The sequence below is a fragment of the Pseudorca crassidens genome, chromosome 20 (genome assembly GCF_039906515.1).
Source record: "Pseudorca crassidens isolate mPseCra1 chromosome 20, mPseCra1.hap1, whole genome shotgun sequence".
Lineage (NCBI taxonomy): Eukaryota > Metazoa > Chordata > Mammalia > Artiodactyla > Delphinidae > Pseudorca > Pseudorca crassidens.
The window spans coordinates 38,763,262-39,339,977 of record NC_090315.1 but is presented as its reverse complement, the minus strand read 5'-3'; the positions used below and the strand labels follow the sequence as shown (position 1 = coordinate 39,339,977).

The following is a 576,716-nucleotide window of genomic DNA, read 5'->3' as shown; positions in this document are numbered from 1 at the left end:
ACATATGTTTTAGCTCTAATTTTCATCGCTACACTATTAAATCAGGTCTCACTATTCCCAATTTTCAGAAAGTTTAAGATCCAAGGTCACACAGTTTTTAAATACTGGAGCAACGATTTGAACCCAGGTCTTTCAAACTCTAAAGTTTTTTCCACAACTGCACAATCAACAATTGCTTTATGAGCACCTATTTTGTACTATAGCCTAGGGCTAAAGAAATGAATAATGTTTTTCCCTTCTCTTCAGGAACAAAAAAATTTAGCAGGTTCCCCTTTACCCAATCAGTTAGTAATTGAATAATTCCTGATACTTACTATGTGCTCTTTTTAAGGGCTTTTCATATATTAATTCGTTTAATCCTCAAAATAACCTTATGAAATAAATGCTGTTGTAATCCCCAAGGTCATACCACTTGTACCTGGCAAAGTTCAAATTCCATCACGGGCACTTGGGTGCCGGAGATCATGCTTTTAACCACAGCATATACTGCCCTTGAACCATCCATACTGAAGTTCTCTATTTAGGTGACAGAGAATACAAACAGATGTTCCACACACCATACTCTGTTGGCCATTCAAAACTCCATTTTATGTTATATTTCAATGTAAAAGTTCCTTATTCTCAATGTGGACTTAGATTTGAGAATCTCCTGAAATATCTGAAGCTCTGATGACACTGAGCTCATGTTCATTCATAGCAACAATCCACTGAAGCCAAATACACCTGCCCTTAGATAGAAATCCTAATTTGCCCCATTCTCTACTTCCTATTGTCTCCTATGTACTAAAAGAGACAGTCTGTAACCATTAAGTACCCCACTAACACTGTTGTGTTTTCTTATGGTAGAGAATTTTTTTCCTGCACTTATCAGTAGTGGGAAATCAGAGAGCAAATTAGAAACTGTAGACAGCAAGCATTAAGTCCTCCTCCTTCATTTTGTCAGTTTCCTGATAGTCTTAGACATTTACCTTGATTGGCAACTTTTTGCTTTACCTAAAGTCCATTCTTTAATTGGATTTAAGAACTCTGTACCATCTTTAAGTCATAGAAAATATTGGAATGAGTTCTGTAATTGTGGGATTTGAGTGAGAAAAAGGAGATATTTAGTTTTATATCCAACCACTAGGAGGAGGAAACACGCCCTCCAAATGTAACTGTGTGTCATTATATGTAATTTTAAACTTAACTTTACATGTTAAATGTTAAATTTAAATTGATGAGTACTTACCTCATCTGAGTTTGTGATATTTATCATGTGTCTCTGTGCTATTTTTTTGTGAATTAGTCAATTGCCCTACATAGTTCCTTTAATTTCTAACACTTATGTTTGATAATGTTTGCATTGCATTCCAGAAAGCATTTTGCCCATGAAATTTGAGTCACATTCAGGGTAAGCAGAGCTAGTAACCCTGTGGCAAAATCAATAGGCTTTATGCCTGAGAAGCCCACGCATTTGTGTTAGATAAATGTCTCCCCATCTGGTTTTTGTTCAGCCCATCCACCAATATAAAACCTCACAGCAGCCACATCTGTATTCAGCCACAACTCTTTGTGAAAGGGACAGCTTGAGAACCTATTAAATATACATTGTTACTATGAGTGTTTTGTTCCTCTTTGCTATATAATAAGCTGAAAACTACAGTAGCTGAACATTCTTTGGGGAAGACTGCTGTTCCTTTTATTAACTTTATAGCCACACAGACTAATAGAAAATGCCTTTTATATCACACAGGTGAACTCAATCACGCTGAACTCAACAGGATGGAATAAATATCCCTGCATTTAAGTTGTAAATGGCAGGTTGCTTTACAATAAATATCTGGGACAATAAAATGTCACTTCTTTATAGAGTTGTATTATGAAAAATGCCTATGTTGTAAATAATTTTTAGAATTTTGACTATGAAGCTAATGCTTATTTAGAAGACTTGAGAATTCCTAAGTAGTTGATATATAGAAAATGTGAATTTATTTTTTCATATTAACTTTGCAGAGGAAGAGATATTTATGTCATTACTATTTTTAATAATTTTCACTCCTTATAAAATTAAGATTTAATGATTTACTAACGTAAATTTATTCAATAATTTTCCTATTTAAGACATTTAAAATTATTGCTAATTATCTCAATATATGCCCTTTCTTCTCTCTGTCTCCCATTCTCTCTCCTTTCCTTTCATTTCTCATTTTATTCCTTTTAGAAAACATTCACTGTAATTCACATTCAGAAAATTCTTAGTGTGCTACTTGATTTTATTCCTTCAGTTGAAAATCTAGGTACAGAGTTATTTGTCATAGGCTGTTATTATTTTGTTGTTGTATTTTATTAGCAATAGCAGTAGTGCCATTTGTAAATTGATCATTTAAAATCATTCCAAAGGAAAAATGATCATTCCAAAGACACGTTATAATGAAGAAAATAACTATAAACTGAAAATTCCTTATGAATTAGACTTCTATATATGTCTTCATATAATTAGTACTCTTATTTGGGGCTTTAATATTTACCTAAATGTTCATGTACATAGCTTTTGCATCATAGTTTTAGAGTCTATATCAAAATACCCTGAAAAATTATTAAGATAGTTTTGCTAGGGTGACTGCATAATTTATAGTCCAGAAATTTGGGACTGAAAATGGACACTATCATTAATTACCCTAGGAAAATATACATAAATCAGAAGTATTCCAGGCAAGCTATGAAGAATGATCACTTTAAAGCTTGCCTACAAATCCATATCATGGCCTTTGCTTTCTTATATTTCTACCATTCAATATGAGAAAGCAAATAATCGAAAAGCCAGAAAGTACCATTTTGGCTACCCATTTCACCCATTTCATTTTAAATAATGCATATTTTTTCCTGAAAAGGATGACTTTGAAGAAGGGGGTGATTTACAAAGGTTTTAATTTGAGTACAACAGCGGTTCTCAACTTCATTATTATCTAACATTTCAAGATGAGTTGGAGAGGAAAAGGGAGGAATTACAGATAGAAAACAAAGTGTGGATAACCAAATATCTATTATAATATTTATCCCATTCAAAAAATATCATTATGTGTTCATAGAAGTGGGTCAAACATGGGACATTAAACAGCAGGTGTGTTTGCAGGGTGGAAGTGGGAGATACCGTTAGGAACATTGGCATAGAGTTAATAAAAATCCAAATTTAGGGACTTGTATCTAAAGTCCCCAAAACTCCAGCCCCATCTATCTTTCCAAATTCATCTCTCATTTCTTCAAACGTGAAACCCAAATTATGTATGCATTTGCCTGCTTCTCTTTTATGCCTATTTCCCTTTTTATGTTTTTGTCAAATCCAAGTTTTGGGTGAAGATCACCTTCTCAGTGGAACTTACCCAATTTCTTCAATTTCTTTCTACTGCACCCCTCGCCTCCCCTCCTCCACACACACACAAACCACATTAGAGACCCAAAGTCCATTGTTCAGACCCTACTGTGATTTACAGGAGAGATAAGTAATGACACATGCACACAATAAAATTCTATTAAAAAATTATCCTACTGTTAAAATTTAGGTTAGTTATATTTTGTTTCTATTATAAAATATTTCTTAATAAATAAAATGAAAATAGGCAATAATAGTGGGAAAACTTTAAAATGACTCATAAAAAACTGATACGCACATTACTATATATAAAATAGATAATAAGAACCTACTGCATAGCACAGGGAACTCTACTCAGTACTCTGTAATTACCTATATGGGAATAGAATCTAAAAAAGAGTGGATATATTGTATATGTATAACTGATTCACTTTGCTATACAGCAGAAACTAACACAACATTGTAAATCAACTATACCCCATAAAAATTAACTTTAAAAAACTTGAGAGCTTATCTGTAGCTTAGATAGAATTGCTTGAATGTCCTGGCATTGACTTACATTCACATCTTCCATTGATTTAAAGTGACCCTTTATGTCTTTATTTTTTTTTTGCTCTTAGCAATAAACGTAGTCGGATAGGGTCCTAGAACCAGATACACAATTCCTAACATGTTAGAGCCAAAATTAACATCTTGATGTCAAAGAAGCTAAGTTTCTTGAAACAGTGTTTAGAGGCTGCTGTTTCACATTGATGTAATTAAGAAGCTATGACCCCAGAAACGATGAACTACAAAAGCTTTTCACACACCAACTCCACCTCCATAGATTTGTCATAATTTTTTTCTTCCAGTTTTATTGAGATATAACTGACCTACAGGACTGTATAAGTTTAAGGTGTGCAGCATAATGATTTGACTTGCATACATCATGAAATGGTTACAACAATAAGTTTAGTGAACTGCCATCATCTCATATAGATACAAAAGAAAAGAAAAAGTTAAAAAAAAGTTTTTCCTTGTGATGAGAACTCCCAAGATCCACTCTTCTGACAACTTCATATATATAGCACAGCAGTGTTAATTATATTTATCATGTTGTACATTATATCCCTAGTACTTGTTTATATCATAACGGAAGTTTGTACCTTTTGACTACCTTCATCCAATTCTACCGTCCCCTTAAACTCCCCTCTGGTAGTCACAAATCTGATCTCTTTTCTTAGGAACTTGTTTGTTTGTTTGTTTTTGAAGAATAATTCAATTATATTGTTAGGTCAATTATACTCTGTTAGCTCCTGGTGGACAACATAGTGATTTGATATTTCCATATATTACAAATCCATAGATTTGTCTTAATTGGTAACTATTATTATTATTGTGGATTGTTATTATATAAACATCATGTATTTTTTCAAAAGTTATATTGTAATCTTTTTTAATAATAATATTCAATGATATAATTAAATCATCATTATTACTCTTAGCTTCATTCTGGATTGTTACTTTTTCATACATAAGTTCCCTACCTTATTTTTGGGGTCATGAATTTGATTCATTCATCAATTAGCTGGATTAAATATGTTACTGTTAGTTTATTTTTTCTAGAAAATATACATTAAATCAAGTGGTTCAGAAGTATCTTTGTATTGCCCTTCTATATGAATGAAAAATTTGACTGTGAAGGGAATTTGAGGTCCGTAACTTTTGCATCACAATAATCAAAATTATATTTTGGCAGATGAATATAATGCAGATGAAAAGTCTGAGGCAAGATTTATTTTCTTCTTTGACATATAGTATTTTCTGAAATAAGTTGATTTCAGAGTATTTCTTCTACTGTGAATTGGAAATTTTCACTATGAGGTATACACGTGGTAGTCTTGTTTCAGCCGTGTTGCTGGATATCCTGTGTGATCTTTCAGTCTGCAGATTTAAGTTTTTCTGTAGCAAAGGAACAATATTCTGTGTAAATATTGACTGGCCATTAACTATCCTTCCAGTCAGTCAGTTTTACTGAATAAATGAACTAAACTTATAATTTTCTTTCATTTCTGATTATTTTCACTTTCCCTGAGATATTTCCTCAAGCCTTTTCTCCATATTCCTAAATCAATTATGTGCATAATTTGTGCTACCTATAAACATTTATATATACAGTGCACATAATTCCTCTATGCCTTTTTAATTCTGTATATGTCCCATCCAGTTTTTTTCATCTCTAAGATCATATCATACTGTATATTGTCTCTTAATTCAATTAACCTATGTTTCCTTTATATCTTATGGAGTAAACAAAACAGATGTGGCTGAAATACACTTCTGTTCCCTGCAGACTTTATTATGTTTATATTCTCCTTTCACGTCTTGAGCGCCACACTCGTTTTAATGCTAAAAATAGTTTTTCCCTTCTTTACCAGCAAGTAACTCTTAGATCTTAGTAATGTAGCTATTAATGATTTAGAAGGGTTAAAAATAAAGAAATATGATCTGTTTTTAATCATTATATTTCCCTTGTATGCTGCTGGAATGTGTTGAAGAATACTTTTAATTCTCAGAATAGAGATCTTATAGAAGGAAGATGCCACAGCTCTGGGAAACCCAGCATGGCTTATTTGTTTTTTTCTTTGTTTGCTTTTTGTTTGTCTGTTTATCATCATTAATATTATTATTATATTGTCTGAATGGTTGAATGACAACCACGAACTATCTAGCTTGCAACTAGAATGAATTGTAGTCATTGCTATTCCATCAAAGAAATAACTTTTGTATCTTTGCTCTTGCTGGTCCCCCTCGAACCTGGTGTTTTGATGCTGTGTTGGTGACAACTAATGTGACCAGTCATCTTTCCTAGTATCGGGATAGGACTGCTCTTTCAAGTAATTTTTACAACAGTTAAATTTTAAAAATAGTTCTATATTTTCACCATGTTTCTTCTAAAATCACTGCTACCATGGTAACCATTTCAGCCTTAGTGGCAACCATTATCTGTTTCAGAAACCACTTTTCGGGAGCCTTTGTCACCAGTGGCCTCCTGTTTTAAGTGGAAACGCTCACCCTGGCATTTCCTAGCATGGTTCATTCAGGCAGCAACTGCTCAGGTGAACGACGTGGTCTCACAAGCCATCAGAGCAGGTGATGCAGTGTCCTAGCTCACGGTCATCTGAGATTCCAAAGATCCACAGTGACCAAAGGAAATTCAAATAAACTTTTTTAATATTAAATCCTCTCCCAACCTCTAGTCCTCACTTAGCCATGGCTGGGTGCTCGCAGGTTGCAGAAAAGTCCGTTCACCTCTAACTTGTCCAGTACTCTGTTTGAAGAGGGCAATTTCCAAATTGGTCTTTATTGGACTTGTTCGATATGAATTCAGCTGAACTGTATATAGTTAGATGAATAAACCTTATGAGTTAGAATTGATAACCAGGAAAAAAGAGCAAATTAAACGTTTAGTGAGTTAGAGAAATTTTGTAATTAGGTTGTGTGTGTGTGTGAATATTTGTGTGTCACTTCTGCTAGTTTGAAAATTTCTCAAGCTGCTATATTTTTGTGGAAGTATTCTATGCTGATTGCATTTTCTTTGTTGTTCTGGCTTCCAAGAAATTAAAAATCAAATTTGAATCTTAGTATAATATACTCTGACATGTATTCTTGAAATATGATATCCCTGGAGGTTTGCTTTTTATTATAATTTTTATATTCCCTATGTATGACTTTAAAAAAATTATTTATTTATTTTTGGCTGTGTTGGGTCTTCATTGCTGCACGGGAGCTTTCTCTAGTTGCGGCGAGCGGGGGCTACTCTTCTTCGCGGTGTGTGGGTTTCTCATTGCAGAGGCTTCTCTTGTTGAGGAGCACGGACTCTAGGCGTGCAGGGTTCAGTAGTTGTGGCGCACAGGCTTAGTTGCTCTGTGGCATGTGGGATCTTCCCGGACCAGGGCTCGGACCCATGTCGCCTGCATTGGCAGGCGGATTCTTAACCAATGCACAACGAGGGAAGCACTATTTATGACTTTTTTAATTTACCATATATATATTTGACAGACGGTGTATATCCTTAGATATCTTCACATCTCCTACGGAAAAAAGAGCCAAAATTAAATAAATAAATATTACAAATAATTTGAAACCTAGCTTTATTAAAAGAATAATCTGTTCCTTAGATTTATAGATTGCTCCAAAAGTAGGGTCCTTAATTTATTTCTTCAATTTCAACATAGATACCTATTAAACAAATCAGAAACCTAAAGCCCAAAGAAGATAAATACCTCCTCCGTGTCTCTTAACTTACAAATTGAAATACACTGTTTTCCACTGATTTATTATTTATTTTTATACCTGACATTAAAATGACCATAAGAATGACAACAGCTGAATAAACTGTAGTATATGTTACTGAAATGTATATGGTCAATAATAAGGGATCAATCAGCTCTTATACAGAAATACAGTGGGATGCTATGCGGATAAACATAGACGCTATAGTTAGTTACTACCTGATAATTTAAGTACAATCTATATTTTGGATCATACATGTAAGGTGTAAAATAGTACATTAGTAGGATCACACTTATGAGAATAATATATGTTTCACACGCACACACAGATACATTTTGAGAGATTTTTATCATTAACATTGGTTATTATTTAGGGTGGCATTAAAGAGAAAATAATTTACTATGTGTTTTATTATTTAATTGTTCTTATGGTTTTCTTCCTTTCTAGAACATGCCAGAGATTGTCTTTCTTTGTTACCTCTGAATCACCAGTATTTGCATATGGTGGTATTTCAGTAATTTTTTGCCTTGAATTGATGTATATCAATTGAAAATTAAGTGTATATTTGAGGATTCTGAACGCATGTGCACCAGATTATCCTACTTTGCAATTGCAAGTTAGAGCTTATAATGAACCTCATTTTGAAAAGGAACATTAAGTTTTGAATAAAAAAGCCATCCATAATGTTTGCAGAGGGAGATTATTTATAGGGGAGTTGTGCACATCTCCATATTTTTGCAGTTTTTAAGAAAAGAAAAAAGTAGAAGCAGGTGGGCTTAGTTATTTAAAGTGTTATGTCATAAACCATGCATTGGATTTACCCTGGAGATTAGCACTTGCCAGTAGCCATCAGTTTAAGTTAATGAGTCCATTGAACTACTGGTGAAGTGGGTTATATAAGAACCAACCAAACCCCACTGACAGTTGAAGATGATGGAAAGTACCAACTCAGCTTTCTCAGGAAGCATGTGTGTATATGCATTCATTTTATTCTTATATTGTCTGTCCTGATAGCTGAACTGAGACCATAAAAATAGAAAATGAAAGAAAAAAAAATCTCAACTATAACACTGGAACCAAATCTCTAGTTTCTTTTTGTCTCAAACTCCATTTAAAGTGGTTGTAAAATACAGTAATAAATTGCACTGTCTTGATATTCCACATGATCTTTTTTTGTTGTTATTCTATCAGTCTTTTCTGTAATTTCCATTGCTGTGCATGTTTCCCTCATATTCTACACCAGTTTTTATCTGTTGGATGTCACAGACCTTATCATCAGAAAACATTGACAGTTACACAGAACATTTACTGAAATATCAGATTATATTATTTCTTATTTTTTAGGTTGTGTTATATTTTTATTGATCTTTGTACTAAAATGTATCTTTCAATATAATACATTCTATTTTTTATAGAGTTTTACAGACTATAAAGCATTTCCTTGTATGGCATCAAGTTTAATCCTCAAAAGCTTTGTGTGCTTAATAAATCAGTACTACTGTTAAATGAATGAGGTTATAAGAGCTCAGAGTATGACTTTATGAAAATCATTCAACCTATACACGGCAAAACCAGGGCCAGAGTCCATGTTTTTCAGCAATTAATAACAACCAGTGTTTATGCAGTACTTAACACCTTACAAAGTTCTTGGCAAAGATAATTTCATTTAGTTCAAAAACTTCCCTATGAGGAAGGAATTATTAGTATTCTAATTTTACTGTAACTGAGGCACAAGTACTTGGCTTATGGTCTCAGATATAATAATTGAAAGTGCCGGGAGAAAATATTTGCAAATGAAGCAACTGAGAAAGGATTAATCTCCAAAATTTACAAGCAGCTCATGCAGCTCAATATCAAAAAACAAACAACCCAATCCAAAAATGGGCAGAAGACCTAAATAAATAGACATTTCTCCAAAGAAGATATATGGATTGCCAACAAACACATGAAAGGATGCTCAACATCAATAATCATTAGAGAAATGCAAATCAAAACTACGAGGTATCACCTCACACCAGTCAGAATGGCCAGCATCAAAAAATCTACAAACAGTAAACGCTGGAGAGGGTGTGGAGAAAAGGGAACCCTCTTGCACTGTTGGTGGGAATGTAAATTGATACAGCCACTATGGAGAACGGTATGGAGATTCCTTAAAAAACTAAAAATAAAACTACCATATGACCCAGCAGTCCCACTCCTGGGCATATATCCTGAGAAAACCATAATTCAAAAAGAGTCAGGTACCACAATGTTCATTGCAGCTCTATTTACAATAGCCAGGACATGGAAGCAACCTAAGTGTCCATCAACAGATGAATGGATAAAGAAGATGTGGCACATATATACAATGGAACATTACTCAGCCATAAAAAGAAACGAAATTGAGTTATTTATAGTGAGGTGGATGGACCTAGAGTCTGTCAAACAGAGTGAAGTAAGGCAGAAAGAGAAAAACAAATACTGTATGCTAACACATATATACGGAATCTAAAAAAAAAAAAAAAGGTTCTGAAGAGCCTAAGTGCAGGACAGGAATAAAGACACAGATGTAGAGAATGGACTTGAGGAAATGGGGAGGGGGAAGGGTAAGCTGGGATGAAGTGAGAGAGTGGCATGGACATATATACACTACCAAATGTAAAACAGATAGCTAGTGGGAAGCAGCGGCATAGCACAGGGATATCAGCTCGGTGCTTTGTGACCACCTAGAGGGGTGGGATAAGGAGGGTGGGAGGGAGATGCAAGAGGGAGAGGATATGGGGATATATGTATATGTACAGCTGATTCACTTTGTTATAAAGCAGAAACTAACATACCATTGTAAAGCAATTATACTCCAATAAAGATGTTATATATATACATATAATTGAAGGTGCCAGTGTTCAAATCCAAGCAACCTACATTCAGAACTCATTTTGCATAAGCACTAAATTGTAAGCGTAATCTTTTGCACATTTCACTACTCAACAGTGACTATTAGTTTAAAAAAATAAATAAAACGTGTTATGGGACACTACTCTGACTATACCATCATTTAAAAAGTAAACCAGGGCTTCCCTGGTGGCGCAGTGGTTGAGAGTCCGCCTGCCGATGCAGGGGACACGGGTTCGTGCCCCGGTCCGGGAAGATCCCACATGCCGCAGAGCGGCTGGGCGCGTGAGCCGTGGCTGCTGGGCCTGCGCGTCCAGAGCCTGTGCTCCACAACGGAGAGGCCACAGCGGTGAGAGTCCCGCGTACCGCAAAAATAAAAACAAACAAACAAACAAACAAAAAGTAAACCAGCTGCTAAACTGAAGCATAAATGTAGAAAAGTTCAAAAATCTTAAGTGTGTAACTTGGGGAAATTTCATAAAGGGAGAATACTTGTAAAAATATCACCCTGATAAAAAATTAGAATATTATCATGCTCTGCATCTCTCCCTGCCCCTAGTCATTACCTGCTCTCTTTAAAGATAACTACCTTTCTGACTCAACATCATAGATTATTTTGGCTTGATGTTGAACTTGATATCCATGGACTTGTACAATATATAATCTTGTAGCTTTGGCTTCGTCCTTTCAGTTTTGTAGTAGAGATTCATCCATACTATTGCAGAAAGCAGTACTCTGTTCATTCTCCTTCTTGTATAGTATACCAGTATGTGAGTGTTCCACGATTTATATATCTATTCTTTTGCTGATGAGCATTCAAGAAGTTTTCAACTTGGGGCTATTATGAATGGCGTTGCTATATAAGTTTTCTAATAACATTTTTGTTGCACATATGTACACATTTGTGCTGGTTATATTCCTAGGAGTGGAACACCTGGGTCATAGAGGATGTATATGTTCAAGCTCAGTAAATATTTCAAAGCATTTTCTAAAGTAGTTGTACCAATTTATACCGCCACCTGTATTGTATGAGTTTTCTACCTTTTCACATTGTCACCAACACTTGATATCTTCTGGGTTTCTGAAAAATTTATTATTTTAGCCGTTCTTGTTGGCATGTTGTATCATTGATGTTAATGTTGAATTTTTTTCAAATATTTATAGTTATTGGATATTCTTTTTGAGAAGTTGTCCACTGAAGTCATTCGCCAAGTTTCTTTTCTTTAATTGTCTCTTTTCTTTTATTGAAATGCAGTTCTTTATTATGGGTATAAGAAGAATATATGATGCGTGAGTGTGTATGTGTGTCTTACTCTTTGGGTTGTCGTTTTACTTTCTTAATTGTATCTTTCTATGAAATGGTGCTCTTAATGTAAATGTTGTACAGTTTACTAGTCCTTACATTTTTACATTTGAGGCAGCTCTTTTCATGTCTTATTTAAGAACTATTAGTCTGCCTTAAGGTCATAAACACTATATTCTATATTTTTTTCAAAAAGTTGTATCGTTTCATTATATAGTGTTACATCCATTGGAATTAGTTTTGGGAGTGGTGAAGTAAGAGTTTAATGTTTTAACATGACTATCCAATTGACCAGCACCATTTATTATGAAGTCCATTTTTCCCCCACTGAATGGCAATGGTACCCATAATATAGATCTGGTAATCAAATAAGATTGGATCTCCTTCTTCACTCTGTTGTGTTACACTGATCCAATTGTCTATTCTTGTGTTAATACCACAGTGAATTAATTACTTCCAATTTATAGTAAGTATGGCGATTTGGTCATGTGAGGTCCAAGGCTTTGTTCTTAGATATTATTTTGGTTATTCTAGGGACTTTTCATTTCTGCATAAGTTTTAGAAACAACTTGTAATACACCTGATGTGTTTTCAGTAGGACTGACTTGAAGCTACAGATCCTTTGGGGCAATCTCACAATTTTGAGATTTTCAGTCTAGGAGTGTGGTATGTCTTTCTATTAGTGGGATCTTCTTTAATTCATCTCAGTAATGTTCTGTAGTGTTCTGTGAAAAGTTTTTGCACATTTAGGTTGCATTTGGTCCATATATATTTTTATGCTGTTTTCAATGCTAAATTTTATATTTTATTTTATGCTTTGTTACTTTCATAGAGGAGTAAAATTAATTTTCATATCAAACTTTGTATTCATTAACTTCTAAATTCTGACAGTTGGTGTATAGATTCTTTTGAGTTTTCTGTATACACAATCATGTCTATGTGAATAATATATTTCTTCTTTTCTAATTCTTATATCTTTTTATTTTTAATTTTTGTTTGTTCACTTATTAATTCTTCCACTTCTGCCTTATTGCACTGGCTATAACTTGGAGAAAAAATAGTAAAAACATATTGTGGTAGCATCCTTTTCTAGTTAGAAAATTCGAAGCAGAGTGATACTTGTAACATATTACTGTTTAAATATGAAAAATGCGGTTGATTTTTAAATATTCTTTATAGATAAAAATATTGATTCTATTTCTACGTTGCTAAAATTTCTCTTTGTATAAGTGGTTGTAGAATTATATCAGACATTTTTTCTGCATTTACTTGGATGATCATGTAATTTTTATCTTCTGTCTTTTACTGTGATAAATTGCATTGCTTGGTTTTCAAATATCATACCACCCTTGTATTCCTGCAATAAATCCCATTTGGTTATGATACACTATAATTTTATATGTCATTGGGTTTAGTCTGCTAATATTTTGTTTAAATAATTAAGATTACTTCACCTATGTTCGTAAGAAATATTGGCCTGTGCTTGCCATTTCTTGTAATGTTCTTCCTTTGGTAGCAAACATACATTGATCTTGTGTATCATGGTGAGAAGTGTTACCTGAATTATTGTTCACTGGAAGAGTTTTATAAGTTTGTTGCCATTTTTTTCCCCCAAATGTTTGGATTAATCAATAAAATTATTTAGAGAGTAGTTTTATTTTTTGGAAAATATTTAACTTCTATAGGATATTTTTATATCCCTAATATAATATATAATTTTTAAAATTTAATAGATCTTTATTTCTTCTCTTAGATTTGGTAAGTTGTGTTTTTTAAAGGAATTTTATCAATTTCATCTAATTTATAATAAACCGTTAAATGTATTGTCAAATTTATTACAAGTTTGCGTAAAATGTCCTTTTATCTTTTCAATATATGCATAATCTCTATTGATGTCTTTTGTTCCTGAAATTGATAATTGTAACTGCTCTCTACTATATAAGTATTTTCCATTCCATTGATTTCTGCAATTTCTTTGATTCCCATTTTTTTGTGTTTTGTTTTTGTTTTTCTTTTCCTGGCATCTTGATATGGAAGCTAAAATCACCAATATCCAGTCCATCTTTTTTTTTTTTTTTTTTTTTGTATAGGCATCCAAACTTTATATTTTCCTCTAAGCTCTAGTTGTATCACATAACTTTTGATATGTCATACTATATCATTAAATTCAATGTATTTTCTAATTTCCTTTCTAAATTCTCCTTTGACCCAGGAGTTGCTTCACATGCTCTTTGTTCTTTTGTTCTCTCCTTTCTTGCCCCCTGTTTGATTAATCAGTTATATATTTTTTTAACATCTTGATTGGAGTATAATTGCATTACAATGGTGTGTTAGTTTCTGCTTTATAACAAAGTGAATCAGCTATACGTATACATATATCCCCATATCTCCTCCCTCCTTCCTCTCCTTCCCATCCTCCCTATCCCACCTCTCTAGGTGGTCACAAAGCACCAAGATGATCACCCTGTGCTCTGCAGCTGCTTCCCACTATCTGTTTTACATTTGGTACTGTATATATGTCCATGCTACTCTCTCACTTCGTCCCAGCTTCCCCTTCCCCCTCCCTGTGTCCTCAAGTCCATTCTCTACGTCTGCATCTTTATTCCTGTCCTGCCCTTAGGTTCTTCAGAACCACTTTTTTTTTTTTTTTTTTAGATTCCATATATATGTGTTAGCTTACAGTATTTGTTTTTCTCTTTCTGACTTACTTCACTCTGTATGACAGACTCTAGGTCCATCCATCTCACTACAAATAACTCAATTTCGTTTCTTTTTATGGCTGAGTAATATTCCATTGTATACATGCGCCACATCTTCCTTATCCATTCATCTGTTGATGGACATTTAGGTTGTTTCCATGACCTGGATATTGTAAATAGAGCTGCAGTGAACATTTTGGTACATGACTCATTTTGAATTATGGTTTTCTCAGGGTATATGCCCAGTAGTGGGATTGCTGGATCGTATGGTAGTTCTATTTTTATTTTTTTAAGGAACCTCCATAGTGTTCTCCATAGTGGCTGTATCAATTTACATTCCCACCAACAGTGCAAGAGGGGTCCCCTTTTCTCCACACCCTCTCCAGCATTTATTGTTTGTAGATTTTTTGATGATGGCCATTCTGACCTGTGTGAGGTGATACCTCATTGTAGTTTATAATCGATTATCTTTTAATGAAGCCATTTCCTTTTATTAGCTCTTTAGTTATAGCATTTTACAATTTTTTTATTGGTTTCATTCTGTGCACCTTGACCTATTAGAGTATAATAAATATTAATGCTTCTGTCATTTCCAGTATAATGCTATGGCTTTCTATCATTGTAATTCCTTAGAAACTTTTCTAGCTTTTTATGTTATCGGTGTCATGCAACTAAACCCTAAACTACATAAAATTACTCTTATAATAATAACTTTTATTATTATATTTGTAATCAATATTCATGTAGATTTCACTGCATATTTATTTGTTCTGTCTCTCTCTACTCTTCCTGCCTTTCCACATGTATACCACTTTTGATGGGAAGCCTCCCCTTACTATTACTTTCAGTTTGTTTTCTGGCAACAAATTCAATGCTTTTATATGTTGAGAAAATTTTTTTTAGTGTTTGAAAGACATTTTTTCTGTGTATACAATTCTGTTTGCCAGTTGTTTTCCTTCAGCCCTTAAAATATGACATCCCATTGAATTGTAACTTTCGTCTTTTCTCTTTAGAAGTCAGGAGTCAATCTTACTGCTGTATAGATTTCTCTTGCCCCCCTTCCTGGACTGCTTTTAAGATTTCTTCTTTGTCTTTGGCATTGAGCAATATGACTGTGGTATAACAAGGAGTTGTTCTCATGTTTATCCTGATTAGAGTCTCTGAGGTTTTTTGAATGTGTAAGCTAATCTCTTTAATCTGTCTTAGAAAATATCTTGGCCTTTACTTCTTTGACTAAAGTTCTTATCCCATTTTTTTTTATCCTCCGCATATGGGCCTCCAATATGAAACTATACATAAGAACTTTTCACCATGTACCGCAGCTATCTTATACATTTCTGGATTTTTTTGTTTCTACTCACCCCTTTTTTTTCCTCTTTGTGAGCTTTAGTCTGTATATATTCTACTGCTTTTCTTCGAGCTCATTAATTCTCTCTTCACTTAGAACCTCTATGCTGTTTAATTGATTTTGTGATGGTGGTGGTGGTGGTTCTTAATATCAATTACCATTTGTTTTAGTTCTAGAAATTCAATTTGAGTCTTTGTTTTTTCAAGGTTCTAGTTCTTTGATAAATTTCTTCATCCTAACTTTTCCTTTTCTTTAATATATTAAATAATCTTATTTTAAAATTCTTATGAAAAATTCATTATCTGAATCATGCAGCAGTCCATATATGTTTATATCTGTTTTTATCTTGATCCTGTTCTATTAAGCCTCATAACGTTTTGATTTAATGACAGACATTATGTATAAAATGTTGTAGAGGCTTTGAATGGTGTTGTCTTACTACAAGAGGATTTTATTTTCCTCTGGGAAGTAGTTAAGGAGCAAATTAATACAGTCTAAAGAGGGACTTAGCTGACTTAGGCAGAATTTCAGACCTGAAAACAAAGCATGTCCATCAACCATGGTTTGCTCCCATCCCTAGTGTATTTATCTGGGTCCCTCTTCATTGACAGATGCTAAATGCCAATGATTGTCCCAGCACTCTGAGACCACAGAAGTTCCACTGTGTATTTCAGCTGCTCTTGGCTTGGTGACTTTTGCTCAGTGCAGATGAAGAAAAAGCAAACATCTTTGAGTGAAACCTGGGGCAGAATGAATGATGAAATGTGTCTATCACCTTCTGTGAGCCTCCCTTCTCTCTTAAATCTTCACCCCTCAAATCTTGGGTGTTGCCAGTGTCATCAGTTTTTTTTTTTTTTTTTTTTTTTTAATCTGGTCTCTCATTTTTCCCTAGTAAAAGTGTTGATGTGCCACCAAGTACTCCAGCATAACCAAATAAAAGACATCTATGATATAGGTTTAATTGCAAATGTTGTGTAGTTATTGTATTTCATATAATATCTCTTACAAAGAGATATCTCTTACAAATGCAGCAGTGACTGTTGCATTACCTACCAGTTTGTGTTTATATTATTTTCAATACAAAAGTAAATCTGATAGAAATGTAGGTGTTTTTCTTTATAAGAGACTATGATCAGTGAAATATTGTTTGGGGGAAAAAAAGACCTATTAAATTCTAAAAGAGGGCTGAATTGGGGATTTCAGAAAGCTACTGCTAACTTTAGTTAAGCTCTAAAACACTGCCACTCTGTGGTAACTTGGAGACATAACAGCATCCTCTATATTTCTAGAGATAAAGATGCCCTAGCAAGTTACTTCTAAATTCCACTTTGCTGTTATTCAGGAAGCTGAAATTTCCCCATTCAGTGAAACAGCTACTCCATACCTATCCCATGCACCTCTCTCCCAATCCAGGTTTCCAAGTCTGAGGTCCAGCCATTGGATTCTTCTCTTTGAGGGAACTTGAGCCAATGGCAAAGTGCTAAGGTTCCTGAGTCCCATGAGTTCCCATTTAGGCTCTGTCACTTGTGAGTGGAGTGGTCTTAGGCTCATTACTTAGCCTCTTACTTACCCTCTTTCAGTTTTATCATCTAAAAAATAAGAATTTTAGCAGGAATATTCACTTTGTGAAAATTCATTGAGCTGTATGCTTTTTCTGTGTCTCTGCTATATATTACTAGAATTAATTTTTAAAAGATGTTAATATATCTAAATGCATATTTTAAAGAATTGGTCTGAACGTTTAAATGTATAATGCCCCCATTACAATGATGCCTACACTGACCTTTCTATTCGAAAGTCTAATCTTCCCTCCCCATCTCCATCCATACATATTCACATATCCATCTCCTTTACTCTGTTCTGATTTCTGTTTTTTTTCTACAGCACTTCGATCTTATAAAATGTTGTGCAATTTGCATGTTGCATATTTTCTCACTTCGCTTTGTGGAATGTAGCGTCCCAAAGGCAGGGGTGTTTATTTGGTTGGTCTACAAGTGCCTAGAACAGTGTCTTGCACATAACAGGTGCTCAAAATTATTTGTTGAATGCATGAACAGGAAGTAAGCATAGTTATTGTCACATAGTAATAGTTCACATTTAAAGAACTTTTTTATGATCAGGATTTCTGCTTGAGACTTTTGTTCCAAATCTTTAATACAGCTTGTGGATGAGAAAGGTGCTGATAAGTAGGTGTCATCTCTTCAGATATTGCTTGGAAGGCACAGTTAAAATTACTGAGTTGTACACTTTAAAAGGGTAAATTTTATGGTTTGTAAATTATATCTCAGTAAATCTCTTTTTTTTTTTTAAGTAGATGGTTAGCTCTTCAGAGGGAAAAATAAGTTTAGCTCCTGGTTCTGACACTAACTCACTTTTTGATCTTATATAGGATGTTTCTCCCTAGTTCTTAGCCTTTCATATACAAATTGAGTGTGTCCGTTAAGCTGAAATTCTAAAATCCCCTCCAGTTCTCATACCCCACCTTTTTAAAAAATAGACTTCTGCAGAGACAGAGAGAAAAGAAGGTGAGATGGTCTTGTGCCATCACATTGCTCTGCAACAAGGAGTACACTCATTAGAAAGCATTGGGTTTAGAGCCTGAGCTCCTCCTTTTCGTATATTTAAATGTCCTATAGACACCCAACTATATGTGTTTCCACACGTGCATACACATATCTAATTATCTAATTTTGTTGGATGGGAAACAAGACAATGAATATCACTTCTTGGTGTCCAAAAGACTCTCACAGAAACTGTTTTTCCAGCCCAGAAATGTAGATCATAGATTCCCAAAGGCACTGATTCCTCTGCCTGCATACCAGAGTGTACCTTAGGGGCTATCTGGTATCTCAATGCTTAATGAAATTAGCTCAGTTTAATTGGAGTGAGTTAGAAAACTCTGTTGTCACAATGAGAGAATGTTCCTATTACCTAATTAACAGGACTTATTAGGAGAGTGGTGACTGCTGAAGTCTGTTGAATACCCGGCCATATGGGCATATGAAGCATGGATCAAACAGGTCTCTTTGTAATTAGGTTAATAGTTACTCTTTCTGTTTTCGCTCATCTTCATCTAAGCCCAATGCAAAACACATTTCCTGGATTTTTAGCAGAGTGTCAAGTAATAAACACTGTAGATGGATTTCAGGTATCAAGGCCACCAGTTACTGGACACATGTCTGCTGCCCAGTGACACCCCTTTTGCCACTTCCCTGAATGCCCTTCTGTATGCCTCATCTGAGAGACCTCAGATCATCTGCTCTATGGCTGTGGCCTTTTCTTTGCCATATGGCTATGCTGCACCCACCTCCTCCTGGTAATATGCCCCTTTGATATACCTTCAGTGCAAAAACCTTTGCTAAATAGGAAAGTACAGCATGTATAATTTCCTCATTAAATCAATAGACAAGGTCATTCTGTGTTAAATGGAATAAGAAGTGCATTCCCACATGTTACATAGATGTGCTTGCATTTCAAAACCATCCAAAAGTCACTTCCTTAGCCTTTCTGACCAAAGGAGTAAATGGATGAATTTTAAATTTTACTCTCATATATATTAAGGACTCTAGATTCATTCAGGATCCCTTAATCTGAGGACAAAGTGGTATCAAAAGAGGCACAGACGCTTAATTTTGAGCACAAAGAGATAACCCTTCCTAATTCCAAGTCTCACAGTGCTAATTACAAATAGAAAGCATTTAATAAACACAATTATGTTTTTACCTCTTGCTAGGTAGTGTTCAAAGTGGTAGAGACTTCCCTGGTGGTCCAGTGGTTAAGTGCTCCCAATGCAGGGGTCGTGGGTTCGATCCCTGATCGGGGAACTAATATCCCACATGCTGTGTGATGTAGCCAAAAAAGAAAAAAACAAAAAACAAAGTGTTATGCACTTTGGGGGGACAATACGCTCCTTTTTCTATTTTAAAAGTGAGAAAACTGAGTCTTAGGGCAAGCAGGGCATTGATCTCAAGTCAGACTCACTATTTAGGCCTCTCAGCAGCTTGCAATCTACCATTTAACTTTGTTCCTGGCATGCAGTAGAGATTCAGGGAATTTTTTTTTTTTTTCCAATGAATGTCTGTGTAACACTTTTACATAGGTTAATCATTTATTCAGAGTGTTGACTTAAATATCAGATGGAGTCTAAGGAAGGGAAACCCTAAGAGCTGAAAGGAAGATGAGCTTATAATGTAAGTTTGTAATTAGAAAACAAATCTCCCTGCCCAACGAGTATATGAATGAGCTGTCAGAAAACTGAAAGGAGGCACAGAAAACAAGTATCACACAGTCCCTTGGAGCTATTGCTACATACAGTGAAGAGAGAGCGGGAGAGAAAAAAATAGAGAGGGATTGACTGATTCGTAGCTGTTTAATTCAGATCCAAATTCACTCTCTCCGGAAGTATCCAAAAATGGGGGAAAGGAAGGAAAGAAGTTCTGACTTTACTTGCAATATATAAAATACATTTTCACATCTCCAGAAAATAGGATCCAAAAGAAGATAAAATAAAGTTGGTATTTTCAATTTGAAAATCACGACGTTAAATGCCAAATCTATATGTATGAGTCTGTCTTGATCTAGGGAATCCTCTCTCACACCTTCCTCCATCCTGATGCCCAACTGGGGCCAACAGACATCCTGAAGCTGCCTTAATACTGAAGCTGCTTAAGTTTGAGCAGCTGTCGTGAGACTGTTTTTATGATTACTTCAATATTAGCCATCAGTCCTATCTTGAATCAAGCTATGTAACTCAAGTCTTCTTTTTCATTTGTTGTCAGCACGTATTCCACTTATAGGAGGCGTTTGCTGTAAGATATTTAGGACCACACTTTAAGTCATTAAGTGTCATGTATTTGGAGAATAGCATCACTTAGCATGCTTCTCGAGAAGAGGAAATCTACACTTTTGAAAATTAAATCGCCTGACTTATCTATTAGTACTTTTGTCTTTTTTAAAAAAAATATGTATAAGAATATTGGAAATGAAAGTTGAGAAATCAGGATGGATCCTGCAGGGCAAATGTTACTGCCTTTTACAACCAGGATTGCCATGTGTGCACTTCACTAACCTAGGGGTCATTGTTCCCTTTGTAATCCATAGAATTTTATATTTATTACAACTGTCTTGCAACGGATGATTGTAAATAATCTTGGGGAAGAGTCTTTCTTTGTTTGTTTTCTACAAATTTTCATAAAGGAGAAGTTTCGATTACCACCAGAATTATTCTAAGCCATAATTATTCTGCTGAAATGGTGCTCCTGGATTATTCTTTTACAGTCCCACATCTTTCCTCTTACAGAATTTTTCACACTTTGCTCTAAATATTTGTTTAAGGATGTATCTCTTGGGGATCTGCTTAACATCAAAGACTACATGAGATTCATCTTTGAATCTCCAGTCCCTACCTCTGATTGATATTGATAAATGTTGAATGACTGGATGGGTGGTAACAAAACAACTCACCTTGAAATTTACTTGAAATAAGTAGAGTATCACCTTAACAGTTGCTTTAGAAAAAAGTAGAGTATCACCTTAACAGTTGCTTTAGGAAAAGAAATGAGTTATAAGAAAATATAAATAAAATAACAAAGTAAGCCTTTATTTGTTCATAACCTCTAACTCAGCAAAACTCCTAGCCTCTGATTGGACAGTAATCAAGTATTTCTCTCCTCAAAATTCTGTCATTTAAGAATATGCTGGCTTCTTGCACACCAATTTGATATGACCCGTACCCTTCAAAATATAGGAAGGAAGGGCAGTGCTATTTTATGTATTTTACATTATTTATACTTATTTTGGGAACAGGTAAATGTAGATGTTTCAAAATATGAAAGGTACAAAAAGATAGACTCTAAAAGTCACCTATCCACTTTTGTCTCCCGCCACTCAATACTTGTTCCATAGAAAGCAGTGTTACCAATTGGGAGATTGGAATTGACATATACAAACTAATATGTATAAAATAGATAACTAAGAAGAACCTGCTGTATAAGAAAATAAATAAAACAAAATTCAAACAAAAAAAGAAAGCAATGTTACCAATGTATTTTGCACATTTATATAGGCAGTCAATGCAAATAAAAGCAACAGTATACATACATATATTTACACAACTTGTCATTTTCTATTGCTGCTGTAACAAATAACAACAAAGTTAATACAACACATCTTTATTACCTTATGGTTCTATAGGTCAAATGTCTGACTAGGGGCTGCATTCTTTTCCAGAGGATCTTATCACATCTGAAAGTTCATTTTGCTGTATAAGGTAATATATGCTTAGGTTTCAAGGAGAATTAGACTGTGGATAACTTTGGAAGCTATTATTCTGCTTACCACAGTGTTTCATACCCATTTCAGATCCAGGCACATGCACACACACACACACACACACAGTTTTATTTTTGTAATGAAACGGCACACTATAACGTTCTTCACTTTGCTTTTTTCCCATGGTATTGGATATTTTCCCATCTCATTACATAAAGAAATTTCTCATTCTTTTTCATAGCTGCATAGGTTTTTGTTGTTTATTTTTTTATATTTTTTTAACATCTTTATTGGAGTATAATTGCTTTACAATGGTGTGCTTCTGCTTTATAATAAAGTGAATCAGCTGCACGTATATATATATATCCCCATGTCCCCTCCCTCTTTCGTCTCCCTCCAACCCTCCTTATCCCACCTCTCTAGGTGGTCACAAAGCACCGAGCTGATTTCCCTGTGCTATGTGGCTGCTTCCCACTAGCTAGCTGTTTTACATTTGGTAGTGTATATATGTCCATTACACTCTCTCACTTTGTCCCAGCTTACCGTTCCCCCTCCCCGTGTCTTCAAGTCCATTCTCTAGTAGGTCTGCGTCTTTATTCCCGTCCTGCCCCTAGGTTCTTCATGACCTTTTTTTTTTTTTTTTAAGATTTCATATATATGTGTTAGCATACGGTATTTGTTTTTCTTCTTCTGACTTACTTCACTCTGTATGACAGACTCTAGGTCCATCCACCTCACTACAAATAACTCAATTTCGTTTCTTTTTATGGCTGAGTAATGTTCCATTGTATATATGTGCCACATCTTCTTTATCCATTCATCTGTCGATGGACACTTAGGTTGCTTCCATTTTTCTGGCTATTGTAAATAGTGCTGCAATGAACATTGTGGTACGTGACTCTCTTTGAATTATGGTTTTCTCAGGGTATATGCCCAGTAGTGGGATTACTGGGGTGTATGGTAGTTCTATTTTTAGTTTCTAAGGGACATCCATACTGTTCTCCATAGTGGCTGTATCAATTTACATTCCCACCAACAGTGCAAGAGGGTTCCCTTTTCTCCACACCCTTTCCAGCATTTATTGTTCGTAGATTTTTTGATGATGGCCATTCTGACTGGTGTGAGATGATATCTCATTGTAGTTTTGATTTGCATTTCTCTAATTATTAATGATGTTGAGCATTCTTTCATGTGTTTGTTGGCAACCTGTATATCTTCTTTGAAGAAATGTCTGTTTAGGTCTTCTGCCCATTTTTGGATTGGGTTGTTTGGTTTTTTGATATTGAGCTGCATGAGCTGCTTGTAAATTTTGGAGATTAATCCTTTGTCAGTTGCTTCATTTTCAAATATTTTCTCCCATTCTGAGGGTCGTCTTTTCATATTGTTTATGGTTTCCTTTGCTGTGCAAAAGCTTTTAAGTTTCATTAGGTCCCATTTGTTTGTTTTTATTTCCATTTCTCTAGGAGGTGGATCAAAAAGGATCTTGCTGTTCTTTATGTCAAAGAGTGTTTGCCTGTTTTCCTCTAAGAGTTTTATAGTGTCTGGCCTTACATTTAGGTCTTTAATCCATTTTGAGTTTATTTTTGTGTATGGTGTGAGGGAGTATTCTAATTTCATTCTTTTACATGTAGCTCTCCAGTTTTCCCAGCGCCACTTAATGAAAAGGCTGTCTTTTCTCCATTGTATATTCTTGCCTACTTTATCAAAGATAACGTGACCATATGTGCATGGGTTTATCTCTGGGCTTTCTATCCTGTTCCATTGATCTATATTTCTGTTTTTGTGCCAATACCATACTGTCTTGATTAATGCAGCTTTGTAGTACAGTCTGAAGTCAGGGAGCCTGATTCTTCCAGCTCCGTTTTTCTTTCTCAAGATTGCTTTGGGTATTCGGGGTCTTTTGTGTTTCCATACAAATTGTGAAATTTTTTGTTCCAGTTCTGTGAAAAATGCCAGTGGTAGTTTGATAGGGATTACATTGAATCTGTAGATTGCTTTGGGATGTATAGTCATTTTCACAATGTTGATTCTTCCAATCCAAGAACATGGTATATCTCTCCATCTGTTTGTACCATCTTTAATTTCTTTCATCAGTGTCTTATAGTTTTCTGCATACAGGTCTTTTGTCTCCTTAGGAAGGTTTTTTTCCTAGGTATTTTTTTCTTTTAGTTGCAGTTGTAAATGGGATTGTTTCCTTAATTTCACTTTCAGATTTTTCATCATTAGTGTATAGGAATGCAAGAGATTTCTGTTCATTCCTTTTGTATCCTGCTACTTTATTTACCAAATTCATTGATTATCTCTAGTAGTTTTCTGGTAGCATGTTTAGGATTCTCTATGTATAGTACCATGTCATCTGCAAACAGTGACAGCTTTACTTCTTCTTATCCGATTTGGATTTCTTTTATTTCTTTTTCTTCTCTGATTGCTGTGGCTAAAACTTCCAAAACAATGTTGAATGATAGTGGTGAGAGTGGGCAACCTTCTGTTGTTCCTGATCTTAGTGGAAATGGTTTCAATTTTTCACCATTGAGGACGATGTTGGTTGTGGGTTTGTCATGTATGGCCTTTATTATGTTGAGGTAAGTTCCCTCTATGCCTACTTTCTGCAGGGTTTTTATCATAAATGGGTGTTGAATTTTGTCAAAAGCTTTTTCTGCATCTATTGAGATAATCATATGGTTTTTCTCCTTCAATTTGTTAATATGGTGTATCACATTGATTGATTTGCGTATATTGAAGAATCCTTGCATTCCTGGTATAAACCCCACTTGATCGTGGTGTATGATCCTTTTAATGTGCTGTTGGATTCTGTTTGCTAGTATTTTGTTGAGGATTTTCGCATCTATATTCATCCGTGATATTGGCCTGTAGTTTTCTTTCTTTGTGGCATCTATGTCTGGTATTGGTATCAGGGTGATGGTGGCCTCGTAGAATGAGTTTGGGAGTGTTCCTCCCTCTGCTATATTTTGGAAAAGTTTGAGAAGGATAGGTGTTAGCTCTTCTCTAAGTGTTTGATAGAATTCCCCTGGGAAGCCATCTGGTCCTGGGCCTTTGTTTGTTGGAAGATTTTTAAAAACACTTTCAATTACAGTGCTTGTGATTGGGCTGTTTATATTTCCTATTTCTTCCTGGTTCAGTCTCAGAAGGTTGTGCTTTTCTAAGAATTTGTCCATTTCTTCCAGGTTGTCCATTTTTTTGGCATATAGTTGCTTATAGTAATCTCTCATGATCCTTTGTTTTTCTGCAGTATCAGTTGTTACTTCTCCTTTTTCATTTCTAATTCTGTTGACTTGAGTCTTTCCCTTTTTTTCTTGATGAGTCTGGCTAATGGTTTATCAATTTTGTTTACCTTCTCAAAGGACCAGCTTTTAGTTTTATTCATCTTTGCTGTCATTTCCTTTTCATTTACTTTTGATCTGATCTTTATGATTTCTTTCCTTCTGCTAACTTTGGGGGCTTTTTTGTTCTTCTTTCTCTAATTGCTTTAGGTGTAAGGTTAGGTTGTTTATTTGAGATGTTTCTTGTTTCTTGAAGTAGGATTGTATTGCTATAAACTTCTCTCTTAGAACTGCTTTTGATGCATCCCATAGGTTTTGAGTAGTTGTGTTTTCATTGTCATTTGTTTCTAGGTATTTTTTGATTTCCTCTTTGTTATCTTCAGGGATCTCTTGGTTTTTAAGTAGTGTATTGTTTAGCCTCCATGTGTTTGTATTTTTGACAGATTTTTTTCCTGTAATTGATATCTAGTCTCATAGCATTGTGGTTGGAAAAGATATTTGATATGATTTCAATTTTCTTAAATTTACCAAGGCTTGATTTGTGACCCAAGATATGATCTATCCTGGAGAATGTTCCATGAGCACTTGAGAAGAAAACGTATTCTGTTGTTTTTGGATGGAATGTCCTATAAATACCAATTAAGTCCATCTTGTTTAATGTATCATTTAAAGCTTGTGTTTCCGTATTTATTTTCATTTTGGATGATCTGTCCGTTGGTGAAAGTGGGGTGTTAAGTCCCCTACTATTTTTGTGTTACTGTCGATTTCCCCTTTTATGGCTGTTAGCATTTGCCTTATGTATTGAGGTGCTCCTATGTTGGGTGCATAAATATTTAGAATTGTTATATCTTCTTCTTGGATTGATCCCTTGATCATTATGTAGTGTCCTTCTTTGTCTCTTGTAACAGTCTTTGTTTTAAAATCTATTTCATCTGATATGAGAATTGCTACTCCAGCTTTCTTTTGGTTTCCATTTACATGGAATATCTTTTTCCATCCCCTCACTTTCAGTCTGTATGTGTCCCTAGGTCTGAAGTGGGTCTCTTCTAGACAGCATATATACGTGTCTTGTTTTTGTATCCATTCAACCAGTCTGTGTCTTTTGGGTGGAGCATTTAATCCATTTACATTTAAGGTAATTATCAAAATGTATGTTCCTATTACCATTTTCTTAATTGTTTTCGGTTTGTTTTTGTGGGTCTTTCCTTCTCTTATGTTTCCTGCCTAGAGAAGTTTCTTTAGCATTTGTTGTAAAGCTGGTTTGGTGGTGCTGAATTCTTTTAGCTTTTGCTTGTCTGTAAAGGATTTCTCCATCAAATCTGAATTTGATTCTTGCTGGGTAGAGTAATCTTGGTTGTAGGTTTTTCCCTTTTATCACTGTAAATATGTCCTGCCACGCCCTGGTGGCTTACAGAGCTTCTGCTGAAAGATCAGCTGTTAACCTTATGGGGATTCCCTTGTATGTTATTTGTTGTTTTTCCCTTCCTGCTATTAATATTTTTTCTTTGTATTTAATTTTTGATAGTTTGATTAATATGTGTCTTGGCGTGTTTCTCCTTGGATGTATCCTGTACGGGACTCTGTGCGCTTCAATGACGTGATTAACTATTTCTTTTCCCATGTTAGGGAAGTTTTCAATTATAATCTCTTCAAATATTTTCTCAGTCCCTTTCTTTTTCTCTTCTTTTTCTGGGACCCCTGTCATTCGAATGTTGGTGCATTTAATGTTGTCCCAGAGGTCTCTGAGACTGTCCTCAGTTCTTTTTATATTCTGCTCTGCAGTAGTTATTTCCACTGTTTTATCTTCCAGGTCACTTGTCCATTTTTCTACCTCAGTTATTCTGCTATTGATTCCTTCTAGAGAATTTTAAATTTCATTTATTGTGTTGTTCATCATTATATGTTTGCTCTTTAGTTCTTCTATGTCCTTGTTAAACGTTTCTTGTATTTTCTCCATTCTGTTTCCAAGATTTTGTATCATCTTTACTATCATTAATCTGAAATCTTTGTCAGGTAGACTGCCTATTTCCTCTTCATTTGTTAGGTCTGGTGAGTTTTTATTTTGCTCCTTCATCTGCTGTGTGTTCGTCTGTCTTCTCATTTTGCTTAACTTACTGTGTTTGGGGTCTCCTTTTTGCAAGCTGCAGGTTCATAGTTCCCATTGTTCTTGGTGTCTGTCCCCAGTGGCTAAGGTTGGTTCAGTGGGTTGTGGAGGGGACTAGTGCCTGTGTTCTGCTGGATGAGGCTGGATCTTGTTTTTCTGGTTGGCAGGTCCATATCAGGTCTTGTGTTTTGGGGTGTCTGTGACCTTATTTTGATTTTAGGCAGCCTCTCTGCTAATGGGTGTGGTTGTGTTCCTGGTTTGCTAGTTGTTTGGCATAGGGTTTGCAGCACTGTAGCTTGCTGGTCGGTGAGCGGAGCTGGGTCTTGGTGTTGAGATGGAGATCTCTGGGAGATTTTCACCATTTGACATTACATGGAGCTGGGAGGTCTCTTGTGGACCAATGTCCTGAACTTGGCTCTCCCACCTCAGAGGCACAGCCGTGGCACTTGGCCAGAGCACCAAGACCCTATCATCCACACAGCTCAGAATAAAAGGGAGAAAGAAAGAGGGAGAGAGGGAGGGAGGAAGGAAAGGAGGAAGGAAGGGAGGAAGGAAGGAAAAGAAAATATTATTAAAATAAAAAATAATTATTAAAAATAAAAAAAATTTTGGGGCTTCCCTGGTGGTGCAGTTGTTGAGAGTCCACCTGCCGATGCAGGGGACACGGGTTCGTGCCCCAGTCCAGGAAGATCCCACATGCCACAGAGCGGCTGGGCCCGTGAGCCATGGCCACTGAGCCTGTGCGTCTGGAGCCTGTGCTCTACAACGGGAGAGGCCACAACAGTGAGAGGCCCATATACCACAAAAAATATATATATATAAATAAATAATTTAAAAAAATTTTAAGTAATTAAAAAGAGAAAGAAAGAAAGAAGAGAGCAAGCAAACCAAAAAACAAATCCACCAATGATAACACGTGCTAAAAACTATACTAAAAAAAAAAAAAAAAAAAGACCCCTAGGACAAATGGTAAAAGCAAAGCTATACAGACAAAATCACACACGGAAGCATACACATACACACTCACAAAAAGAGAAAAAGGGAAAAATATATATATTTCATTGCTCCCAAAGTCCACCACCTCAATTTGGGATGATTTGTTGTCTATTCTGGTATTCCAGAGATGCAGGGTACATCAAGTTGACTGTGGAGATTTAATCCGCTGCTTCTGAGGCTGTTAGGAGAGATTTCCCTTTCTCTTCTTTGTTCTCATAGCTCCCGGGGCTCAGCTTTGGATTTGGCCCCGCCTCTGCGTGTAGGTCGCCGGAGGACGTCTGTTCCTTCTGGGAGGTCTGAGGTCTTCTGCCAGCGTTCAGTAGGTGTTCTGTAGGGGTTGTTCCACGTGTAGATGCATTTCTGATGTATTTGTGGAGAGGAAGGTTATCTCCACATCTTACTCTTTGGCCATCTTGAAGCTCCTCCCCTGTTTGTTTTATTGAAGGAATACATCATAGTTTATTTAACTAGTCACATATTGAAACTTTTTTATTTGAAAGCTCATATTTCTTTAAGGAGGCCTTTCTAGCTAGTCACATTTGAGCAATGAATGTGCTGCTTACTACCATTTCAGTTATTAGAAATGTCATCTTGATAAATGCTTAAATGATTTTATTAGTTATCAATATCTTTTCTTAAACTTATATTGCCCTGTGATTTAGCTCCTTGAAAGGATACCACCCATCTTTTCCTACTTCTTTCAGATCTTTACTGTTTTTCATTATTAGTTCCCTTCAGCGCACAAATAATCTTCTTGGGTTTGAGGAAGTGTGGTGGACATACCATTATCGTCCTTTTTCCTTTCTCTTTGTGTCATTCCAGTCGCACTGGCCCCATTACACCCACAGGGTCATTTACTTTATCATTTTCCTCCTTCCTTACAGGCTGTCATGGAAACCTGGTTTATTCAGTATCACTTTCTTCCTAAAATAGCGGGCACTGCTTAGCTATATAATTTTCATTCTGTCTAGTGCGTTGGGATCAAGGCTACTGATCAGTACCCACCATTAATATGATTGATTTCCTATGAATTAACTTTATATGATTTTTCTTTGTTAAAACATTAAACTGTATTTGAGCACAAAGCAAATTCATCCTATTATTGTATAAGAGAGCTTGGACATTATTTGCTAAGTTCAGTTGCCTAATAAAATATTATCATCTGGAATTTTCAGACATTTCCAAAAATATTATTTTTAAAAGCTCCTTGATCTTTGCTAGATTTAACCTTTGATTATTATTTATGAGACTTATCTTTCTACTGCTGCTTTTTCTTCTCTGTTATTTGTTCTTTTCATAAGAGTATTTAAAAAGAAGTTATAAGTTGTTTGGTTTTTTGGGGTTTTTTTTTGTGTGTGTGTGGTACGTGGGCCTCTCACTACTGTGGCCTCTCCCGTTGCGGAGCACAGGCTCCGGATGCGCAGGCTCAGCGGCCATGGCTCACGGGCCCAGCCGTTCTGTGGCATGTGGGATCCTCCCAGACTGGGGAACGAACCCATGCCCCCCGCATCAGCAGGCGGACCCCCAGCCACTGCACCACCAGGGAAGCCCTGTTTGGTTTTTTTTAGATGATACAATAAAAATTACACCTTCTCAGAGCAAAAACTGTAAGAGGAGCAGTAGAGAGAGAGACAGAGACAGAGAAATGGAGAGAAAAGAGACCCGCTGACAAATTTCAGAAGAAAAGAGCATATTTAGTTATTTCAAAAGTCCTTCTTAAATCACCTGTTTGATAAGGGTAGGGTAAAGGGATACCAAAAAATGTTTCTATTCATTTTCATACATGATTATACACTTATGTCCAAATCATATCCAAAGTCCATTTTCTTTTATTTGAAATTACATTTTAGAAGCATGTTGTATATTAAGCAAATACTATGAATTTAAAAAGACACACGTTTGCTCTGAAAAAAAAAAATAACATTCAATTCCAACATTAGCTTCTCCTTAGGACACTGAGGTACAATTGGAATAAAGGAATTTGTTTAAAACCCAACAACTGAACAAATAGCTAGAGTACCTCTTTGCCATTGATAAAGGGCTCATATTGTTTTCTTTTAGCTCTGTTTGTTTTTGAACTGCATGAGGTCTGAATAGACGCAATCTTCAAATCCAGTACACATATTTCTATAAACATTGCTTCAGGTTGATCATATTTTGTTACCAGCAGGAAGAAATCTTCCATTCCCATGTGCAATAAAATTGTACCACAGGGGCTGGCAGAATACATTTAAGGAAGCTAGTGTCAGTTAAAACCAAAAGCTGTGATGTCTGCATCACCAGATAGCTGGATGGGGATTTATATAATACACAGGAAAATGCAGGATCTATGCTTAGATGATATCCCTATTTACAATTCTGTGTCCATGTCACCTCGCACCTGCATATAGACCTGCACCACAACGTTGAAATAATCAGCCCAGCTTGCAAATATTTTTGGAGTCTGGTTCAACTAAGTATGAAACAGCCCAAATTAAGGTGATGGACTGTGGGTTGTGTGCATTTGCTTCCTTCAGCATTTGAAAGCCGTTTTTCTGCTAAAATCTGACTACTCAGAATTCAAGCCCTATGCAACTAAGAAACTCCAAAAGAGGTAATGAACCACAAATTATTGCCGTTAGATATTTAATACTCAATCAGTATGTGCTCTCTCAAGCATATCCCACCGGCATTGCATTCATTCTGATAGTGTGGTACTGGTTCAATTACTTTGCTCATTTACAATAAAAGATTAATGAAAAGAAGTATATTTTAGTTCACGGGGATTAACTGCATCCCTTACTTTCCCTGCACTAGAAATATTCAACCCATAATACTGATGGCTTTTGCATCAACAAGTACATGGAAAATTAATAGACTTTCTTAGGCTGGGAATCTCAGAGGGTATTCTGATTGAAATATCCAGGGAAAACAAGATTGAAAGTTGTCTTTGGGCTGGAAATGAATTAATTTATCTGCTTCTTTAAATTTACTCATATGACATTTCGAATTAGCCAGTATAAAAACGTGTGTACTGTAAGTATTTTATATCTGCACATTTTCTGTCAAGTATTTGCAAAGCCAATTCCCCTTTGAGATCTAATTCTACCAAATAGAGCCAGGTATATCTATGCTTGGTAGATGTTCCAACATTTGGAGAGATGTTGACTGTTAACATTTCACAGGTTTTTTTTTTTTTTTCTTCAGAGAAAATAGATGCCAAGTGTACTAGTACATTTATTTTGAGTCCTTTTTTAAAAAACAAAACAAAACAAACATAAAGTTATTTACCGCTGGGAAATCTAGGTTTAAAATTTCAAAGTGACTTTCTGGTAAATAATTCTTAAGTTTCCACAAACTTTGTAAGTGTGATATTATATTTTCCAGTGCACTGAATATAACAAACAAACATCTCTATGTGATGCATAGCTGCAGAAAAAAAAAAAACTGTCAAGCCGTATCTATTTTATACTATGCTGATTGTTTTCAGACCTTGTTTTACATAATCCTTACACCAGTTTATTTATATTATTGGCTTCATTTCTCAGGAAGAATCTGAGGCTAAAAGAGGTAAAGTGACTTGTCTGTAGTCACACAATTAGCAAATAGCTAAACCTGGAATCAGGCCATTGTCTTTCTGTCTCCAAAGCGCATTATATGTTGTACCAAACCAGATTAAAAGTAAGGAAACCTCTGTAGCCAGGAGCCAACTCTTCTCTAAGCCTACTTTTGTTTGTCTGTCCAGTGGTGACCATAACATTTACCTGACACAAAATGTTTTGATGATGGAATACGACAACCAATACGAATGAAAACTAGGAAGGCAGCACTACTCTATGTGCAGATGGAAATAAAATATGGATGGATTGGGATTTAACTGTGCAAACGTGATCCTCCAATTCTGGTGAAATTAGTCCCCTTGGTATTGCCAGATGGAATGTGTCTGATATGCTTTACCCAGTCTGAATAGACAATTTAAGGGCTCCTCTCTTCTCCTTTGCAGTATGGTTTATTAATCCTTTTCTCAATCAGAACTATTCAGGAAACTTTCAGTTGCAGAAATACCTGGTCTGTGTCTTTTGCAGATTGTTATCCTGTTGTTAGGAGAAAGATGTGTTCCTTTCTATATACCCTTAAGTTGCTTAAGAGAGAGGAGTCAGCCAAATTTCTGTTCCCATGTCTCATGTACTTTCTAGGAGCCTTATTCCCAAGCTTAGTGATGTCAGTCCCTGAAAACTGTAAGCTGTTTAGTAGACATTCCAATTTTTCAGTGGTTTCTAAGGAAGAAACCAGCTGATCAGAGACAGATCCACTACTTCTGAAAATATATATCCACCGTAAATATCAAAGATGAGCAAGGCTGAATCAACTTAGAACAGAATCCAACCTCTTTGTCATAAAGGAAATACTGCTTTTGTAGCACCAATCAACCCATTTTTGTGATTTATTTCACTAAATTTATTGTATTTCTTGGCAGCAGTTATACTGTGTCAGAAAAGAACAGAGCTCATCATTGTATTTTGATGAAGTAGCATATTTTGTAGCAATTTGAAACTGGATTTATTTTTCGATTTCCTAGTGAGCTCATTGGGAAAGATACATTTCATTTTAAGAAGGCAGTCTAAGTAAAATACCTAGGAATAAACCTTCCGAAGGAGACAAAAGACCTGTATGCAGAAAACTATAAGACACTGATGAAAGAAATTAAAGATGATACAAACAGGTGGAGAGATATATCATGTTCTTGGATTGGAAGAATCAACATTGTGAAAATGACTATACTACCCAAAGCAATCTGCAGATTTCATGCAATCCCTATCAAACTACCAATGGCATTTTTCACAGAACTAGAACAAAAATTTCACGATTTGTATGGAAACACAAAAGACCCCAAATAGCCAAAGCAGTCTTGAGAAACAAAAACGGAGCTGGAGGAATCAGGTTCCCTGACTTCAAACGATATTACAAAGCTACAGTAATCAAGAGAGTATGGTACTGGCACAAAAACAGAAATATAAATCAATGGAACAGGATAGAAAGCCCAGAGATAAACGCACGCACATGTGGTCACCTTATCTTTGATAAAGTAGACAAGAATATACAATGGAGAAAAGACAGCCTCTTCGATAAGTGGTGCTGGGAAAACTGGAGAGCTACATGTAAAAGAATGAAATTAGAACACTCCCTCACACCATACACAAAAATAAACTCAAAATGGATTAAAGACCTAAATGTAAGGCCAGACACTATCAAACTCTTAGAGGAAAACATAGGCAGAACACTCTGTGACATAAATCACAGCAAGATCCTTTCTGACCCACCTCCTAGAGTAATGGAAATAAAAACAAAAATAAGCAAATGGGACCTAATGAAACTTAAAAGCTTTTGCACAGCAAAGGAAACCATAAACAAGACCAAAAGACAACCCTCAGAATGGGAGAAAATATTTGCCAAAAAAGCAGCTAACAAAGGATTAATCTCCAAAATTTATAAGCAGCTCATGCGGCTCAATATCAAAAAAACAAACAACCCAATCCAAAAATAGGCAGAAGACCTAAGCAGACATATCTCCAAAGAAGATATACAGATTGTCAACAAACACATGAAAGGATGCTCAACGTCATTAATAATTAGAGAAATGCAAATCAAAACTACAGTGAGGTACCACCTCACACCAGTCAGAATGGCCCTCATCAAAAAATCTACAAACAGTGAATGCTTGAGAGGGTGTGGAGAAAAGGGAACCTCTTGCACTGTTGCTGGGAATGTAAATTGATACAGCCACTATGGAGAACAGTATGGATGTCCCTTAAAAAACTAAAAGTAGAGCTACCATATGACCCAGCAATCCCACTACTGGGCATATACCCAGAGAAAACCATAATTCAAAAAGACACATGCACCCCAATGTTCATTGCAGCACTGTTTACAGTAGCCAAGCCATGGAAGAAACCTAAATGCCCATTGACAGATGAATGTATAAAGAAGATGTGGTACATATATATAGTGGAATATTACTCAGCCATAAAAAGAAATGAAATTGAGTTATTTGTAGTGAGGTCGATGGATCTAGAGTCTGTCTTACAGAGTGAAATAAGTCAGAAAGAGTAAAACAAATACCATATGCTAACACATATATATGGAATCTAAAAAAAAAAAAAATGGTTCTGAAGAACCTAGGAGCAGAACAGGAATAAAGATGCAGACATAGAGAATGGATTTGAGGACACAGGGAGTGGGAAGGGTAAGCTGGGACAAAGTGAGAGAGTAGCACTGACATATATACACTACCAAATGTAAAATAGACAGCTAGTGGGAAGCAGCCACATAGCACAGGGAGATGAGCTCCATGTTTTGTGACCGCCTAGAGGGGTGGGATAAGGAGGGTGGGAGGGAGATGAAAGAGGGAGGGGATATGAGGATATATGTATATATATAGCTGATTCACTTTGTTATACAGCAGAAACTAACACAACATTGTAAAGCAATTATACTCCAATAAAGATGTTTAAAAAATAATAATTAAATAAAAACTAAAAAAAAAGAAGGCAGTCTAGAAGCAGTGACCACAGAACAGGTGTTTTTTGTTTGTTTGTTTTCATACTTATGGGAGTTTTAGATGAGAAAGAACTGGTTGCTTCCCAATGATTTTGTTGCTTGTTTTACAAATGATCATTATACTTCTATTCCACATAGAAGCCACTGCTGTTTGAAATTCCTTGCATGTTTTGCACCTGTGCAAATAATTTATCATATAGTACAGACCTTGTATGTTGTCTTCTAGAAGTTTCTGTTTAACAGCTATTAGGTATAATAACCCACCTGTGTAATCTGGGCAAGTTTTTTAATCTTCTTAGTTCTTAATTTCTTTAGTTATGATATAATGCACTTTGGCCAGAACGTGAACCAATGAACACTATACATCTATTAAAATGTAGTCCCAAGGGCCTGGACCTTAGCACTTAGTAAAATACAGACTGTGCCTTCAATAAGCTCACCACATAGTGGGAAACAGAGGCAAGCAAAGAAGCAGACACAAGAGAGAGGTATCAGTACCACACCAGAGAGATGCATGGAGTCCTATCAGAACAGGAAGGACATGGCCAACATTGGGGGTATGACAGGAGTGAAAAGTCAGGAAATATGTCACAAAAAGGGAATAATTGACCTGTTTTTAAGAGTGAGTAGTAGTTTGTGGGCAGATGGAAGGAGACAACAACTGTAAAGAACAACTGTAAAGACAACAACTGTAAAGAAATTAGTTATCTTTTAAAAAATTGTAGAGGGAAGCATAATGCTATTAGGGAGTAGCATAGAGACAGGAGGCTGTGTAGGAGAAGTTAGAGATTCCAGCACCGCCCAAATCCTGTGCTGCCTCGTAAGCCTATTGGGACTCCTGAACTTTACTGCAAAAGTAACGGGAAAACACTGAGGAATATTAAGCAGCATTAGATAATATCACAGTTAGTCCAAACATGTTAATTCTAGGGATTTTTATGATCTCATGTTTATAAACTACTGAATAAAAGTGAAAGACAATTAAAAGCAGGAGGAAAGTATGGTAAACACCCTTCATATTTAGGGTTGTACTCCGACTGTCTCAAATTTCACTTTTATGTGTGGTGACCATAAACTGTTTGAAATTTTCATGCTGTATCTTTATAGGTTTGACTTGTAACAAGTGTCTTAGTTGATGTTTGATGAAAACATTATAAATTATGTATATTTGGTGTGAAATCTTCTAAATCTTTGTGATACAGTACACAAAGGATTATTTATGTAATTTTTGTCTCCCCATGAAAATCACTAGAGACTAAATTTGGCTTAAGATAAGCCGGGTCATCTCATATCTCCAAACCCTTGAGCTCTTTTTCAGTTTTCTTTTTACCTTCCGAGGTACATGACTTACCTTCTCTGTTCTCAAAAAGGTACTTGGCTTCAGGATCTGATTGGCTCCTTGTCCAGCAGAGAGCTAAAAGATTTTCTAGTTACAGTAAGAATATTTCAGAGTATATGTATTATCTTAGGGCCACGAATTTACTGTGCCAATCATTCTTTTGGAATTTCAGCCCACTTTTTAAAAATTTCTTATTTCGTATTGGATTATAGTTGATTTTCAATGTTGTGTTAGTTTCAGGTATACAGCTAAGTGATTTAGTTATACATATACATCTATTCTTTTTTGGATTCTTTTCCCATATAGGTTATTACAGGGTATTGAGTATAGTTCTCTGTGCTATACAGTAGTTCCTTGTTGATTATCTATTTTATATATAGTAGTGTATATATGTTAATCCCAACCTCCTAATTTATGCCCCCAGTTTTTCCCCTTTGTTAACCATAAGTTTGTTTTCTAAGTCTGTGAGTCTGTTTCTGTTTTGTAAATAAGTTCATTTGTATTATTTTTTTAGATTCCACATTTAAGTGATATCGTATGGTATTTGTCTTTCTCTGTCTGACTTACTTCACTTAGTATGATAATCTCTATATCCATCCATGTTGCTTCAAATGGTATTATTTTGTTCTTTTTTATGGCTGAGTATTCTATTGTATATATGTACCACATCTTCTTTACCCATTCCTCTGTCGATGGACATTTAGATTGCTTCCATGTCTTGGCTGTTGTAAATAGTGCTGCAGTGAACATTGGGGTGCATGTGTCTTTTTGATGTATGGTTTTCTCCAGATATATGCCCACTTTTGAATCCTCAAAATGTTCCCATTCTGATATTCAACATGTCTTTCCTATAATGAACATCGTTGCCTTATCTCTCTGATTCTCAGGAGGCTTGTCGTTGTTTTTATTTACCTAATCTGGTACTTAGTAGATACTAATAAATACACACACCTGCACGTGGTGGACATTGCTTTATTTTCCCTTTAATTTCCAAGAGGAGTTTAAAATGAGATTTTCCTCTCCAGCCTTCGTTTGGGGCACTCGTTACAGTTTACACAGTTACTTTCACTTAAAAGGAAATGCAGTCCCCTTTGCTTGTTGGAAATACATTGGGAAAATTGATTTTTAAATATATACAGTTTCTGGGCTTCCCTGGTGGCGCAGTGGTTGAGAGTCCGCCTGCCGATGCAGGGGACACGGGTTCGTGACCCAGTCTGGGAAGATCCCACATGCCGTGGAGCGGCTGGGCCCGTGAGCCATGGCCGCTGAGCCTGTGCATCCAGAGCCTGTGCTCCGCAACGGGAGAGGTCACAGCAGTGAGAGAGGCCCGCGTACCGCAAAGAAAAAAAAAAAAAAAAAAATATATATACACACACACACACATACAGTTTCTGTGGTAAACTAAATGGAGAACCAGAGGATATTGACTATTAAGTACTGACATCAAAAAATGCCAGTTTTCTTAGGGGACATTTGTAAGATCATGGAAAGAGAGAACAATCAATTGGGAGATCAATCCCAATTCTTCATTTCTAATGATTCTGTGACCTTGGGAAATTAAAATAATCTTCCAACACAAGTATCATTATTTTGTAGACAAGTAAATGAAGGTTTTGAGAGAATATTTTAAAAAGGTTGAAATAATTTACAAAGCACCTAGTACCAAGTGCACGACACATGTTAGAGGCTTGATAATTGGAAGTTGTTATCATTCGTTATGTCTTCACTCATCAGTACCGATAGACATTCTTACCTCTATAAAAAGAACAAGAATATTTTTACCTGATCACACCCTGAAATTGAAAAGTAAAAATCAGGTAGAAAATTGAGGATTAGAATCGGAGAAATACTCTTTAAAGTGTTTAATGGTTCTCTGGTTCATAAAAGGAAAAGAATAGTTCATATAGACTTCAATTTGCAAAGCTCTTTTTGTACTCTTTTTTTTTTTTTTTTTTTTTTTTGCGGTACGCGGACCTCTCACTGTTGCGGCCTCTCCCGTTGCGGAGCACAGGCTCTGGACGCGCAGGCTCAGCGGCCATGGCTCACGGGCCCAGCCGCTCCGTGGTATGTGGGATCTTCCCGGACCGGGGCATGAACCCGTGTTCCCTGCATCGGCAGGCGGACTCTCAACCACTGCGCCACCAGGGAAGCCCCCAAAGCTCTTTTTTTAAACTCTCTGGAATCTTGCTATAAATAAGGGGGGAAAAGAAAACTCAAAAGTTTGATAACTTGAAAAGATTGCCCACCCCAATGTTGCTCCCATGACAAGTTTAAATACCCTACTCGGTGCTCCTTAAGCTCAGCTCTGACATTTGTCTTTTAATACTCCTCTATCGTTCATATGTAATGTAACAGTGAATCCAAGTCTGAGTTATGGTTAATAACAATATTTTAATGTCACCCAACATTTTAGTATGCCATAGTCTCTAGAAGAAATGAACCTTCATTATAATATAAATGTCTTTTATATATAGCCTCAACCAGATTCTTGACTACTATTTCAATACATTTATTTTAAGCATAATCAAATTCTGAGAAAAATGGTTGGTGTAGTAAGCAATGGCTGAATTATCCATCCTGTTGAATTTTCATTTACTGTCCTAAGTAAACCTGAAATTGACAGTATGATTAGAGTGCAGAGTCAACCACTGAAATGAACATGTATAATTTGGAATTATTTCTATCACAGTATGTCCCTAAGCACATTGGACCAAGCAGTTACCAAAGGATTTTACTTTTAGAAGCTTAGAGTGTTCAGAGAACTGTTGTCTGCAGTTAATATGTGTTTCCATATCAGGACATTGATCTGGTTAGTCATTTTTATTGTATAAGAAAATCAGTAAATATTTTTAAATAAATATAATTAATAATTATATTTTATTAATATAATATTTTATTAATATTAATATTTTAATATTAATATTAAATATAATAATATAATATTATTATTAAATATTATTAAATAATAATATTTAATAAAATATTATTATTTATTATTTAATAAAATATTATTAAATAATATTAATTAATATTAATATTAATTAATATTTTATTAAATAATAAAATATTATTATTAACATAATATTATTATTAAATATAATAATAATATTTAATATTATTAATAAAATATTAATATTTTATTAATAATAATTATAATTACGGGTCAATCAGTGTCTTGGTATTAGAAAGTTAGGTTAAATGATTCAGTTCGGGTCAGTGAGAATCAGAGCTTTTTTACTTTCCATGCTGGTAGAGAAGGACAAAAAGGCAAAGCTACTTTATATATTGCAAGGATATGAAAGGAAGGAGAGAGTGTGTGGTGCGATCAGAAGATTGAATCAAGTGACTGAAAATGTTTTCTTCTGGGACACAAGAAATATGAGATTTTAACAGGCTGTATGTTTTCACGGTCTTTACTTTTCATTTATTTTAGAACAGTAAAGAAATTTTTTAAAAACTTTATGAAAAAGTCTGAAACTACAGAAAATTATAACGAGGAAAAGAGAAATCCCCTCTAACTATTATAATGCATTGCTCCTCTGGCTGTCTCTAAGTGGGAAGGGGAAGAGCATTGAACTTGGAGTCAGGATGCCTAGTTAGAGTGGAAGCTCGGTCTCTTGCAAATTTATTAACCTTCGGTAACTTTACCAAACCCCACTGTATCAGAATTGTCTTATCTGTAAACTGGGGTAATAATTGTACCTACCTTATAGGACTGTTATGAAGGCTGAGTAAGTGAATATTTGAGAGTACACTGAATAGTCCCAATCACATTCTAAGAGCAAGAAAAATGTTAGATATAATCACAATGATAACAAGTAATAGTAAATATGGTAGATTACAGTATTGTTTCCAGCTATTCTATTCATTCTTGATTTCTATAAGAGCATTATTCATCCTTTCTCATTACAATGCTCCTGAGTATCTCCTATGAAAGGACAATGCTGCCCCACCCATCTAAACTTGTTTTGGCCAATGAAATGTGAGCAGGCATGACAGACACTATATTTGAACAGGACCTTAAAGTCCATTGTGTGTTTATTCAATGCTTTGTTCTTTTCCCTCTGCTATGATAACAGCAGGTTTAAAACAGGGACAGCTTCTTAGGCCCATGTCCATTTCAGACAAAAAATATATATTTATATCTCAGAATGAAATAAATAGTTCTTGTTTTAAGTCACTAAGATGTTTTAAGACCTCCACTACTCCAGCAAGATTGACTAATACAATAACTAAACAGATGAATATATGAATGAATGAATGAATAAATAAATAAATAAAAACTCTATTAGCATTTAGGTTATTTTAAAAACATAACCCTTGATTATTTAGATATTCAATCTCTGTAATAATCTTAGGTTACATACACATATATAATTTTGTAATTTGCTTTTTTTTTCACTTGGCTTATGAATGTACTTTCCCCATAGCATTAAATAGCCTTTGCAAATATTAGAGCTTATAAGTAAATTGAAATAGCCACTAGAAGCCTATAAGTGGTAATAATAATAATTGTAGTGATAAGGTTGTTCTCTGATACTGAAACCATGAATATGCACATAGTATATTTTAAACAGGGTCTTGTAAAGCCATATCATGATGTTTGGGAAAGTGGTGACTCTAAGGTCAAGACAAGTTGACTGTAATAAAATCAAATGTATTAACATATCTAAATAAAGTAGGACAAAGAATGACACAGAGGTTGAAATTATCAGTGCCCTTTCAGAAAGTGTTCAGTGATTATACAATAGATTTGAGCATAGCAGTTCCTTTGGCAGTTCATCCAGAGGATGAATTGTGTGCCTCTAAGACTGGTTTACCTAATACAAAGACTAGCCACATATTCATGGTATCAGTTAACATGGGTACAGAAAAGAAATAACTTGTTAATATTAAAAACTTAATGATTCATCATGGAATATTTATAAATTCACTGGACTTTCTTATTCTTTTTTTACCTGTGTGAAGGTAGAACATATCATTATCATGCAGTGTATTCATCTCCTAAATGTCTTAAAGCTGACTGTAAGCATGGCTTTGAGGAGACCTGTTGCTGTTAAACTGATATTTTTTGAAGCACATTTCATGAAACACTTGTTCCACACCATGCCAATAAAAATGACAACAACAACAAAACAAGCAAGAGATTCCATAGTCAAAAACTTTCTAAAACTTTTGGTTAAACAATGGTCAATCAATGTCTTTACTCTAGACATGTACGGACCATTCAAAAGTGAATATACTAGTTGGTAAGAAGAGATATTCTACAATGAAATTTTTAAATTGACCACAGGGCCCTTTTTAAGTGTATTATGCTTTTCATTAATATAAATAGGAGCTTGTCTGTTGTATATTTAATATGTCAACTAATCCTTGTTATGAATTAATGTTCATCAAACATCATTGATATCACTGAGTTGCAGTTTCCCAGTCTTTAAAATGGGGATAATAGAACTGCCTTAAAAAGTAGTTATGAAGATTACATGATACCATTCAAACATTTCTTAGCATAGAATCTGACAGATAATAACAAATGTTTCAAGTGCTTTACATGGCCTAACTCATTTAATACTCTGAAGTTCCTTAAACGAGAAAACTAACATGAAAAACCCCATATTTAACCATTACCACACTGCCATTTATTATTTAAACAACACTGGCCAAGTTACTTAACCAGTTTGTGCCTTCCTCATCTCATTTATAAAATGTAGATAATAATAGTATTCACCTCTGAAGTGAAGTACTGCTTGTGAAGCATTTAGAAGCCTGCCTAGAAAATGTGAGCACTCAATATATTTTATCTATTATTTCTATTAACTATTAACAATGTTAAAAAGAATCCATTTCACACAAAAAAATTTACCTTTCCTCAATGCTGTTTATTTGTCACTTTCTGATCATAATAATAATTATATATGCATCTATATAATAGAGAATGTTATCCAAAAAATGGAAAAACATGACCACGTATTGAGTTCCTACTATATAATAGGCACTGAACCTATATTAACTTAGGTGATCTTCTGCCACAATTTTTGAAGTCAGTATTATCATATCTACCAAAAAATATATCAACTGGATGTGAGAGAGGTTGAACATCTTGACCAAAATGCATCAAATAAGTGTAGTCCCATCAAGGCTTGAACTTACTATGTCAGGATATCCATACCTTTTCCACTACACCTATAAAAATGAGATTTATCCATAATGGCAACTTGAAAGACATGTCTATTCAAATCATCAAATTTGGTACATTAGTGTTAAACCACTTTCTAATAGGAATGAGCGTGAAGTGCTGTGATCAGAAAGTATGCGGCCATTACAGTCTGTCACCTGCTTCTCCTGGTGAAAAAATAATTCTAAGTATGTCTATCCCCATCATTGGAGGTAGGCAAAGAAATAACAAACTGTGATGACCCAGGAAGAGATTAGAAACAAAAATACACTGATAGAAAGATGGGGAACATGTGTCCATTCTTCTATTTTTAATATATCCGTTTGGTTTAAAAAAATGTTCCAACCAATAATTTTCATGAAAACGTATGCATTTTCCCCATGCTGAAGATATACTTGTGGATATGTTTCATTTACAATACATCTTTATTAAAAGGAAGTATTCTAGTTTCTCTTCTGAGATATAATTTAAGTACCATAAAATTAATTAATTGTAAGTGTATAATTTGTTGAATTGTAGTAGATTTTTAGAGCTGTGAAACCCTATCAACACTCCAGTTTTAGAATATTTCTACCACCTCGCAAGTTTCCCATGCCTCTTTTCGGTCTATATCCATTCCCTCACCCAACCTCAGATAAACACTGATATACTTTCTGGACATTCTTAGACGTTGAATAATACAATATGTATTTTTTGTCTAGCTTTTTCTCAGTATGCTATTGAAGTTCTTCCATGTTGTAGAATGTATCAGTAGTTTATTCACTTGCATTGCCAAACAGTATGGGTTGTTCCCACTTTTTGGCTCTTATGAATAATGCTGCTCTGAATACTTGCATCACGTCTTTGTGTGGACATATTTTTTATTTCTCTTGGTTATATCCTAAGAGCTAAATTGTTGAGTCATATGATAACTTCATGTTTAACTTTCGGAGAAACTACCAAACTGTTTTTCAGAGTGGCTGCACCATTTTACATTCTCAGCAGCAGTGCATGAAGGTTCTTGTGTCTCCACATCCTCACTGACACTTGTTTGCATATATCTGTTAAAAATTTTTACTTCTATGTCAATATAAATATTATAGTTTAGTTGTCATGAATTTGTCTGAATTTGGTATCAGCATAATACTGGCCTCACAGAGTAAGTAGGGAAATGTTGTCTCCTGAAAGATGTAGTGAAGGGTTATTAGTATTTCTTCTTTAAATGTTTGGAAGAACTCACCACTGAAGCCATCTGACCTAGGCTTTGCTTTGTGAGGAGATATTTCATTACTAATTCAGTTTCTTTACTTGTTATAGGTCTATTCATAAGTTATAGAGAAGTTTTTGAGTGGGGAGGCATGAACAGTGAGTTTTCAAAATCAGGGTGAAAGCATGTACACATGTATAGAGGCAAGAAAGTGCTTTACCTGGATTTAGTACTCCAAGTGTTTGGGGAGCCCAGAAAAGGAAGAAAATATTCAAGAGCTATGAATATAGCACAGTCAGAATAGAGTAAATCTTTTTTTTTTTCATTTTATGTAAATTAAAGACATCAACAAAATGTATTCAGTTATCTTTAATTAGCTAAATATATCACTTGTAAGAAATTTATAAGCAGACAATACTATCTGAAAATCCAAACAAGGATTTAGATGATAAATGAATGAATAACCATCTGTTTGATGATTTGTTTCGTAATGAGAATATTTACAGGTGAAACTATGAATGACACTAAACACTAATATTTTAGAAAGTGTAGTAGGCAAAATAATGGCCCACGAAAGATGTCCATGACCTAATCCCCAAAACCTGTACAAATGTTACCTTATATGGCAACAGGGACTTTACAGATGTGATTAAAGTTAAAGACCTTGAGGTGGGAAGAATATTATGGATTATCCAAATGGGCACAATGTAATCAGTGAAGTCTTAAAATCAGAAAAACCTTTCACGGCTTTGGTCAGAGGGAGATGTAATACAGAAGAATAGTCAGAGAGATGCAATTTCTCTGGCTTTGAAGATGGACAAAGGGGGCCAGGAGCCAAGGAAAGTGGGAAGCCTCTAGGATGTTAAAAAACAAACAGACAAACAAAAAACCAAGGAAACAGATTCTTCCCTAGAACATCCAGAAAGGAATACCGCCCCCTGCAAGACACCTTAAGTTTATTCCACTGAGACCTGTGTCAATTTTTTGACCTTCCAAACTGTAGGATAATAAATTTGTATTGTTTTAAGCAACTAAGTTTGTGGTAACTTGTTATAGTAGCAATGGAAAACTAATACAGTAACTATTCTAGAATGTCTAAAACGTAGTCCAGATGCTTTTAGGCTTATTGCTGGACGTGGTATTAAATACAATTAAAACCTGTGGTTACTCAAAATATCAAACAATCAGGACAATGTGTATGACTCAGTCACATAAAGTGAGGTTCTTACTTGCCAGCTTCTGCCAAGAAGACCCAGCAGTAAAATTATGAGGACATACATTTCCATGTACATATCCAGTCTCTTCTACTTTGAGCAACATTTTAGGTCACTCATTTCAGAGACTTTCCTTCTTAATACTTTGTTTTTCAAAAAAGATCCATTTTTTCCCTCTCCATCCCTAGCTTGGGTCCCACAGTGGATTGTTAATCTGTGGTCTGACTCTGGAAATGTCATTTAAGGTAAGGCATGGGATGTACCTCCTCTTACTCCAGTATTTCTTAATTTCAATTTTAAGAGAAAGCTTATTTTGGCAAATTCTGAGATACTTTCTTTCAGTTCTCTTCCTATCTCTAAATCCCTCTACCCATTTATCAGACCCCCTTCTAGTCTTGTTTTAAAATGCAAAAAATTTTCTTCTGTTACCTCTTTCTTATTTTTCTCTTGCTCCATCTTGACCCTACTATAGCCAGCCTTAGCCTTTAGTCATTTACCTCTGCATCCTGTCTAGTGATATCACCCAAGATCACTTTTTAAAAAATTTTGCAATATGTTTATCTGTTTTTAGATGAGAGATGGGGTTATACCATTCAAGTAGTACAACCAATTTATTGCTTATGACTCACGTGCCAAATGAGAATCCCCAAACTGCCAGATATTTACTTTCTGAACTCCTATCAAGTACCAAATGCTTGGCATCAGTTTTGCCCCCACTTCCCTATCCATAGGCCCATGTCAGAGATTGTTATCAGATCAGTAATACCCGGGTTCGGTCTCCTCAGACTGTAGTAAAAATCGCCATAAACTGTGTAGTGGCAAACAACAGAAATTTATTCTATTGTTGTTCTGGAGACTAGAAGTCTGAAATCAAGGTGTCAGCAGGGCATACTTCTCCTGAAGGCTTTAGCTTTTGGTTTGCCAACAGTTCTTCGTGTTCTTTTGCTTGCAGCTGCAACACTCCAATCTCTGTCATCATATGGCCTTCTTCCCTGTGTCTCCTGTATCTTCAGGTCTCTCTCTTCTTATAAGGACACCTGTCATTGGATTTATGGGCCACACTAATCCAGTATGACCTCATTTTAACTTAATCACATCTGCAAAGACGCTAGTTCCTAATAAGATCATATTCATAGATACTGGGGATTAGGCTTTCAATATATCTTTTGTGGAGACACAGTTCAACCCACAGCATCCCTAGAGAGAGCTTTAGAATACTCAACAAGCTATTCTAAACAGCCACTTACAATCAGTCAGTAAGGGATGGAATATAGAATCAAATGTAATTTGGAAGGCAATATTGAGGAGTGTTTAAAGCATGAATTCTGCAATGAGACAGCCTTGATTTGAAGGCTGGCTGGACTTAACAGCTGTGTGACTTTGTAAAGTTACTTGACCTTTCTGTTCCTCAGATATCATATACGCAAAGTGAAGATCATAATACGACCTATTTCATAGGGTTGTGGAGATCAAATGAAATAATATATGCAAAAGCACAATGTCTGGCACTTTAAATGATCAAGATATGTTGGCTTTTAAAATTGTTAATTTTTCTGAAAATATTTTAATTGGTTTATTATTATGAACACTGAGGTGTTATATGTGATCAGTATTGTGCAAAACATCTGATTAATGAAAACAGCTTTGACTTTATCTTTTAAAAAAATATGTAGTTCATATTATATACAATTTTAAAATTTACAAAAATTGAATTTTAGTGATTTTTATTATTAAAGTACTAATTGCTCTATAATGTCAAGCATAAAAAACGATTTTAAAAAATTTTGCAGCTTTGTCTATTTCTCTTTCTCTGAGTCTCTTTCTCCTTTCCTTTCTCTCGTATTATCTATTTATATATTACATATATATTTTATACACATATATTGATATAATTACATTATTTTATTATATTGAAATCTGTAGTATATATAATTATATGCATATGCATTTTTTCAAGTTTTTTACTAGCATATGCATTTTTTCATATGCATATGCATTTTTTCAAGTTTTTTACTAGCCTATGGAAACAATTGTTAGAATTTTGTGGTAGTCTAGTAAGTGCACTTATTGAAACTTATATAATTTTATAATGTTTTTAGCACTGTATTTGGTCCGGATTTAAATATGATCTTAATGTTAAAATATCTGACACCTTAAGGAAAAGAAAGCTGGGATATTTTTAAATTTAAATAAAAAGTATGACATAAAACTGAATGAATGCTTAGGGACAAGGTAGTACTTAAATACAGTTGAAGTAACAGAAGTAAAGGCTAATTCTAGAAGCTTTGCCCAGCAGTTTAAGATCACACTTCACATATAATAAACAGTTAAGTTAAAGTTAAGCTCTTATAAGATTTCTTTATATATAGGTTTTTTAAATCATGAATCCATACATTTATTTCTGTGTAGCCCTGGCTATGGTATATTAGTAGATGAACAACGCTGATTTTTTTTGCTGTTATGTTAAATCAACTTGCATTTATGCTTCCAGATCATTTTACTAGGTCCTGGCTTTATAGAGGCATAGTATTCTGTTGGGTACCACTAGAACAGACAAGAGACAGAAGAATCTCCAAATTACTATTTTTCCCAAAATTTAAATTAAACAGTTTTTTTCAAAAATGAAAGAGAAAGCCTTTGATATTCATTTATTACTACTAAATTGTGATGACACACACGAGGAACTTGATGCATAGCAGGCATCCTTCCTCCTAAGCTTTCTTGCTTTGGTTTATATATAGTCCCCCTGTATCACACAGCCAGCTTTGGACCTTAAAGGACATCAACATAAGGAATAGATGTATTATATTAGATACAAATTATTAATCATTCAAGGGAAAAGCTCAAACTGTTCTATTATGACAGACAGATGCCATGAGTTATATGACTAACTTGATAGTTCATGTGTCAATGTCACCTGACTTACTAAAATATACACTTATCTCTCCTGCACCAAAAAACATTGTTCAAGATTATTTTCCCTAAAATAATGTTGCATGGACTCTTGTTTTTGTGTATTCTTAAAATACCTCATGTGTAATTTTTCCAAGCATAATGAGAATGAGTAAGAAGGTAATGCCCTAACCTGTTGACTTAAACTTTTGAGATGGACCTGTGTTTTTTAAAGACCCAATGACACTTTTCCCCTGGGGTGGACATGGGGAGTTATTTTCACGTTTCTCCTTAGCAGAAGCATAGTATCTGAAAGCAGCTGAATAACTCTTGCCACCTGTTCCAGGTATTTAAATTTATGTTGCTCATTCTTTTCCGTGCATAACATATATTTATCCATCTCAGGTGAAAACAACATCAGAAGGAAAACCCACCAAACCAAATTAAACCAGCAGGATTTAAGCCAAAATTTAGTTGCAAGCAGCTTGATCAGTGATGTTTTATTCATCAGTCACCTGCACTTATATCAAATTGTTTACGCACAGATTTCAAGCATAAAGAGCGAGCACACCATTCCATTTTACTTGTATAATATCATGGATTAATGTGGTGCCCATTAGTCTGTTAGATCCCCCATAGATCTTCAGGTGCTGCATCAAATGACTTCCTATTAGTTGTATTCAACTTATTTTTCAAATGGAATGAACATCATTTTCAGGTGTTTTAAGACATAATGAGGCAGATTATTTAAGTACTTAAGCCACTTTATGAAAGTAAGTTAAGCATGAGTGGAAGAAGCATTAATGCATTTATGCTACAAAACAACTTACTGAGGTAATTTATATACTTTTTTCAAAGCTCATGTCTTTTATAACCTAAATATTTTCCAGTGTTTCTTTAATTTTTATTAGAGAGGCAATGGAATGTTACAGGGTAAGCTGAAATTATGTGAGAGGCCTACTCTAGAAAGTTTGGCGTGGAAAGACCTCCATGGAAAGGGAATATTTAAGTAGAAATCTTCAAAGGAGGCAAGACTGCAAGAGTCATGGGGGAAACATTTCAAATAGAGCCACTATCAGGCACAAAGAACCTGAGTTGGGGAGAAGCTTGTCATGTTCCTGGAAGAGGAAGAATGCTTGAGTATCCTTTAGTATACTTGGTTCTGCCATATTCCAAAACCATGCTCTTTACACTACACTACACTGCCTAAAAACAACCCCCCCCCCAAAAAAGAAATAAATAAAACAAACACGGAGAAAGTATAAGAGTGTTCTTTATCCTGAACCATTCTTTACTCTTTTCTTAAGGTCACTACATCTCCATTGACTACAGACAGTCCTTGACTTAAGATGGTTAGACTTAACAATTTTTTGACTTTACAATGGTAGGAAATTGATATGCATTCAGTAGAAACCCTACTTCAGATTTTGAATTTTGATCTCTTCCTGGTCGAGCTATGTGCAGTATGATACTCTCTCGTGATGCTGGACAGTGGCAGCGAGGCACAGCTTCCGGTCAGCCAGGCAATCCCGTGGGTAAACAACCAATACACTTACAACCGTCCTGTACCATTCTGCTTTTCACTTCAAGCACAGTATTCAATAAATTGCGTGACATATTCAGCACTTTATTATAAAACAGGTTCTGTGTTAAGTGATCTTGCCAAATGTAGGCTAATGTAAGTGTTCTGAACACATTTAAGGTAGGTTAGGCTAAGCTATGATATTTGGTAGGTTGGGTGTATTAAAAGCCTTTTTGACTTAAGATGTTTCAACTTATGATGGGTTTATTGGAATGTAACCCCATCATAAGTCAAGGAAGATCTGTATGCTTCCTTTTTTTCCTGAGGCCCTCACCTATCAAATGATACTCTCTTTTCCAATCTAACATACATGTTGCTAAAATATTTAAAGAAGTGCCACACCCAATTTATATGTTTTATGGGAAATTTCATTTGCCGGAAAGATGGATAGATATATGAAAGATAGAGAGTTAGAAAGAAAGGTAGATGATAGATAGATAGATAGATAGATGGATAGTTTTCCTACCCTTTTTAGAAAATCCATGTCCAGGAATTTTACACATATTCTTGATCACTGCTAAGCCACTTAAATTCACTGAAACTTCATATTATACATTATTATGCAATATTCATTTCTTTATTCATAACTAATAATATCCATCATTAGTTCTGATAAATTGAGTCTATGAAACCTTTTTTTTCTTATTAACACTATTTTTAACACATTCAGTTATTTGATTCAAGAAAGGTACTATTCTTACTTACCATTGTGGGTTTTACAAAAATATCTGAAATGCTGTGAAATATACAAATAATATCATAAGTCAACTTTGTTGCAAAAAAAATAAGATTTTAGAAAAGAAATGATTGGAAGTCGCTTGATTATGAGATAGTTTGACATATACAGTGGATAGCGTACTTTAAAAAAAATCTAAAGGCATTATAAAAGGCATTAAGGGGGGACAAAGTACAACATTCAGAAGAATGATTTTACAAAAGTTCTTTGATTTTCCTTTTACACTGTGTTCTTTATCACTCTAGATAATTTAAGCTATCTTTATAAGATGTACAGATGTCTCTTTTTAAGGTATCAACTATGTTTGCTTGTTTTCTTCAGGAGAATTAAATAAAATAACTTAGAATTGTACTATACTTTGAATCAACAATATTAAGATTGTAGGTAAATTCTAGTACAAAAAGAAGTCACAAATGGAACAAATGCTTTTTATGTTGAAAGTACACTAAACTAATGAGAGAGAAGGAACTCTTGGATCAAAAATCCGTACCTTATTCACAAACAAGTAGCCATTTTTGCTCATCATATACATTTCATTTTTGCTCACCAGACGTGATAGTTTGAAGTTTTTGTTCCTATTCAAGTAATTCTGAGATGGAAAAAGAGAATTCCTGTTGCTTTTTAGTGCTTTTCCCCATCTAGACATCAGTTTCTAATTTAGGAAATTGAGTGATATAAACAGGTGATCTCTAAGGTCCTTTCAGTGTTGACATCCCTGGATTCTATATCAAGCCAGATTCTCAAACTGACCCAAAAAATGATGATGTGGATTTGTTTCTGAGCTACTAATAGTTCTTCATTCTTAAAATATGACCTTTAGGAGTGTGGCATAGTGCAAAGCGTCTTGTAATAGGTGTTGGGACACAAGAGTTCTCATCCTAGCTCTGCCACTGACAAGCCTCATGATATTAGATATCTCATTTAATTCTGTCAATCCTTATTTAAAAACTTAAATGACTTCAAATTGTTTTTCTCACTATAAATTTCAGTGCGAGATAAGCAAGTTGCTCTTAAAATGAATCTTGACAGTAATTATAGCCAACACACAGTGAAGACATTCTCAGAAAACAAAAGGCTCTGTAAAGTCTTCAGATCTTGATTTGTTTATTCCTTTTGAAATATGGAGTTAGTTATGGTGGCCATTTGGCATACTTGAAGCCCTTCAAATTGTCAATTCTTTGCTCTTCCCAAAGCTCTGTAGATCTCTCTGAAATGTTTGTTTCTCTCAATTTGTAGCACTCTGTAGGGTCCCACACTCAGAGCATAAAATAAAAAATACAAAGAAAAGGGAATAATCTTACCCCAAATTTATTACAAATGGCAATTTGGGAGACTCATTATCACAGTATGAAACATAAAAAAGAAGGATCATAATCAAAGAATGTGAGAAAAATGTAGAAAATATGTGGGTACATATCTATGCAGCTATTTCAACAACATCCAAATGTGTGATGTTGTGCTGTTCATGCATGAATCAATAAATACATTGCCGTACTCATTTAACAGTGTGTTATTGAAATTAGACTATAGTTATAAATACTAATTAGAATTAAATCATTAGAAATGAAGTATGCTCAGCATCTTCTACCAGTCTACTGAAAATGAAGATGCTCAAATTGGTTGAAATTCATGAATTTTTGTTTCATGCTTTTATCAGGATTTTATAAAACAGAAGTATGAGGGGGGGAGTCCCCAGGCTTCAAGAGACTATAAAATCTCAGTGAAGTTGGTTTCCTGCTTGTCAAACGAAAAGGGATAAAAGCCCCTTGGTACACATGCACTGCTGAGTTGGTCGAATTGAGCCAATCTAATTTTTCAGGGTTGTTGAACACATCAGGGAAGACCTGAGCAGACAGATGAAGTACAGACTGTACTCTATGCCTCAGCTTCAGCAAAATCCAAGTGATCTCTCAGCCTGTACTTCTGAATTCCTGTATCCTGGGTCTGAGTGCTCTTTAATACTTGTTAGTTAGTACCTGTGGTGCCTCACTCAGGCAGCCCTGCTTCCTTGATAATATAATGTGAGACTCCAGCCCTCTCCAGCTCTGAGCTACAGAATCTTGGGCCAGAGCAAGGCTGACCTTTGATTGCAGCTTCTCTAAAGACGATGGAAAGCTGTGGAGTTCAGTAACTCCATGGAAGACTTTAGTCTATTCCAGGGTGGAAGAAGCCACACAGGAAAAACTAGAGAGAGCTGGGAGAAGCAGGGAGGAGAGACTGAGGAGAGATACATGTTGAAGACTCAGGAGATAGAATATTGCTGAGGAGTACATACTTAGAAAAAAACATAATTCAAAAAGACACATGTACCCCAATGTTCACTGCAGCACTATTTACAATAGCCAGGACATGGAAGCAACCTAAATGTCCATCGACAGATGAATGGATAAAGAAGATATGGTACATATATGCAGTGGAATATTACTCAGCCATAAAAAGGAATGAAATTGGGTCATTTGTAGAGACGTGGATGGGCCTAGAGACTGTCATGCAGAGTGAAGTAAGTCAGAAAGAGAAAAACAAATATTGTATATTAACGCATATATGTGGAGTCTAGAAAAATGGTACAGATGAACCAGTTTGCAAGGCAGAAATAGAGACACAGATGTAGAGAACAAATGTATGGACACCAAGGGGAGAAAGAGGGGAGAGGGGTGAATTGGGAGATTGGGATTGACACATATTCACTAATTTGTATAAAATAGATAACTAATAAGAACCTGCTGTATAAAAGAAAATAAAATTCAAATCAGCTATAAAATAACATAACATTAAAAAATATATATTGCTGAGGAAAGTTCACCGAATTATGCTAGGGTTTCACAACCTTGTCACTATTGACATTTGGGGGCAAGTAAGCTTCTTCTCTAGGTATGTAGTGTTGTTGTGGGTGTGTGTTTGTATTGTAGGACATTTAGCAGCATCCCTGGCCTCTACCCACTAGATGCCAGTAGCACTCCTCCCAAGTTACACAAATCAAAAGTACCCAAGCATTGCCAAATGTTCCATGCTGTGGGGTGGGGGTAGGAGGGAAGGGTGGCAAAACCTCTCCTCATTTAGAAATCTCCTGTGGTTCATCACCTGCCTCCGTGGCTTGGATTAACTGCTTTCTTCTTTACCTTTTAATAATCATACTTCTTCTTCAGAAGGCTTCCCTTACTCTCTGTGAGACTTAGATGCCCCCCTGCATGCTTTGTTAATACCCTATTCTTACTTCACTCAACAAAAATGCATTGAACACCTACTATGTACTATGTATGTCCTAAAGATATGATAGTAAATAAAGTTGACAAGGTTCCTATCCTAATGATGCTTTCATGTTTGAAGAGGAAACAGGCAGTAAAGTGTATAGTCACAAATAAGCAAAAATTTTGTGGTTGCTAGGAAGGAATTAAAGAGAGTGAGGTGATGGGACCACTACTTAGTAATTAAGGAGATAATTTAACTTGAGTGGGCATGGAAGCTGACAACTGAGCAGAGACATATGAAAAAAGAAGGAGTTATAACAACCAGGTTGAGGAAGCAGCAAGGGCAGGAGCCCTGACATGGGAACAAGCTGGAATTATTTAAAGAACTGCAGGAAGGCCAGGGGCTATAGTGTTGTGAACTAGGGGAAAGGCAGATCTGAGATGATCTAGAAGAGATAGTCCTGGGCCAGGTGATACAGGGCCTAGTAAACCATGGTAAAGCCTTAGATTTTATTTCAGTGCTGTATCATAGCTCTTAATATACTATCTCTGCCTGTCAAGAGACATGGTCTGTTATTCATGTGACCTTAAGCAATTCATGCCATTTAAAAAAAAATCTGTAACCATATATATGGGTAACCATATATGCCTCAAATAGCGTTGTGAGGGTCAAATAAAATGTTGTGTTGCTAATAAGTATTAGTTAATGAAACCATAGGCACAGCATTACATGCATTATATCTCTTAGTCCACAAACAATAGGCTCTATTCCCACTGTGAGGATGGAGAAAAGACACTTGAACTCATTGTTGACGGCAGAGTAAGAGACTGTTGGAGCAAAACGCATGATGGAGAGGACAAGATACTCCAGAAAATGGGAGCAATGTGTACAAAGTGCAGTTATCAGAAGTTCTGGAGTAGAGGGTGACAATAAACAATTAGATATGTATGGCTGGAGTGTAAGGTGCAGGAGAAGAAAAACCTGGAGAAATAGATTCTTATTTGGGTTATTCGGTCTTGCTAAAAGTAACTTTACTTCTTTGAGCCTCAATTTCCTTTTGTATGAAAAGGGGCAATAACACGTCTTTAATAGCATTATTGTAAAGGAAACATAAAATAATCTTTTTAAACAGAGCCTAACACAAACTAAGTTTTAAAAATGTTAGGTATATAGTCAAATATCCAAAGAATGCTTATTAGTGCACCAATACCCTTCTAAGCTCATTTCCAGTGATAAGCTAATATACTCTGTTCCAAATCTTTCCCATACTACATTTTGATGAATGACTTGAAGGAGAACACAGATCAGATTTTTTAGATAACCGAAGTTGGAATGGATAGTTAATATACCAAGTGACAAAAATCATGTCTTGATAAGCTGAAGTGATTAAATTTAACATAGGTAAATGTGTAGTCCTAAACTCACAGTCAGAAAAAAAAGTATCTGAGATGAGACAGATGTGGGTAAACAGCCATTCATATGAAATATCAAAGGGCATTTTTGTGTGAATGCACACTCCATATGCGAAGAGAATGCTATATATTTTCCAAAAGTGCAGATGCAGTGCTATTTTAGTGGCATTCATAGAGGTATGTGTCTGATATAAGAAAGTAATTATCTCACTTCAGTAAAACCAAAGAATCTTACTGCAGTGACAGAAAATGGTTGATATGTATAGATTGTTTGAATGATTACATCTTTGAAACTAATGACTAAAGTGATCAGTATATTAATACTGCAAATCTATCTCTAGTTAGTGTCCATTTAGAATGAAAGGTGTGACAGAGCCCCTGAAAGATGTGAAAAGCAGTGCCTGAAAGGAAACGGAGCTCACAATATTGACCTTCATCTTCTCTTTTGATTCCTATAATTCCACTAGTGTTAAGGAGGCCAGTATACCAGTTGGCAGATCTTTTCAAGGAAGTTGACCCTGAGTAGCTTGCTTTTGACATATGGCCAATGGAAAAGTCAAACTGTAATTCATCTGGGGAGTCTGGTTGAAATGTGTAATGATGGGCACGACATGTACTCAGCAAGAGTGGCACGAACCTATACAAGGGAATTGGAATGAGTACAAAGAGGACGCTCCAAAAAAAGGGTGCAGAGAAAAGCACAGCCTTCATTTGAAATATACTCTTCTTGAATTTCAAGAGACTGGAACATGTTTTAAGGAAATCTGGGCTTGCTTTCAAAAACAGGATCCATTTATAGTCTGAGGGGAAAGCCACAGGAGGGTAAGGGATGCTGGCTGAGATATGCTTTGAATTCCTTGATTTTCCAAATCTGAAGCTCAAAGTCAAATTCAGACCCTGCCAACTACTTGAACCATGACGAAAGTTAAAAGGTTTTCATAAGTCCTTGGAAAATGTAACTACAGCTTTACTTTAATTCTCCAACATCAGTAATGGTGGCTGGGTTGGGTAATCCTTGTGATACTACTCACTTTCACTCCCTGGTACAAACTCTGAATTTATGCCTTGTTTTGGAAAGGTATTACTCATAGAGGACAAATGGTAAAGTGATTTATATAAGATGATTCTCTTGAAGCCATGACAGTCATGACTTGCTTTGCATTCTTGGGGTGGATTTGAGCCTCTGCAGCCATGAAATTTTGTAAGAGAACATGAAAACTCTTTTAAGAAGCGGGTGAACACAGGATTATGGACAGAGAATTCTACAGGAAAATGGTGAGCACAGATTAAGGACAGGTGCACCACTGGCAATATCATATCTAGATTCGAGAGAGAGAGAGAGATGATAGATAGATAGATAGAGTCATTCAGTCTTTTAAGTCTTATAGTGATTTTATCTAGCAGACCCTCTTTACTGTAGAATCCCCTCTTACGTCACTTATCACTCATTCTCAGCTAATTGACTCTTGCTCTCAATTTCAGAAAGACTGCTTCCAACTAAACTGGCTTTTAAAAATATTGCTTTCCTAGCTTTTTTCCACATGTTAATGCCCCTTTACCCTTTTTATAACATTCCTTGTAATAAACTGTATATAGCCTAAGTTATGCTCTAAAAACCTCCAAATCTTATTTGCACAACAGAATAAAATGTATTTCTCACTCACTCTAAATATTCCATAAATGCCAGCATGGGGCTGCACTTAACACTGTCATCAAGGGACCCTGACTCACGGAGGCTATGCCTTGTTATAGTTGTACCATCTGTGGCTCTAGGCCCTTTCCAGTAACTAAGGCAGGGGAAGAAAAAGAGTAGAGACTTTTGCTGATCAAACCCTCTCTCTAGAAGTGATATCAATCAATTATATTCACATCTCATGGCTTGGAATCTACCCACTATCATGCTGTAGTGGAGCCATTGTTAAAACTCTCACCTGTGATGAACTGAGATGTGATCCCAGTGGAAGGGAAGTACGAGCAAGAACCGTTACCCAGGCAGTTGAAAAGTTTGAGGAAAGTAATAACGATAAGGACAGTAGGACTCTATGGCTATTGTAGGAAAGGGATGTCCTGAATAAGACAATGATAGGCTTGGGGTGAGTAATCAGCAATTAAAGGCTAAATGTGAAAACCAGGAAGAAAACCAGTATTTTCCTCCTTTGTCTTTTACTCTTTTTTTTTAATTTATTTATTTTTTTTAATTTTTGGCTGTGTTGGTTCTATCACATATGCACGATACAATCTGTCAGACTGATAGAGCAATGAAAATGATTACTGAAGAACAGACTGGCAATGGCCCCTGAGTATATGGGAAAGCATCCATCAGGACACAGTATACACCCTAAATCAATGACCATTATATTTTCCAGTGTACCCAATAAATATAATATATGAGTCTGAGAAACATGGCTGAAATTGTGAGTAACTACATATATCATCACTCCTAGTGATTCATTTGGGGAGTTTGTGCTTCCAATACTGCAACTCTTTTCTAATTTTTTTTTTTTTGTGGGGGGTGGTACGCGGGCCTCTCACTGTTGTGGCCTCTCCCGTTGCGGAGCACAGGCTCCGGACACCCAGGCTCAGCAGCCATGGCTCACAGGCCCAGCCACTCCGCGGCATGTGGGATCTTCCCGGACTTGGGCACGAACCCATGTCCCCTGCATCGGCAGGCGGACTCTCAACCTCTGCGCCACCAGGGAAGCCCCAATACTGCAACTCTTGAGTCTAAAGGTTTAGACGTCCTGATCCTTTGCCAGAGGACACAGACATAATCTCATTCAACTTTCAACTATAGCTGCCATCTGGTTACTTCAGGATATGTGTGCCAAGAAATCAGCAGTCAAAAAAAAAAAAAAAAGATGGGCTTCTCTGGTGGCGCAGTGGTTGAGAGTCCGCCTGCCGATGCAGGGGACACGGGTTCGTGCCCCGGTCTGGGAAGATCCCACATGCCGCGGAGCGGCTGGGCCCGTGAGCCATGGCCGCTGAGCCTGCGCGTCCGGAGCCTGTGCTCTGCAACGGGAGAGGCCACAACAGTGAGAGGCCCGCATACCGCAAAAAAAAAAAAAAAAAAAAAAAAAGAATCACCAACCTGGATAGGGTAATGGATTTTGATTATCAGGAGGAGATAGGGCTGTCAAAGAATATGTTTAGGTACCAAAGAATATGTTTGATATCCAGGAGATCCAAAGTCACATCTCTTGGTACCCCCTTGCCCAAGTTTAATAGGAAATTGACAAGCAAAACAACTGTGGCCTGAGAAGGGCATGATGACTATCAGTAATACCCCCTTGATACAAGGATTTGGGTCACTTGACTATGTAAGCTACCTAAAACCAGCCGAGTTGCTGAACAAGGCAGGGTGGAATCTCAAATGTGTAGTAGAGGAAGGAGATCATGAATATCCATTGTGGCCTCAGGATTAGCCACAGCAGGACAATAAACCAACCAGAATCCTGGAGGAGCTGTTTTCAGAATTTATCATATGACGAAAGTAGATCTAACAGTGCAAGGTGTGCCACCCAGGTGTGTCTCCTAGGTGAATCATTCTCCCGGAATTTCCCTCAAAAAAAGAGAGCTAGCTTATCCAAACACGTAACCTATTTCTAAGACATGCCACTAAGAGTCACTGGTCAAAGAGGAGGTATACATGTCTCAAAAGAGGACACTTACGAAGCCTCATCCTACCTCCAGTGCTACCCTTGCATTGTATGTTTATAATTCAGTGTTTCCCATTGTTCACACTTACCTATTTCATTCACCCACAGGTTTTGACCCAAAGCATCTTCCCCCCAAAACTTTTATATACCAGTGTCTATCTCAGAGTCTATTGGGGGAAAAACCTGATAAGACATATACATCTACAATAAGAACCATGAAGAAGAAACGCAGGTTTCTATGAAAGTGTAGAATCTAAGATTAGGTGTAAGTAGGAGGCCAAAAAAAAAAAAGCAAAACCCATATGCAAGAGATGATTAGGCTATAATCTGGAGGATGTAAATAAATGTGTTATCTGTTGATTAGGCTGTGATGAAGGGCAGGGGAAAGAAGAAGAGTATTCTATCTAGAAAGATAAGCATGTGTAACAGCGTGAAAGCACAGTGACAGGGGTAGCATGATATGAGGGCCTAAAAGGAGGCTAGAGTGGCTGAACCACAGAAGGGAAGCAAGCACTGGAGAGGTAGAGTCTCATATAGATCACATTAAATACAGTGATCTTCGTTCTAAGATCAGTGAGGTAGCTACTGATTTTTTGTTAATGCAGTTGTATAGATTGAGGCAAGAGGTGAGAGATGATCAGATTCCCATTGTGAATAGCCCTTTCTGTCTTCCTCATAGAAGAAAGAGAAGGAGCATACTGAAAATGGAGAGACTGGAGACACAAGTATGCAGGTACAGGTGGGAGGCTATGGGACCACAAGGAGGGATATCGAACCCCAAATTAGTAGACGACACAAGTAAACAGAGTGGGAAAATATGTCAACTGGAGACTATCAGGCAGAGGAGAGAGGAAGGGGTTTTCTAACAGAGATAAAATATGTGCAAGCTTCTGACCCAGAGAGAGCCATCCTTAAAAGTCTTAAGCAGGCACTTCACAAAAGAAGATATTCAGATGGTCAATAAACATGTCATTTCTATAAGGCACAAAAGAAGACATAACTAATTTATACTGCCAGAAGTCAGAGTAGTGTCACCCATGGGACAGTATCATAAAGGTCATAGAGGGGGCTCTGGAGTGTTGGTAGTGTTGTTCTGTTGCGTGACCTGGATGCTGGTTATAAGGGTGTGTCATTTCTGTGAAAATTCATCAAGCTGTACACTCACAATATATTATACTTTCTTATACGTATATTTTACTCCAATAAAAACTTTAAAATGATAAAAAAATAAATAAATAAAAGAACACAGCCCACAGCACGGGGATGGTAGATTTGTACGTATATAATAATGATCTCAAGGCAGATAACAGCGCCTTTTTCTAAACAAAAGCACTTTATAATAAACATAATAAAATTTCTCTAAATATCATATGAGTCTTGTCAGAGACACCTGTTTTAACTTCATATAAAGACATTTTATAAGCCACTGGGCCTTTTCCTCCTTTCCTGGTCATCTCAGGGACCAGGAGAATTTCTCTAGTTAATTAGGACAATAGAGGAAAAGAGACTAGACTTGGAGTGGCTTTCAGTTCTAATTGGCAAGTCAACCAGCTGCGTAGCTTTGAGCACATGCCATAACCATTTTGAGCTTCAGCTTCCTCATCAGTAAAATGAGGATTGTCTCCATACCTCCTGGAGCTATTAAGATCAAATCAGGTAATTCTAGGGGAAAAAAGAGAGAGCCAGTCTTACCACCAGCGCTATAACTTGATAGTTACGTATAGTTGGGAGCAGAAATGTATGAGCTGGAGAGCTGAGGGTCATTTCCTGAACGGACATCTAGAGTTGGGGTTTAGACTCTACACTAACAATAAAGTGGAACTGCACAGTAGAAGGCATCATATCTACTGCGCAGTAGAAGGCATCAGAGTGACATGACCATAATTCCACTTTAGAAAGATCTCACTGAAAGAAACTTAGAGGACAAAGTGGGAGAACTGAAGAACCATGGCAAGGTTCTAGAGTAGATAGGAGGAGTCCGTTACCTTACTAGAGTTTAAAATCAAGGAAGGTGATTCTGTCAGTTGTATATAAGGAGGTTTTCCAGTGGAACACGATGTGGAGACTGGTCACCAGAGGCAGGGAAAAATAACACAAAGATATTTGCATAGATCATTGAAAGATAAAGGCTTCAATGTACATGGTGGTAGAATGTCCATGAAATCCTTGCCCCGCCTTTGGCTGGAGTTCAGAGACTGAAACAAGTATATCATTAAGTGAACGACAAGCCTGGTTGGCCTGGAACTATTTCTATTTAGCCACTGAATGCCCCACATCTAGTGAAAACCCTCAGTCCCAGGCAAAGGATTACTCTAAGAGGTGAGTTTCAATATGGATAAAGTTTCTTAGGTTGAGTTGCAGAGGAAACAAACTTCGAGGAGATTTACATGCAGTGAATTTATTGGCAGGTTGGTTTGGGGATGAACAGCAGTAAAGGGGTGAAGGCAACAGGAAGAGGGAAAGCAGGGACGTGAACTATGATGGAATCACAACACAGCCCTCAGTTGGTCCTAAAAAGAGCTCTGGAGCTGGGCTGGCCCTCAAGAGTTGTCTCACATTGAGGCATGGGGGCTGGGGATTTGTACTCCTACACAGATCACTCTTTGCATTTCAAGTTGTCCCCTGAGAGGAAGCATGGTCAAGGTTGATTTCTGGTGAAGGACTGAGCTGTAAGCCATCAGCAGCCCACACTCCGATTCTTAGCATCTGGGAGAATGAGCGCTTTGGCTCTTCACAGGGGAACTAGACCAAGCACCACAGCATCTATTAAGAAAGCAATTCCACAAATAAAACCTGGGAAACTCCCTTCATTTCTGCATGGGTTCTTGTTGCTAGTTGGCTTTCTGTGAGTGCTTACAAAATGTTCAGCAAGTGAGCTTCCTCTCCTATGTTCCTTCTAGTTTATTTTGATGGCTGTAACTCAGCAGCATGTGCCTTCTTTAATAAACACACGTCCAGCTCCTAGGAAGAGACACCCTTATTAGGTATTGGATGGATATGCTGTTCCCTTCTTTATTTAGACCTGGAAATTGAAGTCACCCCTTTATTCCCCTGTCCTTTTCCCTCTGCTTCTCCCACTTGGGAAACAGTTACCAACATCAAAGAGCAGCGGAACAGTAGAGAGCTGACTTAGCCATAAAGATTTCTCATTGCTCTGATACATGTGACCTTTTTTCCTTTTGCTGTTACTTAATTCTGCCCTCTGGACTTGCCTCTAAGGTGCAGAGAGAGAACCAACTCTCTGCACTTCAGGAATGCCTTTCTTCTCAAATTATCACAGGAACAGGCAAAATGATCCTGCACAGACCGCTTTAAGTTACCCAGTGGGCTTGCAAATATGAGAGAAGCACAAGATATGCCTTTCCAGGTTTCTGGGAACTCTATGACTAGAAAGAAAATGCAAATAATCATTGTTCATTAAAGGCATCTGGGACCTGAGTCGAGGTGAATTATCACTGATATTAGTATAGGTTCATAAACATTTTCTCTTTAAAGCCATTTTATTGAATATTGATTAAAAGCCTCAATTTTGGAATCAGATTTTGTGACCTCCAATTTGACCTTCTCCAGCTCCCACCTGTGTTATTTTGAGCAGATTAGTTAAATACATTGAAGCTTAAATGCACCATTTGTATATGTGCAAGGAGGGTTATAATAGGTAGTATGTGGTACATGTTCTATCCAGTCCCCTCGTCCCTGACAGTGAACCTGTCCCCCTGCTATAGGTGTTGATTGCTCCTAGCACTTACCTGCACTTTTCTTCAAAGGTTTTCCCTTGGTTGAGGGCCACTTGAAGAGGCTGGGCAACTACTCACCCCCAACTCAGGCCGGTAATTGATTCTACAGTGGGCATATGTCCCAGTTCTGACCAAAGAATTATGAAAAGTGTTCTACTGGGAAGTTTTTCCTCATTAGGAAGAGGCAACCTTTTTCATCTTCTGAATGTTGCTGTGTTTCTATGTTCTTCATGAAACATTTGTAGTTATCAACAAACTGTACTGAATATGAAACAAATTGAAGTTGTTGGGGCAGACAGGAAAAAAAAAACTAAGATTTTTGATAACATAGGTGACTCCCTAAATCAAACATTCTGGAGAATTTTGTTTTCCACTGGAAAGACTGGACTTCCTGTTACGGTGGTAACACATGTCATTATTGTTTAGTGAGTTGATTCAAGGGCCCTCTTCCTTGCAAGCAAAAGCAGGCTAACAGATACACAGGGTGTGTGTGTGTGTGTGTGTGTGTGTGTGTGTGAGACAGAGAGACAGGGACACAGAGAGACTAGAGAGAGAAGAAAGAAGAGAGAAGGGAGAAGAGAGAATATGTGTCCTGGCATCCACTTTGATTCCCTAGTCTTGGTCCCTGAGGAAGCCCTACCTACTTCTCAAAACACTTACCAGCTTTCTTTTTCCTGAACTGAATTGAATTGGGTTTCACTAAAGGGGACCTGAAAACCTGATATTGATTAATTCCTATTTCAAAGTGCTTAGCACAGCTAGAGTACAATAAACACTCAATGACTATTAGCTATTTATAGCATTCTTAATTATCAAGATAATCATTATGTTCTTTCATCTCATCACCCCTTATGAAACCAAAGTGGTGGTTCTTAAAACTAGTTTCACATTAGTATCACCTATAAAGCTTTGAAACATTAATACAACCCAAATCTTCCACTTCCACTGTAATGGAGTAACTGATTCAGGTCTTCAATGTAAATAACTAGGAAACTAGACAAAACATATAAAACAACTCGTGTCACTATGATATACAGTTGGTCTTTGTCCTTGGTTCCTGGCACACAGCTCCTCAAACCTTTGGAATCTCTGGAGTGATAGAAGCATCATTTGTTCTAATGAGGCCATGTTTTGGGTTTTTTTTTCCCCCAGTGGAACACAGTTTACTTACATATACAAAAACACATATACAAGCATATACATATATATAACTAAAATTAAAACTTCATAAGGCAAAATTTACCCCCAATGCAAGTCATGTATTCTTTTTTTAAAAAAAATTTTATTGGAGTATAGTTGATTTACAATGTTGTATTAGTTTCAGGTGTACAGCAAAGTGAATCGGTTATACATATACATTTATCCACTCTTTTTTTAGATTCTTTTCCCATATAGGCCATTACGAAGTATTGAGTAGAATTCTCTGTGCTATACAGTAGGTCCTTATTAGTTATCTATTTTAAGCACAGTAGGGTATATATGTCAATTCCTATCCCCCACCCCCTGGTAAACATGAGTTTGTTTTCTACATCTGTGACTCTATTTCTGTTTTGTAAATAAGTTCATTTGTACCATTTTTTAGAATCCACATATGAGAAATATCATATGGTATTTGTTTTTCTCTGACTTATTTCACTTAGTATGACGATCTCTAGGTCTATTCATGTTGCTGCAAATGGCATTATTTCGTTCTTTTTTATGGCTGAGTAATATTCCATTGTATATATGTACTACATCTTTATCCACTCCTCTGTTGATGGACATTTAGGTTGCTTCCATGTCCTGGCCTTTGTAAATAGTGCTTCAGTGAACATTAGGGTGCATGTGTCTTTTTGAATTATGGTTTTCTCAGGGTATATGCCCAGTAGTGGGGTTGCTGGGTCATATGGTAGTTCTATTTTTAGTTTTTTAAGGAACCTCCATACTGTTCTCCACAGTGGCTGTATCAATTTACGTTCCCACAAACAGTGCAAGAGGGTTCCCTTTTCTCCACACCCTCTCCAGCATTTATTGTTTGTAGATTTTTTGATGATGGCCATTCTGCCCTATGTGAGGTGATACCTCATTGTAGTTTTGATTTGCATTTCTCTAATAATTAGTGATGTTGAGTGTCTTTTCATGTGCTTTTTGGCCATCTGTATTTCTTCTTTGGAGAAATGTCTGTTTAGATCTTCCTATTAGGTCACTCTTGATAGGCCCCTAGATTGCCTCAGCAGGGGGTGCTGGTTGCCACAAAAACCAAGTCAGGATTAGAGGGTTGGAACTTTCAGCCCTATCCCCTGGAGGTAGGGCTAGAGATTGAGTTAATCACCAATTACCAAAGATTTAGTCAATCATGATTGCTTAATGAAACTTCCATAAAACCCACTGAATAACAAGGTTTAGAGAGCTTCTGTGTTACTGAACACATGAAAGTGCTGGAAGGATGGCATACCCGGAAAGGACCTGGAGGTTCCATGTGCCTCCTCCCATATCTTGCCCTGTTCACTTCCATTTGTCTGCTCCTGATTGTATCCTTTACAATAAACTGGTAATAGTAAGTAAAGGACTTTCTGGAGTTCTATGAGCCACTTAAGCAAATTTTCATACCTGAGGAGAGAGTCATGGTATCTCTGGATTTATAGCTGGTTGGTCAAAAGTACAGGTGGCAACTTGAGACTTGCAAGTGATGTCTGAAGTGGGGGCAGTCTTGTGCGACCGAGCCCTTAACCTTAGGGAACTGTGCTAAATACCAGTTAGTGTCACAACTGAACTGAATTGTATAGCATCCAGTTGTTGTCCAGAGACTTGGAGAATTGGTTGGTGTTGGAGGGCGGGGTGGGAAACAAAAACGTACATTTGTGTCAGAAGTGTTGTGAGTAAACAACTCAGTTAGACATTGTATAGCAGGCTGCATAGGGATTATGATACCTGAGAGAAAGGAAATAAATGAGGTGAACCTTATAATTACCCTAGCTTTCAGCCTGGAGGAAATTTCAAAACCCAGTACAGGAGAAGGAACCCCAGAAAGGCAGTATTCTTTTTTTTTTTTAATAGATCTTTATTGGAGTATAATTGCTTCACAATACTCTGTTAGTTTCTGTTGTACACCAAAGTGAATCAGACATATATGCATACATATGTCTGCATATCCCCTCCTTCTTGAGCCTCCCTCCCATCCTCCCTATCCCACCCCTCTAGGTCATCACAAAAGCACTGAGCTTATCTCCCTGTGCAATGCGGCTGCTTCCCACTAGCTGTCTGTTTTACATTTGGTACTGTATATGTGTCGATGCTACTCTCACTTTGCCCCACCTTCCCCCTCCCACACCGTGTCCTCAAGTCCATTCTCTATGTCTACATCTTTATTCCTACCCTGCAACTAGGTTCATCAGTACTATTTTTTTTTTTTTTAGATTCCATATATATGCGTTAGAATACAGTATTTGTTTTTCTCTTTCTGACTTACTTCACTCTCTATGACAGACTCTAGGTCCATCCACCTCACTACAAATAACTCAGTTTCGTTTCTTTTTATGGCTGAGTAATATTCCATTGTATACATGTGCCACATCTTCCTTATCCATTCATCTGTTGATGGACATTTAGGCTGGTTCCATTTCTGGGCTGTTGTAAATAGTGCTGCAATGAACATTGGGGTGAATGTGTCTTTTTGAATTATGGTTTTCTCAGGGTATATGCCCAGTAGTGGGATTGCTGGGTCATATGGTAGTTCTATTTTTAGTTTTTTAAGGAACCTCCATACTGTTCTCCATAGTGGCTGTATCAATTTACATTCCCACCAGCAGTGCAGGAGGCTTCCCTTTTCACCACACTCTTTCTAGCGTTTATTGTTTCTTGATTTTTTGATAAAGACATTCTGACTGGTGTGATGTGATACCTCATTGCAGTTTTGATTTGCATTTATCTAATAATTAGTGATTCTGAGCATCTTTTCACATGCCTCTTGGCCATCTGTATGTCTTCCTTGGTGAAATGTCTATTTAGGTCTTCTGCCCATTTTTTAACTGGATTGTTTGCTTTTGTGATATGGAGCTCCATGAGCTGTTTGTATATTTTGGAGATTAATCCTTTGTCTGTTGTTTCATTTGCAAATATTTTCTCCCATTCTGAGGGTTGTCTTTTCATCTTGTTTATGGTTTCCATTGCTGTGCAAAGGCTTTTAAGTTTAAGTCCCATTTGTTTATTTTTGTTTTTATTTCCGTTACTCTAGGAGGTGGATCAAAAAAGATCTTGCTGTGGTTTATGTCAAAGAGTGTTTTTCCTGTGTTTTCCTCTAAGAGCTTTATAGTATCTGGTCTTACATTTGGGTCTTTAATCCATCTGGAGTTTATTTTTGTGTATGGTGTTAGGGAGTGTTCTAATTTCATACTTTTACATGTAGCTGTCCAGTTTTCCCAGCACCATTTATTGAAGAGGCTGTCTTTTCTCCATTTTATGTTCTTGCCTCCTTTGTCATAAATTTGTCCACTTTTTCATGGTTGTACATTTTATTGGCATATAGTTGTTTGTAGTAGTCTCTTATAATCCTTTGTATTTCTGCGGTGTCAGTTGTGATTTCTCCTTTTTCATTTCTAATTTTATTGATTTGTGTCCTCTCCCTTTTTATCTTGATGTGTCTGGCTAAGGGTTTTTCAAATTTGTTTTCTTCTCAAAGAACCAGCTTTTAGTTTTATTGATCTTTGCTATTGTTTTCTTCATTTCTATTTCATTTATTTCTGGTCTGATTTTTATGATTTCTTTCCTTCTATTGACTTTGGGTTTTCTTTGTTCTTCTTTCTCTAGTTGTTTTAAACATATGGTTAGGTTGTTTATTTGATATTTTTGTTTCTTGAGGTGAGATTGAATTGCTGCTTTTGCTGCATACCATAGGTTTTGGGTCATCGTGTTTACATTGTCATTTGTTTCTATGTATTTTTTTTAATACAAATTAATTTTATTTATTTATTTTTTGGCTGTTTTAGGTCTTTGTTGCTGCACATGGGCTTTCTCTAGTTGCGGAGAGCAGGGTCTACTCTTCGTTGTGGTAGGCTTCTCATTGTGGTGGCTTCTCTTGTTGCAGAACACAGACCCTAGGCACGCAGCCTTCAGTAGTTGTGGCTCGCGGGCTCTAGAGCACAGGCTCAGTAGTTGTAGCACATGGGCTTAGTTGCTCCATGGCATGTTGGATCTTCCTGGACCAGTGCTTGAAGCCGTGTCCCCTGCATTGGCAGGTGGATTCTTAACTATTGTGCCACCAGGGGAGCCCCTCTGTGTATTTTTGTATTTCTTGTTTGATTTCTTCAGTGATCTCTTGGTTATTTAGTAGCACACTGTTTATCCTCCATGTATTTGTTTTTTACAGTTTTTTTCCTGTAATTGATTTCCAATCTCATAATGTTGTGGTCAGAAAAGATGCTTGGTATGATTTCAATTTCCTTAAATTTTCCAAGGCTTGACTTGTGGCCAAGATGTGATCTGTCCTGGAGAATGTTCCCTGTGCACTTGAGAAGAAAGTGTATTCTGCCACTTTTGGGTGGAATGTTCTAGAAATATCAATTAAATCTCTCTGGTCTATTGTGTCATTTAAAGCTTGTGTTTCCTTATTTACTTTTCTATTTGGATCACCTGTCCATTGGTGTAAGTGTTGTGTTAAAGTCCCCCAATATTATTGTGCTACTGTTGATTTCTCCTTTCATAGTTGTCAGCATTTGCATTATGTATTGAGGTGCTCCTCTGTTGGGTGCATAAACATTTATAATTGTTATATCTTCTTCTTGGATTGATCCTTTTATCATTATGTAGTGTCCCTCCTTATCTCTTATAACAGTCTTTATTTTAAAGTCTATTTTATCTGCTACGAGTATTCCTACTGCAGCTTTCTTTTGATTTCCATATGCATGGAATATCTTTTTCCATCCCTTCACCTTCAGTCTGTATGTGTCCCTAGGTCTGAAGTGGGTCTCTTGTAAACAGCATATATATGGGTCTTGTTTTTGAATCCAGCCAGTCTGTGTTTTGATTGGGGCATTTAATTAATTTGCATTCAAGGTTATTATCGATATGTATGTTCCTGTTAACATTTTCTTAATTGTTTTGGCTTTGTTTTTGTGGGTCTTTTTCTTCTCTTGTGTTTCCCACCTAGAGAAGTTTCTTTAGCATTTGTTGTAAAGCTGGTTTGGTGGTGCTGAATTCTCTTAGCTTTTGCTTATCTGAAAAGCTTTTGATTTCTCAATCAAATCTGAATGAGATCCTTACTGGCTAGAGTAATCTTGTTTGTAAGTTTTTCTCTTTCATCACTTTAAGTATATCCTGCCATCCCTTCTGGTTTGCAGAGTTTCTGCTGAAAAATCAGCTGATAACCTTACGGGGATTCCTTTGTATGTTATTTTTTGTTTTTCCCTTGCTACTTTTAGTATTTTTTCTTTGAATTTAATTTTTGTTAGTTTGATTAATATGTGTCTTGGTGTGTTTTTCCTAGGGTTTATCCTGTATGGGACTTTCTGTGCTTCCTGGATTTGGGTGACTATTTCCTTTCCCATGTTAGGGAAGTTTTCAGCTATAATCTCTTCAAACATTTTCTCAGACCCATTCTTTTTCTCTTCTTCTTCTGAGACGCCTATAATTCGAATGTTGGTGCATTTAATGTTGTCCCCGAGGTCTCTGAGACTGTCCTCAATTCCTTTCATTCTTTTTTCTTTATTCTGCTCCTCGGCAGTTATTTCCACCATTCTGTGTTCCAGCTCACTCATTCCTTCTTCTGCCTCTGTTATTCTGTTATTGATTCCTTCTGGTGTATTTTTCATTTCAGTTATTATGTTGTTCATCTCTGTTTCTTTGTTCTTTAGTTCTTCTAGATCTTTGTTAACCATTTCTTGTATTTTCTCAATCTGTGTCTCCATTCTATTTCCGAGATCCTGGATCATCTTTACTATCATTACTCTGAATTCTTTTTCAGGTAGATTGCCTGTTACCTCTTTATTTATTTCGTCTTGTAGGTTTTTACCTTGCTCCTTCATTTGTGACATATTTTTTTGCCAGCTCTTTTTTTTTTTTTTTTTTAATTAGTGGGATTTTGTTCCTGTCTTACTGGTTGTTTGTCCTGACAACACTGGAGTTTGTAGGCTGTTGGGTAGAGCTGGGTCTTGGTGCTGATATGAGTACCTCTGTTAGACCTCACTCCAGTGAATATTTCCTGGGGTCTGAGGTTAATGCAGTGGTTCCGACACAGATCTTCCACCACAGGAGCTTCAGCCTGACCCCCAGCTCGTGAACCAAGATCCCACAAGCCATGTGGGGTGGCAAAAAATAAATAAATAAATAAATAAATAAAGAAGAACAGTAACAAAGTAAAAAATAAAATTAGACTAGGAAACTAACAGATATGTTAGAAAGAATATAAAAATAAAAATATAGATGAATCAACAACTGGAAGGTACAACAATACCACAATAGTAAAAAAAGAGGAGAAGGGAAAAGAGAAAAAAAACGGGGGCGGGGGAAGCCTTGGCTGTGGAGGGCAGGGCCTAAGCAAGGGCAAGGTTTGGGCTGTGGGCAGGGTGTACGCTTAGGACCCACAGGGCTGGAAAAGGCCCTGTGGGCTATGGGGGGTGGGGCTTAGGCTCAAGGAACAGAAGGGGCCCAGGCGTGCCCCCCACCCCTGGTCTCCGAGGGTGGGGTACCTCACCTGGGAGCCCAGCAGGCTTCCTGGGCTCAAGTGGGCCGGGCAAATGCCCTCCTCTCCTCTCCTGCTCCTCTGCTCTGGAAGGGCCCCTCCTGCCTGCCTCTCCTGATCTCCCCAGCCTCCCTCCTATGGCCCCAAGGACCCACACGGCCTGGGGGGGGCCTGGGATCTCAGGAGGCTCCCAGGGCATGAGTGGGCGGGGCAGTCACCCTCTGTTCCTCTCCCACTCCTCCCAGATGGCTCCTCCCATGTACCTCTCCTGATCTCCCCAGCCTCCCGCCTATGCCCCCAGGACCCATGCATCCTGCAGGGGGCTTTGGAGGGGGTTACTGGCCTGGGAGCTCAGCAGGCTCCCCAGGCCGAGTGGGCCTGGTGATCGCCCTCCACTCCCACTCCTCCCGGAGGACCCCTCCCCCCTACCTCTCCTGATCTCCCCAGCCTCAGGGACGCCGATCCTGTCTGACCTCCACTTCTCCCGCCTCTGTCCTCCCACGTCCTACTGGTTCACTTGGGGGTTCCTCCCATCTCCTTAGGCGTCAGGGTCCCCCACTAGTGGCTGGCAGGCACCCTAGTCGTGGGGAGACGCTAACTCGGTGTCTTCCCACACTGCCATTTTGAGTCAAGGAAATATTCTTGAGATTACGAAGCAGATATTACAGGGTTAAAGGAGTCCAAGGTACTGGAAGTGATGGAGCTACACAGAGAAAAAGCTCCAAAAATCTGCAAGAGGTCCCATGGGTCTGTTATTGAGTACAGAGCTGCATGTGTATAATTCCATAAACCCAAGCAAAGGTACCCTACCAGGAAGCTGTAAGATAAACAATTATCAGAGTTTACTTGCAGCAGTCTTAGTTCTGACCAAATAGAGTGGAGATTGCTCCACTGAACACCCAGAACATCCTGGAGGCAACAGATGGATCACACCTTAGTAGTAACGAAAAACTGTCTCTAGAATAATAACTACTGTTGACCAACAGTAACAAAGTTTAAAAAGAAGCAAGCCTGGGAAGTCTCAGACTGATCCACAAGTAATTTAATTGCCAAACAAGACAAAATTTGACATTTGTAAAAGAAGACAACAAATCCCAGATTCTCACCAATGTGATGTTCACAGTGCCCAATACCCACTAAAAATTATTAGGCAGATAATTTTGGGTAGTTCAGGCTGTGTCAGGTATGTAAATTTGATACCCCCAACTTCTCCAACAAAATGAACAACAGGGATCAACAAAAATAAATAAAATGACAGAAACTCAAACTGCCAGCATAACATGAAGATTATGAACAACTAAAACTAAGTTGCCTATAAGTTGAAAAAGAAACACCAAATTCCAGCCAGCTTTCCCTGTGCTTTCTGCCACAAGAATTTGGAAACGCAAGTACAGTTTGGAGAAAACTCTATTGAACAGAAATTAGAGGATTTATCCTTAGGTTTTTTCAGTTTTTCTAAAACCATGTCAGAAAGAGATAGACTACCCTCTGTTTGAAAATGCTTAAAACATGCAGGTAAATCAAAGCAAGGAAAAGGTTAAACATCTTTGTAGGGGGAAAGTGGTGAAAAGAAAAGGAGAGACACGTTTGAAAGTACATAGTAAGGGGGGGGGGTAGTGGGGAAAGCAAGGATTCTGGAAGATAAAATAAAGTAGAAGGTATCAAAGATCACTCAACTATCCCAGCCCCTAAAACAAACAAACAAATAAAAAATAAAATTAAAAAAAAGGAAAAGAAACATAATTTTCTACTCTGACAGAAGAGGGCACTCTTGAACTAGGAATCTTATAAGGCATTACAAACTAACAGATCTAACCACAGAATATCCGAGGAATGAACATTCTTCAACTGCTGTGTGTGTATTTGCGTGTGTGTGTGTGTGTGTGTGTGTGTGTATGTGTGTCTCAAGCAACAAAAACCTATATAACACAACATTCAAAACTGAAGTATGTGCAAGCATTTAGGGGTATGAGAAAACAAATTGAATCAGAAATTTTAAAAGTAAAAATAGAAATGGGAAAGAAAAGGAGGAAATGAAATAAGAATTGATGATCTCTGGAAAGAAATAGAAGAAAAAGAAAAGTCATATTAGAAATTATGACTAAATTCCAAAGTGCTCATGGAAAAATATATTTAAATGAGAATATTAAAAAGGCATTGAAGAAAACAAGGAAACAACCACACAATGAAAATTAGTTAAATAAGTAAAAATGTGCAAGAAAAAATGGTTGAAATTGAAGATAGTCAAAGAAAAAATAACATCTGTACAATTGGAGTCCCTGTGGAAGCTAAGATGATGGAACAAAATTCATATTAAAACTGTTGTACAAGAACAATTTCCAGAAATAGAAGAAAGCTTGTATCAACATATTTAAAGGGCCCACCATGTACCTGGAAAAATGACCTGCAATGATCAGCTCCATGATATACACTAATAAAAATTTTTAATTTGTAAAGATTTAAGAACTATCCTTAGGATTTCCAGCAAAAAGATAAACTATCTCACAGGGGCAAAAAAAATTAGACTTCTTATCAAGCACACATGGAACATTTATAAAGGTTTAACATATTTAAAAATAAAACTCAATCAGTAACTTCCATAACTACTACAAATATCACTCTGATCATAGTTTAATAAAACTGAAAATTATTTGAAAAAAGAACCCTAGAAATCAAATACATTTTGGGTTTTCCACAAATCTCTATCAAGTATTTGACATGATATTTGCATGTACCCTGGCTCAAGTTCAACCTGAAGGTTTGGTCAGGTGCTGTGTTAAGAGAAAGCCGCAGCTCTACCAACTGTCCTTCACAATTCCTCCAATTGGTTCTTTTATATTCCTAGCACATATAGCAAGCAGTGGCCTGATCATCAATTTTTCCAACCCTACACTGAGATTCAAACTTCTAATGCTAAAAATGCAGAATGAGTGAAATCTCAGAATATATCATTTTTGAAACATCAGTAAGTTACAAGTTATTAAGTAAGAAGGATTTTCAGCTTACTCCATTATGTTTGGGGGAAAAAAAGGGAGATTTCTTCTAGAATTTAACTAAGAGGATACTATAACAGATGCTTTCAAATAATGATAAGAAACTGACACTACTACTTTTTTTTTTTTTTTTGTGGTACACGGGCCTCTCACTGTTGTGGCCTCTCCCGCTGCGGAGCACAGGCTCCGGACGCGCAGGCCCAGCGGCCATGGCTCACGGGCCCACCCGCTCCGCAGCATGTGGGATCCTCCCGGACCGGGACACGAACCCGTGTCCCCTGCATCGGCAGGCAGACTCCCAAACACTGCGCCACCAGGGAAGCCCAACACTACTACTTTTTTTGAGAAGGTTTGATATTCTCATTTTCCTTCTAACCGAGAATTTTGACAGAGCAATATATAGCATGTTGAATACCCAGATGGAAAAATTACATCAAATGAATGGAAAATACATTGAGCTATCTATTCATTCCATCATTCAGAAAAGTACATTTACTACCAGCTACAGGTGAAGCACTCTGATAGATAATAGCCCCCCAAAATTTATTAAGACACAATTCTTGCCTTCCAGTAGCTTATCATCTACTGAGAGAGACAAATTCACAGGCAGGACATTTCAGTAAAATGAAATTAATATTATTGTGGACATATGGGTAAACTAAAAATAAAAAAAAAAGAAAAGAAAATGTGCTTGAGGTGAAGAAGAAGTAAAGAAGTAAATAAAGAGATCAGTGCCTCACAAAGAAAGCAGGTGGAAATTTAGATGCAATTTTGGAGGTTAAGAGACAGTTTACTCAAATATACAAATGGGAAAGTATATCTGTTAGCTATTTCTGCAACTCTGCTGCATAACACACAACCCATGGCATACAACAGTAAGCATTTATTACTTCATGTGTATGTGGTTAAGCTGGGTCAGTTCTGATGACCTCAGCTGAACATACCTATATATCTTCAGGTTGGCTTTGGGTGCTCTGATCCTGGCTGGACCTGTCTGGGTGACTTGGCTTCAAGCTGCGGAACTGGTTAGACTTGGCTCTTCACTGTGCGTTCTTCAGATCTCATCCAAGTATGCATTCTGAGACCCATGCTGAGGGGCAGCAGCTACATAGGGGAAGCACTTCTAACGTGGGCAGAAGGGCAAAAGAACGAGCAGAAGACTAGTGTCTCTTGGGTTTGAAGTGGGAGCTGGGAAATGGCACAGGGTCAGTTCCTCCCACATTTCATCCTCCATAGTAAGTTATATGGACGATCTATTATCAGTAGGATGGTAAAGTAAATTCATCCCACTCTGATGGATGATACTGAAAATTCTGTGACAAAGAAAGAGAACGTGTAATTCTGATATAAGGAGGGAAGAAGGAAGAATGGGTAATAGATCATTCATTCGATAAGTATATTCCCAGCTGATATAATAGATGAGCCAGAATTATTTTTAAAACATATTATACATATATATTAAATACATAACTTATTAAAATATACTAAAAAGACTGCATTTATCTATGTTATTTTAGGGAACCTATAGTAGTTCCTTTAGGTTGGATGGGCACAGGGGACATTGCCAAAAAGTAAGAATAAAATCTGAGCTCTTTTTCCCCCCAAATAAACATTTAATTTGCTTTTGAATTAATGTTCGTTTAATGATCAAATATGTTTTCTTTTAATTTATTGACTGTCATCTCTTACCCACAATTACAAATAGGTCTTATTGTCTTATTCATCAGATTGGCATGCAGGAAACAGAGAATGTATTTTAACTTTTTAGTAGGTGGTGAATCCTTGCCCCATCCAGTTAGCATTAAAATTCTTATTAACAAAAAAAAAATGCTGCATATAGATTCTTATCTTAAGATATGCTGTGGGGAAGACATGGGCATAGATTAGAAATGGAATGAAACAGAGTGTTTAGAATTTAGACAACTAACAATTTCTAGTATAGCAAACACTGCATGCTTTTTGTGAAATAAAAAATTCTGACATCTTTACCCTTCATGAGTTGGTTCAAAATGACACATGATGAACGATGAAATATTTTAAACCAGCATAAATATCCTGTTTCATTCCATTTCCAATTTGCACCAATATCTCTCCCTTTGTATCTCTCAAAATGAAAATTCATGTGTACCAACCTGTGGAGAAAATTTTATTAACTATAAAGAAAATATTAACTATTTGTGTCTGTGATTTAGGGAGTAAACATGACCCTGCAAAAATTTTCTTTTAATTGTTTTTTTACATCAAAATATTTGTATTCAGATGGAATTAATGTTCAAAATAGAATCTTGCATTGCCATTGTTACAGAAACTCTTCATTTATAATAATAACTTAAAACTTTTATGTTTGGAAATCTTAAAATATGTTATATTTGGAAGCTGCTAACACGTTTTTTAAATCAGATGATTTATATAAGAAATCTTCAAAATAGTTAGCTAGGAGGGCAGTTCACTGTAGTGATGAAGAGTTTGGTTTCTGCTCTCCTTCATCTTCAAGGCCAGTAAGAAGTCAAACCCTTCTCACACCTGGAATCTCATTTCCTTTTTTGTTGCATTCCTCCTGCCTTCCTCTTCTGCTTTTAAGGATTTATGTGGTTACATTGGCCTCACCCACATAATCAAAAAGATAATCTCCCTGTTTTAAAGTCAGCTGACTAGTGATCTTAATTCTATTTACAATTAGTAACCTTAATTCTACTAACAAAGTCTCTCAACAGCAGTAGCAAGATTAGTGTTTAAGAATGTGTTTTTTCAGGGTGAAGAATAGGGTCTCTTTAGGTTCTGTCTACCACACTGCCTCACAGGATTCTTTTGGAAATCAAATGAAATACTACATATAAAATGTTTCATGCAGTGCCTGACCCATAGTAAAATCTCCATAAATAATAGCAGATAGCATTGCTGATTCATCAATAGCAAGTCGGATGTTTGGGTACATTTGCCTCATTCAGTCATCCTGTAAAGACTGGACAAAGGGACTTCAAATTTTGAGGGCATGTGTGTAGATTTAGATTATTGCGATGATGAGAGTTGTTAATTCATATCACAATTTTGAGTGAAGCTCTTATTTTAGACGTCCGAGTTCAGGTATGTCGTTTTTTAAAAAGTGTGTCAATAAATAAGGAAGGCTGCAGATCTAGGCTACACATTTTATTTGCCGTGTGACCCTGGAAAATTTACCTTAGTCATCTCGGCCCTCAGAGTTTTCAGCTATGAAATGGGGATGATAATACTTAGCGACGTTATTTTTAAAAGATAAGAAAAGTACCATGATATCTTCTAAATCATAAGTTTCAGTAAATGTGAGTAACCTCTCCCGTATGCCCATTTCAAACACAGGTTTTTTGGGTTTTTTTTTTTAAGATTTATGTATTATTTATTTATTTATTTTGGCTGCATTGGGTCTTGGTTGCGACATGCGGGATCTTCCGTTGCAGCCTGCGGGCTTTTCGCTGCAATGCGTGGGCTTCTCTCTAGTTGTGGCGTGCAGGGTTTTTTCTTTTCTCTCTCTCTAGTTGTGGTGCACGGGCTCCAGAGCACATGGGCTCTGTAGTTTGTGGCGTACAGGCTCTCTAGTTGAGGCGCACAAGCTCAGTAGTTGTGGTACGCGGGCTTATTTGACCCGTCGTATGTGGGATCTTAGTTCCCCGACCAGGGATCGAACCCACGTCCCCTGCATTGGAAGGCAGATTCTTTACCACTGGACCACCAGGGAATTCCCCAAACACAGATTTTGAATTCAAGACAAAGGGAGTGTTTTTTTGGTTTAGTCCATGATGTGCTTTCATTTTCTTAGTCTACAAAAGGGGATAATGATTCTTATCTTATAGGGACATTGGTGAATTAAATTAGAAAGCTCCATGATTCAGTGCTTAGCAGCTTTCCCCTTTAAAAAAGTGAAGAATTTTAAAACATTTCAAAATCTTTTGATTGACACATTTCCATCTCTCAGTTCACTCATTAAGTAACACTAGTGTTCCAATTACTGTAATAAGAATGATTGTAAAATGCAATTCTGTTTGGAAAATGTGCAACTAGCTAAATTCCCAATAGCTGAGTCTTTACCACTGGGGATTCACCTCCAGTGCTTTTGTGGGTAGCCTTTAGTAAGCCTTTAGTTGGCAACATCTGAAAAGGCAGTGTCTTGCCCCTGCTATTTATTAAAATGTGTTATCTATATTTTAAAAGGAATGTTCTCTATCTGTGTACTTTGTTACTGGTAACAATGTGGTAGGCAAGGTCATGAAAGATTAGCTGGGATTTAAAATAATTTAATGTTTGACAATGATAATGAAATGTGTACTGTGTTGGATCTTTGCTTGTTAAACAGGGATAGTTTTTAATAGGGAAAGATTCATTCAAAAAATAATTACAACACTGAACCCTAAAACAAGCACATTGAAAGAGAAAAAAAAACGTGATTACTTTATCTGTTGAAACATTTTACAGCTTTGGAGAATATATATATTCTCTCAATGGGCTTAACTGCCAGTGTGTGTGTATAATGTTATATGTAAATTATTAGTAAAGGTGTGTAAATTGTATACCTATAAGGAATACTATATATACATATATGTATATGATTAGTAATTATATATATACACGATGTATATGTAAGTTATATGAAGTAAATGATATATAAGATATAAATATAACTAGTTATGATATGTGTAAATTATATATATGTTATATATATACATAACTTATGTATGTGTGCTTAATAAATGGTTACTATTATAAGATAATGACTTTTTAACATGTTATTTCTAAGACTGAAAGTTCTTTGAGGGAAGGAACTATAGGAAAGATGTGTGTGTGTGGGTGGTGGTAATATATAATCATATATATTTAATATGTAATAATATATAATATACAATTATATATATTATGTAATCATATGTATTATATAATCATATATTTATAATCATATACATTGTATAATCATATATATATATAATTATTTCAATTCAGGGGAAATATTGAGCATCTATAGATGGCCAATAAATTGATCTCAGATAGACAATAAGCTGCTCTTTAGGGAGGGAATACAAAAGAAAACATGGAAACACACTTAGACTCTAACTAAACATGTGCCAGATAGTGCAGTAGGCGCTTTCAAATGAAATGACTTGTATCTTCTCACTTAATAATCCCACCAAAGCTATGAGATAAATACCACCCTAGTTTGATTATACTAATAATTTCTATATGAGCTTACTGGGTCAAAATGTATGAATATTTCTATGGTTCTTGCATGCAGTAATCTAATTTTTGTAAGTCTCATAAAGAAAACACCAAAGAGGTATTTGTAATATGAATTAGGTTATCCAGTGCTGTTCATTTCAAAGTTTTATTTCCTCTGAAACCCTGTTGGGTTATATTGATTCACTCTTAGATAGCAAGGGGTCTTTTCCCAAAGCTTTTGATTTAAAAAAAAAAAAACACTTTAGTTACTAGTCATTCTCCTTTTACTAGTTGATATTGTCAAGGTAATTGGGTTTTATTCTATTTGAAGATACCTATGGGTAATGGTCAGGATAGTATACTTTACAGAGATTAGCAGGCAATAAACTGGCTTCTGTCTGGGCCTTCAAACCAAGGGCGTCCCTGTTTAATCTAACAACCTGCTGTGTAGAAACTGTTTCCTGATGTATTCTCACTTAAACGTGGCATCCAGGAAATGTCTTTTTGAAGTACAGCACAGTTGTATCTTTCTAAAATACCACTGCCTAAAATCCCTTCTCACAAGGGATGTGAATGTCAATAAATGAGACTATCATAAGAAAAAAAAAGGTCTTATTTTAGAAAAAAAATTATTCATATATTCAAAAAGCATGTCCTATACCAGTGCTGAGACCAGAGGTACAGGAATGAAGAAGTGAAGAAACTGTGGTTCTTTCCCTCAAGGAACTTGAAGTCTTATAAAAGAAATAGCATGTAAACAAGTCCTCCTGTTTTAACCACTAATCACAGTGATCTATGGTGTTTGGTAATCATAATAAAAAAAGAGCAATCATTTATTAAGCACATCATCTCTGCCACACACTGAATTAAATATTTACAAATATAATCTCATTGGATGCTCACAATAGCCTAATGTGGTAGGCGTACTATCATCATTCTCATCTTCCTGAGGGTTACCTGGGATGAGAGAGTTTGACTTGTCTGCCTGAAATAATGTGGAGGGGTGGAGACTCCGTTAGGAACTGAACTGTCCGACTGCAGAGTCAGGGGACCTCATCCCTATGCTGTACGGCTCAAAGAAGGATGGGATTATCTTTTATTTGGGTGGACGGTGGGGGTTAGTGGTGTTTGGCAGGGGATGATATTCAGGGATTCACAAAAGAGTAATGTGTTAAACAAGCTGATTTAAAACAAAAAAAAATATATGTTTTCCAAGCAGACTTGAACATGGGGAATTCCAGGACAAGAATACAGCACGTGCACAGATAGAGGGACCATAGAGGGGCCTGAGAAATCACGGCTGGAAGAAGACAGACTGTTCCGCATGGCTGGAAATAAGCTGCAAAATGAGTAAGTGGCCTTATATGATTCTGCAAAGATAGTCATGTGACATAGCTAAAGCTTTTAGAGTGTAAATTGTCATTGGACTCCATGGAAGACGTTCAAGCCAAAGAGTTGTATGGCTGATTTAAGTTTCAGAAAGATGGCTCTTCAGAGGGATGGAGGGACTAGAGGGAGAGAACCTGAAAATGGCCATTCTGAGACAAAGGCTATTGAAAATGTCCAGGCGAGAAATTACGGACTAGGGCAGTAGTAATTGGATGGAAATGTCAGGTGAGATGAAGGACAACTTGATTGGAAGTGGGTGGATGAGGAAGAGAAGGGATTGAGGAGACTTCACATTTCTAGTTCAGGTGACTGGGTGAAAGGAGGCTCCACTGTAGGTGCAGCATCATTGGAAGGCAGGGAGAAGAAGAATAATGAGGACATTTTGCTTATGTCTGACACTTAGTTACGTCATATTATGGGGTTACTTCCCCAGAATGAAAACTGAAAGCTTTTAACCCATTTTATTTCCAAATTAACAGTGACTGAAGCCTCAGCATAGTAGTTTAGCAACCCACGTATTTCTGGAGCTAACTAATAAAGCACTTTTTATCCAAGTCCTGTCTTCTACTTAGTAGGTTGAAGAGCTACATCGAAATCTATAAGTTTGTTTACCATATTGGTTGCTCAGGGGAATCGGCTACCAAAGAAACAACAGCAACAACGAATATCCAGGGAACACATTTTTGCCTTCTTTTAGCACCCGGACCTTACTGGTGAATGACTTTCCCTTCTCACCATGACCTCTCTTATTGAGAAAATTACCGGTCTACTCCTCATATCCTTCTGTTCACTACTGTAGTTCTGTTCCTTGTTCCTATCCATGTTAATTCACTTGATACTATTCTTCCTGCCACCAAGAACTTCTTACACAACAATTTTCTAAAGTTTATTAGGCATTAGTCTGTACACTGGCATTATATTCACCGTATATTGGCATTATATTACTGGTTTACACATTAGCTATTTAAAATATATATTACTTTTTTTTTTCATCTAAAAAACTTTTGCTGAAGCTTTGAGAGTAGAAAACACAAACTTCATTAGGATTTGAAGATAAAGGTAAAGGATATGAGCTATTGAGGACCCACTCTATGCCAGATACAGTGCTTCTATAACCCTTTATTCTCCTAACTCGCGCTGTGAGATTGGTTTAGTATCCACATTTTTAAGAAGAGGGCTATAATGTTTAATGAGGTTAAATGCCTGTTAAACCTGCCACAAGTGGCTGGGATTCATCTTAGTCTTGTGAGGAGATAAAATACTGCTGCCTTCAGTTGCTTTTCCCTGGGTAGATGTTTTAAAAATCACTGTGTTTTCTAACCCCTGCATTCAGTTAGTTTCAGTGTCTTTTAGGTGTTAGATCTCAACAGTCTAAAGAACTGCCCTAGTTAGGACAAACATTCATTGCCCTGATTGTTTTACTAATATATTCTAAAGTGATCATTTCTCGCTATGGAAAATACCATAAGGGTATTCACATTGTCCATGTTCATGGCTCCGCAGTGAAATCACAAGTATTTGCAGAACAGTTTTAAAGAAGACTTGTAAGTGCCTTATATTTCCCTCTCTCGTGTCGAAGGAAAAATTATCCTTCCATCATATATCAACTACCTTGTCCTTTTTGACTGTGTGGGATTTGAATATTGATGTACATGGAAGCAAGAGAGTTGAAATAAACATAGCAGCTCAAGTCATCCACATAGTAAAATGCTGAACCAGAAAGTGAAGGAAGAGAGACAAGGACTCTGTGAGTTGGATTTAATCACATTATGGATGTTCTGCAAAAGAGAAAGGAAAGGTTTCAGTGTGAGGGAAATATTGTGGGGAGATGGGTAAAGCAAATTTTCTCTAACTTTTTAGAATCAGAGATTACTGTATGTCATTTAATTGTCTTATAACTATTTTTCATGCCAGATTAATATGTCTTTGATTGGCATCTTATGGAAAGGTGTCCACATATTTAGTGGGTTATACTGACTATATTCATATAAGATAGAATAAAGAAATGAGAAGCAGCCCTTAGATCTAAAGGCAAAACGTGAATTTTAATTCAGGTGCTACCCTGTTTTCTTTATGTGATATTAGAGGAGAAACCTTAACCTCAGGTCCTTCATTTTCATTCGCACAAAAAAGAGAGAAGAGTAATATTTTTCTTCTATATCCCAAAGACTAGCAATGTGAGAAATCCTGGCAAGGAGGAGCCATGGTCATGTTCATCAATCCAGCTAAGTAATGCAGGAATTTGCCAACCTCATAAATAATACTTTTCTAAAAATGCAGCCAAAATTCAAAACTGCAAATTGTAAATATTAGAATTACAAATTATTATGGTAATTCTATTTTCAGAGAACTAAAACGTGATATTATATCACTGATTTTACCTTTTATTTCAGATGCAATTTTCAACAACATAATATGAGCTTTTCTTATAGTTTCCTTAATTTTGCTCTTTTGTTTCAAAATCAAACATATGGATAACTGGCTTATGAGTGTCCAGCTAACTATCGACATGTATTGCTTTTGATGTGCATTTTAATATTGTCTGTCTTGCTTTTAATTTCATTACACTTTTTGACACTCTACTTTATCACTACTATAGGTACTTTTCCCTGTTGCCCACTGTTTTATAAATCAGGCAAATTCAAGAAATTTTCAAGTAGTTGCACAAACTGGCATGCTACTGATGTGGATGGTGACAGCAGGTAGACACACTGTGTGGGAAAATGAAATAGTTCATCAGCTGATGAGCAAAAGCCAAAATCTGGTGTAAGAAGGGGAGTTCAGGGTTCCAACACACACCAATGGCAAGTGTTCTGAAAATTAAAGCTCTACAAATGAAAGATTAGACTATATATGTGTATGCAGAGAAAATAAAGATTAGAAGAAGAAATAAAGCCTCTTCATGACAAGCTTTCCAAGAGGGGATGCAGTAGGGTCAGGAGAACTTTCCAGAACAAAGAGAATATACAAAAGAATTGCAGAGTTTCAGAAGCTCGGAGTAGGAGCAATTTCTACGTGAGGGAAATTATTAAGAGGGCGATGTAGGAGAAAGTTTTGATATACATTTCAAGAAGTTTCAATATACATCTGGATAAAATTTCATTTAAGAGAAATAAGGATATCTATGGGAATAGTAGATTCCGAGGTGTGTCTTATAGATAATTAAGAGAGAAAAATATCTTGGGGCCAGACAAGGAGGATTTCTGTGCCCCTTAGGATAGTCTTCTTCCCTTTTCATTCAATTCTTTATAATCCGTAAGTTTCTTAGAAGCAGAAACTTTGAATTACTTTTCAGTACATGAATATTCCAGTATCTCCGGAATCAAAAAGCAATATGAATTGATTCTAAGAAAAAACCAAAAAGGAAAAATAAAGGCACTCTTTATTCAAGCAGATTTTGGATAGTACCCCTCATAATACCTGTCATCTCTTACCTTCAAACTTCAAACTCTCTCCCTCCCAATACGCCACCCTGGTCAGTTCTGGCTAAAGTTTTGATGATTGGCTCAGTCGTTACAGAGGCTCATTTTTCCTCTTTCCCAAACTAGTAATATGATAAAGAAATTTTAAGTCTCATGTTGTCTGTAAGAAAAAGTGATATAGCCCATTCCAACCGTTTTTTAAAAACCTGAGAATATCAGTGTCTTATTGTTACAGAGGGAATAGAAAAAGAGTCACAAAAATGAAAATTCTTTCTGTGTTCAATTTTGAGACAACTGAACATGGACACAATGGGAAATGTAATAAAAAATTATATAAACTCTTTGGAGCCTCAAAAGATTAAATTTTTCAATAGACCATCTACTGAACATGTTTAGATTATTGTCTGTGAACTCCCTGTTATATTTTTTTCCAAATTGTAAGTTTGTTGTTTCTCTGTTTGCATTTTCTTTTTAATTTTTGGGTGATGTGCCAAAGGGAAAAGCACTGGGAAGAAAAATCCGTAAAACATAGTTACAGTTTTGAACCATCCAAATGAATCCTGGGAGTTTAAACAAGCCACGCAAATTCTTTGATCTTCAGTTTTTTAATTTATAATTTAAAAAGCTGAACAAAATAGTTGTATATCATTGTAAGGTGGAAAGTAATCTATCTACCTTTATTTAGTTAAATATAGAAAATTTTTTAAAATTTATTTATTCCTCTACTAGTTATATCCACATGTAGTGAAATTCCAACATACACATCTCTTCAATGTACTGAGGAATCTCAACCTCCCCAGACCAGAATTTTAGATTATTCTGTACGTGCATGGAATTTTCTATATCAGTGCACTGACAGTTAGTGTGTCCAGTCAGGCTATGTCCACGAATCTGGCATAGGGAGCCAATTCGATATAGTGGGTCCAGTGTATCCTGCCCTGGCCTTTCTCTTTGGTGAACAGTAAAGGTGCCTTTTCTCTTTTCTCTACCTCAGCCCGGGAGCCGAAGGCCTCTCTTCAATTATCGAGTCAACAGTGCTGATATGCATCTGTTAACTGTACTCATTTCCATCAGTACTTCCCTGTGACTCCTTTCAACTCAAGGACAGCTACACTGTCCCCTCCTCCCAGGAATGGGCCTCTTGAGCAAGCTCACTAGTCATCATCAACAGAATAGACAAGATTGGATAAAACTTTGGTTACCAAGTAAACACTTGGTGGAGGAAATAGTCATTCATCAAAGATGGTTAGCAGTGGGTGAAGAGACTGGAGAGGAGGGAATTCTGTCTCCAGAAGTCCAGAGACTTTGGCAGTTATTTTTGTCTGTTTAACCAAGCTTTGCCAAGTGACACACATACAAGCAAATCTTCTAGCTGTTTAAGGTTTGAAATAGTGTGGCAGCAGCTATATCTTCCATTGTTTATGCCTGCTATGGACTAGCTTTCACTGATAAGTTGACTAATATTTGGTATAAACAGCTCCATTTTTCTCACTTAGACTGGCTATTAAAGCTACTTTTGTAGAATATTTTGAAATTGCAGGATTGACTCAATGAGCATAAGTTCCCAGAAAATCTATACAACTTTATTGTTCCCCAGAATGTTGTAATAGTCTGTGATCTTCAGAATAGAAAACCAAGATCTCTGGAGCATAAACGTATCATCAGAGACAATGATCTCATTTGCTCTTCTGGAAAATTAACACGTGTCTCAGATTCTGAGATCTAGCTCCCTCTTTTCACCAAAATTTCTTGAAATCTAATAAACTGAGACAGCTTGTAAAAAAATATTTTGGGGGGTGGAGGGCTGACTTCACTCATTCTGCTTTGAAATGGTCAGCAATGTATTATATCTACTGTAGAAGTAATCCTAAGATGCCCTAAAGATCACATGATATTCTTTGACTACATTAGTCATAGCTATTAGGACCAAGGAGACTAATACATAGGCAGGGCTAAGATAAAACATATATATCTCTTAATAATTTTTTTTCTGACAAAGTGAGTTCTATTTCCGGAATAGAACAATGATCCTTAGGAAACATGTTACTATGTTAATATATGTCACCATTTTTTCTGCTGAAAACTACACAATGTTGTAGAAAGAAATCAAAGAAAATCTAAATAAGTGAAGAGACATACTGTGTTCAATGAAGGGAAAACACACACAGCGAAGATGTCAGTTCTTCCTAAACTGATATACAGGTTTAACACAGTTCATATCAAAATCCCAGCAATTTTTTGTGGATATGGACAAGATTATTCTAAAACTTATATAGAAAGTGAAAGGATTTAGAATAGCTAAAACAATTTTGAAAAGGAAGAATAAACTAGGAGGAAATCAGTCTACCCAATTCCAAGGATAGTTGTACAGCTACATTAGTAGACTATGGAATTGGTGGAGGAATTGGTGGAAGGATAGACAAAGATATCAGTGGAATAGAATTTTGAAACCCAGAAATAGATACATACTCTTAATAATTTGAATTAAAAGAGAAATGCTCCTGAATCAATCAGATGATGGTGGTCTTTTGAAGGAGTGAAGTCTGGAATGGAGCAGCCAGGTTCTTCTTATTCAAGCAGAGGGAGCCAGAGTCGTAGAAAGCAGAAAAGAGGAGAGATCAGAAACTTTGGAGGTTAGGAGCAACAGAGAGGAAGGGAGAGAAAAACAGAGAAGAAAGAGAATTATTGACTTCTTGTTTCTGTAAGTTTCAGCTGCTTCTGGAGACTCCTTTTTCTTTCCAATTAACCCATTTTATCTTTGCGCTAATTAGAAAAAACATCTTATTGTTGTGGTTCTTGTCCCAGGCTACCCGCAGCCACTTACAAAGACAGATAAACAGTTTAGAACAATTCAGCAAACTAAACAGTTCAAGGATAATAATGCACTGAGGTTTGCTGAGAGTTTCAGGCTTGCAAGACAAGCCTTCATGCTTCTGTGCAGAAAATGATAGAACAGCGATCTCCAAGGCAATAACCAGAGGCAAAGGTACATGACTTTCAGATTTAGGATAAAATTTAGAATTCTGAGACGGCATATTTGAGGCAATAAACACTAATGCTTTATGGACACCAGCAAGGGGTGTCCATGTGCCTAAGAGTCTTAGGTGTTCATGTGCCTAAGAGTCTCACTGACTAGGACTGGATACCAGGTCTAAGGCTAAATCATCCAGGGCAAGTCACTTAACCTCTTCAACATTTAGTTAGTTAAATGGAAATAATAACAACAGCTATTCCACAGGAGAGCTGTAATGATCAACATACAGCATAACACTCTAAATGATATGCTGAATATCCGAAAGTGGTTTAGTGGTGTTAACATTGGTTGTGTTTTAGTTTTTATTATCTGTCACTTGGACAGGTTTTAGAGAAGGTCTATAGATGAAGACACTAAAATGCCATTTGTTAAAATTTTACAAATGTATAAGATGTTCTTTGTCACTTGACACCCTTGAAGTCTCATGAACTTGGGGGGGTAAAAGGGCCAAGTTCAGAAACCCACATGTTCACGTTTGAACTGTTTCAGTTATTTGCTTAATGCCAACTTTTCAGAATATGAAGTTATTAATATGTAAAAGGAAAGTAATGATATGGCCCTCAGAAATAAATCATTGGGATGAACAGATAAAATGCACATTAAATGATTTACAAAGTTTTAAATACTATAATAAATATGTATGATTATTATTCAGAATTTTTGGCTCCCTAAGGTAGTGAAACAGCTTTGAAATTCCATTCTGACAATTTAATACCTTTCCTCTACATTTCTTTGTAAAATCTGACTTCTCAGCAATTGTTTGGTTTATGACGTACCATCTGCATTAGCAGAAGTAAGCACACACATTAGTTATACTTATTGAATAGCTGTTTGCTAACTGGCCTAAGGAAACTTACGGAGTTTAAAAGGTTGAGGTAAGGTATCACTGGCTCGCTTTAAAGTATAGAATTCTGTTTTTTTTCATTTATTTATTTACTTACTTACTTATTTATTTATTTTGGCTGCATTGGGTCTTTGTCGCTCCACACGGGCTTTCTCTGGTTGCGGTGAGTGGTGGCTTCTCTTGTTGTGGAGCACAGGCTCTAGGCGCGCGGGCTTCAGTAGTTGTGGCACGCGGGCTCAGTAGCTGTGGCTCACGGGCTCTAGAGCACAGGCTCAGTAGTTGTGGCACACGACCTTAGTTGCTCCACGGCATGTGGGATCTTTCTGGACCAGGGCTCGAACCCATGTCCCCTGCATTGGCAGGCAGATTCTTAACCACTGCGCCACCAAGGAAGCCCCTAGAATTCTTTTAAAGATACAATATAGTAATTGGTAGGTATTCTGTTAAATGTTAGCCACATAAATGCAATTGATTATAAAATAGTTAATTAAATTAAGCATAGCCATTTAACTCACCTACCATGAGTCCCAAGATTGTGATGTAATTAAAATCAAGGTTCCATTTGTTACAGTTCACTGCTGTGAGCTTTCTTGCAATCTCTGCCAAACAAAATGAAACGAATAGAGGTTACATATTCAAGGCCCCTGTCTTTTATTCCTTAAAGTTCATCAATATGTAAACCCCCGGGGAGTTAGCTTTCTCAGTTTGTACACCAGGCCTTCACTCATGTGAGGATCACAGTTCGGTGAGTTATGTAAAAGATACCTGCCATCACTCTCTACCCTATCCTCCCAAAAAAGAGGATAACCTGAAAAATGCTTAGGATATAAATGGGGGGAGAATAGTAAGAGCAATAAGCAGTGCAGAAAGCTTAAGGTGTGTGTGGCAAGAGGTAGAGATATAAGCAAATATATCTTTTATATATAACTCTATATATATCTTTTCTATAACTTGGGAAACATAACATTCTGAACTAAAACTGACTTTGGGGGATAGAACTTCAAAAAGATTTTATATAAAATTCTAATTTGCAATAACTTTCCAGTCACTTCTCACTGATTCAAGCCACCTCACAAACATTTACTAAAATTGTTACTGAATCGAATTTGGGTCCACTTGCTCATGTGGAGTAAAGTCAATGTACCTATACTGGGTTGTAGTGAAGGAAAGTGCAGCATTTATTGTAGGCACCAAACCAAACTCCTCAGTGGGTTTTAGGGAGGCATTTTTTTAAGGCAATTGAGAGAGGGAAGTCTCAGGCTATGTGATCAGCTTGTGCACAGTTCTCTGACTGGTTGACTGTGAGGTAACAAGGTGGTGTCATAGGAGTTCACATTTTCAATCCTGAGGCTCCAGCTGGTGTGAGGGCTATGTGCTCATGATCATCAAATAATTAACTTCTTCCATGTAATGGGGGTTTTAACATCTGTAAAACAACTCAGGAAATGAGCATCAGATACTGTTATCTATGTAATTCAGGGAGGAACTAAAGATTCTGTGACTGCATATGACTGATTTATTCTTTAAGTTGTTATCAGTTCTCCTGGCCCAACTTCTGTTTCTGTCATTACATGTTCACATTCTTTCAGTCATTAATTCTTGAGCCAGACTTTTGTGTCTCAGGGGAGGCCTGAAAAACTATAGTTTTTCTACAAACAAGAGGCAGATAGAGGACATGGTGGTAGCGGGGGTGGGGGGGGGTGGGAAGGGTCTGTCCCAGGAAGGCCCCGTAGGGTCCTGTTCTTTTACATAATGAATCATCAGATCCACTTCTTGGATCATATGCCAACTCCTCCAGTACCTCCACCCCATTCTGAAGTTCTTTACATCAGTAGCCATTGCTAGTCTAGTTTGCTTTGTGTTTATAACCTGTAGAGAGGGTAGCATCCTCAGACATTAACTTATTCACGTGCCAATATCAAGTATTCATTAAAGGTTTGGAATTTTATAGATGCTCAATAAAGATTGTGAAATAAATGACTGAATAAACAAATTAATGGATAATAGATAAATGGATGGGTGGATAAATGGACAGATGGATGGATGAATAGATGGATAGATGGATGGATGAATAAGCAGATGGTTGTCTGAGTCTTGATCAAACTGAACTATTCTGTTGTCATAAAAATCAAAACATAAAGCATTAAGAATATATACCCAGCACTCTAATTTTATTAAAGGGCTTCTTTATAATCTACTTTATTTTTCTTCAAATTCAGGATATTAGGGCTTTCTTTGTTTACTTTGTTTACTTCTTTCTCTTTCAAATTATCAAAGAAGGAATTTGGGGGAAAACACTTTTTTTTAATCCAAGAAATATTGAACAGTCTACAAAGCCCCTACACAAAGAGAGAAGAGATCAATTAATGTTATCATCAGTGCACTTAAATGTAGCTTCTAAAAATGAGACGCTGATGAAAAAGCATTTAAAAACTGTTCCCTTTGCGCCATTCTAAATTAGTTGATGTTATTTCATTTTTTTTCTCCTCTGAGCTTTCAAAATACTCATGCTGAGATACTGAGATTGTATTCAGTTTGTGAAATTAGTGACATAAAGCTTCTCCAGCCACCCCCATTATCTAGCACAAAGACGCTAAAGCAGAATTGAAATCCTGTTTTATATATATATATATTGCATTAAATTGGTTCCCAGCGGGGTATCTTAATTAAGATGTGCTTATTACCTGGGTCCAGATTAAGTGGCATAGACTGTATCACAGTCTTTATAATCAGACAGAAAGCAGGGTTAGCCCAGGCCCTGATTTGCTTACAAAGGCTAATCGCCCATCACCTTCATGGTACAATTGTCGTGGGGGACTTTTTAATACCACACCAGACACTGCTTTAATTTAATGTTAAGAATGCACATACCCTATTGCCCTTTCTTAAGTAAATAGTTGTAGGTTTTAAAGTATTACTCTCCTAAAGAGAGATTTTCATCAGGCCCCCACTTTATGCTATGTGGTATTAATATGGTTCTTCTACAGAACCTGGGAAAATTGGAATTTTTTTTACTATTTTAGCTCCTCCTCTCTCCTTTCTATTGTACCCCAACTCAAACGCCCATGACATCATACGCTCCCTACCCCACATATACCCTCTTCTGATTAGTCTTCACCTCCCCTCTCAATCTTTCCAGAATCCCCAGAGCATCAAATCTATGATAGACCAAGAAGCTCTTTATGATGTAAAAGCACAAGTCAGCGTTCAATCTCCAAGGTCCAAGATGGCCAAGAGATTGAGCTCCAGAGTCCCAAGTGGGTTTTTGTATGTCCTTTGTGACAGAGATCAGAGAAAGAAAGAGACTTCTGTCGGGACCATCCATACAGCCATGTAGTTTTGCAATGTCTCCTTTATATCTTTCACTTTCCAAATTTCTATTTTTTAATTTTGATATGTACCTGGATGCAAAGCAAGGGAGGAGCTATTCCACTTGACTTTAGAAAGCAGGAAAATTAGCTGATCAAAGGAGCAGGAAGCTTTCTCATCCAGGTAAACACCCCCTGGTTCATCCTCATCGACCTGTGAGCAAAATCGTATTGAGTGCCCTAGTTTTCCTTACTCTTGAGTGCCTTGGAAGCTCACATATGAATTAAATATTCAGATGAATAGCAAAGATTCTATGAAACAGTCCATCAAACACCTTTAAAATCCAAATTGCTGAAAGAGCCAGCATAGTTACATAAATATTTGATGAAGGGGACTCAGTTATTGGTGCTGCAATAATTATACAAATTGTAATGGTAATCCTCACTATCAATAATACCTTTAGAGGAAATGGCATTATAGACTTCACTTAGAATAATAACGATATTAACATGGTACTGACACTTGGCAAGCCAGTATCTCCCAAGCTAGGCTCACTTGGCAATCAGGACAGCAAGGAAGCTTAGCAAACACATATTTTTTTGGCTGTCGTTCAGTTACTGGAGTGTCAGAGAATATTTGGTATTTAATGCTATGCAAAGTGTTGTTCCCGTTTGATTGTTGTATACTATATAAGCCTTGGAGCATGACGTGAAGTAATTTAACAACTGGAATAACAGGCATTTGGGACAAAACTAATTTCATAGGAAGGCTGATCACAGACACTCAACTTGTTCATAAAAATGTACCTTGTCATATAATACAAAGTTGAAGATCAAGCTACAGAGGGGAAAAAAAGCCAATTATGTCCCTTGATGCTTATGACACAAAGTCTATTTTTCACGATGATATTATCTTAGCTCTAAATGTCACGATGTGCCTTGGTCTTTCTTGCCATGTCTCTCTCCAGTTTGCAAGAAATGGGCAATTGAGTCAGTAAGTTTGTCAGGGTTCTAATGAGCTCTTTAAAAAAAAAAAATAATTAATTTATTTTTGGCTGCATTGGGTCTTCGCTGCTGCGCGTGGGCTTTCTCTAGTCGCGGCGAGTGGGGGCTACTCTTTGTTGCGGTGCGCGGGCTTCTCATGGCAGTGGCTTCTCTTGTTGCTTGTTGTGGAGCACGGGCTCTAGGCACGTGGGCTTCAGTAGTTGTGGCACATGCGCTCAGTAGTTGTGGCTCGCAGGCTTAGTTGCTCCGTGGCATGTGGGATCTTCCCAGACCAGGGATCAAATCTGCATCCCCTGCACTGGCAGGCAGATTCTTAACCACTGCGCCACCAGGGAACTCCCCTAAGGAGCTCTTATACGGGCTCTTGTATCGTAGGAGAGCTCTTCATTTCTACCTGGTGCTGAAATATTCTCATCAGTGTTATCAGACATGATACAAAGACATAAGAGAACACAAGTGAACAAGGTAGAGTATGAGCCACTGCTGATGTCTGGAGTCTGTTTTGTTTTCCTGGACAGCTTACACAGCTATACTCTTAGGAGTCAGTCTCCATATCACTCCCACATTTTTAAAGTCACCTCACTTTAGTATCTGTTAAGGAAGAGGAGGCTTCATCTTATGATCTCCCAGATTCACCCACTCTGCAGCTGCTCTTCAGCATTGTGTTTTCTCTCCATCAACTGTGGTGCTTGTCACTGTCAGTGACTCTTCAGCATTGATAGAACTGTAACATTGATAGAATCCTGCATCTCCTGCCAAGAATTGAGCGGAGAATTGAGTGTGAGAAAAAGCTACACTTCGCTTTACTCTCTCTCTTTTATCTTCTTCTTCTTTGGGATCCTACCCACTATTTTAGAATTCAGTGAATTATTGAATGTAAGACCTACAAGTTCCAATTTCCAAAAGTAGTCTCTACACACCCACTGCTTACTGTACTCATTCACAGCAACCTAATTCATGCCACCATCATCTTTCACCTGGACTGTTGTGCTCAACTTTCTCTTGGTCTTCCTGCTTCTCCTGTTGCATCCCTACTCTCATTGATCCATCCAACACACCAAACCAATACTTCCCCTACTCTAAATCAACACAGGGCCAGGTACCAGGCAACTAGGGACAGCCCCTATGCCCTAAAGCCCACTGGAATTATTCAGACTAGCCAATACTAAGCTGTTTACCCTGCCCTGCCCTGCCTTGCCTTTCCTACAAAAACCCCAATAAAGCTTTCAGACTTGGCTTTCCCCTTGCTCCTGCTTCTGCCTGATCAAAGCTGGTCAGTTTTAATTTTTCCTTTCAATGGCATTGACCTCTCTGTGTTGAGTAGTCACGTCCATATGTTAAAATCCCATGGGTATAATTTTAATACAGGGGTCAGTATGGATTATAGTGCCCAGTTCAGAGCACATTTGAAGGGGTTCTTTAATGAATTAGATCATATACACATAAGACTTGTCCATGACTTGAACAGGAGGTTAAAACAGAGCCGCTCTAGTTGAACGGGAGGTCCTTCTGCTGTGACCATTGAGGAAAACCACTTTTCAGGAGAGGAAATAGGCATATGATATTCATGTGTAATTAATGATATTGGCTTGCAGAAGTCTGTTTTTTCACATGCATCTAGGTCAGTTTAGCCAATATACCTTTACCAGGTGTATCAAGAGCAAATCCCTGGTCTCTGGATCATGAACTTCATTTCCTATATCTGCTTTTTTCTTTTAATAGCATCTTTCTGTGGCCCATTAATTCCACTTTTGACACTTTAAAATAAGATAGGAAAAAAAAATCAAGAACTTAGTTCTCCTGCCTAGTCATCGAGTCTTTTAGATGATTGATGGAAGGACAGAACTATTCGTATATGCCTGGCAGAAATCAGGTTTGTCCTCCAAGAATCAGAAGATCGAAAGGCAGGAGGGATCCTGTGATTCATGACAGAGGGTGGTAGGTGCTTGGATGAGTGATTAAAAAGAAGTGGGAAAAGGTGGAGGCAGGATCTGGGGGATGGGGCACTGTAAAAACTTTAAGGACTAACCACTTATAAAAATATTAAATACATTTTTAACGAGTCATTGTGAATAAAACCTACTTACTGCTAATATTACAGGACTTCTGTCAACCAGAATACTATTCCTTGTTCATTTGTAACTTGGGAAAAGAAGTGGAATTTAATTAGACGGGAGGAGCCACGTCTGGATAGCACTAAGCATTTTTTTATATTGCTGATGCTTCCTATTACCTTTTAAAAAACTGCATGGCAATCTAGCTTGACAGATGTGCTAACAGAGATGGATGTGACATTACATTCCAGGTTGTGTTGTGGTTGCTGTTTTGGATGAATACAAACGCAATTCTTTGTGACTGATAACCCTAAACTTTTAGTATTCAGTGATGTAGAGAATTTCATAGTAAGACAGACCCAATTTTATTAACGACTTTCAGGCAGTTTGTCTTACTCTTTTTATCATGAATACATGATACAAAGATTTCAGCTGAAACATAGTTTTCTTGACAATGGACAAGACAGACAAAGTGAGGACTCAGCCAGAAAGACCTGAGAAATGGTAGATTCATAAGCCTGGGTTTGGCCACCTGAGCAACTTAGTAGAATCTGTCCCCTGGAAAGAGGCTCTGTGATGGAGAGAAGGTTTGTTGGGGAATGGTCTCAGGAGATAACACCTGTAAGAAAGTGAGGGAGGCAGAATTGAGCAGAGAGAGAAGCTGGCTGACAACCAAGTTGCATCTGTGACCTTAGAAGATCCCACAGGGAGCTCTGAAACTGGACTGGCCCTTTAGAGTTGTCCCACATTGAGTAAAGGTGGCTGGGCCTTTGCACCTGTAAATCAGCCAGACATTACCTGTGGCTGAGACAGTGCCCGGTGAGAAACAGCTGTGAGCTCTTTGAAGCCAGTATTGCTTCAACCCTGAAGAGGGATCTGGGCAAAGCACCATAGTATCTATCATACTCAGCCTGGATCTGGACATTCAGAGCCACAGAAGTGAGTGAAATCAGAATGCATGTAGAAAAATTAGTTTCAAATGTGGGGATGTAAACTTCTAAATGAGTGATGAGGCCCAGGTAGACCTCCGGCGGGGAAAGTGAAAAGCCAAGTTTTTGGAATAAGGGAGATATAGTACTAAAGAAATCTTTATCAGAGTGAAAGGAGGTGATTTACAGAGGGCAATAGCCTGATTGTAATACGTCTAAGTAGCAATTTCCTGAAGTTGTTTTATTGGGCAAATAGGGGCTGCTGGTTTAGTGGAACAAAAGCTGCACTGAAAAACACGTTTCATTCCTAAAACAATGAAGACTAATTTCACTTATGGTGATACCAAAAAGTTAAAGATTTTTTTTTTTCTTTACAAACATGTATCCCCATCTTGTTTTGGGTTTTTTTTTTTTTTGCGGTACGCGGGCCTCTCACTGCTGTGGCCTCTCCCGTCGCGGAGCACAGGCTCCAGACACGCAGGCTCAGCGGCCATGGCTCACGGGCCATGGCTCACGTGGGATCCTCCTGGACCGGGGCACGAACCCACGTCCCCTGCATCGGCAGGCGGACTCCCAACCACTGCGCCACCAGGGAAGCCCTGTATCCCTATCTTGAAACAAAAATGTTTAAAAGAGAAAAAATGGATGGAGATCAACTTTGATCAAGGAAGCACAAAACCTTCTAGGGCATGAAAGAAGTGTTTTAAGGGTTTACACCAAGGTTTCTCAAGAGAGACGCTATTGCCATTTTGGACCAGACAGTTTGTCAGGGTGCCTGTGCTGTGCGTTGCAGGATGTTTAGCGGAATTCCTGGCTTCTGCCTCATAGATGCCAGCAGCAACTACTCGTCCCCCAAAGTCATGGCAACGAAAAAAGTCTAGACATGGTTGAATCACTGGGGGAGTGTGTGTGTGTACTGGGGGAGGTGGGAATGAGGCAAAACTGCTCCAGCTGAGAATCACTGGTCTAAGTAATTCTGTTTCATTCCGGTTAGGGTTACCGACTCTCCCAGTTCGCCCAGGACTGAGGGGTTTCTCTGGATGTGAGAATTCCAGTGCTAAACCTGGGCAAGTCCCAGGCAAACAATTCAAGTTGGTCACACTCAGCAAGCTCTGTTTTGGAGTGCTGTGTGTTAGACCAGAAGAAATACAGTGTTACACCAATGTAAATAATATGCAGCAGAATTGCCTAGCAAAAATTGTCCTTTGCACCTAAAATGAGCTTCTAATTTCTTCAGGACAATGTTGGGGTGACAAGCTCCAATTAACAAAAGTGAATTCCATGTAATTTTAGCTCATCTGGTAAAAGATAGTTCACTGAAACTTGATCATATGTAAAAATGAATAATCTTGTTTTTATTTATAATGAAACTGTGAGTTCTAAGTAAAATGTCATTATGTTTAACAGGCCTTAAGAGAGAATGGTTTTCACAAATAAGTTTTAACATTCAAAATCCAATTATTTAAATAAAAATAAAGCCCAGTGATTTATTTATTTATTGCCCAGATTATTCCACATTTAATCAAGGCCATCCCTCTCAATACTTTGCTTCCTAATATAGTTCAGTTACATAAGTACCTGACTTTGATCTCACTCCTGGGTGGTTTTATTTTTTCCTTGATGAAGGTGGTCAGGAAAAAAAAGGAAAAGAACTGTGCATATGTTGGTGTACTAGTTTCCTAGCACGGCCATAAACAAGTTACCACAAATTTGGTGGCTTTAAACAAGAGAAACTTATTCTCTCACATTCTGAAGGCTATCAGTGTGAAATCAAGGTGTCGTCAGGGCTGTGCTCACTGCGAAGACTCTAGGGGAGAATCCTCCCTGAAGCCCAGTGATTTATAATTTACTTTTCAGCAGAGGTTTCTCAAATAAATCACATTATTTATACACTCCATTCATTTACCCCAGTAAATTGAGGAAGCTGAAGAGAAAATGATTTACTCATGGTGCAGTGTACTAGCATTATGCTCTCAATATGTAAGCATTCTGAATATAGTAATGCAAACTAATTGAAAATTTACTAGGGAGAGTGAAACTAGGTTAAATATTGTTCCCGTTGTTGAAAATGCATTGTTTAATTATTAAACAAATCCTTATTAAAATCCTATGGTTTGGTAAGGACACTGTTAAGTGTTGAGGAGAGAAAAAAATCAGTAATACTTTCCCCACAAGATAGCAAACTTGATGGGCAAGAATTGCTATATATTGGGATATGAGCAAAGATTAATAATACTGAATAACAGTAACTGTTATTGATTACTGTGTGTCAGGCATTATGTTCAATACATTTTTATATTTTTATTAATAACCACAAGCTCACAAAGTAGGTATGAGTAATATTCAGATTTTAAATTTTAAATTATATATATGTATATAGGGAAGCATAGTTAAAAAAGATTTTTTTAACTAATTAATTTATTTATCTCTATTGAAGTATAGTTGATTTACAATGTTGTGTTATTTCAGGTATACAGCAAAGTGATTCAGTTATACATATTCATATGTATACATATAAATATATACACACATATATATTCTTTTGCAGATATTTTTCCCATATAGGTTATTACAAAATATTGAATAGAGCTCCCTGTGCTATACAGTACATCCTTGTTGATTATCTATTTTATGTAGAACAATGTGTACACGTTAATCCCAAACTCCTAATTTATCCCTCCTCCCACCTTTCCCCTTTGGTAACCATAAGTTTGTTTTCTATGTTTGTGCGTCTGTTTATGTTTTGTGAATAAGTTCATTTGTATCATTCTAAAAAAAGAGATTTGAGCTCATTTGCGTGCAGCTCTTCTGTGGTTTTACTAAAGGCTAAGGATCTTTCTCATACAGTCAGTGGAAATGGTTTTGGGCAGCAAGGAAAGAAGATCTTCCATGGGCACTAAAATCTCTCTGCCTTTTTGTTCCTTACTAATCAGGGAAAGACATGTCCAAGGTCTAAAAGTATAATAGTCTTTCCATGAGCTCCCTTCCTTCCTTCCTATTCTCACTACTGAATATCAAGACCCTATATTTAGAACCCTATTTGTTGCTTGGGTTTTATTTTATATTTGAATACAGATATTGTCTTGAACATCTTTGAAGGTGAGCAGAATTCTCTTTTGCTTCTCTCAACTCCTCAACCAGGTCTTCATAAGAGAGGGAGGGAAATGAATCCTCCTTCATGGTTTATGAGTTTGTGGTTCATAAAACCTCTCTTCAGAATAGATTATTGGATGTAGAGGTGAACGAGACACTGTTTATCTTGTCTGACCACCTTTTGACCCAGCAGTTCACTACCATATAGAGAGCAGAAATCCTGTTATGGAACATTTGCTGGTTTTTCAAAATTTTATTTTTGTTGTGGTACATTTTAAAACCAACTGATGGGGACTTCCCTCATGGTCTAGTGGTTAAGACTCTGCACTCCCAGTGCAGGGGCCTGGGTTCGATCCCTGGTCAGGGAACTAGATCCTGCCTGCCGCAACTGAGAGCCCACATGCCGCAACTAAAGATCCCACATTGCTGCAACTAAAGATCCCACATGCTGCAACTAAGACCTGGAGCAGCCAAATAAATAAATAAATAAAAATTAAAAAAAAAACTGATGGTAACGTTTAAGGTTCTAGAAGGTGTAATTATAAGGCAAGAACACATATTGCTTAGAGAAGGAACTCCAGTGAGAGCAGGAGTTTGACTTAATCACTGTGTCCTGAAGCCCAGCAAAGTGATTGCCGCATGGTGAGAGCTTGGCAAACTTCAGCTGTATTGAATTGAAATAGATTTCCTGTATCACAAGAGAATCAAATGAATTATATATAGCTTAAACTACTGTAGTCATAACTACTGTATAACTACTTGTAGTCACGGCTGCTATATTTGTAACTACTAGCAGTTATATAGCAGTTAACAATAGTGGTTTAAACTGCATACAAATTGTTAAACTTTGTATAAGTATATAATTTATATATATATATATATATATAGGTATATACATATATAGTGCAATATTTATAATACTATAATATATATAGCTCAGACACCAATCAGAGGAACTTTGCATCTCTATGGGCAGGGAAGGTGTTCCCTTTTAATGAGTGGCAGTGATGTGGAAGAGAACAGATAGGGATTTGAGTTTCATTCCAAGTCTGACAATTACTAGGTTAGTGAAGATGGTAAACCTTTCTGCCCATCTGTGCTCCTGATTCCATGCTCGTAAAATTTACCAGCAGAAATTCTTTCCAGCTCTAAGGGCCTAGTATTTCCCGGTCACAAGCTAATCCACACTCATTTAGGTTTATGATGAGAAACCAATAAGAAATTTTTTGACTTTGGAGCTTTTAAGAAAAAATTTTTAGCTCTTTGTTTTGAGCGTGTTGTCAATATAAAAAATACAGTCCCCTTCCCATTTTTCCCAAATTCTCAGTACTCTTCTGTAGGTGGCACCCTATGTTCCACTTTATAAACTCTGTTTTAGTTAAGGTGTTTTTGTTTAAATGCAAAGTAGTCATTACTATTTGAGATCTTAAAAGATAAATATAAAGGCAGGTTTTTTGTATTTAAAAACTTTAGAAAAGGGAATGTATTGACATCTGTATCTAAAAAAGTAGAAAGGAAAAAATGGGAACAAAACAATCTCTCATTATGCCTATTTCCCGCTGGATGTTTTCCCCCTGTTTTTAAGGCATCCCAGTCCTTCTGTCAACTTCTGTCGAAGTGGCTGTCCCTGTCACTTGTCTGTCACTGCTTAATGTCATTCTTAAAAAGACTAGCAGACTTTCTGAGTGACATTGTAACTTCAATCAACTTGCATTTCTGCCACAGTATGAATTATTCTTGAAAACTTATGCATCCTTCCTAGGCTCTTTGAGGCCTTAATTGCCTAGAATGTCACTTGATCTAGAAACTTTCTCCAAGTGGTTCTGTCTGAAAGGAAGTCTGTCTGAGCTTAAGGAGCATCTTCTTTCATAAAACATTTTAAAACAAGTTCTAAAATCGTGCCTGGTACACATTATTATGAGATATTGAGATGACCTGTCGCCGCGTTTGTTGAATTATTTAATATTCCAGACTTTGCAGAGGTAGCACAGAACCCTGTGGTAGTCACTACCCAGACTTTGAAGCCAAATTGGTTTCAGTCTGGATTTGCCTTCTACCAAGCCTTTGACCCCAGGCATTTCATATTAACTCTATCCACCTTGGGTTCACTTGGTAAGAGTGGAGATTGAAAGCATCAAACTCATAAGGTTACTGTGTTGATTAAGTACAATTAAGTATTTCATGCTTGGAACATTGTATGGCCACTTTCCTTCCTTTGATGCCTGTCTCTGGGAAAACTTTAAGGGACATCTCCTAGGGAGCGCAAAACATGAAACTCTGAGTATAAGTCAGGGTGTGGTGATGAAAAATCCTGGCTATTGCTACCAAGTCCTGATTTGAAAGATTCTGTTTGTTGTCTCTATCGAATATGCATCCTTTTCAGACTATATATGCCATTTTCTATCTTTGCCTCTTCCTCTCCCTCTCCCACTCCCTTCCTTCCTTCTCCTGTTTCTTCCATCCTTTCTTTTATGTGCATGCTTCAGAAAATTGGTACCTGGAACTGCCATAACGCAACGTACAGATGGATGTTTACATTTTGCAGATGAAGTAACTGAGATACAGAGAGATTTAGGAACTTATCCAAGTTCACCCAGCTAAGAAATGCCAGATCTGGGCATTTCTCCTTCACCAAGCAGCTCTGTAGAAGCATTTCATGGCCATCCTATTAGTTTCTCTGATTGAATGACACTAAACCTGCACTTTTGTTTCTCTCTTAGGGAAGGGCTGATTCCAGGCCTCATAGCAGCTATTCACATTCTCATACAAGGTCCTTTTAAAATGTGGGAATAGCCTTGAGATTAATTTCTTTTAAAGCAAACTTAAACTAGCTTTTCTATTGATGCTGTGAAAAGGAAAATAGCCTTGTCCAAAGTTGATAAGGAATTGAAAAGTGAGGTTAATAATAAAAGCAGAATTAGAAGCAGTTTCAGTGGTGATATGTCACATGCAAGCCTATAAAATAAATAGCAATTATCACATTAGAAGAATGAGTCTCTTGGAGTTGGAGCTATTTCTGACAACTCTGTCTGTGTACCATTCCCCTCTGCCTTGCTCACATTGTGCCTCTCATTGACTAAATCAGTGCATGACACTCCCCATCCCTGTGCTTAAGACAAAAGCTATTTTGTTCCATAAGAACTCAATAACTAAAGACAAAACCATGTCATTCCAGAAGTACCCCTTTAGCAAACACTGTCTGTATTATACTTCTCTTGTGTATGGAACAAACATTAACTAGCTAATGCATATTGTACCCACAAAGTATAATAATAAATCCTTAATAACTGGTATAAGATATTATGTACAGCATAATACATGCTAAAAATGCTTGTTTTATATTATCGTTCTGATTCCTTACAACAGCAGAGTTATTAATCATTACTGCCATTTTAGAGATCAGAAAATAGGAGTTTGGTGAGGTGTAATGGCATGTTGAGTTTTATGGTGCTGTAGAGTGGCAGAGAGAGAAGTTAAACCCAGTTTTGTAGGGATATCTGGCCTTAATCTTAAGTGTATATCACCCCTCTAAATTTATTGTGTAGAATATCCGCATATACATGATATGCTTGTCACTACCAGCAACGGAAAGTCATGATTAGTTTTTCCAAAGCTTGGAGACATTACTTCTGAAATTTTGGTTAAGTCAGATAAATAAAAATATCTCAGTATAACTTAATTATCTTCATTTCTAAGTGTTTCCATCAAGCACAAAAAGTTTCTCATGAGCCCTTTATGATGGACCTGCTTATTTATTCCAGAGAGTACATGCAGAATAAACTTCATATCTGCAGGAGGACTCTAGTCCCCCAGGGCAGGCTGCAAATTGTGGAACGCCATCTACCTGAGCTCTTTCTCTACTGGATGTCTTAGTGTCATAATGGCCACCATAGACCCACCTCTGTGAGTATCGTCCGTAATACAAACACAATCACCGTTGTGAATCATGTGACTGCAACAATACAAAATGGTCTTCCAGTGCTCAGAGATAAGTTAGCCCAAAATGTATTTGCTTAATTGAATTCTTTCTACAAAACACCTTTTTTGGCAGCTGGATAAGATGAGAAACAGTGAAAGGAAAGGTTGGCCACTTGACACTGTTGTGAAGCTTGTAGGTTCATCTTCAGTTGTGATTATCATAGGCTCTGTGGCTCCCTAGGACTCTCTGGGAACCGCTGGAGCCATCTCACCTTGGACATGATGGTATGGTGGGCCGGGAAGCATTTCTGGTGATTGTGCTGCTCACTGAATTGTAAGAACTAAGCTAAGTGCAATGCTTCTTGAATATGGCTGCAGTTTTAAATCACTTAGGAAGATTTAAAAGTAATGACAAAATTAAATGAAAATATCTGGAGATAGAGCCCAAGCATGTATTTGTTTTGTTGTTGTTGTTGTTTATCTGAGACTTTTTGAACCTCTCTCAGCCAACCCCTCTCTGTTAAATAGCTAATATGTGTCAGACATGGAATAATTGTTCTGCATGCCTGTCACACCTTTATGACATAGGTATTCACCCTGCTTTGCAGATGAGGAAACTGAGGCACCAACGTATTAAGTAACATTCTCAAAGTCACTCATTGAGTAAGTAACCAAGATCTGAAGCCTGGCTTTTCAGTCTCAGAGCCTGCTCTCTGACCCACTAGTTGGCATCAATCTAGACACACAGCAGGTACCCAACACAAACTGGTTCTTTTCTTCCCTGCCAATATGTCGAAGTACACTTCCCTTCCTACTTTCTTCCACGTTCTTTAGTGGAAAAACATTGAGCTGATGGATTTTCTTTGAAACTCTGCTTTGTAGGAGCTAAGTACTTTTCTTTTTTCCAAAAACAGAGAGGTGAGAATTTCTTTTAAGAGGGGAAAAAATGGAGCAGAAGGGAGAATATTATTTCATGAAAGACCTTAGGGTCCCTGGATTTCAAATGTAAGTGAAATTTTTAAAAAACTCTGATAGTATTCTGTTCATTATATACTGCCCTATAATCTTTTCCAGGTTTTTTTTTTCCCTTTCTCCACTAAACTGTTTTTTTTTTTTTTCTTTTAATGGGGGTATAACCATCATAATTTGCAGCTAAGAAATAACTTTACTGTGAGCAGAAAAATATTACTCTGTTTGAAAATGACATCTTTATTTGGTAACTTTTTGTGTGTGTGTGTGTGGTACGCGGGCCTCTCACTGCTGTGGCCTCTCCTGTTACGGAGCACAGGCTCTGGATGCGCAGGCTCAGCGGCCATGACTCACGGACCCAGCCGCTCCGCGGCATGTGGGATCTTCCTGGACCGGGGCACGAATCCGTGCCCCCTGCATCGGCAGGTGGACTCTCAACCACTGCGCCACCAGGGAAGCCTTTTTTTTTGGTAACATTTTTAACTAAGCAGTTGGCAGCAGTGATAGCATCACAGGAAACAGGGTGGCATTTCTATCCTTGTCCTGGTGCAAACATATTTTACCTGTAGCTTACAGATGGCTGTTGGTACTCTGTCACTGAAGGTTTAGGACTGGGCTTAGTAGAATTAGTCTGTGAGTCTGGAATAAGAGAACAGTATAAGAAAGAGGCAGAAAAATCCTAGAGAAAGCTGAAATTTATTGAGTGGCTATCATGTGTCGTATACTCTTCTAGGCATCTAATTTGATCCCCCTGAAACACGATGAGGAGTAACTATTATTATTCCCATTCTAAAGAAAGTTAAATAATTTCCCCAAGGTCATTCAGTAAGTGACAGAGGTGGAAGATAAACCCAAGGAGTTTGCTTTCAGAAACTGGACTCATTCTCTATATTATATAGGCTTCTGAAATATTGTTTTCTAGAAAACTCTGTGTTACTCTTAATCTTCTCCTTCATTTAATTAACAACAGTTTTTGCACGTGTATCTTGTGCTAGAGACTACTGAAGTTGCTGGGAATGCAGGGGGAATTTATGGGAATACATAGCTTGAAGGAATTCATAACACTTTGTTTGATATACTAAAATTCGTCATCCTCTACCACACTGCAAATAAACTGTAAGTTATAGTTGATGCTGCATACACATTTTTTTCAATGAATAAATGTACAAATGAATACATGGAGCCAACTTGCTAGTGATGGGCACACAAACATATGCTAATACATATGTCAGTGTTTTCAGCCCGGACTATTATTTGTTCCCACAAATTTATTTCTCTCCTCTTTCTTAGTAAAGCAACCCCTGATATGTACCTAGTCTAGTGGAAACCATTACCTAATCACATTACCTACTCCTCTGTGTAATGAGGTATGATCATGTAACAACTTCTGGTTAAATTAACAATAAATGTAGTTTTATGTGCAATTTCCAAGAATTGTCCTTGTGGAAAGGTAGCCTACTTTTCTATATCTTTCTCTCTGTACTGATTCCTGGAAGGCAGATATGATGGCTGGTGCTCAAGGGGCCATCTTGGATTATGAGGTAACACATTAAGAACTGCAAAGCAGCAAACTGTAAGGATGCAGATCCTGATGCTCATGAAGCTCTCTAATCTCCTTTACGTGAGATTATGTGAGAGAAGTAAGAGTCCCATTTTGTTCACGTCATGGTTATTTGTTTTTTCCTGTCATAAGCAGTTGGTCCTAAACTGAGTGATTCAGTGTGAAGATACAAATATGCATAGCATTGTAGGAAGACAGATTAGGGAGCATCTAACGTAAAAGATGGCTGGGGATTAGGAAGGATTCCCAGGAAGTTAAGGGTAGAAACTTGAAGAATGAGTAAGAGTTTACTAGCATCCAAAGGGATGAAATTCTTTCAGGAACCAAAATCATATTTCTGTGATTCAGTGGTTATATCTCTCCAGGACACTTCCCAGTGGTGATTTCAGATGCATAATAACCATTAAAAATTCATCCATTAAATATTTATTGAGCACCCAATGAAGCAGACACAGATTCTGTGCTTAATAGAAGCTCACATTCCTTCACAAACTGGGACCAGTTTACCTCTCTAGTCTCAGGACCTGCTAGTAAGCCGACTTGCACTTTACACGTGGTTAATGTGTTAGGAGAGTGACTTTTAATTTATTTATTTAATTTATTGATTTTTGGCTGCGTTGGGTCTTCGGTGCTGCACGCAGGCTTTCTGTAGTTGTGGTGAGCAGAGCTACTCTTCGTTGCAGTGAGTGGGCTTAGGCGTACGGGCTTCAGTAGTTGTGGCACATGGGCTTAGTTGTTCCGCGGCACGTGGGATCTTCCCGGACCAGGGATCGAACCCGTGTCCCCTGCATTGGCAGGTGGATTCTTAACCACTGTGCCACCAGGGAAGCCCCAGGAGAGTGACTTTTAATATATCATGCTTGTTTTGCCTCTTTGCTCTAATAGTTATCCAGAAGTCTCTTTTCAAGTTGCAAGTTCTATCAAAGCTTTTTGCATACGCCTCTTCCTCTTCTTCTTTCCTTCTCTTCTCTTCCCAGACAAGTCAGGTCAGACTGGGAAAGGTAGGTGTCTGTGGCATATCAAAGGTTGCTGTGTGGTCCAGAGCACCTTGTCAGAGTCCAGGCAGGTGGAGATGGGCAAACAAAATAAGCCAGGAGCATCTGGTTGTATGAGAAATTGAGGAGGTAGTAATGGTGATGGTGATTTCAAAAGAGCACAGAAGCCTCTTTGAAGGGAAAACTTGAGAATCAAAATAGGTAGTAACAGTAACAAATTACAACCTATTGAATGAAATATGAAATAGCATCTATACTTGTATAAAAATGAATGAATATATTGAAAGTTGTGTAAGAATTGGATTATGTACAGAGTTTCCAAACAGTTCCCCATAAGATATGTATTGAATATTCATTGTAATGGGAAAACAGAACACTTTTCAATGGAGAAGGCTGCTAGAAACTGTCTATACCAAGTGATCCAAGTGAACATCAACCAGCAATAGGACAAAGAGAATCTGGGCATCACGTGATGAGATATAGTGAGAAGGAGACAGCACCACTTACAGCGCACTCGCCACAGATGCGGAGCCTGAACCTAATCATAAGAAATTATCAGATAAACTCAAATTGAGGGACATTCTCCAAAGTAACTGGATTGCAGTATTCAAAAGTAATAAGGCCATCAAAGGACAAGGTAAAACAGAAGAATGGATTTAGGGTAAAGGAGAAAAAAAGACGTGAGAACTAAATTCTAGCCTGATTCGTTTTGCTGTAAAGGTTACCTTTGACTCTACTGGCAAAACTTGAATGGAGTCTGAGGAGTCAGTGGCACTGATGGGTCAGTGTTAATTTTCTGATGTAGACGACTGTGCTGTGCTCATGCAGAAGAATGTGCTTATTGTAGGAAATGCACACGAAGATGTTTGCAGGTGATGGGATGTCATTTCAACAACTTTTCGTTGGGATGGGATGTCATTTCAACAACTTTTCGTAGTTTTAAGGAAAAGAAAAACAAATCCACAAAGTTCACGTACAACTTTTCTGCAAGTTCAATACTGTTTTAAAATAAACTAAATGAATAAAAGGAAAAATAAAGTGGTCACAGGTCTCTCCCTGCTTCTTTTTTCACCCACCCTGATGCTGACCCTCTTCCTGTCTCAGTTCTCTGAACCGGAGAACAGCACTGTGGTTAAGAGCCCAAGCTCTACATTCAGGCTGATAGGAGTTTTAATCTAAGATCCACTGTTTATTTTCTTTTCTATGTGACTCTTAGCAAAGTATTTACCTCCTTGTGCACAGTAGCCTCCTCTGTGAAAGAGAAAACATAGTAGTGTTTGCCTTTTAGGGTTGTTGTGAGAATTAAATCAGCTACAGTGTGACAAGACACTCACACAGGGTCGGCACATAGCAAGCACCGAATACAGGTAACTCCCTTCGTTGACCTGTTAGGTCTTCATACGTACATCAGTAACTCCAGCCACCTCACCGCTGTCTCACCATCCATGACCAGGAAGGCCCCCCTCAAAATTGCAACATCACTTAGCCTCCTCTCATGTGATTCCTTTTGTCTACCTCCAGCTTTGAAATTTCAGAGTCCCTGGTAGAAGCAGTGCAGGCCAGCCAGTTACCAGAGTGTCTTTTTTATCTCTGAATTCATTTGATCCTAACAACTGCCTAGGATGTACCATGATGTCCAGTTTACAGGAGAGAAAGCAGGTTCCAAGAAGTGGGAGACCTTGTCCAATTCACCCGGCAAACAAATGGCACTGCCTTCATGCAACACTCCTGGTTCAAGCCGTATATTCTTTCCACCATATCATGCAACCCTGTTTACCTGTGATTTCTAAACACTGTACGTGTAGCATTGTTGTTATTGCAGTATTCAACAGTGAGAGTGAGAGAGGAGTGGCTGGAAGAGAAATAGACGGGGAGGTGAAAGTAGGCAAGGTTCTCTGAGGACACACTTCTCTATATTCCTGTTGACAACAAGGGATCAGAATTTAAACACTGCAGTTAATGGGAGATCCAGCTACCTCCGAGAACAGAATATGAAACATGAGATTGACACCCAATCTCTCTCTCTCTTAGAAATCTGTGCATGATGGTGAAGACATAGGGACTTGGCATCTTTATGGAAGGAGAGGTCCAGCGAGTCATCAGACGTGGTCCTCTGGAGACACAGAACACTAGTGCCTGAGGTGCCTGAGCAATTACTTTTGCAGAACTATCTAATTAGAGGCACAACTAGCTGAATCTTCCTCGTAGACTACATTTTAAGCAAATGGCTGGTGTCTGTAAAAGGAATTATGGCTTTGAAGTCATTGTGATCAACACCTGCGCATAATTTTCAAATAGCATTCTTTATGCTATGTAAATCAGACCCATGTTTTCAGGAAGTGTGAGACAACTTTTGAAAATATACAAATATTTCTTAATCTAAGATAATAATAGAACACTTTTAACATTGTTTGAAAAGAATACTAAATTTACACTATTGTTTTCAAAATATACAAGTAAATATGCACATTACTCATTGCACACATGTCTTAATTGCATCTGTGGACATCTTAAAAATGGTATTGTATAGGGGGAATATTTATTTTAACTCAGACAATCTTTTGGTGCATGTTAATTAACAAGTCAAAAGATGTTTCCATCCTTTTGATGGGCGTGAAGAAAATAAATATTTTACAAATCTTTCCTGTAATTCCCTGGCTCTCTTGGGTGTTTGAAATCCACACGTTGCAAAGCCCTGCGACATGAGACATACGAGCCTAGAGATTAGGAACTCTATCAGTTTTTCATCATCATGTTCACAACCAGTGTAACAGGATGCTGACAGGAATTTCCCTGTTGGCTCTGAATATCAAGTGAAGCTTTAACCTGAAAGCACTGAATGACAAGTACCCCAAATTATAAAAAGGATCATTAAACCATCAATGCAGGAAATTCCCTAAGAAATGAATTAACCTGGTTCTTTGCTACCAGCTCAATGCCAGACTCCAGGTTATAGGTAAGAAGAGCCCAGAGAACTACTGGCATGCATGAGAAACACCTTCGTATGTGTACTGTGTTCTGTGTTTCTAGATTCGTATATCCAATTGAGGCAAGAGAGGTGAGCTTAAAGAGAACAATTTCTGTTGGAGAGTGGAGTGGACGCCTGGACTGGGAACTTGAAACTCACCTGGAATATTGTGATTTATAGTAAGAAATATATATATTTAGTCTGTCCTGTTTCTGACACTGAGCTCCTAAAACCCTTGGAATTTCCTAATAGATGAGACCAATAAATACGTCTTTTATTATGTTAATGAGGTGACTTCTGGGAACCCACCTAAGGATGGGAGCTCCTTGTCAAGAGAACCAACCAGGTGATTCGAAGGTTGGAACTTTATTCCTACCCCTGACCTCTGTGGAGGAAAGAGGGCTAGTGGTTGAGTCAATTGCCTATGACCAGTGATTTAATAGATCACATCTATGTGATGAGGCCTCCATAAAAACCCGAAAGGACGGGGTTCAGAGAGTTTCTGGGTTGGTGAGTACATGCAGATGTGGGGAGAGTGGTGTACCTAGAGAGGGCATGGATGCTCTGAGTCCTTTCCCTGTACCTTACCCTATGCATCTCTTCCATCTGGCTGTTCCTGAATTATAGCCTTTTATAATAAACCTGTAACTAGTGGGTAAAATGTTTCTTTGAGTTCTGTAAACCAGCAAAGTAATTTAACCCAAGGAGGGAGTGGTTAGAACCTTTGATTTATAGCCAGGTGTAAACCAGGTATAAACCTTTGATTTATAGCCTGGGTCAAAAGTACAGGTAACAGCTTTGACTTGCTACTGGTATATCGAAGGATGGAGTCATGGGAACCTCCAATTTATAGCTGGTCAGTCAGAAGCACAGGTGATAACCTGGGCTTGTGATTGGCATCTGAAATGGGGAGGAGGCAGTCTTGTGGGTCTGAGTCCTCAAACTGTGTAACCTGATGCTGTTTCTGGGTAGATAGTGTTGGAGTTGAGTTGAATTGTAGGGCACCCAATTGTTGTCCAGAAAATTGTCAGTTGTGTGGGGAGAACCCCTCTCCCATGTTGGAATTGGATCTCAGAATACTCTTATATCACTCATAAAAAATGAGAGCTGAGCTTCAAGAACTCGTGGGACCATCCTGCACAGCTGTTGAAGGAGAGGGAGTTGTGTGCACTTCCAGTGATTTGCAACCGAAGAATGAGGCAAGAAAGCACCACAGAAGGGCCCCTAGCTGGAGTTGTCATGAAAAGATTCTACCAAGAGGCAGTTGCAAGAAGCCAACAGGAGAGAGCAGTACCAAGCTCAGGTGGTGATAAGAGCCTTAGAGGGAGGAGAGACTAACTTTGGGGCTTCTACCAGTACATTCAACAACCAAAAGGATGGCAGCCACTAAGTAAAATCATCTCCCTGCCTTTTTCCCTCCCACCCATCCACTCTGTCCTGACCCAGGAGGAGCAAGAGAAGTAAATTAAGCAGGAGAAGAGCAGAAAGAGAGAAGAAAAGGAAGACTGGAAGAACATTTCAGATTTGACCTACGCAAAGTTAACCTAAAGAATTGTGGAAGAATGGCCATCATCAAAAAGTCTACAAATAATGAATGCTGGAGAAGGTGTGGGTCTACACTGTTGGGAGGAATGTAAATTGGTGCAACCACTATGGAGAACAGTATAGAGGCTCCTTAGAAAACTAAAAATAGAGTTACCGTATGATCCAGCAATCCCACTTCTGGGCATATATCCAGAAAAGACAAAAACTCTCATTCAAAAAGATACATGAACCTCAAGGTTCATAGCAGTACTATGTACAATAGCCAAGGCATGGAAGCAACCTTAGTGTCCATCAACAGATGAATAGATAAAGAAGATGTGAGATTTTATGTGTGTGTATATATATATATCACACAATGAATATTACTCAGCCATAAAAAATAATGAAATAATGCCATTTGCAACATGGACGGACCTAGAGATTATCATATGGAGTGAAGTAAGTCAGACAAAGACAAATATTATACCTATGTGGACTCTAAAAATAATACAAATGAATTTATTTAAAAAACAGACATGGACTCACAGACGTAAAATACAAACTGTGGTTACTGAAGCAGAGGGAGGGAAGGGATAAATTAAGGAAACAAAAAAAAAGGAATTATAGACACGGAGATGGGTTGGGGAAGCAAAAATATTTTCAACTGGTGAAAAATTGAAGTGTTTATATTTTACTGAATTATACGTTTAAATATCTATGAATGAGACTGTGTTAATACCAACAAGTGACAGGAAAAACGAGGGAACCTGCTTGATTCAGTATCCATGACTGAGTCATGAAGGTAGAGGAACATGCTAGAAAAACTGAAGTAAAGAATAGAATTGTTTAATTCCTGTACCCAGGCTCTATCATTTATTCCTTTAATTTAGTTATCTTGTACATTAGTTTGCTAGGACTGCCATAGCAAAATACCACAGATTGGGTGGCTTAAACAACAGGAATTTATTTGCTCACAGTTGTGGAGGCCGGAACTCCAAAATCAGGATTTGGTTTCTTCTGATGACTCTCTCTTTGATTTGCAGATGGCAAGTCCTCACATGGTCTTTCCGCTGTGCACATACATTCCTGGTGTCTCTTTCTATGTCCAAGTATTCTCTTCTTATAAGGACACCAGTGATGCTGGGTTACGGTCCACACTAAGGGCCTCATTTTGACTTAATTACCTCTTTAAAGGCCCTATATCCAAATACAGTCACAGTCTGAAATACTGAGAGTTAGGACTTCAATGTATAAATTTTGCGTGGACCCAGTTTGGTCCTTAACATCCTATCATTAAGTGCTTTCTCTATACCATAGAGTTGGCTAAGTGCTTTCCTAATAATAGCAGTGTGCCCGGCACCTATGATGTTTTCACTAAAATTTAGTCAAGTACTTTACATGCATTATGTCATTTAAATCCTACATGTTTAGGTAAGTTAATCATCACCCCTGCCTATAGCGTAGAAAACAGACTCAGAGAAATGAATTAAATTTTCCTAGAACTCACAGTTAACAAATGCTTCAGCTGGAATTCTAAAAAAGATAGTCATGTATAAGCCCAGCTCTCCTACATTTATGATCTCAGTCACCACTGCATATGTATATAACTGAATGATAATTATCTCTGTACCTGGCTTTACAAATACCTCATTGATGAGAAATTTCTAGTTAATTTCATATATTTATAACTCTTCTCTTCTTGTATTTGATAAGAAGATGTGTAAAAGTACTCGAGACTAAATTACAGATAGTCATATGTACATAAAATTACAAATGCATATAACTTTAAACATATGGTGATATACATATATGCATATATTTATACATAAGAGTTAGCTGTTTGGTAAAATGACTATAAATTCTTTTCTCAGTGTGGAACTTGTTCTTTTTGGTGAATCTTACTGTTGCTTTTTCATTAAAGGAACTTGAGCACAACTGCAGTTATTACAAAAGAAGACTGTTTCTAACATTTATTGAGGGTTCTCAGTGTGTCAGGATCTTTGAACATTTATTTGGTTGCATACTCCCTGAAAGTCTTAGAGGATCAGCACCTTACAAATGAGAAAACTGAGTCCTGGAGAAGTTAAGTCACAAGTATCTGCATCAGGAAACTTTGATATTTGCAGAATCTTGCAGTAGGGAGAAGTAGGGAGGTTAAGGAAGCTGGTTCCTAACCAATGTTGACTGAAAGAAATGCACAACCGAGGAGATTGGTTCAAGATGGCAGAGTAGAAGGATGTGCACTCACTGCCTCTCACTCTGAGAGAACCGGTATCCCAACTAACTGCTGAACAGTCATGGACAGGAAGACACTGGAACTCACCAAAAAAGAGACCCCACATCCGAAAGACAAAGGAGAAGCCACAGTGAGACGCGTTTGCCACAGCCTCACCCCACCATGGTCAATTCGTGAAGGAAACATCTCAACAATGTCATCGTCATTATTTATTATTCTATTTTTTAAAAAGAAATCTCAAGGGGATTTGGGAGGTAAAAGTGTCTAGATAAGTATTAAAAATTTCCATTCCAAAAAAATAATAAAATAAAAAAAAAAAAAAGAAATGCACAACCTAAAAGTTGAAAATTATGTCTTATTCAATGATCTAACTGAGGACTAGAGCCCGGGAATCAACCTCTCAGATCTGAGGAATTGTTCCAAAGAGGTAAGGGAGGAGCCAGGATATATAGGAGTTTTTGCTGGGGGAAAAAGAAAAACAAAACATGTAGTCAAACATCAAAAGATTACTGCTAATCACAAAAAACAGACATCTCGAGTTAATGATTTTGATGCTTTTACCAAACTTTGTGGTACATATGCATCAGCCAAGATGGTTTTTAAAAACTATTCGTCCCTGAGCCCCTGTCTCAGAAATTCTGATTCAGTTGTGTTTTGCTGGTGTCCAGGAATTAATATACTTTATGAATTTCCCCAGGTAATCACTGGAGTAGTTAGCCCCATTCTAGTTCATACTGCCAATATACTACATTGTGAGATCTTCACCCTTGCTTCCTGTTAGAATCAACAGAGGAGTTTTGTTTTTAATTATCTTTGTTGTAACCCACACCCAGAGATTCTCAATTAATTGGTCTGGGGTGGGGCTTAGGAATCAGTCTATTTTAAAATTCCCCAAATGTTTCTAATGGGTATCAGAGGTGGAGGAGCTGAGAATGGTCTTCCAGATATAACATAATGGAGCCAGGAAGGTCTCAAATATCAAACTAATTCTCCCAAAGAAGGCATCCCAGTTAAAATGCTGCCCCTGGAGATTATTTCTTCCAGGGGAAATATTGTTTTCTTCACTAATGATATTTTACCTCCAAAACATATTACTGTTATACTTTAAAATATCAATTTAAAATTCTTATGATGCAAAAAATGGCAGAGATAGACAGTTTTCACTGAAAGGGAACTTGGAGGAAAGAAACTTTAAAAAAAGTAAAATTGTCCACAGGAGATTAGAACAATCAAAGAAAAAGAGACAAGTGTAGGGGAGACCATAGTTGTGACATTTGGAGGGTGCCAGTGGTGTGCCTGGTACTGTGCTAAACTGTTAACATGCATCATATTATTTCATATTTGCAGTAATACTGTGATATGCACAACATTATCGAATACATTTTACTGCTTAGAAAACTCCACATTCACAGGGGACCTAACATAGGGACTAGAACTCAAGGCTAATGACACCAGGTCAATGACCTTCCTATTGGAAGACACTATTTTTGCACACCGTTCCCAGATGTATGTGTGGGACTTGTCCATAGAAGGGAGAGAGTTGGCCTCTGAGATTCCATGTGTGACGAAGAAGTTCTTAGGGATCAAAGTGACAGAAAAGAGCTGATCATGGAGATTTGAAGACCATGAAACAAGCCCAGATGGGAAGCCACATTCCCCCCGACACACACACACACCTCCTGGAAGAACCAGTCCCATTGGAATCCAGATTCCAGGAGGGCATATCAGAGATATGGTGTTGACTGGAAAAATAAAAAAATAAACACAACATGAGAGTTGTGAGTTAAATTTTATTGGGGGCAAAATGAGAACTATGGCCTGGGACACAGCCTCTCAGATAGCTCTGAGGAACTTCTCCAAAGAGGTAGCGGGGGAGATCAGTATGTATGTGATTTTAGAGAAGGGGGTACACGCTCTCAAGCACATGTTTTGGCAGAAGGTTGCTGCTAGTCACAAGGAGCAGACGTCTCTGTTAATGATTCTAGTGTTTTTCTGGATTTGAGAAGATGCAAGAAATTGGGCTCATAAAGTCTTCTCCTGAAAATATCTAACGATCTGAAGGCCTGTTCTGACAGTTTTTCCCAGAACACAAACACATCTCGACCCTGAACTCCTTTCAGGGCATGTTGAAGGTCAGCGACTGCAGTGGCTAGTGACTTAATCCTTGTAGAGGCAGATGGCAAGTAACAGTTTTTAGTTAGCATGTGGATTTCCTGATTCTTGCTTTATCTTTGATCTAGATTCACCTGCTTACAAGTTGTTTTGTTACAGCATAACATTGTGGCAAGCACTATACTCAGTACTGAGAACATATAGTACAATCACTACCCTTATAGTCTCCTACATAACCAAGAGAAATTGACAAATACATTAAACAATGGAGTATTTATGTTAAGGGCTATGAGTAAAATTATTTTTGTGTGGGAGGGATGCCAAAAGGGAAGGCGGAAGGAAAGAAGGAAGGAAAACACAAATGAAGGAAAAAAAGAAAGAAGTTGATTTTCAGAAACATGAACGAGCTGGGGGCAAGGGAACCTGAAAACAGAAAATAGTTTCCTGAAACACTGCACTCCCCACAGAGAATCCACTCTCCCCCATTTCCTCTTGACTTTTTGTCCTGAAAAGATAGAGAACCAATAGCTTGTTAAGCCTTATTGATGATGATATAGCGAACTTTCACTTCTCCACACATCCACTCAATCCTTCAAATATTTCCAATGGATAAGAAGTGCTTTCTAAACCACCTGTTTTCCTCTGAGTGCTATCATTATGGGCCAATTTCTTTGAAAGTGTTTCCTAAAAAAATTACCTCCTGGGCTTCCCTGGTGGCGCGGTGGTTGAGAGTCCACCTGCCGATGCAGGGGACACGAGTTCGTGCCCTGGTCCGGGAGGATCCCACGTGCCGCGGAGCGGCTGGGCCCGTGAGCCATGGCCGCTGAGCCTGCGCGTCCGGAGCCTGTGCTCTGCAACGGGAGAGGCCACAACAATGAGAGGCCCGCGTACCGCAAAAAAAAAAAAAAAAAAAAAATTACCTCCTGACTAATAGGGAGCTGTCCATCAATAGCAGAAATCCTATGGCAACTGTTTACCGTATGTACTTGTTTTTCTCTTCTGGTCTGAATGTTATTTTTCGGAAAATAACAAAATGTTATTTTGTAACATTGTATCAATTTTATTAATCGATACAATCTTTTTATTTTTCAGATCAGTTGAGTAGCTCTATTCTTTTATTTCAGGAAAAATGTGTACTGGTTATTCCCATTGGGTGGGGTTATTGAATGAGATAGAAATTGTAGAAATTCTATCCTCTAATTCATCCCAAAGCTTCTGCCACGGGGCAGAAAACCCTAAGGTGTTTGCTATTCAGCTGTACATGGTTCAGAGGATCTCTACTCAGAAGTCATACACTTGTTTATACATCTTCTATTTCACTATAATTTCATTTTGATTGGTTTTTAATTTTTCCTAACTTCGTAACTTGGAGATAAAACATGCTTGGCACTGACCACTTGATATTAAAAAAAAAAATGTACTGAACACTTGCTCTTAAGAGAAAATTGGATCCGTGATGTGACTATTTCTATTAAATGTCAGGTAGTCACAACTTGCTAAGACCTGCTTTTCTTAAGGCTCTGAAACTGCACTTATAATGAAAATTCATTTTCAGTGTTTGGTATATGCTTATAACATTCTTCATGTGTAAATTACCTGCAATTTTAGTTTACTAGGCTGGCTCCTAATATAAAATCTTAATACTGTAATATGGCTTATTTGAATTTACATCAGTATAAATTAATTAAAAATGAGTAGTAACTGAATGATGTGTGTAGTTCAGTTAACAGTATCACACCAATGTCAACTTTCTGGCTTTGATATTAATAACTTGGGGAAGGTAAGAGAAGGGCACATGGGACTCTATGTACTATTTATACAAATTTTTGTGAATCTATCATTATTTCAAAATAAAAATAAAAAACAATGAGCAGTGAAAGGAAGAAACAGAGAACACTGCAGAGTAACAAACATAGACTTTAGAACAATACAATTTGGGTTCCTGACTCCATCACTTAGGAGCTGACTTTGGGAGAATTACTTGGTCTCTCAAAGCCTCATGTTACTCTTCTCTAAAATAGTAGTAGTAGAAACGGTGCATTGTTTAAGAAAAATTTTCCAATGAACCTTGTCTGGAGAAGCTGCAAAAAAATGTGATGAACCGTAAGTGACACAGATAAAACCACCAACAACAAATGCAAAATCTGTGTTGAATTTCCTATGTTTAAGTGTTTATCTATACTACACACTCTGTCTTAGGCAGGTGTATTTTAAGGTAACCTGACCACTAAGTCCTTCTACACCTCTGAATTCCCTACCCATTTATGCTTCTGTCTGTTGGCTTTGAGGTGATTGGAGGATAAATAACTAATAACACAAGGAGGAATTTAATCTTTCTTGGCTCCCTCTTCCCCATCATGATACTTCCCTACTGATCACAGGCTCCAGACCCAGATGTGCTGGCAAAACAGACTACCACTACAAGGCCCTTTAATATTGTAAAAGACAGTCATTCAAATGCTCTGTTTTACAATTAAAGCATCTAATCCATTGTCATTGTATAAGCAATCCACTGGATATCATCTTTTGAAATGAAAGCAAGTGCTGTAACTTCTTAATCCTGAAGAAGCAAGAAGCCAGAATTTCTTTCCCTGTAATGGTAGAACATAGCACCATAAAACACCATTTGGAAAAGGACATTGAACCTTCCCAATTTTTTTTTCATTTGTTTCTTATCTAATATTGAGTATGCCAGTGCATTCCTAATAAGTAACATCATTATAGACAGATTTCTCTGAAAAGCACTTCTGAAGCTGTATTGCATGCTAACAAGGAATACCAGCTACAATAAATTGTCTGACATCTACCCTGTAAATTACATTTTTTAAAAGTTCATGTAGGAATGAAAACATGCATAGCATATTTAAAATCCTGATTAAAGAAGTCATCTCTCTCAGAAGAATGAATCCCTGATCACCATAGTCATAGTGGAATTTCATTCCTCTGTGTGGAATTTCCATGTCATTGTTTTCATCTTATCAAATCTTCAGTGAAGTGTTCACAATCAACTATGGACCAGTAGTTGAAAGTTGAAATTGATGTGGCCCCAAGATGCATACATTCTTGTCAGTTATATGGAGATCAATTCTAAATGCATATTTTTGGCCTTGATTTCCATAAGTGTTCTACAGAATTTGACAACCGTCTTCCAAAGTTTTAACTGCAAGGAATGTTGATGAATAAAATGATAGCTCCCACATGAACAAAAGAATGCTGATGACACATAATGTACAACCTGATGAACATTTATGATCATATCAGAGAACTAGTGGAAAGGCTGAGACTTCTGGAAATAAGACTATCAGGCACCAGAGGCTTTTGCAACAGTCTTATGCAGTGATAAAGGAAAAATAAATCTTTTCTGATAAGTAACACCTTTGACAATATAACAAAATCACATTTTCAAAATTATGCATTACTTTCGCTGATTTTGAATGACACAGACCAAGTCACAAAGATGTTAAAACCTATGCAAAATCTAAATCTACCCTTTCCTACCTTTTTCCTGGGTGATCTCAAATAAGTTACTTAGCACCTAAATCCATAATTTCATCTATAAAATGAGGAAAATTTAAAAAAAAAACTTCAACAATTTTGTGTGGCTGAAATGATGTTATGCTTCCACATCACTTATAACATGAGTTAAACTACCCTACTTTTTTTCCCTAAATTATATTAAAGCTGGCTACCAACCAAACTGTTAAGAATATTGTTTCAGTCTTACTTCTACCATTCCATCTTTGTCCTTAGAGTTTAAGAATCGTATGAGAAACCTAAGGGGCTTAAACATAAACCAGGCTCCTGTCTAAAGATGTGTGGGTGGCGAGAGGGAGGATTTGGGTCTATCAACAAGTTTCTACTGATGTCCTTGCTCCTCCAGGGCACAAGCTGTGCTCTTGTATATGGTCTTCCACTAATCAATCACTGTGGTTTGTCCAAGGTAGGATGAAGTTCTATAACCCAGATCTTGGGAAATTGTCTTGGAAGATGTGGGAATTTGTTCATCAGTGTTTTGTTTAAATTAGCATGCCCCTCCCTTTACACTGTTGTAACCTCCTTCAAGTCCTCCTCTCTCAGCCTAGTGGTTTTATGTCCAGGTTAGCAAGGATATCTGCCCTGGGTGACTACCTAATCAATATCCGTATTTCTAGAGTCAAAGAGTACTTCTCCAGGCATCAGCTTATATTTTCTTATATTTATCTCTAGAAGCAAAAAATATTTAAGCTTATTTTAGAGTCTGGAGTTCAAAAACCAAATTTGGATTTTAAAAATCACAGCTGTGACTTAATAAGAGAGCAAGTTTAAGCATCTTCCTGTAAAATGGTTTTGTGGTCTCTAAAGTGACCATATTTTCCGTTAAAAGGAAAGACGTTTAAAATACCAACCACCACGGTCCAACCTTCCTTTCTCATGGTAACTGATTGTAAATTCATGGGAAAAGATCAAGAAGTTGTGATGATTGATTTTATGTGTCAACTTGGCTGGGTCACAGTGCCCAGATTTGGTCAAACATTATTCTGGACGTTTCTGTGAGGGTATTTTTTGGATGAGATTAGCATTTAAATCAGTGGACTTTGAGTAAAGCAGATTGCCCTCCATAATGTGAGTGGGCCTCATCCAATCAATTGAAGGCCTTAGTAGAAAGACTGACCTCACCTGAACAAAAGAGAATTCTGCCAGCAGACTGCCTTTAGACACAAACCACGACTATTCCCTGAGTCTGCAGCTTGCCAGCTTACCCTGCAGATTTTGATTTACTAAGCCCTGACGATTATATGAGTTGGTTCCTGGGAATCAACCAATCTCTAGATAAATAGGTAAGTAGCTAGATAGATATGGTTATAGATAGATAGATACAGATATAGATCTGACTATATACTACTGAGAACCTATACAAACTGAACCACTGAAGTTCACAAGATTAGCCCATCTTCATAACTTTCTCCATTCTTTCACAAAGCCACTTTCCTATTCTCTCATGTCCCAATTTAACCTAATCTTTGAGTCTAAAGTAAAGTATTTGTTGAGTGAAAATTATGTCTCACATCCCATCAGGATTCAAGTGCATTAGCCTATTCTAATTTGCCCAGGTTCTATATTAATCAAAGAGGATTTTTCCTGACTAAACTGACCACAGAAATGTAGGGAAGTGTGCTTTAAATAGTATCAAATTTTTACATGAAAAATACAAAAAGCAGTGGGTTATAGCTGCTGATTTTATTTCATAGTAAATTTACTTTGCATACGTCAACTCCCTCTAGCCCTATTGATGCAGGTCATAAGGTTAGCAAAGCTTTCCTTCAGATAATAATTAGACTGCATAAGACTGAATGGGTAATACTGAGTTTATATGATTCTTGGATAATTCAATATTTCTCTTATTTTTTAAATTATTTTTAACACTAGAGTATTTAAGCATGCTATTTTTTTTTAATGTTGTGGGTAGGAGTTTATTTATTTATTTTTGCTGTGTTGGGTCTTCGTTTCTGTGCGAGGGCTTTCTCTAGTTGTGGCAAGTGGGGGCCACTCTTCATCGCGGTGCACGGGCCTCTCACTATCACAGCCTCTCTTGTTGCGGAGCACAGGCTCCAGACGCACAGGCTCAGTAGTTGTGGCTCACGGGCCTAGTTGCTCCGTGGCATGTGGGATCCTCCCAGACCAGGGCTCGAACCCGTGTCCCCTGCATTAGCAGGCAGATTCTCAACCACTGTACCACCAGGGAAGCCCTAAGCATGCTATTTTAAACCATAATTTAGGCAAACTATAGTATTAAATTCTTGATTGTTTCCAAAGCTCTCATTCCATTATGAATGTTCATTTCTTCACACTTGATTTTCACCTATTAGCTTTTGTTAGTACTAAAGTATTTGCTGAAACTTTCTGTAAGAAAATAAGAGTCTCACAAGTGCTTCACAAGGCCAATTCAGTACAACATTTGTTTTTTTTTTTTTTGCGGTACGCGGGCCTCTCACTGTTGGGGCCTCTCCCGTTGCGGAGCACAGGCTCTGGACGCGCAGGCTCAGCGGCCATGGCTCACTGGCCCAGCCGCTCCACAGCATGTGGGATCTTCCCGGACTGGGGCACGAACCCGTGTCCCCTGCATTGGCAGGCGGACTCTCAACCACTGCGCCACCAGACAAGCCCTGACATTTGTTTTTGAAAATGATTTTTGTGTATTGTGGAAGTAACCAGATATTTGTGTTTAGCCGTGTAACAATTTGTGTGCTGTTTTTCAAAGGAGGGCTGAAGGTAGGAGAGGCTAGTTTCTCAATGTCAAAATACGTAAAAGATCAGATTGTATATTTTTTTAATTGAAAATACAAGTCAATAGTTGCATTCATACAATTAGAAAATGTCCATGGCGGTGGGGGGCACCTTGAAGATGGTGGAGGAGTAAGACGTGGAGATCACCTTCCTCCCCACAAATAGATCAAAAATACTACATGTGGAACAACTCCTCCAGAATACCTCCTGAATGCTGGCAGAAGACCTCAGACCTCCCAAAAGGCAAGAAGCTCCCCACGTACCTGGGTAGGGCAAAAGAAAAAACAGAGACACAAGAATAGGGACGGGACATGCACCTCTGGGAGGGAGCTTTGAAGGAGGAAAAGTTTCCACACATTAGGAAGCCCCTTCACTGGCAGAGATAAGGGGTTGGCAGGCGGGGGAAGCTTCGTAGCCACAGGAGAGAGCGCAGCAACAGGGATGCAGAGTGCAAGGCAGAGAGATTCCCGCACAGAGGATTGGTGCCGACCAGCACTTACCAGCCTGAGAGGCTTGTCTGCTCACCCCACCAGGGTGGATGGGGGCTGAGAGCTGAGGCTTTGGAGGTCAGATCCCAGGGAGAGGACTGCGGTTGGCTGCGTGAACACAGCCTGAAGGGGGCTAATGCGCCACAGCTAGCCTGGAGGGAGTCCAGGAAAACGAACCTGCCTAAGAGGCAAGAGACCATTGTTTCAGGTGCAGGAGGAGAGGGGATTCAGAGCACTGCCTAAAGAAGCTCCAGAGACAAGCACGAGCTGCAGCTATCAGCACGGACACCAGAGACGGGCATGAAATGCTAAGGCTGCTGCTGCAGCCACCAAGAAGCCTGTGTGCAAGCACAGGTCACTATCAGTACCTGCCCTCCTGGGAGCCTGTGCAGCCCGCCACGGCCAGAATCCGATGATCCAGGGACAACTTCCCTGGGAGAACACGTGGTGCACCTCAGGCTGTTGCAACATCACACCAACCTCTGCCTCTGCAGGCTCGCCCCACATTCCAATTATAACTGCCGTACTCCTCCCTCCCCCTGGCCTGAATGAGCAAGAGCCCCCTAATCAACCGCTGCTTTAACACCCTCCTATCTGGGTGGGAACAGATGCCCAAGGGCAACCTACATTCAGAGATGGGACCAAATAAAAAGCTGAACCCCAGGAGCTGTGCGAACAAAGAAGAGAAAGGGAAATCTCTCCGAGCAGCCTGAGGAGCAACAGATTAAATCTCCACAATCAACTTGATGTACCCTGCATCTGTGGAATACCTGAATAGACAATGTATCATCTCAAGTGAGACGGTGGACATTGGGAGCAAGTGTAGACTTGAGGTTTGCTGTCTGCGACTGATTTCTTTCTGATTTTTATTTTTGTCTTAGTTTAGTTTTTAGTGCTTGGTATCATTGGTGGATTTGTTTATTGGTTTGGTTGCTCTCTTCTTTTTCTATTATTATTATTATATTTATTTTAATAATTAAAAAAATTTACTATTATTTTTTTAAATTTTTTTCTTTCTCTTTTTCTCCCTTTTCTTCTGAGCTGTGTGGCTAACTGGGTCTTGGTGCTTATCTCAATAGATGCAGAAAAAGCTTTTGACAAAATTCAACACTATTTATGATAAAAACTCTCCAGAAAGTAGGCATAGAGGGAACCTACCTCAACATAATAAAGTCCATATATGACAAACCCACAGTCAACATGGTTCTCAATGGTGAAAAACTGAAACCGTTTCCACTAAAGTCAGGAACAAGACAAGGATGCCCACTCTCACCACTATTATTCAACATAGTTTTTGTAAGTTTTAGCCATGGCAATCAGAGAAGAAAAAGAAATAAAAGAAATTCAGATCGGAAAAGAAGTAAAGCAGTCAGTGTTTGCAGATGACATTATACTATACATACAGAATACTAAAGATGCTACCAGAAAACTACTACAGATAATCAATGAATTTGGTAGAGTAACAGGATATAAAATGAATGCACAGAAATCTCTTGCATTCCTATATACTAACGATAAAAAATCTGAAAGAGAAATTAAGGAAACACTCCCATTTACCATTACAACAAAGGAATAAAATACCTAGGAATAAACCTACCTAAGGAGAAAAAAGACCAGTATGCAGAAAACTGTAAGACACTGATGAAGGAAATTAAAGTTGATACAGAGAGATGGAGAGATATACTATGTTCTTGGATTGGAAGAATCAACATTGTGAAAATGACTATATTACCCAAAGCAATCTACAGATTCAATGCAAGCCCTATCAGACTACCACTTGCATTTTTCACAGAAGTAGAACAAAAAGTATGGAAACACAAAAGACCCTGAATAGCCAAAGCAATATTGAGAAAGAAAAATGGAGCTAGAGGAATCAGGCTCCTTGACTTCAGACTATACTACAAAGCTACAGTAATCAAGACCGTTTGGTACTGGCACAAAAATAGAAATATAGATCAAAGGAACAAGATAGAAAGCCCAGAGATAAACCAACAGACATATGCTCACCTTATGTTTGATAAAGGAGGCAAGAATATAAAATGGAGAAAAGACAGCCTATTCAATAAGTGGTGCTGGAAAAACTGGGCAGCTACAAGTAAAAGAATGAAATTAGAACACTCCCTAACACCATACACAAAAATAAACTCAAACTGGATTAAAGACCTAAATGTAAGGCCAGACACTATAAAACTCTTAGAGGAAAATGCGGGCAGAACACTGTGACATAAATCATAGCAAGATCCTTTTTGACCCACCTCCTAGAGAAATGGAATAAAAACAAAAAGAAACAAATGGGACCTAATGAAACTTCAATGCTTTTGCACAGCAAAGGAAACCATAAACAAGACCAAAAGACAACCCTCAGAATGGGAAAAAGTATTTGTAAAGAAAGCAACTGACAAAGGATTAATCTCCAAAATATACAAGCAGCACATGCAGCTCAGTATCAAAAATCAAACAACCCAATCCAAAAATGAGCAGAAATGTCTATTTAAGACATTTCTCCAAAGAAAATATACAGATTGCCAACAAACACATGAAAGGACGCTCAGCATCACTAATCATTAGAGAAATGCAAATCAAAACTACAATGAGGTATCACCTCATACTGGTCAGAATTGCCATCATCAATAAATCTACGAAGAATAAATGCTGGAGAGGGTGTGGAGAAAAGGGAACCCTCTTGCACTCTTGGTGAGAGTGCAAATTGATACAGCCACTGTGGATGACAGTGTGGAGGTTCCTTAAAAAACTAAAAATAGAACTACCATATGACCCAGGAATCCCACTACTGGGCATATACCCTGAGAAAACCATAATTCAAAAAGAGTCATGTACCACAATGTTCATTGCAGCACTATTTACAATAGCCAGGACACGGAAACAACCTAAGTGTCCAGCAACAGATGCATGGATAAAGAAGATGTGGCACGTGTATACAATGGGATATTACTTAGCCATAAAAAGAAACGAAATTGAGTAATTTGTAGTGAGGTAGATGGACCTAGAGTCTGTCATACAGAGTGAAGTAAGTCGGAAAGAGAAAAACAAATACCATATGCTAACACAGAAATATGGAATCTAAAAAAAAAAAAAAGGTTCTGAAGAACTTAGGGGCAGGACAGAAATAAAGATGGAGACGTAAAGAATGGACTTGAGGTCACGGGGAAGGGGAAGGGTAAGCTGGGATGAAGTGAGAGAGTGGCATGGACATATATACACTACCAAATGTAAAACAGCTAGTGGGAAGCAGTGGCATAGCACAGGGAGATCAGCTGGGTGCTTTGTGACCACCTAGGGGGGTGGGATAGGGAGGGTGGGAGGGAGGGAGATGCAAGAGGGAGGGGATATGGGGATATATGTATACATGCAGCTGATTCTCTTTGTTGTACAGCGGAAACTTGCACAACACTGTAAAGCAATTACACTCTGATAAAGGTGTTAGAAAAAAAAAAAAGGAAAGAAAATGTCCGTGAGTTAAAATGCATCTGGTAATGTACAGTTGAAGTTGATAATAAAATCCTTTCTTGTACTCTGATATGATGTATAGATTCTGGAATGGGCAAGGATGGCATCTCTTATGTACAACCCCTGACAGGCAATGTGAAGGGGGACATTTTCTTTGAATGATTACTCCGTGTCAGAAAAATCAACACACAAATTGATTTATTTTCTTTCGTTGGATAAAAATAATAATAAACAGAAATATTGATATCATTGTCTTCATCATTTGGCTGAAGAGAAAAGTTAAAGGAGCCAAATTTGTTGAAACATACGTAACATTGTAATGTTTATTGAGTATTTATTGTGTATAATTGTGTGCTTTATAGGGTAGGTATTCAGTGATATTTGTTTATACTCTATCTGTACAATAAGTCTGCAAGAGACAACTTTCATACAAGTGTCATAATAGACATTCTTTGATGTATTGAAATGGACCTTCATTGAGTAACTGCTCTCTTTGTGGAAATACTTTGCTTTCTTTATTAAAAACCCAGCAGGTATAGAGCAATAAACTATTTGATAAATGAGTAAATCAAGGCTTAGAGAAGTTAAAAAAAACCTTAGACATTCACGTTTTCATTTAAAGATATTATTGAAATACTGTAATAACTCTTTATGGGGACTTATGGTTACTAGACTTACAATGGTGATCATTTCGTAATGTATGCAAATGTCAAATCACTATGTAGGGGCTTCCCTGGTGGCTCAGTGGTTGAGAGTCCACCTGCCGATGCAGGGGACGCGGGTTCGTGCCCCGGTCTGGGAAGATCCCACATGCCGCGGAGCGGCTGGGCCCGTGAGCCATGGCCGCTGACCCTGCGCGTCCGGAGCCTGTGCTCCGCAACGGGAGAGGCCACAGCAGAGAGAGGCCCGTGTACCGCAAAAAAAAAAATAAATAAAATCACTATGTAGTACACCCGAAACTAACATAACATTGTACGTCAACTATACTTCAATTTTTAAAAATTTAATATAAAAGTATTAGTGAGAAACCAAATTTTTTGTCTGATAGTGCCAGGCTTTGTTTCCAAAGATGAACAGAAAGACAAATGTGGAGTTTTTGTGACATTTAGGGTCAGTTGAGGGAAACAGGTATTGATCAAGTATCTCTACAGTAAGTGAAAAACTAAAAGTTGATAAGCTTGCTATAAAGGAAAGGATTACCATTCTATGAAAGCATATAATAGTGAAACTTGACCAAGCATCTTCTAAATATTATCACTAACACGGCGTGCAAAAAAATACAAATTCTAGGCTGACATCCGGGAAAATTTAGGTTAGAGCAATGCCAAAAGTTCGTTATGTGTTAGAGAATTATTTTATGATTTTAGAAAACAAAAGAAACAAATCAAAACAAACAAGAAATTTGCAGACCTTTACAGTCTACTTCCGTTCTAATAGAGAGTGCACGTTTTTAGATAGAGAAACTGAAATCCTACAGTTGCAAAGGTTAAAGACCCAGATTCCTGTCTCAACCTATGAAAGGTCCCCCCACCCCTCCTAGATTAGACCTATGGTCAGAGACATATCCCATCAATTTCACCCCTGTGCTTTTTTCATTTTTTTGTGTGTATTCTTTTTTGGCCACTGAGAATCTTATAGCCCATATCATTCTTGGTAAGTAAATATCTGGCAATCCATCCCCAAGTCTGGAACAAAAGAGATGCATGTTGACATTTTGATACCGGTCAATAGTTTTACAAAAGAAGTCAAGATACCTCCTCAAAATACCCTATGCCTTAAGCATCCCTTAGATGAAAATACCAGCTGAATTGTTTCATTCTTTCTAAGCAAAACTATTCAGAAGGTGCAGGGCATCAGAATGGACTACCTGGGACTAGCTGTGAAAAGACAGCAGGAAATCTAAGAGGTCAGAAAGAATAAAAGCAAGGTATTCACCATTGCCATAACCATCAGCATGCCCCCTGAGCTAACGTTTCCTGAGGTTCTGACCCCACTCTGCCTAGAGAAAGTTCCTGTGCAAATGAAGGATAGCTCTGATCCTGCTGTAGCAATAGAGATATGTCTTCGGGTAAGATCCAGGAGGTAGTGAAATAAGGAATTATAAATTCCACGGGTGCTTAGGCCTGCTAACAGAAAAATACAGGGACCTCTGAGTGTTGCAACTATTTCCATCTGTTCTCTTTATGTGTAACTGATGTAAGAAATTAGTGACTGCCAGAAGTCACTTGGTTTGCAATTACAGTGTTTAATGATATTAGTATAAGCTAGGAAAATGAGCTACTCTATTCTAGAATAGAAAGCACAAGTGAAGGTGAAATCAACTTTTGAGATACTGTATCACTTATGACATCCTTCGTCATTACCTAAAGCAAAGGAATATTCTTACTCTACTGCAGAGCAGGTGGAAAATCCCTAAGACCTGCTGATACAAGATGAAGAAAACTTTCACGAAAAAGCTCCTCAATTCTCATGGCCAGTTATAGGAGTGGCTTTATTTGTCTCCTGTGGGTCAAGTGGCTAAGTGTAATAGAGATTAAAAAATCACAAAGCCGGTCCTAGTACAAATTAAACTTTGACACCCTAATGCTTGTTTTGTGTCAAAATGAGGTGCTACAGTATTCATCCTCGTTTTTAGTCTGACTCTGGTAGGTCACGTATTTTGAGTTCTGGCTTTCACCAGTCGTCCCCAACCAGCGGTATAACATTCACGTTAAGCCGAGCAGCACTGGGTAAGCATTTCAGTAAAATGAGAGTCATAAAATCATTTGTGGAATGGGATTATTAATTTCTGGCCTGAATAATGCACAGACAGAATGGTGTGGTCAGAAGACATAGAGGCTGAGGATAGTGTTAATAAAACAAACCCTTGCAAATATAAATGGTCAAAAAACAAATAATGAGTCTCTTAAAGAACAAGTGCAATACAGAATTCTCTTTACAGAATATCTGTTAGTCAACAATGAAAGAAAAATAAAAATCCACAAGAAACCCATTTTAAATGATTATTTCTTCTGTGGGTGGCAGTAGATTTTAGCAGAAAATGGATGCATCATGGAGAAAGATGTGTATGAGTTGGACTGCCCAATCTGTCACATCCTAGCTGTATGACTTATATAAACTCCATAACTTCTCAAAGTCTAGCATTTTAAAAAATTAATTTATTTATTTTTGGCTGCGTTGGGTCTTCGTTGCTGCATGTGGGCTTTTTCTAGTTGTGGCTAGTGGGGGCTACTCTTCATTGCGGTGTGAGGGCTTCTCATTGCAGTGGCTCCTCTTGTTGCAGAGCACAGACTCTGGGCACGCGGGCTTCAGTAGTTGTGGCATGCGGACTCAGTAGTTACGGCTCGCGGGCTCTAGCGCTCAGGCTCAGTAGTTGTGGTGCACGGGCTTAGTTGCTCTGTGGCATGTGGCATCTTCCTGGACCAGGGCTCGAACCCGTGTCCCCTGCATTGGCAGACGGATTCTTAACCACTGCACCACCAGGGAAGTCCCCTGAAGTCTAACATTTTAAATTGTAAAACATAAGTAATTCCAACTACCTTATTATACCACAGTGAAAATATTATGAATTAATGAATGTGAAGAGCCTGGCCTGCAATAGGTGATTAATAAATACCAGTCTGTCTCTTTGAACCACTCAAATGTTAGATATACTTTTAGTAGGATTTACTGTTTGGAGGGTCAATAGAAATATAATTAAAGCTTTCGGCTAAAAACTGTAGACAGATACAACTTGCCATACATTTCTGAAGGTTCACAGATGACTTGTAATCTATCAGTAGATTCATATATTTTTCACAGATCCCTGGCTTACACACAATTGATAGGCACCAAGAAGGTGAAAAGCAGGGAGAGTGTTTAGGGTGTTCTAAAAATTCTTCAGGTAATTTGTGTGAAAATTCCTAAAATATCTTCTATTAAAACACTCAACAAGCATATTTCTTGGAGTCTAGTTGTACAGCAACTGTCACTTCCTTTCTGAGATGAAGTAGTGCAATGTAAGATCATAACAAAGAAACCAGGTGCACAGATTTGCAACAAAACATTTTCTTCCGCTGCACATAGGTGAGTGTTATCAAATAAATGATTATTGGCTTACATTCTCAAGTTTAACAACCCCCCTGCCTCCAAATGCACAGAGCATCTGGAAGTGGTAGAGAACTTTGGGACCAAAAATCAGACACTTGGGAAATTACTACTCTCGAACCCCCCCTTCTTGAACTAATATATGGTGTTTTTTCAGCTTCTTTAGACATATTCTCCTCTGAAGCCTCTAGATGTGAAAAACATTGTATTGCATATTTGTCCTTATCTGGGGCATGTAGTAATGTAAAAATCCCTTCAATCATTGTTTTCTTTTGAGTTATTATAAGATAAGTATTGGGGGAAAAATAAGTCCATCTTCATATACAACCTAGTTTGACATTTATTATAATGTATAGTCATATTATTAGTAGCCATAATTATGGTAGTTTTTCAGAAAGTACTAATGTGAGAATTTTCACAGGATTATGTAAACTATTCTTTTGAATAGAATGTTTCCAACCAGATATTTATCTGAAAGTATTAAAATTATTATTTCAGAGTTTCTGTTTCTAACAAAACCTTGATACTCCTGTAAATCTCATAAATTTTGACATATAGGCATGCCTCGTTTTATTGCACATTGTTTTATTGTGCTTTGCAGATAACTGTGTGTTTGTTTTTTTGTTTTTTTTACAAGTTGAAAGTTTGTGGCAAACCTGTGTAGAGCAAGTCTACTGGCGCCATTTTTCCAACAGCATTTGCTCACTTCGAGTCTGTGTCACATTTTGGTGATTCTTGCAATATTTCAGACTTTTCCATTATTATATTTGTTATGGTGATCTGTGATCAGTGATCTTTGATGTTACCACTACGACTTGCTGAAGGCTCAGATAGCTGATGGTTAGCATATTTTAGCAGTGAAGTATTTTTAAATTAAGGCATGTACATTTTTTTTAGACATAGTTTTTTGCACATTCAGTAGACTACAGGATAATGTAAACATACTTTTATGTGCACTGGGAAACCAAACAATTCGTGTAACATGCTTTATTGTAGTGGTCTGAAACTGAACTTGCAATATCTCCGAGGTATGCCTGTACATTTTTACATATGTCTTTAGTTAAATGCTGAAACAAAAACAACCACAATAAAAGTCCTTGGAAAATAAAGGCGTGAGTTACTTTTAGGTTAATTAAACTGGGAAGGCATATTAAAAGTAGAGAAGAAATATGTAATATAAATCAATGACATATAATAAAACACTCTGTGTTTACTCAGAAGCGAAATTTAAAAATTGAAATAATTTTGCTATCAAAGACCCATTTATTTGGTCAGCTGGGTTATGGGAGCTCAGGTGGACATGGCTCTGTTGCATCATTAAGAGTTGGTAGCATATAGAGGTTAGTTGCATGTAGAGTGGCACTGGGAGCCCACAGGCACTTTAGCAAAGAGGTCTTTTGAGCACAGTTGCTTCTTACAATGATGAAAGTACCGAGCTGCAGAGGATAACTAAATGAAGAAAGCCAGTCCTCACTGGAACACCCATTTTCCATTGAGAAATAAAACCTCTCACTACATCTTTCATCTATTGCTCATGTTGGATATGGCAGATTTTGTTCTGCATTGATCTTTTAAATTACAGATTTAATTTAAATTTGTGTGTGTGTGTGTGCAGAACCACTTATGGATGAATATCCCTTCTGAGAGCGTGCATATGCTTTCCAGCAGTCATGGTAGCAGACAGCAAGTGTTGAAAGCAATACAAAAATCCAACTGTGTGTGCCGCCCCCCACGCCTGCATTCTTGAAGAGAATTTGATGTCTCAGAATATTTCACATGTGGGGTTAGGAAGACAGAGGTTCCAACTGCTATGTGCAACACACTTTTTTTCTGCAGCTTCAACTTCCCTACATTCTTCGTCCATTCATTTTTTTTTTTCTGCCCATGGTATATATATTGAATATCTATTATATGTCAGGCCCTTTGCTAAGAACCACAGATTCAGAGATGGATAAGAGAAAACTGCTGCCCACGAAGAATTTACAGACTTGTACTGGAGGACTTGTAAATAGATTATAGACATCGGATGGTAACAGCTTTGGTGGAGGTGGGGAAATTGCAGTGTGAACTCAAGAAAGGGGCTGAATAACTCAGCAAGGGAGACAATAGGGTTTTGGAAGCCTTCTCAGTGGAATTTAATTTTTAAATGCCAGGCATTCGCTGGAGAGCTGGCTCCCCTGGAAGAACTAGCTAACCATTTCTACTCTGGAAAAATTATCTCCACTGCCTCTCCACCATCGCTCTATAAGCAACTATAATGGCAGTGGCACAATAAATACATTAAGTGCCAAGCTGATGGTAGCCTCCCTAATGACTAGAGCATCACAGATGATACCGAACTCCTTCCTAGGGGGATGGGAGGTTTGGGAGAGCATTCTGAAAGAGATTACATCTGAGTTAAACATTGAAGAACAGGAGTTGGCCAGACGAGGAGAAAGGGAAGTTCATTCCAGAAAGAGTCTTAAGAGAACTAAGCACTTTCATGTCTCTTTGGTTCCAGAAGTGTGGCCAGAGTTCTGTTTCTCTACAGAGAAGTGTTGATTCTGATTCAGCAGGACTTGCTAAGGATCTAGACTGGAAAATGTCTCAAAGAAAATAGCAATTGTTTCTTTGTTCTAAGAGATATAGCCGAAAAAAATGAATAGGTTGAAGATGATGCCTTCTTTGGAAAAGGGCAAATAAGATATGGTTCCTATGTCTACCACGAGGGCAACATGAGTTTCTATAACTCACAGGGTTTTCAAAGAAAATGAATAAGATAAACTTCTTGTTCCCATTCATGGTAACTATTTAGCATTTAACAGAAATACTTCATTGTCTCCACTCCTCTCCCAAGCATCCTTTTTCAGTGAATATGGTCTGAAGACCTCATTTATGTGTCTGTAAACATCCGGAAAAACATACAGAAACTTGGTCAGAAGAAAGATATTGAATAGAAAAGACAGATGTTGCTTGGCATAATATGTTAACGTTCATAATATGTTAACGTTCATGAACTTATCAAAGGCAAGAAAACAAATGGATGTCTTCATTCTTGCCTAACTTTCATGTGCATGATACATAAATAATGTAAAAAGGTGACTTCTGTGCTGGCTTGCTTCCTCTTTCACTCATTTCCCAGTGCCTTCTCAGAATTCTAAGAGCCCTGTCATAGCATTATGAAAAGAAAACCAAGTTAATTGCGTTTGCAAGATAGGTAAACGCTGATCTGTAATGCCAGCCAGAACCCACATAGTGCTTACTATAACTGGAAACTATTCTGATGTATGAAGTTGCTCTTCATTACAGGTTTATGAGCTAAGTTCTGTATTATTTCCATTTTAGAGGGGCTTCACAGCAAATAAGCTATATAGTTCACACATCAAATAAACAGTGCAGTCTGAACTTGAACCCAGGAAATAGTAATGAAGCGTCTGTGCTTCTAACCACTATTCAGAAGAAACACATGATAGAGGAATCAACAGAGTGAATTTTTTTTTTTTTTTTTTTTTTTTTGCAGTACCCGGGCCTCTCACTGTTGTGGCCTCTCCCTTTGCGGAGCACAGGCTCCGGACATGCAGGCTCAGCGACCGTGGCTCACGGGCCCAGCCGCTCCCGCTCCGCGGCGCTTGGGATATTCCCGGACTGGGGCACGAACCCGTGTCCCCTGCATCGGCAGGCGGGCTCCCAACCACTGCGCCACCAGGGAAGCCCAGCAGAGTGAATTTTTTAAATGCTTTTCTTCTTCCCTCCAAACTCAGATGATTAAGGTTGGGTTTGATAAAAAGCTGTTTAACACGCCCCAGGTATATCCTATGGCAGGACTCCTTAACCCCCAGGCTGTGGACCAGTAGCGTTCCGGGGCCTGTTAGGAACCAGGCCACGCAGCAGGAGGTGAGTGGCAGGTGGGTGAGAGAGCAAAGCTTCATCTGCCGCTCTGCATCGCTCCCCATCGCTTGCATTACCGACTGAACCATCCCCACCCCCTGCTGTGGAGAAGTTGTCTTCCAGTAAACTGGTCCCTGGTGCCAAAAAGGTTGGGGACCGCTGCCCTATGGAAAAGAGAGCAGTGTGTGTGTGTGCATATGCATGCACGTATGCATATGTATGTGTGAAAAGACCTCTGCCTCTGCACTGGAGAAGCAGGCCCAATGAAGGTAAAAACAAAGCACATCCAGCGTCATGTCTCTTATCTCCTTTGATTCCCAGGGCACATCTGCGATGTACACATCATCATTCCTACTCTGCCAGGAAAGAAACTGAACTCAAAGTGGCTAGGAGACTTCTCCCAGCTGACAGAATTGTGTGTGGCAGAGCCAGGATTTGAGTGCAAATGTCAACACAAAAGAAAAGTATTGGGCTTCCCTGGTGGCGCAGTGGTTGAGAGTCCGCCTGCCGATGCAGGGGACACGGGTTCATGCCCCGGTCCAGGAAGATCCCACATGCCGCGGAGCGGCTGGGCCCGTGAGCCATGGCTGCTGAGCCTGCGCGTCTGGAGCCTGTGCTCCGCAGCGGGAGAGGCCACAGCGGTGAGAGGCCCGCGTACCGCAAAAAAAAAAAAAAAAAAAAAAAGAATAGTATTATGAGAGCATTTCACAGAAAGCATTACATTTGCTGGAAATGGGAATAGAGTCAGGAAAGGCTTTCCTGAAAAAAAAAAGTATTTCAACTGAGATCTGAAGAATGAGAAAAATAAACTCAGAATGGAAGGAGCAGTGCTCCAGACAGAAGGATGTGAGCAAACAGAGCCTGGCTTGCATGGGCAGCAGAGAAAAGGCCAGTTTTCTCCAAAATAGAGAAGAAGCAGGAGGTTGGTGCAAGATGAGGAGAGGAAGGTAGGGGCTAGGCATTCGGAGTCTTGTGGGATATGACAAGGATACTAATCTGTATAGTGGAGGAAGGGGCAATGGCAGCAAGGTCCTAAAGAGTGCCTGAGTGGAGAGGGGGAAGGCTGGGAGGGACAGCTGTGCAATTCACATGAGCAGATTTGCATTTCTGAAAGTTAACTCTAGGTAGAATATCTGGCACATTGGATTCACGTAGACCAGTTAGGAAGCTCTCCTTACAATGCAGCCCAAAGATGATGGACAATTAGAATAGAACAGTGGCAGGTGTTGCAAATGGATATATTGAAAATGTTTAAAATTCAGCTGAACTTACTGAGAGATAAATGAGTGGTTAGAGAGACTGAGCAGTCCAGGCTAGACTTCCAGCTGGGTGGACCTCAGCATCACTCACTCAGAAGAGCATGGATTAGAACTACCCACATGGCAGGCAGTGTGGAATAGAGGAATCCTAAAGAGTTCTGAGCAATATGCATTTATTCATATCCAAACATTTTTCACAGACTCACCAATAGACATTGAAGAAAAGGAAAAGCATTATGAAAATCTGGTGACCTATGCCCACTGCAGTCATACAATGGATATAAAGAGAAATGTTCAGTTTCTAGATTCTCAGCAGCAGATTCACTAACTGCCCTGAAACTAAGGTTTAAGCAAACATGATTTCTCTAATTCCTCTGAGAAGTTAGGATTTTGTTTTTCCCTCTCCAATACTTTATTCATTCTTCTTGGGACAGAAGAACATGTTAGAGATGCCAGCAACTACCTTCCCCATACAAAAGCATTCCCTCATTTTAAAGGTGAGAAAACTGAGGCTCAGGGAGCAGATAACGCAGATCCAAGGCCACATAGCATCATTCTGCGTTACAATTCCACTGAATTGCTAGGGATCGTGCAACTCAGTGACAGGGTGTGTGAAGAATGATCCTTATATTTTCCTTACTATTCATTGCAGGGCCGAGGCACCCCTATGAATCAATTTTAGTACACTCCAACACCGACATGCACATGAGATACTTTCCTGAATGACTTTTTGCCTCCCTATTGGGTATGTAGATTCAGTAAGGCCGTGAATATGAGCCAATACCGAATCCAGTATCCCATAACATAACTTACTTAAAAACATTATATTCTGTTCTCCAAACTATGATTATCCTTTTTGTTTTGATTATAAATAATAACTATTGTATTTTACTTAAGGTCAAGACTCATGTCAGAAGAAAGATTTGTTCAGTTCATCTGCGTTTTGGTGTGTGTGTGTGTATCAATTTCACTTCAGGAAATTTAAGTATTTATGCATGATTAGGAATAGAACCTTGCACAGATCATGGATATTGGGTGATCTAGGAATAGACTCACACACAGAACTTAATATGATCGTCTTGCTTGCACGCTAATCTTGAAGAGCCTGTGAAATTAAAAAATAAAAACTGTGCATCAGGAAAATGGCACACATTACACCATACAACTTTTGGGTTTCCCTCAAAGAGTTGGAAGGACAAAACCTGGATGCTCAGATGACAAGACCTACTCTACATCTTTGCAGAGAGAGTTTGGTATAGAGCAGGGCATTGGTTCAGGCTTGGGATAGCAGTTAGACTTTCTGGATTCTAACCCTGGTTATTTATGCCCAAGCTGCATGGCTTAAGGTAAAATGCTTAAAGTCTCTGAACTTAAGTTTCCTCTTCATAAAAGGGGAATAATAATTGTATCTACTTTGTAGTGGTATTGTGAGAATTAAATTAATAAATGTAGTGAAGAGTTCAGTGTTGTTCCTGGCATAAATGTTAGCTATGCTGAGGTTGATGGTGAAAATATGCAATTAGAAGTTGGGAAGGTCTAGTAAATGCTCCACAGACAGGGATAATTTGTGACCATGCTATTGGAAAATAAGATTTCTTCATATGTCTTGGCCAAGGAAAACCAGGTTTGTTATGGTATTCTGCATAATACTTAGACTACATCTGCAAAGAATATATAATTTCTATTTACGCAGAAATTGTTCTGTATGCCTCTCCCTTTAGGTTCTGGTTTACTATTCAATTGATTAGCCTCAGAAGAAAAAATATAATGAAATATGCATAATGCATATATTACAAATATGCACATGTAATGTATTATGTATATATGTATTTAAACTTTTTTCTTAGGATCATGAACATGAGGGGATGTTCATTCACATTAGGAAAATTGGCATAAGAGAACTCATTTTATATTAGGTACTGCAAAACACTACTTGGAATATTTAGGTAGCAGAACAGTTTGTTGGAAATTATGTGGAGTTTCTAACCAAAAAAAAAAAAAAAAGCCAAGCCAAATTCCAGGATTTGTTCTGCTTTCTGGGGAAAGTTATTTAACCCCTGTAACCTTCTGTTACCTCATCTTAAAAACTAGGGTCCTATAACCTATCTTACAATTTTTGAAATAGATGACAAAATAGATGACATATATCAAATGCTAGGTATTCAAGAGGAGCTTAAACAGTGTCAGTATCTAACTCAGTGGAGTAAATACACAACATACGTGATGCGAAACTACTTGTCTTTGCTTTTCAATGAACTAATTAACAGTTCAATTTTAGAACATAGATAAAGTGAAAGATCTCCAAACTGGGAGTCAGGAGCCCTAGACTTTAATTTTGGCTCTGAGCTTTTGTGGTTCCAAGCAACTATCAACTTCATTGAATAGAAAGAATATGGCACAAAACAGAGCTATCCACCGTCAGGAGATCTGTTTATGGCTCACTGTCCCTTTTACATTTTCAGCATCATGCATTTTAATTAGGAGCACTTACAACCTGGCTGCCCTCTCTACCTGCCACATAGAAATGAATGTTAGTATATTGCAGAATACAGTTGTCCCTGTTGAAAAGAAACATACAGATCTCAGAAAATGGACTGATATTCACAGAATGAGTTAAAAGCCCAGGGGATTACACCTCCATGTCAGTGGCTCAGTTTCCCCATGCAATATTGATAAAAGCGATCAGTGTAACCATATAAGTCTTCCTTATGTACCAGTTATACTGTAGACATGTTATTTTACAGATGTAGACATTTATATTTAGAGAAGTAAAGATATTTTACCTAAGAAATGAGGATTAAAACCCAAGTACCCCTTGGGCTTCCCTGGTGGCGCAGTGGTTGAGAGTCCACCTGCCGATGCAGGGGACACGGGTTCATGCCCTGGTCCGGGAAGATCGCACATGCTGTGGAGCGGCTAGGCCCGTGAGCCATGGCCGCTGAGCCTGCGCGTCCAGAGCCTGTGCTCCACGGTGGGAGAGGCCACAACAGTGAGAGGCCCGTGTACCGTAAAAAACAAAAACAAAAAAACAAAAAACAAGTGCCCGTGTAACTTGATTTGATGAAGTTTCCTCTTCAACAAATTGTACTTGTTGTTTTGGTGGCCACATCATCTAAATGATAAGGAAAATCTCTCTGAACAAAAAAGGAAAAATAAAAGAATGGTGAAAAAAAGAACCCAAAGAAAACCACACCACGGAAGTGAAGGAGGGAGTGAAGGAAATAAAAAAGAAGAAAAGGAAGAAAGAAAGAAGGAAAGAAAGAATACAGAAGCCAAAAAAGAAAAAAAAGAAACTATTGCAGAAGAGCTGTGAGCCAAAAGGAAAGTAACAATGCAGAGAGACAAGGAAGCAAGGGGGTTTGCTTGTATGCATGTAAAAACCGTACCGTTTCCTTCAAGGAGTACGTATTAGTGTCTCTTTTGATCAGTAAGTCAATGTTTTAACTGTGTTACCACTGCCTTCCTTGTGGCTTTTAATAATTGTTGAAATACAAGTATTTTAGCAGACATGCTCCTCTCACTTGACTGATTATTTAATCCACCTGAAGCTGTCTGTCTCTCTGTAGGATGAGGTGTTCGTGCAGATTGAAAGCCAAGAAAGCTCAGAATGGTGCTGACATCTTAGAGCAAATTAACTTACATAATGGCCCTGCCAATCCACCCTCCCTTCAAATTCAATTTTGTTGGTTTATGCTAAACTTTATCAGTCTCTCATTGGGTTTGCTTTCTTTCCCATGCATCAGTCAGTTATTCCAGCTTTCCTGAACTCCTACTAAGTGCTACACATGGATGAGTGCCGTAATGAGTATAAGGAGCATTTCCACCGCCCACAAGACATATTCAGATCTTAAAGACTGGATGTTTGTGTCCCACCAATATTCCTGTGCTGAATCCCTGATTCCCAATGTGATGGTGTTTATAGATGGGGCCTTTGAGAGGCCATAGATGAGGTACGAAGGTAGTGCCCTCATGATGGGATTACTGTCTTTAAACAAAAAGGAAGAAACGTGTCTGCATCCATAAAAGGCCAGGTGAGTACACAGTGAAACAGGGACCATGTGCAAGCCAAGAAGAAAGCTCTCACCAAGAACTGAAACTTCCAGCACCTTGATCATGGGGTTCCCAGCCTCTAGAGCTGTGAGAAAATAAACATCTAGTGTTTAAGTCACCCGGCCTATGGTATTTTGTTAGAGTGGCTTGAACTAAGACAATAAGTGACTTAGGCAAAAAGGTAGGTGGGAATACATTAATCAGGGAAGCAGAATGCAAAAAATAAAGATTTTCTAGGTGCTGTAGACCTGTGCTGCTTTAGGACAGAGGCGGTGATTCCCCTTGAGTTGAGGAAATCAAGGAAGCTTCATAGAGGAAGTGAACTGGCAGGATTCCTCAAGGTGAGCCTGATGAAGCAGGCCATCTCAAGCCGAAGGAAGCATGTACGCTTATTTGGCAAAGGAGCTTAACCGAATTGTCCAATTCTGACTGCTTTTTCCTGTCTAGCTTAAGTGTCACCCTGAGATAAATCTTAAAAATGAGTCCATGCTCAGCCGTGATCAATGAGATGCGTCTGCCATGCTCACAGGATTGAAGAGGTATCCCTGTCAACGGCCATATTCAAGGAATTAGAAGAATCTACTGAGCCAAAGCACTAAGTTTGGAGTTGGGAGAAGGGGAAGTTTTACAGAGGAGGTAAAAGAGATTGGTTAGTAAAGGGAGATGAAAAGGGCTGTTGATGTCAGGGTGAGGAAATGTTACGCTGTAAGAAAATTATATACATATATTTAATACTCACTATAGTATGTGTGAAAATCTAGTGGGACAAACTTCATTTGATTTAAGCCCATAGCTATTCCATCCATACGTGACTGTCAGTCCTTTATCATTTCCCCAATATTAACAATTCTTCAATACATTTTATTTTCTTTACTACAAATTGCCTTGTGTGTAGCCCATACTTGGTTAAATAATGTGTCCCTGATTTCGCAGATTTTTTGGTAGATGTGATGGGAGAGACATGGTTGAGAGATTGCGGAGGGGCAGAGATAGCAAAGGCTTCTTATAAGAGCTGCCTTGTCATCTAGCTGTATCTTGGAGGTCAGGCAGGATTTCTGTATGTATAAACTGCAAAGCAGAGTGAAGAGGAGATTCTAGGCTAAAGAAGTGAGCAGTTGTTTGGAGAAAGGAAAGACGATGGTGCTGCTATGTGCCTGCCGGACAGTATGCGGTTGCATGTTACAGTTGAATTGTACCCTTGGAATTGTAGATAAATCCACGGATGCCTCTGATCCCATCACTGTGGTGCATTCGGTAACCCATTATAAGTACCTGCTATTTGCTAAGCGCTAAAGGAGGCCCCATTAAAACATAGTAAAAGTAATAATAATTTGTAAACTTCAGAGCACCTGTCCTGCAGCCTATAGCTCCAAAAAAGAAACTCATCATATAATCAGAGATAGCAAGTCCAAAATGTATAGTCAAATAAAAAGCATACTTGTTTACAATATTATAATTTTTAATGTGCTTTTAAAAAATATTTTTAATGGATCTTTATTGGAATATAGTGGTGTCACTATCCTGTGTTAGTTTCCGTTGCACAACAAAGAGAATCAGCCATATGCGTACATATGTGCCCATATCCCCTCCCTCTTGAGCCTCCCTCCCATCCTCCCTCCCATCCTCCCTATCCCACCCCTCTAGGTCATCACAAAGCATCGAGCCGCTCTCCCTGTGCTATGCTGCTGCTTCCCACCAGCCAACAGTTTTACATTTGGTAGTGTATGTATGTCGATGCTACTCTCACTTCGCCCCAGCTTCACCCTCCCACCCCATGTCCTCAAGTCCATTTTCTATGTCTACCTCTTTATTCCTGCCCTGCAACTAGGTTCATTAGTACCTTTTTTTTTAGATTCCATATCTAAAAAGCATATTTTCACAATGCTTTCACCCCGTTTTTCTTGCCTGGACCACTACGGTATAATATAATGGCTAAGGGTAGGCTCTCTGAAGCCATACTAGCTGTGTGATCATGAGCACGTTACTTCACATCTCTGTACCCTGCACTTCCGATCTGTGAAATCAAGAATAATAAGATTACCTATGTCTTAGGGATTTATGGGACGTTAATGAATTAAAAGCATTTAGAAGAGTGCTATTTTATGTTTGCTGTTGTTTTGCTAATATTGCAATTACTCTTAACTGGTATTCCGTTTTCCCATTGCCTGTTATCCAATCTACCCCTACACTACTTCCAGAGCTCTATTTATACAGGCTGTCATAGAGGTGATATATCCTATACCCACTGGATATTTTTCAACAGGAGGTAGGCTTGGTCGATTAATGCCCAAGTTTCTCAGTGTAACAGATAAGGCCCCATGAGCTGGTGGATTTATCTTTCTAGGCGCAAGACCATGACTCTCACCTTATACTCTCATGTAGTCTACACTCCAGCCATGCTTGACTGCTTGTCAGTGAGTTTAAGTGACTCCCAAGGTTAGAAGGTTGCAAGGATATTCAGAGAGGTTAAGTGACATTTCCAAGGATACTCCCTGACTCCTAAGCCTGCACTGTTTCCACCCATCCATTCTGCTGCAGCTCTCGAGAGCTGTCCTTGTACCAAGCGTGTGTATTCACATCGTCTCTGCCACTTGACTGAGCTTTTGAGGACATCTTGTCTCATTCATCTCCGAATTATCTGCACCTGGTACTAAGTAGGGGTAACAACATGAGAATTATTGCATGCTTGATGAAACTGGCTAGTCATGTACACATAGTCATACATGCACTTGTTTCTATATTAATAAGACACCGACTTCTAGTGGGTTAATCAAACAAACTAAATACTCTTCCTGCTAAGCACTCACGTAATGCCTTAGCCGTTAATGAGAAATACTCACGGCGGAATTCTAAAGGAAACGCAAGTCAGATGAGGATGTCTGCTGCTGAGGGGGTTTTAGCCCCCACACAGAGAGCGTGGACTCTCACCTCTCTATTTGTAAAATCATTATGGAAAGATGACAGGTAACGTGTTAGAGTCAAAATTGCAGCAAAATAGGAAGAGTTCTACTGCCTTGTTTCTTGCTTTTGATCTCACATGTTAACAAAAGATCATAACACTGTGTGTGTGTGCAGTCAACACAGTTTTGTGACGTGTATTTCATATTATTAGATTTTTACTACAACCCAATGAGAAAGATGAGAGAGTTTATTTCTCCCAAACTACTGATGAAGAGCCCGAGGTTCAGGGAGGTTAAACAAGGAGTAGTGGAGGTGGTTAGCGCAGAAGAAAAAAAAAAAAGAGGTGAAAGCTCTGTATAGATATCAAAGTGACACTGACAAAAGACCACCAGAATAAATTAGCACTCCCATCCTGACTGACTCATTCGGCAGGAACAAATTCACGGGGCAGGTAGAAAAGAGAGCAGGAGGGTCATGGTACAATTTATCAAGAAATGACTACCAGAACCTCTTTTTTAAAAGACAGACACATCAAACCAACAATAGAGCAATACAGGCATACCTCAGAGTTATTGCGAGTTCGGTTCCAGACCACCTCAGTAAATGTCACAATAAAACAAGTCACACAATTTTTTTTAATTCCCTGGTGTATATAAAGTTTATGTTTACACTATATATAGTCTATTACGTGTGCAATAGCATTATGTCTAATAAAAAACAATGTACATACCTTAATTTAAAAACACTTTATTGCCAAATAATGCCAAATCAGGGTTGATGCAAACCTTCAATTTTTAAAAAACTCAGTGTCTGTGAAGCACATAGAGCAAAGTGCAGTCACACAAGGTACGCCCGTAGCTCTTTTACTTTTAAAAGTCCCGTACCTCGTGAGTCATAAGGCCTAGAACGTGTCCCAGGTTTTCTGACTCCAAACTTGTGAAATCCTAAAATGATTTCTAGATTGTACGCTTCCCTTCTGGCCCTGAAAAGAGATGTGTGGTTTAAATATCCCCAAAGGTGTTCCCAAAACCCCAAGGACTTGGGCACACCATGCAAGTTCAAGGATCAAAGGGGACCAGACATGTGTAGTGTTTATTTTCTTCTGTATTTTTTTCCAATCTCTCTTTCTCTTTTTGTCTCGTGCTAGTCAGTAATTCAAACCAAAGAAAAACATAAATGGTACCTCAGTATGAAGTCCTGGGGGACTGAGGTGAGATATGTTCTCTTTCTTCAGCAATACTTGCTGTAAAGCTACTGAAGGTAATATTTAGAGGAAAAATGGATATTTTCCACAATTTCACCTCTTAATCCTTAGAGCATTTCCTAGATATCTATCAGCGGTTCATAGAGACTTTAACACTTTATGAGCAATATGTTCACTTCCCCTTACAATGGCAAGGGAAAAAAAATAAAAATAAACTCTCATTGAAGAAGTCTGCAGTGTCTCCCCAAATGAAATTGGGTGATAAACCAAATAAAATAGGCACCAAAAAATGGAAGTATGTTTTCATTTGTTTTCACTCGCTCTGCTCCAAATCTGTATGCTGGGAAGATTTATTTGATTTATTTAGTTGAGTCTTTCCTGAACAAAAGAAACTGCAGTGCAATTTTCATCAACCCATGTCAAGGATGTTAACTGAAGATGATGATTATTGTTTCCAAGTATTAGTGGGGGAAGCAGGGAGAGAGAGACAATAGTATAATACTGTTTGTACCTGAAGACTAGAAGGGTTTCTGCAAAGCCCACTGGAAGAGGTTATACTGTTTCAATTCTTTGTAACTCTCAGACTTGACATTTATATTTTTAAGAGTTGATTTTATAGGAAATCAAAATAGAGGAATTTGCAACTTTTGGTACCAAATAAAAACCTTAAGCTCAGGAATAATACTTTAAATGTGTATGCTTCCAAGTTTAAGGGGACTTGATAATGGTACTTTGAAAGGATGCTGATTTAATACAGATTTTTTTTCACCACAAACTGAAGTCATTTATATAGTTCTGTGTTGGTTCTTTTTTTTTTTTTAAATGTCTGCACACCGTCTGTGTGATATAATTTTTTAATCAACTCACTTCTTTAACAACATAAATATTTGTTTTAAAAGGGAATTTTATATCCATACCTAAAAATAAGAAAATTACTTTCACTCTCCATAAATACAAGGAAAACTTAGAAATAAAATGAATGGATGCAAAACAACGTTCTTACATTCTAACAAGGCACTTGGGGTCTGCTTAAGGCTCTGAGCCTGAGGCCAGCATTCTGCTGGTTAGAGAGATCACCACTGGCAGGGAACTGAAATGTTCTCTTTTAATGTACTCAGAGGATTAAAAGAGAATTGGAAAGCAAGTAACTCTCCCGCCATGTGATTCCATGGTGTTTATTTTTTCACGTTTGTGTCCCATCAGAGATCACCATGGCGGTGCACCACCTGCACTATGACAAATGCTGGGGTCTCCTAACAAGTTTAGGCTGGACAGTCAAAGGTGGAATTCCTTTCCGAGTCTCACATACTTTAACTGAGGAATGCATTTCTGCATCACCTGCGTCTCTGAACGGCTGTGAGGGCTAAATGGGATAACATTCTATAAAAACACCAGTACCTGCTGGTTGCTCAATTAATTCTAGTTACCACCAACCCTCACCAAATTTTGTCCTTTCATTCTATTCTACAAACATGAAGTCTCCATCTATTCCAAACACCTGTCCTCACTCTTTGCCTATCCTACCTTCTTACAGAAATCTTTAACCTGTGGCATTCACCCCTCATTTTTGCTCCAACACTGTGATGCTTTCTGAGGAAATCACATCCAACATTCTGACAGACTCCGCAAGTATATCTGCCTGCTCTGTTGAAAGCTATATTGGCAAAATAGGTAGACAGATAAATGAAAAAAAAAATACCAATAATAAAATACAGATTAACCACACCTGGGTAGGGGAAAGTGGAAAGATTTTGAGAGCAATAAGATTCTGTTCATAAATGAGACTTTGAAGTCATATCATTTGAGTGTAAGGTCTGGGGGAAAGATAAGTTCCTCTTCTTAAGGCAAAAACAACTTTAAAGTCCCATTAGGTTCTTTTAAAAAGCCTTCTTGAACATCAAATATCTCTTCCAAACACTTCATTGATTTAAGTGTAAATTAATCAGAAATGCATGGATTCCATCTCCTTTAGAATACACGTGGATTGGTACATCCAGATGCAAAATGCCTTTCCTGTTTTCTGTCACTTCACAATTTGAACAGGTGCTTTAGGCGCTCAAGACTGACAGAAAAGTGCTAAGCCTTGCCCTTGATGCTTGTGAAGCATGAGAAGTGGTGATGTTTCTTTGGTCCTCTCTGTGAATACTAGAGGAACATACTTTCTTAGAATTTCTGACAGAGGAGATGTAATTAATAAGCAGTGCGACCTTGGCAATCTTTATTGTAGCATGGCACAGCAGAAAAAGCCAAATGTGTTCAAAGATCTCCGATTGGTTTTCCGGATTCAACTCTGACTAGATGTTTCCGGTCTCCTCATCTGAAAAATGGGGGTTCTGGACAGGATCGATTTATCTTGCAGTTTGCTGTGGGGTAGATATGAGATGATAAATCAACAAAAATTTACGGAGCATCACTTCTGTGCTACTGGCGATTCAAAGATAAAGGAACAGAATACTTCCCTCTGGTCTTCAAGGAAACATCTAGCTCTGGAGGAAGAAAGCACTCTGGGAATCTGTTTTAGGGGTGACATGCATGAGAGTCTAAAGGCTGCAGAGAGACGGTGCACTCTGCCTGAGGGGTCCCTTTCTTCCTGAATGGAAACTCGCTTTGTAAACACTCAGGTATCATATTATGAAGCACTGAGGAGCAGATGGATCCATGTTAATACTCAGTGTCATTAGAATTATTATCACTGCTAGTATTAACTACTACTATTATGCAAATCACCATTTCGGGTCTGAATTGTTTCCTGATGGTCCCTCTTAATTGTGTCAGTTGGATGAATTTTTTTTTTTTCCCAGTTGTTCAGCCTTTTAGTCTATCTTCACTGTTTTATTTCTGCTCTAGGAGATTGAGTTTCCTGGTTTTGTTTCTTTTCACTTTGTTTTGTGGTCCTTTTTCTCCCTCTCTCTTTTCCAGTGAAATCTGTTATTCTCATCGAGCTCCCCACACCAATCTGCTGGGCCATCTGATTTTTCTAACTCCAAATCTGGGTCTATTTCTAGCCAACTGTTAACAATAATCCCATAGTTATCTTTGCAGTCATATTCACTTGTTTATTATCTTAAATAATACAATTCCTGAACATCAACTATGCATTAGGCTTTGGGCTAGGTTGAGGATACACAGATATGGATAATATAGTCTCTGATTTTCAAGGAGTTCAGAATCAATCTAGTGAGGGTGGCAGGCAAATAAGCATAAAATGACAGGCCAGTGTGTTCAGCCTCATACTGCGAATATATGCAAGGAGCAGCAGAGGTATGTAAGTGGGGACTTGAGGGAAGACTTAAGAGTATAAGTGATACCTGTGCTCCATCTGGGAAGATAAGATGGCCACTATCCACGGAGAGGTATCCTAAGAGAGGAAGAATGCCACTTCTCTATGCTCAGGGTCTGTTCAACAAGCAGATGCTGATTGCATCCCCAGAGTACAGAGCCAAGCCTAGTGACATTTCCAAGGAGTGTCTCCGGGGGCGTTGAGCTCCTCTACAATTACCAGCAGCACCATAACAATGCATTTCCAAAAAGACATACAATCTATCTAAAAAAACAATGTTCTTGCTGTGCAAATTCAGGTTCTAGGCAAGACCCTAGAGGAGTCAGACTCTCTTATTCAGCCCCAAGCAAGGCATTTCTGTCCAGATTTCTTCCCCTGAGACCTACTCATTTATAAGGCTGGTTAAGCTCTATTCTCCAAGATCCATGGCTTCAAGATACTTGGATAAATGAAAAATCTCCAGTGGAGTTCATCGGTAGGGAAATGAGTATGGGGCTGACCTACTGTTTGCAGGGTGCTTCTCCTCTGAAGCCCTCAGCTGGCCAAGGACTCACCTATCAAATGTTCTGAACATAAGTACAAAACCTAGTGGCCAGTCGTTTTCCCTGTCTGTAAATTCTAACACGCTCCTGATTGAAAACTGATACCAGTGCCCTTTTCACCGGAGAAGTAGGAGAGCTTATCTTCCATAAGGACCTTGACCCTTACCCTTTCCTTTCTCTCATTTATGCCTTGAGATCCCATTATTTCTTCTTTAGGTCATTAAACGCAAAATATTAATCCGTATTTTTTTACCAGATCATAAGACTGAAGCAGGCCTCCTTCTAACATTAGCTGCCTTTAGTGTCTTAGTAATCAAAGTGGAGTGGGGAGGAAGATACAATAAGAGAAAAAAAAAAAACAATTTCAATTCTCAGGAAGAAATGCAGTTGTGTGTGCAGGGTATAAATTGTTTAGAAGATGATGGTTTGGGGAAAACTGAAGGCTTGTTTGCTTGGAGCTCAGATGTGTGGAAAACAGTGGATGATACCATTTAAAGGGCTGATTGGGGTCTGACTGAATGCCCTATGTAGCCAGGACACAGAATTACACAATTAAGAGGAGCAGCCTAGCTATAGGGATCTCAGAAGAATCTGTGTTCTGGCCGTCTGCTTTTTGTAGATAGGTATCCATGGGCTCACTTGAGAGGAAACTAACATATATACTAAAAACTAGACATTTTTGTCTTTCATTGCATCCTTTAATCCAACAACCCTGTGAGTTAAACATTCCATAAAGCATACAATAGCTTATACACAAAGGCAAATGAGACTCGGAGAGGTTATCAAACTGGTTAACCAGTTAGCTGTCTAATTTACAGAACCAGTACTGTGACTATTGGCCGGATCTCACTCGATGACCCCAGAAACATCTATATATCTTGCTTTTTCTTTCAGGTGTTACACCTCCTGTGCCCCCAAATAATGGAGTTAACATTTTCAAAGGACCAAGAAATGTTTAGTGTGGCTGTTGCACACAGGACAGAGAGACTGTGTGTGCTATGAAATGATAGTAGAAAGGTGAGCAGAGATCTAGTTGGGACGGAGAGAAGAAAATACATTTCCCTTGATGATTTCTTCATCTGAAAAATTGGGAGGTTATTGTAGAGAATAAATGAGATAACATATGCCCATCAATCCCTATAGTGCCTAGCAAGATAATAAACATTCAGTAGTAAGAATTCCAACTACAAGCACTAATGCCATTTATTATTACTTTTTATTCCAGAAAAGTGACTATATGCCTTATGTAATTGGGGAGGGGGGGAGCGGGGGTGGCAGGGAACAACCTGATGAAAAATAAGGAGTTCTCTGCTCAGGCACAATGAGATCATTTGGAGGAAGAAAGCCAGAATATCCTTATGCAAAAAGGAAGAGTGAGAAAAAATTCAGCAGGCTCCCTGCATTTGTCTTTCTCTGCTTTCGGAGAATGCAGAAGTCAGGCCTTACATTATCTCCATCTGAAATGAGTTGTTTCTGTTTGGGTTTTCTACTGGAAGATACCAGAGAAAGTTTTAGGGTACATCAGAACATATGAGAGCACGATTTTTTTTTTTTCTTATGCTATTATCTTCCTCTGCTTCCAAAATAATTCTCACTCCAAAAATCCACAGCACACAAGATCTGCTTTGAAGGAGCCTCTGGGGCTACATTAATGAGACAAACTCCAGGGTACTGAAATAATTCAACCAAGACAAGACATATTATTAGACCGAGCAGATACTAGATGAAGAGAGTAAATGTAATCTCACCAGAAAATGTAAGTAGACCTTTTCTATACTGCATTAATTTGGGTCTAAACTATGTTTTTTGTTGTTGTGTTTGTTTGTTTTTTCCCCAGTCTTCTGACTTCATATCTGGAAGACTAATCAGGTTATTAGCTTAATGATTTTTCCCGGGGCCATATTTTCAGGGACAAGTGACAACCTGATATATATCCTTTAAAGACCAAGGACCTGGGATCTGGTCTTGGCTTTTTCCAAGAGCTTGGTTATGTAACTTTAGGCTCAGGAGTCAAAAGCATTCCCCATTTTTTTTTCCTAGAAAATGAAGAGGTTGAACTAGAAAAATCTCTAAGGGCCCTTTTGGCTCTAAAAGCTTGTAACTCTCTAAAATTGAGGAAATATTGTATCTTCTTCTCACCTCACAAGATTATTGCAAGGATCAGATAGGAGAGCTGATATGCTTGGAAATATACGAAGGGCTATGCAGATCTAAATAGTAATAGCAGAAGTGCGCCTTAGCCTCGGACTCCTGAGCTGAGGAGCTCAGCGGGACCTTGGATACCATTTGGCTTCATTATTCTCAAATGGTCTCCAAATTGATGTTTGTTATGCTGAATCAGAATCACCGTGTTTGCTTTTTGAAAATATACGTTCTCCTTGGAGACTTTGATTTAGTTGGTTAACCATGGAATCTGGGATCTATAGTTTCAAAACCACATGCAGTTAAGGATTCTGATTCTTCTCAGGAACACATAATATTTAGTCCATCTTGTATTGCAGTGTATGAGTCCCTTCTGTAGTGAGGTCATACATTGTTTTGAAAGTAGGTTATAATAGTTACTTACCAGTATTTCAATATTGAAAGGTAGTACTAGATTATATTTAATGTTAGAAATCCTCGGTTTGAATTGCACTCTTCGACTTAATAACTGCATAACCTTGAGAAAATCACTTAACTTCTCTGAGCCTCAGTTTTCTCACACTTTAAACGATATCAACAATATCCTGTCCATTTACAGTGCCTTAATAATTAAAGAGAGACTGTATGTAAAAGAGCTAATGGAGCGTGTTATAATGTTAGCTCACCTCCTTCTTTACCTACCCTGTAAAATATCATAGCTATAAGGGCAGTGGTAAAATACGGTGCTGCATAATAATCATATTATTAGTAAATAAAATCTCGAGTTGCACAACATGTGTTTAGACATCCTACCATCTGAACAGATGCCAATGCACAAGTTTGTTTACAGGTGTCTGCTTCTTTCTCAGAGACTAAGTGTTGAGTGCATGGTGTTTGGGTGAGTAAAACTACCTTCTGTTATTGTTAGCTTGTTTTAAAATTTAGGGAGATATGCCCAAATGTATGTCTTGTAGGAATTTTGCCTTAGTATTTATCTGTACTTATTCACACACAGTGTTTGCAAAAGCAAGTACATTTTTCTTCTCCAAATATTCTCCCCCGTTTCCTACCATTCTAAGTCTCTTGAGCAAAGCCACTATTTACAATAGAGTTGTTTTCACGACACATTTATGAAAATACAGATCCCAATCACAGTTTCCCTCTGGACTACCAAAGAGAATTTGAAACCCTGTTAGTGGATGCAAGGTGAAAGGTGGGTTCAACTGTATATCAAAAATTGTATCTGCGGAACTGAAATTGTTTTATAAACCTCAATTAGGCCTCATACCACCCCCCTGAGGCAAGAAAGAAGTATTATGCACTTGTATGGAGACACAAACTGAAAACCCATGGAGACGTTAATCAATTTGCAATCAAATGTCTTATAGCTGGGCTGCAGTGAGTTAGGAACAAAATGAATTTCTTCCTAGGGAGCAGCTTACCTTCTTTTATTTGCCTGATTATTAGAGTGTATGAAACTTCTGGAAAATTATGAATGTTCAAAAAAAACCCCTGAGAAAAGATTAGCATTTGTTTCCCAGTTTAGTAAATGAGTGATTTGTTTTTCATGCAAAAGCAAAGCACCTCTTTTGTTTTGCCATACACTTCGGTGGAAATGACCCCTTTGAGGAAGGAGGAAAAGAAAAGCAAAGGAATTCAGGAGTTAGGACAGCGATTGGTAGAACATTTCTTATCCTTTCTTCTCTCCATCTCCCTCTACACAGCAACCTATGCAGCTATTGCACGCTAGAGGGCGCTTGAGGTGGAAGAAAAAAGCCTCGACATCCCTTCAGCTAGGACAGTTGCCCGTGGAGGCGGGAGACGGCCACCTAAAAGCAGCGCTCTCTTTATCCGCAAGGCAGCATAAGTTCGGTAAACGAACAAACAAAAAATCTTTAGACAGTATTATGCAGCTTTGACAAATAAAGAAATTCTGTGCATATTCTCAGTAATGTAATTTCCTTTCAACTTCTTGGAACATTTGTCCAATGCATGTCTCTAGTAACCAAGTTGATGACAACTAATCAGAACTATAAACCCCGTTTTAGGCATAATAAGAGATGCTGGTGTGCCTCCCCCCCCCATATATTTGTATTCATGTGTAATGATGCATTAGTATAAGTGTGCAAATTTCAATGATCGTAATCTTCTAAGTCTGATTTAAGATCAGTTAAATTTAATTAATATGTTTTAATGTTGATGCAATCTAATATACCAAATTAGTAGTATTTGCGGGGGGGGGGGGGCCGGGTTTGGGAGAAAAAGCTCCCTTCCGTTGCTCTTTCTTCTTTTTAAAGCACAATGTGAACTATTTTTATTTTTTTCCTCTTCATGGCTCCCACGTTAAACAAGAGGGGTCTGGAATCTTAACCTAGCTGCTGTTCTCTTTCAGGAAAACCAAAAACCAAAACCTACAACCAAACAACAAATGAAAATGTGTGTAGTCCACCACACCTGGGCTGGCTTATTTGATAGCTTTGTACCAGTCCCCTTAAATCTATCTGCTGCCCCGCCCCCACCCACCCCCATTCAGTTTCTGTTTAGAAGCTGAATTGGAGCTTATCTCTTTTCTAGCACCTGGGAAGATGAGAGATAATGCCGTTTTGAAAAAACTTCTCCAAAATGCTCTCAGCACAGATGTGGTTTTCAGAAAGTGTTTACACCTCCATTTACTGAAAATATAATGGCAAGCTCAAGATTAGTAATTACAGTCAATATTAAGAGATCCAGGTCTAATTTCAGGGACAGCTGAAAGCAGCTGCCAGGAAATGTAGAGCATCACAACTCTAAACAGAGTCCAGTGATGATTGTACCCCAAGAACCATAACCATTTCTAAAGAAGTCAGTTTAATTTCTCAAATCCTGTAATAAATGCTGGTGAAGTAATAAGCACATGATAAATTTAGTGTGCATACACTTTTCTTTGTCTTTATTTTACTTTATTTATTTTGTTTAGGATAGTATTCAGTCTTAGAATATTCCAGGACAAAAACAATAGGTAGTCATATAATACCATACTTTACTTTTATTCTTCTCATCTTTTTATAGATCACCTGAGAAAAGAATAGCCTAAGGCAGTGGTTCTCAAACTTTAGCAAGTCACAGAATGTCCCAGAGTATTTGTTAAAAGGCAGATTTCTGAGCCCCACCCAGATGCAGGGCAGGAAACTTTGCGTTTCTAACAAGTTCCCTGAAGATCGGGAGGTAGTACTTGGTCCAGAGATCACAGTTTGAGAACCACTATAATTGCTCACATTCTCTTCACTTGAGCACCATCACGTCTTTTCATGATTTTGGTAAAGAAGCTGGTTTAAAACAAACCCTTAAACTTAAAAAAAATAAAACGCACACTTTTCTAAATTTATTTAAACATTTAAATTTCTAAAAACAGCTTTCCTAATCTTTCCATTCTTATGACTTAGGCTCCAATATTGAAAGTCAAACTGAAATTTCAAAGTTTTCTTTTTTTTGCCTAATGACACAGTTGTTACATACTTTTATATTAAATACATAAAAAGTGTGTTTCTCAGGAAATTACTGAGAATAAAATATGCACCCCCTCCAAAAAAAAAAAAAAGACATGGTCATTTTCAGATTTTTCATTGGAATTCCATAAGCTGAAATATGAGAAAAGGTTCCTGAATTCCTAGAAAATATCACATACTTACTGGTGTTATGTTTTTGCCTTCTTCATATTCACATTCTTCAAGTTTTCATTTTAAACCTTATTTTGAAATACCCTTGGCAGGTATCACATTGTAAAATCCCTTCATTCATGGAATCCACACTCCTCAACCTTACCTTTAAGATGTATTCCGTGAGTAAATGAATGAATTAATTAATCTAAATATTAATCTAAATTTAGAATCAGGAACTTCCCTGGCAGTCCAGCCTTAAGACTCTGCCCTTCCACTGCAGGGGACTTGAGTTCAATCCCTGGTCAGGGAACTAAAATCCCTCATGCTGCGTGGTGTGGCAAAAAAAACAAACAAAACAAAATTAAAAGCCATCCAATAAATCTGAAAGTTCTCAGTAACCATACCATGGTAAACACATTTTTTTAAGTTAGTTTATTTTAGTTTTTTATTGTGTGCTGAAGAAGGAAAAGATGAAAAGTTTGAATTTTATCACAGGGAGTAATAGATAAGTTCCATTCTGCCATTTCCTGCCCCAACTGTAGAAGTTGGAGTCTTCCTAGCTCTCCTTCCCACTTCCAGGGCTCTGATTCCTGTAAGCCATCTGATTCCTCACCCTTCAACTAACCAGTCACTTGGTTTACTCTCTTCCTTGCTGAAAATTAGAAGAAAAGTTCCACTCCTAGTGAAAAAGGAAAGTGTCTTTTACTACATGGAGTCACTCTCCATCTCATTCTACTGCAGAGACTCCTCTGCAAAATAGTCTGCCTGTCGTCAAAATGCAGGCTGGAGACATCCTGCCTCATCCCACTGTAGCATCAATCAGCCAAGGTTATGGTTATTCTGAATGCAATCTTCCCTCTCACCGACCCCTAACCCTCACTGCTTCTCTGATTATACTCCTGCCCTATCAGATAACTCCTCACCCTTCCTCCCCGGAAATACTCCACAACACATGCAATTTTAGTGGCCATCCTAAAAAGCCTGTGTAACAGTCTTCTTCCTACTGGAAGGCTATAACCCTGGAGAGGATGTTGAAAGAAAACTATCTTAAGGATTTAGGCTCTCACCATTGTGACATTACACTACATCCTATTAAGAGGGGGTAGAATTGTTAAAGAGGCAAATGCCTTGTCTTTCAGCATCCCTTATTATTTTAGAAATATCCTTATAGCTCTTTTTAACATTATCCTAATCCTCTTTCATACTACTTAATGATCCAGGCCTCTCCCAAGAATTAGGAGAAAATTAGCAGGAAATTCCTACTGCAGTGCTTTGAGCAGAGTTTAACAATGTAGAGAGAGAGGGCTACCTTGAATTCTAGATGGCCAAAATTCAGCTAGGACAGTGTATGCAACTGCTCAGAGAATAAATGTGGCTAAGGTGAGTCAAAACAAACTCATTCTAACCCAAGGTAACTCAAGCCATTGGATTCTGACTCTCTTCACTTTGTCATCAAAATAGTTTTATTTTTCCTTTAGGAAAATGAGATTTGAGGATAGTGTCTAGCTGTACCACTCTAGCTTTCTTTTGAGGTGAGTTTGTTACTTGTAACAATTCCCAGGCTTCAATAACACATAAACTTTTCTTTAGTTCTCATAGATGTAAGAAGGTACCCCAAGGAAAGGTTTAGCATTTGTTCAAAGTGAACATGAATGTCTGAAAATTAAGCACAGCCCAAGATGTGATCTATTTCACTTGGTTCACTTGGGACTGCCTGGTCCAACAGCAGTTACAATTTGATTGAGGCGTGACTGCTGTTCCTTTTTCCAAGACAGAATTAGCCAATTCCTGAATACCCTGTAAGCAGACAAAATCTGAGCTGAGAACAGTTACTTAGTGACTGCCTTGTGGGAAAATGCCTCCTGGTTCTCTTCACCCTCTCTCTCTGAAATAATTCACTAAGTTTCTTGCCCATATCAGCTAGAATGTGAAACTGACAGATATTAGACCTGTAGTCAATATTGTTTTCAGTATTTCACCAATGGATGGTAGATGCAGCAGACACAAAACAGTCAACTTTGCATAAATATTATAAGCATATTGTGTCTGTTTTCTCATTCTCTTCCCTCTGTCTCATTAATTTGAGTCCGACAGTACAAGCTCTACGGACCTTGTGTCTGGTTCTCCATACCCTTTCTTTTTCCGTTCCGGCTCTGTCTCCAGGTAGTAAAACCCTTCCTCAGAGTTCAGCTTTAGTGCACAGAGAATGGACTAAGTGTCCTGTGGCGGGAAGTTAAACAAACAAGCAAGCAAACAAAAGATTGGCTCATCGGTGTTTTTCACGAATTTTATTAAAAGATGATCATAGTGGCCGCATATTCCTACGTGTTTGCCCCATTGATGAGAAGAAAAGACATCTGGACCTCCTGATTCATGATTCCTCTTCTTGCACTGTCTCTACCGCAGGGTGGCCAATTCTCAAGGTTTGAGTGGAGTCTATTAAAGGACCTGAAAGGGCATCTCGTGGCGGAGGCAGAGGAGCTGCAAGCATGATGCCTGAGAGGAGATTTGGAAGCAAGGGCACATTGAGAAGACCTAGTAGTCCCTCCCTTTATTTCCCAAGCAAGTTCTGCCTTTTTCACACGGACTTACTACGCACCCCTCGTGGCTGCCCGTCTGCGCTCCCTCATCCCATCGCCCTAAAGCAGTAGAAGCCTGGGGATATGAGGAATGCGCACCACCCACAGGACCACGACGCACGGCCTCGAAAACCACAGCGTCTGAGTAGTAGACAGCGGCCTTACAAACACTCCACTCGGTCCCCTCGTGGTTCTTGGCATAAAGAGAAGGTAAGCTGCCCACGCGCACCCCTTTGCCCTGTCGCGTCCTCTTCCTCCCAAGAAAAACAGCCCTGGACCACTGGGATTCTTTTCAAGATCTCGCTAGCCTCAGAGCTCAGGGAAGACTCAGAAAGCTCGCGGGTACCTCCTCCGCATCCTTTTATCGTCTGCCAGCCCTCTTATCCTGGAGCCTGGCCCTCCGCGGGCTGCTCGCAGGACACGGAAGGGCGCATCTTTCCGGAGTGGCTCCGGGGCGGAGACGCGCAGGGCGTGCTCGAGAGCGAGGAGCGAAAAGTTGTGCGCCCACTTGGTAGCGGGGGAGAACGAAGGAGCGAGCGCGCCAGAGCGCCGGGGTAGGGTGGGGTGGGGTGGGGGGGGGGCGGGATGCCGGGCGCGGGCGGGGAGGGGGCCCGCTTACATGAATTTCCAAGTGGTAGACCTGCCTCTTCGCTCTGCCCAATGAGATCCGTCAGGGGAGGCACCAGACTCACTTTTCCACATCACTTCACAGTTACATTTGGCAGGCAGGCGGGCTCGCACGCCGGAGCGCTCAGCCCAGAATTCGTGAATCTATTTGGAATCTCCCTGCTTCCTCGAAGCTCATCCCTGTTGCCGGTTTGTGCACGGACAGTCGCGCCCACCCAGCGAAGCCGCACTTTGGGCTGCGGACACTCAGGGCCCGGCGCGCCCGCCCGGCGTCTCCGCACCAAGCCCCGAAGCTCCGAGAGGCATGAACGCGATCCGGAGGCGCCTGCCCAGCGCGCGGGGAACGCTCGGTGTTCACCGCCCTCGGGAGCCGACCTCGAGCCCCTCCAGCCATTTGTGAACCAAGAGGCTTGAAATTCGCCGGCGCGGAGCCCCGCAAGAGTAAGTGGTCCCCCCACGCCCCCTCGTTTTAATCCACGCCCCGAGGACCCAGAAGGGACCTTTTCTTTTAGGAATCCCATGCCCCTTCCGACACCTTGCGCGCCTCCTTTCTCTCGGTTGGTGGATGCGGGTTCGCCGCCCGGGTGCGGGGCTGAGCTGTGTCTTCTTTCCTGCTATGAATAGATGATGGGATCACCTCAGGGTTCTGCCAGACGATTTTTTGCAACCTGCTCTGACAGTAGATTCTGGGGAGTAGTAGCAAGCGGGCTGTGCCCCTCCAGTTTTCCTGAGGGCTCCCTCGCTGTCGCCTGGCGATTTCGCCGCCTCGCGACACAGGCAGGCGCTGCTGCAGCCGGGCGCCTTCACTGCGGGGTCCGTGCGGTGAATGGGAAGCACCCGCCGCCGGATGAGAGGCAGGTGCGAGCCCGAGCAGAAAGGAGGGGAAGGGGATCGGGGGTGCCCTCTGGCTGATTTGCTGCACCGCCCCACCCCTGAGGAGAGGGAGGGCGACCCCCGCGGTCGTGCGGGCCACGACTCAGCTGCGAGAGCCCCAGCGCGAGGCTTTCCCACAAGTGGCTCCTCCAGCCCGGGAGCGCGGTGCCCGCTGCAAACTTGCCGGGCTCCCCAGCCGCCCCGCGGCTCAGCGGACGCGGAGATGCTGCCCCGCATCCAGGCAGGACCCCCCCAAGCAGTGTGCTCCCCGAGCCCGCGAGACTGCGCTCACAGAGGCCTCCTGAGCTGAGCCAGGCACTCCCTCAGACTCCGGCAGAGCCCGGAGCTGCGCTTTCTGACATCTCACTCCTCCCCGTCCGCGAGCCCTTGCGGGGCGGGCTGCGCCCCTCGCAGGGCCCGAAGCAAAGCGGGCTCTTGCCTGGGTTCTGCCAGCGCGTAACAGGTTCATAAGGGACTTGCGCCCGTTCTCTCAGGCTCCAGTCAAGCCAGGGAGCGGGTGAAAACCTGCCGCCGCCAACGATGATGCCAACAGGTATCCCTAATTTCCTGCGTCTTTTCCCTCCCCGAGACCAAAGCCTTCCCCATCCAATCTGGCAGAAACCTCAAAGTTTCGTTATCGTGGACCCTTCCGCGCAGGCATAGAGCCGGCTGCACGTCCAGGACTAGCCGTTTGCCTTCCCGAGGCGAAATGGCAGCTGTTTGCTTGGGTTGCTAAATGTAAGATATCAAACAACATTAATTGTTTATTGTTGCAAAAGCACATTAGTCAGTGATGGAAAATCAAGCTGGCAGCTGCTCACTTCAGCTCCACTTAAAGGATAGAGCTTATACTCAAGCAAGGGAGAAACAGTCTTTTCAACTTTACTACCCTTTCCTGAAGATTCCACAAGAGTTTCCTCTTTAAGAGGCATGATCCGACCATCCCTTAGCGCGCCGGAGCTGCTAATCAGATCAGCCGGCTCCTTTCTCTCACCGGCCTCATAGAATTTGTGTGCCGGGAATGGGAACGGGGACGCTGGAGAAGGCATAGGAGCACTGCCCTCTCGAATCGATCCCACAGCGAAGCAGATCGGAGGGATTGGGGACGGTTGGGGCCCTTAGAAAGCGCCTGCCCTCTTTACAGCAATCCTGACAGCCATCTCAATGGTTAACAACCCTCCCTTGGCTGTCACCTCTGGCTTCATTATAGGAGCTTTTCAACTGGAAAACTGTGTGTGGGAAAGAGATATTTATGTAAGATTCGAGAGTGGGATTTTCCATCCATTGAACCTGGCCGCTGTACCTCACTGCATGCAAAATGAGCGCTGTCGTTCATGGCAAACACAACTGAGTGTTCTGCCTGGCTTTTGCTTTTCATCAGCTGTGTCCAGTTTTGCAGGGGTTTTATCTAGTGTGTGCGTGTGTATGTGTGTAAGAGAGAGAGAGAGATTCTTTTACCGACAGATCTGATACCTTTAGAGGATGTTCTCTGAGGGTTACATTTTTTTTTTTTTTAATCCCTCAAAGGAAGTTCTCCATAATCATCATGTCCTGACATGTTTTTCCACTTCCCTGAGCTCTGTGGCTGAAAGAAATTCTAGGGCTATCCCTCTTTTTAAATAAATAATACTAATAATAGTATTCTGTAATTCTGCTTTAGCAGATTTGAAGCTCCCCATCACATAGTCATTTCATGCTGGAGCAGTCGCAGGATTTTAAATCACCTTTGATATTTTTTTTTTTCCTGGACTCTGAAGAGGGCTTGGAGTTGAGAAAATCTGTTCTGAAAACAGAGAAGAGCCTTTCCAGCAACTCAGGGGATTGCTTCATTCAGGGCTGTTCCGCAGCAGTTCATCTTCCTCATTCTGTTCCCCAGCCACCCAAACGGGCGTTAAGGTATCCTGTGACCATCACAAATAAGCCAGATATTTCAGAGACACTGAAATTTGTGCTGCAATGTTGTCATGCAAACTTTTTAATCATTCTCCCCTTCAACCTAGATCTTATATTTCCAGTTATTATGACTACTTAAAAATCAATTCTTCTGCCTTATAATCTATATCTCTTAAAACTCTCAAGACCCCAAATGGGTAGATCTCTCTACCCAAGACTCTTAATATATTTTGGCTGCATTTTTGGTGTCCAGGATACATTTCTTGAGCTCTTGAAGGTGTTATGAATTTAGCTGAAGAACAATTTTATAGCAGCCCTGACTGGAATAGCATCTCCCTTTGCCTGCTCTACACATATCAACTTGAAAGGGAAGGAAGTCTTTAACCTGAAAACTAACTTTATTTGGGCATCATGCAGAACTCTGGTCAAGACAGTATTCATCTAAAGCAGCCCCTTAGTGTAGCACCGAACACAGTTTAAGTAGCCAATGGCAGTATGCTCTAAGTAAAAAAAAAAAAGGAATAAAAAAACAACTAAACAACCTGTAAAACACGCTCAGCAGAATGTAACAGACCACTTGAGAAGGCATTTTGAAAACACTGTTACATAAATATACTCATGGTACAACATTTCCTTGTAAACTCTGTATAGATTTAAAGTCTGATTGCTCCTGGTTAGCAGGGAGCACCTGATTGTTGGAACAAAGCGAGAAAACTCCAAAGGAGGAGGGTATAATGATTCTACTCAAGAAATTGTACCTCAGGGCTTTCCTTTCCAGGTTCCTTTCACTGTTTATTGGCGAGGAAAATGGAACAAGCACATACAGAAAAGTGAGAATCCACACTTCATCAACTGTTCAGAAGTAACCTTATCATTAGAAGTAAACTATTGCTTTAAAGAAAAAAATAATAATCCTCGTATTCTTCTACTCAAGGTGGCACACTTTATGACTTAATCAACATTCCAATCTGAGCAAGTTTTCCATGCACGGCTTTTCATGGGTAAAATGACATTCAGTTTGTATTGCCAACCATTCTTTCTTTCCCCATCAGCAAAGTTTTGTGTTTGACAAATCAAGGAACAAACATAATCAGAATAGCCTTTAAATTATAGATGAAATCTGAGGTCCCAAGACTTTCTTTTGAAAATATTTTGCTCAGTGGTGCTGTTGATAATTTTGTATTTCTTACAATGTTATTCAGAGAAGCAGGAAAAAATGCAGTTTTCTCTTTGTTTTCAGCACTGTTGGCATTCACAGCTGAAATGGACAAACTTTGCTTTTCAGTTTAGGAAAAGGCTTCTAACTGTGGTGTATTGTACACCACCTACAGAGTGTAGAATTAAACCAAAACTGATTCCTTTGCTCTATATTATGTGTTGTACACAGACACACATGCATGCACACACACACGCACACACACCTCTTACTTCTAGAAAACTTGAAAACGTCCCTAGATAACTAACTCATTTATTGGTTCAAGTAGGAGATTTGTATCATATTCCCTTTGCCATTTCATCAGCTTTAGATTATTTGATTTGCCCTCCTGGCTTCTTGGATTTGTATATTGACTAGTCTTTTAAAGCAAATGCATCTGTTTGTGGTGTGGGAAAATTTTTTCCAGAATCTTATAAATGTATATTTGTGAAATAGAATAATATTTTGATGGTTCAAGGCCATCAGCTGATGTAGTGGAGCTTAATTAACCAAAGAGCTATTAGTCTGCTCTCATTTCATTCCCATAGAAAGTTGTTGATGCTGTGATGTGTGCAATATATCTCTGCGGAACTGTTGGTTCTTGCCCCTGGAACCCGCTTCAGATGTAACCAGGAGGAGAAAATTAGTTGAACCTGGCAACTTCAGAAGGTCAGAAAAGAAATAAGTTCAAGGGATGCCATTTAGCTGCTTCTCCCACATGTTGCTGTGAACAAAATCTCCTTCACCTCTTCATGGCAAAGCACCGGGGCCAACACAGTTTCCTTTTTCTATCATGTCCTAAGCTTTTATTTCCTGAGTTTAAATGTCATGTGCTATTCCCTGTCACAAATATCATCCTCCTTCTTGCTTTTAGAAGTCTTGCTTTTTTGTATAGTTCTCTTAGTAGGTAGAAACATATAGCTGTGATTTTCTATATCTCTTTGGACAGCATCATAAAAGAATAACGCTTGTATTTAGAACCTTCAAACAGTTTCCTTCCCTGCCCTCCTTGCCAAGGACTACTGCAAATGCTAGAATGATGGTTGGTTGAGGGCAAAGCATAGTTAGTGCTCAGTATACATTGATTTAATGCATTAATGACTGGCAAACACTATGCCTTTTTTTTCCTTTTCTAGTATATTCTCAGTAAAGGGGAAGGAGGGATGCAATTATATCTAAAGTCCAATATTGTGACAATCTACCTCAATTTTCTCTACAGAAATTTCATAAATTGTCCCAAGTTTGTTCTTAAACACAGCTTTTCCATATGATATGGACATATAAAACTGACCTAATTCAGCTTTGTAAAATTGAGAATGCCTCCAAGACTAAACTTGCATCAAGAATGCTATTAAACTCTTTGTGATGCAAAGTTATATTTTATTGGGAAAAATGCTCTAATTATGGAAGTGTTGCATATATAGCTCAGTGTCTGTACCTTTCCCTTGCAGAGAATGTATAAATAAGTACCCGAGGAAGAGCTTACTTCTTCTTTCCTTCTTTTGCTCCCTCCCTCTCTCTCTCTTTTCTCTCTTTAATATATATTGTATTTGAACAGTTCATATCAACCTCATGTGAATTGCAAGTCCGAGTGTGTCAGAAGACTCTTCTATATAGATTTTAATCAGCAGGATACCTGGCCCTCACAAATACACACAGGAAAAAAAAATAGGTTCCATGATAAGGTGCTCGGGGATGTGTTTACTGATACTTTAAGCAAATGGAATGTGTTCCAAAGGAATATTAAACGGAATCTTCTTAATTCTTTCTATGTATATCATTAAGTGAAAATGTTATGCTATATTCATATTCTGTTAGCAGTAAGCACCATATTTTCCATGCATTGTTTCTTTCTAGATGAATTCATGCATAAAATATAATTATTTGATTCCTGATGTGACACACACAAGTAACATAAAATAAGTAGATGGGGGAATGATATAAATATCATAAGGGAATGTTTTTCTTTCTTACCTATACAACCTCATCTCCAAAATTTAATGTAAAAATTACAAGGGCACATTTCATTCTTTATTAGTCCACTGCTGTTTCAGCTTGACAAACAGAATTTAACTTTTCTGTGTCCAGGTATTCCCATCTTTAAAATGGGGATGCTCAGAAATATGAAAAAAATTAATTCATACCTATTTTGATTAGAGTAGTAAAATATACGTGTCTTTGAATTTCACTAAAATATAGTAGCTGAAGATAGTATACTTATTTTAGTATCTGTATAAGCAGTTTGATTTTCAGGAACTATGCATTCGGTGTGATATCTCAATATTATTTTTGTCAAATGATTGCTTGCTCTCTGTCTACCCATCCATCATCTGTGTCCATATGGAGTTCATGGTAACAGTGCCAGTGGGTGGTTTTTAAGCTATAAAGCCTTTGAAACATGAAAGAATGACAGTAAGGTGCACTTGTAAGGGTGGTTACTACAGAGTATAATCTAATTGGCAGAATCTTGACTTATTAGTCTGGGATACTTGGCTGCATTTCAGTTTCAGTATTACAGACTCTGTAGCCCTGGTTATGTGATATATCTGATTTTAACCATTTCCACATTTCTTAAGCAAGAAAGAAGCGCTGCTAATTTTTAACCATCATCAGTAGTGCTAAAATTTCTTGCAATACGTACAAAAATTTTGTTAAATATTTTTGGAAGAAGATACTCCCTGAACCCAACGTCTAATTAGGATTATCTTCTCTAAACTCCTGTCTGAGAAATGTTTAGATATCACTTTGTCCTCATCTTTGAATTAGTAGGGACTTCCCACATAGACCGTTCTCGTGAGAATGCACTAGATGTTTATGACATGAAATGGAATTTTTCTTGTAGAAGAAAAGACTTTTTCAATGAGTGGTTACAATTTGATTGAAAGTAAGTAGTTCCAGTGTAGACGTGTAATGCTTGCATTTTGCCCTTTCAGGAGAAATGGTGATGGACAATGCCATGTCTCCTGTGGAAAAGAGAGACATGGTTGACCCCGGGGTGGGGGTAGGTTAAAAATACCATCCTTTTGTCCTACTGTATAGCATTGGAACTATATTCAGTATCCTGTGATAAATCATAAAGGAAAAGAATATGAAAAAGAATATATATAGGTATAACTGAATCACTTTGCTATACAGCAGAAATTAACACAACATTATAAGTCAACTGTACTTCAATAAAATTTTAAAAAATACCGCCCCGTAGAGGCCTCATAAAACTATTTGAAGTCATTAAGCCTATGTTAGCTGTTGGTAGGGAAAGCTATTTGTAAAATGCCATTTTATTTATATCCCACTTAGTTCATGCCTTTAAAAAAAAAAAAAGAATTGGGAAAAGTTATTTTATTTATTACCTATTTACATAGATCACTAGAATTTTCCCCATCGATGTAATCCAGCAAGAAATTGACATAAAATAGTTTTAAAACAATCAGTCAAGATTCTCTGCTAAGCAGGTGAAACATTCAATAAATTGTAACTATCATAGCTCCATTGACAAAGAGTTTTACAAGGCTTCTCTCATTTAATTTTTTTCACCATCCTTCAAGTCAGTTTCCTCATCTGCCACAATTGAGATAAATGCGCCCGGGTCACTTATCTTAGGAACGGTAGGACTGCGATTCAGAGGACTTCTGTCTGACTCCAGAGTCAGTGTTGTCAACCGCTGTGTCCCCACAGTTCAACTGTATTACAGGATTCTCAAGACTAAGATTGATTCCTAGTGGTTACTCTGATTTAAAGGGGCATTGGTTTGAAATCTTGGACTTTCAGGCCAAAGCTGTACTTGCAGGACCAGGAAAGACTGAAAAAAGAGGCAGGCCACTCCAGATTGGCAGGTGGCAGTGTCAATAAGCAAGTTACACATGAGGCTTGTCTTGGGCAACCACAAGATCTCTGCACCTGCCCGTCAGAGTCTTAAAGTTATTGATATAGAGGCGTTCACTGGGTTCAGTCACATATACCGTCCAGATGGTCTCAATAACGCATGACTCTCTCAAAGCTACATCTTTGAAGTGGCTCCTAGGGCAGGAACAGTGGGCGGGACGTGCATTCCAAGGACCGGGAGGGCTAAGGAGCCTTTGATTGCCTGGGTCCAGCGCATGGGTGAACCAGTGGTCACTACTTTTCCATGACCTCTTCCAGCGAAGGGCCAGCACAAATTGTTTTCACTCATTAGGTCTTTGACTATTAAATTTTGAGCAGGTGATTTAAAGACAGCAAAGGATGTGTCTTTTAAATGGAGAAGGAAGGATTTAGACTACACTTGAGAAACGACTTCCTGGTACTACTATGTCTAATCGGCAAGGGAAGTGTGGAACTTAGATTCATCTTTGTGAGGTGATTTCAAGATAGTTCTGCCTGAAGAAGATCCAACAGGGTAGATTCAGCGTCAGTATCTTAACTAACCTTATAATTCTAAGAAAGTTTATTAAATAAAGTTCTGTGTTTATAGACACTACAAGAGGGAACTTGACCTTCCTGTCTTTGTTACCCCATTCTGAAATGTCTATAGCAGGAAAGCTTCTATGTGAAGGAGAAAGTTCTGACTCCATCTTGGGGAAGGATGAGGAGAGGGCATGTACCTAGCTATTTATCTATCTGTCTATCTATCTATTTTTGCCATGGTAACCAGTAATTATAGAACTAGAGGAAAACTAAAGCTTCCTGCAGAAAAACAATAGCGTGTCAATAACAGCAAAGACTGGATTTGGCAGGTATTATTCTGAGTGGCAAAACAAGCAAATGATATGCTTTTGGATAGAGAGACAGCTGGATAAGTGTATGATCTGATGCCAAAGAAAGACGTCCAGATGTGCTGTGGTTGAGGGGAGAGATAAATGTGTGTGTGTGTAAATAAGAAAAAAAAATCAAATTCTATCCTGCCAAGGGAATTTGGTCAGGGAATTCTGAAGGCTTTAGGAAAGGTGATTCTCTTGCATTATTTATATTTGGACACACGCAAGTATTGTTCCTCTCTAGTCCAGGGCTTGGCATGAATTGCACTGGGCCACAGGCTGAACCACTTACCCCGTGTTGCTGAAATACCACTTTGAATTCAGTGTGCATTTACCTGTTTTGAAGCAGCCTGCTAATGGCTGTAAATTCAAGGTCAGAAACGTTTTTAATAGAAACTCTCTGGTCTTTTGTGTCATTTTTGCTTCCATGAAATATTGTGGCCACTAAGCCCAGTGGATAATAAAAGCGTAATTTCCTGTCAACCAAAATAATCTGCAGGATTGAATTCTAAAGTGTTGGTTAAAGCCCATTTTTATTTTAGGCTTCATAGTTGGCTCATCATTGGGAACTTCAATCCATGTTGTTTGCCAAATCGATGGTGTAATAAATTTTTGCATAATGACTTAACATATCTGAAAGTTGACTGAGTTCACCTTAAAAAAAAGTTGGGGTCAGTGGGTTCAGACCAGGCTGTAATTAAAACTATCTCTGAAACGTAGGAGAATGAAAAGTTGGATTGTAAGTATCTTACGTAAGACAAGACACCTTCTGGGGGAATTCTGTTGCTTAGGGGACTTCCCTGGTGCCCAGTGGTGAAGACTCTGTGCTCCCAGGGCAGGGGAGCCGGGTTCGATCCCTGGTCAGGGAACTAGATCCCATGTGCCGCAACTAAGACCCAGCGCAGCCAAATAAATAAATAAATATTAAAAAAATAAATAAAGTAAAGAGTTACTTATTTGTAAGAATTCCAGAGAGATTGTAAAATCTCTTCATCTCACTCTCGGGGTGTAGGTCAATGCAGCAGCATTATAATCAAGTGGATTGCTTGGCCAGACGTACATACCGTGGTTAGAAAATCTAAAAAAAATTGATTTTTACCCAGGCTTTACAAACGACGCTCAATTTCTTCTTCCTTGCATAGAGTTAAGCAGTTTGTGTATACAGCTACTCTTACAATGTTTATTAATTCTGATAACAGTAACATAACATTCGGTTGCATCTCAAGAATTCCTATAAAGCTATTCTGTCCTCATCAAAGAGGATAAATTACCTCTGCCTGTGGCAGAGGTACCTGCATGTAAATAGTACAGTTCTAATTGTCACAGTAGAATCCCATTTCTCTCTGAGTGATAGACTTACGCTGAAGTGAAGGCCAAGTCTCAACACCCCCGATAGCATGCATGGGGACACTCCACTTATTGGAGCAGTCTTCCCAGTGTCCCATATGCAGTGGGTTAAGTATGTAAGTTATAACATCGTGCAAAATCCTGTGTATTCATACACTCCAGTGCTGGGTTTCTGGAAGTCTGATATATGTGTGTACCGTGCTAGTAAGTAGTTGGTGGGCATGGCATTAAATGACACTAAGGAGGAAGTGACTTTCTCACCACACCTTTGAATCTTTCAAGTCTTCATGAAGAAGGTCAGAGTTAGGAGGTGGTTTTATTCTCTGGAACTCCAAGCTTCTCAAACCTTGGTCCTCTTATCAGTGACATCTGCATCACAAATGAGGTTATTAGAAATGCAGAGTTGCAAACCCCACCCTAGATTTACTGAATCAGAACCTGCATTTCAGAAAGATTTCGAGGATTTGTATGCACGTTAAAGTTTGAGAAGCACCATCTAGGGCTATTCTGGAGGTGACTCTTGGCTTAACCAGAGCTGATTGTTAAATTTTCTCAAACTGCCAGACCTGGTTAGTGGTCACATTGAAAACTTGAAATTGGTCACGGTGGAAGTACTTCTATCATGGAAATCAAAACTCAGGGATTCTTTTTTCTTTTAGAGAGCCACGTGCTAAATATTTAACTGCACACCCTTGCCTCTAACTGTTGCTGGTCTTCCTTTTTAACAGAGAGATGACCTCAGGCTCTGACAGTATTTAGTTAAGTGAAAATTAAACATCATTTAAAATGCCGATCTCATTGTGCTTCAGTTTGCTGTCTCCCATACCCTCTCCACGGAATCGCACTTGTTTTTATTCCTCAAAGCTTTGGAAATCAAACATGCTCTTCTCTTCACAAAGAACTGGCAGAGAAGAGGGCACTGATTGGACTTGTACTCTGGAGACCATGATTAGGATGATTTGGTGGGTAGGGAGAAGATACCATGGCCATGGATTGGATGATGTGACAAGAAATGATTTACAACCACCCTAGGTACTGATTCATTCACAAATCCTGGATTAATGGTGGTTTCCTTCCTGTCCATTGATTGACTTAAATGTCCTTTTACACCTACTGCTCCCCCTGCCATTGGGTAATTCCTTCTCAACATTTAGATGACACTTCCTGCAGGAAGCCTTCTTTAAGGCAGTGAAGATGAGTGGCATACCTGTCACTCTGTACTACCCTAACCCTTCTCAGACTAAATAAAATATTCTAAATATCCATTTCTTAGTCTTTAACCATTAGACTCTTAGCTTCCTGAACATAAGAACTCTGATCTGCTTGCGTTCCTAGCCTTAGTGCCTGACCCACAGTATATGCTTATCAAATATTTATGTAATAAGAGAAGGGATTGTGGTGGGAAAGAATTTTGAAGTTAGATTACCTAGATTCAAACAATGGTTTGCTCTTTTCTGGAGGTGTTCTTTGGGCAAGTCATTTAATTATTCTGCACCTCGGTTTTGAGCAAAACAGTACAAGGCATAGTAAGCTTTATCTAACTGTAAGATATTGTGTTAATGGATACTGTTGGGGGCTATGCATACATTCCTTTATTAATACCTTCATTCTAACTAGTGAAGCTATACTATTGTATCAGATTGTTTCAGGGTCTATCATTACTTTTTACCTGATTCTGGCGAGTTCAGGTAGGGCAGCAGTTGTGTCACATTCCATCCTGAGTGGTTTGGTGGCATTCCATCCACTTGGTGGCTTCCGTCAAGGAAGTGTCTGTTAGGAGTTAAAATTGGGATTAAATTTCCTTATCCCCGAATCATTAACAACAGAGCAGATGCCAGAGAATACTTGCAGAGTATTTGGCACAATTTAAAAATAACTGTCCATTCTAGCTTTTCTTAATTACTTTACCAAGATTATACTTTTTGATCTTCAAAATAAACCAGCTAGGTAGATATAATTCTAATTGTTGTTGTTGTTAATTGGCCCCCAATTATTGCAACTGATAAAGGTAGTTCCTTGACTGGAATTCAATCCCCACGCTGGCTGGTGTTAGAGAAAACTCTCACAACCATCTCACGGTTCTGCCTCTATAGCACTCAGGCCATTAGAAGATGGTCTACATGGCCTTTGAACATTCAGATATGGCCCAGCATGGAGCAGGGTGTGTTTGGAGAGAATAAGTCTCTTTTCCCTGAGAAGTGTTTAGGCAGAGCCTCTGTGAATAGAATGAGTGTCACCTTCTATCCAGTATGGTCCAGCCCTTCTCTCACCAGCATCACCCTCATCCTCCCACATCCCACCTTCAGGAAGGTTTTTGACTAACTTTGTGTGACTCTCGTACCCTGACTACACTACCCTTTCTGAGGAGGTCACACAGCTTTAACTCTTTGCTCCTTCATTTGACTTTTTTAACCAAAGGGTTGGTGTCAGGACCATCCTCCCAGTCTGGCTCAGGAAAACCACAAACACCGCAGCTTACTGAGTGCTTCCCATGTTCTGGCTGCTTCATGTGAGTCTTGTTTGTGAATCACCCTACTGCCTGGAAAGTAGGAATTATTATTATTGCCATTTTTCAGAAGAGAAATGCAAATTCTCAGAGAACTTAAGTAGTTCGTGCATTATTACAGAGACAGCATGTAGGGTGAGCTGGGATTCAAGCCCAGGCTTTTCTGCCTGTAAAACAGAGTCTGCCAAATAGTGTGACAGTCCTGTATCATCGTCCCTGCTCCATGTCTAGGAGAGCATGGCATGTGATGGTTGTGCTATACATGCCGTTTAAGTGGATTGGCAATTCAGAGTGATATTAATATTTTGCGATTTCTTATCAAGACCTTTCAACTTTTGTTTTCAATTTGAAGCCTGCAAAGTTCTGCCCTCACACTGGGATGAGAGAAGGCCTTACTGTGAAATCTGCTTTTTATTTCCCTGCGTGTACTGCAATTCTAGGGAAAGTTGGGACGTTGTTCCGGACTCTTTTTGCTCTGAGTCGGTTCCCTATGGAAAGCTTGTCTTCCCTTTAGTTTCCAGAACAACTGCTGCTTGCAGTGACTCTCCTATGCACTTATCAGGGTGCGGCCTCTTTTGAGGTACAGAGAGAATCCAAGTGATTGAGCTGAGCCCAGGCAAAGAGTGACAAGCAGGGCGATTCCACTGACCATCTTGTTAGATCAGATCCTTCCTGTCTTTACAGCAGAATCTGGGTCTGCCCTTTTCAGCTAGCTTCACTAAGACCACTCACTAGCCCACCCAATGTAATGACATTCTTGCTTTCCCATTCTGAGCCAGAATGGAACCAGGGACCTACAGAGGAAAGGTTCCCTACCCCAATTATGAATTCCCTGAGCCAAAGTGTTCCCCATAGTGTCCTGAGGAATTATTTTCCCATTTAATCTAATTCAGCAAGGCTTCTCTCTGGGATACACAGTGGACATTATTTTTTTAAAAATAATTTTTTTGAGAGGGAAGAAACGTTTTGCCGTGCTGAAGGTAAGCAAAAAAATGTATTTGACACCTCAGGTAATGGGGATTTTTTTTTTTTTTTGTCCATCCCTTTCTGAGTGTCTACAATAGAAAATTGTATTTTTACCGTATTTCATTCCCAAAGGAGCTTTTCATAATTTAAATCTCCTGTTCAACTGTACATTTGGAATGGGAGCCTTGACACCGTCCTGATTATAACATACATGCTGGACATTACAGAATTTCTCTCCGGGAGCATTCTAATTTTATTCACTCTTTATTAGCATCCTGGCAGAGAGTTGCATTCTGCATCCTGAACTGGACAATCCCTTCTGATGGGTTGCGGCAGCTAAGACACTGAAAATTGGGGTCATTTCCCTTCCTGTTCTCATTTGTAATTTTTTAAAAAAATGTACCCATTACAGGCTAGTTTATTTACATAGTTCAGCCTAAAGTGAACTAGAACTTATTTTTAAACTGGGAGGGTGTAGAGGGGGCAGGGGAAGAGAAGGAAGAAAGGAAGGGAGAGATGGAGGGAGGAAGGAAAAGAAAGAGAGGAAGAAAGGAAGGAATGGGGAGGGAAGGAAGGAGGAAGGAGGCTTGCAATCTCTACAAGAGTACAAGAAAGTATTGGCAACACCCAAACTTGCATTACAACCAAAACGACTGTAAGAAAAGAGAGAGTGGGAGTAATGGAGAGAGAAAAGGAAGCGAGGCAAGAAAGAAGAAAGGAAGGAAGGAAGGGAGGAAGGAAGGAAAGAAGCAAGGAGGGAAAAGAGAACTTGAAGCGGTTTTTGATAAGTAACATAGATACAAATATAAATACGAAAATTTAAATAAAGCTCACAATATAAAAAGACCTGTTAGCTTACTTGTTCTAATTCCCCAGGTCCACTTTCTTGACTCAAGGGTTTGGGAAATGCCTACTATTGTTCATGTATATGCTTTTGAAAACCAGTGATTTTGTTTTAAAACCTGTTGCAGTGGACCTTTATCTTTCTTCCTCCTTGTTTTTGCAGGAAATTTCAATGAGAAGAAAAGCCAATGGATCGTGGTCTTAGAAAAGCTGCTTAGATGATGTCTGTTTCCCGTGCTGTAAACACGTGGCAGAGCTGTGAGTAAATGCTCGTCACTGCATGATGAATTGGATGGCTGCAGACCAGAGGCAAACAAAATAATTGTCTCATTTTCGTGGTGATTTGCTTAACTGGGGGGACCATGCCAGAACGGCTAGCGGAAATGCTGTTGGATCTCTGGACTCCATTAATAATATTATGGATTACTCTTCCCCCTTGCATTTACACGGCTCCGATGAATCAGTCTCCAGTTTTAATGAGTGGATCCCCTTTGGAACTAAACAGGCTGAGTGAAGAACAGCGGATTTTGAACCGTTCCAAGAGAGGCTGGGTTTGGAATCAAATGTTCGTCCTGGAAGAGTTTTCTGGACCTGAACCGATCCTTGTTGGCCGGGTAAGCTTCGTTTTTAAGGTCCCAGTTTCGGGATCTGTTACTGATCCCTAGACCTTTAACATTAGGCTTGTCACAGTTGTTGCCGCACTTAGCTGTAAGTACTTTAGGCCAGATGGTTAGTTAGTTTACCTCTTGGTTCTTTAGGAATATGAATAATCCTATGGTAACAGATGTAAATGTAAACGAACTGCTCTTCTCTGGAAAGCTCTTCCTCCCCATCTCTCCCATCCTCCCCACCTATTATATCATAGCTTTAATATAACACTTGTGTAATGCATACACAAATAAGCTTTTTCGTTCTCATTTCACACAAGAAATCTGCATGCCAAACCTTTCCTGTAACTTATAGCGCTTGGAAGAGGTATGCATTTTTGCTCAGTCTGAATTTCTACCACCTGGATTCCTAAGATGTTATTTTGTTCCATTTTAGTTTGAGGCCATGTATCTCCAATTGCAGGTAGGTTTTTCTCCTTTTTATGTTTCTTTTTGTTGTTTGTTGGTTCGTTCAATTATTAACCTAGGATGGGGAAAGGGAAATTCTCAGAGTGGGTGCTTAGCAGTGCTTTGTACTTACTGTAACTCGGTAAATTTTGCAGTAGGAAACTGTTGCATTCATTATCAGATGGAATCAAATGTATAGAATCAAAATTTTAGCTTAGTGGTGTGCGTGTGTGGTGTGCGTGTGTGCGCGCGCGTGCACGTGCATATATGTGTTAGACTGGATTTATATTTATTTTGTTGCTGTTGGCAGGTTAGACAAATGTTCCTTGTGTGGATAAGGGCTGCCTGCTTTTCAAAGTTTCACTGTGGGTTATTGAAGACTATACATGTTTATTCCTCAGAATCGCTCATAAGCTTCTGTTAATTTTAACACTCACCATCATCATAGGTAGAATTCCAATTACGAGCCTGCCAAGGACTGATTTTTCCTGATAAGTCAGATTCAGAAGTGAATCATGCCAATATGATGCGTTTCCCAGATGCAGTGATTTTAAAAAAGAATTAAATATTGATCTTCAAGACTTGAGTTAACACTTTGTGTCTCGCTAGGCACTTCTGATTCCATTCCCGCTTCTACCTCATTGTCTTGCAACGCGGATTGAGCCTCCCCAAGGATTCTGCTTCTTCATTTCATGTAGTTCTACTTGGACAAGGGAAATCTGGATGAGGTGGTGTCATGAATCATTCAAAGAATATTTATTGAGCCAAATACCTTTTTAGGCATATGGGGGTATATCAATGAACGAAACACTGATCCCTGCCTTCAAGCAATTCACATTCTGGTCGATACTGTTTTGTGTTGAGCACTCTCATAACGGCACTTTGTAGGCACAGTCCTGTTTGATTTTAGCAACAGCTCCCTCTGCCTCGCTCTTTATATGTATATGTGTATACGTGTGCATATGTACATATATACAAACAATACGTGTGTAAAACAGGTCTACATTCCTTTCTTTGTAAGTCCAAAATACAAAAAAAAATTTTTTTATATGCTTGATACACACTCAGGTAGCAGAACTGACTGGAGGCTATTTATAGTCGTAGTGCATCCCATTACTGTGACTGTACGTATATTTCCCAGCAGAAATGTTACTGTGTTTGATTACAGGGTGCTGCCCCAGACTCTGCTGAAGGTTTTGTTTACTATACAGTTTATCTACCTTAATACATTTCTAAATGTGAAAACTTCTCAGTTCCAAAACATCTGACCCAGCGTGTTTTGAATAGGGGCTTCTTGACCACATTATCTTTTTTTGTTGTTGTTAAGTGCAAAAATTGAGACTTAGGTGGGTTAATAAAGTAAACCGAGATCGTAGAGCTAGTAAATGATCTGAATCTGAATCAGGTTGGGGATTCCCAAGGCCATAATTTTATCCGCTGTATCCTATTACATCTTAGTGACTAGTTACCATGTATTTAAACTATAATTTGCACTTAAGAATTATTGAGTATAAAATGCAGAGTTCTTAAATTCCTACGTTCTGGAAATTCAAAACTTCTTTAGCCAGCCCTAAGGCAAGGCGTTTTCATACCGTATGAAATTCTGGGTATACGGTACATGCACACATATATAATTGATGGAAGTTTTCTCCCTGTTTCTATTAGTGAACTCTATGGAGGTCTGTCACACTGATGGTATCTTGTGTAATATAAACAAACTTGCTATCCCCAGAAGAACTTTCCATTTTTATCTGAATGTAAAAAGTAATTAAATTGGGGTTTGTTTTAGACTTAGGCTCTAATGAGTAATTTTGCCTCCGTCCTTTAAATGTAGCAACAGAGAGAGAGGCAAACAAGGCGGCATTTACTGCCCTTTTTTGACTTAGTAATCCTTGAGAAATCCATGCCTCTTTGAACGACAGAAATGTTGCTAGTGAACCCTAGGATTTTGAAACGGCCAGAGTGGTTCTCATCCTTGATGCTGCTCTTCACATGGCCAATCCCCAAACGATTGTTAAATCTGAGTTAAACTTATTTCTGAAGAACTTTTTCTGCAAACATTTCCAATCATATGTATTTCCCCTTAAAGAAAATTGCTCCTGAATTATTACAGCTTGGCCTTTGAGGATCTTGAGTTGTAGCAAAGCCCAAAATGCATTTCGGGTGACTGCTGCCGATTATGAGTCAGGCCGAGTGTGGGGAGGATCCGTATCAGGGTGCCCATGGGTGCTTTACAATGTTTTATCTCTGTGCACGCTCTTCCACGACTGACTCTAAAGCACTTCATCGCTGAGCTTCTCCCCGGGAACTGGCTGGGAAGCATTAGTTACTTGTGAGCACACCTGCTCTGTAAAAGGCCCTCCTGCGAGTCACCATGGTGGGAGCCTTGGGCCTGGCACACTGAGTTCAAGCTCAAGGGCAGAGCCAGCTTTTAAGTGATTGGCTCTTCAGAGCTTCACATATACCCTTACATCCTTTGTTGTCTGTTTTTACTATATTGGTAGGCAGCTAGATGCAGAGAAAGAACTAAGCCTTAGAGATGGACTCTGCAGAGGTTTGAATATTGGCTTTGCCACTTCCTTTTATATTTACCCTGGGAAAGTAACTAAAGCTCTTCAAGGGTTATCCAAATAAGATGAATACAAGTAGATAAGAATAATTTATGCGCAGTGCCTGCACGTAGCAATTGTAGTCATGATTGTAGTCTTAATTGTGTGTGTGTGCGTGTGTGTACTTGGAGAGATGGACATACTGACAACTACATCACTAGGTGAGCACAGGACTCTGGGAGCCTAAAGAGGGGCCCTTTCAATGAGCCCAGGTTGCTTAGGATGGAGGTGATGTTTGATATTTCCGTGTGTCTTGAAGGGTAACTGTCACTCAGCTTGATGGCGTGGGGTGGAGTGGGAAGTTAGGTTCCCCTGCTGGATAGATTTCGGCTTATGCAACGTCATGGGAATAGGGTGGGATGACTGACGGTCCCCTTGATCAGAAGTAGCGTAAGCCTCTATGTTTCTCAGTGAACTAAAATGAAGTTGAAATCTGTATTCTTACAGAGCCTTCTCTGCCCCATTCTGTCTAAAATATAAACGTCCCATCTCTGATATTTCATACCCTTTGACTGTGCTTTATTTTTTCTCCTTCCTGATGATCACTGTCTCACATACTCCATACTTTATCATGTTTATGATTTGTCTCCTACTAGGATGTAAGTTCTACAAAGAAAAGGATTTTGTCTCCTTTGTTCTTCACTGAATATCCCCAGAACCTAGAACACTGCCTCCATATAGGCAGAGCTCATAAATATTTTGCATGAATAAGTGAGTGAATAACTCACCTAAATAATGGAGGAATTTATAAAATAAGATAAACCCAATCAGCTTTAATACAAATAGCATTTTTCAGCCAAAAGGGCAGTACATTGCTGTCATGTTCTCCTTTTCAGTTGTTTATTTTAGAGACCTGCTGGGTAGTTTAAACATTGTTTCTATGTATTGATTTTAAAAGTCCTTCTTTGAGGTAGTAATAGTGATAAGTTAATTTGTTAAAACAAGTCTCCTTATGAAGGCTGCAGAGTCTTCTCTCTGGAGGCTGTCCCCCTTACTAGTGGCATGAAGCAATTCAGGCTGGGGATTCCATTATCTTCCAATTCTTCTGCAAACTTACATTTGTGCTTATGTCACAAACTAGACCAAAAATCTTTCTGAATTCTTGAAAAACAAATAGCAGCTAAACAGACTCCACTCCTGGCTCCAGCTCTCTGTGGTACAAGGTGGTCTGGAGCCTGTTTGTATACACACATAAATATTTAGATTTCTGCGTTGCCCAGGACCTCCTGTGTTGACTTTCTCTGGCAATTCTGGAAGCGAATAAGGTGGTACATGGGACCCTTCACCCTATATCCTTATTTGTCTGGTTTTGAAAAGGAAGAGAAGGAAAACCCATGGTGCTTTTCATAAGTCTTGTAACCAAGACAAAAATGTTGTCCTTGGGATGAAATGTACATGGGTTCTTTAAGGCTGGCATCTTGATGCCATCATGAGAGCCCTTGGCTGTGAGTCAGGAGGGTGACCGATCAAGTCATTACACAAATATTTATTGGGCACCTACTATCTCTTAAGTGTTGCTACCAGTGGATTCTCAGTTCTGAGCAAACACAGATCCATGCCCTCTGTCATAATGGGCTACTAGGGGTAGACAGATGTTAAGAAAATAATCATAATGTGACATATGCCATGTTAAAACTGAGATAAGTACTCTGAAGTGAAGGAACATGGATCTATGGAAGCTGGAAGCATATCGAGGAAGCTGGTCTATTTGGTGGGATGATGGAATCTTCCCTAAAGGAATCACCTGTGAGCTGAGATGCCAAAACCATGAACTAAGGTGCAGGGTTGAAAAAAGACAGCATTCCCACAGAGGACATAGCATATGCACAAGACAATTTAAGGAGCTGAGAGAGGGTCAGAGTAACTGGAAGACAGAGAACTAGGGTTGAGATCTTTTGAATTAGGTAAAAAGATGGGCAAGGATCTCTTGGAAATCTGGCTTCTGTCTTTTTTCCCCTCTGCTATAAAGGAACTGGAAGAGAAAGCCACACAACGTCTCTCGGGCGCAGTTTCCTCACTTGTAATTGTATAGTGGATTATGGAATTATATTTAAGATACAGATCCCTGTGGAACAGGAAAAGAAAGCAATATATTAAAAAAAAACGTGTGCAACCTATCTACCCAAGTTCCTTTAGCTCTTGTTCTGTGGTTCTGTGATCCTCTGTTCCTCAGACTGTTTTATTTTGGGAAAAAATGGTTTGCTTTCCAGGTGGTCAGAGTTCTATCCTAAATCCTCTTTCTTACATAAACTCCTCTGCTCTCTTTCCTCCCTTTTCCCCTCCTACCTGGATTTCTGAGCAGTTCCTTATTTGGATATAACTCTCACTGGTGATGCCACATCTATTTATAATTCTCTCCCTCCAAGGTACTGACTCATTTTCTGTCTTTAAATTTGACCTTCTAACCTCCCCTCTTCCCCGTAACTTGGAAATCATTTGGGTGGTGTTTAGTATGAAGGACACGGGGTGCCAAATAATTACACTATATTACAGTTTACGGTGTCAGCGGCTGGTGAGAAAATTGCACTTGACATGCCATTATTTTTGCTGGCTGTTTGCATGTTAAGAGCACTGGGCTACGCAGCCACAGCCAGATTGTATCTTTGGCCTTGCGAGAACAATTCACTGTCAGTTTCATGAAGCTTCTGCTTACTCAGACAGAGACTTGTGCACCAATAATTTGGCAGGAATGCAAGTCAGCCTCGCATGTCTCAATCTGACCAAACAACAAGGGTTGTCTGCCTTTTGCCCAGTGTCCCAGCTTAGAAATAACAGGCATCCCAGAGCTGTTGGAAGTCTTTTGATGCTGATATAAAAAAAATGGAATAGTATTAGTCATGTTTGTTAGCAGAAACCCTCAACACACACACACACACGAACGCACACGCACACAGTCTGTTAGCTGACTTTGTACATGAGTAAAATCCCAAGACATCTCCTGATTCTTTCTCTTGGTAGCCCCCAAACTCTCACTGTTTCTTTTCACCTCTGCTACAAAGGTAGATGGAGGGGAAGGTCACAGAGCCTCTCGGGCACAGCCAAATTGTATCTTTGTTCCTTACCAGGGGCCAAGTGAGAGTGTGTATAATCTGCTTATCTCTGTAGATGCCTTGAAAAGTAAATTCATGCAGACTTACAAGAAGAGCCTTGCACATTTTGTCCGTCCTCTTGAAGAGTCATCTCATTGAGGCAGTTACTTTTCCCACTTGAAGCAAAGTGCTAGTAGTTATATGTTTGTGGGTGAAAAAGCCAGATTATGTCACCCTATTTTATGAATAAGTAGCACCAAGGTATTCAATGTGGAAAAGAAAGAAAGCAGAGAATTGATTCCTATCACAAATACGAAGCCAAAGCTCAGAGGGAAGAATTGGGCAAACGTAAAGGCTGCACAACTGGGAAGGCTTTCCTTGCATCACATAGCAGAATAGTATGAGTCATCCAAAAATGGTTAAAATTTAGAACATGGAAACGTGATTGCAACTGAATAAATATCAGAAGCAAGATATAAAATGGGTGTAGAATATAATTTAAAAATGCATATGTGATATGAACAGAGTACCTGGCATGTATCTATTACGATATGTATGTGTACATAAAAAATATAATCAAACATTAACAAAAATAGTCAACTCCTTTGTACCTATCACTCTGATCATCCATATTCAACAATTTTCACAAACAAAGTCAATACTCTTGATTTTAAAAACTAACGTAAGGAGAATCCTAATCGTATCTATAACCACTATCCACTATTTCTGATATAAAGATTTCCCCAGTTGAAAACAACGTAAGATTATAAAAATCCCAAATGTATTATGATTCTATCTAATGAATAAATAATAATCATGTAGCCTTAATTGAAAACAAAATAAGGGGGGACTTCCCTGGTAGTCCAGTGGTTAAGAATCCATCTTGCAATGCAGAGGAACATCAATTCGACCCCTGGTCAGGGAACTAAGATCCCACATGCCGCAGGGCAACTAAGCCCGCACGCCACAACTAATGAGCCTGCGTGTCACAACTAGAGAGAAGCCCGTGCACTGCAACGAAGAGCCCATGTGCCACAACGAAAGATCCCGCGTGCCACAACTAAGACCTAATGCAGCCAAAAAATAAATAAATATGAAAAAACAAACAAACAAAATAAGGGGTTAATGCCTGACATTAATTCATATTAATAACTGTACCACAAATCAATAAAAGGAAATATACCAATATACTAAAACTTCTTTTCCAATATATATGGTTGGATTATCTTTTTTTATAATTTTCTGCATTTTATTTTCTAGGCTCTACTATTACTACGTTGTAAAATATAATAAAATGAGAGAAAAATAAATGACAATGTTATATTGTTCAATTTTTTAAAACCAATGCCATCTATTCATAGCAAATTCATGGGGACCATCATTTAATGTGAAATCAGTTGGTAAATATTAATAGAATTTTTTTACTTTTTAAACCACACCTGTGTTAAACCTTTGGAAGTTCAGTCTCATCAATTAATAAATTAAAGTGCCAGCAATATTTAATCATTTTTATGAACCGATGAAGAGAGAAGGAACAGCCACAGTCTTGCTGCGCTGTTGTGTGCATGTTAAATGACTTGCATTACCATGGAACAGACCACATATTAACCAAAAATGGAAGTTTTGTACTTGGCCTTGAAATGGGAAACTATCGTATGAAGATTTTGTATTTGGCCTTGAAATTGGGAACTATCTTTGGAGTCTTCAAGTAATGCAGTCAGCCTGCATGTTGCTTTTAACATTTCAGTAAGAATAGTGTAGAAACGTTATTTAAGGTACTGTGTTATTTAAGAAAAAGTGTTAACAGCTTTTACAGGATCTCATTTGGCCTGGCTAGACATGTTTTCTACATAGCAGTTTCTTTAATATTTCAGCATTTTTCATCTGTACATATTATTTCTATTATAGTTAACTTAAAATCACTCGCACGCGCGCGCGCCCCCCCCAACACTCACCCCTTGGCATAATTTGATTATATATATTCCTGTTCCTAACTAAGTCTTTGAATATTTTGAAATGTATTAAAGACAGTGTTGTCAATATTCAAACATCTGAATATTTCATTAAAATATAGGTATGTTTTCTCATTAGCACCAGCTATTACCTCACTCACATTTCAAAACATTTAAGAATCTTCTTAGATGTATCTAGGAGGAGAACTAAAATACACTACATTCTTATTAATCAAAGTGAGGGTCTGTAGATTAGCAGCAGCATTGTCACCTGACAGCTAGTTTGAAATGCAGAATTGCATTCTTATTGAATCAGAATCTGCATTTTCACAATAGCCCCTAGGTAATTCCTATGCACATTAAACCATAAAATACATATTTTTAAAGAAATCAGTCAATCATCAGTTAATCCAGGGATAGTGCAAGTCATGCTTTTTGCTCTCTGCAGACAGCCTGAGTAAATTTTGAATACCGCTCAGCTAAAGAAAAGAGTCATGGAGCTGGTGTTTGCAAGAGCCCCAGGCAAGGTTGTGGGCAGAAGCCGCTGCTTATCTCATTTGCACCCCTGTAGTAAGTGCTGGACACAGCAGGCTGTGGCACCAGTTTGCAAATGGGACTCCCCTGTTTTGCAGGTGACAGCAGAGGGAGGTTACTGTCTGTGGAACACCCCTCCCCAAACTTGATTAGTTAACAGGAGCTGTTTCCTGCTCATATCCATGGACTTCTTTTTCTGCTGCATGTATTTACCACAGCGCAGCAGATGTGCTCTGAAATCTGCAGAGCATCAAATGTCACTGGGCTTCTGTGGAAGACAATAGCGGAATCCAAATGAGCCTGATCAGAAGGGCTGAGGAATATTGGGGGAACAGTAGGGAATAAAACACTGGATGCATATTTCTCTTTCTCTCTAATCCTAAAAAAATAACCTAGCTGTATTGTATAGAATATTATTATTATTATTATTATTTTGGCTGTGACTATCTAGTGGAGACTGTGAACTTGATGACATTAGCCAGAGACATTAAAGTAGGGGAGAAAAGGAGGTTTAAATATCTATTAAATGTTTACTATATGGTAGACACTTTATAAAGTTTTCTCGTTCAGTCCCCCTGGCAACCCCCTGATGAAGGTACCATTATTCCCAGTGCCAGATCTGGAGAGAGACACTGAAGGGAAGAGTTGTTTGCATTAGAGTTTACAAGTGATAAGTGTTGAAGCCAGGAGTCAAACCTGGGTGTGGTGATCTTTGAACTTGTTCCTGTAATCTCGGCAGCACATTGTCACGTTTGAACCCCGTGCAGGAAGGGCTCAATGTGCTAGGCTGCCACCCCAATTTGTAGATGAGAAAAGTGAGACTCACTGAAGTTAACCGACTACATATCTGTATGGTCTCCAGACTAGATGTAAAAGGTTTATTAAGATGTAAATAGACATTGAGTGATATCTATCCAATTGCAAGCCACAACACCTTTTTCTTTGCATGCGTCTCTCTATGCTTTGGTAGTCAGAGACAGAGGTGGATACACACCCCTTGAGAGAAGAAAAAATGTCCTTAAGACTAATGCATGTGGTGGCTCTGTTTTATTTCCTTTATGGGGAGATGAAACTGCCACAGTCTGAGCCTGAGCAGGGCTGGTACCATGTACAAGGTGATTTGTGGGTTCTTCTCCAAATGTAGGGGCTAGCCCAGTGTCTTTCTTTTTGGCATTATCATTTACAGATACACATTTAAGATGATTATGATGATAAAGTAAGAGATAAATGATGAAGGAGTAGCAGGAGGAGAAGAATATTTTTCCTGAGCATTTATAAGGCATCTTGCTTTGTGCATTAAATATATTTATAGATGTTGTCTCCATTTTGCAGGTAAGACAATTGCGATGTTGGAACTGAAGTGAATTCTCATTGGTTAGGTGACTACAGTGAAATGATTCTGTTTTCTGAGTTGGGCAGAGTTCTTAACTACTCCAGAGCTGTAGCATTAAGTTAGCTCACTGGAAGCTTTGCCACAACTGGGCAATTTTGTGGGTTTGCTTTGAACTGAGAATCACCAGAACGGTGGAAAGAAGAGCAGAATAGTTGAATGGGATGAAAAAGAAAATCTTGCACACATAGACAGGTGCTAAAAGAAGACAAAAAGCTTGTACCCTCTAGTTGCTTGAACTAACTGTGTTAATGCTAAATAATTTAGTAACAATTCCCTGTGCACTTGGAAACTGAACTGGTAGACAATATTACAGAGGCTCCAGAGGTGGGATCTATAATTTACTTAGCTCTCTTCAGTGACTCACCCAGTGCCTTTTGCAACTCCAAGAATCTTTTTCCAAATGGATATGTGCTTCTCTGTTTCATCTCTTCCTTGCCAGCTCTTGTCATGGTGACCTTCCTCTGGACAGTTCTGGTCATGTCCTTTGTTACTGGTGCACTTTGACCACTGAGAATAACCCCCTCATGCCTTTAGCAGATTCTGTGAGGAAAAGTAATTTGGTGAAAAGCAAACATGGCTATTAAAAATGACCAAATCCTGTGACTCCTCGAAGAAAGCCAGACTCCCCAGTCACTCAGAGGCTTTATTTAGAATGTGGCAGATTTATTTATAGTGGAGTTTTCTTTGCTTTTATTTTTTATGTGCTTCTGGGAACCCAAAAGTATAAATGAATTTCTCACTGCGGTTTGCCTCTTGTCGTACTTGTGTGAGTGTGTGTGTGTGTGTGTGTGCGCGCGCATGTGTGCGTATGTCCTATTATTTTTCTCTTAGAGCAGCGTTGCTTTGGCACAGCTCATCGTCTGAATCTGACCCTGACTTTGCAGGGACATTTTTAATCAGCCTTGTGAGGTGCTTTCAGGAATCATTAGTCATTTGCAATGGTTGGTCCTATTGATTACAGCCACTGTTCCTCTCATCTTCTCCACTTTTCCTGCCATTACACTCATGCTGTAAAGGTCTAAGTTTTTTATAGCTGAAACCAAATTCCACATCCCAAGTAAACTATCGGGAATGCATTTAAATGTTTCCAGTTTTTCCTCCATCCACAAGTGGGAGGAAAGACACAAGTTGAAGCTAAAAGACCAAACAAGAAACATAGAGACACACCTGCCCCAACACATAAGTACACACACACAGAATGAGGTGATGAGAGAGGGTCAAAGAGATACAAAGGGACTTCCCTGGTGGTGCAGTGGTTGGGAGTCCTCCTGCCAATGCAGGGGACACGAGTTCAAGCCCTGGTCCGGGAAGATCCCACGTGCTGTGGAGCAGCTAAGCCCATGCGCCACAACTACTGAGCCTGCGCTCTAGAGCCAGTGAGCCACAACTACTGAGCCCATGTGACACAACTACTGAAGGCTGCGCACCTAGAGCCTGTGCTCTGCAACAAGAGAAGCCACCGCAGTGAGAAGCCCAGGCACCGCAATGAAGAGCAGCCCCCGCACGCTGCAACTAGAGAAAAGCCCTTGTGCAACAAAGACCAAACGCGGTCAAAAATAAATAAGTTTATAAAAAAAAATAATAAAGAACCCCCCCTTTAAAAAAAAAAAAAGAGGCACAAAAGATAGGGCCAAGCAGCAAATGGACAGTAAAACAGAAATCCTCCATTACAGAGAGGAAGTCACGTGAGTGTTACAACATAAGAGAGGAGCCCAGACACAAAACATAGAGAGTGAGTGACTTTCGCAGAAACACAGAATTTCAGAAACACAAAGAATCCAAAACAATGAGGAAAAAAGAAAGATTGGGTGAAGGTGAAGATGGAGAGAGAGAAGTAAGGCAGAGGAGACAGAGAGTGCATGCGCAGAAAAGCCATATGGAGAGGATTTGGGGTCCACTAAGTGGTTTTCACTAGGCCCAGACTAATTTCTTTCAGTCCCTGGACAGATGGGCTTATGCATACTTTTATGGCATTTCTGATCACACAGGTCTGGTTTTTTGAAAAGAAGTGCGTTTTGATTCTGACACATGGCTTTTGCTGAATAACTGTGGCTGGCAGGACTGGGCATGAAGTCAGAACAATTTGAATGAACCAACAAACAGGATGATCTTTCTTTTAAACTTTTCCAGAGAAACAATTTTGGCTTTTAAAGGTTTACACTTTCTAGTAATTGATGTTAGAGACTAAATCATGGGATTTTACCTCAAACTGGTTATGGAGCATAACAATTTAATAATGAGTCTTTAAGTGAAATCATCACATCATTCCTACTTAGGGAGCATGGCACTAGTTTACAAAAGAAGTGGGAAAGTGGGAAGGGATTATGAGTAAGCCTCTGGACAATTTATGTCTTCTGAAGCTCTCTAAAATTGTGGAATGGGCTTTTGAAACATTGGAAGAAAAGCCATTTTATTAGAATTTACATTTTACATTTACAATTTAATTTATACAACTGATTTAAAGTAATCTAAAATGGCCATAGAGAAGGCTGAGGTTGTTTTCTGTTTTTGCATTTCGCAAATATATTTGAATAAATATATATTTTAAGAAAGAGTAGGCAAGGTGGGAGTTGAAGGATATGTATAGGTAGGACCAAGGGAAATAACACTTCCTAAGTACCTAGTGCCTTCCAGATGTACAGAATCTTATTTAGCCTTCACTTGGACCCTGTGAGAGAGGGCTGTTAATATCACCCCTGTGCCCTCTTAACAGATAAAGAATTTTAGGTTTCGAGAGATTTAGTTACTGCCCTAGAATGGCCAAGAAAGTGGAGAATGGGGAATGGAATGCAGAACCAGCTGATTCCGCAATCTATGCTTCTTTCTGCCTACACTGCACTGCCCCCTCACTCACTTTATTTGGTTCTTCCATATGTTTCCTTGCACATGGATACGTTCTTATGGAATATAGAAAAAGTTCTTACTTTTATACAACACAATTTGTTCTTCCAAATACTTCCCTTGGTTATCTCAGTAGCCCAGGGAGCCAAGGAGGATAACTGGGATGGTATTCAACCCACATGGAAACTGGGCCTCTGACACCTTGTTCAGTGTTTGCTCTAATGATCACACTGCCTGCACACGGTCCTTTGAGAGGTACCCCCCTGTGGTAACTTCTCTCCATCAGGAAGTGTTGAGGTTCCTACTGCAGTTCCACGTTGCACCACAAAGTGGATTGCTTAAGACTCGGACTCCTAAATCCTGCTGCGCATCATTGCCAGGAGCTAGCAAAGGCCTGGATGGGATACCTTTTAAGTATACCATCCAGTCACCTGACTTATGTGGTCTCTTTTAAATCCAAGGACTACATTACTTCCCTACTTAATGCTGCCAAATGCAGGCTGAGAACTTGGATTAACAATAGTCGCCCTCCCCGGGGATGTTATTGAATGAGGCTTTCAGAAGCCTGCACTGCCTTGTGACCTCTTAGCTTCACATTGTCCAAGATTGTGTTCCTTTATACAGCCTGGTGCCCCAAGTTCCTCATGATGTATAGTCCAGGCCAGGAAACGATGAATGCAAGAATGTTAGAGAATTCTTTCGTTAACATTTGAGGAAGGTCATTGCAGTCAAATCTTTCTTTAGGAATATTCACCAGGCTGGATTTGGGTGGGAAAAGGAGGACCAGGTCTGTGTCACTTGGCATTTCAAGCCCTGGAATACAATTTCATCCCGTGACCTGACAGAGAAGCTTTGTTACATTTACAAGGACAGTTAGCATGCCTGGAAACTGCTCCCTGAGATGTGATAAGGAAGGAAAAGTCTGCATCTGAAGGCTCCTCTCTCCTGAGAGAACTTCTGAGCTAGGTGAAGAAAGGATTCCCAGTTTGGAAATGGAGTCTTAGAAGAGTCTTTACAAATGCAAAATCCTCGGATTCTGCTACTCTGTAAGCACCACAAGGTTCTGGCTTTTTCTTTTGAATTTTATAAAAGCGTCAGCACAAGGAAAACTTTTCTAACCCATTGGGTCAGGGGTTGAGTTTAGTTTCCATTCTCTCTCCCCTGAAAGCTAAGCATTCGTGTGACTGGATGCAGATTTTCATTTGAACCTCCTTCCTCTTAAAGAACTTGTATTTTCTATTTTACGATTTACTATTTAAAGTATATTGTTGGAGGCAGATCGACTTTTTAGGGGGCATAGATTTGGGGTTTGCAGCTCTAGGAGGGAAACTGCCTTATATGAACATAGAGACACAACACAAAATTAGGAAGAGATGTTTAGCACAAATATCTGAAACCATTAGCAAGTTTTCAGTCTGATTTCTATCTTGTTTTGTTGTTGTTATAACCACAGTGGCTAACCTATTATTCTCCCATATTTATCCCCTGAGATGAAGAGCTTATTCAGTTCACCATACCCTGCATCACCTCCACTGACCTCTATCAAAAGTACAGGGTCCTTTCTTTTTAAACGAGAACTGTAGTAGCCTGAAGTGTTGTGGTAAGGAGTTCCTCTTTGAAGTTAGACAAAGCTGGGTCTTACCTCTTGTCATAACAACCATACACTGCAGCTTGTGGCCTTGTGTGTCATTTAATCTTGTTGAGCTTCAGTTTCCTCATCTAGAAAATTAGCTCGCAGGATTTTTTCCCTCTAGGATTCCCCATGCAATGTGATTATCTTCATTCATTTAGAGGGGACTAAATATAATGGTAGTTGTTTCTGTTTTAAGCCATCCGCACCTTGGACTCTTCTTGTCATCAGTTAAAGCTTTTTTTCTGATTGTCATTCCCTAGGCATTATGAGGCCCCTACATTCCATGGCCATAGGTTACTCATTTGGAAAATGACATGGATGGCTTCAGCGCTCTCTAGGGCCCTCTGAAATCCAACATTCTGTGTCTCTACAATTCTGAATTATCTAAACAAATATAACACCAAGCTTGAGGAAGGAATACATCTCACGGAACAGAAGGAGCAGTGCTTCTTTAACATGAGTGCTTTATCTTCTGAAGGCGTGGATGAAAGTACATGCTTAACTGTGACTGTTTGATACTCAGGGAGAAGAAGGAAATTGAGAGTGAGATGATGGATGCCCACATTCCGTGCTGATAGGCACACATTTCCAATGCTTCAAAGTGTCACAGTACAAGCACAGTAAAAAAAACCTGAAGGTCAAGTGAGAGGGTGGGTTGAAGATGTTTACCAACTATCAACTTCCACCACTCAGGGAGTGATGTGGAACATAGTAGTGCTGCGTTCTACCATGATGCAGACCACCCTCAGATGAACACTGGTCAGAGAGACTATTTTCTTTTGAGCTGTATAGGAGTAAAAATGAATTGCTGAAAAAAAAAAATACAATCAGGCATTACAAAGTATTATTGGCATACAAATATAGAATCACCATCATCATAATAATATAAATTACAACGGAATATTTATAACACCTGGTAAGGAGATTGCATGAAAAGAACATTATTAAAACATACTTGAGGGCTTCCCTGGTGGTGCAGTGGTTAAAGAATCCGCCTGCCAATGCAGGGGACACGGGTTTGAGCCCTGGTCCGGGAAGATCCCACATACCACGGAGTAACTAAGCCCATGTGCCACAACTACTGAAGCCCACACGCCACAACTATTGAAGCCTGTGCGCCTAGAGCCCATGCTGTGCAACGAGAGAAGCCATCACAATGAGAAGCCTGTACACCACAACAAAGAGTAGCCCCTGCTCGCCACAACTAGAGAAAGCCTGTGCACAGCAACAAAGACCCAACGCAGCCAAAAATAAATAAATAAAATTAAAAATTTTTTTAAAATTTAAAGACTTACTTGATAAAAGCTATTACACTGCAGTAACAGTGCTACTAAATCGCTATTTTTTGTGTGTGCGGATTTTTGAAAGAGCTTGATTTTCAAAGTCTTGAACAGGCAAAAAACATTCCATTATTTTAGTATCTGGAATTCACTGAAATAGAATCTAACCTTCAATGGCACATTTTATAAATACCGAAGAGGAGGACCTTTAGATTCATAATTATGTAAGCATTTTACACCCCTTCCACACATGCATACCACCAAAATCCCATACCTCTCAGACAAACATTAACTTTCCTACTAATGGATAATTATTGTGCTAAACGTTTCTGATAATTTTGTTTTTAGGTACAGTGCTGGTTAAATCTATTATCTAAGATGAGTTGTATTATCTTATAAATTTGCCTCAGTTTTGTACTGACTTTATTTTTATGAAAATGAGATATTTTACAAGAAGTTCATCTCTAGACTATATTGTATCATGGGTATTACAATATCCATCCTATAGAACTCTCAAAGAAAATAAGGAATCTCGTTGCTGTTAGTCGTAACAGTGAATAACATTTTGAACACTTTTTGCCAGCACTAGAATAAACACTATGGCCTGTCTCATTTAATGGTCACAAAATCCATGTGAGGTACATACTGTAATACCTTTCAGTCTGTAGACCTAAACAGACTTAATGAGGTTGTATAATTTGTATAAGGTCAGCCAGCTGAAAGTTGTGGAATCAAATCTCAGACATAAGTATATTTGCCATCACATTTTGCCCTTGAACTTTCCTTATTTATAATCTCCCCTAACATAGTTGAAATTCTTGGGTAAACTATCCATATCCTATCATTTCTTCAAACACGCGCACACACACACACACACACACACACACAAACACACACACAGAATTTAGAAACTAATGTGATGTTTCACAGAATTATTTACTTTCTATTTTCAAAATCAATACAATTGATTAACATGTTATCCTGAAGTGCTGACAAATTATTGGGTAAAAGTAGGTTAATATATTTATTAAGCAATATTTATTGGGAACATCCTATGTGCCAGAGCCTTTGCTGAGATGATTAAGACGGAGGTAAGGACTGTGTATTGTTGTCCAACCCAAATTGGTGTGCCCGATGCACAGTGAGGCCAAACAAACTGAAAGGTCAGAGTTTGGAGCAGAGAAAGGTTTATTGCAATGGCCAAGCATGGAGAATGGGCAGCTTGTGCTCAAAAGACTCGAACTCCCCAATAACTTTCAGGCACAGGATTTTAAAGACAGTGTTAGGGGAGGGGTCTTAGGATGCATGATCTGCTCATGGACCTTCTGATTGGTTGGTGGTGAGGTAACAGGGTGATATTTCCTGAATCTCAACCTTCAGGTTCCAACCAGTTGGGGGTCTATGTGCTTGTGGTCAGAATGTAGTCACCATCCTCCGTCTGGGGGTGGTGGTCTTAGTTTCCATAGAATAATTCAAAGATATGCATCAGATTCTTATCTCTATCCCTTCAGGAGGAGCTAGGAGTCTTGTGACTCTTGTGTCCTAATCATTAACTGCTTGAGCCTGCTCTTTGGAGCTCAGGGAAAGCCTAGGAGACTGAAGGCTTTTTTTTTTCTAAAAACAAGGAACGGGGGACACAGAAAGTCCTTTGTACCTGGGAGGACCCTGCAGGGTCCTGCTCCTGTTTCAGGATGACATCAACATTCACTCTGAAGAAATAAGGTAGAAATATTCAATAGTGGGCTATTCACTCTTCAAAGCAACTTTACCTGTTTTTTTTTTCTATCATATCCACTCATCTTAGCAATAGCATTGCTACCAGTTCATGTATGTCATCCAGATTTCACATCAACCCTGGAAAGGAATTAACAATCAAACCAGCTTGAAATAGGAAGGATTTCTCTCCTCATGACTTAACGGAGCACATAGCTTGAAGTTAGTGCAACTTTCTAGTCAGGAAGAGAGATGATCACTATGTAAATCATTATCGGTGACAAGCCTCCAGTCAAAAGCAGAATGTATAGTTCATGTATTTACCTCAGGCTATTTGTCTCACTGGGTAACTTTTTGAAAAGAAATACAACATGTTGATACACACACACACACACACACACACACTCTGTCTCTCTCTCTCTCTCTCTCTCTCTCTCTCTCTCTCTCTCTGAATTAACCGAATTCCAAGACTTAAATTATCCCCTGGACTCTTGTTAACCCATCTCGCCATCCTAACCCAGAAATCCCAGGTAAACGAGATGAACTGAAAATTCCATCCAGAATGAGTTGTTATTTGATGAACTCTAACTGTGATGCCAAGCAGGGCCCTGTGGGCCCTTTTGTCCCGCACTTCTTGTAGGCAAGACTCCAACCTCCATGACCTTCCCTGAGTTCCAAAGGGCAGATTTGAACAGTTGCTAATCAAGGGAGGAGCAGCCAGGAAACCACCTGAGGCCAGATTAAAGGGACCAGAGGAGCTCATCAAGATTAGGCGACCACCAGAGAGCCTTCACACACCCTAATCAGCCCCACCCTTTTGAAATTTTGCATAAGAAGGAAGAATGTAAGACTGTTACTTCCTTGATCCTTATACCTCTGACCACTACCCCTGACTATATAACCTCTTCCTATTCCCCAGTGAGGGGGGGCACAGTTCTTGAGGCGCTAGCCTACTGTATTCCCTCTTTGCCTGACAAAGAAATAAAGCCACTCATTATTTCTCCTCCATAACTCTGTCTCTGTATTTCTGTTTGGCATTGGTGCACAGAGGCAAGATTTTGGCACCAACTGTACTTACTAAGCATAGGGTGGGAGGTGGGAAATTATCTAAATCAATCTTTTCCAAGCCTTTCTCCATAGGGTTGGAGGTGGTCAAATCTGTTATTCCATCTAACTTTCTGTGTTTCATTCAAATCGTTTTTCTAAATTTCAAAACTGGACAGGTTATTCCTCTGCATGTAAAATTTCTGTGTGTCTCCATTACCTATGTAGATGAGTCCTAAATCTCTCCTTAGCCTCAGTGAAAAGCAGTTACCATTATGTGACCTTAGGGGATTCATTCAATCATTAATATTAGAAACATTAAATGAGTTGATAGGAAATAGATAGCATTTAGCACAGTACATGGTAGTGCTATGTAATTGTTAACTGTAATATGATAATGAAAATAATAACTATTATTCACCTACAAATAACTCTTACTACTAGGGTTACCACTACTGCTGCTAAAAACACCACGAAATTTTTCTACAGATGAGAAAAAAAAATGTCAACTTTTCTCAGCAGTCATGTGAGAAACTGAGCTCAGAGAAATGAGAAAGGGGTTCAATTAAGATTTTAGTTAAAGGCTTTATCTCTTCTCTGTACAGTTATGTCTGCTGTGACCTCTTTCTATTCAATTTTTGGCAGATTGTGGGTACACAGTAAATGTTTGTTAATTGAGACATCTTTTTTTTTTTTTAAATAAGAATGTTCATAGCAGTTTTATTTATGATAGCCTCAAACTGGAAATAGCCCAAATTTTCATCAACAATTGAATGGCTAAAATAATTTGAATTTGTACAATAAAATACTACTTAGCAGTAACATGAAAGAACTACTGGTACATGTAAAAATATGGATTATTTTGAAAACCATTATGCTGAATGAAAAGTCAATTATAAAAGGGTTTATTCATACTTTTTAGTGTAATTTTAGAACAGGCAAAATTGACCTATGGCAAGAGATATCAGAACACTGGTTGCCTCTAGCAGGGACAGGTTTAGGGAGAATTGAGTAGGAAGGGGTATACAGGCACTTACTGGGATGATAGAAATATTTCTTATTATACTAGACTTGTGGGTTACAAAAGTGAGTGAATCCGTTTGTTAAACATTTAATGTCTATGTACTTTACTGTATGAAAATTATACCTGAATTTAAAATATAGGCACATTTTGGATCACTCAATTCCTTCTCCTCACTTTGTGATTTCAAATGAATTTTGCTGTTATCCATTTGTACCTGTGTGAAGTCTGTAAGCTAAATAGGATATTTTATTTATTTATTTACTAATTTCTTTTAACAATATTGCACTCTACAAAATGATTTACTGAAAGTCTTAGGCAAGTCTAATAGATACACAAACAAATTCTACTGACACACCTAATTATAAGACAGCAAACAGCTGACTTACAACACAAATTTATTTTTATTTATTTTTTGGAAATTTAGCTGGTTTTTTATTTTACTTTGTTTTATTTTATTTTTAACATGTTTATTGGAGTATAATTGCTTTACAATGTTGTGTTAGTTTCTGCTTTATAACAAAGTCAATCAGCTATACATATATCCCCGTATCTCCTCCCTCTTGCATCTCCCTCCCATCCTCCCTATCCCACCCCTCTAGGTGGTCACAAAGCACCGAGCTGATCTCCCTGTGCTATGCAGCTGCTTCCCACTAGCTATCTATTTTACATTTGGTAGTGTATATATGTCCTTGCCACTCTTTCACTTCGTCCCAGCTTACCCTTCCCCCTTCCCCGTGTCCTCAAGTTCTTTCTCTATGTCTTTATTCCTGTCCTGCCCGTAGGTTCTTCAGAACCTTTTTTTTTTCCTTAGATTCCATATATATGTGTTAGCATACGGTGTTTGTTTTTCTCTTTCTGACTTACTTCACTCTGTATGACAGACTCTAGGTCCATCCACCTCACTACAAATAACTCAATTTCGCTTCTTTTTATGGCTGAGTAATATTCCATTGTATATATGTGCCACATCTTCTTTATCCATTCATCTGTCGACGGACACTTAGGTTGCTTCCATGTCCTGGCTATTGAAAATAGTGCTGCAATGAACATTGTGGTACAACACAGATTTAGATGGCAATGCATTATAGCCCCAGCATAAGCTCGAAGAAAGTAGTTTTAGACTCTGGCAAATGATCAGAACCTAGTAGGTTGCAGTAGGAAATGTGCACTCACACATATAGTCACTCAACAAGGACTGCAAAATTGCCAAGGGTCACAGTTCTGGCATTTTTATTTCAGATCACTTTAGCAATTTTTACTTGTAGGTTCTGCTTCAACAAATGCCACCCTTTTCTTTGGTACAGCCTCAAAGGAACAGTCTCAAAGGAACCTTTCCAACACTGTTGGACACAGTTGATCAATGTCTTCTTCCTGAAACACATTTTCCTTTGGCTGCAATGACATGATACTACCCTAGTCTCCTCCTGCCTTCATGTTAAGTCCTTCTCAGTTTCTTGCCATTTGCTCCTCCACCTCTTCCATATTAGATTTTCTCAAAACCGTCTTCCCTTTTCATTTCTCTTCTCACCTACTGATGTCCTCTGAGAACACTTACCATTTCTCCCTGAGAACTTCATCCTCGCTGACTCCTCGCAGTTCCCCTTACAAGCTCTTTCCTAAGAGCTTGGGTCCTTTGTATCACTTTTGTTAGAACTTATAAAACCACCTAACACTAGTGGGTACTAAAGAAAGGCATATTCTCTTTTCTTCTAGCTTCCTCTCTCACAAAAGCAATCTATTCTGAAGAGGGATAGCATATGTTGTCTTAAGCCATGTGTTTCCAAGATAAGGAATTCATTATGACTTTCTTTTTTTCTGAAGGAACCTTTCACTCTTGTCCTTACAGTATCTCAGTGAACACAATAAGAACTTCAGAAACACATGCAGAGTTGTGTGTATGTATATAACCTTTCCAGCGTTCTTTAAAATCTGAATCACTACCTGGCACTTTACACACATGATCTCATTTAATTCTCATAATAAACCTAAAAGTTGGGTGTTATTATCTCAATTGCATAACAAGAAACCGATATACTCCAAGAGGAAAGGTAAATTTTCCAGTGTAGTGGAGACAGATCCAAGTCTACTGGCATTCACCTGTTTCTCCACTTATCACGCTGCCTTTTTAGAAGTAGCTTCTAACTTCCATGATTTCCACGATCCTTTTACTCTGAGAGTTTCCGCCTCCAGATCTCAATCCTCCACTTCAATAGCGCTGGTCTCCAAAAGATGGGATTACCTAGCAAAATTGTAGTGGAGCTGTGTTTCAGACCAGATTCATGTGACCATGAAAAAGGTAGTGCAACCTCTCTGAGCTCGGTTCTTTCAGCTGTAAAATGTTTGGTCTTTACACATTTTGTATTACATGAGAGAGCATATGAGAAGTACCTAACATAGCATCTTTCATGCAATAGGCACTCAGTAAATGATTGCTACTCATATTATTATTCATACTCTTCTGATAATTGTTAATAATCAGATCATGTAGGGGCACCACAAATTGTTAAGATTTTCATTCTTCTAAGGCTGTATATTGGTTCTGTTTGCTAATGAGACTCTTGTACTTAACTTACCTGCTTTGTCATGCTCCAGTGTCTTAGTTTTAGCTTCCATATAATATCCTCCTTATTTCTTAGAAAATCTTTTCCCCTTCTTTATTAATTTCATTAAATCTTTTAGCACAATGAGTCATTAGAATAAAAGATCTGGTCTTCAGAGAAAACAGTCTTTGGAAATAGAAATGTCGTGGGTTTTTTTGTTTTTACTGTGTGAATTTTTTTTTTAACATCTGTTATTGGAGTATAATTGCTTTACAGTGTTGTGTTAGTTTCTGCTGTATAACAGAGTGAATCAGCTATATACATATGTATATCCCCATATCCCCTCCCTCTTGAGCCTCCCTCCCACCCTCCCTATCCTACCGCTCTAGGTGGTCGCAAAATACCGAGCTCATCTCCCTGTGCTATGTGGCTGCTTCCCACTAGCTATCTGTTTTACATTTGGTAGTGTATATATGTCCATGCCACTCTCTCACTTCGTCCCAGCTTACCTTTCCCCCTCCCCGTGTCCCCAAGTCCATTCTCTGTGTCTGTTGATGGGCATGATTCATTTATTTACAAGGTGAAAACTTAGGCAGAGCTTAGAAGAAGAAGCAGGAAAGGGCTGCATTGAAGTTCATATCAGTTTCCTCTGTGTCTAGGTACAAAGGGTTCTGATTCAAGGCAGTATGGTAGGTTGGGAAATTTTTGATTTTCGACAGTCCTGGGTTAAAATTTTAATTTTGCCATTGTATTAGTCAGGGTTACATGGAAAAACAGAGCCAGTAGAATATACAGAGATATATAGAAAGAGATTTGTTATGAGGGGTTGGCTCATGCAATTATAGAGATTGAGAAGTCTCACGAGCTGCCATCTACAACGTGGAGGTGCAGGAAAGTCAGTGATGCAATTCCAGAACCAGGGGAGTCAATGGTGTAAGTCCCGGTCTGAATCCGAGGTCCAAGAACCAGGAATGCCAATGTCTGAGGGCAAAGGATGGATGTCCCAGTTTAAACAGAGAGTAAATTCACCCTTCCTCCACATTTTTGGTCTATTTTAGCCCTCAGTGGATTGGATGATGCCTGCCCATATTGGGGAGGGGGATCCTTTTTACTCAGTTAACTAATTCAAATGCTAATCTTTTCCAGAAACATCCTCACAGGCACACCCAGAAATGATATTTTACCATCTATCTGGACATCTCTTAGCCCAGTCAAATTAACGCATAAACTTAACTATTATAGCCACCCTGTGTTCTTACACAAATAGCCTGATCTCTTTTTGAACCTCAGTTTGTCTCTCAAGTGTAGAAAATGATACCTCCTAGAAATTTGAAAAACAGCTTTAGTTATTATTTGTCACAGAAAGCCACATTTTATTGTGATATAATTTCAACTTAATTGAAAAGTTAGAATAACAAGGATCTCCCCATATTCACCAGTTGTTTACATTTTAATCCATTTGTTTTATCATTTGCTATCTATCTACTTATGCATATTATATTTTCTTCTGAATCATTTGGGAGTAAGTTGGGAACATTTTGTCTATTATTTCAAAATACTTCAGTATATTTTCTAACCACAGGATAATTATCGTAATAAATGTAACATTGGCACAATGATAGTACCCTGTCTATAACCATATAAAATTTTGTCAGTTGTCTCAACAATGCTCTTTATAGATGTTTGTCTTTTTTGGTCCAGATCAAGATGGCATACTGCATTTAGTTGTCACATCCTTTCAGTTTCCTTTGATCTGAAGCAATTTCTCAGTTTTTCTTGAAATTTATACTTTAGAGGATTATAGGCCAGTTGTTTTGTAGAATGTTCTTCAATCTGTGTATCTGATAGTTCCTTGTGAGTATATACATGCATTTTTGGATAAAATACCTGTAGAAGTGATGTTGTGTTCCTCTCAGTGCATCGTATCATGAGGTGTGTGATGTTGACTTGACTCTATGTTAATGATGGCTAAATTTGCTCACCTCGTTAAGATGATGTCTGTCAAGTCTCTCCACTGTAAAGCTACTATTTTCTCCTTAGTAATTAATAAGTAATTAGTGGGGGGAAACTGTGTGAAAACTTTATTCTTCATCAGACTTTCATCCAGTAGTTTTAGCATCAGTGGAGGATTTTGTATCTCCATTATTCCTTCCATATTCATTAATTGGCATTCTACTCTAAGGAAGTGCATGGTCACTTGACAACTGTTCTGTGTTAGGAGGAAAGCACAGTAGAAGCAAGAGAAAATATTGTGGTGCCTAGATAAACAACCAGTATATGGGTACCTAACCAGTCATTGTGATGGTGTGTGGTACCTAACCAGTCATTTTGATGATGTGTGAAACATGACATATATACATTATGTTTTCATTCCAGTAGCGTGTCTTAATTTGTAGTTCAGACAGTATTGTATAAGGCAGAATGGTGGAATAATGGGGAAATCAGCAGGGTAGGCTCTAGGAGACTCTAGATTGGGAAGGATTGTATTTAACATAAGAATTATGAACTGTTTTTTAGGAAAATCTAGATCTTGAGAACAAGGAGACTACAAAATCAGGGAGGGATTGTCCTTAAAAAAACCCGCTATGGTCATGAACTGTTTTTTGAAGAGTGTTAACCTCATTTATGATAGAAAACAAAGTGGGGATTAAGCTATCTAACATTTCAGGATTGTTTAAATTGTAGACCACATTGGGGATCCAATAAACCACCCTTATTGCCATTATATAATTCAATTTGTCTTCTGAAAATTATTTCATAGATTAAATTACCACCATAGGTTTCAGTTAAAAGTTTCCCTACTTCTTGGTGAACATCTTAATCTAGATCTGTGTTTGTGGGAATCTTTTGAACTTTAGAATGAAAGCTGATATAGCTTTAGGCAATATTATGTGACTTCATATATTCCTAAGGAAAACTTATTGTAGTTGAGCATTCTTTTTTTTTTTTTTCCGGTACGCGGGCCTCTCACTGTTGTGGCCTCTCCTGTTGCGGAGCACAGGCTCCGGACGCGCAGGCCCAGCGGCCACAGCTCACAGGCCCAGCCAATCCGCGGCATGTGGGATCTTCCCGGACCGGGGCACGAACCCGTGTCCCCTGTATCAGCAGGCAGACTCTCAACCACTGCGCCACCAGGGAAACCCTAGTTGAGCGTTCTTAAACGTGCTTTTTTATGTCTCCCAGGAATGCACTAGTGCTCTTTTAAGAAAGGAAGATGCTAAAGCAAGCCTTTGCTCTACCTACAGATTGACAAGAATCTTTAAGTGCAGTCATCCTCTGATAGAGGCCAGCTTTGCCCCCATGTGCGGTGTTTGCCGCTCCCTATGATTGCAGTGAAAGAACAGTGTTGTTCAATTAGACGACATGACTCTTCCATCCCTAGCTCAACCTCAGTCTGGATGCTGTTATTTTTATCTCTGCTTCCAGGGATTGGGTTGGATGATCTGTCAGGTCCCTTATAGCTCAGATATTCTAAACTAAGAAATAGAGAGCACATTAGTAAACATTTCCACAGGCCTTGAGTTTTGATGAATTTATCTGCAAAGATGGCTTAGGTTTATTGTTCTTTGTCTCTAGGGTAAAGAGACATATGTCTTTAAAGCTGCTAGCTGGACTGTCTTTTCAGCATGATTTAAGAACACAGGAAACTTTCACATGGGATTAGAATCAGTTTGAGCCATCTGAAGATTCCATAAATTCTTTTGGGAGAGTAAGTAGATGAGACAACCAAGGGTGGATGGATTATATCTACTGAGCAATGCAGGTAAGATGAGAGCTTGTCAGGTTGAAAGCGTTTTTTCCTCCATCTTTTTTTTTTTTTAATACATCTGTTAATTTTGATTGGACAATAATGAGAAAACATATTATTAAGTACGGTTGTAGACACGCAGTCTGCCTAGTAGAAGCTGTTCTGGTCCAATTTATCTGAATGAACACTGAGACATGTAAAAGGTAAAAGGAAAATCAAGTGTGCCAGCTCCCAGCCCAAGCCCATCTTTGTCCATAGAATCTGAGAATTAGATGATCTTTGTGGGAAGACAGGAATTGCTTCCAATAACCTCTAAAATTGTTTGTTTTGTTTACTTTTCTTTTTCCTTTTTTATTATAGCTTTAGGTAGGTTCAATCCTGGGACATTTTCTCATTTATAATCATCTATCACAAGAAAGGCTTTCTATGTCTTACAGAGCAGAATGTTTTCTTTGTATGTATACTAGGCCTATTCCCTCTTTAATAAAACTTTACCCATGAGTGCTTTGGCTAGGAACAAGAGAGCTAGCATGATTTCACACAAGTAATCACCTTTTCTGAAACTTGGTTCATTTTTCTTAATCTCCCTGGGAGCTTGAGTTAACCTTCAGACAGATCTGTTTGCTGAAAGTAAGTATTGTGGGACACAATTAGAACTTCAATAAGATTGTAGAAGGAAATAGAAACAGGAGTGGTGAGATTCTGCTGCTTTTCCCAATAAGTGGTTCCAGTGTGGGGAGCAAAATTGATTGCAGGAGGATAGATGATGGGAAAAAAGGAATAGAGAAACATGTATACTATCCTTCTGAAGGTCCAGTGAACATCAGAATCACATAGAGGGCTTGTTAAAGCTGGGTGCTGGGCCCCACCTTGAAAGTTTCTGATTCAGTACCTCTGAGGTGGGGCATTTTTTGACAAGTGCCCATGTGATGTTGATGGTTTGGTCTGGGGACCACATTTTCAGTATCAGTACTCTTAATATATCCCTAAAATAGAATCATTTCTGTAGCTTTTGTCTGTATTGGAGAGAGTATTAGATTGGAGTCATAAAGCTTTTTAAATTCCGTTAGTCATTTGGTGAATTTTCCTTGGCCTATGACAGGTAAATTATGTGCTATGCCCTATTAGTATAGAGATTAATAAGTCACAGTCTTGGGCTTCCCTGGTGGCGCAGTGGTTGAGAGTCCGCCTGCCGATGCAGGGGACACGGGTTCGTGCCCCAGTCCGGGAGGATCCCACATGTGGCGGAGTGGCTGGGCCCGTGAGCCATGGCCGCTGAGCCTGCGTGTCTGGAGCCTGTGCTCCACAGTGGGGGAGGCCACAGAAGTGAGAGGCCTGCGTACCGCCAAAAAAAAAAATAATAATAATAATAAGTTACAGTCTTGTATTCCAGGAAATTGATAGTCAACTAGGGGAGACACTCAAGGAAATCCACAATCTTAATACAGTATAATAAACAATCTAATGGCAGTGAGTACTGGTTTGCTGTGGAGATGTATAGGAGCCCTAGCTGCCTGAATTTGCCTCTAGGGCCTAGAGTCAGGGCAAACTTCTTGGGAGCAGAAACCAAAAATGATTTTGGGGGGATGGGAAATATAGGGGTAAGGGAGTAAAGGGTACAGACTATTAGATATAAAATAAGTTACAAGGATATATTGTACAACATGGGGAATATAGCCAATATTTTATAATAACTATAAATGGAGTATAACCTTTAAAAATTGTGAATCACTGTATTGTACACCTGTAACTTATATATAATATTATACAGCAACTATACTTCAATTAAAAAAAAGAAAAAAGAAGTAAAAAATGAGTTTTGAACACGCTTGAGGATTTATTAGACTGAGGAACAATATTAAAAGCTAAAAGGATAAGGGTTAAAGGCAGAAAAGAGTGAAATGACAATGCAATTTTGAAATAGTAAAGAGTTCAGTAGAAGTTGAACATGAAATACTGTTGAGGAACTTGCTTCCTCCATAGCTTAATCACTATTCACCTCCCAGCCATGAGTTTTGTCTGGTATTCTTAGGGGTTTGCATTTTATTATGTATGTGATGGGAGTGGGAGGGTCAGACACTGAAGATTTTAAGCAAGGGAGTAATGAGATTAGATTTAAAATTATGAATGCCTAAATACTTTATGATACATCTATTCTGTGGAACATTATGCAGCTATGAAAAAGAATAAGGTAGCATCATGCTGTGGACTGGTCTCTAAAACAAAATACAGAATAGTATTCATCAAATGCTTTCATTTGTGTACAAAGAAGAATGAAAAGGGTATCTGCATTAGCAATATGCTTGTGTTTGATTAGAATATTTTTTGTGTGTAGGAATACCATACATGCACAAACATGCAAAATATAACTTGATAGCAGTAGTTGCCTCTGGATATATGTGTTGGAGGAGAGAGGTCTGTAATGGGAAGAATGCTGTATGCTTTGCATGCTTTTTTGTACTATTTGACATGATTTTAACATACACATATTTTATTTTTGCTATTATCACATATTTACTGCTACAACTATTAACAAATCATCTTAGAAAAAAAATCACTGTTATAAATATTTTAAAAAGAGATTTTAGGAGGAAAGGCTGAAGGAAGGAAGGGCAGTTGTCTCCACTTTTGGTTAACATGATGAGTAGTGTTTAAAGTTAGAAATACTGTGGTGACAGAATACATGGAAAGGAGGAAATTGATCTGAGAGAGTTATACAACTCATGTTTTCTGAAGTCACGGTATGCATTTATAAAACTTTATCTTTGGACCTTGTTTATGCACATTAAAAACAATGTCTGTCTTCCTCACCAGAAGGTAAGCTAACTGAGGGCAAGGGGTCTATTTTTCTTGTTCACATCCTCAGCGCTTCCTAGGTAAGGGCTCACTAAATATTATTAGATGAATGAATCCCAGGGCTTTAATTTTCTTTCCTCTGTTGAATTTTTATTCTCTGAACCACACATTAAAGCTATGTACACTCATTTGGGTGTAAAGTAGTGGTCCCCAACTCCTGCACAGGAACCGGGCTGCACATCAGGAGTTGAGCAGTGGGCGAGCTAGGGAAGCTTCATCTGCCGCTCCCCATCGCTCCCCATTGCTCCCCATCACTCGCATTACCACCTGAACCATCACCCTCCCCTGCCCCGTCTGTGGAAAAATTAACTTCCACGAAATCAGTCCCTGGTGCCAAAAAGGTTGGGGACCGCTGGTGTAGAGCCCAGAACGGAATATGTGCTTTTCTATTGCAGAACCCCAAAAGGGGTGTATATTCCCTTCTGTTCCCCCCTGCCCCCTGCACAGATGACCTCCACAAAAAAAAGGCTTAGCGTATACTTTGCTGGAAGCAGGTGGTTGCAGGGATACATTCAATATTTTGACTGGCCAACAAGTTAGAAAAGCAAAACATTAGACATCCCAGTGTCTACTAAGAGCAGCTTGTCTCTCCAAAGCAGCAGATAAGTTTTGGGATTGCCAGTTTTAGGAACTGGATTAGACAAGAGAGAGAGAGATAGAGAAATCTTGGCTAACTCCTAAATTTTCTGATTCAGCTAAATGGTTGAAAGGGCTTGAATGCCAACCTTAATCCTTAACTTGTGTTGTTTTGGGCAAAACTCTTATTCTCTCAGAAACTGTATCCCGCTCACCTGTAAACTAGATGACGATATAGCCTCCATCTGCCTCCACATGTTGTTTTAAGTGCCATGTAAAGTGAAATACATGAAAGCATTTTGTAAATGTCCCCGGTGCTCTAGAAACTGAAAGGTATGTTATTACCTGCCTGCACACACTCGTTTTTCATTTGCATTAGGTGTTAAGAGCAACTAGAAGGTTATGATCACTTACATTCCTGCTCTTTTGGGTTTCTGTGGGGAAATGAGAGCAGAAGTTTACAAAAAGGAAAATCAATAATACAGACGGAGTGCTTCAAAGTGCCTCGCACTCCACCTGGCAGATGGTTGTACCTTAATAGATGTGTTCCTTTTCTTCCGCCCCTGCTTACCTAAAATGACTTAGATATGCTAACTGTGGCAGTTTGTAGAAGATTGCCTTCCTGAACTTGCCAATTCGGTTTAGGGTATGTGTATATGATTTTTATCTGAGTATTGTTAGGAAAGACATATTGCTAGTGAAGTGACAGAGGCAAGGAGTCCAGTCCTCACTCTGGGATTATTCTGCCAATGTGCACATTTACTCCTGACTCTCTGTGTTTCTTATCTGTAAAATGGGAATACCTTCGACTTTATCAGAATGTTAAGAGGATTTGAACTAAACTATGTGCAATATTTGTTAAAGGATCTAGCTAATAATAGGTAAATTGATAAATGGAATACATGGTATTAACTAGTATAATCTGGTTTCAGGGCCCTTTTCCTGCTCTATCACACTATAACGAGCAATAACACCCCGACACCCGCTCTGTAAGAACTTAAAGATGGCATCTGCGTCAAATACTGTGCTGTTACATTTTTCCTTTATCTAGAAAATGGAAAAAACAATAGCACAGATCAGTTACTTTCTCAATAAAGAGATTATATACATGCTTATAGTCAAAGGCCTTGTAATTTTGAGGTGTAGGGATTGGACCTATTCTGGTCCATCTCCGGACACCTGGCTGGCTTCTAACTAGCATGTGATATTTGCTTTTCTAAGGGCATTAGAAGAAGAAAACAGACGCCTGCCTTCTGAGTTCTCCCAAAGACAGAATTCTTTGCCTTGGACAAATCATATAATATCATAGGCACCTAAATTTAACAAAGAGAGTAAAGAAAAGTATATCCTCAGCACAATCTCAACAGATGATGAGAAGGACTTAATTAATGTTTATGGAGTATTTATTTGTTTGAAAAGGAATACAAAAGAAAGAACAGAAACAAGTACGTGTTTTTCATTCCCTGGGCTCTAATGCAATTCAGTACAGTTAATTTATTTCATCACTTCCCTGATCTATCAGAGGAGGATGACGGTCTGAACATAGTATACTGATTTGTAACTGTGGTTAACTGGGGCTTTTGGCTACACAAGCACATCTCTGAAAAAGATGTTCCAGGAGATTTGAGATGGGGCCCTTGGCACTGTTTTGTTTTTTTTTTAAACTTAATTTTATTTATATTTTTATACAACAGGTTCTTATTAGTTATCTGTTTTATACATATTAGTATATATCTGTCAATCCCAATCTCCCAATTCATCCCACCAGCACACCCCCGCTGCACCAACACTTTCCCCCCTTGGTGTCCATACGTTTGTTCTCTACATCTGTGTCTCAATTTCTGCCCTGCAAACCTGTTCATCTGTACCATTTTTCTAGGTTCCACATATATGCGTTAATACACAATATTTGTTTTTCTCTTTCTGACTTACTTCACTGTGTCTGACAGTCTCTAGGTCCATCCACGTCTCTACAAATGACCCAATTTTGTTCCTTTTTATGGCTGAGTAACATTCCATTGTATATATGTGCCACATCTTCTTTATCTATTCGTCTGTCGATGGACACTTAGGTTGCTTCCATGTCCTGGCTATTGTAAATAGTGCTGCAATGAACATTGTAGTATATGACTCTTTTTGAATTATGGTTCTCTCTGGGTATATGCCCAGTAGTGGGATTGCTGGGTCATATGGTAATTCTATTTTTAGTTTTTTAAGGAACCTTCATAGTGTTCTCCATAGTGGCTGTATCAGTTTACATTCCCACCAAGAGTGCAAGAGGGTTCCCTTTTCTCCACACCCTCTCCAGCATTTGTTGTTTGTAGATTTTCTGATGATGCCCATTCTAACTGGTGTGAGGTGATACCTCATTGTAGTTTTGATTTGCATTTCTCTAATAATTAGGGATGTTGAGCAGCTTTTTATATGCTTCTTGGTCATCTGTATGTCTTCTTTGGAGAAATGACTTTTTTGTGTGTGTGTGTGTGGTACGCGGGCCTGTCACTGTTGTGGCCTCTCCCGTTGTGGAGCACAGGCTCCAGACGCGCAGACTCAGCGGCCATGGCTCACGGGTCCAGCCGCTCCACGGCACGTGGGATCTTCCCGGACCGGGGCACGAACCCGTGTCCCCTGCATTGGCAGGCGGACCCTCAACCACTGCGCCACCAGGGAAGCCCTGTGTTGTTTTTTTTTTTTTTTTCCTAATACTGAGCTGCATGAGCTGTTTATATATTTTAGAGATTAATCCTTTGTCCATTGATTCATTTGCAGATATTTTCTACCATTCTGAGGGTTGTCTTTTTGTCTTGTTTGTAGTTTCCTTTGCTTTGCAAAAGATTTTAAGCTTCATTAGGTCCCATTTGTTTATTTTTGTTTTTATTTCCATTACTCTAAGAGAGGGGTCAAAAAAGATCTTGCTTTGATTTAGGTCAAAGAGTGTTCTGCCTATGTTTTCCTCTAAGAGTTTTATAGTGTCCAGTCTTACATTTAGGTCTCTAATCCATTTCAAGTTATTTTTGTGTATGGTGTTAAGGAGTGTTCTAATTTCATTCTTTTACTTGTACCTGTCCAACTTTCCCAGCACCATTTATTGAAGAGACTGTCTTTTCTCCATTGTATATCCTTGCCTCCTTTGTCATACATTAGTTGGCCATAGGTGCGTGGGTTTATCTCTGGGCTTTCTATCCTGTTCCGTTGATCTATATTTCTGTTTTTGTGACAGTACCATATTGTCTTGATGACTGTAGCTTTGTAGTGTAGTCTGAAGTCAGCGAGTCTGATTCTTCCAGCTCCACTTTTTTCCCTCAAGACTTCTTTTGCTATTTGGGGTCTTCTGTGTCTCCATACAAAGTTTAAGATTTTTTGTTCTAATTCTGTAAAAAATGCCACTGCTAATTTGATAGGGATTGCATTGAATCAGTATATTGCTTTGGGTAGTATAGTCATTTTCACAATATTGATTTTACCAATCCAAGAACATGGTATATCTCTCCATCTGTTTGTGTCATCTTTGCTTTCTTTCATCAGTGTCTTATAGTTGTCTGAGTACCGGTCTTTTTTCCCCTTAGGTAGGTTTATTCCTAGGTATTTTATTCTTTTTGTTGCAATGGCAAATGTGATTGTTTCCTTAATTTCTCTTTCTGATCTTTCATTGTTAGTGTATAGGAATGCAAGAGATTTCTGTGCATTAATTTTGTATCCTGCAACTTTACCAGATTCATTGATTAGCTCTAGTAATTTTCTGGTGGCATCTTTAGGATTCTCTATGTATAGTATCATGTCATCTGCAAATAGTGACAGTGTTACTTCTTCTTTTCCAATTTATGTTCCATTTATTTCTTTTTCTTCTCCGATTGCCATGGCTAGGACTTCCAAAACTATGTTGAATAATAGTGGTGAGAGTGGACATCCTCACCTTGTTCCTGATCTTACAGGAAATGCTTTCAGTTTTTCACCATTGAGAATGATGTTTGCTGTGGGTTTGTCATATATGGCCTTTATTATGTTGAGGTAGGTTCCCTCTATGCCCACTTTCTGGAGAGTTTTTATCATAAATGGTGTTGAATTTTGTGAAAAGCTTTTTCTGCATCTATTGAGATGATCATATGGTTTTTATTCTTCAATTTGTTAATATGGTGTATCACATTGATTGATTTGCATATATTGAAGAATCCTTGCATCCCTGGGATAAATCCCACTTGATTATGTTGTATGATCCTTTTAATGTGTTGTTGGATTCTGTTGGCTTGTATTCTGTTGAGGATTTTTGCATCTATATTCACAGTGAAATTGGTCTGTAATTTTCCTTTTTGTAGTATCTTTGTCTGGTATTGGTATCAGGGTGATGGTGGCCTCATAGAATGAGTTTTGGAGTGTTCCTTTCTCTGCAATTTTTTGGAAGAGTTTGAGGAGGATGGGTGTTAGCTCTTCTCAAAATGTTTGATCACAGTTTCAATTTCATCGCTTGTGATTGGTCTGTTCATATTTTCTATTTCTTCCTGGTTCAGTCTTGGGAGGTTATACCTTTCTAAGAATTTGTCCATTTCTTCCAGGTTGTCCATTTTATTGGCATAGAGTTGCTTGTAGTAGTCTCTTAGGATGCTTTGTATTTCTGCGGTGTCTGTTGTAACTTCTCCTTTTTCATTTCTGATTGTATTGATTTGAGTCCTCTCTCTCTATTTCTTGATGAGTCTGGCTAAAGATTTAGCAGTTTTGTTTATCTTCTCAAAGTACCAGCTTTTACTTTTATTGATCTTTGTTATTGTTTTCTTTGTTTCTGTTTCATTTATTTCTGCTCTGATCTTTGTGATATCTTTCCTTCTACTAACTTTGTGTTTTGCTTAATCTTCTTTTTGTTGTTCCTTTATGTGTAAGGTTAGATTGTTTATTTGAGATTGTTCTTGTTTCTTGAGGTAGGCTTGTATTGCTATAAACTTCCCTCTTAGAACTGCTTTTGCTCCATCCCACAGGTTTTGGATCATCGTGTTTTCATTGTAATTTGTCTCTATGAATTATTTGATTTCCTCTTTGATTTCTTCAGTTATCTCTTGGTTACTTAGTAACATATTGTTTAGCCTCCGTCTGTTTGCATTTTTTACTTTTCTTTCCCCCTGTAATTGATTTCTAATCTCATAGTGTTGTGGTTGGAAAAGATACTTGATATGATTGCAGTTTTCTTAAATTTACCAAGGCTTGATATGTGACCCAAGATGTGATCTATCCTGGAAAATGTTGTGTGTGTACTTGAGAAGAAAGTGTAATCTGCTGTTTTTGGATGGAATGTCTTATAAATATCAATTGAATCTATCTGGTCTATTGTATCTTTTAAAGCTTGTGTTTCCTTATGAATTTTCTGTCTAGATGATCTGTCCATTGGTGTAAGTAAGATGTTAAAGTCCCCCACTATTGTTGTGTTACTGTCGATTTCCTCTTTTGTAGCTGTTAGCAGTTGCTTTATGTATTGAGGTGCTCCTATGTTCAGTGCATATATATTTGTAATTGTCATATCTTCTTCTTGGATTGATCTCTTGATCATTATATAGTATCCTTCCTTGTCTCTTGTAACATTGTTTATTTTAAAGTCTATTTTATCTGATATGAGTATTGGTACTCCAGATTTCTTTTGATTTCAGTTTGCATGGAATATCTTTTTCCATCCCTTCGCCTTCAGTCTGTATGTGTCCCTAGGTCTGAAGTGAGTCACTTGCAGACAGCATATATATGGGTCTTGTTTTTGTATCCATTCAGTGAGCCTGTGTCTTTTGGTTGGAGCATTTAATCCATTTACATTTAAGGTAATTATCCATATGTATGTTCCTATTACCATTTTCTTAATTGTTTTGGATTTGTTTTTATGGGTCCTTTTCTTCCCTTGTGTTTCCCACTTAGAGAAGATCCTTTAGCATTTGTTGTAGAGCCGGTTTGGTGGTGCTGAATTCTCTTAGCTTTTGCTCGTCTGTTAAGCTTTTGACTTCTCCGTCAAATCTGAGTGAGATCCTTGCCTGGTAGAGTAATCTCGGTGGTACTTTCTTCCCTTTCATCACATTAAATATATCATGCCACCCGCTTCTGACTTGTAGAGTTTCTGCTGAGAAATCAGCTGTTAACCTTATGGGAGTTCCCTTGTATGTTATTTGTCATTTTTCCCTTGTTGCTTTCAATAATTTTTCTTTGTCTCTAATTTTTGTCACTTTGATTACTATGTGTCTTGACATATTTCTCCTTGGGTTTATCCTGCCTGGGACTCTCTGTGCTTCCTGGACTTGGGTGGCTATTTTCTTTCCCATGTTAGGGAAGTTTTTGACTATAATCTCTTCAAATATTTTTTCCGGTCCTTTCTGTCTCTCTTCTCTTTCTGGGACCTCTATAATGTGAATGTTGTTGCCTTTAATGTTGTCCCAGAGGTCTCTTAGGCTGTCTTCATTTCTTTTCATTCTTTTTTCTTTATTCTGTTCTTTGGCAGTGAATTCCACCATTCTGTCTTCCAGGTCACTTATCTGTTCTTCTGCCTCAGTTATTCTGCTATTGATTCCTTCTAGTGTAGTTTTCATTTCAGTTATTGAATTGTTCATCTCTGTTTGTTCTTTAATTTTTCTAGGTCTTTGTTAACCATTTCTTGCATCTTCTCGCTCTTTGCGTCTATTTGTTTTCCGAGGTCCTGGATCATCTTTCACTATCATTATTCTGAATTCTTTTTCTGGAAGGTTGCCTATCTCCACTTCATTTAGTTGTTTTTCTGGGTTTTTATCTTGTTCCTTCATCTGGTACAAAGTCCTCTGCCTTTTCATTTTGTCTATCTTTGTTTGAATGTGGTTTTCCTTCCATAGGCTGCAGAATTGTAGTTCTTCTTGCTTCTGCTGTCTTCCCTCTGGTGGATGAGCCTATCTAAGAGGCTTGCGCAACCTTCCTGATGGGAGGGACTGGTGGTGGGTAGAGCTGGGTGTTGCTCTGTTGGGCAGAGCTGAGTAAAACTTTAATCTGCTTGTCTGCTGATGGTTGGGGCTGAGTTCCCTCCCTGTTGATTGTTTGGCCTGAGGCAACCCAGCACTGGATCCAGCAGGCCTTTGGTGGGGCTAATGGCAGACTCAGGGAGGGCTTATGCCAAGGAGTACTTCCCAGAACTAATGCTGTCAGTGTACTTGTCCCCATGGTGAGCCACAGCCACCCACTACCTCTTCAAGTAGTTCTGGTTCAGTCTCTTATGGGGTCACTGCTCCTTCCCCTGGGTCTCAGTGCGCACACTACTTTGTGTGTGCCCTGCACGAGTGAAGTCTCTGTTTCCCCCAGTCCTGTTGAAGTCCTGCAATCAAATCCCACTAGCCTTCAAAGTCTGATTCTATAGAAATTCCTCCTCCTGTTGCCGCACCCCCAGGTTGGGAACCCTGACGTGGAGCTCTGAACCTTCACTCCGGAGGGTGGACTCCTGTGGTATAAGTGTTCTCCAGTTTGTGAGTCACCCACCTAGCAGTTATGTGATTTGATTTTATTGTTATTGTGCCCGTCCTACTGTCTCATTGCAGCTTCTCCTTTGTCTTTGGATATGAGGCATTTTTTTTGGTGAGTTCCAGTGTGTTCCTGTTGATGATTGTTCAGCAGTTAGTTGTGATTCCAGTGCTCTCACAAGAGGGAGTCTTGACACTGGTTTTATCTCTGGATGTGTCTTGCTCTCCCAGAGCCCAGGTGTGCTGCCTTGTTTAGGGCATTGAGTTGAAGTTGCTATCAATCTCAACATTTGCCCACATCTTGGGAGTTTACCTTTCCATCAAAGATGGCTGCCCAAACCTTAACATTAGCATTGCCACTAACCAGTCTCCCTGTGTGGGGAAACTCATTTCAATCAATCATGGTATTGATTTATATGGAATATTTTGAACCACTATGTTTGTCTAAAAAATAGCAATGCGTCGATAGCATGTAGCCAACCTTGCCCAAAGAGTACAGATGTGTGAAATTATACTTTCAGCATCCCTTATAGTTTTCTTCTATCCATTTTATCTTTCTGCATCTGAGTTTAAGTGTTAGAACTCGTCTGTAAGCCAATTCACTTCCAGGGCTTTGCAGAAGTCTCCAGTTACTTGCAGGTCTGACAGGATCAAAGGAACTTTCTCTGTCTGTGAGCCCAAATACAGACCAAAGAAAAATTGCTAGAGTGTTTTTAGGAGCTCTATCCAAGTTTGATCTATACCCTGACCCTTTTATTCTTTTTCTTGCCAAAAAAGCCGACTCCTCTTGGAATGAAATTATATTGATTATATTTTCATGTGTGAATATTTGTGGCCTCAGCAGCTTTCTTTATGTTGCTACTCAGCCTAACGTTGGGATTTCCTGAATAACATTTCACATTTTAAAGGGGTCTGAGCCACAGAGTTCAACATTGCCAACAAATGTTTGGCTGGCAACCTTTCTTACTTAGTTGAGTTAATAACAAAACAGCATTTAAAAAACTTGCATCCAAAGTGAAAAGTTCCTATCCAACTGTGTTACAATAGATGCGGTAAATGTGTTTTCACCTGCGAGTCGATGTGCTTTGTGTTTATTTAGTAAAGGAGGCTCTATCATCTGAACATGCTGGATTTTTTTTTTTTTTTTTAATATTTGTAGCTTATGAAGACAGGCAGGTGGAAACAGCTGCATTGTCACTAAGTGCTGCATGCTATCAGGAGTGGTTTTATAATGTTATTACAAAAATATTTACAATTAAAATGCAGGGCTTGGTTTAGAGAACACCTGTTTAATCAAGGATAGAAAGTCATATTTTGTATATGTCACTAGGTGAATAGGTGTCTTGCATATCAATCTGTCCTGGACTACTGTCTGTTCTGTGGAGTTTACTGTCTTTGGAAGATAATTGTTTATAGAACCTCTAGTTAAAATTTTAGGACAGATATTTATCTTCTGAGGTTTGCCTGGGCACTGAGTTAGTTTTTTTTTGTTTTTTTAATGTAACTTTTTTATGTTTAAGTTTCCCTTTGCTTTTAAAAATAATTTCTTACAGGAAGTTGGGTGCAGGTCTTACCTAAAGGAACAGGAAGCAGATAACAGCAGTGTCCTGAATCTCCTCAGTGTTGTGATGATGGGATGTTTTTGTTAATTGAAGAGTCTTATTCTCTAAGAGTAAATGTAGAGTAGGTTAACCACAACCAGGGCTCTTAATGCCCTGAAGTTAGAGAGGTTTGGTCCATTTACTGGTAATGTAATTTCAGGAAATTTATCAATCTTAGTTAGGTTTTACCAACTTGGAGAGTTATGAAGATGGTATTTCATCTCTCAAAAGGTTATTGAGGAAATTAAATGATGGAGTTTATACAAAGTACCTGAAATGAAGCTAACACTTAGTAAATGCTAATTATTAGTATTAGTATTAATATCCAAACAAAATCTATATAGAGATGAACAGTTTTCAGAGATTGAGTATTTTTGCCGGTCTAAAACACCATAGTGGTTATAATTTGAGTAGTGAGAAGATTCCTATTTTTGACATCATATTGTAATGAAAGAAGTACGAGACCACAAAATCAGCCTGATACATATTTGAATCTCAGCTCCATTACTTTCTAGCTAAGCTTCCGTTTTCTCCCCTACCAAACGGAGGTAATAATCCTTATCTCTAAGGCTTATTGTTAGGATTAAGTGATGCTATCTCCAAACTGTATTGACCCATAGTGAAAACCCAATATATTTTCTACTCTTTATGCATTCTCCTTTAAACTCTTTATTATGAATTAGTAGCAGAGAGTGAGTTAATGCAGTGGAAACACCTTCTTCCTCCTATGTAGCATAGTTTTATTGAACTTCCTGGGAGTTAGAAACAGGAGATATTTGTTTGAAAGCCCAATCTCATTACTTTTCCTTCATTGTTGTGAATGATAGGCAGGCCAGCCTACCTGAGATTTGTTTCTAAAGAATCAGTCATAAAACAGGTGTTAGAAAAGTTACATTAAGATGCTGAGATAAATTCCCAGTATTCCATATCCTGATGCCTCTTCTGGATCCATTTAATTGTAAATGGCCTTCCTAGGCAAAAGCATGCAAACTGTGCTTGAAAGCTCTTTTGTAGCCAGTGGCCCATAGCGTCCATGCGTGAGTAAGAGGACCTTCTACTTTGTCTGTTCTGACTCTGATCTACCTCCACACAGTCCTGGACTCCCTGCCTCTAGCCCACCGAGATGCTTCACCTCTGCTCCATGTGGTCACCTCCAGACCCCGTTGTTATGATGACTTGCTTTGGACACAGGTCTCCAGTCCTTACTAGGATTCAGTTCTCATAATTTTGGGGATAGGTTAGACAACAATATTTTTTTTGAATTTTATTTTATTTATTTTTTTATACAGCAAGTTCTTATTAGTTATCCATTTTATACATATTAGTGTATATATGTCAATCCTAATCTCCCAGTTCATCACATCACCCCCCCACCCCGCCGGCCACTTCCCCCCTTGGTGTCCATACATTTTAGACAACAATTTTTTTAACCCCCTGTTAAAGAATAAAATTCAACGGAGTACACTTTAAAGATCCTATGGGCTCTATTCAGCAATCATGAATTGGGGAGCATACAATCTACCAGTTGTACAGTTCAAGAGGGCTTTATAGACCAAAGTGAGCAAGAACAAGGAGGTTGTACTGGGCATTAGCTGATGGCTTAAAGCAGGGTTACTCCCCTTATATGGAGGAAAGGGAAGCCTTGGAGCCAGGCAGGTAACCTGTGCTGATTGGTTGATGTAGGCCTTCCTTTTCTGGGAGAGCCAAGCATAGAAATTTAGGAAAGTGTTTGTTTGCTGACATGGGGTTTAGTGGGAGGGACTCCATCTCTGGTTACTTTAACACCCCAAATAGCATATGTTCTTTCTTTATGTTATTCCCAAAAGGCATATGGTAGAACTTGTTGATTTTAGAGATGTTTCAAGGCAAATAGAGCGCCTTAGAAGATAATGAATTTCTTATCACCAGGCATGTGTAAGCAGAGATCACTTATCCTGCAAATTACCCAGGGGATTCAAGTATCAAAAAGTGGAAAGGAGTGAGAACGTCCTGTAGAGGAACTCTGAGGTCCAACCTGCTCTTGAGACTATTAGGATATTTCTACTGAGTACACTTGTATTTTTCAGCTCTTCATCTGTTAGGATGAGGATTGTTATATCCAGCAAGAAAGACATTACATGTAGAGATTTTTTTTTTTAAATCCAAAAATCCAGATAAAAAGCATGGAAAATCAGAAGACCTTTTTGGGTGTATTGCTTCAATGTTTTCTTCAAAAGTGAACAAACCAACTTCTTTGATGGTTCTGTATTGAGGGTCTAAAACAGCACTGTCTGATAAAACTTTCTCTGATGATGGGAATGTTCTCCATCTGTGTTTTCCAATATGGTAGCACTAGTCACATGTGGTTATTGAACACTTGAAACATAGATAGTACAACTGAATAACCGAATAATTATTTTTAAAAAATTTTAATTAACGTAAGTTTAATTGGCCACATGTATCTAGTGGCTCTAGTATTGGTTAACGCACGTCTAAAATTTATCATGGCTTTGTCAGAAGGATACTTAACTCCCAACTGTATTTCAGACCACCCCTGCAAAGGGATTTTAGGTTTTTCATTGATAGGGGATAGAAGAGGGATCATTAAGAGTCTCCATGTTTGAAAAAGACAATCATTCTTGAAGAAAATCAAGGTGTGGGTGGTTGTACTAACATGTATGAAGACTCTTTATGTCCTTTTGGTAGGGAAGCATTTATTAAGCAACAAAAATTGTAAACCTTAAAAGGAAAAATTAACAATTTTTACTACATTAAAATTAAGAACTTTGGTTTAGGCATCATAAAGTTAGAAAAAAGTGAATGGAGAAAGAAAAGGTATTTACCACTTATAACTGGCAAAAAAAATTTTATAAGTAAAATTAATAAGTAAAAGACAAATAAAAATAAGTAATAGATGCAAAAAAAGAAACATGTATTACTGTTAAACATATTAAAAAATGTCAGCTCATTAATGATCATCCAAATTAAAAATTACAGTTAAGTAGCATTGTGTACCCAACACAATGCAAAAATTAAATGTTGAACAATATCAAATGATGAAGATGTAGAGCAAGGTAAGTTCTTATAACTGATAGGTAGTATGTGAGCTTATAAAATTGCTTCATAGAAGAATTTGATATTGTCATGGAAACTAGGAAAATTGAAACTATGGATATATCTATTACCTAGCAATTTTTCTCTTAGGTAAATACCCTAGAAACTCTCTTAGATATAGGCACTGGAGTTCAAGGAAAACTACAAATCAGCATTGTAATGTTAAAAAAAAAATAACCCAAATTTTCATCTAATGTAGAATGGATAGATTTGGTATTGTCTTAAGATAATTTGCTGGAAATGAATGAACTAAAACTGAAAGCAACAACATGGGTGAATTTGAAAAACAGACTTAAGCAAAAAGCAAGCCACAGAAGTATATATGAGGTTGAACTCTAGAGGAAAAAAAAAAAGTTATGTTAAATATGGAATTTAGAGAACTGGTTACCATTATTGGTGAGGGCGAGGGGATGCTGTCCTGTAGGGTCATATCCAAGGCTTCAAGTACATTAGGATTATTCTATTTTTATGTGATTGATCAATTCATGATTATTTTTTATCCTTACTTTTATATGTTGTATGTATATTTTGCATGTAGATAATTAATTCACAATAAAGGTGACTATTAAACAAAAACCGGAAACACTTTCATGGCAGCATATAAATTGCTTCATAAAAATATTCTTTACCAACTACAAAGAACCTATGGGGTCACTCATAAGCTAAGGGTTATGCTAGTTTAGTTCCCCCTGCTGCCCCCCATCCTCCTGACCCCAGGCTCAGACTCAGAGTTCCTGGGACTCCAATTTCTGTCTTAGTAAATTAATTAATTCCTATATGTTACACAACTTCAGTATCACCTACAGAGCTAAAATTGCTAGTGTTATGTCTAGAAATAAGAGTGGCTTCTGTCTGTTGAGTGGTCACTATGAACCTGGCACTTTTTAAATAGTTTAGCCCATATTAATTTATTGAGTCTTTACCACAACTCAGTGAAAGAGCATTCTTATTATCCATCCCCTTTCTGCTAATAAGGAAGCTGAAACTCAGAAAGTTTGAATGACTTGCCCAATTTCCCGCAGCTAGTGAGGAGAGAAGACTGTTTCTCACATAGGTAGTAGGAGTTCAGACAAATTGTTTCAGCTATTACATTGTAAGGATTTCCTGTCACTAATCTCACCTTTTGATTTTTATATAAGAAGTGAATTTGACAATTTATTTGATAAATATTATTTATCATGTACTGGTCATTATTCTACAAGATGAGGTCACAGTGACAAAAAATAAATAAAAATAAGATAATACGTCTCTTTTCTGAAAGTCAGCAGCATGCTCAGAGGAAAGGAAAGACAGAAAGAGAGTACCTTTCTCATTCCCCTTTTTGTTCCCAACACACCATCTCCACCACTACCACCACCACCACCACCGCCACCACCCCACCACCACCACCACCGCCACCACCACCACCGCCACCACCACCACCGCCACCACCACCACCACCACCACCACCACCACCACCACCATCACCACCCCACACATCTTTCTATTTATGTAGTTTTGAAGATTTTCCTGCCCCTCCCTTCATCTCTGAGAAGAGTAGATGAATTAGTCTGTGTTCCTATTGCACTTATAGATAGATAGATAGATAGATAGATAGACAGATACACAGACAAACTGACTCCATACGTTATTCTAGAGGCTCTTTCTCTGTATCCCCTAATTGATGTTGAGTTTAGAAGCCTCACGTCCAATACTTGATTCCTGTAGACCACCAAAAGAGAAGCCATGGTACTAAGAAATATGTCTTCTTGAGGAATTTAGGTTGAGGAGAGCAATAATGAATAAGTTTGTTACAGTTATAAGAAAATGATGACACAGCTTAATAAATAAAAGCAGTATCATTGGTAGTTATCACATCTTAAAATAGTGGATACGGTACTATTTGTTATCATTTGCATTCCTCAGACAATGTTTTTGTATTTCCTTGTTTAACTGGTTAAATCATTGTGAATCATTGTGACTCTATTGCCAAAAGGCATATATCGTAACAGCTAATACTTCCTTAGTACTTTCCGTGTGCCAGACACTCTACTAAATATTTTGGAAATACTCTCTTCTTTTATCTTTGGCACTGTAATGTTATTATCCCTCCTTGCTGTATAGATATGGAGCTGAGGCACAGGTAGATGAAGTGACTTGTTCAAGGTCATCCTGCTAATAAATTGCAGAACTTGGTTTCAAACCCAGATCTTCCCGTATCTAGCTGTTTTGTTCTTTTAGACATTTTTTTTTATCTAAGAAGAGAGTCCATCTGCAGTGTATAATAATTTTCTGGTATTGTGTTTTAACAAAAACGTGCATAATCTAGGCAGCGTTCTAAGCTAGGAGTTCAGGAGTTGGCAAACTTTTCTAGAAAGGGTTGGATAGTAAATATCATAGGTTCTGTGGGCCATTCAGGATCTGTTGCAACTATTCAACTCTGCCACTGGAGAGTGAAGGCCACCAAGGCAAATGAATGGATGTGTCTGTGTCCCAACAAATCTTTATTTACAAAAACAGGATTGACCGGCATTACCCTGAGGGCCGTAGATTGTGGACTCTGGTTATAAGAGCTTTATCTATACTACCATAATCCTTAAAACAAACAAACAAACAAAAAACCCCAAAATACAAACCCTAAAAAGAGGTATTACTATTGTAATGGGAACGGTATGGTAACAGCATAGAATATCAGGACATTGAGGTGAATAGAGTTAAAATAAATTGCCCAAACTTTTAGAGTTGGTAAACAATAGGAGAGTGTGAGGTCTCCAGGGCTGTGGTCCTCACCATTCGCATGATGTTCCTGCATTTGATGCAGAAGAAGTCCCATGTTCTAATTCCTGAATGTGTGAGACAGTAGCCCTTCCTCTTTGCCTCTTCAGTCTCAGGGCACATCCTTGGTTCTCTATAGGAAATCCCTGTGCCAAGGTACCTGCTGGGAGCCCTTCTAAATCTATATTCTTGCCCCAGTCCTTGTCTTCCTTGGGATTTTCCTGGAGATCCATGTGCTTTCTCTCGTTTCTATAAGGTTCTAATGCCTTATTATACAGTCCTGAGCACCTTCTGCTTACCTTCTTCGGCTCCTCTTTATCCTTCTGTTCTCTAGTTCCTATGTTTGGATTGTCTCTGGTTGGAATGCATCGAATTTTGCACATCCTCTTAAGTAAAATCCTTACGTAAGAGCTTAAAAGGAGAAGAGAAGCACATTTCGGCATGCTAGAATTTCAGTAAAAGGATTTACAGTGGGGTGAAACCAAACAAGGCTGATTCATCTTGATTTCTCCGGGAGGTGTTAAAGTATCTGGCATGAAATAGGTGCTTAATAACTGTTTGTGGAATAAATTAATAGCTGAATGACACCTCTTATTTGATAGTCTTAAAGCATTTCTGAAATTAGGGGAGTATAACTGATTAGAGCAGCGACTAACTGTGAGTACCTGTAATTAAACATTTGGATGCCCTTAAGAAAGTCCCTTCTTCTTTTTCCCCATTCTGTTTATCAGATGACTTCTCATCTACCTTTTTTTTTTTCATTTTTAACAGATTTATTGAGGTATAATTGATTACAAAAACTGCACATATTTAATAAGTTTGGACGTATGGACTTATGCATACACCCGTGAAATCATCACCACAATCAAGGAAATAAATGTATCCATTACCTCGAAAAAAAGAACAGTGCTGATATTATAGAAAAAACCTGAGGGTAAATTTAAAAGGAAGAGAAACAAACAAACAAAAAACAGTCATCCGTATTCTTTGTCTTCTGTGTTTGGGTTTGCACAAAGGTTTTTTCCTTTGTGTCTCTTGCAGTTGATTGATAGAGGCTGGTTGGAATGTTGTGTTCATAACAATGCTTAGGCTAATCCTAGTCCCCGGAGAACAAGTGCTTTGATCAATTAGTCATGTCTGCCATGGGTGCATGATGGTAAAGTGGAGGCACCCATGCAAAATATCTGTTGATCTTTATCTAGAATTTATGTTGCTCTATAAATAAAGGCTTTTATTTTACTAATCAATGAGAAAAACTTTAATGACAAACTCTATCCAGCCTCTATCTTGGCCTTACTAATTTTCTCAAGTTCACTTTTCACCCTGCTTATGTCCCTTTATCCACAGGGGATGAGCAAAGGCTTTTACCCCAATTCTAACAGTCCTGTATGATGTCTCATCTTTAATATCTGAAATGTGTATTGTCAGTAGCTAAGATTTATTTCAGTGCCTACCTTACTGAAGACACTTTTACTCCGGGCTCATCTTTTCTGGCTCTGGCTCTGGCTCTGGGCTGGGATTCTTTATTTTTCTCTGCTTTTTTTTCAGCCCAGAAGCAAATTGCTTTTCAAAAGTTTGAGAAGAAACTAGAGCAGTTTTGGATGAGTTAGAAATGGGGAAAATGGCTCTTTTCATGAATAAATATTTGCCTGTGGCTCTCTACTTTGCAGCCTCAAACAGGGATTAGAAGGTAAAGATTGGCAGGAGGGAGTTGAGGAGGCTTTTAGGCGAAAAGTAGCATGGGTGTTATAGCTCCACATACAGAGAATACAATTTCCCCTTTGTTATAAGTAAAATCAGCTCTAAGTAGCCCTTTGTCGCTGCCATTACACAGGGTCAGTCCAGTAGAAAAAGCACAGGCTTTGAGTCAAAAATATCTGCATTTGGATCACTTACAAGAGGTGTGAGCTTGGGAAGGTGGTGGCTTAAGGTCAAAGAATGTCAGTTTACTCATCTGCAAAATGAGGAACAGTACATGTAAAATATGTGCAAAACCTGACATGCAGTAGATGATCATCAGTAAATCGTTGTTCTCTTCAGTTCACCATGAGGAAAAATTAGAAATTGATAGTATATGACTAATTATAATCCAATGAGAATTATTCAGTTGCAGAAGACTAGTTTGAAGCAGCCATCTTAGAGCGTTTTATTTGTATAAATGTGTTTGCCATACAAAAACATTACACCACTGCCACCACCGACAGTAACAGCAGTAGCAGCAGCAGCAAAGCCATCAATGGGGAGCTTCCCACAGTATGTACAGTCAGGGAAACAGATCTTAGCCTTTTTACCAAATGGGTCAAGGAAAGCATGATTTGTGTAGAGAGAAGTTCACACACATACACAGACACACACACACACACACACACACACACACACAAATAATGAGAACCTTGTGTTTCATAACTACTAGGCTGATATGCTCACTAAAATGCTGGCATACCTTCTGAAGTTGTATAAAGATTTTCATAGAAGAGCAGAAGAAAATTTTGGAGCATCCAAAGATAGTAGGGCCTCCTTGCCAGAAGAGAAAGAAATTATAAATCTATAGATTCTGGGGCTTCCCTGGTGGCGCAGTTGTTAAGAATCCGCCTGCCAACGCAGGGGACATGCGTTCTAGCCCTTGTCCGGGAAGATCCCACACGCCGCGGAACAACTAAGTCCGTGCGCCACAACTACTGAGCCTGTGCTCTGGAGCCCGCGAGCCACAGCTACTGAGCCCGTGCGCCACAACTACTGAAGCCCGCACGCTATAGCCCGTGCTCCACAACAAGAGAAGCCACCACAACGAGAAGCCCGCGCACTGCAATGAAGAGTAGCCCCCACTTGCTGCAACTAGAGAAAGCCCGCACCCAGCAACGAAGACCCAACGCAGCCAAAAATAAATAAAAATTTTTTAAAAAAAAGCTTCATTATAAGTAGCACATTGACACTGATTTCAATTACCCTAAACTTCAAACTCACCTTGTTCATAGGAAAGAATTTATCATATCGAGAGATTAGCCATCATGTTTTTTAAGACACAAGTCTTAGAGGGGAGGCACTTTTCTTGAATGTGTTGGGAAGATGTCTTTGAAGTAAATTGTCTTCAAGAAACATAGAATACTGCCTCCTTATTGTGTTTTTTTTTTTTTTACCGATGATTTTTAAGATTTGTCCTCCCCAACTTCCTGCCTCTTGTTTTCTTTTATTATTTGCACAGACATTATTGAGCATTTACTGTCTGTTTTCTAGACACTGATTGGGGCTGGAGAATCAAAGACAAATAGTGTTCTCTCTGCCCTTAAAGAGCTGCCATCCCAGCACCTCTCTGAAGGTTAACTGCTGTATGAGTGGGAGAAGATAGTAGAATCTCTGAAAAGAATTTAAGTGACTTATCTTAACTCTACAGCAGTGAAAGTTTACCTTTTCTTTTTTTTTTTGAAACAAATGTTAACCCAAATTCCATGGCCGGGTGCTCTTTGTTACAATTCTGGCTTTTTCTATTATGCAGTTTAAGAACCCATTGGTTTCATGTACCACTAGATATTCTGGAAACTGATCTTTATACTGGATATCTGCATTCCAGAGTATTTTTTCTCAAGTGGACTAGTATGCATTTTTTAGATGTATTTGAATTGTTTGCTGAGTGAATCGCTCAATGATGAGAGCAAGTTACCACCAGCTTGGATAACAAGGGATTAAGCTTAAGAACCATTTAGCTGCTCGTACTCTTCTGAATTTGATTTGCAGTTAATGTCTCCACTAATGTCCATCATGCCATAGTTATATGTGTGCTGTTGTGTTCTTAGTGTAACTCTCACAAAATTACAAACTCTCATTCTCAATGCTGTTTCTATCCTGAAATTTTTGTTGATTCTGTTGGCTTATGCAGAAATAATGGCAGAGTATTGAGAGGTTCACAGAATCAGTGAGAGATCTATTGAACTTAGCTCAGAGAACGTATTCAGATCCTGAAATGGTGATAGCTTGCTAACAGCCCTGGTGCTGCCCCCTCCAACACTCACTCCTAGAAGTCCGGAATCCCCATTCATATCCACAAGTGATGATGGATTTCCAAGATATCACAAGAAGGATCTTGATATGATGTACAACCTGAGAGAGAGAGAGAGAGAGAGCAGATTCACTACAAAATCAATCTAGACTATTCTTAAAATGAACTCTGTAGTATTGAAATATAGCACTGAAGCACAGAGGGCCTATTATGTATATGTTACTGCAGAAATATTTGAAGATTGATTTTCATCCCTGTTTTGCACACTAAGAGTCAGAGAATTTGAGCAAACTCTCCAAGTTTGAATAGCTAATAAAAGACTGAACTAAGTTTTGAATATAGTATATTTCAGTATAACTTTCTCCCTGAGGAGGTTTCCATCAAATCTTAAGTGTAGGATTAACAGTGCAGCCTTAGGAAGCAACTTGGAAAACGGAGTGCTTTTGTCAGGCACTGCGGTAGACTGATTCTCCTGTCAGTCGATGACGTTTTTATTGGTTCTGATCTACACTCATTAAAAGGAACCTGCAGCCTTTTGAACCCACACTTCAAATCTTCTTTGGCCATTATAACCCAGATATTAACTAGAGCCCCTTCATGTTACCCTCATGCATTCAGTGGAGCTGGGTAGGCACATGGACTTTATAGGAGTTGATCTTATTCTTTCATTTACTAGCTTTGTGACCTTTAGGAAATCAGTCTTCTAGAGCTTTATCATTTCCCCTTAAAAGCAGAAATACTACCCTTAAAAGGAAAGCTTCGTAAGTGCAAGGCTAGATCTAACTTTTCTGTCAATGTTGAATACTGTATGAATGAAAAAATGAATGAATGAATGTTTAATTCACTCATTAATTCAGTTATTTATAATGCCACTATTTATGACATTAAAAGTGTTTTAAAATTTTTCAAGTATCAAACATATAACAAATATTATTTCCATGCTATTGTAGTTGTGCTATTTGATCATCTTCCTTATTTTTATCTCACTTATTATTTTCACCATTAGTGCATCTTACAAATGACCTATTACATGCCATACCCTATGCTTGGCCTATTGCATACACTGGACCTCCTGAGGGAGATGGTCATTACCATTATTTGACAGACAGAAACACAAAAGCAGAGAGTTCACTTACCTAGATATTAGATGGAGCTGTAATTTAAACCCCATCTCCGTGTTCATGGTCAGTTGTTTTTTCCTACTCCACCATTTCATGTTTGACAATAAATGCCACAACAGTATGGATTTTCTGCTTTGGATATCCATAGTCAAAATGCTGAGCAGCCTTTTTTATAGGTAGGAAGAGGTTCACATTTGTTTCTTTTCTTTCTTTCTTTAATGTCAACGTCACAGAACCTTGATAATCTAAAGGGAGACAAGGAGATTTATGGTTTCTTGAGGTTGTCTCCTACTTCTTTGAGAATAAAATGAAATTCTTTATACTGCACTTCAAGGTACTTGACGTCTTTTATTATTTTCAGGTGATACACATCTTTCTTCCTATAAGGAGAGTCATCCTACAAGCATTCATTCATTCCTCTTAAGGTCATGTCAGAAAGACTCATAGACTTATTGTCAACACACTCAGTATAAAAATATAAAACCATTTTTTGCCCAAAACCTTCCGTATGTTCTTATCAGGAAATCAATGTGCTGATGGGGCACTGAGAACGGGGAGACTTGGAGAAATTCAGTGTACTTTGCCATCTGCCCAAGCAGATGGAATTGGATTGAGCACACGCACTCTGATCTCAGATCCGCTGGGTATTATCATCTTGGATGTCATAACTTCTAGAATTACTGCCCATGAAAAAGGTACCACTTAAGACGTTGAAAAAAACTACAGAGCATAACTTTGCTGTGATATGGCTTCTGTATTTTCTATACTGTTTAATGTATTATGTGCTTTGGAAGTTTAAAAAGAATCCTGAGAATATCTACAATTCTCTTTCTTTTGAATCTGCTTTCAGACTTCTTAAAAGCTGTGATATCAACAATAACAGTGCCACATAATGTTCTAAGTCATTCAAAACTTTCAGAACTGGATGTCTTGGATTTCCTGGTACTTACTGCACCTTTTCTCACATTAGTTCTTGATTTATGTGAGCCAGCTGTACACTGTATTGCCAGGCTTAACAGAATGAAAAAGATGCTGTTATATATCCAGACCCCTCATCCTTGATACAGGTTGGTACCCACCCCCATTCTCATGCTAATACCAGCCTGGTTCAGAGATGGATGTCTGTATTCACTTAATAAAACACTCCATTATCTAATGGGTGGCTATTGTAAACTCAGTGTATGCCCTCATCCTTTTCCAAAACTCTTATTGAAAGCCAAATATATTTTCTCATTTCATGAATTAATTTTTTATATGGTTCTGCTGTTCACAGCCTCTTGAATTATTATGTAGAAGTGTCGGATAGGCCCATTACTAGCTGCATTGGTCAAGTTATTCACTCTCTCTAAACCAGATTGTTTAATGCAAAATGGGACTAATTATGCCTACACCATAAAATTCTTGTGATGGTTAATACATGCAAATTGCTTACTGTATTTTCAGCCTTGGGTTAGTGGTTCAAAACTGATGAGTCTGAGAATTAGGCAGACCTGACAGATAAGGCTAAAGAGGGGCATGGGAACTAATGTTTATTTCAAATATTTGAGATGGGGACGTTGGATATATGGGGTTTTCAATGCACCAACAACTTGTAAAATTGTTAAGTAAGTGTTGAATTGTTGGATATCAATGTACCAATTATAAATCTGAAGGCAATTTACTCTATAACTGGAAACAGAAGCTGTGAGTCTTTTCTTCAGATCATCATTCAGGAATTTATGCCTCTGAGTTTATTTAGTTTTCACGACGTCATTTTCATGGACTACACTCCAAGTTTCTTAGCAACCTTAGATTCCTCTGTGTTGCTATGCATGTGGCTTTATTGGACCGTGGGCTCTGTGGTATGAAGGAGAGGTGGGAAAAGCTCCAGGGAATCACATACGTATTATTCAGGACTCTGAATAGTTCTGTAGTCCCCTTTTTGGCTTAAGCTGGTGTAGGCAATTTCTGAATCCAGACCCATCTCTATTTGCAAAGGCTCATACGATCTCAACTGAACTGCATTATCTCTCTCCCCGTCTCATTTCTGCTTTCCTCTCTGAGTGGAAATCCTTTATGTAGACTGCTTCTGCTAGGCACCTGGGTAAGAGGTTTTTGACAGCTACAGGCTTGACTCTTCCTTCCAACTCAAAAGACAGTAGGAAAAGTGAGGTCCATTTTCACCTAGCACTCTTACGCTATTCCATGGACAGGTTCTGGTTAGTCTTGGTTGGGTGATGTTTCTGCTCACAGTTCAATCACATTATTATGGCGAGGGATAGTCTGAACATTGTAGGAGCCAGGCCCAATTAAAAAACAGAATCAAACACACACACACACACACACACACACACACACACACACACACACACACACACACACACACACACACACACACCCCAAGTGTTCTCAGAAAAAAAAGACATTTTTTCTTGCTAACGGAGTAGAGGAGGCACATACCAGTTCACCTTGGCCTTGCTCTTTTCTCACCAGCCCTCCCATTGCCTTCAGGAATAATGCATGTTGCTTATACTATCCCACCCCAAACCAAATCAACTACAAAACTAGAAGCTTCTTGCACGATGCTCCTTAGGGAGGTGAACAAGTTTTGTTCATTTTCTTCTTACTTTGAGGAACTCCATTCTTCTTGTTTCTTTCTTGGTTTTGGAGATTCTGCATTTATCCAATTGTAGTGTTTCTCATTTTCTGATGCCTTTGATAATCTCTTTTCGATTTCCATTTAGGAAAGGAGACATTCTCCGATATTTTCTGCTTGAATTTCTATTCTCATCCTTCCCTTGAGTTTGGATTTTTCTTAGATCAGTGTGACACATAAATATGCATCTCTAAACCGGGTCTCTTTTTTCAGTTCCTAAACCACATGGCTAATGGCTCCACCTAGACATCTACATCAGCACTTTAAGCTCAGATTATCATGGTGCAATTAAAAATACATGGACTATGGCATTTTATGTACTTGGGTAAAAGTCCAGTATTCTAGCTTTAGTAATGAGGTGACCTGGTAGAAAATTAGTGTATATTGTGTAGCATGTTTAGTATGCAGATGATACTACATGTCTTTAAGAAATGTTTTGAAGATCAGAGATACTGCGTGTAAAATCATGAGCAGATGCCTGAAACGTAGCATTGAAGAAAGTTACTGCTATCATTAGGACCTCAAACTAAAAGAATGGCTTTCTTATCCTTTCAGCACCCACGTATCAGTCCTAGGGAAGCACCTTAATTGGAAGCTTTGAATCACATAACTATCTCTGGGTCAAAACAGTGTTGTCTTAGAAAATAGACCCATGCCTGATTCATGTTCTTAGAGCTAGGAAGGTACTTCCACATACTAGATTTATATTTATGCCATTGCACTTGAAGAGGTTGGAACATATAGTAATGGGATCAGGAGTGACATTATATGCATTTTACCCCACCAGTAGTACATAGTGAATCTATTAGGTGCTTGGCAAATCTTTTGTTAATTAATGAATGCATTGGAAAACAATTACATATATATATATATATGTAATGTATAATATATGTAATCTATTGGACTATTGTCTGACACTCATAGAATTAGAGTCTGTTGGACCTGGGAGAAACATCAGATGTTATTCAGTACATTTTGCAGATAAATCCACATAGGACCTCTCTGCACACTGGATATTTTTTGATAGATTTCAAAATAAAATGTAGGCAATATTTAAGGGACCTGCTGCGTGCTAAGACAGACAATAACCCCATTACCAAAACCATTATATGATTACACGACTCATTTAGCAGTGACTCAGAGGGGTAGGTGACTTGAACAAAAGCATACAGCTAGCAAGTGTCAGAGTCTGGGTTCAAGCCTATGCTTCTGTGATTTTAATAAGGGAGCACCCTGTGCTATGAAATCTGTTCTCCTGAATCACAGTTTATGTTTTATCCTACCACATCACACAGACAGAAATACATTTTTAACATTCCAGGGCTTCGAGGGAAGATTCAATCTACCCGGAAGTCCATTCAATGACGGGTCGGCCACTGGAGTTCACTCTTTTTTTTTTTTTTTTTTTTTTTGGTATGCGGGCCTCTCACTGTTGTGGCCCCTCCCATTGCGGAGCACAGGCTCCGGACGCGCAGGCTCAGCGGCCATGGCTCACGGGCCCAGCCGCTCCGCGGCATGTGGGATCCTCCCGGACCGGGGCACGAACCCGTGTACCCCGCATCAGCAGGCGGACTCTCAACCACTGCGCCACCAGGGAAGCCCTGGAGTTCACTCTTTGTAGTGATTGTCTGTGTTTGTGCCTGCTTATATTCCCTAAGTTCTGAGAACTCTCATGTCAGATGCCAATCCTCACTTCATACCGTTCATTCTGCCAAGAGGAAGTCTATTTATTTTGAGTCATTTGTATCATTGTTGCAATTTAAGGGCAAGAAATATGCTCTTAACACATATCAACACAAACACCTTCATTTTTCTTTTTTCTTAAATACATAACTGCCTGAGAAGGTTCATTTTGCTCCTTTTTTGTGTGTAAATCCAAACCCTAGCTCGGTGTTTTTCAACAATCTTGGACTCTTTTTTTTTAATTTTTTATTTATTTATTTTTGGCTGCGTTGAGTCTTTGTTGCTGCATGTGGGCTTTCTCTAGTTGCGGTGAGTGAGGTCTACTCTTCGTTGTGGTGAGTGGGCTTCTCATTGCAGTGGCTTCTCTTGTTGCGGAGCACGGGCTCTAGGTGCACGGGCTTCAGTAGTTGTGGCATGCAGACTTCAGTAGTTGTGGCTCGCGGACTCTAGAGCACAGGCTTACTAGTTGTGGTGCACGGGCTTAGTTGCTCCTCGGCATGTGGGATCTTCCCGGACCAGGGTGTGAACCCATGTCCCCTGCATTGGCAGGCGGATTCTTAACCACTGAGCCACCAGGGAAGCCCAACAATCTTGGACCCTTAACATTCTGTCGTGGTCTTTTGCCAAGAACAAGAGGCAATTTGAGGTACAGGGCTACAGGGAGGTGTTCCCCAGCCTTTTTTGGAGCAGTGGAAAACTTGTTTGAGATGAGCAGCCTGCACCCTGTCAGATTTCCTGACGCTTTCTCAAGCAGCACTAAAGGAAATGAACTAATGGTAGCCGATGCTTGTGATGGGCAGACTCCCTCCTGCCTGCCGCTCGGAATTGGAATGTGAGTGAAACCTGTGGGGGCCAGGGCCAACCCTGAGAGAAACAGGTTTTTAACAGCATGAATTTATGAATCCAGTCAATGCAAATGAGAGCTTACTGTGCTTGGAGTCTAAAAATGATGCCTCATTTATTAAATTAAGCTGCAGAAATTCTACTCCAATAATGTTAAATGAGAGTTTTTAACTCTCAAAGCCAGGCTTTTCTTTTGGTTATTCTCCTTATTTGATAGTGTTATTTTACACTCTCCTTCACATGGAAGGGAGAGTAAAGATTTGCAGATGGAAAGGGCTGTGCTTACAGCCAGATAAAAGTGGGTCGGAGTCACAATTATGCCTTTTACCTGCCCTAGGTCTCACTGCTTTTAAGATAACCTTTATCATCTTTAAAATGGACCTAATTCCCTAAGCTATAAGAGTGTGGTGAATGAGAGTGTAGGAAGGAAGATCATGGCCTATGACTCAATAGTTCAGTAGAAATAAAAGGAGGAGAGAAAAACTTCAGACACATACGTCAAGATAAGTGTTTTCACAGAGTAGTTTCTGGGGCACATGCAAGAACTCCTATTCACTCTTCTTTTTTTTTCCTTGAGCTGATCACAGGAATCTACATAAAACTATCCTCGAAGGAACTCTTACTCTAGTGAAAGAGCCACTGGCCTTAAAGTCATGTCTCTACTTAAAGCCAGCTGTGATATAAGTGATATGAAAATTTTAACCCCAGCATGAGATTCTCACTAGGTTACTAATGATCAGTATTAACATGATGGGAGGGAATGTGGTGGTATTGGAAGGAGAAAATGAAAACCTATACACTATTTGAAGTCAACCATATGTGGGATCTTTGGGCATGTCTATCTTTTACTAAGTACATGACATGGACTAGTATTTTATCCTTTCTACTACTTGGTTTCCTCCTTTCTAAAGTGAAAATACCCTGTATTTGCATGATTGCTTTGATTGATAAACGAGATAATGCTTGTAATGATCCCAGCACAGAGCTTTGAATGCCGTGGTTGTTTTGGAGTGCCAGTCTTCTACCTACATCCTAAAAATTAATAATTGCTCATTGTTTGTTTCTGCGTTTTGGAACATAATTGACTTAATTTTAATGGTTTGATTCAGTGTATTCTTTAGTATTCTTATTTAGACACAGATTTTATGTTGATGATGTTATATAGTTGAATATGTAGGTACATATTACATGTGTGCGTGTATGTGTGTTTGTTATTTTTGTTTCTGAACGACCACACTTTCTTTCTTTTGTGGCCAAATTATATCAGTAGACAAGTTGGTTTGCTCTCAAATTACTCCCACCTCATGTCTGTATGAAAGAAGTATAAGAAGGATGTAAACTAGAGAACTGCTTTGTCCTCTTCTTTTCAAAGCTCCATTCTCAATGAAGAGGTTCAGCCTAATAAGGCCCTTTGTGTTAAAACCAATGAACATTCATTTTAATTGATAATTCTTCCTGAATTTTGAAATATGGTTTCTCATCTCAAGAAGCCAATTTTACTAACCCTTTGATAGTGTCACATTTGTAATCAAGACATAAGAACAATTAACTGTTAGGATTAGGGTGTAAACAGAAGGATAATTCACAAATATGCATTCTCCATAGCTGTTATGCTGAAGAGCCACTGCAAATGCAAAGAATTAGCATACGTTATGGGCCATTTTCATGAAAGTGCCTGCTTGCAAATGAGAACACCTGGGTGGAAATATGCAGTGGCGGTGCTCCCCAAAGGTACACTAGTGCCACCTCTGTCCTTGTTAGTATGTTTTATCAGGAAGGCAGTCAGCTGTAAGAGGACCATATGTGTGTGTGTGTGTGTGTGTGTGTGTGTAAAATTGTTCTTACTTTTGTTCTTTTGCTTTTCTTTTACTTAGAATTAAATTTATTTGGTAGCAGGAGACAAGAGTCTCTTTGTGAGGCATCCACTTTGTGTGAGCTCATTTTAGAATTTTTTGTTTAGGTTTTTAAGAGCCTGGGCGTATAGAAAATTGGGGAGCTAAATGTCGAACTTAGGGTACTTTGCTGTTATGAACTTTGGGACTTATAAGTGTGTCTTTTGTTGGAGACATTTAACAAACATATGTGAAACAACTGTTCTGTGCCAGGTCTCGTGCTGGTGCTGGGTATGACGTAATTACCATATTGCGGTGATTGTAGCCTTTAGGCAAAGATGATTTGTTTTGGATCTTACCTCCCCTGAGAATGTAAACACATTAATAAATTAAGCATCAGTATGGGAGGTTGGTTGACAATGAAACAAACAGGGTACAGATAGAAAATAGTAAACGGGTAGGGGTAGTCTAGTTTAGATGATGTGGTCTTAAAGGGACCACTTTTGACATTTAATTAGACCATGATGCCCATTTGAGGGAGTTTGAACATGCTGTTTCTTATATGTTGAACACTCTTGCCCCCAACCTCAATGCCAAAAGCCATAGAGAAGCAACTGATTGGGGGTGGGGGGTAGGATGTATTTTATACATAAAGAACAGCATGATCAAAGGCCTTGAGGCAGATAGAGGTGGGGAAGAGCTAGATGCATATGAGGAACTAAGATGCTTCTGTGTTAGAGGCCAGGTTACTCAGGGCATGTTGACCACTGTAGACCACTGTAAGAAATCTGGATTTTATTGCTTTGTTCACAGGAAAGCCATTGAAGGATTTTAAGCAAAAAAGGATGCAAAGTACTTTACATTAGAAAAAAAAAAATCAGTCCAGTGATTCTACTGAGCAGTGAGGTAGTATGGAAAGAGAAAGGTAACCAGTAAACCATCTGTAAGGCCTATAGTTAACCCAGGAGAGAGCATGGATGATAATTTATAGAGAAGGAGAGATGTAGGTGATAGATTCCCTGTATATTTTTGGGCAGACTGAGACCCATAAAGAGGCAGTGATTTGCTCAAGGCCACAGACCCACTCAAGGGTTGAGCTAGAAGTACAGGCAAGTATCTTTCCCCCCTAAGCCAGTGCTCATTGTAAATAAGTGAGCTTTGATGGACTTTCCAGGGAGAAATACCCAAGGCTTTAATTGTGTTGCCATTGGCTGCCTCTTGTTTGGTAGAGATAAGCAAGGCAGAAAGGCTTTAAACAAGCTTAAAAGCCGGTTTCTGAGTATTCATTTACATCTGATTTGTTAGAAAATTCACAATTAAAGAAAACAACAACAAAAAGATCAACATTACCGGTATATTTGCCTTCTTGAATTTCAGAAATTCTGGGATCTTGGGAAAGGCTTTAGAAAATGGGTAGTTTTTTAATTTCCCAAGTCATTCCCTTTTCCTTTGTCTTTCAGTCTTTTCCACAATGGAGAAGAAAGTCTTAGTTTATTGTTAGTCCTTAGCGAGTGTTAAAAAGAAAGATCAACACCTACTTGGGCCTGAGGCTCCCCTCCCTCGTTTCTTTTTTTAAAAACGTATTTATGTATTTTTGGCTGCATTGGGTCTTCGTTGCTGCAAAAGGGCTTCTCATTGTGGTGGCTTGTCTTTTTGCACAGCACGGGCTCGAGGCGTGTGGGCTTCAGTAGTTGTGTCATGGGCTCTAGAGTATAGGCTCAGTAGTTGTGGCGCACGGGCTTAGTTGCCCCATGGCATGTGGGGTCTTCCTGGACCAGGACTCGAACCCTCGTCCTCTGAATTGGCAGGCGGGCGGATTCTTAACCCCTACACCACCAGGGAAACCCCCTCCCTCCTTTCTTAGAGACTTTGACAAGCTACAGCATCTAGACAGAATTTATCATGTTGCTTCATTTCCATTGAATTTATTTTTACTATTACAGTTATTTATGGCATGTGATATAGGTTTTCTGTTATATTTCAAAAAGTTTTCTTTTGAAATAAATTTGAGTAAAAAGTCAACTTAAAGAGAAAAGTAAAAATGTTATAGGGGCTTCCCTGGTGGTGCAGTGGTTGAGAGTCTGCCTAACATTGCAGGGGACGCGGGTTCATGCCCCGGTCCGGGAAGATCCCACATGCTGCGGAGTGGCTGGGCCCCTGAGCCATGGCCGCCGAGTCTGCGCGTCCGGAGCCTCTGCTCTTCAACGGGAGAGGCCACAACAGTGAGAGGCCTGCGTACCGCAAAAAAAAAAAAGAAAAAATGTTATAGATAGTATGGGTATGTAACAAACGTAAAGCAGGATTTTGGATCCCTTGTACGGGTCACCTCACTGATGGTCCTGTTGGCGTAGTGGAGACGTGGAGAGGGGTTTGCTAGGAGCCAGTTTTCTGTGTCTGCTCCCCCACCCCACCCCTCCCACTCCCACTTTGTTTTTCACTCTGCGGGAAGAATCAGTTTCCCATATTCCCATAGTAAGGCAGTGAGTATGAGATACAAAACAGCCCTAATCTTCAGAAACCAACCTCATAATGAAGGTGGGGGTGGGGAGAGAAGAATGAATTTAAATGTTTATCAAAGGAAACACTTTTTAAGGTAAATTATGCTTTATGTGTACCATGGAATGGTGCAGGGTCACTAAACATACCAAATTGATCTAGGTACAATGTGGTAACTGATTTCTAAAACAGATTAAATGAAAAAAGGTCAAAAGATGCTACAAATTTGTGCTTTATTTCTCCCATTTTTATAAAGAAAATAAATGCTGCATGCATGCTAATGTAGATGAAGATAGTATGCACTTGGGGAAGTTATCACGTATTGCCTCAGGCAGGGTTGGGAGGTAGACTTGGGAAAAGGCTTACGTATATTTTATACAATTTTATACCAATGTTCCATTTTGTCGAGTTATGCCATACTTTTCTCACAAAAACAGAAGGGACAGCACACAGTTTTTGAAGGAAAGGAATGAATACCAATTTTAAGTCAGAGCCCATTCAGTTCAACAGTATTAGAAGCAAGGCTTTAGGCCAGCAGCCAAAGACTAACTGGGCTTAAGGCAGACATGCCCAGCACTTTCCTCAAACAGCAGATCCACGGGGTCACATGATGGTAACCAGAGATGCTGTGGGTGGCACAGTCATGGTGACATCCTCCTCGTGCCTGCTCCCTTCCCCACCTCACGCCTAGTGAGGACTCAGGACTAATCCCACTCTCATGGAGACACGTTTACTTAGCATTTGTACTTTTCCCACTTTTAACAACTTTCACAAAGATTTACTGAGTATCTGCTCTTTGCTAGGCATTGTTCTTGGTATAGAGATGCAGAAGTGCAGAAGGCAGTCTTACCTAACACGATTTTGGTGTGAAGTAGTCAATTTACCTTGGAAGGGAAGAGAACTATACTTACTTACGTAAGTGCTATGTATAAGGCAGGGATAAGAGATAAACAGTAATGCAGGTAGGGATTTCCTCTGTGCAGTGGTAACATCAGAGCAGAAGCTGGAAGGAAAGCACTGTGAAAACTCTTTCCCTGGAATGGGGAGGAGCTGGTCAGGTATAAGGAAAGAAAGAGAACATTGTGGCATGATCATCGTCGTCCTAAATGAGGCAGAGAAGAGAGACGGGCAGGGAGGGCTGTGGAGGTGGACAAGGATGCGACCGAGAAATACGTGATGGAGATTTGCGGCCACTGGAGACTTTGAGTGGGAGAGTAACATGATCTGATACGTGCTTTTTAAGAGGTTCTGTCTTCAAGCCCCTAGTAGAAGCAGGAACTCATTTGGGATGCTACTCTGATTTTCTTAGAACTTTCATCTTAGAACTTTAAGGAATGCAAATCCTCAGAGAATGTGGATGAGAGAAAGAAAGTAAAAGTGACGTGAACGCTCTTAAAGCTATCAGAGAGAGATCCGACAGTAGTTTTTAAAAGTATGAAGTATACTGCTCAGCTTGACCACAAGGATCCAGCCACTCAAAACAGCATCGGTGATGGATGATTAAGGAGGAAAGAAAGAAGGATGGGATGGAAACAGGCATGCGGACTGAATGAAGAAGGGGCAACAGCTCTGAAGTACCAGAAATTCACCCATTGTTTCTGTGGGCATGCTGCATTTCTTTCAACATCAGAATATTTGTGAGTGTTAGGCTGTGGATTCCATATGTCACGCTGCACTATTCAGAAACGTCTTCAGTAAACATGCATTGAGTGCTCCACTGTGATAGGCTCTGTGCTGAAGACAGAAAAAAATAGGCCATGTGGTGATCATGCCCTAAGGACTCAGCTTCTGGAGAGACAGGGCTGGTTTCTTGTGCATAAAATCTGTGGAGTCACACAGGCCTCTGCTGCTCAGAAAGGCCCCCATGCCTGGATTCATTCCCTGCTGTCACTCTTGTGAGTGAAGTCTGATGCGAGAAAGGAGCCTGCACATAAGCAGAAGAGCTATGTGGAAGAAAGGAGAGTATTTCATATTTTAGTACCTTTTTTCCCTGCGTTTTCATTTTGTACTGGGCATCATGAATCATGTATCTGGTTTGCAGCCAGACATGTGGATATTTAAACCAGTCATTACAGTAGACCCTGGCTTCTCCTAGGTGAGAAGTGCCCCGTGCACAGGTGTAGGGTTAGACAGAGGCACTGAAGTCAGACAGAGGTGGGAGATGCAGGGGGTCAAAGAAGGCTTTCAGGAACAAGCGAGAATGCAGTTGACTTTTAAAGGAAAATCAGGAGTTGGACAAATGAGAGAAAGGACTTCAGGCAGAGAGAGCAAACAGTATATGTGACTGTGAGATGGTATAAGGAGTTGTGTCTGGGGCTTTAACACTGTCCTTGAGGCTTTAGTTCAGGGAATGGCTTGGGGTCCTATTGACTGGAGATGGACCTGCAGAGAAATGGTCAGGCTCAGATCAGGGAGAGCCTTCTGTGTCACACTGTTGAGTAGAGAAGCAAATTGTCTCTGAAGTACTACTTTTAGTAAATAACCTCAGATGTGCAGGTAGTAAGGAAGGTGTTCAGGAGAGTGACGATTGTTTTTATTAAGTATTACATGACACTCCTTGTGCAAATCTTCTCATGTGCATCAGTTTGCTTCATAAGGCTGTTTTGAAGATTCCTATTCATCCCTACCCTGGAGCATGGATGAAGGAACTGTGGTTGAGGCTATGACCCTCCAAACAGGTGGCCTTAGAGAAAGTGGGAAACTGAGATTCATGTCAAGTATTTTGACTTCAGAGCCCATGCTCTTGACTTCCACTTTTTTTTGGGCATCCCTCCAGAATGGTAGGCCAACAGCCATGGTGGGAAAAGGCTTTGACACATTGATAAGGCTTGATCTAAATTATAAGGGTTGTAGAACTTTACTGTTATAGATGAATGTGACAATATTCTTACATTGATACAACTCTGCTTTGTTTAGCTATTTTCCCACATACCACCACACTCATATAGATTAATTCAACTTTCAAATAGATCAAAGAACTCTTATAACTTCAGGCCTGCATACATACTTTTTGTTTTGACTGGAGAGCAGTTCCAAGCACCCTTTTATTTTGCTCAGTCTCTAGAAACGCACCTAAGCTATCACTGACCTCTGGCATTTTCCTTGCCTCATGCAGACTGGCTTGGCTTCCCTTTTCCAAAGTTCCTTAATCCTCTGTGCTCTCTTATCTCTTGAGATAAGTGTACTTATCTCCTCTCTCACTGGACAGGAGGTTCTTGAGGACAGGCACATGTTTCATTTCTGCATTTCTGCACCGTTTTATTCTGCATATACTCAGTCTCTAAAACAATTGGGAATATAGTCAGTGTACAATTGTATTCCAGCGTGTGTAACCATCCATTGTCCTAGTAGAATCTGTTTAGTGGAGTGCCTGACATTAACAGAAAATTCTATTGAGTGCCTAGTGTAAGGCAGACACTGCTGGGTTCTGGGACTATAAAGATGAAGGAAAAGACATGTTAAGGGGGAAGAAACAATTTTAAATATGGTGCTCAGCAGAGGTGGGGTTATATTCGGGCTGTAACCTGAAGGGTGAGAAACCAGCTATGTAAAGATTCATGTGGAAAGTATTTCATCCATTGAGAAAATACCAGATTCAAAGGATCTGTGTTGCAAGAAAATTTGTCATGTTCAGATAGCCTGTGTGGCTGGACCAGAGCAAATGAATGTGTGTGCCTGAGTGTATATGTGTTTGTGTTCATACGTCTTTATGTGGTTGTTCATATATTTTTCAGTCCTTTTATTTCCATCCTTAAATCCTACACTCTACTTTTTTGTATCTGAGCTGAATGGCTGCTTAAATAGTTGGAGTCTCTTGAAGTCACATTAACTGGTATTCTGTTTCACAGAAACGGTGAACCTGGGAGATAGGGAGGGTTTCCAATGTGTTCGTTTTAAACTACACTTAGCTGCTGCTCCTGGCTCTTAAATTGACATTCTTTCTGGCTTCCTTGAAGGGAACAATCAGATAGACTGTAGGTGGTCTTGCTTAGACATTTGAAGCTTTATTCTTAGACAAATACTGCCAGGATATGCTTTGATTCCTGAGAGCAGCTAGAACCTTTCATGGTGTGTGTGTGTATGTGTGTGTGTGTGTGTGTGTGTGTATCTGTATGTCTAAGGGGAGGAGAAAGGACTAGTAACGTTGATCTCTTGAGTCTCTGATTGTGTAATTAAGAATTAATTGGCCAAAACCTAATTTTGAATATATAGCCACTTCCACTAACTTGCTTCTGCTGAAATGATTTGCCAAGCAATATTACATTAACCCCTGATCTACTCTGAATCCACTTGTTTCTATGAATGTCAGTATTCTGCGTGGAGGATAGCATGGTCTTCATTAGATGGAATTCCATTTCTTTTTTTTTTCGTTTTGTTTTGTTTTGTTTGTTTGTTTATTTTTTTTTTGGAATTCCATTTCTTAAACACTTACTGGGTCTATGGCCTTGGTTAAATTGTTTTCCCAACTCTCATTTACTTCCTCATCTGTGAAACAGAGCCAATACCTACTTTAGAAGATTACCTTTGAAATACAGTGTTAGTGGTAGTTCATTATGTGTTCACTTTTAAGATTGTTACTACCAAGCAGAGTTTATAATTACAGAATTATTATTTAGTTGTCTCACTTTTCCCATGAAAATTGGGAGTCAGTTTTCAAAAATCAAATAATTATGTGCACTTGAACTGATTCTCAAAAGAATTTTTGTTCTGCAAATATGTTTAGAGTATTTATCATGGTTCAAGTTTAGTCCCAGGTGCTAGGAATATAGAGATGTGTAAAGCCCGTTCCTAGTCATTCTAGAGAGCATCATATTAAAATCACTGTCGAGACTGGTACTGGACATGAAATCCTGAGTAGGGGAGAGGGTGTGAAAAACCAAGAGGGACAAACACCATATCTAGTTTTTTATATCTCCTTTCTCCATAACAGATAGATGAGAGGTGGTCAGTTGACTTAGAAATGTGTCCTCCTGAGATACAGGAAATCCTGCCATGAAAAGATTTCAACTGAGTGGAAGGCTCCACCCATCAGTCCCTAAACAGGGGAAACATATGTTCCAAACATACTATATGAATTGAGATGATTTTATAAAGTTGACCAATATAACTTGAAAGAAAATTGAATCTTTTGGTAGCAGTTATTCTTTGTTTAGTCCTCAGTCCTTTGATATTTGAAAGGGAATGTTTCCACATAGTCATAGCATGTCTTTCTCTCATAATACTTAACCAGTATCAGTTTTCTAAGTGAAACAGAATTGGTCTTGTGCTCAGAGATTTTGGGAGACAAGAGCTAGTATTTATAATACTAGTTTCCCACTAATAACAATATGATACATTATTTTTAAATACATTTTCACAAAGAACAACAAATAAAATTAATAGTATTCTGGTATAGACTAGTTTCCCACTAATAACAATATGATACATTATTTTTAAATACATTTTCACAAAGAACAACAAATAAAATTAATAGTATTCTGGTATAGAAAAAAAAATCAAGTAGATGGAAGGGAAAAAAGCAAAAATATGGAAGTAGTACTGCGCTTTTTGAAAATTTTACATTTTAAATATGTGGAGTCCTTCCACCTACCAGTCTTTCCTCTTCTACCCTTGAGGTCCAGATGATCAACTACTTTCATGATTTATTGAAAAGATATCCCAGGTGATTTCCTTGCATCCATTTACTCCCCTTCCCAATTTGCACTCTACACTTAATCATAGAGGTGATACAATTTGATGTGCATTTTGAAAAGATCATGTGAGATACTACACATTAATCGTTTTTCTTTACATATAGGAGATAAAATCTTGAGGATCTCTAATAGACATCACATGACTTGCCCCTGCCTTTCTAGTCAACCTTCTGCAGACCATGCATCCTCTTCAACATAATCTGTGCTCCCCCCATCCTGGCCTCCTTCCATTTCTTGATGTTTACATGGGTTTTTTTCCATACATGGGTTTTTTTCCTCTGGGTTTTTCCTTCCATTTCTTGATGTTTACATGGGTTTTTTTCCATACATGGGTTTTTTTCCTCTGGGTTTTTCCTCTTTCTTCTATCTTGAATTCACCTCCCATGCCATCCCAACTCCACATTAACTCCTAACCTTTCTGAAAAATCTCAGTTAAAGATTTATTTCATTTGAGAAGCCTTCCCTGATACCCCTTCATGGAGTCACATCTCTTCCTTCATTTTCACATGATACCCAATACTTATCTTCTATAACACTTAGCAACACAAATACCTAAAGTAAACACAAAACATAAAGAAAACTGTAAGTGTGTCCCCCAAGTCAAACTATACATTATTATTTTCTTTTTTTTTTTTTTTCTTTTTTTTTTGCGGTACGCGGGCCTCTCACTGTTGTGGCCTCTCCCGTTGCGGAGCACAGGCACCGGACGCACAGGCTCAGCGGCCATGGCTCATGGGCCCAGCCGCTCCACGGCATGTGGGATCTTCCCGGACCGGGGCACGAACCCGTGTCCCCAGCATCAGCAGGCAGACTCTCAACCACTGCGCCACCAGGGAAGCCCTATTATTTTCTTGGTGTTAACCATTATAGTCTCAGCACCTAACACAGTAAAGGAGCTCAAAATATATTTATGTTTGAATTAATTATTGAATGGAATTCCCTCATGGTATTCTTCAACTATGGTACTGGTATTTTGTTTCTATGTAATAAACTCATGCAGGAAATTAGAGTTTACTGGCTTATTTTAACTCATATGAATAATAAAAGTAATTTTCACAAATTTCAAAAAAGAATTTATTTCATCAGGCAATTATTAAACATGAGGTCTAAAGAACTCTACTTTGGAAGATACACTGATGAACAAGAAGACATGCCTTCAGGGTGCCTAATAATATTCAGTAACTGATTTAAGGTTTATTCTATTTTTTTCTACATCAAAGGTTTCTACTAACTTATGCCATGAATGAATTCCAGCAAAGTTGGCAAATTCCTGTGAACCAAATCCTATTTTCCCACCGACTTGCATTATGATATTGAAAATGCATTTCCTCTTGGTGAGGGAACCTGCAGTATTCCATTGCTTAGCATGGTGGATGCCTGGGAAATCATATCCCTTTAAATGAGTAAAGAGAAAAGAAGGAGGAGCCATAGGGGTTATAGGAATTGCTAATGTCCTATAAAGGTGCTGCAGTTAAAGGTTAGTGGTGGCCTAGAAATTATTTCTGGCTTTTACCTTCAGTAGAGTAAATATGAGACTCAGTAGTGAAGGCAAGCAGAGCCTTTTGGTTTTGAATCACAGTTTTTCCCCACTAGTGGAATGACCTAGGGCAATTTACTCAACTTCTTTGAGTTCCATATTTTTCAAATGTGAAAGTAAGATAATATGGGATTTTTCATAGGTTTATTGAGAGGACTAAACAAAGTATATATGTATTGTTTAGCATAATGTCTGATACAAAGGAAGCACTCATTTAAATATATCTATGTTTATTATTATTACTATTAGTAGTAGTATTACTCTTAACCAAAGACTGGAGTGTGGAGTGTTAGTGGCATAAAGACATAAAGAATTAGAAATAATAGTTGACTTGATGTTGGGGAGGAAAATAAGAAAATATCACATCTTGAGTTTTTTTTTTTTTTTAAATATTATCATTTTTGGCACTAAGCCATTTGATCAAAAGCAATGGGGGGATCAACACCCAGTTACATTCCCCATGGTACTCTGCACTCATGTCATTTAAACTTTTCAACATTGATTCACTCAACAAACAAGTATTGAAATCCTATGCACATTTGCTAAATAGAGTAAAATCTAGCACCTTCCTGCAATATTTCCCTAAAGGTGTCTGTCTTTAGAAGAGCTGCTTCTCAGCTAAAAATATCCTACTCTCTGTCTAATCTCTAGTACCTTCTCTCAACACATAAGTCAGAGAGGGGAAAAAAAATCTATTTGGGATCAAAGGGTCTTGCCTTCTGTATTACAACCTGTACCACTTACCAGAGAGTGTGCTGGACTCATCCTTTACAGACAGAAGGGCTTTATCAATAATTTTGCTGTACCACATCATTTACAGGTCCCTGGCTGTCTTGATTTCAGGCTTATTCAGGCTACACATGCTGTAAAAAATCAGGGCACAGGAAACACAAGTGTGATGCTGTGGTTCATGGAGCTTAAGATGTCTTAACTCTAACATTTACTCAAGTGCATCCTGTGAGGTATTAATAGATATCACATGAACTAACGTTTCCCAGTGTTCACCACAAAACCTGCAAGTTTGTCATATTAACATGTTTCTTTGCTGCAGGAGTAATCAGACTTTTTTTTTTTTAACATCTTTATTGGAGTATAATTGCTTTACAATGGTGTGATAGTTTCTGCGTTATAACAAAGTGAATCTGCTATACATATCCATATATCTCCATATCTCCTCCCTTTTGCGTCTCCCTCCCACCCTCCCTATCCACCCCCTCTAGGTGGACACAAAGCACTGAGCTGATCTCCCTCTGCTGTGTGGCTGCTTCCCACTAGCTATCTATTTTGGTAATCAGACTTTTAATTTGCCGACCTGTTTTGTGTGTCTCCACATCAGTGATATAGCATAAAGTCAACACAGCACATAAGTTCCCCAAAATATATTTGATCACTTTGGGTGCATAAGATAATTTTTAAAAATATTCACCCCCTCTGCTACTTCCATCATCAGAGGAGTATGTTTCCCTGCCCCAATTTTATCAAAAGTATTCAGAGAAGAAAGATAATTTTCTAATAAAAAGATACTGTACTGAACAATTAGCACATGCTCTTGTCTTTAGCATATTCTTGAGAGGGATTAAAAATATGCATTTAGCATCTGTTGTTGAACTGCTGCTTCTTTCAGTCAGCGCTGGACAGGTTCTATGCCCGTTGGGGCCCCAGTTGTATCCTGGTTACATATTGGTAATATTTGGTGAATAATGAATGAGTAGCGTGTCTGCTATTGGAGAGACACTGTGCTAGATGTTAAGAGTTGACTGTGTTCTAAGCCCCTTTTGGATGTTTCTTCCAATTTCATGAATTTTTTAAACCTAAACTTACGTAATCAGATTCAAATCAGAAAAGCAAGAGATCAGAAATATTCAGAAGCTAATTCTTACAGTCAGGCTTAAGTTAACCCTTTGATAGATATCTTAATGTCTTTCTGTTTTATTATGTTATTCTTTACAGTGTCAGCACCACTTAAACATCTTCTCAGGTCCTGTCTCAATTTGGTGTCGTTAAATGAAGTTCAGTTGGTAATTACCAACTAATTGATTTACATGTAGCTTTTCTCATTGTGTTGCCATTATCAATGTGGGATTCTTTTTAAAATTTATTTACTTATTTATTTATTTTTGGCTGCATTGGATCTTCATTGCTGCCCGCAGGCTTTCTCTAGTTGCAGCGAGCAGGGGCTATGCTTCGTTGCAGTGCGTGGGCTTCTCACTGCGGTGGCTTCTCTTGCTGCAGAGCACGGGCTCTAGGAGCACAGGCTTCAATAGTTGTGGCACATGGGCTTAGTTGCTCTGTGGGATCTTCCCGGACCAGGACTCGAACCCGTGTCCCCTGCATTGGCAGGTGAATTCTTAACCACTGTGCCACCTGGGAAGTCCCCAAAGTGGGATTCCTAATGGCTAGATAACTAGGACAGAAGTATGGACAGGGAAGATATGCTGGTCAACTATGCATGGTCAGGAGTCCCTGTGCTCTCAACCACATATTTTGCCTGACTGTCTCACTGTAATATGAACTCCATCGGAGTCCCTGTGCTCTCAGCCACATATTTTGCCTGACTGTCTCACTGTAATATGAACTCCATCAAATGCACATGTCTTTGGATTATTTTCATTTCCTTGTGGCATCTATTATTTGAGAACAGCCACAACAGCCTTGTAAGTTGGCCAATAGCAATTCCATGCCTAAATTTAAATACACTTTTAACCCTGTTTGACATTTATTTTAATCTTAGACATAATTTACAATACTCTAGAGTAATGAATGAAGCTTTTCTAAGAAAGAATTGAAACAAATATGTAGAACGAAGGGAAAAAAACATATTCATGTATTAAGTCTGAAAAGGAGTGTTACTTCATTTAGAGAAAAAAGTGTAGTATAATTTCTCTCAGATTTACACTACCCGAAACATGAACTCTATTCCATTTTTGTTTTCCATTGACTCATATATTCCAGGAGGAGGGAATTCAACCTAGAATGAGAATTTCTTGAAGGAAGGGGTCACGTTTTATTCATCATCTCTGTGTGTAACTCCTCTGGAAAATAATAGGGACTCAAGATATGTTTGTATGACTCTGTATGACTGAAAAGTAGGAAAGATTGAATGGTACAGTTACAAAAATACGTTTTTGGGGAATGATCAGCCCTTTCCTTGACACATTTAATACAATTTTTATGCAAACTGTTTAGATATTTAAAAAAAAACTCAGTACCTTACAGAAAAGTCATATTTGCCTTATTTCCTCCTAATCATTGTAATAATAATCATACCCAAACCTAAAGTGAAATATACTTCAATTTAGAAATAAGATCTACAATAGCATTCATGTGTGGGAAATAAATAATGGTTTGGAGTTGTTCTGATAATGTTTGTGATTGTTTTTGAGCAATCTTGAAATTCTTGGGTTTAATAAATAAAGACCTGTTTCAGACCCATCAACAAGAGAATACTTGGTAAATTAGTAGAGACACTGCTTCAGTCACTGTGGAATATTCCACTCAGTAAATAGGAGAATTGACCTTTTACCTGGAAACCAGATAACCAGATTTGGTCAACTTTAGTTACCTACAGTCTGATTCCAGATCCTCAATTACTAGATCCTCAATTACTTCTCTTCTCCTCTCTGAATTCTTTACATAACATTGTTTTTTGAGATTTCCCTGGTGGTCCAGTGGTTGAGAATCTGCCTTCCAATGCAGGAGACATGGGTTCGATCCCTCGTCGGGGAACTAAGATCCCACATGCCTCGTGGGGCAACTAAGCCCCGCAACTACTGAGCCCATGTGCCACAGCTATGACCCGACACAACCAAAAATAAAAATAAAGTAAATAAATATTATTTTACAAAAAGATTGTTTTCCACCAGTCAAGATAAGAAGAAAAACACTGTTGTTCAGCTTAGCAAATATTTATTAAGAGGCCAAAAGGTGGAGATCTAGAATCTGCAGGTATTTATTTATGAGCTGTGCCTCCTTGGACAAGTCATTCAGTGGCGTTGAACTTCAGAAAAATCTTTGTTCTTTCTAAATTCCATCTTGTTTTCAGGGTCAAGGGGGTTAACACGTACAAGGGGAAAAGGTGGAAGAAAACTATATGTCCTGCACAATTATTGTATACCAAATAGTGTACCTTTCAAATCTCAGCTTCCTAATTTACTAAATAAGTGTGTTCATACCTACCTACTTCAAAGGAGAAAATAGAAGTTTGAGCAGGCACCAGCTGTCGGAAATTGAACTCAAGTCCTAACATGCCTGATTCTAAAATTTAGTTGTTTTTTTTTTTTTTTTTCCCCTAACTATCCTCTCCAGAAACACTGTAAATAAAGGTATTAAAAGCAATGCTTTCTTTAGAATTTGCTAGGCACCATGCAGTACACGATCTTCAATTATTATGGTTTCCACAATTTCCTATAGAGATACTTTTTACTTAGAAATAAAAAAGAGGGGGATCTTCTCTAGCGGAGGAGTAAGACGTGGAGATCACCTTCCTCCCCACAGTTACATCAGAAATACATCTACATGTTGAACAACTCCTACAGAACACCTACTGAATGCTGGCAGAAGACCTCAGACTTCCCAAAAGGCAAGAAACTTGCCATATACCTGGGTAGGGCAAAAGAAAAAACAGACAAAAGAATAGGGAGGGTACCTGCACCTCTGGGAGGGAGCTGTGAAGGAAGAAAAGTTTCCACACACTAGGAAGCCCCTTCACTGGCGCCCAGCGGGTGCAGGGGGGAAGCTTCGGAGCCACGGAGGAGAGCGCAGCAACAGGGGTACAGAGGGCAAACCTGAGAGGCTTGTCTGCTCACCCACTGGGACGGGCGGGGGTGGGAGCTGAGGCTCGGGCTTCGGAGGTCAGACCCCAGGGAGAGGACTGGGGTTGGCTGCATGAACACAGCCTGAAGGGGGCTAGTGTGCCACAGCTAGCAGCGAGGGAGTTCAGGAAACAGTCTGGAGCTGCCTATGGGGCAAGAGACCATTGTTTCAGGGTGCAGGAGGAGAGGGGATTCAGAGCACTGCCTAAATGAGCTCCAGAGATGGGCGTGAGCCGCGGCTATCAGCTCAGACCCCAGATACAGACATGAAATGCTAACACTGCTGCTGCTGCCACCAAGAATCCTGTGTGCAAGCACAGGTCACTCTCCACACCCGGCCCCCCCCCCCCCCGCCGAGAGCCTGTGCAGCCTGCCACTGCCTGGGTCCCGGGATCCAGGGACAAGTTCCTTGGGAGAACACACAGCATGCCTCAGGCTGTTGCAGCGTCACATTGGCCTCTGCCGCCACAGGGTCGCCCAGCATTCCGTACCCCTCCCTCCCCCCGGCCTGAATGAGCAAGAGCCCTCTAATCAGCCGCTGCTTTAACCCCCTCCTGTCTGGGCAGGGAACAGTTGCCTGAGGGTGACCTACATCCAGAGGAGGGGCCAAAACCAAAGCTAAACCCCAGGAGCTGTGCGAACAAAGAAGAGAAAGGGAAATCTCTCCCAGCAACCTCAGCAGTGGATAAATCCCCACAATCAGCTTGATGTGCCCTGCATCTGTGGAATACCTGAATAGACAACGAATCATCCCAAAATTGAGGCGGTGGACTTTGGGAGCAACTGTAGACTTGGGGTTTGCTCTCTGCGACTGATTTGTTTCTATTTTTATTTTTAATCTTAGTTTATAGTGCTTGGTATCATTGGTGCATTTCTTTATTGGTTTGGTTGCTCTCTTCTTTTTTGTTTTTTTACTATTTTTTTTATTTTAATAATTAAATTTTTTTTTACTATTATTTAAAAACATTTTTTTTCTTTCTCTTTTTCTCCCTTTTCTTCTGAGCTGTGTGGCTGACAGGGTCTTGGTGCTCTGGCCTGGTGTCAGGCCTGAGCCTCTGAGGTGGGACAGCCGAGTTCACGACATTGGACCACCAGAGACCTCCTGGCCCCAAGTAATATCAATTGGCGGGAGCTCTCCCAGAGATCTATGTCTCAGCACTAAGACCCAGTTCCACCCAATGGCCGGCAAGTTTCAATGCTGGACTCTGCATGCCAAACAACTAGCAAGACAGGAACACAACCCCACCCATTAGCAGAGAGGCTACATACAGACTGAAAGTAAGGGGATGGAAAAAGATATTCCATGCAAATGGAATTCAAAAGAAATCTGGAGTAGCAATTCTCATATCGACAAAATAGAATTTAAAATAAAGACTAATACAAGAGACAAAGGAGGACACTACATAATGATCAAGAGATAAATCCAAGAAGATATAACAATTGTAAATATTTATGCACTAACATAGGAGCACCTCAATACATAAGGCAAATGCTAACAGGCATAAAAGGGGAAATCGACAGTAACACATTCAGAGTAGGGGACTTAAACACCCCACTTTCACCAATGGACGAATCATCCAAAATGAAAATAAATAAGGAAACATAAGCTTTAAGTGATACATTAAATAAGATGGACTTAGTTGGTATTTATAGGACATTCAATCCAAAAACAACAGAATACATTTCCTTCTCAAGTGCTCATGGAACAATCTCTAGGATAGATCATATCATGGGTCAAAAATCAAGCCTTGGTAAATTTAAGAAAATTGAAGTTGAATCAAGTATCTTTTCTAACCACAACGCTATGAGACTAGATATTAATTACAGGAAAAAATCTGTAAAAAATACAAACACATGGAGGCTAAATAATATGCTACTAAATAACCAAGAGATCACTGAAGAAATCAAAGAGGAAATCAAAAAATACCTAGAAGCAAATGGCAATGAAAACATGATGACGCAAAACCTATGGGGTGCAGCAAAGCAGTTCTAAGAGGGAAATTTATAGCAATACAATCCTACCTCAAGAAACAAGAAACATCTCAAATAAACAACACCACCTTACACCTAAAACAATTAGAGAAAGAACAAAAAACCCCCAAAGTTAGCAGAAGGAGAGAAATCATAAAGATCATATCAGAAATAAATGAAAAAGAAATGAAATGATAGCAAAGATCTGGTTCTTTGAGAACATAAACAAAATTCATAAACTATTAGCCAGACTCATAGAGAAAAAAAGGGAGAAGACTCAAATCAACGGAATTAGAAATGAAAAAGGAGTAACAACTGACACTGCAGAAATACAAAAGATCATGAGAGATTACTACAAGCAACTACATGCCAATAAAATGGACAACCTGGAAGAAATGGACAAATTCTTAGAAAAGCACAACCTTCCGAGACTGAACCAGGAAGAAATAGAAAATATAAACAGACCAATCACAAGCACTGAAATTGAAACTGTGATTAAAAATCTTCCAACAAAGAAAAGCCCAGGACCAGATGGCTTCACAGGCGAATTCTATCAAACATTTAGAGAAGAGCTAACACCTATCCTTCTCAAACTCTTCGAAAACATAGCAGAGGGAGGAACACTCCCAAACTCTTTCTACAAGGCCACCATCACCCTGATACCAAAGCCAGACAAGGATGTCACAAAAAAAGAAAACTACAGGCCAATATCACTGATGAACATAGATGCAAAAATCCTCAATAAAATAGTAGCAAACAGAATCTAACAGCACATTAAAAGGATCATACACCATGATCAAGTGGCGTTTATCCCAAGAATGCAAGGATTCTTCAAAATACGCAAATCAATCAACGTGATACACCATATTAACAAATTGAAGGAGAAAAACCATATGATCATCTCAATAGGTGCAGAAAAACCTTTCGACAAAAATTCAACACCTGTTTATGATAAAATCCCTCCAGAAAGTAGGCATAGAGGGAACTTACCTCAACATAATAAAGGCCATATATGACAAACTCACAGGCAATGTGTTTCTTAATGGTGAGAAACTGAAAGCATTTCCACTAAGATCAGGAACAAGACAAGGTTGCCCACTCTCACCTGTATTATTATTCAACATAGTTTTGGAAGTTTTAGCCACAGTAATCAGAGAAGAAAAATAAAAGGAATCCAAATCGGAAAAGAAAAAGTAAAACTGTCACTGTTTGCAGATGACATGATACTATTCATAGAGAATCCTAAAGATGCTACCAGAAAACTACGAGAGCCAATCAATGAATTCGGTGAAGTAGCAGGATACAAAATGAATACACAGAAATCTCTTGCATTTCTATACACTAATGATGAAAAATCTGGAAGAGAAATTAAGGAAACACTCCCACTTACCATTGCAACAAAAAGAATAAAATACCTAGGAATAAACCTACCTAAGGAAAAAAAAGACCTATATGCAGAAAACTGTAAGACACTGATGAGGGAAATTAAAGTTGATACAAAGAGATGGAGAGATATACTATGTTTTTGCATTGGAAGAATCAACATTGTGAAAATGACTATAGTACAAGCAATCTACAGATTCAGTGCAATCCCTATCAAACTACCACTTGCATTTTTCACAGAAGTAGAGCAAAAAATTTCACAATTTGTATGGAAATAGAAAAGACCCTGAATAGCCAAAGCAATGTTGAGAAAGAAAAATGGAGCTGGAGGAATCAGGCTCTCAGACTTCAGACTATACTACAAAGCTACAGTAATCAAGATAGTTTGGTACTGGCATAAAAACAGAAATCTAGTTCAATGGAACAGGATAGAAAGCCCAGAGATAAACCCACGCACATATGGCTACCTTATCTTTGATAAAGGAGGCAAGAATATACATTGGAGAAAAGACAGGCTCTTCAGTAAGTGGTGATGAGAAAACTGGACAGTTACATGTAAAAGAATGAAATTAGAGCACTCTCTAACACCATACAAAAAAATAAACTCAAAATGAATTAAAGACCTAAGTGTAAGGCCAGACACTATAAAACTCTTACAGAAAAACATAGGTAGAACACTCTATGTCATAAATCACAGCAAGATCCTTTTTGACCCAACTCCTAGAGAAATGGAAATAAAAACAAAAATAAACAAATGGGACCTAATGAAACTTAAAAGCTTTTGCACAGCAAAGGAAACCATAAATGAGATGAAAAGACAACCCTCAGAATGGGAGAAAATATTTGCAAACGAAGTAACTGACAAAGGATTAATCTCCAAAATATACAAGCAGCTCATGCAGTTAAATATCAAATAAACAAACAACCCAATCCAAAGATGGGGAGGAAACCTAAATAGCATTTCTCCAAAGAAGATTTACAGATTGCCAGCAAACACATGAAAGGATGCTCAGTATCACTAATCATTAGAGAAATGCAACTCAAAACCACAATGAAGTATCACCTCACACCGGTCAGAATGGCCATCATCAAAAAATCTACAAACAATAAATGCTGGAGAGGGTGTGGAGAAGAGGGAACCCTCTTTCACTGTTGGTGGATATGTAAATTGATACAGCCACTATGGAGAACTGTATGGAGGTTCCTTAAAAAACTAAAAATAGAATTACCATATGACCTAGCAATCCCACTACTGGGCATATACACTGAGAAATCCATAATTCAAAAAGAGTCATGTATCACAATGTTCATTGCAGCTCTATTTACATTATCCAGGACATGGAAGCAACGTAAATGTCCATCGACAGATGAATGGATAAAGAAGATGTGGCACGTATATACAATGGAATATTACTCAGCCATAAAAAGAAATGAAATCGAGTTATTTGTAGTGAGGTGGATGGACCTAGAGTTTGTCATACAGAATGAAGTAATTCAGAAAGAGAAAAATACCGTATGCTAACACATATATATGGAATCTAAAAACAACACAAAAGTTCTGAAGAACCTAGGGGCAGGACAGGAATAGGGATGCAGACCTAGAAAATGGACTTGAGGACCCAGGGAGGGGGAAGGGAAAGCTGGGACGAAGGGAGAGAGTGGCATGGACATGTATACACTATCAAATGTAAAATAAATAGCTGGTGGGAAGCAGCTGCATAGCACTGGGAGATTAGCTAGGTTCTTTGTGTCCACCTAGCTGGGTGGGATAAGGAGGGTAGGAGGGAGACACAAGAGGGAGGGGATATGGGGATATATGTATACGTATAGCTAATTCACTTTGTTAAAGAGCAGAAACTAAAACACCATTGTAAAGCAATTATACTGCAATAAAGATGTTAAAAAAAAAGAAAAAGAAGAGTTTCCAGTCTTGTTCAGACATTTTGTGCGGCTGTTCATTTTTTGGATAAATCTTAAGAAGCAAAAGTACCACTAGCTAGAAAGCCTTGTAATCACCACAACATTGGAGCAGGTCTTAGTGCACGAGGATGATTCAGATTCCGTGTGTGTGTGTGTGTGTGTGTGTGTGTGTGTGTGTGTGTTTGTGTGTGTGTACACGTGGGATCTTAGGGATTCACAGTGGGTGGTAGAAGCTTTAAAGTAGGGCCGTGGACTCAAATTCTTTCAGAGTCCTTTAACAGGTACTCTGATTTTGAAGATGTTAAAATCCATTCTGCCTGTGATTTATTAAAATGAAGGGAAATCACAAAACATCCTTTGATTCAGCCACGTTTCTTTTCACATTTTACAGCCATTCATTGTACAGTTTTCCAAAGGATTTAAAAAAAAATAGGAAATAATGAAACCCCCCACACACACACATACACACACACATAAAAAATCACCATGCCTGAGAAAGCTGTTAGAAAGTCTAGTTCTCTGTAAGCAGCTGGCTCCACCACCTTTTCGCAACATATTTCTCTTGATTCACACCAGCTGGTTGTTTCTAATTTCTCCTCAGTGTCTTGGAATAGCTATTTTCCTTGAAGCTAATCTCTCAGCCTTTGCCGATGACTCCCTGAGCTTGGAATTCCTACAGAAGGTATTATTCCTCTTCAAGTTTCTGCTCTTAACTCTTAAATAAACTTAGCCTTCACAGCTGACCTTTGAGTAAGGATGCTCCCAGAGATTCACATCACTTATGAGTTTAGGTAAGCTTTAGGGGTAAGGGTGGTGACATATCCGCATGGATAAACTTGAATCCCTGTTTTTTTATCATGCATCTAGGTTCAAAATGAAATTGACTTTTTGTCAGGACTGATTGAGGTGTGAGCATCATGCCACCTACCACCCCTCTCTGGGCAGTGATAGTAATTCTAATGGAGAAACAGACTTTGTGACCATCTAGATGCACATTCTGTTAAAAAGATAGAGCACATTTCTCATGTACTATTGTAGTTAATCTTCACAACCATCTTGAACAGTGGGTATTTTCATGTCTTCTTTAAAAAACATTTAAAGGAGGCTCGGAGAGCTTAAGCATGTGCTAATATCACATAGCTCATAGGAATAAAACCTCAGTTCAGACCCAGATTGTGAAACTCAAAAGCCAGATTTTCTTCCTAATGGATCACAGTATCTAGTCCTCCACTGCAGTAAATCTGATAAGCTTGCTTTTCTTTGAACCTATTTTCTTAGGTTTTGGACCATGTTTTCTTTTGTCTTTCTTTTAACATTGGTAGGACTTTAATTATGTGTGTGTGTGTATGTGTGTGTGTGTGTGTGTGTGTGTGTATATATATATATATATATATATATATATATAAACATTTTACTTTCATTTCTGTTTTTATATTATTGACAGACTCTTTAAATTGGAGAAGCCTTGTCTAGGATATGAGGAAATCAGAACCATACCTGGAACATTGCTTCTATTGATTGTGAATATGTGGATATCAATATCTTTTAAACTATACGTGCTTTACATACATCTGATTCATTAAGTCTTCAGAACAACTTAATAAATCAGACAGCAACGTTATTCCTGTTTTAAAAGGAGAAGGAGTGAAAGCTTAAATAATTTGGAAAAGGTGACACAGCCAATAAGGCAATATTCAAACTGCTATACTGAGCATCAAATGGACAGTGGCACCTCCTCCAGCAGTGTTTACGAAGAAACGACTGAGAACTCTTAGAGTAGAGGTTTATTTTTGTGTTACAAGTATCTTAGTCCAAAGCTAGCAAGAATTATAGATTCTATGCTAATCAACATTCAACTCATTTCTTGTCGCTCTATGCCTTTCAGCTGAGTGTTGCAAACACTTACCAGCCACTCAAGTGCTAGGGAATGTGGCATTACATGCTTTACACTTATCATTGTCTCATTCCAACCTCACAACACTCCTCTGAGGGAATGAGCAATGTTCTCAAAGCCTTCATTGTTCTCATCTATAGAAGGAGAAAATAAGTAACTTCCCCAAAGAGGCTCACGTGTATACATATATATGTATAGGGTAAACAGGAATGCAAATCCAGTTCCGCCTGATCTTCGAGCATCTACTCTTTACCATTATGCTATGCTGTGTAAGTCCTGTGTCTACCTCTCTCTATTTAGATTTTTCCTCCACAGGCTTTGGTAACTTACCTCTCTTCTTTGGTTGACACTAACCCTGATTCCATTTTTCTTGGTTCTCACTTAACCCTATGTTGCTTCGAGAACGAGATGAGGCATTCACTTATACAAAAGAAATCTTCTGTGGTCAGCCTCTGGGCTCCATAATATAATTTCACTTTCTATTTATTGTTTTACTACTCCCATTAAATTATGAGAGCTGAGAAGGGTTATGTCTCAAGTATATTTATACTTTTCAAACAAACAGTACATGGAAAATAGAATAAACAGTCATTCAACACACTTCTGTTGAGTGTCTTATATATCTGAATAAATCCAGTTCTCACCCAGAGGTAGTGAGGGATTATTTGGTCAATGTATGCAGCTAGGTTTTGACTAAGAGTAGAATGGCCACTCTGTCAAAAGCTCAGTACCATCTTGGCATGAAACTGAGCTGCAAACAGCTATTCTGAATCCCAAGCTAATCTAGAGGACAGTAGGCATCCTCCAAATTTTATCTCTCTCAAGTGTCTACAGTCTAGACGATGGAAATCCATTTTACTACCACTGTGTTTGTCTCCATTCATTTGTTCTTTTATTCAGCAGTCTATTACACAGCACTTTATATTGGTGAGACACTCTCCCAGCCACCAACGTACAAACTAGCTAGATAGGTAAATCGTCTACACTCATGAAGCTCACGTTCTACTATTTGAGATTGGAGAGTAAGAAAATAAGATGAAACAGAGTCACGTAATGTAGAATGACTAGGTAACTAGTTTGGTTTGTCTGGAAAATCTTTTCTGAATTAGCGATTTTTTTTAAAGCTAAGATGTGAATGACAAGAAGTATCCATCCATGGATAGAAAAGAGGAATTAGTGCAAGTGCCTTTAGCAGGGAACAAGATGAACTTGTAGGGTTCAGAAAGTAATGTAGGGTGGCTGAGGAGTGGTGAGCTAGGAGTACAGTATTATGAGATCAAGTTGGAGTGTAAGATCAAGGTCAGTTAATAGGTTCTCATGGATTGAGATAAGGTGTTTAGCTTATTTTCTAAATGTTCTAAATGTGTTGGGTGAGTATTGAAGAGTTTTAAACTAGGGACAACAACATGTTTTATATACATATTTTGAAATATATATATATTCAAAATAATCACTCAGGCAATGATATGTAGATAGGGTTTTAGGGAGATAAAAGTGGAAGAGGGGAGACCATTTAGGTGACCCTTATGTGGGCCAATCAAAGGATGATATTTCACTGGTCTGAGGATGTGGGTAACAGTGGAGATGAGGAAACAGGACAGTTTAGGGATATTGTTTAGAGGATGTGGCAACACTTCATTTGGATGTAGGACTTATGAGAAGAGAGGGCACCAGGAGGACTTCTAGGTTTTTGCTTTGAACAATTGGGTAGATGGTGTTGCTACTTCCTGAGGAGCGGATTGTGGGTAAAGGAGAGTTCAAGGGATTGAGGGTTCTGCCTGGGTCATGGTGACACTGAGATTGCTTGGGAGTATGTATGTGGGACTGTCAAGCACAATGTTGGGCATATGAGTCTGGGGTCTAGAGGCAGGTCTTTCACAGAACATGCACATTTTGAGGCTATTGCCATTGAAATAAATGCAGAAGATAGGATGAGCTCCCCTAAGTAGAGTGTGTAAATAGAGAGAGAAGATTGAGGACAGGACTTCAGGAGGGAACTCCAAGCCTTCTGAGTTCTGGAAAAGGAGGGTGCATCTGTGGAGGAGAGGAAGGTTATAAGCCTGGAAAGTGAAATGTTTTGGACATGAAGAAAAAGAAAGTGTTTCAAGGAGAATATGACTCTTGGTTTTACTTGCAGTTACCTTTATTTTAATGAAAATCATTTGGAGTCAAAGCAGGAGCTCTTTGAAGAGTGCTTTGAAGAAATCTTAACTTCCCGAAAAGGAAAAAGAAAATAATCAAAGGTATTGGCCGCATTTCTCTGGAAATTTCACCATACAACCAAGACTATCTCTTAAGGCTGCTCATGAATAAAATGAGAACCAAAGATAAGTGCAATCGGCCTCAATTGCTTATTTTTCTTATGGATTATGTTATAACTCTTGGAAAACAGTGTTGCATTACTGTAAAATTACTGTGTATTTTTCTTTGTCAAGTTTAACCTGATGGAGTTCTATGGGCCTTTCAAACGGTACAAGATGAATATGCTCGCTTGTGACTCCCTGATTGGCCAACATTTTCTCACTATTAGTTTATCATTATTACCATTTTTATTATCATTATTATGCATGTGTTTCTCTTCTCCTTAAGATCTGAGACTCCTAAAAACTTAAATTTGTAATTCTTGAAAGATATAAAAGACAGGGAAGAGGGCATCACTTGGGGTGTTCTACATGGCATCTTCTTGCCAAGAAGTTGCTGTTGAATCAGCCGTGGTTACATCAGACCCAGAGAGACATTAGGGATTCCAACAGCCTCTGTTCTGGGCCTTTTTTTTTTGGAAGATAAAACAACCCATTAGCATAGCTCTCCCCAACAAGGCTGGAAACTCTGGCCCTGGTGAAGAGCACACATATTCAGAAACCAATTCAGGCTAGTAATGAGATCTTTAATGTGCAAATAAATATTAGATGGGGCAAGGAGCACAGTAAGATCCGATCCTGTGGTGACTCATTTATGTTGATGTTCACCATTTGACATAAGAAAGATGGAAAAGGAGATAAAGGGTAGATTTATTATTTTTAATATGTTCTTCATTTATGTAACAGAAATCTATGAACTATCCAAGAAATATAACTCAAGGACTGACTTTTAGTATCTCTTTGATGTTTATTATTTGTGATGTGGTAAAATTGATAAATAAATAAAGAGCTATGCTAAGCAAGGGAATTCACCTCTTTTATGGGGGTTGCAAGAGAAGTGTTGGGAGGAGGAGGATGTTTTATGAGCCAGACATTTCAGGTCTGAATCCCTGTCCCATCATTTAAAGTCAGTGTTCTCTTGCACAAGTTTCTTAAAACTCTTAGAGTCTCAGCTTCTTATTTATGCAACGTGACACTTATGTTCCTGAAAATGACAGATATTCAGTTAGTTACAGTTACTTACAATGTTATTTCACATCTTTCTCCAAATTGCTAAACCTTTAGCCTTTTTCTCTGACTTTATAAGTAGCAGGAGAGGCAGATCTGTTTGCATAGCCCATCATTTTCGCATTATGGAAGGGCTTAGTATTTAGCTTTTTGGTATTAAAGTCAATTACCAATGATTTATTAGCTACTAGGAAGGTATAATATAAATAATAAACTTGAAGGTTATAGATAAATTATGTTTTTAACTGGAATGCTAATAAATTATGTCATGTTATGAAATAAGTAGCTGTATTCTTCAAACATCAGAGTAAAAGTTACCTGATGAAAATTTTCCCAATGATGGAACAAATTAACCTTAGCTGTCAGAATAAAATCTGCAAAGGAGGAAAAATAATGATTCCCCATCTCCAAATATAGTTTATTTGAATTTAGAATTGTTTCTACAAATCTATACCATAATAGATCACCTAATCAGAAAGATTAGGTGGTAATAAACTTTTCCCCGAAAACTTTTTCTCCTTTAAGTAGGAAAGCCATATTTTGTTTGCAGATATTCCCTGAATTGAAATCTGTGCCTTAATTCTTTATTTTATTTAATTTATTTATTTTTGGCTGCATTGGGTCTTTGTTGCTGCGTGTGGGCTTTCTCTCGTTGCGGCGAACGGGCTACTCTTCGATGCGGTGCGTGGGCTTCTCGTTGCAGTGGCTTCTCTTGTTGAGGAGCACAGGCTCTAGGCGTGTGGGCTTCAATAGTTGTGGCTCGCGGGCTCTAGAGTGCAGGCTCAGCAGCTGTGGTGCATGGGCTTAGTTGTTCCATGGCATGTGGGATCCTCCCGGACCAGGGCTCTAACCCGTGTCCCCTGCACTGGCAGGCGGATTCCCAACCACTGCACCACCAGGGAAGCCCTGTGCCTTAATTCTTATTGGGAACAAGTTGAATTGTTATGATAAGTGGAAGCATCTTTTCATACCTCTTCAATTTTCTGGCTTCAGTACCAACATCGTATTGAAGCACAGTTCTAAAGAGTGTTCAGTATTTGACAAATAGCATCACCTCTAGGGATTGAGAAACTCAGAATCTGAAGAAGGGATTAGTGCCTCATCCTACATGAGGTCTTTGTTGAGTTCTTCATCTTCTTGGCTTTCTTCTTTCTGAGTGACAGAAAGAAATGTTTATACAGTACAACTGCATGTAATAGTATAATGACTATTATTTATTAAATGCTTACTAAATAGCTGGCACAATGCTAAATATTTTACATGTATTATCTCATTCAGTCTTCACAAACAATGCCAGGAGATCTGAACTAGCCTCATCTCGGTTTCAGAGGAGCAAATTGCTGAAGGTCATGCAGTATACAGATTTTATTAGAGCTGAAAACACAAGCAGTCTACTGCATGTTAACCTCAATTCAGTACTGCCTCTTTTCTACAAAAACCCATTGGGAAGGAAAACCCCATGGAGATAATGATCTTTGGACATTTGAGTGATTTTGCTTACCTGTGATTTTCCAAGAGGTTACCAGATGGATGTGTGTCATGTTTCTGTTCCCAGCTTAACTGTTTGCTATTACCTTACATTTTAACATTATTCCTGGTACGAATGATTTACTAACACTAACATTTAGGAGGTATATTTGCATATTGCAGAGATGTGGCCAAAGAACAGGGCCTCTGATTCTGTATTATGCAGAGGAAAAAAGAAAACAGGCATATATATCTCCTTCAGTCAGAGAGACATGCCAGCAGGAGTGGGAGTGGGGCGGGGCTCCTCATTAATATCTAACTGCAAGGAATGGTTACTTCCAATTTTATGGTATTCTTCTCCCTGAATGAACTATTGCAGTTCCAAATGACTGGTAAGAACATGGAAATCATGTATATTGTAAAATAAGTGTCATTTGGGATAACTGAGTAATTAATTCGCTCCTTATCAACTCGTCTACAGCCACTGATGTATTACATAGATCTGGGCTTCATTAGGAAGTGGTGAAATATATACTGAATGAAATCATTTTATATATGATTGGGGGAATTTTTTAAAAACCTCCATTACTTTATCTCGATGACTCAACATGAGGTGTTGTAATTTTCCAGGACACCAATGAAATACTGAATTGTGCCATTAGTCTATTTTAAAGGAATTTAATTCCATTAAATTTAATAATATTTAGTACTTATAGAGTACCATCTCCTTTGAAATGGAAACATTAACTGCTATAATTAATCCTCCTAGCACTTCTCCAGGCTAAAAATAGAAATAAAGAAAGCAATTAGGAACTGGTGTGCCCTTGATAAAAGAAGGAAACACAATTAGATGTTCAGCCTCTGACTCAGGACTCCTGGGTTCAGATAATGCCCAGAGAAGGTTTTTTCTTTAGCGGGGGGAGCAGTTCACTTCCTAGGAATTGCAGGTTATACCTAAAGCTTGATTAGTTGGGAGAAGATATCTAGGTCCCTTTACAGACATTGTAAATAAAGCTCTATCATTAGCAAAGGTTTGAAACTAGATGACACCATGGGCACCTCTTCATACTGAAATGCTGTAATTTTTTCACTCTGTGAAAAATTTGACTATCATTTGTCTGCTGTTCACTTTCACCTCTGGCTTACGCCACTTTTTCAGGGTTTGAGAAAAGGTGTGTGTATGGGGTGGGGGATATGGAAGTAACAGATAGTAGACAGAAAGATTGTTTCTTTGGTCACTGGTGTCCACTGTAAGACACATCATCTCTCAATCGAACTGTATCTCAAATTGATCAGTTTGATTCTTTCTAAAACACGCATCTGAGCATTCCCTAGTGTCCTTCAGTTGTTTCCTTCTGTCTTCAAGATCAAATCCAAGCTCCTTTCCGTGGCACAAAACATGTCATCATAAACAGCCTCTTCCTGTTCTTCATCTCCCAGTCTTGGCAGACTATAAGCCCAGAACCATGTTTTAAAGTTTCATGTGCGTACGTATGCTGGTTAAAAAATCCGATTGCATTAGTGGGAAATCACCCACTAATTAGGCTTGGAAAAGCTATGTTCCACACAGGAGCAGCATAACAGTGGTTTTCAATCCAAGTAAACATTAAAATTACCTGAGAGACTATAAAAAATACCAATTCCTGAGTCCCGCCTCAATCTATGAATTCAGAATTTAAGGAAATGGTACCTGGGCATTGGTATTTTACAAAATCCCCCAGAGATGCGTGGTTTCGGTTTGCATCCAAATTTTAAAACCACTTCAAGATAATACAATAATGTAATAAAAAGAATATTGTCTAGCAGTTAAGAATAAGGGCTATGGAATTAGACAACCCTGAAGTTCGTAATGTGTTCTTTTTTTAATTAAATTTTTATTGGAGTATAGTTGATTTACAATGTTGTGTTTGTGCTGTACAGCAAAGTGAATCAGTTATACATATACATATTTCCACTCTTTTTTAGATTCTATTCCCATATAGTTCATTACAGAGTACTGAGTAGAGTTTCTTGTGCTATACAGTAGGTTCTTATTAGTTACCTATGTTATATATAGTAGTGTGTATATGTCAATTCCAATCTCCCAATTTATCCCCACCTTGATAACCATAAGCTTGTTTCCTACATCTGTGAGTCTATTTGTTTTGTAAATAGGTTCATTTGTACCATTTTTTAGATTCTACATATGAGCGATACCATATGACATTTGTCTTTCTCTGTCTGACTTAATGTGTTCCTTAAATGAATTTTTAATTCAATATTTATTTAGAGCCAGAGCAGGACATTGCAAATGCTCAGAAAAGTAGGACCCCTGGTGGCAGTCCTCAGATTTGTCTCTTCTTCTCTGAGCATTTAAGCTCTGGATCTCCATACTCATATCCCACTCAGCAAGACAAAAGCCTTCTGATGAACTAGACCTAGCTCCCTTAGATGCGGGGTAGAGTGATAATCCGTTTTTAACATGTCTCTTTGGGAGGGAGGTCAGGTTCCCACTTCAAGTAACTTCTCATATTACTCTTTCCAGCCACATACATCATCTCCCTGAAGGGATTGTGACAAATCTAGTGTTTCTCCATCTTGTTAGAAAGCCAGTGATATTTTGGCCATCTTTATCTACTAGCCTTCGATGCGAGGATTAAATTAAGCAGCAGTAATACAGCATAATATTTGACAGTGTTAAATGTTCGATACATGTTGATTGTTATTATTTTCATTTCTAGCACTCTGTATCTGTTTACCTGAATGCCTCATAACTCTGTGATTCTCATTATTTCTGAAATGACATTTTCTTCTCTTTCAAGGGAAACATAAAAAGTGAGAGCATGTATGTAAATACTTAAGTATTTAAATACTTAAACATGTATGTAAATACTTAAAAAGTGTGTAAATACTTAAACATACTTTAAGTATTTACAATGGAATGGGCACTGTTTTAAGACCTTTATATATATATTTAGCTTATTTAATTTTTATACCTATGGGTGATTCTTACTATTTCCCCCATTTTAGAGATAAAGACACTGAGTCACTAAGAGGTTATGTAGATTTCTGAAGGATGCACGTAGTATGTGGTGGGTCTAGGATTTGAACTCAGGAAGTCTGATTCCAGATCTTGTGCTATGAATCTTCACAACACCTACTGTCTCATCCTCCTAAGATCCAGCTTTCACGTATCATGACTATGTGAATCTGTCATAGACACCCGCCTCCTCTAAAGAACATGATCCATTTTCTCCACTGTCTCCTGTACAGACTAAAAATATATCTATGGTACTATACCACATGCATTTTTTTTTTCCTCAAGGAAAATATAGTCCATTAGAGGAGCACACATGTGTCTTATTTATTTATGTGTCTTTAGTTCATAGTAAAATGTCTGATGTATTCTAGATGCTCAACAAATATTAATAATAGAACCAAAGAGAAAAATGGATAAGGATGTAGAAGGAAAATTATATCCATGTCTAAGAAATATGAGGTTACTTCCTTCTTCTCCCATCAAGGGTATACAAGTATGAGTTCGTGGTCAGGATGGGGAAAGAGGTGAGGACATTTAAATGTATATTTCCATTCTTCATGCTGCAGGAACAGTTCTCGATACATATTTTCAATTATATACCACTGCCATTCATCACTTCTAAATCCCTCCATTCAGAATTTGTCTACATAAAGCTGTATTTGGGCCTAATGGAAATTTAATAAAAATGTGTAGCATGATTCATATGAAATAATATGACGACTGTATTTTTCTAGTTCTGTACATACATAAATGTCTTAAAGCTTATTGATGCATTCAAAACAGGATAGCTGTATCCTACTTTGACATCTGTTGTGTTTGTTTAAAGCATGTAGACTGCAACTGCTCCACTTCTGACTCTTCCAGGGTTAGCCTGCAGGGTGTTGGTGAATTTTCATCAACAATGTCATCTAATGCTCCATCTATACGTCATCATCTCCTCCCCTCTGATGTAAGGGTGGCATTCCCTGTGGCTGTGGGTTTTAATGCAAAACATGACTGGTTAGTTGATATTAGTGTTAACAAATTAAAAATATTTCCTGCAGACAATCCTTTCAGCAGTTTTCTGTCTGGACTGCTTACTTTGGACTTGGAATGGGATCTAACTTAGGAGTCATGTCTCGAGGTTGCAATTATTGCCCGAGAAGCTGAAGCTCACATTTTTATCCTTGAAAAGCTTCAGGTGACAAGCAGACTTAAATTCTCTGGTGATTTTAGTGCTTGTGATCATCCGATAATTCTACAAGCATGTCTTGAATACCAACAATACGCTAAGTCGTGTGCTCACTGCCAAGGATACAAAGATGAGTGGGATGCAGTCAGGAGTTCAGATCCATTTGGGAGGAGGGAAAGAGTCCTGGTACCCATAACGAAATAATAATAGCTGCAGCTTCCACTGATGAATTGGTATATACCAGATATTTACCTCTCAGAGTTCCATTATTTGACGTCATATTTTTCCATCTGAATAATTGCCATAGAGAGAAGTAAATGATTTTAAGATTAAATAAATAGCATATGCACCAAATCACACATAGGTGATCCACAGCCCATATCCTTAACTGATAAGATAGAAAAGAGTATAGTGTTCTTCCTGAATTCTAATATTAAGTTTTCCCTTGTTTTTATCCCTCAGTTTATACTAACTAGTACGGAGTTACCACTTACTCAGCAGATCAAGGAAGCCTTTTGCAGTAAGCTGTGAGTGAGGGCTTGAAGGATAGCTGGGAGTTTGTTCAGATTCCCAGATACATCCTGTAATTTCCCTTCTAAACTCTCTTTCTGAACCATGTTGCTCCCCACCTCCACTGGCGTGCCTGGGGTGTCCACGAGGCAGGAATTCAGTGTTCTAGATATTGAGAATACTAAACACAAAGCCTGTTTGGCTTTGGCTCAGTCTGGGCACCACTCAATGCTTCTGGAAAGTGTGAGCTGAGGCAGCTTCACTCATTCAGGTGTTATCTTCTTATTTTGTGCTGTATGCCAGCACCATCCAAACACACATCTGCCACTGATCCAATCTAAGTACGGTAGATGATTTCTGCCTTGAGTTAAGCGGTATTATCTTTACAATCACAGGTTTTAATGTGTTAGTTGCCCTCTCCATTCAGAGAAAAATGAATCGGCACATTTTAAAATTGTCCTCTCTGTACCACTTAAAATTAATTTGTGTATCTCTCTTTGGGAAACACAGAGCTAATGCAAAATATGCTAGACCGTATGAGATCTTAAAGGAGGAGAAGATGTACTGGAACTCTGTCCTTTTTGCCACATGTAAAAGTTGCAAAAGAAATAAAACAAAAAACCCGGGCATGGAGCATTAATTAATACCCCCACTGATATTTTCTCCCAATAAATATTTCTTAAATTTCATCATGCCTTTTTCCTGTTACCACCCTAAGCCACATTTCCATCCTTGCTTGCCTGATTTATTTCACCATGGTTTTTTTTTGCGGTACGCGGGCCTCTCACTGTTGTGGCCTCTCCCGTTGTGGAGCACAGGCTCCGGACGCGCAGGCTCAGCGGCCATGGCTCACGGGCCCAGCCGGTCCGCAGCATGTGGGATCTTCCCGCACTGGGGCACGAACCCGTGTCCCCTGCATCGGCAGGCGGACTCTCAACCACTGCGCCACCAGGGAAGCCCCTCACCATGTATTTTTTAAAATTTGATTTCTAAAAATTTCTTTTCTGAGTTCAAGATCACACTCTTTCAATTTTCCACATTGCAGTGTGAGTGATATTTTAAAAATACGTGTCTGGATATGTTATTGTCCTGATCTAAATCCTTCATTAATTTATCTGAACTCCTTTGGGTAAAAGTCTAATATCCTTTATGTATCTATAAGATGCCCACAAACATAATACCACCGCCTACGATTTCAGCCTCTTCTCTTGTCACTTTTCTCATTATCCTCTGCTTTCGTCACTTTCATTATCCTCATTATCCTCTCTGTCCTCTGGATTTATTCTGATTTCTTGAAACTGTTCAACTAATATTGATCCTCTTAGTTTGGTATACAGTGCGGTTGATTGCAAAGAGAAAGAGCTTTGGACCTGGATTCAAATTTGTCTTTAGATTCAATTTCTCTTTGTCTATGTTGCTGTTTATTTCAAACAGCGATGAGGAGGTCTCACTCTCAGGATTATTATGAATAAGAAAGAAGACAACAACCACCTTAGTAAATGTAACTTATTTCTTATAAGAGTAATTGCTCATCATTTTCACCTTCCAAAGAACGGATTCTGCCTTGCTATTCAAAGTGGGTCCCCTGGGCTCCCTAGATCACAACATCAGTGTCTCCTGGGGGCTTTTTAGAAATGCAGAACCTCAGACCGCATGATAGACCTGCTGAATCAAAATCTGCATTTTAACAAGATTCCCCAGATAATATAGGTACGCACTGGGATCTTATTTCCTAACAGCTGGTGATATTTCATAACTGCTGTTGCTTTCTTTTGTAGATTTCAAATCAAGCCATCTTGTCCAATAGGATGTATGCCACTGAGGGCAGGGAGTATCTCTGACTTATTCATTGTTATATCCCCAGGGTTTAGAACAATGCATTCAATAACAGTTAAAAAAAATTAGTAGTAGGTCCCAGAAAATAAGTTGGGACACGATTTTCATCACCCGGAACTTACTGTTGTATCCTAATCCTGATCACTCTAAGTCGTTACATAAGCGTGGCATGACATTCAAGGACACTGTATATATCAAAATTCAAATGACTCCAGGTTTATTTTTCCCCAGAGCATAAAAAGTGGAGACTACTTGGGGAAGCACATACACATACCCCAAATATATTTTTGGAGCACATAAATCCAAACCTCTGAATTGCATTTTTTTTTTCTTAATAATGCTTTACTTTTTGTTTGTTAGCATTATCTCCAATAAATTCCAGTGCTTTCTTCTAAATTAATAGTCATGGAGATGTTTTGTACTTTTTCATTATATTTTATAACATCTCCCTTCTAATCCAGTTTTCGATTAAATGTGTGTATGTGTGTTAATCAAGTTACTGAATAGTTGTGTGTGTGTGTTTTCAGCACAAATCCCAGGACCACACGTTTAATACCATTGATTTTGTAAAAGTATATCTTATAATTGTAGATTATGTTTTTATGCTCGTTTTGTTTCACACTTTCCACTATTACAGTAAGCAAATTCCCTCATGAACTTTCTGATGGACCCAAATGACATTGTGGTTCACAGTTACTGACAGTGGAATGTGGGTGTTTCTAGCATCCAGGAAAAGTGGCACAGCCCTCTGAAAAGAGACTAACATAGTTTACATTTCACTTAGCATGTCCTGAAGCCAGGTGATTCCTAATGAATGTTAAAAGAAGTCCTCATTATTTCAACATTTTCATTTTTAACTGAGACATTATTAATATATATTTATATCTCACGATTTTAAATTGGTGGAATCAAATAGAGAAAATGTTGCGATAAGTACAGTCTTTGATGTGATGTCCTGGTAAGTTTGTAATTCGAGGGGGTGGCTAGATATGCATTGAGCTAGTTGGAGCCAGCAGGTAGCGGCAAATCAGGCTCCTTTGAAAGCTGCATTTTGCTCCTTGGACATCTCAAGCCAGGTAATGTAGAGTAACATCAGACATTTCATTGAGGGTGACGTTTAAGACCTTTGGTTTGGTTTGGTTTGGTTGCAGTCAAATACCTAGAGACCACTTTTCTTAACTAAGCAAAACTGTAGCTAGAAAATCCTTAATGGTCCATGGAGAAAGGAATGATATAGTACAAACTCTTACTTTAGTTGTTATTTTAAATCTGGACATGAGTTTTACCAGGATCAGGAAAGAGTTTATGGTTTATTTTTATGGAATGAAAGGGCCACACAGTTCTTAATGCACATTCTAAACCCAAAGCAAGTGTCTCCTAAGGTTTGTGAGTGATGAATCCAGAATTCCAAAGGTCAATTCAGGGCTGTAAACTTACATTCCCTTTGGTATAAAAGAAATAAGCTAGTCTCGAACCCTTTTCAAAGGCATGTTGACAAATAGGCAATCTAATTGTAGTGTAAGCAAAGGTCAGTGACTTAATGTGCAATTATGAAGCATTTTTATCCTGTTCTCAAATTGAGGTGCGTCCCAACAACAGTTGGTTAACTTGCATTTAAAGATTACATGCATTTGAATGTAATAAAATTGAATTTCTCATTTAAAAATATTTATTTATAGGTGTGCATATGTATGTGTGTGTATTTCTCTAATTTTAGCTAATTTAAACAGGACTCTCCTGGGCAATTAATTTACATTAATACGATTCTTACTTGTACTATTCACACTTTTCCCCCACTTTAAACATTTCTCTTTCTTAGCTCTGCATAATACAAATTTAAGTATGCGGTTGTTTTCAAGCAATCATTTGTAACCACCAATGTGATTACAAAATGATTAATGATCACCCTTCTGTTTAATATTTATTTATTTATTATTTTACTTATTTTGGCTGCGCCAGGTCTTAGTTGCAGCATGTGGACTTCTTAGTTGCGGCATGCATGTGGGATCTAGTTCCCCAACCTGGGGTGGAACCTGGTCCCCCTGCATTGGGAGTGTGGAATCTTACCCACCGGGCCACCAGGGAAGTCCCCACCCTTCTGTTTAAGTACTATCCCTGGCATATATTTGTTATGCAACAGAATCATAGAAGAAAGGGCCTTGCAGATATTAAACTGACTTACGATTTGCATTTTGACTTTTTGCCGAGCAATGTAATTGATAACCTATTGATTGATTAACTGATTCTTTTCTCATTAAAAAAGAAGGCATTTGTAAAGAATCTTTCCATTTGTGAACTTATTAGAAATCCTTACTGGCAATCTCAGTACACTAGGATTCTTCCCAAGAATCTCAGATCCATATGGATGAACAACCAGCTCCTGGTAAGATAGTTGAGAGTGAAATCACCAGGCTCAGAAAATTTTTGTCGTGGTCACAAGGTTAAGAGCAGGAGTCCTGGAGTCAGGGTGACTTTACTGATAGCAAGACAGCTAGATGTGTAACCTTAGCCCCCCTGCACACATTAGAAGACCAAGGCTCAAGATGCTTATATGAGTTAATTCAGAAAGAGTCATATACCACAATGTTCACTGCAGATCTGTTTACAATAGCCAGGACATGGAAGCAACCTAAGTGTCCATCAACAGATGAATGGATAAAGAAGATGTGGCACATATATACAATGGAATATTACTCAGCAATAAAAAAGAAATGAAATCGAGTTATTTGTAGTGAGGTGGATGGACCTAGACTCTGTCATACAGAGTGAAGTAAGTCAGAAAGAGAAAAACAAATACCGTATGCTAACACATATATACGGAATCTAAAAAAAAAAATGGTAGGGACAGGAATAAAGATGTGATGTAGAGAATGGACTTGAGGACACGGGGAGGGGGAAGGGTAAGCTGGGACGAAGTGAGAGAGTGGCATGGACTTATATACACTACCAAATGTAAAATAGATAGCTAGTGGGAAGCAGCCACATAGCACAGGGAGATGAGCTCGGTGCCTTGTGTCCACCTAGAGGGTGGGATAGGGAGGGTGGGAGGGAGATACAAGAGGGAGGAGATGTGGGGATATATGTAAATGTATAGCTGATTCACTTTGTTATTAAGCAGAAACTAACACGCCATTGTAAAGCAATTATACTCCGATAAAGATGTTAAAAAAAAAGATGCTTATGAGTTTATACATAGAAAGTAGATAGTACAGTTCCTGACAACAGGTAAAACAAACAGAACACCTGTAGCCTCCATTAAAGAGCTATCTAATGTTCGTAGTTCAACAAACTGTTCTGCTTCTATGCCCTTTTCTAAATGTACTAGGGGCCATATTAGCTCCAAATATGTTGCCTACTAGAATATAGACAGAGAAGGATAGTTTGGCAAAGTGCCTTGTTCAGCGGCACCTGGACCTTGAACACCTTCAAAAAAGTCCTCATACCATTCACTTTCATAGGGTCTCTAAAATATAGTGCTATTTCCATTTGCTCATTTAAAAGGCTGCTAAACGTCTCCTACTAACTGTTAATAGGTTCCTTAATGTAGGGGCCACTGTTGGAATCAGGGAGTGAGGCCACTCATTGGCTGGTGTGCAGTCTTTTTCTCCATTAAAATTGGACAAGAGATAACAGGAAATAATGGAGGAGAGGAAGAGGCACACAATAGATGCAGTTACCCAGAACACTTAAGAGTCATAGTAAGTGCAAGATTTTTTTTTTTAAATAAATTTTAACTAATTAATTAATTAATTTTATTTTGGCTGTGTTGGGTCTTTGCTGCGTGCAGGCTTTCTCTAGTTGAGGCGAGCGGGGGCTGCTCTTCGTTGCGGTGTACGGCCTTCTCATTGCCGTGTCTTCTCTTGTTGTGGAGCATGGGCTCTAGGCATGCAGGCTTCAGTAGTTGTGGCACGCGGGCTTCAGTAGGTGTGGCTCATGGGCTCTAGAGCGCAGGCTCAGTAGTTGTGGCACAGGGGCTTAGTCGCTCCGTGACATGTGGGATCTTCCCAGACCAGGGCTCGAACCTGTGTCCCCTGCATTGGCAGGCAGATTCTTAACCACTGTACCACCAGAGAAGCCTGTGAACCAGATTTCTTGATGGAAGAGGTAGAATTATAAATAGAACATTTGTAATGTGCTATTAGCATATGGTGGGCATGAATTTGAATATCTCAAAAGTTAAGTTTACTATATTTATCTCAGTATATTAAACCTTACCATGGAGGAAAATATTTTTAAGAATAAAACCAAAACATAACACAAAAACAATGACAGGACTACGTAAACTGGTAATACTTGAGAACAAAGTTATGAAAGTCAGAAATAAATAGCAGGAAAAGGGCACAGTTAAATTAACTAACATACACAGTTGCATGATAGAATTCCTATAAATGTGTTATTGGCGGGGCCACCATTTTGGCTCTCAGTTTACCTAGTATCCATCGTGAAGTATAAAAGCTGACTACTAGTACAAATCAGAGTATCCATGAGATAAACAAATTCATCTCAAGAAATTTTGTTAGTACCTTAGTATTGGGAACAGTTATTTTCACCTACGTGTTTTCTCCCTGCGGTACACTAGGCAGGGTAATGAGCAACATCTTCGACTCTAGCCCTATAATCTCACAGTGAGGTGTTTCACAGGGCTTTTAATTTCTATCATGCCTTAATGTAGGTCACAAAAGTGCAACTATTGCATGTAAAGTGCAATTCAGTGGAACTACTCTTACTAACCCGACTGAAAAGAAGGACTTCTTGTACAAGTGACATTGCATTTGGAGCTCTCAAGTGTTCCTGTGTAGTTTAGCCATAGGTATTAGAATATTCAGAGCAATGATTTTCAAATATTTTTAAATAGCCTAACCCTCTTGTCAAACAATGCTTTACATAGAAACATTTGAAGTTGATACATTTGAAGGTTCAGCATTATGCTGTGGGCCGAGTAGGTCCACATGCCCCGTCGTGTTCCATCTTCTGAGGCATCGCTGCAGATTCTGCCCCGGCACAGAGTTGTGCCATATGCTTTTGTATATATAATGTCTATGATTTAACATGTATGTTTGTGTGTTTAGTGAAAGATATATACAAGTAGAAACAAAATAGTATTTGGTGAATCAAGACCTATACCTACACCTTACCCACCTATTGCCAGTTAACAGACATACTTCTACTTAATGTAAATCTCACACTGACTCTTTGAGGTAGTCTTATTCCTTTGGTGACATAGAAACTGAAGGTAAGAAAAGTAAAATGATTTGTTTAAAGTCACATGATGTTTAAATCACAAAGCCAATGTTGAGGACTCAGTGGCTTCAAAATCCATATTCTTTCTGCTATACCATGGTGTTGAATGACATGGCAAGGCTAACCAGTGAGGCACTCAGACCACAGGTGATAGCTCATGCAATGCCTGTTGTTTTTTACTCTTTATCCTTGAAATTGTCATAAAAGGTATTAACAGCAGACTTCAATGGCAGTAATTAGCCACATGAAATAAAAAGTGCATAACATCTTAAATGAGACCTTTTGTATCCTCCCAAACCTCACCATTAACTCAGCACACCCTAGATGCCAGTCTCCAGTGTGTGTCTATGTATAATTGCTGTTACTATTAATAAGGCTTATGTAGTCTCACAAAGGAAATTATAGGACCTATTGAATCAAAATTATGAATCCTTTAATAGTTCTTTATTGTGAATGAGCACACGGTATCCTGGTGATTCCTGTTGCATAGCCAACAGTTGTTTAAATGCTGGGTTATTTGTGGGCATATGCTCCATCTGTCAGGTGTCACAGAAACCTAAGGACATAAAAAAGTCCTTCTACCACCTAATGGTTTTCATCTGTTTGGTGGATTCAAGAGTTGACCCTTTAGAAGAAATAGCTAACAAGGACATAGATCAAGGTGTTAATTTGGAAGGTATTACAAAGAGAGGAAGCAAAACTCTCTATAAATATATCAGAAGACTTTGGAAAGGGATGTGAGGTACTAGAAGTAAATGGGCTGCTGTCAGGCACACTTGGGTTCAAATATCTGTTCTTCTGTTTGTTGTCCTGTGATTTAAATCATCTTTCAAAGGATCAGTGTTCAACGAACATTAGTTCATTTTCCTTCTTTCCATATTTAGAGCATAGATTTTTTTTTTTCTATTTCCAAAGAAGCACTGACAGAATTCAGGAGAAAAAAGTAGAATAATTATTTATTTGGAATGGAGGAAAAGAATGATTGTAAACAAATGTGTTTATGCATACACAAGCATGCATACTTTTGGATTCCAAGACCAAAGTCTATGGTTTTGATTCTTATTAGTTTGTATGTCCTGTAGCAGGTTGTTTACTCTGTGTCTCAGATTTTTCATCTGTAAAATGAGAATAATAAAAACTGTCTTGGGTGTGAGGATGACATAATGCATGTTAATCAGTTAGAACAATGCATGGCATATAGTAGGTTCTGTATATTTCCAGGTTTTTTCCTCTTCCATCTCTTCCTCTTTCTCATTCAACTTATCCTGCCACCTCCTGACCCAACTGTGGTAAGAGTCATCTTTGAAATAATGTTAGAGATTTTTTTTTATTTGCTTTTTTTAAAAATACATCTTTAATGGAGTATAACTTTGTTCCCCCGACCCCCGACTAAGAAGAACACTTTGGAAGCCAAATCATTTGTGGAGTAAACAGTTACGTACTGTGAATCTTGATTTTAACATTTGATGATATGCACTTTCTCTAAGGAACAGTATATTGCGCTTTTGCAGAAAAATGACCCTACTTTAAAATCCTCTTAAAATTCATATTTCATGAAGCTTTGAAATACATGTGGGGTGATTCTTCTTTAATTACACATCATGCATTAATTATTTCCTAATGAGTTCAAATGGAGAAAAATAAAAATAGCACCAAAGAAATGTAATATGAAATTATTTTCTTTCTCTACCTAAAACCAACAAACAAGTAGACATAAGTTTTCTCCTCCAAATGGCAGCTTGGTTTGGTGGAAGATGAACAGTGTGATTTTGAGCTATTCAATATCGTTGATAGTAACGCATTATTCCATCTAGATGGAGTCTTGACTGGGATAAGGAAGAACAGTGAGTATCCTGCTTTCTATTAGCTTCTGGATATTCTATTTAAACAACAAGAACAATAAAAAAACTTCTTTTTTTATTGCATTTTTGTCTTGTTATTTAATCAGTTTGGCCGTATATGATAGGCATTTGACGGTGTTGCCACCCCATGGTCTCACAGGCTTTAATTGGACAGTGGCAGTTTTCAATTCGTGTAAGCGCACAGCTCCTTGGACCGCCTCTGCAGTTTCTCTCACACATATATTGTAATTATGTGTGTACCTCAGCGTGTGGACTATAAACATATGCTATATATTTGAATAAGAGTGCTGTCAACACTTTATTTTAGAAGTGTGTTAATGATGACTGAATAATAATGTGGATGGTAACACAGCAATATCCTGTGCCTGGATGATATTTACATTACCAAATATATCTTCTTTTCAGAAGGATGAATTTTAAAGTAAGGAACAATTAGTGACTCTATGGAAATTGTATATTTAGAGTGTCTTACAAATAATCCTCCTCAAGACGACTAAGAGCTGTTTATCTTAAATTGTTTCTTTGCCAAAACAGGCAGGGATGTTAAAAATAGAAGGGTGAGTTTTAGTTCGACTTGCAGTGACTAAAGATGACGACATGCCTGGATAAGAAGATTTTTTTAAGTGTTTATAGCTCTTTTTTTTTTTTCCACAGAGACTAATATTTGTTTATCTTGATTATATTGCTCCATCAATCAACAAGATCCTATATATTCATGAGTGCAATTTCTGAGTATGATGTTCTTTAACCTTCACATGAGCACACACTGACGATGCCTGGGAAGATTATTATTTTCAGCAACTTTCAGTAGAGAGGCAGATACAGATTTTCTTAAATTCTAATATTTGCTAGAAAGCTCAACTTGTTTTTCATGGGCAACAAATACTGTTGGTTATCTTTGAAGAAATAAGCTAATTTTATTCATTCATAAATTAAAACAACCATTCTATTTTCTAAATTATAAATTTTGGACAAAATGTCTGGTAAATACTCAAGTCAGAATAGCCATAGTTTGTCTATCATTTGTTCTTTCCATTTTCCATTTTATGGTAAATGAGGTTCATAAAAAATTGTGGCTTGTTACAGCCGCCGAACCAATCACACGTTGCATTCCTTGACTCAACAATCATACTTCACCATGAGCAGAGTGCTTTATGTGTACTGTCCATTTCATTACACAGGAGATTAAGCATATGTGTACTCAGGGCTGAGATTTAATTAAATTAATAATTTGTACTGCCTCAACAAAGACATCTTAAGTGAAACTAGCTCTGTTTCTTTTTCTTTCTTTCTTCTTCTGTTTTTTTTTTTTTTTTTTTTTTTTTTAATCCTGAGAGTGTGTGGTAGTGAAGGGTACCATGACTCTTAGTATAGTTTGGTGCCGCTGCCTTGATAGGTGTGAACATAGCAGCAGTTTTGTCCTCCCTTACGTTTGCACTATCAACACAAATGTCAACACAGTGAGAAAGGCAGATAACTTTGACCTCCTGGATGCCCTGAAGGGTGCTCAGAAGTTCCCAGAGATCTGTGAACCCATGCTTTGGGAACTGCTGCTCTAGACTTTCCTGTTTCTTTCTGTGCTCACTGACAGAGGTGGTTCATACAGAGGTAGGAACAACCTTGTAGCTTTGCTGCTTGCCAGAATTATTCTCGTACCTGATGAAAAAACTGGTCATTTTTTAACTTAACCATAGGAGATTAAACTCAGCTACCAGGACTACAGAAACATTCAATGCAATCTCCCCAGTCTTCCCCCATTGCTCTGGAATTGCCAGGTTTTACATACACGTACTAATAGGTAAATAATTTGTGCAGTGCTGAGCTGCAGTGAGCCTTTATCTCAGTGCATGGTCACTTTCAAAGAACCCTCACTCTCATATCCAAAGATAATTGAACAGCAATTTATTCATTTAGTATAATCGCTCTGTCATATGCCAAAGTGAAGTCTACATTTTTATAGTTAAATGAAACCTTAGAAACCTGATTCCCCTCTTGTATCTCTGAAAACTTTCACATTAGTGATAAGTGTCCCCAAATTTCTTCTCTCTCCTCAAATGCACCAACATTGAAAGTAAATAAACAATATGCAAAAAGCAAATCTTTTCTTCTAACCCCTGTCCATGTAACCTTTGTCACTTTTATTCTCTCTCCTTTCCACGTCTATTAGTTTCTGCCTTAGTAGCCCTTGAACTTGTCACTGCAAACAGACTAGCATATCTGATTAATAGGAAGAAGGTTAAAAGAAGGTTAAATGCAATCTATTTTTAGTGACCTAAGACTCCACCAGGCCAGATAAAATTTTTCTCATGATCAGAATGAATGAAGAAGTTGTGAATGCACATCTCCATTAGAACTTTTTATCAAAATTACACAGAATACTGGGAGATAGAGTAGAGCTCTTTTCTTATATTCATAATTACATATTGGGCATCCATTATGCACTTAATAAATGTCATATTACTAGTGTTGTTGAGGGTGCAAATGAAGGTTGTATTAGTTTATTTTTTTTAGGGAAAGGTTAAATACGTGATTATTTGAGTAGATATTTCCCACTGGTAGATTGTGATTTGCGAAGTGTGTCTAATAATTCTCCAGCTTGACACTGTTATCTGCAAATCCTCCACTGCACCTCCCTCCCTCCATCTCCTAGGCTTGCTAGATTTCCCCAAAGCTTTTTCTACTGGCAAGGGCAAGTTTTCTCCTTTCCTGTCCCCTCACCTCCCCCACCTCAGGGAGGTTTCTATCATTAGGCTCGTCTCTACGGGAGGAGTCTGGGGACCTAGGACTCTGAGGTTAATTGGGTGTTACAGGTTTCCAGAGGTCATTAGATCTAGGACTCTGTTTCCTCCTGTGTGCCACAGGGATGACGACTCTGACCTTGACTTTAAGTCTCACAAGGCTCCTATTAAGCAAACAGGTAATACGTGAAATGTAGGTTGAAAAAAAAGTCACTAAACAGGTTATAGTTTTGTGAACAGTGAAGTCTTATTTTACGTACTTCTGTATTTCTTCCTCCGTGTTTGATTCTGGCACACAATGCTAAAATAATAAAAGGAATATGAGCTTGAGAAGCAGATAGACTTGGATTTGAATCCTTTCTTCATCTCTTGCTACACGCGATATTGAGCAGTTGTTTAAAATTCTAATCAGTAGATTCTTAATCGGTAAACTGATGAGTCTCGTATGTAGCTCGTAGGGTTGTTGTGACACTTAAATGAAATAGAAAATAAACGTATCTAGTATAAGGAAACTCTCAGTGTTCTTGGAGAAATGGCTAAATAATCAAATGAATGGGTTATTCCCCGTGCCTGGGTGGCGAGGGTAACTATATATTTTCTGAGGGAGTATGCATGATAGTATAATAATAGTATACTGAAAAAGTAAAGTAGCTATGCAAAATGGAAGGATGTGTCTAAATAATCACAGGCTGTTTGAGCTATAAAACATCTGAAAAGTAACTTTATACGCTTTATTTTATAAGTGAAGGAAGCTATAATTAGAAGGATACAAGTTTTACCCACAGTCACTAGATATCTGACATGCAAACTTATCAACATTTCAACAATTTTATAATTGTATTGCTTGGAAATATTATATTAGTTTTCTGTTGTTGCTATAACAGATTATCACCAACATAGTAGCTTAACATAACGTGAAGGTATTATCTTATGATTCTGTAGGTCAGAAGCCCAGTACACGTCTCACTGGGCTAAGACAAATGAGTCTGACTGTGTTCTTTTCTGAAACTTCTAGAGGAAAATCTATTTCCTTTTCTAGAGGCTACCCATTTCTTGGCTATTGGTCCTTTCCTACATCTTCAAAGTCAGTAAGTTTGAATTATTCTGCAGTCATATCTCCCTCTGACCACAGACAGAAAAGGTTCTTCTTTTTTAAGGATGCATGTAATTAGATTGGGCTCACCTGTATAACCCAGAATAATCTACCCATTCCAGGGTCCTTAAATTAGTCACATCTGTAAAGGCCCTTTTGATAGGTAAGGTAACATATTTGTAGGTTCTGGTAATTAGGACATGGATATCTTTTGGGGACTATATTTCTGTCTACAGCACCTGGAATCATAACCTATCAGTAGCATCACTGTAACTTACAGCCACCATTTTGCATAAGTAAGGTATTCATTGATAAGTAGCTGGTATGCTTTGGGAGGATATGTTCGTTTGCTAGAGCTGCCATAATAAAATACAAAAGGCAGAGTAGCTTAAACAACAGAAATTTATTTTCTCACAGTTCTGGAAGCCAAAAGTCCAGGTGTCAGCAGGTTGGGTTTCTCCTAAGGTCTCTCTCCTTGGCTTGCAGATAGCTGCCCTCCTGCTGCCTTTTCACATACCTCTTCACATGGTCTTTCCTCTGTGCATGTGTGTCCCTGATATTTCTCTGTGTGTCTAAGCTTCCTCTTCTTATAAGGACACCAATCAGATTGGATCAAGAGCCATCTTAATCGTCTCATTTTAACTTAATCATCCTCTTTAATGGCTGTATCTCCAGATATAGTCACATTCTTTTCTTTTAAAAATTTTTAAAATTTTTATTGAAGTATAGTTAATTTATAATGCCGTGTTAGTTGCAGGTGTACAGAACAGTGATTCAGGTATATATATATATATATATATATATATATATATATATATAGGCACATTCTGAAGTACTGGGGCTTAGGGCTTCAGCATATGAATTTTGAGGAGAAACTATTGACCTCCTAACAGAGGACTTGAAAGGATTATTTATGTTTCTGTTTAAAAATGAAAAAAAATACTGTTTATTTTCGTAAAAGATGATGATGATGATGATTGCAGGAGATTTACAGATTTCTAACAGATCTATTTATAGTGTGAAAAGTAAGGGCATTTTCAGTCTTCAGGTTGTTTTTACTGTTCGTTATTTTTTTTTAGCTAACTTCTAAGCTTTGTTGGCAGAATGGAGATGGAGTAAAGACACACACATACACAGACTCTTACACACATATTTATAGCATTGCAAGCTATATTATTAGCATATGATTGCAGTACGTTGATGATATATTAGGTTCTATTTCCAAATCTTCACTATAGGAATGATACTTGGGAGAGTAGGAGTTAAAAAAAATTAAAAACGACTTTTACGTACAAACTATCCTTACAACAATCAGGTAGTCTTTTTTGATAATGGTGCTAATGGCCTCATTAGTATCATTTTAACAAGAAGAAACTAAAATGGGGAAAATTAAAGTCCAAAATCATATCCACTAGTTTTAATTCAAATCGGGTTTTTTGATTGTCATTTATCTAAAAGGAAGGATGCTTGTGAATCTATGTAGCCATCTTCTCATGCACTCTTCTGTGCACCCATGCATTCTCCAACAAAACCATTTACCTACCCATCCTCTTCCTCTTAATTTTTTTTATCAACACATGTATCCATTCATCACTCCACCCATCAGTCCATTCACCTACCCATTGAGCAGTCAGACTTGGAAATGTAATTATTTCTGTGAAATCTGTGCTTTGGTCGTGACGCTCTGCTTTCCTAGGGAGGCTCTGAATGAGACAGTTTACAATGCTCAAGGAGTAGGAGCGGGTAACACAGCTGAGTTATTATCAGGCTTTTTGATCACAGAAAAAAATGATTAGCTAATGGCACACCCTATTCTATGGCCCAAACTAAATCCCAGGTTTATGTGTTTCATTTTTAACTTCAACTGCAATGTTCTTCCAAATTCATGGCATTTTGATTATCTCACAGTGCCTTTATAAATAGAGAATTTCAGAGAGAATAGATGACTGTCATTTGGTTATCCACGGTGTTCTTTCCCACTGTGATCTTGTCAGTTTTTGGATAACAAGATATATCCTGTTTAGCAAGTAACGGTGATTACCACATCTGAAATCTATCTCATATTTTCAACTCCTATTAGGACTCTGGTTAATCAAGTTCTTTGCAAACATAAAGGGCATTGACACAACATTTTTATATTTTCTTTTTTCCTTTTTCCACAGTACAACTGAAGGCTTCACTGTAAACTGATCTTTGGATAATATCCTGAATATCTGTTTTAAATATCCATATCGGTTTAAAATCTACTTCTTTTGTTTGGCTAGTAATCCTGGGTGTCTTCTTTTAGTCCTATTCACCTTGCTTATATTGTATATTACTATATTGTCTATTTATTTTGCACAAAATTTCCCCCTCTCATATCTATATCTTTACTATCTATATCTATACATCTATTGAGACAGAAATTTTTAAAAGAAATCTGTGAAGAGTGATGGTTTAGTTGCAAAGTAAACATACTCCAAAGATCTTTGTCTGAGAATCTCTCATAATTTATAGTTGAACTCCCAAGTCCTATGTCTGCTTTACTGTAAGACAGGAAATAGGACTGTGAGAGAGAATAATTTGTTATGTTTTCCCCAAATCAATCTTTTAGTGAGAAACTGTGGTCCTTCCACCCACCCACTCACCAGTATGTCCATCTGTTCATTCATGTATCCGTTCATAGTATTTAATGTGCTTTGGAACCTAAATGGAAAAACGGCTGAGACTCTTACTCAGCTAGCCATCCCTCTATCTATTATTTTTTATGCATGCATTTCCCAATAAAACCATCTGTCTATGAATTTTCCTCCCCTTAATTCTGTTATCAACCAATTTATCCATCCATCTAGTCATTCATTCATCCGTCCACTCCTTGATCCATTCACCTAAATCTCTTTTTAGTAATAGGTCCACAATTACTATTCACCCACACTCTTGAGCACACAAGCATTTATTCAATGGCCCAATGCACATTGATCACCCTCCCCCTACTTCTAGGCTTACAGTTTTTGAGTAACAAGAAAGAAAAATGAAGTACATTTTAAATACCTTACAATTTTATTTGTCGATTACACGTCACTAAAGCTGAAAAAAAGTGAAAACTTCTAGATACATATACTATCATTACTTCCTGAGCAGGTGAATAAGTACCAAATATGTGAATATACACTCAATATAAGAATGCCCAATGTAAGAGTTTAAGCCACTTTGTACCAAGATCATTTGACTCAAGAAGTGACATTCTTGGGAGAAAATATTTGCAAACGGAGCAACTGACAAAGGATTAATCTCCAAAATATACAAATGACTCAGGCAGCTCAATATCAAAAAAAAAAAAAAAAAAACCCAGTCAAAAACTGGGCAGAAGACCTAAATACCTAAATAGACATTTATCCAAAGAAGACATACAGATGGCCAACAAACACATGAAAAGATGCTCAACATTTGGAAGTGTATATATGTCAGTGCTACTCTTTCACTTTGTCCCAGCTTACACTTCCCCCTCCCCATACCCTCAAGTGCATTCTCTACATCTGTGTCTTTATTCCTGTCCTGCCCCTAGGTTCGTCAGAACCTTTTTTTTTTTTTTTTTTTTAATAGCTAGTGGGAAGCAGCTGCATCGCACAGGGAGATCAGCTCGGTGCTTTGTGACCACCTAGAGGGGTGGGCTGGGGGTGTGGGAGGGAGATGCAAGAGGGAGGGGATATGGGGATATATGTGTACATATAGCTGATTCACTTTGTTGTACAGAGAAACTAACACAACACTGTAAAACAATTATACTCCAATAAAGATGTTTTAAAAAAAAAGATGCTCAACATCACAAATTATTAGAGAAATGCAAATCAAAACTACAATGAGGTATCACCTCACACCAGTCAGAATGGCCATCATCAGAAAATCTGCAAACAATAAATGCTGAGGAGCGTGTGGAGAAAAGGGAACCCTCTTGCACTGTTGGTGGGAATGTAAATTGATACAGCCGCTATGGAGAACAGTATGGAGGTTCCTTAAAAAACTAAAAATAGAATTAACCATATGACCCAGCAATCCCACTACTGGGCATATACCCTGAGAAAACCATAATTCAAAAAGACACATGTACCCCAGTGTTCATTGCAGCACTATTTACAATAGCCAGGACATGGAAGCAACCTAAATGTCCATCAACAGAGGAATGGATAAAGAAGATGTGGTACATATAAACAATGGAATGTTACTCAGCTATAAAAAGGAACGAAATTGGGTCATTTGTAGAGACGTGGACGGACCTTGAGACTGTCATACAGAGTGAAGCCAGAAAGAGAAAAACAAATATCTTATATTAACACATATATGTGGAATCTAGAAAAATGGTATAGATGATCTTATTTGCAAAGCAGAAGTAGAGACAGAAGTAGAGAACAAACGTGTGGATACCAAGGGGGAAGGGGCAGGTGGATTGAATTGGGAGATTGGGATTGACATATATACACTATTGATACTATGTATAAAATAGATAACTAATGAGAACCTACTATATAGCACAGGGAACCCTGCTCAATGCTCTGTGGTGACCAAAATGGGAAGGAAATCCAAAAAAGAGGGGATATATATATATATATATATATATATATATATGTATAGCTGATTCACTTTGCTGTACAGTAGAAACTAACACAACATTATAAAGCAACTATACTCCAATAAAAAAAAGGAAGTGACATTTCTTATATTCACTACAGAGTAATGTTGCATGTTGAAGTCTATGTTGTTAGATGTATTTTTCTTGGAAAGCAGTTCCAGGTTTGGCAGAACTTATCATTGTAATTCCAAAATTCAGTCTCCACAAGAATCCACCCTATATGCAGTTTTACTTGAATATTTTGGCTCCTAAAAGATATCATGCCTTTATCTATTATCTACTGTCACATTTTAATCATTACAAAAACCCTATAGGTAGGTTGTTAAACCTGTTATTAAAGCATTTTACAAATAAGGACACTGAAATCTGGGGAGGTTAAGTAAATCCCTCAGTATCTTACAGTTTTTTCTATTTCTTATCAGGCTCTCATTCTGGTTCCCATAATCTGAATTACTACTATATTAATCTTTGGTTGCCTTAGAGAAACATATTGACTTCCAACCCTGTAAGATTTAATATGTTAACCAGGATGTTATCAACATACATAAGAAATTATGTGTCCAATTGAAAGGAATTCATTGTCTTTTTTTTTTTTTTTTTACCTGTGGTTGCTTAAATATCAGAGCCTCCACCTCATTACTTAAAGTAAAAGAAAAAATCTGAGAATACAAAACTTAAGCATGCTAGAGCATTTTTAAGACCGTTTTTGTAGGATGGGCATACTTATGCTATTTTTTCCCATGGCATCATTATGGAATTGATCCATCTAATTCTCCTTTCTCTGAATCCTATCAACAAGGATAATTTGGCTTCACTTGTGTGTGGGTCTTTATATAAAGAGAAATTTTGCTCATCATGATCACTTAAATAGTCGAAATACTATTTATCATTGATATGTTGCCTTTAAAAAAATTGGGCTTGGGAACTTTCTTTGTTGGCGTCGGGCTGAGAGAGATGGATTTGCTATAAGACTGACACATCATGTTTCCAAACCTACAAAGCTGCGGTCCAGACAAGATAGTAGCAAATTTGCCAAGGTCATGAATGTTGGCTTGGTAAACAGCTGGCCAGCCTCTTCATGTCAATATTCTCCATTTGCATTCCTATTAGTTGAGCATACTGCCTTTCTATTTCTATGTCTACTCTATTTCAAACTTTTTTAGGATGAACTGTACTGCATGATTTCATACAAGTAGCTTCTAAATATATATAGGAAATTTCTACTGCCATATAGGGACAGAATAGAGAGGCTTCTCCATTCTGCCTCCTTCTCATCTAGTGACATAGGAGGTCTCCAGACTAACTAGGTATGCTTTCCTGGGGATCTCTCTAGAATTATGCTAAAATGTGTATGCTCTGAAATCTGATTTACTGGGTTACATCTGGTTCTGTTGTTTGTTAGTCATGTGAGCTTGAGAAAGTCCATATATTTACTGAACCAGTGCCTCTCATCCTTATAAAATCACTGATAAGGTGCAGGAAGTTATGGTAGGTCCTGTGCAGACAAAACAGCAATTAGACTTTACTGAGCATTTGCTATGTACCATGTACAGTGCTTGTTGTTGGAAGATTGTTGACTCATGTACCTAGAGGCCCTCTGTGGAACTTAACCATTTAAAGGAGTAACACAAGTAATGCATTCCTAATTCTGACTATAATTTCAGGTCCCTGCAGCCAAAAGCAGCAGTTCACTCAGACTTGCTTCCAATTTTCTGTTTCTCTGGGCACTGGTCCCCTTGGCCAGGTTAAGCTGTTCAGTATGCACATCAGCAGCTGACACGGAATGCAAAGACCACACATCTGAGATATCAGGACGCTACACATTTGCCTCCTGTAAAACATTAGAATTTTTTTGTCAAAGTAGAGGTCACTTCCAGTGTAGGATGCTCTGTTCTAGTCTTTTAATCGGGGATTGTGTCTTCTTTAGCCTTTCACTCCATAAGACAAATTTAAGAGTCATTTGGTTTATATGAGAATGACTTTGAGGACTGTTATCATTTCACTGAATTATTTCCTTAGAGTGTATGATCGTGAGAGTAAGTGCATATTCCCAACTTGATCTTACTAATATGCTGGGGTGTTTTTATGTCTATTACCTGGCTTTAGTTTTATAATTTGTTTCTGCAAATTGTTAAGAGTGGAGTGACTGAGCCATAAAGAACAGACTTGTGGTTGCCTAGGGGGAGGAGGAGCAGTGGAGGGAAGGATTGGGAGTTTGGGGGTTAGCAGATGCAAACTAGTATATATAGAATGCATAAACAACAAGGTCCTAGTGTATAGCATAGGGAGCTATATTTGATATCTTATAATAAACCATAAATGAAAAGAATATGAAAAAGAATATATATATATATCTGAGTCACTTTGTTGTACAGCAGAAATTAACACAACATTGTAAATCAACAATACTTCAGTAAAATAAATGAAAAAAAAAGAGTGGCATGACTGGATGGAATAATTATATAGATTTACTGATGTGGTATAACATTTCAGCATATAAAGGCATTTTACAAGTTATGTGGTCCACCCTAACATCTTCGCCCCTCCTACCCCATTTCCCACCATCATATGATGCTTCGTTTAGCTCTAAAGCAGAAGAACCAGCGGTTGTCTAGTTCTGCTTGAATACAACGATGGACTCAAACTCATTCTCGAATGGACCATTTCATGTTGGGTCAGCATCTTTTGTGAGATGTTCTACAGTGCACGAGAAGGCTGAACTACAAGTTAAAATAAGTAGATTTCAAGTCAGACTCCTGGTCCTTGTTGTGGAAGAACGGTTCAGGAACATGAAAGTATTCTCTTCTTATACCCTCTTGCACTTTTTCTCTACCGGCCCTTTCACTCTCCTAGCAGCCTAAATATGCACCTGATCTAGAGTGAATTCCTGCACTCTTATCATTTAGGTCAAAAACTTATACTGTGCTAGGTTTCTGGTCCCATCTTTGATGTTAATTGGTTATAACTTAAGGATTAGATTATCCGTCTGTTCGCTGACAGTATCTCCCTGACAGGCACCTGGTAGATAGGGAGAGTACAGTGTAAGATTTAATATTATTTAAGTGTGCTAAGCTTGCTGTTCTTTCCAAGGGAGCGCAGATTGATGAAAAACAGGCATCAGTGATAGAGATTCATGTTGTAGTGATCCCCGTTAACCCCTTTGTGTTTCAAAAGATGCTGATTCTCTCCCTGTAACTTAGACTTCTCTAAAGGAAGAGAGGAAAGTTGAGAAACCTCTTAGGATTTCCTTTTGGAGGGAGTGGAACTTCAAAGTAAGTTCTGATGTCAGAGCTACCGATTTTCCGATGAGGTGCTGATTTCCCCCATAGTTCACTGAATCCTACTCCTCATCACTCACTCTCCAGGAAAAGTTGGGCAGCATGGTAATTAAATCATTCTTTGGTATTAAAATAGGCACTCAGAGGAGAATTTATCTTCTCTAGGCTCTACTGTACTAGGAGTGCTGTGGTGTCCTCAGGAATCTTGTAGGAGAAGGTAGAAAAGTAGTTTGTACTTTTTTTTTTTTCTTTGACAGCCAGAGGGGAGATAAGGGTGATTCTGTTTGAAGACTGGGGTGGCGGGGGCTCTTATTCTGAGAACAGTGATGTGTGTATATTAGATACTTGTTGTCTGTTGTCCATCTATTATTCATCCATTGCCATCCATCCATCCACTCATGTTTCCATCGATGTTCCCTCTACTATGTCTCAGTTGTTTTGCTGGGGGCTACAATTGAATGCATATTTGAGGGAACTCAAGGGCTTTGCGTTTAGAGTGGATAAGATTTTAGCTCACTGAACCTAACTTTTCTAAATTTCTTTACTCTCTTCTTTAAAGTACTGTTTTGAAAGTAAAACGAGGCAATGTTCTTTCCTTCCCTTCTTTTGCATTCACCTTACCTACTCCACAAATATTGTTTGAGCTCCAACAACATGACAGGCACCTTACTAGGCAGTGGGAATGCAAAGGAGAGTGGAGATGCAAGAGCTTCTTCCCATGGTTTTTAAAGTTTAAACTTGTATTTTAATTAAGGGATTTTTGAAAATATATGAAAGACAGTAAAGGTGTAATTATATTGATACTCACAATTCAGCTCAATTATGTAGCAGTCCCGTTATGATCCCTCAAATCGAAGACTTAATATGAATGACGGGATCGCTCCGTTGCATACCTGACACTCGGCGCTTCTCCTACGAGGCTGCTGTGAGTGACCACCGGGATCCGTCTGGTTGTAGATGAGACAGATCATGGGTGCTGGGCTGAGCTTGGGAACGCAGATTGAGGTAGCTTTGTGAATTGGTGTCTAAGTTTTCCCTCTGATCTCTTTTCCTTTGCTTCTGAGACTTTTGCTTATGGGCACACACCAAGCACTGTGATTTAGTAAAACAAAACTATTATGATGCCAGGCTTCTTACTGAAACCTTGTGTTTATGGACTCTTCTTGCTTTATAGTCAAATCTGAATTCTATCTTGCCTTCAAAACTCTGTGTAATCTGACCCCTGCCTTGCTTTTTATTCTTATTTCCTGCTTCTTCTCGTTTCCTGAAGTCAGTGCGATGTTAAATCATCTTTTCCCACTTACTATGCTTTCTCTTATCTCTGGATCTTCACCCATTCCCTCCCTCTTTGAGATCTGGAGTTTTCATCATTACTTGTTTGTAGTGGCCTTTTCTGTTCCTTCAAGCTCCACTTTCTGAGTTAAGTAAACTTAATATATGCACTCAAACCTATAGAGCATGCATTTGAATCCAGGAAATTTCCTTTAAAGCTTCTGCTGTTAAGATCGCCACTTGCTGATAGTACATTCTATGGAAAAGTTCCCTAAAAATCTCTGAATCTTAACTGTTTCATGGGTGAAATGGCAAAATGTTCTCTGGTTGGCTGTGAGAAAAACATTACATGTATACATGTATTGAATAAAATGTTTACCAGGTAATATGTAGTTATTACGTGTGGTAGTAACAATAACAACAGCAAATATTTTCTGTTTATTTGTGTTTATCTCCCACTAACCTATGGGTCTTTGAGGGCAGAGACCATGTCTGTGTTGTTTGTAATCATATTTTGTGCGTATTTAATCAGTGAATGGATGAGGTATTTTTGTACCACAGCCAGGCCAACCAGCCTTACCATCCCAGCCAGTTTGCATGTGGCCCTTATGCTGCTCTAATTAGCAGAAGCAGCTCTTGGGAGAGATGGTCCTCACACTTTCAGATGATGCACAAATGTGTGAAAACGTGGTGCGTTTGGGATACCTTTGGTACCATAATCTCACAGAGAGCGTCCTAGGGTGGGATAAATTGACAAGAACAGTCTTGATGCATTGAAGTGAGCAGGTTTTAACAGATATGTGAAGACCAACCAAAAAAGCAGCAGCTTATCATCACGCATTCCGAAGCCTGAGGTCCAGATCTGGAGTTTTATGAGCGTTTGCTGCCTGCAATTGCTATTCTTACATACCCACAGGTCTTTTATTTGTAATGTCAAGTTGGTTACCTGAACAAGCCATGTGCAAGAGTGTGTGTTTGAGTGTGTGTGATCCAAATTACAGGATGAAATGAATGAATATAGAAACGCAGTACTCTGCCTTTCAAGATCATGAGGGCTCTGGATTTTGCTGAGATTTGCTAAAAATAAATTTCAGAAGAAAGAGGAAGCACACAGTGTTTGCTAAGAGTTTTTTTCAGGATGGAATCTTGGGAACTTTTCACTCAGCTTGCAACTGGGCTTTATTATAGTGTTTTCAGATAGTCGTATATAGTTGAGGATGCTATGAAGTAAAAATGGTTTTAGTTATTGTACACTTAATATGCCAACTTCCATTTTTCTCTGTTTTTCAAATAGATCATCTCAGATTCTAAAACCAATTCTGCAGGGTAGATGTTTTATCCCCATATTAGAGGCAAAGTAACTGAAGCTCAAATAAATGTGTTAATTTCTCCAGTTTATATAGTTAGAGAGACCTGAGTCTTAGCTTTGTGTTTTTTTCAAAAACCTATGCTTTTCCCTTCTCCCTCAGTCATTTCTAAACACAAAGGATCATCAAAACCTGGGAGTACGATACGATTTACTAATCAGAGGCTATTGATAAATATAAGGAAAATGTGGTGCAAATAAGTTCTAATATAAGTAATAGTAGCAGCATTTTGAATGTCTTAATTTTTAATAGCAAAAATGTGATGGGCAAGATTGACACATACCAACACCTCTGTGTCTTAGTGATGCCTGCATATGAATGGAAATGTCCATGAATCATATTTTATTCAAAATTTTCTTTTTTAATAAAAATGCTAATGGAAATGTTAAAATGCACATAAATTAAAATGGTCATAAATTAGGATTAATATCATATTAATGAATTATAATCCTACATTCATTAAGGTAAAGTGGCATTTCAATATTTGCTCTTGTTAATAAGTTCAATACAATAAATGAAAGGGATACATTTTGAGATTCAGTAAGTATTTGATGTAATCTTATGCTTTAGCTTTTTAAAGTATTCAAAAGTAAAATAGGCGATCTAGATGCATTTGGATTCTTTGTTGCTGTTTTTATGTCTTTAAAAAAATCTTTTCATTTATTGAGGCACTAAATACAATTTAAATTGGCAAAGAACGCAATCACTGAATGAAAGTGATCCCAAGAGAATGCAATGTCTTTTGAGCTTCTAGGAGTTTCTTTGCACAAGACTTTTTTTTCAATATATACATATGTATATTTTTTAAGGAGCAAGTGTTTGAAATCTCCTGATGCAAGAACTATAACTATACTGGCATTTAAGTAACTGGATTAAGCTGAAAATATGTACATTTGAGCAGTATTTTGCAAATATAATTCAGTTAATTTTCCTTTTAAAAATACAAACTAAAAATATATATATTCTTGTTTTATTTTAGTTTTTTTAACAGGAGTCAACATAGTATAAAAAAGAAGCACCCTGTATCAGGAGTCTCCCTCTAAGGAATAAACGGTGAAAATTTGAAAGCCAGGGATTCTGTTTTCCCCAATACCTACTAAAATGTTTTAGGCAAAGTAGGTGTTGCCATGATCTAAGATGGATCTGGATCCCTGCTGCGAAGTTTTCATTTCTCTAAGAAGTCCCATTTCTGGAAAATGTGCTCCCATAATCTGGCCTCAGTCATCTATGTAAAATGGGAATAATTTTCCTGGACCAGAAGAATTGTGTAAATCAAAGAGGAAAAAAAAGCCTTACATAAACATAAGATCTTAATATATATCCGATTATTAGAATTATTTCTGTTTTTATGAATAGAGCAGCCAGATCTGAGTTGAATTTTAGGTCTACTACACTTGATTCCATCAGATGGAAACCTTGAAGATGTTATAATATGCCTTGTCAAACTTCCCTTTTCTCATATTTCATATGATACATTCTAACTCAGTGACTTTTGGAAGAATTACGGGGATTATCATATGAGAAGTGATTCATATAGCTCTTGGCACACAGATAGTAACCCATAAAAGGTTAACTAATAATAATAACTTTAAATAAATGTATTAACAAATTAAAAAGCATACATGTATTTTTGTATTTTCTCCTGGTCTTTTTATCATTGTAAATGCATATCAGTTTATACTGAACAGTAAATGTATGAATAAATGGAAAGAATACATTTATTTTAGTGTTTTCTTCTCAATCTTTTTATCATTGTAAATGTGTATCAGTTTATACTGAACAGGCCAGAGTATATTTTTAAAGTGTTCAAACATATTTGTCTGAATTTCATTATATTTTACTTGATATGCATTCAGTTGCATAGACTCTTTGTACAGCTACTGTTAGCAGACACTGATGAAGTTACAATTGATGTAGCAAGAAACAACTTTATATTGAAACATGAGGTAGTAAAACATACTTTGCAAATTGCCACATCACTAACCAATGTCCCTTTTCGTTTTAGTTACATACAGACCTGGATCCTGGGAGCAAAAAAATCAAATATATCCTATCAGGCGATGGAGCTGGGACTATCTTTCAAATAAATGACATAACAGGAGATATCCATGCTATAAAAAGACTTGACCGCGAGGAAAAAGCTGAGTACACCCTAACAGCTCAGGCAGTGGACTGGGAGACAAATAAGCCTCTTGAGCCTCCCTCTGAATTTATTATCAAAGTTCAAGACATCAACGACAATGCACCAGAGTTTCTCAATGGACCCTATCATGCTACCGTGCCAGAGATGTCCATTTTGGGTATGTATGCTTCCAATTTCACAGAACTATTAAGAATCATCTTTAAAATAGCTCCTGGCATCAGGGATCGTGTGTGGCTGAATGAAAGACATTTATTACCGTCTTATCTCTAATTTGCATTTCCAACTCCCCTTTTTTGGCCTCAGTTCCACAGCTCAATAGCTTTAGTCCCTTAGTAATAGGAACTGACGAAGCAGTTTTATTAAAATATCTCTCCTTACACGACAGTACTTCAATAGGCTGAATTGGTATTCCTCTCATAGACTGTAGTTCGAGTATTGTTACCGAGGCGGATTTATCAAGATTTGCTCCAACACGCCAGACTAATCCTATTGATATTTTCTTGATGTTTAATTATTTGTTTGTATATATTCACATGCAGATGCAGCACACAGAGAAACAGAAAACCGTCTAGGTCTGTAGTCAGCCAGATATTGGATTGAGCTGGTGGGTCGCGTCTAGAGTGAATTAGGAAATCACAGTTACCAGAGGCTTGGGTCGAGTCTAGAGTGAATTAGGAAATCACAGTTACCAGAGGCTTCTGAGCTGTGGGCATCGTACTTTAACCGAACATTTTTTTCTTTTTTTTTTTAACCGAACTTTTTAAAGGAGTATTGCTATCACCAAGGACTCACTCCCACTTTTTCTGAGCCATTGAAATATTCATTATACTTTACAGAACAGAATATATTTCAAAACATGATTTTCTACTTTTTCCTCCCCTTTTTGGATTTGTTTTATCCCCAGACTCTGGCCTCGATAAAGGAAATCCCTGGCCCCAGACTTTATACTAGAATAAAAGGTATTTTAGAGCTCTTCCTGGTCGGACAAAAGTAGTAGGTAGGATCCAAAATCCAGGGGATTAAGATCACTAAAGTCATTCCTAAGTGTGCAGTGGATGTAAGGGATACCCTAGTTTGTTTCAAATTGCATTTAAGACAGCCTATAAGGATACATGCTATGCAGCAAAATCACATAAATTAACAGCAGGTGAACAAGATGTGATAAATAAAAAAACACAAGGGGAGATATAAATTAAAGGCCAAAATTAGGTAAATAGTTTGGCTTCATTTGATCTCTTCTTTCTTAACCCACAGTATAACTTTGGTAGATACACCCATTACAGCAGCAAATCAGAACTGACCTCAGGTCTTCACATTTTACCCATGTACTTCTGCCAAGACTCCCCTTTTCTATCTCTTTTGTGAGGAATCCTATTATTATTTATTTTTTCCTTCTTATCAAAATCAAATCACTCCTCTATGGCTGGCTGAAATGACACTTTTTCTAGGGAAACTTCTAGGTCTTTCTAGCAGGAATTTATCTCTCTACCATCACTATTACCACAGAAAGAAACCCACAAACAAGCAAAAACACATTCATGTTTGTACTTCTTTTAAATTCTGGCATGTAAATAGGGACTAAGAAATACTATATTTTTTTCTCTCTTTTTATTTTCCTCTTTTTTGATCAACTTATTTAGGGCAGAGAACTTGCCTAATCCATCTTTTCATTCAGGTTTGTGTAAGATGGTTTTAAAGGACTATTACCAGCTGTAATACATACAGAACACTTAATCTTAATTGCTAATAAATGAAGAACAGGAAAGCTGCTATTTTTGCCTCATTATTATGATTTCTACATCTTAATGGCCAAGTCTATATCTATTTATTGTAAATGTGTCAGAGGCTTCCATTCCTGTGTGTATGAGTTATGTGCCTGATAAGTATGTTGAGAAAAAAAAAAAGCCCCCAAACGTCTGCAAACTTCAAGGTCAATTTCAGCTAAGACAAAGAATTTAAAGATATTATTAGCTACATAATGCAATGTGTATGTGCACCTATGCATTTTTCCTCTATCTAAAGTATTTTTCTTGATAAGAGTGTAGCAACTAAAAGAAATAATCTACACTAACTTTACACAGTTATTTTTAAAAATGCTTAGCTTGTGACATCTCTTCTAAAAACCACATGGAATACGCTGCAGTTGAAAGTGTGGGTTTTGAAGTTAGGTGGATGAAATCTTGAATCCTGGTTCTATCCCTTATTATCTGGCTGACTTTGAAGTTCAAGGAGGTTAAACTGTTTCTTGTTTTCCTTAGCTACAATGCAAAGATAACAATTTCCATCTTGCTTTCATTGTTTGAGAACTGCGTGATAAAATACAAAGTCAGGGTGTGCCATGAAGTAAATAAGTGTTCAATAATTGGTTGTCGTGGTTTTAAAAATGATTTTTATTAATCGATTTCCCATCGTACCTTTGGACCTTTTCTCTGTATCGATTATACAGAGGTGTCTGGTTTCTGTTTGACTCCAGCCTCTCTGGTTAAAGAGAGGCAGAGGCAACTGCACTATTTTATTGTCAAGTGTGAATTATTCCCTTCATTTCCATGAAGGTGAATATCAGGATGAAGGTCGGCTCCTATCTCCTTTCTCTCCCCATTACCACTGTTCTCTCCCAGCCTGTCTCTTCCCTCCCCTCCTTCCTTCTTTCATTTTTCTTCCTTTGCTACTGCAGAAATGCCAACACCTGCACCTGTACACCCTGAAGAATGCCAGCAAGGACTGGGGGATTTCATTGTGCAGAAAGTGAAAAGTAAAATTCTAATTGAGAAATTTACCAATATTACATTGAAATGAATGTGATATTCAAGAACCGTCTGCCAGTTGACAAGCTGTCAGGACAAAACACACATATATATTTGCCCAAATGGCAGCCAAATTATTTTAGAAATATCATATTTGGAAGCTGTAGACAGAGCTCTTTTATATTCTACTGTGAATTTCAGAGCTTGATGAGAATTCACTTTTATAGCAATACCACATAAAGAGTGATGTGCAAGCTTGTCTGGTTTTTACTGTGGATCCCAAACTAGCATCGTTGAAGTTGGTTTTTCAGTGAAAATGTGCCTACACTTATTAAGTTCCAGACACTTTAAATAGATAATTTGTTTTGCTACTGGATATTAGAGTGAGGGATACTTAACCCTGATTGTGTGTCCACACCTGGGTTCAGGTAAAATGAACGTTGTATTTAGCTTCGAAGTAGAATCTCAGATTATTTGACTGCAGATTTTCTACTTGTGTTCGTGACATGACCCATCTAAGCCTCACCTTCTCTATCTGTGTAGTGTGCACAAGCATCCCTACCTAAGAAAGTATGTTTGGAAAAATTCAATGATTATATTTAAATAACTTGGCGTAGCATAGAGTTGGTGCTCAATTGATACTGGTTTCTTTACAAACATCCATTTTCAAGCTACTTCTGCTAGTATGATTCAATAAATTGCGTATAGGATATGAATGCCTTGGTCAAGGAAAAATTGCTCGACAAGCCTTAACTTTATGTTTCGCAGTTGTACATGTTGGAATGAAGCCTATTTTATTCAAAAGGGCATATTAGTGAAGATGGGAATAAAAGGATCAGAAAGCCAAGTAGGGCTTAAGCTGGTGGGCATGATTGCATTGTTGAGTACACAGTTATATAAAACACAGCACTGGTGGTTTTCTTAGTTTTCTTTGAGATTCAAGGCTACGCTCATGATGATCAATATGTATTAAAAAGTTGCTATATCCCCAAAGCTGTGTTAAATGCTTGCAATATTCACAACAATCCTACATTAGTACCGATGTTAACTTCTCTATTTCTCTTTATTTTTAATCAGAAAAAATAGGGGAAATAATAGCTAATCCAAACCCAGATATTAAGTGGGAGAACGGATTTAAATTCAGACATCTGGCTCTTCCTCCCATGGGTTTAACCAGTATGCTGTACTAATTTTTGATACTATCTCTAGAGAATTTTGTTTATATATGCCCTATGGTTCTGCTGCCTATTTATAATAGTTACTATTTTTCCAAGGTGGAAGAGCTCTTGAGGTCAGCATACTTTGCAAATTAAATTGAGGAGCTGAGACAGGAGTTGGACAAAGAGAAGTTTGGGTGAAGTATTACACAGTGTTTAAATAGGAATGTAAGCACATTAAAAATGTAAGAACAATACATCACATAGAAATTCAAATCACAATACAATTCATTGAGAGCCATGTGGTGACTAACTGGGGCTGAAGTGCTGTTAATATGTTAAAGATAAAAACTACAGAGAGTAACCAGGATTGACTTTGGATTTCCTGGTAGTGAATGCAAAAAAAAAAATGAACTCTCCATCAAAAAATATTAATCAAAAAATCAGAAGGTCAAGAGATTACTTAGTAAAATATATTTTGGAAAGGCAAGTCTCACTGCTTTCCAAAGGCTCATAACTGAAGAGGTCGAGGCTGTCAGTACACAGTATGCAAGTGAACTTACTCTACTTGAAACAGTAACTCAGCCAAAAGGAAAATGCCAGCATTTGAAAACAGTTCGTGTTGTCCCTTCTATGTGTCATTCTCACTCTCCTGTCTTCTCTTACCATTAGTAGTATGTCTTTTCTTTGTAATTTTGTTCTTTTATGGTAAAAGTCTTCAAATCCTCTTTTGGAGGAAGGCCCATATAAAATACATTCTATTTCTTTTGTGTTGTTCATTATCTTTAATTTGGAATAAATTTAATCTTAGAGAAAAGTTGCATTTGTAGTCCAAATGTATTTTTCCTGAACTATAAGTGAGTACATTGCTGCGATGATGCCCCATTACCATGAGATAATTCAGTCAGTCTTTGCCACATGGGTGTTTTCTCTACACAAGGACAATACAGCCATCAAAATTAGGAAATTAATAGTGATACACCATTGCTATTGGACGCACAGACCTCAGTCACATGTCTCCATTTGTCCCAGTAAAGTCTTTTTATAGTGAAAGGATCAAATCCAGGACCCCACATGCATTACCTCAGTACCTCCAACTCTAAAGCAACACCACAGGGTTCATTCTAATTGTTTCTTTTTCTCCAACAGTGAGAACCCTGTGTCTTTACACTCAATATATTTGTTATTTGGATCATCCCTCACTGCCGTAGTAAGTGATTTCCATTTGCTCCCTCTGCCCATCCCCTGACTCCCTGAAACAAATGTTTATCTGCTGTTCCACTCTCCCTCCACCTTCCTGCCTTTCCATGGATTCTTACCTCGCCCAGACATGCCTAATGCCTTTCGGAATGAAGTGTTCAGGTGACAGGCAGACAGTCAGGAATGGAGGCAGCAACTGTATAATACTCTCTACTTTCATTCTCCTGTATATATCAATTGTTTGTTATTATACAATAGACCTATGGCAACATCTTCCAATCTGTGCTCAAAACAGATCTACTGAAACAAATCAAATCAAATTTAATTGATAAACACTGAATTAAAAAAAGTGAAATGCTTTTCATACTTCAGAGTCTTTAAAGTATTAATTTGCCGGAATTTGATAAATGCATATTATAGGCCCTTTTGGAAATTGCAGAAACTATTTTTAAAAAGTATCTTGCAGAAGTGCATAATTTAATACTATAAAAGCTTTACAAACACATGTCTAATGAGAAGAGCGTTTTGAATCTATGTTAGGTCACATGTTAATTTAGCACGCAACTAAATAGTCAAATTTGCAATTTCTAAAGAGCAAAGTAAAAACTATGATGATTATAGCTTACATGGATTAGCTTGTTATTCTTGTCACTGCCCAATACGTATTTTCATCCCATATAAAGAAGATTCCCCAACTGATAAAGAGATTCATTTTCATATTTTGTTATTATTAAAGAAACAGTTTATGTCACAGAAGCTTAAAAGATCAAAGAATGTTCATACTGACAAATTGTCTTAAACCTAACATACATCTTCTTTATAATTTAGAGGTTGTGGCTTTCTTCCTCTCTCTTAGCTAGATTTGAAAAGGATTTGGCAGAATTTCTCTTATTTCAAAGGAGAGATGCAAAGTGAGAAAGGGAAAAACATATCTTGATGGATTTGATTATCTTTTTTGTCTTATTTGATTCGGGCTGATGAACAAAATTGAAATTCTTTAGGAAAACATGGGCGGGAAATCATGAGGATTGAGATAAACACTTTAAAAAGAAATCCAGCTTCTCTACCTGATATGAATGCCTGTAACAGCTGTGGTTCCAAAACTCTAAGATGGGGTGAGGACTGTGTAGTTTCTGTTCTGCATAAGGAAGGTAACCTCCATTAGGAATACGTAGACAGTTGGTGTAATAGATGAATCTTGTATCTGTGAAGCAGTGATTTCTGATATGTGGATTTTAGTGGTTCCCAAAGGTCTCCCTAAATGATCTATGGCTTAGAAATTACTGGAGTATCCAAATGGGAAAATTATTGGCAGTTAACTGTGAGAGGTACCTAAAACAAATTAGCCTTCCAAGAGCCATTATGTTATTTCTGCATTATGGCTCAGAACAACTTTGGGGTATAATGATGGGGATATAAACAAGGTTTATTTGAATGCCTTCTGTGATGAGAAAACTCCTTCCATCAAATTTTGCTTTAATGCTTAACTCTTCTTTACTCTCTAAATTATAAGATGATATTTTATTAATCAACTAGGTGATAATGCAATAATATAATTAATTGATTGTATTGTCCCTAATGGGATTCTTACTATTTTTAGGTCAACTCATATACCTGATGTCTTTAATTTTAATGTTCTTTGGGCTAAATATCAACCCATAAAAATACATGAATGCAGGTAGGATAGCTTAGGGAAGTTATTAAAAGTATATAGAGGGGAATTCCCTGGCGGTCCAGTGATTAGGACTTTGTGTCTTCACTGCTGGAGGCCAGGTTCGACCCCTGGTTGGGGAACTAAGATCCTGTAAGCCTCGTGGTGTGGCCAAAAAAAAAAAATATATATATATATATATACACACACACACACACACACACACATATATATATGTATACACATGTATATATAAATCCAACTTTCATTCACTTTGAAAATAGTTAAAATTCTAGAACTACTCATTATAGGACTGGCTCAGGAGCTTCAGACCCACTCTTGTTTTGGGGTTTCATGGCCAACATAAACTAGGTGTTTTCAATGGTCTCTTCTTGTAGATTTGGTCTGTCGACTTAGGAATTTCATATACGTACTAGAAATCTTTGAATTCTTTCTAGAATATGAATTCTCAATCACTAGCCAATAAAAATTTTTCAGAATTGTATAAATCACAAGAGAATGTGATGAAATACCTCATTCGATTTTACAAGTTGTAATGTTGGTGTCACTTTTGTCCTATATAATAGAATATTACAAAAATATATTTCAATAAGTTACATAAGTACCTTAAATTTGAACCTATTGAAAACAAATTTAACACTCTGCCCCTAACTCCATCCCCACCGGTGAACAGGGTCACTCCGTGTGGAATAGGATTAATTTAGAGACCTGTATCTCCCATTCATGAGTATCTCATAATTTGAATTGGTGTTCTAGAAGATTAAAATTAAAGCATTGACTCAGCATTAACAGTATCTAAGTGAAGAAGCAACATTGACTGTATGTCTCAACCTGTGCCTTTAAACCAGGTCATTCCATCAATGTACCGATTAAACAATGGTTTCTAAGCCTATTCATAACAGGAGCTAAGGCTAGCATTCTGTTTCTTTCCCTCTTACTTCTTCCCTCCATTTTATCCCTGTGATCACTCATTAGAATTAAACTCAATTTGATTAACAATTTGATTATCACATTAAGCTCAATTTGATTATCCTAGTGTCTCTTTAAGTTCTTCAGAAATATGTCTTCTACTCACTTACATTTTGATTCTTCCTATTTCTGGGTACATTGGATAACCTCTCTGGAAATTACACCAACTAGCCTGTTGTCAGAGAGAGTTCCTATGGCGAATAATACTCCAGGTCTACCGTGAACCTTTCTGAAAAGATAAGACATCTACTGCTTTCTATTCAAGTAATCTTCTGTACTTGAAATACTGAAAAGTATTCTCATATCAGTAAACCTGCATTTCTAAGGAAAATCAAAACACTTAACAAAAACATTGATCGCAGATGGAAAGTTGAGAAACAAAGGGGGAATTCTATCTAGACAATTCCATGATCCTGTTGTCTTTCTCTTTGTCCTCACCTAAGAATTAATATTTTAGGATTCAACACATTTATTGACTCTAGATGCAAAAGGGCAAATCATTCTTAAGTTATTCAAGCCATGCTTGTGTCTAGAGCTCTGTGAATTAGCATCAGTACCCACAGGGTTACAAGTTTTTGTTATATAGCCATTTCAGGAAATCATGAATTAAAAGGGGCTAGAGAGAAAAAGCACATAGAGTTCAGCCTTTACCCACATTAGCCTGTCAGAGAAATGAATCCACTGCATGTCAGGGCAGCTCTGAAACATGCATTTGTGAAATCCTGAAGTCTTGGCTGAAAATGAATGTGGGACACATTTGTCAATATATTTTTGGTGTCTGTCATGCCCTCCTTGCCTCTCAGAGCTGATAGGGGTTCCTAGAGTCTTTATGTGTGTATTAATGTTATTTCTTTAATTTTGATATTTGTGCATAATGGACTTAATAGTTGTACTTCCTGGATTCATTGGACTTGGAAAATTGCCATTTGAGTTTTAGACCCAAATTGCTTTTATTCTTTGGTTATATAGCAATCACAGTTGTGTGAGATATGTGCCATTTTTCCTATTCTCCTTATCAGTAATGTTACATAGAGAAAAATATGATGAAATTTAAATGGCAAGATAGTTACATGCATAGATAGGCAAATAGATCAATACAGGCATGCCTCAGAGATATTGCCAGTTGGGTTCTAGACCACCACAATAAAGCAAGTCACACAAATGTTTTGGTTTCCCAGTGCAAATAAAAGTTATGTTTATGCTATTTTGTATTTTACTAAATGTGCAATAGCATTATGTTTAAAATATGTACATACCTTAATTTTAAAATATTACTAAAAAATGCTAACCGTCATCTGACAATGCAGGGTTGCCACGTACCTTCAATTTGTGAAAAATTCACTATCTGTGAAGGGTGATAAAGTGAAGTGTAATAAAATGGAGTATGCCTGTAGATAAAAGATGGTAGAGAAGATATACAAGCTGTTAAAAGAACTGAGGATAAAGATAAGTATGTAGATATATGGAGGAAAGAAATTTAAGTGTGTATGTGTTTACATGTGTGTGTATTTGATATTATAATTAGATATCCTAAAAAAAAAAGACAAAAGCTTGTTACATCATGAGGCTCTAAGTGAGAACATATGGATTGTCTCAGACGCGTCTCCACTTCTAAGGGAACAAGGTTTTATTCCTTGTGTCTGTGCTGGAAGAGTTTAAAGTCAGTATAACCATATTTGTGCCACTGTTGAAGATGATTTTATTCTTTTTTTTTTTTTATCAGGGAGCTTTACACCAAGGAGTCTTCTCCTTATAACCACGTCAGACTTTTCGGATCTCATTATCTGCCATTTATGAATCTTTGCAAGCCACAAGAGTGGTTTGAGTTCAAGAAATACATGGGGGTAGGAGAGGGGGAATTCATCAAATAAGGGTCTCTGGAATAGGTGTTGAAATGCCTATATGTGTTTCTTCTGAAATCCAAAGCAATGTTATTCATTTAAGGTTAGCACAATGAATAATTGTTTTATGACTACATAGAGATTAACATTTAAAAAGTTTGTTTTATGCCAAACACACTATTCAGGTACATTCATTTAATTGTAACAACAACCTTATGAAGTGAATTTTATTATTCTTATTTTTAAAAAGAGAAAACTGACGCACACAAGCTTAAAATGTACTCAAGGTCTTATCATGGGTAAAAATAAGAGCTCCCGTCAGACATGCAGAACCGCTAACAGTCCACAGAGTAACGGAGGAGTTATTGTAGGGGTTAGACCATATACAACAATAGAGCTGATAGAAGAGCTCTTGTCTCTGCATCGGGTGATGGGAAGGAAAGCTGGAAGTGAAGTGGAAGAGACCAGGAATATGCTGGCATCCAAAAGGAGCCTGTACCTGGCTCTCCCACCTCAATTTTCCACGTGGCAGATGACCTTCAGGAGAAGCTGGTGCCCTTTGTCACATGGCTGTGCATGGACCTGGCCCGGGACTTGGACATTCTGAAGGAGCACCTCTTATGGTTGCTGAAGGAGCACCTCTTATGGTTGCTGAAGGAGCTGTAAGCGGGATTCTGCTCTGTGCCAGCATGGTGAGCTTGAGAATCTGCTGAGTCAGACGTGTGCTGCCCTAGTGCCCGATATCCTACACTAGTATTTTGTCTGTCTTCTTCACTTCTGCCTTCAAAATCGCATGCCAAACCTAACCAGGACAATACAGGGAAGGGAATTCTAGAAATATAATCCCAGTTTAGCTAAACTGATAGAGAACAAAGCCATGACAGATATACTTTATTTAGTTTCTATTGTAGGCTAGGTACTATGGAAAACACTGTATAGATTTTTTAGAAAAGAACATTATATATGTCAAGTATTATCATTGCACATCATATATTACATAAGAATTATATGTCTTATAGGTTACATGTTATTATCATATTTTTACTGAAAAAAAAATAAACAGAAATGTATTTGTGTTACGGGCTGCATTCTGTTCGACAAAATTAATATGCTGACGCTCTAACCCCCAGAACCTACGAATGAGATTGTTTTTGGAGGTAGGGCCCTTGAAGAGGTAATTAAGGTTAAGTGAGGACATATGGGCAGGGGCTAATCCAATCTAACTGGTGTCCTTACAAGAAGAAGGAATCTGGACACACAGAGAGACACCAGGGGCACATATGAACAGAAGGACAACTGTGTGACAAGGCAGTAAGACAGTGGCCATCTGCAAGCCAAGGAGAGACCTCAGGAGAAACCAACCCTGCCAGCACTTTGATCTTCAACTTCTAGCCTCCAGAACTGTACAAAAATCAACTTCCGTTGTGTGAATCACCTAGGCTGTGGTATTTTCTTACGGCAACCCTGGCACACTAATGCAGTTTGTGTGGCCAGATTGACTTAATTTAGGATGTACTAGAGTCAGAATCCAAAGTCAGAGACTTATTAAATGGGGTATCAGTGTTCTTTCTTCTAGAGCTATTGTGTCCCTGTATCAGCCTTGACCTTAGGGTCATATCTCTGGATACATACGGAGTGAACATCTGTTCCCAGCTATGGAATTTTTTAAAAAATAGAAAATCATATGCTTAAGTGTGGAACTTCTTTTGGTTTTAAATAAACTTTTTATTTTAGTATAGTTTTAGATTTATTGAAAGGTTTGAAATTAGACAGAGAGTCCCCATATACCTCATACCCACATTTCACTATTATTAACATCTTACATTAGTATGGTACTTTGTTAAAATTAATAAACCAATATTGACACTGCATTTTTTGTTTTTTAAGAAGATGTTTGCGGGTAGGAGTTTATTAATTAATTAATTTATTTTTGCTGTGTTGGGTCTCCGTTTCTGTGCGAGGGCTTTCTCTAGTTGTGGCAAGCGGGGGCCACTCTTCGTCGCGGTGCGCGGGCCTCTCACTATCGCGGACTCTCTTGTTGCGGAGCACAGGCTCCAGACGCGCAGGCTCAGTAGTTGTGGCTCACGGGCTTAGTTGCTCCGCGGCATGTGGGATCCTCCCAGACCAGGGCTCGAACCCGTGTCCCCTGCATTAGCAGGCAGATTCTCAACCACTGTGCCACCAGGGAAGCCCTTGACACTGCATTTTAACAATTGTGGTGAGTACTGGTCAGGTACTTTTGTAGAATTTCCCTCATTTGAGATTTGTCTCATGGGGTAGAATATTGGGGAGGAAGACTGCCATTTCGTCACATTATATCAATACATACTGTCAATAGGATTTACCCCTGTTGATGTGAACCTTGATCACCTGGCTGAGGTATTAAGTTTGTCAGGTTTCTCTCCTGTAAAGTTACTCTTTTGTTCTGCTTTCTACACTGTACCTTTTAGAAGGAAGTCACTATGTGCAGCACATTCTTAAAGAGTGGGAAGTCATGCTTCCCCCATACATGGTTATCTACATTACTCATGTGGATTTCTTGTGCATAGGTGATTGTCCTTCCCTCCTTCCATCCTTCCTCCCTCCCTCCCTTCCTTCCTTCCTTCCTTCTCTTCTTTCTTTTATTTAATCAATAGTACTCAAGGGTTATTTTATACTTTGTTATAATCCAATGCAACTTTATTTTCCTGCCTATTTTTTTTTTCCAGCTTTGGGCATTGGGAACTCTTTTAGTTGTCACCTGTGTCCCTTCCACATACGACCATTATTTTTTGTTTGCTTTTTAGCACTTATATACATTCTTACCTTCCTACAGTGCATGATGCTTCAGGTTCATCTTGTATATTTATTGCCTAGCTTCTAGAATTAGCTATACCTCTAAGGAGCCCTGGTTCTTTTTAGCTATACCTCTAAGGAGCCCTGAGTGCTAGGTATACTAGCTGCTGCTGGGTTATCTTTGGTACTAGGCCCTCTCAGATGATAGAGGGAGGACAAATACATGTGGAGGTATGTATATATATATATATATATATACTTAAGTTTTACAAATACAATGGTAATATAGTTATATTATTTTGTCACTGTTTGCAGTCCATCTTGGGAAACCCCACATCCTAATTTTTAAAACATTTGCATGTATTCAGTTTTACTTGTGCTGTAAAGTTAGTTCTAATGGTTTTGATAAGTCCATTGTGCCACATGTCCATCATTACAGTATCAGATGGAATAGTTTTACAACCTGAAAAAGAAGCCCTTGAGCTTTACCTGTTAACTTCCTCATTCCCTAAACCCCTAGTATCCACTGATCTGTCTACTGAATTTATAACTTTGTCTCTTCTAAAATATCCTAAAATAGTATATAGGCCTTTTACTTAGCAATATGCATTTAAGATTCATTCAAATTTTTGTATGGCTTGACAGTTCATTTCTTTTAAACACTAAATAGTATTCCATTGTATGGGGGTTACCATAGTTTGTTTATCCTTTCGTCTATTGAAGTATATTTTGATTACTTCCAGTTTTGTGTGTTTATATGTAAAGCTACTATGAAAACATTCCTGTTCAGGTTTTTGTTTAGAAATAAGTTTTCAATTCAGTTGAAATACTTAGGAGTATACCTGATGTATCACTCAGTAAGAATATATTTAGTTTTATAAGAAATTATAAAGCAGAAACTAACACACCATTGTAAAGCAATTATACTCCAATAAAGATGTTAAAAAAATAAAAAATAAAAAAAAAAAAGAAATTTTAATTGATTTAACCAAAATATTTACCAGAAAGCCCTATGAGTAATCTGTAAAACACTGTAACGATATCCCTCGTTTGTTAGCAGGCAAAAACTATGGTAGAAAACCTAGAGTAGGAAGCAATTAGTTAATATAGAGATGAACAGATATACTTGTATGAGTTACAGTGATCACACTGTAAATAGGAATTATCTTAATATGCTGTCAGACCTCCATGCCTTTAGGAAATGCTGCCCAGAGGATTTTTTTATCTTTCCTTTCTTCTGTCAAAATGGGTCCTCCTGTTTCTAGTCTTTGAATATGTGTTTATGGACACTGTTCACCAAGTTGTCTCTACCACTGCTACTCTGCCTATTTCTGCTTTTTGAAAGTTTATGCAAAAAAAAAAAAAAAAAGAATGAATACAGGAGTGAGCATCTTGTAGTCAACAACCAACTATGGAGAACCTTCCTTTTTCGAGGCTGTAGTGAACACCCACCTAATGTCAGCTATACTCACACTGTGTTTATTCTCTAGTCACGGTCCATCTCCCCATTGGCAGTGTGGATAACCACCAGCCAGTCTGTGAAGTGTTGCTTCTGTTTTCAAACACAGGTAGACATTTCACCAATCTAGTTCAATGACCTCAATCCCAGGCATTTGCCATGGGGACTGAGAAAATATTGAAATAGTATTTTTCCAGGCAGCTCAGTGTAAAAATATGTGAACTTAGGAACCATCAGGTAGACATCATCCTTTCATGATATATATTAGAGAAACAGAAAAACTATGTTTCACATGTTGGATTTCTTAGTCTCTGGTCCTAGAAACACACTGAATCTCAGTTCCCATCTCTGGTTTCCATGATACTTCCATCTCTCCATATATAACTCAAAAAGACCAGGTGGGGCGATACTATATTTCCTAGAAACAAAAATTTCCTAAGAAATATAAAATTGTCTGCTGGATGCTATGGGTGCCAGTGAAAAGGAATTATTCAAAGAAATTCTGGTCTATCAGAGTAGCTATAGAAGCGTCTTTCTTCTTGGCTATGTAAACAGTGTATAAAATGATAAATATTTATGCTCACTCGGTGTGCAGTTTTCTCATTATACGAACCTAGAGAATACACTATCACTTTTGTGTCTTCCTTATAAAAGATCCTGGCTCTTCAGGGCAAGGCATTGTATGGATGGATATTAATAATGTGTCGTGAGTATCTTCATAATATAAGAAGAGGGTTTTTTCTTTATTTTTTCTTTTACTGCCATTGACTGCTGCCCATATAAAAGCAATGAACTGAAATTTAAATCCTTGGGAAAGTTAGAACCGGAGTGGGATATGGGATATCCCTCTGCCTGGCTTGTAAAATGGCCATGCATCTCCTTGAACTGGGAGAGAAAGAGACATTGAGAGAAGGAATATTCTGAGTTCAGTCTGAAAAAAAGACTCTTCATGCTGGATGCAGTGTCACTCTTCCATCCATTTATGTTCTCAGATCCTATTAATGGATGTAAGATAACCTACAGTCTTCTGTGCTTTGTTCTTTTCTAAAATTAGTATTAATTTTAATTAGTATTAAAAGAAAAACTAGATGATCAAGACAGAAAACAAAGGGCAAAATTCATTCCTGAGCATGTCTTTATTGTCTTTTTCTCACCTTGACAGCATCATCTGAATAATGATAATCACCCCAGTATTTTTTTTTTTTTTGTATTGCTATTCCTGTGTAATTATTAGGCCACTGATACCATTTGGTGACAATGAAATAATATCAAACATTCCCCATTCATTTGTGTATAGGTAACAAGTTACAATGTCAAAGTTAAATGAAAGGAGAAGTGCCAATATCCATCTTAAGAGCTACTCTTATAGTGTCTCACAGCTCCAGTCAACAAGACACAAGTGCACTGTGAGGGCCTTTTCGGGGACCACACAGCAACGGAAGTAAGACCATGTGATGTGAATCTGGCATTGTCGCCACTGCTTGATATAGCATTAAAGGCATGGCTAAGTTAGACTTTTTCATAAGCGTAGACAGCAATTCTTATTTCTGTTCAGGCTTTTCTACATTTTGGCCTTTTCTTGTCCCCATACATATTTTTAAGTTATGCATTGAAGTGTAATAGCCTCACAGTAAAATGCATATACTATAAGAGCACAAGCTCACAGACGCAACAGACGTGTAATCAGCACCCAGATAAAAAATCAGAAGAGTTCCCAGCATGCAAGATTCATTTTTGTGCTTCCTCCCAATATCCTCACTTCTATAAGCATAGAGAAGTTTTGCCTGCTTTGTGCTTTATGCAGCTGGACTCATACACTGCTTTTGCTTTTGAGTCTGGTTTCTCTCAACACCCAAGCTTGAAACCAGGTCTACCAAGTTTACAAAGATTGGTGAATGAACCAGTGAATATACTGATTTTTTTTTTAAATGATGCAAAGATATTCCACAGGGTATTCTGTTTTGTTTTGTTTATTTTTACTTTTGCTGTGTTGGGTCTTCGTTTCTGTGCGAGGGCTTTCTCTAGTTGTGGCAAGCGGGGCCACTCTTCATCGCGGTGTGCGGGCCTCTCACTATCATGGCCTCTCTTGTTGCGGAGCACAGGCTCCAGATGCGCAGGCTCAGTAGTTGTGGCTCATGGGCCCAGCCGCTCCGCGGCATGTGGGGTCCTCCCAGACCAGGACTCAAACCCGTGTCCCCTGCATTAGCAGGCAGATTCTCAACCACTGCGCCACCAGGGAAGCCCGAATATATTGATTTTTATATTTACTTATCCTTTTGATTCCTCTCCCCTCGTCCCCTCTTTTCGTTTGTATTCTGGAAAAGCTGGAGGCTGACTTTAATATTAGGTATGTTATTTGGGGTGACCTTTCATTGTGTGCCAAGCTCAAGGCAGCTAAGGGGGAACTTCCATGTCAAGGCCAGGGTTAGTTCTGCCAGTGGTAAATCCGCACCTGTGGGAAGTTTAAGTATCCCATCTACCTGAAAAAAATCCCACCTTATTCCTAACAGAAATTCGCTAATTAAAGCTACATTCATTCCAAAGAAAACAAAACTACTGTTCTGCCTCTGCCACTTTATTTCATCTTTTTGTTTCAACCTCCATGCCTCTATTTCCTCCAAGGTTTTCATCAAATCATTTAACAGACATGTAGTGAGCACCTGCATTTATAGACAGTGAGGTCACAGAGATCAAAGCAGTGTTTGCAGAGAGAAAGACCCAGTGGTGAAGAGTACATTCTCTGGAGTCAGCAGGGCTTGTAGCAAATTCCCACTAGTTTCCTTACAGCAACGAACCCGTCTTTAGCCCTTAGAAATGCACCTCCAGGATTATTGTCCAGTCTCAAATATGCCATTAGCCTACATGGAACTGTCATGTTAGAGAAGACTATTATAATTTTATTTATATAAATTGTCATTAAAAAAAAACTTTATCCTACATCCTGTATCACTTGCCATAAATAGAGAAGATAAGTGTCAGATAAATATATTAGATAAATATCATGAAAAATATACATACTATTAGATAAGTATAATGTGAGATATATATATAAACATATAAAAGTCATTAATTTTTGTATAGACACTGTTGCCTGCCAAAGGCTCTTATCCCCAAGCCTGGTATTCCTTACTATATAAAGGGATTTTGGAAAATATTACAAAGGTGTTAAACATATACTGGCATAAAACTGAATGTCTTCAGTATAATCTGAATGGCTAAAGGGAGAATGAAATGGATATGCCACATCTGTTGCTATGGATTTGAAATTAATTGATGCTGATTCTTTGTCTACCTAGAGTGCCATATTTTGGAAAGTGAACCTGTTATGTAAAATGCAAGTTCACGTTTTGGTAAACGCCACACCAAGACACATGCCTTCAAGGGGCACATCGTCTGTCAGGGAAGATAACCTGCTTTCTTGAGGCTTGTGAAAGATGTGGAAAAACTATCATAGCAGAAACCATGATTACCTGGGCGGCCGAGGGGTACCAAGAGATACCCCTGGGAACTTGGCTTGCCTAACATTTGCATGGCAGGGTATCAATTAAAATTTCATGTTTCCTCATGACTCAGGGGACCTGCTGCTGTTTCTTAAGATCTTTGGAAGTGACGAGAACGAGGCCCATGGAATCCCCTGCTCAGAAGTCAAGTCCTGTGAGCAGAGCAGAGGCTGTATGAGCAGGACTGTGTGGGCTCTGCTTAATAGCTTAAGGATTGATTCTTGCACAATGGAAAATATGTCAGCATCATCTCTCCTTTCCTAGGCCTAAGGAATCCGGTGTGTATAAGCAATTAGTGTCGTATTCAAATGAGCAAGCAGGTGGATGAATTTAAAGGTGTGTAATTGTTTTAAATATTGGATGGGAGCTTTTGCATTATGTCCATCAAGTAAAACACCTTTGATCTGAAGATATTTCAAAGTGTTGTGATTAAAGTGAGTTATTGCTGTGCTATCAGCAATGGCGATAAAGGCCATTTTGAAGCTCCCTTACCCCCAGCTGCAGGGACAAGGGCAATGTTAGATTTTGAAGGGGTATTCTAACACATCAGACTTGGCATTTGCTTTGAACAGAAAAGATATGCCTGACTAATGCTAAGATTTCCCTGACTTTTTAGATATATCTGTAGCTCTTTAAGTTCTACAGAGTGGGGGATTCTTAGAATGTGGGATTCAAGGTTAGGCTTAGGACGGTGTAAAGAGTATAAAAATGTGCTTCTTTGTGTCTGATTTAATGCTTTCTTGAAATGCTCAAAGATAAAAGCTCGAGCTTTGAAGCCAGACTGTTTGAATTGTGGATCTTATCCTAACTACTGAATGACCATGAGGAGGGAATTTAGCCCTCTCAATCTGAGTTTCTTCTTTTAAGAGGGGTTTGAAAAGGAAAATTATATGAAAGGAAAAAATACTCTGCCTGACATGCAATATTTCAAAAAGTGTCAGTTTTGCCCAGGCTTTGAGGCATAGCTGTGTGTTAGAAAGGTTACCCGGACTTCCTTTCTCAGTCAGCATGCTGCTTCTGAATTCTCTGAGCATGTACATAAAGTTGAGTCTTTGTCTCTGATATTTTTGTTTATGATACATTTTCAGAATTAAGTTAATCTGTCCAAAACAAATAATTGGTTATTCCATTAGCTTTACTTCAGACGATATCCTTACCCTTTGTTCCTATGACCCTCCCCCCTCTTTTATTATTTTCTAAATTCACCCTCCAAAATTAGCATCTTATTTCTGAGCTTTTCTCTGAGTTCCAGGCCTACAGCTCAGACTGTCCATGTGACGCGTAAATGTGAGATTGAGGCACCTTGGTTAACAATAAGCACATTCAAAACTGAATGCATCTATTAGTTATTGCTGTGTAACACTATTACCACAAATTTCAACACACTTTCATGGCTTTTAACAACACACATTATCTATCTCATGGTTCCTGTGGGTCAGGACACATTCAGGAGGTCTGTGGATCCTCTTGCTTTAGAACCTCACAAGGCTGTAATCAAAGTTTCAGCAGGGGCTGAGGTCTCATCTGAGGCTTGATAAGCAAGACCTCAATTCCAAGATCTCATGGTTGTTGCCAGCATTCAGATCCTTGAGGGGCTCTGTTTCTTTGCTACCTGTGTCTGGTGGGCACCCTCCACTTCTTGCTACATAGATTTTCCAAATGGCAGCTCAGAATGTGGAAACTTGCTTCTTCACAGCCAGCAAGAGACAGTCTCGGCGTGGTAGACATTACAATCTCAGATAAAATCATCACATCCACACAACCATATACACCCGGTCACCTTTGCTGTATTTTATTGGTTAGAAGCAAGTTCCCGGTCGTATTTATTATTAATCTCCTCCAATCTGGTTCTATAGTAGCAAGAGTGATATTTCCAAAACATGGTTTTGAGCATGGCATTCCCTTACCACACATACTGGGTTGGCCAAAAAGTTCTTTCGGTTTTTAAGTAAAGACACATTTTTCATTTTTACCAAGAACTTTATCGAACAAAGTATTCACCGTTTTGTTCCACAGCTTCTGCCATTTTTCAGGCAACTTCATAATTCCATCCTCCCAAAACTTTTTATCTTTTTGAGCAAAGAACTGTTCCAGGTGCCTTTTACAGTCTTCCAGGGAATTGCAATATTTTCTATTGAGAGAATTTTGTAAAGACTGAAATAAATGGAAATCCGAAGGTGTAATGTTTGGTGAATATGGCGGACGAATCAGAACTTCCCAGCCAAGCTGTAACAGTTTTTTTTTTTTCTTTTTTATAAATTTATTTATTTATTTTTGGCTGTGTTGGGTCTTCGTTGCTGCACGCAGGCTTTCTCTAGTTGTGGCGAGCGGGGACTACTCTGTTTCGGTGCACAGGCTTCTCCTTGCGGTGGCTTCTCTTGTTGCAGAGCACGGGCTCTAGGCACGCGGGCTTCAGTAGTTGTGGCACACGGGCTTCTGTAGTTGTGGCTCGCAGGCTCTAGAGTGCAGGCTCAGTAATTGTGGTGCACGGGCTTAGTTGCTCTGCGGCATGTGGGATCTTCCCCAACCAGGGCTTGAACCCGTGCCCCCTGCATTGTCAGGTGGATTCTTAACCACTGTGCCACCAGGGTTGTCCGCTGTAACAGTTTTTGCCTGGTCATCAAAGAAACGTGGTCTTGCGTTATCCTGATGGAAGATTATGCGTTTTCTGTTGACTAATTCTGGATGCTTTTCGTTGAGTGCTTTTAGTTGGTCTAATTGGGAGCAGTACTTGTTGGAATTAATCGTTTCATTTTCCGGAAGGATCTCATGATAGAGGACTCCCTTCCAATCCCACCATATGAACAACATCACCTCCTTTGAGTGAAGACCGGCCTCTGGTGTGGTTGGTGGTGGTTCATTTCGCTTGCCCCACGATCTCTTCCGTTCCACATTATTGTACAGTATCCACTTTTCATTGCCCACCACAATTTGTTTTAAAAACAGAACGTTTTCATTATGTTTAAGTAGAGAATTGCCTGCAGAAGTACCGTCAATAAGGTTTTTTCGCTTAACTTATGTGGAAACCAAACATCAGAGCGATGAACATAACCAAGCTGGTGCAAATGGTTTTCACCTCTTGATTTGGATATTTTGAGCATGTCAGCTATCCTCCCACATGGTATAACACTGATTGTTCTCAGTTAATGTCTCAATTTGATCGCTATCAACTTCAACTGGTCTACCCGACCGTGCAGCATCATCCAGCGAGAACTCTCCAGCACGAAACTTCACAAACCACCTTTGACATGTTTGATCTGTCACAGCACCTTCTCCATACACTGCCCAAATCTTTCTTTGCGTTTCAGTTGCGTTTTAACCTTTCTTAAAATACGGAAGCATAATATGCCAAAAATGTTGCTTTTTTCTTCCATCTTAATTTTAAAATGGCTACACACAAATTCACCAATTTTGATAAGTTTTTTTAAAAATGCACACTGATATGACAGCTGTCACAATACTATCTGACAAAACAGTTTCAAATGAAGTTAAAGACAACTAAGCGCTACTAGAGCCATCTTGCAGCCAAAAAAACAAATGAACTTTTTGGCCAGCCCAATACTCGGGTGCTTTCCTGTTGCTCTGAGAAATAAATGTAGGTGGATTTGAGTCATTTTACAATAAATAAGGGTCACCTTCTACTTTTCGACCACTGTGCCTTCTCTCACCATCCTACTTCAAGAAACTAGAATTCACTTGGACTTCTGCCTAGCCTCCATACTGGTTGTCTGGATTCACTACTGCCCTGTTCTAATGCGTCCTCTGATTATGACATGTTCCTACTTACTGAACTTCAGTGTTTCTCCATTGCTTTTCAGATATAGATCAAAATTTATAACGTGACTGATAATGTTCTGCACAATGTAACCATGCCAACACCCCTATATTTTCTAGCTTTACTCTCTGCCTTACAGACCTGTTTTTTTGTCCTTCAAGTATGAAGACCTCAGAGTCTCCACACATGCCATTGATTTTGCCCAGAAGACTCTAATTCCTATTCATCCTTCCAGTCGCAGATTATCATCACTTTCTCCAAGTCTGTTAAAGACTTCATATCATTCTGTCTTTTCCTTCATACAAATGATCATTGATTGATTAATTCCCTGTGGAGCTCTCTGTGCTTGGCTGTAATAAGCTCCCTTAAGTTGGTGGAACATGTGCTTCCATTGTTCATTGCTCTCCTCCAGGGCCCATCACAGGGCCAAACATACAGTATCTCAGAAAATATGTATTAAACAAAAGGAAGAAAGTTACAAATGTAGAAAACAAACTTATAACCATAAGTAAGGAGGAGTAAGGAGGAGTAAGGAGGGGGAGGGATAAATTGGGAGATTGGGATTGACATATACACACTACTATATATAAAGTAGATAACTAGTAAGAACCTACTGTATAGCACAGGGAGCTCTACTCAGTACTCTGTAATGACCTATATGGGAAAAGAATCTAAAAAAGAGTGTGTATATGTATATGTATAACTGATTCACTTTGCTGTACACCTGAAACTAACACATTGTAAGTCAACTAAACTCCATTAAAATTTTTTAAAAAATAAAAGGGAGGTAGGGCTGAAATAACGTGCAGTGTTCTCTCAGAAGATTTCAATGGCAGTTAGGGCAACAGACAAAAGACCTTGGTGCAATGAGATTAGGGGCATAGAGAGTTGCTTTTTCATGATCGGTGGTCCTGAGCGGTGCAGTGGAAGAGACTGGGAGAGGTTCAGCAATGATGGAGGCACAGGACAGTTTGGGAGAATGATGACGAGTATCTGGTGCAACTGATAGCACTCAAAAAATGGTGAAATAAACTTCAATGTCTTATAAAAAACATGAGGCATTCTGGTGTTGGAATATTATCATCAAGCTCTGTACTGCCTCTCAGATTGACAAGGCAACTGATCCTGAAATGTGATAAAGAGGGAATTTCTTTTAGATGATATTGTGTCTTCAGTCTCCCTACACAAACCAAACTGATGTAGAAATGAGGAAAGTCCAGTTTAAGTGAAAAAATGCTCATGGCCTCCTTCATCTTTCCTTTTCCCTTTTGCTGCTCAAGTTACTCCCTCGTATTTAAAATAAATTCCTCCTAAAACAGTAACATTCTTTCCCTTGATAATTCAATATAAATGAAGTTAATGTATTCATTATTACCTTTTAATTTTTGGTCATCAGAGGTAAGAGCATCATGAAAACCCTGGGAATAACAATTTAATAGTCTTCTTTATTTTTGAGGAAACTCATTTGTGTAGGATTTAGACAATGAAATATGAGATTCTCTGTATCGTCTTTTATTTTTCAGTGGCTTTAGAAACTTACACAGGTCATGGGGGTGAATACACTAATCTTATTCAGATATAAGGATGAAAATCTTCAGGTGGTAACTTAGATAGCCTGTTATAAAATAGGATTTAATATATAACATGAGATACTCAATGTAGAGTGAAATCTGTGGATCATGGAGACCCCTCATTAAACATGCAAATTTGGATATATTATGTCTCTCCCCTGCACATCCAATTTATTATTTTTAGAATGGTATTCCTTTACTGTTATTTAGGAAACAGTAATGTACTTAAACAGTAAGTTTGATGTACCTGCAGCAATGACACTTAATAGGCATTCAATAACTGTTAATTAAGAAATAAAAATAATAGCACATACAAAATACCTGGGCTAGTGTCTTGCACACTGTAGGTGCTCAGTAAATCAATACCATTAGCATCCTCATTATCAACATCATTATCATTACAATTGCTACTATTCTGAGCCAACACTGCGCTGTGCAATTTCATCTGACTTTATGTCTGCACAAATCTAACAGGCAGGTGTTTTTGTTTTGTATAAAGAAAATGCAGTAAAGCAATTGGCTAAGAGTCTCAGCAAATATGCAGTGACTCTCTTCATTCTTACCCACAAACACTTTAACTAAAACATGGTTCTGTACCTCCAGATGAAGCATACCATTGTTATTTACTATCTATATATTGTTATCAAAATCACAAATGCTTTTAAGGTATGACTTTATTCAACTTCTTATTATCCCCAGACTAAAGCCTTCATAGTGATGTTAGAATACCTTAAACGAGGGGAGGAAGACTGAAACCCTTCTTCAACTTAGGCATCACTTATTCAAGGTGCTCCTTGAGCCATGTTTTTCAGAATACCTTCCCTAGGGAGAGAAAACGGAAATCATTTGTCAGTCTTCCATCCATCACTGATAAGCAGAATAAGTATCCAAAGAGAAGTTCACATTTGTCTAACATATGACTAGATGGCCAGCTCTGTGAAGGCAGGACCTTTGCTCACACATGTTTGGCATGGTGTTTGCATGAATGATTTGCACACAACAAGCCCTGATGCATGTTTTTGTTTACATGTAATTTTTTCAACTGTGACCAAAAAAAAAAAAAAACCCAACAACCTTGTAACAGTGTGATTCTAGTCTCCTTTCTTCTTAGTTTGTAACTTACTGTTTATGAATTGCAGGTGAATGCAATTTCCAAAAATATTTCTGTTAACCCTTGAAAGGAGCAAAAGTCTTTAATATTTTATCGCTCTTGCACAAATTTATTCTCTCTCTCTCTCTCCCTCTCTCTCACACACACGCATTCCCTTTCTCTTAATTCTCTCATTTCTATATGTTGCGGTATATGTGTGTTTGTCTGTGGATTTGTGTAATATATACTGTCTCAGTTGGAGAGAAAATGCTACTTTCTTTCCAAATCAAAGAGAAAAATGTGTAGAGTCTGGAACGACAACAAAAATAGCTGGCTTGCCTCACAGTCTCTCTACTCTGAAATATAAATTCTATCCTGAAGGAAATTCTCTTTCTGTCTAGAATAGTTTTCTGTCCATACATACACAGTTAGTGAAATATGTGCAAATTCTGAAGTCTTCATAGGGACATGTGAGATCATTAATTTTGTATTATCTTGGCAAAAATGGGGGTGAGAAATTATTTATATTGTGGGCTTTGATTCAAGGCAATTCAAGTTCAGAAGGATTGAGTTTCAGCAAATGCCTAGGAAGTCTCTTCCTTTGTTTCTTTTCTTTTTATTTTTTTTTAAGAATTCCACATTCCCCATTTACTTCCTCATGAGTTTGTCAGTTCCAACCATAATGTACAGCATCAGGTTGTCTTGTGCTAAGAAGATGATGCAATTATTTCTTTGTAATGGTGCTTAAAGTAATTGTGTCTGATTTCAATAGGTTTTATAGATGTAGTGGTGTCTGAAAAGGATCCTCATCCTGGTGACAGAGAAAGAAGTTAACATGCAGGGGAACTGACACCTAATGTGTAAATATATTTACCACAATTATCTTTATAGATGTCTTAATGTTTGCGTGAGATTTTCATATGTTTTTGGACGGGGTTGTATATCTTCTTTATGCTGTTGGTTTTCCATGATAGTGCCTACCGTAAAGTGGGTAAAGCAGTGTCCCGAGGCGCACACTACTTTGTGTGTGCCCTCCAAGAGTGGAGTCTCTGTTTCCCCCAGTCCTGTCAAAGTCCTGCAATCAAATCCCACTAGCGTTCAAAGTCTGATTCTCTGGGAATTCCTCCTCCTGTTGCCAGACCCCCAGGTTGGGAAGCCTGACGTGGAGCTCAGAACCTTCACTCCTGTGGGTGGACTTCTGTGGTATAATTGTTCTCCAGTTTGTGAATCACCCACCCAGTGGTCATGGGATTTGATTTGATTGTGATTGTGCCCCTCCTACCATCTCATTGTGGCTTCTCCTTTGTCTTTGGATGTGGGGTATCTTTTTTGATGAGTTCCAGTGTCCTCCTGTCGATGATTGTTCAGTTAGTTGTGATTCCGGTGCTTTTGAAAGAGGGAGTGAGCACACGTCCTTCTACTCCACCATCTTGAACCAGTCTTACAAAGGATGTAATTTTAATGACTATACTGAGATCTGTTACAATATATTAATTTTGGAGAAATAAAAAGTAGGATTAGTATGAAAACTATACTGCATACCATACTTCTTACTTTGCCATCCTAAAGAAAAATGAGTTATTCTGGTGATGACACCCTACCTTTTGGTGGTAAGCCACTATCATTACTGGAAACCATTGGGTAAAAATAAGGATATTTATGAGTTATATCCTTACTAACACTACACTAAAAATGTAACACATAATAAAAGGTTAAAAAGCACACCTAGATGTATTTCCAGCATCTTGAGCAGCAGTACTTTCTGTACAACCTTCGAACACAAAGAGGTAAAGGGAATTTTTCAGTCTACTTTTCCATAAAATTAGAAACTTCATAATTGTCTTACCTTACTCAGAAGGTTGTAAAGTTATAAAAAGAAGCTAACACATTATATAACACATTATCTTAGTGGCTTTTTTTTTTTTTTTTAAACGTCAAAGATACCTATATTGATCTGGTATAATAGTACCATTACTGTTCACTTAATACATTGGTTCCCTAATTTGAGTGGGCATCAGCAGGACCTGGAGGACTGGTTAAAATATAATTTTTCAGCCTCACTCACAGAGTCTGTGATTCAGTATGCCTGGAGTGGAGCCAAGAATTTACATGTCTAACAGGTTCTTAGAGGAGACTGATGCTGCTGGCATGGAGACCACACTTTGAGAACTGCCTGCTTAGTGGGTGACTAGAGTGCCATACTTCCTTACTTGGAGTTCACTCCACTTGGCATCTCTACCTGGTAGGGTGCCAAGAGATTCTGAAAACAAAATATGAGAGGCATGACACATCTTTGTGAGGTGTTAACCAGAACCTTTGTAAAGCTATTTCATATTTTAAAGAAATAACATTGAGGGGCTTCCCTGGTGGTACAGTGGATAAGAATGTGCCTGCCAACGTCGGGGACACAGGTTCAATCCCTTGTCCAGGAAGATCCCACATGCCATGGAGCAAGTAAGCCCATGCGCCACAACTACTGAACTTGCACTCTACAGCCTGCGAGCCACAACTACTGAAGCCCGTGTGCCTAGAGCCCGTGCTCCGCAACAAGAGAAGCCACCGCAATGAGAAACCCGCGCACCGCAACCAAGACCCGACGCAGCCAAAAATAAATAATTTTTTTAAAAGAGAAAATAAAAAGAGAAAAAAGAAATAACGTTGATATATTAGGGAATGAAATGCAAAAACTGTATGATATATTCTGAGAAAAACGCAAGACCTCAAAGTAGTTCCAAGTTTGTAACTGTCTGCTACCTATGAAAGCTGTCACCTGATGTGGCTGCCTAACTTACTAGAGATTTTCAGACACGTCCAATCAAATATTCTAAAATTAGGGGCTCCACAAGGGTAAGTGCTATATTTATTTACCTAATATTGAATCCCTAGGCTCTAAGTTCAAGTCTGGCAAGAATGGAACCTCAACCATCTGTGTGGTCCTAGGCAAGATTTCTTCTGTTTTAATCTGTGTCTGGTTTGCTGCTTTAGGAAAAAAGGAACAATGATGAAACCACTTCACTGGGGAAGTAATTTTCTCACTTGGGCATTTTGTATTAATTCAAGACAATGTTTGAAAGCCTTTACCAAATACAGTAAATGCAGGGAGAGCTTACTGTGAGCCACACAACTATTTAATAACAGTGAGTAGGCCAGTGGATGTGTACCATTGTATATGAAATTCTTTGTATGTGGAACCTGGGAATTTCATGTTGAACCAGTTCACAGTGTGCTTCTTCATTAGGTGGCCTGTGTGGTTTACAACTCAGAAAATACTGCTACAGAGGTTTTTGATTCCTTTCAGCAACAATGCCAGCCTGGGGGATATGCTAGTAAATAAAGGCAGGGTGAAAAATTCAGCCTGCCCCAGGCCTGTGTAGGTCAATTAAAAATGTACTTGACACTTGTGCTTGTCTAAATAACTAATCTTTTTATGATTTATATAATATTAGCCACTGTTTGCATTATTTATTTCCATTAGTAAAACCAAACATTCATACAAGCTACACTGTAATTATAGAGAGAGCATTAGAAGTGTCCTGATGCCTTAGCGCTACAGAAAAATTACAACATATAGGTTTAAATACTTAACAAAAGTGAAGTTTAAGCTGTTATCTTTCACAATTCTCTAGGCTCTCCTGGATGTTTTTCACAGTGTTTGACCCCCGTCTGTCCCAAATTGTACCTGACAGCTCTTTAGAATGCAGGTGCTAATTAACTTCTTAACACTTTGCGCTGTCCTAAAAGCCCAGCCTTCTCACTTCTGGGTCTCTTAAGGTGTCTCTTTGACCAAAAAGAGGTGTGTTTCCACAGTGAGTATGTATTACTTTTATAATTAAAATCTTGAAGCAACATATAACTTTTTGAAGGTGTGTAAGCCCCCCTTCTTCTTCTGACTCACAAATAGCACTCTTCCAGGGACCTGTGTGTGATGAAGTATATTCCTTGCCCCCTCCTCTGAGATTTCAGGGGTAAGACCTCGGGATCTATTTGCATTTTAAACACAGCTTCTCAGGGGATTCTGGTTCTGATTCACTCTGAGCAGGGTTCTTTTCATGCTGAACACACTGCTCTGTTTTCTGACATACTGCACTTTTTTGATGGTTTCAAAATATGTCCTGTGAGTCTCTCCATGTTCTGTTCTCAAATAACTGCTGTGTTCTGTTTCTTTCAGTCATACAGGAGCAATATTGTTTAGTACATAGTATATAGGACATAGCACCTAGCATAGTGCAGTATTGCACAGTGCATGCAGTTTGCTATTAGTTAGAACCAGTTTCTGACTGCGGGTCCCACACCTGTCAGTTATGGGAACCTACGCCACCTACCTAAACATTTTAGTTTCTTCCTTCATTTTCTTTTCTTTTCTCTTCTCTTTCTTTTTTTAAAAAGTAAATCTATCTATTTATTTATTTATTTTTGGCTGTGTTGGGTCTTTGTTGCTGTGCGCGGGCTTTCTCTAGTTGTGGCGAGCGGGGGCTGCTCTTCGTTGCGGTGCGCGGGCTTCTCATTGGAGTGGATTCTCTTTGTTGCAGAGCATGGGCTCTAGGTGCGCGAGCTTCAGTAGCTGTGGCATACAGGCTCAATAGTTGTGGCTTGAGGGCTCTAGAGCGCAGGCTCAGTACTTGTGGTGCACAGGCTTAGTTGCTCCGTGGCATGTGGGATCTTCCCAGACCAGAGCTTGAACCCGTGTCCCCTGCACTGGCAGGCAGATTCTTAACCACTGTGCCACCAGGGAAGTCCCTCTTTCTTTCTTTTTTTAACAGTCATTATTTTCTCTTATTTACCTTTGGTTGTTTGAATTTTGTGTATCCTGTTTTATCTTCAGGTTTTTTTTAAAAACTATCTTAATTTTTACTATTATTATAACTATTACTAATGGTATTCTAATTGTTTTTAAATAATATTTGTTCTATCAGAGGGTAACAATAAAAATGTTTGCTCATATTTTGAATTCTTTCTTTAGAATAACCCAAGAGATAAAATTACTAAGTCAAACGTTTTGAGTATATCTATATGTATTTCTATCTATCAATCTCTTATCTATCTATCTATCTATCTACCTATCTACCTAATTTGTTTTGTTTTCCTGGCTGTACCAAACTAACTACTGGGGTGCTTGCTATTATAAAATTATTCTAGTTCTGTGAAAAATGCCATTAGTGATTTGATAGGGATTGCATTGAATCTGTAGATTGTGTTGGGGAATCAATTTTGACAATATTGATTCTTCTTATCCAAGAACACGGTATATCTTTCCATCTGTTTGTATGGTCTTCAGTTTCTTTCATCAGCATATTATATTTTTCAGAGTACAGGACTTTTGCCTCCTTTGATAGGTTTATTCAAGGACCTACTGTATAGCACAGGGAACTTTATCCAAGGTCTTGTAATAACCTATAATGGAAAACAATCTGAAAAAGAATAGATATAGAATCACTTTGCTGTATACCTGAAACTAACACAACATTGTAAATCAACTGTACTTCAACAAATAAATAAATTAAATTATTCTAAAAATATCCAGGTAGAAAACTCATCTGTAATTGAGTAGATGAACGAATTAAAAACAAACATTTATTGGGTACCTATCTATTCCTGTCCTTTTTTAGGAATGTAAATGTGCTTTAAATCTAATTTTTAAGGGTTTATGTGAGGTCTAAAGGATATAATTAAATCAATCTGGGCCAGAAACATGGTGGTTCCTTTATATTTGATGGTAATTATCAGTCTCTAATTAAAAGAAAAGATGAATATTTGAAAGTAAAACAGTCAATTGACAGTGGATTTTTTAAAGGAGGCTAAAGTGATGTGGACTTCTCTAGAAATTGGTGGATTTTTCCCCTTTATGCTTTTTCTTTAATGGAGCATCATGTGTGAAGTCTGTATTTAAAAATTCTCCTGATTTCTCATTATTTGCTTGAGAAATCTGGAGGACTGCTCAAGGTAGCTTCCCTTCCTGTATGAAATACTGTCTTGAAAATATTTCTCTGGAGAATTTAAAAACAAGAAAAACCCAGATTCCACTCTTTTTAGACATATCCCGGTGCTCCTCATTTCACACATTTATACTCAAACATGTACAAAATCTTTTCTCCCACATTTTTCTTTCTGCCTGGAGAAGAGCTGTAAAGATATTAATTGTGCTTCAGTTACAAATGGATTGCCAAAAGGGACGGAACGGGTTGTGTATCTCATCAGCATGCCCTGTCTGGTATAAATAATGAGACGGGAACTTGGAAAATTGGAAATTTGTGATAAAAAAAGAGATGTGATATTATGAAGTCCCACCAGTTCCTTCTTCTGGGTACATTGATTTTTAAGGCATTCTGCAAGACTGCTAAATCAATGATAGTCTGTCACAAAATGTTGGTTAAAAGGGCTCTATTACAGGGGTCAACTACAAATTAGCCCAAAGGGTAAACACAAAGGTGGTATAAATGTTAAAGAGAAAAAAGCTGCAGATGTTGTAAAATATAGTTGGAAAGGCACAGCTGTTGAAAAACATGTACAGTAATTTCTCTTATTCCACCTAAGGTTATTAAATGTGGTAACTAGGAAGAAGTGAAAAGAGTGGAAATGTAACTGAATTGAACTTTATTTTATCATTTCAGTTATTTTTATCATTTCAGTTATTTTTAAAATGAACCTGGGATCTTCTTCGATGGGTCCCCACATTCTCTGTGTGTCTTTCAAATCTATGTTTTGCTTTTACTTTTTGTTAGAACCTAGTAAAGTTACTTTTCCCGGCATGGTATCATGATTAAAATTTAAACAAGTCTAAGAAAATATTGATATTTCCAAATGTGTTATACAAATAAATTGATGCACAGTAAGTTGTTTTCTAAATAAATCCCAAATTTGGACAAGGTCTTACCTTAGTGTGATCAATATTTAGGAATGGAATAAAAAACCTCACACACTTCCACACACACATATGCCATTCATTTCTGATGGCAAAGTCAATATATTTGTAAATCACAGAATACCCTTGAAGTTGAACTGCCTGCCCTGTCTCATATCAGGGAAGGTTTCATTGACACACCTCCAACTTGCCATCCATCTTTCCCAGCAGTAGGACTTGGAGTCAATCTCCTCTGTACACACACCTGGAACCTACCCTAAGTTACAGCCTATGCAAAGATGTTTCTTTCCATGCCTCTCCCTGGTTAGGCTGTGAATCCCCCAAAGTCCAGGAAGGAACCGTATTCATTTTTGATACCCCAGGGCCAAGCACAGTTTGATGATATACAGCAATCAATAAATATCTATAGAATGAGAAGAAGGGACTAAGAAAGGGAGAGTAAAGAGAAAGAAGGTTACAAAGACAATCTAAAGAAAAGATGAGATAAAATACTAATTCACTTTTCCTGTTAAGCTACTTAAAAGTGTGGTCCATGTCAGATTCATCAGTACATCTTCAGGGCTAAAAGTGTAATCAGTCATAGTCTATCTATCTCATCCTCTCTTCCTCTTTGTGGGTTTCTATCCTCCCACTTTAAAAAAAACCCTCAAGATGTTGGCAGATCCTTGATCATTTTTCGTAAATTTGGTGCCTAGCCTTTCATGTATTCTTTTGGCTTTGCCGAGATTTTAATTAAGGCAAGTAGACTTGCCAATATATTTTTTTCCCCAACTCTTTCCAAGCAAGCAGGTGCCAAGGTCTCACTATATTCTTCTAGTTTCTATGCTCTGCTTGTTTTATATGGCCACACTTAACTTCTTCCTATACAGCTGTAGAAGTCCCTTTCCTCTCCCACATCTCTTAGGATGAACTGGGGGAAAGAAAACAGACTCTTAACTGGCATCCAGGAATCCCTGTATCCAGGAATGAGCTAATAGTACCAGAGATGCAAAAGATGGGGTTGGGAATTGACATGGATCAACTTGGATTTTAAATCCAATGATTATTTTTCTTTGAGGTGAGGTACCTTTGCCAAGGCTAATTTTCCAATAACAGCCCTCGTGTTTTTGATTATTTGTCAGGGTTATATATGTGTGAATTCCTTAGTTATATGGTTAGGTTTCAGACATATGACTATTTATGGTAAGATGCTGGAACTCCAGAGTTGAGCTCTTGGAGTTTGAGGGGAAAATGAAACAGAACAGTGTTTCTCCACTTATGGACTACATGTCTTAATACATTTATTTAGCTTCTTTGAGCCTGTTTTCCCACCTAAAAATGGAGATAACAGTTTCAGCTTTATAGATATATTTGGAGGATACAAATGAATAACGAAAGATAAAGGACCTGGCATAGTATGTAGGACATAGTTGGAGACAATTAATGGTATCACTATGTCTGTTCCAACCAGAATTTGGGATTAGGACCAAGTGATATCTCTCCCTTTCCATACTGAAAGTCTCTGCTTTTATGATAGGTAAAATTTAATTTAAAATACACTAATACCAAAGTACAAATGATGTATGCCTTTCTTTTTCTTTTTAATAGAGTAGAAATGTTGTCTTTGGATCAGATAGAATTGGACTTGAATGCCAGCTTTTTAAATTATAACCTAGAACTTCGTTAATAAAAGACGGTGGTAAACAACAAACATTTATTTCTCACCATTCTGGAGGCCTGGAAGTCAAAGATCAAGGTGTCGGCAGATCTGGCGTCTGGTGAGAACCTGCTTCCTGGTTTGCAGATACCCATCTTCTTACCATGTCCTCACATAGTAGAGAACAGAGAGAGAGAAGCAAGGTGTCTTTTTCCTCTTCTTCTAAGTGCACTAATCCCACTCTGAGGGTTTTATCCTCATGAACTAATTACCTCCCAAACGTTCCATCTCCTAATACTATCCCACTGAGGATTAGGAATTCAACATATGACTGAGGGAGGGCACAAAAAAGTAGTCCATAGCACCCTGTTTGTGAATTTTTGTAAGGATTAAGGAGCTTCCCTATGTAATGTCAGTGGAACATCTAGCAAGGAGTGGCTCAGATTCAAGAAATGTTATCTCCACTTATTTTCTCCAGTTTAAGTAGAATTTCCTTAAGCACATACCAGCAAGATGGGCAGAAAGTACTTATTCTTGTGGATCATAGGAAACTCCAGAGGGATTTACTCATCACAGAAAAACGTCCACTAGACTTCAAGCTCTATCAGCAGGAAGGAGAGTCCAGCTCTTCTCCACCCTCCATCACCAACCCATCCCTGGCCATTGCTCACCCTTTACTATCAAAGGATTTTGTTGATGCATGCTCTCATGGAACCTCCTAGTCCAGTTCTCTGCTAGACCTGTGCTTGCCCTGGGTGGAAGGTAGCCTTGTGACTATTTATCCACTCCATGATAAGCTTGGCTTTGATGCCTAATTTTCAGACTTGGGCTCTTACTGATCAGCCTTCATGGATGTGACTGCAGCCATCCTTGGTACAGGCTTGTGAAACCTAGACAGGCTCCAACCTATCACCTGTGGAACCTACCGTCTTTATCATCCTTCCTAGTCCCTGGGAGGGTCTTTACTCCTGGTAAAAACACTTTCCACCCTCTAAACACCTCCCCACCCAATAATGTCTTCAGTCCATCATTTGTTCTATAGGAAATTTTCACAACCTTATATAAGGGTTTGATATCATACTAGCTTTTGTTTACAGCCACAAAAGTGGGCTTCTCTTGAGGAAGACAAGATCATGACTACCCTCAAGAGGAATAAAAATCTCTACTGTTTCTTCACTAACAACCTAACATATGAAAATGAGACAAAAACATAGAAATAACACCTATTTAAAATATCAGTGGATCAATCTGCTGTATTAATTTCTGAATATGTGTTCCTAAAGAAAATAACCATTCATTCATTTATTCAGTTATTCACTTAGTACATATTTATATGCAAGGCACTTTCTGAGATGCTAGAGAGAAAGATAAGGACATTGAGCCATGTTTTCTGCACTTAAATATGTAAAGTTCAGAAGCATATGGTGCTTGTGTAGTAGTTACAAGGGCCAGTTTGGAAACTTCTGGTTTTGAATATAGGATTTATCCCTTTCTGTTTGAAAGGAGATAATCATCACAAATGCTCAAAGCCTTGTTGCAAACGTTAAATAAATAAATATTTTATACCAGGTGTTCTTAGCATTTGTACAACTAGGACAGTGTGGAGCTATGTTTATGATGTGATAAAGGGATGAAGCCACATTAGAGAGTGAGTTAATTCTGGAGAAGATTAGAGGGGAAAGTTGAGCAAATAAGAAAGAGTATTGTTTTCAAGAAGCTTTCAGTCTGAAAAGGAAAAATCTGTATGCAGTGCAATTTATATATAAAAGTAAAAGGTGCCCTGAGAGACAGTCAGATAAAGTATTTTTAGAGTTCAGAAGAGGGAACTATTCAGCTTAGGAATCAACTAAATCTTGAATCTGTGTCTGAACGACTTAGGTGGATGTATTAGGGATAGGAACGTACTTGCTTGATCAAGTCTGTCAAAAAGTGTAAAAAGAAAAGTTGGGTAAATTAGAGAACTCTGGGTGATTGGTGTAAAAAAGCTGTCCAAAACTCATTTCTGACTTCGTATTTTCCTAAGAAAAGCTCCAATCTGATTAACCTCTTTCATGGGGGTTCTTCCTGATTTGCAACCCCATGTCTGAATATTGACTCAAGATCATCCTTTTTCTTAAATCTAATCTTAAATCAATGTCCCCTCCTCCCAGAAACCTTGCTGTTGCTGTTTGGCTGCCCTGTGTTATCCAGGTCTTTTCTTTGACCTACAGCACTTTATCACATCATTTTTGTTCGTTATTTAATTTTCTGCCTTTCCACTAGTCCGCCCTTCAAGAAAGCAAGAATCTTCTGTCAAGTTTCTTAGGTGCCTAAAAGAAGGCTTGACACATCACAGGAGCTGAATAAAAATGTATTGCAATAATAAAGGGCCCAAATAGGAGATCAGCCCAAGCTAATTCACCTCCATTTTAGCTGGCGGCACATGTAGGATGGCATATTTTGGATGAATTCGTGAATACTTATTTTTTTTAATCTCTGTGAAACTATAGCACTGTAATAATTGCCCAATTAAGCCTGTTTTGTCTAGGACTTTCCCTTCCCAAAAGCACAACAGCTCAGTGGCTTTTCATGTTGCCAGGTTTGCAATTTGATAGGAGAGTTACTCATTTTGTATTTCACATTTAGCGGGGAAAAGTTAACTTTGTGATGTGATAGATGTCAATGAACTTGACTGTGGTAATCATTTCACAACGTATACATATATCAAATCATCACGTTGTACACCACTTTAAATATATTGCAATTTTTTTTGTCAATTATACCTCAGTAAAGCTGGAGGGAAGAAGAAAGAAAGAAAGGGAGGCAGGGCAGCCACGACCACACTACTGAAATTTTTAAAAGTCCTGTCTTTTAACTAGAAAATTAAGCTTATTCTAAAAGAATAAAAATGAACAGCCACTGCAATGGTTATATTTTTTCTCACGCATCTTGGCCCCAAATTCTCACTTCATCAAATGTAAATAAAGTAGTAGCATGCCCTGGAGAGCCCAGGGATGTGGCTTTATACAATGTCCCATCACCCAGGGAGTGCTGATTGTGTGGTACCTTTATGGAGCCTTAGAATAACAACATCAAGTGGGTGATATCATTCCCATTTTTTAGGTTAAGAAACTGAGCCTTAAAGATGTAAAAAAAAAAAAAAAAAAAAAAAAAAATGCCCTTGCTGTGTGAGGGTGGCAAGTCATTGATGTAGAATATGATCTCTCTTATAATAAGATGATGTGAACAAAATCTTCTGCCGTTATAACTGTGGCATATAGGTGTTTTCCACTGCATCATGTCTTCTAGAAATAAACTTAAAGATTTGCACAGTTTCCTGTAATAAAGTGAAATGATGTGAAAGCACTGCTAAAATAAACTTCAAACACTGTTGGGACAGAAACTCGGACTTTGTTGCACATTCTTGTACCCTCCCCATCTAACTCTGAGCCCCGCACACAGCATGTAATATGCAAATACGCTTTGTGCGAGTGAATGAATGAATTCAGATAATAAAACAGAACAAACAAAGCTTCCACCTACTGCAATCCTGACACATTGTAGAAGATGCCTGCAGTGCCACTGGTAGGATAATTGTACAAGGTCAGGATGGAAATAGCTGTCAGTCTAAAGCATAAATGATGCTAGTTTACTTCTTAAGCATTTATAGGATTTTGTTCCATAGGTACTGGAACAGCAAAGAAAAGAACAGGCCGTCTAAGAAAAGAAAATATACTTTTTTTCCCCTGTTGTATTATAAAAGAGTCATTCCGATTCTGAAAGTGTTTATTTATGCACATGAAACTGTAAAACAGCTTATTAGTTTTCACAACCAGGCCTCCAATTGTCCTCATTATAGGTTTGCAAAAGCAGTGGGTAGGCCACCATCCTGGCGTTCTTTGGCCGGGATATAGAAGGCATTTCTCTCCTGTGCATAGTAAACATGGCTGAGATTTTAGTTACATATTTTCATACAATATTTTTCATTTCTCTCACCTGATGCACATTACAGATGTTTGCTGAAATGATGCATGGGTGAATAGAAGACATCTGTGTGCTCCAGTGCATTTTCTGAAGTGTTTAATTGTTCCAGAAACTTTCAGGCTCATTTTAAAAACACAATGTTAAGTGTGTATGGAGGTTTCATTAAGCTACAAAACTGTTTATACCTCGAAATGCTCCAGAATATAATATGGAAACTGAATTTTATTTCCCCAGTTTACGTCTCAAAACAGAGCCAGAGAAATGACAGGATACATTTTGGTGCTGTCCATCCACCCGACTGCAGTTAAAAATCTGTCCCTGTTCCCATAATAAATTCAATTTGGATCCTGTAGAATTTGGCAGCAACATTTCACTACAGGCTGAGAGCTGGCACAGGAGGAGAACACCCAACGAGCAATGGTTAGGCCTTTGCAAAAGAAGATGGCGTGGGACATGGTTGTTTAGGATTGCACTGTGTGGTATGTGTCTTCAAAGAGAGGTTTCTGAAGAGAAACGGCAAGCAGAGGCCACCTCGGCATCCTGTTCAATTGCAGGATTGATCACCAACGAAAGAGAAAGGTTAAATCTTCTATTATCACCCTGACATAACTTTCTAGTTAAACAACAGTGGTTCAGAGCACAAGTTCCTAGAAGGAAGTGGAAACCTGTCTTCTTGCTTATAGGTGAACGAAACCCAAACAGATGGTACAGTTCACTATTTATTTCCCGCAGAACTTGGTCGGGAAGAATTCTTCATACACAGGGTTACAAAAAACAAAAAAACAAGCTGTAATTTTTACTGATCTGTGTTTAATTCTCCTATTCCTCCAAAGACACCATACAGCATCCCTTGGCGATTTGGGTGTTTGGCGTATGTCTTCTATAATCAAACAGCAAAATGAGAAAATAAATACTGGTAGGATTTAGGCCATCTTTCCCACTGGGGGAGTTTGCTTGAGGCCCTACAGGAGAAATGAATGTTGAAACCTGTGTTATCAGTCACAGAGATGTGAAGAAAAATGCATTGGCTGCCTGCATATATTTCTCAGATTTTTTCTTTTTTTTTTTTCTTTACATCTTTATTGGAGTATAATTGCTTTACAATGGTGTGTTAGTTTCTGCTTTATAACAAAGTGAATCAGTTATATATATACATATGTTCCTATATCTCTTCCCTCTTGCGTCTCGCTCCCTCCCACCCTCCCTATCCCACAGCTCTATGTGATCACAAAGCACCGGGCTGATCTCCCTGTGCTATGCGGACGGTTCCCACTAGCTATCTATTTTACGTTTGGTACTGTATATATGTCCATGCCACTCTCTCACTTTGTCACAGATTTCCCTTCCCCTTCCCCATATCCTCAAGTCCATTCTCTAGTAGGTCTGTGTCTTTATTCTCGTCTTACCCCTAGATTCTTCATGACATTTTTTTTTCTTAAATTCCATATATATGTATGAGCATACGGTATTTGTCCTTCTCTTTCTAACTTACTTCACTCTGTATGACAGACTCTAGGTCCATCCACCTCATTACAAATAGCTCAATTTCGTTCCTTTTTATGGCTGAGTAATATTCCATTGTACATATGTGCACATGTACACACATATGTCCACATCTTCTTTATCCATTCATCCGATGATGGATACTTAGGTTGTTTCCATCTCCGGGCTATTGTAAATAGAGCAGCAATGAACATTTTGGTACATGACTCTTTTTGAATTATGGTTTTCTCAGGGTATATGCCCAGTAGTGGGATTGCTGGGTCGTATGGTAGTTCTATTTGTAGTTTTTTAAGGAACCTTCATACTGTTCTCCATAGTGGCTGTACCAATTCACATTCCCACCAGCAGTGCAAGAGTGTTCCCTTTTCTCCACACCCTCTCCAGCATTTATTGTTTCTAGGTTTTTTGATGATGGCCATTCTGACTGGTGTGAAATTATCTCATTGTAGTTTAGATTTGGATTTCTCTAGTGAATAATGATGTTGAGCATTCTTTCATGTGTTTGTTGGCTGTCTGTATATCTTCTTTGGAGAAATGTCTATTTAGGTCTTCTACCCATTTTTGGATTGGGTTGTTTGTTTTATTTGTTATTGAGCTGCTTGTAAATTTTGGAGATTAATCCTTTGTCGGTTGCTTCATTTGCAAATATTTTCTCCCATTCTGAGGGTTGTCTTTTCATCTCGTTTATGGTTCCTTTGCTGTGCAAAAGCTTTGAAGTTTCATTAGGTCCCATTTGTTTATTTTTGTTTTTATTTCCATTTCTCTAGGAGGTGGGTCAAAAAGGATCTTGCTGTGATTTATGTCATAGAATGTTCTGCCTATGTTTTCCTCTAAGAGTTTGATAGTGTCTGGCCTTACATTTAGGTCTTTAATCCATTTTGAGCTTATTTTTGTGTATGGTGTTAGGGAGTGATCTAATCTCATACTTTTACATGTACCTGTCCAGTTTTCCCAGCACCACTTATTGAAGAGGCTGTCCTTTCTCCACTGTACATTCCTGCCTCCTTTATCAAAGATAAGGTGACCGTATGTGCGTGGGTTTATCTCTGGCCTTTCTATCCTGTTCCATTGATCTGTCTTTCTGTTTTTGTGCCAGTACCATACTGTCTTGATTACTGTAGCTTTGTAGTATAGTCTGAAGTCAGGCAGCCTGATACCTCAAGCTCCGTTTTTCCTTCTCAAGATTGCTTTGGCTATTCGGGGTCTTTTGTGTTTCCATACAAATTGTGCAATTTTTTGTTCTAGTTCTGTGAAAAATGCCAGTGGTAGTTTGATAGGGATTGCATTGAATCTGTAGATTGCTTTGGGTAGTAGAGTCATTTTCACAATGTTGATTCTTCCAATCCAAGAATATGGTATATCTCTCCATCTATTTGTATCTTCTTTAATTTCTTTCATCAATGTCTTATAATTTTCTGCATACAGTTCTTTTGTCTCCTTAGGTAGGTTTATTCCTAGATATTTTATTCTTTTAGTTGCAGTGGTAAATGGGAGTGTTTTCTTGATTTCACTTTCAGATTTTTCATCATTAGTGTATAGGATGCCAGAGATTTTTGTGCATTTATTTTGTATCCTGCTACTTTACCGAATTCATTGATTAGCTCTAGTAGTTTTCTGGTAGCATCTTTAGGATTCTCTATGTATACTATCATGTCATCTGCAAACAGTGACAGCTTTACTTCTTCTTTTCCAATTTGGATTCCTTTTATTTCCTTTTCTTCTCTGATTGCTGTGGCTAAAACTTCCAAAACTATGTTGAATAAGAGTGGTGAGAGTGGGCAACCTTGTCTTGTTCCTGATCTTAGTGGAAATGCTTTCAGGTTTTCACCATTTAGGACGATGTTGGCTGTGGGTTTGTCATATATGGCCTTTATTATGTTGAGGAAAGTTCACACTGTGCCTACTTTCTGGAGGGTTTTTTTTTTTTTTTTTTTTTAATCATAAATGGGTGTTGAATTTTGTCAAAAGCTTTCTCTGCATCTATTGAGATGACCATATGGTTTTTCTCCTTCAATTTGTTAATATGGTGTATCACATTGATAGATTTGCGTATATTGAAGAATCCTGCCTACTTGATCATGGTGTATGATCCTCTAATGTGCTGTTGGATTCTGTTTGCTAGTATTTTGTTGAGGATTTTTGCATCTATGTTCATCAGTGGTATTGGCCTGTAGTTTTCTTTCTTTGTGACATCCTTGTCTGGTTTTGGTATCAGGGTGATGGTGGCCTCGTAAAATGAGTTTGGGAGTGTTCCTCCCTCTGCTATATTTTGGAAGAGTTTGAGAAGGATAGGTGTTAGCTCTTCTCTAAATGTTTGATAGAATTCGCCTGTGAAGCCATCTGGTCCTGGGCTTTTGTTTGTTGGAAGATTTTTAATCACAGTTTCAATTTCAGTGCTTTTGATTGGTCTGTTCATATTTTCTATTTCTTCCTGATTCAGTCTTGGCAGGTTGTGCATTTCTGAGAATTTGTCCATTTCTTCCAGGTTGTCCATTTTATTGGCATATAGTTGCTTGTAGTAATCTCTCATCATCTTTTGTATTTCTGCTGGGTGAGTTGTTACTTCTTCTGTTTCATTTCTAATTCTATTGATTTGCGTCTTCTCCCTTTTTTTGTTGATGAGTCTGGCTAATGGTTTATCAATTTTGTTTATCTTCTCAAAGAACCAGCTTTTAGTTTTGTTGATCTTTGCTGCCGTTTCCTTCATTTCTTTTTCATTTATTTCTGATCTGATTTTTATGATTTATTTCCTTTTGCTAATTTTGGGGTTTTTTGGTTCTTCTTTCTCTAAATGCTTTAGGTGCAAGGTTAGGTTGTTTATTCGAGATGTTTCCTGTTTCTTAAGGTGGGCTTGTATTGCTATAAACTTCACTCTTAGAACTGCTTTTGCTGCATCCCGTAGGTTTTGGGTTGTCGTGTCTCCATTGTCATTTGTTTCTAGGTATTTTTTAATTTCCTCTTTCATTTCTTCAGTGATCACTTCTTTATTAAGTAGTGTATTGTTTCGCCTCCATGTGTTTGTATTTTTTACAGATCTTTTCCTGTAATTGATATCTAGTCTCATGGCGTTGTGGTCGGATAAGATACTTGACACAATTTCAATTTTCTTAAATTTACCAAGGCTTGATTTGTGACCCAAGATATGATCTATCCTGGAGAATGTTCCATGAGCACTTGAGAAAAATGTGTATTCTGTTGTTTTTGGATGGAGTGTCCTATAAATATCAATTAAATCCATCTTGTTTAATGTATCATTTAAAGCTTGTGTTTCCTTATTTATTTTCATTTTGGATGATCTGTCCATTGATGAAAGTCGGGTGTTAAAGTCCCCTACTATGAATGTGTTACTGTTGATTTCCCCTTTTATGGCTGTTAGTATTTGCCTTATGTATTGAGGTGCTCCTATGTTGGGTGCATAAATATTTACAGTTGTTATATCTTCTTCTTGGATCGATCCCTTGATCATTATCTAGTGTCCTTCTTTGTCTCTTCTAATAGTCTTTATTTTAAAGTCTATTTTGTCTGATATGAGAATTGCTACTCCAGCTTTCTTTTGGTTTCCATTTGCATGAAATATCTTTTTCCATCCCCTTACTTTCAGTCTGTATGTGTCTCTAGGTCTGAAGTGGGTCTCTTGTAGACAGCATATATATGGGTCTTGTTTTTGTATCCATTCAGCCAATCTGTGTCTTTTGGTGGGAGCATTTAGTCCATTTACATTGAAGATAATTATTGATATATATGTTCCTATTCCCATTTTCTAAATTGTTTTGGGTTCGTTACTGTAGGTCTTTTCCTTCTCTTGTGTTTCTTGCCTAGAGAAGTTCCTTTAGCATTTGTTGTAAAGCTGGTTTGGTGGTGCTGAACTCTGTCAGCTTTTGCTTGTCTGTAAAGGTTTTAATTTCTCCATCAAATCTGAATGAGATCCTTGCTGGGTAGAGTAATCTTGGTTGCAGCTTTTTCTCCTTCATCACTTTCAGTATGTCCTGCCACTCCCTTCTGGCTTGCAGGGTTTCTGCTGAGAGATCAGCAGTTATCCTTATGGGGATTCCCTTGTGTGTTATTTGTTGTTTTTCCCTTGCTGCTTTTAATATGCTTTCTTTGTATTTAATTTTTGACAGTTTGATTAATATGTGTCTTGGCATGTTTCTCCTTGGATTTATCCTGTATGGAACTCTCTGTGCTTCCTGGACTTGATTAACTATTTCCTTTCCCATATTAGGGAAGTTTTCAACTATAATCTCTTCAAATATTTTCTCAGTCCCTTTCTACTTCTCTTCTTCTTCTGAAACCCCTATAATGCGAATGTTGGTGCGTTTAATGTTGTCCCAGAGGTCTCTGAGACTGTCCTCAGTTCTTTTCATTCTTTTTTCTTTATTCTGCTCTGCAGTAGTTATTTCCACTATTTTATCTTCCAGGTCACTTATCCGTTCTTCTGCCTCAGTTATTCTACTATTGATCCGTTCTAGAGTATTTTTAATTTCATTTATTGTGTTGTTCATCGTTGCTTGTTTCATCTTTAGTTCTTCTAGGTCCTTGTTAAATGTTCCTTGCATTTTCTCTATTCTATTTCCAAGATTTTGGATCATCTTTACTATCATTATTCTGAATTCTTTTTCAGGTAGAAAGCCTATTTCCTCTTCATTTGTTAGGTCTGTTGGGTTTTTATCTTGCTCCTTCATCTCCTGTGTATTTTTCTGTCTTCTCATTTTGCTTATCTTACTGTGTTTGGGGTCTCCTTTTTGCAGGCTGCAGGTTCGTAGTTCCTGTTGTTTTTGGTGTCTGTCCCCAGTGGCTAAAGTTGGTTTAGTGGGTTGTGTAGGCTTCCTGGTGGAGGGGACTAGTGCCTGTGTTCTGGTGGATGAGGCTGGATCTTGTCTTTCTGGTGGGCAGGTCCACATCTGGTGGTGTGTTTTGGGGTGTCTGTGGACTTATTATGATTTTAGGCAGCCTCTCTGCTAATGGTTGGGGTTGTGTTCCTGTCTTGCTAGTTGTTTGGCATAGGGTGTCCAGCACTGTAGCTTGCTGGTCGTTGAGTAGAGCTGGGTCTTGGCGTTGAGATGGAGATCTCTGGGAGATTTTCACTGTTTGATATTACGTGGACCTGGGAGGTCTCTTGTGGACCAGTGTCCTGAAGTTGGCTCTCCCACCTCAGAGGCACAGCACTGACTCCTGGCTGCAGCACTAAGAGCCTTTCATCCACATGGCTTAGAATAAAAGGGAGAAAAAGTAGAAAGAAAGAAAGAGGATAAAAGAAAATAAAATAAAGTAAGGTAAAATAAAATAATTAAAATAAAAAAAATAATTATTAAGAAAAAATTTTTTTAAAAAGAAAAAAAAAGCAAACGGACTGATAGAACCCTAGGACAAATGGTGAAAGCAAAGCTATACAGACAAAATCTCACACAGAAGCATACACATACACACAAAAAGAGGAAAAGGGGATAAAATAATGTATCTTGCTCTTAAAGTCCACCTCCTCAGTTTGGGATGATTCGTTGTCTATTCAGGCATTCCACAGATGCAGGGCACATCAAGTTGATTGTGGAGATTTATTCCGCTGCTCTTGAGGCTGCTGGGAGAGATTTCCCTTTCTTTTCTTTGTTCGCACAGCTCCCAGGGCTCAGCTTTGGATTTGGCCCCGCCTCTGCGTGTAGGTCGCTGGAGGGCGTCTGTTCTTCTCTCAGACAGGAAGGGGTCAAAGGAGCAGCTGATTGGATGGCTCTGGCTCACTCAGGCCGTGGGGGCGGGGGGGAGGGAGGGGCACTGAGTGCGGCGCGAGCCTGTGGCGGCAGAGGGTGGTGTGACTTTGCACCGGCCTGAGGCGCGCTGTGTGTTCTCCTGGGGAAGTTGTCCCTGGATCCCGGGACCGTGGCAGCGGCGGGCTGCATCGGCTCCCCGGAAGGGAGGTGTGGACAGTGACCTGTGCTCGCACACAGGCTTCTTGGTGGCGGCAGCAGCAGCCTTAGCATCTCATGCCCGTCTCTGGGCTCCGCGCTGTTAGCCGCGGCTCGCGCCCGTCTCTGGAGCTCCTTTAAGCAGCGCTCTTAATCCGCTCTCCTCGCGCACCAGGAAACAGAGGGAGTTTTCCCTTACTCCCTTCCGGCTAGCCGTGGTGCACTAATCACTTCAGGCTGTGTTCTCGCCGCCAGTCGTCTTCCTGCGCTCCAACCGACGCCCAAGCCTCAGCTCCCAGCCCCGCCCTCCCCGGCGGGTGAGCCCCGCCCTCCCCGGCGGGTGAGCAGACAAGCCTCTTGGCCTGGTGAGTGTTGGTCGGCGCTGCTCCTCTGTGCGGGAATCTCCCCGCTTTACCCTCCGCACCCCTGTTGTTGTGCTCTCCTCCGCGGCTCTGAAGCTCCCCCGCTCCGCCACCCGCAGTCTCCGCCCTCAGCCTCCGCCCGCGAAGGGGCTTCTGGTGTGTGGAATCCTTTCCTCCTTCACGGCTCCCTCCCACTGGTGCAGGTCCCGTCCCTATTCTTTTGTCTCTGTTTTTTCTTTTGCCCTACCCAGCTACGTGGGGAATTTCTTGCCTTTTGGGAGGTCTGAGGTCTTCTGCCGGCGTTCAGTGGGTGTTCTGTAGGAGTTGTTCCACGTGTAGATGTATTTCTGATGTATCTGTGGGGAGGAAGGTGATCTCCGCGTCTTACTCTTCGCCATCTTCCCCCTCTCCCCTCAGATTTTTTTCTTAAGCGCACTAGGTCTGTGCTGTGTTGTAATTGGGGGTGGGGTACGGGGTGCAAAACAAACAAACCAAAAAAACCTCTAAAAGTGCATGCCAGTCATGTACAGAATAACCCCAGAGCATAGTTTGATAAAACTAAAAAAAAAAAAATGGATTTCGCGTGACACGTTTAAAACTTCCAGGGCCAGGTGCTTCAGCTTCTAGTTAGTCAACAAGTTACACAGGTATCATGAAATTATTGCCCTGCTATTCAACAACCAAAAAGGGTTGTCATTAGCAACACCTGTTCCCCATTACGTCTTGTATTGCCTACTACTCGGGGGAATTAATAAGGAGGATGAGGGAAGATGGGTTGAGGGTTTAGTTTTATTAAAATAACGAAGGCATTTGCATCGGTTGCTGTGACCTGTTAGGCCTCTGATCTTTGGAAAGTCTGAATGTTTAAGTAACATATTTTCAGATGATGATGCCAGACGCTCTTTCTGGGTATTGTACATACTGAACTTGGATCAGAGTAGCCAAAAGGCCAAATCAAAGTTGGAAGATGATATTAGGAGGGCCAGTAATGCATACCTTTCTGAATTTCAGCTATTGCAAAGGTTCTGCTGTTTTATTTTTTCACTTGCTATTGAAATGCTTATTCTCTGAAAATGTATTGCAAATGAGTCTTTGCAAATGGGGCTTGTGTTCTTCTTATCGTAAGAGTTTTAGCTTTTCCAATGCTCATATTTTCGCGCTGCACCAAACCTTTGTTTTTCTGCTCAGTGTGTCAGCACCAGCATTTTTTCTTTCTGAGTAATGTGCAGAATTGGTGTGCTGTCTTGCTCATAAAGAAGTAGAGCCTAGCTAACAGAGCTGCCCTACCCAAATCCCAACATCTTATTTTCCGGAAGACCTTTCATCTTAGTTTGTCAGCAAACTGGAACCTCTAACCTGACAGTGTAAAATTGTTGATGGTTAATTTTTCTTGTAGTGTTTGCTGTCATTATAGGGGGCAGATGTGTAGGTTCTGCTGCTAATGGGAGGGGACTTTCAGGTGTGGCAAGAGGCAAACGATACTGGAGCCCTCTGTTAATTAAAATCCAAGCAGCACTTTGGCAAATTGCACTTAACCAAGAAGCTAAATGCAGAAAAATGGGTTTATTAAAAGCAGAATTCACCTTGGAGTTGACATGCTCACACTTGACTTGATACTAGCAGGATGAATTGTGGTGACAGGGATCATTTTTATTGACAACAGCTGGAAGTACAACAGCTATATTATTATAATTAGGATCAGCATCAAGTTGGATTATAATAGGGGCTTTCTTGGAGAAATGGCACAGTGTCAAATTTATAGTCACTAGCTAAATGAGTCTCTTGTATCCTCGACAAAGGGACAAAAACAGTTCCAAATGAAAACACAAACAGAGAATCCTGTTGTTATATTTCCTGGGTATTACTCAGGGTCCTATTTATCACACACCAACACTTGCTGCTTTGAAGAAACATTATCCCTCAAGGTTTACACTTTTCAATTTGCCTCTGTGGTCTGCATTCTGCATGCATTTCCATGGAGAAGCCTATACCGCAGCTTGACTAGAAATCTTTTCTGCTGTAAGATTAACCTCAAAGCATCCATTTTTCCCCCTCTGGGTAATCACTTGACAAATGCATCCACAAAACCTCTGCACACATTTATTCCAGTGTACAGGTACATCAACAGTCTTGAATCACTATTAGGAGAAATATCATCCTTGACGGAAAGTAGTGCTGCCTTTGCATTTCCAGGTGTCTGAAGTTGAAGGATGTGGATTTCCTGGGAAGCCAGACAACAGGCAGAAATATCCTGGAGGAGGATGTGGGTAAAAGCTTGTCTTAGCTTTGTTACAGTCCCCAGCCCAGTGGTTCTTCTTGGGAAGCGTGTGGGATTTGCATGGACGGGGAGATATGACACTCAAATATGGGAGATATTCACTCACATAACATTGGGAAACTTGTATTGAGGATGTGTCCAGTGCCTGGTCTTGTGCTGGCTACATCAAAATACATTGTATTTTTGAACCCACAGCAATTTTATACCACAGAGCAAATTGACTGGATGAGAGAATGTGAGATTTGTGTGTGTGTGTGTGTGTGTGTGTGTGTGTGTTTTCTAAGTCACTTTCTTATTAAAGACAAGAACATATTGATACATTTGAGAATACCTTTTTGTGTTTCCTCTTCCAAATTTAAGGAAATGAGCTATTATTTTTTTTCTTTTCCATTATGGTTTATCACAGGATATTGAATATAGTTCCCTGTGCTATACAGGAGGACTTTGTTTTTTATCCATTCTGTATATAATAGTTTGCGTCTGCTAATCCCAAACTCCCAATCCATGCTTTTCCCACCCTCCTCCCCCTTGACAACCACCAATCTATTCTCTATGTCCCTGATTCTGTTTCTATTTCATAGATAGGTTCATTTGTGTCATATTTTAGTTTCCATGTATAAGTGGTATCATGTGGTATTTGTCTTTCTCTTTCTGACTTACCTGAGTTAGTATGATAATCTGTAGTTGCATCCGTGTTGCTACAAATGGCATTATTTCATTATTTTTTATGGCTGAGTAGTATTCCATTGTTATATATGTACCACATCTTCTTTATCCATTCCTCTGTCGATGGACATGTAGATTGTTTCCATGTCATGGTTATTGTGAATAGTGCTGCTATGAACATAGGGGTGCATGCCTCTTTTTGAATTACAGTTTTGTCTGTATATATGCCCAGGAGTGGGATTGCTGGATCATGTGGTGATGCTATTTTTAGTTTTCCGAGGACCCTCCATACTTTCTTCCACAGTGGCTGCACCAACTTATGTTCCCACCAACAGTGTAGGAGGGTTCCCTTTTCTCCACATCCTCTCTAGCGGAAATAAGCTACTATTATAACAACTAGGCAGGACTACACTTAATTATAAATTACAACATCCACCACCACTTAAAATTGTAAAAGACTAGTTTATTATTCAGTCTCTCATGTAGATACACATAATGTACATGTAATTACAGTGACAATAAGCTCTCAGAAATATTGAGTAAATAACTCTTCTATACTGTTTGCATAAATTATTATATTTAATTAACTCAGTAAACCTAGGATATAACAATTACTGTCACCTTCTTGTTTTACAGATTAAGGAATCCAAGCTTAGAAAAGTTTTGTTACTTGGCTGAGGACACAGAACTAGTAAAAGTTGAGGATGGAATATAAAACAGGTGTTCTGGTTAGAGACAGTTTGACTTCAAATTTATCTTCTCAGCCACTGCTCTCTACTTACTAGTATCTCATTTGATCCTCACATAAAACTTTGAGGTTTGAAGAATAAAAACTATTGTTTTTGTATGTGAAAAAACTGAATCACAGAGCAGAGCATGTAAATGATGGAGAAAATGGTCCCCTACTCTTGCCTCAATGTTAGGTAATGTGATAGGAGTCCTCTCATAATAAGATAATATAAATTTATACTAACTAATGAAAATAGATGTAATCTTCATCAGTCTTGTAACAGTAAATTCTCAAGGAACTATCCCCAACTTCTTTTTTCTTTCTTAAATTTTTATTTATTTATTTATTTATGGCTGCATTGGGTCTTTGTTGCTGTGTGCGGGCTTTCATTGCGGTGGCTTCTTTTGTCACAGACCATAGGCCCTAGGCGCGTGGGCTTCAGTAGTTGTGGCTCACAGGCTCTAGAGCTCAGGCTCAGTAGCTGTGGCGCATGGGCCTAGGTGCTCTGCGGCATGTGGGATCTTCCCGGACCAGGGCTCGAACCCGTGTCCCCTGCATTGGCAGGCGGACTTCCAACCACTGCACCACCAGGGAAGCCCCCCAACTTCTATTTAATAAGAAATAATCTCCATGACTGTTTATGCAGTAGGAGTGGTTTAAAAATTACTTCATTTTATATACAAATCTGAGCAAAAGTTCTTCACGGTAATCAGGGTAGAAATTAATGCTTCTATGGAGAAGAGTGAAGTTAAAATTTTAAAAGTCTGGTGCCCACTCCAGTTGTTCTAAACTGTGGCTTTACATCAGATTGCCTGAGAAGACTTTAAAAAGTATCCCACCCTCATCCCTGTATTGCCAACCCACAGATCTGAAAGGAACCCTAGGGATCTAAATATTTTTCAGAGCTACATTCTAATCCATGAGCAGAGGTGATACTCACAGGCTTAGCATGTGGTAATTTCCGTTCTAGCCCCTACATATATTATTTTGCTTGACCCTCACAGTAACTCTAATATTCATTGTAGATTTGAAATCTGGGGCTAAGACAAGTTAAGTGATTGGTCCAAAGAGAAAGAGGTACTTGTTTCAGAACATTCCATATGGAATCATTCCATCTATGAAACTATTAACCCCACGCTACTCTGTCCAAATACACTCACCCCACAAATATATGCAGAGATACTGTCATTGTTCAGACACTATCTAGATTTTTTTTTTTTTCCTCTGTGAAGACATTTCTTAATTTTAGAGTCCCTCACTAGAAGGTAAATTTGTTGATGACAGAAAGTTTTTACTTTGTCACTTCTCTTTTTCCAGCCTAAACAGAGCCTGGTACAAAATGCTCACACTGACTAACTTAGCATGATACAGATTATAGAGCTTGACTTTATTTTCCTGATAATGTGTTATTTCATAATGGGGGAAGATCATTTCTCCTAAAAGAAATCTAAATAAATACACAACAAAACAAAGGAAAACAAAAAAGTTATTGCGTGGTCTTCTGCATGGAAGAGTTCACCCTTTCTGATCAGTCTCTGAACTCACTTCTTTCAGTAATTCTTGAATCTTTTTCTCGCAATTCATTTTTTAAAATCTTACTCAGCTTACCCCCAGTTGAACATTTTAGATAAACTTAATGCAAGGACCAAAACAAGAAAATAAGCGTTGAGACCCATATTTATTGTCATTACCCAGTGTCAATGTTTTGTCACCTCTTAACTGGACTATTGCTGTAAACCACATAACTCATCTGATCACCTAATCTTCTATATCTCTGCCTCCAACTGAATCTGCAAGCACTAATGGAGGAGCCTTCTACCTAGGATTGATCCCTAACTGATATATTTTCTCTCTTTCCTACAGGATGAAGCCAACTCTCCCCATCTTGACATTCACGTGCCCTTGTATTTTGTTCTCAGCTTGCATCTCCAACCTTAGCTTTAATGGCTGGCTTTTCCAGACATCTCTCCTCCTAGAAAAATCTAGTCACTTTTATCTTATTATCCTCCTCTCACCTGGAATGTTTTTCCTCCATTTCTTCTCCATCCCACACAATATTCAAATAACTGCGAATACTGTACTTTCATGTCCTCATTTCACCAGCTCGTTGATGAGCTACCTTTGAAAGTGAGTCTTTATTAATTATTTTTTTGATACCGTTCCCAGTATCTGGTGGAATGTATTACACAATTGACATTCAGAGCATTTTTTTATTTCTGACTGTAGACTTTTGTAGCACCTCTGAATCATCATTCTGAGTAAAAATTCCAATTTTACAGGACAATCAACTGCTTGACAAATATCATTACATTGTCCTCTGTAGTCACTGTAATTCAAAACACTTCAGAAAGATTTTGATTGGCAAGATTTTGCAAAGGCTCTACATTGTTTCAGCAAACGTAGAGAAATGCTGCTCAGATCCACCCTCAGCTCCCTTCAGGTTTAAAACACTCTTCCCTAAGCTGCTGGGAGTGTTGACAATTGACAGCTCAGGGCTGATGATCCCTCAGCTGAAGATAGCTCCCTGCACCAGGGCCAAGCCTCCATTCTCAGGGAGGTTCCCACAGTCAGTAACTGGTCAGTGCCAGAGTATAAAGTCCTGGATGGATCTCCTCAATGACTATTCCAGCTCTAGAGGGGAGACCACTGAGGTCTGTGTTGTAGCTGCATCATTGCCCAAGTGTTCCTTCTGCTCAGACTTGTCCTTTTCACTTTCCCACAGATGTTGATCAAAGAGACTCTTCAGTAAAAATTCAAGAAATTTTCATCTTAGAATCTATTTCTAGGAAACTCATTTGTGATAGCTACCTACCGTTTGTCATGAAATCATCAGATAATTTATTCATTCGTCCATCAGTTAGCAAATATATGTTCGATAATTATATGTCTGACGCTTACTGGGTGAGGAAGACATTGACCCTGCCCTCATAGAACATGATTCTGTTCCCACACCAGACTTCTCCAATTTCTCCCCACTTTCAGCAATTCCCAGAATTTCCCTCAGTCTCTCAGACTATTTTGCTTTTACTTATGCTTGACTTTTGTTTAGAATTCCTCCCCTGCTCTTCTTCTCCTGGTTAAACTCTACCTGTCTTTCATAATTCCACTCAAATGCACTGCCTCTCAGAAAGCTGTCCCTGACCGTATCCAGTCTGTGCTGGATTAAGTGAGGGATCCAAATTAGGGGCTATTGCATTCAGCTGAATGTCTAGGTACATTTGTCTCTTCCCTCCTCTTCCCTCCCACCACCAAACTGTAAGCTTCTTGAGTGTAGATTTTGTTGTAATATATATATTTTGTATCAGGCAAGCTGAATGTGTTCAATTGCTAAATGAATGAGTGAATAAAAATAGAAAATTAATCTGGGAAAAAATTAAGGTTTTGATTCTGTTATCCATAGGCCCAATTATCTAAACATGTTGATTACTTGGTAGTTCCAATATAATTTTATATTCTGAGCAATTAAATAAAATGGGATAAAATATTCCTTTGATATTTCTGCACAACTTTTTTCAGCAGCCAATTTTTCCAGGTACATTCAGTTGTGCTTTTGCAAAACTTAAGTGCTACATGTTATATCCATCATATTATTAACCTTATGCTTCATATTTCTTTGATATGTATCTTTTTCATATTCTCTAAGCCCACATGAATCTGATAGGTATCTTTAAATGAAAACTACAAAGGAATCTTAAATAATACCAATTCTAAAAGAGCTATCTTTATATAGTACTCCAACCTAGCAGTACTCTTTCTTTTAAAAGGTTTGTATATCATTGAAGTTATGATAGAGTAGTTTATCTCCATATTTTTAAAATGATTTCTTTTCCTTCTTATTCCTACACATGGATTTCTGTATAATATGCTTGACAAAATTTAGTTCTTGGCAAAGAATGACGTGTTAATTATTATTTTCTCTCTTTCTTTCTTTTAGGTACGTCTGTCACTAATGTAACAGCTACCGATGCTGATGACCCAGTTTATGGAAACAGTGCGAAGTTGGTTTATAGTATCTTGGAAGGGCAACCTTATTTTTCCATTGAGCCTGAAACAGGTTTGTGGCCTAAATTTTGAATTCTATTTACCATGTCATTGCTTCAGGAGAATACTTTTCTTGGGATGTGGATTATGAAATGTTATGGCTAAGTACTTCACTGCCTATCAATAACATTTGAATGTGTTATTCCTGTGCAATGGGAGGTACATGGCAAGCCTGACGATCATTTTGATACATATTAAAATGAATCGCAGATCCTTTGTAGAGTATCACCTGTTTAACAGATGGCCTGGCACCATTGTTCATCCCTGGGAAAATGAGCTTATAAAGCAGGCAGACTTAAATATCAGATTTAAGAATAAATACAGTTAGTTATCGGCTGCATGATGCTTGGCAAGTAACATTTATAAAGCTTTCTAAGTTTCAACTCACACATCTAGAAAGTGCTGTGGAACCTTCGTTATAGCCTTATGATGAAGATCAGATGAAGCAATAAATATTAAACCTACAGTACACGACATGTGGTAATCATTCCATGTGTGGATATTATTACATTTGCTATTAGATTCCTCATTTGTAAAACAGGATACTGATATCTATGCACTAGAGGTCTTATGAAGATATTATTATTCTTGCCAATATTAAACCCCACCAGTATCCTGAGTCCAACGGTATAGATTTTAGCAAACAGGAAATAAGTTATTTAAAATATAAGACAAAACAAAAAAAAACTATTTTTAATGATTTGGAACATAACTTCATAAAATGATAGTTTTTGTAAATGAAGATCTATCTTTTATTGTTTAATTTTAACAGTGAAGTAAGAGAGTAAGCCATTTTGTCACACTTATCCTCTTGTTTTTTCATAGCACATTTTACAGTTATTATATATAACACCATCTTTTGTGTGTGCTTTTCTTCTGTATCTGGTGGTTTTGTCTGCAGACCTCCAAATAGAAAAATTCAGTATGTGGGCACATACACATATTGTTTCTTTGATTCATGAGTTTTCAGCAATATTGAGATGAATTTCCATGTCTTACCATTAAGTCAATTATTAATTAAATTAAAAATTTAAAGCCTCTCCTCACTTTTTTCTAATTCAAAGAGTAAAATCCTCATGCATTTAAAAGTGAGGAAAAAGTACATTTATACATAAATGGGTCATGGCTGAAAATTGAATTTAGATTTGGAAACAGGAAAGAGCTCTTGTAAAATACATTAATTAGGGGCATAATTACATTTTCTTCCTCAGTGAAAGAGGAAGTCTGCCATAACCTTCATCTCATTTGTGCTCTTTGATGACCCTGGGGAAGTGGTAGAGGAGGTAGTCAGCTTTGAATTTTGAGGGAAGAGAAAAAGTCTAGAGATGTCCTATTCCTTGGCCAAAGTCACAGTGAGAGTTGGGACCAGAGTTGGGACTCACACCCAGGTCCTTAATTTCAAAGCCAATGTCAGATATCTTTGAACTTCTCTTTTCATAGGCAATAGTTATGGTGTAGTGGCTTCCACAAAACAGAAATGTGTTAATTGCTTAAGGGGAATTGAATAGTTTCCTCCTTTGCTCCTTGGCTATTTGTTTGTTTACTGGAATCTCAAAAGTTCACCATTTACAGTGTAATATAGTGAGAAATAATTGACACATAACTGTATATTAGTTTCAGATGTATAACATAAAGATTCGATAATAGGTATGTATTGTGAAGTGATTATCATAGTAAGTCTCGTTAACATCCATCATCACACGTAGTTATATATATTTTTTTCTTATGATGCAAACTTTTAGGATCTACTCTCTTTGCAACTTTCAAATATACAACACAGTATTATTAACTATACTCACTGTGCTGAACATTATGTCCCCAGGACTTATTTACTTTATAACTGTAAGTTTGTATCTTTGGATCAGCAATGGATATTAATCCAGCAAACATCCAGTCAGCATTCACTATGTTCCAGGTGCTAAATTAAGTATAAGGAGACAAAATTCACAAAGGCTAATCTCAGCCTGCAGGTATCTCACAATCCATTTTGGCAGACAGACTTTTTTTTTTCAACATAAATACAAGGAAGTATGATGATGCCATTTAAATAATTTATATCTTAAGAATAACTTACCATGAAGTACAGAGAATAAAAGCCCGCTACTAAGTCAGAGGATTTGGGCAATTTTAAATCTCATTGACATATACTGCCATTTGCTTAATTAAATATTGTCAGCATCATTTAAGATTTACATTTTTACTTAGCATAATGAGTGTTTATCTCAACACATTCATTTTAGCCTTATTATTTCCAGTGTGACATATACAAAGTTATCTGACTTATATTTTAGAAAGTTATTCTGGTACTCTTGTGGAAAATGTAATGGAGAGAAATGATACTTGAAGCATATACATAATAGTTGCTTAATAAATATTGGTTGAGTGAAGTTGAGGTTTTTAACTAAAGCAGACACAATACAGAAGGAAATAGAGGCTAAATTTAATAATAAAGTCAGCCTAAGTTCTTTAGCTGAAACATCACTATGTGTGAGTGAAATGTAAACCTTATTGTGTAAATGTGTGCGTAATTACACTTGAGTGTGTTCAAATGAAAACTGAGTGTTAGTTGTTCCCAAAGCATCTAAATTTGTCAATCTCTGAGGCCTTTATTCTCTTTTAAAAAAAAAAATGAAACTGGTATGAATGTATGTGTGTGTGTATAAACACAGAAACAGATTCAGAATACTTTTTAATATTTTCTATTAGAAAAATATAGGAAAAAATGTACAAAGACTAGTGAGCATTTGGATTTTTTATTTTGTAAGTAAGTGGAAAGAAAATACCCTTCCTGGTGACCAAACGATGTGTACCAGTTGTGTCCTCTGGGAAACAGACTCTGAGGTGGAGTTAGGAAAACAAGTGACTTGCTAGGGGGTTAATGACTGTGAAAGATAGAAGCACTGTCTTAGTTCCAGCTGCTATAACAAAATACAATAAACTGGGTGGCTTATAAGAGTCAGAAAGTTATTTCTTAGAGTTCTAGAGGCTGGATGTTTGAGATCAGCGTGGGCATGGTTGGGTTCCGGTGAGGACCCTCTTCTGGGTTGCAGAGGCTGACTTCTCCTATCCTCTTGGAAAGAGAACAAGCTGGCTCTCTGGCCTCTTTATACATGAACGCTAATACCATTCATGAGGGCTTCACCCACATGATCTACCTCTCAAAGCCCCCACCTCCAAATACCATCGCAGTAGGGATTACAGTTCCGTGTATGAATCTGGAGAAGGACAAAAGCATTCAATCCATATCAGAGATGAAACAGAAGTAGGCAGGGAAGCCCATCGTACTGTGATGCAGACAGATCTCATACCCATGTAAGTTAGGAGGAGAGGACATAGGATAAGGCAATGTAGATTTGACAGCATCTTGGCCAAACCCATAGAGGTCCCTGGAACAAAGATTTCTCTTAAAAGGAGTCTCATGGTACACACAAATGACCAGGCTTTATTATCACCTGCCATGCACAGTCAGTGGCTGGGATGTGTCTGGGAAGAGTAGGTCCTCTACTTGAATCTTAAAACCGATCCTAAAAATGCCTCAGCTGGAGGTTGTCGGCTAACTGCACTCTTGGGCAAGTTCTTTCTTGAGAAGAAATCCAAGCGGTAGGCCTCTGTGGCTGCCACAAGGCATGGCAAAAACAAAAGAGAAAACGTTGAGAATGTGATGTTTATTTAAAACGATAATACATAAAATTAGTATGTGCTTGGTGAATTAGTCAAAAACTGATAGTAGGAGTGTTAATAGGTACATTTATTGGGGAAAAAAAAGGCTGTTGTGCTATTTTGATTTATAACAAGAAATGTATATTTGGTCTTTGTCCCAGTTTCTGGCACAGAGCTCCTAAAATCCTTAGAATTTCCTAAGAGGTGAGAGTGATAAAGGTGTCTTTTGTTATGTTAACCAGGTGACTTAGGGAACCAATGTTCTGATTAAAGGGTTGGAACTTTCAGTCCCACCCTCAGACCTCTGGGGAGGAGAAAAGGGCTGGAGTGTGACTCTTTTGCCAATGGCCAATGATTTCATCAGTCCTGCCCTTATAATGAAGCCTCCATAAAATCTGAAAAGGATGGGGTTCAGAGAGCTTCTGGATTGGTGAACAGGTGGAGATTTGGGGAGAGTGGCACCTGAAGAAAGCATGGCATCTCCACACCCTTTCCCCATACCTTGCCCCATGCGTCTCTTCCATGTGGCCATTCCTGAGTTATATCTTTTTACAATAAACTGATAATCTAGGAAGTGAAATGTTTTTCTGAGTTCTCTTAAGAGCCCTAGCAAATTAATTGAACTCAGGGAGGGGGTCGTGGGGACTTCTGATTTATAGCCAGTTGGTCAGAAGAACAAGTAACAACCTAGACTTGCAACTAGAGTCTGAAGTCCAAGAAGGGGGGTGAGGGAAACTGTGATCTTGAATCAGTTGGTCAGCATGGGTGACAGCCTGTGGAGCCTGATGCTACCTCTGGGTAGATAGTGTCTGAACAGGGTTGAATTGTAGGACTCCAGGCTTCTATCTGGAGAATCGTTTGGTGGGATGATCTTTATAAAGAAGATTGCCCATTGACCACTGTCAGCAGGTCACTGATGCTAGAATATTTTCAGTAAAGAAAAGGAAACCAGAACATAGGAGACAAGAATACATTTATGTGTCTTGTTTTATCCTCACAAGAATGCTAAGAACAGAGCTCTGGACTTTGGAACAGAGAAGTTCTGCCCCCTTGCTTGCTACTTTCTAATTTTCTGGAATTATTTCCTGTTGCCATATAACACATCAATCACTGTCGGAGGGAGAGCTTCTCCTCCTATTTTAGGTATAAGCTTAAGACTGAGAAAGATTTGCCATTTTTTCTGTTTATCATCCTCTTTGAGCATCTCATAATCAGTAATTATCTTGTAATTGACTTGTTTGTAATTCTAAGTCACTTCTCATGCTAGAATGTATAGTTCATGAAAGAATGGGGCTTGTCTGATTTGTTCATTTTGCATCCCTATGCCTAGCAGAGTGTTTGGCCCCTAAAGTCATTCAATAAGTTGTTGAGATAGGAAGGCAAGAAGAGGTTGGGGTGGGGAGGAAGGATAGAAGTAAGGAACAAATTAATAAAGAGAAAGAGAAAAGCTTGCCACAGCTCAAGGAGAAGATGTGTGAAGCACCAGGTAGGAAATCCAGCTTGCTTTCCAGCCTGTCTTCCTTCTATTTTTGTGGTGGGAAGAACACCATTGTAATCTCACATGTGATTTTTGTTGTTGTTGTTGAGATTCACTTAAGACTAAAATTCATGTCGTTTCCAAGTCTCATACTATGTCTTAAGTGTCTAGCCAATGCAATGCTATTCTGGTACTTGCAAAAATGAGCCTTGATTCAGCGATAAATTCTTGCCCAGGTTTAGTTCTAGATTAGATGTTAAGATAGAAAGGTTCAGGGGCCACTGCAGAAGGAAGGAGTGGTTATTAATATATCTCCCTATTCCAGAGGTCACTGTGATAGTAATAATAATAATAACAGTAAAGAAGGGAAAATATTACTGTGTTTCTAAACCACAGTATAGAGGGAAGAATTTATGTCTCCGTTTTGCAACTGACAAAATTGTGTTTCAGAGAAAGTAAGGTAAAAATGCCTTCCCCCTCTTTAACTCAAACTCTCTGTCAAATTATAAACAACAGGAAAAATAAAAACAAGAATGTAAACAACCACCACCTCATTTATTGAACACGTATTATGTTCTCAGCAGTGTGCTAATTGGGTTTGCATGCATTATCAAATTTAATTTAATTTATTCCACACAATATTTTGAGATAGGTACTATTGTCATCTCTGTGTTACTGATGAGAGAACAGAGGATCAGAATTGATACATTTATTACACAAAGTGTTTGAAGCAAGATTCAAAGTGAGTCTCTCTGATTGCAAGATCCAGGTTTTCAGCATTCTCCTGTACCACAACTTGACTTCCACGCATTGTAGCTTGTGCCTGGGGCTGCCATTGGTTTACAAACGGACCTATAGAACTTGGAAGCAGGCCCAGGTCTCCTTTATACATAGACATATGAGGCAGTTTGGTGTCAGATAAGATGTGAGGCGGTAGTATTATAAAATGAATTGTCATTTTTGTGAATAGCTTCAGAAGGCTGAAAATAGCTTATTTGTATTCTATAAATGTTTTCTCTTTTTTTGTTTCCCTCTCCCTGCTACCCCCAATACCATATGTTTGCTTGTACCATTTTGGGCACAGACAGGGAGAAATGTGACATTTATTTTAAAAGCTACTAATTTGAGGACAGCAGTGAGAAAACAGTTGCAGTCCATCCTAAATGATTGAAGATGGAAAATCTAAATAAAATGCAAGGCAAGTGAATAATAAATGCTTAATTATCTAAAGAAATCAGGGTGAAGTTGCAGCACAGTCTAAACTTTCCTCCAGGCAATCAAGGGTATGAAAAATGACCAGTGTAAAAATAAACTAACTTAATTCATTGACCTTTTTTTGAAACTCAGACCATCTTTCTTCATTGGATACAAATAACATTTGTCTCAGTGGAACCTGTAAACATGAGCTAAGGAAAAAAATACTCCTTGGGGAAAAAAAATCCATGTAATGAATGGTTGTCTTTCCTAAAAATCAAGATAATACATAGAGTCTTCATGGAATGCCTTTGGAATTGAGTCATTGTTTTACCTTCTGAGCCAAAGTGATAAATTGCAAGCATACAAGGTCTCTTTTTTAATCAGGATTACATAGATTATCATTTCCACTGCCAAGGGGTCTGGCCAAAGGATTTTCTTGTACAGACCTTTGAGAAGAAATATTCAGATAAACTCAGGCTGCCCAACAATGCCAGGATATGCACTGATGAGTGAGAATGTCTTTGTAATTCACGTCAACTCATATTTAGTCTACACTCTGATAAATCATGTGCCAGGCTTTGAGGGTGCAATGTCATGTATGATAAATCCTAAAAGAGATGTATATGGGCACTCAAAATGGTGTGATAACATAGGACACATGCCAGAATTCATGACATAGGGACGGAGAGGAGTGCCAGCTAAACCAACTAGTATGGAAAGAGGAGATTAAAAGAAGCCTTTTAAAAGGTAGTGATACCAAAGGTTGTGTCCTGAAAAACTGCATCCTTTAATAGGTGACTGGTCTGGGGTAGGGGGAATGGTTAAATAAGGCCTTTTAGCAAAGGAAATCAAAGGGATATGTGGTCAGGGGAAAAATTGGATAAGGAGGTGATATTGAGAAATTCAGTAGCTTTCACTTCCTCAATGGTATCAGAAGATTTTTACTTTAAGAGACATTTCTATATAAAATAAATTGAGGCTGTAATTTAGGAATCCAAACTCCTTTTAATTTTCTGCATGACTTTGGCCGAGTACCATCTCCTCTTGGGACTAAGTATCCAGTTTTTAAAAATACTGATTATAATGCTGTTTCCAATCATTCATGAAATTGGAGAAAAAAAAAGCATATACTCCATACTTTGCTTTTGATCTTGACAAATTTAGACTATCTTGAATATTATTATTATTAATTTTTCTTTAAGTATTGAAAATCTGTCAAAGTCATAGTGGCTGGTGAATACAGCTTTTCTTTGCTTTTTTATTTTTTTAACATCTTTATTGGAGTATAATTGCTTTACAATGGTGTGTTAATTTCTGCTTTATAACAAAGTGAATCAGTTATACATATACATATGTCCCCATATCTCTTCCCTCTTGCGTCTCCCTCCCTCCCACCCTCCCTATCCCACCCCTCTAGGTGGTCACAAAGCCCCGAGCTGATCTCCCTGTGCTATGCAGCTGCTTCCCACTAGCTATCTATTTTACATTTGGTAGTGTATAATGTCCATGCCACTGTCTCACCTTGTCCCAGTTTACGTTTCCCCTTCCCCATATCCTCAAGTCCATTCTCTAGTAGGTCTGTATCTTTATTGAATATTATTTTTATACTTTAATTTTTATTGAATCAAACAAAATGTGATGTTTTTGATTGGACATTTCCTCTTAGAACAACCCAAAGCTTTTGCATTAATGGTAGAGAGAAAGGTACTTCGGCATTCTTTAATACAAGGCATCTGTTTCCATTAAAACCTCTGGATTTGGAGTGGAAAGTTTGACTGAAAGGAAAGAGTGACATGGAGAGGGAGGAAGCTGGCTTAACCAATTTTCTGGGTCAGTTTCATCATAGCAGATAAAGAACCCCTTTCTAAGTGCTGGATAAAAGCACCCATCTCACAGCTGACTCACTTTGAAAATTACAGAACACCCCAGATCAAGTTCTCCCATGAAGTGGGTGGTCAACGGTGGGGAAGGAGCAGGTACAGCTTCTTCTGTAACATGTGGAACCTCTTCTAAGCCTCCTGAAAGAACAGGGGTTCTCCCTGAAGAACCTCAGGCATGAAGCCAATAGACAGAAAGATTGGGAAGGGAACCAAAGGGTGCTTTTCTCACCCGTGGAGACATCCTCCTAATGCACTCTTCATCCAATTTATATTCTCTTTATACAGAAAATAATTTTCGAGGAAAAAATACAAGCCTAGAGACATCCCTTTCAAACATACACACACACACACACACACACACAGAAACACACAGATACGTGTTCAGAGCAACTAAAGATGGGAGGAAGTATCAGTTTGTGAGTCTATGCTTGTTTAAGGCCAAAAGACTGTATAGAGAAAGACAGTTCCCTTATCATATGCCTTACATTTCAGGTAGAAGAACCACAAATGGATGCTCAATAAAATTGTAGGCAGCAACAAACAGTCTTTGCACTCTTGTAAAATCCCTACCCCATATGAAGTAGCTATTTTTAAATGTCTTGTTAAAGATGAGGATTATGAAGAGGTTTAATAATATGGCCAAAGTCAGGCAGGTGACAAGTATTTGGTACCTATAGTTCAAAATCAATATTTTTGGAAAAAATGGATGAATGAATTAATGAGTGAGTAATGAGAATCTAATGTGTGTAATGCCACCTGTACCTATATTTAAACCTCACTGTGTTGTTTTAGTTCCAACTAAATGATGATATGATGATGACAAAATGTCATTTTAAATACCTAATGGATTAATGTTCTAATCTGCGCAGTATTTAGAGATAGTATTCTCAACAAATGCTATCCCTCCGTAGTCTTGCTGATGATTAATTTTTCATATCCCAGTGAGTATATCAGCCTGCTGCTTGCACACACTGACTTAACAATCATTTATTTCCCTGCCTGGAGTCTCTTGAGGGAGGTAAAGTGGGTTAAGTGTTGTGGTCACAAAACTGTTTGATGATTACTAAAAATAATCTCCCTACCCAATCTTCCCCCCCAAACCCAGAACAATTATACGTACTTGGGTAAGCTGAAAGAAGTGTGACTGTCATGTTACTTAACACCTTTGAACATTTTTTAAACTCAGAGGGAGCTGTCCAGTGCTGACCATAGGTAGAATCAAAGTGATGTATTTTCAGAGAAACCAAAGTCTTTGGAGGTGCATGGTGAAGAGAAAGCCTGAACTACACAGAGTCCTCAACATGTTACAGCTGCTGTCACACTGGGGTGCTTTGGGATGGGTTTAGGTGGAAGCAGAAGCAAGTACTCCCCCATGACACCCATCCAGCCTGCGTAGACCAGCTAGGATCAGGATTTTTTTTTTTTTTTCCCAGCTTACTATGAATCATGTCCCTGCAGAAATAAATTGTAGTTTCTATTTCTGTGGTGGTACTCTTTCTTCCTTTGAAATATAGCTTTGAATTTCAAAATGGCTTAGGGAAGAAAGACAAGATGTGTTTTCATTGATTTTATAGCAAAGCATGGTTTATGTAAGGATATCAAAGATTAACCTTATGTATTCAAAAATGCACACACACATATGAACACCCCTTTGGTGTTTTTGTTTAAGGATAGCAGGTTATTTGTATAGTTCCATCCCCACCGCACTCCATCCTTTTGGCCTAACTCTGCGTCCCCAGCACGTAAGACTATTTTGAACACGTTACTGATGCACAGTAATTGCTTTAAAATACTCTAGCAAATGTGACTTTAGATATAGCTCCCCAAAGAAGGATTATCTAACATTCAACTGTTCTAGTTTGGAAAATAGTGTATTAAATATCATAAAATGTTATCTATGGTTTTATATATATATGATTTTGGAAGCTCAGAGAAGGGGGTTAATTCATACTGGACACCACTCTTCTTAAAGCAACTGAGATAGGTCTAGTGCACAGATAGGAATCCACTGAGAGGCTGCATTAGAAGGAGTATATAAATATTTCATCTGTTTCCTTATAAGTCAAATTCTAGAAACATTCCTGTGAGATAATTTCCTCTGGACTTAAGCATGAAAGACCACAATTTTTCTTTATAAGAAAGACTACCAAAAAACAAAAATTTCAACCGTAATTACAGGGAATCCTGTCTAGTTCTCACTCTGCACCTATGTGCCTAGCACTGTGCGTTCCTTGTGATAGTTGTACAAGAAACATGTTATAAATTAACCAATAAACATGGACAATTAAATCAAGGATGAGCATGCTTAGAAAATGGGCTTCCTCAGAAAGACTTAGATGTTGTCAATTTCAGATCCCAGAGAATTTTGGATTTGAAAAATGGGTGCTTCTAGAAGCTTAGAGTATATATTTATATTCTCATATTTAATATATATTAGCATCTGACCATTTGATTATTTGGAACCATTCGGTGTGACATTGCTTATGACAGACCAAGGACACAGGGATGTGCCCATAGATGCTACATAAGACTAGCCCATAACACTATTGTGTCCATTTATGTCTCCCTTTCCAGAAGCAGTGACCTCTCTTGGCAGTGGCACGTAACACTGTGTATTATATTCTGTTTATAAAATCAAAAGGAAGGAAGGTACTATTTATTGCTCATCTACTATGTGCCATTTCCTATAATTTTCATAGTGACCATGTGAAGTGGGTGCTATGATCCTCATTTTACATAAAGGAAATAAAACTCTAGGCAAATTAATTTCTGGAGGCTGTCCAGGTAGTAAAAGTCATAGCTGGTTTCCTGACCACATCTGTCTGATTGCAAGCTCTGCTGCATTAGGCTTTTTATGTCCTAATAGAGAGGACTGGGGGAAAAAAAACCCAACAACAGTGAAAAGTCAATGAGTCCAGAAACTAAAAAGAAGAAAAAGAAGAGAGAGACTCTATAAACATTTTAATGCCCTCTTTTATATTAATGTTTATTTTCAATTCAGTAAATAGATATTTATTGATCACCTCCACTCTCAGGGACAAAATGATGAATGGGGTAAACATGGCCCTGATTTCCTGGAGCTTACAGAACAACTAGAGAGATTTCGACATTAATAATTATGTTAAAATACATCAATTGGATATTGTTTATTGTCCAAAGTGCCATGAAGAAAAGATGTAAGGGAATGAGATAGTTGATTTATTATTATTATTATTATGGGTTGTTTTTATTTGAAGGATTGGATTGAATTTCATGAAATTAAAGAGGAAAAAATAAACAACGTTCTTGAATAATGAGAATAATTGGTTCATATAAATATGGATGATTCAGGAATATTGGGTAAGGGAGTCTAAAATAGAGCTACTTGCAAAGAATAATCAGTCTCAAGAGAATCAGTTCTTCGTTTTTCAAAAACTGGAGGGACGTTCCACTTGGGGTGAAACCCTGATTTAGAAAAAAATTTGAGTGTAAGTACTGGTCTCTAGGCTTATATTTATTCCCTTAGTTAGAAGATTTTATGGCTATAATATGGAAATAAATGGTTATTTCTACCCATACAGGTTTAATCGATATATATAGACTAAATATCGTTTCCAAACTCTTATGTGCCTGGTACTATGCGTAGAGTAAGTGAAAAAGACACAAGTTTTGTGTTTTCCTAGGCAGGGGCTAAGCATGTGGGTCTATAAATACAGTAAAGAAAAAAAAAGTGAAATGGTTTATTTATTTTTGGCTGTGTTGGGTCTTCGTTGCCGCGTGTGGGCTTTCTCTAGTTGTGGTGAGTGGGGGCTACTCTTGTGGTGTACAGGCTACTCATCGCGGTGCCTTCTCTTGTTGCGGAGCACACACTGTGGCACGCAGGCTCAGTAGTTGTGGCGCACGGGCTTAGTTGCTCCACAGTATGTGAGGTCTTCACGGACCAGGGCTCGAACCCGTGTCTCCTGCATTGGCAGGTGGATTCTTAACCACTGCACCATTAGGGAAGCCCCAAGCCAGGCTGTTTTAGATGACCGTGAGGAGCAGAAATATGGAAAAGTAAATTAGCGATTTTAGTGTTCATAAGTTTAACGGGATTGAACTGGTTGGTAAATGCAAGCATAGCCATAATTAGATTTTTTTTTGTTTTTAATCTGGAGAGTTTCTTTAAAAGTAGTTTCCATATGCGGTAAAATTTTATTGTGTGTGACATAGTACTATTGGAACTTTCCTTTCCATCCCATTAACTTTAATAATGTTGCTGTGGTATTATCTATCTTAAAAGCTACCTTTGCACTCTGACACCTGTGGTTCTCTTAAAGACGGGAATTGAGATCACCTAATTGTGCTATTTAATAACAAACACATTCATGAGCTATACATGAAAATAATGACTATGTTTACACGATGAAACAAATTGCAGATTTGATTCCCTTGCTCTCATTCTCAGCAGAGTATAAATTAGCAATCCCAGACACAAACAGTAATAACAGAAATGTACTAGGCCTTGGATTATAAAGCTAAAACATTTAGTGATTTGAAAGAACTGGCAACAAACCTCACTGGTCCTCAGCCCTCTTGCAAAACCAGGTCAGGGAAAGAAGTAGCCCCGTAACGTTCTCGTTCTCATAGGATTAACTTTGTTCTTTCTATGACTTGAGTCAGGTCACTTGAGTTTAGATGACTTGATATCAAAGTAACATTTTTAACGCTCATGTTCTGCTAACTTCATAAAATTGTATTTAAAAAATCTTTCCCTTGTGAGGCAACTGTTTGAACAAGAATTGTTAATAATTGGGTATCGAGAGAATGTTTGTAAGTGTGGTACTTTTTCTCACTCTGTGTATCTGTAGTTGTTCTACAATAGCTGGAAGGAAATCACCCCACCTTCCCACCGTGTTCCATTTTCTATCCACCAGGTCTCCCAAATTGCAGTTGTAAAATATTAGAATTGTCATAATGGAATCTATTCTGAAATGACATCACTTTCTATCACAGCTGAAAATAGATATGAGGAAAAACACATTTAAAAACAGCGTTTGTCTTATTTACATTTCATATGAACTCTAAAGTAACGTGCCTCCTACACTCTGGAAAATAGTTATTGAAGACTGTCATCTAAAGCAACTAAAAAATACGCTGAAAGAAAGCAAAAAAGACAAACAAAAGCTCTGTGTTACATGTAAACACTTATAACAAAGCTGAGCTTCTGAATGGTCACTGTGTTTCTGAGAGAAAGGAAGATTCCAATGATGCCTATGTGGCTTGGAATTTCAGAGGAGACAATATAGTGTGGGAAGTCATGAATGGGAACTTTGGAATAAGAGTTCGGTTCAACTTCTGTCACCGACATTCCCGAGTTGATGACCATCATTAAAATATTTCCTGTCCCTAAGACCCTACTCTTTATATCTTAAGGATGCATGATCATAGCTACTTTTAGAGCTCTTGCAAGGTTAAGATTGAGATAACATATTTAGAGTGTCCACACCTAATTTCCACTCAACTACTTGAGTTCCCTTACCTGCCCAAGTTATAATTCCCACTGAAGAACATTAACCCAAATACCGCCCCCTTACATGAATATTGTTGTTAACAGGTCATTGGCTTGAAAATGAATTTGGGTGGAAAATTGAGGTTTGTTCACATTTAATACACACCAAAAACCTCATCCACCCACGTGTTCAGATCTCTGAGGAACCGAGGGGGGCGTGGAGTTTTCAGAGCCCTCACCCCACCTGTCGTAGGCCCTGGTTTCTGTATATCTGCTCCACTGCTCATGGTTACCCCATTGACAGAAGACTGTCTTTCCCCGTGCTGAATGCCAATGCCTGTCCCTGAGTCAATTTGTCTCATTTTTCCATGCAACTATTTCAGTGGACGTCAAGGTGCTGAATTTTTACATGTGCAATATTTATGTATGAGTGAGAATAAGCACAACAGTAATTTGATGCTAAGGTATTCTGAATGCTTCACTAGGATAAATTAATTACACCACGCGGCTCCCTGTTAAGTAGACCCATCCTGCTCTGGCTCCTGAGCATTCTGCGGCTAGAATTTTTCACTACAGAGGTGAAGAAGTGGGGAAAGCCAGCTCTAATTAGACCTCCACACATCTTTGGAAGAGGTCTGTGATAGTCATTTACTTGTCTGTGTTTACTTTTATGTGGGATTCCTCACAAGCTCACAGGGAGGAAAATTAGTCATTCATGCCCTGAGTCATTGAAAAATATTAAAATGCGTTGAGAGACAACTATGTGTCAGGTACTGCTCTAGGGGCTTGGTAAACATCAGTAAACTAGGAAAGCCCACTTGTTTACTGTCTGTCTGCTCCCTCTGGAATGCATGTAGGCAGAGACTTTGATAGCTGAATAAGGAAAAAGAGTACCAGCCCAGAGGGGTTATTATTATAAAGGCTGGTCAGGGAAGCCTCACTAATAATTTGACATTTGAATAGGGACATCACAATGCTGTTTTTACAAATGAAGAGAGCATCAAAGAGATGAAGTGACTTGCTCATGGTCACATGACGGTGTGCACCTGGGATACAGTGGGTGCTGAGATTCTGAATGTGTGACTGTCCTTTTTCATGAAGGAATCATGGAAATCACTTCTATCTGGTCTTATGGTATTTATCAAAGTGTAGAGGGGACTAATGTATAGTCATATATTTTTTGAGTGAAAAAGATCAGAGCAGGAATCTTTTTATAGAAAAGAGGATGCTTAAAGTCTTAGTAAATTTGACAGAGAGGGGCAGGCCAGTTAGATGCTGCAATAAGAACAAAAGCACATACGGAAAACAAATTCGGTGTGATAAGTGTTATGACTGAGTAGTGCATAAAATGATAGCAAAGTTCAAAATTGGAGGGGGTTAATTTGTATTTTAGCAGGCAGCTGATCACTCCTGCCTGATCTTTTGGATTGTGAACTACTCCAGACCAGAGAACTGTATGTGTACCTCATCAGTCTTTATATCTCCAGCTCTTAGTACAGTGCCTGTTCCGTTGGAGGTGCTCTCTCCACGGCCACTGATTTGAATAGCGTTATCCAAACTTTTGCAAAGATGAGGAATTAAAGAGGGTGGATGATGGTGTCATGGTTTCTTTTCTCTTGCCCTGCTGGTGGTGGGCTAGAAATTAGAGTTATTTGGAGTGTTTTGACAGACTCAGCATAAATGTGAAAGACCATAAGGAAGAAGGAAAGATTGATTTTATTTATCACCCTCCCGATTCCCTCACGTGAGCCTTCTTTGGATATTAGGTTCACTCACACCAGAAATGGATGCCTAGAATTCACTCATAATAATAGATTATTTGCATACATGAAGGTAGTGAGGCTTATGGAATTTTATTTGCCTCTAAATATATAAAACAACAAAAAAGAATTTTTACACTTTGAAATTGATTGGGCAAATAGTTATTGAAAGAATGCCTGATAAGTTCAGGAAAAAGCAAAAGCATCCCCATATCTTTGGAGCCCTTTGGGGCCATTATTTGGCAACAACTGCTAGAAAAAGACAAAGGAAACATTACAGATCTTAGTGATCATCAGTACAATATGCCTCTGTCTAGGACACAGTATATTTGATGTGTTCCATAGGTTTTCAGGAAATGTACATTTTTAACAAGGATGGATGAAAAAACATGCTATTACTCAGGCACATTAGTACTTATGGTGAGAAATATTGGAACTAGAGTTAGAAAATTCTGGATTCCATCATCATTTACTAGCAGTGTGACCTTGAGTAAAAGTCACTTATTATGTTGTACTTTGAAAGAGTAGGAAAAGTATGTCTTCCAGGCAACCTCACCCACATTTCTTTGATTTAATCCCTTGCTCATCTTAGAAACAAAGTGCCCGTGGTCTTAATTTAATACAGAGAAATCATGATGAGAGAGGGTAGGTGACCTATTCAAAGTCACCCAAAACATAAATGTCAGATTTAAAGACAAATGTATTCCTTTGTCCTCATCCAAAAATGTTTTCTCTGTATCACATGATTTCTCTTAAGTATATTGCACTCATGTTCACGCACAGAGGTTACTCCTAGAGTATTTCATTTCTCATTACACTGCATACAATGACATGTGCAAGAAGAGACTGCAGGTTTCTCAGAATTAGTGCCTTGCATTCTTTGTATTGTGAGAAGGTCAACAACAAATGAACACATAAACCTCGGGTCCTGTAATTACCATGAGCAACTAAGAGTTTGAAGGAGCCAGTCTTTTGCCTACCGTGGGTACCTCTACTAAAGAGATCATGCACAGACCCCTGCACCATGCCTAATGCTTGGCAAATAGGGGGTAATTAGTGACTGACTATTGAATTGCATTGAAGGAAGCAGACTTTTAGAGATGATCGAGCTTCAATATTCATTCATTCATGCATTCACACACCAAACATGTATTCCCATAAAATGTATCTTCACTTAGATTTATTGGAACAAAGACATTAAAAAGAAGAATACATACAGCAGGGAAAGGAGTATCGAATGGGGCATGAGAAGAGATTGATAAGAATGAGGAAGAGAAAGAGAAGGGGGGGTCATGTAAGTTTTTAAAAATCAGCGAAGAAAAAGGAAGAGCTACCTATTTGTTAGGGTTTCTCATTTTAATATAGAGCATCAAAATCATAAGCCACTTAATGTATTTGAAGAAACAGAGCTCTGATGTATTTTGACAACTGTCACTAAGGGAACAATAGCTCCATAAAAATCTGCCCTCACTAACCCTCTGTCTGGTAACTCTGTTAACTGGAGCACCTGCCTCACATCCCATTCTGACTGGTTTTGCCTCGGGCTTGCCTCCCAGGAAGGTCAGAAGGCTTCTTGTTTATACACATCTAATTATCTCTGTCCTGGAGGGACACAGAGATCCATTCACCTATGTTTGCCTCTCTGTTGTGGGGTATAATCATACCTGGATTTCAATGTTCACAAGTGTCCAGGGCTAATTATAGTTAAATGTGTCCTATGTATATGAGAACCACCGATAACCAATAGCTCCTGCAGGTGACATATGTCTGTCTCATTTTTTTTTTTTTTCCTGCAAGGTAAGTATCACTCTCCCAGCTTCACAAAGGAAGTAGCTGGAGCCCAGAAAGCCAGGGAGTTGTAAGCCTGGTTACCCGGTTTTGTGTAGCTCTGCACATTGCAATCCTCCCCCTGCTTTTACACTTAGCATATAAGGAATGTGAAGTTAGCCTCCTAGTCTGTCTTCTCCGCCGTATCCTGAGCACGTGAAACAGTGTTCTATACAGAACAGTCATTGACAAACATTTGGGGAACCACAGATTGATTCCTTGTCAGTTATTTAGCCGTACTGCTTCTTCCCCTTATTCTGTACAAAATAGAGCCCAGGGCATTCTGTGCCACCTGCCCTATTAGGTCCACGATGGGAGCTGAAAGGCGTTGACTGGCACAGTAGAAATAATTTTGGTGCGAGAAAAAAACCTTAAAAATGAAAAAGAATAAATAGGGCTTCCCTGGTGGCGCAGTGGTTGAGAGTCCGCCTGCCGATGCAGGGGACATGGGTTCGTGCCCTGGTCCGGGAAGATCCCACATACCATGGAGCGGCTGGGCCCATGAGCCATGGCCGCTGAGCCTGCGCGTCCAGAGCCTGTGCTCCGCAATGGGAGAGGCCACAGCAGTGAGAGACCCGAGTACCGCAAAAAAAAAAAAAAAAAAGAATAAATAAACTAAAACCTATGATAATAAGCAAGAGTGAAAAAGAGGGACGGTTACGGTGCCAGGGGAAGGAAGCTAATGGTGCTTCTTGCACTGACATGGATCTGATGAAGAGGGAATCACATAGCACCATTGTTGGAGAAGAGGCATGAGGGGAGGAGGAGGAGAATTCTATTTTGAGAGATAATGTGAAGGAACGGAGGGAAGTCACTCTGCTGGGAAGAAGGCAAGCCTGCAGCCCCAAAGAAGAATGTAGGAAGATTTCAAAAACAGAACTTTGGGAATGTAACAAAGGGGTCAAGGAGGGTATTGGATTGAAAGGCACAAAAGGAGTGGTGAGGAGATTTTCCAGGATTAGTTAGTTGTGAGATCGATAGCCCTTAAATTATTCTAAACGAATCAAGTTGGCAGAGTGTCAAGTGATTTTATTACGTGACTCCTCTCAGTACTTGAACATGTTTTACTTTTGTACATGTCAATAGTTTATAAAGGTCTTTGACTAATAAAACGCAGTAGAAGCATGACAGTGGTAGGAAACCCTAGAATATTTCTTTCGAGCCCAGTCGGATTCCTGATTGTTACTTTGAGGGCAGTTGGGACAAGTTCTCAGCACATGTTTGGTGCTCATGGTAGCAGCTATAATAATTATAGGAAGACCGTCCCCTTCCTGGCCAAAGCCCTCTCCTGGAAGTAGGCGTGCCCCTCTGCCCCGTGTTAAAGCGATGGAAGCAAATTGATACCTCATGTCTCTGAAGCCTTGTGTTATGATTTTATGAATGGTAACCTTATTCATTCACATGTAGAAATCATACAGTGATCATCTGTTGCTAAACATGTAGTGACTCATGGGGCAAAAGCAGAATTTATTAGCCAAACATTTCTCTAAAAATTTGAGGTTGAGGATTTAGTTAATTTGGAAAATTTTATTAACAATGGCAGTCTTCGCCAATGCCTGTCTTACTTTCTGCATTTTATAGATACTTCAAACCAGGGTCAGTGAGTCACTGGAAGCTCCCTGAGGGAGGTCCCTGAGTTGGTCTAGCACCTCTGGGTTAGCGATTACTAAAAGAGAAAGAGCAATGACGATTATTTGAAGCTAACAGGCAAACTTACACGCAGAGCACTCTGAAGTCAGTGATTGCTGATCATCTAGACCCTCCAAAGTGTAGAGGAGAGCAGTCGGAGTAACAGGAAATACAGAGAGGAATATCAGGTCTATTACTGTCTCAACCGTGTTAAAGCTCATGGAATATAAATAATTTAATAAGGCCACAAAAGTTCATGAGTCTTCATCTTTTAGCAGGAACTGCAATAGGTACCTGACTGGGTGGTTGTAAAAAATAACGATGAGGTGATGGTGATAATAATTTCAATACCTGTCCACGTAAATATCTACTCTTTGCCAGCCATTGTGCTAGGCACCTTGTATGCACGTAGACTTCGTACCTGTGTAGGGCCTGGCACAAAGGAGGCTCAGTAAGATATGGAGTCTTATTATTTTTACTGTGATTGATCTTTACAATCACCCAGCAATAATGTAGAATTAGTGGTAGTTATAGTAGCAGTACTAGTGATCAGCTAGTTACTATTATATTATTGGCTAAATATTTTAGATCCATTATCTTCCTTAATAATCATTTTATGAACACAAAAGCCTATGGGTAAGTACTATCTCTTTGTAACGGAGGAAAAAAACAGGAGCTCAAAGACGTTAAAAAGTTACCCAGGTTATTTATGACACTTGGAATCGGAAGGGTCAGAAATCAACCCTGATGTCCCATATCAAATCCTGGGCTCTTAAAACACCATGTTGCGGGGCTTCCCTGGTGGCGCAGTGGTTGAGAGTCTGCCTGCCGATGCAGGGGACACTGGTTCGTGCCCCGGTCCGGGAAGATCCCACATGCCGCGGAGCGGCTGGGCCCGTGAGCCATGGCCACTGAGCCTGCGCGTCCGGAGCCTGTGCTCCGCAACGGGAGAGGCCACAACAGTGAGAGGCCCGCGTACAGCAAAACAAACAAACAAACAAACAAACAAAAAAAAAAATCACCATGTTGCACTTGTCCATGTCAGCAGGCTAAAAGCAATATGACGTGCTGGGTCTGATTGAGATCTGGGGTCAGACAATTCCTCTGAGGCATTAGAGGAATGAGGGCCACTTTAACATTTGGGGATAGTATCAGTTTTGAGTATCTGTTAGGCTCTGTGAACAAGTGCTAGGTGCTGTTTCATGTAACCTCAGGTGGATGTTACTATCTCTGCTGTATAGATGAGGAGACTGAGGTTCCAAGAGTTGAAAATAGTTTCTTAACTTTGGCTCCATTTCTTAGTCGGTGAAAACAGAGCTTGTGCTTTATCTACTCAATCCCCACCCCCCACCCCCCGTTCTCGTCTGCCCAAGTCCTGAACTGCTAAGAGAAAGCATCCAATTTTGTAGCGACCTTTGCTTTGCTTTTTAAACTACCCATACTTATTATACATATAATTAGTTATTGGAATTATAGCTTAAGGAAAGAATAGTGTCATCCTGTTCTTCACAGAAATAATTCCACTTGATTGAGGAGTCCCTGGAAGTGTTTTCATTTAGGGGAAAAGAAATTTCACCTTAATTCTGAATAGGAATAATTGCGAGGATTTCAGTGTAACTGAAAATTGGCATTTTAAATAACATCAGTTATTGGCTAGCCTGTGTGTTGATGCTATAAATGGTGGCTTTTGCAAAACTACTTAATAGGGGAATCCAGGAGCTACAGAAGCGACAGTCCGTACACTAAATGCACTATGAACATTGTATGTAAAAATATAGAGATGGGGTATCATTGTTATTTCACTTACAACTATTTCATATGTTATTCTATATGGATATGAAGATAGACGTGGCTGTGATCCACGCAGTGGGAAAACTTTAAAGTTGTAGTTAAGTATATGGAGTTTTTTTTTTTGTTCTTTCTTTGACAAGGGGCAGTGTATTATTTCATTAATAATTCATACTTAAGATTCTAGAGACCCAGATTTGTATCCTTGCTCAGCCACAGTCTGTGACATTGTCCAAGACCTTTCTCAGTGCTGGACCACATTCCAAATCCCTAATATTCATGTGATAATACATTTTCAATTCTGACAGATGAACTAAGTTTTCTTATGGATTCCTGTGGGAAAATTTAGCTGTCATAACTATACATTTTCCAAGAGAAGTAAATAACAATGGAACTTCAAAAATAGAAAAACCAAAGCATTGCTGATAAAGCATATAGATCAAAAGAAATTGTTCATGAATTCATCCTTAACTAATTCAATTTTTGAAGTGTTACTAGTATACATAGCTCATCAGCATCACTGTTTTGAGTGATCCTGAGAATATCTGAAATATTAGAACAGTGCACCACAAATTTATACTGAGACATTCGATAAATAACTCAAATGTCAATTATGAAATGGGTACAATATCTAACGAAACCATGAGAACCCCTGGCTTCTTTAATCTGCAACACACACACACATCACTGGCATTCAGGAAGTGCTGTGCCCTTCCTCTGGCAAACCAGCATGGCCTTAAGAAGTGACTCTTGCAATGGTACAGAATAGCTCTTGAGTCTCCCTTGAGTCTTGAAGGCAGCAAGACTTGGTTTGAATCTGGACACCCTCCTTCCCGACTTAACGGCTCTGTTACCTTATAACTGTATCTAAATGTCTCTGGTCCCCAGATACATGACAATTATTAATATTTATCAAGTGCTTACATACTCCAGGGCTGAGTCCCCAAAGCAGCTAGAGAAATTATCTACAATTATCATTTTTTTCTGTCTCTCTTCTTCCTTTTTCACTCCCTCGTACCTTCTCTCTTGACCTTTGTGTTATTTTCTTCCCTCCTACATTTGATGATACCTATTATGGGCGAGAGATTGTGTTCAGTTCTGGGTATTCAAAGATGAATGAGACATGGTTCCTGTCCTCAGTAATTTACTACCAGGATAGGTTGACATAATAGGGCAAGTGGTGAAATGGAGAAGAAACAGAAAAGTAAGTGACATGAGGAAGTTCCTAGCAAAGATGGGTAAGATCCAAAAGAAGAAAAGTCATTAGTTCTACCTGGGAAGGCTCCTTGGCTTCTGAAACATCAGAGCTGAAAGGATGGATGGAGTTTTAAGAGGTCCATAAAGGGCAAGTGTGGACGAGGCTGCATTATCTACACAGAGTTGTGGAGGCACAGAAGCATGTGGAAAGTCTGAAGAAAGCTAAGTATCTGGGGAATCAAAGGCATATGCTGTGTAGAATGTTGTAGTCAAGATGAATCTGGGTACAAATCATGTAGAGATGTGGATGCAAAAAATATTAATTTTTGTTACATGAATACCACCGTGGAGGCATTACCATTTTGAAGTTGGTAAGAGATGTTCTTGCAGCATCACTGACTATAATCTTTGTTTCTAATATTTAAAATAACATGTTTACTTTATTGTTAGCACTGAATTAATATCTAAATTTTATTTACATATATATGTCTATATATTTATAAAATATAAATACAAAAGCATATATATATATATATATGGGTGAATGTATATATGCCCACATATATATATATGTATATGTTTATAAAAATAAATACCAAAATATGTATTATATTTCATATATCTCTATATGTGTCTGTATCTATATCTGATGTATAAAGTAAAACATTTGGCTTTTACCTCTCGTGTAATAATACCAACCTAAACTCTTATTTGGCAATTAATAAGATTTTAAACATGATTGGTGAGCTTCAGGAAATTTCAGTGACTTGCCCAAAATCACATGGTTAGTAATACTCCTGAAATAAATTTTCATCTATATAATCCCAGACCATTTTCTAACAGATGCAGTCCTATACTTTCTATTGCAGAGTGCTAGGAAATGTGGCAGTGAACCTCCAATTCCTTCACAAAACACATCAAGTTATCTTCATTTATATTCTTTGCCAAATTGTTATAAGCACTTATATAAGATTAATCATGGGATACATTATTTTTATTTTTTTTATTTTGTTTTTGTTTTTTTTTGCGGTACGCAGGCCTCTCACTGTTGTGGCCTCTCCTGTTGCAGAGCACAGGCTCCGGATGCGCAGGCTCAGCGGCCATGGCTCACGGGCCTAGCCGCTCCGCGGCATGGGGGATATTCCCGGACCGGGGCACAAAACCGTGTCCCCTGCATCGGCAGGCGGACTCTCAATCACTGCGCCACCAGGGAAGCCTGGCATACATTATTTTTAAAATAAAATTTTTAAAATGTTATAAGCATTTTAAGTTGCTACATAATATTTTTTTAACATCTTCATTGGAGTATAATTGCTTTACAATGGTGTGTTAGTTTCTACTGTATAACAAAGTGAATCAGCTATACGTGTACATATATCCCCATATCTCCTCCCTCTTGCGTCTCCCTCCCACCCTCCCTATCCCAACCCTCTAAGTGGTCACAAAGCACTGAGCTGATCTCCCTGTGCTATGCAGCTGCTTCCCACTAGCTATCTGTTTTACATTTGGTTGTGTATATATGTCCATGCCACTCTCTCACTTCGTCCCAACTTACCCTTCCCCCTCCCCGTGTCCTCAAGTCCATTCTCTACATCTGCGTCTTTATTCCTGTCCTGCCCTTAAGTTCTTCAGAACCTTTTTTAAATATATGTTCCATATATGTATGCGTTAGCATACAGTATTTGTTTTTCTCTTTCTTTCTGAATTTTATTTTATTTTTTTATACAGCAGGTTCTTATTAGTCATCAGTTATGTACACATCAGTGTATACATGTCAATCCCAATCGCCCAATTCATCACACCACCTCCACCATCACCACCCCTGCTTTCCCCCTTGGTGTCCATATGTTTTTTCTCTACTTCTGTGTCTCAACTTCTGCTCTGCAAACCGGTTCATCTGTACCATTTTTCTAGGTTCCACTTATATGCGTTAATATACGATATTTGCTTTTCTCTTTTTGACTGACTTCACTCTGTAAGACAGTCTCTAGATCCATCCACGTCTCGACAAATGACCCAATTTCGTTCCTTTTTATGGCTGAGTAATATTCCATTGTATATATGTACATCTTCTTTATCTGTTCATCTGTCGATGGGCGTTTAGGTTGCTTCCATGACCTACCTGGCTATTGTAAATAGTGCTGCAGTGAACACTGGGGTGCATGTGTCCTTTTGAATTATGGTTTTCTCTGGGTGTGTGCCCAGTAGTGGGATTGTTGGATCATATGGTAATTCTATTTTTAGTTTTTTAAGGAACCTCCATACTGTTCTCCACAGTGGCTGTATCAATTTACATTCCCACCAACAGTGCAAATACCCCCTATTTTCCCTGATGAATTTACCACTTAACCTCATAATTGAAAGACTCTTTTTCAGAGATCGTAAGGTGATAATTGCACGTTATATTGGCAAGAGTTTGGGGGAATAACAGAGCTAGTTTTTTCATAACTAGGATAATGTGTTCAACAAGTCTTATTCAAATAGGAGTTTAGCACAGCATTTTATATCAACTGCAATCTTTGAACAGCACAATCTGGGAGACCCACAAAGAGTGAATTACAGTAATCAGCCTTCAAAATGACAAAGGAGTTAATCAGCATCTCCTTGCCTTTCTCATGAAGCCTCTCAATCTGGTGATATCACAGAAATTATAAAAGGAAGTCTTCATGACGGATACAAAATGCTTCTCAAATGATAATACCAAAGACAATGGGAAGAAAAAAATAAAGACTCAACTTTTAAATTTCTGAGATGACTGAATTCTAATAAGAAGTACTCCCTGAATGATGAGACATAAGGAATAGCTGTTTAGTACTTGGGAGGAACTTAGGCCAGGCTAGGATTTAAATTCTTAAACTTCTGCCCAAGGGAAATCTCCATGTGATTGAATACAGTTAAGATGAAACCATGTCTTTTAAATACAGGAGAATCAAGCACATTGGTCTATTCACAGTAGGGTGGTGAATGCCAGCTTCAGAGCAAGATGATTCCCTCTTTCCCCTGTAATCCTCCTGCCAGGGTTCACCTCCAATCTCATACCTTCCCAACCCTACTCCCAGTGCCGGGTTCAAAATCTCCATTGAATTCAATTCACAGAGAATGGACTAGTCTCATTAATTGAATTTTCTGATTAGATTAGATTTTCAAAATGGAGTTCCAGGGAAACACTTCTAGAATTTAATAGTTTACATTTCCCGTTTCTGAGTCTACTTTGCAGTTAATGTGATCAAGGATTCAGCAGGACAGGCTCATCCTTTTGAACATCAATTGTGGATTTTTCTTCTACTGGAAATGTTAGAGCCTCCTATTTTCAAGAAAAAAAAAATGTGTCCCAGGGAAGTTCTGTGATTTTTCCAAAGGCAACTATTTAAGGTGTCTAACTAAGTCAGCCCTAGACCCCTTCCTGAGTTGAAAATTTACAAAAGCCAAAGACAAAATCTCTAACAGTTTTCATTGTATCAACTCCAAGTCATATGCTGTTTTCTTTTTTGTGAGGTTATTTACCATACTAACTGCCCCTGAAGAAAGCATGTTGTATACTACTCTCCAAAAAACTGATAACTCTGATTTGTTGCCAATTTGGTGTAATGGAAGTTTAAACATAATATTTAAGCTTGTGAACACATTGCTGGGCATTGAGGATGTGTGACTATAAGCACATGGGGAGACGTGGACACTACTTTTGCTTGACCACTACTTTGAAAAAGGGAACACAGTCTATTTCTCGGGAGATGGGAAGCTATTTAAAATAAGCACCATCAAAAGTTGTTTTAAATTAGTTTACTTTGGCAAAAAGGGTATAAGGATCTTTTCTCTGTCTTCTTAAAATCACAGGTGAAAATGGATAAAAGTGCCATTTAATTGAGGATTATAGTCACATTTTAGTCTTCATGGTTCAAAAGCTGTGACTTCTCAAATCAGAGAGGGAAAATCACTTATTACTATATTTTCTGTATTTGGTGATATTTAATACCAAACAATTATTAAAACATAGAAGTCCTTCTCTTGTCCACAAAAGAAATAGCTTAAAGCTACTAATACTTGGGAGAATATGTGGGCCAAAGCAAATAATTCAGGGTAAAAGAAGTAGAAAGAACGTTTAAGGCAGTTTTTAAGCTTCTGTTTTAGGAGTTTATTAACATCTTGCCGTATCTATGCACGTGAAATGATCTGCCTTTTGTAGAGGAATTTAAAAAGTTAAGTAACATGTATAGATATGACCCAACACAAGCAGAAAAATAGAAGGACCAAAGGCACTTGTGGTTTTTCTTATCCTGCTTTTATGGGCACAAGGTAGCAGGAAAAATGTTCCAGAAACTATGTCTTTTTAAAACTATGGATTTTTTAATGAGTTGCTGCTAGTTGTAAGGAAATGGGCTCAGGCAAAGCAAGAGCTCTTCATTACAGTTTGTACTGAAGCCAGTTTCGTGTGTGACACACCCTAAGGACATGGGAGACACTCCCCACTTAACCTTAAAATATCAGGAAACCTACTCTCAATGTTGTACAATAAAAGAAGAAGGTGTGAAACCTCCCAGGTGTGTAGCTTCCCAGATGGGTCATCGTGAGCAACTCACTTCACTGTATACGTATTATTCTCATGTTACAGATAAGGAACCAAATACCTGTCTGGCCGTCTCAAGGAGCAGTCCTTTAGACAGCTATACGCGATGACATTGATGAACTTTTGACCTGTAGATGTAAGAATGACATGGTGGAAACATGTTTGACACGTGGCTAAAGAACCAGTATCCGAACCATATCTTTTAGGGTCCTGGCAGGAGTGGGGTGATTCAGGAGAGTTTAATGAGGGAAGTACTGACAAAAGTATGGCCAGGTTAAGAGCGCCCATTAAGGAATAGGGAAGCCCCACAAGGCCAGCAGCAGAAGTGCTAATATCATTCCTAGACCTGAAGGAGCCAGGGAAGGAGGCGCTAACAGACACTAGAGTTTTGCTCTAGTGTTATCCCAAGATAGAAACCGTAGATGGCCAAGCATGTGATTGCGGTATTGGGTGGTCTGGAACCTCACCCTGCTCCAGCCTCCCTGTCTCCTGGGGTAGTGTGCATTGGTGGAGTCTAACACAAAGCCAGCAAGTAAGTCCATCCATAGAGGCCACTCTCCCACACCAAAAGTAGGTGCAGAATGCTGGAGAGTGGATGTGGAAGAGCAGCTGGCAAGTGTTCAGCGCTCGAACCAGTATCCAGATAAGCATTAAATTCTGTTTGGGAAGCCAGAAGGGGAGGGGAGACAGTACGGTTGGGTAACTACTGTGTGACAAGAACTTTGCATGATTTATCTCACATAGTCTTAGAATCCCCTTGATGATGTTAAATCTCCATTTAACAGGGGAGGTGAGCCCTGGTGGGTTTAATAATGTGTTCATGATCACAAAGCTTGTAAGTGTGAGGATAATATGAGAAACCAAACTTGCTTGACTTCAATAGGTAGGAGCATTTATAAGGGGACTCTAACTTGTCAACAGATGGGCATCGTAGGTAGTAGGAAGCTGTATACCTTGATGGTGGAGGACATCAACATTTCTGTAATAGGTGGAAACCCAGGGAGCCCTTCTTGTCCCATTAAAGCAAGGCCTGCTGTCATGATGCTTCACTCATATTCTGATACAACTCACAGACACTGACCCAAGTATGCTATTTTCAAACGAGCTTCAAAACTATTTTAATTCCATGTGTCCGAGAGACATCACAGTTTTTTTTTAAATTTACTCTCTCATGATATATTAAAAAAAATGATGAGAATAATACATACCAGTCTTCTCTGACTCTGAGGAAGCTGTAAAAATTCTTCCACTGAAGTAACCTAAGAGGATTAATGTGTAGACCTTAATCCATCAACTTCTTTGAAAACAGTTGCTGCCTCCCTTGAGGAATTATATTGCTTTTCTCTGATTATTAGAAGCTCTACATCAAATTCCAAAGTCCAGTGGATGGCTTTAATTCATGATGACCTTAAATTGTGGTGGTACCTAAACTTTACAAACTACAATTTACTCATGTTACTAGCATGGGGGTAAAACTGTTTTCTAATCCTTCTTACTGGAATTGGGCCCATACTGAAGATTCTGAGTCATGAAAATATACATCCATAGCGGAGTAACCGTGTTGGCATCTTGTCATGCTGATAATGAGGTTTTCTTATTGTTGTTTTTACTGTCTTTTGCCTAGATGTTTATTTTCCTCTCAGCAATGCCTCACAGTGATCCAAATCAGAATGATTGCTATATTTCTGTTTTTCTCTTCTTTCAGTTTTTTGTTTATAACCATATACGTATGACCTATTGACTTATATTACAATATGGTCAAATCCTGAAAGAAATCACTGTATTGAAAGATATTAGTATGTTACTATCCATACTTCCAAATAGGCAGGGTTATCCAGTTGAGTGCTGCCTGAATGGGAAGCTCTGATATAAAGGTGGCTTCAAGGTTGAAGAAAGTGCATAAGAACTCACAGCTTTTCCCAGAGCCTGCTCACTGACTGGGTGGATTAGATTTCCCTGGGCACTCTTGTGCCTCGGCTGATACTTGAATGATTCAGGGACTTGAAATCCTTGCAAACCTTTTACAGACAGATGATATAATTAGAGCATACGAGTCCAAAAACACAGGATTACAACTTCAGACATGACCAAGTGATTCACTCATCTTCAATTTGAATTGAACAGTTATGATGTCCCTGAGGTTAGAAGTGAGGGGCAAATTGTCTTTAATGCAGAGACTTTTCCTTCACTTGGTCCAGAGAGGTAACACATTCATTCAATAGGGATATTCTGGACTAGTGACAAACACTTCTATTATGGGCTTTTAGTAATATGGGGTGGGCATCTTACGGCATAGAGTTAAGTAAAACTGCAGGGCACAGAAAAATATAGTATCATCATAATAAGATATCTGGATGGTTATTTGAAATGGGAAGAATAGCAATATCGGTTAATATGGGAATGCCCAAGTTACTCATAGTACATTCATTCAATGAAAAATTATACAGCTATAAGAAGTAATGAGTTGGGCCTCTAACCATTGACAAGATCTCAAAGATATCCACTGTGTGAAAAAAAGTCTCAGAACAATGACTATACTGTGATCACATTTGTGGTTAAATGTTCATGTGCACATTTGCACATTTGTATGCATATACATGTGAAAATATACACATCAAAATATTAGCAGTATCTATGAAAAGAGGTATGAAGGTAGGGAGAGGGCTAAATAAAGATTTTTCAAAATATCATCAGGAATATCTAAGAAGATTTTGAATCTTTAATAAGAATATTAAATTACTAGTGACACACAGAGAAGCAGAAGATGAAACCCTGAAAACATGTCAGAAAAAATACTAACATTTTAGCACTGATATTGTTATTTTATATGATTTTATGTTTACTCCCTTTTCTCTTTTCTATATCTTCCCATTTCTCTAAAATATTTATTACTTTTACTATAGTCATGATGTAACTAAACAATTAAAATATAAATGTAGTGGAACAATGCCTTAAGATTTAGACACTTGCCTATATTAACTCTGATTGGCATTTTATTTGTCTGAGTTGATTCTAATGATGCATTTATTTCTTTCATCTCTCTGATGTATTTGTGAGCCTCAGAATGATTTATCTTTGACCTCAGAGCCTTCTAGCTATTTGTGTATTTACTTCTCTTGTAGGGGAATTGGAGTCTGTGATAAATTGTAGGATTCTTTCACTGCCAGGATTTTCCAGAGTAGATGAAGCTACGTTATGATTTATACTTTAATTTGGTAGGCAGGAGTATGCCATTCAGCTTACTTTCTAATGTATATATTCGCAAGTTCTTTTTTTTATACATTATAAAATGTATTTTTGCAGGTTATCCACTACTGTCTATGACTACAGTCTTTCTCAGTGTTGGCATCAGAGATGCACACCAGCTAAATGTCAAGAGAAAAGAGAAAATTATCTGAGTGGGGTCCTGATGTATGCACGTGTGTGTGTGTGTGTGTGTGTGTGTGTGTGTGTGTGTATGTGTGTGATTCACACATTGATTTTTGAATGAGCTGTCCGGCTAAAAGTCATTCTCCCATTTTTTTTTTCCCTCAGCAATTATAAAAACTGCCCTTCCCAATATGGACAGAGAAGCCAAGGAGGAGTACCTGGTTGTTATCCAAGCCAAAGATATGGGTGGACACTCGGGTGGCCTATCTGGAACCACAACACTTACAGTGACCCTCACTGACGTGAATGACAATCCTCCAAAATTTGCCCAGAGTAAGTGAATTCCCCATGCTGGTGAGCATCTAAGTATGATGTTTCCCTTTGAATCTACATTCTAATTTTCAGTGATTTGAAAAATTGATAGCAATCACTGACTGCTTATTATGTGCAAGGTATGGTAATTCATATATATGAAAAACTCTCCTATCACTTTGGTACGAAATGTATCCTCACTTTACAGATTTCAAAGAATTTAAGAACATTTCTGAATATTAAGCATAAAGTAAACAATGGAGCTGAGAATTAGAACCAGCAAGTCTGGCTGCAAGATTTGTGCCTATTTCTCTATTGCATGGTACCTCCCATTAAGAAAACTCAAGAAATGATTGAAATGCACCTCAGATATTGTTCTATCAATAGTCCCACTTGTATAAAAGAAACTAAATCTCTAGAGCCTGAGGTGGGGAAGGCAGATGTACAGTACACTTGCTGCAAAATGTGCACTCCTCCTTCCTGTGGCTGGTGGGACATCAGTGATCACTGACTCTACCCGTTCCTACTGAAGCTGTGCTTGGCCCCAGAAACCTCTCAGCAGCATTGCAGGCAGCCACCATCAATGAATCCAGGAGACGATCATTATTTGCCAACTTTCTTGTACTCTCATAGAACCCTTTCCTTCTGTGCATTTATCCAAGTAATGTGACATTAGAGAGATGATTTGGGAAGGACTTTCTGACATGGAGAGTCTTGAAATGAGAGAAATAAATGACGAATAGGAATTAGCTGGAACAAGGTGAAACTGGGGAAGGGAGGATGGACATTGCAACTAGAAGAAAAGGATGTCCAAAAGCCCCAAGGAAGAAGGGTGTACGGCCCTGGATGAGAACTGAAGAAATTTCACTACAGTTGGAGCACGAGGCTGGAGAGTTAGGCAGGAATTAGCCATCCTTGGATTTGTGGGTCATTTTAAGTACCAAGACTTTTTTCCTAAGATCACTAGGAAGTCATTAAAATATTTTAACTTGTAGGTTAAGTAATAAGATTTGATTCTAGGGAAATCAGAGAAAATGGAATCTGGCCTTCTTCCAGTGTCTTTCCACACTGCAGCCAGGTAAGGGGTGCTTGTAATCATTCATGTAAAAGGTGATGGAAGCCCTGGCAAGCAAGGTAGGTCTCAGTGGGAGTGGAGAAAGTGTATAAGGGTGTTAGATATTTAAGAGCTAATGGTAACAAAAATCTAAGGATAGATTGCATTTTCAGTTGAGGAGGTGAGTTATCCTATTCCTGACATGAGAGATTACATGCATGCTAGTGCTCTTCGCTGGGATAGGAAATACCTTAGGAAAACCAGTTTTTGCAGAGAGAGAGAAGAGAGGGGAGGGAGAAGGAGAGTGAGAGAGGAAGGGAAAGACAGAGGTGCGGTTTGAAAGTGACACATTTGAGGTACCTTGGAGAATTTCTCTGCAAAAATGCCAAGGTAGAAAGAACAGAAAAGATGCATTTCATTAAGAATTTTAGGAAAAGTGGGAGTGAGAGCAGTGCCTCTTGACCAGTTTTGCTTCACTGACTCAGCTGTGGGAAAAGCACCACAACCGGCTCCAGCTGGAAGTGGGGGCTCAGACTTTAATCCACTGGAACATTTTCCGTGTGGATAGCATGAGGTAGAGCTTCAAAATGGCGGAGGAGTGAGCCGTGGAGATACCATATACATCAGAAATACATCTACATGTGGAACAACTCCTACGGAACACCAAATGAACACTAGCATAAGACCTCAGACCACCCAAAAGGCAAGAAACTCTCCACGTACCTGGGTAGGGCAAAAAAAAAAAAAAGGGACAAAGGAATAGGGAAGGGACCTGCACTTCTGGGAGGGAGCTGTGAAGGAGGAAAGGTTTCCACACACTACAAGCCCCTTCACTGGCAGAGGCGGGGGGTGTCAGGGGGGAAGCTTCAGAGCCACGGAGGAGAGTGCAGCAACAGGGGTGCGGAGGGCAAAGTGGAGAGATTCCTGCACAAAGGATCGGTGCCGGCCAGCACTAACCAGCCCGAGAGGCTTGTCTTCTCACCCGCCGGGACGGGCGGGGGGCTGGGAGCTGAGGCTGGGGCTTCGGTCGGATCCCAGGGAGAGGACTGGGGTTGGCTGCGTGAACACAGCCTGAAGGGGCTAGTGCGCCACAGCTAGCCGGAAGGGAGTCCAGGAGAAAGTCTGGAGCTGCCTAAGAGGCAAGAGACCATTGTTTCGGGGTTCGCAAGGAGAGGGGATTCAGAGCACCGCCTAAACGAGCTCCAGAGATGGGCGCGAGCCATGGCTATCAGCGCGGACCCCAGAGCCGGGCATGAAACGCTAAGGCTGCATCTGCAGTCAACAAGAAGCCTGTGTGCAAGCACAGGGCACTATCCACACCTCCCCTCCTGGGAGCCTGTGCTGCCCGCCACTGCCAGGGTTCCATGACTGAGGGACAACGTCCCTGGGAGAACACATGGCGCCTCAGGCTGTTACAACATCATGCTGGGCTCTGCCGCCACAGGCTTGCCCCGCATTCCGTACCCCTTCCTCCACCCGGCCGGAGTGAGCCAGAGGCCCCTAATCAGCTGCTCCTTTAACCTCATCCTGTCTGAGTGAAGAACAGATGCCCTCAGGTTACCTACACACAGAGGCGGGGCCAAATACAAAGCTGAACCCCAGGAGCTGTGCGAACAAAGAAGAGAAAGGGAAATCTCTCCCAGCAGCCTCAGGAGCAGCGGATTGAATCTCCACAATCAATTTCATGTACCTTGCATGAGTGTAATAGCTGAATGGACAATGAATCATCCCAAATGGAGGCAGTGGACTTTGGGAGCAACGATATATATATATTTTTTTCCTTTTCCCCTTTTTGTGAGTCTGTATGTGGATGCTTCTGTGTGTGATTTTGTCTGTGTAGCTTTGTTTTTACCATTTGTCTTAGGGTTCTGTTTTTTTTTTTTTTTTTATTTTTAGTATAGTTTTTAGCACTTGTTATCATTGGTGGATTTGTTTTTTGGTTTGGTTGCTCTCTTCTTTCTTTTTTTTGTTAATTTTTAAATAATTTTTATTTTTAATAATCATTTTTTATTTTTCAGTTTAACGACTTTATTTTTTTTGTCTTTCTTTCTTTCTTTTTTCTCCATTTTATTCTGAGCCGTGTGGATGACAGGGTCTTGGTGCTCTGGCCGGGCATCAGGCCTGTGCCTCTGGGGTGGGAGAGCCAAGTTCAGGACATTGGTCCTCCAGAGACCTCCCAGCTCCACGTAATATCAGACGGCGAAAATCTCCCAGAGATCTCCATCTCAACGCCAAGACCCAGCTCTACTCAACGACCAGCAAGCTACAGTGCTGGACACCCTATGCCAAACAACTAGCAAGACAGGAACACAACCCCAACCATTAGCAGAGAGGCTGCCTAAAATCATAATAAGGTCACAGACACCCAAAAACACACCACTGGACACGGGCCTGCCCACCAGAAAGACAAGATCCAGCCTCATCCACCAGAACACAGGCACTAGTCTCCTACACCAGGAAGCCTACACAACCCACTGAACCTACCTTAGCTACTGCTGGCAGACACCAAAAACAACAGGAACTATGAATCTGCAGCCTGCAAAAAGGAGGCCCCCAAACACAGTAAGTTAAGCAAAATGAGAAGAAAGAGAAACACACATCGCATGAAGGAGCAAGGTAAAAACCCAACAGACCAAACAAATGAAGAGGAAATAGGCTTTCTACCTGAAAAAGAATTCAGAATAATGATAGTAAAGATGATCCAAACTCTTGGAATTACAATGGAGAAAATACAAGAAACGTTTAACAAGGACATAGAAGAACTAAGGAGCAAACAAACAATGATGAACAACACCATAAATGAAATGAAAAATTCTCTAGAAGGAATCAGTAGCCGAATAACTGAGGCAGAAGAATGGGTAAGTGACCTGGAAGATTAAATAGTGGAAATAACTACTGCAGAGCAGAATAATGAAAAAAGAATGAAAAGAATTGAGGACAGTCTCAGAGACCTCTGGGACAACATTAAATGCACCATCATTTGAATTATAGGGGTCCCAGAAGAAGAAGAGAAAAAGAAAGGGACTGAGAAAATATTTGAAGAGATTATAGTTGAATACTTCCCTAATATGGAAATGGAAATAATCAAGTCCAGGAAGCACAGAGAGTTCCATACAGGATATATCCAAGGAGAAACACACCAAGACACATATTAATCAAGCTATCAAAAATTAAATACAAAGAAAACATATTAAAAGCAGCAAGGGAAAAACAACAAATAACATACAAGGGAATCCCCATAAGGTTAACAGCTGATCGTTCAGCAGAATCTCTGCAAGCCAGAAGGGAGTGACAGGACATATTTAAAGTGATGAAAGGGAAAAACCTACAACCAAGATTACTGTACCCAGCAAGGATCTCATTCAGATTTGATGGAGAAGTTAAAACCTTTGCAGACAAGCAAAAGCTAAGAGAATTCAGCACCACTAAACCAGCTTTACAACAAATGCTAAAGGAACTTCTCTAGGCAGGAAACACAAGAGAAGGGAAAGACCTACAAAAACAAACCCAAAACAAATAAGAAAATGGTAATACGAACATACATATCGAAAATTACCTTAAATGTAAATGGATTAAATGCTCCAACCAAAAGACATAGACTGGCTGAATGGATACAAAAACAAGACCCGTATATATGCTGTCTACAAGAGACCCACTTGAGACTTAGGGACACATACAGACTGAAAGTGAGGGGATGGAAAAAGATATTCCATGCAAATAGAAACCAAAAGAAAGCTGGAGTAGCAATTCTCATATCAGACAAAATAGACTTTAAAACAAAGACTGTTACAAGAGACAAAGAAGGACACTACACAATGATCAAGGGATCAATCCAAGAAGAAGATATAGCAATTGTAAATATTTATGCACCCAACATAGGATCACCTCAATACATAAGGCAAATGCTGACAGCCGTAAAAGGGGAAATCAACAGTAACACATTCATAGTAGGAGACTTTAACACCCCACTTTCACCAACGGACAGATTATCCAAAATGAAAATAAATAAGGAAACACAAGCGTTAAATGATACATTAAACAAGATGGACTTAATTGGTATTTATAGGACATTCCATCCAAAAATAACAGAATACACTTTCTTCTCTAGTGCTCATGGAACATTCTCCAGGATAGATCATATCTTGGGTCACAAATCACAAATCATTTGGTAAAATTACAAAATTACAAATTACAAAATTACAAAAATCACAAATCAATTGGTAAAATTAAGAAAATTGAAATCATATCAAGTATCTTTTCCGACCATAATGCTATGAGACTAGATATCAATTACAGGAAGAAAAAACTGTAAAAATGCCAACACATGGAGGCTAAACAATACACTACTAAATAACCAGGAGATCACTGATGAAATCAAAGAGGAAATCAAAAAATACCTAGAAACAAATGACAATGAAAACACGATGACCCAAAACCTATGGGATGCAGCAATAGCAGTTCTAAGAGGGACGTTTATAGCAACACAACCCTACCTTAAGAAACAAGAAACATCTCAAATAAACAACCTAATCTTACACCTAAGCAATTAGAGAAAGAAGAACAAAAAAAAACCCACAAAGTTAGCAGAAGGAAAGAAATCATAAAGATCAGATCAGAAATAAATGAAAAATAAATGAAGGAAACCATAGCAAAGATCACTAAAACTAAAAGCTGGTTCTTTGAGAAGATGAACAAAATTGGTAAACCATTAGCCAGACTCATCAAGAAAAAAAGGGAGAAGACTCAAATCAGTAGAAGTAGAAATGAAAAAGGAGAAGTAACAACTTACACTGCAGAAATACAAAATATCATGAGAGATTAATACAAGCAACTATATGCCAATAAATTAGACAACCTGGAAGAAATGGACAAATTCTTAGAAAAGTGCAGCCTTCCGAGACTGAACCAGAAAGAAATAGAAAATATAAACAGACCAATCACAAGCACTGAAATTGAAACTGTGATTAAAAACTTCCAACAAACAAAAGCCCAGGACCAGATGGCTTCACAGGCGAATTCTATCAAACATTTAGAGAAGAGCTAACACCTATCCTTCTCAAACTCTTCCAAAATGTAGGAGAGGGAGGAGCACTCCCAAACTCATTGTACGAGACCACCATCACCCTGATACCAAAACCAGTCAAAGATGTCACAAGGAAAGAAAACTACAGGCCAATATCACTGACAAACATAGTTGCAAAAATCAACTATCCAGAAATGGGCAGAAGACCTAAATAGACATTTCTCCAAGAAGATATACAGACTGCCAAAAAACACATGAAACAATGCTCAACATCACTAATCATTAGAGAAATGCAAGTCAAAACTACAATGAGATATCATCTCACACCAGTCAGAAAGGCCATCATCAAAAAATCTAGAAATAATAAATGCTGGAGAGGGTGTGGAGAAAAGGGAACCCTCTTGCACTGTTGGTGGGAATGTAAATTGATACAGTCACTGTGTAGAACAGTATGGAGGTTCCTGAAAAAACTACAAATAGAACTACCATATGACCCAGCAATCCCACTACTGGACATATACCCTGAGAAAACCATAATTCAAAAAGAGTCATGTACCACAATGTTCATTGCAGCTCTATTTACAATAGCCCAGAGATGGAAACAACCTAAGTGTCCATCATCGAATGAATGGATAAAGAAGATGTGGCACATATATACAATGGAATATTACTCAACCATAAAAAGAAACGAAATTGAGCTATTTGTAATGAGGTGGATAGATCTAGAGTCTGTCATACAGAGTGAATAAGTCAGAAAGAGAGAGACAAATACCGTATGCTAACACATATATATGGAATTTAAGAAGAAAAAAATGTCATGAAGAACCTAGGGATAAGACAGGAATAAAGACACAGACATACTAGAGAATGGACTTGAGGATATGGGGGGGGAAGGGTAAACTGTGACAAAGCGAGAGAGAGGCATGGACATATATACGCTACCAAATGTAAGGTAGATAGCTAGTGGGAAGCAGCCGCATAGCACAGGGAGATCAGCTCGGTGCTTTGTGACCACCTTGAGGGGATGGAGGGAGGGAGACGCAAGAGGGAAGAGATATGGGGATATATGTATAGCTGATTCACTTTATTATAAAGCAGAAACTAACACCCCATTCTAAAGCAATTATACTCCAATAATGATGTTAAAAAAATTTCTTTTTTTAAAGAATTTTAGAATTTTCACATCTGGCCATTCATAAATCAGACAACAATGCCAACCTTTGAAACCAAATGACTGAAATAAAAAACGTCATCTCTTGCATCCTTCCCCCGACTCTTGTTTTCTTTTCAGTTGCCATTATAGTTAATGCGCTAAGATGCAACTCCTCTTTCTCACAAAATGATTGTTTCAATTGAGTGGTGGCAGATAAGTTTCAAGTGTTCCCTTTCTTAGAGGTAATATCGATTAACTACGATTCCACTGAAAGGGATGATGAGAGTAGGAAGAGTAAAAGTGGATAAAGAAACGTTTCATTGGCTTGGTTTCCCAAGGCTTCCTGATGCAGGGTTAGTAGCAAGGTGAGCCCCTTGCTGTCTTATTATTTAATAAGCGCACCTCAAGGAGTCATCTGAAAACTTTATCTGAAATATAAAGTTGGAAGGAAATGGAATCATTACACCAATTATGAGGGTACTGGGAGACTTGTGCTAGACCGATGATTTTTGGTGCCTTTCTTACGGCAAAACTGTGTGGAAAACATTTTTGTTCCCGGGTCACATATTATGATTTCAAGAGACACTTTAACTTCATCATTAAATAAAAGTGTGTTAGTTCTAGAAGAAAAGCTCACCCATCATCTAAAGTAATCTTGTTATACTGGGAAAAATGAGCCTTAGTTTATCCAAGGGACTCAGTGATTGAGTTCAAACTAGAATTAGGTAATGTTCTCCAGATATAATTTTTCCTTTTGGGTTTACGGTTCATCGAATGTTTATTTTCCCTTGTTCTTGTTGCAATGGGACTACAACTTCCTGGTTGTCTGGGTTTGGGTTCCCCGCAAACAGGCACTGAGACAAGGATTTGATTATAAGTAGTTTATACTGGAGATGATCCCAAGAAACGCCAGCAGGAGAGTGAGAATTGTGAGCGAGAGGAGGTAGAAAGCTGACAGTGTGCGTTATCAAGCCAGCGATGACTGGGGTGACTGCAGCTTCATTCCACTGGGGAAACTCTGGAGCAGTGTAAATAAACAAAAGAAAAGGACCAGCTTAAGATTATCCTGCCAGAGAGGGCAAGGAGCCTGGAATTTTATATACTAAGTTGCGTGAGCCTTTGAGGGCTGCTTCTCTGGGGGTGTTAATTTTCTGATAGCTCTGGACTGACAGGCAATGGACAAAACGGGTTCTGAAGTCCAGAGGAAACCCTCAGCAAAGAAATGCAAGAGTTGGCAGTTGGCTGTAAGGCAGGTGTGACTGAAGTGGTAATGGCCAGGGGTTACGGGGTTGGGGTACCGGCAACTTCCCCTACACCAGTGAAAGTGAGTGACACCAATACAACAGCCAAAGTGATCTGAATAAAAATGGAACTAATATCACTAAGTAGACACGTTTTCCTGCCCCCATAGGGGAAGCCACATACACTGTAACTGTATTTTGCCTAGAGAGTTTTGAGGGTAGGATTTTTGGTCTTCAGAGCAAGGAGAATTTTAGTAACAAGAGGAGTGTTTCATGTGTCTGAACAGCTTGCTGCAGGGCACAGCAGAAGCTTGGTAATTGGATTTTATCAAAAATGGTCTATAAGTCTGTAAATATAAAGGTAACTTCAAAAGTGACTTTCAGTGTGTTACACATTGCATCTATCTGTGCTGAAATTAGCTTAACATTTTATGTTGGGCAACAATGAATATCCCCAAGGGCAGCCAATGTGATTATACAGCAAATTGGAAAGAACGTTCACATAGACTCACTAATATCCTGGTATAACTCTACTCCAAGTATGTACTTGGTAAACATATGGTTGAATAAGTCCCATAACTCAGAAGAGTTTCAAAGAGAGATCACTGCTTCTTCTGGGAACATTTGTCTCTGGCTCATTTAAAAGACTGTACATTCCACAGTGGAAAGGATGTTTTTGTCTTTCCCATCACTGTATTGGTAGTATCTATACAGAAGTAGCCAGAGCAAAAGAGGTGCCCAACACATATTTGTTAGATGAATGAATGAAGAATGGAATACGTGCAGTGCTCAGTGTCTCTCCTCTTTCCTAAGGTCTGTATCACTTCTCAGTACCAGAAGATGTGGTTCTTGGCACTGCCATAGGGAGGGTGAAGGCCAATGATCAGGATATTGGTGAAAACGCGCAGTCGTCATATGACATCATTGATGGAGACGGAACAGCACTGTTTGAAATCACTTCTGATGCCCAGGCCCAGGATGGCATTATAAGACTGAGAAAGGTAAGCTCAGGAAGGTTTTGTTCGTCTTCAGAATACCTCTTTGAAACTTGAATGTTGAGGGTGGTAGGGGTTGGGTGGAGTTCCTGACGTAATCTTACAACTGGAGGAGGCTTGCCTTCTTAAGCTGTGCAAAAGTGAGTGCTTTTTGCACATCCTATCTTCTAGTCCTACTTTATATTTCAGCTAAACCTCGGTGAACAGTGACCATGGTGGTGCTAGCCTCCCATCTCACCCATCATTTCTTTCCTCTCTGTGTTTCAGTGTTTTTCCATGAGCTGCAGGAACTTGCTCAGTTCTTGTCCAGAGCATCCACCTATGTAGGAAAGCCAACACTCTGAAAGCAACCTTTAAGCAATGAGGGACAAAGATGGGTGGACAGTTCCTATTCAGTGAAGAAATTATTGTGAGGCATATTTTTTATGATTCCTTAGAGGATTTTCAGTGGGAATAATCCTCATAAGCCCATAGAGGTGGCAAGTTCAATGGCTTTTCATCCTTTTCTATAGAACTCTCCCCATTTCTAATCTCCTGCTTCCTAGAATATCTCTGCAAAATGCATTCAAGTTTCCTGTGTCTTCACTGCAGGCTCTGCTTTTAGGGAAACTCAAAGACAGACAAAGTAGTCAGCTTCAGTTATTCTGGCTAGTTCTGGCACCAGAAGGACAGGGCCCACCCTGCTATTATTAGATGCTCCTAACTGTGATCAAATGACCAAGCATTGTGGTCAATGAAGCTCATCTTTGCTTTTTTCCCGGGTGTGGGGCTACCATTGGAGAAAGAAACATCTCCATAAATAATACAAAGAATATATGGCTTTTTAAAAATTGGAGTATAATTGCTTTACAATGTTGTGTTAGTTTCTGCCACAAAGTGAAGTGAATCAGCCATATGCATACACATATCCCCTCCCTCTTGGACCACCCTCCCCGCCTCCATCCCACCCAACTAGGCCGTCACATAGCACCAAGCTCAGCTCCCTGTGCTATACAGCAGGTTCCCACTAGCTATCTGTTTTACACATGGTAGTGTATTTATGTCAAACCTAATCTCCCAATTCATCCTCCCCTTCCCTTCCCCTCCCCTCCATGTCCACACGTCTGTTCTCTACGTCTGCCTTTCTATTCCTGCCCTGCAAATAGGTTCATCCATACCATTTTTCTAGATTTCACATATATGAGTTAATATACGATATTTGTTTTTCTCTTTCTGACTTACTTCACTCTGTATGACAGACTCAAGGTCCATCCACATCTCTCCGAATGATCCAATTTCATTTCTTTTTGTGGCTGAATAATATTCCATTACATATATGTACCACATCTTCTTTATCCATTCAGATGTTGATGGACATTTAGGTTGTTTCCATAACCTGGCTATTGTAAATAGTGCTGCAATGAACATTGGGGTACATGTGTCTTTTGGACACATGTCCAAAATATGGTATATGCCCAGTAGTGGGATTCCTGGGTCATACAGTAGTTCTATTTTCAGTTGTTTTTTTTTTTTTTTTTTTTTTTTGCGGTACACGGGCCTTTCACTGCTGTGGCCTCTCCCGTTGCAGAGCACAGGCTCCGGACGCGCAGGCTCAGCAGCCATGGCTCACGGGCCCAGCTGCTCCGCGGCATGTGGGATCCTCCCAGACCGGGGCACAAACCCGTGTCCCCTGCATCGGCAGGCGGACTCTCAACCACTGCGCCACCAGGGAGCCCCTATTTTTACTTTTTTAAGGAACGTCCATACTGTTCTCCACAGTGGCTGAATCAATTTACATTCCCACCAATAGTGCAAGAGGCTTCCCTTTTCTCTGCACCCTCTCCATTATTTGTTGTTTGTAGATTTTCTGATGATGGCCATTCTGACTCATGTGAGATGATACCTCATTGTAGTTTTGATCTGCATTTCTCTGATAATTAGTGATGTTGAGCATCTGTTCATGTGCCTCTTGGCCATCTGTATGTCTTCTTTGGAGAAATGTCTGTTTAGGGCTTCTGCCCATTTTTGGATTGGGTTTTTTTTTTTTTTTTAATATTGAGCTGCATGAGCTGTTTATATATCTGGGAGATTAATCCTTTGTCCGTTGATTCGTTTACAAATGTTTTCTCCCATTCTGAGGGTTGTCTTTTCATCTTTTTTATGGTTTCCTTTGCTGTGCAAAAGCTTTGAAGTTTCATTAGGTTCCATTTGTTTATTTTTTTTTAAATTTCCATTACTCTAGGAGGTGGGTCAAAAAGGATCTTGCTGTGATTTATGTCAAAGAGTGTTCTTCCAATGTTTTCTCTAAAAGTTTTATAGTGTCTGGCCTTACATTTAGGTCTTTAATCCATTTTGAGTTTATTTTTGTGTATGGTGTTAGGGAGTGTTCTAATTTCGTTCTTTTTCAAGTAGCTGTCCAGTTTTCCCAGCACCACTTATTGAAGAGGCTGTCTTTTCTCCATTGTATATTCTTGCCTCCTTTATCAAAGATAAGGTAACCATATGTACGTGGGTTTACTTCTGGTCTTTCTATCCTGTTCCATTGATCTGTATTTCTGTTTTTGTGCCAATACCATACTGTCTTGATTACTGTAGCTTTGTAGTGTAGCCTGAAGTTGGGAGTCTGATTCCTCCAGCTCCTTTTTCTTACCTCAAGATTGCTTTGGCTATTCAGGGTCTTTTGTGTTTCCCTACAAATTGTATAATTTTTTGCTCTAATTCTGTGAAAAGTGTCTAGTAATTTGTTAGGGATTGCATTGAACCTGTAGATTGCTTTGGGTAGTATAGTCATTTTCACAATACTGATTCTTCCAATCCAGGAGCATGGTATGTCTCTCCATATTGCAATCTGTGACTGCTTTTGCTCATGATCATTTGTGTGCGTGTGGTAAATGTGAAAAATTCTGTACATTTTCCATATTTATTTCTCATTGTGACAACTACATTCATTAAAAAACGGGTAGAACACAGTTCAGTATTTTACAGACATGGGCATTTGCAAAGAGAAATACCCTTTTATCTTCATCATGAGTATTTTGTTCAACATTGTTCTTTATATGCTTGCCATGAAGTAGTACAAATTAATTTTAGAACGGATTTGCTGATTCATGAATTAGAAGATAGATAATAGGTCACACTGTCAGGAGCCAATAATTTTGCCCTCTGTCTTGATCAGCATTACAATGACATGACTCCAAGCTTACTATCTGACTCTCTCTGTCATGTTACCCAGGGATGTGCTTCCAATGGTCATGCTCTTAAAATCCCCTTTTGGGGAGGTATTGAAAGTGAGAACCTGGAATTTTCTGGATATAGTTTTATATACAAAATCAATTTTGAAAAGAAAATGGCTGCATCTGTTTTAACTCTGCTGAGTAACACTCACTTTAAACCTGGATGGAGCTCAGTATTAAGAGTTGCAAAGTATTTAAAAACTCGTGTGTTAAATACAGTACAGTATAATTATACTTGAGTCAATTATTGACTAACCCAGAGACACATTTTCCTTGGCTAATGATTCCTAATGTCATTTTTGTTGTTATTATTAACTTCTATTCTTTGTTACCATAAGGTGCTTTTATAAACTGAAGCAATTAGCTGTTTGCTGTATTTTTATTCACCATTATTCATAAACTTGGAAGCATATACTACACATCTTGACACCAAAAAACCCATGTATTTTACTCTAGAGAACAATCTGTAGGGAGTCATTTTCCTGCAATTCATGGGTCCTCTTTTTTGTGTGACAAAATCCCAAGGACACCAGGATGTGTTCTGGTAGATTGTCATTAAGTTGGGCAAAGAATTAAGCAGAATATAATCTCTTATGCTTAACAGCGTTTGTAAAGAATTTGAAATTACAAAATTGTTACAGTAGGGGTGATTAGCAAATTGTGAAAATGTTGATGTTGAATTGCCTATTCATGTACATACGGGTACATGTGTTTAGTAATTTCAGAATAGACAGGGGATTGAGTATCTGCCTTGTTTATTAGAAAATATATCAAAAAAATCTAAGTCCAAGTAGAATGAAATTCAAATATAAGAATCAACATAAAATTTTGAAATAAGAATATATATTTAAGCTTGTATAGGAGTTCTGAAAGAGTTCACTAATGCTAGCTTGTGTTCCAGCTTATTTTTTTAAAATTTGCACCGCAGATGTAGAGTTCAGTTTCTTATAGGAATTGCCATGGAAATCTAAATTGTCTCTTTGAACCTTGACAGAAATACATCCTTGACATCTGAAGTATTATGTTTGCTGAGAGAATTGGACTGTGAGGGTTCTGATGCAGATGGCCTTCTGGTTGTTTAAGGGGACTGTGTTCTTTTACCTGCCTCTATCTACATAGGTCATTAAGTTAAGTCTCTAGGGCTTTTAAGGAGAGAGGTATTAATAGGTCAGAAATATTTTCAGTAATGGTGCAATGAGGTAATTTCAAATTGCTTTTAACTGGTTGGTGGAAGTCACCACCAGACCTAGTTACCTACCTGTCTGTCAGTCTGTCTCTCTATCTATCTATCTATCTGTCTATCTATCATCTATCCTAAATATAAACACAGGTAGATATGCGTCTGTATACATATTTCTTTATATGCCCACCTGCTTCACAGCACAGAACTCATATAATAGAGACCTTCTAAGAATGCCCTAAAAAATAATAAGCCTCATTTTAGCCACATGATCAGTAAAGCAGTGATGCTCTGGAAGTGAAGTAAGAAAACACTCTTTGTTGGGATTAGTGCTAAATTGTGCTTTATAATGTCTCCATGGACTAAACAATGATTATTTCTAGTTCTTTACGTTTCACACACTGTTGCAGAAATGATAAAATATCCTTCCCAGATAGAGATTATGTTCGATGCTGCCTTATCTCTGACGAGCAGAGGCCCGATTAACTGGCTGATTGGTATGCAGATCATGCCTTCACTAGTACAATTTTATTATGAGTCTGAAGTGAAATTTCGATGGCACAATTCATGACTGTGAATATTTTGTGAATTCCAAGTGAAATGAGCAAAACAAAACAAAACAAAACAGTAGGAGATTAGATTCACTGAGCTTGTATAATAAACAGCTATCAATAAATGCCTGTAAAATTTACAGGTTGAATCTGGGGGAATGGAGAGTGATCCCATTAAGGCTCACAAATGGGCTTAAATGCACATAACGATCATCCATCAGCATTACACTCATTTGTTCTCGCTGCTGTGGTCATTAGTGAGAAACATTCATCTTTGTCATTTCTTAACAGCCTCTGGATTTTGAGACCAAAAGATCCTATACGCTGAAGGTAGAGGCAGCCAATGTCCACACTGACCCGCGTTTCAGCAGCAGGGGGCCCTTTAAAGACACGGCGACAGTCAAAATTGTTGTCGAAGATGCAGATGAGCCTCCAGTCTTCTCTTCACCGACTTACCTCCTCGAAGTTCATGAAAATGCTGCTCTCAACTCCGTGATTGGGCAAGTGACCGCTCGTGACCCCGACATCACCTCCAGTCCTATAAGGTATTTCTCTTTTGAAAGGAAAACTGGCTATAGTGCATGACAAGCAGATCAGTACAAAATGTAATTACGTATGCAGTCTGTGTGGCTGCCTTTGAGACTATGTTCACATGACCAAGGAATTTTGGTCAACATGTACTGCGCTTGTGTGTGTGTGTTGCACACACCTGCGAAGAGCTGCATACAATGCCCAGAGCCAGGAATATCAAGATGAAGAAAGATGCTAAGCTTTCAGAGGGCTCAATGAAAAAGCCAAATCGAATATATTTTGCAGTGCATTTGGGTGGATCTTTTATATGGTATTGTTTTTGCTTGTTTGTGGGGTTTTTTTTCTAGCATTAGAAAAATACTGCTGTTTTTTTTTCTTTCTTTCTTTCTCCTTTGACAGTTACAGTGAATTATGTATAAGAATTTAGAGGCATGAGATCACTGTCTCAACACATTAAGAGGCCCCCTGTCTTATTTCTGTGTTCGCTGTTTGGCTTTGAAATGATCTTTTTACCACTTTATGGGCATTTCTGATAGGTCAGCCTGTTTGGATCGGTGCCTTTTAGACAAAACCTTTCTCTGCCATTTCAAAGATATCTTTTGTTTATACTTTCCCTGCTCAAAATTTTTTCCAGGATGAGAAATATAATCCCTTGTTAAAGTTTTTCTTCCTTGTTTTAGAAATAAGGCTCAGTTCTGGGTTTTTCTTGCTGTTGAACTGTGTACATCTTTTCTCTTTGCCAGTCACCCAAATGACAGTAGATGCTCAGGCTAAAGAGCTTTCTTCTGAAAGAACACTGAAAATCTGTAACTTGTCCACTGGTCTCCAAGGGTGAAGTGTTAGTTAATGATGTGTTTGAGTGTGGATTTCAAATATGGCTTTAGAAATGTTTGTTGAAAAAGAGAGAGAAAACTAGACAGAAGAGTACAGTTTTAAAGAATTGTCCAGTTAATTTATGAGTTAGATGTCAGCTTATATCCAAGTCATTCAATTTCTAAGTTACAGGGACCTACGGCAGATACCTTTCTAATTACTTTATTCAGGGAAACTCTAGACAAGTGAGCTTTATGAAAACTTTACTTATTCACTTCTTTTTTGTGTATTAAACTCCCAATACTCCCAAGGGTGCTGAAACCATGAGGCTGGAGGTGAAACCCAGCAGAATAATCAGTGCCCCAAATAATTTGAGTTTGGGCAAAAAAAGAATTATTTTCAGGTCCGGAAAAGTTGTTTTTAACACAAGTCATTTCTAAATTCAGGATAGTAGAGTGTATCTCATAAGGATATAAAAAAAAAAATCCTTTCTTCAAAAGAGCTCAACCTCTAAGAAGGGGATTTGAGGAATGGTCAGTGGCCCATTCTCTGTTGTAAAGGAACTCAACAAGTTGTGGACACACAGAATGGCCTCTATTTGGCTAAGAAAATCATATCTATCAAAGGGACAAGTATTGAATCCAAGGGCAGGAAGTATCCAGAAAAATAAATTTACATGGGCATCCATTTTTTGACTAAATAGTGAAGTTGTGAAATGGCTTTATACTGAAATTCTAATATAAATAGAGACAGTGGTACTTGTTGAATGAATGATTCTGCCCCGTTTTCCATTGTTACTCCATTTCTTCTGAAAGAACACAGAACAGAGCAATTGCCACTTTCTTCACATCTTCAAGCATAAGAGAGAATATGAAGAAAGTAAACAAGATTGGCCTGAGAGACCAGCCATGGGGTCAGTTTAGCATTTGACTTGTCAAGATTTCTACTCTTGTCAGCAAAGAACCCATAGGGGGCCAGGAGCATGCCAAGCTGAGGACCCTCAGGGCAAATGGGGATTCAGATATCAGGGCAATCCCATGTACACCCAAAACATGGAATCTATAGTACCAGCGGGAACAGACTTCCTGTGCAGAAGCATGTTCTTCATCAGCTGGAGATGAAGTTTGAGTAACTTTTGATGCCAATACTAAGCTCAGATTGGTTAGAAGTGGGTAAACATCCAGGTTCATAGCTCCCCACTTGTTTTTGCCCATTTTATAATCTATCCATTGACTGATGTAAAAATGGAGATATACTGATAATCATTCCAGCTCACAGGGAATCAGTGATGATTATCACTGTAGTTGATCGTTGTTGTTTTTGCTATTGTTATTTTTTATAATTGTCGGTGGCATAAAAGGCAGGTGAAGAAGAAGCTTGAGGCTGCTTAGCAACAACTGCCCAACTTGGAAGCATTTTGTTTCCAGGCAAGCTAAAGGGGGTCTGGGGCTGTGTTACCAGGAAGGGATGGACAGATAAAGTACCACTTGATGACACAGGCATACTCTAGCTCTGATAGATGTCAGGCAAGTGCTAGTTCCTTGGCATATGTGGTTTCACCCAAAGAAGGGGCAATTACTGTTTCAAAGCATTTACAACAGGGTTTTGATGCATTATTCAGAAAGTGAGCCCCACACCGTTCTGACTGGAGGTGGACTGGCTCCATAGGAATGAATCTAGAATGTAAGAATCACCAACTGCATTTTTCAGTATGAGTTCTGCATTTTTGCAGTTGTCCCTCCCCCAACCCCTGTCCCCCAACTGGGTTATGGAGAGCAGCTTTCCTCTATCGATGCACAATTGGTTAATTTGTTTAGAAAATTAAATTTCCTGACTAGCCAGAGCAGTGCATAGTTCCTTATAAGTCTAGCAGACAGACTTAGAGCCATTTAACCTTTTTAAACAGAACTAGAGGACACAGATATTCAGGGAACTATCAAGTAACAAATAACAAAGCATGATTTTCTCTTTAGGGCTGTTGTATTTTATATGCTAACAAGAATGTACGCATCTTTTAGGGGAATGTTTACCTTGCCATCCAGCAAGAAATAGGCATTTATTGTGGCATCTGCCATGTTAAAACATGCAGTCATTAATTGGTTGGTCAACTTCCTCTAAGACTTAGCTTCTTTTGAGAGCACATTGTCAAGCTGAAAATATCATGTATATGAAAATTCTTAAAACTAAACCTATTTCTACGTGTATAAACATATCTATGTCTGTATAAGCCCATCAGGGCAAACAGACAGTGACACAGAGGCAAACTTCATGGTCTTACCGTCTCCCTTCCAGGAACATTCATTAAGCATGTGCTACTTTCTTCAGTACCACATGCCTCTCAGTAACACAGAATACGATTGTGTAAATTATTTAAAAGATGCCATATCTTGAAACTACAGCAGACTGCACTTCAAATCCTGTCACTCCTACTTTCCAGTCAGACAGCTGGTCTCTTGGAATTCTCTGAGACTCAGCTTCCTCATCTGTATTTTGGGATAATATCATCTTTGGAGCTATTAACACTACCAACTAATAAAGCCACCATAAATTTCATATCTTAAATGCAAATTAAAAACCTAGTACTCATTTCACCTTGCAATAAATCTTTCTCTGCTCCAAATAAATAAATAAATAAATAAATAAAATAAAAATAAAATCCTAGTAGTCATTTTAGCAGAGATTCTTCTACTCAAGGTTGCTGACGGTGCAGAATTACCTGTTATTTTCTTATTTAACAGTTACATGCTAAATCGTCTAATTAACATCATTTAGTCTAATTTGCCCTTGCTACTGTGACGAATATTGTTACTAGTGAGTGCTTACTATGTGGCAGGGATGTGCTACACGTGTTCAGTTCATTTCCTAACACCTTCATGAGATAACATGTGTACTCTCTTAACAGATGAGAAAACCGAGGGTGAAAAGACTAACTTGCCCACTGTCATACAAATAGTCAAGAATGGAACTGTGGTGCATACATTTTTTTTTTTCTGGCAGTGCAATGCCTGCTTTCTGTTCCTTTGTCACACTCCCTTTCTTTCCCTGTGATCTCTGTGACTCAAACTGTGTCTCTACATGTTGTGATGGCTTAGCAGGACCAATTTTTTTCCTCAAAATCTTCTTTTATGTGTTTGTTTATTGTTAATTATATAATTTGCAGGTGTACAGCATTATAGTGCAACATCTGCCTACACTACCGAGAGAGCACCACCCCAAGTCTAGTCACCATCCATCACCATACAGCAGATCCCCTTCATCCATTTCACCTCCTCAACCCTGTTCCCTTCTTGGTAGCTACTAATCTATTCTCTGTATTTATGAATTTGTTTTTATTTTATCTTGTTTGTTCATTAGTTTGTCTCAGTTGACACATATGAGTAAAAGCATACAGTATTTATCTTTCTCTGACTTATTTCACTAATCATAATACCTTTACGGTCTGTCTGTGTTTTCACAAATGGCAGGATTTCATTCTTTTTTGATGACTAATATTCCGTTGTGTGCGTGTACATGTTTGTGTGGCATCTTCTTTACCCATTCATCCGTAGATGGACACTTAGGTTGTTTCCATATCTTGGCTATTATAAACAAGACTGCATTGAATTAGCAGGACCGATTTAATTGAAATGATAAACTATTCATTCTCTAAATGGTCTCATTCAGTCCAGGATGCATACCAGGAAAAAGGAGCTTACATATATCAGGTCTGTGGAATTAACCAGAGTATGGGTGGAGTGTTCCTTTCTCATCAGTCTAGCCCCTTTGTATGGGTTTGTTACTATCGGTTGTGAACCAAATTGTGATTAGGGAGGTAAAGGAAAAAACAACGTTATTGTTATTTGATGAATCAGACATTGTGCTAAGTTTCTATTATGTATCATTTCACTTAATTCTCACAAAAGACACCTATGAAGTAGTCAGTATGATTCCAGCGTTATGGAGGAGACTGAGGCTCTGAAAAGATGCTTCCTGTGCAAGTTGACATAGCAGGGGGTATGGGGCCAGGCTTTAAACCCGGGTTTCTTCTTACCACTGATGACTATGTCTGTGCATGCTTTGCTACGTTCTGGTATTTTGCATGAGGTGTGTAGGATGATGACAGCTAATGTTTACTGAGTCGGTACTTTGTGATAGACAGTCTGAAATGGCATTTGAGGGAGCAAATTGTTTATCCTTAAGGTGAAACTTCCTAGCACAGAGTAAGTGTTAAATACAGGTCAGTGCTTTCATGTAAACCTGCTATGGCTCATTTTTTTCCTCTCAATAAAGTCATGTCAAGTGTATATTTGATTTCACCATGGCTTTGAGTGGCATGTGGCTGTTTTTTTAGATAGTTGCTTCCTATTTATTTTTTGCAAAGCATTCTCCATGAGTAAGACTACATGAGCTGCTTAAATTCAAAGTGGGAATAATGGCCATTCAGCAGGTGAAGCAGGCTGACACATGACCATGGCGGCCACAGTGCTCTGTTGCCCTAATTCCTCTCTTGAATGTAAGTGCCCACTCAACACAAGACACTGCTTTTTTTTTTTTCCTACTTGTATTCTGGCATTTTTATAATTCGCCTCAGTTACCAGGCTTGCTGTTAATGAACTCTTTTCCTGAAAACACTTCTTATAGTCCTGATGTCCAATGATGCTACAGTGAAAATGCTTCATACTGTAGAAAACCTGGCAATTGTTCGGCGAATAAACTGTGTATCCATTGACTCTCTCCTCAATCTTGCAATAATCCCCCAGAGACTTTGTCTTTTTGTTGTTGTTGTTTTTAATTGTGATAAGAACACTTTACTTGAGATCTACCCTTTTAACAGATTTCTAAGTGTACAGCACGGTACTGTTAACTGCAAGCACAATGTTATACAGCACATCCCTAAAACTTATTTGTCTTGCGTAACTGAAACTTTATAGCCATTGGTTAGCAACTTCTCATTCCTCCCTTCTCCCAGCCCCTGGCAACCACCATTCTCTGCTTCCATGGCTGACTATTTTAGATACCTCATGTAAGTGGAATCATGCTATAATATCCTTCTGTGGCTGGTTTCTTGTACATAGCAAAATGTCCTCCAGGCTCATTGATGTTGCCGCACATTACAGAATTTTCTTCATTTTAAGGCTGAATAATACTCCATTCTGTCTATACACCACATTTTCTTTACCCATTCATCTGTCAATGGACATTTAGGTTGTTTCCACATCTTGGCTATTGTGAATAATGCTGCAGTGAATGTAGGAGTGCTAATATGATTTCAGTTAGTTTGAATAAATGCCCTGAAGTGAGATTGCTGAATTATATGGTAGTTCTATTTTAATATTTTTAGGAACTTTCATACTGTTTTCTGTAGCTGCTGCACCACTTTGCATTCCTACCAACAGCGTACAAGGGTCTAGTACACGGACTGAGTCTTTTTAAAACAATTAAAACTTGGTCACTTAGTTCCTGTGCACTCTTAGCCAGTTAAAATTTGTCTCCCAGTTCAACAGTACCAGCTTTTCCAAGTCATTTCCCCAAAACACTCACTGTACTGCTAATTCAGCTAATAGTGATTAGTATTAAGTCATATATTCATTTAGTCACATGGCCATTCATTCACATTACTATATATATATATATAACATGTTATATATACTATATATTATATTCTATGGCACATATGACTTGTCTATATCCATATCTATATATTTATATCTATATCTATATCTATCTAATCTATGGTTTCCTAAGGAATTTCTATAAAGACAGATCCTCTGCCCTCATGGAACTTGTTCTATAGTAAGGAGGCTGGTTAAATAGCCATGTTAAATTCAAGTCTTTCACATTTATCTAACTAACCTTTAAGGCTATCTGAAAATGATAAACAAAACTAGATTATGGAACTTCAGGGTCACATAGAGGAAGAGGTCTCCTAGTTGTCTAAGGAATTGCAGTAGAAGCAACCACAGATATCCAGTGATGTTGAAGTGGAAATATCTCACACTCTAGAGAACCTAGTATTAATCTGGAGGGTGGACTGTATGTATATAATTTTCTCTCATTTTTTATTCCCTCCCTCCCTTCCTCCCTCCTCCTTCTCTCTCACTATAAAGAGAAGCTTTGGGTAGAAAAAAGACTCCTTTTTTCCCTTAAAGGAATAATAAATAATATGTGATGCAGGGACTTTAGAATTCTGGGACTAGCAGAACTCAGATAATATTATTTATTAAAGCAGTTAGAGCAACCAGTAGAGCAATTAGAGGCAAAAGTTGAAAACTTGTAGATGGAATTTTTGATACTCGAAGTGCATGGGAGAAAATGTTAAAATGGTTTCTTTAGGCATAATAACAAAAGCTACAATGAAATTAAACAGTGAGAAAGAAACAGTTGGAGTTCAGTGAAATATATAACTGGTTCATAACTAAGGGCTTTATTTCATTATTAGTGGCTCTAAACAGCATCTTTCCTTGCAGTTGGCTCAACATTGTATCTTCCTATAAATTTGCCACAGCAAAATAGTTTTTGTAATATAAAAGTGCATTAATTCCTGTTAAATTTGGAAACTAGAATATACACTGCCCTTCTCCAAGAGCAGCATCTCCCTAACTGGGCTCTAAGGAACATCACTGGGACTAAAGACAGGGCAGCCAGATCAATTTGAACTCAAGTTTCTTTGCACCAGGATTTCATAGATGAGTTACTTGGCTCAGGGGCTTTGCACTCTTTAAGAAGGAGAGATTTAGCCTTTGAACTTTCTGTAATTTTTCAGAGAATCTGAAACATTTGATGTAAAGGACATTCAGGCTTCTGTGCTGGTCTGTACTCTAGATTCTAATGCATCAAGCATTGCAGAGCATTGCAAACATCATGACACTTATTCCTGTTTGTGTAGTAGAATATACGTTGCTCCCTTTTCCTTTCCATAGAACCTACTTAAGGGAGGACCCATGACTAGTGAATACTTTAAGTCTATTGCATGAGGCCAGAAGTCAGCAAACTATAGCCTGTGTGCAGAATCTGGCCTCCCACATTTTTTAAAAATAAAGTTTTATTGGAACACAGCCACTCTGCCTTGGAATAGTTGTGACAGAGACAGTATGACCTGCAAAGCCTAAGATATTTACTTTATCAAAGAGTTTGTCATCTCCTACAATAGACTGGTAAGAGCTTGGATTTTCATCAGTAAGTTGAATAGTTGGTTCTCACATAATTCCAGGATCTTATTCTGTCTAGCAAACTCCCTAAAGGTAAGATTTTAAAAATATTTTTTAAACTTGGAGTAGTCAAAGAAATTCTTTGAATCCAGCTGTATATGATGGGGTTGATGTCCCCCACGCTTGCCTTAGAACCCTTGGGACGTTAGTTCTCATGGGGCACCTGACAGTGTGCACTTACGTTGAGTCAGCCAGAAAAATCTGGCTTCATTTAGTGTAGCTTTGGGGAAAATCACCATAACTACCATACACACTGTGAAAGGACATCCTGAAAAAGACAGAGATGCTTACTCTCTTGGACTGGGGAATATATTTGTTTCTTGCATGAATTTCTCATAATACCCTGTATTTCTACCTGCCCTTTCCATTCTCCAGGCCTCAGTGATGACTATGATACAGGGTTTTTAGAACTGAGGCTGGTGATTGCCTTAGCCAGACTCTGGCCTCTGCAGTTCAATGCCTTGGCAAAACCGCTGACTTGCACAGCAGCATTTCTCTCTCTGAAAGCATGAAGTGGCATGAAATAGAATTGCACTCGGAACAGACTTGCTGGAGTATGTTCAACAAACTCTAACATGCATTCTCCAATACGAGAGTAGATTATTTATTATTATTATTAATTTTTTTTTTTGGTGGTACGCTGGCCTGTCACTGTTTGTGGCCTCTCTCGTTGCGGAGCATAGGCTCCGGACGTGCAGGCTCAGCGGCTATGGCTCACGGGCCCAGCCGCTCCGCGGCATGTGGGATCCTCCCGGACCGGGGCACGAACCCGTGTCCCCTGCATCGGCAGGCGGACTCTCAACCACTGCGCCACCAGGGAAGCCCAAGAGTAGATATTTAATGAGTAATACTGGAAATTTTTTGTGGATCTTCAGTCATGCCTATTTAGTGTTTTAGCACAGTGCCCTTCACATATGTCTCATTTACACTGTATTACAGGAACTCTATGAATTGCCTGTATTCTTATCCCCCTGATTGCAGGTTGTTTTCCTGGGCAGTAGATAGAGTTTGAAGTGCAAGCTGTTTGTTAGAGGGCAGCACCTGTGACTGGAAGGGGACAGAAGCAGGCAGACTTAGGGAACAGTAAAACTGCAGTGTGATCCCAGCAAAGCCTTGGCCCAACCCAGTGGGATGAGTATTGATCATCAGAGGAGTCCTGTGTCCTGCCAGAATGGTAGGGCCTTTATCCCTCTGCTGGCTTAATCTCCAGGTAACTCCTGGAGAGGACAATTTCTGCAAAAGAGGCAGATTCTAAGGACCTGCTATCTAGAGGGTCTCCCCTGCCTGCTCACCCTACAGCTCTGGCATCCTTCCTTAAAGGGAAATCTGCCCCGAGTATGTCCATCACGGACAAGTGCACGGAACCTCTTTACTGGTGGAGTAATTTGCCCAACTTCACGCTGCTAGTCATCTAGCTCCAAACCCACGTTACCTCCAAACTACAGTGTCTTCTCTTAGGCAAATACATATTTGTTCTACATTTTTAGATGCAAATGCTAAAGCGACAAATTGATTTAGCTGAAATGTTAACCAGTGTGGTACGGTAAACCTGACTAACAATAATCAAAAATTATCAAACTGATGAGAAACTCTGGTCTGAAGTCCAGGAGGAGAGGCCTCTGAATGCAGTCCCCCTATGAGCAAGTGGAAGTAGACTGAGCACAGAGAAAAAGAAAAAAAGTTGAAAGAATCTTAAAGTCATAAACCTGGGGCTCAGATATAAACCTGATGGAAGCCGTAACTTGGGTCTCAGACACTGGCTGAACCTCCCAATGCTGCGCCCTGGAGCAGAGAAGGTTAGTGCCCAGTGCCCCACATGACTCAGACCCAACGCCTGGCCCTCAGGTGACTGCACCTGACTGGGAAGCCCCTGACAGGAGGCCACCCCTCAGGCGTCTCCGGGACCCAAGGAGAGGAGCCCCCGACAGGATGGCCGGCCCTCAGGCAACTCCGTGACAGGATGGCTGCCCAAACTATGTGGCTGACAGGGTCCTGGTGCTCGGGCCTGGTGTCAGGCCTGAACCTCTGAGGTGGGAGAGCCAAGTTCAGGACACTGGACCACCAGAGACCACCGAGACCCATGTAATACCAATCGGCAAGAGCTCTCCCAGCATTCTCCATCTCAATGCTAAGACCCAGCTCCACCCAACAGCCACCAAGCTCCAATGTTGGATGCCCCATGCCAAACAACTAGCAAGACAGGAACACAACCCCACCCTTCAGCAGAGACGCAGCCTAAAATCATACTAAGTTCACAGACATCCCGAAACACAACACTGGATGCAGCCCTGCCCACCAGAAAGACAAGATCCAGCCCCACCCACCAGAACACGGGCACCAGTGCCCTCCACCAGGAAATCTACACAAGCCATTGAACCAACCTTACCCACTGGGGGCAGACACCAAAAACAACGGGAACCATGAACGTGCAGCCTGAGAAAAGGAGACCCCAAACACAGTAAGTTAAGCAAAATGGAAAGACAGAAAAATAAGCAACAAATGAAGAAGCAAGGTAAAAACCCACCAGACCAAATAAATGAAGAGGAAATAGGCAGTCTACCTGAAAAAGAATTCAGAATAATGATAGTAAAGATGATCCAAAATCTTGGAAATAGAATGGAGAAAATACAAGAAACGTTTAACAAGGACCTAGAAGAAGTAAAGAGCAAACAAACAAGGATGAACAACACAATAAATGAAATGAAAAACTGTCTAGAAGGAATCAATAGCAGAATAAATGAGGAAGGAGAATGGATAAGTGACCTGGAAGACAAAAGAGTGGAAATAGCTACCGCAGAGCAGAATAAAGAAAAAAGAATGAAAAGAATTGAGGACAGTCTCAGAGACCTCTGGTACAACATTAAATGCACCAACATTCAAATTATAGGGGTCCCAGAAGAAAAAGAGAAAAAGAAAGGGTCTGAGAAAATGTTTGAAGAGATTATAGTTGAAAAGGTCCCTAACATTGGAAAGGAAATAGTCAATCAAGTCCAGGAAGTGCAGAGAGTCCCATACAGGACAAATATGAGGAGAAACACGTCAAGGCACATATTAATCAAGCTATCAAAAATTAAATAAAAAGAAAAAAATATTAAAAGCAGCAAGGGAAAAGCAACAAATGACATACAAGGGAACCCCCATAAGGCTAACAACTGATCTTTCAGCAGAAACTCTGCAAGCCGGAAGGGAGTGGCAGGACATATTTAAGTGGTGAAAGGGAAAACCCTACAAGCAAGATTACTCTACCCAGCAGGGATCTCATTCAGATTCTATGGAGCAATTAAAACCTTTACAGACAAGCAAAAGTTAAGAGAATTCAGTGGTGCTGGGAAAACTGGACAGCTACATGTAAAAGAATGAAATTAGAATACTTCCTAACATCATACACAAAAATAAACTCAAAATGGATTAAAGACCTAAATGGAAGGCCAGACACTATAAAACTCTTACAGGTAAACATTGGAAGAACACTCTTTGACATAAATCACAGCAAGATCCTTTCTGACCCACCTCCTAGAGTAATGGAAATGAAAACAAAAATAAACAAATGGAACCTAATGAAACTTCAAAGCTTTTGCACAGCAAAGGAAACCATAAACAAGACCAAAAGACAACCCTCAGAATGGGAGAAAATATTTGCAAATGAAGCAACTGACAAAGGATTAATCTCCCAAATATAGAAACTGCTCATGCAGCTCAGTATCAAAAAAACAAACAACCCAATTCAAAAATGGGCAGAAGATCTAAATAGACATTTCTTCAAAGAAGATATACAGATTGCCAACAAACACATGAAAGGATACTCAACATCACTAATCATCAGAGAAGTGCAAATCAAAACTACAATTAGGTATCATTTCACACCGGTCAGAACGGCCATCATCAAAAAATCTACAAACCATAAATGCTGGAGAGGGTGTGGAGTAAAGAGAATCCTCTTGCACTGTTGGTGGGAATTAAATTGATACAGCCACTATGGAGAACACTATGGAGGTTTCTTAAAAACTAATAATAGAACTACCGTATGACCCAGCAATCCCACTACTGGGCATATACCCTGAAAAACCCATAATTCGAAAAGAGTCATGTACCACAGTGTTCATTGCAGCTCTGTTTACAATACCAAGACATGGAAGCAACCTAGGTGTCCATCGACAGATGAATGGATACAGAAGATGTGGCACATATATACAATGGAATATTACTCAGCCATAAAAAGAAACGAAATTGAGTTATTTGTAGTGAGGTGGATGGACCTAGAGTCTGTCATACAGTGTGGAGTACGTCAGAAAGAAAAAAAGAAATACCATATGGCGACACATATTTATGGAACCTAGAAAGAGAAAAAAAAGGTTCTGATGAACCTAGGGGCAGGACAGGAATAAAGATGCAGATGTATAGAATGGACTTGAGGACACAGGGAGGGGGAAGGGTAAGCTGGGACTAAGTGAGAGAGTGGCATTGACATATATACACTACCAAATGTAAAATAGATAGCTAGTGGGAAGCAGCTGCGTAGCACAGGGAGATCAGCTCAGTGCTTTGTGACCACTTAGAGGGTTGGGATAGGGAGGGAGGGAGGGAGACACAAGAGGGAGGTGATAGGGGGATATATGTATACATATAGCTGATTTTCTCTGTTATACAGCAGAAACTAACACAACATTGTAAAGCAATTATGCTCCAATAAAGATGTTAAAAAAAATTTTCACACTGCATGTATTGATCAACTATTTTAAAACAAGTGATCTAAGATGGAAAAATAGCATAAGAAGCTTGAAAGAAAAAAAGGGCTGATCTGGGATTTTAAAAGTTTTTATTTATTTATTTATTTCTGATTGGTGAAGTCTCTGTTCCCTCTAGGGTACAAAACTTAATAATAATGTTTATATTCTGAGAGAAACAAAGCTGATTGTGTAGGCTGAGCAGTGTTATCTAACATTATTACACTCATAAGGCAAAATAAATCCCCTATTTTGCATCCCAACAAAGGGAGACTGGTACTCTTGTCTTATGTTCAAATATTTATGGGAGTCTTTTCAACCAAACCTTTATTTTTCCTTATATTTCTACATTCCGATTTGACACAATATGTTATACAACCTTGCTTTTGATAAAGGACAATCAGATTTGACTTAGTGTTGCAGAAGAAAACATAATATTGCATATTTAAGAAGAGAATGTGTTAAAAATGGAGACGTGCCATTTCCATCCATCTATCAAACGTTTATTAGCTCTCTCCTGTGTGTTTGAAGTCAGTTTGCTGGGGAATGGAATAGGCTTAGTTGAAGTTCCTAAAAATGGGCCTCAGGATCCAAGTCAAGTTTGGGATGGTCACCTTAAATACTTTTGTCGCCCTAGAAAGATTACATCTGGTTGAATACTGAAATGGTGTGCTTGTGTTATTTCTGTTGTGATAGACAAGCAAACTATTTCAGTATAAATGCATTTCTAGTTCTTAAGAGTTAAGAGGCCACATCTTGTTTATCTCTTAATTCCCAGCACTTACCATATGTCTTTTGCATTTACTGAGCCTGAATGTCCAATTAAAATTTCTAAGTGTATATAACTTTTGACATTTTCAAAAATCCTGCTTCAATATAGCTGTGCACTACTCTTTTATTATTTCTTCATGTGCATGTTTTCCGTAAACACTTATTTTTCCATATAATAAATGGTTTTGACAAAAATGGGACAAACGTATAATCAAATACCACCTTTCTGATAGCTATTCAAGAAGCTATTCTTGACTAAGAATTTATTAAGTGTCAGATACTGTGGCCAGGATATTATACTTATTATCTCACTAACTTAATGACTGGGGAAAAATGTATATTATCTTCATTTTACAACTACAAACACTGAGCGTCAAGACATTTTATGTGGGCTACACAAGTAATTTAAAGAGAGGATTAACTAAGAAATTAATATACAGGGCTTAGCAGAGAGGCTGAAAATCAGGAAGGCCACAATAAATACATTGAATATATTATTAAATCTTAATTCTGCATGTGGCCCTATGGCCCATACTGCTACACAGTGATTTGTTTTTCTGTCTCACACCATCTCTGTTTTATTGTCCATGTAGCATTCAACTTTGAATGTCCTTTCTTGTAGAGAAAAGTCATTATTGGCGTGATTGACAGCCCCCAAAAGATATCTAAGGCAGTTAAAGGATACTCTTCGCTGCTAGATTTCCCCTGACATCCTTAAGTCACTGTGAGCCTACAGAGATTCATGGGAGTTGGTTGGGATTCCTGTCACTTGAGGGTGAACAGTGAGGGTCAAGGTCATCATGGGTGTAAAAGAGTTTATCCTCATAACTCCTAATCTCCCATAATAAAAAGCACACACCAGAGAGAAATATCACATAGCTCCTGTAAATTCCAGATTACGTTTCTGGAAAGAAATATTTAATTATAGTTTGCTAATCTTTATGTGAAGTTTTTGACCATTTTGGTGTATTTGGTGATTAATTAGATAAATATGGTTAAAAGAAGACAAAAGAGAATTGATGTCTAATTTGAAAGCAATGTAGATTAATAGAAGAGGTTATGAGCCTTCCATAAGGGTGTTTCTTCAAGATTCCTTAATGTCCTTTACTTCCCACATCCAAATAATAACCATGTCCTATTTATTTTAGTTCCTAAGCTGGAACACCATCATCTCTCATGTGAGCAGTTACAAACAGCCCCATTTGCCCATCTCCCGCCATTTGATATCCACACAGGTGCCAAAGTGACCTCTAACTCAGTTTAGATCTCTGCTGATACAGTAGCCACTAGCCACATGTGGCTCTTTGAAGGCAAATAAAATGAATTTAAATTAAATACAATAACAATTTCAATCCCTCAATCACACTAGCTAGATTTCAAGGGCTAAATAGTCACATAGAGCTAGTGGTTGCCATCTTGGACAGCACAGAGCACATTTCTACATCACAGTAAGTTCTATGGAATCTGGCTGTGGTTTAGGTCATATCACTCTCCTTCTGTATTTTTTCAACTGGCTTCCCATCTCCTACAAGTGAAAAAATGAATTCCTCAGCACAGTTTCCAAGGTCCTTCCTGATGTACCCCTTGATGCTCTCCCTGCACTGAATCTTGAACTTCAACAATACTATCCTTTGTTAAAGTCTTCAAACATACTGAATATCTTCCTAACTCAGACTTTTCATATTTGCTGTTTCTTTTGATAGGCATATTTTAATAATATTCTATACATCTCATCCCTTTTCTTTTCTTCTTCATGAATACATCACCGTTAACTTTACAAAATCTTATTTTCTTTCATTGTCTTTCTCCAGATATAGACTCAGTTACATGAGAGCAGCCAAGGCCATGTCTGTCTTGGCAACTAACACAATGCCTTGTACATGAGAGATATTCAATAAAGAGTGAAGGAAAGAAGGATGGAAGAGACAAAATGAAAGAAGGGATGGGGAAGAAATGATAGGTTGCTTATCTGTCAGAACTTTGCTCTCACCACACCTAGTCTGGTCCTTTAATTGTCTCGTTTCCTAAACAAACCCAAACTCAAGATTTTCTCCATGCATTTCTTCCTGCTGAGGATGCTCTCCCTACATATTCTGCCTGGAAAAATGCTACTCATTTTTCCTGTCCCCAGACAGATGCTGCCTCCTCTTGGTGTCATCTCTGACCACACCTTCCCTTTCGCAGGCACATCTGGGGACCCTTACTCACTGCAATGTAAGCATTACTTTATTACAGAGCTTGCTACTTTTCATTGTAAATAATGAGAAAGTCATAGCCAGTGTGTCTGAGAGAGGAGGCTTTGTTCAAGCATTAAGCATCATACTTGACCAAAAGAAGCAGTCACTAAGCCTTTATTGAAATTAAATAAAAATTAAAATTTTACATTTAATCTCTTAAATGTAAAACTGCATTCAATTTTCTCATATTTTTGCCATCATATCATATTTAGAGTTCTCAATTATGAATGATTATTTTGATGACTCAGGGAGAAAATTAGAATTTCTCCAAAGATACTACATAAATATTAAAGAATTAATCATGGATCAAATTTTCTCTGGGACTCACTGTAGAAAAATCTATTTTCGGTTCTGTGGCTGCAGAAATTTACACATGAGATTCTGGCTTTATGATGCTATCTTTTCAAGGCATGAGTGGAACAAACTATAAAACAAAACACATACTCAGAAAATGGGATGTTATTTGAACCAACAGATTTGGAATCTGAGATTTCTATATATGACCCTAAATAAATTAAAGCATCTGAGGATGACTGTGGTGGCTGAATCTGTTTCGTCCTTTGGGTGAAAACAGCCTTATGTCTCTCCACATGGACACCAAATAGCAGAATCTTTCGAATATTTTGTTATTGTTGTTTAAAAATACCTAGATATTTGGCAGAGTATCTTCTACAAATAATGATAAATATTCCATGTAAAACCACTTTTAAAAAGCAAAAGGAAATTTACAGTGCATTACCTAATTTGGGATTTACCTTAAACTTTAAAAGAAGGCAATCTTATTGTTCTCATTTTTCAGTTGAAGAAACTAAGGATGGATGTATAAATTGGCCTAGCAGAGAAGTTAGGAATAAAAGGGTCTTTCTCTTGAAAAATCATCAGGGGTTTCACAAATATTGTGTTAGAAATAATATAGTCCAGAATAACTTTTTTAAAAGAAACTTATTTATCTTTATCTGATTATTAAGATAATCAGTGTATCTCCTGTGTACACTCCAGACTTTAATCTGCACCCTTCCAATGTGGCACCGAAGTCATGGGGAGTGAAAAAGACTCCTTGATAATGGGAGCTTGGTTCTGAAAATCCTTAAAATATTCTTGATATTAGAACATCACAGTCTGATGTTCTTTATTGCAAACAAGAAACAGAAATTCAGCAGGGACAGAGGGTCTCTGTAGGTACGTAGTATGGGGTTGAGATTGGAAAGAGGGAGTAGGAGGTGCTTTAAATGAATAAATGAATGAATGAATGTATAAGTACATATAATATTTGTATGCTGAGAATAAAATCTGTCTTATGTACACACACATACACACAAGAGATGGGATTTTGTGCCAAATGTTGGTATGAAATGTAAATAGTTGGGCTGTGATAATTGAGTAAACATATGACTCAGGTAAAAGTTGTAATTTAATATAAACAGTAGCAGCAATACAGAAAGGGTGCTCTTTTCCAACACAGTAATATCCAGTTGTCCATTTTGACCTACTCTCAACCACTGCACCAGTGACATCTTATGTTAACTTCTGACCTCTGGAAACTACTCTTGATTGAGTGAACTGGTGGCAAAGTTTGTGTTCATGGTCAGAGTGCAGTAGGTTAAATTAGATCTCCAAAGTGCTTAGCATCTAGGTAGGAATTTCCTTGCATCCATAGCCTTACCTCCACAAAGTAAAATGATGAAGTCTTTAGGATTTATTTCTAAGACATACTACTGTAGGTTAGAGGAACACTAGCATTGAAGAAAACCAGGATATTTGTTGGAATAAAATGGGAAAGTTTAAATAGGGCATCCGTGAATACTGGTTATCGAGGGTGATGCAGTTTCTAAAACATATCCATTGTTTTAGAATAAGAATGTCTAGTTCCAAAACGTCCATCATTAGAGTTGACGTTAACATAACCCAAGGGGCCTGTTTTTTCAAATACCACTCCACACTGTGTTAATAAGAAGTTTCTTCTTATTGTGGCAGGAAGATGACTCTCCAAAGTATATTCTACTCTTTTCCAATGAGGTCTTTTGTCTAATGCATCTTAAGTAAATCTGCAAAGGAATAGCAAATCCAACAGATGCATATTTAAGAAATTAGAATGGAGACTTCAATACTGGAGATACAAATCCTGTGACTTTTTTTTAATGCAGAATTAACTTTTTTTAATAGATTTTATTTATTTATTTATGGCTGCTGCGTTGGGTCTTTGTTGCTGTGCGCGGGCTCTCTCTAGTTGCGGCGAGCAGGGGCTACTCTTTGTTGCAGTGTACGGGCTTCTCATTGCGGTGGCTTCTCTTATTGCAGAGCACGGGCTCTAGGCGTGCGGGCTTCAGTAGTTGTGGCACGTGGGCTTCAGTAATTGTGGCTCATAGGCCCAGTAGATGTGGTGCACGGGCTTAGTTGCTCCGTGGCATGTGGGATCTTCCTGGACCAGGGTTTGAACCCACGTCCCCTGCATTGGCAGGCAGATTCTTAGCCACTGCGCCAGCAGGGAAGCCCCCTATGACTTTTAAGATATAAATTAGAAGACATTGAAATTTTCAGTAGATATAGTAGGAACCAAATTCATTCTTTATTCTTTTTTTTTTACTTTCTTATCCCGTCTACTCTTTTTGCTCATATTTCTTTACCACCATGTTTCATACATAATAACAAGCCATGCTCAGTAAATGTTTGTGCATCTTTCCTATTGTGAGCTGTTGAGTAACTGCAGTACAAAATTCCAACTAATGTGATGTTATGATATATAAATCAAACAATCTCTTCCTGTCTATAAAGAGCAAAAGTCCAGCAAATGTTTACCTGTAGAATAATAGGAGGGACAACCTTAAGGAAGAGAAGATCTGTGAAGACTCAGGCCAGGTCCAGAAGGCTCCTTGTGGATGAGTGTTGAGAGAGGAAACCCAGTACAGACTCTCATCTCTTCAGCTCAGAGTCTATGCTCTATGAAGCAGATATGTTGGTAGCAGATATTTTGAAAAGGGTGATGACTTGTATAGACAAACACTACAAATAATTTTGGAACATTGTTCTAGTGTCACTTGGGAAACTACTGAAGGATGTGAATGGTTGTTTTTATTTATATCTTTCTATTTCTAGTTATTCATTTTCACAGTCATTCTGGGTTTGAAGACTTGACTATTAATTAACCAATTAGTTTACTGTATCTGAGTCATGTATCAACTCATTTACTGCAAAGAACCATGCTGTGAAATAGATACTTTCTCCAATTTATAGATGGGCCTATGAGATTATGACTAGTTACATTGTTTTAATGAGATCCCACAGGTGAGATTAGACTGAAGGTTTTCTGGTTTCTCTGTTTCTTGCACTCTATCTGTTGCTATTCAGATAGACGCTAGGAATCCCAGAAAACAGAGTGAATGGCTTAGTGTCTACTTCTGGGACATCTATGCAAAATCATGACATCTGGAGAACTTGCTTGGTACGCTGGATTCTAAAATTTAAGTTGGTACTTCAGGTTTGCTATTTTGAACCCACTCTGCTTTTCTTTGAAATTATTCTCTGTCAATTGGCTTTTAAGGAAAGAGCCTATATCGAGTCTTATAATTGAGTATTGACTTTTATTGCTAGTGATGTGGCTGTGTCACACAGTGGAATGAGGAGGAGTGGGGAGAAATTGAGATAGTGGAGTGGATGGTGGCAGCTTAGAGGGCCAGAGGAAAGCAACTTGAATCTTTGCAGCTAGTGATGGAGTGGTGTAGCTATCGGTGGGGAGCACGGATCTTCTGAGAACATTCCTAAAAATGGCGTGTGGGGTGCAGTTTTTTAAAATATGGGTAATCTTTATGTAATTCATTTCAAACTTATATAAAAATGTAATTAATTTTAACTATGATAGCAAATGCTCATATAGTATTCAGTATGAATACAAAAGTGAATGTGTCCAATAATGCTTTGAACTTGAATGGTCAGTGTATGGGATGGAGATTTTGGTCCGAAAAGTTGGTAGAAAAATGAACACTAGAATGGCGCTAGAGGTGCAGGTAGGAGCCTCCCCACATGCTCCATCTCCTCAGCTTTATTTTATCACTTAAAGTGATAGCCTCCTTGTGTTTGCTTCCACTGATATGAGAACCCAGATGAACTGTTTAGGGACAAAGAAGCAGGAGTAAAAGGAATACTGGCTTACCACTGAAGAGGGGCCTGGGAATTGTCAGTAGAAACCTATTGTTTCCAGATAAGTAATGACAACATTAAAAATTTTCAGTAGATATTTCCTGAGCACTTATTACATACCAGGCACTGCAATAAGTGCTTTATAGGTATTACCTTGTTTAAATCTCACAAAACCTACTATAATTCCCATTTTACAGATTAGGTAACAAAGGTACAGAGAGATTAATAACACAACTAAGTAACATCTGTGTAAGAGTGATTTTTCTTTTATTCATTCTACAAGAAACCAAGGAGAGAAGGATGCAAGAAAGAAAAAGGCATCTAGCACTGTGCTTGGTATACGTTTGGTGTCTAATGCATGCTTATTGACTATGTTAAGTCTGGATTTTTGAACAGTTTAGCAAAGGCTCTTGGCAGCCTTTACTATAAAGTCTGTTAGGCAATAAAATGTGTGAAATGTCTACAAAGGGAGCAAGAGGCTTCTTGAAATAGTTGAGGTAGACTTTAAACTGAATTTTAAACTAAGTCATTGTTTTCCCCAAGTTCCTCCCATTGTGTGATCTCGTAATATTATGACATTCTTACCTGTGATCTTACTAAAGGGTTGTATTTATAGCCTATTTTATAAATTCTTATGACTCACCCCATAAAGTCTGTCATGAACTGGATCTTTAAAAAATGAGAACAATATCCCTGCCTCTGTTAGAGTGATGGGAGTTAAATAACCCCCAAATGTTTTCCAGGTTTATGCTATTTATAAACTATTAGAAAGGGGCCTTCCCCACCACCTTCCAAGGAGGGAAGTTTATATAAAGTTTCATTTAATGGGACATGATGATTATGGTGATTTGATGATGATCATATCTTCAGCACCTATTTAAGCACCAGAGACTGATTTATGCTTTATTTTTAATCTTCACAACCAGACCTGGGATCTGAGTACTTCATGTTTGACCAGTGAAGAAACTGAGGCTCAATGAATTTGTTAATTATCTCAGAAACAGCAATGTATACATAATAGAGATATAATTTATTCCAAATTTGAGGTCTGCATGATACAGGTTTTTTAAAAAATTTTTTGATGTGGATCATTTTTAAAGTCTTTATTGAGTTTGTTACAGTATTGCTTTTGTTTTATTTTCTTGGCTGTGAGGCATGTGGGATCTTAGCTCCCTGACCAGGGATCAAACCCACGCCCCCTGCATTGGAAGGCGAAGTCTTAACCACTGGACCACCAGGGAAGTCCCTGCATAATATAGTTTTAACTAAGGGATTAAACAAACAGCATTTTTTTTTTAAATACCAACTTCCAAAACCCTGTCATTGTTCCCAGTGCTGCTTCTAGGCCAGAAGTTTTAGGCATTTACTGGACAGCAATCAAATAGCCATGGAGTGTGTTTCAGATTTGGGATTCTTGAGTATCAGTGATTAGACTGATTTTCATTTACTGTGGCCTCTGGGAAACTGGTAGATGCATGAGTGTGTGAAATATCAGCAGTGAGATAATAAAATTACTACAACCCAGCAATGCCTGCAAAGTTTATTTATGAATATGATGCAGATAGTGATAATTAATCCTCTGGACATTCCTTAGCTCTTTTAAGAGACAGAGTGTTCATGATATCCGGAGCAAAACCCATGTCTTTTCAGTTATTTTACGGTTCAACTTGGAACTTCATAGGTCTAATCAACAATCATTGTTGATAAAGATAAAGAAAATCAACAATCATTGTTCCCCAAGAAAAGGTTTTTTAGTCTTTTTTCTCCTGTAATACAACAGATTGAAATGTTTTGCAATGAACACTTACTTCCTCATGCTCAGGATTATTTTGCAAGCACTGTTAATTCAGATATGCCTCTGGGTTCTTAAATTCTTTCTGAATTTCTCTAATCATCCTGGGGGTTAGGCATGGGGTTGGTTTGTAAATTCCTGGTGTATAGATGCATGTCAGTGTCTTAGTTTTCTTTATATCTAAGTCTTTACTGTACCAGGAACTATAATTTCATGGTACATGTTTTTACCAAGTAATTCAGCAATAAGCTATTGTCAATAAAATTAAGTGTTTTTTAATATTATTCCAAAATGTTTAGTGATGCTTGTGTTTGGTGGGGAAGATTCACAGAAATGCCTTTTTTCTTGGTATTTGCATCTGGTATAAGTGATATAAATATCCTTTCTAATGAAAAAGAAATAGCTAAAAGGAGGAAGGAGTTATCCATATCCCTATATGTCTGTCTATCTACCTATCATCTATCTACCCATCCACTTATCCATCCTTCTTTATAGGTAGATATAGATACAAATAAGAGACTGATTTATGCTTTATTTTTAATCTTCACAACCAGACAAATAAGTAGATACACATAAATAAGTAGATATACATAAAATACATATATATGTTTGCAGTGAAATCCACTAAAATATTAACAGTACAAACCTACAGACAGAACACTATGGGAAATTTATTTTTTTCTCATTTTGTTATAATAACATAGTCTTATTCTTAATGATAGAATAAATGTCCATAAAAACCATGTAAAAAAAATATGCTAAGCTCCAAATAGCCATGGACCATGTTTCATATTTAGCATTAACGGGTACCAGTAAATCGAATTCATGTGCACTTCTTAGGAGGTTACCTCAGCCATGAAGGTTTTCTTCAGTCCTTCCTCCTAGATGGGATTGTACATGGCCTTGGTCTGAGTTTGTCCTTCTACAGATATGGAATACCATAGACTGGGTGGATTAAACAACAAAAATGTATTTCTCACAGTTCTAGAGGCTGGGAGGTCCAAGATTAAGGCACCAGCAGATCCAGTGTATGGTGAGGGCACATTTTCTGGTTTACAAATGGTTCTCTTCTTGTATCCTCATTGGCAGAGAGCAGGGAGAGAGCCTATGTCCCCTTCTTCTTCTTCTTTTTTAAATGAGGTCATTAATCCCATCAGGAGGGCCCTACTCTAATGACCTATTCTAACCCTAACTACCTCCTAAAGGCCTTACTTCCAAACACCATCACATTAGGAGTTAGGATTTTAACATATAAGTTTTGGGGGAGACACAAACATTTAGTCTACAGTATCCTTCTTTGAGCCTCTGTTCCATCCTGTTTTAGTTTATTTCACTGCTTATTTATAGACCGATATTTCTAATTATGCCTTATGTTCCTTAAGACATATAGCTTTTTATATTTGGCATTCCATTGCCAAAGCTCAGATACTGGTGTATAAAAAGGATATTAATGTTGTGAAAAAAATAATTCCTGTATGATCTTGATACTTAGTGTTCCCAAGAAGCACTTGGCCATAGACACAAAGCATCTTAATGTTGTCTTATTTGGAAGAGTTTTCTCAACAGAGAAACTACTAACCTGCCCACTTAAAGTTTTAAATTTCATGAAATTGTGTGTTGTAAATCTGCCAAAATATCTATTCCAATTTAAAAAATTTTACTAGAGAATCAGTAAACATCTGATTTCTATAGACAGAGACAAATAGGAGACTAAATATATATTTTACTTAAAATGAAAACAAAACAAACCAACAGCAGCAACGACAGTAACACATACATACTGTGTAATCAAATGCAAGTTTTACACAAACACACATTTCCTTTGAACTGCCGCAAATAACTTGCTGGCTAGTGCCATCTTGCTTTGGGCTTGGGTTCATTGTTTTATATGGTATTTTGTGGCAACTGCTAATTATCATAAGCTGTCCAATAAACGTGATGGATCGTCCAATTAACTCTTCATCAGCATCCAGTTTTGAAGATGTTACCTATTGAAACTGATGGCAGTTTATGACCTCCGTGTTGCATATGTAGCTAATTACTCCTTAGACAATAATTATCAAGTTTCTTATGCTGCATTCAGTCATTTTGTTTTACAAATTATGATGCCATTGTGTTTCCCATTTCATTTGACTTCACAACTATGGCTCTCTAAGGATTACTAAAGGTCTGCTGTGGAATGTATGGATCATAGAAACAGTGAAGTAGATTACAAATGTATCTGTTTTGTAGGTTTTCCATCGACCGGCACACCGACCTGGAGAGACAATTCAACGTTAATGCAGATGATGGGAAGATAACGCTTGCAACACCGCTTGACAGGGAATTAAGCGTGTGGCACAACATAACAATCATTGCTACCGAAATCAGTAAGTGCCTGGGTTTGTTCATTTCTTCCTTATGTGGCTGAGTTCAGTTTATGCCTAGGGATCATATGACAAGTGGTCCCAGTTTCTATTAGATATTTTGGCATTGGAACTTATTTTATTGTTCCCGAGGAGCCTTTGAATGCATCGTCTCAACATGAAATAAGGTACACTGTGGTAAATGACCAAAAAGTTGCAATATATGTGGGAAGGAAACATTCTTCTATCCAAGTATTCTTATATCTATATCCATTGTTCGGCCATCAAAAACAATGTTTTGCATATAAAAATATGGGGAAAGATTTAGTATAAAAGGGTAGGTTAAAAAAATAGAATTCAAGAACTATATACCATAATTTAAATAAGTGGACCCTAACATATATATTATATTCGATATAGAAACTATTACTCACATAGTTAAACTATGCATATATACATACATATATACATGCAGAAAATACAGAAAGAAAATTTACACTGTCAATACATATCATTTTGGGGAGATGAGATGATAGGTGATTTTTTGTTTTTTAGAATTAATATGTCTTACACAGTAATCATGGACTATTTATTTATTTATTTTACATGTTTATTGGAATATAATTGCTTTACAATGGTGTGTTAGTTTCTGCTTTATAACAAAGTGAATCAGTTATACATATACATATGTTCCCATATCTCTTCCCACTTGCGTCTCCCTCCCTCCCACCCTCCCTAACCCACCCCTCCAGGCGGTCACAAAGCACCGAGCTGATCTCCCTGTGCTATGCGGCTGCTTCCCACTAGCTATCTACCTTACGTTTGGTAGTATACATATGTCCATGCCTCTCTCTCGCTTTGTCACAGCTTACCTTTCCCCCTCCCCATATCCTCAAGTCCATTCTCTAGTAGGTCTGTGTCTTTATTCCTGTCTTACCCTAGGTTCTTCATGACATTTTTTTTTTCTTAAATTCCATATACATGTGTTAGCATATGGTATTTGTCTTTCTCTTTCTGACTTACTTCACTCTGTAGGACAGTCTCTAGTTCCATCCACCTCACTACAAATAGCTCAATTTTGTTTCTTTTTATGGCTGAGTAATATTCCATTGTATATATGTGCCACATCTTCTTTATCCATTCATCCGATGATGGACACTTAGGTTGTTTCCATCTCCAGGCTATTGTAAATAGAGCTGCAATGAACATTGTGGTACATGACTCTTTTTGAATTATGGTTTTCTCAGGGTATATGTCCAGTAGTGGGATTGCTGGGTCATATGGTAGTTCTATTTGTAGTTTTTTAAGGAACCTCCATACTGTTCTCCGTAGTGGCTGTACCAATTCACATTCCCACCAGCAGTGCAAGAGTGTTCCCTTTTGTCCACACCCTCTCCAGCATTTATTGTTTCTAGATTTTTTGATGATGGCCATTCTGACTGGTGTGAGATGATATCTCATTGTAGTTTTGATTTGCATTTCTCTAATGATTAATGATGTTGAGCATTCTTTCATGTGTTTGTTGGCAGTCTGTATATCTTCTTTGGAGAAATGTCTATTTAGGTCTTCTGCCCATTGTTGGATTGGGTTGTTTGTTTTCTTGTTATTGAGCTGCATGAGCTGCTTGTAAATTTTGGAGATTAATCCTTTGTCAGTTGCTTCATTTGCAAATATTTTCTCCCATTCTGAGGGTTGCCTTTTGGTCTTGTTTATGGTTTCCTTTGCTGTGCAAAAGCTTTGAAGTTTCATTAGGTCTCATTTGTTTATTTTTGTTTTTATTTCCATTTCTCTAGGAGGTGGGTCGAAAAGGATCTTGCTGTGCTTTATGTCATAGAGTGTTCTGCCTATGTTTTCCTCTAGGAGTTTGCTAGTTTCTGGCCTTTAGGTCTTTAATCCATTTTGAGCTTATTTTTGTGTATGGTGTTAGGGCGTGATCTAATCTCATACTTTTACATGTACCTGTCCAGTTTTCCCAGCACCACTTATTGAAGAGGCTGTCCTTTCTCCACTGTACATTCCTGCCACCTTTATCAAAGATAAGGTGACCATATATGCGTGGGTTTATCTCTGGGCTTTCTATCCTGTTCCATTGATCTATCTTTCTGTTTTTGTGCCAGTACCATACTGTCTTGATTACTGTAGCTTTGTAGTATAGTCTGAAGGCAGGGAGCCTGATACCTCCAGCTCCGTTTTTCGTTCTCCAGATTGCTTTGGCTCTTCGGGGTCTTTTGTGTTTCCATACAAATTGTGAAACTTTTTTGTTCTAGTTCTGTGAGAAATGCCAGTGGTAGTTTGATAGGGATTGCATTGAATCTGTAGATTGCTTTGGGTAGTAGAGTCATTTTCACAATGTTGATTCTTCCAATCCAAGAACAATCATGGACTATTTAAAATTATATCTTCAACGTAAAATTTTTCATAAATTACATGTGAAAATGTAACCTTTTTTTCAGAGGAGGTTCTAGGGTTGTTAAAATAACACATGTTAGTCCTTCTGCCAATTTTTAATAGCACAGCCTCTTTGATTACACTTAATGACACTATAATTCAGTCTCTAAACAATAGCTGTATGGTACAATTTAGTGCTATTCTGTCTATGAGAACTCACACTCTGTCTCTCCAGTTTTTTGTATTATACAGAACATGCAAAGGGGATGTGATATTCATTTTCTTTCCAAGCAAAAGACATTGTGCATATTACCTGACTTTATTTTTCCATAAAGGAGCTGATGAGGACTTCACAGTTTACACAGTTCAAGGGAGACATTACATTCTTGAGGGAATTAGGGTAGAAGGAATCTGAATAAGGAAATAAAAACTCACAATAAGCAAGATTCATGGGCATACATATGTAAAGGACATCAGCCCTAAGATCTGCTCTATGCTCTCTCTAAAATCTGCTCTGGTTTCACAGCTAATGTCTCTGAGATATGTTGATAAATTTGTCTGTAAGAGGAAGAGTAATCTAGACCTTGATGAAGGGCATGGTTTTTCCTTGTTCTGAGATGTGGGGTAATGTCTTCCATGGAGTCTTACTAAAAACAAAAGAAAACAGAATACAACCACGGTGCGAAAAAGTGACGATTCAAGAGTGAAGAATGTTTCTTTTGGCAACTCAAAGCAGGCAAAGAACCTGCTTGATATGGAATGAAAAAAGAGCTTTGGAAACTTCGGTGTTTTTACTTATTAGAAGTACCATTTTCTTCTCCAGTATGTGACTCTGGCAATAGTTTTCCCTTGTAACATTAAGGGATAAAGGAAACAAAGCATCCCATTTGGTGGCTTTGGTTTATTAGAAGTCTTAACCCCATCTAGATATGAAATTTTTACAATTTACAGTATTGAAGCTGCATATCACCTTAAGTGTCTGAGAAAAACTGTATCTATTTAGATTGGTTTGAGGCTATATAAAAACGCTCTAAAGGACCATGGTTTTCTTTAAAGTATGTAGGCAATAATTACTTTTAAAAGAATTTTCTCATATATTGAACATAAAAACCTACTTGAGTTCCCCTTAATCTATGACACTTTTTTAATGAGATGGATGCCTTCACTTAAATATTCATCAAGGAGGCCCTAATTAGAAGAATCCAGGTACTCCATTGTAAAGAGTAAAGGGAAATGAATACACAGAATAGGTGGTTAGCAAATATTTCAGGGGCAACCCAGAAACAAAAGTCTCATTTGCAAGGAATCACAGACAAGTAAGGAAGACAGATACAAAAGCAGATGCTCTGGGATAATGAGCTGTTAATTCTAGGGTGACAAGGGTACCAAACCAAATAAGAGAAGACATTCATTTGTTCATTCACTCAATAATTATTTATGGAGTCTTCGGTACTTGCCAAGCACTGTTTTAGTGACTGAGGATATAGCAGTGAACAAAATAAGCAAAAACCCTGGGCCTCTTATAGTTTTCCTTCTAATGGCACTTGGAAGCCCCTGCATATAAAAGTGTGAGTTGGAATCTGCTGATATATCTATAAAGAATGACACGGAGGTGAGCAAGAAGGTGATGAGTATTGGGAATTACAAGCAGTTCCATGTTGATGGTGTGGAAAAAAAAGTATGACCACAAACCTCCTTCAATGAACATATGATTGATTAACAAATACTGAAACATAGATCAGATTAAGTTTTCTTCATGGCTTGACAGAAATCACTCAAGTATGCCCCAGATTCAAGGTTACAGTTAGCTCCATAGAGACCAAATAGGAAATGGTTCTGTCCACATGACAACCCTCAGCTTTACTTGGAACCTTACAGAATTAAAAATATACAACCCAAACTTACATTATTCTGTTGACATCAATGGGAGTTATCTCACCTTTTATTACATCCTTTTTTGATGTTTGGTTTTTTTTTACTCAGAAATTGAAAACTAAACTTTTTTTTTTTTTTTGACTTTTTGCATGTAACTTTCTTAAAACCAACAAGACAGAGTACAAAAGAGAACTTTAATTTTAGTCTGTAAAATATAAGCTGAGGTGGGCATAATTCTAGAAATTTAAATGTAAAATTAGGTTATCTTTTTTTTCTAAATCATGAAAGGAAGTTGAAATAAGATCACAGAGAACGTAAGAAATATTGGAATTACTATGAAAATGGCTTAGAAACTTGTTTTCACTTGGTTTTATTATTTAGCCCGTCATGTAATGTTTATCTTCCAAAGCCGCAGACCATGTCTTGGAAAAAAATATTAAAGGGAGATTTATTGTATTTGGATGAGATGAATATTTAAAACTACCCTGGACAATAGAACCCCACAGGGGGAGGTTCTAATAAAGAAATATTCATTCCAGGGAGAACAATTTAAAATTACTCTCAGATCACCATCTCTTCAGACAAAAGATTTAAACAAATGAAATTAAGCTAAAAAATGGATTTTAGGAAAGTCCATCTGTTATCTCTTAATGAGAATGGAGATATCATCCTTTATCCTCTTGTGTCAGATTCACTTAACCAAGGCTGAGATGCTTCACTGTGTATATTTCCCAAGAATTTCAGTGGTAATAGATCTAACTTGCCATCGCAATCAACAAGCACATCTCATTACATGATCTGGCAGTTAGATGCCCAAGTACTAACAAGAGATTAGGCTTGTATAGAGCATCTTTGCTAAGTAGCTTTGCTAGTAGCTTCCCTTGAAACTATTTTGCATGGCTGCTGTGCACCATGGTGGTGAAGGCTTAAAGTAAATTTAGCTAAACACTGAAAAAGTATCATGTAATCCCTATGGTACATTTAACTCACATCAGTCTTTGAAAACAGGTACTATTACTGTATGCATTTTCCAGTCAAAGAATCTCAGACATAGGTTAAGTAACTTGCCCAGAGTCTCCAAGAGAACAAAGGGTGGAGACAAGATTGGTACCCTTGTTGCTTAACTGCAGATTACATGCTCTTAGATGCCTTCTTTGGGGGGAACCCTGTCCTATATCGTCTTTCCTTCCATCCTCCTGCTTAAATCGAGCTTCTGACACTGCCACATCATTTCCTAAAACAAGCGAATGAAATAGTTCTTCTGTGCAAAGCGGAAGGCTGGTGCAGGGACAAGAGTGCACTGGTGGAAAGAACAAGCCTGCATTTGCTCAGGCCCTCGTGTTCTAACGTTTATAACCCAGGGGAGGAACATTGCCTAATGGACAAAGCCAGACTCTGGAACTGTTCAGACGGGAATTCTATTCCCATTTCCAAGATCAGGAAACTGAGGAACATTTTAGGGGACAGCATTTTTCAATGAAGTTCACAGAGAACTTGACATGCCCGGCTGATCCCAGTCACCTGGGTTATTGTTCAAACCAGAGTTCTGGTGTTTGCCTAGGACCTATGGAATCAGAAACTCAAGGCAGCCATTCAGGAATCCACTTTTCGCAAGTTCTCCCACCTCCCCTCCACCCTCCCCATCAGATTCACATTATAATTTAATTATATTATAATTAATATAATTTTCTATTATAAACATAATTATGATATTTTGAAGGAGGGCAGAAAAAGGTGACGTGTTCTTCTGTGTATGTGTTTTGGTCTCTATTTTTTGTTATTCCTGTGGTGATAGGTGATATTTCACTGAGCTGAGGTTTGAGCTAAGGCTTGTCAGATGAGGCACAAGATCCCTTTAGGTTGGGTAGTGTAGTAAGACCTACTTAAGAGAGAGATATGGGTAACAAGCTCAGCTGTCAGAGAGATAAAGGATATTGGGGGACAGTAAGGGAAACACTGTCTTACATAGAGTCTCTGCAGGGACATTTCAGAGGCATTGAATGCCCATTTTAGAGTGTCCTTCCCAGAGAGAGTGGTGATGTGGGATGGAAAGTGGGGAATCCCGCTGACCCTGTGTACCCGAGAGCTGGCAACTGGCATTTGCAGAAAGCATACTACTATTGGTTACCTGAAATTATTGTAAAGCAGGAAGCATATAATTGCCCATTAAATGAATCTCTTTGAGTTATTGATAATGCATTGCTCTAGCCCACTACAGTGGGCTGCACACAATATTGTCAATGAAGCTTTTCACTAATGATGGTTAGATCTCCCAGGGGACATACTAGTCTGATAGCACTTAAGGAATGTTTCTTCCTGACATAGGGCCCAGCTGCCAGAATAATTGCTTTGTCCAACCCAGGCTACTTAGGAAAAATACATCTTTATAGGGAGCTCATTGTTTCGAGAAATTCTGGGTCCTGGAGTTGGATGGAGTTGGCCACATTTTGCCCGTACAACCTTGGGCAAATTATTTCCTCTCTCTTGCTCTCAGTTTTCCCACCTGTGAAATGGGAGTCATAATTGTTCTTTTAAAATTAGGTTGTAGTAAGAACTGAATTAAAAGTGATGGTACTATACCTTTTAGCTTAAAATCTATAATCTTTAGTAATTGATGAATAAATCACATATGTTCTTGTTAATACAGCCCTAACCTGAGGCTTTGAATAACAGCTTAATTTTAAATTATTTATTTGGTTTATATTTTATTTTACCCCTTCTCCCCACAACAACAAAATTGGTAGTCGTGACTTGTGTGTTACTGCTGGGTGCAGTTGTGTTTCTTCATTGCACCGCCAATATGTTCACTGACCTTCCTCTTGTCCCTGGTTCGGGCTTGGTGGATTGACCTGTGCCTAAATAAAAACCCTCGAAATGAAGCAGGCATATTCTGGGAGAGCCTGATTGAATTAAGGACTTCAGATTTTATATCAAGATCTCGTTCAAAATATGCAGTGTCTCTATCTATTGCCTGTGGCATAATCAGGACTAGAGTGTCTTTAAGATCAATATCATTCCCTTGTATAGAATTGAGTGGAAGCAGATGGAGAGAAGATGTTGTCCAGTTCAGTAACTATCACAGAAGGGAAAGGATGATGAAAGTCTGAGGTGAACAGTAAAATTCAGGGGCAGGAGTGGTTAAGGGCTCCCAAATATCAGAGAAGCTGTAGCACTATCGCTGACTGTCTGGGAATATAAGCACATGGCAAGTTCCTAGCAAGATCCCCCTACCTCAGACAAGCATGCAGGTGCTATAAGGTAGAGATCAGTATTCTTAAAAATAGAGATTATAATGAAGGGAAGTGGAAATAAATTATGGGAAAGTGAAGGGGAAGCTACAGTTTCCTGGGAAAGAGATCAGCATACAAAATAAGATTTCCCTACAGGGAAGAATGGGAGTATCATTCCAAGTTCAAGGAGAAGCCTGATACAGGCCCCACATGAATATCATTTTGTGGGTAACCCACACCAGATTTATTTAAACCACTATAGTGCCCACTTCATATACAGCTGCTCCAGTTACTTGAATACTGACTTGGAAATCTCTCCCTTAGTTCGTCTTTGTTCTGCATCCTTTGTACCGATATCCTCCCACCACCTCTCCATCTCTTTCATCTTTACCCCTCTTTTGTTCTAATCTACTGATATTTAGAAAAAGCCTGCAGATTGAGACTGGAGCTATATCAATAGATTTTAACTAGGAACTCCTTTAAGATATCACTATGCCTAATAGCCCCTTAATCCTAACCCAGAAAAAGGCAGAAGGTAAGAGGCTTCCATCCCTATGTCTTGCCCTGGTCTCTCTTTATAAACCACCCTCCTCAAATCCTTAACAGTAACTCCTACTGTAGACAACTGTAGATAAAGGATAGGAAGTAGGCAGCAAATAGTAATTCAAGGTTTTCAGCTGCAAGTTGTAGCAAACTGACCAGTCATAGCAAATGGTCGTCTCCAGACTTGAGGGTACCAGATTAAGGGGGGGCAGGTAGGGGAGGTCCTAGATATGTGAAGAGATTATAAATATTGGAGGATAGTAGGTTGATTTACCCTCAGCTACGGTTTCTCTGAGGACAGAGGAAGCACATGAACTTGGGAAGAAAGTGCAGACGTCAGTCTACAAGTCAAAGAGAATAACATATGAGTTAAGTGGCCAAGTTTATAAGTCAGTTTGCTTGGATGGAATCATAATTTTTTCATTCAGTCACACTCACTCCATTGGTAAATTACTTCGTTCTGTGGCTTAGTTTCCCTATTTATAAAATGGGGGATATATTGAAACACCTTTAGAGGTGTGTGATAAGGAATGAATATGTTTACATCCTAATATCTTTCCTAACGTAGAATAAACTTCCGGTAATAATGCTTATGCTAATATTAATTATCATAACAATAATTATAAAGTAAACATTAATTTTATCACTTTATATAATTAAAGAGGATATGCCTAAAAGTAATCTTTTTGTCATCAAGTAAAACCACCCACCTTTATTTTAAGGATATACAAATTGTGAGTTTTTGAGGACGTATCATCCTGAGCTGATTTGGGAGGTATAATTTTCCACAAAAATATGTATCCAAAAGGAGGGGCTTCTTTCCTCTTGTCAGTCCTGGCCAGCTTGGCAACCTTAAAAGCCTCCTTCTTACCCCAAACTAAGGTCACAGTTACTGTTACCACTGCTTTCTCAGACAGCAGTAGTGCTTACTAGGTAAAAGCAAACTATGAAGTCAAATTTTCAGAGCCAGAACATATGCTCTGTGTGTGATTTGAATAAGTCACATAATCTCTTTTAGCCTCAGTTGCTATATTTGAAGTTTGTCATGACAATTAAATGATGTAATACAGGTAAACTGCATAAAATAGAGCCTGGCGTATAGGAAGGACTCAATAACGTTTCTTCTTTCCCCTCTCTAGTGCCCCTCCCCCCTCCTTCCTCACCCTCCTCTCTATCCTTCTCCAGACCAAACCTGGTGCCTACTCAACCCTGCATAAACATAAGCTTTATGTCCTTTATCTAAACATTCTATTTGTCATTCAGATCTCCCTTTTTCTCCCAGCCATTTGGGCTTAGGAATAAAGGGAACCAAAATAGTCATATGGACGTTGATTTGTATTGGTTCACTTCTGCTGCATAAATGACCGTGTCAAAACTTAAAATGATAAAGATGTATTTCTCGTGGTTCTCTGGAGCAGCTGAGTGGTTCTTTTGGTCTGAACTGGTTTTGCTAGTCTATCTGGTCAGCTGGTGGCTTGTCTGGGGCTGGATGATCTATATTGGCACCAATTGTATATATTGACAGGCTAGTTAGGCGTTAGTTAGCACCTCTTCTCTGCTCCACATGGCCTCGCATCCTCTAATAGGCTAGCTCAGCTCCTCTGGTGCTACTCCCAGGCGTCCATGGAACAGCAAAAGACTGGGGAGCAAGTACTTGCCAAGTCTCTATTTGCATCAAGTTTGCAAATCCCACTGGTCAAAGCAAGTCACATTACCAAGAGTAGGTTTAAGGAGTGGAGAAACAAATGTCACCTCTTGATGGGAGGAGTTGGAATTTCCAAATATTATGGGCAGTCTTTTTTGGAAAAATTAATTTCACACTGGGGTGCTAAATCTCAGTATATATGACCAAGAATGATATGGACCTGTAGCCTACACATATAGGTACTTCCCTTCTAGATTCCTCTTCTCACATACATCTAAAATTCTCTGCTCTCACGTCTTACTTATTTGAGAAAAAGGATTGGACACGGTATTTCTAACAGCTGTCAACTAGTTAACTATAGATTCTTTAGAATTTCAACTTAAGTAGCAATTTGTATTATTCATAATAAATCTATTAGCACATTTCTAATGCTACAAAAATTTCTCCTACCTGACTGCTAGTGTAAGCTTTAGCAACTATTATTAATCCTTTGCTATAAGGTCTCAAAGATCCATGCTCTTTGCCTTTAAGAGACTGGTTGCGGCTTATAATACCCATTTACTTTCTTGAGGTTTTGAAAATACCTTTTTTTGTTTGTTTGTTTGTTTGTTTTGGCTATGCCTTGTGACTTCCGGGATCTTAGTTCCACGACCAGGGATGATCAAACCCAGGCCCACAGCAGTGAAAGGGCCGAGTCCTAACAACTGGGCTACCAGGGAATTCCTTGAAAATACATTTCTAAAGGGAGAAATTGGTAAAGTCCTTGTTCTCATGAGACATTTTATTATTGCTTTGTTATTGATCACTGTTTTATCCTGGGAGCCTAGCACAGTGGGGCTCCCAGTACATATTTGCTGAGTTAATGAATGAATAAAGGAAATAAGAATTAATACCACAAGATAGTAACCTGATTATTTCTGACTCTAAACAGACACTATTGATTAATGGGTGGAAAGGATCTCTGCTTTTAATATACCCCACTTAGCTCTTTGTTAAAAGTCTTGGGCAGACAAGCACATAGGCACAGTGGCTTTTCTGGATTTTTTAAAGTCATTCTTTCCTGAGTGACTGAAGGTGAGGCATAAAGGGCAGGAATGACTACGCTCTCCTTGTATGAAAATTGTGGGGCACTGACTGTGCTCAAAAGGAAGAATTCCCAAAGAATATTAACCAATCTAAGGTCAGAGACAGAGACCATGAGAAAGGTGCTGGCAGAGAGGAGCCTCAGGTCCTCTCACTTTTTCCCCAAGGAGCCAGGCTTCTGATCTAAGAACCTTTATTTCTCTTCCCTCTGAGAGCCTGAGGCAAGCCCTGAATTATGCCAGCCCACACTTCATTACCCAATGAGCCCGTTTATCGTTTAATCTGATATGTATTGAACAAGTGGAAGCAGGTTACAAAGCGGCAAAACCTAAAGAATGAAAATGCAGCATGTTTTCTGATTACAGGACTCCCTAATCCAGGGCTTAGAAGTCAGGGCTAAAAACAGATGCCAGTTCCATCTCTGATCCACCCCCACCCACCTAGCATTTCAGTGCCAGGTCAGGTGGCCCTTTCAGCCAGATGGCAGAATTTTGAACTATGATAACTTGCTTCCATCTAATTTGGGGTGGCAGGGCATTGGTCACTCTACACCCTCACTTATGATACTGATACCTTCTTGTTCCTGGAGTATCTATAGGACAAGGGTTCACCCCACATGATGCCCAAGGTCAAGGGTTACGCTGTTTGTCACAAAGAAGCAAGGAAGTAGAATGTAAAGAAACTGTCTCTAAGGCATGCATTGAAACTGTAAAAATTATTATAAAAAATAATATATAAAAATATTTATAATATTATAAAAAGCATATAATTTGGAGTAGGGTGGGATCTCTCCATTGGATGGGAGAGACAGTCTTCTCTGGGAAGATTCTTTGTGGACGGTATATTTTCATCAGGGTCATAAAGCAACAGTAGGCTTTTGTCAGAGATGTATTTCCAAACTAACAAACGTCTCAATCAAGAGGAGAAGAGCACAGAATATCTTCTGAAGATTAGAGAACTCAGGAGAGAAAAGAATATATGGTTGGAAAGTTAAGTATGGAAAATTATGATTGCCTTCGGATGCCAGGCACAGGAAATGATCTTATTCTCTGTGTCAGAGGGGCCCATCAAATACATAGAAATATCAAAATAAGGGAAATGTCTGGCTCAGAATATTAGCATTCCAGATTTAGGAGCAGAATAGGTTATGAGTGGAACAGAGAGCCTACAACCTAGAGAATGAGAAGGGGAAGAATATGGCTATGATGGTGGCTCAGAATCGCCCAGAGAGCTTGTTACAACACTGGGCCAAAGAATCTGTATTTCTAACAAGTCCCCACGTGAGGCCGATGCTGCCGGCCCAGGTCCCGCACTTGGAGAACCACTGCTATAACCCCTGCAGTCCTGATTCAGAGTAAAACTGAAGCTGCGTTAGAAATGGAGTTTGAATGAACAGAAATTGGCATCTGGCTAAAACTAATGAGCAGCAAGGAAACTGATGGAGACTAAACCTTGGTGACGAGAATGAAAGTAATGATACAATTAAGAGTTACTGCTTACTGTATGCTAGGCAACATTCTCGCCCTTCTCATGCCCTTTATCCATTTAATCCTCACAACGGTTCCATAAATTGGTACCACCTGTCTCTCATCTCATAAAGAAAGCGAAGATACCAAACTTCAAGCTCTCCATGTTTAGGTGGCTAAGTTTGGATTTGATCCTAGGTTTGTCTGACTCTTCAGCCCAATCTCTGACAATTGAGCCTGCATCCTCTCCTAGTGATAGCCTAGTTGCTCCTGAGACATATCATGATTCATGTTAACAAGTCAAAAAACAGAAAAGATGGTCCATCCTTCCAAAGTTTAAGAGTTCACAGCCTTCCTTTGACTAGCTCTTTATAAAACAGGTTAGAACACAATGGGATGTCACTGATACGCTTTTTTCCCTACTGAAAGGGTGGGAGGAGGTCCAGTTGGGGATAATGAATCTAAAATTTGCATCTGTGAACTAGCTGTTCCAGGGGAATTTGGATTTTTAGGAACCTCCAGTTCCTAAATTTAAAACAAAGGGGCTCCTTATATTGAAGTTTGAATGCTCCTGCAACCCACTGAGATAAGCCTAGAATGATGCTGAAGTCTGCTCGGCACACCTGCTGTTATAATTTGACAATGAATGATTAATAATAGGCTGAAGAAGGGAGACATGGAATAAAACCATGGATGACAAATGTGGAAGGAAAAAGCGTCGGCTCTGCAGCCAAACAAATATGAATTCCAACCTAGTTTACATTAACAACAACCTACTTGAACATCAACAGTTTCCTTGATCAATCTAATGTGTTTATTTATTGGTTAAAAGGAAACTGTAATACTCAATAGGGAACTAACACTAAGCTGGTTGATATAGAGAATATATATGCATATATAATTATCATATTTCTGTAATTAATATAGCTTACATTAATATATTATACTCATCACATTATAACATATTATTTACTATAATTTAATATGGTATAATATAAATATATTCTCTATATCTGTTTTTAGCAATGGCAATAATAATAAAAGCCTCATCACCTGTTCTTTCAGGTGAACTATTGTGAGCTTGATGTTCAAGAGACACTGACTTAAAAAAAAAAGACACTGACTTTTTAGAGCATTCTCTGTCTTGACTTTAACTGTTTTGTTCAGTAAAACAAACAATTTTAATGCGCTATGAAGAAAATCTGTGTTTCTCTATTTTATAAAAATATATATATATATGTATTTTTCCTAGCTCTAAAATAAGGCTTGTCTTCAGGTTGTGTTTTAAGCACAGTATCTGAATCTCATTGCCGGTTAATATTTGAGTATCTCTGGATATAAACATACCCATACTGAGCCAGCATCTGATTTCCTGCTGAAGTATTTTTCACATTTCCAATATAATTATGTAGCAGTTACAAAGAAACCAAGACTGAACTCCACAGAATATCAGAATACAACAAATCCACATTTGTTTAAGAAACGATATAAAAAGCATGGAAGACAGAACTGATGTGTTGGGTGACTTCTCAGGGAAACTGATAACCTAAAATAAATCTGAAAATATCTGGATATTTATCAGAAGTGATTGGTTAGGCATGGGTTGAAAAAGGCATTTAGATGTTCTACAAATGGCCTCTGGCATATAAATAGGAGACCTTAGTGAAAATGGAAAATACTGAATTAGATATCTTTATTTTGGTTTTGGTCTCTGAATGATTGATTTTGTCCCTTGTAGTCTCCATCTTAAAGAGAGTTAAGATCCAATAAATTAGTCAGTAAATGTACCAAATGACTGTTGACTGAGCACACAAAACTTTAGTGGGTCAAACACATTTCTGCACCGCTGTACTAGACACTATGGTCACATGTTGTTAAAGACATAGTTCCCGGCCTGGATGCGGGGCTTCTGCAGTAGGGAGATAATTGCTGGACTACAAGCAGGTTGTCTAATGGAAGGAGACAGAACACATCCTAACAACACAGATGAGGAAGAAATTAGCTCTGTATGGTGCCTTCTCCAGTGTCCCTAGGAGTCAAGTGCAATGCTCTATTGGGACAAGTGAAGAGGAAGAGCAAGAATGTTGCAGGTGAAGGGAATAGCATGAATCCACCCAGGATGTTTTGGGAATTTTGTGATGAAAGGTAGGGAATTGTTGATCTTGGCTTGTTTCAGTCCTGGTTATGGGAGCCTCCACTGTATGCACACTTATTTCCACGTGGACCTTTCTGTTGTGCTTTTTAGCCAACAGGACAATAAAAATGAACACCCAAGGTATATTGTCTGTTTGTAGAAGGACTGGAGAAGCTTACTGGTCTTTGGGCATCATAGGAATTACGATTTGGGAAAGTTGCATAGATGCATACAGAGCAACTCTCCTACGATCTCCTTTGATTCAGCGTCTAGATCTGTTAAATTTACTAATATCTGTGAGTGGCAATCAAGGCAAACTAGAATTTGAGATGCTACCTAATTCCAGGCAGAATGACAGTCACCACTGTGTGCAAACATTTGTTTCATTCACTCCTTATAACAGCATTGGGATGGACACCTCCTGAGCATTGTTTCAGAAATACATGAAATGAAATCTGGGGAAGTCAGGGAATGTATATGAGGTCACAGATCTAACACTATGAGGTTCAAATCCACCAGGTTTAATACCAAAGCCTGAACTCTCTACTCTTGGGTGCTACTAATTGTGACAGATGGGAAAACAGGGCAAACATCCTTGAAAAATATTAATCTCTGTACAAATGTGTCATTAAATGCCAGGCTTTGTGCTAGGCACTATACGTTCGGGCAGAAAAAATCAGGGAATTAAATTGCTGGTAGTCTACTTGGGATAAAAATCATAAAAATAAAAGCCACATAATGTAGTATGTTTATTTTATTCAGCATAGTTTTGCCAAGAAACTTGGCTCATCTACACCTTCACATGAATATTTTTGTCCTTCTTCTTAATGGACACATACTGTAATTATTGTGTCTACAATAGGAACAACTAATTTTAAGAGGCAAGGAGTTGGGTATGATAAATCCATTCAGGAAACATAGGTTCAATTCTTGGACCTATCATAATGGTACTTCTGGACTTCAGAGTTCTCTTTAGCCTGTGGATAAAATGAGACCATCACTAAGTTCTCACCCATCTCGGGTTGATGGCTCTTCAGTGGCTGCAGCATAATATGAGAATGAAGAGCACAGGTTTGGGGACAGAAAGATATGGGGTTGTAAGCTAACTACAATACCTGTAACTCATGTGATGTTAGGAAAAGCGCTTATCCTTTCTAAGCCTTATTTTCATCATTTGTAAGGTGTACATAATAACATTTTTCTATAGTGTTGTATGCTTCACCTACCATAGTCCCTAGTCTTAAAAAAATCATAGAATTGTTGAAATATACAGGGGAACATGTGGGGGAAGCAAAAATCTTTAATCCTTTAAAACAGCATATTCAAAGTATGGTCTAGTGTAAAGTCTTTTAGGGGTTCCATGAGGTCACAGTGTGTTTATAATAATACACAGATGCTATTTGCCTTTTTCTCTCTCATGTTCTCACACGTGAGAGTGGAGTTTTCCAAAGGCTACATAACATGTGTTGGTATCATTGCTCAATGGCTAATGAAATGTGTGTGTGTGTGTGTGTATTATTTTGTTTTAAAAATTAGTTGTGATTTCTAGTTGGTAAATATTGAGAGATATAAGCTAGTAACATGTTTTTATAAATAAAAACATTTTGATTTCTTTAGTTATTTTTAAGTGTATAAGGAGGCCCTGAGACCAAACTGTTTAAGAACCATGGCCTTAGGAAGGCATTTATCTTCCCAATTAGTTTGAGATATAGTAACAGCAAGAAGTATTGCTATATCTTAGATATCATGTTGATAAAATAATTTATCACCAGCAAAATGTAGGTTGGATATTGAAAGCAGTAATGTATATAACATCTTTCATAGGATTCTTGGTATAGTATAGAGAGTAAGAGCTCACTAAATGTTAGTCATTGTTAAGAGCAGAATGAAAATGAAGTTATCCTCAGTGGAAAGAGATTGACATTATAATTGACATTTCTAGGGTCTCATCAAATAAGGCTGCCTTCTCTAGAGACAGCATTTTGTCAGGACAGATCAAAGACTTGCCTTCTGCTAAATCCCGGGTATTGTTACTCTTTCAGAGAGGCATATGAGCAGGAATAGGGAATTAAGTATGTCACAGAGATAAAGGCGGGGGGCCCATCCAGGTCTTCCAGGGAGTGACACCCCGGTATAAGGACCAAGCCTGATGTGCTCTTTCAAGACAAGCCCTGCCTCTAGAAATAGGCGGATTAACAGAACACAGGGCTGCTAGGATTTAAATTGCATATCTAACTCCCATTCCTCTCACTCCATGTTTTTTCAAGCCAATTTTTGTGACTATTTTATTCAATTTTAGAAACGCTGCAGTAAAATTTGCTGACCTAGATGATGATGATAATAATGACAACAACAACTATCATTCCATCATTTCTCAAACTTAACTTTCCTCAGAGCTTGACACAGCATTCTAAGTAGTCACCCATGTATTTTACAAAACTTTCCTGTGTGGTTAGAAATTAGATTATCTACATTGTGCAAATGAGCAAATCAGATAGCTATTGTGTGTCTTTAAGATTTAAGGACTTTACAACTAGTACTTGGTGGAGCCAAACTTTGAACCTTCGTTTGTCTGACACCAGAACCTCTGCCTTAACCACTGTGCCACACTCCAAAGCCTTTGGCGGACATTTTATTTTCACTGTAAATTAATGTAATTTACATTACACTGTAAATTCACATTCTTGTTAAGCAGGTGTCTTCCATGGGCTTGGCTAATGCATATCTGTGCTGAAGCACCATTCTCTTCAGGAATGTGCTGACAGAATAAAGTTTCTGTTCCCACAAAGCTGAGGACAAAACCCTAAATCTCAGTGAATGTAGCAAGGTGAATGATATTTTGGAAAATTTAGTCATGAGAGTGAGGCTCTTGCCAGATAAGGATAACTTTGGCCTCCAGATTTCATTTCTGCTAGTAATAGGAATTCCTTACATTTCTCTTTTTATATTATATATTTGGTAAACTGATTCTTTATTCTTTACAACATTGAAGCCTCAAAACACCACTATGAAAATAAGCCAGAGCTGGTTGTATTATCCTACATTTTAGATGATGTAGCTGAAAGTTAGAAAGCTTGAGTTGTTTTCTCAGGATCATTCTGCTAGACAGTGCAAAGTCATTTGGTAACCCTAAGACTTTTCATGAATCTGTAAGTAGCATGTGCTTCACTAATATTCATTTTGCAAGAACAGATATGTACCAGATCAATTCTGGTAATACAAACTGTGAGGATGGTAACAATAATACCACCTCTTGGTCACTCTGTGTATTTCCATCAATTTTATGGAGTAGTTATTTTATTTTATTTTATTTTTTGCGGCACGCGGGCCTCTCACTGATGTGGCCTCTCCTGTTGCAGAGCACAGGCTCCGGACGCGCAGGCTCAGCGGCCATGGCTCACGGGCCCAGCTGCTCCGCGGCATGTGGGATCTTCCCAGACCGGGGCACGAACCCGTGTCCCCTGCATCGGCAAGTGGACTCTCAACCACTGCGCCACCAGGGAAGCCCCTGGCGTAGTTATTTTACCTAGGAACTGTATAAGGAGTGTCACACACACTTTTAAATCATGCAGAAATCATCTTGGTAAACACCTTGAAAAGTGTTAGCACATCAGAAGAAATCGAATTGAGAATGGGCGTGTTTCCACTGTCTTCAAGGGAGCAAGATGGCTGCTGCCCTGCTCCTTACACAGTGCTCATCCTCTCACCACTCTGCAGACTGTCTTCTCCAAAGCACATAAATGCAGCCCTGGAGTTGTGTATGCTTGAGGCTCAGAAGTTAGATCTTGTTTTTAAGGTGCCAGGATAATGTTGGCCTGAAGCTTCTCTTCATACCATAAGTAACTTGCATGGACAAAAGACTATTAACTTTTCTTAGTACAATAAATATTGAGATAAGAGACTGTTAAGTAAATAGATTATATTATCTTCATTTTATAATATTGAGATATATGGAGGTAATTTCCTCAAGATCACTGAATGAGCAATTTCTAAAATTAAAATGTCTACCAAGTCTGTCTTTCTACATCAGTAGACTATATTCAAGTTAAGAGCACATGGACTCCTTGCAAATAACTAAGTTTATTCTGGATATAGAGTCTCTCCTCTCTCTCTGACTCCTTTCTCTCCTCCCATGGAATCAGCCTTGGGTTTCTCAAAGGAATGCAGCTAATTTAAAAAGTTTAGGGCTTCCCTGGTGGCGCAGTGGTTAAGAAACTGCCTGCCAATGCAGGGGACACGGGTTCGAGCCCTGGTCCGGGAAGATCCCACATGCCGCGGAGCAACTAAGCCTATGCACCACAACTACTGAGCCCATGCGCCTAGAGCCCGTGCTCTGCAACAAGAGAAGCCACCGCAACGAAAAGCCCGCGCACCAAAACCAAAAGTAGCCCCCGCTCACTGCAACTAGAGAAAGCCTGTGCGCAGCAACGAAGACACAATGCAGCCAAAAATAAGTATATTAATTAATTAAAATAAATAAATAAAAAGTTTATATCGGTCTATTGCTGAAGTACTGGGTCAAGCCAGATGTGAATTTCAGACCTTGTTTCATATTTGAAAACAATAAAGTTACTTCCTTTCTTATCAGAGTTAAAGCCTAGAAGGCAGAAAACAGTAGAACTCTCCTGCATTAATGCGAGAGCATTTTTAAACAATTAGATGCCTATAATACGTGATGTCAAAACATCTGGCAGCAGAAATGGAAAATTAAATCAACTGGAATTTATCCACATACAGCCAAGCAACAGACGTGGGGGAAAGGCTGGATGAGTATCTCAACTAATTTTGACAAATTCCAGGAGAAATGAACCCTAATTGTCCACTTATTAAGTCTTTGGAATCATGGGTCTAATGATAGTAATCCCATCTGAAGGTTGGGTGCCAAGTGAAGTGTCAGCTTGCAGCATTTGAAGATCATCCCTTTCTTGGTTTCTTAATTCTCAGATGTCTTCATTCTTTTTTTTTTTTTTTCTGAAAAATTGTTTAGTTTCTCAGATCTGTTTGAGATTTAGGCATTTGATTTAAGCACTTGATTCAAACAACAAAAAGCTCTTTAAAAATCACATTATTCCTGCATTCTTATATCTGCCTTACTCACCAAGGTTGGTAGGGTCATAGTTCTACTGGAAATTTTATTTGAAGAGTCCAATAGAATAATGATGATGATCTCTTAATTTATCCAGATTACAGCTCTTTACATGTATTTCATTAATCTTTGCAGCATTTCTCTGAAGTATGTAAAGGGCAAGTATTATTAGACCCATTTTTCAAGTGTAGAAAACAAGATAAAATGAGATAGAAAATCATTTTCCTAGGATAGCAATAAGAGCCTTGACCAAACCACCTCATATATGTAGTTGCAGTATTGCTTTGAAAACGTGACAAATGCTAGCTAGTTAATTTACTTGGAAATTATTTCTTAAACTTGTAAGATGAGTTATTTGTGTGTGTGTGTGTGTGTGTGTAGATCTGTATCTATATTAATATTCTGAGGGGAAGAGGAAAGGGAATTGTTTCTACACATTACAATAAGCATTGGAGTTGAGGTCTATCCCAATGAGGCTTTTCCTATAGACCTACATCGTTGGAAACACCCCACAGGATAACTATGTAGTTTCCTTTACTCACAGAACTATGTGTTAAATCTGTGGGAAAGAACTACAAGACAGAGCTGCTAAATAAACTATGAAAAACCTAACAATCAAACGTTTTAATCATAGGTATCGGCATATCCCAAAGATCTGTACTATTCTAGGGTGTGATAGCTTAGGAATTAATATGATTTGAACTTAATGAATGTTTAGAGGGTGTCTTAAATTCAGAACCAGGCAGATCCATCTCCTCTGACCCTGAACATGGCCCTAAAGTAAATTGCTTGAGGAAACTGGATCCTAAAGATTACAGGTGGGGAATTTTTGAAGTGTGTCCATATTCCATTGGATATCAAAGAAGTCTGACTAAAAGAATTGTGCATGACTTGACATGACAACTGTGGATTGAGCAAAAGTTCTTTTTGGAAGGGCTGTCTTGAAGATTATGACTCAAACATTGGAGGAACTAAGGTAGATTGGCAGTGGAAGGAATCAGAATGTGTGAAATTCCTTAAAAATGTATTGACTTTAAATAATTTTGCCTGTGTTACACATAATTTTTAAAACGCTTTACACTTTTTGTAAAATAAATAAATAAAATAAGCATTGGAGAACTGAGAACTAATTTAAATTAGTCAATCCTCTCTTGGTCTATGTCATGCCACCTATTACCTTCACCGTGTCAGTTTTCTCTACCTTTCCTACCCAAAGCTCATGACACAACAGACTATGAAGACAGAGAATCTTTGGTGTACTTCGTTCAGTGTGGGGACAAGACGAAATGTACAGCAACGTTAATCAGTTTATGGACACGTATAATGGTTATGCTGTGTCAGTAATTGGAAGTGAATGGTTAACGATTCATGTAGATGGTAGAAATTAGTCTTGCTTTTCCAAAGATAAACTGAGCACATTTGGAGCCATCTGTGGAGAAGGACAGGAAAAGAGTTGAAGTTGGGTAGTTCTCTTTGATTTGAATCTAAAACCCATTCCTTTCTCAACTGACTGCTCCTGACCTCTTTTCAATGCCCTTTCGTACTTCTGTCATCAAAGAAAGGAATTCTGGGAAGGTAGCATTTTGTTTGAATTCTGTCTAGGCCACATATGCGTTGTGTGACTATGGGAAAGCCCCCCCCCCCCATGTTTCTGAGCTTCAGCTTCCTTCTTTGTGAAACGTGAATGATAATATCAACATCATAGGAATGTTGAATGATCTAAAGTAGAGAAGGCACCTAGTTAGCACCTAGCATCATGCCTGGTACATTGAAATTGACAATTAGCTATATTTGATGTATTCATTCGATTGTTATAGTATATTGTTCACCCTAAATTATTCATCTTTGAATTTCCAGGGGCTAGCAGAAACTAGAGTATGATGCTCAATGATACTAGTTGCTATTATTTTATTTATTTATTTTTGGCTGTGTTGGGTCTTCGTTTCTGCACAAGGGCTTTCTCTAGTTGTGGCAAGCGGGGGCCACTCTTCATCGCGGTGCGTGGGCCTCTCACTGTAGCGGCCTCTCCCGTTGCAGAGCACAGGCTCCAGATGCGCAGGCTCAGTAGTTGTGGCTCACGGGCCCAGTTGCTCCGCGGCATGTGGGATCCTCCCAGACCAGGGCTCGAACCCGTGTCCCCTGCATTAGCAGGCAGATTCTCAACCATTGCGCCACCAGAGAAGCCCACTAGTTGCTATTATTAATGAGGGTCTACCCTGCTCCATTAGCCGTGTGCTTTGCTGTTATTGATATAACTTTATTATTTCACTTCTGAAGATTCTACAAAAATATACAGAATCCTAATCTATTCTCTCACAGCTTTGAAGCGTTTTCTAGCTATGCCTATTTATTTGGCAAAAAGGATTAAAAAAAAAACTACACCTCCCCCTGAAGTCCCTAAACCATCTACTCAATCTGAATATTGCTATTTTCTTGAAGTTAAACCCTAGACATAAAAATGATAACTGATTTTTTATGCTGTCAGTTGTGCATTCAGATAACACTTGGTTCTGCCAGCAACTTCCACAGAATTGAAGTTTAGAAGATAAATAGACAGAAAAGCCAGTCAGAGACAATCAGAGGTTTCCCTTTCAACTCTGCCTCCCAATAGTATTATTTTACAGCTAATGTGCACTCTGTCGACTTGTAGTCTGTGCCTTGTGATGCACATGGAAGGATCAATGGGGAGCCTTGGGGAGGAGGAGGACCAGAGCACGCAGACACTCTGCAATCCCGAAACCAGAACATCCTGGGTGGTGTATCTGAGGTTCCTGTTATGAGCTTAGTGTCCAGAAAGTGATATGGTCAAAACTGCCTGAGTGAATAATAATATCTATTCTGACTCTGGAATGTGTGTCAGCAGTTCAGACACTCCCTGTTGTAAATAGCTGGAAACCAGAACTGGCCCACAGGAGCTAGACTAACAGACGAAGAAAGACTGGACAATTGAGCACCGTGCTTATGAACATAGGCTCTGGAGGGATCCAGACCGGAAGGATCATTTCTGTTGTCCCTTTATGTACTGTGCAAGCCCAAATCCTAGGCTCCTTCTAAGATGTGTCATCTTGGGCAACTTGTTTAATATCCCTGCCCCAGCAGGAAGTTGGTGCCCAAATGTTCTCACTATCACTAGAAACAAAGCTGTATTTTCATGGGATGCACATAGTAGTTGTTCAGCAAACACACTAAGGCACCACTTCTTAAGCTTTTCTGTCCCTTTGAGTTAACTGGAGATCTTGTAAAAAGGCAGATTTGGATTCTCTAAGTCTGGAGTACAGATTCTGCATTTCTAATAAACTTGCAGATGATGCTGATGTTACTGGTCAGTGGAGTAAATATGAGCAGCAAGGCTCTGTTTAGTATACGTTTAATAGTTATCACAGAACAAAACTCTAGGCTAGTGTTTCTCAGAGTTCAGCATGCATCACACCCACCGGGAGGTGACTATTGAAGCACAGATTGCTTGTGCTTCACTGGGTCTGAGTTGGAGCCTGAGAATTTGCATATTTAACAAGTTTCCGAGTGATAGTCATACTGCAGTGTGTACCATAAGTTGAAAAGCACTGACCTAGGCGAGTTCCTCCCTTCTTTGAAAACTTCTGTTAATAGTTTTGAAAACCATATTTGGTTTTTCAGTCTTAGGCAGATGATGATCATCAGGAAGTATTATTTATTTATTTAATATAATCGTATATTTGTATGCAGTTGTAAATATATATATACATATATATGGAGAGTTCCTGTGCACCCTTTATACAGCTTCTTCTAATGGTAACATCTTGCAAAACTATAGTACAGTGTCACAACCAGGATACCACCATCCATACAGTCTACCCAGACTTATTCAGGTATCTCCAGTTTTACTTGTCCTCTGTGTGTGTGTGTGTGTGTGTGTGTGTGTGTGTGTGTGAGAGAGAGAGAGAGAGAGAGAGATTAGCTCTATGCAATTCTATCACGTGTCAGTTCATATATATACCACCACAGTCAAGACATAATGAGACTTTCATCACTCACCACAAGAATCTCTCCTGTTGTCCTTTTATAATCACTCTTTTAGTCAAAACCAATACATTTCCTTTAAAGACTGTAAGTTTCTAACAAGTCGATTTATAATACACTCCATTAAAAAAGAGCTACACTCCCATATCTCTTCACAATGAGCCCTTCTTGACCTTGGGAATCTAGTGAAACTGCTATGGTCAATACTCTTAAGATTTTTAACAGGATCTGGGAGATTATTCTGTCCTTAAAATCTTCACAGAGACCTTTTATCTCTCTGAAAGTTCCCATGAGGAACCTCAGATCTTTCTGAGATAGTAACAACAAAGGATCATATTGTCCCAATCTGTATTTGATCGGTGGACTGAGATATTTCTTAACTTGATAATTGTTTTTCTATGGAGAAGCTGCAAATGAAAAAGTTTTATTTTCAAACCCAACCAGTCTTGAGGGAAAAATTCCTTCTTTAGCCAATGTGTCTCCATCCACATTTTGTTTAGTCAATGAGAAGAAGTGATGTGGTATTTTAAAAATTCTGCCTCTGCCTGGAATCTCTTAATCATCAAATTCATTAGGTACATTACCTTTTCTTCTGAATGACCTGCAGGCGACATGGTCAAAAATCTAGCCACTACATACAAGGGTCTCCTTTCCTCCAACTTCCAATAATACTTTCTCTATTTTCTTTACTATAAAACCCTGTCAACAGCCTCTTCACATCCTTTAGTCTTTCGACACTCTCCCTGGGGCCCTTTAGGCTTTCACCAGAGTCTTCCTAATTTATCTAGCTCCCGTCTGCCACCTGGTCCCAAAACCAATGCCACATGTTTTAAGTTTTCATTACAGTAGCACATTACATCCAGACACTAAAAATCTGTTCTGATTATCTACTGTTACATAACAAACTATTCCAGAACTTAGTGGCATAAAACAACAAGTATGTATTTTACTCACAAATCTGAAATGTGAGCAGTGCCTGTCAGGGTCAGCTTGTCTCTGCAGAATGTGGTACCAGCTGGGATAGCCTGAATGCGGCTGACCATCCAATTCCAGTATGACTCACTCACATGACTGGCACATTGGTGTTGGCTGTTAGCTGCCTTTCTAAGAGGTAGCCTGGGCTTCCTCATTGCTTGGTATCTGTGTTCCAACAGTGAGTATCCCAACAAAGATGGGAAGTGGAAGGTGGTAACTTTGTAAACTTGAGTCTAGAAATTGACATAATTCACTTTCTTCATATACTATTTATTAGTAAGAGAATAGACATTCAAGAGAGTGGAACATATTCCCCCACCTTGCAACGAGAGGCATGTCAAACAATTTTGGGGCCATGTTTTAAAATTACCACACTAAATTGTCTCCCACAAAGGCATTATGTTACAAAGCACAGTTAACATAGTCTCAAACTACTTTTAAAATATTAATACTATTAAAATTAATAATAAATGTTAAATGTTATTAAGTACTTCTTAAATACTTTTAGAGTTTTAAGTCCTAAAACTTTAGAGCATACTAAAAGCTGAGAACGTCTGTGTAGTTTCCTTATTACTTCATAAACCCTGTTAGGTATATTCGTTGTTGTGCTTTATCTTTGGATTTAAAAAAAAGTCCTTGTTTTAAGACTGGCCTTTTGCAGGGTAGCCAACTATGTGACCTTGGGATTGTTCCTCGTAGCCACCAAAGCTTTTAAAATTTTTCTATAAAGAATATTAATAATATATCTTTTTCAGGGAAAGAGGAAGGATTTTATATTTGAACAGAACTCAGTTTGAGACCCTACACTGAAATCCAGAAATGTTAGGAGTCCTGAGTTTATTTCTTACAAGTAGTATTTAGGCCTCTTTAAAATAAAACAGTTTAAATGAGGAATTACGTCTTTAGAATACTGCTATCAGAAATACCAGTTATCAATAACAATATGTGGCTATGATTTTAAACTTGAGGATACTGTTTCAGAATAAAATAATACAAAAACTGTATCACCCTAATACTACATAGATGTCTGGTATCTATACTATTTTGTCAACCCTTATTGCTCATCACTTTTACTTCAGATGAAGCGTGCGTGCAGTGTCCTAACTCTGGACCTTTTCTAGTTATATTATTTTTTCTTTCCTTGAATATCCTGTCATTTCTCTACATTTCCTGTTACTACTGTTCCTTCAAGATTTGGATAAAATGTTTCCTTCTTTCAGAAAGTACATATTTTGTCACAACTACGTGGGAGTTCAGAGAAGGCAGTGATGATCTAATTTATAATTATAGTTATTTGTATATATGCCTTCTATTCCCTCCCAGACTAATGTCATCAAGGGCAGAGACTACATTTTACACTTTTCTATAATCCTCATAGCTCATGACATACAAGGTATCACAATGTAAGTGATTGGCAAATATTAATTCAATGAGCAAATAATCTTAATGGTTACTTTTGGGATACAGTTACAAGGTTTTTAAGCACGTGCTTATAATACGCTAAATACTTTAGAAACAGAAAAAAAATCTAACCTATCAATATATGGGGAAAGAAAAGGGCACAGAATTCTTGCAAATATTCTGAGGTGGGAATATATCAGAAGAGAGGTTTCCTAAGGAAATAAAATATCCTCCAAGAACACAGCAGTTGGTTGTATACTTTAAAGTTAATAACCCGAGCCTAATTCTTTGTTAAAACCTAGAATAGTTTTGTCTTACATTATCTCAGTCTCAGTAATCAAGAAAAAGATGTTGCTTAATTGTTTTTGCAGTTTGTCACTGTTATGTGCATCTCTATCACTAAACCTAAGAAAATAATTTTGCTTGCTAACCATCCAGAAATCTGTGATTGAATACTTCCAGACATTAGACATGCTCTCCCTTCAGAATCTTTGCAACAACTGTTTCCTCTGCCTGGAATATGCATCCTCTTGCTATAGTCATGATTAACTCCATCTTTAAGTCTTTGCTCAAATAAGCTCAACCCTTACCACCATCAGTACCAGATCTTCCTTATCCTGCTTTATTTGTTTTTATTAGCATTTAATACTTTTTTACATACCGTATAATTTAGTTATTATCATGTATACTGTTTATGAATTCTTCTCCAAGGGTAGAATGTCTTATGCTCTAAATTGATATCTCCTCAACAGCTACAGAGTATCTGATAATAGTAAGTCTTCAATAAATATTTACTGAATGAATGAATCATTGAATAAATGAATGAAGGGAGAATATGTAAACTAGTACTAGACTGTTAACATTTATCTTGGCTTAAAGAGCATTGGCTAATACCTAATTCCATTGGATAATTAACTGGTAGTATAACAACATGCTTAGTTTCTATAGACATCTTCAAATATTTGAACTGGAAAGTTCACCACAACTCAGTGCAATGTAATTACCTTTTTGTTTTCATAAAGTGTAGTATGAAGCATAGAGAGAGGAAATATGTTTCCTGCTATATGCCAACGATTAAACAACATGTTATTAATCCTAGGCTGACCCTGCACCCTAGTCCAGAGTTTTAGTTACCATAATCTTTTTATGCAACTACCCTATAAACCAACTTTTCACTCTTCTTATTCACTATGTTAATTAATTGTGTCCATTTGGACCTTTTAGTATACTGAGATGCTCAAAATGTGATTGGACAGTCTTTTATCTCTAAGATACAAGTATCATGTTTCTTTAAGCCAGTGTTTTTTTTTTATCTCTCAGACTATTTTTTTTTGTTTGTTTGTTTGTTTTTAATGGAGAGAAGGTAGAGGGTATTTGTGGCAAATAATTTCACCCCAGATATACTTCTAGAGAAGAATCCTTTCTGCTAGTGTATGACTTTGTAACTCCATTTCTGTGGTGTCTGTATCAAGCTAATATTTAAGGCAAATATTATATAACTGCAAGAGATTTGGATGTGCTTTGGAATGAGGCATGCATTAATTTCAAACCCTGTATCGTATCTTTTAATTGTTTGACTTCAAGGATGTGAGATAGTTTCTCTATACCTTTGTTTTTGTCATCTGTATAATGGATACTAAAACTACCTGCATAATAAACACTAAACTGAACATCTATCATTATTAGCTTCCCTTTTACCCTGCCCTTCCTTTGCCTTCATTTTCCATATTACCCTGAGTCTATATTCACTGTTATTCATATGATGAAATGATTTAACTGCCTTAACACGTTAGGCAATTAATTGCCTTAATACGATAGGCAATTAATTCTTTTTAGTTTTGAGCAAATTCCAACACTTTCCTGAGACAAAATTATAATGAAGGTTTATGTGCAAGAAATGAAAAGTTATAGAAACTTTTTATTCTCACATAGTTATGAAGAATCACCTGGATAGGCAATATTTGAAATGATAAAATTCTGAATTGCTCTCATGCACTTAATTAGAAGTAAATAGGGATGTTGGGATGAGAAACTACACAGTGGAACTCATTAGCAGAGTTTTTATTTATTTTTTTTTCAGTAGAGGATTCTGGGAGCAATATCGTCACCAAATATTAAGAAATTAGTGGGGGGAAATCCTGAAATTATGTATAAATAAATCCGAGTCAACTTGCTTACAGGAAAAACAGTAATTTGTAGTGCTGTGAAAGCATGACCTGTAATTTCAATGTAGGAACCAGATGAGGTGGAAAATTATTACAACAATTCCTAATTTAGTTTTACTGAGTCAACTCTGGATAAACTTTTACTAAATAAATTCGGTAGTTAAACATGAGTCAGAATAAAAAGAAATGTTTGTTTTAATTTAATGATTAGAGCAGATATAAAAACCTACCCCATATCCACCATCTGGTACTCCACTTGCCTTTACCACAGCCTTGTTCTATGACTGCATACTTGCAGTGGTCAGAAACTCACTACCTTGGGAGACTGATGAGTTTTTCTCTTGAGCAGCTGTGTTGGAAAGCACTTTAATCTTACAGTGAGCCAAAATGTGCCTCAAGGTACAAACAAGTCTTATTCTCTTTCCCTTTAGCCTAGTAAAATATAAAGTGTCTTGAAAAAATTGTTTATGTGACATGGTTTCAGTTCCCTGGAATAATGGCTAAGGAGAAAAATGTGCTTGTAGAATTAGGCACAGAGGTGACAAGACCTCAGAGGAAGTTGAGTCAGTAAGGAGGTAACTAGAAAATTTGGAGCAAAATACAACATGGGACAAAAACAAGACCTAACTCTTCAAATTCTGTAGTTTGCTTAGTGTTTTCATATATGATTTCATTCACTCCTCTCAGTAACTCTCAGATAGATATTATCTTGACTTTAGGGTGGCCTCTTATGTACCAGTTACTGTTCTATATCCTGAACACAACAGTGAACAAAAAAGTCTTATCCAGATGCAGTTTACATTCTAGTAATGATAACCAGGGTTTGCCAAACCATAATACCTGCTTACCAGTTGGCTTAAAGTCTAAATTTCTACTGCCAGGGGGGATGCTAGGATAGAGTCTTTCTAGAATCAAAGCTTCATAGAATATATAAAAGTACCACAAGCATTAATGCTGTGTTCTGAACCCTCATAAGATTCATGGTATAGACAGAGGAAGATTTTTAAACGAAGAACGGATTTTCTCACTACAATTCTTACCATATTGAACCTGATCAAAGCTCTGAAGTCCTTTTAAGATTTTTTTTTCTAATAAAAGTTTCTGGGCTCAAATCAGACCCATTGAGTCAAATTTTACCGAATGTTCTGAAATCCACAAGAATTTGAGAAAAAAACTGCCGAAGTTATTATTTTAGATGTTTCAAATGAACTGAATTTACTACCCTCTCTCAGTATTGTAGGTTATGGCTCGAATAGCCAAAATTCAATAAAATCATTTGTTCCCTCCATAAAAACGAATTCAAAAGAAAATTACATTCCCCCTGAACCGCGCCCCCCAATAGACTGTACCCTCCTCATAGCATCAACTGGCAGAAGTAGTCAAGGACATATTTGACCTTGGACCTTTGGAAGCTATTCCTCTGATCATCACTGGTGGCCAACAGGCCTCTGCTGAGAGTAGATACAGTTTTCCAGGAATCATCAAGAAAAAGGTGTCAGTCTCATTTCATTTCCATATTGGGGATGAATGCACAGGGTCAAATTATTAGATTTTTTAATTAGAGAAAGGAGAGAATCGATTTCTGAGATAAGAAAATTGAGAAAAGAGGTTAGCACACCTATAACTTGATACTGCAGCCCCTGTAATTATCGTTTGTAAGCACTGAGCGAAAAGTTGAGTTCCAACATTAGTCTCTTTTATTTTACCTGGTTTTATTTTTGTTCATACATTTCATCTACACCTGAGAGTCTCCACCCCTACCCCCATTTATGTGTGAAGATAATAGAATATGTTTTTGTTTGTTTGTCTTTTCTATTTGGTATCTCTTGTCCTAGAAGAGTATCTGGCACCCAGTAGGTACAAGGTCAATATTTGTTGATTGAGTGGACGTTTAAAATTACAATTATTATTTGTTAAATGTTTATAAGAGGAAATAATATTACTTTAGCCATAGGGTTGTATAAAAATGAAAGCATGGTGCCTGAGAGTACGTGTTCAGTAAATAGCAGATAGTTTCTTAAGATGATGATGATGATAATGGCGTTCTGATGTGGCTGGCATAGATTATTATTATGGAGTAGGGTTTGGGTTTCCAAGTAGGATTTCACTATCACTTTGAAAATGATTAATGTTCTAGAGGAATGTGCCCAAATGTAGGCATCACTTAGGTTACTTTTTACACAAATAACTTTATTCAAAGATCTGCCCCAATCATGCTAGGCCATGTCTGGAATAGATAACCAGAAACAAGTGGATTATTTGCAACAGCAAAAATGCAGGTGCCAACAACAGAACTTAGCATTTTGCCGGCGGTGCTTTTCTCTTGCATCCTTTTTTTTTTTTTTCCCTGCTGTGTTAAGAAAAAATCAGTTTTCATTTCTGTCTTTGACCTGAATTTTTAGAAATTAAAATATTTTGGGTAGCATACAGGGCTTTTCGCCATTCTCCATAAATTCAGTTAAAAAAAAAAAAAAAAAACAGGGCTTCCCTGCTGGTGCAGTGGTTGAGAGTCCCCTGCCGATGCAGGGGACACGGGTTCGTGCCCAGTCTGGGAAGATCCCACATGCCACGGAGCGACTAGGCCCGTGAGCCATGGCCGCTGAGCCTGCGCGTCCGGAGCCTGTGCTCCGCAACGGGAGAGGCCACAACAGTGGGAGGCCTGCGTACCGCAAAAAACAAACAAACAAACAAACAAACACACACCTCCAGCAGCTTTTTCTTTTTCACCATTATTTGCAATTATTTTGCTAACAACATTGAATACTCCGCTATTGGTCAATGTTCTCTCTCTCATAATGTTTTTTTTTTAAACATCTTTATTGGAGTATACTTGCTTTACAATGGTGTGTTAGTTTCTGCTTTACAACAAAGTGAATCAGTTATATATATACATATGTTCCCATATCTCTTCCCACTTGCGTCTCCCTCCCTCCCACCCTCCCTATCCCACCCATCCAGGCGGTCACAAAGCACTGAGCTGATCTCCCTGTGCTATGCGGCTGCTTCCCACTAGATATCTACCTTACGTTTCGTAGTGTACATATGTCCATGCCTCTTTCTTGCTTTGTCACAGCTTACCCTTCCCCCTCCCCATATCCTCAAGTTCATTGTCTAGTAAGTGTGTGTCTTTATTCCTGTCTTACCCCTAGGTTCTTCATGACATTTTTTTCTTCTTAAATTCTATATATATGTGTTAGCATACAGTATTTGTCTCTCTCTTTCTGACTTACTTCACTCTGTATGACAGACTCTAGGTCTATCCACCTCATTACAAATAGGTCAATCTCGTTTCTTTTTATGGCTGAGTAATATTCCATTGTATATATGTGTCACATCTTCTTTATCCATTCATCCGATGATGGACACTTAGGTTGTTTCCATCTCTGGGCTATTGTAAATAGAGCTGCAATGGACATTTTGGTACATGACTCTTTTTGAATTATGGTTTTCTCAGGGTATATGCCCAGTAGTGGGATTCCTGGGTCATATGGTAGTTCTATTTGTAGTTTTTTAAGGAACCTCCATACTTTTCTCCACAGTGGCTGTATCAATTTACATTCCCACCAACAGTGTAAGAGGGTCCCCTTTTCTCCACACCCTCTCCAGCACTTATTGTTTCTAGATTTTTTGATGATGGCCATTCTGACTGGTGTGAGATGGTATCTCATTGTAGTTTTAATGTGCATTTCTCTAATGATTAGTGATGTTGAGCATTCTTTCATGTGTTTGTTGGCAGTCTGTATACCTTCTTTGGAGAAATGTCTATTTAGGTCTTCTGCCCATTTTTGGATTGGGTTGTTTGTTTTTTTGTTATTAAGCTGCATGAGCTGCTTATAAATTTTGGAGACTAATCCTTTGTCAGTTGCTTCATTTGCAAATATTTTCTCCCATTCTGAGGGCTGTCTTTTGGTCTTGTTTATGGTTTCCTTTGCTGTGCAAAAGCTTTGAAGTTTCATTAGGTCCCATTTGTTTATTTTTGTTTTTATTTCCATTTCTCTAGGAGGTGAGTCAAAAAGGACCTTGCTGTGATTTATGTCATAGAGTGTCCTGCCTATATTTTCCTCTAAGAGTTTGATAGTTTCTGGCCTTACATTTAGGTCTTTAATCCATTTTGAGCTTATTTTTGTGTATGGTGTTAGGGAGTGATCTAATCTCATACTTTTACATGTAGCTGTACAGTTTTCCCAGCACCACTTATTGAAGAGGCTGTCGTTTCTCCACTGTACATTCCTGCCTCCTTTATCAAAGATAAGTTGACCAGGCTTCCCTGGTGGCGCAGTGGTTGGGAGTCCACCTGCCGATGCAGGGGACACGGGTTCGTGCCCTGGTCCGGGAAGATCCCACATGCCATGGAGCGGCTGCGCCGCTGAGCCTGCGCATCCGGAGCCTGTGCTCTGCAACGGGAGAGGCCGCAACAGTGAGAGGCCCGCGTATCGCAAAAAAAAAAAAAAAAAAGTTGACCATATGTGCGTGGGTTTATCTCTGGGCTTTCTATTCTGTTCCATTGATCTATATTTTGGTTTTTGTGCCAGTACCATACCGTCTTGATTACTGTAGCTTTGTAGTATATAGTCTGAAGTCAGGAAGCCTGATTCCTCCAGCTCCGTTTTTCGTTCTCAAGATTGCTTTGGCTATTCGGGGTCTTTTGTGTTTCCATACAAATTGTGAAAATTTTTGTTCTAGTTCTGTGAAAAATGCCAGTGGTAGTTTGATTGGGATTGCAATGAATCTGTAGATCGCTTTGGGTAATGCAGTCATTTTCACAAGTTGATTCTTCCAATCCAAGAATGTGGTGTATCTCTCCATCTATTTGTATCATCTTTAATTTCTTTCATCAGTGTCTTATACTTTTCTGCATACAGGTCTTTTGTCTCCTTAGGTAGGTTTATTCCTGGATATTTTATTCTTTTGGTTGCAATGGTAAATGGGAGTGTTTTCTTGATTTCACTTCCAGATTTTTCATTAGTGTATAGGAATGCCAGAGATTTCTGTGCATTAATTTTGTATCCTGCTACTTTACCAAATTCATTGATTAGCTCTAGTAGTTTTCTGGTAGCATCTTTAGGATTCTCTATGTATAGGATCATGTCATCTGCAAACAGTGACAGCTTTACTTCTTCTTTTCTGATTTGGATTCCTTTTATTTCTTTTTCTTCTCTGATTGCTGTGGCTAAAACTTCCAAACCTGTGTTGAATAAGAGTGGTGAGAGTGCGCAACCTTGTCTTTTTCCTGATCTTAGTGGAAATGGTTTCAGTTTTTCACCATTGAGGACAATGTTGGCTGTGGGTTTCTCATATATGGCCTTTATTATGTTGAGGAAAGTTCCCTCTATGCCTACTTTCTGCAGGGTTTTTATCATAAATGGGTGTTGAATTTTGTCAAAAGCTTTCTTTGCATCTACTGAGATGATCATATGGTTTTTCTCCTTCAATTTGTTAATATGGTGTATCACGTTGATTGATTTGTGTATATTGAAGAATCCTTGCATTCCTGGAATAAACCCCACTTGATCATGGTGTATGATCCTTTTAATGTGCTGTTGGATTCTGTTTGCTAGTATTTTGTTGAGGATTTTTGCATCTATGTTCATCAGTGATATTGGCCTGTAGTTTTCTTTCTTTGTGACATCCTTGTCTGGTTTTGGTATCAGGGTGATGGTGGCCTCGTAGAAGGAGTTGGGGAGTGTTCCTCCCTCTGCTATATTTTGGAAGAGTTTGTGAAGGATAGGTGTTAGCTCTTCTCTAAATGTTTGATAGAATTCGCCTGTGAAGCCATCTGGTCCTGGGCTTTTGTTTCTTGGAAGATTTTTAATCAATTTCAGTGCTTGTGATTGGTCTGTTCATATTTTCTATTTCGTCCTGATTCAGTCTTGGCAGGTTGTGCATTTCTAAGAATTTGTCCATTTCTTCCAGGTTGTCCATTTAATTGGCATAGAGTTGCTTGTAGTAATCTCTCATGATCTTTTTTATTTCTGCAGTGTCAGTTGTTACTTCTCCTTTTTCATTTCTAATTCTATTGATTTGAGTCTTCTCCCTTTTTTCCTTGATGAGTCTGGCTAATGGTTTATCAATTTTGTTTATCTTCTCAAAGAACCAGCGTTTAGTTTTATTGATCTTTGCTATCGTTTCCTTCACTTCTTTTTCATTTATTTCTGATCTGATTTTTATGATTTCTTTCCTTCTGCTAACTTTGGGTTTTTTTTGTTCTTCTTTCTCTAATTGCTTTAGGTGCAAGGTTAGGTTGTTTATTCGAGATGTTTCCTGTTTCTTAAGGTAGGATTGTATTGCTACACACTTCCCTCTTAAAACTGCTTTTGCTGCATCCCATAGATTCTGGGTCGTCGTGTCTCCATTGTCATTTGTTTCTAGGTATTTTTGGATTTCCTCTTTGATTTCTTGGGTGAACACTTCGTTATTAAGTAGTATATTGTTTAGCCTCCATGTGTTTGTATTTTTTACAGATCTTTTCCTGTAATTGATATCTAGTCTCATAGGGTTGTGGTCAGAAAAGATACTTGATACAATTTCAATTTTCTTAAATTTACCAGGGCTTGATTTGTGACCCAACATATGATCTATCCTGGAGAATGTTCCATGAGCACTAGAGAAAAATGTGTATTCTGTTGTTTTTGCATGGAGTGTCCTATAAATATCAATTAAGTCCATCTTGTTTAATGTATCATTTAAAGCTTGTGTTTCCTTATTTATTTTCATTTTGGATGATCTGTCCATGGGTGAAAGTGGGGTGTTAAAAGTCCCCTACTATGAATGTGTTATTGTCGATTTCCCCTTTTATGGCTGTTAGTATTTGCCTTATGTATTGAAGTGCTCCTATGTTGGGTTCATAAATATTTACAATTGTTATATCTTCTTCTTGGATTGATCCCTTGATCATTATGTAGTGTCCTTCTTTGTCTCTTTTAATAGTCCTTATTTTAAAGTCTATTTTGTCTGATATGAGAATTGCTACTGCAGCTTTCTTTTGGTTTCCATTTGCATGGAATATCTTTTTCCATCCCCTTATTTTCAGTCTGTATGTGTCTCTAGGTCTGAAGTGGGTCTTTTGTAGACAGCAAATATGTGTGTCTTGTTTTCATATCCATTCAGCCAATCTGTGTCGTTTGCTGGGAGCATTTAATCCATTTACATTTAAGGTAATTACCAATATGTATCTTCCTATTTCCATTTTCTAAATTGTTTTGGGTTCGTTATTGTAGGTCTTTTCCTTCTCTTGTGTGTCTTGCCTAGAGAAGTTCCTTTAGCATTTGTTGTAAAGCTGGTTTGGTGGTGCTGAACTCTCTCAGCTTTTGCTTGTCTGTAAAGGTTTTAATTTCTCCATCAAATCTGAATGAGATCCTTGCTGGGTAGAGTAATCTTGGTTGCAGGTTTTTCTCCTTCATCACTTTCAATATGTCCTGCCACTCCCTTCTAGCTTGCACAGTTTCTGCTGGAAGATCAGCTGTTAACCTTATGGGGATTCCCTTGTGTGTTATTTGTTGTTTTTCCCTTGCTGCTTTTAATATGTTTTCTTTGTATTTAGTTTTTGACAGTTTGATTAATATGTGTCTTGCCGTATTTCTCCTTGTATTTATCCTGTATGGGACTCTCTGTGCTTCCTGGACTTGATTACCTATTTCCTTTCCCATATTAGGGAAGTTTTCAACTATAATCTCTTCAAATATTTTCTCAGTCCCTTTCTTTTTCTCTTCTTCTTCTGGAACCCCTATAATTAGAATGTTGGTGCGTTTACTGTTGTCCCAGAGGTCTCTGAGACTGTCCTCAGTTCTTTTCATTCTTTTTTCTTTATTCTGCTCTGCAGTGGTTATTTCCACTATTTTATCTTCCAGGTCACTTATCCGTTCTTCTGCCTCAGTTATTCTGCTATTGATCCCATCTAGAGTATTTTTCATTTTATTTATTGTGTTGTTCATCATTGTTTGTTTCACCTTTAGTTCTTCTAGGTCTTTGTTAAATGTTTCTTGCATTTTGTCTATTCTATTTCCAGGATTTTGGATCATCTTTACTATCATTATTCTGAATTCTTCTTCAGGTAGACTACCTATTTCCTCTTCATTTGTTAGGTCTGGTGGGTTTTTATATTGCTCCTTCATCTGCTGTGTGTTTTCCTGTTTTCTCATTTTGCTTGTCTTACTGTGTTTAGGGTCTCCTTTTTGCAGGCTGCAGGTTCGTAGTTCCTGTTGTTTTTGGTGTCTGTCCCCAGTGGCTAAGGTTGGTTCAGTGGTTTGTGTAGGCTTCCTGGTGGAGGGGAGTAGTGCCTGTGTTTTGGTGGATGAGGCTGGATTTTGTCTTTCTGGTGGGCAGGTCCACGTCAGGTGGTGTGTTTTGGGGTGTCTGTCGACTTATTATGATTTGGGGCAGCCTCTCTGCTAATGGGTTGGGTTGTGTTCCTGTCTTGCTAGTTGTTTGGCATAAGATGTCCAGCACTGTAGCTTGCTGGTCGCTGAGTGAAGCTGGGTGCTGGTGTTGAGATGGAGATCTCTGGGAGATTTTCACCGTTTGATATTATGTGGAGCTGGGAGGTCTCTTGTGGACCAGTGTCCTGAAGTTGGCTCTCCCACCTCAGAGGCACAGCACTAACTCCTGGCTGCAGCACCAAGAGCCTTTCATCCACACGGCTGCTAGTGTTGGAGGGTCCTGCAGAGGCAGGGGGTGGCAGTGGCTCACCATGCGGACAAGGACACTGGAAGCAAAAGATCTGGGAAGTACTCCTTGGCATGAGCCCTCCCAGAGTCTCTCTCATAATGTTTTTTTTTTTTTTTTTAACATCTTTATTGGGGTATAATTGCTTTACAATGGTGTGTTAGTTTCTGCTTTACAACAAAGTGAATCAGTCACACATAAACATATGTTCCCATATATCTTCCCTCTTGCGTCTCCCTCCCTCTCACCCTCCCTATCCCACCCCTCCAGGCTGTCACAAAGCACCGAGCCAATATCCCTGTGCCATGCGGCTGCTTCCCACTAGCTATCTACCTTACTACGTTTGTTAGTGTGTATATGTCCATGACTCTCTCTCGCCCTGTCACAGCTCACCCTTCCCCCTCCCCATAACCTCAAGTCCGTTCTCTAGGAGGTCTGCGTCTTTATTCCTGCCTTACCCCTAGGTTCTTCATGACATTTTTTTTTCCTTAAATTCAATATATATGTGTTAGCATACGGTATTTGTCTTTTTCTTTCTGACTTACTTCACTCTGTATGACAGACTCTAGGTCTATCCACCTCATTACAAATAGCTCAATTTCGTTTCTTTTTATGGCTGAGTAATATTCCATTGTATATATGTGCCACATCTTCTTTATCCATTCATCAGATGATGGGCACTTAGGTTGTTTCCATCTCCGGGCTATTGTAAATAGAGCTGCAATGAACATTTTGGTACATGACTGTCTTTGAATTTTGGTTTTCTCAGGGTATATGCCCAGTAGCGGGATTGCTGGGTCATATGGTAGTTCTATTTGTAGTTTTTGAAGGAACCTCCATACTGTTCTCCATAGTGGCTGAACCAATTCACATTCCCACCAGCAGTGCAAGAGTGTTCCCTTTTCTCCACACCCTCTCCAGCATTTATTGTTTCTAGATTTTTTGATGATGGCCATTCTGACTGGTGTGAGATGATATCTCATTGTAGTTTTGATTTGCATTTCTCTAATGATTAATGATGTTGAGCATTCTTTCATGTGTTTGTTGGCAGTCTGTATATCTTCTTTGGAGAAATGTCTATTTAGGTCTTCTGCCCATTTTTGGATTGGGTTGTTTGTTTTCTTGTTATTGAGCTGCATGAGCTGCTTGTAAATTTTGGAGATTAATCCTTTGTCGGTTGCTTCATTTGCAAATATTTTCTCCCATTCTGAGGGTTGTCTTTTGGTCTTGTTTATGGTTTCCTTTGCTGTGCAAAAGCTTTGAAGTTTCATTAGGTCCCATTTGTTTATTTTTGTTTTTATTTCCATTACTCTAGGAGGTGGGTCAGAAAGGATCTTGCTGTGATTTATGTCATAGAGTGTTCTGCCTATGTTTTCCTCTAAGAGTTTGATAGTGTCTGGCCTTACATTTAGGTCTTTAATCCATTTTGAGCTTAGTTTTGTGTATGGTGTTAGGGAGTGATCTAATCTCATACTTTTACATGTAGCTGTACAGTTTTCCCAGCACCACTTATTGAAGAGGCTGTCCTTTCTCCACTGTACATACCTGCCACCTTTATCAAAGATAAGGTGTACATATGTGCGTGGGTTTATCTCTGGGCTTTCTATCCTGTTCCATTGATCTATCTTTCTGTTTTTGTGCCAGTACCATACCATCTTGATAACTGTAGCTTTGTAGTATAGTCTGAAGTCAGGGAGCCTGATTCCTCCAGTACCTTTTTTCGTTCTCAAGATTGCTTTGGCTATTCGGGGTCTTTTGTGTTTCCATACAAATTGCAAAATTTTTGATCTAGTTCTGTGAAAAATGCCAGTGGTAGTTTGATAGGGATTGTGTTGAATCTATAGATTGCTTTGGGTAGTAGAGTCATTTTCACAATGTTGATTCTTCCAATCCAGGAACATGGTATATCTCTCCATCTATTTGTATCATCTTTAATTTCTTTCATCAGTGTCTTATAATTTTCTGCATACAGGTCTTTTGTCTCCTTAGGTAGGTTTATTCCTGGATATTTTATTCTTTTTGTTGCAGTGGTAAATGGGAGTGTTTTCTTGATTTCACTTTCAGATTTTTCATCATTAGTATATAGGAATGCCAGAGATTTCTGTGCATTAATTTTGTATCCTGCCACTTTACCAAATTCATTGATTAGCTCTAGTAGTTTTCTGGTAACATGTTTAGGATTCTCTATGTATAGGATCATGTCATCTGCAAACAGTGACAGCTTTACTTCTTCTTTTCCGATTTGGATTCCTTTTATTTCCTTTTCTTCTCTGATTGCTGTGGCTAAAACTTCCAAAACTATGTTGAATAAGAGTGGTGAGAGTGGGCAACCTTGTCTTGTTCCTGATCTTAGTGGAAATGCTTTCAGTTTTTTACCATTGAGGTTGATGTTTATGTGGGCTTGTCATATATGGCCTTTATTATGTTGAGGAAAGTTCCCTCTATGCCTACTTTCTGCAGGGTTTTTATCATAAATGGGTGTTGAATTTTGTCAAAAGCTTTCTTTCTCTGCATCTACTGAGATGATCATATGGTTTTTCTCCTTCAATTTGTTAATATGGTTTATCACATTGATAGATTTGCGTATATTGAAGAATCCTTGCATTCCTGGAATGAACCCCACTTGATCATGGTGTATGATCCTTTTAATGTGCTGTTGGATTCTGTTTGCTAGTATTTTGTTGAGGATTTTTGCATCTATGTTCATCAGTGATATTGGCCTGTAGTTTTCTTTCTTTGTGACATCCTTGTCTGGTTTTGGTATCAAGGTGATGGTGGCCTCGTAGAAGGAGTTTGGGAGTGTTCCTCCCTCTGCTATATTTTGGAAGAGTTTGAGAAGGATAGGTGTTAGCTCTTCTCTAAATGTTTGATAGAATTCGCCTGTGAAGCCATCTGGTCCTGGGCTTTTCTTTGTTGGAAGATTTTTAATCACAGTTTCAATTTCAGTGCTTGTGATTGGTCTGTTCATATTTTCTATTTCTTCCTGATTCAGTCTTGGCAGGTTGTGCATTTCTAAGAATTTGTCCATTTCTTCCAGATTGTCCAGTTTATTGGCATAGAGTTGCTTGTAGTAATCTCTCATGATCTTTTTTATTTCTGCAGTGTCAGTTGTTACCTCTCCTTTTTCATTTCTAATTCTATTGATTTGAGTCTTCTCCCTTTTTTTCTTGATGAGTCTGGCTAGTGGTTTATCTATCTTGTTTATCTTCTCAAAGAACTAGCTTTTAGTTTTATTGATCTTTGCTATTGTTTCCTTCACTTCTTTTTCATTTATTTCTGATCTGATTTTTATGATTTCTTTCCTTCTGCTAGGTATGGGGTTTTTTTGTTCTTCTTTCTCTAATTGCTTGAGGTACAAGGTTAGGTTGTTTATTCGAGATGTTTCCTGCTTCTTAAGGTGGGCTTGTATTGCTATAAACTTCTCCCTTAGAACTGCTTTTGCTGCATCCCATAGGTTTTGGGTCGTTGTGTCTCCATTGTCATTTGTTCCTAGGTATTTTTTGATTTCCTCTTTGATTTCTTCAGTGATCACTTCATTATTAAGTAGTGTATTGTTTCGCCTCCATGTGTTTGTATTTTTTACAGATCTTTTCCTGTAATTGATATCTAGTCTCATGGCGTTGTGGTCAGTAAAGATACTTGATACAATATCAATTTTCTTAAATTTACCAAGGCTTGATTTGTGACCCAACATATGATCTATCCTGGAGAATGTTCCATGAGCACTTGAGAAAAATGTGTATTCTGTTGTTTTTGGATGGAGTGTCCTATAAATATCAATTAAATCCATCTTGTTTAATGTATCATTTAAAGCTTGTGTTTCCTTATTTATTTTCATTTTGGATGATCTGTCCATAGGTGAAAGTGGGGTGTTTAAGTCCCCTACTATGAATGTGTTACTGTCGATTTCCCCTTTTATGGCTGTTATTAGTATTTGCCTTATGTATTGAGGTGCTCCTATGTTGGGTTCATAAATATTTACAATTGTTATATCTTCTTCTTGGATTGATCCCTTGATCATTATGTAGTGTCCTTCTTTGTCTCTTTTAATAGTCCTTATTTTAAAGTCTATTTTGTCTGATATGAGAATTGCTACTCCAGCTTTCTTTTGGTTTCCATTTGCATGGAATATCTTTTTCCATCCCCTTACTTTCAGTCTGTATGTGTCTCTAGGTCTGAAGTGGGTCTCTTGTAGACAGCATATATAAGGGTCTTGTTTTTGTATCCATTCAGCTAATCTGTGTCTTTTGGTGGGAGCATTTAGTCCATTTACATTTAAGGTAATTATCGATATGTATGTTCCTATTCACATTTTCTAAATTGTTTTGGGTTCGTTATTATAGGTCTTTTCCTTCTCTTGTGTGTCTTGCCTAGAGAAGATCCTTTAGCATTTGTTGTAAAGCTGGTTTGGTGGTGCTGAACTCTCTCAGCTTTTGCTTGTCTGTAAAGGTTTTAATTTCTCCATCAAATCTGAATGAGATCCTTGCTGGGTAGAGTAGTCTTGGTTGCAGGTTTTTCTCCTTCATCACTTTCAGTATGTCCTGCCACTCCCTTCTGGCTTGTAGGGTTTCTGCTGAGAGATCAGCTGTTAACCTTATGGGGATTCCCTTATGTGTTATTTGTTGTTTTTCCCTTGCTGCTTTTAATATGCTTTCTTTGTATTTAGTTTTTGACAGTATGATTAATATGTGTCTTGCCGTATTTCTCCTTGTATTTATCCTGTATGGGACTCTCTGTGCCTCCTGGACTTGATTACCTATTTCCTTTCCCATATTAGGGAAGTTTTCAACTATAATCTCTTCAAATATTTTCTCAGTCCCTTTCTCTTTCTCTTCTTCTTCTGGAACCCCTATAATTCGAATGTTGGTGCGTTTAATGTTGTCCCAGAGGTCTCTGAGACTGTCCTCAGTTCTTTTCATTCTTTTTTCTTTATTCTGCTCTGCAGTAGTTATTTCCACTATTTTATCTTCCAGGTCACTTATCCGTTCTTCTGCCTCAGTTATTCTGCTATTGATCCCATCTAGAGTACTTTTAATTTCATTTATTGTGTTGTTCATCATTGCTTGTTTCATCTTTATTTCTTCTAGGTCCTTGTTGACTGTTTCTTGCATTTTGTCCATTCTGTTTCCAAGATTTCGGATCATCCTTACTATCATTACTCTGAATTCTTTTTCAGGTAGACTGGCTATTTCCTCTTCATTTGTTAGGTCTGGTGGGTTTTTATCTTGCTCCTTCATCTGCTGTGTGTTTTTCTGTCTTCTCATATTGCTTATCTTACTGTGTTTGGGGTCTCCTTTTTGCAGACTGCAGGTTCGTAGTTCCCGCTGTTTTTGATGTCTGTCTCCAGTGGCTAAGGTTGGTTCAGTGGGTCGTGTAGGCTTCCTGGTGGAGGGGACTAGTGCCTGTGTTGTGGTGGATGAGGCTGGATCTTGTCTGTCTAGTGGGCAGGTCCACGTCAGGTGGTGTGTTTTGGGGTGTCTGTCTGTGGCCTTATTATGATTTTAGGCAGCCTCTCTGCTAATGGGTGGGATTGTGTTCCTGTTTTGCTACTTGTTTGGCATAGGTTTTCCAGCACTGTGGCTTGCTGGTCGCTGAGTGAAGCTGGGTGCTGGTGTTAAGATGGAGGTCTCTGGGAGATTTTCGCCGTTTGATATTATGTGGAGCTGGGAGGTCTCTTGTTGACCAGTGTCCTGAAGTTGGCTCGCCTACCTCAGAGGCAGAGCCCTGACTCCTGGCTGGAGCACCAAGAGCCTTTCATCCACACGGCTCAGAAGAAAAGGGAGAAAAGGTAGAGGGAATTAGTAGAAGTATGAGGAAAGAAAGAAGGAAAGGAGGGAATGAAGGAAGGAAGAAAGAAAGAAGCAAAGAAGGCAAGAAGGAAGGGAGGGAGGGAGGAAGGAGGGAAAGAAGGAAAAAAAGACAGAAAGAAAGAAGATACAGTAAAAATAAAAGAAAGTATAATAAAGTTATTGAATTAAAAAAATTCTGATTTAGAAAAAAAAAGGGACGGATAGAACCTTAGGACGAATGTTGGAAGCAAAGGTATACAGACAAAATCTTACACAGAAGCATACACATACACCCTCACTAAAAGAGGTAAAGGGGGAAAAATCATAAATCTTGCTGTCAGAGACCACCTCCTCAATTTGGGATGACTCGTTGTCTAAAGGAGGGAAGGAAGGAAAGAAAGAAAGAACAAAGGTAAAGTATAATAACGTTATTAAAATTAAGATTAATTATTAAGAAAAAAATTAAAAAAAAAAACATGGACGGATAGAACCCTAGGACAAATTGTGGAAGCAAGACTATACAGACAAGATCTCACACAGAAGCATACACATACACATTCACAAAAAGAGGAAAGGGGAAAAAATCATAGATCTTGCTCCTAAAGTCCACTTCCTTAATTTGGGATGATTGGCCGTCTATTCATGTATTCCACAGATGCAGGGTACATCAAGTTGATTGTGGAGCTTTAATCCGCTGCTTCTGAGGCTGCTGGGAGAGATTTCCCTTTCTCTTCTTTGTTCTCACAGCTCACAGGGGCTCAGCTTTGGATTTGGCCCCGCCTCTGCGTGGATTTGGCCCCGCCTCTGCGTGGATTTGGCCCTGCCTCTGCGTGTAGGTCGCTGGAGGGCGTCTGTTTTTTGCTCAGACAGGACGGGGTTAAAGGAGCCGCTGATTCGGGGGCTCTGGCGCACTCAGGCCGGCGGGGAGGGAGGGGCACAGAGTGTGGGGCGGGCCTGCGGCGGCAAAGTCCGGCGTGACTTTGCACCAGCCTGAGGCCCGCCGTGCGTTCTCCCGGGGAAGTTGTCCCTGGATCCTGGGAACCTGGCAGTGGCGGGCTGCACAGGCTCCGCGTTAGAGGGGTGTGGAGAGTGACCTGTGCTCGCACACAGGCCCCTTGGTGGCGGCAGCAGCAGCCTTAGCGTTTCCCGCCCGTCTCTGGGGTCCGCGCTTTTAGCCGCGGCTCGCGCCCGTCTCTGGAGCTCCTTTAAGCAGCGTTCTTAAACCCCTCTCCTCACGCATCAGGAAACAAAGAGGGAAGAAAAAGTCTCTTGCCTCTTCGGCAGATGCAGACTTTTCCCCGGACTCCCTCCCGGCTAGCCGTGGTACACTAACCCCTTCAGGCTATGTTCAAGCCGCCAACCCCAGTCCTCTCCCTGCGCTCCGGCCTCAGCTCGCAGCCCCGCCCGCCCCGGCGGGTGAGCAGACAAACCTCTCGGGCTGGTGATTGCTGGTCGCCACCGATCCTCTGTGCGGGAATCTCCCCGCTTTGCCCTCCGCACCCGTTGCTGTGCACTCCTCCGCGGCTTCGAAGCTCCCCCCTCCGCCTCCCGCAGTCTCCGCCCGCGAAGGGGCTTCCTAGTGTGTGGAAACTTTTCCTCCTTCACAGCTCCCTCCCACTGGTGCAGGTGCCGTCCCTATTCTTTTGTCTCTGTTTTTTCTTTTTTTGTTTTTTCTTTTGCCCTACCCAGGTACGTGGGGAGTTTCTTGCCTTTTGGGAGGTCTGAGGTCTTCTGCCAGCCTTCAGTAGGTGTTCTGTAGGAGTTGTTCCACGTGTAGATGTATTTCTGGTGTATCTGTGGGGAGGAAGGTGATCTCCGCGTCTTACTCTTCCGCCATCTTCAAGGTCCCCCCGAAATCTGCCTCTCTCATAATGTTTTGAAGTAAGCCTGACACTTGGTGTCCTTGTCAGCATCTCTGTTGCTCTACGTTGCAAATTTGCATGATAGATGAACTGGGTCCATGAAGAGTTTATTAACCTTCCTTTAACAGAGTAGGTAGTTTTAAAGTTTTTTGCAGCTAGCACCTAACTTTTATCTAAAACAAAAGAGAGAGAGAGATTGGTTTACAGACATTCTGAGCTCCACAATACCATTATATATAGGTGCTCTGCATTGCCTTTCTAAATACAATTATAAAAACACCTAGTGCTACCTGTTACTTATAGATTTACATATTTCACCCAATATATCTTTTTAAATTTTATTAAAAGAACACATAATATTCTGCGTCTAGTTGCCTTTCTAATATGCATTGATACACAGATGATTTTGTGGATACAAATGCAGTTGGAGGAAGTAGTGACATATGGATACAACTATGTATATCTCCGTCTACATTCACATATATTCAACCCTTTTAATAGTAACATCTGGGAATAAATCAGCACCATCCATTTTATTATCATGTACTTGACGCTGAGGTGGTGGCTTGCACTGCAGTCATTTCTACCACCTCTGCTAATCATTTATCTTGAGTTACGTATCTGTTTTGTTTTTGTCACTCATTATGGTATATACATCTTGGTTCACTGTCACAATAAATGCATAATTTTTGAGGCCAAAGCATAGACTGAGGAAAGGAATCTCAAGAGATTGGTCTGGCTTTGTAGTCAGAGCATTAACTAAGGATAACACAATCTTAATTACCATACGTGAATTCTGCTGGGCAATAACTCATGGAGGATTAGGGTCATTTTATAGTAATATTTTGTCCATTGTTCCATAAGTGTGGGGTGATTTACAGTTTACATTTCTTGGGAAAACAATGAACATATTATCCCACAATGGGATAGAGGTAATTATGTATTTTTCTTATGTCTATGGTGGTAGCTTATACCCAACTAATTCCCCCAGTGAGAATAACTACAAAATTAGAGAAAAAAATGGTATTTGAAGGCAGCCAGTACTTAAGAAGCCGAGATACCAGAAAGAAAGGAAACAAACTGAAGTGACTCCTAAATTTAGCACTGCTTATTTCCTTCAGGACTTTAAGTGATTCAACTCAGAGGGCACAGAAACCAAGCAGAAATCAGTGACCTGGAGTTTGAGTGTCTCGTGAGACTGTGGAGAGAAAAGCTGTAGGTCAGGGCTACAGAGGTATCCAGAAATGGAGAGGCCAAGTCTACAGTGAAGAGGTAATTGAAAAGAAGACGTCAGAGCATCATGGATGGATTTTTCCCATGATGCATTTACCAAATCTTAACATGTGCAGGAGTAAGAGGATTTCAAGGCTATGAGAGGGCGTGTGCTAAGAGGCAAAAAGCGAAAAAAAAAACTTTTTTTTTTTTTTGCAATTTAATCGAAAGGGTGGGCTCCAGAAATAAGGGAAAACCAGAAATTAAATCAGCCCTCATAAATTCTGAAATCGAGCCTTAAGAGTATTGAGATGATCCATCTATACAGACCTTCCTGTGAGGAGAAAATCAAACTCTATCTGAAGGAAGACAACACATTTTCATACCTGATTTCCAAAATGAAAACCTAGATACAGGAAAATGGTAACAAAATGGCATAAACAATTATGCATTATATATATCCTTTCATTGTACATAAAATGTCTGAAGCATTACTCTAAGGCATATTCTAATAAGTCAGTGACATATATACAAATATAAGGTTACCACTAAAATAATATTAATAGAAGACTATGTAACTAATAGGCTAATCCCGCTTTTCTATCTTTTTTTGGATTCATAAGTTTTAATTCTTTAATTTCCCCCATTAGCCTATTAGTTGGGGGACATAAAGGAATTGAAAATTATGAATCCCCAAAAAAATAGAAAAGAGGAAAAATGAGAAAGAACTGATAAAGAAAATTTTAAAGTACAAGAAGAAATTAAAACCCAGATAAATGAACAATCACATTAATTGTAAATAAGCTGCATACTTCAATTAAAAGACATTATTTGTCAGACTAGGAAAAAAGCAATCAATTTTCAAATCATGTTTTTTATCAGAAATAAACCTCAAATATAAGAACTCTTAAAGACTGAAACGATTGAAAGAAGATCTATGCAAATTAAAACCGAAATGGTTCAGCTATAGACTAAGAAGAAATATTACCAAAAATAGAGAAATTTTTCATAATGATTGATAAATGATTAAATTCAGCAGGAAGATATAAAAATTCTAAATTTGTATGTACCTAATAAGATGTTTGTCAAGTACATAAAGCAAAAAATTGACAGAAGCAAAGGGATAAATAGACAAGTCAACACTTGTAGATGAAAATTTTAACCTACAACTCTACTAATCAAATAAGTAGACAAAAAATTAGTAAGGGTAGAAAGTGTTTGAATAGCATGATTAGTCAACTTGCCTAATTGTAATGTATAAAACACTGCACTCAAAAATTACAGAAATATTATTATTGTCAAACACACTTGAAACATTTACCCAACATGGCCAAATTGGGCCATAAATCAAGTCTCAACACTCAAAGCAGAGTATGCTTTCTTAACACAGTGGAATTAAGCTAGAAATAAATCACCAAAGGCCCTGAAATGATCCCCAAGTATTGGAAATTAAGCCATATGTCTCTAAATGATCCATGGAAAACAATAAAATCAATCACAAAGGGAATTAGCACATTAAAAAAAAGGAATGATAACAAAATAATGACATGACAAAACCTGTGGAATACAGCTAACACAGTACCTAAAGAGAAATTAGCCTTAAATGGCTATATTAGAAAAGAAGAAATGCTAAAAATCAATTATCTGAGCATCCACTTCAAAAAGGCTAAAAGTGAACAGAAAATTAAAAACTAGTAGCAAGGTGAAAATAAATATAGGGTAGAATACAGTGAAATTGAACACAAAAATACAGTCCTGAAATTCAACAAAGCCAAAACCTCTTTATGTGCAAAGATAAAGTTGATAAAAATCTTGCAAGAAAAAATAGAAAAGGTACAAGTTGCCAGTATTAGAAATGACAGGGAATTCCCAGCAGTCCAGTGGTTAGGACTCCATGCTTTCACTGCGGGGGGCATGGAAAAAAATATTACAAAGGGGACTTCATTACAGATTCTATAGATGTTAAAAAACAATAGCTGGACATTATTAACATTTATGGAATAAGGATTAAAATGTATATGAGATAGCCTAATAAGTTGAAAAATGCAGTCAGTGCAAACTGGCATAGATAAGAAAAAGAGAAAAATATGTCTATCATTTTCTCTATTGAATAAATTGAATTCACAATTACTAACTCTTAACACATAAATTGTCATGCCCAAATGAACATGGCACATACTTTATCAGAGAGAAGTAAAAGAGGGAGCAGTTTCCACCTTATGTCACAAAGCCAGAATAATCTTAAGGCTAAAACCCAACAAGAATATTACAAGAAAGGAGAATTAATTAACAGCCTGCTTCTCATAAACAAAATCCTAAGTAATATATTAGCAAATCAAAACTGTTAATATAAAAATATAATATTACACCCAGGGAATACAAGGACAGATGATAACATTTGAAAATCTATTAATGTAAATTAAAATCCTGAGGAAAGAGAAAAAACGTATGATCATTCTCAGCAGATGCAGAAAATGTTATACCTTCATCTCTTGTTCTTGAAAAAGCTCTTTGCACACTAGAAATAGAAGAGAACTTAATTTGATAAAGGATAGTTACCAAAAAAAATAGCAAATATCAAACCTAATGGTAAAATATTGAAAGGTTTCTCCCTGAGTTTGGAAATGAGATAGGTTGTGTATTATTGCTACTTTTATTCAATTACACTGAAGGTTTTAACCAGTACAGTAAGATACAGGTAAGAAATTAAAGTATAAATATCGGAAAGAAGAAATAAAGTTGTCACTGCTCATAGACAACATGATTGAGTACATAAAAAGGGAAAAAAAATCTAAGTTAAACTATTATCAATAATGAAGAAAGTTTGCATGATTGTTAGTTATAAAATAATATTTTTATTTTCTAACAATACTCAGAAAATAAATATACTACTTATAATAATAAAAAGACTTCAATTAAATAGTAACAAAATCTAATGAATGGGGCTTCCCTGGTGGCGCAGTGGTTGGGAGTCCGCCTGCCAAATGCAGGGGACACGGGTTCGTGCCCCGGTCCGGGAAGATCCCACATGCTGCGAAGCGGCTGGGCCCGTGAGCCATGGCCGCTGAGCCTGTGCGTCCGGAGCCTGTGCTCCGCAACGGGAGAGGCCACAGCAGTGAGAGGCCCACATACCCCCCCCCCCCCAAAAAAAATCTAATGAATGACATACAAAACTTCTAAACAGAAAACTATAGAACATTACTGAGAGAAATTAAGGAAGATATAAATAAATGAAGTATATACATAGTTCATGATTTGGAGATTCAAATGTAAAAGATGTCAATCCGCTTTAAATTTATCTGTAGAATCTCTGCAATATCAATCAAACTTCCAACAGCTATGTGTGTGTGTGTGTGTGTGTGCGCGCCCACAATTTGACAAATAATACTAAAACGTGGAAAGAAATTTAAAGGGAAAAATAATGAAGAAAATATTTTAAAAGAAAAATTGTTGATCTTACCATATTCATGATAACAATATATGAAGATCTATCATAAAGAGTTATTAAAAGAGGACTGTATGAGCATAAAGACAGAAAAATAGAACAGAAAATTCCGGGAACAAGCCTGTACAAAAATACTCAACTCAATGACGAAGATAGCATAGGTGGACTTATAATAAAGTTGACAGTGAATTGGATATCCATGAGTGGATGAAACTGAACCTTGGCCTCTAACTCAGAATGTCAATTTTAGTAATCTTCACGGAGATCAGAGATGTAAATGTGAAAAAAATAATATACCTTCTAAAAATAACAGAATTTTCAAATTCTGGATTATGTAAATAATTAATGAATCAGTTGCAACAAGTGTTAAAGTTAATAAGAGCAAAAACTGATGAATTCAGCTTTAAGTTAAGAATCTGTGTTCATCAAAAGTTACTATTAAGAGTGAAAAATTAAGCCACAGAGTAGGGAAACTATTGTGACACTCATATCTAGCAAAGGACACGTATCCTTAATATATAATATGCATATAAATTAGAAAAACATAGATAACCAATTAAAACATGGCAAAAACTTGAACAGGTTCTTCACACACACACACACAAAATCCAAGTGGCCAGTAAGCATAATATGTCCTTAGCATCAAATCATCAAGATATTAAAATAAAATCAAACTGAAACATAACTGTACACCTCTGCAATGACTAAAATGAAAAACAAATAATAAATAACTGGCTTTTCCAAGTGTTCTTGAAGACATGCAGCAACTTGAACTCTTATACATTGCTGGTCAGAGTGTAAACTGGCACATCCACATTAGAAAACACTTTTGGAAGCATATGCTAAAATTGAAAGGAGCCATATTCTATAATCTTTCGTTCTATTCCTAAGTACGTAACGTAACGGAATTCACGTATTTGTACACCAACAGAAATACACAAAATATTTATAGCAGCACTTTTCAGAATAGCATGAAACTGAAACAACCCAAATATCCACCAGTAAGAGAAATAAATAAATAAATAAATGGTGCTATATGTATACAATGAAATTCTTTCCCAAACAGTGGAAAAGAATGAATGACAGCTGCCTACAACCACATTAATGAATTTACAAATACTATATTGAGCTAAAGAAGTCAGATACAAAAGTGTGTACTTTATATTATTTCAGTTTTTATACAGTTCTGAAGAAGGCACACTAATATAGTGTTAAGAAACACAGTAGAGGTTACCTTGAAGGGCATAATGACTGAGAAAGGGGTACATGGGAAGCTTTGGGGATGCTGGTTATATCTTGGCCTGAGTGATAGTTAAATGGGTATGTTCATTTTATAACAATACACTGGAATAAAACCATAAGGTGTATACACTTTATTGTTTTCATGGCTTACTTCTACTACAAAAGTTGATCTCACACAAGAAAATGTAAGGAGTGGCCCAAAAAATTAAAAATATGAAAATTATATTTCTAAAAATAAATTCACTAATAAAAATTCCATGTTAATGGAATCATCAAACCCTTCTTTTGAGGTTATTAATTTATTAGGATATTGTATTGTTTGGGAAGTGATCCATCTTAAAAATATATTTTAAGGTTATGTTTTACGAGTGCTATGCTAAAGAGAGCCTGTGGGGAATAATCAGTTTTGTTTGTTTCTGTGTTTTTTTTTTTTTTCCACTTGTTGATAAAACTGCCCTGGATTAATATTTCAGCTTTACCACTTCTTGGCTTTGAGTAAATATGGGCAAGGTGACAAGCGTCCACATGATTTCTAGGCGCACTGGATGTTCTTTACTCCCTACTCTGATATGTAACTCATATAAATTTCAGTCTTACATAGCCTGAAATCATATTCCCATTTAAGAAAATAATGTCTTCACAGTAACCCAACAAACCTCAAAGAAATAGTACATAACAGATCACACAATACATGCTGGGTAGTTTACAATATTAGTTTTCTTCCCTAATAAAGTGTGTCTGTGAATGTGTGTGCGTGTATTAGGGGCACAAATGTTATTCTAAGCTGGTGTTGAATGAGCATTTAAACTCAATATTACATAAATCTATATTCCTCTGAAAGTGTGAGTCTCCTTTATTAAGATTCTAATATATAAGGGATTTAAACTGAATTGCATTGTAAGAGTAATACCAAGAAATTCAGTTCCAATAATTTTGAATCAATCCTATTTGAAATAATTAGGGAAAAAAACACTGAAGATATAGTAATAGAAGCATAATGCAATTTTTGTTGGCAGAGTAGAATTAGAGATTTTGCAAAGACTTAGATTACCAAAGGGAGCATAAGGAATAATAAACTTATTACGGCATTTTGTTTCCTCGCCTCTTACAGTATGGAGAAAGATGAGATGTATAAAAAGGATTTAAACATGCACTTAGGGCTGCGAAAGGAGGGAGTCAGTATTTTCCAGTCACAAATTCAGCAAGAGTAGTACACAGTAGAAAAGAGAGGTGTACATAAAACAAAACAAAAATGAACACGTAAAAACCATGTATGCATACACACAAAACAAAAAATGTAGACAACTAAAGGAAACAAATTGGTAAGCATACATAAAGAGTTAAAAGTATCTTAGTAAGCACAGTAGTGTATACAGAAGTTGAACTGTAATGTTGTACACATGAAACTTATATGATGTTCTAAGCCAATATTACCTTAATTAAAAAAAATACTTGGAAATCATAAGCCATGAATTAATGGTTTATGTAAATTTAACTCAGAACTCTAGAAGCAGACTAATTGTCAAAGAAAAGGTCTTGGGAAAAAGTTTGGCAAATAATGCATATCTATCAATTTTAAGTTAAAATGTTTAGTATATTAAAATAAAATAAAACTAGTAAGTGCTTAAATTTTTTTAAAAAAGAATTAAAAGTAGGTAACATTGGACTTCCCTGGTGGTGCAGCGGTTAAGAATCCGCCTGCCAATGCAGGGGACACGTGTTCGAGCCCTGGTCCAGGAGGATCCCGAGCCCTGGTCCAGGAGGATCCCACATGCCACGGAGCAACTAAGCCTGTGCACCACAACTACTGAGCCTGCGCTCTAGAGCCCACGAGGCACAACACTGAGCCCGCGTGCCATAACTACTGAAGCCTGTGTGCTTAGAGCCCGTGCCCGCAGCAAGAGAAGCCACTGCAATGAGAAGCCCGTGCACTGCAACGAAGAGAAGCCCCTGCTCACCACAACTAGAGAAAGCCCACACACAGTAACGAAGACCCAACGCAGCCAAAAATAAATAAATGTATTATACAGTAGGTAATATTACATAACATATTAATAAAAAAATGGAAAATGTAATAGCTCCATTCCCATTAGTACTAATTTTTCATTTATAAACTGCCATTAATGTTGCCTTTATTTAGAACATGATTGTTTTAAAGCTTTATATTTAATAAATAAATAGTATCTAAGAGGTTCATAACATCAGTCCTTACTTCAATGGCTCTAAAATATTTTCCCATAGAATTTAACAACCATAAATGTGCCTACCTTATTCTTTAGGACTTCAACTCTTGTGAGCTGGAAAAAGGATACGGAGGGTTCACTGTAGAGAGTCGGAAAAGGTGGAGTGAGGTCTTGCCAAGGATTCCACTACGTCCAGGTTCACTTAAGATGAACGTAATAAATAAAAGACCTACACATTTTCTCCCTATTTAGAGAGCATTTGAAAATGCTGGAGCCAGACAGCATGCATTTTTGTAGTCAGTAGGGAAAACAGACAGGGGTCAGTGAGGACTTAAACTGAAGTCACCATTTAAGAGTCATTTTCTCCAAAGAGTTTAAGGCATTTTCAAATATGTCTAAGTCCACAACTTGCACAGTGAGAGAAAGCATTTCTCTACGTTTCTTGAGAGAGCTACTACTTGGTTAATACAAAAACTATGCCTTACAAGCTTTGTTCATTTGATACCAGAGACACCCTCTGATTAAAGTTCTCATTTAATTCTAAACTAATCTAAATATGACTGAGATTTTAAGGAGTAAAATAGAATGACTTCTCTTTACAGCCTGGCTTGCTGGAATTTTCACAATCATATAATGAAAAATTATTAAAATTATGGTGGTCAACTGCTCCCTTGATGTTGAAATTTCTTGGTATGTATTTGAGGGAGATAATAGATTGTGTTTTAACGGGTGCATCAATACAGTTGCCATGTTAGTGAAAGGGTAACACATAAAAATAATACTGTAAAGAGAAAAACCTACCAAAAATATTCCAGAATATTTTTGTAGAGAATATTGAGTAGAGTTCCCTGTGCTGTACAGTAGGTCCTTATTAGTTATCTATTTTATATAGTAGTGTGTATACGTCAATCCCAATCTCCCAATTTATCCCTTTCCCCCCAGTAACCATAAGATTGGTTTCTACAGCTGTGAGTCTATTTCTATTTTGTAAACAAGTTCATTTGTACCATTTTTTATTAGATTCCACATATAAGTGATATATATTTGTCCAATAAAAACTTTTAAAAAGTCCCAACAGATTTTCTACCCTGGTGTCCACTGGTTAATTATATTCCACCTTGTTTCTATGCTAATCTATGAATTAATAAACCATAACTAATGATTTAGAAATTATCACACCATTTATGGGCAAAATGTACATCAAAAAGTTTTATCTTTAGTCACCAGAGAGCCTAAATTCACGACTGAAATTATTTTCCAAGACCTTCTTTGAAATTCCCATCAGTTTCATTTTAAATTTCCTAAGTTGCTATCTTTTCTGTCAATCATATACTGTTAGAATCTTCCTGTTTTATAAACTTTCAGCATTCCTCTCATCCCTATTCAATTATAAATTCACTATTTTGCATTCCCCCCGTTGACTGTAATTTACTGCTCATGCCTTCCATCCTTCCACTCGCAGAAGGCTCAAGAATTATTTATTGAACCCACCAGTATATCTAAATTTGTCAAATCAATTTTCTCTCTTATAGCCTGAAAAGGAGAGGCTGTTTATTTCAATCGATGCCTGCAAAAACAGCAGCTCGTGGAAACTAGTTAGAAGCAAATTCCCAAGTAACGCAGACTTGGCAGTATTCCATTACCTTTGATTATAAAAGGGCAAAATTAATGGGCAATTCATGAGGCTATGTGACAGAGAGGTGACAGGAAGTCACTACTATTCAAATGGTAGAAGTCAGGAGTTGTTTATAGTAGGTGCCATTTCAGCCTTTTTTCCATCATTATGTGAAAACAGTCAACTTTTGTGGCCAATTGAAATGGGCTTTTCCTTCCAGACCACTTTGTCACATCTCCTGTGTTTAGAAAATTAATCTTTAACGAATGCTAATCAAGTTTCTAATTATAATATCTTTATATTTAATGTCTGTGTATCAGATGAAAGGCAAACATTTTGGGGCCAGTCACAAAGGACATGAATAATTTCCTTAGAAGCTTATCTAATTAATTTTATTGCTCTATAATATCTTTAAATTTTGAACTCCCATCACTTCATTAATTTAGATAAAAGTGAATCTTCAGCATTTAACTATGACACTTGTGTCAAGCACTATAGGGTGCAGTAATTTCAGTTGTGCGCGTTCATCTAATACAGGTAATGAAAACACATTGGGGGATATTTTGGGGATATATGGCACCAGTTTATCGTTTGATTATATTTTATTGTTTTTCTCCTTGATTTAGCAGTTTCAAGAAATAAAGTAAATGTCTGGGACATTCATTTGCTTAAGAAAACAAAATTAAAACAAACCATAACTTCTCTTGTCAGTAAGCTTTATGCTAGCTTTTAAAATTGTAAATCTCATCAAAAAATATTTCAGTGACTCACCAGTGATCATATGATATAGCCCCTATGCTCGTGATCTTCTAACAATATTAAGTGATAGCTCCCAAACCTACATTACTTCTAACAACAGAAAAAAATTAGATGGTATTATTCTAGGGATCTGGGCCCCTGGATAGTTAACCACCACCCTGTCCCAGATCTTACAATAAGAGAAAGCATATATTACTTTAATGTTGAAAGTTATCCCAGAAAGAAGCTCATGGAGATTCTCTAGCCTCTATGCTTGAGTTTTACCACCTGCTGGCCATCTAGAGCTAAGAGATAATTGCAGTTTCTTAAAACTGTGAGATTAAGAAAAGAGAAGAGAGAAGTTAAGAACATGTGCCCTGGCATAATTATCCTTTTGCCAAAATAGAGTAAAATCTGTATATGCATGTTTGCCTGTGGCGTGTGTGTGTGTGTGTGTGTGTGTGTGTGTGTGTGTGCAAGGCATGAGAAAGAGGGAAGACAAAGAATATCATATTTCGTAAACTTGGCCCAATCAACCATTTTCAGTGACTCTAACTCAGTAAGCTCAGCATTTTCTTCACTTCCCCAGGAACAAAATCATGTTTAAAGAGTACGACAGCTTTTTCTTGTACCTGCAGTTTTCGAAGACAATGCATCTATTATTCACTGTTCAAGTCTATGTTGATCATTGTCTCTGAATTCAATGCTTAACGAGACTGAAACATAATAGAAGGCTCCTCTAATCACTTATATACACAAGAGTTGGTCTAAGATGTGGCACGGAAGAAATGAATGTTATGTAACTAACTAATCAATAGTCCTTAGAGTTGAAATACAGAGAATCACAAAATAAAATCAATCAACTAAAGAGACCTTAGGCAAAATCAAAGTATGAGGAAAAATATGGAATTTAAATTGTTCAGTTTCTCAGAGAGGCTTGCAGATTATTAGTGCAATTCTGAGAATATCAGTCGTGGTACAACCCATTAGATTTATCCAGCTTGATTTTTTATATTTGTACTCAAACTTCAAAGAGTGGTCAAACTTGCAATAAAAATTTATAACAAGCCTATAAGCATTCTTGAGGAAATGGCAGTGATTAGTTATCTTACCAGTAAACAAACAACAAGCAAATATACTTTGTTTTAAACTTCATCAATATAGTACTGTGAAAATGACTCATGTTTGGAAGGCCAAAACTACATTTCGGAGTCTTGGAGTTAATTTTTGAGTCATATTGGTAAAGGCATGTAGCCCTGTGCATATCAGTCTCCACATCAGTAATCCACAACATGGGGATCGCATTACCTATTACATAGCTCTTCAGTAAGGACTGAATGAGATGATTCTGTGAAATACCTTGCACTGTACATAGTGCACACTGAATATGCACGGTGCTGATGTTTCCAATTATAAAAGGTGAACTCTAAGATACACTTGACGATGTGCCCAATATGATCTGGACACTTCTAATTCTTCTCATATAATGTGTATAATAGTTCTCTAAATAAGGTGTCAAGGTCTTGAGTTTCAGTGTCCTCAGGAATAAAATGAGCTTCAATAACATGTTCAGAATCATATTGGTAGTGGGAGGCAAAGATGGGGCTCCAAACATTTGTTTCCTGCAAACACTGGATTCCCTTTTTTACTCTTCAGCAGCTGCTATTCAGCTCATGGTCAGACTAGAAAAGAGATGTAAATCTTTAAGGACATAATCAGACCTTATTTCAAATACCTTATAACTCATTTATCTACCTGATTCAAGTAGATAAAGGGTAGAATGTAAGTTTCTTGTCCTCAGAGTCATGTGTTACACTTTTTAAAATTTTCCCTTCCACTGAAACTAGGGAGCTGCATGCCTCCTCTCTGAATGGGAATGAATTATTTCATTAGACATAAGACAGTAAAAGAAAAAGAACATATTAGGTAAAAGAAAAAGGACATTTAAGGCCACTGGTGTGATTTTTGGGAATTGAGATTTTTGTTCCATTACTGAGGTGGTTGGAATTCCAAAGGATAATATTCATCCATCCATAGTTAATCAAATTAGAATATTGGAGAATAGCCATGGTAGTTAAATTCCAATCTTGTAGCATTGCCAGTGGGGTTAACCAACTATAAAATTGTAACATGGCTGTGATTATTTGGCATGTGCTTTAAAACACTTTTATATGTAATGAAAAAAATGAGTATTTGAAGGTTTCAGAGGTCTGAATTTAACCAATTGTCAAAAAGAAGAGTCTGATATATCAAATACAAGTCTGTTTCTTCATACTCAAAAGCCAAAGATTTTTCCCCTCCTAGCTTGCTTATAAATATTCAGTGCCACAGAAACACAAATAAATAATTGGCCATTTTCAATGCATTCTGTGTAATTGACAAGCGATCAAAAGATTATTGCATGGTACAGTCAGAGTCAAATGGTACTGCATTTATTAGAAATGAAAAATCATCATGTGGGCCAAGTCAGCAATGTATTAATGGGCCAGATTTCTGTGCATGCATATTTGTGCGTGTATGCGTGTGTGTGCACGTGTGTGTGTGTGTGTGTGTGTGTGTGTATAATTTTTTAAATTTAAGGACTTAAGGCTTAAGGATTAAGGTCTGTGCTACTGGAATTGACCTGGAAAGATTAAAAGATTATTATCTGTTTACACTGATGAAAATCTTTATGAAAATGACATATTAAAATAACTTGGGCTTATCTTACCCAAAAAGATCCCAAGGTCAATTTTGAATAAAAAATAAAATTCATAAAAGATATGATTCCCTTTCTTTAAGATTATCCCTTTTACCAGTATTAAAGATGCCTTCTCAACAACTGATTTGGTTCTAGCCTTTTTTCAGGTTTTGATGTTCATCTTTAATGTATAGTCAGTCGAACAAGTAACAGTGCAGAAATGGGCTGTCTACCCAAGATAAAGAAAGAGATAAATCTTTGTTGCAATACAGCATTCTTTTCTTTTGTACAATGGGCTTTATCAATAAAATAAAGCTTTCTTCATCAAGGAAACCTCTTTTCATTTATTCAGAGATGGTCTTTATCAAGCTAAGCTCCAGCAAATGGTGTTTGGAATAATAATTTATACTTTTTTTTAAGCAGCCAAGCACTTGCTATTTTTCCTTGCTGAATGGTCAGATTCCATAATCACCATGTTGAAAACACCCTAATTAAGGAAGTTGAAACAGACACACAAGCTTTCAAGAAGAAAGTTGAATTGCACATTAAAATGCAATATCCTCAATGCTGATGTTATTTTTTCCTTCCCATAGGGAACCACAGTCAGATATCCCGAGTACCTGTTGCTATTAAAGTGCTGGATGTCAATGACAACGCCCCTGAATTCGCATCCGAATATGAGGCATTTTTATGTGAAAATGGAAAACCCGGCCAAGTAAATATCTCCATGTTGTTAATGCTGAATATGTTTGTATACAACTGTCTCATATTTGATTAACCTGCATTATAGTGTGCACTTGCATCATTCACGATCTGCAAAGTCATAGGCAAGAAACATCCAAACGGGAACAGAGAGGGAGTATTCTTCTTTCAGAGATGTTCATTCTCTTCCTACTTATGACCAAATTGGCTCCTGAAACGGAATGACCTGCTGTGCCATGAACCCCGAGCCAAAAAACTATCTTAAAATATCTCGGGGTGTGGATGGTCACAGGGGAGGTCTTAGAGTGATGGGGCCAACATTTTAACCTTCAAATGACGGAAAGTGAGGGAAAAGCCCATGGGACGGCATGTTTGTTTCACATCAAATGTAGAAATAACACATGACATTGGAACCCTAGGAAGACCAACTGCAGGAAGTGAATTTTTAAACCTGTAAAGGTGTAGCTGCACTTAGCTAGACAGAATGTGAACGACATGTTTTAGACATGCAAGTGAAGCATCTGATAATTGTGTATCGATGTGTATCGATGGAACTTTTTCCTTTTAAACTGTCTTATGTAGCTTAGATAGGACAATGCAGACACAGAGAGAGAGACGGGGAGAGAGGAAGGAAGGAAGGAAGGGGGGAGGGAGGAAGGAGGGAGAGAGTTAAGAAAGAAGAACGAAAACAAAACCTGCTATACTCTGAATGTCAAAATGGAAATAGTCTATGTAAAGTTCTAAAAAACACAAATGTAATAGACTTATTTTAACAAGGTGCCAAAGTACTGTATGTTTAAGAAATTTATCGTTTTTCAACTTCCTAATTTATTTCTGGATGGTGACATTTTAATTTAAATAAACAGCAGCTGACAGCATGACACTGGAGTTGTTAATCCAACTATTCTTGTGCCTCACGTGGGTGTTAGGAATTCAACTTACTATTTGCCGAGCAGTTTACCTGACAAGAGTCAGATTTCTTCCACCTAAGAAAGGAATAGAACTGTGGCTCTATACTTTTATTTAACTCTTACAAAAGATCAAGTTGCTACTCTCCTATGAAACAGTGGGCATTTTCCCCTAGACTACTCTCCTGTATCTGAAGGATTGGCATTGTTTCCATCTACAAAAAAAAGATACACATACATGTGCACACATACAGAGTAAAAGCTAAAATTCTAATAATAAAATTGAGTAATTTTAAACACGTAGACATCATAAATGTCACTATAATCAAAACATTCACCTTCAGCAGTCATATGCCAAAGGTGACCTCTTTTTAAAAATAATATTCTAACATTAGTTTCAATGTTTCTTAATTTCATCATGTCAAATTGCCCTCTATCGGTCTTATCTTTTGAGTGTTTTTATTTGTGATCCTTTGAGGATGGAGTGTATATATACTTGGCAGCAAATATCATTTAGCTAAGTTGGTGAATGCAGTTGGTGGAGAGAGTCTGATCAAAATATATGCAGGTCAGTTTCAAGGATATGGTTGTGTGGGCCAGATTGTTGCTGGGGTAATGTAGCCAATCACAGAGTTATAAGCCAGACATTTTTGATCATAGAGAAACTGTCAAATGCTTTAGAATTTAAGTAAAACTCCACTGTTCATGCAAAACTCATCACACAAGTTCAGAGAGTCAATGGCATTGATATTTCAAAAATTACACATTGGCTTCACTTGTGATATTGACATGCATGCCTTTGGACCTCCTGGAATCTGGAGGTTTACCCTGTGGATTTTGACTGTTTCCAAGGTTTTAATGATTCCTCAGCAGTTTTTATCCTCCGAAAAAAATGCACTGTTTCATCCCCTCTCCTATGCAAGATCAAAATAAAAAAAAAAAGTTGATTCTTTGTTTTATGATTTTTGCAAATCAACATGAATGACTCATTCTGTGAAAAAATGTTTATGTTGTGTGTGTCCACTGCACTATCTTATCCTCAAATGAATCTATTTAGGCATGTTTATTAGAGTTCATATTTACATGAAGATAATCAGATCTTTGTCTGTTCAGCATAATTTTTGGACATATGGCTGACTGGTTGATACACACGCAGTTGTTCAAATAGCTCCTGAATTCCTTGAATCCTTTGTGCTAGTCAGAACTCATGTTTGATTCATTATATCATTCCTAAGTCACTTTTAATAGCTCAAGTATCTCATTTTTATATTTAACATTTTCCCAAATTCATTTTTGTTATCCACACTAAATAGCGTTCACTTATATAAGTTCAACATAGATACACTTTCAATCATGTCTCATAATACCATACAAATGGCTGACTCACTTTGAAATCAGAATATTCATTATCACATTCATGCAAAACAAATGTCAAAGACTGAATTAGCACTAAATTCATAGTCATCTCAATATTTTTCAACAATTAATGTCTGCTTTATAACAGCCTCAGAGAAAGGAGTGCAGGTGGCTGTGAAATGTCTAGTTTGCCTGGAAGATATGGATTTAAGGCTAAACTCGAGGGGGTCAGCTTCCTGGGAGATGATGCAGCTGAAAATCATTAGCAATAATCAAGCACAAGCCGTTAAAAAAACTCAATCCGTAAAAAATCTTCTGGATTGAGTGAGGCTTTGTAAAGAGTTCTTTAAAACATCTCACAAAATGAAAACCAGTATCAACATGAACGTAGAGAATTCTACTGCACTTGACTCTTTTCCGCTGGACTCATTTAAACAAAGAGTCCAAAAAAAAAAAGAAAAGAAAAGAAAAAGAAAGAAGGGAGGCCACCTTCCTCTAAGATAGATCTCTAGTTCATGGTACATCTGTGTTAAATTGGCATAGCTTTACTCTGAAAGTAGAACTGGAAGTCCTGTCTCTTCCTCCCACCTTCCCACAATTCTGAAGTAAAAGATGACATTTTCTTGAATTGGTTCCCTTAAGAGAGTAACAACCACCCATGACAAAGAGAGTTCATAGTCAATATTATAAAAACTCAACGGGAATCCCTTTTGATTAGAATCCTTTTAAATAATCCCTCCACTTCAGAATTAGATGCTGATGTGGTATTTTCTGATGGCTAGTTACTCTTATTTAAAACAATTTTCCCCCAATAGTTACAGGTAATTTATCTTAAGTTAAAAGTTATAAGGTGACGTATACCTTTAGTCTCCAATTCAATAATGCCATGATAGAGTCATCTACAAATTACTTGGCCCTCAGTTTAACAGGATGAATAAAAAGATTCTCTCCACTTGCTCCTCTTTAATGGCCACAGCAGAAATGAGCGTATGGGTTGAGGATTTCAAAATTAGAAGGCAAGCTATCTGAAAGTTCATGTGTCTAATAGGATGATAGGTTTTGATGAGACAGTAGATATTTGTCAAACACAAACTGTATGCCAAGACTTGGCTGGTACTGGGAATTTAGTGGCAGACAAACATCAGTCTTTTTCCCTCATAGAGTTTTCCCTCTGGTAGGCACTTGAGAAAATTAGATGTGGTAGAATTGCAAGAAAATACCTCAAATCCTCTGGGCAGAAAGGAGGTTGAAGAGATGAGAGGAAATGGAACTATCTTAATGAAAAGACCGCTTAGTATAGGACACATTCCACAAGAGATAGGAAACATCTATCAAGTGCTGAAAAGCAGTCAGCTGGGGATAAACCAGGTTCTGTCTGAAGAGAATGGTACTCTGGTGGGATGGGTGGAGGACCAGGTAACAGCTCCTTCAGGAGAAACCAGTATCTTCCTTCACTATGATAACACCATACTCAAAACCAAACATGAAAGAGAAATAGAGAACATCAGTGATCAGTGTTGGACAGAGGGCCTTCCATAACTCTGTCCTACATCTTGTCTCCTCAGTAGGGTCTTTCTAAGATTTCAGGTGCTTACCTCTTGCTTACCATACATACAGAATTAGGGTAATGTGCTCCAGATGGTTCACTGACACAGGGAGTGAACTGAAAATATTGTGTTTCCAGGGGTGACTCAAGGCCTCTTGTTTAGTCTCAGAGAATATTTATTGTTTGAGAATTAGTTAGCAACCGACCTCTTCAGCTATTTTTCCTTTAGGAAGGAGCTTCCCCTGTTACTATAAATAAATCTAGTGGAGTATAATTTGAGCTTCATCACCATCTGTAGAAGTCGAGATGTTCTACTTAGCATCAAGTTAATTACGTCGGGTTAAAAACATACCTTGGTTTATCTCTTTTAATCCCTTCTATCTCTGACCAATACTGCAGCAATATAAAGTTTGCTTATCCTGGGAATATCACAGGTCAAAAAAGATAATAGCCCATACTTATAGATACATATCTAGCCAATGCTTGTCATGTAGTAATGGATATCCACAAAATTTTAGAATGATTCTGATTTAGCAGTGACAAATATTTCAATAATTAGTTTCTCAGATATTACCATGGAAACACTTGTTTTATTCACAGACACAGAGTGCACAAATGAAAAATCATTTATTTATTGAACAGTATTTATTGTGTATCTACAAGACGCTAAGTATTGTAATATGACCTGGGGAGACAATGTGAAAAGAACAAAAAAAGTGTTCTCTCCAATGGAACTGAATGAGGAAGACGGATAATAAAAAAACATAGAATGAGTCAATAATATAAATTTTGAAAACTGAGTTGAAGAAAACTACACAGTATAGACAGAAGAGAACAAAGAAAAAGCAGAGATCTACTTTACGTAGTGTTGTAAAGAAAGTTACTTTTTAAAGGGATATCATTTAGGCTGAAACTGAACAAAAATGAGAAAGGGTAGTCATACAAGAAGTGGAAACAAGAGCCTTCTAGCCAACAGAATAAGCTTGTGCAAAGACCCTGAAGGGAGAAAAACGTTGGTTTATTTGAAAAATTGAAGACATCTGTGGCTGAGTATACTAAGAGTAATAAGCAAATGTAATATGAGTGTAATAAGCAAGAATGAAATTGGACAAAAAGAGTATTATGTTTGAATAAAATCCATATACACACATGCAGACGCGTGCACCTGCAATTAAACAGGAAGAGCATGTAGAAGGTTGTAATTGCAAAAGATAATGGTAGCCTGGCCTAAGGTGCTGGCAGTGGAGGTGGAGAGAGGTGACTGGGGAGGCTGCATGCTTCCATGAATGAAATAATACGTACAGACATCTAACATGCAATCAACATCACCGTTCTGGGAGTTTGGTGTTGCAATGACATTTTACAGATATGGGGGCTGAGGCTGATAAAAGAGTAAGGGTCTTAACTAAGGCCATGAAAAGTAGGAAAGATGGGCTTCAAAGTCTATTCTTGGAGGTGCCCCAGTCCCTGTACTTTCTAGGATTTCACAATGCTTCCCAAGGAGCAGACTTTGAAATGCCATTGCCTGTGTGACACACTTTTTAGAAAAATAGTAATGAGAATAAGATTCTGATCAAGAGTGAGCACTTTTCAAAAGAAAAAAAAAAAAAAAACAAACTCCTGTGATCAATAACACACTCTATTCAAAAGCGTTCCACATAATAAGAAAAGTAGAATTATCCCTTGATAAATAGCAGCAATAAACGAGTTTGCTACCATATTTATATGTATTTTTAGTTTCTGTTGGTCTTTTTCTAACAAATGTGAAACAATGAAATGAAATTATGGCATTTTATAACACTCATGAAACAATAAATATAGGAGACTTAATTTTAACTTTCCTGCCGGAGGGCATCTTTCAGGATCTATCTGCATACACAAGAGAGAGACAGGATTGATTTTAGAACAGATGAAATTGATGGCCTCAACAAAATGCATAAAATATGATTTTCATTTTACTTTAGGTGAAGTAAGGGGAAGGCAGATTAGTGGAATGTATAAAACAATATTTGAAGAATTCACATGTAAAAAAGCATTTCAAGAGAATCATTAATAGAAGTATAACTTTTAGAGTGCAATTTTGACAGGGGGAAAAGCTAAAAGAAAAAGGCAAAAAAGTTTAAAAAAACTCAGAATTTTTGAAGGTTTGAAGGTTTGAAACTAGCACAATCTAAGTCTGAGTCACAGCTCTGCCATTTACTAGTTTTGTGACCTTGGGTCTTAACTGCTGTTAGTTTAAACTCTCACATTTTAGAAATATCTAGCTCAATATCAAGTGCTCAATAAATAATTGTAATTATTAGTAGTATATATTTTAACTAGTTTCATAGTTTCAAAAGCAAAATATTTTACTAGTATTGTCTTTGTTGTTTTTATTGCTGTTATTGTTATATATTTATGATCCTTGATTTGGAGCAAAACACTATAAACAATGCCTAAATGGGTCAATATAAAAGAGGACAGTCTATTTCCCTGTATTGGAATAACTCTTCCTCTGATAATTTCCAAGTGTATTTGTCAAGAGTGAAGAAAGGGCCTTGTACTTCATTCCTCCCCATATGAATTTGTGGGCTAATATAATTATTTTTTTTTAAGTACAGCAGAATCAACTTACAGGAACACATACAATCTAAATCTTTTTTGAAGTCATGTTTGCAGCCTCTCTATGCTTTGACTGAACCTCTTGTGTGATTCCAAATCCACATGCTTTATTCTGGCTCTTCGCCTAAATATTAGGATTGATGATCCACAGAAGAAACAATGGTATAAAGGATTGTTTACAAATCTTGGGTCGTTACTGACTGATGTTCTCTCTTCATTTTATTTTCAACCTACAAGTTAGTAAATAAGAATTTAGATGGAAGCGTGGTATGCACATGTGTATGCTTGTTTTTATTTGTTCATGGAAGCCATGGTGATGAGCACGTCTTTTTCAAGAAAGTAAAAATGACACTAGCTATGAGGAGGTTTTAGTCATATTAGGCTTTGTGTTAGTGACATAAATTGGGTAAGATCTGGTACCGAGAGAAGCTGATGTATTGTTGGAAGGGCAGAGATGCAAATGGAATTAGTGCTATAACCACCAAGCTATGTAGAGACAACACCTTCAAAAGGAGATTACAGAGGTCTCCGGGCCTTTAAGACTTATATTCTAGAGGGTAGCGTGTCTTAAAGTGACAGCCTGAGAAACACTTTTAGGGTATAGCATGTCAGTATACGGTATGGTGTGTGGTGTGTCTGGGTGTGTGTGTGCGCATGTTTTTCCCAATAAGATTGGGAACCACTGTATTAACCGAAATTAAAGAACATTATCTTCTACTGGTTTTGTTTCACTGTAAGATCCCCTTGCATTTATAAATACATATGAATCCCCAAAGGGCTAGAACCAAATGGTCTTGGGCATTTACCAAACATAGCTGATTATAAAATCTTTTGAATTTCCTTCAGAGAAAACTATACAACTAGTGGCAAATGGAAGCCAGCTGGAAAAATCTTGCTTAAGAAGAATAAACAATAGGATGCATTTTCAGCCTAGGAAGTAATGTTTATGGTATTAATGAGGCATCAGGAAATATTCCTGTGAAGTTGTGTAGTGGAAGATGGAGAGGAGGTAAGACTAAAAAGGCAGTTGAGACTTCTAAATTGTGTTAAAAACTGTGGACTTTACTAATGAGGTTTTCAAAGCACAGCAAGTGATGGAGTAATTTTTCAAAAATATTGATCATTTCAGAGATGCACAAAATACAGATGAAATATGCAGAGACAAGCAAAAGAAAATAAGAAACAGGAGAAACTGGAAAATTCAAACTTTGTGTAAATACATCCTTTAAGAGTCCTTGCTTTGTATCGTTTTACCTTAACTTAGTTACAGTAAAGGGAAAGGGACTGTAAAAGAACGAAACTGAGGAAAATGTCAGAAGTTCTGTGGTGGATTAATGAAGGCACAGGCCCCAGATGTCTACCGAGAGGACTGAGGACTTCACTTAGTGTTTAAAAGAAACATATACAATCTAATCTACATTTTCCTGTTGTGTTTTCTATAGGTCAGACCTCTAAGATACATGCTCTAAGTAGCCGCCTAATACTTTTTAAAGACAAAGACATATTCATGCAAAGAAACGTGACATGGGACAACACTTTGGGGAGGAAAAGAAAAATCTTGATAGAAACTGGATTGCCTTACAAATTATAAAAAAAGTATCCAGGAACTGTCCATTAAATGGATATGAGCAGTGCTCAATTTGAACTATGTTACACAGTTTTGAAATAACTGAGGATAATTGGGTCATGTGGGTTTTCATATAGTTTCCTCAAATTCCTGTATGTCCTCCTTTTTCAATGTTATCATTGGTATAACTTGATTTCTCTTGTAGACAAAATTTGTATTTGCAAAGACCGCTCTTTCAGGGGATGGCTCTTAGCCTATTTTGTTTTGTTCCCTTCAGTTATGGACACCATTGATAATCTGATAAAAGCTCTGGACTTTTCCTTCATATATGTGCATATATAAATAATTTCATACAATTTTACTTTCATGTATCATCTTTTCCTTCCTCAAGTTGAAGACTACTGCTCTAAGAAATAGAAGCTAGTATTTCAGGAACGTTTACATTGGTAACCAGAAATAAACTATCAATAATAGGCAAAAGAATGAATAGAAAACCAAATGTTAACATTGGTAACCAGAAATAAACTATCAATAATAGGCAAAAGAATGAATAGAAAACCAAAAATTATGCTGTACTGCCTTTGATGTCTCCTCACTCACTCTCTTTCTACCACCTTCGAAATCAAAAGGGAACCTTAATATCCATAAAGCAAAGTACCTGAATGTCAAGAATGGATAAGTTCATCTTTATGCACTCTCCAAAATATTGGAAGTCTAAGCCCCAATTTAACTAAGTACACATGCGGAAGATATGAATGCCAACAAGATTTTGAGGCAGTCTGACATGCGGAGCAGGAAGATGTAGGGAGTTTGTTACCTAATTTACTTGGGATCAGATGTTACAATGTCTTTGATGCACTAGCGTTCTGATAAATCTCTTCATACCTACCTCTCAAAGTTACATAAGAATTAGTAGTGATGCTAAAACATGCCTGACATGATTATTTATTCATCCATTCATTTATTCATTTAGACAATACTTATTAAAAAGCTACTATGTGCCAGACACTGTTCTAAAAGCAGTGAGGGGGGGGGGAACCCAACTCATCATCTAAGAACAAATCAATGAACAATAACTACAGGAACTCACAGGGGATATTCTAATAGATTCCAAGAGAGTTTTAAGGTTGTCAACAGATCAGATAATCAGAAATGTGTTTGTTTGTTGGCTGCTTGCCTTTTGAAAAGTTAATAATGACAGTGAAACCTACTACTATTAACTTCTTTTGAGTTACTATAAAAATCTAAAATAATGTTTAATAAACTATATTAATTAAAGCGACCTGAGGTTTAGCATTGTTGATAAACAATGAATAATTTTTTAAAAAAGAGTCAGAATTACGATATGGCCGACAGTTCTAAAAAAAAATTTCTTTTCAGTTTTACGCTTAGGAAGGTCATTTGATTTCAAATCAGTACTCTCAAGAAATAGATCAGAGTCTGCTCCCATGGAAATTCAAGTATGGCCTTGAAATTCATTTCCTTATGCCCGATCTCAGATATGCTTTGTTTTTCTGATAGAGAAGTATATTAGCTTTTACCTTCCCTTGAAATTAATCCACAATAAATTATCAAGCGTTAGATTTTTCAACTGCGTCCTAACTTTATTGCTAGAAAGGAAAATATTTAAGCTAAATGCTGTATATTTACTAGTAAAAATCTATGACCTCTTCAGAAATTTTGATATCATTTTCATGAAATAGTTGTCCAATTACTTAAAAATCAGCTGATGTCCAAGTAGCTCACAGTGGGAAATGCATGCAGTTTTCATTTGCCATCAACTCAGTGTACCTATAAAATCTGCTTGTGTGGAGGTGCACTTCCTTGAATCAATCTGTTCTTTTTCTCCTGTTGTTTAAAGCCAAATGTGTTCAGATGTCATTACATCAATGAAAATTTCAGCCTTTTAAATGTGGGTAACTTAATGCATTTTAATAGCATAAAGTCCTTCAGGTGATCTACCAGGCATCTACTCTCAGAGAAAATGATCAGACAGTGGCCACTGCATTAAAATAAAATGACGTGTCAAAAATGGTTTAAACCAAAGTCTTAACCATAGCTAGTTCATAGGATATTTGGAAGTTAATTTAAAGATTCACCATTTCATCACTTTTTTCCCAACACATCATGCACTGATTTTGATGTAAACTTGACAGTACAAACTCTTTTAATGAACAGTAATAAGAGACCTATGGACACCAATCTTCTCCCTTGACTCAAAAGAGTGGATCCCAGACTTAAGCATGCATCAGAATCACCTACAAGACTTTAAAATGCAGATTTCTAGGCCCTGTCCCAAGATTTTTTGGTTCAGCAAGCTCAGAAATTGCATGTCTAACAGATTTCCTGACTTAAATAAATGGTGGAAAAAATATTTATTGCAGATGTAATATTTAGACCAAACTTCTGAGATGTGGTATGACAGGTAATTATACTCATTTACTTCAGGTAAGCTAAATTATTGTCTCTTTTGTTTTGGTTGTGAGAGCGTAACATGTAGATTCACTCGCCAGCACGTATGAGTCTTTTTCATGCAGATGACTTAGAAATGGTATTGCTTGTAGGAGCTCTATCCATTAAATACACGTTAAGAATGCTCTTAGTTATGAATGATTCCCACCCCAGAATACAAGACATCCTCTTTCTTTTTTTAGCGATGTTGAGCATCTTTTCATGTGTTTTTTAAAAATATCTTTATCGGAGTATAATTGCTTTACAATAGTTTGTTAGTTTCTGCTTTATAACAAAGTGAATCAGCTATACATATGTCCCCATATCTCTTCCCTCTTGCGTCTCCCTCCCTCCCACCCTCCCTATCCCACCCCTCTAGGTGGTCACAAAGCACCGAGCTGATCTCCCTGTGCTATGCGGCTGCTTCCCACTAGCTATCTATTTTACGTTTGGTAGTGTATATATGTCCATGCCGCTCTCTCGCTTTGTCACAGCTTACCCTTCCCCCTCCCCCATCCTCAAGTCCATTCTCTAGTAGGTCTGTGTCTTTATTCCCGTCTTGCCCCCAGGTTCTTCATGTCCTTTTTTTCCCCTTAGATTCCATATATATGTGTTAGCATACGGTATTTGTTTTTCTCTTTCCAACTTACTTCACTCTGTATGACAGTCTCTAGGTCCATCCACCTCACTACAAATAACTCAGTTTTGTTCCTTTTTATGGCTGAGTAATATTCCATTGTATATATGTGCCACATCTTCTTTATCCATTCATCTGTCGATGGACACTTAGGTTGCTTCCATGTCCTGGCTATTGTAAATAGAGCTGCAATGAACATTTTGGTACATGACCCTTTTGAATTATGGTTTTCTCAGGGTATATGCCCAGTAGTGGGATTGCTGGGTCATATAGTAGTTCTATTTTTAGTTTTTTAAGGAACCTCCACACCGGTCAGAATGGCCATCATCAAAAAGTCTACAAACAATAAATGCTGGAGAGGGTGTGGAGAAAAGGGAACCCTCTTGCACTGTTGGTGGGAATGTAAATTGATACAGCCACTGTGGAGACATCCTTTCTTTGTTTGCTCTTTTTCTTCACATGCGCTCACACACTTCAGGAATGATTTCTTCAACAGGTGCACTTGGGAATAGAAGTTTTTTTTTTTTTTTTTTGCGGTACGCGGGCGTCTCACTGCTGTGGCCTCTCCCGCTGCGGAGCACAGGCTCCGGACGCGCAGGCTCAGTGGCCGTGGCTCACGGGCCCAGCCTCTCCGCGGCATGTAGGATCCTCCCGGACCGGGGCACGGACCCACGTCCCCTGCATCGGCAGGCGGACTCTCAACCACTGTGCCACCAGGGAAGCCCTAGAAGTCTTTTTGAAACAAAATTGGGTAAAGGGAGAAGACGATGCTACATGTGCTCACAAGGAACTTTCCCCCCTTTGTTCTTCATAACTGCCTAAAAGAAGGCTCAAGTCAAATTATTCTGTTAAATATTTGTACATGTAGGTTGTCTATAAAAGAGTCATCTGTGTTTCAGTTTTTCCCCTTGTACTTTAATTCTTTCTTCTTTATAAAACTAGAAGCCCAAGGAATCTCTCTGCACCTAAATGTCAAGGCAAATATGCTAGCTGTTTAGATATAGTAAATATAATTGCTTTCCCACCTAATCTGATGGAAGCGAGGCCCGTTTGTGTAACATCTAAGTTGTTAGTTACACTTATCAATGTGCTATGTCATGAATAAATGGTAGTGACCTTAAGAAAAAATAATAAATAATAATGATGATGACTAATACTCATTGAACAGTTACTAGGAACCAGACACTGTATTAACAGATTGACATGAATTTACATAAAGAATTAAAACGACCCTAAGAGAAAAGTATTCTTTTATTTAAAATTTAGAAATACTGAGTTTCAAAGAGTTAAGTAAATCCCTCCATTTCATGCAATGAGTAAAGGATAAGGCTATGACTTCTGTCAAGGCAGCTCAGAGTCCATCAACTTAATGACTATCTCACTGTCTCCACCATGAGTTATATTTTGTGCTATTTTTTGTTATATTGTTACTCAAGCTAAGTACAGTTATAAGACATTTCACAAGGTCTTTAACAGGAGTAAAACACCTACAAAGTAGGAATATGTTCCATTTACAAAAATGGAGAAATAGAAAATGAGAGAAGTTATTTCATTTATGCCCCAAATAACCTTGATGCACTGCTTATCGTATACCATGTGGGTGATAACAATGCAAAACTTCACAGCTATTGAAAATGTTCTTAAATTGTGGTGATATCTTATTTAGGTGATAAGTTACAAGGCAATGATGTCTCTTTCTCACAAAGAAGTGATCCATTTTTTTCTCTTTAATGACACTGACAAAGTTCAGTGGCACATAATTGTTTAAACTGACACAACATTAGGCATCATAATTCTCTAAATTTCACAAACCTGAGAGTACTTCCCTGTTAATTTTTTATGGTAAATCTGATTATACCCTTGACTATCATGCTTCATAGGCATTTTTTTTTTGGTAGAAATTATGTTGTAACTATTTACAGTAGTAGTTTAAGCTATAATTTTTACTACATTAGCTGTTGCCCAGTGTTTCATATGGAAGTTATTAATATCACAGACTCATAAATATGAATTATTAAGCTAATTCTCTGACATCCCAAGGAACAACTTAGCACTAAGTTAATGCAGCTTTGCAACTGAAATAAGCACATTCAACTGGCACCAATTCTGAGTATGTGTATCTATCCAAACAGTTCTCTGCACGGTGGTAATTCTTCTAATCCCTATAATTTATTCATCTCAGGATACACTCCAAAGCATTGTTTGCATGTGTTATCCACTAGCTTTAAAAACAGTATTCATTATTGGGAGGGAAGAGATGCAACTCTTCAGAAAGGTTTGTGGCAGTGATGTTTGTGCCGAGGAACATTCTATTTGCAAACACTTGTAACCTAATGAGTAAAATGAAAGAGGAGTTGTGAGGATTCAAGATTTAAGTACTTTACCTCCAACATCCTCCCAAGAGCCACACTACAATCACTGTAACAATCCCAGATTTCATTCTTGAAGCCTGTACATACTCAAAGTGGAAAGAAGCCTGTAACTGCCCAGTGGAATTTTCAAATACCCTTAAATTTGCCATTTCAAGCCACAGATACCAAATGGACACAAAAGTAGTGACCCTAATTTTCATCAGTTTATCAAAGCTAGGTTTTAAAGTGATGAATGTTTCTCCTTATTCTTGGTGTGAACCATCCATAACAACTTAGAAAACTGAAAAATATTCCTTGGACCAAAGTATCACTCTACTAAAGGAATGTCACTCAGCTTTTAAAGGCAGTGCAAGCCCTCTGATGTCATCAGAAGTGCTGACGTCAAGTTTTATGTTACAGGTCATTCAAACAGTGAGTGCCACGGACAAAGATGAGCCCAAAAACGGACATTATTTCTTATACAGCCTTCTTCCAGAAATGGTCAACAATCCGAATTTTACCATCAAGAAAAATGAAGGTAAATACATTAGCATTGTGAAACAGGGTAGAATATACATTGGAAAATAGGATGTGATTTCATAATATGACTGAAAATATCGAGTAAAATAATTTTTCTTCACTATGAGCAGTTGAAACTTAGCTTATCAGCCTAAAGGCATGGTAATTACATCACTTCCTCTTTCCAATATTGAAACAATAGATAAGGGAATTGTGAATGTGCAAGTTAATTTTATCCCGGGGAATACCTCAATCACCTTACTTTAAAAAAAAAACGGACAGTAAGATTTAACCCCTGTGAAAGTTCCAGTGATTTCACTGAGATATCTGATGTTATCCAAGTACATTATACCGAGATATCTGATAGAGGAGGGGCTGGCTTATACTTGGCAGTTGTTAAGTTTTAATTGAATGTTTACCAAGTCTTTAGGGAAAGCCTATTCTAATTTCATCTGGTTTGTGGGTACACATTAGAGGTATTTGTCTTAAGCCTGTACCAACTTTGACAATAGCAATTAGATCAGAAAATCCTTCTTGAAGGACACTCCTTATCAGTATTATTTTGGAGCTAATATGAACTGATTTTCTTGTTAAGTCTTTTACTCACAGAAAATATTTAATCCATTTCATTATTTCTTGAGAACCAAGCTCGGGTTAACCATTTCCCTTAACTCTTGTCTATTACATATGAAGGTCATAGATCATTTAAAAAAAGTCTATCTCATCTGTGCGTTTTTCTTTACTAAGCTGCTGTACATTTAACAAGGATTTTTAGCTGTCTGTTTTGGCTCAGAAGTATTTAAGCCTTAGTTTCAGCTGTTTTAGAATGATTAGCAGAATAAATGTATCATCTGGGGCTGTCTTCTGGCTTTACTATAGGCAAGTGTTTAGATTTATGAATGGTCTATATAAAAACTATGCTCAATCTGAAGAGTAAAATTTGGCTCATGACATTTGGTTCATTTTCTCTGTTCTGTTTCAAGGAGGTAGTGAGTTTTGGTAAAACTTCCTTTATGAAGTGAAATAACATTTTCTGGCTCTTGTTAAATATATTCTGGCCTTACCCTTTAACAAAATGCTACTTAGTTCTTTGGGGATGCATCACAGAAAAGGAAATGAGAAAGCTATGATATAGATATTACTCATTCAGCTGGCTTCCACTATTATAAACCTTAAGGAAATGAAATCTTGATCTTTCTCCTCAATAGAGGAGTTACAAGTGTTAGCCTCCCTGAATTAGGAGCTCTAATCCAAGTACATTGTCTTTGTTTTTTGGATAACGCCGCCAACATTTCTTTTTTTTGTGGAAGCCCCGTGACCACGCCTAAGATGAGAGCCCCCTCGGCAATTCCAAACTGAGCTGAAAGTCTGTGCAGAAGTGTGAGCCATGCTTACTTTGATTGTGAGCTCATAGGTACTAGTCATTATTTTTGCATATCAAATGCCCTACATTTAAAGATTCTCTGGGAAGAAGTGTTTTCCCATCCCAAAGGTCTGAGCTCCTTGGCGCTTTCTGTGCATTCTGCAATTTCAAGATGTGCCCATTACAGGTATGGCCCGTCCAAGACACGGCGTAAACATATGCTGGATGAATGAGAGGTAGTTACTGGGTGCCTGTGAAAGTGTAGTTTTGTACTATATTTATTATGCCCTAAACCCTTGAAAGAGGATATTTTAGTCCTACAGTGGATGAATTTCAAGTGTTTTCTCTACTTTTTAGAATTAGTACGAAGTAAAAGTTTGTACACCTAGGAAAACTCCTCGTGCTGCAACCCACATTTCAATAAACCCCGTAGTAGAATATTTAAGGCATGTGGATTATCTGTTTTATCTTGAAACTAGAAAATAGGATTTAAGGTTTGACTTACCTCACAGGTGTGTGTGTGTGTGTGAAATAATTGCAAAAAAAAAAAGCTAGGTATCACAAAATGGACAGAAAGAACACTCTCTGTGCCCTGACTGTTTATTTAAAATTATGTGTTGATTTATTTTGCAAAGAGTGACCGTATATTGTCCCAAATGGGATATTTTTTAAAGTGAAAGGGGTTGCTATTTATATTTATGCCTAGAAACACCATAAACCAGGACAGTCTTGTGGAAACTAGGACATATGTTCTCTGTGATTTTGGATTTAGGATCCAAATATTCAACATCTCCATAGAATTAATCATGAACACAGGTCTCTGGAACAGATATGTCAAGTTTATACTCTGTCTCCCTTTTCCTGGATCAGAAATGCATGAGTTTTGTTTCACTTTTTTGGCATCTGGATAGTTTCCATGAAAGTAGGAAAAAAAACACAGTTTGTCTCCTCTTAACATTTAGAAACAAAGCAATGGAAAGAAGTTGTCAGGTTTAAAATGGTGGAGATATACTGATAAGAAGGTAGATAAAATGTTGTCTTGTGAGCCTGTTTCTCATTCCTTATTAATGATGAGAGAACACAAAACAACCAAAAAAATTCAAATACTAGACATTATTTATTTTAAAACTATGGTATATTTTATGTTTGAAATGTGAGAGAATCAAATGATAAACTCATATTCAGGATTGCTTTTCCTTCTTCAGATGGACTTTAAAATGGTCAATAGCTGATGTTTCTCCACTGAGAACTTCATGATTTACAAGTCCTAGCCCAGCAGATGAAGGTTAATATTTTGAGACAGCCAAGACATTCAAATCCATAATTGATAGGTGGATGAACCCTCTTTTTAATTGGATCTTTAAGGGAGATGGTTTCAGTATTTGGCATTTTCTAAGAAACTTGCAGCATGTCTTTCAATTCGAAGTTGCTGTGATCATTCTCCTCTCTCATACAGCTTGGTCCTTCTGCAATTTTCAGCTGACTAATTCATAATCAAAAACAAAATGAGATAGAAATTAACTGTCTCTTGTCTCCTATACAGTTGAGTGATTTCATAAATAATTCTCTTTCTGAATATATGAGAATTATATTTCTGCCAGAATAGGAAAGCAAACTTCAATACAGATAAAGGTGAAAACAAAGGTCAAAAATGTGATGAGGGCTTCCCTGGTGGCACAGTGGTTGAGAGTCCGCCTGCCGATGCAGGGGATGCGGGTTCGTGCCCCAGTCCGGGAGGATCCCACATGCCGCGGAGCGGCTGGGCCCGTGAGCCATGGCCGCTGAGCCTGCGCGTCTGGAGCCTGTGCTCCGCAGCGGGAGAGGCCACAGCAGTGAGAGGCCCGCGTACCGCAAAAAAAAAAAAAAAAAAAAAATGTGATGAGTCACTCACATCACATGTACACACCAAACAACCACAACACCTTGAATCTTCTCAATTATACAGCTCAGACATCGGTTTCTTCATCTTCCAGTTGGATGAATTTATAAACAAAAGGAGTTTGACTGACAGCATTTCAGTAGTGGCTTCCATTCTAATTGTGAAAACAGAAGATACTCAGCAATTACATATTAACAAGTCAGGGAAGATAAATGAACCTTTTCCAGATACAGAAATCTCTTGCATGCAGAAAATGTGAGGTCGGCAGAAACATGATCTTCGCCAGCCTGCACGTTGCAGTTAAAAGATTTGATTGAAATTGCCAGAAAGCAGGCTGGAGAAATGGGCGTCTTCATGTTTTATACTGAAATATTTGAATCACATGTATAGAGAAATAAGGATAAACATAAAACGCTCCCCTAAAGAGGGTCTGTGGGAAGGAAAGACATAGACTTGGCCTTAGTTATAGCTTGATTAGGCTTAAGGAAAGACAGAGGGGAACCAGAATATCTGATGACACTAATATTTTTTATTTTCTCCTCTTGGTGACTCTTTTTTAACCAAAATTCTATTAACAAGAACCTCACTCTAAAGGCATGATTGTGATAATTAATTTAGATAATGGAGATGGTGATTAGAGCTTTGAAATAAGTGTGTCTTGGGTTATCTCAATATCCATTCCATGGTTACCTGTTTAGAGTATAATTCATGTTTTATTTGGTGGGGTTTCCATCTCAACTCAATGGCCAACTTCAATCACTATGTGTTTCATGTCTTTTTATCCTCTAGAAATATCCCTTGTGAGAATACTGACTACAGGCAAGTTATTTTAAGCCTCAGTTCCATCATCTGTAATACCAGATACTACCTATCTACCCCTTAGGTGTGCTTTGATGGATGAGTAACTGAGGGCTTAGACAGCTATTATCCCAGTGTCTGGCACATAGAAAATTACCCATCATGAAATGGGACAAGATCCTATTTATGTGAATCCATTAATTCCTAAATTTCCATCTCTTCATGGAAGAGATGGCTTATCATTCTCAACCAGGTCCCTTTGCAGCTATAACTCTGTTGATTTTTGAATGTTGTACAGTAGTTCTGAAATTGGCCTCACTGGTAGTTGTGAAACTAATGATCCTTACTAGTACGCATTGCAATGTATTGCAGTCTAAAGGGCATTATCATAGAAACATAAAAGGGAAAAAAATAGGAAGATGAGAAGGTGGGGAAAGAATGAAAATATTTACCAGCCACGAAATAGCTGGGATTCCTGGACCTGGTTTTAAATATGCAGGCTTTTTTTTTTCTCTCTCTCCTTTGCCAATATTAAACTAAGCTTTCTCCATAAAATGGCTAATCCCAATTTCCAATTTGTTAAGATGACATTCCATTCTAGCATATCAAGTTGTTTTAAATCATCCACAACCTCCCAACACACAGACTCTGTGGGAATCATTTTGTATAAGCTGGAAAATTAGAGTCTTCCTTTGCTTTTTTGAATAATGTCAACTTAATTCAGACGCCTCTTGTCCCCAAACTAAAATTTACTTCTTGAAAGTGGAAGTGGGTTTTCCACATTCCAAGCCAGCCAGAGCTGATCCTCAGCCCTCCATCCTCTCTCCAGCTGAATCCTCAGGCACACCTCTCCTGTATTCAGGATTTAGGTTTCCAGGCAGGCAGAGTCTCTCTGCCCCATCTGGGCTGAATTAGACCTGAAAAGCCTTCCTTGATTATCCACACAGCAAAGAGGACCTTGGTAAGCCAACTGTCCTCTTTCTGGACACCACCAGTCTCGTTAAATTCTTCCATTACACCAAGTTGCTTTGCAACTAACAGAAGACTCTCCTAAATAACATCTCTTTCCCCAAGTGGTCTTTAAAAAGCCTCCATCCGGGCTTCCCTGGTGGCGCAGTGGTTGAGAGTCCGCCTGCCGATGCAGGGCACACGGGTTCGTGCCCCGGTCCGGGAAGATCCCACATGCCGCACGGAGCAGCTGGGCCCGTGAGCCATGGCCGCTGAGCCTGCGCGTCCGGAGCCTGTGCTCCGCAATGGGAGAGGCCACAACAGTGAGAGGCCCGCGTACCGCAAAAAAAAAAAAAAAGAAAAAAGAAGCCTCAATCCCTCAGTGACAGTGGATCCATTATTATTGGGTTTCTCAGGCTACCATACCTAAGCATCACGTGAAAACTGTGCGCTTGGCCGAGTGTGGTAGTGAATACCTATACACGCATGTCTACATACAGTAGACATGGTGACCCTGTCTACTCCGCTCACATAGTAGACTTTTCCACAGCATCAAACATTGATAAGAGGTCTCTTTCATATTTGGTGTTAGCTTTTACCCATATGAAGTAAGGTGTTCTTCCTCAGTGTTCAATCATAAAAGGTGGTGCTCAATTTGCATGGAACAGAAGGGCCAACTGGGATTCCGAATATGCAGAATAGCATTATGCATACATGATCCAAAAAGGCTTCTGCTTCAGTAATTCATAATTTATTGTTTATGCTTCCAGCAATGTTTCGTTGATAAAAAGCCATTTATGTTTCATTTTGTCGTTTAAACTGTAATTAAGGATGATGTGCAAGCTAAGAAAAATAGATAACAGATCTGTACTTTCACTTTCTGAGTTGAGTGTGACTGTATAGCTTGGTTCAGAAAACTAGATTTTCTTTGCTTAAGTAGTTTTTAGAAAACTCTTGTTATTTTGTATCGTCTCGGAATCTTTTTTGTATGTTTGTTTGCTTTTTTAAAAATCATAATACAAGAGTACCCACAGAAGCTAAGAATTTCCTTTGCAAAAACTGAAAATCCTAAAATTATTGCTCTGGTCAGACATAGCACAGCACAGTATCTATTTTTCAGTGTATGTTATAGAAGACAATTTAGTTCTGAGACTGCTGACTCCTATGGATGTAATTTAGATACACTGCATATGCTCATATGTGTGTTGTCCATATGCTATTCAAAGTTATGAGTTGATTCAGAGCTTTGCTGTCAATTTGCTAGCAATCTTTTCTGGTTCTTACAGAGAATTCTAATTCTGAGGGTTTTTGAAAGAAAAACGAAGAGACACATGGGCACATGGTTAGTTATCTTGAAGTTATCTCAGTTATCTTAAAGATACCTTATGGCATAGAAACTTTTTTTTTTTTTTGAGAATTTTGCTTGCTGAGACTTTTGCTTCAAAAGAAAAATAGAACGATAAAGGAATAGATTGAACATTAGGGGAAGTAAAAAGAATTACTCAGAGAACTTTTTTTTGAATTTATCAAATCTTGTTTGGACCACTTTGTTGTTTGTGTCATTAAAGAATAATGTTATTTACTGACTTACCATCTATTTGCAAGCATGAAAATAGGTCTGGGGATTTTGTGTGTGCCAAATAAACATGACTGTCCTCTGGTAAGAACAACCAGATATTAAAATCGGATGTGGAAACAAAATGAGCTGTCAGTCTATGCAAATTTTCCTCTTCTAAAAAAGTATTAAATGTAGTTGACAATCATTTCATCTCTTTTCCGCCCAGAAGTTTGCATTTTGAATTAATCTGAGCACTTTATAGACACAACATTAGGCATATGTGGCGTTCCGTCTAGGGATGTGACCCGAATATCACACCATGTGCTTTGGATCCTTCAGTTTATTGAAGTGTATAGAGAAGGCAGAGAAATAATTTGGAAACAGTAAAGGGGACACTTGCATAGATAAACATGTAAAAAGTTGACTTGGGATGCATTAGAATGAAGGATAAAAGAGAGAGCCCTTGTGGAATACAGAATAGCACAAGCTTCCTGGTTAATAGTATTTAGTTTTGAATCCTAGCGCTTCTGAACATGAACTGTGAGAACTCACACGAATCACTGAGTAACCTTGAGCCTTTATCTATAAACTGAAAGTAATAATTATCCCTATGTTGTTTTGTTTAAGAAAATATTAATTTAAGTAAAAACATAAAAACGTGCTAAGTTTAGTGTCTGGTAAATAGAAGGCACTCAATAAATACTAGTTTCCTTCCTCTCTTTCTCTCCTTCTTCTACAAATTTGTGACCCCCTGAGCCTCTTTCATTCACCCAATGTAACAAACAAAAATATTAAAAAGGAACCTAAAATAAGGATTTGGGTGATAAGTAGTTATATGCTGTTCAACTGTCCCTTACCTGAAAGGCCAATAATTGAACCTACTGGTAAACACTGACCATGAGTAAAGCAGAGGGGAAAGGAGAAATGGGAAAGAAGAGTATTTGGGTAACTTAAGTTGTTCTTTGGATATAACCCTCATTACCATAACATAATCAATGGATAAAAATAAAGAGTACCTAAAAATTGTAGGTTTCCACAGGACTTGATCCAATTGCATATAGCTCTCTATATATTGGCAAATGGGATATTTAAGAGTTGATAGAATGATATAATTTTTGAGCTAGTAGCGCCTTAGTAAATAGGCAGATTATGAAGATATTAGATACTAGATACAGAGACTTCAAATGTATGTTTTAAAAATCAATAGCAGTGTGCTTTAAAAAGGCAACGACGAGAGACATCTATCACCCCAACTTTATTTTCCATCACTCTCTCTCTTTTACCTTGTTCCTGTCTTATACATCCTTTAGGTTGAAAACGCAAAACCAATTATGTTTTTTATATCCCTTCCTTTTGTCTGGAATATACATCCTCTGCTCCCTCTATTTTCCATCTAGCTAATTTCTAGTCATTCATAACAACCCAGGTTCCCCTCATCTGTGAGCAGAGCAATGGAGTGCTTAACGGTTTCTGTGAAGTTTGATTTGCTTTTCTCTTGCAGGACTGTGATAACTGCTAAGGTAGACATGAGTATCTGTCTTGAGTCAAGGAGTATCTCCTCCACTGTCCTCTGAGGTTATTGATAACACACCATATCTTTATTCACTCATATATTCATTCAATACCTATTTATTTAGTGCTTACCACGTGCAAGGCACTACTTTGGAAATTCAAAATAAAACAGTGAATCACATATACACTGTTTTTGTCCTCCTGTACAGAGTATTTTTGTTCTCCTTAGGACTCAGTCTTATACTAATTTGAATTCTCAGAGAGAACAGCTATAATTTAACATGGCTTTTTGTCATACAGTGGAGAAATTCACAGGCTAGCCTGCAAAATACTATGATATGAGGAGGAATGATCACACATTCTAGTTTCCATACTGTCATAAACAATGTTCCCTTTTAAATCTTACCCAACTTGTGAAACTGGTTCTATATAAAGAGTTAGGTTCTCCTAGATTCCATCTCTCCCATCTTTACAAAGCAGTTGGCTGATCGGGGTGGTGACACACATCTGTACTCATGAACACATGGTTCTCCTGTGAGTTTCAGATTGGTGTCCTCGTGATTCCTGAGCTTAGACAAACTATGCTGAACTATACTCTGTAATGCTTTTCTGCTTGCAGAGTCAAATAATTTTGGTGAGCTCTTTCCAAATTCACAGTGATCCACAGTCATCACTGCAATTTGTGCTGTAGCACTGTGAGCTGGGGCTGATGATTCTATTTTTGCAGGTTTATTAGAATCCATTCTAGTTTTGGTCCAAGTCTCCCTGTAAATAGTTCATGCCTTTTCCAGTTGCTATGCACAGCTGGTTTAGAGACCTGTCAGTTAACATGTTTTAGCTAACTTTCAATGTAGTATAATGTTTATTGAGGGCCCCTGGCAACTAGAGGATGGTATTGTACTGATTTCAGGACATGATGTTGGATTCATTTTCTATCTGTTGCCTGTTCTGTTCCCTAAGCTGCCACCAGAATGAACGTGCTGATGCACTTCGTAAAGGAAGATAGTAATTGTTGTCCTTGGACCTCTTTGGTTTACTCATTGCCTTTGCTTTCATCCTAGTAGACTGCCTACTAGAATTTCCTCTCTCTATTGCTTGAGTATATTATTCTCAGACTTTTGAAGGCTGTTTATCTTAAAGCAGTCTGAAAAAAGGGTGATACGGTACCTGGTGTGCTGAACACAGTCATCCTTCTCTGAGTTTCCTGCTTTCATTTGGCCAGACAGGCATTGCTAGTTTCATCAAGGTCACACTGTGATATACTTCTCCCTGGACTTCAGTTTCCTCTCACACAAAATGAATAGGTTAGGGCTGGGAGCTAAGGACTCATCTATTCTAACATACTGAGCGTGCAAACCCATGGTATTAGGAGAAATAGTACAAACTTTGAAATCAGACAAATCCCACATCCACCAATTAACGAAGATGTGACTTTGGACAAGGCTTTTAACTTTCTGTAACAGACCGTGTTTAACTACGTCAAAACAAAATTGCTGGGATGAGCAAATGAAAGAATGTAGGATAAATGCCAAGGGCAGTACCTGAACTTAGATACTCTATGTATTTTGTCTTTATCAACCTTCAAAAGACATAATGCAAATGGAAGTGATCTTTACATTAGAAATTATTGTACCAAATCTCATCCACATTAAAATACTGGACAGTATTATTAAAAGATATGCTTCTACAATATTATAGGTTGTATATAACTCATTGAGCAGGTTTCTGGACATGTTATAGAATTAAATTATTCCCCTACATCAAAATAACTCAATCATGTATGATACATGGTTCCAGTAGTTCAGAATTGGTAAGTCTTGCTTATCTTCTAAGGCTGGAGACAAGGAAAGTTAAGAGTTTTATGAAGGTATTTAATTACTGGATTCAGTATTGATTTACAGAAAAATCTCTCAAAAAGGTAGAGTTTGAACTAACTTTTGCAGAGATAAGACACAGTTTTGGGTAGAGGTGCCTGTTGAAGTTAAGGAAGAATGATCAGATATATGAATAGTTTACTTAAAGGAGAAATAGGGAATTACCAAAAACGTTTTTAAAAGAAAAATGCAGTGAGACATGGAGATTCATAAACTCTATGATCATGAGAGTTTGCTTGAGTCCCAAAAATAAATTAGTGAAGTAGTACTTCATATTTTGAGTATATCTGCATCTATTCTTGATGCTTTTCATAGGATAAACAGTGCGTCTCACACTTTGAAGGTTTTTCCACACACGCTCATGCATGCACACAAAGGTTACTAATGGCCCTAGGAAGTGAATCGATGTAAACATCATGATCTACACATTATGTACATCAGTAACAGATACATTTAATTTTTTTTTTTCTCAGTGCACAGTTTTATATCTTAAAAATAAAAAATAACTTTGGGGCTTCCCTGGTGGCGCAGTGGTTGAGAGTCCGCCTGCCGATGCAGGGGACATGGGCTCGTGCCCCGGTCCGGGAAGATCCCACGTGCCGCGGAGCGGCTGGGCCCGTGAGCCATGGCCGCTGAGCCTGCGCGTCCGGAGCCTGTGCTCCGCAACGGGAGAGGCCACAACAGTGAGGGGCCCGCGTACCGCAAAACAAAGAAACAAAACAAACAAATAATAACTTTGGCCATATTCTGAAACATATTGTGAGTTGACATAAAACTTGCCTTTGTTATGAATGTTGGTAGGCTAAAGTTCAATAAAGTTTTAGAATGGTTAAGAGACAATTATCTAGAATTCATTATCTTTTTTGCCCAAAGAGAAGTAAAATGTACGCAGGTAATTGTATAAAGTTCACATTTTGACTGGGTAGGCAAGAAACAAGAAGAAAACCTATACCCCTGTATTAATCCTGTTATAACTTTTCTGTCTTTCTAAAATATTTATTCTAAAAATGGATGTTTAATTTTGTAAGAACTTTTTTTTTCAAGGAATAATCTAACATTACATACCATGAAAAGAGAATTGCTTACAAAATAACTTTCATTGAGAAATATAAAAAATGATTATAAAGATTAGAAAGTATGCTTACATCTCTGTTTAGGATATTTTTTAAAAGTCCTGTGGTTATTTTAAGACAAATCTGTACTTTCTTACTCTGCATGAGTTATATATCAAAGTGCAAAACAAAATAGCTAAAATTTATCGAGCACCTATTATTTCAGATAATTTACATAATATCTATCTATTACCATATATATTCAGGGTGAGTATTGTTATTGCCATTTTACAGATGAGGAAATTGAAGCTCAGATATGTTCACTGACCTGCCAGGTACAGAATGCAGCTTGCTACCAAGCTTCTAAAGCTACATTCTCACCAGTAGCACCTGCTGCCTTTCAATGCCTTACACTATGCTTCTAGAACATGTGCTCAGTAAAACTGTTGATATTTCATTTATAATTTTCAAACACTTGTGCTTTCTTTTTTCAAACTATAGAACGTTAGAAACTAATAGCTAAACATCAGAGAAGACAGTCACAGTATTAGTTACAGAAAACCTGGAAGCATCAAAAAAGAATACTAAAACAAATGATTTACTGTAGATATTGCAGGCCTACACAAAACCTTATTATGCCTACTGCTTAGTGAGCATCTACTACATGCCAAGTGTGATTCTAGACTGTGTGTGTCTGATCCTCACAGGGGTCTTTGAAATTCATTACAATGATACTGAGTTATTAAGAAACATAGTAAAGCATTTGTTTCCTATGCTTAGGAAGAGAACAATGACTCTTGTATTGGGCTAATAGACCTGGTTCAGTCTTGCACAACTTTCCACCCTAAATTTAGTGAAGATATAGAAAGATATCTTTCTATATAGGTATAGAAAATGATATAAAAATATAGAAAAATGAAAGCCACAAAAACTGACTGAGAGTCAACATGTTGCCAAAATCTGGAAGGACTGTCTAATTCAAAAGGTGAAAGATCTGGCTGCATTATCCTATTCAACGATCATACATAACCACTCAAATATATACACAACGCATTAGGACGAAGAGAACACAGATAAATCATTCAAACTTTTTTTTTAATACAAAGAGTCTAAAATGCATTAAAAGGAAAGAAAAAGCATTTAGAAATATTTACTATTTTTTGGAAATGGGACTTTTGTAGTACTTCAATTCCACATAAACAGTTTTTACATACTTTTTAGTAATAGGATGTGACATTTACATGATCTAAAGTTATGAGCACATAAATACTTGACGGGTACCTAGATTAGTATCCTTTCTTCCCTGGATATTTCTAGGGTTATTATGTTCATATAGAACAAAGTAGGGACTTAAACTAGGGCATTGGACCTATACCTCAATATAGTCTAGTGAATCATTTGCAATGGAGATAAGCCAATCATAGTGGCCTGAAACCATATCAGGCCAACAGACTATCTTTGCCTTTTTCTGATTGAAAGCCTCAACTCTAATCTGATGCCTTAAAACTTTAATGTCACCAAATATAATATATTGTTAATGAGATGTATCATTAACATTATATCCAGCTACGAAAAATAATGTTCCACTAAAAAGCTGACAATTAAATACAATGTGCCCTCAACACACACCCATATTTCACAGATATAATACACACCCATATTTCACAGATATTGCAATCAATACGGTATTCTGATTAATAAACCTGAAGAAAAGCACATTAGCTTCTAAAAAGAACTGGAGGAAAAGAATAAGAACCTAAGTACAAAAATAATGCTGGGTATAAAGAGTATAAGCAAAGTTTGTAAGTAAAAGCTATAAAGAAGCACATTTCCAAAGGCAGTCATCGTTTTTATTATATTACTCACTTGCTTAATCCCTTAATACAATGTCTTTCAAAATAAGCAAAGCACCATTAACAAGGAATTACTTATTTCTCTCAAGGCACAATTTCCAATGTTGGAATTGTAAAATGAGAATTTAAAATCCAAATCTTGGCTGTGCAAGATTCTCCTGGAAATATGTTACTGGAGTATGTGCTGGGTCTTGTTTGTAAGTATAGAACATGCAGTTTTAGCATCATAAAGTTTCTCTCATCAGGGCCTTTCCTCCTCAGAAGGGTGATGAGAATGAGCAGGTGGTAGAGAACAGGAGAGCAGTGGGGTTTTTAGTACCATAATTCAGGTGGACCAAGTAGCAAAGCTGGTGGGACCTTACAAGAGGAAAGAAGGAAGCAGGTAAGAATGGAACTTAAGGGGTTAAACTAGCTATATAAAACCTTCCCTGAAATGTATCCTAGGTCTCAAGCTGATCCCAAAAAGGGATAAGAAGGGTCAAATTAGTGAGGATGATATGGCAGCAGGAATTTCCAAAACGTAAAAAAACTTCTCACTAGTAGGGATGTAGATGTTCCCACCTGTGACTCTCCTTCTTAAGAGTAGCACCCAGCCAAGGTGCTTGTTCCATGGGTACCTATGGCTCCATAGGAGGGCAAAGATGAAAAGAACAAAATAAGATGTCAGGAAAGTCATCAGTCAGTTTTGTTAGGAGATTCGGGGAAACTTAGGAAACCAAGGCCAAAACCAGACTGTGGAGATTAAGCAGGTAGAGTCCATAATTTACTAGTCAATTCCATGGGTCCCTGCGAGCTCCACTTTTTTAAGTCCATTGGATGTTGGGCTTATAGAAGCAAGACCATTCACATTACAATGTGAGGGTCTGAGCCTCTTGACATACGGCATGCATTAGTTTGTTTTCTTAGAGGGCTTAGAAGGGAAAAAGTTAGGATGCAGAGAAAATTGGAAGAAAGAGGGGAAGCATGGGCTGTTCCAGCTGTGATTCTATTATCCTTGATCTGACAAATTTGTGACATCCTTGGGCTTCTAATACATAAAATACTCTCAGAAGCAACAATGATGAAAGTGAGCAATGACAGACAGTCACACAAGGTAGGGAAGCCATCTCCCAGACTGGGTTCTTACTATGGGCTGCATCGCTTGTTAGCTGAACTTTGATAAGTATTGCATTTCTCAGCCCGAGTCTTCTCTTAAGATGGGTACATCCAGGCATTACTTACAGTGTTACAAGGAGTTTAAAAAACAAACTATGTGACCTTAGAGTATATTGCATGGGCTCGAAGGGAAGAGCAACAGATGGTGGCTGCATTTAAAAAATGTAAGAAACGGTTGAATGAATGCATGCATTTAATGTAGCTTCACACAGAAGAGCTTGTGAAGAGCTTACACCACTTCTCTTAAAAAGAAAAAAAAAACTAGATGGAGAGAGTGCATATGCTTATTAAAAACTTATTTGCTTACAGGTGACAGAAGAACCCACTCAAATTACCTAAACAATAAATGTAAACTGGCCCAAATAACAAAAAGTCCAGAGTTTAATTGGCTTTTATCATGACCAGATCCAGGTGCCCCAAAGATGTTATAGGTTCCTATCTTTCCCTAGCACTATTCCTCTGCTTTCTTTCTCTGTGCTATATTGCCTTCCCTGTACATTCTCTCCAAAGAGTGGGAAAGAAAGCTTGCAGACAAGGTAGACCTATACAGATCTCACAGCTTGGTGTTTGTAAATGAGAGATCTTCTCTATGCCAGGTTTCATATCAATTCCTGGTTTAAAACAATGGGGTCCCTGTTTGACCTAGGAGATGAGCATGTGACTCAAAAGCCATTCTCTGTATTTACAGAGATGAAATGTGCTCAGGGCTACAGTTGTATGAGTTGCTCCCTGTGCAAGGCCCTCAGCCCTGGGAGGAATGACAACTGAAAACCAGCACACACTCCCCTTGAGAAGCTATGATCCCAGCCCAGTCTCCTGTGTCTCATTTTTAGAAAGGCACCATCTCATCACCAAGCCCTTGAACTCTGTGAGGCTGTAACTTCAAAAAGATGAATACATATTTTAATTCACACAAATGCAACCTTAGGCTAGTAGCAGCCCTGAGTTCCCTGTTGGTTCAGCCTGGGTAAGTCCCCACCTTCCACTGGAGACAAGCCACTTGATTGACAGCTCCATCACAACCAGAAGATGTGAAGGAATGTCCGTTTTAAAAGGAAGGTAAGTTGGAAAAATAAATAGTACAGACAGGATGAGAAGATAAGTCACAGATAGGCCAGCAGTATCAGTGCTATGAGTGATCTCAGCAGAGGGATTCCCTCCCTCCCCTTGGGAAGCTTCTCTGTAAAGAATGACTCTCCCTGTTCAGAAAGTTATGAATTGCAGTTGTCTATTATGTGACTTACATTGCATTACATTGCAATATGTCATTGTGAGATGTGACATAATATAATGTAAGTGACACACAGCTAAAATTTTATAGCAAGAAAACTTTTTTTTTATATCCAGGATCTCGGATCAAATTTGATATCAGCTATCAATCCATTTTTTTCTGCAGATAGATCAAAAATTTGATGTTCATGAAAAGCAGGTCATTTTGAAACATCCACAAACACTTCAGTGCCTGCACAACTCAGTTACTATAACTCAGTTAAAAACCAAACACTCTAAAAGCTGCGTTAGTCTTGACTCAAGTTCTGTTTTTGCTTTCTATGATAAGTGCAATATTGTTTATCGTTTTGGATTGTAAATTTAGTTTTCTTTTGGATACTGCTAAAAAGTGATGATCAAATAAATTATTTTAGTGCCTACATCAAATGAGTAGTTCACAACTGAATGTGGTTTTGTAGTCTACGAGATATTTGGCAATGTCTGGATATGTCACAGCTGAGACAGGGGTGGGATGTTACTAGCATCTAGTGGGAAAAGGTCAGAGATGCTGCTAAACGTTCTATGATGCTCAGGACAGCGTCCGCAACTTCATTCTGTCTAATGTCTTAGCAATGCCTCTAATCCCAGAGGTCACTACTTAAGTGAACTGGCCTAAACACGGCCATGACCTGGTCCAAAGGTGTCCCAAGTAAAATTCTGATGAATCTAGAATTGGTTTCATCCATCATCCCATCCTCAATACAGGCCATGGTAATACATTATTTAAATATCCAGCTAACTCTTTTGGGCTTAAGGGACACTAAACAGAACCTTTGTGCACACCAAAGATTGATTATTGGGAATTTCACCTACTAACAGCCTCACAGCACGTCCTATAAGGAAAAAAAGGCAATATTTCTGAGTGTTCTACCTCTACTGTAGCTCTATCTTTGAAAGCCTTTGGAAGATGGCTTCCCCTCTCAGGGCCCAGTGGTCTCATCTATACTATGGGAAACTGCATAAAGCAGAATTACTTGGTTTTGCTTGTTTTTTTAATAGAGGAATCCTTATATTAAGCTATTCTTCTCAAGGTACCGTAATTATATAGAACACATAGATATGAAGTTTCTATGACTGAAACAGGTGAAAGACAGGACCAGAGACCCTGTCCATTCCATCGCCCCATCACTCCCAACATGACAGAACCCAAGAGATAACTTGAAAACCAGTGATGCAAAAAGCTCCTTCCAGGGATGGATACATTTGATGTTGTGAATCGTGCCAGGGAAAGACATTGGAAAGTCAATATTGCTCTGGGAAGAAGTCACTAAGGAGTGTGGACAGCTTCTTCGATGTTTCCCTTTGCTTCCAGAAAGGCACGTCTGAGAACAAAGTTGAAAATAATCCATTGTCGGTGTTTATACGTACCTGACAAAGAACTCTCACTATCTAGGATTTCCATCTGCCAAGATACAGAGTAGTACTGGTAAAAAGAAAGTAGGTTTTAGATTATAATAGATCCAAACAGAAATCCTTGGTCTGCCATTTACTAACTCTGTGTGTTTGGGTTCATTATTTAAGGTCTGCATGCTTTTGTTGCTTTCTTTGTGAGGTTGGGTTAATAATGCCTATCATAGAAGTGATTTTAAGGATTAAATGTGATAATGATGTAAAGCATTTACCACAGAGTGTGATGCATAATAATAGCTATCATTTATAGACTGCTTAGCACTATAATTGTAAGAATTAGAGATAATGTATGTAAAGTGCCTGGCATGTAGAAGATGCCCCGCATATAGTAGCTACTGTTATTATTCAGCTAGAACACGCAACCAGAAAGAGTTCCAGAAACATTTCTAAGTTGAATGCCTCCTCATAAGGTGACCCTGTGATGGCATAAAGCAGCAACCCTTTAATTTAATCCCAGTTTTGTGCATTAGCAAGTTGTGCTGCTGCGCTTATAGCTCTGTATCTCTTCTGGCCTGAGCTGGCCTCAGCTATTCTCACCGTGGTTCACTCGCCTGCCTGGGGCTTTGGCTAGGACATCTGGAACCTCATTCCATGTGGTTTCTCCTCTTCTAGGTTAACCTGGACTCAGGTGGTAGACACTTTCCCAGATGGGGAGCAGATTCTTAAAGTTCACTTGATTCCTGGGCTTGGGGACTTATATACCCTGTCACTTTCAGCACATTCTTTTGGTCAAAGCCAGTCACAAGGGCAGCCCACATTAGGGGAGAGGGAAAAGAGTTGCCACTCTCTGATAGAAAAAGCAGTAGACATCCTGCGGCCATTTTCTGTTGTCTACTACTGTCTGCCTTCTGTCCAAAAATCCTTTATATTCTTCTCACATTCGATATGTGCTCTCTCCTATCCCAGGACTCCCAAAAACCTCTTACAATTATAGAATCAGCTAATCACACTCTGTAACACGTCTGAATTCAAATGAAATTCTTGTTTCAGCTTCTCTCAATCAGGAGACTATGAACTGAAAAGACACATTATCTGTACCCCCATATACCTAACATATCTGGTTAAATTTGAAAAGGATAACTGGACTGGAGATACTATTTAGATAGGGGAGGAATGTGAGATAGATAGAAGTCACTGGTCCATAGCTACTCTAAAATCCACCTGGTTACCTGTTGCCAGATCCTCTTACTCCAAAGGTGGGAAATGAGCCAGGTTCTACTCTATGTACATGACGCCTTGTTCATGGTTCACCACTGCTCTTGACTCTGCCTCTGGGTTCCTGGATCATCCCTTGATAAATCCTTTGTTTTCTACAAGAAGTATTGCATATTTTCAGCTCAGTATCCTTCTCATCTGCTGGGTGTCTGAGACTTCTTTTTTAATTACAACTGTCAAGTCAATTTTATCCATGTTGATGATGCTTTCAACTAGAAAATGTTTTTTTAAAATTTTTTATTGAAATATATGTTGATTTACAATGTTGTGTTACTTTCAGGTGTACAGTAAAGTGATTCAGTTATATATATATAACTGAATATATATAAAAAATATATATATATGTTTTACATTCTCTTCCATTATAGGTTATTATAAGATATTTAGTTTCCTGTGCTATATAGTAGGTCCTTGTTAGTTATCTATTAATAGTAGTGTGTATATTTTAATGCCAAACTCCTAATTTATCATAAAGTTATCTTTTAATACTTTGTAGGTTTCCTGTGAGTCCAGTCCATGTCTCCAAAAGCCGTATCTATTATTCTTTTTGAGAAATGTCTATTTTTTTTTCAGTATATCAGTCCACTTTAAGAAACTGCCCTAAAGATTTTCTTAAATTCTAGTCAGGTTGGTCTGTGAGGTACCATCTTAAATCTTTTAGATGTCTTAACAAAGGGCAGTCTCACCCTCTATTTGATCTTTACCCCATGAGAGGGGTTGGCAAACTTTTTCTATAAAGGGATAGAAAAGGCTTTGTGGGTCTTATGCCCTCTGTCACATCTACTTGATTCTGTCTTTCTAGCGAGAAACCAGCAAATAAACAATACATGAACTATAGGCATGTCTGTGTTCCAATAAATCTATTTAGAAAAACAGGTGGCAGGCTGGATTTGGTCCGTCATCATAGTTTGCTGACTTCTACTCTAGGTCACTTTATACTCTGAAACTCTTCTACTGTTTGAGAGACATTAATTAAGAAACAGTTTTATTGTGCAACCCAGTAAGCCTTCTATTCCAAAACTGCATTAAATAATGCTTACAGAATGAACATTTTTTGTTATTATTGTTTTGTTTTAGCTCATGTTTCTTTTCCTGTACTGTATCATATTTCACTAAAAGAAGCCAATTGACACTTCTAACATTTTGTCTGGAAGATTTCTTAACCAAAGTCTACAAATTAATTAGGGGATTTTTTAAAAAAACCTTTTCTGTTACTATCGATATTTTATAAACTTTTGTCTACTATACAACTTGACTGACCACAGTATAACTGGTTGACTACCAGTTTGCTATAGCATTTTCCTCATGACTTTAACAGATTCCACTAAGAATCTAATAGTTTTCTTGCTGCGTTTTTCAGCATTTCCTAAAATTCTCCTGACTTCTTTTTCAGCCTCTGCACCTATCTGGTCCCAAAGCCAATGCTATGTGTTTTAGATTTCTGTTACCATAACTCCTTTTTAAAGTACCTATTTCTTTATCAGTTGGCTTTTTCTTTTTTCTTTTTGGCTTCGTTGCGGTTTTGGCTTCTTTTTCTCTTGTTGCAGAGCACAGGCTCTAGGCAGGTGGGCTTCAGTAGTTGTGGCTCGCAGGCTCAGTAGTTGTGGCACACGGGCTTAGTTGCTCCGCAGCATGTGGGATCTTCCTGGTCCAGCGCTCGAACCCGTGTCCCCTGCATTGGCAGGCAGATTCTTAACCACTGCGCCACCAGGGAAGCCCTCAGTTGGTTTTTCCATGTAACAAACTAACCCACAACTTAGCAGCTTAAAACAATCACGTTTTAAAATTTCTTATGACTCTATGGATCTTCTGGGTGATTCTTCTTATGTGGGCTGGCTCAGCTGGGACTGGATGATATAACACGGCTTCCAAACACATGTGATGATTGACTGAATGTTAGCTGAGCAATAGAGATGATTTAACAATGTGTGTCCCATCATCCAGAAGGCCAGTTCGTACCTGTTCACAAGGTACTGGTTACAGGACACCCAAGTGTAGGAGAAAAGGGCAAGCACCAAATACTGGGCCATGTTTTCTGTCGTCCCACTGGCCAGAATACGACACATGGTAAAGTCCAGATTCCATGTAAGAGGGGACTAGCTGGGAGCATAATTATGGAGAGAAGAATTATTGCAGACGTTTTTGCAAAAGAGAAAATCTATAAACAACCTACTCATTATTCAGCACCAACTTTCTCCAGATTAAAAAAAAAATTCTACAGAGCAGTAGGGTTCACTATTTCTTCTATTTTTCTCCCCCAGGGGAAGGGTGGCGTCTAAAGACATTTTGCTATAATTGTTTAGACTGTGACTTTGGTAAATCTAGGGGAAAGCAGGATTTATTCTCCTTCCAAGACCAGTTGTTTATCTTCTTAGCTTACAACATCAGTACACAATTCAACACGTGGATATACACACACATGCAACCACACCTTTTTCTTCCAGGGGGTGGGGTGATTCTGGCACAGCCAACAAGGTATATGCATACTCTACTCTTTCCATACTCTCTGAAAGGGGAAAGGCAGAAGAACAGCAACAAAGTAGACATTCTTTTTTTTTTTAATTTTTGTTTATGTTTGGCTGCATTGGGCCTTCCTTGCTGCACGTGGGCTTTCTCTAGTCACAGAGAGTGGGGGCTACTCTTTGTTGCGGCGCGCGGGCTTCTCATTGAGGTGGCTTCTCTTGTTGCGGAGCATGGGCTTCAGCAGTTGTGGCATGAGGACTCAGTAGTTGTGGCTCGCAGGCTCTAGAGTGCAGGCTCAGTAGTTGTGGCACACGGGCTTAGTTGCTCCGCGGCATGTGGGATCTTCCCGGATCAGGGATCGAACCCGTGTCCCCTGCGTTGGCAGGCAGATTCTTAACCACTGTGCAACCAGGGAAGTCCCTAGACATTCTTTTATACATATAGTTCTGCAGGAAGGAATCTATCAAACTACAGTAATGATGCATAGCAAGAGTGAGTAACTAAGAGAAATACCTAACAGTCAGGTTCATAGGTACCTCAGACACTTAGGTAAAAACCTCCGATGAGAGGATCTTCATAGGATTATCCATCACATTGCCTTTGGACATTGAACTTCATGTCAGCAGGAGGACAGTCATAAAAACATTGTTTTCTCTCTAGATAGTGTAAACTTTCATCACAGTTTGCCTGGTCGATTCAGGTTTATGCCAATTGTTCCAACATTTTAGTTGTTAATGACCTCTTCTGTTTCCAAAGTATTTCAATGATAAATTATAGGGTCACTTAACCTCTAGGCTCCATCTGCATTCCTATTATAAAAAAATCACTGATTTTGCTACATATTAACAACTTCCAAGTGAAAACAATGTGCTTCCCCTGAACACCACTTTATCTACATGGAAAAAATATCCAATAACTGTCAGTGTTTGGCAAGGTAGTTAAGAAGGTGATCCAGGTGATCATGAAATGTTGATTGAATAGTTAAAATGTATATAAGTTGTGCATTTTTACTCTTATTCAGCAAGTTTTCAAAGAGTGTTATGACTGAGTACTGCAGAAGCTATCTTTCATACAGTTTTCCTCTTACTCATCCATTCATATACATTTAACACACGTCCACTGAGTTCTTGTGGCTTATCAAGAGCAGGTATTGCGACAAATATGAGGGATACAGAGATCAGTGTCCTGATCCATATCCTTAGCAATGCTATCGGAGGTCTCATCTGTCTCGTAATAACTGGTTTGCTTGTCTTAAGTCTGAGGTTTTCAGAGGGCAAACAAGATCTGAGACAAAGGGATCTCAATAAGACTGGGGTGGGAAAGGGGGAAAATGAGGATTTCTAGGAGAAAGAGATGCCTGAGCTGAGTCTTATAGGAATTGCCAGATGGAGAAAGTAAAGACTGAGTGGTGCTTCAATCCAAGACAACAAAACTGGGAAAGAAAACAAGATTATGCAGATGCATAATGTATATATGGCCAATTACATTGTCTGATAATGCAGATAGAGAGGTTCAGTTCAGCAATGGCCCAGGCATCCTAAACATGAATATGGCCCTTTGCCTTATTAGAGGCTTTGAAATTAGAAAACAAATAACCAAGACAGCGGGAGGGACAAACACAGGGTGTGACTAGAACACAGAGAAGGAGCTCTGATAGTCAACTCTGAAAGCAGTAAACCTGGGCTGATTCTTCAAGGTGAGTGTACTTATCAAAGGTGCATGACTTACCCAGGTAAGTGAAAGTACAAGGGAAGTCCCTTGAAGGGATCATTCAGGACAAAGGAAACAGCTTGATCAGACAGCCATATATATATAAGGGAACTATAACCTCATTGGCAGTACCAGACTCTACTGTGAGGGGGCATGCAGGCATTAGTGACTAAAAAGGAGGCTGGAGAGAGACCCAGGGAGATTTTGAAAAATTACTGGTGAACGCTATAACATAAGAAAAGAAGGAGGTAATTCTTACAGTGATTTTGTATGCTGCAATCAGCCTTGTAGGAGTCACTCACCTATCATAAACTATCCCTGTTAGAAAAAAAAAAAAAAATCCCAGAGATTCCAAATATGAGCTATAGAGATATGTCCATTCTATCTCTGTGTTTTCTTACATTGGACAATGATCTGAGAAGCAGCATATGGTCCTGTTAGTGGACATGTTACTTGGCAGAGGAAAAAAATAAGCCAAGTGAAAAGACCAGCAAGCTGAGAGATTTATTTCAAACGTTTAATCGATAGCAACTGTAAAGGTGTGTGTGCTTATCAAAGGTGCGTAAATATTTCACAATTCCCATTCCTGCAAACACTGACCAAACTCTGAAGATCATATCATGCATACTGATGAAAATGGAATTCTTTCAAACCTCATGTTGCTCATGCGAAATAGGAGAGCTTATATAGATGAGAGAGACCATTTTAGTGTCATCTCTACGTGTGAGAAAACTCCTTTAGCGGGGGGTGGGGGGTTTATAACTTCCACCACTGTGCCAAGTTATTCCAAGGTTTCAGAAAGTCAGTAGTGACAAAATTGTAACAAGGGTCAATAAAGAATCCAACGTTCAAGACAAGAGGGAGAAGCACAATGAACCTTTAGAACCTATCTTTATACCTCCTTCTCAATAATGCCCCCAAAAGTTAGCTACTTCAGAGACCTGCTTGACCCAGGCAACTTGATCATCTTTAGAATATGGATACCGCACTGCCACCATGCCAGTATAAATCCCCTATGATCCATTATTCAACAAATGTCCAGCATACTTTCTTGCTCCTGTACATCCCAAAGAATGTCAACTTCAGTGGAATGGCAGTAAGAATACAGACATAGACAGTTATAGTTTAACTGGCTAACTAACATGAATTCAAGTTCCCAGAAAGTGGAAGGCAGTCTAGATTAGTGGCTTTCAGATGATGCTTAGATTGTTGTATCTCAGCTGTAACACGTGTTAGTGATGTGACCGTGGGAAAGTTAGTTAAACTATCTAAAACTCAGTCTTTATCTAAAAAAAAATGAGTAAAGCCATTTTCATAGAACTTTTGTGATTTATGTTTATAAAAATCTTTAGAAGGACTCAATAAATGTTTCATCTGTACCAAAGTGCTGGCTATCATTATCATCATTGAAGCAAAACAAAATCTACAATGATAATAAAAACACAGTATGTATGCTTCTTGGCTTACAAAGCAATGGCTTCACTTTTCTTGCCTTGTTTGTTCCCCCACAAAAATCCATGAGGAGATATTGCTATCCTCATTTTAGAGCTATAGTATCTAGGGCTCAGTGAGGTCGAGGTTAAGTTGTTGCCTGAAATCACAAAGCTAATAAATGCTAATTCAATGGTGGAAGCAGAATTCCAGGTCTGTGTGCTGGGGGTAGGGGGAGGATTCAAGGGAGAAAATGGAGCTTGGGGTACAGTTTGGCTAATGTTAATTGCATGCCTCTTATGGACCAGGTACTTTATATATCTTATCTCATTTTAGCTTTATGACAATCCTGAAAAGGTGGTATTCCTTGCTCCATCTTATATATGTAGAAATTTAAGTTGAGTCATGTGAAGGTTTCCAAGGTCACAGAAGAGCTAATATTCAAACTCCAATCATTTTTATTCTAAAGCCCTTAGTGTTTCATTATGAAATCTTGTTTTGGGTAACAGAGAAGATGCCGGTTTCTTGAACTGTCAAATGAAGTGGAGAACCACACCTCTTCATTTTGAAACAAACTGCCAATCTGTGATTCAGTGAAGCCCCCTCTACCCTGTCTCCCCATCACTTATGTTTCTCACCCCTTGGGTTCTATACTTAGGCTGTTACATATTGCAGACATTCGAAGTGCATGGCTTGGGGGTGAAAGAGGCAATACTTGGAATTAGAAGTAAACATAAGCTCACAGAAGGCAGTTCTCCTGCCCCCTCAAAACCCCCCTCTTCTTCCCCCTACCCACTGCCCCAAACCCACTGCAGAACTTTGGCTGGAAAATATTTAGGCATAAAATAGGTTTAAGATTTCTTACACCTTTGAAAACTTTACTTTGAAGATGAGAAGGACCATCTGAATTGATGTTAAGGGTGGCCCATCCACTAAAAGGCAGGAAGAGGGAAAATGCTCTTTTTAACTGAGTTGCATTTTCTCTGTCAATCAACCTGAGGTCCCTCCGTACAGAGTATTCCCTAGCTTGGGAGAGAGCAGAAGGGAACTCATGCTGTTCAAATCTTCACAACTCCACTGTCGTCTCAGTGGGATCATTCTGCAGAAACCCGAGCCACGGGGGGATGCTACCTTCAGGCCTCGGGATTGCTGCATTGGGAGGTCTCCCAGACAGCATGCACATTTCATTTCCTCCAACTGTTCAGTGGTCCACCAACAGCATGAAAAAGGAAGCACTTGGAAAAAAGGAGCAAACTCTTCCTTTGTAAACTGCTTTAAAAACAAACTGCTTTGCAGACAAGTCTGGTCCCTGCAGGAGGTTAGGAGCATACAGAGAATTGCTGCTTGTACCTGCCTTGAGTCCTTATATTCATAGGTGAAGAAAGCTAGGCTCTTTCATTAGAGTTTCCAAGGGCACATATGCAGTAATTCCATCCTTGGCTTGCATCTCATCTGAATGAATGGGGTATAAATTAGCTGTTCTGGCAGAGAGGTTGGGATGATGGAGATAACACTTGCATGTGACATAATAAAGGGAAAAAGACAACACGAATAGGCATGTCCACCTCCTTGCTTCCTCTACTGGTCCAGCATAGTTTGGAAGTTTGTTCTGAGAAGAGATTTCAAAGTGCTTAGAACATGAGTTCTGGGGACAAAAAGACGTGGATATGAGGCCCTCTGAGCTAGCTTTATGGGGTGAAGTATTCTCATTTGCCAAAGGAGGCTGTTGATTTTCCTCACCATAAGAAAGGAAAGAGTACATGATAAAATAGCACATAATAAAAATAGTATATGATAAAAACAAATATGATAATAGCTAAATGAGATGACGCTTAGAAGGACTCACCACAATTCCTAGCTTATCAATTACGCATATTCAAAAAATCATTAGCCTTCACTTAGGCTAGTACTGTTATTTTCTCCATTTTACAGATGATAAAACTGAAGCACATAGGGGTTGAGCAACTTGCCCAAGGCACTTAATTGATAAATGCAAAGCCAGAGTCAAACCCAAGCAGTCTGACTCCAGAATGCACAAGCAAAGACACTGCGCTAGTGTTTCTTATAGTGTGAGCTTAGGATAATAATTCCTGGTGGGAAGGTTTGTGTGAGAACTAAGCAAGTTGCAGGAATGAAATCAACTTGTAGGGTGTTTAAATTGAGAGTAACTTCTTCATGACACTCATCAAGACCTTCACAATGTCCTTTCAATTCACGAGAAGAGGCTTTCGTGTCAGGAATCCCAAATACTCAGTGCTGCTGCCAAAGCACAGAATGACTTTCGGAAAGTAACTTAGACGATCTGAACCTGAGTCCTGGTCTGTAAAATGGGTATAGCATACCTGCATTTACGGTGAAGACTGCTGGATAGAGTCTGTATATGTACAGCTCATGTTAAAAATGGAGATGAACTTTATGAACTCTAGGAGATTTATAGCCGAATTTTTTGGTTTCAAACTGGGGTGAGTACTGAGAATTCCCAAATTTCATTCACAATCACATTTCATCCCTTTTTCATTGTGGCATGAAAGGAAGAGGGGAAAGAAGTCAGACTAAAACTAATCCATTGTAAACTAGGTATACTGTTCAATGATTCATTGAATCTACTTCAACGTTTAAGGAAAGAATATCAATACCATTTTAAGGTTTACAGTACTGAGGGGAAAGAAATTATGTAATTTGCATACAATAATTTTATGGTTAGGAAGCTGTGGAGTTGGTCTACAGAACCCTTCATAAAACCCCACAGTTGCTGCTTTCTTCAAAACTGCCTGGCCCCTGTTAACAAACTCTTCATTCCCCCTTGTTTCAAAAGCTATTTGGTTAAGCATAGATTCTGCTTTCAAATCTCCGAAGGACATCTACAAGATACAGAAATGTCCTTGTAATTTTGAAACACATACTGCCTAAACTAAAATGCATTAACTCCAATAAATAAAAAGAAACGCAAATCCCCAGCCCTGTCAAGGTTTCCAGCTACAAGACTTCCAATTAAAAATTTCTCCTTTTCTTTACTCAAGTAACATTTCCAGCATAGATAACAATTTTACTGCGACATCTTTAATACCATTAATTATTTGATCGTTCTGCAGAGAGCTTAAAAGCCTGTAAAAGACAGTGACAGACCCGAGGTAGGTAGGTGGAAAGTTACACAGCAGGAATAGCTAGTGATCTGAACATATTAAAGTGAGTGCCCCAGAAATAAAGGAACCAGATGAGGGGCACTTACAAAGTAACACTTGAACACAAACCAACTGCTGATTTTTTAAATAAGGACTTTGGAATGAGAAAGTGGATTTTCAGTATCTCTTTGGCTTTATTTTCACCGGCAAAATCAAACAGATAACTGAGGCAATCAGTACTGGGAACAGTGCCTTGTACAGAGTAGGTGACTAATAAATTTGAGAAACGAATAATTCAGGCAAAAAAAAAAGAAATCCGACTGTCATGAAAACGGAGTAAGAAGAATGGAATCATTCTCGCATAAATAGTGATCACTATTTGAATAACTGCCTAAACATTCAGATCGCCTTTGTTTATAGATGTGGCTTTACTGTGGTTTGGAGAAATCAGATTCACTGACCCAGAAATATCCCAACATGAGTAAGACTTGTTGCTTCAGTTATGTATGAGTGAAGTCTGGCAACTTCAAATTTATTGTTTCCCCAAATGAGATAGCCTGGGTGGATGAGAACATTCATCTTCCATTCCACAAACATTAAGACTTTACTATAGCCTCGTTGCTAGATTCTTCAGATATAAAGTCACTGAAGACACGACCTCTGCCCTCAAAGGAATTTACCATTGTCAACTGAAAAAAAAATGCACAACATGAGAGTTGTGAGTTAAGTTTTATCTGGGGCAAAATGAGGACTATAGCCCGGGATAGAGCATCTCAGAGAGCTCTGAGGTACCGGTTACAGAAAGGTAGAGGGGAAGGTCAGTGTTCTACTTGACTTTAGTGAGGGGGGCACATGCAGTCAAGCACCCGTCGGCAGAGGTTTGCTGCTTGTCATGAGGAACAGATGTCACCGTTAATGATTTTAGTGCTTTTCTAGGTAGGAGGAGATGCAAGAATTTGGGCTCATAAAATCTTCTCCTGAAAATCTCTATCTGATGACCTGTTGTGCCAGTTTTTCCCAGAGCACAGAGTGCCTCATTCCTGATCTCTGCCCTGAACTTCTTCCAGGGCGTGTTGAAGATCGGCGACTGCAGTGGCTAGTGACCTAATCCTTGTAGAGGCAGGTGGCAAGTGACAATTTATACTTGGCACCATTTACCTCTGATGAATACAGCAGTAATCCATTAAGTTAGTTTCCTTTTCAGGTAAGAGAGCAAGTTCTGCTTTGATTTAGAGCCACTGATTCTGCCCTAAAAGTCAACAATCATCTTCCAAGGTAAGTTGTGTGGACCAAGGCAAACCCATCTCCTTTGGGGAGGGCAGCACCAAGGGAAGAGAAAACCCAGAAGAGGCAATAATAATAGTTATTGTTATTATTATTATTTTAAAATTGACACCGTTACTATGTGTCTGGTCTATGTTAAGCACTTTGTCGTGTCATTCTCACTATTAGCCTGTGAGGTAAGTGATATTATTATCCCCATTTTATATAAAAGGAAACTGAAATCTCAATGTTTGAAAAAGTCTTAGAGAAGCTATGTAAATGCAAACGTAAGGCCTCTCCTTGATCTCTTTGATTTCATCTCCTTTTACTCCAGCCATGATCCACTTCACTCTACTACTCCCAGTCACAATGGCTTCCTTCCTGTTGAGCTCATTGAACTCACCACAGGTAGACTCACCTCTGGGTCACTGAACTTATTCTTCCCTCTCTTGACACACTCTCCTACCCCCTGCCCCACCCCCCTATATCTGAATGCTGGACTCACTCACCATCTGCCTCAAATCTGCTCAAATGTCCCAAGAGAGTCAGGCCTTCACTGAGCATGTTTTTCTCTAATTTTCTCCTCTGTTCCTCAACCTCCTTTATTCTTCTCCATAGTGATTTTCACCTTCTATGATACCACGCTGGCCAATCTCTCACACCCAGTTCTTCTGCTATACAAACTATGTTGGATGCAAGTTGTAATTTTTTTTTTTTTAAATAGGACCCTTTAGAGAAAAATTCTTTGCTTCAAATTCTCTCTGTTCTCAATTGCTAAATTACTTCACAAAAGATTGTAGCAATTTGACCAGAACTATATGACTGTGCCCCTTCACACCATTGCCAATAAAGGGTATTATCGTTCTATGTTTTTAAAATCTTTGCCAATCTGATGGACATCACATGATGTCTCACTATAATTTACTTTATAGGATGCAACATTTTTCAGGTGATTAACTGGTCATTTGTGTTTCTTCTTTAGAGATTGCTTGTTCCTTTCCTTTGACTATTTTCTTATTTTGTATAATAAATTCTTAGCACAGTGCTTTGAAAAGATTCAACCAAAAATAAAAAATTCTCTCTGCTCTCAATTCAACTGTCCAAGGACCTACTAAGACAACAGATATCACTCTGATTATTTAAAACAGGAAATGTAATGCAAGACAGTGGTAACAAAGATGATAGAAAATGCTGAGAAGCCAAACAGCGGAGGAAACCTAAATATTGACAACAAAAGGAAGTTTCTACTGACACTAAGCAAAGAGAGAAAGGGAAGATGCAGAATTACTGGAGCCCATGGTCATCCTGGAGTTCACTAAAAAGTCAGAATCACAACAAGTCAAATGAAATAAGGGGGAGCTGAAGACACACTGAGGAGGTTCAGCTGCTACAGAAATGCCACTTGAGGTAGAAAAGAAGGGAGATGAGTAACGTAACTTGGAATCTCCTTCCCCCCAGCCGCTGTCTCCCATTAGCTGAACTCAGCCAAACTCTGGATGATACAGGATCTGTTCGGTCAGTACCTCTTACAGTGAAGAGCAGAGCACTGGACCATCAGAAGATGGATCTGGGTGCCAGCAGTCAAATAACTGGCACAGTCTCAGTGATGAATTAGGCTTCAGGTTGGCTTTAAGTACCCTTGATATAGACCCTCAATGTAACCTGGCTTCCTTCTTCCACAGCACATGCCAAAAAATGTAGTTAATGAAACATGTGTGTGATTTCTGCATTTGTTATTATCATTGTGTTTCATTATGCCTCCTACTAGATTACAAACTCCATGAAAGCATCTAAACATTTTTATTGCTGTGTCTATAATGCCTAGTCTATAGGAAGACCTTCACAGAGTTCTTTGCACTAAATGCCTCGTGAATGAATGAATGAGAGTGAATAACCCAAGATTTAGCAGCACAGTGATTTACACATCACATTGTAATAATTACTTGCTTATTGGTTTTAGTCTATGTCCTAACCTGATCTTCTAACTCCAGAAAGGAAAGAACGTACAACTGATCTCAAGTTTTGAAAGAAAGTATTATTGCCTAGTATCACAGCATAATCACTTCATGCCATATCTATGAAATCCCATATATTTGTGGAAAAATAGGAGAAAAAGACAATAAAAAAGAAACCATTTCTTCTGAACACCACTAGTGGTGAGCTAATTCTGGAGAGAAGTTATTCTCAAAGATCTCTTTGTTCTGTGTTCCATTGGCTTTTCTAGAATTACCAAATACAGGGCCTACCTTTCCTCATAGCTGATGAGGGTGATTAAAATAATGCCTTTTATAAAGAAATTGCAACTGAGAAACAAGAACTCAAATGAATTTCAGAATCTTTCCATCTATAAGATCCTTAATGGGAGAACAGTCAGAAATGTGTGACTATGAACTGTACAAAGGTATCAGTGAATGCGATGCATGATGAAATAAATATCTACAATCAGCACCTCTAGATAAATACATAATGATACTCCAGTGTCCTTGGAGTATCAAAGGACATTGATATCCAGATAGTGTACTTGTAAGGGCCTCTTTCAGCACGCTTTTCAGATAATCCTTGACTGTGGTTGGTTAGAGCAAGACAAAGAGTGCTAGGAATTCAAATTTATACTTCCATGACTATTGTAAGCATGACACTGTATTTGGAGATCTACATATGTCATCAAATTCTCATGTAAAAGTATAAATGCCTCCTTGCAAAGGTTCAGGAATTAAATCATGTGTACCATTTACTGACTTCAGGGTTGGTACTGTGCTATAGTTTTTACATATATAGTACTACCTCTGATCTTTCTACAACTTCTACAGGTTTTGTCTTATTATAGCATTACTCAGTTACAGGACTAGAAATTCAACGAGGTAGAACATCTTGCCCAAGTCCACAAAGCTTCTAAAGAGCAAAGATGTAATTAGAAAGTAACTATCTATTTTTTAACATTTCGTATGGAAAATATCAAAAGTATATAAAACTTATTATTATTATTATTATTTTGCGGTACGCGGGCCTCTCACTTTTGTGGCCCCTCCCGTTGTGGAGCACAGGCTCCGGACGCGCAGGCTCAGCGGCCATGGCTCACGGGCCCAGCCGCTCCGCGGCATGTGGGATCTTCCCGGACCGGGGCACGAACCCGTGTCCCCTGCATCGGCAGGTGGACTCTCAACCACTGCGCCACCAGGGAAGCCCCAGCGCTGTATTTTTTAAAAACACCTTTGCTTTTAATATAAGGGCTGTGAGGGAGGAGAAGAGTAATTGAGTAAAACCACCATAACTATTATGAATTGGAGATATAATTGCAGGTATAGTAAGAAGAAGTATTTTTAAAAACTGGAAAATGCTCAACTGCCTAAACATGATAACAAAAGTAACTCAAGAATTTAAAGCATCACTTCTACATATTGCCATGGGTATTGAGATCTTGGCAAATGAGTTTTTAAAAGTAAGAATGCAGAGCAATTAGCAGAAAATCCACACATGACATCTCTTGGGAGTCTTTTTGAACCAGTTTCATTTATCCTTAGATTTTTAAGATTTTCCATCTCAAATTAAAAAATAACATAAAATTACTATTTTTCCTAATAAATAAACTCTCATTGCTTTTGATCAGTAAAAAGTAATGAGCTGTTAAATGCCCACAGAAATTGTTTTCAGTCTTAAATGGCTTCTCATGAAAGGAAAAATGCTGTGACTCTTTTCAGGTTTTCACACACACACACAATCGATTGAATAAGCTCTTTTTCTGTTATAGAAAGGCAAGTTAAACAGCAGGATCTACCTATTGAGTCATGTGAATATCTATTTTTCAAGCTGTGGAATATCTTCAGAAGCTTATCCTTCTTTACTTGGAGAGATTATTTTTCCAGAGATTCAATGAATGTTTCTATAGTTTTTGCAAAGTCTTATGCATACTGGTACGATCATCCAGATAACCATATGGGACTCTCCTAATTTCAGAAGCCAAATATTGTCAGCTGTCAATCCATGCACAGTATTGCTCACAAGAACATTTTGTGGATTGGCCTTAAGGTCATGATGCTGACTTTGCAACTACTCTTCCAATCTTTGTGATTTTTTAGTAAATGTACAAAGTTGTGCCACCATCACCACCATCTAATTTTAGAACAATCCCATCACCTTAAAATGATGAATAGATGTGCTGACATAGAGGCTAAAACCCCATCTCAACCTCATTTTGAGAGCCAGTTAAATTTTTAATTTTCCAAAATTGGGTGTTATTGTCATTTATCCACTGATATGGGGTGCCACTTTCTAATTTATATAACATAGCAACCGGCTGTGGGATCATCGTAAAAAAAACTCAGTCCTAGAAAAATGAGGGACCCAAATAAGATTAGCCTAAGAGCCGAACTGGAGATTTTTTAGGGAAAAATGTTTTGCATCAAATGAGTTAAACTTGGAGGTTGCCAGTGGGGGAATGAAGAACACATGAAACGTCCCAGTAAGTAAAAGTATTAGCGATTTCTGTCTGCGGCATTACTGAGGGCACAAGCAGAGCCAGGGCTGGTGGCGATTGGCAAGACTTTCGCGTGGCTTACAAATACGAATCAGAATTTACAAAGAGAGATAGAGCTGCCAGAGGCAAGAAGGCCTAGAAAAGTTTCCTGGGTTTTGGTGCTCAGGCTGGTGTCAGGCCTGAGCCTCTGAGATGAGAGAGCCGAGTCCAGGACATTGGACCACCAGAGACCTCCCAGCCCCACGTAATATCAATCGGCAAGAGCTCCACAAGAAATCTCCGTCTCAACACTAAGACCCAGCTCTATCCAAAGGCCAGCAACTCCAGTGCTGGATGCCCCATGCCAAAGAACTAGCAAGACAGGAACACAACCCCACCCATTAGCAGAGAGGCTGCCTAAAATCATACTAAGTTCAGACATCCCAAAACACACGACTGGACGTGGCACTGCCCCCCAGAAAGACAAGATCCAGTCCCACCCACGAGAACACAGGCACCAGTCCCCTCCACCAGGAAGCCTACATGAGCCACTGAACCAACCTCACCCACTGGGGTCAGGCACTAAAAACAATGGGAATTACAAACCTGCAGACTGTGAAAAGGAGACCCCAAACACAGTAAGTTAAACAAAATGAGAAGACAGAGAAATATGCAGCAGATGAAGAAGCAAGGTAAAAACCCACCAGACCAAACAAATGAAGAGGAAGTAAGTAGTCTACCTGAAAAAGAAATCAGAAGAATGATAGGAAAGAATCCAAAATCTTGGAAATAGAATTGAGAAAATATAAGAAATGTGTAACAAGGACCTAGAGGAACAAAAGAGGAAACAAACAATGATGAAAAACACAATAAATGAAATTAAAAATTCTCTAGAAGGAATCAGTAGCAGAATAACTAAGGCAGAAGAACGGATAAGTGACCTGAAAGATAAAATAGTGGAAATAACTGCCACAGAGCAGAATAAAGAAAAAAGAATGAAAAGAATTGAGGACGGGTTTCCCTGGTGGCGCAGTGGTTGAGAGTACGCCTGGTTGAGAGAACGCCAGGTTCGTGCCCTGGTCTGGGAAGATCCCACATGCTGCGGAGCGGCTGGGCCCGTGAGCCACAGCCACTGAGCCGGCACGTCCGGAGCCTGCGATCCACGACGGGAGAGGCCACAACAGTGAGAGGCCAGCATACCGCAAAAAAAAAAAAAAAAAAAAAAAGAATTGAGGACAGTCTCAGAGACCTCTGGGAAAACATTAAATGCACCAACATTCAAATTATAGGGGTCCCAGAAGAAGAAGAGAAAAAGAAAGGGTCTGAGAAAATACTTGAAGAGATTATAGTTGAAAAATTCCCACAAATCGGAAAGGAAATAGTCAATCAAGTCCAGGAAGTGCATAGAATCCCATACAGGATAATTCCAAGGACAAACACGTGAAGACACATTTTAATCAAACTATCAAAAATTAAATACAAAGAAAAAATATTAAAAGCAGCAAGGGAAAAACAACAAATAACATACAAGAGAATCCCCATAAGGTTAACAGCTGATCTTTCAGCAGAAACTCTGCAAGCCAGAAGGGAATGACAGGACATATTTAAAGTGATGAAAGGGAAAAACCTACAACCAAGATGACGGTACCCAGCAAGGATCTCATTCAGATTTGACAGAGAAATTAAAACCTTAACAGACAAGCAAAGGTTAAGAGAATTCAGCACCACCAAACCAACATTACAACAAATGCTAAAGGAACTTCTCTAGGCAGGAAACACAAGAGAAGGAAAAGACCTACAAAAACAAACCCAAAACAATTAAGAAAATGGTAATAGGAACATACATATTGATAATTACCTTAAATGTAAAAGGATTAAATGCCCCAACCAAAAGACACAGACTGGCTGAATTGATACAAAAACAAGACCCGTATATATGCTGTCTACAAGAGACCCACTTCAGACCTAGGGACACATACAGACTGAAATTAAGGGGATGGAAAAAGATATTCCATGCAAATAGAAATCAAAAGAAAGCTAGAGTAGCAACTCTCATATCAGACAAAATAGACTTTAAACTAAAGACTATTACAAGAGACAAAGAAGGACACAACATAATGATCAAGGGATCGATCCAAGAAGAAGATATAACAACTGTAAATATTTATGTACCCAACATAGGAGCACCTCAGTACATAAGGCAAATGCTGACAGCCACAAAAGGGGAAATCGACAGTAACACAATAATAGTGGGGGACTTTAACACCCCACTTTCACCAATGGACAGATCATCCAAAATGAAAATAAATAAGGAAACACAAGCTTTAAATGACACATTAGACAAGATGGATTTAACTGATATTTATAGGACATTCCATCCCAAAACAACAGAATACACTTTCTTCTTAAGTGCTCATGGAACATTCTCCAGGATAGAACATATCATTGGTCACAAATCAAGCCTTGGTAAATTTAAGGAAACTGAAATTTTATCAAATATCTTTCCCAACCACAACACTATGAGACTAGATATCAATTACAGGGAAAAAAACTGTAAAAAATGCAAACACGTGGAGGCTAAACAATATGCTACTAAATAACCAAGAGATCACTGAAGAAATCAAAGAGGAAATCAAAAAATACCTAGCAACAAATGACAATGAAAAAACAACGACCCAAAACCTATGGGATGCAGCAAAAGCAGTTCTAAGAGGGACATTTATACCAATAAAATTCTACCTCAAGAAGCAAGAAAAATCTCAAATGAATAACCTAATCTTACACCTAAAACAATTAGAGAAAGAAGAACCAAAAAAACCCAAAGTTAGTTGAAGGAAAGAAATCATAAAGATCAGGTCACAAATAAATGAAAAAGAAATGAAGGATACAATAGCACAGATCAATAAAACTAAAAGCTGGTTCTTTGAGAAGATAAACAAAACTGATAAACCATTAGCCATACTCATCAAGAAAAAAAAGGGAGAAGACTCAAATCAACAGAATTAGAAATTAAAAAGGAGAAGTAACAACTCACCCAGCAGAAATACGAAGAATCAAAAGGGCTTACTACAAGCAACTATATGCCAATAAAATGGACAACCTGGAAGAAATGGACAAATTCTTAGAAATGCACAACCTTCTGAGTCTGAACCAGGAAGAAACAGAAAATATACACAGACCAATCACAAGCACTGTAATTGAAACTGTGATTAAAAATTTTCCAACAAACAAAAGCCCAGGAACAGATGGATTCACAGGCAAATTCTATCAAACATTTAGAGAAGCGCTAACACTCATCATTCTCAAGCTCTTCTAAAATACAGCAGAGGGAGGAACACTCACAAACTCATTCTACGAGGCTACCATCACCCTGATACCAAAACCAGTCAAAGATGTCACAAAAAAAAGAAAACTACAGGCCAATATCACTGATGAACATAGATGCAAAAATCCTAAACAAAATACTAGCAAACGGAATCCAACAGCACACTGAAAGGATCATACACCATGATCAAGTGGGGTTTATCCCAGGAATGTAAGGATTCTTCAATATACGCAAACCAATCAATGTGATACACATATTAACAAACTGAAGGATAAAAACCATATGATCATCTCAATAGATGCAGAAATAACTTTCAACAAAATTCAACACCCATTTATGATTAAAACTCTCCAGAAAGTAGGCATAGAGGGAACCTACCTCAACATAATAAAGGCCATATATAACAAACCCACAGCCAACATCATTCTCAATGGTGAAAATCTGAAAGCATTTCCTCTAAGATCAGGAATAAGACAGGGTTGCACACTCTCAACACTATTATTCAACATAGTTTTAGAAGTTTTACCCACGGCCATCAGAGAAGAAAAAGAAATAAAAGAATCTCATTTGTAAAAGAAGTAAAACTGTCACTGTTTGCAGATGACATGATACTATACTTAGAGAATACTAAAGAGGCTACCAGAAAACTACTGAGCTAATCAATGAATTTGGTAAAGTAGCAGGATACAAAATTAATGCACAGAAATCTCTTGTATTCCTATACACTAACAATGAAAATTCTGAAAGAGAAATTAAGGAAACACTCCCATTTGCCATTGCAACAAAAAGAATAAAACACCTAGGATTAAACCTACCTAAGTAGGCAAAAGATCTGTATGCAGAAAACTATAAGACACTGATGAAAGAAAACAAACATGACACAAACAGATGGAGAGATATACCATGTTCTTGGATTGGAAGAATCAACATTGTGAAAATGACTATTCTACCCAAAGCAATCTACAGATGCAATGCAATCCCTATCAAACTACCAATGGCATTTTTCACAGAACTAGAACAAAAAATTGCACAATTTGTATGGAAACAGAATAACCAAAGTAATGTTGAAACAGAAAAACAGAGCTGGAGGAATCAGGCTCCCTGGCTTCAGACTACACTACAAAGCTATAGTAATCAAGACTGTATGGTACTGGCACAAAAACAGAAATATAGATCAAAGGAACAGGACAGAAAGCCCAGAGATAAACCCATGCACATACAGTCACCTTATCTTTGATAAAGGAGGCAAGAATATACAGTAAAGACAGCCTCTTCAATAAGTGATGCTGGAAAACTGGACAGCTATATGTAAAAGAATGAAATTAGAACACTTCGTAACACCATATACAAAAATAAACTCAAAATGGATTAAAGACCTAAATGTAAGTCCAGACACTATCAAACTCTTAGAGGAAAACATAGGCAGAACACTCTATGACATAAATCACAGCAAGATACTTTTTGACCCACCTCCTACAGAAATGGAAATAAAAATAAACAAATGGGACCTAATGAAACTTAAAAGCTTTTGCACAGCAAAGGAAACCATAAACAAGACGAAAAGACAACCCTCAGAATGGGAGAAAATATTTGCAAATGAAGCAACAGACAAAGGATTAATCTCCAAAATATACAAGCAGCTCATGCAGCTCAATATCAAAAAAACAAACAACCCAATCCAAAAATGGGTGGAAGACCTTAATAGACATTTCTCTAAAGAAGATATACAGATTATCTACAAACACATGAAAGGACGCTCAACATTACTAATCATCAGAGAAAAGCAAATCAAAACCACAATGAGGTATCACCTCATACCGGTCTGAATGGCCATCATCAAAAAATCTACAAACAGTAAATGCTGGAGAGGGTGTGGAGAAAAGGGAACACTCTTGCACTGTTGGTGGGAATGTAAATTGATACCGCCACTATGGAAAACTATATGGAGGTTCCTTAAAAAACTAAAAATAGAACTACCATACAACCCAGCAATCCTACTACTGGACATATACCCATAGAAAACCATGATTTAAAAAGAGACATGTACCCCAATGTTCACTGCAGCACTATTTACAATAGCCAGGACATGGAAGCAACCTAAGTGTCCATCGACAGATGAATGGATAAAGAAGATGTGGCAATATATATAATGGAATATTACTCAGCCATAAAAAGAAGTGAAATTGAGTTATTTGTAGTGAGGTGGATGGACCTAGAGTCTGTCATACAGAGTGAAGTCAGTCAGAAAGAGAATAACAAATACCGTATGCTAACACATATATATGGAATCTAAAAAAAAAATGGTTCTGATGAACCTAGGGGCAGGACAGGAATAAAGACGCAGACATAGAGAATGGATTTGAGGACACAGGGAGGGGGAAGGGTAAGCTGGGACAAAGTCAGAGAGCGGCCTGGACATATATACACTACCAAATGTGAAATAGACGGCTAGTGGGTAGCAGCTGGATAGCACAGGGAAATCAGCTTGGTACTTGTGACCACCTAGAGGGGTGGGATAGGGAGGGTGGGAGAGAGACGCAAGAGGGAGGGGATATGGGGATATATGTATACGTGTAGCTGATTCACTTTGTTGTATAGCAGAAACTAACACAACATTGTAAAGCAATTATATTCCAATAAAGATGTTAAAAAAATACTAGCACTTTATATCTCACTCTTAGGCATCAGCGACAAATTATAGCTATATTAGCCATGCAAGATTATACCCTTTTCTTCGATTCGTGTGTTCTCCGGGACAGTTCACAAGGAAGCCACCATTACGTATAGCAGATACCTGACTGAAAGCGGAAGCAGAAGGATAGAGACAGAAGACAATTTATATCCTACTTTTGGAGGGCTGTCTTCCAAGCCTGAAGCAAAACCAAGCCTGGGGAAGGCAGATGTTTTAAATTAAGTGTTATGGGATTTTAAAAATCATCTTTTATTGACATAAAATTGACCTACAATAAACACTCTTTTAATTTAAGTGGAGTCTCACTCTTTAACATGTATTTTATTTTTTTACCTTATATTTTATTTTATAATTTAGTTTGTATTCATCTTTGAGGCTTTCAAGTAGAAATTCATTGGAAAGTATGAAATCCAAATATTCTTAAAAGATTGCAATGCTTTGCTTTATTTCAATGCTAAAGTAACTGATAATCTTACATATATTAATAATAATGACTATTGTCATTATCTGCACACTTCAGACCCTGAAAATATACTTTAGATAAAAAAACACATTTATCCCTCAAAGGCCTCCTGACCCTCATTTCCTTAACTAGTAATTTGGGCACAATAAGAGTACCTGCTATGACCTTGGGGAAATTATTTTAAAATGCAACTAGGTAAGTAATGAAATTAGGGTGCAAACACAATTAGGAATGATTCCAAAGCCTGAACATTATCTAATATGACATTCTGAAGCATTCTGAATACACAGCCTAAAGAAATTACACCTAATATAAACTTTTCAGGAATTACAAAGTTGAAAAGGGAACAAATTCCCTTAAACTTCTCTTTATTTGTTAAGCATACCTCTTATAATTCCAAAATGCGGAGAATCTGATGGTAGGGATCTTTATATCACTGCCCACTGCTAGAAGATACCACACATTCATTGTCAATGGGGGCTGGTAAGCTTGGAACATCAAATACCATCTTGAGAATATTTTAAAAGACTCATCAAAAAATTCCTTTTATTTTAAAAGAAAGTATTAAAATGAAATCATGCATGACTTCAAAATGTATTCAGATTTCTCTACAGTGTATAACAATAGGAAGATTTATCAGATTACATCTTCAATAAAAAAGAGTTTGAATGAGTTTGATGTGATTTCTATTTCAATCATAAGGGTGACCTACACAGGTATCTTTTTTCTTCGATCACTTTATTTCTGCTCTCTCCATCTGTATTTTAACCTGTTAATATGTGGGTGAATTTGAGGAAAAGCAAATCAGTTTGACCTTTAATGTAAAGTCATTTTTGAATGATCAAAACAGTACTATTTCCAAGACTGTAAAGAATGTGGATTTTAATATTGAAAAGCACGTGCCATTCCCCGTAACCTGGGAGGAATGGTAATGTGACCACTGCTCGAATGACAATTTTATCTACGTAACTGCCTTCTTCTTGCCTTCACTGTATATTTAGACTTCCGCCCAAAGATATATGTTTAGCCAGCTGTTTTAATATAACATATTAAACTTTAAAATGATTCAAGGACAAACACTGGACTGCAGCTCGCTGTAGGATGCCACATTTTGTTGCATCATTTCCCTTCTTTTTTAGCAGCTATTTTACCACTAAACCAGAAAAGAAGGAATTATGCAGGAAAATTGCTATTAGCTGCTACCCCTGCTGGATTACAAAACCCGGAGCATAATAGCTTCCCCAGTGGAGGCTCTGAGGGCTTGGGCCAAGCCATTAACCACTGCTAACACCTAAGGGAGGAAATAGAATAGAGCAGAATGGCTCTCAGGTATCCCAGAAGATTTTTATGCAAACAAAATTTATTTGAAATGCAGATGTCCAGGGCCTAGCCCCAGAAATTCTTATTCAGTTAATTTAGAATAAAATCCAAGAATATGCATTTTTAATATGCTCAGACAGATATTTGTATCTGAATTTTTCACCTGGCTTCTGTTTGTGCGAATATTTGCTCGGACACAGGTGATCGTTAAACAGGCTTGACAATTAGAGTGTCAAGATGGACCAAATATATCAGAGCCTAGTATATGACAGGCACTTTATTTTTAAAATGAATGTAATAATGTATGTATCATTAGTGATGTAAGATCCTCTCACTGCATTCTATTTCTGTAGCATTGGATACATTTTGGACTTCTCAAGGTACTGCTTTGCGTTTTGAGTCTCTTGTTACATGTTGACTTATATTCACTGATGACTATTATGTATTTATTCAACAAACTAACTAAAACCATATTTGCTTTATACTCATTTTATAATCAAATCTCCATTACGTCTCTGAGTTAGATACTCCAAAATCCTTAGGAGTCTGTCTGTTCCTATTGCCTCCTTCATAAAGGAAAGAGTAAAATTTCAGCTGATTACTAAAGGATGACAGAACTTCCCTACATTGAAAACGAAGATGTGAGCTTATTGGATACAAGGGGAAAGATGTATAAAATCATGTAACCAGAAAGATGATACGAGAAATTGGATCAAGAAAGAGATTTTTAGAAATGGAGAAGAATAGGCATTACATATTATTAGTTCCACTATTGAAAGACTGAATTTGTGGCACTGACCATCCAGGTGGATGTACCCAGTAGGTAACTGGAGGGGACATAGGGCTAAGATTTTAGAAAAATATTGTCTGGTATTTGAAATCAGGTAAGTGAATCAGATTCAAACAGATCATAAAGAGGTTAGAAAAAAATGATGAGGACAGAATGTTATGGAACAGAAAAATGAGAATTATAGGGACAAGAAGGGATGCCGTTCTTTGCACTTCCCCAGCTTAACAAACCAGCCCTTTCCTCTAAACCCAGCCCACATGCCACTCTTTCCTTAAAGCATCCCTCATTTGTATCTATGATAACAGAAATTTAAATCAAGGTACAAATGGCATAGTGGACCACGAGGTATAGGAGCAGAGACCAAAGGACAGGGCTCACAACTAGAGAATGACTATCAGCTGACTCACATTTTGGCTAGTTATATGTTATTTTCTCTCCCCTTCTGAGTCAGAAGTTCCTTGAGATCAGTAATCATTTTAAAAAGTCATCCATGTGTTCATTCAACAAGGATTAATTAAAACCTTACCATGCAGATTGCTATACGGTGACACATATGATAGTCAATAGGATGCATTCACTAAAGAAGACAAAATCTCTGCATCCAAGGATCTTTCAGTTGCTGAGGCAGAAAACCATCACACCTGACTGTATAGCAGCATGCTGGGTAAATATGTGCCAAAGAAGACTTTCCTCTGACAGCGATGTCTTGGAGACAGGAGGAACTGAATAACTGAGAGAATTAACTGAACGTGTCAGTGTGGATTTGAAAGACATTAAGATGGAGGCATGGGTGATGGCAAAGGAAAATGAATTTGTACAATTTTTGGTGGCTTTCACTTAGTTTCTTAGGAAACTAAGAAACCATTTGCACGTATGAAACTAAGATCTAAAGACACTTAGGTCTTAGTTTCATATGTGCAAATTTAAAAATCTTCAGGAAGATGATGATGTCTACCAAAGTGATGATTTCCAGGGATACTTAACCTCCTTCAAATCAAAGCAGGTTATTTAGAATACAAACTACTTTAGGTACTTCCTTTCTTTTATATCCTCAGCTCTCTATTCACTATATTTAATGATTTCCATATCTTATACACAATGTATGCTTCACTTTAACTGCTGTTTTAAAATCGTCTCACTTCCTGGTCTAACTACCCTATATAACAAGTGTGTTAATGGGCAAAAACTTATCAGCTCCAGTGCAAATGAATTAATCTCTGACTCCCAGTTTCTTAAATATTTAGAGATATCTATTCAATCAATAGAGATGTGGTAGAAAAGTCATTCTCCTGACAATGCTAGCTTTCCAATGTCTGGATTTTTAACCACTATTAGGTTAATTTCTGAAATGTTTACAACTCCACTAAAGACCTTGGTATTTCTCTGTTTTGTTTTTGTATTTTTTCCCCTCAGTAGCTGTACACTTAAAAAATGTTAATGCATTTTTCAGTTCTGTGTAAATCCAAGTAGATAAGAAATATTATTTTCCAGATCTGTTGATATTTATAAAAACTTTAAATTTCCATTCAAACAAAACAGAAATTGGGTCTTGGTATAGTTTTCACTTTTGTGAGTTAGTTAATGCAGGCATTTCTCAGATAAAATGAAGGTAATATTAATCTTCATCTCTCATCCCCTGGTGCCTGGAGTGAGATAAATCTGCCTTTCCTCTGAGTTCTAAGGGATCTACAGAACAGACATGGAACATTTTGAGTAAGATCAAGCATGCAAATTAAGTGCAGGAGAAAAATCATCAAACTCAGAAGACTTTGGGCAGTGTGATTATGTCTAGCATAGAACTTGGACTTTGAGATACTTGCATTCCTCTCTGGCACCGAAAATGCTTATTTCTTGATAATTAATTCAAGGTTATGCTATGCTATGCTATACTATGTTATATTGAGTCTCAAGATACGGGATTTAGATTGATAGAGTGTTGCCCTGAATACCTTTTGATGCCTCTACAATACTATATTTCTGCCTACCAGTGGCCTCGACTACTTAGTTTTTACCTTGTCTCTGATAAAGGTGTCATGGTGTGGAAAAACCTCCTCCACACACTTTCCCTTTTTTATCTTAACCTTGAGCTTTAATATAACCTTCTTAGAGCCCATTTCTCCTTGCTTCCTGAGGTGACTTTTGCTAAGATGACAGAGAAAGTGTAGAAATACATTGGACTTGCTAGTAATTCTTAACTGTCAGCTGAGAAACCTTTTATCAGTCAAAAAAACCTGTTTCTCATAGGTAAAATGGCCATAAGAATGCCTACCTTGCTTCTGTAAATAATATTTAATCAGATTTATTGACTGTATTAATTTCCTAGGGCTTGCATAACAAATTACCACAAACAGGGAAGCTTAAAACAACGGGAATGTATTCTCACAGTCTGGAGGCCAGAAGTCTGACATCAAGGTACCGGCAGGACCACACTCCCTCTTAGAAACCATAGAGGAGAATTCATTCTTCGTCTCCTGCAGCTTCTTTTGGCTGTAGGCATTCCATAGCTGGGGCCACATCACGTCAATGTCTGCCTTTGTGGTCACATTCGCTCTCCTTCTTCTCTGTGTTAAATCTCTCTCTGACTTATTCTTATAAGGACACATGTTATTGGACTTTCTTTTAAAGATACATGTTACTGGATTTAGGACCCACCAGGTAATCCCAGATGAACTCTTCATCTCAAGATTTTTAATTTGATTACATCTGCAAAGACCCTTTTCCAAGTAAGGTAACATTCATAGGTTCCAAGGAAAAGGACATATACATGTCTCTTTGGAGGTCACCATTCAGACCACTACATTGAACACCATCTTCATAAGATCTAAGAAAAAATTTCCTCTTATATTAGCCATTTAAGAACAGTATATGTAGATTCTTAAAGAATTTTAGAAGATGCTTAAATTTCATAGATTACTTTAATGAGTCCTAACTTTTGTCAAGTGAAAAGCATAGCCCACTCTCTGTACATTTCCTCTGCAAAATGTCAATCTTTCATATATTTATAGAATTGTAGTGCTGCATGGTTATAGTGGAATAAGTTTTTTTCTGTTAAAAAGGCACTAATTTATTCTATATGTAACTGTAAAATGTTGACTAAACATTAACTTTGGTATTAGTCTAGGAACTTCTAAAAGAATTCACAGTGACAGTTTTTCTAAAGCCAAAGTAAACCTTGGTCAACATTTATGGCTAGATATACATACTTTATTATTAAATATTAGGAGATTTGGTAATGAGTCAACATTCATATAAATATTGAGATTACTGACATCAGGTGGCATGGTGCACTATCTAATGAGAAAAAAAAGGGAAAAGAATGACAAATGGTCTAATTAGGTGACTCAGAATATCCAGTTGCATGTTGCAGACTTAGTATGTTGGTATACTTTCAATGAATTACGTAGGAAATTATAATGGTACTGGAGGAGACTGGCTTCACAGAGTCTTAATTTTTATTAATTCATTATAGCCTGATTGTTTCCAACAAGACTTAGTGTTTAGAGTAAAAATACATGAATGAAGTGTAGATGTTATGATCTTTGCTTCACGTTCCTAGATATTAGATATTATATATGCATATTATCTAGTATGCTGAAATCCATGGATTTGTATCTTTATTGCCTTGCTAGGGTTTTAGAAGTAACAGACACAACACAATGATAAGAACTTAATTAAATCTCTTGTCCATACCTACTGAACAGAGTATCATTTTCCCTTGGTTTTGGCCTTCTTGCCATTTTCATTCCATTTGATTTGACCAAGAAAATTTGAATTAAATTTGCAAGTCAAATGACAGGAGACACTTCTCAAAAAGGCATAATATCTACTGATCTTCTTTTCATCTATTCCTTTGTCATAAACATTTGTCTGGCAAGTGCCTTGATTAATTCTGGCTCCTTGTTGCTTTTGCTTACATGTAACAGGATAAACAAAAGCCATAACTCCATGATTTCAAATAAATGGGACCTAGACCAAAGTCAACTTTCTACATCAGGGCAACAACAACAGATGAACTGCACTGAAACAAACAGAGAATTTAGATTTGCCTGCTTTCTTTTATCTGGAAAAAAAAATAGACAATGGGGAAAGAACATGGGATATGTAAATAATAACAGCAATAATAATGGCCAAAGAAAATAAATAGAAGGAAGGAAGGAAGGAAGGAAGGAAAGACAGAAGGAAGGAAGGAACTTAGGACTGTGGGGAAAATTACACAAAGAGAGTTGAAGAATTATCCAGGTAGGCACCACCTATCTCTTCAGATAGACTTTTTAGTTTTTCATGGAGTATGCATATAGAATTAGTAAGTGACCATAGCACTATCTAGTGTGCTGAGGCTGCTATAACAAAATATTTCAGACTGGTGGCTTCAACAACACAATTCTATTTCTTACAGTCCCAGAGGTGAGGAAATCCAAGATCAAAGGGTGGGCAAGATGTGTTTCATCCTGAACCCTCTTCTTTTGGCTGCTTATAGGTGTGCTCCATAAGACCTCGTCTTTGTTTGCCCACAGGTGGAGAAAGAGAGAGCTCTCTGGTGTCTCTATATTCTACAGACACCAATTCTATAGTATCAGGGCCCCACCCTTACAAACTTCCTTAACCTTAATTACTTCCTTAGAAGCTCCATCACCAAATATAGCCACACTGGGGGTGTGTGTGTGTGGGGGGGTTAGGGTTTCAACATATGAATTATTGGGCTACACAAACTTTCAGTCTATAATAAACACTTATTGACTTATTTGCTAAAGGAAACTTTTCTTGTAAGGATATTAATGTTCTATGAGAAAATATCCTTTGATTTCCAATTCCAAATGATTCAAAGGCTGAATATCAAGAATCAAAGAGGAGGGCTGCACTGGTGGCCCAGTGGTTGAGAGTCCGCTTGCCAATGCAGGGGACACGGGTTCGTGCCCCGGTCCGGGAAGATCCCACATGCCATGGAGCGGCTGGGCCCGTGAGCCATGGCCGCTGAGCCTGCGCGTCCAGAGCCTGTGCTCCGCAACGGGAGAGGCCACAACAGTGAGAGTCCCGCGTACCAAAAAAAAAAAATATATATATATATAGAATCAAAGAGGAAATTCCTCCTAGACTCCTCAGTAGAATTCTGATGTGCACCTCTTTAAATGATGGTATTTAAGATATTTTAGAGCAATTTTTCTTCCCCTCTGAGCCTTCTCTACTTAAATATAAGCAATCTCAATTTATTGCTCATGTTACGTGATATGAGGCATGTCCAGGGAAAGACTTGGAAACCATCGATATCTCTTTTAAAATTCCATATAAGACCCTGGCTATATATGCTTTCCAAAAGCCTGAAATTGATTCTTCTCACTGACTTATTTTGAACTACATATAACCCCCCGTGACAAAATAACATGAACGGAAATAAATATGAGCCCCACAAAATATGGCTAATGATTACTTCTTCATTTATTCAGCAAATATTTGCTGAGTATTCATTATGCATCATAAATTGGTTATTTGTTACTTGGAAGTTCCCTAGTTTATTTCTGTATCCCCAGGGTCTATGATATCCCCATTACGATATCATTTCTTTGTGGTAAGTGTTCTGATGAAAATAAAAAGGTTTTTAGAAGATTACATAACTAATTTATCTGAGGAGATTGGGGACAACTAGTAAAAGAAAATTTCCCCAAAGGAGTGATACTTAAGCACAGACATAAAGAATGCATAAATTTTAATAATTCAAATTAGGGCTGAGGAGGGATAGAGAGATTATGAGACAGAAAAAAGAGCAAATATGAAAGCCCTGAGGACAGAAAATCCTTAACTCAGAAAAGACCAGGAGGGCTGGAACAAAGAGAGAAAGAAGAGTGGCAAGACCAAATAAAAGTAGGTTAAACGATGTGACTAATGTTGTCATTAGTCAACAACTAATGTCAACAACTAATTGTCAACAACTAATGTTGCTCTGCGCCAAGTCCTGTGCTGGAGACTGAGACTAGAGCTGTGACTAAGGCTACTCTCCCTCAAGGGGCTTAGAGTTTAGTGAGATAATGCACACATTTTATTGAATATTATCTATTTGTCTTAATATTATCTATAATGTCAAAACTGTTGCATAAAAATTCTAAGCACTTAATTTTAAAATGGCTGCCTTTGTTAACAGCCTCTAGCAATTTCCAGTAAAATTACAACAAATGCTCTGGAATAACAAAACGACAAAACTAAGAATACAAGTAACTATTTTTATTCGAAATTAATCTGTTGTCAGAATCTGAGAGAAATTTCATGCATAACGGCATAACTGTAATGTGCTATCTGAAAGCAAGCAAGCCTATGCACCTACTATTTACCTGGTCCTTTCTTTACTATTTATTTGATATATACCTTGTATTACTCAGACAAGGAGTAAGGAATGCAACAAACCACTACTTTAGGAATATCGTCATTTGAAGTATGCCTGGTGCTATTTGTCCACTTTAACTCCCCTTCATGATCTTTCCTTCAACAGTTGGTCCTAAACAGAAACAAATGGGTGTGGAGTATGAAGCAAGGTTTTTAAAATAGAGTCATTCATCCTCCTTATTGTAAGGCTCATAAGCAAAACATTCCAGGAGGAAGAGAAAACAGGAAAATCCGTAACTGAGAAAAATAATAGGGAATACAAACATTTAAATATTTCACCTACTGAGAATATCAGAGAACTGGGTGATAAGGTTATGATATGTTCCTATCTCAGTGCAACTCAACTGCACTATATGGGTAGCATATCCATGGACATTAGTCTATCCACCTGGACATTCGTCCACCCTAGAGAATGCCCAATGCTTTTGGTCCATTCTCTTCTTAAATAGATCTTGGCACAATATCTTTCTATCTTTTGTCAAATTCTGTCATTATATACTCAACTTCAAAAGATTTAATTTTTTTAAAAAAATCAATGGTCATTTCCTCTTTTTGTTTCATATATTTTTCAGTTTTAGAAAATGTCTGTGTTTTCTCTAGTAAATCATTACCAAGTATCCTCTTATATTGGGTATGCTCAAAAAGAAAAATAAATAAATGCACTAAATATAATAAGTAAGGGAAGAAGCCATAAGGACAGAACAGGTTAGGTTGTAGAGAAAACAAGATGATATAAAATGGAAATGCATGCACATATGAAGGACTGGAAAGAAGATTTTTAAGTAACACAATAATACAATTGAAGCCAAGTTTAGAGGTAGTGAACAGCTAAGTTACTATCCTTGATATGACTGCCTTTTCCCTTTGCATCATTGTAAAACAAATAAAAGAAAAAATTAAAAAGAAAGAAATGAGGGTGCACTTTTACAAAAAGTGTCTTCAAATAAACACCATCAATCATCTTAATGTTCAAAGTCAAAAGCTATTTTCTCTTTTTTAATATCAAGAACAAGGTACAGGTGTCTACCATAACTTCTTACACTCAAAATTGTATGTGGGGTTCTTGTTAGTATAGTTAAGATGAAAAAACAAATTAATATAGGCATTTAAAGCTATAAGTATCTCTCTAAGCACTGCTATAGCTGCATCCATTACTTTATGATTGACTGCATTTTCACTTACATTGTCTCACATTTTCAAAATTTCCTTTTGATTTCTTCATTGAATCATTGGTTATTGAGGAATGCATTGTTTAATTTCCACATATTTATGAGTTTCCCAAAAATTTTTTACATTATTGATATCTAATTTCATTCTATTACTGTCAGAGAATGCACTTTGTATTATTAATACTTTGTATTATTTAGTTTATGCCTAGCCTATAGTATACATTGCAGAATGTTCCATGTGTACTTGAGAAGAATATTTATTCTGCTATTTGGGTAGAGTGTTGTATAAATATGTTAGGTATACTTGGTTTATACTGTTGTTCAAATCTTCTATTGCCCTATTTATTCCTGACTAGTTTTCTTATCCATTACTGAAAGGAGAATACTGGAATACCAAACCATTACTTTTGAATTTCTAGTTATTATATCCTCAATAATATATTACGTATGCATTGTGTTATACAATTGCTTTTTAAAAGTTAAGAAAAGAGAAAAACTATGCATTTATACTGTCTTTGACAACTACATAATTACTTTTCCTGATGCTCTTTGTTTTTTTTTTTTTGTTTTTTTTGCGGTACGCGGGCCTCTCACTGCTGTGGCCTCTCCCGTTGCGGAGCACAGGCTCCGGACGCGCAGGCTCAGCGGCCATGGCTCACGGACCCAGCCGCTCCGCGGCATGTGGGATCCTCCCGGACTGGGGCACGAACCCGCGTCCCCTGCATCGGCAGGCGGACTCAACCACTGCGCCACCAGGGAAGCCCCAGATGCTCTTTGTTTTTAATGTGGAGTTGAATTACCATCTGGGGATATTTGCTTTTCAGTCTGAAGAACTTCCTTTCCTGTTTCTTTTAAGACATGTCTGCTGGTGACAAATGCCCTCAGTTTTTTTGTAATCTGGGAATGTCTCTATTTCATTTTTTTTAAAGATAGCTTTGCTGAATATGTGATCCTTGGTTGAAAGTTTTTGCTTTGAGCATTCTGAATGTGTTAGCCCTCTTCCTTCTGGTGACCATTATTTGTATAAAGATTTAGTTGTTAATCTTATTGGGGTTCCCTTGGAAGTGATGAGTCAATTTTCTCTTGCTTTCAGCATTTTTCTTTCTGTCTCTTTGTGAATCTCTTTGTTTACGTTCTTGATGGTTGTTGAGCTTTCTGAATGTGGAGACTAATGTTTCCAAAAATTTTTGAAGTTTTCAGCCATATTTTTTCTTTTCCTTTCTTTGTCTCCTAGTATTTTCATTTCAGGTATATTTGTGCACTTAATGATGTCCCACATTTTTCTGAGGTTCTCTTCATTTTTCTTCTTTCTTTTTTCTCTATATTCTTCTTCAGCTGGCATATTTTCTATTGATCTAGCTCCAAGTTCACTAATGCTTTCTTTTGCCAATTCAAATTTAGAGTTTGTAATTTATCATTTTAGTTATTGTACTTTTCAAGTCCACATCTTCCATTATGTTCTTTTTTTGATATTCTCTATGATATGACATTGTTATCACTCCTTCATTTCCTTCTTTAGAGGTTTACTGTAGTTCACTGAACACGTTTACAATGGCTCCTTAGAAGTCTTTGGTTAATCTGATATCTGTTTGCTCTCATGGACAGTTTCTTTTGCCTGCTTTTTTGTTTTGTTTTGTTTTGCTCTAGTTTATGGGTCGTGCTTTCTTGTTTCTTTGTATATCCTGTAATCTTTTGTTGAAGACTGGACATTTTTAGAGAATATATTATAGCAAATCTGATATTGACTTTTCACTGAGGGCCTGTTACTGTAATTTCCTTGTTTATTTGTTTAATGATCGGCTAGATTACTTTAGTAGTCTACTGCCCCTCTGCAGTGTTAAGCCTCTAATGTTTCACTTCAGGGGATCCCAGCCTTGGGTATGCCCACAGTCACCCTCGAATGGCAGTGGTTTTGGAGGGGTTTACTGTCTCTTTCCCTGACTACACCCAAGTTGTTAAACTCCACTGATTGCCAGATGATTTCTGTATTGTTTTAATTTGGGGCCCTAAATTGTTCTACAGACTAATCCAACCCAATTTGGGCTCCTTCAAAAGGGTAGTTCCGTTAGCAAGTGTTTCAGATTTGTTCTGAACCTGGCAGCCTCCTCTGCCTCTCTTTCCTGGGTTCTTTGCTTCTCCACTGAGGCAAAACTTTGAGCCATTGGCTTTGGAGCTGAATTGGAGACTATGCTGGGTTTCTCAGAGTGACGCCTCTACTGTAGGAGCCGGGCACTTGATGCAAGGGAACAGTAGCCTCAAGTCTTTTGGGCTTGGCTCTCCCAGTGTGAAACCACTGCTTTACAGTCCAGGGCAAGCACAATTGCGGCCCTGTATTCCCTGTGAAGCCTTGCCAAGGTAGAGCCTCTGCTGCACAAGTATAGGCTGTGAAGAAGAAAGGAGCCCCTCTTCTTGGCCATACCAATTCAGAATTCAGTTGATCAATACGTAGCTAGGAGCAGGGTGAGAACTGGCAACACCTTGCCCTCCAACTGCTAGCTGGGGGGGGTGGGGTGGGGGGAGCCCTGTGTTCTTGGCTGAACCCGTTCGGAGTGGAGTTTCCATCTCGCAGAGCTGAGAGAAGGGATGAAGGAACTAGGTTCCTACCAGACTCTAATAGATTTTCTTGAATAAACATTTCTGCATTTGCTGCTTGTCTCCAGGACCATTTCCAGAGACACTGATTTTTTTAAATGTTATTTTATAATTCTCCCCAGTTCCACTGGGGAGCAATTCTGTGGAGTTCCTCATATTATCATGCTCCTCACACATATCTCTGTGTTGAGATATATTTTTATAAGTAAAAAAAAGGTTTAGAAGTTTACTAGAATTAAAATCAATGCATAAAACAATCAGGTGAACAATGAGATGAAAATATAATTTTAAAAAGGTAATATTTACGAAAGAAACAAAGTACATGCAGTACTAATAATAAGTGTAAAAAATATGTGAAAATCTCTTGTAGCCAAAATAAAAACATTTTAACATATATTAAAGAAAATAAAGAAACCACGATATTGGTATAGAAGACTAAACATAATAAAGCTGTCAGTTCTCTCAATTTATGTACACCTTAATATAATTTCTACTAAAACTCTTATAGGAATTTTCACAGAACTTGATAATCTCTTCTATATTTGTCAGAGATTAGCAAATGAACAAGTATAGCTGAAATATTCCTAAAGAAGAACACGACAGGGGAAAATACCCTAACAAACATCGAGATTTATTACAAATTTTTCATACATAAAAAGCACGGTATTGATGCAGGATTAGAAAAACAGAGCATTGGAACGTGATAGAGAGCCTAAAAGGATGAAGATGCAAAAAAAAATTGATTTGTGACTGAGAATTGAAGATCAGTGGGTAAGGGATAAGTTATTCTATAATTAACCTTGGGAAAATCAATAATCAGTACAGAAAAAACCAATTCCATACAACTGTTTAAATGTGAAAGGTAACATTATGAGAACTAATTTTTATATAATTAATAATTTAAAAAATAAGGCTAAATGATTAATCATTAAAGAGATGGATAAAATTGACTACATTGAGATTAAAATTTTAATAAAATGAAAAGGCATCATATGTTTTAAAGAAACAAACCAGAACTTTGTTAAAGATATTTGCAACATGTAGATTGAAAGAAACATGTATTTCAAATACATGAATTTGAAGTGTGTGAAACGGCTAATATTCAATGTTTTTTTGAGTGTTAAAATAATGACAATTCAATTTGGCCTAATGAAATAACTAAATAATTAATAAATGCAAGTTCCAATCAAAAATATGGTAAAAAATGAATAGGCAAATAGGGAGCTGACTCCGCCTGGAAGTAGCAGGTAAATTTTAGCAAAAATGACTCATAGACTCCCTTTACTCAGTCAGTAATTTTCTTTATATAGAAAGGGAGCAACACGTACAGATACCAGGAGTAGTAAAAAATGAGTATGAGTTTGGTCTTAGACCCATCAATGCTTTTCTAAGTAATAAAGGAGATGGTTTTGTTCTGCAATGAGTAATACTTCTGCTGCCGTTTCTAAATTATCATTATAGTTCGTTTTAAAGAGGGAATATGCAAAGATAGTTTCTCATATAAATAATGTTGACCACAGAAAGACAAAAGCCTCGTTGTAATTTTATTAATTGCATCTTGAAGAACAATTCCCATCTTCTGTTTTGAACTATGGTATATGAAATCACCCACAAATGTTCCTTGTACTAATTTTAACTGTATTCAGTCTTGTCACACACTTTCTGGAAATGTAACACAGCTATATATTCTGTATCTTTTTTGAGATGGTGTTCTCCTGCTTTTAGCTTAGTGCTATTTCCTTCTATGTCATGGAAATAAAGATGACTAGATCATTTGGAATACCACTGCTTACTTCCACTAGAGACTTCTTTTCACTCTTCAAATTACTAAATAATGAGGCACAACCAGCAATAATTTAGAAAAAGAAATTGTTAACTCAGAGTTTTTTCTTTTTCTTTTCTCTTTAACTGCTTACTAGCAAGGCATTGTAGGTCCACATATATCTTAAACAAAGCAAAACCAAATATAATTTATACATTTATTTTCGGGAATGTCACTGTTTTTTGAATTCTGGTATAGTACTATATGGTACAGAAGATTTAACACATTTACTTAAAATCACTTGAGTGGAATATCTATTCATGTATTTGTGTATTCTGGAAACCAGTAGGACACTGATGACCAGGAACTGGACAGCAATGGTTTGGAATGCCTGCCTTAATATGCAACAACGAGGTAGACAAGTGTTCTGGGGTCTGCAAACTTGCCAATATTTGAAAAAATCCCAACTGAAATAATAATTTTGCCCAAATTGTACTGCACACATTAACCAAAGTTATGTTTATTTGCTTTTGGCTGGAATATCAGTGTGAAATAATCAGTGTTCCCATGTTGAACAGACCTATGTCTCTTATTAATCAAAATGAGAAAATAGATTAATAATTTATATATATATGTATATATATATATATATATACACACACACACATATATACACACATATATAGCTATAGTTCATTAGATAGGGACGAATGACAATAAAGAGCTCATTTGGGGGGTGAAATTTTGAGAACAATAGCGCTACCACGGGACCAATCACTTCTCACTGGCCAGTTCTATATCGAGCTGAAGTATGCCATTAAGTATTGCTTAAATGTCCTTAAGTGTTGCTCCAGATAACCAATATACATTTCCATATGATTAATTAATACATTAAAAATGGACCACCTGCTCCTATGACTTTTCATCACTTAATTCTTATTTGTGTAACCACTGGAGGTCTTCTCTGCAGAATTTTAAAATATGTGGCATATCTCCTCCAATTGGCAGTAAATGGGACTTTCGTTGCGTGTTAGTGTAAAATGCTCTAGAGCATGAGTGTTTTTAGGTACCTGTGGGAGTCAAATGCATTGTTTTGTATGCCATACTGTCATATAGTCTACTCTTAACACAAAGCTTTTCAAACATGACTTTCAAATGTGATGAAATTCTGTCACGTTTGCATTATCAGGACAAACGAGAGAACATTCAACTTATTTATGGGGACTTGGGGTAATTTGTGTCTTCTAAAAGGACACTTGAAGAGCATTTTTGTAAAAGAAATCTTTTGCATTTACAAGGTGGTGGTAAAACACAATTAGTTTATCCTGAGACCAAGCTTACTGAACCTGTTAGGGTGTGGATGTTTTGGTCCATGCCAACTGGGAAAGTGGGAAAGGGGAGAGGGAGAGAGCTGGAGTGGTTCAGTGGAGTTGGGATTGTCTTGAGGCTTGCAGAGGATTTATGAACTAGAAAAACAAGTGTTGTTTGGGCAGCCGTTTTGAAATGATGCAAACTATTGTAATTTTCACTTTTTCCAGATAATTCCCTCAGCATTTTGGCAAAGCATAATGGATTCAACCGCCAGAAGCAAGAAGTCTATCTTTTACCAATCATAATCAGTGATAGCGGGAATCCTCCTCTGAGCAGCACCAGTACCCTGACCATCCGGGTCTGTGGCTGCAGCAGTGATGGTGTTGTCCAGTCTTGTAATGTTGAAGCTTATGTACTTCCGATTGGACTCAGTATGGGCGCCTTAATTGCCATATTAGCATGCATCATTTTGCTGCTAGGTATGTATTTTCTTCACAGCCGAATGGTCACCATTTTTCTGGTTCATAAATGACTGTAAAGAAGGACAGAAAACCCTAACCCAGCCTAGAAAACCCTAATTAGCATTCTTTGGAAGAAAAATCCCTTTGTATATACTTCTCCAAGCTTTGAGGTCACTAAGAGAAGGGAAAAAAAAAAAGAATTGTAATAGTAAATATTCAATTGGAGAGAACTATTCAGTGCCTTTTTAAATCCCATCACTGGTGAAAAGACTAAGCATAATGGTGGTGGAAGTGGGGATGGACCTTTATGTGGTTACAACAGCAACTATTACATTAGAAGGCCTCCAGATCTTCTGATACACACCAGTTTACTTCAATGGGGGCACACATATGTCCAAAATACTCTTTTATCTAAACAATGTATAGATTGGGTTACTGAGTCCATCCAATCACAAAATTTGGTAAGACAAAAACAAACAAAAAAAACCCAAGCAAACAAAAAATACATTTTCTTCAAAATTGCATTGTTTCTCAGATATTTTTCTTGATACTACAATCAAATTTAGATGAAGATTGCAAAATAAGAAAAAGTTTTTGTAACTTTTGTACTAAAAAATCCAATTATAAAAATGAGATTAGACAGTAGGAAGACACACAAAAGGAAAGTTATATCTTATCCTGCCCTTAGATGAAGGTTATGTCAGTTTTTACCTTCCTGGTTACATCTGTTCTGTTCACCCAGTACCCTGAGTTGATCATCGTTTCCCGCCACATTTTTTTAACGTCATTAGCCCAAGTTTGGTGTGGCTGATCTGGCTAGTTTTTTATGTGTTCCTCTCCCTTCCCCGACCCGTAGTCCTACCTTACCAGATAGTGGAGTGCTAGCTTTCATACAAGAGAAGAAGTTGCCCATGCAAAGTTGACATACACCTTAATATATCATTTCATCTGTGAATGGACATTATTTTATTGGAAAGAGTCTTGAAGGACTGATTTTAAAAAAACACAAAATTACTGAATATGATCTATTCAGCTCCTTTTTCTTTATAGAAGAGGGTCATGGAGCCAAAAAGTACTGAACGAACTGCCCAAGACACACAGCAAGTTAGTTATGCTATCGGTGCTGTTTCCCTTTTTGGGCCGTTCACTCTAGAGCTCCTAACGGTATCAAATGTAGCTTTCACCATAAACAAATGCAAACTTGTGCTTTTAACCCAGCTTCTTCATCACCATTTAATAAACAGAAGCAACCTGGAATAGAATTCACTCAAAATTCACTGCTCATACTTCAGAAAGGTATTTCACTTAATTCCCAAGTGAATGCATGAAAGGTACGTGCTCAGTAAGTTTTTAAATAGCGCCCTTCTCTCTTAACATACACGATGCGTTGCTTGTGAAATTATACCTGAGTCTGGCTAATCGCTATTTTGTGTTTTTCCTGTAGTCATCGTGGTGCTGTTTGTAACTCTGCGGCGACATAAAAACGAGCCTTTAATTATCAAAGATGATGAAGATGTGCGAGAAAACATCATTCGCTACGATGACGAAGGAGGAGGGGAAGAAGACACGGAGGCTTTTGACATTGCAACTTTACAAAACCCAGATGGAATTAATGGATTTTTACCCCGTAAAGATATTAAACCAGATTTGCAATTTATGCCAAGGCAAGGGCTTGCTCCAGTTCCGAGCGGTGTGGATGTGGATGAATTTATAAACGTGCGGCTACACGAGGCAGATAACGACCCCACAGCCCCACCGTACGACTCCATTCAGATTTATGGCTATGAAGGCCGAGGGTCCGTGGCCGGCTCCCTCAGCTCCCTGGAGTCCACCACCTCAGACTCGGATCAGAATTTTGACTACCTCAGTGACTGGGGTCCTCGCTTTAAGAGACTGGGCGAACTCTACTCTGTCGGTGAAAGTGACAAAGAAACCTGACAGTGGATTATGAATGAATCAGTGGGAACTGAGCATTCTGTAATATTCTAGGGTCACTCCCCTTAGATACAACCAATGTGGCAATTTGTTTTAGAGGCAAGTTTAGCACCAATCATCTATAAACTCAACTACATTTTAATGTTGAACCAAAAAAGTAATAATAAAAATAAAAAAGTATATGTTAGGAGGTTATAAATCTTGTGGAGTGTGAATTAAAGTATGTGGAGTGTCTAGAAGTCTTTGGATATTTGATATTTACCTGACCACCACAGAGATTGGGATCCTGGCTCGTCCTTAGAGAAATGGTTTAAAAAGAGGAAAAAATCAAACTTAAAAAGGTGCTTTCTTAGAAAAATGGACCTGCAAGAAATTTGCTACTGCTATGTGTCTTCTGCAAGGATTTTTATAAATGCAAATGGTTTTTTCCCCTTCACCAATAAGGATCCCGCCACAAATGATAAAGCAATACTTGGTCTGCTGTACACTCTGACTTTCTGGAGCTTTGGGAGGCCTCCTAGATTATACGGTACAGTGACCACACCTTGTACATAATTGTTGGCCCCATTCATCAGAGACTGAATAGCATCTTTAAATATTGTGTCGAGCCTTAAAATATTCACATGCTTGTAATCCATTCCAGGGTGGGGACTGCCAACTCAATAGTGGGAGGAGAGAAATCCCATTCCAACAGGCTTGTTCTCTGGAAGCAGGATTACTCATTCCCCCCGGTTCATCTTCTCCCACAAGGACACAAAGATAAACTGTGTCACACAGTGGACTACATAAGAGACAGATGATTTTATTGCTAGCGCGTGAATTTATTTGTTTAATCCTCGAAATAAATATTTTATTGATGTCCATTAATGCTTTTATTTATTAAGGTTGGTAATCTATAGATTAAGGGACTATATGAAAAAAACCTAAATTATATCCATTAATAATACTTTAGATTGTTTTATATAAATATATATACAATGACTGTTTAATACATGTACATTTTGATGAGATGAGTATGGCAGGCAATATTATCAAAAGGGAAGCTAATAGTCTCTTTAGAGTAGAAAGTGTTATTGTGACTGGTGATGGCAGGAACAGCATTTTCCCAGAGAAACTTTTGGACTGTTTTCTATTTTGTTCATAATCCTAGTATTTGGTGTTTTTACTACAAGCACAAACATCTGAAAGTATATTGATTCATGTGAATATTTAAACTCTAGACTTTTAGATGCCTACATAATGCCCTGCCCAATAAACATGCTTCAAGTTGCCTCCACAGTTTTAGAGCAGGAACTGATTTGTACATAATTTTACTGCTTCTGTTTTTAGCACTTCTCTCCCTGATCTTCATGGTGACGCACAGAATGTCTTAGACTCCAAAAGAGAACAGCACTAGAAGATGTGAGCATATTCAATTTCTAATGCAAACCTGCCATTTAGGAGTAGAAAATGTATGATAAAACTCAAGTACTACATGCAGATCATTTTAATTTTCTACTTTGCTTTAATGCAATATTGTTTATTTACTCCATGTATTGTATTCAGAGAAACTCCTGTATTGTTTCCTACTTTGTGAAATATATTTTTATAAATACCTTTGTTGTCATCACTTTTTTTCCCCATCAGATGAAGATCGGTTAACAGAGTCATCAACTCTAATTAGAATTCTAGAACGTTCAACTAAATTATCATAAGGATCACTTTTATTTGTAAGCGTCTTCATTATAAAGAACCAGAAATGAGAAATGGTTTGGCAATGATCACACAGCAAGATACCAACAGGGACATTAAAGAAACACAGTGTATGTAAAGGCTAGTCCAGCTGTGCCAGTTGGGTCCTCCTGGAAGCAAATGCTAAATCAGAGTTAGGAGTAAAAGATAAAAGGGAAAGGAAACAGGATTGAGCAGGGAAAGTTTTCATACAGGAATGTAGATTTTAAAACTTGTAAAAGTAGAGAGATTAGGAAGCAGGATTTGACAAGAGAGCCTTAGACTGCAAAGCAGACCTGACAAATCTTTGCAAGGCAAATCAGGGATTTTAATGGAATCCTGTTAGAGGAGTCTCTCATGGGGAAAAAATAGACTCCAGGTACTTCCCTGGTGGTCCAGTGATTGAGAGTCCACCTTCCAATGCAGGGGGCGTGGGTTTGATCCCAGGTCAGGGAACTAGGATCCCACATGCCGCGGGGCAACTAAGCCCGTGTGCCCCAACTAAAGAGCCCGTGGGCCTCAATGAAAGATCCCGCAGGCCGAAATTAAGACCTGATGCAGCCAAAAATAAATAAATAAATAAATGTTAAAAAAGAAAAAAAAAATAGACTCCAGTTACCCTGCCATCTCAGTCATTGGCTTGGGGCTGCCTGAGAAAAGTATGGCTTTGGCTAGAAAACCAAAGGCACCAACTTCTGGAGGCTGACTCCACTGTGATTTTTATGAAGTTTGACTATTATACTTAGAATTTACAACTACCCAGTGCTCAGTGACTTAACTGACACCTTATTGAGTTTCTCTTGCCTGAGAATAGTTCGTCTTTAGTGCTTATCATCATGGCTATTGAACACTTTTCCATGAAGTCAAAATGATGGCCCAAATTGACTTTAAAATACACCAGGACTTGGCACAGTGACTAAAGCAAATACTTGGTGAATGCAGATCATTAATGGTAGTTTTAGTAGTAACCAATACTAATATTCTGACTATCTCACATTCTAAACCAAGGCGAGATTATTACTTCACTTATCTCTTGCATACCAGACTCATTTCTAGTGTACCTTTCAGTGAAATGGCATAGGTTAGAGACATATAAACATGTCTCACAAAAATTACACTAGTTTTCAGGAGTATGAAATCCATATCTTCCAATCTTGGCAATCAATAAAATAATCTTCATATGGTGATTTTCAAGGGCAGGAGATAATATCTGGTATACCAGTTGTCCAATCTTATCTCAAAATTTACTTTGCCCAGAAAGAGAGAATGAAAGTGTGGTTTTCTTGTTGATTTTCTTTGTCACCATCATGCTGACTGTGCTTAATAGCCCATTTAAGGTTTTTTTAATATGGAATCAAGTAAATGATACCATGTTCATACAGGGATGAGCTATACTTTTAGAGTACCCTGAATTTAATAAAGATCTGAGGAATATACACACACACTCTCACACACACACCCCTACCTTGACTTCAAGTACTTTTTACTTTGTCAATAGAGTTGCTAAAATTTCCTGAACCAAAAGAGGTTGATGGGGTTCCTAAACTTTTAGGATTTGAGTATGCCATACACAACTCTTTAAATAATGCATTTTTTAACTTTATTAAAGTGACTATTTTTGTCTCTGTGCATTGTTTTCTGTCGCAGCAATACTGACATATGTCTTACATATTACATGTGTGGTTATTTGGCAAAAGAAATGCTCATTCAGTCCATAGGCATTTTAATGTGTCTGTAGGTCTTTATTGTGTCCCAAGCATCAGTCTTTTTTCATTCTTGAAACTTATCCCTGCCCAAGGGTTCTCTGCCTAATGGAGAAGAACCAGTGAGTTGGAACCAAGTGAGACAAAATTATCTCCCTCTGCCTACTTCACAATTCAAGGTCCCTGCCTGGGGAACTAATGCATCCCTGGGTGATTGGACATCACATGGGATCAATTCAGCCTCACCCCTGTTCACTATTTGAACAAATCAAATTACAAAAATGTCTTTTAAACATCCATATATGTAGACTAAAGAGTACTGAAGCCATTCTTTATAATAATCTTTTATGAGTATAGTAATAAGATTAAAAATAGTTTATAATAGGATGATTAAAATATGCTAGAAATTAAATTCAAGTTTAGCCTGGCCATGCAGAATTGTGATTTCTAGAATATGGACTTTACAGTAATAGTGTTTTGGAGAAATGTGTGGGTAAGTGTTTGTATGTATATAAAATAAAACTTAGATTCACTGGCATCACCAGTGAAACAAGAATGCTGAGAAAGAGCCAAGTGTGTCTTTGGGAGAGTTTTTTGCTTAATCAGATGCTTAACGTAAGACAAGTCTCTGCATGAGACTTGGAAATCTCCTAGGAGCAGCAAGATTCCACACTGAGACCCAACAGAGTTCTGGGCTATGCTGAATTCTGGAGAAGGAAAAGCAGGTGCTGAGAGCTAAGTAGCCAATTACTCTTTATAGCCACATAAGACAGGAGGCAAGCAGGCCTTTCCAACAAGTTGTATTATGCGATCACTGGCTTTGCAGGGAATCTCACGAATGTATAACCTTCTGATTGCCTTTTTGATTGAAAGTTCCATCTGAGATCAGGGCAGTGCAACCAGTAATAAGATTTCAAAAAATCCCATCACTGGCACTGTTGGAAGGGCTGAGCATGACTGAAATCCCATCACTGTCAGTCAAAAAATAAGGTAACAGTGGGCATCACTATAAAAGTGATATAAATTCACAATTTAAACATGAATATCAAAACTGAAAAGACTATATATAAACATATATATTTATATACACATATATATTTATATACACACACTCAAGGTTTTAGAAATAAATTTATATTTGCAATTTTTCATCTCCCAATCACACGCTACCAAAAACCTGGAATGGTGGCTTTTTGTTTTTCTGAATCTAACTTTGAAAGAAATTGGATTGAAGGTAAAGGATTTTAAATGCTGCTTTTTATTTAAGAATGAAATAATGACTCGCAATACCTGAAATCAGAATGAAATGCATAACATTGTAAAGCTGGATTAGATTTCTTTAAATATTGTTCTGTAGAGACAATAATTGTAGAATGTATTTTGCAAGGAATATAGTTTTCAACATTATTTTTATTTTCCTCTATTCCAGTACTTTTTAAAATTTTTGCTATACAAAGCTTCTTTGCAAAGTTACTCAGCTGGCCAGACCATGTTGCATGTATTGTTGTCATTGCTGTTATTGCTGTTTATGATGATTGTAGAAGACAGAAATTCTATGAGTAAAGTAGACGTTTATTTTCATTATTTTCTTCTTAGTCAAGACACATTTATATATCACCTGGTATACTTTTTGTTGTTATTGTTTAAATGATATATTCTTGACATTAAAGATATTCTAGTCCCAGTATTTTCCACCCAGTCCTAGTATTATGGGGGTCATGCCACTTAAAATCCCCCTGACTTGATGGTCTATCTATAAGAGAATTGTGTCACCTACAAATATTGAGCCATCACCCTGCTCAACAATCGGGTTATGTAGTTGATACGGAAAGATTACATGAGATGATGAGATAGCATCTCCAAACATATTTCTTTTATTTATAAATTTGAGCTAATGAATCTCATCTAAGCTAATTGTCAAAACATTCTTTTTCTATGGTCTTGTCAACTGTTATTTGCGTCAAGGTTTAAGCTTAGGTTGGTCTGACATTAAAGCCCGTGACTTTCGACTAAACAACATTTTCTGTAATTATCACGTGAGGCTCGTAATGATAAGAAATAGAGACTAAGTTACATACAGTGATATGGAAGAACTGAGGAGGAAGAAAGTGACTCGAAATGGGAAGTCTTCATGGAGAAGTTTTAAAATAAGATGAGAACTGAAGCAACAGTAATCACAGCTTTTCAAACACCCAACACTAAGAGGAGGAAATTATCAAAAGATCACATTTATAGATTAATGACATTTTTATGGACATTCAGAAAGATCTGGAAAGTGAGTGCTCATAGGAACTCTAGGTTTGCCTAAATGGAGGCATGTTTTGGGGATGAGAAAAATGAGGTTCAGAGATGTCTTAAGGGATTTTTCATGGTTAAATTATACTTCTAATAAGTGAAAGAGGCCGGAATCAAACTCTGGTCTTCTAGTTCATTGCTAGGACTGTGAAGTTGTAAGTGTTTTTGTGTGCATGCTCCCCCCTCTTTTATTTATAGAAGTTTCATCTGGGTTGCAAGGCAGGTAGGCATTTGCTGGAGGAATTGGTATTCGGTTCTCTCTTCCCCCAACTTGAGTTACCTGCCATCATCTGACACACATCTTGAGTGTAAGTATTATCTCTTGCAAGTATCTTTATTAATAGATCATAGGTACCTCTATTATTATCCACAGATGACAGAAGAAGGGTTGTTATAAGGAATAGCACAGGATGCTGTCTGAGAAGGAAAATGGTAGAAAACAAAGGCTTCAATGAACCCAGAGACTCAGACAAGAAAAGAAAATGAAAGACCATTGAAGGTAAATTTTAATTCCTTCAGATCTCCTCTGTTCATGCAAAGATATCCAGGGCCACTCTGTGACTCCTCATAAAAATCAGCTGGGGTTTAACAGCTACGGTCTAACTGAACACAACAGGAGTGACTGGGATCCTTCTCTCTCCCTAATACGTGCATTCACTCATTGTCACTTCACCTAATGTTATTTTCTAGGTTTTCTTTAATTCAACCTCTAAAGTTTGAGAATTATTACACATTTGTCAAGTCTAATTGTTTCATGAGTGAACGGACTATCTAAGCCCAAGGACAGAGCTACAAATAACCATATTGCAAATAAACTTAAAAAAAAAGAATCTTTCTAAATTTTTTACAAATATGTGCTAGCTTCTATAATCATAAACCATTTGCCTTGCCTTTCTAAGACATGGAGTCGGATTGGATCAATTATAGAAACAAATAAATAATAAAACATTAGATTTGTCTATGCTGTGGAAAAGGTAAATAGACAGTTCTATAAAAGTTCAGAGAAATAATATCTAACCCTGCCAAGGCACACTGTACTGCTAGAGACTATGCTATAGTGAGTCTTGGACGGAGCAGATCAGTACTCCGGGAGCATCAGTAAGTAAGGTCAGGCTAGGTCCAGGCACTTGAAAAGGAATTGTGCTGCTGGGATAAATCTCTCAACGGACTTTACTGTTAGTGCTTCTTACCATATGAAATTCTCCATATGACAAAACTTCCAATAGCCTTATTTATTTTACAAATATATGCCTAAGATTTCCACTAATCTGAGTGCTGAGAATACAGCAGTAAATAGGACGGGATGTGTGAGGGGTCTGTTTCTTCAAAGACTTGATGGTACAGGAGAAATGTAGATGAGCAGAAGTAAGAAAAAAAAAAGATGATACAATAGAACATAAAATGGATGGGACACTAGATGTTATACATAGAATGGACAGAGTGATATTTGAGTTGCTATGTGAAATCACCATGATAAGAGCAAACTACAGTAAAGGTCTAAGGAAAAGTTTGTGTTAGCTGTTCTGCTGCGCTAAATCAATGGGCAAGAAATGAAAATGATGCCTAGATAAAAGTAGATGAGGGTGAAAGTGACACAATATGATGTGGAGAGTTGGGGAGAGACCATACTATACAAGTCCTTGTTAACCAGAATAAGGAGCTCAGGTTTACTTTACATCAAAGGCAATTGAAGGGATCTAAAGGTAAAGAAATGATATGATCTGGCTTATATTTTTAAAAAGATCACTGCCTCCTCTAATCAACCACAGCAGAGGGATAACAGAATTTAGAGTCCTGGGGAAAGCCCTACATGGAGTATGTAAAGGACCTTCTAGAAAATGTTACTATACTTTAATTCTTCTATATATCAATACATAAATGACACAATTAGTCTCAGGCAGAAAAAGTCCAGCCAGTCTGGAAAAAAAAAGAGCCTCCATATTAATGAGCTCACTGCTGGCTGGCGTATGATGGGTTCACTTATTGGAAATATTTCTTAATGGAAATGAAGAGTGAGATCCTGAAATATTTATCTATGATTATCTTAAAGCAAGGGAAAAGGTCACATCTGGCTTTATATCATAAACATAATACATTGTCCAGGAAGCATTCCCAAGGTGTCCCTTTTCTTCAGCGTGAATGCTAATTCTCAAGGGAAGAGGAATTTTGGTCTTTGTGGTTTAGCTATGATTAAAAAAAATAAAAATCAGAAAAAGACACACTCAAAAAAATCTTTTTTTTATTGCCAATTAATGATAAGTCCATCTGGTTCTCTGTAAGTTGAGGAGCTTGGCACTTAATAAATGCTGGGTGCATAGAACTGCAGTGATATCAGTCTGGAGGAAAACATCTCATATTTATAAGACATTCTCATATAAAAAGCTATTTTAAAAGGATGCACCTTACTTGTTATGCACTTATTATGCTATAAGATGTCATGGGGGTTGGCCAAAGACAATAAGATTCAATTCCTATCTGTGCGAGCATCCAGTCTTCTGTGGTAGCATAACACAACTTTTTTTTTTAATCATAGCATTGGGATTTGAAACAAGTTTTAGCACTTTCAAATTGTTATAGGAGCACTGAGTCAAAATAAGTAATGCTTCTTGAGTTTTGGGAAAGGTACAAAAATATTTATCAACCTATGCAATACAGAAAAAGTTATTCAGTTAGTATATAGGTGAGAGATGGAATGTACAAGCAAAAATAATATCACAAGTGAAAAGCAGGAGGGCATGACAGACCCAAAGAGCCTCAAGAAGACATAGTATGTATCTTAAAACTTGGCAGGGATAAACCAAGAACTGACCATTACAGACCCATTTATTTTTCCCGTAAAAGATCAATGGAAGGCTTCCCTGGTGGCGCAGTGGTTAAGAATCTGCCTGCCATTGCAGGCGACACAGGTTCGAGCCCTAGTCTGGGAAGATCCCACATGCCGTGGAGCAACTAAGCCCGTGCGCCACAACTACTGAGACTGCGAGCTAGGGCCCATGAGCCACAACTACCGAGCCCGAGGGCCACAATTACTGAAGCCTGCGCACCTAGAGCCTGTGCTCTGCAACAAGAGAAGCCACTGAATGAGAAGCCCACACACCGCAACGAAGAGTAGCCCCTGGCTCGCTGCAACTATAGAAAAGCCTGCGTGCAGCAACAAAGACCCAAGGCAGCCAAAAATAAAAATAAATAAAATAAATACATTTATTAAAAAAAGATCAATGGAATTTAATAGTGTATTAATAAGAAATATATCTTATTTTAATATGGTTCATTCTATGAATATAAAGATAATTTAGTATTATATTTAATTGACTATCAGAGACAAAAACATCATTGAACATTTATATAGATGCATTAGAAAAATTCTGATAGACTTCATGATCTACGTAATGTTTAAAAAAAGAAAAAAAAACCTAAGTAATAAGCAGAGATGGGAAGTTCTTTAAGTTAATAATCTACCCAAATCCTATAGCAAATAAAATATTTAATAGAGAATTGTAAGGTACATTCCTTTAATATGGAGATAAGAAAAGAATGGCTGTCCTCACTTCTTTGGTTCAATATAATATTGTAGAGCCTGGCTATCACCGTTACACAAAGAAAATCAAAAACAGAAACAAAGACTTAAAGATTTATGGAAAAAAGTAAAGAAGTGTCCTTAGTTGCAGGTGACATTACCATATACACAGAAAAGTTAACAGAATAAATAGACAAACTATTAATACTAAACAGAGTTCAGCTGAGTGATATATCATTGATAGAAGGACTTAAAATGTTAAAGATGTCAATTATTCTAAGCATCAATCTATAATTTTCATTCCATTACAATCAAAATTATAGCAGAATTTTGTGACCAACTCAACATCTTCTTTTTTTCAGATTTGATTTTAGTAGTTATAGAGCTCCATTCTTCAACATAAAACTTAGTAAGACTAGTAGAGAGCGGAGGAGGGAAGGGTATTTCTCACACTTACAGATAAGAAAGACTTACTACCAAGTTGTGAAACTAAAACAAGAAAACAACAACAACAACAAAAGCAATAAAAAATAAATCTATGGCATTCCTGTTGCAGGTGCAGAAGCATACTCAAGTAGGTGAACTAATAATCGAACTAAGTATAGCCAGAAAAAAAGGAAACGTGAAAACAATAAGCTATTACTTCAAACTCATGAGACAGGTCTAAAAAAGTGGATATGGCCAAGTATTGGTGAAAATATAAAAAATGAGAAGCTTCGTACAGTACATCTACCTTACGATCCAGCAATGCCATTTCAGGGTATAAACCCCAGAGAAGTTCTTGCACAGATTCATAGGTAAATATACATAATATTATTCATTCTAGTGTATTTTTTTTAAACAAGATGCTGAAAGCACTGTATTCATCTACACAAGGAGAATGGATATTAAGGGCTGCTATGGGGCATTTAGAAGTAAAAAAATAAATTCACATAGTCCCATGTATATCAATTTTGAAAATACTGTCAAGTGAAAAAACATAAACTAGAGAATGATCTTTATGGCACCATAACATCTATACTAATTAAAAACGGATTCACACAAATATACACTTTACAAAGGACACATATCCAAGAATATTTACTACTGCATCACGTGAGAAAAAAGAATGACCCAACTATTTGCATTTGAGTTTCAGTAAGGAAATGAATACATAAATAAAAATAAAATGAATAAGATGATTACTGTGTATGGAAAACAATAAATAACATATGTCTTGGACTTAGTGTTCAGTAGAGAAAAAACATTAGGAAGAGGATGAGTGGTGTTTTGATTATGAAAGGTCAAACGTGCTAAGAAGTCTAGACATAGATGGTGAACTCCAGCCTATGGGATTTGTTCTGCAGAACAACAGGAACCCATATGATTTTGATAAGTATTCTGAGTAAAAGTTAAATTTTCAAATATATTTCACATTTGGTGATTTGCTCCAACTATCCATCCCCCTCTTAGAGGTCACAATCAACATTTGCAAACTAAAGACTCTTAGAGGGACTTACCTGGTGGCGCAGTGGTTAAGAATCTGCCTGCCAGTGCAGGGGACACGGGTTTGAGCCCTGGTCCAGGAAGATCCTGTATGCTGTGGAGCAACTAAGCCCGTGCACCACAACTACTGAGCCCACGTGCCACAACTAATGAAGCCCGTGTGCCTAGAGCCCGTGCTCCACAACAAGAGAAGCCACTGCAATGAGAAGCCTGCGCACCCCAACAAAGAGTAGCCCCCGCTCACCGCAACTAGAGAAAGCCCGCAGGCAGCAACAAAGACCCAATGCAGCCAAAAATAAATAAATAAATATATAAAGACTCAGAAATCCTATTGCAATGAAAATGTTTAATCTGTTTATTCCAGGATTTCTCAAATATAATTATTTTTTTTAAAACTGAAACACCAAATTCACATACACATAAGCCCTGTGACCACAGCAGAGACCAACAGGAAGAAGAAAGACTCCTCTTCTTCTGTCCTAGCAAGTACTCAGCCAATTAAATGAAAAACCACGGACTCTTTGTTTACTATAGTCCTCCCAACGTCCTTTTTTCCTCTATAGACGAGTTCTCCTTACCTTGCTGTGTGGGAACTTAAACGTGGCTCACCAAGTTTGCAGATCCTGAATTGCAAGTCGCAGCTGATCCTGAATAAACCCATCTTTGCTGGAGAAATATCTGGTAGTCTATCAGGTCAACACAAGATGGAGGCTGTAATCCAGAGAAGAAGATGGAAAGGAACTGGTATTTGATAAGAGGGGCACTATTTTCTCACCTGTAGTAAGAAGGAACAATGAATGGACTATGCATTTACACATTCTAAAAATAAAAATAATAGTTTTGGGGGTTTTTTTTGGCCATGCTGCATGGCATGCGGGATCTTAGTTCCCCGACCAGGGATCAAACCCACACCCCCTGCATTGGAAGCACAGAGTCTCAACCACTGGACTACCAGGGAAGTCCGTAAAAGTATTTCTTAAAATCTTATTATGCTTATAACTACTGTGCTGGACACACGCAGGTTAAGAAGACCAATGAGGTTACTGCCTCATGGAACTTTCATTTAGTAGCCATTTCAGACAGATGAAGGAAAGCAGAATTTCCCACCCCAAAATTTGCCTCTTTGGCATAAGGATTATTTTAGGCTCATTATTTATTTATTTATTTTTCATTTGTTTCTTTTTCTTTCTTTTCTTTTTTTTTTTTTTAGGCTAATTATTTTTAAGAAACAGCAGACATAGGAAAGGCTCTAAAAATTGAGTAGAAGTTCCCTTTTGTTAGACATTTACGTTTATAAGGGAAATCTCCATCTGTAAGGGTGTTGTCCTCTCAGTACCAGGAAGAGGAGTTGCCTAAATATCTAGAATCGCTTATCAATGAAGAAAGGAGGGACTTAAATCAATCTGCATAACAACCACACCCTTACTTACTGTACTTTTCCTGGTAACCTCCGGAAACTGTCTCTCCTTCCCCACCCCCAAGACCTTTCTTTGGTCTTTAGCTAGAGATGTTATTTAAGGTGATGGCTTGGGCCATTTGAGGGGAATTACTTAGTTTTCCTGGTTCTCTCCCATGTACATAGGTGCACAGGAGGTATACGTGTTATTAAACTTCTGTTTTTGTTTTTGTTGTTGTTGCTAATGTCTTTTTGTTACAGATGGGACTCAGCCAGAAGAGTGAAACAGCACTTAAAACAATGACCAGCTAAACTGGTTTTGTCTCCTTCCATAGGTTTATTGATTAATCAAACCTTGACTTATTTTAGAGACAGCACTGAGAATGTGCAAGACAGGAACTCCTGTCTCCAGGATGACCTAAGGAACCAAGCATTTCAGTCTACAAAACTCATAGAATGGAAATGTAGTCACCGGAGCCCTTTACAAAGCAAGAAGTTCTTCAATAAGGAAAACCTAGCTTCTATCAGCATGAGTAACTTATACGGACTTATTCAAAACTGGCCAGTCAGCTTCCAAGTTTGAAATTCCCCTAACCCCGTAAATTTCACGCTGGACTCTGGATCAAGGAAGAGATTTGAGCCCTGCCTCCTGTCTCCTTGCCAGCTGACCTTGCAATAAACCTCCTTCTCATCTCTAACGTCTGTGCCATAGTATTGGCTTCTATGCATATGAGGCAGGGAATCCTAGCTGGGTAACAAGGGTAGAGGAAAAATGATTTTTCCTCCCTCATACAGATGATAAATAAACAAAAGTAAACAAATAAATGGAATGCTTTAAAGACAAAAAGGCAGTTTAGATGGAATGAGAGTAATGAGAGAGGAGAGTTTAGATGAGAGCAGTCAGAGAGGGCCTCTCTGAGGAGGTGGCATTTGTGCAGAGACCCAAGTGCAGGTATGAGCTGTGCTAAAATCTGAAGGAGGAATGCAGAGGAAAGCAAAGAGAAAAGGAGATCAGAGAGAGGAAAGTCCCATGATGCTGTTTCTAAACAAAAGCAAGTTTATGCCTCAGCAGGAGGCAGGTGCTTTTGCAGCTACTTGGGGTTAAAATAACTTAAAAAAAACCAAAACTCTAATGTCAGTTCATTTTAAAAAGAAATCTACTAGCAGCCCACCCTGAGGCACTTGACCATGGATTCCTACATCATGCCTTTCTTTTTTTCTGAGCATTCTGAGGTAAATCTCTACACGGTGTACTCTATGTCCCTGTTTTAATATTCTGTTTAATCTTTTTTAAAAAAATATCACCTGGGTGTTGTGCAAAGCTTGTTCTCAAACCTACTGCAAACATTACTCCAGTCTCCAATAACTGGTGAAATACTGCAACCTGATGTTTCAGCTGCTACAAAGTTCCTGGTTCCTTCAGGAATGTTTTACATTTCACTGGTGTAATGATAGAGATTATGATTATCTACAGTATGTAATCACATCCATTAATAGTAACAGCACATTTTTACATTAATTATAATGAGAATTAATGGGTAGTTATATGGATTTTCGGCTACAAGGAAAAATTTTGGTACCAAGTACTCTTGTATAGCCAAAAATGAATTTATGCATAAATTTACTTTGGTAATTATTTTAGGAAATAATGAGATTTCAAGTTCCAGTTACCATGAATTATGGAAATTAGAAAAAAATATATAGAGAGAGGGAGAGAGAGAGGGGGAGAGAGAGAGAGAGAGAGAGAAATTGGGCTTTGGAACTCTAAAGGGAAGGAATTTTATTGTAAGAGGAGGCAGTTTGGCATGGAGGTTAAGGAGGTAAAGACAGATGGACCTCAATTAAAACCTAATATCTGCCACTTATTGGCTTTTATTTAAACTTTCCCACCCTTGGTTTCTTCCTCGTTTGTAAGTTAGGACTCACGATAATGACTGCCCTGAGCTGTACAAATTTAAGGAGATAATTCTGTAAATTTTCAGCATGCTGCCTAGTATATCATAAATACTCAATAAATGGTAGCTGCATATATGGAGAATAGGGAGGCGGGTTTATGTAATAAAGCCTTAGGAAATGTATATATGTATTTTCCCTAAAGGTCTAAGAGAAGGTAAACTCATTTAGAACTATATTCTTTGATATCCACAAGAGAATATGGACCAAATATAAGTGAGGCTGAGAGAGCCAGGAGGTGAATATGGAACTGATATTTCATGGCCCATAAAATCAGAAAGGCATCACAATTTTGAATGGAACACCAACCACAATTAGAAAATAAATTCCCTCCTGGCATGCATATTATCCCTAATAAGGCAAAATGAACTTACAAGCATCTCACTAAAACACAGGGGAGTGAGATACTAAAATTCTTTAGGTGCCCAGGCCTGGTTAAAAGAGATTAATGTGTGATAGAAATTATTACTAATTTAGGACTTGCAAAATGCCTTCAAATGTTTACATGAAGCCTTACTCCCTAAATATTTCTCAATCTCTCTCTCCCTCACCTCCCTCATACTTATGTTTCTCAGTGTAACTACTCTTGCCTGGAAGGGTTGCAGAATATTTCTTCCCATGATGGGAAGAGATGGAGCTTTTTCTACATTTTGAAGTACTCAAAATCTTAATTATCTCAGTTTCATTTATTAAATCACCCAATCCTCATGGCAACCATTGTGGTAGTCAGGGCAGGGGCGGTTAGTCCCATTTTTGCATCTGGCAAATATTCGCCTTGAATTCTATTAAGATACACTCTCCTTCCTTCACTCAATTAATCAAAAGGGTCTCTCCATTCTTTCAGACCATAAAAACAGAAGACAAAATAACTGTACAATCAGGGTGGTCATTAACAATTCTCTGTGTGAATTTGTCTTTCTTTCATCCACTGCCTCAATTAAGAACACATCAGCATTATGAAGAAAAGAAAACACCTTGACATTTTCCAAATCTTGACAAAGCACAGAGCCTTCAATAATGTGATTTGCATTCCCTCCTGTATTTCCTACTGCAGGGTCTATTAAATGTCCCATGCAGATGGCTGTCAAGCAGGCCTGGGAACAATGTTGCATACAAAAATCTCCCTGGTGGATCCAGGAAAGGCACCCTCTGTCTTCCGCCTGCAGACTTGAAATGGCTTCTGCTTGAAGACTTTTTGCCTTCATTAGTGGAAAATTTGCTTCACATTTGGAGACATGAACTCAAGGGATGCAGGCTAATGTTCTCTTAAATTGGGTTTAAGATTAGACCTCACTCCTAATATCCTGCCATATTTAGAGTCTTTAAGAATCCTAATTTCCTCCAAAGAGAGCCTAATTTAATCTCTCTTTCAGATGGGCCCTTGGCAATATGTGCCACATCTCAGAGAGACCCTAGCTCTGTTTCTCCACCTTCAATACCTTCGCTTAAGGGTATCCAAATTGGCTTTCCCCCATGAATCAGTAGCAGTGATTTGAAAAGACTTCATTTGGGCCTCATAGGGCACCATGTTTGTTACATACATGGCCCAATACAAAATGTGGCTCATTTCAGGGAGAGCTCTTTTGAACTCATCAGATAACCCACTGTCTTGCTGCTGCAGATAAACAATAAGCTTATATTGGTAATATGAGAGGGTAATTATCCAGCTCTTAAATAGAGAAGAGGACAATTCAGAGGTCAGTGGGCAAAGGAGAATCGAGATTCACATGGAATCCAAATCAAATCATCTCATGGCGTAGCTGGAGAGCATTTTCCTTAGTCATGCCTCCTTCCCTTCTGGTAGCAAAATAGAAATTGGAGTCTTTATAATTATTGAAACAAACTAATGTACACTTTAATATCACAAAACTGTCATTGTAGATTTTAAGCGTAGTAATGGAGCAAAAAGGTTATGAGATTTCAATCTATGTTCCCTTTATCCATCCGTCTATCCATTCATTCATTCATTCCTGGCAGCCACTGTTCTAGACAACTGGATAACATCACTGAACAAAAGAGCCATAACATCAGCTCTCCAGGTACTTACAGTATTATGAAGGAGACAGACAATAAACAATAAACATAAAATAATATTCTGCTGTGGAGACTTGTGTATTCCCTGAATATTAATCTTATTTTATCCTTAGGTCATTTTTTTTTTATAAACCTCTCTGAATCCATTTATCCACAAACTCTATCTCTTTATAGCACTTTTAAAGTCAAATTGGTGTGTGTGTGTGTGTGTGTGTGTGTGTGTGTGTGTGTGTAGGGGGGAGGATGACAGAAGTACAGCAATTTGCCTGAATTTAGGTATTAACTAATTTATAAACGAGGAAAGGATTCCAGCTGGTTTGTCTGACTCTGCCGTCACCCTGCAACTGCTATGCTGCACTACCTCTAAGAAACAGTGCTGCAGAAATGAATGAATAAAAGTAGGGTTTTAAAAAATAAACTATTTTGTTTCTTTCTGTGAGTCCTATGTATCCTACGTAGAATCCTAGGTAGAATAAAATCACCATTCCTGCTTTCTCTCGCTTTCTTTCTTCCCTTTCTTCAATCTTTATTTTTCCCTCCAACCCTCCCTTCACTTCTCACTTCCTTTAAAAAAAAAAAATATATATATATATATAAAAGGAAGATTCAAGGCCCCTGAGAATACTCAGGTTAAAATAATCAATAATAAATTTCTGTTTGTGTTTATTTTTTATTTCAGTTTCCCTGATTCTGCAAGACCCCTAGCTCTTTATTTTTTAACCAAAAAAAATATGTTGAAGAATTTCCTTTTTTTTTTTTTTTTTTTGTGGTATGCGGGCCTCTCACTGCTGTGGCCTCTCCCGTGGCGGAGCACAGGCTCCAGACGCGCAGGCTCAGCGGCCATGGCTCACGGGCCCAGCCGCTCCGCAGCATGTGGGATCTTCCCGGACCGGGGCACGAACCCGTGTCCCCTGCATCGGCAGGCGGACTCTCAACCACTGCACCACCAGGGAAGCCCAAGAATTTCCTTTTTTTACTTGACTTTTGCCGTTCTCCTGTATTATCCTTCCCCTAATTTAAAAAAAAAAAAAAAAATCCTCAGGGGCTCCTCTTCTCTTCAAAGTAAAGTTCTTACCAAGAAGTCTTGGACTTTAGCAATTGGGTTCTAACCTATACTTATTTTCACATTAAAAATAAATAAATAAATAAAACTTCTTTTATGTTGCAATGAAGTTATAGTGCCATTGATCTTAGAGATCTCCTAATGTAGTATGAAAATCCATGTACCATTTCCCTTTCTCCATATTATTATTTTTAATAAAATGGTAATACTTGGGCTTCCCTGGTGGCGCAGTGGTTAAGAATCCTCTGGGGCTTCCCATCCACATGTGTATGAGGGTCCTCTTTTCTATAAAAGACATACTGCAGATTAAAAAATATGAATTACTTGAGGGGTTCAATAGTAGATTTGAACTGGCAGAAGAAAGGCTGCTAAGCTTGAAGATAAGTAGAAATCATACAATATGAAAAACAAAGAGAAAAAACAATTACAAAATGAAAAGAGTGGGAAATAAGAACATGAAAAGATGCTCCACATTATATGTCATCAGGGAAATGCAAATTAAAAGAAAAATAAGATATCACTACGTATCTATTAAAATGGCCAAAATCTGGAACACTGACAACAGCAAATGTTGGTGAGGATGTGAAGCAACAGGTATTCTCATATATTGCTGGTGGGAATGCAAAATTATTTAGATACTTTGGAAGACAGTTTGGGACTTTCTTACAAAACTAAACATACTCTTACCATATCAGCCAGAAATTGTGCTCCTTGTATGTTTCATGTGTACACTGTATTCCTATTTCTGTACACACTGCAATGTGCTCACCACCAAAAGTTTGTTTTCCATCCATCATCATACTGTTGACCCCCTTTACCCATTTCACCCTCCCCCTCCCCCCGCTTCTTCCCCTCTGGTAGCCCTTACTGTGTTCTCTTTATCTATGTGTTTCTTTTTGGTTGGCTTGTTCATTTACTTTGTTTTTGATTGTTTGTTTGTTTGGTAGCTTTTTATATTCCACATATGAGTGAAATCATATAGTATGTCTTTCTTCATATGACTTATTTTCACTTAGTATTTTCCCTCAAGGTCCATCCATGTTGTTGTAAGTAGCAAGGTTTTATCTCTTTTCATGGTTAAGTATATTCTATTGTACATAAATATCACAACTTCTTTACCATTTATGTGTTGATGGGCACTTAGGTTGTTTCCATATCTTGGATATTGTAAATGATGCCACAATGAACATAGGGGTGCAGATATCTTTTCAGATTAGTGCGTTTATATTCTCTGGATAACTAGCCAGAAGTGAGATAGCTGGATCATATAGTAGTTCTTTTCTTAATTTTTTGAATAATCTCCACATTGCCATCCACAGCAGCTGAACCTACATTCCCATCCACAGTGTATGAGGGTTCTCTTTTCTATAAAAGACATACTGCAGATTAAAAAATATGAATGTGTTGATAGATACACAAATGGGAAAAATATATAACATGTAAACAAATCAAAAGAGAGATGGAATGGCTATAGCAATATCAGATAAAACAGATTTTAAGATAAAAAAACGTGACAGAGATGAAAAAGTATGTTTTATCATAAAAAGGGTCAATCCATCATTATACTTATGATCATAAATGAATACACCTACGAATAGAGTGTCAAAATACATGAAAAAAACCTGATAGAATTAAAGATAGAAATAGGCAATTTAAAAGTTGTAGCTGGACACCTTAATACTCCACTTTCAATAAAATATAGAACAACCAGAGAGAAGTCAACAGAGATATAAAAGACTTGAACACCATATGAAACAACTAGGCATAACAGATACTCAAAGAATATTCAACCCAATGAAAGCAGAATATACATTCTTTTCAAGTGCACAAAGCAAAAAGAACATTATCTAAGATAGACCATATGTTAGGCCATAAAACAAGCATCAGTGTTTTAAAATGATTGAATTCTCTGACTGAAAGGAAATGGAATTGTCAATATGAGAAGAAAGTTTGGGAAATTCACAAATTTGTAGAAATTTAAAAAACACTCCTAAATAATCAGTGGGTCAAAGAAGAAATAATAAGATAAATTAGAAAACATTTTCAGATGGATGAATATGGCATATAACATACCCAAACTTATGGGATGCAGCTGAAGGGGTGGTTAGAGGAAAATGTATCTGTAAACACAACAACCATATTAAAAAACAAAGACCTAAAATAAATAGTGTCACCTCCCACCGAAGAAACTAGACAAAGAAGAGCAAACTAAATGCAAACAAGCATAATGAAGGAAAAAATAAAAATAAGTCCTGAAGTCAATGAAATAGAGAATAGAAAAAAATAGAGAAAATCCACAAAACCAAGAGTTGTTTTTTTTTAAATGTTTAAGAAAAGTGTCAGACTTTAGCTAGACTGACCAAGAAAAAAGAGAGAAGACAAATTATTAAAATCTGGAAAGGAAAAGGGGACAACATTGTCAACCTTACAGAACAATAAACGATTATAAGTGAATGGTATAAACAATTACATGACAACAAAATAAATAACCTGGATGATTATTTATGGACAAATTCCTAGAAAGACACAAACTATCAAAATGAATTCAAGAAGAAATTGTAAAATCTGAACAAGCTTATAACAGACAAAGAGATGGAATTAGTAATTAAAGAAAAACTCTACCCGCAAAGAAAAGCCCAGAAACAGATGGCTTTACTGGTGATTCTACCAAACTTTCAAAGAAAAATTAACATCAATTCCTCACAAACTCTTGCAAAAAGCAGAACAGGAAAAAAACAAAACAAAACAAAACAACAGAAAAGGAGGAAACACTTCCCAAACACTTTCTATCAGGCCAGGATTTCCCTGATTTGAAACTAGACAAAAATGTCACAAGGAAACCACAGACAATAACTCATATGAATACAAACTCAAAAGTTTTAAACAAAACACTAGCAAAACAAATCAAGCATCATAAAAAAGTGTTAGTTGTTATGTACAAATTTGTGAGTTGATCCCAGAGATGCAAGTTTTGTTTAACAAACATAACCAATGTAATATTACCATATTGATATTAATAATTACCATATTAGTATTTGAAAGGAATAGGAGACTTAATTGATCTGATAAAGGATATCTACTAAAACCCTTAAAGAAGACTTAAAAAAATAGTAGACCTAAATAAATAGGAAGACATCCCATGTTTATGGACTGTAACAACTAATTTTGTTAGGATGAAAATACTTCTCAAGTTTTTCTATAGGTTGACTACAATACCTATCAAAATCTCAGCTGGATTATTTTTATAGAAATTGACAAGCTGATTCTTATAGTCATATGGAACTGAAAGAAATCCAGAATAGGCAAAACAATTTTGCAAAGAAGAACAAAGTTGGAGGACTCTTACTCCTCAATTTTAAAACTTAATACAAAGCTGCAGTAATCAAGGCAGTCTGGTACCAACATTAGGATATACATATAGATTAAATAAATTTGACAGTCCAGAAATAAACCATAACATTTATGGTTAACTGATTTTTAATAAGGGACCAAGAGATCCAATGGGGGAAAGATTTGTCTTTTCAATAAATGGTGCTGGGAAAACTGGATGACCACATGCAAAAAAGTGAAGTTGGACTCCTACCTAAAATAATATGCAAAAATTTCATCAAAATTGATAACAGACTTGAATATAAGACCTAAAACTATAAAACTCTTAGAAGAAAATATAAGCACACATTTTTAAGTATTTGGATTAGGCAGAGTTTCCTTATATATGACATTAAATTACAAGCAGAAAAAGAAATCAAGAAAAAGAAACTGGATATTATCAAAATTAAAAACTTTTGGACTTCAAAGGACACCACCAAGAAAGTGGTAAGACAACCCACAGAATGGGATGAAATGTTTGTAAATCATATATCTAGTAAGGCAGGGGTCCTCAACTCCTAGGCCATGGACCAGTAGCAGTCTGTGGCCTGTTAGGAACTGGGCTGCACAGCAGGAGGTGAGCGGCAGGCAAGCAAGTGAAGCTTCATCTTTTTTACAGCCGCTCCCCATCACTCGTGTTACCGCCTGCGCACTCCTTATGAGAATCTAATGCCTGATGATCTGAAGTGGAGCTGAGGCAGTGATGCTAGTGCTAGGGAGCGGCTGCAAATACAGATTATCATTAGCAGAGAGGTTTGACTTCACAGAGACCATAATAAATCAATTGCTTACAGACTCATATCAAAACCATATCAGTGAGTGGCAAGTGACAATTAAGCTGCATCTTACAGAGTAGACTGGACATAAGCAACACACTTCGGGTGTCACTGTCTCTCATCGCTCCCAGATAGGACCATCTAGTTGCAGGAAAATAAGCTCAGGACTCCCACTGAGTGAGTTGTATAATAATTTCATTATGTATTACGATGTAATAACAACAGAAATAAAGTGCACAATAAATGTAATGCCCTTGAATCATCCCGAAACTACTTCCCCCCCCACTCAGTCCATGGAAAAATTGTCTTCCACGAAACCGGTCTCTGGTGCCAAAAAGGTTTGGGACTGCTGTAGGAAGGGACTTGTATCTGGGACATTTAACAAAAGATCAGTCAACTCAAGAGTTTCTAAGACATAAAATGAGATCGATAACATAGGTTGGCAAGGACATGGAGGAGTGGAACGCTCATACAATGCTGGTGGACTTTTATAATGATATATCCATTTGGGAAACCTAAAAATGCTAGGTGAAGAGTTACCTTAAAACTCGGCAATTCCACTCTTAGGTATATACCCAAGAAAATGCAAAACATACATCTACATAAACTTTTGTACTCAAATGTTTATAAAAGCATTATTCATAATAGCCAAAAAGCAGAAACAACCCAAATATTCATCAACGGACCAATGCATCAATAAATGTGGTATATCCATACAAGAGAATATTATTGAGCCAAAAAAAAAAGGAATAATGTTCTGATACATGCTACAACACGATGAACTTTAAAAACACTGTGTTAAGTGAAAGAAACCAGACAAATAAGACTACATATTGCGTAATTACACGTATACAAAATTCCCAGAGAAAGCAAATCTATAGACATAGAAAGATTAGTTTTTGCTAGAGGTTTGGTCGAGAGAGAAATGCATAATAATGCTAAGTGAAGAGTTGGTGAAAGAGTGGTGACAATGTAGGAAAACTGAATGTTTCATAAAGGCCATCGCCCAGAATCTAATGACACAGTTAAGAACTTTGATACTTTTATAGTTTCAGATAGAGAAGCTTGGTTTCTCACGTCTATAACAACCAACCCCTACTCGCCCCCATTCATCGCCACAATGACAAACACTGACTCTCTGGATTCAGGCATGTCCAGTGCTCTTTACTTCTCACACCCTTCACCAGCCCCCATCTTGTGGTGCAGGTGTCTGCTTATGTCTCCCCTGCTCTTTGATCCACTTCGCCAGGGCTGTTACCAGTGATAGCAACAGCCTATGCTTCCCCTGGTGCATTCAAGGGTCTTCCCTTTCAAGCTACTGAGGTCCTGCTCAGTTGCATGCTTAACTGTCAGAGTAAGTTGGTTTCCTGTAATTCTGTTCTCAAACTCCCATCTGGGGGGTTTAGATAAGTAGAAAATACAAAAGAACAATTTGTAAACACATGTTTCTGTAGCTCTGAACATAATGTGGAGGAACAAAGGAAAGTCAGAACTCCCTGATCTAATCTTTGGAACCGTAAAGAAGTCATGACTATTTTGATTTATTTAATTTTGTGGAAAGAGCACTTGAGCCTAATGTTACTGAGGTTTTGGCTTCCACATGTTAATTGTTTTAACATTTTCCTCATTTAATAATGCACAGCGTAAGTAATGGAAACAAAATTATTTCATATTTTCTTTACATATTTTCCCTCTAATATGTAGTGTGAAACAGCATTTGGTTTGTAGAAAGGTGCTCAAAACAAAGTCAGTGAAAAAGTCTAGTGACAAGATCCTTGGGTAAGGACTTGGGATATATGTTTTGTCGTGGTTTGTTTTCTCCACAAAATGCTATGTGTTCGGCACCCTGTATTAAGTACTTTGCCCACCGTGGAGGCGATAGAAATGTTTAAAACATAATCCCTGCTTTCTGGTAACTCAATTTCCTGGGGAAACTATAAAGGGTACACAAATAGTATGAGATATGAAGTGAAATATAATATAGAAAGAGATGCTTACAATCACCTGAGACTGAAACGAACTGGTTTCAAATTTCCACATTATAGTAAGATAACATGTCGTCAAATGAAATACCATCCCAGTACCTTTGTTAATGTTCTGAGAGTTGGGTCTGGAAATGGAGGAACCCAGATAGAAAGGAAGAATCTTGAAATTCTGTCCATGTAACATGCCAGAGAGAGAGTGAATTTTCTATACTGGTTCTGCGTTATCATATGCAATATAATTCTCCTGTTTGGTCCTCAGCAACTTTACTGTAAAATAATGGACTTGGGCAAGAAATGTGTAATGTATCTTTAAGATCTAACAGTTCACATCTACTAAGACCTATTTCCCAACCCGTCCTATATTTTTCCAGCATATTTATTAGGTTTGTTAACTTTCTACCTCATCTAAGGCATAAAAACACTTTTCTAGGTCTTAATGCTTACAAAGATATGTATGCGAAAAAACAAAGTGCTATTATAAAAGGAAGAAAATCAAATAAACTGAGAGAAACAACAGAGGAATACCTAATTCTCAGAGTTTTACATGAGTTGTTTTCTTCTAGGAAAGCATTATAAATCAACTGCATGGTGAGAGTATATAATTTACTTTTTGGAGCTATTTTGTGAACATGGTGAAATAAATTAGCATAAGGTTGTAGAAGAGGAAAGAAAAATAATGGTGAACAATAAAAGATGTAGTGTTGTCTTGAGAACTAATTAAGTTAACGTTTCTACTGAAGGGACCACACGGCTGAGAGCCTTGGCTATGTGGCCTCTCCTATCTGGGTAACTGGTTTCATGTAGCACATGCTGCTACAGTAATCAGAACCAAATCTAGCAGACCATTCTTTCAATGTTTGTGGAAACTAAACGGATGGGCAAAAGTCAACCTCTTAAGCCAGTGCCTGTCACCATCTCATACAGTGATCTTGCATTTAAGTCAATTCAGGGTTAAAGTTGAACTTCTCTTTCTTCTAAATCATCAGTAAGTCAACTAACATTGATTGTCCACACTATGGCAGGTAGTTACTAACTGCTGACTACAGAATGTAACAAAATGGGCATGCTTTTCCTTTTACAGAGCTTACAGTCTAAAACGGAAGGTAAATGGTAAGTGAAGTTTGTGGAAACCAATTTGCCCATCATGACAGGATCTGCTTCTTGGTCAGTGGGTTGATATTTCCACATCCATTTTCATCCCCTTCTGCCTTGCTATGAATCCTGGGAGGCTGAAAACTGTTGGACTCCATCATCCAGGCTCCTTTGGATACCAGATGAATTTGGGCCAATGGGAGGCACCAGCCAGAGAAAGGACAGCCAGAAGAAAGAGAAGTCAGGATACTTCTTTCTCATCTGTTTTCTTTATGGCTGTGGTTCTGGAAAGGGCTGGATTCCTTTACGTACTGCCACAGTTCCTTCTAAGAAACTTCTCTTTCAAGGTTCCGGATCATGCCTGGTTCTAGTAACACAACTTCATCCTTTTCCTTTTTAGGTCTGAAAGTGGGACTGTCATCTGGCTGCCAGAAGTCAGATGTTTCATTAACCGCTGTTAGTTTCCTTAAACTGGCTCACACTTCTGCAATTATCCTTTCACTAAACTCTCATGAATTGAATAATCTTAGTGTTCCATTGTTGAACTTTGATGATATGACCAGCACAACTAAGAACAAGGTTAAACTGGGAATCAAAATGAGTATTCAAAACTTTAAAAAACTTAATGTAGACATATAAATTTACACATCATTCTTTCAATGTAAGGAAAATAGTTTTTCTTGGAATATATGCATACTGATTAGACTTCAAACTTGCCTTTATTGCATGATTCTCACATCTAATGAATCCTGTCCAGTTTCTGATTTTAATTTTAGCAAAGAAATATGAGAACTTACACTTATAAAATGAGTACAGCATCCATTTGGAATTTATCCCACTCTTGTATTGCTTTTGCTCACATAAAGTAGGCACATTTTTTTTTTGCTACATTCTTTATTGTGTGTTTATGAAATATCCCATCTTGTTTTCATAAATGCAACAATTCTTCCTTTCTACACTCTAATTAAGTATTACAAAAACACAATGAAATACAATTAATAATTGCAATGAAAAATACAAATGGAAAAATAGGGTTGGAAACAAACACAACATATTCGAATAAACAAACAATGCAAATGGTAGCAGCAAGTGTCAAGGCATCTTAGAGGAGCCTGTTGGCTGTGAATCTGTATTTTTACCCAGAAAATGTACTGTGTTCATTAAACCAACATTTTGGTTAATTAGAAGAGAATTGTAAGAGTTTTACTATTTAATATGAACATTTACAAATAAAATTACTAAGACTATGAAAGCATGAGAAGTTTGTACCTAACAGCCTGGGAGAAGGGAAGCCAGGAAGTATTCCCAAAAGAAGTGATATGGAAGTTAATCCATACCTGAAGGATGACTAGGATTTATTAAGGCAAAAAGGGATGATTATTCTTCTAAAAAAATGGCATGTGGAAGATGCTGATATACAAAAGGAAGCACAAACTCAGAGAAAGAGAGAAAATTCAATTGAGATGTAAAGTCAGGACTCACTATGTGATATTATACAACTTGGCCAGTGTTTTACCTCTACAAGTAGATATTAAAATTCACCTCATGGAGATGAGTGAGGGTTAAGTGAGATGGCACATGGAAGTTCTCAGTAATGACTGTTCTACTTAGGAAGGTTAATCTACTCTTGCTGATATCAAGGAGAATAGGTTTGTCCCACATTGTTATTAAAGTCCCGAAAAAATACACTGTGATATGTATGACTAAAATATATGACTAAACGACTAAAATATGACTAAATGTCACAATATGACTAAAATACAACCAGTCCCTATTTAAAATATTGAAAATTCTAACTTTGTAATGAGGCTGCAGCTATTCATTTGGTCATTATTTAATGTCACGAATGATTTATTTTAAAATATGAAAAAAAACATTATAATGCACTACAAATCTGTGAGAAATATTATCGCTATAATAATGATTATGAGAATTGCCAAAATAATGTATGTCTATTACGTCTCAGAGCTGTTTCAATTGTTCATAAATAGACTTATAGGTATGAGATTTGGGGTTGCTCTCTGCCTAAATCCACTCCATCATCAATAAAATCGGATTTAAAAGCCTGATATTTAAGCGCCGGATTTCACTTCACTGCCAGTCTCCCCACTGGCCCCTACAGTCCTCATCCACTTTAATTCTCTAGCTGTGAGAAAGGCAATATCCTGATTGTGATATTGGACTTAAGAAAACTTAACAGGATTGAGAACTGAAAATTTGTTTTGTTTTGAATTTTAAGGCAATATACTGAGGTTAATTTTTCACTCCTGTAAAATATTGCTATGTAAATCCCTATATATTATTCTGAAAAAAAGTTTTTTCATTTAAATTCCTGGGTTTCTTTTCTTTGCAGCATTACAACTTGAAGGTGACACTTGGGTACTGATTTAAAGTTCTTTCAGGTGACGCTAAAACAGCAAGTCCCATGGATAATGTGTTACTGGATGTCCCATGTGTATGTAGGTGAGAGAAAGAGAAAGTTATACCCACATCTCACCCTTGTCCTAAGGACCAGGCTATTCCGTTTGGATCAAAATTCTAAGAGATTAAAATCTTACTAAAATGGGGGCAAGGGGAATGTTATCTCCTAGATATAAAAATAGAAGAGCTTACAGATGCACTGACAGGATGTCCTGGATCTTCATTATAATAATTATTTAGGGCTTGGTGCATAGATGAAACATTATTTACCTTATTTTGATAATTGCTGAACTCCATGATAAGTACATTGGGATTCTTCATGCTATTCTCTCTGCTTTTATGTGTATTCACAATTGATGATAGTAAGTTTTTGTTGTTTTTAAGTTCACCCAGTGTGGCTTTACCTGGAGCTTCTCTCACCTGTACTGCCTTAGATCAGACACAGCTATGAAACCTCCACCTCATTTCTACTCCTTCCTGTCTTCCTCCAGCCTGTGCACTGTCTATGCAGTCACCTCAAGGTCTGCAGAGAATCAAGGTTAACTCTAGCTTTTAATTCAGGGAAATGGGAACCCACCTTCCGCCTCAAGTCCAGACTATCCTCATCCCCATTTGCCAGAGTTCTGCAGTAAGCATCTTCTCAGTAATATTAAGAACATGATACCATGCTTCCCATTAGGATATCTCTCCCTTGGGGATTTCAGAGGGAGGAACAGTAGCTGGATTAAGGCAAGGTCTAAATACTGGTCCCTTAGTCTGACACAATTTTTTTTTGGCTGCACTGTGCCACTTTTGGGATCTTAGTTCCCCGACCAGGGATTGAACCTGGGCCCCAGCATTGGAAGTGTGGAGTCCTAACCACGGGACTGCCAGGGAAGTCCCAGCCCGACACAAACAACAGCAACGAAATGAACCATAAACCCTAGTATATCTTAAAAACTTAGAGGATCCTGCCTTTATTCATCTTGCTAATGAGTGCCACGTAGGCATTCTAGCTACATGGTTTTGGATTGAAATATAGTTGACCTACAATATTATGTATGTTTCACGTGTACCACACATTAATTTGACATTTGAATACATTATGAAATGATCACTAGGATAAGTCTAGTAACAATCTATCCCCATATGAAGTTACTACAATATTATTGACCATATTCCTTACACTGCATATTACATGCCCGTGACTGATTTATTTTATAACCGGAGGTTTGTACCTCTTAATCACCTTCACCTATTTTGCCCCCCAACCTCCTTCTCCTCTGACAACCACCCATTTGTTCTCTGTATCTCTGAGTCTTCTTTTATTTTGTTTTGTTTGTTTGTTTTGCTTTCAGATTCCACATATAGGGTGAGATCCTACAGTATATGTCTTTCTCTGTCTGACTTACTTCACTTAGCATAATACTCTAGATCCGTCCATGTTGTCACCAATGGCAAGATTTCATTGTTTTAGGGCTAAGATTTCAATGTATATATGTGCCAGATCTTCTTTATTCATTCATCTATTAATGGAAACTTAGGTTGCTTCCGTATCTTGGCTATTGTAAATAGTGCTGCAATGAACATTGGAGGGCATGTATCTTTTCGAATTAGTGTTTTGTTTTCTTCAGGTAATCTAGCTACAAATTTGAGGCGTATTCTCATATTCTCTCTCTCTCTCTTTTTTTTTTTTTTGGCTGCACTGCGTGGCATGTGGGATCTTAGTTCCCCGACCAGGGATTGAACCTGGGTGCTCTGCAGTGAAAGCAGAGTCTTAACCACTGGACCGCCAGGGAAGTCCCTCTCACATTCTTTTTCAATAGCACTATATTCCCCATTCCTGCTCACCGCTTTCAATTCAGAACGAATTATTTTTATCTGGATTATTTTAAAGGCTTACTTTACTGGACTTCTTGCCTGAAGTTAGTTACCAGGCTACCCATTCTCCAGACTGTTTGGCAGGGGGCAGGTGGGAGTACCTTCTATAACTCAAATCTGAACTTCTATCACCCTTCCATTCAAATTGCTGCTTATCTCCCCTCCTGCCTCAGAAACACATCCTCTTTCAAGAAGTGGTAAAATTCCTTTTTAGATACACATTATCCCATGTGCTGCGCCAGCTCACCTATCATCACTTTCAGTCACAGGAAAATTTTAACCAGACCTCAACCACACCTCACTTTTCACGTCTCTCCATTTTGCACGCTCTTTGCCTCCTCATATTCCTGTGAACATCCAAAACAACTGCATTTTGCATTATCTCAAGTTCTTTAGCATGTCTTATTTTTCCCTAAGAAGTAAATCAATATTGAAATGATTTGCACTTCAATAAGACTAGAAAATCCTGAAATCACTGGTCAGAGATTTTGTGTGTGTGTGTGTGTGTTTGTGTGTGCATTTATGACTTGGTATATTAACATTCCCATGGCCAACAAGCCTTCTGAAAATCTGTTTATTCAATACAGTGTTCCACACCACCCAAGTCAAGGAACAAGCTCTTTCCCATGGTTTGCAAACTCTGCCGGACTTGGCACCTAAGTTCCTCTCTCTTAACTCCAGCCACAGCTTGTCCTCCTAATTTAAACTTTATTATTAACAAACTATACACCTTGCCTTTTCATACCTCCACACCATTATGCGTGATCTTCCCTCTCAAATTTCTACCTTTACTTACCAGCTAATTCAGCTTATCTCTTTTAGACTCAGCTCAGTCATCATCACCTTTTAAAGGTTCCCAATATCTTTGTTCATGCAGCTCCCTCTTGAAGAGATGCCATTCCATACCTCTCTTACTGCCTAATACTGACTACACTTTTGAAGTGCGGCTTAGATAGGAAAAGAGTATGAAACCATCCTTGGATGATTTGACAATAAAATACCTTTCTATTTATTTACAGCAAATTTTATCAAGATTATATGTGTGTATATATTTTTTCCCTTTAAAATATATTCTTCTCTATAAGAAGGCTTTTCTTGGAGTCAGCTTTGTGCCAGCCACTCTGCTAGACAGCTGTAATAAATAGTAGGTCATCTATTATCATGCATGTAACAGACCTGAGCCTTATCCTGTGCCTGGCTGATGGCCGTTCCAATCATAGACAATCCCATTTTTAGTTGCTGTTTTTCTAACTCCTGACCCTACCCTCTGTCAGTAAGAAGAGAGATGGATAAAGAACAGCTCTATTAGAAGGGAAGCCTCCTACACTGTTGGTGGGAATGTAAATTGATACAGCCACAATGGAGAACAGTATGGAGGTTCCTTAAAAAACTAAAAATAGAGCTACCATATGACCCTGCAACCCCATTCCTAGGCATATATCCAGAGAAAAACATGGTCCGAAAGGATACATGCACCCCAGTGTTCATTGCAGCACTGTTTACAATAGCCAAGACATGGAAGCAACCTAAATGCTCATCGACAGAGGAATGGATAAAGAAGATGTGGAACATATATACAATGGAATGTTACTCAGCCATAAAAAAGAATGAAATAATGCCATTTGCAGCAACATGGATGGACCTAGAGATTGTCATACTGAATGAAGTATGTCAGAGAAAGAGAAATAGTGTATGATATCACTTATATGCGAAGTCTAATAAGAAATGATACAAATGAACGTATTTACAAAACAGAAACGGATTCACAGACATAGAGAATGCACTTATGGTTACTAGGGGGGGAAGGGCGGAGGGAAAGGATAGTTAGGGAGTTTGGGATTGACATGTACACACTGCTATATTTAAAAAGGGTAACCAATGAGGACCTACTGTATAGCACAGGGAACTCTGCTCAATGTTATGTGACAGCCTGGATGGGAGGGGAGTCTGGGGGAGAATGGATACACGTATATGTATGGCTGCAATATTGTTAATCCGCTATACCCCAATATAAAAATAAATTTTTTTTAAAAGAATAGCTCTATTAAGAAAACTACTCAACAAAGTACTTGTTTTCTCTCGTTTGAGTTGTGTGGAGACTTGTTAGGAGAAGGGATACGAGGTGCTCATCAAACAAAGGAAAGTGACTTTGGGAAGTGACATTTGGAGTGGAAGACTCATCACCTGAGGTGGACTTTCGGTTGTGGAATTTCCATTGATAAATATGAGACTGACACTCGAACAAGCTTGCATCTTGGAAATAAGGAGAGGAATGAAAGCTAACTTTATTGTCTTTCTGCTATGAGTCTAATCTACTGCTTCATTCAACAGCAACTTCCTAGGGAGCACCTGTCCTGTGCCTGGAATGGAGCTAGTTAGTGGGTTTCAAAAGTCAACAAAAAAGTCCAATCAAGACTTTGCCATCACAGAGCTGACTGACCAGCTGACATCTGAAGCTGACAAATGTTTGGAGACAGGAAATACTGAGGACGTGAAGAATGTATAATACTGAGGTTACTTCTTTTTTGTTGAGGTTATCCTACTAGCCCATAGGGACTAGCTTCAGAGCTGCAAAATATTGCTGTAGAATATAAAAATATATAAATTTTGATGGACACCTAGTGTCTAGAACTGAAGTTCATGCTTGCTTATATATGTAAGGAAGGAAGATTAGATTTGAAGACAAAATAATAAATATAAGACCCAATTCTGCCACTTTATTAGGGAGTAACCTTGAATAAATCACATCACCTCTCTGACCTTTCTCTGCAAAACCTAAGCACTGATACCTAACTTGACAGATTCTAAGGGCTGTGAGAAAAGCTCAATTAGGACAATAAAGGGGAAAAATACTTTGTAAACCAACAAGACCTATGTGAATTTTGCTTAGTATTGTTGCTATATGAACCAGTCACGGACTGAGCAGGTGAAGACAATATTAATTTGTATGACTGAACAGATGGATGGTTCTTGTCTGCTAACTTTCAAAAGCTCCCTGCATTTCTGCACCAAAGTTTCCCTTGTTTTTATGGTTTGGTCTTCTCTCCCTTGAAAGGATGAGTTTTAGAAGAAAACCAAAATCATTATTTTTAGACTTTGTCTAAGACTCTGTGGTGATGAAATTTCCATAGATAAACATAAGATAGACACCAAAATGGATTCGTGTCTGTTTGGGGGCCAGTGGTGGACTTTGTCAGTTGCTCTGCCCAAACTCCCCCCCACACTCCCACCCCAAGCCTTCTTACCTGTTCTGTGTGCCCATCTGCAATCTGTGTGCCTTCTGTCTTGTACCTGCAACTTTCTTACAGGACAGCCTTTGGTTACTGGAGCTGCTTTTTCCTGAAAGTACAGAAATTAGAATTGTCTGGTTGTTTACTGTTCAAACCAAACAGGGACAACTCAAAGCCAAGGATGGACTAGTTCAGGAATAGGAAAGCCCAGTTTCCTTCCCTAGAGTTTGGACACTTCAGAGCTCATCTATGTACTGAACGGAGGCTGAGACTGTCCTAAAATTTCACCCTTGTTTGGCTTCTTCCTCTTGCCAAATCTCCCCCACTTCCTCTTGTCCTATTTCCCTAACTATTTTCCCTGTTTTTCTTTAGAGCACTTCCTTATTAAATGTTCCTCATTTCTGAGTCTGCTTCTGGGAACCTGACCTAAGGCAAATCCCCTTAATTTTGGGAAGCTAAAATACACATACTCTAAGCAGCTGGCTAAGGACCCCCAGCATGGATTTGTCTAAGTAGGTGGGAGAAGAATGACTGTGGAATAGAGACAATTATTTTGGCAACAACAGAGGCTTTATCTCAAAACTTTTCCCTTTGAAGACTTTATTGAATAAAGTCTAGTGTTAATAAATGTATTCAGTAGTAACTGAATTTCTCCTTGCAGTATTTACTATAACAGGCCCTGAGGGCATATAAGACATGATTTTTCAAACTAGAAGAGGAGACATATTACTTGGCAATAAAAAGACTAGAATTTTATATTATACTTAAAAATTAATACCCATTGTCCTAATAATTTATGGAGTGTGAAAAAACTTACATTTATTGAGTATAGATTACTTTATATATATTATCCCATTTAATTCTCATCACAACCCTGTGAAGCAATTATTCTCACTTGAAGATGAGGTGAATAATGTAAGAGCAATACAATAATTTATGCACAAATACACATAAAGTAGGTGACTGATTTGCTGCAACTTAAATCAAGTGTACTTCAAATCCTGTGCTTATTGCACTATGCTGTAGAGTTTCCCTAAGTAGGACACAAGACAAGAATCACTCGAAAACAAACATGCAAACGGCAACAGTGATTTAAGAAGCTATTGAATGAGAGGAGATTTATATATTAGTTCTATTAAATTGGATGGTGCAACCTTTTCACATTTACATGTATTGCACTTAAACACAGATGTGCATATGTCTTTCACAATTCTCTTGGTATTTAGTGGGTTTTAGTGTCTGGAAATCTCATTCTCCTGTACCACTCCTATTCTGAAGCATCCTGGCTGAACTGGCATATAGATAATATGTTCTTTGACTATAAGACATGACCTTCATCCTCAACCTAGAAAAGTGAAATGATTGTTATAGTTACTATGGTTGAAGATAGAATTAGATCCAGATCTCAACTCTGACACCTACTAGCTATGTGATCTTGTGTGAGTGTAACATTGTGATCCTGAGATTCCACTGTGGGTAAAAAGGGGATCGAACTATCAGAAGTTATCACAATTAAGAGAATATGTATATCTTAATTAAGAGAAGTAAGAGAATACATATTAAGAGAATAAGAAGAATGTATACTGAATTAATGCTTATTATTTCATCCTTATTTTTCTCATGAATCTCAGAAATGGATAGTAAGTCATAGTTATTTGTGTTCTGGGTCAAATAAAAGATGAGAGGTTCCTTGAAAGACAGACAAGATCATGGAGAAGTTCAGAAGAGGGTAAGGTCACTCCTGCTGGAATCATTACCCCTTCGGGGAGGCAGGTTTTGTTATAAGATCTGGCTGAAACTTAGCGTTTAGACAATCTCTGGATGTGCATTAGTCATGAGCATCTTCTGATCCATTAGATAGTTACTACACAGAAGATATGGCAAACAAGCTGCCTATTTTTTGTTGGAAACTTGGGAAACTTTGTCTCTATTTTTAAGCAACTGAAACAGATACTCAAAATCTATACATTCACAAAAACAAAAGTGGGTTTCTTTAGATATTTTTTAAGATATTTAAATTTTCAGTAATAATTTTACAGAGATGAAGTCTAACAACAACAACAAAAAAACCTCTGCTTCTTTGTCCACTGAATAAAGACCAAATGCAAAGAGGCAAAAGACATTCTTTCAATCTCTTGAAGTAAAAGTCTTTTGTGTATTTTCTAGATTTGTTTGGAAAAAACAAAAAACAAAACTACTGAATCAAGACAAGGGATGAATGTAGCTTGTTTACTCCAATGCCTGTGATGTACTACTGTCATCTGTCATTTAATAATTCATATAGAGAAACAGTTTCTCTTTGTTCTCTTCTACTTCCCTCCAAAGAGCCTCAGACCGTGCCCTAAGAAGATTACCAGACCTTGTCTTTGATTCATCTGAAAGGCTGTAATGGGCAACTTCAATCCCCATTTAAAATCTTTCTGTGGTACTTGAAGGCCCACTTCTGCACAAAGGTTTATGTTAACTCTTTTCTAAGAGAGGGTCTCCTCACCACAGCCTAATAATGGGCTGTCTACATTTGAGTGTCCGAAAAAAAAAAAAAAAGTGTTAAGAACACTTTACCGTCTTGAAACTCACATCCGTAACTTCATTTTCTTTGCAAAACAACACTAATGTGAGTCAGAGCAGGCATTTTGCTGCCTATGTTTTATAAAATCAGTAAAAGAGGAGAAATAATCTAGAATCAGGAATCCTGTTTTTAACTCAAGGTTCTAACTTGCCCCCATCCTTATTTCAATAGACGTCCCACTCCCAAAACAGAATAATAATAATAATCAAAGCCTCTCTAACTGTGAGATTTTCAAGGATAAATAAGGAGAATTTCTCTCTCATAATCCCTCCTTGATCAGAAAGAAGAAAGGAGCAGTGCTGTTGTGCCGTCGGGTTCTCTCTGGCAGGGTTCTCTAGCCATGCACACACCTTTCTTCTCTCTCACACCCGTTCATTGTTCATCTTCCTAAATGCTTCCTCCCTCTCTCTTCATTTTAGAAGATAACAAAGGCTATCAATTACTCAAAGCTGTTCTGATACTTTCCTGGCAGTTAGTAATTACATTTATTTACACTGTCTTCAACAGAGCCCAATACACTTTTTTATAGGTCTTTCCCCAGAATCACTCTTTATTTTTGTTTAGAACTGCATTGTTCCTGGGACCCCAACCTTCAAGGCATAATTAATTCTTGTATATGTGCTTTGTCAGAATGACTTTGACAGTCACGCAAACATACACAGAATGCAAGCCCACTCCCCTCCCAGTGCACACACACCTACATAGAAGCTTCAATTTTATCAGAAGCTTCCTTAGATAAGTACCCCATGGGGAACACATGTCTGCTTCAGCTTTGATACATTTTTCAGATAACAGTAATCACTGCTCATACCTTGAGGTCTTTAAAAAATGCTCAGGACAGCAGGGTTCAGGTGACTGTCAGCCAGAGATGCAGCTTTTTTTGGGCAGGAGAATCGACTTGGTAAGTTATTTATTCTAAGTAGTATGTGAGGGAGCTTATTCAGTTCAGTACGGTCACTGGCTGTTTATTGGAACTGGGATAACAGGAAAACTAGCACCACTTAATTTTTAGAGTATTACAATGGAATTCATTGTGTATATAGGTATATATAATTTCAGTTCTCTTTCTAAAAGATACAACAATAAATACTTAATAAACAATAAATGAGCAAGTGTCTAGGTGGGGTATTGAAAGATAACTCTTTTAAAGTACAAGTTTCTGAAATACCATGAAACTATATGATAATATCTATCTATCTATCTATAGCTATCACCTAAGATACACATCTCCAAAGCTAGTCACTGACACTCACTCATGCATAACACTTTTTTAAATTGAGGTACAGTTGATTTATAGTATTATATTATTTTCAGGTGTACAACAGTGATTTTTACAGATTATACTCCATTTATAGTTATTATAAAATATTGACTATATTTTCTGTGCTGTACAATATATCCTTATACCTTACTTATTTATACATAGTAGTTTGTATCTCTTAATCCGCTACTCCTATCTTGCCTCCCCCATCTTCCCCTCTCCACTGGTAACCACTAGTTTGTTCTTTCTGAGAGTCTTTTTTATTGTTGTTATATTGACTAGTTTGTTTTATTTTTTATATTACACATATTAGTGATAAACTACAGTATTTGTCTTTCTCTGATTTATTTAACTAAGCATAATACTCTCCAAGCCCATCCATGTTGTTGCAAATGGCCAATTTTTATTTTTATATGGCTGACTAGTATTCCATTAAATATAAAATATATATATATACACCCCACAGCTGCTTTATCCATTCATCTGTTGATGGACAGTTAGGTTGCTTCCATATCTTGGCAATTAATTTTTTACCCAAAGAGGCAGTTCTACCATTTATAAATTCTCAATAGATTAGAAGGTAATTATATGTGTAGTTTCGCTATCTTTTAATCATTATTATTCCCATAGCCTCTAGCTTAGAAAGCTATCCCCCAATCCTTTTACCCATTAACTTCTTTCCAAAAAAATAAAAATAAAATTGCCTTGGCCAGTCTTTCAAGAACTTTTGACTTGAACTTAAGAACTTAAGGGGGTTTAATACACAATATGTATTGAATGTCCGCTGTTAATTATGAATGCTAGATAATCTCATTGTCATCTACTTTTAACAAAAATTTCGGGACAATCAGATTCTTTATCTGGAAAATGGGGATAGGGATGCTTGAAATATTGAGTCTTGCTCAAGATCTCTTAGCTAATAAGCTAATGACCCAGGATTTTTACCCAAATCTGTCTACTACAGACTCCAAAATATTTTTCTTTTAAGTTTTCCAGGAAAATGTTCTAAACTGGTATTACAGATACTTAGATTACTAAAATTTCTTAGTTGATCACTCAGTTCGAAACAATCTCCCAGAACATTTTTCAAGACAAGACAAAAACATTGCATCAGATTTAAAATTAAGATAAAAATAGTTGAACACTGGAAGGCATGCTTACCAGGACTTTTCTTTTTTTCTGAGACCTTATATCAGAATCCTCAAAACACCTCCAACAGAAAATACTGGGGAAAGTGGACTGAAAAGAATGTTTTGGCAGCCCCATATCATTGCTTATGGTATTTCCAAGATGGTTTTTACTAATCTAGAGTCTCATCAGTTAAATTCTTCAACTTCCCAAATTGGAGAAAAGGACAGTTAAACAATTTGTTCACATAATCTTACACAAAGGGCCAAAGGAAGTAACAACACTGCCTGTTGCTTTGTAGTTTTGTTTGGGCCACGTTGTGACCTATCTATTCACAAGCTCTACTAGTGCTTTACCCTTGGAAATTCTGCATTCAAAGTTAGTAAATTATCAACAAAATAGAGTCCCCCGAACAAGAGGGTCCTTGTTTCTGGCAAATAATTATGGCCCATCCTCTGGATTAGACAGACATCCATTTCCAATGAAAGTAGGCAAATAAACAGAACTTTACATGCTTCCACTCACAGCAGGGTGATAAGTATTGACCTTGGTTGGTCACTTCACCAGAAGGCTGAGGAACAAATTGCTGAAAGAGACTGGAAATCACAGTGAATCTACTAGCCTTCTGGTCATGCCAGGTATCTCAGTCAAGATATCCTATAGAATGCCATTAGCAGAGCAACAGGGAGATGGAAGTTAACAGCCAGGCAAAAGTGGTCATTCACAAAAGAAGAGAAGAGGACAATTCTGACATTAGTAAGTGGGAATAAGCAGAGGTGCTCTCAGAGTGGTGTCTGTAAGCAGGGAACAGGTAATTGCACATAATAAATGCCCTGGAATGGTCGTTTTTCTTGGGCTGGTGTGCCCTTTCTCTTTTTTCATTGCCTCCTTTGGAGATTTTGTGAGATTTGTTCTATTTCTTGTTCTTGCACTCTATATTGCTATTGAAGCCTCACATGTAATAAAGAGTCACTCCTGGAAACTGGAGTCCCCCTTTCCCTGGCAGGAGGAAGCAAAACTCCTTCAGAATATATATTTCATTCCTTACGTCTGTGCAATATAAATCCTCAGGCCATTTACTCAAACACACACTTTTGGGTCCTTTTGTCAGGTTCAGTGAAAATATGATCTGTCCTTGGGTTGCCTGATGTGCAGAAGGGAAAACAGGAAAGAAAACAAAGACTTACTAAAAACCCACCATACTTCAGACACTGTGCTAGACTCTTTTCATTGCCTCATCTGTTATCTTAGCATTCACAACCAGCAGGAAATTCCAAATTATAGAGTGCTGAATTAATGTAGATGTAAAGAATAAAACATAAAGATTAAAAATATTTATGTTCTCATTTATCCAACTCTTATGTGTCCCACTTTTTGTTAATAAAGAGACCAATAGTATCACCGAGGATACAGTTTTTTTCAAATCTTTCTTGACTGTCATACTCGGTGTTGATTGTGGTTTGGCCGACTATATGGTTTCAAGAAGATTCAGCAATTCTAAGTGTCACATCCAGACATGACAAATCCAAGAGGAAGAAAACAGGATTGTCCTGAATAAAATCCTTCCTCAGGAAGCTCTGGCATCTTTTCTCATTGAGAATTGTGTCATAGGCATTTTACTAAACCAATCATCGGCAGAAGAAATAAGAACATCATAATTGATTCCAGCTAGTAAAGGTTAATCTCCTTAGAGAAATGCTGGACTGTGTGAAGAAGGGAAGATACCTGGAAACAAAAAAGATTTTGTAATAAAAAGGAACGTAGCAATCAATGTATTCTAGAATCAGTAATTTTTTTTTTTTTGACACTCATGACACAGAGCATCAAATGACTTACATGGGATATGAAAACTTAAGAAACAGAGATGGAAGTTGAACACATTTAATTTTGTCTCCTTATCCATTATGATATTATCCTGAGTGGTCTTTCTCTATTCCACATGATGTTTACAAGTGAGGGTTTGGGGGGAGGGGAGATATGATTATGAAATTCTAAGTCACTACTTTGGCCATTTAACCATTTAAGAAATCTGTACATGAAAATGTCCTGCCTCTCAGGCCGTGTGGATTGACTTCAATGATTTGCGGTTTGCTGGGAACAAACATAACAAGTCCAAAGCTTGGTCACTAAAAATGAAAACTTTATTGGATTCAACAAAAATGGATACAGAACAGCAAAAATACAATACGTGGTTAACCACAGACAAAGCTGTCCCTTCTGCTTAGCTCTGCTGACATCTGAAACTCCTTTTTCCGGCATTTGCTGCCCTGTTGGCTCTGGTCCAGTAGCTGAGCATTTGAACGCAGACAATCAATGTGAGGCTAGCATGTTTTTCATGAGTTTGCATAGAAATCAAGCATCAAGACCCTGTAACACGTATATAATTTTGTTCCTTCTTTGGGGGAGGACAAATGGTTGAATTCTGTTATACACACCTTGAACAACCGAAGTGTGCCATTCAAAACTAACCCTCGGTTTGAACATGACACAAAATCACTTAGCCAGCAGAAAAGGAGGTGATAGAGTCAACTCCTAGCTGGACTTCGGACACTGTCAGAAGGTCAAAACGATTTAGATGGGGTTTACCTCTGTTTGAATTAAGAACTTTAGGATTATATGAAATTCTTCCCATTTTGTAGATGAACAATCTAATTAAGAATTGGAGAGATGTGCCCAACTTTGATTATAGTCGTGAAATAGTATTGCATTTAGCTCGGCCTATGTACTTTTGGCATTTGGGTATAGTGTTAAGAAATGACTATGTCGATTTTATAACTTAAATGTAGCAAGTGGAAAGTGCCAAATAAACAACTTGGGTTTAAATCCTGACTATTTTATTTATTAGTGGTTCTGTGACCTGAGGACAAGCATACGTAACTTTGAAGACTCTTGTACAGATGATTAGTCATGCAAGTGTGACCTTAATATAGTGATAAGAGTTCAGTCAATCTAAAACTTCAAAGAATATTTCAATAAAAAGGGTATAATTTAGTGTGCTAATCTTGTGCCCATTTGTCCTCCCAGCAATACCTTGTCCTCTCCGGCTCTACTATACATGCAGGCGCACTTATTCCTACAGACTGTGTTCCTCAGCTCCTCTATCAGCTGGTCTCTCCCTAATTTCAGTCTTTGGAAAGCTCTATTAGAAATGAAAACAGAAGTATGTGAAAACTAAATGCAATATGGTATCCTTCATTGGATTCTGGAACAGTAAAAGAACATTAGTGGAGAATAGATGAAATTCAAATGAAGTCTGGAGATTAGTTAATAGTAAAGTACCATGGTCCTATTTGTTAACATTAGGGGAAATTTGGTGAAGATGATGTGTGAACACTCTGTACCCTTTTAAAATTTTTTTCTATAAATCTAAAAGAATTACAAACAAAATATTATTTTTTTAATTCGTAAATAAAAACCCAGGATGTTTATCTTCTCCCTTCATCAAGAAGCTTCTCCAGCAGGGGCACATTTCCTCCCCGGCTCCAGTGCCCATGGGATGACACACCTGTCTCCATTTTCCTCTGGAATAAATGAACACTGCCTCTGAGTTTTTTCTTTTGAGATGGTAGAAGCTTTCTTCTGTTGCTAATATCTGGCATGCCTTATGGTCCCCTATTTGGCTTTTGAAGTTTTCATCAGCTGAGGACATAGTTTCCTCCATTATTTCTCTCTGTTTTAGAAATTCAGAGTAGCATTATTTTTCTTGATTGGATCTTGGCTGATACACCAAGGGAAGGTTCCCATAATTAATGTTATATCCTTTCTACACACAAAGTCTTTTCTGGGTTTTGGTACTATTGATCAAACGTGACACAAATTACAAGGCACCAATTGACGAAAACATGTTCAATAATTTAATTTCTCAGTGTCTCTATCCAAGATACTTCCAATGCTATCCAGGTATTAGCACTGAACCTAATCGTTGTCTAGTAAACATGGGATTCCTCAGTGGTATCAATAATCTGGGTCCTCAGACCTTGTATGGCTGGTTCTTTGGCTCTAGGTTGTGGGTCAATCCCGTCCCCTTCCAGAGTGAAGTCCCTACAAGAAACGCAGGCGAACTCCTCCAGCAAGAGAGTGAGGTGGATGGATAGGAGAAAATTTGGTCCCCAGTTTATTCAGACAAACAAAATTTTATGCAGTGTTTCTAAAAGGGCTTTTAAAAGGTTCTTACAGATGCTAGACAACATTTTCCCTCGCTGAAGAGGAGAAGCCTAGGTTATGAAAAGTGTATCATAAACTTGATGTTAAGAATATCAGTCCCATCTATCAATATTATCTGTTTTTTCTGAGGAAAAAAAATATGAAATGCAACAACAGGGTGTCTCAGGTCCCATCTAGGGATGTTTTAACAGATGCCAAGACAAAAATCTCTGAATAACATACATTTATTAATTCATGGTCCTCCAAGGGATGAACTTCAGAATTGTAGCCTCAGTAATTTGGATTCTTTACTACTTCTGGGTTGGTGGGATCTGTAAAGATGGACTCATGGTAACCGTAAACCTTGGGGATGATTATAAACCAAACAACAAATAGCCTATTTTTCCTTCTAGAAGGCTCAATTGAAGTTACCTGCACATTCTCTTCCTATGAGCTTGATTCAAAATATAATAAGATAGTTCCTTGATGGGTATAGACTAAGAACCTGAAGAGTTATAGAATTTTATCATTCAAGGGTATCAGGATTGGACAGTTTAGAAATTCTCCTACATAGGAGAATATATCTGACATAGGAGAATACATCTGGTAATGAGGTAAAGACCACCAATACCTGGAGACTTAGTGCCCAATAAAATGCCAAGGAAGGAAGCTTTGGGAAATCTGCAACCAAGGGTAAGGAGAGAACAGTCACATTGTTTTCTTTCTCCTTTTCCCCCAGGGCTCTTTCTGGAATGCCTGGTGAGCTGCATAAGATTTTCCTCTGGTGCCTTTTATGTGGACAGGACAAATAAAACCCTAAACAGGTTGTGCTCCCTTCATACATGACTCTCTCCTCCTCCACATTTTTATTAATCTTACAGTCTGATCAACTTCCATTTCATTGAAATATTTTGTGTATTCTAGTTCACCCACTCATTTACATCCAAATCTTGCCTTCTGTCTTTTTGTAGCATTGTGCTGATAACTGTGCATAGCTCAGTCTATTTCTAACTCCTATTGGGCACTGTACCTATTTGATGATGATTTAATGATATTTTATTGTGTTACTCTATGATGACTGCCATTGCCTGTTCATATTGTGTATCTTTAAATTAAAATGTCATAAATCTATTCAAAGAACCAAAGTGGATAGTTGAAATCGCTAGGTTCCCAGAACTCCAGGATCAACATTCATCGGACAAGTCCTAATTATCGCTGTTATGGCCTTTTCCTACTCCTCTGGAGCTTCCAAACAATTTCCAATGGCTGTCACACTAGCAACAGAGGAGAATACAATTATTCAACCATCAGCACAACTCCCTGCTGTTCATGTCCTTATCCTAGCTAATGAGCACTCAGGTGTGAAAACGGCATAGGTTAAGAAATGAGAATGTCCTATTTATTTATTTATTTATTTATTTTATGTATTTATTTACTTACTTATTTAGGTTGTGTCAGGTTTTTGTTGCGGCATGTGGGATCTGTAGTTGCGGCATGCAGGCTTCTTAGTTACGGCATGTGGACTCTTAGTTGAGGCATGCATGCGGATCTAGTTCCCCAACCAGGGATCTAATCTGTGCCCCTGCATTGGGAGCACGGAGTCTTACTCCCCAGACCACCAGGAAGGTCCCAGAATGTCCTCGCTTTTATGACATTGGAATTAGGGCCTAGAGCTCTCACCTCCCAGTTTCCTCATCTGTGAAATGGGATGAGATTTCATAGCTCTTAGTGGATTAAATAGGGGTAATTTATAGCAAACATTTTCTACAGTACTTGAGATACGGTAGGTATTCAGTAATCATTACTTTCCTTTCATCCAGATATAGTATAATCCAATGTTTTTCCAGCCCCCTTTTCTTGGATGCAATGAGAATACAGCAAGTAAACATTTAGAAAATAACAAAACAATCCTCAAATAGTATTATAACCGGTCTCCCTAAATATCCTGTAATTTCCCATCTTGATAACTTGTAACCATATCTCTTATGTCAAGGACCCTGGTTTCTGTGCAGATGTTTGGGCTCAAACTTAAACTCAACTTATATCTGATTAAATGCTTTGTTTTTTTTAAATTGGGGATTTGGTAGTAAAGGATGTGCCATGAATCAATATTATAATGAAAAGAGATACGGAGTGTGACAGATGTGGACTGGAATCTTGCCTCTACCAGTTATTATCAGAGAAGCTCTGGGGCAAGTTTTTCCACCTATCAAATGATAATAATAATTAATACTTCACAGGATATTTATGTGCACAAAGGAAAAACGAGAAGTGAATTATTGTAATCTTTGACTTAGTAAGATACAGCCAGTTGATACTAGAGACTCAGTTGATGATATTTACTTCTGTTATTATCGAAGCTATTTTCTTGTTCTTTATTTTGAGGGTCCTCGGACTTACATGGTAGACAGAGACGTATCCTAGACGTTCTGCATGTGACACTGTTTTCCTGCACCAAAGTCATGGCCTACCGCCCCTTTCTCCTACATATCTCCTCACCATACCATCCCCTTCTTAGCCACTCACACCATCACTTCTCTGGATCAGCAGACAATCAGTTATCAATTTCAGGCCTGGGGAAAAACTGAATCTACTATACCTTAATTATTTTTTTATTTTTTAAATTGCGACCCTACTTCCCTAACTTCCTGATTCTTGTTAACTTCCTCGACCTTTTGTCTATTTCCTTTACATTTCATTCCCTGCCTGCCTTGCAATTGTTACCCTGCAACTGTAGTAAGAACCAATTGCTGGGAGTCAATTTAGACAAGTTTGACTCTCTAATTGGTCTAATAACCTACTCTCCTGTTCCTGCATGAAGGAATGAGTTTATGGTTCCAACCTGACTACCCATAATACCACTTCTGTCAGGAATTTTCTTTCTCCATCTCTCTTTATACTCCCAATTAAGCTATATAGTCTTATATAGATCATAGGTCAGTCATAGTCTTTGTTATGAAGAAGATTTTTATCATAGAATTGGTTTGGTGAGACTAAATGCATAGAAAGTATATTACATGGAGTTTCAGGGGTAAAGCTTCAGGCTACTTCATAATTCATTTATTCATTCATTCACTTTTATCTTTAACAAATATGTTTGAGCACTTCCAATATTAGAGATAAGCCATGTGAGTTGAGAGGAGAAAGTGCAGGACTTGGAATGTAGGAGAGCTGAATTCATATCCTGCTTGGACCTCAGGAAACTGATTCAATCCCTTGGGTATCAGGGATTAAGCAAGGAGAATGAGAGATACTGTATTTAACATGTTTCACATCTTATATGGTGTACGTGCTTAATAAATGCTGTTTCTCTTTATTTCTGTTGTTATTTTCTGGCTAATGTGAAATGCATGGGCCATATTTAGAATGACTGAAAAGCTCTTCATTTTACCATTATTAACATAATATTAAAATGCCATTTATTTTGTACTCTCTAATTATTATGATTAATCCCCTCTAAGTATTAACAAAGGACCATGGCTCCAATGACCCTGACTACAGATGTGTAAAAAGAGGTCTCTGCCCTTTCATAAAGCAGGTGTATATTTGTATGTAATGGGATGATGGTGGGGCTGGTAAACATCATTTCTGGGTAAAACTGCAGGCACTTAGAAATTTCAACTGGAGTTGAAATTTGACAGATGAGTCACTTTTGAGACCTCTGTGACCTCTGTGTTCACAGAAGAAGGATAAGAGTGATGCAATGGGAAAAGGAAACATAAGCAAATATTCTTGTCACCATAGAGAATCAGAATCATAGTAATAGTACACAGACCCATGAAACAATTGTCTCAGCTTTTAAAAGACTACATCACTGATCAAAACACATAGACAAGCAAAACTATTGACTACTGAGGTCTCACCAGTCTGCCTACAGTCTGTAACATTTTAAATGTTCAATCTAAGATGATACAGTCAATGTAAAGATCTGAGGATTTGAAGCAATGTCAGATATTTGCAAATAGTGTACCAACATTGGAAGACTCTACACTGTAGTAGTACATACTGGCTTTCAATGTATGAAAGAGGCGATGATGTCAACGAATGCTGCTATATATTGAATGTTTGTGTCCCCTCAAAATTCATGTGTTAAATTTTTATTCCCAGTGTGATGGTATTGGGAAGTGGGGCCTTTGGGAGATGGTTCATACTCCATGAGGATGGACCCCTTATGAATGGGATTAGTGGTCTTAAAAAAGAGGACTCAGAGAACTCCCTCTCTCTTCTACCGTGTGAGGACACAGCAAGAAGGCCAGAATCTATGAGGAAGCAGAAAGAGAGCTCAAACCAGACACTCAGTCTGCTGGTGCCTTGATCATGGACTCCCCAGCCTCCAGAACTAGATTTCTGTTGTTTGTAAGCCACCCAGCGTATAATGTTTTGTTACAGTAGACCAAACAAACTAAGACAGATGCACCACATGGTTAAGAACCACACCTTTGTGATAATTCTCCTGGGTTCGAACAAAGAAGTATTTTTAAAACCTTATTATGGGGAGGGGAATTCCTGCAATTACTGCTTCCCAAATTTTGTTTTTCAGAGCTGATAAGAGAAGTGTTAAGAAAGTGACTAACATGATCATGGGTAGAAGTCAAATTTTGCTTTTGTTATTGTTTATAAATTAAATTCTTGAATAATTAAAGAAGTAAAGACAAAGTGAAAATATGACACAGAAAATATTCTGAGGACTTCCATCTTCTTCTTAGAATGTGGAAAGTTGGAAAGAGGGTTGCACTCATCCTAACAAGGAAAAGCTGGATAATATACAAAATCATACTGATCAGAGAACTGAGATTATAGTGAAACCAACTAGCCTGAAATC

General features: G+C 38.2%; 1 protein-coding gene and 1 non-coding gene across 5 annotated transcripts; both read left to right on the top strand.

Moving 5' to 3' along the window:
- The first annotated feature begins 146,342 nt into the window (after positions 1–146,342).
- Positions 146,343–532,492, top strand: CDH8 (cadherin 8). Of its 4 annotated transcripts, XM_067717873.1 has the most exons (14): positions 146,343–146,505; positions 152,915–153,297; positions 153,800–154,155; positions 168,234–168,684; positions 281,431–281,725; positions 333,150–333,269; positions 363,240–363,407; positions 372,671–372,858; positions 378,087–378,340; positions 402,217–402,353; positions 460,340–460,461; positions 474,286–474,403; positions 528,736–528,987; positions 530,414–532,492. In XM_067717873.1, exons 4-14 carry the CDS (start codon positions 168,433–168,435, stop codon positions 530,905–530,907), a joined length of 2,400 nt encoding a protein of 799 aa, XP_067573974.1. In that variant the 5' UTR covers positions 146,343–146,505; positions 152,915–153,297; positions 153,800–154,155; positions 168,234–168,432; the 3' UTR covers positions 530,908–532,492. The 4 variants fall into 4 exon arrangements, with proteins under 4 accessions (XP_067573974.1, XP_067573973.1, XP_067573976.1 ...); XM_067717872.1 differs by lacking the exons at positions 146,343–146,505; positions 152,915–153,297 and having other exon boundaries at positions 153,718–154,155; XM_067717876.1 differs by lacking the exons at positions 146,343–146,505; positions 152,915–153,297; positions 528,736–528,987; positions 530,414–532,492 and adding exons at positions 502,201–502,271; positions 503,408–504,661 and having other exon boundaries at positions 153,723–154,155.
- Positions 422,234–422,364, top strand: LOC137215769 (small nucleolar RNA SNORA18). The gene has a single exon (XR_010939405.1). It is a non-coding gene; the product is annotated as a small nucleolar RNA SNORA18 (small nucleolar RNA).
- Positions 532,493–576,716: the final 44,224 nt, after the last annotated feature.

Bases quoted from the DNA above. Each gene is read 5' to 3' on its own strand.
- CDH8 (XM_067717873.1), top strand. From the start codon at position 168,433: ATGCCAGAACGGCTAGCGGAAATGCTGTTGGATCTCTGGACTCCATTA. The intron at 168,685-281,430 runs GTAAGCTTCGTT...TTTTCGTTTTAG, and splicing joins AACCGATCCTTGTTGGCCGG to TTACATACAGACCTGGATCC. The intron at 363,408-372,670 runs GTAAGTGAATTC...CTCTTTCCTAAG, and splicing joins TCCTCCAAAATTTGCCCAGA to GTCTGTATCACTTCTCAGTA.